The sequence below is a fragment of the Lissotriton vulgaris genome, unplaced genomic scaffold (genome assembly GCF_964263255.1).
Source record: "Lissotriton vulgaris unplaced genomic scaffold, aLisVul1.2 SCAFFOLD_254, whole genome shotgun sequence".
NCBI classification, from domain to species: Eukaryota; Metazoa; Chordata; class Amphibia; order Caudata; family Salamandridae; genus Lissotriton; species Lissotriton vulgaris.
In genome coordinates, this window is record NW_028243099.1 from 1,131,646 (window position 1) to 1,708,361 (window position 576,716).

Consider the following 576,716-nt stretch of genomic DNA (forward strand, 5'->3'; position numbering starts at 1 on the left):
GAGGCAGCTGGGTTCTTGTCAAGGGACAAGAATCTGAATAAGGGAAAATGTTTCTTTTTTGGGACCCCAAAAGATTGGATGTGTGAGGTGTAATGTGGAATAACTTGAGAAATCGACACGCTCAGGGCATGGATAGGTTGAGTACTGCATTTCTTTTAATGCATTTGTCAATTTTTTGCATAAGGAGATGTGGTTTCACGTTACTAGCCACCATCCTCCTTTCAGAAGCCCCCTCTCCTTTTCCTTCTCTTGTCCTTGCCCCCTCTTATAGCCATATCTCCTTCAGGATGCTGTATGTCTTTGAATATATAATAATACATCACCTGCTCTGACCCAGTCCTGTGACAAGGGGTTGGTGACTCTTATTCCTACAATAAACCCGATTGCTTCTGCTTTTTCTGGGCCTTTTTATCTTGTGAAGATAATAAGATAGTTTCAAATGCCAAAGGAATAAAGAACCCGGATTCTGTCACAAATTACAGCATGAGTGATCAGGTTACACCAGAATAACTATGCCAGGGTAAGATGGGGTCCTAATGGCGAGCTAACAAGTGAAATCCCTATTAAGAGGGGAGTACGCCAAGGGTGCGTGCTGGCACCAACACTTTTTTCCCTTTATGTTAACGATATTGCAGCCCATATGGAGAATTGTGACAATGATTCACCTCGCTTGGGGGGGGATCGAGTTTCGGCCCTTCTCTTCGCGGATGACACAATTCTCATTTCACAAACTCCCAGAGGCCTGCAGACTTTACTAGACAGGTTCCAGCAGTATTGTATTACAAAAGGGTTAGAAGTTAATGTGAAAAAGACTAAATATATGGCACTTAATCCTCACAAAGGTTTTAGGAAAAACCTAACACTAAATGGAGAAAAACTTGACTATGAATCAAGTTTTACGTATTTGGGGGTACTATTAGATTCAGCCCTAAGTTGGAAACCCCAACTAGAAAAATCTAAAATTGTCTTCAAGCAAAACTGCCTACCAATACTGAAAAGACACAATAACTGTGTTAATAAAGCAGTTACCCCAGCATTAGAATTGTTTAAGTGCAAGGTTCAGTCGGCGGTTCTTTATGGGGCAGAACTCTGGGGACCCGTGTGCAGAAAGACTTTTGAAATCATGGAAAATAGGTTTCTAAGGGGACTACTAATGGTTCCTAGTAGTACTCCATTATTACCCTTACTCCTTGATATGAACATACGACGCACTGACCTACATGCATTATTAAGACCATTATTGTTATGGGTCAGGCTGTGGATTACCCCAGAGCTGTCTGAATATAAAAAAGGGTTGGTTGAAGTTCAGGAACTGGACACATGTAACAAGATCTTTTGGTTTAAACATGTCAAAATTTGGTTAACAAAAATGGGTTTATCCCACTTTTGGACCCAACCGGAACTATTGACTGTGTCCTCAAAGAAAATAGTAAAACTCTCTTTTTGGGCTTTAGTGAGCCATGATGCTGTATATGTTGGAGCACATGGCCCCCTAACCGAAAGATTTCTATTGGTGAAAAATGTAGCCAAGTTTGAAATGTTTCTTGATGAGATTCAACCACCTTTAGCAAAAACCTTGTATATAAAGTATAGGTACGGTATACTAAGAACTCGGGAAACCGAGTCTAAATGGGGCAAAACCAGTAATGACAAATGCACTTTATGTACAAATGATGCAAGAGAAGACATTTTTCATATCTTGTTTTTCTGTCCAAGTTATGTAGAAACTAGGAAAAAATGGATAGTGCCATTGTGCCGTAATATTGGAACAACTTCATATAAGGAAGCAGGAAGAATTTTACTTACGGACACTAGTCAATTAATAGTGTTTGGTATCAGTAGATTCCTTTTGGCAGTAAAATTCATTAGGCAAAAATCATCACTGGCATTTTAAGTGTCTGGCTGTTATATATCAATTTAATGTTTTTTTAACCTTGTAAATATTTTAACCATCCTTTTAACTATATTTATTGATGATTGTTTTAAAGCTCACTCTCGGGATGTAACTAAGAAGCCCAGGGATAATATTTTGGTCATGCACTAGCACTTTTTGAATTATATATCATGTAAATTTGCTGATGATATTGTGGCCATGTATAACTATGTGTATTATTTTTTTTTTTGTATATCTTTTATGATGCAATTGCAACGAAATAAAGATTATTGAATTGAATAAAGAACCCGGATTCTGTCACAAATTACAGCATGAGTCGGTATCATGTGCTAGTAATATTGCTCAGTGAGCTAAACGCGTGCAAATGTCAGTGCATTGAACACCACACTATGAATGTGCGCCTGTCTCATATCGAAAGCAAAACAACCTTTCTACTGCACTGACGCAGAACCTACCACTATTTGCGCAGGTTTTATTAAATTAACAGGAAATATGCATCTGCTACAATAAGGGCGGTACGTTATATTTAATTACTTCCATTAAAAAAAATTAGAGTTGCCTCCTGTTGGCTGCCTGAGCCACAAGCATATGTCTAATGCCTGCTTCCCTAATAGTAATAATTAGCATTATAATAAGAATAGCTTGCCTTTTTTGTAGTGTTTCAACCCGCCCTACAGCCATTTCTAAGTGCAGTAAATAGATGATGTTAAGATGCACAATTAAAACAAGGTTTGTTTACAAGCCATTTTGGAGTAGCTGAGTTTTTAGCTTAGTCACATTGCATTGTACACTTTAGCATGTATAATACTCTTACCTGCCTTGCATTAAACATGGGAGTGTGAACCTTCTTCTCTCTCAGGCTTTACAGGAGGTGGCACCTATCATGTACTCATGTTCAGTGTATGTTATGTGCTCAATAAATGGCTTTACTACTCTGTTCCTAACACAGCTTCCATTGTAGAACAGTAAATTGATGCATGCGACAGGAACAATTCTCAAAGAGGTTTGTTCATGTATGTTTAACTAACACAGACAATAAGCCTTTTGGTAATAAGTGTAAAGCCACTTCTGCTATTACCAAAATGTGGTTTTATACTAAGAAAGAAATTCCTCACTGGTATATCTTCTGCAAGTGGTGGGGAGTGGGCACCCCAGTGCAAGTATGTCCTGAAAGGGGCAGCCAGAGAGCCCACGGCAAGATCGCCACAATAAAGTGCAGTTCTGCCGGCCGGGTTCTAACATCTGACATTTAACCTGCCATCCACCACCCAACATGCGAGAAACTTGGGGGCATATTATCAAGTAAGGCGATAAAATTATCGCCGCTTTAGTGGCAGGAAACTGCCGCTAAAGCGGCGATAATGGCCTTGATAATATGCCCTTGTGAATTCCCATAGCAGCCCAGGTTAACACCAGAACCTGGGCTGCTATGGGAATTCACAAGGACCTATTATCAAGGCCATTATCTCCGCTTTAGCAGCAGTTTCCTGCCGCCATAGCGGCGATAATTTTATCGCCTTTCTTGATAACATGCCCCTTGATCTCCAAATACTGAGCAGTGGAGAAGACTTATACAACCTCGTATCTTGGCTCCACTGCACTCCCCAACAGAGATAACGGCCCACACTGGCTGACTACGAGAACTGAGCAGAGACTAGCGAGAGGAGCCTGCCCCGCATGGTGAACGAGCAGTATAGTGGTAAGCGGACCCTGGCACCCGGTGACCTTGACGGCACTACAGTCCTGTGAGTACGAGGAGCTCGTTGACTAAAAAGGCTGCAGGGGTGCTAGGGGGGTTGACCTACAACTGACGGGTAGCATAGCAGTGCACCGCAGGGGACTTGGCGTAACGGCCTGCCTGCTATAGAGGGTTTTATTGGCCGGAGCCCTGCTGCGGCTGAACATGGCCCCTCTGGAACATGGAGGAGACAAAAGACTGCTACCGTGTGGGTAGTACATCCAACAGCAGCTAGAAATCACACCGGTAAGAGAACCTGAGGTGAGGCAGCAAGCGGTGCACTGACGCTCAGGGCCTCGGCAACCCAACCCTAACCCGAGCGGTTTTAGTGCCTATATAGGCAACCCTCCTCACCCCTGATAAACCTGGCATGCAATTGGAATAAATATTCACGCAACACAATTTTGTTGGAAAAGTCTGCCGCAGGTTTATTGGAAACAAAAGTAAGCCAACCTGGTGGGTTAACTTACGAGTGATCCAAGGGCAGGCAGCAGTGACTGACCTAAACTGTCCTGCCCGCCTGAAAAGCCAAATTGCACCGTGACCAACCCATTCGGTGCTACAAGTTATGTGGGGATTCCACCCTTAAATACTGTGAACCACCAGTCCACCACTTTACTCGCGCCTTTCTAAGGGTGGAACGTTGCAAGGCAAGCCCCCAGTTCCTCAGGCTTACTGCCTGAAGGACTATCAAGGCGCCAGAAATTTTCATCCAGGGTCCTGCCATAAAGACTCCTGGGGTTTGGCACAGGCACTCCTATTGTGCTTCTGAAAAGGTACCCTTCCGCCTCTGGATCGCCCAGTAACTCAGCTTGCAACACAAATAAAAACATTAACCAGTCCGTACCTAGCTGTGCTCATCAGCCGGCATGCAGGGTATGCTGTAGGGAGGGAAACGGCGTAACCAGAGCCTAAGAGGGCATCAGATGGGCAGGGGCAGGTATAAATCCCTCACCCCTACCATCTGCGTGCCGGACGTTACGCAGCCGGGGCGCAGGCTTGGAGGCTCTCCATTACCACAGGTGATAAAATGGATAAAGCCTCTAGGCAGTTTTCAATGGTTTCTTCTGGCCATGCCAGATATTTCACCATCTTGTCCTCATCCTTCCCACCCATCTTTCTTGAATCCAACCTATCCAACCCGTCCATTAGAAGTGTAAATATATATACAAATTCCCACCACCAGATCCCCTCCTTGGCTGCTAATGGCACATGCCACACCAGGGAGCATCAACCTGATGCCAGGGGGGCAACAGTTAACAGTGGCGGCCTTTCTGCCTCCAGGGGTGTGCTGCCTTTACTGCCTCAATCAATATGGTGTGGGGTCTGGCTTCAGGTACATTGACCGGTGGTCCTGGTTCCACGGACTGTGCGTTGGCCACTCTGTGCCTGCCAGGAGGACAGGGGGAGTCAGTACTAGTGGGGATTGACAGTTCAATGCTGTGTAGCTGCCGCTTGCTGTGGAGTTACTATTGGCCTCAGTTGTCTGAGACTGCTTCTCGGTGTATGCTTAACACTGGCTTGCTTACCCCATACATTCGCAATTGCCTGGGCCCCCTCAGAAGATGGGTACATGTGAGGGGGCTGTGGCCCCCGAAAACAAAACGGGTTTTGAAGTCCACCATTAGGCATCAGCTTACCCATTTTGTCCATAACTCTCTGCTTGCTGGGGTTTTGTCAATGGTGCTTGCTGGCACAGCCACGGTCTCAGCCTCACCCTGCAGCTCCGGGACTCTAACTTTTGGGGCTTGGACCTCTCCAGGGAATTCCTTGTTTGTAGGCCGGCAGGCCCGTTTCGGCCTCGTGGGCCCAGCATCTGCTTGCACCGGCTGGGGCGCGCCGAGTCTTTCCACTTCAAACCGGGGGTCTTCTGGATCTCTCACGAGCAGTATGCCCTTTGCCCACTCCAGTCCTTTCGCCATCTCCATGAAACTTGTCCAGTCTGCATCCTGAGACGTGCTGGGCTGGGACTCCCCAAAAGTGGCCATCTGTGAAACTGGGGGGGGGGGGAGTTGATTATTTGGCTATTGGGAAGGCGGGATTTTTGATCTCGCATTTGATTACTCTAGATCTAAATCCCCACTTAGGTCAAGTGAATCTTTGTTGCCTGTCATAGAGTAAAAAGAAATCCACTACCAGGTCAAGTAAACCAATAATTGGCACGACTCTGAAGAACCACTTACCACGAATCAGTTTTAAAGTTTTATTATAAAGCCAAAGATAATTGAAGATACAAGCATCTCAATATAAGGTTCAAAAGGTACACTGGCACCAACACAAACATGAATTCTCTGAACGATCTTAGTCGACAGAAAAATATCACTAAAGCCAGTTCGAAGATTAACAGGTTAGCAAGAATTGACACAAGATGTAACTTAAGCGTCATTTACAAAAAGAGAAAAGAATCAGGTTAGACTGTCCCTACACTAGACTAAGTGACATCCCTACTTAACAGAATCTTAAGCTAAAAAGGTGTCAGCCGTGGTGACTTCCAAAGAAGTTCACTCACTCTTCTTAGTCTTTGGTGAAAATCTGTGCATTGCAGTCATGCCCTCTCTGCCTACCCATCCGCTCTCTAAGGGTCCTCAGGCCATCTGCTCTAACTCCACCCAGGGGTGCTGTCCCTAATACAAAATCATAATTACAGTTGAAACGCCCCTCAGAGACGCCCCTCACGTACACCTCTCACGTGGTTTCGATTCTGGCTTTTTCCATACTGATACTCCTCTGGGCCTCTTGTTAGCGTTGACCTTGCTTCCCAGGCTTCTTCTCGGCTCGCTGGTACCCCCCAGGAAATTCCTGGATCCTCCTCCAGGCCTGTGCCTGTCTCCCCGGACAGAGCTCTATTCATCACGCTCTTGATTGAAACCCCCCTCGCACCTGCAAACAGACACCCATGGATTGGGCCCCAAATTCCAACCTCCAGCTATCTATTCAAGTCATAAAACTTCGAACACGGTTGACAATTTATACTTAACGAGACTCGATTTTAACTAACACGTGCAGATCAAAGAGGCGGCTCTATCTTTCCAGGCCTACTAAATTACTTGCAAAGGCCTGCACTCTGTGAACCTTTATTTCTTAAACTAAAACAATTTCTAACCTATTACACTCTGATTATATGAAACACTTCTATGAAACATAACTTTAACATATGATCAATTATTCTGAGTAATATCAAATCCATCTTATGCGAGATGTAAAGGCACGTTTTCGTTCTTCATACATTGCCATGAGGCCTGCACATTTCTACGTTTAGCAGCATCACATTTTCTTCTGCAGCAGCTGCATAACATGGAATCTAATAACACTCTAACATTTCTAAACACTACTACATTAGTTTCACACTCTACAATATGCTTTCTATATTGATTAAACATTCATGAGTATATGCATTTCTATATATTTTCAACACTTCTAAATGCTTTAACTAAATACGTGCATCTAACTTGTAAGTTTGGCGCACTTATACATTTTTCTCAGTTTGCGCTCTCTCAGTTCCCCCCTTTGATGACCTCTAGGGGTCATCACCATCACGACACCAACATTGAGTTGAATCAAACAGAACTTGTTGCAAGGCTCCCTCGCTTTATCATTTCTAGAGCCCTCAGACTCCTGTACTGGTTATCTTGCATCGCAGCTGGATGTACCATGTTACAACGCATACCATTACGACTACCTACTGTTACAACGCGACCATTACAACGCATACCATTACAACGCATAGCGCTTTGAGGTGCTGGATAGTGGTAAGTATAATGTACTATTCTAACTCCAGTCCCTGTGGACACTAGGGAAGGTGTTGGATAGTAAATTATACTTATTCCCTATCCTAGAGCGCCCCCCAGCGCAATGCGTTGTAATGGTATGCGTTGTAAAAGTTGCGTTGTAACAGTAGGTAGTCGTAAAAGTTGCGTTGTAACAGGTGTATACCATCGCAGCTAGTCTCTGCTCCTGCTCTCTCATGGATCTTTGCAACCTATTTGACCTATACCATTGGTACAGCCTCACTAGTCCCCACAATATGATCACACAGATCACTATTATGATGATAGGTTTCAGAATGTACCATACAAAGCTTTTCCCTAGGTTGGCGAACCAACCTCCAACTTTACCCATTCCGTGACCCACTTTTTCCCACACATTTACTTTTGACAGATCTTCAATTTCTTGGTGTATCTCAGTTATATTTCGAATGTACTTCTCAAGAGGTTTTGAATTGTCTGGAATGTAAGTGCAACATTCCTGGACCTTCAAAGCCTTACAGACTCTGCCCTCTTTGGCTAACAGAACGTCTAGAGCAAGTCGGTTTTGAAGAACCATTGCCCTTATCGCTTGCATCTCTCCTTCCACCAGCATTAAAGATCTAGCAGTACTGGCAGATAATCTATCTACAACTGTTGCCAATCTCCTGATCTTGACATCATTCAGTATTAATCCTAAAAGAGGGAACATAGCACCAAACACATCTCCAACTACCTCAGCATCTCCTACATCTCGCCTCCCCCTTGCTGAAGTTCTTCCCTCTATGATTTCTAAATCTTTAGCGTGATATATTTTGGGGAAGAAAATTGCCAAATAGCATGAACCGTACCAATTGTCAGGTAGTTTCACGTAGGCATTTCTTCCACATACAAAATATACATTCGGAATCACTTGCATTCCCTTTAAGAAGTCTTTTGAGTAATATTCTAATTGAAAGGCATGTTCACAACTTACTTCTCCCACAAACACGTTTTCATAGTAGGTCTTACCCTTATATATATACATAGTTTCCCTTTTTGTGTTCGATCCAAAGCTATTGGACCGTTACTACCCTTTCTTTTGTGTGACTTTTCCTCCTCGGTCCAATCTGTTTTCCATTGGTCTGAAGCCTTTAGAATTTTCTGTCTTCTGTATCGATCATCTACCTGCCCTATAAACTTTTTCTCAATTTCTGATACCTTGCAAGTCAGATTATTTCTTCGGGCATGTGAAGTATCTAAAGTTTTCCAAGGAATGAAAAATTTCCCTAATCTGTCCTCACTCTTATAATAGTCCCACTTATTTAGGTGCTTATAGTTCGGGACTTCAGGTAGTATTGCATCAAAATTTGAAAAATAGTATTCAAAGCTATCTCGTCCATAAAATATGCTAAGCAACAAACTACATGTAATCCCATAAGTCAATGGAAGATGATGATATCTAATACCTTCGTCTACAGAGGCTGGCAACTGCATACAGACGTAACAGTCCTTCGCCTCCATAACGTCAATGTATTCATACAACAATTTGGCATAAGCGTTTGATTTAAAGTTTCCCTGTGACTCATCTACATGTAACCTACGAGCTTCTGCTGCTAGTAAAGCCTTTTCCTGTATTGCGTTGTCCTCCTTTTTACCAGCAGTAGTAGGTTTCGATGTTACCATAACCTTTGCTTCCATTGCTTTTGTCTCGTTTTCATGTCCCACTATATATGATACTGTAACTACTAAAACTATAAGAAAAATTACTCCTGCTAAAAGTGTACCTATTATACATTTCGTTTTGCGGTTCGAGTTGCCGGCCTCCATGTTCTTCAGACGGTGTAGTTTTTATTCTTCTTTCCAATGCAAAGTCCTTTCTTTTTTTTTTATCTCTTCAACAACCTCTTTTTGTTCATTCAGTCTTTCTTGAATTACACCTCGGGAAGCTGGCAATCTCTTTCGAAATCAGTCTTTTGCATCGCAACAACAGACAACCCTAGCCCTCCTCCGTCAACTAAATGGAAAGGTCCCTAAATTTTTCTTCTTCCACTTGGCGCTAGGTTATCTTCTCAATCTTATTTATTTACAAAAGTCTTTAGGTGTCTACAATTGTGCGTGTTCCAGCGGCTCTAATAGCGTATTCTAATATTTCTAAGCGAAGAATGGTCTCCTCGAGTGCTGATACTGTTGTACCAAAAGTCAGAAATTCTACTCTGTTTAAAACCAGTTCTCGTATTCTGCTCAGGTAGGGAGGATTGGGGATAGTGAGTGTTAGTAACCCTTCAGCTTCAACTCCAGGCACCAACAACGCTACTTCTAGCTTTATGATGGGATCAGTGCTGATCACTGTCACTTCCCTCACCCTCCCGGATCTCTGTGCACACGACATCTGCTGCTAGGTAGGTCCACTCAGGAGTGGCGTATCTTCTGCAGGGTACACGCACCCTCCTTGATCTTCTTGGACCCTCCGCTTCTGAGTTCTGTGCACCTTCGTCCAGGTCTGAGTCTTCGGATATAGGAACAAGGGTTCTCTCTGGAGTTGACTTCAAGCTCGGCCTCTTCCTTCTTTCAGCCCAACTGGTCTCTCCACGCCTTGTTCTCCTGCTCCTTGTCCTCACACCCGACTCTTGATCACTTGCAGCTTGATCAGTGTCTGTTTCGTACTCACAGCTACTTTCTCCTTCTTTGGCAACGTCAGTTTCACTGTCGTCTTGCCCTTCTTCCACTTGGTCTGACACGCTCCCAGCTTCCTCCGACACCCCCACAGCTTGGCTGGTCCCCTCTATCGATTCTTCGTCCACAGCTGGATTTTCATCCGAGAGAGGAGCTGTTTCTTCCAGGGGTGCTGGAACTCTCCGTGTATGGGAGGCGTGAATCCAGTTGGGCAGCCCTCCGACCTTAACAGCAGTATTCGATGTTAAGATGATCTGGTAGGGTCCTCGCCAACGCACGTCTAAGCAATTCTTCCTGACGTGTTTCTTCACCACGACCCAATCATCAGGGCACAGGTCGTGGCACAGGTCTTGGGATGATGGAATTTCAGCAGCCTGCACCTGAAGAGACACAGAATGGATGGCATCAGAAAGTCCCTTGCAATAATCCAGGATTAGATCATCTGTGATATTCAACAATGCTGCAGTAGGAACTGATGGCAGTCTCATTGCCCTCCCCATTAATACTTCATGTGGAGAGAGACCTGTTCTCCTGTCGGGTGTGCTACGTATGCTCATAAGTACTAATGGCAGTGCATCAGGCCAGCTCAGAGATGTTGATGAACACACTTTGGCAATTCGGGACTTTATCATCCCATTGATCTGCTCCACAATTCCTGAAGCTTCTGGTCGATAGCTACAGTGCAGCTTCTGATCAATATTCAATGCTGAGCAGAGCATCTTCACAATTTCGCTGTTGAAATGTGTTCCCCTATCTGATTCCAAAGAGGCCGGCACCCGGAAACGCGGTATTAACTCCCTAAGCAATAACTTTGCTACTGTGAGTGTGTCACACCTGCGTGTAGGGTAAGCTTCGACCCATCTGGAAAATATACAGACAACCACCAGAACGTATCTGAGGCGATTACATTTTGGCATTTCAATGAAGTCTAGTTGCATTCGATTAAACGGGCCCCCAGACCTCCCTATGTGACTCAACGTGACTGGTGTTCTCTTTCCTACGTTCAACTGTTGGCAGGTTACACATCGCTGGCACACTGCTTCTGCGGCTACTCTAAACTTGGGGTTATACCACGTTTGCCTGAATACCCGAAGCATAGCATCTCTGCCTAGATGTACCGGTCCATGAATTTGCCTCGCCATTGGACTCACTAACTCATTCGGCAACACTGCTCTTCCATCTGCTGAAACCCAAAAGTCCATTTAGCTTTTTACACAACCTGCGGTTTCCCATGTCTTTTTCTCAAAGTCTGTTGCATTCTCTTGTATGCCCTTTAAATCATCCCAGGTGTCTACAGTTTCCAACATCATAGTTAACTCTGTCTTTTCCTGTGTCCCTCCTACTTCTACCTCTGTAAAAGAGTATCCCTGCTCTGCACAATAACGTGCGACCTCATCTGCGTATCTGTTTCCCTGGGACACAAAATCAGTACCTTTGGTATGGGCTGCACATTTAACAACGGCAATAGCTGCCGGACCTTGCAATGCTTCTAACAATAGTCGTACAAATTCCCCATTTCGAATAGGTGAACCTGAAGAAGTCATGTAACCTCTTTGAGACCACAATTGCCCATAGTCGTGAACTACCCCGAAACCATATTGGCTGTCGGTGTAAATGGTGACTCAAATTTTGCTGCCTGCTATACAGGCGCGGGTCAATGCAATGATTTCGGCTACCTGAGCCGAGTGTACTCCTTCCAGGCAAGCGGCTTCCACACCTCCAGTAATGGTGCAAACAGCATAAGCTGCTCTCAACTGACCAATATTGTCTCTTACACATGAGCCATCAACAAAGAAAATTTCATCAGGGTCAGTCAACGGCTCATCTACAATATCTGGTCTCTGTTTGGTGCATAGTTCAGTCACATGAAGGCAATCGTGATCTTCACATTCTCCATCTTCTATATCATATGGAAGTGGCATCAAAGTAGCAGGATTCAAGACAGAGCATCTCTTAAGGGTCACGTTCTCCGCGGCAAGAATAACTTGCTCGTAGCGCGTGAGCCTGTTATTTGTCAAATGATGTGTCTTGGTCCTGGTCATTAACAGTTCCACAGAATGAGGTACATACACCACTAACTGGTGTCCCATTACAATACTTTCGCACCTCTCAATGCTGACACCCGTTGCAGCAACGGATTTGAGACATCCGGGCAACGCTGCGGCTACTGGATCTAAAGTAGCCGAGAAGTATGCAACTGGTCTACGGGCATTTCCATGAATTTGGGCCAGAACTGACAAAGCACAACCTTCTCTTTCACAGCAGTAAAGTAAGAATGGTTTTTCGTAATCCGGCATTCCCAGAGCAGGAGCACAACACAAGTCCTCTCTCAGCTGCAAGAATGCCATCAAACAGTCCTTGTCCCATGGTACCGGATCACTCACCTCCTTGTGCGTCAGTTTCTGTAAAGGCTTTGCTTTCAGTGAAAAGTTAGCTATCCACTGTCGGCAATAACCAACCATTCCTAGGAACATCCTAACCTCTCTCTGAGTCATGGGCGAATTCATTTTCATGATTGCCTCTATTCTGTCTGGTGACACCTTCCGCTTCCCTTTTTCAATTCTGTGACCCAAGTACTGTACTTCTGTCAGACAGTACTGCAATTTGCTCGGAGACACCTTGTGTCCGTTCTCAGCTAAATGGTTCAGCAAGGTGATGGTGTCTACCTTACAAACTTCCTCTGTTTCTGACGCGACAAGTAGGTCGTCTATGTACTGGACTAGAACCGAGTTCTGCGGCAGTACTAGACTTTCAAGATTTTTCTTCAGCAGCTGGTTAAAAATCGATGGGCTTTCTGTATACCCCTGTGGGATACGACACTATGTTAATACGCGATTTTCCAGCTTAAAAGCGAAAAGAAATTGGCTCTCTTCATCTAATGGGATAGAAAGGAAGGCCTGGCAAAGGTCTATCACTGTGAACCACTCAGCTTGGAATGGTATCTGAAACAATATCACTGATGAATTCGGTCCCACTGGACAACATGAAACAACTATGTTATTAATCTTCCGGAGATCCTGCACTATTCTGAATTTCCCACTAGGTTTCTGCAAACCCATAATCGGGGAGTTACATGGACTTCCCACGATTTCCTTCAGTATTCCCTGCTTAATCATGGAGTCGATCACGGGTTTTATTCCGGCAATCGTCTCTGGAGTCAATTTGTATTGTGGCGTTCTTGGATATTCGACATTTGGTTTTACCATGATTTTCACTGGCTCCACTCCTTTGATCAGTCCTATCTCTTCCCCAGTGAAATCCCATACTTCAGATGACACCGTATCTCTTAAGTCCCAAGGGAGCTCTTCCACCGTCAAGGTAGGATACAGCTCTACGCATACCTTTGAGTTTGCAACTTTAAAGTCGGCATCGTCGTCGTTAGTCTATACTTCCACTCCCTGAGGTGTGCAGTATATCGTACAATTTAGTTTGCACAATAAATCTCTTCCCAACAGACACACAGGGCTAGAGTCACAGACCACAAACTGATGCTCATCGCAGTATTTCCCTATTTTCACTAATACTGGTTCTGTCAGAGGGTTAGTCATTCTCTTATTTGCGACTCCTACCACTTGTATTGTTTCTCCCGACATTGGCAGACCTGGAATCACTGCTGATCTCAGAGTGGATCGAGTGGCCCCCGTGTCCACCAAGAAGGTCGTAGGACACCCTGCCACTTCGGCCTCCACGTACGGTCCCCTTTGGTCCACCTCTAAAACTGCCCCGAGGGTACAGTCTTCCTCTCTACTCACTCGTTGTCCAGTTAGAGGATCAACATAGTAACACTCTTCTCCTCCTACAAAAAGAGGCATTTGTCTATAAGTCTTTCCTCCTGTCGCAATTCTGGGCGGTTGAGTCAACTGGGCTCGAGGAGCCGGGGTCCCCCCTTTGACCACCTTACCCTTGTGTATCGTTGTCCCCTTTACCGGACTGCTCTGAACTTCCTCTTCCTCAATTTCTAGTTCTCCATTTTCAGGGTTATAGGGACACTCGCGTTTCCAATGTCCCACCTGGTGACACTGGTGACACTTTGTCGTCTTTTTCAAGGTAGCCAGGTCTACTCTAGGTCTCGGATTCTCCTCACTGTCCCTGTTCTGATTATTTTGTCTCCTTCCCATGGTCCCTGTTCCCTGTTGCTGCTGTCCACCCTTTCCAGCCGATTGCATCTGTACCATCATCAACTTCTCCTTAAGTTTCTTTGCTTTGGAATCTATTTCATCACTACAGTATCTCGCATATCTCAAAATCTCATCTAATGGTTTATTTTGCCAACAAATTAAATGTTGTTGAATCATCAAACAAATATCAGGTCTCAAGCCCAAAACGAATTTTGACACAAATTGTCCTATATCTTTAGGATCCATTACATCTAATCCACTGTATTGTTTGAACGCTTTCAGTAGCCTCTCATAATATTCATGGACTGTCTCCTTGGGTTCTTGCCTAGTCCGATCTATTTTGACCCAATCTATATCCTGCAGTGGCACCTTATCTTTCAGCCAAGTCATTACCCTTTCATATTTCTCCATGACTCTTTCTGACGGTCCATTAGTCTGAGCACCCCTCTCCGGTTCAGACGTGGGCCATTCGACACTAACTTTGCATGCCGTCCATAAGTCTCCTGGGACTACAATATCAAACAAGGTGTTCAAGTCAACCCACAGTACTTTAGATATTTTTACAAACCTCTCTACCTGCTTATACCACTCCACGGGATTCTCCCGCAGCTTAGGAAAAGAATTGGTAAATGCCGCTAAGTCCCCCCTACTCCAGGGCACATGCACATAGCTCCCATTCGCAATTTCTCGCAAAGGGTATGCTTCCATCCTCTGTAGCCCTCCCTCCGGGGACATCACGATTGTGCTCCGCCTGACAGTTCCTTTCTTGGACCACCTTTCTTCCCACTTATCCAGATCTCTCCATGTCCTTATTCCTGTGATCAGTTCTCTAATGTGTGTTTTCAATCCAATTGTTCTCCTCTCTTCGAGGTCCTGATCTGAATAATGCAACCTATGGTTACCCTGTAATGCCTTTGTTCTCGACAAGTCTACCATGTACTTGTCTGCTAATTCAGATAATTTCTCCTGTACTGCTCTCGCCTTCCGAGTAATATCCTTTGCTATAAACAGTACCTCATCTTGCTCGTACATGTCAATCCTCTCCAAAGGCAACGTACCATCTATTATTTCATCTAGATCCGATTTTAAACTGGTTACATCAAGCCTTTTTGCCTTTATCTCAGCCTTAGTGTGTCATTCTTAGAGGGTCCATTGACGTCTCTCCCATCCCAGCTCCGGGCCCTACGCCTAGGTTCAGGCGAGTTATGGGGAGTCCTCCCATGTTCCCATCTTTCTAGGTCCCATGCAGTTCCATCTTCCCTTGGCGTGTGGTGAAACAATGCTCTATTTCCCAACGTCTCATTCTGTCTATTCTGCCTGATTTCTCTAGACACCTGATAGGATCCTCCATTGTTCCTCATGCTTTCGCAATTCCCTTGCTGTCTAGTGTCACTCAACACATGATAGGACCCTTCGTAACTCCCCAAGTTCCCGCAATCCCAATGTTGTCTACTATCGCCAGGTGCATGGTGAGTGCACTTGAAGCTGTCCCTGTACTCTTGCGTCCTTCGGTCTCCCTCACTGTGAATGAGACGAGATGCCCTTCCACACTCTGTACTTCTATTCTCTCTATGGAACCGACGCATAGTTCCTCTACTCTCCTGACTTTTGCCTTCGCACTCCTGACCGCTTTCGCTAGCCCCGCAGTGAGATAAGATTCCATCACCTCGACTTCCCCACTCTGCTTCTACTCCTGACCCATTACTCTGGGTTCCCGTGTTAGCATCCCACTCTCTTAAGTCAGCCCTCAATTCCTTAAAGGACTTCGGTCGTGGTCCCCTCAGGTCCATCGGTCCTCTCGGACCCCCTTGATTTATTATGGGATCCCCTGCTTGATTTAATGGGGTGCTCCAATCTCTTGGTCCTGGCAACTGCCTTCGATAATTAATCATATTGTTCCTGTTCTCAATTTCTGCTCTCTCCCTGTGTAGCCGTACCTGTTCCTCCTCTCGTGCTTTCTCTGGGTCGTAAATCGATACTATAGGACCTATAGTAACAGGTACCTGGAGAGCGTCTGGCAATTGATAGGACTTGGCACATTCTGTTTCCGGCACTTTTTGTACCACAAATCTTCCGAACACTCTCTGTACTGGACTGGGTTGAGGTATTTCCTCACCTTTGGTGGGTTCCCTTTCCGTCACAGGAAGTGGTCTATACTCTCCTATGCCAGCCCCATCCCTCATTTGGAGCTCGGCACCTTTCATCCCTCTATTGTACGGAGGCGGTCTGTCTGTCAACAACCTATTTATCAGACTATCCTCTGTCTCGCTCTCATCATCCTCTTCTGGTGGTCTCTTATCTCCGGTAACTTCTATTACTGGGTACAATTTATCTATTTCAATAGTCTGCACCCTCCACTTTTTAGCTTCCTCATCCCATTTGGCATCCTGCACTGCTCTTACCGATCGTCTCACTCTTTCTTGACGCCTGTTCTGGTTCCTGTAGTGCGCCGCCCTAATCCACGCATTAAGGGCTTCGAACTGTGTTGGTCGGGCAGAGGTCTCATTGAGGTCATAACTGCTTTTAACTGGTGCAATACTTCTAATCTAAACGTTCCGTATTTCGGAAAGTCAGTTCCCCGTTCCCCTCTGTAATCTTACTCCAATTAGAAATCCACAGTATAGTATGCAACCCAACATTCGTAGCCATGTAATGAGCCGGTGTACCCTCTGGCGGGGCTTCTTCCCCATAATAAGAGTTCCTTCTGTCTCTCTTAAAGATCGCTCTCAAACATTTAAAACACTTCATGTTCGAAATCTACTTTTCTCAATTCCCTGCGCTTATTTACTTCCTGATGACAATCCACCAATCCTAGCGCGGTTCTTGCTAACTGGCCTATCACAGCGCGGTCTGTGTCAACCGACCTATCCCAGCGCGGCTTCACACCAACCGACCTATCACAGCGCGGCTCTCTCTGACGTCACTCGTCCCCTTTGCAGCAGTTCCCCTCCTTTCTCAGCTCGTGTCCCGGTCATGCATGCGTCCCATTCATACTCTGAAAAATGATTACTTCCGACCAAGCAATCACTTTTCTTGACTGTACGCCCACAGTCTAACTGTAATTGTCACCTCAACTGACGAAATGTCTTTCCGTAGACGTCCAGACAATCGCCTTAACTGATAGGTTACTTACACACAGTAACTTCCGACCAGCGTCCGTTACTCATACACTCACTCTTGCATGCCCCCTATCACGGTCCTGCGGGCGATCAATGGTACCTCATGAACCCCTTCACAACGGTTGACAATTACTCTGGATGTCCGATACACCCGAACCACTTAAGCTCTCCTCTGAACTTAAGATTTTCACCAGGTTGCGCGCGCTCACAACCCTGTCTCAATCACACTACAGGCATTCAACTCCGCATGACATTACAACACAAATACAACACAAAACACCACAATCTGACAACGCATGACCCTTTATACTCACTCTCGACCGACTCTGCTGCTTTTCTCTCCCGCACCGTCAACACCTTCTTCAGCAGGTGATTCTTCCTCTGGTCATATCTCGATCTCTAGGGGCCTCGGGGTAATCTTAACCTAGTCTAGATCACCTTCCTCTAGAAGGCAACCATCCTCTGCTACCAACTGGGAAGGCGGGATTTTTGATCTCGAATTTGATTACTCTAGATCTAAATCCCCACTTAGGTCGACTGAATCTTTGTTGCCTGTCATAGAGTAAAAAGCAATCCACTACCAGGTCAAGTAAACCAATAATTGGCACGACTCTGAAGAACCACTTACCACGAATCAGTTTTAAAGTTTTATTATAAAGCCAAATATAATTGAAGATACAAGCATCTCAATATAAGGTTCAAAAGGTACACTGGCACCAACACAAACATGAATTCTCTGAACGATCTTAGTCGACAGAAAAATATCACTAAAGCCAATTCGAAGATTAACAGGTTAGCAAGAATTGACACAAGATGTAACTTAAGCGTCATTTACAAAAAGAGAAAAGAATCAGGTTAGACTGTCCCTACACTAGACTAAGTGACATCCCTACTTAACAGAATCTTAAGCTAAAAAGGTGTCAGCCGTGGTGACTTCCAAAGAAGTTCACTCACTCTTCTTAGTCTTTGGTGAAAATCTGTGCATTGCAGTCATGCCCTCTCTGCCTACCCATCCGCTCTCTAAGGGTCCTCAGGCCATCTGCTCTAACTCCACCCAGGGGTGCTGTCCCTAATACAAAATCATAATTACAGTTGAAACGCCCCTCAGAGACGCCCCTCACGTACACCTCTCACGTGGTTTCGATTCTGGCTTTTTCCATACTGATACTCCTCTGGGCCTCTTGTTAGCGTTGACCTTGCTTCCCAGGCTTCTTCTCGGCTCGCTGGTACCCCCCAGGAAATTCCTGGATCCTCCTCCAGGCCTGTGCCTGTCTCCCCGGACAGAGCTCTATTCATCACGCTCTTGATTGAAACCCCCCTCGCACCTGCAAACAGACACCCATGGATTGGGCCCCAAATTCCAACCTCCAGCTATCTATTCAAGTCATAAAACTTCGAACACGGTTGACAATTTATACTTAACGAGACTCGATTTTAACTAACACGTGCAGATCAAAGAGGCGGCTCTATCTTTCCAGGCCTACTAAATTACTTGCAAAGGCCTGCACTCTGTGAACCTTTATTTCTTAAACTAAAACAATTTCTAACCTATTACACTCTGATTATATGAAACACTTCTATGAAACATAACTTTAACATATGATCAATTATTCTGAGTAATATCAAATCCATCTTATGCGAGATGTAAAGGCACGTTTTCGTTCTTCATACATTGCCATGAGGCCTGCACATTTCTACGTTTAGCAGCATCACATTTTCTTCTGCAGCAGCTGCATAACATGGAATCTAATAACACTCTAACATTTCTAAACACTACTACATTAGTTTCACACTCTACAATATGCTTTCTATATTGATTAAACATTCATGAGTATATGCATTTCTATATATTTTCAACACTTCTAAATGCTTTAACTAAATACGTGCATCTAACTTGTAAGTTTGGCGCACTTATACATTTTTCTCAGTTTGCGCTCTCTCACTATCCATCCCCTTGCCTTCGAGCACTAGAAACCGAGGGATAGAGAAACGCAGCGGAGTATGAAAGGCAAACAATCACAAACCCTTACAAAAGCCACACGACGGTGGAAACACTGACCAGGAGCCTGAATCCCTCCAGTCATTGATAACTGTACATAGCGAGGGGAGGTGGCCTAACGATCAATACTGAACAGGCTCCTTCCTGTAGGGCAGATATTTTACCTAGAGCGGGCTCCCGCATGGATGCACTTGGTAGACATAAAAACAATTGACTGGTACAGCCTTGAACATGATCAGGGGCTGACCTTGAAGATTCATCCCATTGCATATTGTGTTCACTTATATAGGACCTGAGGAAACTATCTAGTCCTCTCATGCACAATCGTAGTACCCAGGTGTGCTACAGTCCATTGGCCGATTACAGTCCTATTACTAATTCACTTATTACTACGCTTGTGTTTTCCACTGAGCTCAAAACTGCTGTAAAACTTGGAGCCATGTTCGTGCAATATTAAACACTGTATCTGACAAGAAACCTTAGCATGTGACTGTGAATGCACCCCCTGACATGCCACCCTCGCCACTATCAGAGAACACATCAGCACATTTAATCACTTAGCAACACAAGAGCTGTGGTTCCTATCCAAATGACATAGAGCTCGGTCATATGTCGAGGGAGGTAGACCCGGACAGAGTCTGTCTGCAAAACTGCGAGCACCGCAAGGCTGCCAACATATAATGAAGATAGTCACCCAGGAGGCTACAGAGCATTATGACACACCCTCCAATCTCACTGACTTCACATGCTTTTACATCGGCTCGTACAATACCCATGTGGCAGTGGCATGGTTCTCCTCTGGACACAATGAACATCTGGAGCAACCAGTGACGCTAAATGAGGTCAGCTGCCACTTTCAAATGGAAAAGCCCCGGTACTTGATAGGCTACTGGGAAATTTTGCATTGAGTATACAGATCTCCTGGCACCACATCTAGATGCCATGTGCTAGGAGGAATATCAGAGGCAGAAATTGCCTTCCTCCCTGCATGAAGCATTATTGGTGGCTCTACCTAAACCAAAGGGCCAGAATTTTGTGAGCCATACAGACCACTCTAGTTAATTAATATTGATACAAAAATCTTAGCCAAGGCAATGGGGACACGCCTACAATCCTTACTCCCTAACTTGATCTTGCCAAGCCAGTCGGGGTTTATTATGGCTAGATCCACTGCGCATAACTTGTGCACCATCTTTGACTTGTTGCATCGACTAAACCCCTCCATGCAGGAAGTGGTGGTCCTACTAGATGCCTCCAAAGCCTTTGACTTTATGGAATGGCGCTATATGTTCACCGTCATGGCCAGGATGGGGATTCCGGCTGCATATCTGTGCAGGTACGAAAACTACACAGGGCCGGTAGCCAGGTTGTGCATTAATGGTCACACCTCAGAGTAGTCCCCTATATGCAAGGACATGCGAGAGGGGTGCCCCTTGTCGCCATTTTTATTTGCGATAATGCTGGAACCGCTGGCCTGCGTCATTTATACTATCCGTTTGCGCAGGCTCATTTTGCATATTACTGGTACGCGCCACATGAGTATATGCCACACCTTGCATTGGAGCATGATGATGCCTATCCCATACCACTCCAGGTTATTCTGCCACATAAGAGAGAGGGAATAACACACACCGAAATCAGCACAGTACACTCCATCACAAGGGTGTGGCGAGCACTGGTAGGGGTTGTAAGGAAACTTCCCCTTTACACACTGGTGCTACTGCTAAGATACCACCCTGCAGCCTTCATCTCTAGGGAAAGTACTGCGCTGTGAATGCTTTCGCGAGTAGGCCTAAAAACTATGGGAGATACCTATCCTAGCGGTACCTTTGTGACACTAGAGGATATATCCCATACACAAAAGCAAATCCTGTTGCTGACATTTTCCTACCACCATCTTTTAGAGGCACTACAAGAATATAACCCACAGTTCCCACCAGAGCCCCGCACTCAATGCACTGCAGACACTCCTCATTAGAAACACATTGCAACATTTGATCACAAACCATACAATGCAGCACACACAGACCGACCATAGGCACTTGACAAGGATCTAGAGAGTTAAAATGCTGTGCTTGATAGACCACCATAGGTGACAGACTGGAAATTCTGCTGCACACAACTACACATCCTCACCTCTAATTGCAACCTGTGCATTGTACACTTCAAACATTTACATCAAATGTACTATGACCTTCTATATTATGTAAAATTGGTTTGAGAGAAGATGCAAACTATGTACTTTGTAGATCGGCAGATGCTGATTTTCTACATTTGGCCTGGACTCTAACTCAATAAGATGATGCTGGACTGAAGTCACAGAGGCATTATCAGTCATGGTGCTAGAGCCAGTGGACTGTGATTCTAAAGTGTGCCTACTGGGGTGGGTAAAGAAGAGCTTGCAACCGGTAAACCATATATTTGTGGCTCTAGCTTTGCTGTTAGCAAAGAGGAGAGTACCAATGGACTGGGGTAAACGTGCGGTCCCCAACAAGAAGAAATGCCTGTCGGGCTTTGTCTACTGTAGGTCCCATTTGGAACTGTACGTTGAAGAGTTGCCACATGCCTCCAGACCCAAAGACATTTGGGGCCCACTTACATAATACCTGTTGTCTATCCCGGATGAGCCATAAGGGGAAATTGCCCTTGGGTTCTGGGTGCGTCAGTATGTTTTATATTTACGGATGCATTACTTTCCTGGAAGCACACTGTGGATGTATTCATTTTTATGTCTAGAAAGGCTCTGGTGAGTGCTATGTTAATATATTGCCTCTGAAGGTTGTATATCAGTTAAATGAAGAGGAAAAAAAGTATGGCCTGAACTTTTGGGAACCCATATAAACATACTGTTTTCTCAGCCCTTTCAAGTACTCAAAATCGTCTATGGCAGGAGTAAATATATTTTCAAGCTTGAAATGGCCAGTAACCACCACCTAAATTGGTGCGGATGATGATTGAGGAAGAGATCCTTCACTATGGAGCAACATTTCACCAATGGAGCAAAACCTTATGTTGGACATTTTTCTCATGCATAATCACGCACCTTGAAACAAAATGCCAATTTACAAACGTTTTCCAAGATTATTTCGGGACACCATCAACTGTCGCATCTTTTCAGATGTACTCTAGGACACCTTTGTGAATTCCAGACATTCATAAATCCACACCCAGATGTACAGATGTTTTTAAGAATTGTGTTCTTCGAGTGTCCCTCTTCCTGTGCTGCCATCAAATGAGGGCATCTGTCCATGCGCCTGGTTATTACAGCAGCCATCTTGGAATTAGCAGTCTTTAGTTCTATTTCCTGCCACTGCAGCAGGAATCACTAAAAGGAAGCTACAACACAGGTAGGTGGGTATCCCTTTATGCTCCCATATTACATCTGGTACGAATGCTTTGCATTAAATGATGATTTTCGTGCAGATAATAATCTATTCTAATGTGGTTAACTCACCCAAGATGGCGTTGAGACCAACAATGCTAAGCAAAAAGGAATCTACCCAAGGCAGATGGCCAATAATGTTTTGAGAAGGTTGATGATACAGCCACGCAGGCCAAGATGTTGACAAAGGTCATCACTGGTTGTGTTCGACATCAAATCTGTCAACGTTGAATGTTGTTGTCCTGTAGTGGTATACTGCTGCACACTGTACACAGTACATCTAATATGACAGAGTGAAAGACCATTGTCTTTTAACCCCTTTGGTGCTCAGGATGGCCCCCGGCCGTCACGTGTCATGGTGGGCGTGTGCTAACGACGGCCGGGGGTCGTCCATACTCCGCCCACTCTTTATTTTTCCCGCACAGTGCGAAAATTCGGCCAGTACACAAGGGGTTAAAAGCTGTTAATGTTTTTCGCCCCCACAAACGAGGTATGGTGATCCTACAAGGGTTAGATAAATACATTTTCTGAGGCTTAACAGGCTAGAAAACCTCAACAACTTCAAAAGTACATTACAAAAAAATAACACAACATAATTAAGGATGCTATTTTTCTACATTTGCTGAGATTTACATGTAAATAAATTTCTTTGTATTTTAAAAAAAACTGCAAATATCGAATTTAGGACTCTCTTATTGTAAAGCTCAGCGCTGTCAGTTATGACTGTCAGTGCAACAGCTGTACAGACTGACAAGATGAACATGCAGTTAGAAATGTGAACAACATTTTCTGATGAAGCCTAAGTATAGACATATACACCTCCTAAGGGGTTCAATGATACACCTGGTTCTTTTAAACCAACAAAGAAGAGATTGGCAAAGAAGCTGTAATATAAAGAAAACATACTTATTGACCTCAGATGAGAGAGACTAAGTCACACAGTATCCTCAGGTAACTGTAGGAGGCATTCTAAGGAGTACAGAAAACAGGGGCCTGATATATGCTTAGGTTTACATAGTCAGCATAAAACCAAGGGGAGGTCCTGGCATGTACCAGCATGCAAAATTACTAATATGGACATACAAGATTTGCTTGCTCAACAAAGTCGGAGGGGAGACATTTCTCCCTACATCAGCAAAAATAGCCTGACAGTTATAACATAAGAGCAGGTGTATTCTACTAGCTAGGCCTATCTGAGCATGTGCAATCCTCTAGAAGAGGGAGAAAGGACACGGCAAGCACATTGGTAACTAAAATGGCTGCCAAGTACAAAATGGGTTTCAGCTCATGCTAACAGATTCTTGCAATATTAAACATAAGTTGCTGTAAATGTGCACATTTATTGTGTACTACATTGTTAATGTTTAAATGCCTATGTATTGTTATCTACACACGCCTATTTATAGCACTAAAATCTTACAGTCATGCAAGTCTGAGTAAACATTTATTATTTAAATATATGTCGAAATGTTACATATGCGTTTTTCTCCATTCCCAGATTTCATAATTAATAGATGATAAATACAAATAAAATTAGCGAAAATAAATACGGATTAATACAGAAAAAAATGTGACAACAAATACAATTAAACGTACATCTTGTAATTTGTAGGAAACTTTATTATTTAGGGTGGATGAGTACCACTTTGAGAAATAATCACAACTCTTGCATGGGTGAACCCTCAAAGTCAACATAGTTACCTGAATTCAACCTGAAGTGTTTTGCATTTTGACTTTATTACCGTTTGAAGTGATGCATACATACTTTAACCCCTACCCTGCTGATGACGGAACCGCTCCGTCATCACCTGCGGTAGCGCTGTGCTGATGACGGAGCGGTTCCGTCATGGCCCTGCCGCCGCGCCTGCGCGGCGCTGATTTTGTGCCTGCACGGCGCGTTCCATTGAGCGGGCGGGGCCGTGACGGAACCGCTCTGTCATGAGCACAGCGCAACCGACGCTGGTGACGGAGCGGTTCCGTCACCAGCATGCGCCCGCCGCTCCCTTTGCACTGCGGCGGAATAGCCGCCGCAGTGAAGGGGTTAAACATTGCCCTAGTTAAGCTTGACTGCACTGTGGCATAGCTACCCCAGTTGCCCTCTGGTAACTATGGGCAGTGTGAAAAATATGTATGCAGTAACAAAACAGTAATAAAGTCAAAACCCAAACCAATATAAAACCTAAACTGGTTTAGAAAAATAGATTCAACTTAATAAACTACACGAGACACCACAATGACAAGAATGGAATAAGGTGAACCAGAGACATGGATTTCTAAAGATTTAAGGGAAAATACCAACAAAAAGCACCAATGATAATCAATAGACCAGGACCTAGGCACAACTTGAGCCTGACCATGATGAAGCAAGGGGCAGATATACCAACCAGGTCCGTCCTGTTCAAAGATTTCACATTTCTTCTCAATCATTTAAGTACCAACCAACCAACCACAGGAGTATACCCATAAGGCCCACGGAACCTCCGCGGGCACTTAGAGACTCACAGAGTGTCAAGCAGAGGCCAAAGACAAAGTCCAGTCCAGCTCCAGTTGCCACTGGTCAGCTGGGTACTCTCAGGAAAAGGCCTCCTTCAGCTTATTGTGCCCCTGTACCTACACAGGAAGTCAGCATTATAACCGTTGGAGTCCATATCCTTATCCTGGGTACAAGAGGGAGCAGGTCCAGTCCTTCAGGGCCTCTTTCAGGACACTTACTGCAGGCCCAGTCCTATTCTGATTTTCTGCAGTTCCAGAAAGTGTTCTGAAGTTAGTGCCTGCAGGTGTCACATTTATGCTTGTCATTAGCTGATGGGTGGGAATGAATCCTAGGCATGTCCTAACCAATAGGGTAAAAGCTCCCTGCAGCAGTTCCCTTCTTCCCTGACTGAAAAAAGGCCCAAAATGCAACATGTCAGGGTATTTTTGAGATGGCGAACATCTTCACTCGAGAGGAAACACCTCTTGCACATATAGGCACCGTAGCATGTGCTTTACACACAGGGCACTGACAAACTCATACTAACCCCTGTAACACCCTACACATATACGGTCCTGACGAAAGCCAGTAGAAGAAAAGGCCTGGCTGAAACTAGTTGACCGCACAGGACGTTGGAGGCCACAAGTCTACCGTGCACGTCCGATAGCCTTTGTTTTTATTGACTGCCTCGGGCCCACCATTAAAACAGTCTTTGGGACACCCAGAACAGTATTTTAAACCTCACTCAGAGCACACTCACAGCACCCTCAAGAATAAAAAACCCGCTCCGCAGTAATCTGGCGTCGAAGCACACCTCGGGTGGGGCCCAATGATGAAGCATGCCACCAACTAGGTTGGTGGGTGAGGGCCTTCATAAAACCTAATGGTTTTCCTCCACCCGTAGACATACAAACAATTTAAACCAGAGCTAGTTCTCATTGATTACTAACGAACATCTTCAACCCCAATAAACTTGGGCTCAGAGGTCTGGGGTGTGTGTGGAGAGTGCACTATAGTAATCCTAGTGTTCGCTCACATCGAACACTAACACTAATCCGTTTGAGGTAGGCAATGTACCACAGCAAACCCAGAGACAGAAGTCTGGTAGGGCAAAACGAGGGTGCTCCAGCAACTAGACAGTGGATATACAATAAATGTCTCAGCTCCCTGCTCTCTCCCTTTCAAGTGTCCCCCCAAGAATTATATGTGACTCAACAGACCGGTCAAAAGCGGTACAAAAGGGGGTGGTGATGGACGGAGCATCTGAACCAATCAAACATTCACAGCGGCCAAAAGCGGTACAAAAGGGGGTGGTGATGGACGGAGCATCTGAACCAATCAAACACTCACAACAGACCGGTCAAGCAGTATTTGACACTGTAGTGTAAAGAAATATGCCCACAGCCCCTACAGGGTCAGAGCTGAGTTGCATGTAGCCAGTGTCTAACCCAGGGTGGTGTGGAGTGCAAAAGAACGATGGATTTAGGCCTAGATCCTTGTACTGGGGTGAATGTATGACATTGTTCTACATTCTATCCATCAACTGTGTTTTTTGCAATTTTCACCCCGAGTGTGCTGGGTATACTCAGACGTGAGTCCCAGGCTCTCCACACCACTGGAGTCAAGCTATCCAGGCTGATGAAGGCTGATAGCCAGAAACCGGTCCTTGGATGCTTGATTCTGGTCTGGGAAAGACATGGCTTGGTAGTTCGGACTGGACTGTTCCCATGAGGCACAGGGTCAGAGCTGATTTGCATATAGCCAGTGTCTAACCCAGGGTGGTGTGGAGTGCAAAAAAACGATGGATTTAGGCCCAGATCCTTGTACTGAGGTGAATGTATGACATTGTTCTACATTCTATCCATCAACTGTGTTTTTTGCAATTTTCACCCCGAGTGTGCTGGGTATACTCGACGTGAGTCCCAGGCTCTCCACACCACTGGAGTCAAGCTATCCAGGCTGATGAAGGCTGATAGCCAGAAACCGGTCCTTGGATGCTTGATTCCGGTCTGGGAAAGACATGGCTTGGTAGTTCGGACTGGACTGTTCCCATGAGGCACAGGGTCAGAGCTGATTTGCATATAGCCAGTGTCTAACCCAGTGTGGTTTGGAGTGCAAAAAAACGATGGATTTAGGCCCAGATCCTTGTACTGGGGTGAATGTATGACATTGTTCTACATTCTATCCATCAACTGTGTTTTTCACAGCCCCCACCCTGCATATACTGTCTTAAATGATAACTTTCTAAAAGTTACCTTTCCTTAATATTTATTAAAATTCCAACTTCACCATTGAATAGGAATATAATCACTATTAAAAATAGTGGTTTCATTATTTTTATAGCTAGCCCTATTCTCAAGATTCAGTAATAATATTTTAATCTGTAATACTGGGTTCTACATAGGACAGCTATGCCGTCCACTGGGAGAATAGCTTTTAGGGCCTTGTCACTGAAGGGATAGAGTAATTTTCAGTTTTTACATGTGCCACTTTTAAATACCATGCACCTTACCTTGTGGCCTACAAAACTAACATAAAGTGACTTATTCATATTTAAAAGGAAGGTATTACATTTCAAAAGGGTATATGATGACAGTCAGTCAAAATACTCTTTATTCGATTTTTGTTAAAATCATAAAAGGCATAAAGCAATCACAATACAGTATTTAAAAACATCACTTAATCACGTTAAAAAAAGAATGGTTTTCTGCATAGGATTACATTTCATCAAATTGTTGCATGCAATAGTACAAATCTATTTACAAATGTTAAAAAATGTTCCTTTAAAAACAAATTTGAGTTAAAACAGGTCAATCTGGGGTAGTCTTTTTTTCCTAGTTCTAAATGCCGCAGTTAAAAAGCAAGCAACACTAAACATGGTGTAAGTATCTGCTAGCATTTGAAGGAAGATTAAGGCTGGCCTTATTTGAGTAAAGCCCGCTGCCTTCAGAACAGGGAATAGATATTTCTTCCTTTCGCTGCTATAAAAGTCACAAAAAAATATAAAATGAAGGGTGTCTTGAGCTGAGAAGTTATCACAGCCGCATGGCGGGCCATCCTCAGGTTTTGACCAAACCGGGAAATTTCCTAAGGAGTAATGAATTAAGTTATCCTGAATTTGGTCAGTAGGAGTCTATGAAGAGGATTAGTCACGGTTTTTAAATAGGGTTCCATGGTGGGTGAAGTAGTTAAAACAATATGTGCCCTCACCATGGGTTTCCTCAATTCCAAATCTTCTCTATCCATACGGGCCCTCTCCATAAACATCTGCTTAATCCACCTAACATCCCCCCTCCTTATATTGGATGGGTCATTAAAAAGTTCCGGTCTCCCCAGCATTAGAAAGGTAGATTTAATAAATTTTAGCCAGGGGATTCTCATGGCGTTATCCCTTGTAATGACGTCCTTAAGGATGGCATGGTTTAGCGTCAGCTCGGGATTCAACCACGTTTTGACCCAAAAGAGGAGGGGTGCTAGTTTAAGTTTATCAGAGATGTATGGTAAGCCTATTTCCTCATGAATAGAGAAGGTAGGTGTGGAGTCTGGAACAGATAGAATATTCCTGACGATACCGTTTTCTACCCTCTGGATTTTTGCCGTCTCTGCGTAACCCCAAATCGCAGAACCATACATGGCGATTGGAACGCACTTACTATTATATATTTTGATCACGGCCTCCATTGTTTTGCTCCCAAACGTTTTGTAAAGGCCAGCAAAGCTGATGAGGATCGTGCTAGGCTAAGACTTTTAGCTTTGACCTGGGGAACCCAGGACCCTCTTTGATCAAAAAGGACTCCCAGATAAGGAAAGACTGGGACCCTAGAAAGGATCTCCCCTTTACAAATGAAAGTTTTTTTCTGCAGCGTATTTACTTTACGACCAATGATCATGGTGTGGGACTTGGAGACATTAATTTTCAAGTCCAGGTTCTCCATAAAGGAACCAAAACGGTCCAGAAGAATCTGTAAGCTAATCCCTGTTCGTGCTATCAGGACGGCATCGTCCGCGTATAGGAGGGCTGGGATCTGAGCACCTCCTACACGTGGAACATCCGCCGATCCTATTTCTAGGTATTTCCCGAGACCATTTATATAAATAGTAAAAAGAAGGGGGGCCACGATACAACCCTGGCGCACCCCTTTTTCAGAATTAAAACTTTCTGTGCACCTACCGTCCCTGGTGACTCTTATTTTTGCCTTAAGATCTTGATGTAGCCTTGCCATAAATGCCACCAAGGGCTCCTCTATGCCTAACTCTAATAGGGTAGTCCATAGCTTACTTCTGTTCACCAGGTCGAAGGCCGAGGAAAGGTCCATGAAGGCCAGATAAACTGTCCCCTCCCCGGCCACCGTATACCTGGAGACTAGAAGGTGGAGGTTAGAACATTGTTCCAATGTTCCCCTATTCTCACGAAAGCCATATTGGATATTCGAGAGTCCCCCATTCAGTTCTATATTTTCCCTTAGCTGATTCAAAAGGACTCTACCTAAGATTTTAAAAGTAGAGTCGATGAGGGAAATAGGGCGATAACACCCAGGGTCCTCCCGATTTCCCTTCTTAAAAATGGGAACTATTATGGATGTTGCCCAGGTTTGAGGTAGGCATCCTTCGGCTGCTGCTCTGAACACTCTGGTCAAAACTTTACTCCAGAGTACTGGGCAATATTTAAAAAAGTCTGCCGGGACACCATCCGGACCTGGGGCCTTATTTTTTGTGGTATCCGCAATGGCTTTAAGGACCTGCTCTTCCGTGACTACCACTGTGTCTGCACAGAAGGTCACCTCAGTAGTGCTTGGGCAGCCTGATGGTTCACCCCCGTAAATCTTGCTAAAATGCTGTACCCATCTCTCATCGGGAATTACACAATCTGTGTTCAGATTGTTCTCCCCTGAAAAAAAGGGGTGGTTGATAATTTCCCAAAACTGTTTACTGTTTTTTAAAACATCTACATTGAGAAGATCAGTCCAAGCATTATTCTTAATCTCATTTTTCCTTGCCCTCACATTGGTTTTGTAGGCCCGTCTTAAATTTGAGATTAGTTCTTTATCCCTTTTCTTGGCCTTAAGAGCCATTTTTAGTTCTCTGTGTGCCCTTGAACATTTGCTATCAAACCATTTGTGGGGCTTTGTGGGGTACTTAGATTTAGGTTTTGTAAGATCCCTGACGGTTTGTGCACAGATGCATTTAAAAGCTGCAACAACCTGAGGGTTCGAGGCAGTTTGATCCAGACAAGTTTCTATCTGTCCCTCAATTTTGGGAAGTAGGGTTTCCATAAACCGTTCCTCCATGGCCATACCCCATCTAAGTCGTCTACCCTGATCACTGGGCACCGTAAAGGCGCAAACCCGGGGCTGATCCACCTGCCTGCGCCATAAGTCACTCCAGTGTATTGCAGTTGACAGAGGGTTATGGTCACTATGGTGTGAGACAGTAACTTTATAGTCACTTGCCTTTGAATTTAGGCCTACGGACATAAATATGTAATCAATTATCGTCCCTTTAGTTGTACCTTTATACGTGGGGACATTCTCATTAATAGCAGTTTTGAAAGATTCGTATAAATTAAAATTGGCACACAATAAGTCAAGTGACTCCCCCATTTTGGTGTGTTCAAAGTGAGGAATGCAGGCTCCATCAGGAGAATCTACATCTAATGATTGGCAAGGCAAATGACATTTGTGGCTATTAAAATCGCCCATTAAAAGAATTTCGAATGGAGTATGTGAGTTTTGACTGTATTTATTTATCAAGTTCGCCAAACAATGCACATGTTCAAATTCGTTTGGTCCACCCCAGGCATTGTAAAAATTAATTACTAGTATAATACAGCTTGGGGAGACTGTCCATTCTATTGCTAGGATGTTTGGGGAACCTGAATTCAATGAGTTAAAAGATCCTACTAGATCTAAAGAGAAAAGTGTAATAAGCCCCCCTTTTGCTCTCCCCGCAGTACTAGTACTGGCGGGTATTGTGTAACTTAAGAATCCATCTAAGTAAAAGGAAAGTGCGGTGTCCCACGTTTCTTGCAGAGCTATGACCTTATGTTTACAAATGTATTGGGTCCAAGTTGGGTCTGATCTTTTAGCTCTTATTCCTGCCACGTTCCAAGTCATAAATGTACATGGTAGGGAGGTTACCCTCTCAGGCATTGCTGTTGTAGGTGATATTAGGGGTAAAGGTAGTCAATCGTTGGTGTTCAAATCACGTAAAGGATTAAAACGATTGACCAAGTCCATAATAGGGCCTGTGTTATGGGACATTTGTCGGTATCGTCTCACGTTCCTAGTTACAGTTTGCCAGTCATACACTGATGGGGCCGTAGTTGGGGGGGGCATCCTATGTGAATTATAATGGGACTGTGGGGGATAAAAGAAACCTAATGGGACTGCTCTGAGGCTATCACTTTCCTTAATATCTGATCCATCCCAAAACAGAGTGCTTGGGCAATGGTCGTTGTTGAAGTTTATCACCACACAATCACCTTTCACATTTTTAGCCCGTTTTCCCACCCATCCTACCCTTCTAGCGGCTATGATACTAGAGGATGTATTTGAGTCACCGCTACTTAAATCATCACACCATTTTTTTGCTTTTCCAATAAGTGCGGGAGTTGACTCCTCCTCGCCTTCCCTTAGCGGGGTCACCCCTAGGAAAACAGCTACGTAGGGTACTACTGCAGGGGGCAGATTTAGATGAATCTTGCTTTCCAGGAAATTAGTTGCCCCTGATGTTGAGGGGATCTCCTGTGGGGTAATAGGTATGGGTGATTGGGCAACCTGTATACCTGCTATATCTGATTCCATGGGCTCAAAGATGGCCTCAGCTGATGGTAAAGGTAGGTGTTGTGCTCTATGACAATCTACGACCTTTTTATCACCAAGATGCAAGCTGTCAAATTTTTTCGCTATATCATCAATTAGTACACATTTTTTTAATAAGCCTTCAAGACATGTGGTCATAGTATCTACTATGTCCTTTGCAATTCCCACTAAAAGGGGTTCAATCCGTTCCTCAAATAGAGCCTCGATAAGGTCCTTCAGAGACTCCTCCATCCCATGAGTGACTCGGGGGGGGACCTCCCTCTTCTTACGTTTTTTCGGGGGTGATTTTAAAGTTCCCAGAGGGTCCGTATTTGCAGTAGGGAGCAGTGTTTGGGATGCGCAAGCTTGAGGTAAAGTGGAAACAGTAGCAGTTGTGGGTTTTGTTATGATGATATCAGGCTCCAAAGGGATGGCATGTGTCTCAGATGATATAGCTAAAGAGGGGGACTTAGCTATTAAACCCAGTTCTTGCTGTGCTGTGGCAATTTCTTTGGTTAAAGCCCCCACCGCAGAAGTGAGATAGGACAGAATGGAGTCAGATTGTTTTGCCATTTTAGCCTTTTTACCACCATCATCTGCAGTAGCACCGTTCTTACGCTTACCCATATTTGCTGGAGATGTACGATAGGTGGCCCAGCCCTGCCTGGTCTTGCCGTGGACTGCCGTAGACTGTCCCGCCCTTGTCCCGGGCTTCTCCCGGTCGCTCCCGCGCGCGACTCGCGGGGCGAGTGGGGGGTCAGCCTTTTCACTGGCGCCTCCGGGCGCTGAAACCGCGTCACGGGCGCGCCTCCGCCCCAGGGGCTGCTGGGGAGTGTGGTCCTTCTCGACCGTGCTGCCTCCCGGCGTTTTCCTGCTTTCCTGCCGTTCCCCTCACGGCTCTCGCCCGTTGGCGTACTGCGGTAAGCCTTTGGTGTTCCCCCCTGGGCTCCCGGGGGGTCAGCCTTTTCACTGGCGCCTCCGGGCGCTGAAACCGCGTCACGGGCGCGCCTCCGCCCCAGGGGCTGCTGGGGAGTGTGGTCCTACTCGACCGTGCTGCCTCCCGGCGTTTTCCTGCTTTCCTGCCGTTCCCCTCACGGCTCTCGCCCGTTGGCGTACTGCGGTAAGCCTTTGGTGTTCCCCCCTGGGCTCCCGGGGGGTCAGCCTTTTCACTGGCGCCTCCGGGCGCTGAAACCGCGTCACGGGCGCGCCACCGCCCCAGGGGCTGCTGGGGAGTGTGGTCCTACTCGACCGTGCTGCCTCCCGGCGTTTTCCTGCTTTCCTGCCGTTCCCCTCACGGCTCTCGCCCGTTGGCGTACTGCGGTAAGCCTTTGGTGGTATATGATGACAGATCGAAGTGCATGTTTCCCACTGTTACGGTAGGCTGGTAGCTATGTTTGCACTACCAATATAGTGGAGAGCACAAAAAGTGTTGCAGTCCACTAGTGGTATTTAAGTTCCAGGCCCTAGGTATATTTTGTACCTACCATTTGCTAGGTACTCAAACATAAGTTAAAAATACCAATTAGGAGCATGCCAATTCGACCATGTTAAAGGGGGAGAACATGCACCTTCCTACTGGTTAGCAGGAGGTAACATGCACAGAGTTCTAAGGCCAGCAAAGCTATACGGTCCAGCAAGAGGCAAAGCATCTGGGGAGACCATGCAGAAAAAGGAGGATTTCCTACAGAAATATTTTCCTTTTTCAGGCTAATATATCAAAAATGTGTGAAGAGACTATGGGAGCATGCTTTACTGCTAAATCCTCATTTTTAGAAGAAACAGGCATTTTAATGGAATGGCTCGATAATATATCATTGGAAATATATATCACTGGTAATATATTCACAGTGGTGGATCCTCAATAAAGATATTTTATCGCTTGTCTTTCACTGCAGGAATGCTCTTTGTGGAATTTGTTGAAATTGCCGGAGCAATCGGAGGCATTTATCTTGCAGGCACAGGCAGCCAAAGCATTTTCTGATCCGCAGATCAGGATGTAAACATGTCATGGAGATGGAAGGTATGCATTTTCAGGCATGCTTTTTATGCACATTTGTGTATTCTTGCAAGGTTTCTTGATGAAAAAGACCTTTTTCGTTGATGCATACCTTATTTAAAGACTACAGGCAAGGGAGTAGCCAGAAAATTAAAATACCCCCCACTTTGAACCAAACCTCTAATGACACTGAGTAAGCAGAATAAGTATGCCCAACTCCTCCTAGACTATTTTACTTGATCCTTACAACCACCCATCTAGCCATCCACCTTACACTTTCACTTTTTCATCCTTCTATCAGTTGTTTCATCCATCCTTTCATCTCGCCCTCCATTCTTTCACAATTCTATTCATTCAGTGACCATCCATCTCCCTGTTCCTACATTCATCCACCCACCTTTCACCTTTCCATCCTTTCATCTACCCATTTTTCAGTATTCCATCCATCCAGTGACCAATCCATTCATCCACTTATCCATCCTTTCACGCATCCATTCACCCTTTCATCCTTCATCAATCTTTCTATCCATCCTTCCATTCATTCACCCATCCGCCCTTTCTAGCTTTCACCTTAACATCCATCATTCAACTTTGCACCCTTTCTTACTTTATTCTTTTACCCTTCCATTCAACTTTCCTTCCTTCCTTTCGCTGTTTCTTCCTTTCACTGCTGCTTCCTAACTGTTTCCTCCTTTTCCTAGTTCATAGTATTTACCTATCATTCATTCTTTGCTCGCGTTTGTCTTTCTCACACTAGTCGCTCCCACTTGCTTTTTTGAAGCGCTCTCTCATGTTTTCCATCTTTCATCATTTCTTTGTCAATGAGCTTGATTTACTTTGCAGCCCCTGACCTCACCCCCCCCCCCCCCGGCTCTGCCATTGGATTCCCTTTGATCATCCTTATTATTAGCTTTTTGCCTGCAGAAAGAATGGTCTAATATACACATAACAGATGTTCAGTGGGGCCCAGATGAGCACATCGTTTGTTCCAGTGGCAACTTCCACTTTAGCTGTGTTTTTTTTAACGACGAAACTGACCACAGGTCCCTCCCTTACACTTGCTATACTTTTTTTTTGGGGGGGGGGGGGGGGGGGGAGGCATTAATTACCCCAACATGGGGATTCTGAAGAACAAGCCAGGTAGCTGCCCTCAATGGTCTGCCCCGGAACTGGGTTTGCCGATTGCTGATTAGTTCTTGTTTTAACCATAGTTAGTCAAGCAGGTCACTTGGTATCGAATAGATTTCTGAGGAACGTCTTGCCTTTTTAGCATTCTTTTTCTTGCAAAGTACTCAGGCCTTCATTACATTTGGGTTGCATTGGGCAAGTTGGTTTACATTGGCCTCCCTAGCTAGCTCCAGTGGTTAATTTGTTTAAAAAAATATAATAAACAATAAGTGCAGGGGCTCTCGTCAGGAGACGGCTTGAACAACAAAACCAACTACTAACCATGAAAGTGGGGAGATGATGTGGCGTAATGGCCAGAGCTGCTGACTTCGTAGCTGGGGAACCAGGTTTGAGTCTCGGCAATGACGCTCAACATCCTGTGATTCTGGGAAAATAAATGAATGTGTCCTTAACTGGTGCTCATGAAAAGCGCTGGTGCTGGTGCGGAGCACTGGAAACCATCGGCTCAAATTAAGCACTGGCTTCCTCCTTCATTGAATGGAGGTAACTGAGGCTGGCGTATGTCCCATCTACCATTTAACAAGTGGATTATGGTCTATAGCACCTGCAATACGACAGATGGGATTTCCTTCTTGTTTTGATTGAGTATCCCACCCTCCAAACTCTAAATAGGGCCCCAGGAATCCAGAAGCATGTTTAGTTGTTGGTTTTCCTCCTGGGCTTGTATTTCAGAGCAACTTGCTGCTCTCCACTGGCTGCCTGCTGTGCCGGACTGGCTACCAGGCGTTTTTTGATGGGGTGGCAGGGTGGGGTCCAGATTCACTGCTGAGGGGGCTGATTTTGTTGCTGGGGTGCTGCCGGTGCTTTTAAATAATAATAATAATCCACATTTATAAACTGCAAACAATCACCCGTTAGGGTCTCTAGGCGCTGGAGGCCGTCGGGAAGATTAAGCAAGCTACTGTAAGAGTCACATGGTGCTGGACTGACCTGCCGCCAGAGCCGGATCGAACCGTGATCCTCAGATTCCAGCGTCACTCGCCCTGGCCGCGGGCGCCACACCCCTCCCGTTAAATGAACAATACAAAACAAATAACTTTAAAGCGTACTTTTAAAAACATTTGTTTTGCATTGTTTATTATGAAAATCCCGGTAGCCAGCCTGGTCCTGGCTGCCTGTACCTAAATGTGCTTTTTTCAAGACCCAGAAAGTATGAATTTGCTTGGGTCCTACATTTCATTGTCGCTTTGTTCATTGCTCTCCTTCTCGATCCTTATGGTGGAGTTCTGGTGATCCACCATCCGTCCAACGCTAAGGGCACGTAAGGCTGGGTGGTCGCTCCTTCTAATGACCAGCAGCAAAAAGAATTGAACACACTCAAATCCTTCTTCAAATTTGTCCTGGAATATTCTAAATTCTACAACCGGTTGAAGAGCAGGATATAATCTCTGACTAGTTCTTCTTTCTGAGATGAACCGCACAATCACCCAGCGCCAGGGAATCTCACACAGGTTGATGCATGCTCTATACATTTATCTTCATTCATTGATTCATTTATTCATTCTTTTGTTTGTGCTAGGCTGGTACAGACTGACACAAGAATATAAGAGACTGCATTAAAACAAGGTCAACCTTGATGTCCAGCTTCAGCGTAGCGTCACTGTAGGCTTAAATGTAAATGTAAATTGATACTTGTATAGCGCACTACTCACCCGCAAGGGTCTCAAGGCGCTTGTACGAATACCGCTGTGAAACCCATCCTGGCTTTCTCTGTGAGGCGTCCACTCCTGGGCAGCCCCCAGGGTGAAGGCCAGGCATCCTTAGCGTTGTGGGGGCCGTTTTGGAGATTAAGCAAGCTATTGCCCAGAGTTGCACTCCATGGTTGGAATAGGCACCGAGGCAAGAATTATCAGGTCCATGGAATTTTGAGCCCAAGACCCGCCGAGGCGGGGGATTGAACCCTGGTCCCGGGCTAGACCTCTGCATGAGGGTCTGCCGCTCTAATCATTGAGCCACACTTCTCCACTTGGCTTCAGGTGCCATCTGCAGCCCCAAAGTCTATCTTTAGCAAAAATGCACCGCAGTAGTAATGTAATGTAACCAGTTTTATATAGCGCATGGTTACCCGGAGGCATCCCAGCGCTGCACTAGAATCAGACTCGAGAGGGGAAAAAGAAAATAGAGGGTCATTTGGGGAAAAGGAAGGTTTTCAGGAGCTTCCGGAAACGCAATGGCAGGGTTCCGCACGCAGTTTCAAGGGGAGAGAGTTCCATAGCGAGGCCGCGTTCACGGAGAAGCGGCGTCCTCCTGTGCGTGCTTTCTTGAATCTTGACACTCTCGCCAGGCACTCATTATCAGAGCGCAGGGGCCTTTTAGCCTGTAGTGACTATTCAGAGTAGGTGGAGGGCATGGAAGTCATTTAGGGGTCGCAGCTGCAACCCCTGGCTTGCCTCTTGTGACCCCTGGCACTACCTTTGCAACCCCTTGCCTCAGAGGTGGCAAAATCTGTGACAAGAATACAGGGGCAGATCGTCTTATGGACGTCAGTTGGGGCTCCACTTTCGTTAATTTCTGCCATTTTATTACACTAATTAGCTGGAAGATGACTCTCCCTGTCAGGTGAGGTAAGCAAAAACTTATTTTAAATGTATCTTGTGTGCGTGCTTGCAGGTGAGAATGCGTGTGTGTATATATATATATATATATATATATATATATATATATATCTGGAACACTCCAAACTCTTTCATCCAAGTAAGGCACTGACTCCGTGAATTTTTTTTTTTTTTTTTTTTTTGTGTGATATATCGTACATGGTATTTAACATGTTATAAGATGGCGCCTTTGTATCAACGTCTGTGTGAACAATTGTACACTGGGGGTGTGTTTTCAGCATTTTAAAAATGGCTGACAATGTTTGTATGACGAGCGTGATCAAGCCATATCGGCGAAACGCGTCACACTTTTTTCTGCTGCCATTAAACATTTTGCAACGAACTCCGAGCGTCCTGGCTTCCCTCACAACTTTGGAGGGGATTGGTAAATATTATAGGCCTGTCGGTGGCCTAACCAGGACCACGCCGCGACAGCCCTACATGCACATACCGGCACTGGAGGAGATATATATATATATATATATATATATATATATATATATATATATATATATATAACATTTCTATGGCAAAATGAAACCCCTCATTTTGTTCCTTTGCAAATGAAATGTTTTAAGTGTTAACACTTTATTCCAATCAAGATGACTTCAGGTGTGCCATACTTTTGTCATAAGTAAGACAGTTAGCGCTCTAGTTGTTCTTTAGAACACTCTGGGACATTCTGTCACTGGGCTATAGTTGGGCTACATCTGGCTGATATTTGGGCTACATTTGGTTTTGTTTGTCTCTGGTGGCCATCTTTGGGCTACATTGGGCTACATTGGGCTACATTTGGGCTCTAACATATATATAGCCCAATGTAGCCCAATATATATTTTTCAAAGTAAATTTTCGTAAAAACCACTGGAGCATATATCTTGAGACATAGCAAAGGCACATCGGGCTACCAGTCCCTACAATTTTGCCAAGTTTTGTGGAACTCCATTCAGCCGTTCGAGCTAAAAGTGAGTCCAACCGCCCTATGGAAAACTCAATGTTAAAAACACGTTTTGGGACCCCCCTTTTTTCTCGGCCCCCGCTTGACGAAACCCCCCCAAACTTTCAGGGGACGCTCAGAAACAAAATGTGCCATTTTCCTGAAAATGTCAGCCAATTCCGTCCATCAACGCCAAAGTTATTCAACATAGAATTTTCAGAAATCCCTATTCAAAAAAATCCTAACTATATATACCTACTGGCGACCGCCAGTAGGTAATATATGAGACAGTGTGGTATGTGTGAATGTGTGTGTGTGTGTGTAAGCGTGTGTGTGTGTGTGAGTGAAAGTAATCATCCAATGGCATGTGATGTCAATTCCGCTACCCTTGGCATTTTGGTGATTTGACGTCCATGGTGGAGGGTGCAGAGAAGCAGCAAATCTTCAGCCCATGTGCAGGGTTCAGAGAAGTAGATAAACCTCAGTCTAGATGAAGGGTACAGAGCAGAAACAAATCACTGGTCCACGTGAAGGCTGAAGGAAAAATAGCAAATTTTCATTCAGCCTTGAAGCAAGGCACAGATCAGAAACAAAGTTCCGTCCAGATGTAGGGGCTGCACAAAAGCAGATCAAGAGTTCATGTGCAGGCTACATAGAATTAGCAAATCCTCAGCCCATCTGCTGAGCACAGAGAAGTGACAAATCTTTAGTTAGCCCAGGTGCAGGGAAAGAATCAGAAGCAAATCATCAGAGAAATAGCAAATCTTCAGACTAGGTCAGGAAATAGATAAGAAGCAAAACTTTAGCCCATGTGCAGAGAGTGAATGTGAAGCAAATCTTCACCCTAGGTGCAGGGCACGGATCAGAAGCAAAGGGATCAGAAGCAAAGCTTCAGCCTAGGTGCAGGGCACATACCGGAAGCAAAGCTTCAGCCTAGGTACAGGGCACTGACCAGAAGCAAAGCTTCAGCCTAAGTGCAGGACACTTACCGGAGGCAAAGCTTCTGCCTAGGTGCAGGGCACGGATCAGTGGCAAAGCTTCAGCCTAGGTGCAGGGCACTTACCGGAAGCAAAGCTTCAGTCTAGGTGCAGGGCACATACCGGAAGCAAAGCTTCTGCCTAGGTACAGGGCACGGATCAGTGGCAAAGCTTCAGCCTAAGTGCAGGGCACGGATCCGAAGCAAAGCTTCAGCCTAGGTGCAGGGCACTTACCGGAAGCAAAGCTTCTGCCTAGGTGCAGGGTACGGATCAGAAGCAAAGCTTCAGCCTAAGTGCAGGGCACGGATCCGAAGCAAAGCTTCAGCCTACGTGCAGGGCACTTACCGGAAGCAAAGCTTCTGCCTAGGTGCAGGGCACTTACCAGAAGCACAGCTTCATCCTAGGTGCAGGGCACTTACCGGAAGCAAAGCTTCAGCCTAAGTGCAGGGCATGGATCAGAAGCAAAGCTTCAGCCTAAGTGCAGGGCACGGATCAGAAGCAAAGCTTCAGCCTAAGTGCAGGGCACGGATCCGAAGCAAAGCTTCAGCCTACGTGCAGGGCACTTACCGGAAGCAAAGCTTCAGCCTAAGTGCAGGGCACTTACCGGAAGCAAAACTTCTGCCTAGGTGCAGGGTACGGATGAGTGGCAAAGCTTCAGCCTAGGTGCAGGGCACTTACCGGAAGCAAAGCTTCAGTCTAGGTGCAGGGCACGGATCCGAAGCAAAGCTTCAGCCTAGGTGCAGGGCACTTACCGGAAGCAAAGCTTCTGCCTAGGTGCAGGGTACGGATCAGAAGCAAAGCTTCAGCCTAAGTGCAGGGCACGGATCCGAAGCAAAGCTTCAGCCTACGTGCAGGGCACTTACCGGAAGCAAAGCTTCTGCCTAGGTGCAGGGCACTTACCAGAAGCACAGCTTCATCCTAGGTGCAGGGCACTTACCGGAAGCAAAGCTTCAGCCTAAGTGCAGGGCACGGATCAGAAGCAAAGCTTCAGCCTAAGTGCAGGGCACGGATCAGAAGCAAAGCTTCAGCCTAAGTGCAGGGCACGGATCCGAAGCAAAGCTTCAGCCTACGTGCAGGGCACTTACCGGAAGCAAAGCTTCAGCCTAAGTGCAGGGCACTTACCGGAAGCAAAACTTCTGCCTAGGTGCAGGGTACGGATGAGTGGCAAAGCTTCAGCCTAGGTGCAGGGCACTTACCGGAAGCAAAGCTTCAGTCTAGGTGCTGGGCACGTACCGGAAGCAAAGCTTCTGCCTAGGTGCAGGGCACGGATCAGTGGCAAAGCGTCAGCCTAGGTGCAGGGCAGGGATCAGAAGCAAAGCTTCAGCCTACGTGCAGGGCACTTACCGGAAGCAAAGCTTCAGCCTAGGTGCAGGGCACTTACCGGAAGCAAAGCTTCTGCCTAGGTGCAGGGTACGGATCAGAAGCAAAGCTTCTGCCTAGGTGCAGGGCACGGATCAGTGGCAAAGCTTCAGCCTAGGTGCAGGGCACGGATCAGAAGCAAAGCTTCAGCCTAGGTGCAAGGCACTTACCGGAAGCAAAGCTTCTGCCTAGGTGCAGGGTACGGATCGTGGCAACGCTTCACCCTCGGCGCAGGGCACGGATCAGAAGCAAAGCTTCAGCCTAGGTGCAGGGCACGGATCAGAAGCAAAGCTTCAGCCTAAGTGCAGGGCACTTACCGGAAGCAAAGCTTCAGCCTAGGTGCAGGGCACGGATCAGTGGCAAAGCTTCACCCTCGGTGCAGGGCACGGATCAGAAGCAAAGCTTAGGCCTAAGTGCAGGGCACTTACCAGAAGCACAGCTTCAGCCTAGGTGCAGGGCACAGATCAGAAGCAAAGCTTAGGCCTAAGTGCAGGGCACTTACCGGAAGCAAAGCTTCAGCCTAGGTGCAGGGCACAGATCAGAATCAAACGTTCAGCCTAGGTGCAGGGCACTTACCGGAAGCAAAGCTTCAGCCTAGGTGCAGGGCACGGATCAGAAGCAAAGCTTCAGCCTAAGTGCAGGGCACTTACCGGAAGCAAAGCTTCAGCCTAGGTGCAGGGCACTTACCGGAAGCAATGCTTCACCCTCGGTGCAGGGCACGGATCAGAAGCAAAGCTTAGGCCTAAGTGCAGGGCACTTACCGGAAGCAAAGCTTCAGCCTAGGTGCAGGGCACAGATCAGAAGCACAGCTTAGGCCTAAGTGCAGGGCACTTACCGGAAGCAAAGCTTCAGCCTAGGTGCAGGGCACGGATCAGTGGCAAAGCTTCAGCCTAGGTGCAGGGCACGGATCAGAAGCAAAGCTTCAGCCTAGGTGCAAGGCACTTACCGGAAGCAAAGCTTCTGCCTAGGTGCAGGGTACGGATCGTGGCAACGCTTCACCCTCGGCGCAGGGCACGGATCAGAAGCAAAGCTTCAGCCTAGGTGCAGGGCACGGATCAGAAGCAAAGCTTCAGCCTAAGTGCAGGGCACTTACCGGAAGCAAAGCTTCAGCCTAGGTGCAGGGCACGGATCAGTGGCAAAGCTTCACCCTCGGTGCAGGGCACAGATCAGAAGCAAACGTTCAGCCTAGGTGCAGGGCACTTACCGGAAGCAAAGCTTCAGCCTAGGTGCAGGGCACGGATCAGAAGCAAAGCTTCAGCCTAAGTGCAGGGCACTTACCGGAAGCAAAGCTTCAGCCTAGGTGCAGGGCACTTACCGGAAGCAAAGCTTCACCCTCGGTGCAGGGCACGGGTCAGAAGCAAAGCTTAGGCCTAAGTGCAGGGCACTTACCGGAAGCAAAGCTTCAGCCTAGGTGCAGGGCACAGATCAGAAGCAAACGTTCAGCCTAGGTGCAGGGCACTTACCGGAAGCAAAGCTTCAGCCTAGGTGCAGGGCACGGATCAGAAGCAAAGCTTAGGCCTAAGTGCAGGGCACTTACCGGAAGCAAAGCTTCAGCCTAGGTGCAGGGCACTTACCGGAAGCAATGCTTCACCCTCGGTGCAGGGCACGGGTCAGAAGCAAAGCTTAGGCCTAAGTGCAGGGCACTTACCAGAAGCACAGCTTCAGCCTAGGTGCAGGGCACTGACCAGAAGCAAAGCTTCAGCCTAAGTGCAGGGCACTTACCGGAAGCAAAGCTTCAGCCTAGGTGCAGGGCACTTAACGGAAGCAAAGCTTCAGTCTAGGTGCAGGGCACTTACCGGAAGCAAAGCTTCAGTCTAGGTGCAGGGCACTTACCAGAAGCACAGCTTCAGCCTAGGTGCAGGGCACGGATCAGTGGCAAAGCTTCAGCCTAAGTGCAGGGCACGGATCCGAAGCAAAGCTTCAGCCTAGGTGCAGGGCACTTACCAGAAGCAAAGCTTCAGTCTAGGTGCAGGGCACGGATCCGAAGCAAAGCTTCAGCCTACGTGCAGGGCACTTACCGGAAGCAAAGCTTCTGCCTAGGTGCAGGGCACAGATCAGTGGCAAAGCTTCAGCCTAGGTGCAGGGCATGGATCAGAAGCAAAGCTTCAGCCTACGTGCAGGGCACTTACCGGAAGCAAAACTTCTGCCTAGGTGCAGGGTACGGATCAGTGGCAAAGCTTCAGCCTAGGTGCAGGGCACTTACCGGAAGCAAAGCTTCAGTCTAGGTGCTGGGCACGTACCGGAAGCAAAGCTTCTGCCTAGGTGCAGGGCACGGATCAGTGGCAAAGCGTCAGCCTAGGTGCAGGGCACGGATCAGAAGCAAAGCTTCAGCCTACGTGCAGGGCACTTACCGGAAGCAAAGCTTCAGCCTAGGTGCAGGGCACTTACCGGAAGCAAAGCTTCAGCCTAGGTGCAGGGTACGGATCAGTGGCAAAGCTTCAGCCTAGGTGCAGGGCACTTACCGGAAGCAAAGCTTCAGCCTAGGTGCAGGGCACGGATCAGAAGCAAAGCTTCAGCCTAGGTGCAGGGTACGGATCAGAAGCAAAGCTTCTGCCTAGGTGCAGGGCACGGATCAGTGGCAAAGCTTCTGCCTAGGTGCAGGGCACGGATCAGTGGCAAAGCTTCAGCCTAGGTGCAGGGCACTTACCGGAAGCAAAGCTTCAGCCTAGGTGCAGGGCACTTACCGGAAGCAAAGCTTCAGCCTAGGTGCAGGGTACGGATCAGAAGCAAAGCTTCAGCCTAGGTGCAGGGCACGGATCAGTGGCAAAGCTTCAGCCTAGGTGCAGGGCACGGATCAGAAGCAAAGCTTCAGCCTAGGTGCAAGACACTTACCGGAAGCAAAGCTTCTGCCTAGGTGCAGGGTACGGATCGTGGCAACGCTTCACCCTCGGCGCAGGGCACGGATCAGAAGCAAAGCTTCAGCCTAGGTGCAGGGCACGGATCAGAAGCAAACGTTCAGCCTAAGTGCAGGGCACTTACCGGAAGCAAAGCTTCAGCCTAGGTGCAGGGCACGGATCAGAAGCAAAGCTTAGGCCTAAGTGCAGGGCACGGATCCGAAGCAAAGCTTCAGCCTAGGTGCAGGGCACTTACCGGAAGCAAAGCTTCAGCCTAGGTGCAGGGCACTTACCAGAAGCACAGCTTCAGCCTAGGTGCAGGGCACAGATCAGAAGCAAAGCTTAGGCCTAAGTGCAGGGCACTTACCGGAAGCAAAGCTTCAGCCTAGGTGCAGGGTACGGATCAGTGGCAAAGCTTCAGCCTAGGTGCAGGGCACTTACCAGAAGCACAGCTTCAGCCTAGGTGCAGGGCACTGACCAGAAGCAAAGCTTCAGCCTAAGTGCAGGGCACTTACCAGAAGCACAGCTTCAGCCTAGGTGCAGGGCACTTACCGGAAGCAAAGCTTCTGCCTAGGTGCAGGGCACTTACCGGAAGCAAAGCTTCTGCCTAGGTGCAGGGCACTTACCGGAAGCAAAGCTTCTGCCTAGGTGCAGGGCATGGATCAGTGCAAAGCTTCACCCTTGGTGCACTTCACAGATCAGAAGCAAAGCTTCAGCCTACGCGCAGGGCACTTAGCGGAAGCAACACTTCAGCCTACGCGCAGGGCACTTAGCGGAAGCAACACTTCAGCCTAGGTGCAGGGCACGGATCAGAAGTATAGCTTCATCCTAGATGCAGAGCACGGATCAGAAGCAAAGCTTCAGCCTAGGTGCAAGGCACTTACCGGAAGCAAAGCTTCTGCCTAGGTGCAGGGTACCGATCGTGGCAATGCTTCACCCTCGGCGCAGGGCACGGATCAGAAGCACAGCTTCAGCCTAGGTGCAGGCACAGATCAGAAGCAAATCTTCAGCCTAAGTGCAGGGCACTTGCGGGAATCAAAGCTTCTGCCTAGGTGCAGGGCACGGATCAGTGGCAAAGCTTCACCCTCGGTGCAGGGCACGGATCAGAAGCAAAGCTTCAGCCTACGCGCAGGGCACTTACCAGAAGCACAGCTTCATCCTAGGTGCAGGGCACTTACCAGAAGCACAGCTTCAGCCTAGGTGCAGGGCACTTACCAGAAGCACAGCTTCAGCCTAGGTGCAGGGCACTTACCGGAAGCAAAGCTTCTGCCTAGGTGCAGGGCACTTACCAGAAGCACAGCTTCATCCTAGGTGCAGGGCACTTACCAGAAGCACAGCTTCAGCCTAGGTGCAGGGCACTTACCGGAAGCAAAGCTTCTGCCTAGGTGCAGGGCACTTACCAGAAGCACAGCTTCATCCTAGGTGCAGGCACGGATCAGAAGCACAGCTTCATCCTAGGTGCAGGGCACTTACCAGAAGCAAAGCTTCTGCCTAGGTGCAGGGCACTTACCAGAAGCACAGCTTCATCCTAGGTGCAGGGCACTTACCAGAAGCACAGCTTCATCCTAGGTGCAGGGCACTTACCAGAAGCAAAGCTTCAGCCTACGTGCAGGGCACTTACCGGAAGCAAAGCTTCTGCCTAGGTGCAGGGCACTTACCAGAAGCACAGCTTCATCCTAGGTGCAGGGCACTTACCAGAAGCACAGCTTCAGGCTAGGTGCAGGGCACTTACCAGAAGCAAAGCTTCTGCCTAGGTGCAGGGCACTTACCAGAAGCACAGCTTCATCCTAGGTGCAGGGCACTTACCAGAAGCACAGCTTCAGCCTAGGTGCAGGGCACTTACCGGAAGCAAAGCTTCTGCCTAGGTGCAGGGCACTTACCAGAAGCACAGCTTCATCCTAGGTGCAGGGCACTTACCAGAAGCACAGCTTCAGCCTAGGTGCAGGGCACTTACCGGAAGCACAGCTTCAGGCTAGGTGCAGGGCACTTACCGGAAGCAAAGCTTCTGCCTAGGTGCAGGGCACTTACCAGAAGCACAGCTTCATCCTAGGTGCAGGGCACTTACCGGAAGCAAAGCTTCTGCCTAGGTGCAGGGCACTTACCGGAAGCAAAGCTTCTGCCTAGGTGCAGGGCACGGATCAGTGGCAAAGCTTCACCCTCGGTGCAGGGCACGGATCAGAAGCAAAGCTTCAGCCTACGCGCAGGGCACATAGCGGAAGCAACGCTTCACCCTCGGTGCAGGGCACTGATCAGAAGCAAAGCTTCAGCCTAGGTGCAGGGCATGGATGAGTTCCAAAGCTGCAGTGTAGGCACAGGGCGTGGATCAGAAGCAGACTCCAGCCTAGGTGCAGGACACGGATCAGTGGGAAAGCTGCAGTCTAGGTACATTGAGAAACAAAGCTTCGGTCTAGGTGCAGGGCATGGATCAGAAACAAAGCTTCAGCATAGGCGCAGGGCACGGGTCAGAAACAAAGCTTCAGCATAGGCGCAGGGCAGGGGTCAGAAGCAAAGCTTCAGCCTAGGCGCAGGGCGTGGATCAGAAGCAAAGCTTCAGTCTAGGTGCAGGCATGGATCAGAAGCAAACCTTCAGCCTAGGGGCAGGGCAGGGGTCAGAAGCAAACCTAAAACCTAGGTGCAGAGCACTGATCAGAAGCAGAGCTTCAGCCTAGGTGCAGGGCGTGGATCAGAAGCAAAGCTTCAGCCTAGCTGCAGGGTGCAGAGCAGCTTCAAATATTCAGTCAAGATGAAGGCCGCAGAACAGTAGGAATTCCTCTGCCCAGGAATAGAGAACAAAACAGCAGCAAATCTTCTGCCTACGTGCAGGAGTCAGAGCACAAGGTAATTAAAAGCATGTGCCATGCACAAATCAGTAGCATATTTCTGTCTAGATTCATGGTGCAGTACAGCAGTAAATATTGAGTCCAAGCGCAGGACAAAGATAAATAGCAAATCATTAGCTTTAGTGCATGGAGCAGCGGAATAGCAAATCTTCAGTCCATGTGCAGGGCTCAGAGGAGAAGCAAATCTGCTGCCCAGATGAAATGCATGGAGCAGAGCAAGTCTTATCCATCTGCAGGGCACAGAGTGGTGCAAATCCACAGGTGTGGTGCAGAGGAGCAGAACATATCTAAACTACGTGCAGGGCACAGAGCAGCGCAAATCATCAGGTGAGGAACAGAGCATATCTAAACCAGGTGCAGACACCAGAGCAGTGCAAATCCTCAGGTGAGGAGCAGAGCATATCAAAAGCAGGCACAGACACCAGAGCAGTGCAAATCCGAAGCTGAGGAGCAGAGCATATCTAAAGCAGGCACAGACACCAGAGTAGTGCAAATCCGCAGGTGAGGAGCACAGCATATGTAAACCAGGTGCAGACAACAGAGCAGTGCAAATCCTCAGGTGAGAAGCATAGCATATGTAAACCAGGTGCAGACACCAGAGCAGTGCAAATCCTCAGGTGAGGAGCACAGCATATGTAAACCAGGTGCAGACACCAGAGCAGTGCAAATCCTCAGGTGAGGAGCACAGCATATGTAAAACAGTTGCAGACACCAGAGCAGTGCAAATCCTCAGGTGAGGAGCACAGCATATCTAAACCAGGCACAGACACCAGAGTAGTGCAAATCCTCAGGTGAGGAGCACAGCATATGGAAACCAGGTGCAGACACCAGAGCAGTGCAAATCCTCAGGTGAGGAGCACAGCATATGTAAACCAGGTGCAGACACCAGAGCAGTGCAAATCCTCAGGTGAGGAGCACAGCATATGTAAACCAGGTGCAGACACCAGAGCAGTGCAAATCCTCAGGTGAGGAGCACAGCATATGTAAACCAGGTGCAGACACCAGAGCAGTGCAAATCCTTAGGTGAGGAGCACAGCTTATCTAAACAAGTTGCTGATACCATAGCAGTGCAAATCCTCAGGTGAGGAGCAGAGCACATCTAAATCAGGTGAAGACACCAGAGCTGTATAATTCCTCAGGTGAGGAGCACAGCATATGTAAACCAGCTGCAGACACCAGAGCAGTGCAAATCCTCACGTGAGGAGCACAGCATATGTAAACCAGGTGCAGACGCCAGAGCAGTGAAAATCCTCAGGTGAGGAGCACAGCATATGTAAACCAGGTGCAGACACCAGAGCAGTGCAAATCCTCAGGTGAGGAGCACAGCATATGTAAACCAGGTGCAGACACCGGAGCAGTGCAAATCCTCAGGTGAGGAGCACAGCATATGGAAACCAGGTGCAGACACCAGAGCAGTGCAAATCCTCAGGTGAGGAGCACGGCATATGTAAACCAGTTGCAGACACCAGAGCAGTGCAAATTCTCAGGTGAGGAGCACAGCATATGTAAACCAGTTGCAGACACCAGAGCAGTGCAAATCCTCAGGTGAGGAGCACAGCATATGTAAACCAGGTGCAGACACCAGAGCAGTGCAAATCCTCAGGTGAGGAGCACAGCATATGTAAACCAGTTGCAGGCACCAGAGCAGTGCAAATCCTCAGGTGAGGAGCACAGCATATCTAAACCAGGCACAGACACCAGAGTAGTGCAAATCCTCAGGTGAGGAGCACAGCATATGTAAACCAGGTGCAGACACCAGAGCCGTGCAAATCCTCAGGTGAGGAGCACAGCATATGTAAACCAGGTGCAGACACCAGAGCAGTGCAAATCCTCAGGTTAGGAGCACAGCATATGTAAACCAAGTGAAGACACCAGAGCAGTGCAAATCCTCAGGTGAGGAGCACAGCTTATCTAAACAAGTTGCTGATACCATAGCAGTGCAAATCCTCAGGTGAGGAGCAGAGCACATCTAAATCAGGTGAAGACACCAGAGCTGTATAATTCCTCAGGTGAGGAGCACAGCATATGGAAACCAGTTGCAGACACCAGAGCAGTGCAAATCCTCACGTGAGGAGCACAGCATATGTAAACCAGGTGCAGACGCCAGAGCAGTGCAAATCCTCAGGTGAGGAGCACAGCATATGTAAACCAGGTGCAGACACCAGAGCAGTGCAAATCCTCAGGTGAGGAGCACAGCATATGTAAACCAGGTGCAGACACCAGAGCAGTGCAAATCCTCAGGTGAGGAGCACAGCATATGTAAACCAGGTGCAGACACCAGATCAGTGCAAATCCTCAGGTGAGGAGCACAGCATATGTAAACCAGGTGCAGACACCAGAGCAGTGCAAATCCTCAGGTGAGGAGCACAGCATATGTAAACCAGGTGCAGACACCAGAGCAGTGCAAATCCTCAGGTGAGGAGCACAGCATATGTAAACCAGGTGCAGACACCAGAGCAGTGCAAATCCTCAGGTGAGGAGCACAGCATATGTAAACCAGGTGCAGACACCAGAGCAGTGCAAATCCTCAGGTGAGGAGCACAGCTTATCTAAACCAGTTGCTGACACCATAGCAGTGCAAATCCTCAGGTGAGGAGCACAGCATATGTAAACCAGGTGCAGACACCAGAGCAGTGCAAATCCTCAGGTGAGGAGCACAGCATATGTAAACCAGGTGCAGACACCATAGCAGTGCAAATCCTCAGGTGAGGAGCACAGCATATGTAAACCAGGTGCAGACACCAGAGCAGTGCAAATCCTCAGGTGAGGAGCACAGCATATGTAAACCAGGTGCAGACACCAGAGCAGTGCAAATCCTCAGGTGAGGAGCACAGCATATGTAAACCAGGTGCAGACACCAGAGCAGTGCAAATCCTCAGGTGAGGAGCAGAGCATATCTAAACCAGGTGCAGACACCAGAGCAGTGCAAATCCCAAGGTGAGGAGCAGAGCATATCTAAACCAGGCACAGACACCAGAGTAGTGCAAATCCTCAGGTGAGGAGCACAGCATATGTAAACCAGGTGCAGACACCAGAGCAGTGCAAATCCTCAGGTGAGGAGCACAGCTTATCTAAACCAGTTGCTGACACCATAGCAGTGCAAATCCTCAGGTGAGGAGCACAGCATATGTAAACCAGGTGCAGACACCAGAGCAGTGCAAATCCTCATGTGAGGAGCACAGCATATGTAAACCAGGTGCAGACACCAGAGCAGTGCAAATCCTCAGGTGAGGAGCACAGCATATGTAAACCAGGTGCAGACACCAGAGCAGTGCAAATCCTCAGGTGAGGAGCACAGCATATGTAAACCAGGTGCAGACACCAGAGCAGTGCAAATCCTCAGGTGAGGAGCACAGCTTATCTAAACCAGTTGCTGACACCATAGCAGTGCAAATCCTCAGGTGAGGAGCACAGCATATGTAAACCAGGTGCAGACACCAGAGCAGTGCAAATCCTCAGGTGAGGAGCACAGCATATGTAAACCAGGTGCAGACACCAGAGCAGTGCAAATCCTCAGGTGAGGAGCACAGCATATGTAAACCAGGTGCAGACACCAGAGCAGTGCAAATCCTCAGGTGAGGAGCACAGCATATGTAAACCAGGTGCAGACACCAGAGCAGTGCAAATCCTCAGGTGAGGAGCACAGCATATGTAAACCAGGTGCAGACACCAGAGCAGTGCAAATCCTCAGGTGAGGAGCAGAGCATATCTAAACCAGGTGCAGACACCAGAGCAGTGCAAATCCCAAGGTGAGGAGCAGAGCATATCTAAACCAGGCACAGACACCAGAGTAGTGCATATCCTCAGGTGAGGAGCACAGCATATGTAAACCAGGTGCAGACAACAGAGCGGTGCAAATCCTCAGGTGAGGAGCAGAGCATATCTAAACCAGGTGCAGACACCAGAGCAGTGCAAATCCCAAGGTGAGGAGCAGAGCATATCTAAACCAGGCACAGACACCAGAGTAGTGCAAATCCTCAGGTGAGGAGCACAGCATATCTAAACCAGGAGAAGACACCAGAGCTGTGTAATTCCTCAGGTGAGGAGCACAGCATATGTAAACCAGGTGCAGACACCATAGCAGTGCAAATCCTCAGGTGAGGAGCAGAGCACATCTAAATCAGGTGAAGACACCAGAGCTGTATAATTCCTCAGGTGAGGAGCACAGCATATGTAAACCAGTTGCAGACACCCAAGCAGTGCAAATCCTCACGTGAGGAGCATAGCATATGTAAACCAGGTGCAGACACCAGAGCAGTGCAAATCCTCAGGTGAGGAGCACAGCATATGTAAACCAGGTGCAGACACCAGAGCAGTGCAAATCCTCAGGCGAGGAGCAGAGCATATGTAAACCAGGTGCAGACACCAGGGCAGTGCAAATCCTCAGGTGAGGAGCAGAGCATATGTAAACCAGGTGCAGACACCAGAGCAGTGCAAATCCTCAGGTGAGGAGCACAGCATATGTAAACCAGTTGCAGACACCAGAGCAGTGCAAATTCTCAGGGGAGGAGCACAGCATATGTAAACCAGGTGCAGACACCAGAGCAGTGCAAATCCTCAGGTGAGGAGCACAGTATATGTAAACCAGGTGCAGACACCAGAGCAGTGCAAATCCTCAGGTGAGGAGCACAGCATATGTAAACCAGGTGCAGACACCAGAGCAGTGCAAATCCTCAGGTGAGGAGCACAGCATATGTAAACCAGGTGCAGACACCAGATCAGTGCAAATCCTCACGTGAGGAGCACAGCATATGTAAACCAGGTGCAGACACCAGAGCAGTGCAAATCCTCAGGTGAGGAGCACAGCATATGTAAACCAGGTGCAGACACCAGAGCAGTGCAAATCCTCAGGTGAGGAGCACAGCATATGTAAACCAGGTGCAGACACCATAGCAGTGCAAATCCTCAGGTTAGGAGCACAGCATATGTAAACCAAGTGAAGACACCAGAGCAGTGCAAATCCTCAGGTGAGGAGCACAGCTTATCTAAACAAGTTGCTGATACCATAGCAGTGCAAATCCTCAGGTGAGGAGCAGAGCACATCTAAATCAGGTGAAGACACCAGAGCTGTATAATTCCTCAGGTGAGGAGCACAGCATATGGAAACCAGATGCAGACACCAGAGCAGTGCAAATCCTCACATGAGGAGCACAGCATATGTAAACCAGGTGCAGACGCCAGAGCAGTGCAAATCCTCAGGTGAGGAGCACAGCATATGTAAACCAGGTGCAGACACCAGAGCAGTGCAAATCCTCAGGTGAGGAGCACAGCATATGTAAACCAGGTGCAGACACCAGAGCAGTGCAAATCCTCAGGTGAGGAGCACAGCATATGTAAACCAGGTGCAGACACCAGATCAGTGCAAATCCTCAGGTGAGGAGCACAGCATATGTAAACCAGGTGCAGACACCAGAGCAGTGCAAATCCTCAGGTGAGGAGCACAGCATATGTAAACCAGGTGCAGACACCAGAGCAGTGCAAATCCTCAGGTGAGGAGCACAGCATATGTAAACCAGGTGCAGACACCAGAGCAGTGCAAATCCTCAGGTGAGGAGCACAGCATATGTAAACCAGGTGCAGACACCAGAGCAGTGCAAATCCTCAGGTGAGGAGCACAGCTTATCTAAACCAGTTGCTGACACCATAGCAGTGCAAATCCTCAGGTGAGGAGCACAGCATATTTAAACCAGGTACAGACACCAGAGCAGTGCAAATCCTCAGGTGAGGAGCACAGCATATGTAAACCAGGTGCAGACACCAGAGCAGTGCAAATCCTCAGGTGAGGAGCACAGCATATGTAAACCAGGTGCAGACACCAGAGCAGTGCAAATCCTCAGGTGAGGAGCACAGCATATGTAAACCAGGTGCAGACACCAGAGCAGTGCAAATCCTCAGGTGAGGAGCACAGCATATGTAAACCAGGTGCAGACACCAGAGCAGTGCAAATCCTCAGGTGAGGAGCAGAGCATATCTAAACCAGGTGCAGACACCAGAGCAGTGCAAATCCCAAGGTGAGGAGCAGAGCATATCTAAACCAGGCACAGACACCAGAGTAGTGCATATCCTCAGGTGAGGAGCACAGCATATGTAAACCAGGTGCAGACAACAGAGCGGTGCAAATCCTCAGGTGAGGAGCAGAGCATATCTAAACCAGGTGCAGACACCAGAGCAGTGCAAATCCCAAGGTGAGGAGCAGAGCATATCTAAACCAAGCACAGACACCAGAGTAGTGCAAATCCTCAGGTGAGGAGCACAGCATATCTAAACCAGGAGAAGACACCAGAGCTGTGTAATTCCTCAGGTGAGGAGCACAGCATATGTAAACCAGGTGCAGACACCATAGCAGTGCAAATCCCCAGGTGAGGAGCAGAGCACATCTAAATCAGGTGAAGACACCAGAGCTGTATAATTCCTCAGGTGAGGAGCACAGCATATGTAAACCAGTTGCAGACACCCAAGCAGTGCAAATCCTCGCGTGAGGAGCACAGCATATGTAAACCAGGTGCAGACACCAGAGCAGTGCAAATCCTCAGGTGAGGAGCACAGCATATGTAAACCAGGTGCAGACACCAGAGCAGTGCAAATCCTCAGGTGAGGAGCACAGCATATGTTAACCAGGTGCAGACACCAGAGCAGTGCAAATCCTCAGGCGAGGAGCAGAGCATATGTAAACCAGGTGCAGACACCAGAGCAGTGCAAATCCTCAGGTGAGGAGCACAGCATATGTAAACCAGGTGCAGACACCAGAGCAGTGCAAATCCTCAGGTGAGGAGCACAGCATATGTAAACCAGTTGCAGACACCAGAGCAGTGCAAATTCTCAGGGGAGGAGCACAGCATATGTAAACCAGGTGCAGACACCAGAGCAGTGCAAATCCTCAGGTGAGGAGCACAGTATATGTAAACCAGGTGCAGACACCAGAGCAGTGCAAATCCTCAGGTGAGGAGCACAGCATATGTAAACCAGGTGCAGACACCAGAGCAGTGCAAATCCTCAGGTGAGGAGCACAGCATATGTAAACCAGGTGCAGACACCAGAGCAGTGCAAATCCTCACGTGAGGAGCACAGCATATGTAAACCAGGTGCAGGCACCAGAGCAGTGCAAATCCTCAGGTGAGGAGCACAGCATATGTAAACCAGGTGCAGACACCAGAGCAGTGCAAATCCTCAGGTTAGGAGCACAGCATATGTAAACCAGGTGAAGACACCAGAGCAGTGAAAATCCTCAGGTGAGGAGCACAGCTTATCTAAACCAGTTGCTGATACCATAGCAGTGCAAATCCTCAGGTGAGGAGCAGAGCACATCTAAATCAGGTGAAGCCACCAGAGCTGTATAATTCCTCAGGTGAGGAGCACAGCATATGTAAACCAGATGCAGACACCAGAACAGTGCAAATCCTCACGTGAGGAGCACAGCATATGTAAACCAGGTGCAGACACCAGAGCAGTGCAAATCCTCAGGTGATTAGCACAGCATATGTAAACCAGGTGCAGGCACCAGAGCATTGCAAATCCTCAGGTGAGGAGCACAGCATATGTAAACCAGGTGCAGACACCAGAGCAGTGCAAATCCTCAGGTGAGGAGCACAGCATATGGAAACCAGGTGCAGACACCAGAGCAGTGCAAATCCTCAGGTGAGGAGCACAGCATATGGAAACCAGTTGCAGACACCAAAGCAGTGCAAATTCTCAGGTGAGGAGCACAGCATATGTAAATCAGTTGCAGACACCAGAGCAGTGCAAATCCTCAGGTGAGGAGCACAGCATATGTAAACCAGGTGCAGACACCAGAGCAGTGCAAATCCTCAGGTGAGGAGCACAGCATATGTAAACCAGGTGCAGACACCAGAGCAGTGCAAATCCTCAGGTGAGGAGCACAGCATATGTAAACCAGGTGCAGACACCAGAGCAGTGCAAATCCTCAGGTGAGGAGCACAGCATATGTAAACCAGGTGCAGACACCAGAGCAGTGCAAATCCTCAGGTGAGGAGCACAGCTTATCTAAACCAGTTGCTGACACCATAGCAGTGCAAATCCTCAGGTGAGGAGCACAGCATATGTAAACCAGGTGCAGACACCAGAGCAGTGCAAATCCTCAGGTGAGGAGCACAGCATATGTAAACCAGGTGCAGACACCAGAGCAGTGCAAATCCTCAGGTGAGGAGCACAGCATATGTAAACCAGGTGCAGACACCAGAGCAGTGCAAATCCTCAGGTGAGGAGCACAGCATATGTAAACCAGGTGCAGACACCAGAGCAGTGCAAATCCTCAGGTGAGGAGCACAGCATATGTAAACCAGGTGCAGACACCAGAGCAGTGCAAATCCTCAGGTGAGGAGCAGAGCATATCTAAACCAGGTGCAGACACCAGAGCAGTGCAAATCCCAAGGTGAGGAGCAGAGCATATCTAAACCAGGCACAGACACCAGAGTAGTGCATATCCTCAGGTGAGGAGCACAGCATATGTAAACCAGGTGCAGACAACAGAGCGGTGCAAATCCTCAGGTGAGGAGCAGAGCATATCTAAACCAGGTGCAGACACCAGAGCAGTGCAAATCCCAAGGTGAGGAGCAGAGCATATCTAAACCAGGCACAGACACCAGAGTAGTGCAAATCCTCAGGTGAGGAGCACAGCATATCTAAACCAGGAGAAGACACCAGAGCTGTGTAATTCCTCAGGTGAGGAGCACAGCATATGTAAACCAGGTGCAGACACCATAGCAGTGCAAATCCTCAGGTGAGGAGCAGAGCACATCTAAATCAGGTGAAGACACCAGAGCTGTATAATTCCTCAGGTGAGGAGCACAGCATATGTAAACCAGTTGCAGACACCCAAGCAGTGCAAATCCTCACGTGAGGAGCATAGCATATGTAAACCAGGTGCAGACACCAGAGCAGTGCAAATACTCAGGTGAGGAGCACAGCATATGTAAACCAGGTGCAGACACCAGAGCAGTGCAAATCCTCAGGTGAGGAGCACAGCATATGTAAACCAGGTGCAGACACCAGAGCAGTGCAAATCCTCAGGCGAGGAGCAGAGCATATGTAAACCAGGTGCAGACACCAGAGCAGTGCAAATCCTCAGGTGAGGAGCACAGCATATGTAAACCAGGTGCAGACACCAGAGCAGTGCAAATCCTCAGGTGAGGAGCACAGCATATGTAAACCAGTTGCAGACACCAGAGCAGTGCAAATTCTCAGGGGAGGAGCACAGCATATGTAAACCAGGTGCAGACACCAGAGCAGTGCAAATCCTCAGGTGAGGAGCACAGTATATGTAAACCAGGTGCAGACACCAGAGCAGTGCAAATCCTCAGGTGAGGAGCACAGCATATGTAAACCAGGTGCAGACACCAGAGCAGTGCAAATCCTCAGGTGAGGAGCACAGCATATGTAAACCAGGTGCAGACACCAGATCAGTGCAAATCCTCACGTGAGGAGCACAGCATATGTAAACCAGGTGCAGACACCAGAGCAGTGCAAATCCTCAGGTGAGGAGCACAGCATATGTAAACCAGGTGCAGACACCAGAGCAGTGCAAATCCTCAGGTGAGGAGCACAGCATATGTAAACCAGGTGCAGACACCATAGCAGTGCAAATCCTCAGGTTAGGAGCACAGCATATGTAAACCAAGTGAAGACACCAGAGCAGTGCAAATCCTCAGGTGAGGAGCACAGCTTATCTAAACAAGTTGCTGATACCATAGCAGTGCAAATCCTCAGGTGAGGAGCAGAGCACATCTAAATCAGGTGAAGACACCAGAGCTGTATAATTCCTCAGGTGAGGAGCACAGCATATGGAAACCAGACGCAGACACCAGAGCAGTGCAAATCCTCACATGAGGAGCACAGCATATGTAAACCAGGTGCAGACGCCAGAGCAGTGCAAATCCTCAGGTGAGGAGCACAGCATATGTAAACCAGGTGCAGACACCAGAGCAGTGCAAATCCTCAGGTGAGGAGCACAGCATATGTAAACCAGGTGCAGACACCAGAGCAGTGCAAATCCTCAGGTGAGGAGCACAGCATATGTAAACCAGGTGCAGACACCAGATCAGTGCAAATCCTCAGGTGAGGAGCACAGCATATGTAAACCAGGTGCAGACACCAGAGCAGTGCAAATCCTCAGGTGAGGAGCACAGCATATGTAAACCAGGTGCAGACACCAGAGCAGTGCAAATCCTCAGGTGAGGAGCACAGCATATGTAAACCAGGTGCAGACACCAGAGCAGTGCAAATCCTCAGGTGAGGAGCACAGCATATGTAAACCAGGTGCAGACACCAGAGCAGTGCAAATCCTCAGGTGAGGAGCACAGCTTATCTAAACCAGTTGCTGACACCATAGCAGTGCAAATCCTCAGGTGAGGAGCACAGCATATTTAAACCAGGTGCAGACACCAGAGCAGTGCAAATCCTCAGGTGAGGAGCACAGCATATGTAAACCAGGTGCAGACACCATAGCAGTGCAAATCCTCAGGTTAGGAGCACAGCATATGTAAACCAAGTGAAGACACCAGAGCAGTGCAAATCCTCAGGTGAGGAGCACAGCTTATCTAAACAAGTTGCTGATACCATAGCAGTGCAAATCCTCAGGTGAGGAGCAGAGCACATCTAAATCAGGTGAAGACACCAGAGCTGTATAATTCCTCAGGTGAGGAGCACAGCATATGGAAACCAGATGCAGACACCAGAGCAGTGCAAATCCTCACATGAGGAGCACAGCATATGTAAACCAGGTGCAGACGCCAGAGCAGTGCAAATCCTCAGGTGAGGAGCACAGCATATGTAAACCAGGTGCAGACACCAGAGCAGTGCAAATCCTCAGGTGAGGAGCACAGCATATGTAAACCAGGTGCAGACACCAGAGCAGTGCAAATCCTCAGGTGAGGAGCACAGCATATGTAAACCAGGTGCAGACACCAGATCAGTGCAAATCCTCAGGTGAGGAGCACAGCATATGTAAACCAGGTGCAGACACCAGAGCAGTGCAAATCCTCAGGTGAGGAGCACAGCATATGTAAACCAGGTGCAGACACCAGAGCAGTGCAAATCCTCAGGTGAGGAGCACAGCATATGTAAACCAGGTGCAGACACCAGAGCAGTGCAAATCCTCAGGTGAGGAGCACAGCATATGTAAACCAGGTGCAGACACCAGAGCAGTGCAAATCCTCAGGTGAGGAGCACAGCTTATCTAAACCAGTTGCTGACACCATAGCAGTGCAAATCCTCAGGTGAGGAGCACAGCATATTTAAACCAGGTGCAGACACCAGAGCAGTGCAAATCCTCAGGTGAGGAGCACAGCATATGTAAACCAGGTGCAGACACCAGAGCAGTGCAAATCCTCAGGTGAGGAGCACAGCATATGTAAACCAGGTGCAGACACCAGAGCAGTGCAAATCCTCAGGTGAGGAGCACAGCATATGTAAACCAGGTGCAGACACCAGAGCAGTGCAAATCCTCAGGTGAGGAGTAGAGCATATCTAAACCAGGTGCAGACACCAGAGCAGTGCAAATCCCAAGGTGAGGAGCAGAGCATATCTAAACCAGGCACAGACACCAGAGTAGTGCATATCCTCAGGTGAGGAGCACAGCATATGTAAACCAGGTGCAGACAACAGAGCGGTGCAAATCCTCAGGTGAGGAGCAGAGCATATCTAAACCAGGTGCAGACACCAGAGCAGTGCAAATCCCAAGGTGAGGAGCAGAGCATATCTAAACCAAGCACAGACACCAGAGTAGTGCAAATCCTCAGGTGAGGAGCACAGCATATCTAAACCAGGAGAAGACACCAGAGCTGTGTAATTCCTCAGGTGAGGAGCACAGCATATGTAAACCAGGTGCAGACACCATAGCAGTGCAAATCCCCAGGTGAGGAGCAGAGCACATCTAAATCAGGTGAAGACACCAGAGCTGTATAATTCCTCAGGTGAGGAGCACAGCATATGTAAACCAGTTGCAGACACCCAAGCAGTGCAAATCCTCGCGTGAGGAGCACAGTATATGTAAACCAGGTGCAGACACCAGAGCAGTGCAAATCCTCAGGTGAGGAGCACAGCATATGTAAACCAGGTGCAGACACCAGAGCAGTGCAAATCCTCAGGTGAGGAGCACAGCATATGTTAACCAGGTGCAGACACCAGAGCAGTGCAAATCCTCAGGCGAGGAGCAGAGCATATGTAAACCAGGTGCAGACACCAGAGCAGTGCAAATCCTCAGGTGAGGAGCACAGCATATGTAAACCAGGTGCAGACACCAGAGCAGTGCAAATCCTCAGGTGAGGAGCACAGCATATGTAAACCAGTTGCAGACACCAGAGCAGTGCAAATTCTCAGGGGAGGAGCACAGCATATGTAAACCAGGTTCAGACACCAGAGCAGTGCAAATCCTCAGGTGAGGAGCACAGTATATGTAAACCAGGTGCAGACACCAGAGCAGTGCAAATCCTCAGGTGAGGAGCACAGCATATGTAAACCAGGTGCAGACACCAGAGCAGTGCAAATCCTCAGGTGAGGAGCACAGCATATGTAAACCAGGTGCAGACACCAGAGCAGTGCAAATCCTCACGTGAGGAGCACAGCATATGTAAACCAGGTGCAGGCACCAGAGCAGTGCAAATCCTCAGGTGAGGAGCACAGCATATGTAAACCAGGTGCAGACACCAGAGCAGTGCAAATCCTCAGGTTAGGAGCACAGCATATGTAAACCAGGTGAAGACACCAGAGCAGTGAAAATCCTCAGGTGAGGAGCACAGCTTATCTAAACCAGTTGCTGATACCATAGCAGTGCAAATCCTCAGGTGAGGAGCAGAGCACATCTAAATCAGGTGAAGCCACCAGAGCTGTATAATTCCTCAGGTGAGGAGCACAGCATATGTAAACCAGATGCAGACACCAGAACAGTGCAAATCCTCACGTGAGGAGCACAGCATATGTAAACCAGGTGCAAACACCAGAGCAGTGCAAATCCTCAGGTGAGGAGCACAGCATATGTAAACCAGGTGCAGACACCAGAGCAGTGCAAATCCTCAGGTGATTAGCACAGCATATGTAAACCAGGTGCAGACACCAGAGCATTGCAAATCCTCAGGTGAGGAGCACAGCATATGTAAACCAGGTGCAGACACCAGAGCAGTGCAAATCCTCAGGTGAGGAGCACAGCATATGGAAACCAGGTGCAGACACCAGAGCAGTGCAAATCCTCAGGTGAGGAGCACAGCATATGGAAACCAGTTGCAGACACCAGAGCAGTGCAAATTCTCAGGTGAGGAGCACAGCATATGTAAATCAGTTGCAGACACCAGAGCAGTGCAAATCCTCAGGTGAGGAGCACAGCATATGTAAACCAGGTGCAGACACCAGAGCAGTGCAAATCCTCAGGTGAGGAGCACAGCATATGTAAACCAGGTGCAGACACCAGAGCAGTGCAAATCCTCAGGTGAGGAGCACAGCTTATCTAAACCAGTTGCTGATACCATAGCAGTGCAAATCCTCAGGTGAATAGCACAGCATATGTAAACCAGGTGCAGACACCAGAGCAGTGCAAATCCTCAGGTGAGGAGCACAGCATATGTACACCAGGTGCAGACACCAGAGCAGTGCAAATCCTCAGGTGAGGAGCACAGCATATGTAAACCAGGTGCAGACACCAGAGCAGTGCAAATCCTCAGGTGAGGAGCACAGCATATGTAAACCAGGTGCAGACACCAGAGCAGTACAAATCCTCAGGTGAGGAGCACAGCATATGTAAACCAGGTGCAGACACCAGAGCAGTGCAAATCCTCAGGTGAGGAGCACAGCATATGTAAACCAGGTGCAGACACCAGAGCAGTGCAAATCCTCAGGTGAGGAGCACAGCATATGTAAACCAGGTGCAGACACCAGAGCAGTGCAAATCCTCAGGTGAGCAGCACAGCTTATATAAACCAATTGCTGATACCATAGCAGTGCAAATCCTCAGTTGAGGAGCACAGCATATGTAAACCAGGTGCAGACACCAGAGCAGTGTAAATCCTCAGGTGAGGAGCACAGCATATGTAAAGCAGGTGCAGACACCAGAGCAGTGCAAATCCTCAGGTGAGGAGCACAGCATATGTAAACCAGGTGCAGACACCAGAGCAGTGCAAATCCTCAGGTGAGGAGCACAGCATATGTAAACCAGGTGCAGACACCAGAGCAGTGCAAATCCTCAGGTGAGGAGCACAGCATATGTAAACCAGGTGCAGACACCAGAGCAGTGCAAATCCTCAGGCGAGGAGCACAGCATATGTAAACCAGGTGCAGACACCATAGCAGTGCAAATCCTCAGGTGAGGAGCACAGCATATGTAAACCAGTTGCAGACACCAGAGCAGTGCAAATCCTCAGGTGAGGAGCACATCATATGGAAACCAGTTGCAGACACCAGAGCAGTGCAAATCCTCAGGTGAGGAGCACAGCATATGTAAACCAGGTGCAGACACCAGAGCAGTGCAAATCCTCAGGTGAGGAGCACAGCATATGTAAACCAGGTGCAGACACCAGAGCAGTGCAAATCCTCAGGTGCGGAGCACAGCATATGTAAACCAGGTGCAGACACCAGAGCAGTGCAAATCCTCAGGTGAGGAGCACAGCATATGTAAACCAGTTGCTGACACCATAGCAGTGCAAATCCTCAGGTGAGGAGCACAGCATATCTAAACCAGTTGCTGACACCAGAGCAGTGCAAATCCTCAGGTGAGGAGCACAGCATATGTAAACCAGGTGCAGATACCAGAGCAGTGCAAATCCTCAGGTGCGGAGCACAGCATATGTAAACCAGGTGCAGACACCAGAGCAGTGCAAATCCTCAGGTGAGGAGCACAGCATATGTAAACCAGTTGCTGACACCATAGCAGTGCAAATCCTCAGGTGAGGAGCACAGCATATGTAAACCAGGTGCAGACACCAGAGCAGTGCAAATCCTCAGGTGAGGAGCACAGCATATGTAAACCAGGTGCAGACACCAGAGTAGTGCAAATCCTCAGGTGGGGAGCACAGCATATGTAAACCAGGTGCAGACACCAGAGCAGTGCAAATCCTCAGGTGAGGAGCAAAGCATATGTAAACCAGGTGCAGACACCAGAGCAGTGCAAATCCCAAGGTGAGGAGCAGAGCATATCTAAACCAGGCACAGACACCAGAGTAGTGCATATCCTCAGGTGAGGAGCACAGCATATGTAAACTAGGTGCAGACAACAGAGCGGTGCAAATCCTCAGGTGAGGAGCAGAGCATATCTAAACCAGGTGCAGACACCAGAGCAGTGCAAATCCCAAGGTGAGGAGCAGAGCATATCTAAACCAGGCACAGACACCAGAGTAGTGCAAATCCTCAGGTGAGGAGCACAGCATATCTAAACCAGGAGAAGACACCAGAGCTGTGTAATTCCTCAGGTGAGGAGCACAGCATATGTAAACCAGGTGCAGACACCATAGCAGTGCAAATCCTCAGGTGAGGAGCAGAGCACATCTAAATCAGGTGAAGACACCAGAGCTGTATAATTCCTCAGGTGAGGAGCACAGCATATGTAAACCAGTTGCAGACACCCAAGCAGTGCAAATCCTCACGTGAGGAGCACAGCATATGTAAACCAGGTGCAGACACCAGAGCAGTGCAAATCCTCAGGTGAGGAGCACAGCATATGTAAACCAGGTGCAGACACCAGAGCAGTGCAAATCCTCAGGCGAGGAGCACAGCATATGTAAACCAGGTGCAGACACCAGAGCAGTGCAAATCCTCAGGCGAGGAGCAGAGCATATGTAAACCAGGTGCAGACACCAGAGCAGTGCAAATCCTCAGGTGAGGAGCACAGCATATGTAAACCAGGTGCAGACACCAGAGCAGTGCAAATCCTGAGGTGAGGAGCACAGCATATGTAAACCAGTTGCAGACACCAGAGCAGTGCAAATTCTCAAGGGAGGAGCACAGCATATGTAAACCAGGTGCAGACACCAGAGCAGTGCAAATCCTCAGGTGAGGAGCACAGCATATGTAAACCAGGTGCAGACACCAGAGCAGTGCAAATCCTCAGGTGAGGAGCACAGCATATGTAAACCAGGTGCAGACACTAGAGCAGTGCAAATCCTCAGGTGAGGAGCACAGCATATGTAAACCAGGTGCAGACACCAGAGCAGTGCAAATCCTCACGTGAGGAGCACAGCATATGTAAACCAGGTGCAGACACCAGAGCAGTGCAAATCCTCAGGTGAGGAGCACAGCATATGTAAACCAGGTGCAGACACCAGAGCAGTGCAAATCCTCAGGTTAGGAGCACAGCATATGTAAACCAGGTGAAGACACCAGAGCAGTGAAAATCCTCAGGTGAGGAGCACAGCTTATCTAAACCAGTTGCTGATACCATAGCGGTGCAAATCCTCAGGTGAGGAGCAGAGCACATCTAAATCAGGGGAAGACACCAGAGCTGTATAATTCCTCAGGGGAGGAGCACAGCATATGTAAACCAGTTGCAGACACCAGAGCAGTGCAAATCCTCACGTGAGGAGCACAGCATATGTAAACCAGGTGCAAACACCAGAGCAGTGCAAATCCTCAGGTGAGGAGCACAGCATATGTAAACCAGGTGCAGACACCAGAGCAGTGCAAATCCTCAGGTGATTAGCACAGCATATGTAAACCAGGTGCAGACACCAGAGCAGTGCAAATCCTCAGGTGAGGAGCACAGCATATGTAAACCAGGTGCAGACACCAGAGCAGTGCAAATCCTCAGGTGAGAAGCACAGAATATGTAAACCAGGTGCAGACACCAGAGCAGTGCAAATCCTCAGGTGAGGAGCACAGCATATGGAAACCAGTTGCAGACACCAGAGCAGTGCAAATTCTCAGGTGAGGAGCACAGCATATGTGAACCAGTTGCAGACACCAGAGCAGTGCAAATCCTCAGGTGAGGAGCACAGCATATGTAAACCAGGTGCAGACACCAGAGCAGTGCAAATCCTCAGGTGAGGAGCACAGCATATGTAAACCAGGTGCAGACACCAGAGCAGTGCAAATCCTCAGGTGAGGAGCACAGCATATGTAAACCAGGTGCAGACACCAGAGCAGTGCAAATCCTCAGGTGAGGAGCACAGCATATGTAAACCAGGTGCAGACACCAGAGCAGTGCAAATCCTCAGGTGAGGAGCACAGCTTATCTAAACCAGTTGCTGATACCATAGCAGTGCAAATCCTCAGGTGAGGAGCACAGCATATGTAAACCAGGTGCAGACACCAGAGCAGTGCAAATCCTCAGGTGAGAAGCACAGCATATGTAAACCAGGTGCAGACACCAGAGCAGTGCAAATCCTCAGGTGAGGAGCACAGCATATGTAAACCAGGTGCAGACACCAGAGCAGTGCAAATCCTCAGGTGAGGAGCACAGCATATGTAAACCAGGTGCAGACACCAGAGCAGTACAAATCCTCAGGTGAGGAGCACAGCATATGTAAACTAGGTGCAGACACCAGAGCAGTGCAAATCCTCAGGTGAGGAGCACAGCATATGTAAACCAGGTGCAGACACCAGAGCAGTGCAAATCCTCAGGTGAGGAGCACAGCATATGTAAACCAGATGCAGACACCAGAGCAGTGCAAATCCTCAGGTGAGCAGCACAGCTTATATAAACCAATTGCTGATACCATAGCAGTGCAAATCCTCAGGTGAGGAGCACAGCATATGTAAACCAGGTGCAGACACCAGAGCAGTGTAAATCCTCAGGTGAGGAGCACAGCATATGTAAAGCAGGTGCAGACACCAGAGCAGTGCAAATCCTCAGGTGAGGAGCACAGCATATGTAAACCAGGTGCAGACACCAGAGCAGTGCAAATCCTCAGGTGAGGAGCACAGCATATGTAAACCAGGTGCAGACACCAATGCAGTGCAAATCCTCAGGTGAGGAGCACAGCATATGTAAACCAGGTGCAGACACCAGAGCAGTGCAAATCCTCAGGCGAGGAGCACAGCATATGTAAACCAGGTGCAGACACCATAGCAGTGCAAATTCTCAGGTGAGGAGCACAGCATATGTAAACCAGTTGCAGACACCAGATCAGTGCAAATCCTGAGGTGAGGAGCACAGCATATGTAAACCAGTTGCAGACACCAGAGCAGTGCAAATCCTCAGGTGAGGAGCACAGTATATGTAAACCAGGTGCAGACACCAGAGCAGTGCAAATCCTCAGGTGAGGAGCACAGCATATGTAAACCAGGTGCAGACACCAGAGCAGTGCAAATCCTCAGGTGAGGAGCACAGCTTATCTAAACCAGTTGCTGACACCAGAGCAGTGCAAATCCTCAGGTGAGGAGCACAGCATATGTAAACCAGGTGCAGACACCAGAGCAGTGCAAATCCTCAGGTGCGGAGCACAGCATATGTAAACCAGGTGCAGACACCAGAGCAGTGCAAATCCTCAGGTGAGGAGCACAGCATATGTAAACCAGATGCAGACACCAGAGCAGTGCAAATCCTCAGGTGAGGAGCACAGCATATGTAAACCAGGTGCAGACACCAGAGCAGTGCAAATCCTCAGGTGAGGAGCACAGTATATGTAAACCAGGTGCAGACACCAGAGCAGTGCAAATCCTCAGGTGAGGAGCACAGCATATGTAAACCAGGTGCAGACACCAGAGCAGTGCAAATCCTCAGGTGAGGAGCACAGCATATGTAAACTTGGTGAAGACACCAGAGCAGTGCAAATCCTCAGGTGAGGAGCACAGCTTATCTAAACCAGTTGCTGATACCATAGCAGTGCAAATCCTCAGGTGAGGAGCAGAGCACATCTAAATCAGGTGAAGACACCAGAGGTGTATAATTCCTCAGGTGAGGAGCACAGCATATGTAAACCAGGTGCAGACACCAGAGCAGTGCAAATCCTCAGGCGAGGAGCACAGCATATGTAAACCAGGTGCAGACACCATAGCAGTGCAAATCCTCAGGTGTGGAGCACAGCATATGTAAACCAGTTGCAGACACCAGAGCAGTGCAAATCCTCAGGTGAGGAGCACAGCATATATAAACCAGTTGCAGACACCAGAGCAGTGCAAATCCTCAGGTGAGGAGCACAGCATATGTAAACCAGGTGCAGACACCAGAGCAGTGCAAATCCTCAGGTGAGGAGCACAGCTTATCTAAACCAGTTGCTGGAACCAGAGCAGTGCAAATCCTCAGGTGAGTAGCACAGCATATGTAAACCAGGTGCAGACACCAGAGCAGTGCAAATCCTCAGGTGAGGAGCACAGCATATGTAAACCAGGTGCAGACACCAGAGCAGTGCAAATCCTCAGGTGAGGAGCACAGCATATGTAAACCAGGTGCAGACACCAGAGCAGTGCAAATCCTCAGGTGAGGAGCACAGCATATGTAAACCAGGTGCAGACACCAGAGCAGTGCAAATCCTCAGGTGAGGAGCACAGCATATGTAAACCAGGTGCAGACACCAGAGCAGTGCAAATCCTCAGGTGAGGAGCACAGCATATGTAAACCAGGTGCAGACACCAGAGCAGTGCAAATCCTCAGGTGAGGAGCACAGCATATGTAAACCAGGTGCAGACACCAGAGCAGTGCAAATCCTCAGGTGAGGAGCACAGCATATGTAAACCTGGTGAAGACACCAGAGCAGTGCAAATCCTCAGGTGAGGAGCACAGCTTATCTAAACCAGTTGCTGATACCATAGCAGTGCAAATCCTCAGGTGAGGAGCAGAGCACATCTAAATCAGGTGAAGACACCAGAGGTGTATAATTCCTCAGGTGAGGAGCACAGCATATGTAAACCAGGTGCAGACACCATAGCAGTGCAAATCCTCAGGTGTGGAGCACAGCATATGTAAACCAGTTGCAGACACCAGAGCAGTGCAAATCCTCAGGTGAGGAGCACAGCATATATAAACCAGTTGCAGACACCAGAGCAGTGCAAATCCTCAGGTGAGGAGCACAGCATGTGTAAACCAAGTGCAGACACCAGAGCAGTGCAAATCCTCAGGTGAGGAGCACAGCTTATCTAAACCAGTTGCTGGAACCAGAGCAGTGCAAATCCTCAGGTGAGGAGCACAGCATATGTAAACCAGGTGCAGACACCAGAGCAGTGCAAATCCTCAGGTGAGGAGCACAGCATATGTAAACCAGGTGCAGACACCAGAGCAGTGCAAATCCTCAGGTGAGGAGCACAGCATATGTAAACCAGGTGCAGACACCAGAGCAGTGCAAATCCTCAGGTGAGGAGCACAGCATATGTAAACCAGGTGCAGACACCAGAGCAGTGCAAATCCTCAGGTGAGGAGCACAGCATATGTAAACCAGGTGCAGACACCAGAGCAGTGCAAATCCTCAGGTGAGGAGCACAGCATATGTAAACCAGGTGCAGACACCAGAGCAGTGCAAATCCTCAGGTGAGGAGCACAGCATATGTAAACCAGGTGCAGGCACCAGAGCAGTGCAAATCCTCAGGTGAGGAGCACAGCATATGTAAACCAGTTGCAGACACCAGAGCAGTGCAAATCCTCAGGTGAGGAGCACAGCATATGTAAACCAGGTGCAGACAGCAGAGCAGTGCAAATCCTCAGGTGAGGAGCACAGCATATGTAAACCAGGTGCAGACACCAGAGCAGTGCAAATCCTCAGGTGAGGAGCACAGCATATGTAAACCAGGTGCAGACACCAGAGCAGTGCAAATCCTCAGGTGAGGAGCACAGCATATGTAAACCAGGTGCAGACACCAGAGCAGTGCAAATCCTCAGGTGAGGAGCACAGCATATGTAAACCAGGTGCAGACACCAGAGCAGTGCAAATCCTCAGGTGAGGAGCACAGCATATGTAAACCAGGTGCAGACACCAGAGCAGTGCAAATCCTCAGGTGAGGAGCACAGCATATGTAAACCAGGTGCAGGCACCAGAGCAGTGCAAATCCTCAGGTGAGGAGCACAGCATATGTAAACCAGTTGCAGACACCAGAGCAGTGCAAATCCTCAGGTGAGGAGCACAGCATATGTAAACCAGGTGCAGACACCAGAGCAGTGCAAATCCTCAGGTGAGGAGCACAGCATATGTAAACCAGGTGCAGGCACCAGAGCAGTGCAAATCCTCAGGTGAGGAGCACAGCATATGTAAACCAGTTGCAGACACCAGAGCAGTGCAAATCCTCAGGTGAGGAGCACAGCATATGTAAACCAGGTGCAGACAGCAGAGCAGTGCAAATCCTCAGGTGAGGAGCACAGCATATGTAAACCAGGTGCAGACACCAGAGCAGTGCAAATCCTCAGGTGAGGAGCACAGCATATGTAAACCTGGTGAAGACACCAGAGCAGTGCTAATCCTCAGGTGAGGAGCACAGCTTATCTAAACCAGGTGCAGACACCAGAGCAGTGCAAATCCTCAGGTGAGGAGCACAGCATATGTAAACCAGGTGCAGACACCAGAGCAGTGCAAATCCTCAGGTGAGGAGCACAGCATATGTAAACCAGGTGCAGACACCAGAGCAGTGCAAATCCTCAGGTGAGGAGCACAGCATATGTAAACCAGGTGCAGACACCAGAGCAGTGCAAATCCTCAGGTGAGGAGCACAGCATATGTAAACCAGGTGCAGGCACCAGAGCAGTGCAAATCCTCAGGTGAGGAGCACAGCATATGTAAACCAGTTGCAGACACCAGAGCAGTGCAAATCCTCAGGTGAGGAGCACAGCATATGTAAACCAGGTGCAGACAGCAGAGCAGTGCAAATCCTCAGGTGAGGAGCACAGCATATGTAAACCAGGTGCAGACACCAGAGCAGTGCAAATCCTCAGGTGAGGAGCACAGCATATGTAAACCTGGTGAAGACACCAGAGCAGTGCAAATCCTCAGGTGAGGAGCACAGCTTATCTAAACCAGTTGCTGATACCATAGCAGTGCAAATCCTCAGGTGAGGAGCAGAGCACATCTAAATCAGGTGAAGACACCAGAGCTGTATAATTCCTCAGGTGAGGAGCACAGCATATGTAAACCAGGTGCAGACACCAGAGCAGTGCAAATCCTCAGGTTAGGAGCAGAGCATATCTAAACCAGGCACAGACACCTGAGTAGTGCAAATTCTCAGTTGAGGAGCACAGCATATCTAAACCAGGTGCAGACCCCAGATCAGTGTAAATCCCCAGGTGAGGAGCATAGCATGATGTAATGGCTGGATTTTCTGAGTAGGTGGGATCAGCCCCCAGGGGCCCCTCCAACCCAGCCAGAACGTACTCACCTTCCCTCCTCAGGACCACCTATCCAGGCACCTGGTACCTACCTGAGGATGGGGAACTCGCAATATACAAGCTCATATTAGTAAAAACACCACTAAATCTATAGGGATACTAAGAATACTCACTGATTACTAGGGATATCCATACCCTACACCACACTTATTTACATCAGTTGGTCTCGCGGCCACCCTGACCCAGACCGTTCTACCCTAGGGCAGATATGACACACAATCCGGTGCGTCTACACACGGGCCTGCAGAACCCAATGCTCCCTTTTCCAAACTGTTCGCAATCCTGCGAAACTACACACTAGTTCGACTACCTAGTGCTCTCATTTACTCAAGCCACAATCCAGTGGGTATCCACACTGATCTCATACTCAGTGCTCTCACTAACGCCGCATATCAACGACGACCACATTCCTATGAACACCTATACATATATATATATATATTGGGAAGTCTCTTCACTAAGGGTCTGCTACTACAATAATATTATGGGATGGTGTACTAACTTAGTCCCTTGGTTGCAAGTCTCCTCTCTCCCTCACTATTACTTACCTGATCAGGGGTAGCATCTGTTCAAACAGTAATACCTACCAGGAGTGATTACTCTCACTGTATGGGGATAAAGATATACACACTATGTGACTGAGTTATTTCTTGATTTAAGCGCTCCTACCCCCCTTTTTGATCCATCAGTGGCTCAACAGCAACTGGCTTGAAGCCAGGATAACTTTATCATAAAAGAACTCATGCACACTAATTCACTAATTAATGGGGTCATTTATTATTAGTACAATATAAACCTTTACACAGAACTGACAAAGACTATAGGTAGAACACACCGCTGAAAGAGAAAAGATTAAACATAACAGGAACACTCCGCTGAAAGGGAAAAGATTAGACATAAAGTGTAAGTGTAACTAATGTGATGAAAACAATATCACCTGATTAGTGTGAAGTCTTGTTCTAGCTGTCATCTGGGTTCCTCTCTCGTCTGTGCCTTGGCTCATCTCAGACTCTCTCTCTCTCCTGCACTCTTGGGTACACCTCTGCGCTGATCACTCTGTCTCTGGACTCCTCTCCCCCACACGAACTGTCTCCACCTTCCATCTTCAATCTTAATGGTTCCTGCCGCTCTGATCACCGTTCATTCCACTAGCTTATTCACTCTGTCTCTGCGCCAATGTCCAATTAACTCCATCTGCTCCCATAGGTTAGTCCACGATCTCTCCTCTGTCTCTTCTAAAAGGCATTACTTCAGACTCCAGCTATTCACACCTCCTCCTGATAAGCAACTGCTTCTGACTGCTTCCTTCAGTTCCAGCTCACTATTCAACTCAGCTCTTCTCCAGCTTGAACCCTCTCTGCTTGACTCCCTCTGCTCGACTCTCTGGCTGACTGACTCTCTGCTTGACTGGCTGACTCCGCCTCTGCACTTCACTGATATAGAATGCTGTTTCCTCATGGAAAGTTCCAGCCATCAGCCTGCCGCCCACCAGATCTCTGCACCACTTCGCATCAAGGACACACACCCAGCTGGCCAGCCTTTTGTGGTGTCTTCAACACAGAGAATAATACAGCCTACCGATAAGGGCTGGCCCAGACCGGTTCTCTCCAAGTGAAAAACAGCCTTAACTATAAACTTTGCCTTTGCCCTGAAAAGCCTCTCAGCTTCATCAAGATGGAGTCCCTCTAGCTCTAGGCCTGTAGGCCTGAAAGGGGTGAAATGCTCCTTAGCTCTGTCAGAATACCTAAATAAACCATACCAATGTGTCTAATATGTCAAAGCCAATAGGCAATAGACAGGTTAAAGTCAAGAATAAAGGCATATTAAGCAGCTATCCTCTTCTAGATCTGGAAAAAAGGGCTTAAAAGGGCCAACACAGGCTATGAATACCTATACTAGATGCGAGCAAGATTAATGATCTATATCACTGCTAAATAAAGCCAAAAACTCTGCCATTACATTGCACCCCTAGATCCTTATCTTGCGAGCATCAGTAAACAACAACAACCATCTAAACAAACATCAACATAATCTATCCAACATAGGCTAAGAATACCTATCCTAGATATGAGCAAGATTAAGATCTATATCACTGCTAAATATCTCTGCCATCCCCCCTTAGATCCTTATCTTGCGAACATCTTATAAACAATAACATCTAGATAAACAAACATCAACACAATCTATCAACAAATCAAAACCTAAAAAACTCCCTAAAAACAATGACAACTCAAGGAAATTCCACCTGAAACTCAATTGTAGGGAATACAAACCTAAAAACAAATCAAAGCACCCTTGACTTGAATGCTGAAACATATCTGATAACAACAGAAACTAACCAAAGCATCCTCAAACTAAATGTGCCTCAACTTCTAATGATAACTGGTGAAATCTAGTGATGTAGGGACTTATGTATTGAATGAAAACAGCAAGGGGCCTAAATGGGGCCTACTTCGGACAACTTAAGGCTAAATGAGGCCTACCTACTATTGTCAACTTAAGAACTAAAATGTGTTTCAACTTCTAATGAGAAAACAACAAAGGGCCTAAATGAGCCCTACCTACTATAGGCAACTTAAGCTAATGATGACTCATGAAACTATTGGTGTAGGGGCTTGTTTGTGGGATGAAAATAACAATAGGCCTAAATGAGGCCTACCTACTGACATTTGTCAATTTAAAGTAAAATCTGAGAAGTAGACATGGTCAATGTTTGGGCAAACATTAATACATAACCATAACAATCCAAAATTTAAGGTAACCACCCTTTGATCAATCAAGGTAAAAATGTAAGAATAGTAAAAAAAAAAAAAAAAACAACCCCATTTCTACAAGATAGCTGGTGTAACATCAATCTTAGAACAACAAAACAACCATTTTACATCATACTGTGGAACACATGTGTGCACCACCATTCAAAAAAAAAAAAAAGTCCTTCATTGGCAAAAACTGTTTTGAAGAAAACAGAAAAACTATAATAGGTGACATGTTTTTTGCTTTAAAAGTGGGGCCTGCTTGTCCAAGGGATTATTCATCAAATCCTTTTATAATTCTGTCACAAATAAAACATGTTTGTGGGGTTTTTTTTTAAGTGGGGCCTGCTCGTAGTGATGTCAACAAAAAATGCAGGCCAAGGAATTATGTAACTCAGTCCAAATTCTTCAGTGTAGGCCACCACCCTGCATCCTCGGTATTCGGACACTTCCTCCAATGCGGCCATCCATCACCCTTCCGGTCTGGTCTGGTCTGGTCTGGTTCCATCATCCAAAAACAATAAACTAAAATAAAAACATGAAAGTAAAAAGCTAAAACAAGGAAAGAAGTGGAAGGGGGAGGGACCCACACACAACCACAACTCAGCAATCCTAGGAACAAGAGAACAAGTATCATTATTCTTGCAAAATAAAATTTTCCATTTAAAAAGCACCCCGGGTGCCTTTCATTATTGAAAAGAAAATATCCTAATTAATTAAAAACATTCAAAATTCAACTTTTAATAATAATGAGCAGGGCCTAACATACCCTAATCCTCACCAAGCCAGCCCCTCCCTTCGGAGCAGGAGCCATGCTACAGTATGAAGCTACTTAAAACACTGCCATATGATGAGCCTCTCTAAACCAGCCCCTCCCTTAAATAAACAAGCCATCCGCGGAAGAAAATTGGATTGTAGCCAATCATAACGAACAGGGACGTGATCGAAACTTGCAGAATGAAGGAAAAAAAACTCGTCTGCACAAACCAGCTGGTCTGCCAAGGTCGACAAACAAATACCTTTGCCTGTTCTCATGCCTGATTTGTGCTAACCAACAAAAGGTAGCATTTTAAAAAAAAACAATTCTGTTACAGTGTACTGCCAATTAAAAAAGCTCCAGTTTTTAAAAAGACTTTTGTCCAACTAATTCAGCTAAAGGCAAGACATTTAAAATATGGGCACTTATTTAGAAAGGGGCAACTACCTTTTGCACACAAGATTATACATTCTGCATTTGGGAAAAAAAACGAATTAACATGGTCCATTGTCAGCTGCTGAAAAAGAAATAATTTGTAAAACAACATAAAATGTAGATACATTTCAACATTGTATTTAATTTAAGGTTTTGCTGACACATTTATAAAAGCATACATTTTAATTTACATTTGGGAAAATAATAATGTTACATTTTAACATTTTTTTTCTTTCAAAGCCACATGGTTGCCTTCCACTAATTAAAAGCACATGTTACCATGCACTGTCGGGCAAGATTGATTATTCTAAACCTGTGATCATTGCAACCAGCACATTCCTGTCTAGATGGAAACCCTCAAAGAAATAATTAATGAAAACAGCTCCGTAGCGTGCACTCTAACGGGCCATCTTTTTAACATTTCACTCATTAAAAAAAAAACACAGCTCTCTCCGTAATCCGACTGGTTGATTTATAACCACATCAGTTCCAAGGCAAACCCACACAAATTCGTAGACGCATTTCAAAAAGAATGTGAAATGAACAAAACCCTTTGCAAAGCACAAGATGGTACCTTTCCGTCAAGAAACTGACAAAGCACATAGGCAGACCAAGGAATCAAAAAAAGTCAAAATCAAACCATCAAATAATCCACTGACTTTTATAGTCAGGTCAGATAACCATGCATGTTGACAGCATGTAAAAAATAAAGACTGCCATCTCAACTCAAGATATTAACCCTTTGGCAGCTCAAGCACAATCATTCCCCAATGTCCATGGATACATGGGAAAATCATGAGCACATTTCTTCACGTTTACAGATGACACGTACACATATTTTCAAAAACGTTATCCCCAAGCACCCGAGAGAGATCCAGCTCTCTCCTGCCAAACGTAATGATAACATGCCCTGTCCAAGCCATGACCACATGGCGCTATTCACAAGCCATATTTACAAGACAAGCTTTTCACAAACAACATTTCCACGGCGCAATGCACAAGGAACACAGCAGATCAACATGAGAACATGCACCTCACAAGCCACAATAATATGGCGCTATTCACAAGCCATATTTACAAGACAAGCTTTTCACAAACAATGTATCCAAGGCGCAATGCACAAGGAACACAATAGATCAACATGAGAACATGCACCTCACAAGCCACAATAATATGGCGCTATTCACAAGTCATATTTACAAGGAGCTATATTCAAAGAACTCCACAGATCATATTACAATGAACACATTTCACATTGCACAGCATAAGCAGATGCAGCAAGCAATTTAATGGGCAATTTAAAAGCATTTTTACACACATTTATACAATTGGACCATCACATAGATGTAACTGGCTTCCTCATGTAATGCCATCCTTCAACTCTGACACTTTAAACACCAAGATGAAAACCATTCCTTCCACACTGAATAAGCCAAATGCCATGATGTAATGCAATCTCCTCACGCTGCAACTGTTCAAGCCCATAGGTCTAACAGGCTACATAAACTGCAACATTACGCCAGATGGAACCAGCGTTCAGGGCACTCCCTCAGAACACATGGGAAACTCTCTAAGCACATGGCAAGGTCACACAGGTTTCGTAAACTGTTCGTAGACGCCAGATGTAATGGCTGGATTTTCTGAGTAGGTGGGATCAGCCCCCAGGGGCCCCTCCAACCCAGCCAGAACGTACTCACCTTCCCTCCTCAGGACCACCTATCCAGGCACCTGGTACCTACCTGAGGATGGGGAACTCGCAATATACAAGCTCATATTATTAAAAACACCACTAAATCTATAGGGATACTAAGAATACTCACTGATTACTAGGGATATCCATACCCTACAACACACTTATTTACATCAGTTGGTCTCGCGGCCACCCTGACCCAGACCGTTCTACCCTAGGGCAGATATGACACACAATCCGGTGCGTCTACACACGGGCCTGCAGAACCCAATGCTCCCTTTTCCAAACTGTTCGCAATCCTGCGAAACTACACACTAGTTCGACTACCTAGTGCTCTCATTTACTCAAGCCACAATCCAGTGGGTATCCACACTGATCTCATACTCAGTGCTCTCACTAACGCCGCATATCAACGACGACCACATTCCTATGAACACCTATACATATATATATATATATTGGGAAGTCTCTTCACTAAGGGTCTGCTACTACAATAATATTATGGGATGGTGTACTAACTTAGTCCCTTGGTTGCAAGTCTCCTCTCTCCCTCACTATTACTTACCTGATCAGGGGTAGCATCTGTTCAAACAGTAATACCTACCAGGAGTGATTACTCTCACTGTATGGGGATAAAGATATACACACTATGTGACTGAGTTATTTCTTGATTTAAGCGCTCCTACCCCCCTTTTTGATCCATCAGTGGCTCAACAGCAACTGGCTTGAAGCCAGGATAACTTTATCATAAAAGAACTCATGCACACTAATTCACTAATTAATGGGGTCATTTATTATTAGTACAATATAAACCTTTACACAGAACTGACAAAGACTATAGGTAGAACACACCGCTGAAAGAGAAAAGATTAAACATAACAGGAACACTCCGCTGAAAGGGAAAAGATTAGACATAAAGTGTAAGTGTAACTAATGTGATGAAAACAATATCACCTGATTAGTGTGAAGTCTTGTTCTAGCTGTCATCTGGGTTCCTCTCTCGTCTGTGCCTTGGCTCATCTCAGACTCTCTCTCTCTCCTGCACTCTTGGGTACACCTCTGCGCTGATCACTCTGTCTCTGGACTCCTCTCCCCCACACGAACTGTCTCCACCTTCCATCTTCAATCTTAATGGTTCCTGCCGCTCTGATCACCGTTCATTCCACTAGCTTATTCACTCTGTCTCTGCGCCAATGTCCAATTAACTCCATCTGCTCCCATAGGTTAGTCCACGATCTCTCCTCTGTCTCTTCTAAAAGGCATTACTTCAGACTCCAGCTATTCACACCTCCTCCTGATAAGCAACTGCTTCTGACTGCTTCCTTCAGTTCCAGCTCACTATTCAACTCAGCTCTTCTCCAGCTTGAACCCTCTCTGCTTGACTCCCTCTGCTCGACTCTCTGGCTGACTGACTCTCTGCTTGACTGGCTGACTCCGCCTCTGCACTTCACTGATATAGAATGCTGTTTCCTCATGGAAAGTTCCAGCCATCAGCCTGCCGCCCACCAGATCTCTGCACCACTTCGCATCAAGGACACACACCCAGCTGGCCAGCCTTTTGTGGTGTCTTCAACACAGAGAATAATACAGCCTACCGATAAGGGCTGGCCCAGACCGGTTCTCTCCAAGTGAAAAACAGCCTTAACTATAAACTTTGCCTTTGCCCTGAAAAGCCTCTCAGCTTCATCAAGATGGAGTCCCTCTAGCTCTAGGCCTGTAGGCCTGAAAGGGGTGAAATGCTCCTTAGCTCTGTCAGAATACCTAAATAAACCATACCAATGTGTCTAATATGTCAAAGCCAATAGGCAATAGACAGGTTAAAGTCAAGAATAAAGGCATATTAAGCAGCTATCCTCTTCTAGATCTGGAAAAAAGGGCTTAAAAGGGCCAACACAGGCTATGAATACCTATACTAGATGCGAGCAAGATTAATGATCTATATCACTGCTAAATAAAGCCAAAAACTCTGCCATTACATTGCACCCCTAGATCCTTATCTTGCGAGCATCAGTAAACAACAACAACCATCTAAACAAACATCAACATAATCTATCCAACATAGGCTAAGAATACCTATCCTAGATGTGAGCAAGATTAAGATCTATATCACTGCTAAATATCTCTGCCATCCCCCCTTAGATCCTTATCTTGCGAACATCTTATAAACAATAACATCTAGATAAACAAACATCAACACAATCTATCAACAAATCAAAACCTAAAAAACTCCCTAAAAACAATGACAACTCAAGGAAATTCCACCTGAAACTCAATTGTAGGGAATACAAACCTAAAAACAAATCAAAGCACCCTTGACTTGAATGCTGAAACATATCTGATAACAACAGAAACTAACCAAAGCATCCTCAAACTAAATGTGCCTCAACTTCTAATGATAACTGGTGAAATCTAGTGATGTAGGGACTTATGTATTGAATGAAAACAGCAAGGGGCCTAAATGGGGCCTACTTCGGACAACTTAAGGCTAAATGAGGCCTACCTACTATTGTCAACTTAAGAACTAAAATGTGTTTCAACTTCTAATGAGAAAACAACAAAGGGCCTAAATGAGCCCTACCTACTATAGGCAACTTAAGCTAATGATGACTCATGAAACTATTGGTGTAGGGGCTTGTTTGTGGGATGAAAATAACAATAGGCCTAAATGAGGCCTACCTACTGACATTTGTCAATTTAAAGTAAAATCTGAGAAGTAGACATGGTCAATGTTTGGGCAAACATTAATACATAACCATAACAATCCAAAATTTAGGGTAACCACCCTTTGATCAATCAAGGTAAAAATGTAAGAATAGTAAAAAAAAAAAAAAAACAACCCCATTTCTACAAGATAGCTGGTGTAGCATCAATCTTAGAACAACAAAACAACCATTTTACATCATACTGTGGAACACATGTGTGCACCACCATTCAAAAAAAAAAAAAGTCCTTCATTGGCAAAAACTGTTTTGAAGAAAACAGAAAAACTATAATAGGTCACATGTTTTTTGCTTTAAAAGTGGGGCCTGCTTGTCCAAGGGATTATTCATCAAATCCTTTTATAATTCTGTCACAAATAAAACATGTTTGTGGGTTTTTTTTAAGTGGGGCCTGCTCGTAGTGATGTCAACAAAAAATGCAGGCCAAGGAATTATGTAACTCAGTCCAAATTCTTCAGTGTAGGCCACCACCCTGCATCCTCGGTATTCGGACACTTCCTCCAATGCGGCCATCCATCACCCTTCCGGTCTGGTCTGGTCTGGTCTGGTTCCATCATCCAAAAACAATAAACTAAAATAAAAACATGAAAGTAAAAAGCTAAAACAAGAAAAGAAGTGGAAGGGGGAGGGACCCACGCACAACCACAACTCAGCAATCCTAGGAACAAGAGAACAAGTATCATTATTCTTGCAAAATAAAATTTTCCATTTAAAAAGCACCCCGGGTGCCTTTCATTATTGAAAAGAAAATATCCTAATTAATTAAAAACATTCAAAATTCAACTTTTAATAATAATGAGCAGGGCCTAACATACCCTAATCCTCACCAAGCCAGCCCCTCCCTTCGGAGCAGGAGCCATGCTACAGTATGAAGCTACTTAAAACACTGCCATATGATGAGCCTCTCTAAACCAGACCCTCCCTTAAATAAACAAGCCATCCGCGGAAGAAAATTGGATTGTAGCCAATCATAACGAACAGGGACGTGATCGAAACTTGCAGAATGAAGGAAAAAAAACTCGTCTGCACAAACCAGCTGGTCTGCCAAGGTCGACAAACAAATACCTTTGCCTGTTCTCATGCCTGATTTGTGCTAACCAACAAAAGGTAGCATTTAAAAAAAAACAATTCTGTTACAGTGTACTGCCAATTAAAAAAGCTCCAGTTTTTAAAAAGACTTTTGTCCAACTAATTCAGCTAAAGGCAAGACATTTAAAATATGGGCACTTATTTAGAAAGGGGCAACTACCTTTTGCACACAAGATTATACATTCTGCATTTGGGAAAAAAAACGAATTAACATGGTCCATTGTCAGCTGCTGAAAAAGAAATAATTTGTAAAACAACATAAAATGCAGATACATTTCAACATTGTATTTAATTTAAGGTTTTGCTGACACATTTATAAAAGCATACATTTTAATTTACATTTGGGAAAATAATAATGTTACATTTTAACATTTTTTTTCTTTCAAAGCCACATGGTTGCCTTCCACTAATTAAAAGCACATGTTACCATGCACTGTCGGGCAAGATTGATTATTCTAAACCTGTGATCATTGCAACCAGCACATTCCTGTCTAGATGGAAACCCTCAAAGAAATAATTAATGAAAACAGCTCCGTAGCGTGCACTCTAACGGGCCATCTTTTTAACATTTCACTCATTAAAAAAAAAACACAGCTCTCTCCGTAATCCGACTGGTTGATTTATAACCACATCAGTTCCAAGGCAAACCCACACAAATTCGTAGACGCATTTCAAAAAGAATGTGAAATGAACAAAACCCTTTGCAAAGCACAAGATGGTACCTTTCCGTCAAGAAACTGACAAAGCACATAGGCAGACCAAGGAATCAAAAAAAGTCAAAATCAAACCATCAAATAATCCACTGACTTTTATAGTCAGGTCAGATAACCATGCATGTTGACAGCATGTAAAAAATAAAGACTGCCATCTCAACTCAAGATATTAACCCTTTGGCAGCTCAAGCACAATCATTCCCCAATGTCCATGGATACATGGGAAAATCATGAGCACATTTCTTCACGTTTACAGATGACACGTACACATATTTTCAAAAACGTTATCCCCAAGCACCCGAGAGAGATCCAGCTCTCTCCTGCCAAACGTAATGATAACATGCCCTGTCCAAGCCATGACCACATGGCGCTATTCACAAGCCATATTTACAAGACAAGCTTTTCACAAACAACATTTCCACGGCGCAATGCACAAGGAACACAGCAGATCAACATGAGAACATGCACCTCACAAGCCACAATAATATGGCGCTATTCACAAGCCATATTTACAAGACAAGCTTTTCACAAACAATGTATCCAAGGCGCAATGCACAAGGAACACAATAGATCAACATGAGAACATGCACCTCACAAGCCACAATAATATGGCGCTATTCACAAGTCATATTTACAAGGAGCTATATTCAAAGAACTCCACAGATCATATTACAATGAACACATTTCACATTGCACAGCATAAGCAGATGCAGCAAGCAATTTAATGGGCAATTTAAAAGCATTTTTACACACATTTATACAATTGGACCATCACATAGATGTAACTGGCTTCCTCATGTAATGCCATCCTTCAACTCTGACACTTTAAACACCAAGATGAAAACCATTCCTTCCACACTGAATAAGCCAAATGCCATGATGTAATGCAATCTCCTCACGCTGCAACTGTTCAAGCCCATAGGTCTAACAGGCTACATAAACTGCAACATTACGCCAGATGGAACCAGCGTTCAGGGCACTCCCTCAGAACACATGGGAAACTCTCTAAGCACATGGCAAGGTCACACAGGTTTCGTAAACTGTTCGTAGACGCCAGATGTAATGGCTGGATTTTCTGAGTAGGTGGGATCAGCCCCCAGGGGCCCCTCCAACCCAGCCAGAACGTACTCACCTTCCCTCCTCAGGACCACCTATCCAGGCACCTGGTACCTACCTGAGGATGGGGAACTCGCAATATACAAGCTCATATTATTAAAAACACCACTAAATCTATAGGGATACTAAGAATACTCACTGATTACTAGGGATATCCATACCCTACACCACACTTATTTACATCAGTTGGTCTCGCGGCCACCCTGACCCAGACCGTTCTACCCTAGGGCAGATATGACACACAATCCGGTGCGTCTACACACGGGCCTGCAGAACCCAATGCTCCCTTTTCCAAACTGTTCGCAATCCTGCAAAACTACACACTAGTTCGACTACCTAGTGCTCTCATTTACTCAAGCCACAATCCAGTGGGTATCCACACTGATCTCATACTCAGTGCTCTCACTAACGCCGCATATCAACGACGACCACATTCCTATGAACACCTATACATATATATATATATATTGGGAAGTCTCTTCACTAAGGGTCTGCTACTACAATAATATTATGGGATGGTGTACTAACTTAGTCCCTTGGTTGCAAGTCTCCTCTCTCCCTCACTATTACTTACCTGATCAGGGGTAGCATCTGTTCAAACAGTAATACCTACCAGGAGTGATTACTCTCACTGTATGGGGATAAAGATATACACACTATGTGACTGAGTTATTTCTTGATTTAAGCGCTCCTACCCCCCTTTTTGATCCATCAGTGGCTCAACAGCAACTGGCTTGAAGCCAGGATAACTTTATCATAAAAGAACTCATGCACACTAATTCACTAATTAATAGGGTCATTTATTATTAGTACAATATAAACCTTTACACAGAACTGACAAAGACTATAGGTAGAACACACCGCTGAAAGAGAAAAGATTAAACATAACAGGAACACTCCGCTGAAAGGGAAAAGATTAGACATAAAGTGTAAGTGTAACTAATGTGATGAAAACAATATCACCTGATTAGTGTGAAGTCTTGTTCTAGCTGTCATCTGGGTTCCTCTCTCGTCTGTGCCTTGGCTCATCTCAGACTCTCTCTCTCTCCTGCACTCTTGGGTACACCTCTGCGCTGATCACTCTGTCTCTGGACTCCTCTCCCCCACACAAACTGTCTCCACCTTCCATCTTCAATCTTAATGGTTCCTGCCGCTCTGATCACCGTTCATTCCACTAGCTTATTCACTCTGTCTCTGCGCCAATGTCCAATTAACTCCATCTGCTCCCATAGGTTAGTCCACGATCTCTCCTCTGTCTCTTCTAAAAGGCATTACTTCAGACTCCAGCTATTCACACCTCCTCCTGATAAGCAACTGCTTCTGACTGCTTCCTTCAGTTCCAGCTCACTATTCAACTCAGCTCTTCTCCAGCTTGAACCCTCTCTGCTTGACTCCCTCTGCTCGACTCTCTGGCTGACTGACTCTCTGCTTGACTGGCTGACTCCGCCTCTGCACTTCACTGATATAGAATGCTGTTTCCTCATGGAAAGTTCCAGCCATCAGCCTGCCGCCCACCAGATCTCTGCACCACTTCGCATCAAGGACACACACCCAGCTGGCCAGCCTTTTGTGGTGTCTTCAACACAGAGAATAATACAGCCTACCGATAAGGGCTGGCCCAGACCGGTTCTCTCCAAGTGAAAAACAGCCTTAACTATAAACTTTGCCTTTGCCCTGAAAAGCCTCTCAGCTTCATCAAGATGGAGTCACTCTAGCTCTAGGCCTGTAGGCCTGAAAGGGGTGAAATGCTCCTTAGCTCTGTCAGAATACCTACATAAACCATACCAATGTGTCTAATATGTCAAAGCCAATAGGCAATAGACAGGTTAAAGTCAAGAATAAAGGCATATTAAGCAGCTATCCTCTTCTAGATCTGGAAAAAAGGGCTTAAAAGGGCCAACACAGGCTATGAATACCTATACTAGATGCGAGCAAGATTAATGATCTATATCACTGCTAAATAAAGCCAAAAACTCTGCCATTACACATATATAAACCAGGTGCAAACACCAGAGCAGTGCAAATCCTCAGGTGAGGAGCATAGCATATCTAAACCAGATGCAGGCACCAGAGCGGTGCGAATCCTCAAGAATGTTGCAGAAGAGCAGGTCTTGTCTAAACCAGGTGTAGACACCAGAGCAGGGCAAATCCTCAGGTGAGGAGGAGAGCATATCTAAACCAAGTGCAGCCACCAGATCAGTAGAAATCCACAGGGGTGGTGCAGAGGAGTAGAGCATATCCAAACCATGTGCAGGGCACAGAGCAGTGCAGATCTTCAGATGAGGAGCAGAGACCAGAGAAGTGCAAATCCTGAGGTGTGGTCTGTAGAAGAGCATATCTAAACCAGGAGCAGACACCAGAGCAGTACAAATCATCCGGTTCAGTGCAGAGGAGCTGAGCATATCTAAACCAGTCACAGACACCAGAGCAGTGCAAATCGTCAGGTGTGTTGCAGGGCACTACTGGGAAAATCACTGCACAGTAGGGGCTCAGACAAGTTGCAGCGCCAAGTAGGAAAACTGCAGAAGCAACTCCCATAGCTCTAGGGTACACTTGTATCAATACATTTGTGCATCGGCACCTGGGGCCCAGAGGCCTGAGAGGCCCACTGAACCCGGATTATTGCTGTATTTCACACTTCAAACAGCAGGCGAGGGTCCAGTTCCTTCTTGCACTAGGGCACATGACACATTGTCTACGCCACTGTCACTACTGTGCCAGTTAGGACATAGGAGAGTGGCGAGTCGTGTGACTAGGAGACACCTCTTCAGTTATGGTGCATTTAATCTAATTATTTGGATGATGAATGCCACATTTCTACATCCTCTTCCCTCCTGGAAAAAGCTCTTCCTTGAACGCACAGGGTTTAAAGCGTCTGTTATTACTCCATGTAAATAATGCATGCCTGGCATTTCTTAGCATTTTGGACATTGGGGTTTCTGTTGGACATATGCAAAAAGAACAATTAATGGACAGAATGCAGATCAATGTCATAAATTCACCCCAGTGCAGCGATCTGGGCCTAAAACCATCATATTTTTGCTCACCATGCCATTCTAGTTTGGACCCAGCCATATGCAATCATTATTGACCCTGCGCCCAATGGAACAGTCCAGCCCGAACTGCCAGGCCAGGTCCTCCCTGGACTAGAACAAAGCATCCTAGGACCGGTTTCAGACTTTCAGCCCTCATCAGCCAGGATAGCTTGACTCCAGTGACATGAAGAGCATGGGACCCACGTCTGGGCACACCCGTCCCACTCGGGGTGACAAACGCAAAAAGAACAACAGATGGACACATACATGCATCTGCTGTGGCAATGGGTCTGAGTCACAAAGAATATGTTTATAGTCAACATATTTGGATATATGTACCCGTAGCATTTTTCTAACCCCAGCAGTTCCAGATAAATTAAGATTTAAACCCACGGTTAGTATCCGATGGTTTGACTATTATTCAGATTTTTCACTGTAGATTTATTTATCCGGTTTTCACCCGTGAGGGTATCCGGGCGCTGTGCATGGGCACAGGGAGATTATGTGATTTGGCCAGAATCACAGGATGTTGCCCCGAAGCAGAGACTCGAACACATCCTCTCTGCAATGTGTGTCCCATGTCTCATGCTGACATAACATAAGAAGGTAAGACGGGCGGCACGGTAATTTAGTGACAGATAGTAACTCGCGTAAATAGATTTACAGTAGTGAGGGATAGAGTGTATCATAAATTTTCAAATGCCCAGATTTTTTAAAAGCCCAATGAGGAATGCAATATGGTAGCATAAGTAGCGAATATATATATTTGCAGACAAGGGTACTTCTATTTAGACGAAGTTGTGGGAAATACTGGATGCTTAAATATCTTACAGCAGAAATTAAGATCAGGTAGATTTAAATATAGCTGATTGGAGTAAATACATACCAGCAATTGGGATTAGCGGTTTATAGAAGTAAGGGAGTAAGAATGTCTGATAGGGGCGGTACGCGCCGATAGGTAGTGGCGGGCCAACCAACAGTATTAAATTCCCGAATGTAAAATAGCGATAGCGCTTTTTAGAGAGATTTGAAGCACTAAGATGGAAGGGGTAAAACCTTTCTCTTGTAGAGCTCAATAAGCATAAAATCAGGTAAACAAGATAGCTGCTGACAGCACTAAGATTAAAGGAGCAAAACTTTTCTCTTGTAGAGCACGATAAAGCATAAATTCAGCTCGTGAAGAACTTGAAGAGGGTCACGCTAATTAATTAGAGCGGTTGACGAACGGCACAAGTATCAATGCACCCAGTCATGCGCTGTATCTTTTAGCCTGTTTTCCACATTAGTGGGTAAGTGAAGATTTTTATTTTTTGGCTATAATCTCTCATTAAAAAATACATAGGATACTCAATCAGTAAGAGCATCCATTTTTCTTTTGTTATTTCCACCAGGATATTTTTTAATCATTCACACAAAATCGGTGGCTCCCTTGACTCATAAAGAACATTCCGAATTAAGAAGGTAACAAGGTTCTTTTGTTTAGTGGCACAGATTGATGAAGCTAATCTAGAGAATAGCACTATTACTAAAGATTACCTTTATCCCTTTTTTTATTCAGATCGTACACTATTCATGAAATAAATAGTGTCCCAATTTAAAGGAAGATGTTGGGTTTATGACCGACCCATGTGGTGGTGACTTGAAACCATCCACATGATACAGATATTGCAAGGTAATCATAGTCTGTACCTAAGTTGTAAATTGAAGAAATCAGTCTTGAAGACATTCCCCACCAAGACTTAATCTTAATACCTTAATCCATGTAGATTGGTTCACCTATTCCTTTAAAGAAAGTATGAGCATAGAAGAGGGTGCACTATAAGATTCAGTCAGATTGTATTTAATGGACATTACGTTCTGGGCATTACCGGTTCAGCAAAAGGCACACTCAATTTAATAAAGAGGTGGCTTTTATAAGATCCCCTTTCAAGAGGATCTATCCCCAATTAGAGTATTTCACTGCCAATCTCTCTCCAGTACCAGTACCACATGTTTAATGAATTAAAAGAGGATTTTATTGTGCGAAAATCTACTGACCGTTTCAACTGTGTTTTAGTAATGCTATAGATGTATTTTGTGTAAAAAAGATGAAAATAGTGATTGTATCTAATTGTATGTTTCTTTCTGAACCAGAACCTTGTCCTGATGAAGGTCCTATCATAAAACCGAAACGCTGCGTCGACAACTTTGTAACAATTCTTTTTAAACGTTCTTCATGTGGATTGACACATTTTTAACTGTTCTCAAGGGCACTAAAAATTGTTTTAGAAAAATGCTTTTTAAAAAAACTGTTTTATGAATGTATTATTCTTTGAATAAATTGTACAATTTTTCTATACACTATTTGAAATTGTTTTTTGATCTCATTTTATCCATTCCTGTGATTTATTATACATGTGGTTATGGTCTGTACATAAGGGCTGTGAGTACCTTCTCTACTTTTCAGTAGACGCTTTTCTTCCCAGTTCTATGGCAAGTTAGGGACTTCCCTATATTCCTACTTTTCACTACTCCTTGTCCCAGATTGGATCTAAAAGGAGACCTCCCTGTCTTTTGAGAAGTGTCATGTTAGGTGCCACCATACTTCTCGGTGCCTCACTACTGGAATTTCTTGACCACAACTAGTGGGTTCTGGGATAAAGGCATCCAATCTTTTCTGTTATCTAAATTGCATTCAAGATGAACTGGTACTTTTTGTAAGCATTACTTCCTATGACTTGCCCAATGATCTGTGCCCAGTTCACCGTGAACCAGGATTCCTGGAAGAGATTATCTTGGCCTGCAAGGTTTAGGTGGACACTTCATTCTAGAGAGGCAGTGGATCCACAGGTTATCCAATGGATCAGGATAGGTTTCATAGCAGGTGAATAAAAACAATATTACTGTTCCTGAAATTACAAGAGTGAGATAAAGAGAGAAGAAGTGTAGGGGAATAGAAGAAAGAGACATGAGATACAATAAAGCCTAGGGAGATTTGATAACTGGCATCCCCAGCATTTGACAGCACCACTGTTGCCTCCAATGGAATACTTCGTAACCCTGCTGCAACTGTTTTTTCACAAATTTAGTAGCGCCACGAATCAGAGTAGGATATCATTATTCATCAGGGTAATATTCTAGGACAGCACAATCTAATGGGAGAAGCCAATAGTACAAGCAAGAAGAGGTCAAAAGTGTGGAGACTGTGGATGACCATAGAGTGCCAGCGGGGGCTGGGAAACTGAAGCACGTTCTTCCATTTCATGCACAAATTACTGACCAACCATACCACCAGAAGAACTGCATCCAGAACAACTTAAGCAGCCTAGTAGCGGGAGCCAGTTACATTGTAACTGCTTGATTGGATGGTTCTGTTACACTCAGTTTGCTCACCGTGTTGTGTGTTACTTCGGTCTTCATTTTGTTTCCCCTAGGTCTTCCTTTCCCTCTTCGGCTTGTACTCTGTAGAAGGCTCCTCCTGTTAATTTGAACCTTCATCCTGAAACCAACTCGATGAAACTTCCACTCAGCATCTCCTGGTGCTCTTGAAAGGTTTCTGGGTACTTCCTGGGTTCGTTAACCCCCGTCTTCTGCAGAGCATCAGGTGAGGTAACCTGGAAAAGGATGGTGCTATGCTATTGTACACTGGTATCCATTGACCGGTCTAATGATATGCCTTTTTTGTTAAGTCAGACTAGCTGTACCATTGGCAAACCTGACATCTATGAGAAAAAAAAGAGAATGAGAGATACAAAGAGAGTGAGTGAGTGTGAGAGAGAGAGAGAGAGAGAGAGAGAGAGAGAGAGAGAGAGAGAGAGAGAGAGAGAGAGAGTGTGAGAGAGAGAGAGAGAGAGAGAGAAAGAGGTGAACCACTGTGACAGGACCTACGAACCTCCAGTGTGTTTTTGTTCTCTTCCCTATCCCCATTCCCCCCTCAGTTTTCCACAACACAGCTCCCAGCTTTTATTTGGTGGAGAGTGGCGGACTTGCATTGAAGCCCATTACTTTCACATTTTAGGTGACCCTCCTGAATCGCGATGAAAGAAAATGAAGACGTGATTGGGTGGATCACCTGAATGAATTTCAGCCACTGGCAATTAGTCTGGGCTGCAATCCAGTCCTTTGTTTTTTTCCCATGATGGCACCTCAGAGAGGAACCAGTGGACTGGAATGTTCCTTGAGTGACTGTCTGTGGCAGAGAATAATTTAAGTCTTCCATCAATTTGTTACGCTTTCATCAACGTGTTGCTTGTTACTGTACACAGCCATGAAGAAGAGGCATGCATGCCCAACTCTCTGATGATGAAAGGGGTCCTCGCGTATCCTCCAACACGCCAGTAGGCTCGTGGATGGATGTATGATGTTACAACGCATGCTTTTACCACGCATGCCTTTACAACGCAATTTTTACATCGCAAACCTTTACAACGCATAGCGCTTTGAGGTGCTGGATAGTGAAAAGTTTAATTTACTATTCCAACACCAGTCCCCATGGACACCAGGGAAGGTGTTGGATAGTAAATTAAACTTATTCCCTATCCTAGAGCGCCCCCCAGCGCAATGCGTTGTAATGGTTTGCGTTGTAAATACCGCGTTGTAAAGGCACTGCGTGGTAAAAGTTGCGTTGTAAAGGTTGTTCACCCTCGTGGATACCCATTGGTAGCCTGGATATAACACCCATAGGCAGACCAGGAAAAAATGGTCTAAAAGCAAAAAAATACAGGACCTCTCAGTACTTGCTCCAGAATATTCAACAAGAATCGTGGAGAGGTGGGGTCCTGATTTCCATGGATACTCTCTCAGTTAGACCAGTCCCCAATATTCTAAGAGTGGAGCTTAGTGGGAATTCTGGTAGGCTCTGGTTCTCTGCTGGTAAGCGCCTCCTATTAAGGCACTTTCTGTAAAAACAAACCTTCTGGCTGCTGTTTAAGGGAGACTTCTGCTTAGCAGAAGGTTCCACTGTTTTCATTATGAGAGACTAGGGATGCAGGAGAAGACTTATTGGGAGTAGAGGAGGTCTCTATGAGGATAGAAGGAGACTCCAGGGAAGGAGCATGTCACCACCTTTTCACAGCTGGAGATTTTCCCATTCCCAACTACACTCATGTAAGGTGAAAGGTTACTTGTGTATCTTACTAGACTGAGTAGCTTTTGCTCTTTCCATTGTCCATGGTCTTCACTCTTCCTAGTTTCGCCTCATTCTAAGCATGGGCGGAAAATCCGTTTCGCTCGCGGATTTTGCGGATTTTCGGTAAATTCGCAATCCGCGAGATTCGCGAATCTCCCGCAAAATCCGCAAATCCGCGAGCAGCGGATTTTATGGCTTGCTCGCACTGTTCGCGTGAGTTCGCGGCTTCCCAGTACAACTTCGCGCCCCGCGAATAAGCGCAAAATTGCAGAAATACGATCTTAGCAAAACTGAAACTACTTACCAGGTTCAAAAGTTCAGGCTCATCATTAGTAGCCATTTCCTGTAGTGCTTCCTGAGGGGCCCCTCCAGAGTTCAGTTGCCAGTTGCAACTATTATGTGACCCTGCTCTGAACCTCAGAATAGTTACACATATGCCACAAAGGTCCTGAATTACAGCTAAGGGAGACAAGCAGGAGCCAGGCTGGAAGTTCAAATCCATTAATCAGCCCCTAATTCATTATTGTCAGTTGGGGCAGGGCAGGTATTGTAACTAATTTTGCAACAATGAAAGCACTTAGCAAGTGCAAAAGATCACTAATCAGGAAGCACTAAGGAAGCAGGTGCCAGCTAAAAAAATATTCTGTGACACATTAATCAGCCCCAAATTAATTCAGGTCACTTGAGGCAGGGAAGGTGTGCTTGCTTTGCCACAATAATGTACACTGACTGGACAACCAGAGGGTGCTGTGATGAAACAGAGGGTGGCATGGGTGGGCCAGAGGGTGGCATGAGTAGTCAGAGAGTGGCAGTGGTGACAGAGAGTGGCAGTGATGAAGAAGAGTGTCCCAAACAGGCTGGACACGTAGAAACAACAAGTTCGCGAAACTTGCGACCCGACAGGTAAGTTCGCGTTTGCGAAATTGTACAAAACCCTCGCGAACTGGCAGAAACCCGCGCGAACACACAAAAAAAAATCCGCAAATTCACGAGAATTCGTGGATTTTGCGAATTGCGAGTTCGCAAATCCGCAAAATTCGCGAACGCGAGATTCGCAAAATTCGCCCATGCTTACCTCATTCCCTTCCTCAGGCCTGATCTTCTTCCCCTTTCTTCAGTTTTTTGTAGTAGGCTGGCCTTCACTGAAGTCCAGGAATCACGAGTCTCAGGACCAAGATCATTTTAGTCACCCTATCATGCTATTGGCTCTTTATGTGTAAGCTTCCACTTCCCAGAAATGGCTTCCATTAGTATATATGAGAACTATTTTACATCTGAAAATTACATCATTTCACAAATGGCAAACCACAAGACTTTGGGCCATTCTTATATTCTGGCAGACAGAGTATTCACCATTCGCCTGGCGGACGACTTCACGTTCGCCAGGCCATGAATACTCCACCCGGCAGATTTAGAAATGACCACCAATAAGGCGGTCATTTACAAATGCATTGGCAGGAACCACTGTCACGGTGTTTCCTGCCAATGCATTTTACTGTTTGTTACAGGCAGCCATGTAACAAACAGTATTCCTTTTTCATTTCAAAAACAAAATCTGAAACCGGATTTATTTTTTGTAAATACAAAGTAATGGTCCACTCACCATGGAAAACTTCTCCAATGGCGGGGGAGCATTACAATGTTTTTACTGTTCCATACCGCCAGGTTTTACCTGGAGATAAGAAACAGGAAAAATATGTATTTCTCTGATGGCCTTCTCCCCAGGGCTGTCAGGGGGTACTGCCCAAAGAAATCCATGCAAATATATGCATGAGTGTTCCAAATGTGGGGGAAAGCACATATTCCTTCAGTGTTTTGGGAAACAAGCACATTTTAAGGGGCTGCAGGCAAGGCAGGAATTGGAATGGGGTTTTAGAGAAGGTTTTAGACTTGGCTTTCAGGGCCCTAGGTCACAGAGGTTTGCAGAGTATTTAAAGTCAGCAAAAGAACATCGCCAGGTGGTGAGACAAAAGCTGGATAAAGAGGTAGCGGAAGGAAGAATGGCCTTTGCTGGACCTAATGATTTCTCTGCTGAAGGTAGTACCTGAGAAAGTTGCAGGAGTATTTCACATAATTCGCCATCTCTCATGGCCTCAAGGTTTGTCCAGGGAGGACACAACAGTGCAGTTTGCTTCAGTAGATGTAGCCAAAATTTGTATGTTGATAAAGTTTTCCCAATGGGCTATACCATCTCTTGCAGTTTGTTTGAGTCGTTTGGTACCTTTTTGCAGTGGTGCTTCACATTCAGGACAGGTTATGAATTGATTACCCATTATTTGGATGATTTCCTGTCTGTATATTCTGGAAGGCACACAGGACTGTGCTGATGCTTTACAACAGTTTCAGGATATGGCTGATGTACCTCTGGCTACTGAGAAAACAGAGGGTCCTATTACATGTCTAGTTTTTCTTGGTATTGAATGGGACACAGTTATGGAGACGAGGCTCCCTGAGCAGAAAGCAATGGCAGCTTCGAACTGCGACAGACAAATTTACCGTTTGATAAGTCATCTCAATTTTACTTTTGTGAGAGCAGGTAGGATTTGTTGTCATTGGTTTCGCGCTCAATGAAGTAAAAAGATTAGGACGTTGGTTATCTGATTGCGGTCTACGCTATATCAGGAAGAAAGAGGATGCTTAACTTGTATTTTGTTGTTAACACTTCTTTCTCTTTTCAGGTTGTGTGGCAGGACCGGCGATGGCTTTCTTTTATATTTGGATTGTCGGACATTCGTTCATTAAATGGGCTGCGAGCAGGCGGAGTCTCGTCCTTTTGGAAAAAACCTGGGGGCATATTAGCAAGGGCCATATCGCAGCTTAAGCTGCACTTTTTGCCGCTAAAGCGGCAACATTTTTATCGCCCTATTAGCAAGCTGTCGCTAACAGCAGTTAGCGACAGCTTTTTGGCGATAGCGACCGGTTTGGGGCCCACTTTGCATGTCAGCGATATTTATCGTTAATGACATGCAAAGTGGGCGTACCCAAACTGTTAGCGACTGAAAGCAGTCGCTAACACAGCTATCGCCTATTAGCAAGGCAGGCTGTGCGATTAAAAAAGTTGCGCTAAGTTCGATTATCGCCAGAATCTAACGCCTGCTCAGACCATTACTTAACCTGTTTATCCAATTGGAGGTGGATATTCCGGTTAAGTCTCCATTAGCGTTAATGCCTGAATATCCCTGGATTTCCAGCGATATTCCCGCATTGAGCTGCTATCGCAGGATATTTTATCGCATTAGAGATAAACGTTGCTAATAGCATGTTATCTCTACGATAATATCCGGCGATAGGCGGCGATAAAAAAAAAGCGCTAAGCGCGTTTTGCGGTAAATACCGCATGTCCTTGCTTATATGCCCCCTGGATTTTCACAGTGATGAAATTAAGATTGAATGGTGGGGAGGCATGAAATGCGGCCAACTGTTACTGTGCTTGTCCAAACTGGTTTCCGTGAGAGTGTGACCAGACGTTTTACTTTTGCATTTAGGTGAAAACTAGCTTGTGCAGTTGTCAGGTTTGGGTTTAATAAAGGAGATGAAGAAAGATCTGGATATAATAGGGAAATTTTGGTCACGGACAAAGATTTTGTTGACAGCTTTAGTGCCTAGGAAAGTTTGGCGAGGTGCAGTGAAATTTACAGCTGTGGAAAGAGTGAGAAGAAAAGTCAACTGGGAAATATAGCGTTTTTTAAGAATAGGGGAGTAGGTTGGTTGGAGCACCGTGATATCAAAAAAGAGGATTTCCAGTTTTTTAGGCAGGATGGCATTCACCCTTCGTTAGTCGGCCATGAATTGTATTTGTTTGATGATGACCCATTGACATGGTCTTTAGGTGCTTCTGAACCCTGTGGTTCCGTGGTCCCGAATTGGGTTCGATAGCTCTAAATCCGATTTATAAAGATCGTCGGAAATGGACGATTTTGGTCTCAATAGACCGCAAATGGCGAGTGTAACGTGTCTGAGTGTTTTCGTATGAACCGATATAGGAGAACACTCTGTATTCGAGGATTTAGTCTGAACCTTTGGGTTCCATTTTGTATGTGGCAGCCATTTTGTGTGGTTGCCCTAACATAGGCCCGATGACTGCGGCCGAGAAAGTCCTTGAGACACGTACGCCTTAGCTGACTTCTGGTTGACCTGGCCGAACTAACTCCTCGCCTGGGGCGAATCCCGCTGAGCCAGTTCCTTATTCCACAGCTGGTCTGATAAAGATCAAAGGGCAGGACGTGTCCTACTTTATGGTACACCGTTCGCACTTCTCTATCACCTTTCCATCTGTTTCTGCCTTTCCTTTATGACTTGATCATCGATCTGGGTTGAAGGGTTTATGATCGGTTTGTCCGGCCTGATCGAACAGGAAATCAAGCATGTGTGCGATCGCTTTTGGTGGGCTGGACAACGGAAAATGGGATTGTCTTTGACTGCCGTCATTTGCTACTTTTGAAATGCTACGTTGCTATTGGTCAGTTTGTATGCACCAAATGTAAATTGTAATGCTGCCTGAGGCACAATTTTCGGCATAACAGACCAAGTTTCGTTCATCTAAGTGTGCAGTCTCTGACGAACTACCCGTGTGTACTTCGTAGATCTCTGTCCCTGGTTGCAACCAATAAACTTTGGTCTTTGACGTCATCGAGAAGTATCCCGTGTCTCTGTTTGCCAAAACAGGGGAATCCGGGGTCTTTGGGTGTTGCCCTGACACCGCTGGGTTACCGGATTAGTACCGGTTCTGAAAAACCCAGTACCTCAACCCTGCAGCTTTGGTGTGTATTAAAGGGGGTTCTGATGCATCGAAAGATTGCACAAAGAGTGGTTAATAAAGCATCATTGCATTGTCTTCCTAAAGGTTTTCCCCAGTTCTTCTTGCGGTGCAGCTCTGGGGCCGCGAATTGCTCTTCAAGAATCCGGCCTTTGTGATCAATAGCTAAACTGTGGTGAATTTGTGCAGAATAGAATGACAACCAAGAATGAATACATTTTTGCAAAGATGAGGTCTGTAAATTCTGTCAAAATGTTCTTTTAATTGAAGATTCACAGATACACATCTGTAGCTGCCCTTCCTATCGTCCTGCTAGCTCCTCACCTTCTCTCATCCTCCCCCTTCTTCTCTGATGTCACATTCTACATTCCCTCCACCTTCTTCTTATGATATCTCCACACATATCCCCCTTGTATCCTCTTGAACATAAATAATTGGACGTCATTCCATTTGTCCCCTATGGAGTTACTAGACTGAACTTCGTCCAGATGTGATGCGTTATAGAGCCTGGTGACGAGTTTCTGTCTAGTTGAAGTGGTCAGAAGTAACTGGAGTGCTGAAAATGCCGGGGGCTCCTCTGGGAGCTGTGGGTACAGTTCATGCATGGAAGTATGGAGCCATGGAGCCGCAGGTACGTGAAACGTAGTAGTGGGGAGCCATGTCCTCCTTGGGACATGGCTATCCATTCGATAAATGTCCCCTCTGGGAACACGTCACCCATTGTATACAGCTTTACCTTAGCTAGGAAGCTCAGTGCCTTGGGTTCCGCCATGACCGACATTGCTGGGTGGTGAGTTAACGGTAGTGCCTTCGTGTACAGCGGAATTCTGCGAGCTCTGAGTCCCAGCTTCTGCCATACCCCAGTGGTACAGTGAATAGTAAATGTAAATGTAAATATTTTGTACGTGTATAGCGCACATCTACCCGGACCGGGTCTCCCGGCGCTTGTACTCATACCGCTAAGGAACCCTTCCTGGCTTTTCCCTGTGAAATGTCCACTCCTGGGCATCCCCAAGGTGAAGCCAGGCATCACAGCGCTGTTGGGGCTGTTGTGGAGATTAAGCAAGCTGTTGCCCAGAGTTGCACCCATGATTAGAATAGGCACCGAGGCGAAACATTCGGGTCAGAGGAATTTAGAGCTCAAGACCCCGCCAAGACAGGCCGAGGCAGGAATTGAACCCTGGTCCCGGGCCAGACCTCTGCATCAGGGTCCGCCGCTCTAACCATTGAGCCACACTTCTCCATAGTGGAGATTTCTGTGGATCTATCGGTCTCATAACGAATGGGATCAAGGCTCTGAGTGGCACTGGGTGTACAGCAACGCGCTCAATTCCTAGGTGTGATGTAAAGGCTGGGGGAGAGACCCAATAATGTGCTTACTGAGCCTGAGTGCATAAGTAGTATAACCACATATCCGGGGCCTCCTGGTCGAATAGGAGGGTGAGTAACCTCCCTGCAATCCTTGGCTGTTTACCTGCCCAGGTCAAAGATGTTAAAAGGGAGTTGAGCGTTTTGCAGAACCTCTGTGTAAGTGTAATTGAAATCGTATTGAATAAATGGAGAAATGTTGGCAATACTATCACTTTCGTGATGGCAACTAGATCATCAAGGGAGAGTGGCAGCAGCAGCCATCTACGGACCCGTTCCTCCAGTTGGGAGATCGCTCCACCATAGTTATAGCTAACCACCACTTCAGGGCCCCTGTGAATCCAGACCCCCAGATACTTAACTGGATCGCTGTGCCACACCAGAGGGAGCTCCAGCTCGCAAGGTATCGTGCAAGTAGTGAGATGGCACAACAAGGGACTTCAACCAGGTTATTCTAAGGCCTGACATCTGCTCTAAACAAAAGTATTTCCAAATGATCAGGTCCAGATAAATCTTTGGTTCCCAAACATAAATGGACATGTTGTCTGCGTACACCGAAATCGCTAGTGGTAGGAGTCTAAAACGTAATGCAGCCGCTGCATGTTGCTGACCTATAACAAACACCTGAGGTTTTAGTGACAGACTGAAGAGAATCGGCAACAGTGTATTGGCTCAAATGCAACCCCATTCAGCCAGGGACAAGCCACTGGGGTGATATATAGTAAGTGGACCCATATTAGAAAGCATGTGGGCACACCCATCCGGAGTAAGATAGTGAACATGTAAGACCATTCAATTGGATCAAAAGCTTTCGCGGCATCTAGCAACACTGTCACAGCTTTCAAAGAGGGGTCGAGCTGAAGAAATAGTGCAAAGATGGTGCATTGGTTCTGCACTGTTGAGCGGGTAGGGATGAAACCAGACTGGTCCAGTAGAATGATGTTGGTGAGCGGTGGCTGCAGTCTGGTCGCTAATATTATTTTCGTGTCTATGTTAATGAATGACAATAGTCGATATGAGAAGCATTGGTCTGGGGAATTATCGGGCTTCCCTAAGTGAGGGGGGTAGCATTTGCTTATCATATGCTTCTTCAAACATCTTAAGCAAGTTTGTGGCCAGGAGATCCGCGTATTCCTTACAGATTTCACCTGATAGGCCATCCAGGCCTGGGGTCTTGTTGTTAGGCAGCTTATTTGTAATTTCCTCCACTGTAACAGGTTGAGTATTCTCTCTTGCCCCTTGACAACCACACCAGGGCAATATCTTTCAGATATCCTGAGATCTCTGCCTCTAACACTCCCTCGCGGGAACTATATAAGTGGGCATAAAAATTGCAGAAATCCGAATCAATGGACTTGGTGTCGTAGCAGGATTACCTATATGTGACTGTGCCCACAGGGCTCTCAATGAAATGGCCGGGTGGTGTCCTAGTCTGCAAGCTTCCCCGTATGCTGGTGCCACATGCCTTCAGGAGAGATGGCGCAACCCCTGCTCTGCTGCAGTTTCATACTCCGAAATTTAGGGCCAGATATAGGTAGCCTATTACCGGTCGGTAACAGCCGAAATTACCGAATTTCGTCCGTTACCGGACGGTATTAGGTATTTGAGATGTAGGAGGCCAAATTGAAGGATTCAGTAATTTACCAAATCGGTAATTTAAGGAATCGGTAAATTACTGAATCCTTAAAATACCGAATCGGTAAATTACTGAATCCGTAATGTAGGGAGCACTCAAGTGAGTGCATTTCTGAGTTGAGGATTCGGTATTTACCACCAACTAAAAGTTGGTGGTAAATATCGAAAACCTTTGAAAAAGCAAATTTGTGCTTTTCCAAAAGTGCCATGTGGCAGACATACATGCCCTGGCATGTATGTGAGCAACAGGTGCACACATGCATGATTCAGGGGTGCAACAGGGTGTCAACATGACACCCTGCCACCCTTGAATATGCACCCCCTATTACCGATTCGGTAAAATGTACCGAATTTTTATCTACATCCCATTTACAGATTCTGAAATACCGAATCTGTAAAATTCGGTATTTTAGAATCGTATATAGGAATAACCTACACCTGGCCCTTGGTCCCTTATGTGAGCCAGGGTGCTTGCCTTTGGATCGCTCTCATACTCCTGCTTCAACTTCTGCAAGCTGTCCTCCAGTTTCTGTAACTGGGTGCGGATGTCCCTTAATATTCCGGTGCGCATTCCCATACATACCCCCAGAATGGTGGCTTTGAATGCTTCTCAGAGGACCCCAGCGCTATCAACCGAATCTGTATTTATGGCGAAGTATTCCACTATAGCTTTCCTCACTGTGTCCTGGAAAACTAGGTCTAATAGCTCAGTGGGGTGTTGGCGCCACTGCAACTGTTGAGGGACGTGTGCTGGGATAGACAGCGCCAGCCACACCGGTGCGTGATCTGATAGTGTTTTGGGCAAATGTCGTAGACCTTGCACCCAAGTGTTCACCTCCTTTGTTCCTAGCCAGTAATCTAAGCGAGACCAGGAACCAGGAACCAGGAACCAGGAACCAATGAGATATAGGTATTAATGATAGTCTGCATTGTGCCACAGAGTTCACCCTGTACTATCGCATACCTATCATTTTCATTGATCTCTGAGTATGTTGCCTCAAATGGGACCCCCTTCCTGATCAATAATATTACCCCCGTTGCATAGTTAGAGTAAGAAGAGACCACTCGTTAACCCGGCCATCTTCCACCAGCCATTTCCACAGCTCTGCCTCTGCGTGAGCATACATTTGTAGGCATTTAATACGAAACAAACTGAACTCTCACCCTCGCCCACTTCAGCATCCCAACTATGCTAAAGGCAGCATCCCTAGGTAACTGAACTTCCCAAATGCAGTACCTCAAAAATCAAAACCATAATCGAAACATAAGCTATACGTGGAACACAAATTGAGTGGGGAAAACCCAAGTGGGGGACACCCAAGGGGGGCAGCTAGTAACCTGGGTAACCTCCTGGTGGACAGAGGTGACTGGGGAGCTAGCCCACCGCTATAAGTTCATGGGACCAGCAGCAAGGCAGGCTGGACGGAGATCTGCCGGGTGCCCGACAATAGTAACTAAACTCACCTGCCTCAAGACCTCCTCCAGTGTCTCCAGATCCACTGCAGCAATGCCACGAAAGCTAGGATAGTACTTACAAATCTTTTGGTCTCATCTGGTGAGGCACCTATCCCAGCAGGATCTTATGTCAGGTTCAACCATCTATAGTCAAGTCAGCAGGCAGGTAGATTGCCCAGCCAAGGAGCCCAACTGCTGAGGGACTCCGTAGCAGGCTGCTTAGTCATCCTGGTCCTGAGAGGACAGACGGATCGCTGTGATCTTCTTAACATATTCCATCGCCACTTTAGGAGTGGTGCATATCTTTTGGGTATCCTTGTAGTGGATCCTAAGTGTGGCTGGATACAACGTAGCATACTCGATGCCCTCCTTTTGCAGTTTCTTTTTTACTTGGAAGTATTCCCTACGAGCTGCCTCTACTGACGCCATAAATTCCGGAAAGGTGGAGAGAGCATTACCCTGGTAGTGGATCTCCTGCCGGTTTCTGGATTGGCGCAGCCCAGCGTTTCGGTCTCAATAGTTTAGGAGGCATGCAATAATGGGACGTGGAGGGACGTCACGGGGTGGCCTCTCCATCAGCCATCAATGTGCTCTTTCGACCACCAGCACATCTGATAATTGTTTAGCATCAAATATCTCCTTCAACAAGCTCTCCACATAGAGCTCCATATTTCCTGTGTTGATGATTTCGGGAGCCCCCATATCCGCAGGTTGTTCCATCCGGATCTCGCTTCGAGGGCTTCATTCTTGGCTTGGATTACCTCCAAATCCCTCTCCATATTCAGGCATTTCTCTTGAGTGTCATGCAGCGTATCTTCCCCTGTGGATATGCGTTTCTCTGCCTCCGTTATTCTGGACGATTGTTTGTCTAGCTTAACCATGTAGTCAATGCACAGGATGACCATGTCAATTTTGCCATCCAAAGACTGAAAGCTCTTCTGCAAAGTCACCAGCGTAGAAGTCAATGCCGCAGAGCCGTGGGTCTGAACGCCCTGCTTTGAATTCAACAAAGCGATACCAAAGGGGATGATGGGCGGGTCGTTTGAGCAAATCAAACACTCACCCCCAGTCAACTGATCTGGGTTAAATCCATCATCATTCTTTAGCTCACTCCACCACCCCAGTTCAGACATGGCCGTATGCAAATCAGCCTGACCCTGTGCCTCATGGAAACAGTCCAGCCCGAACTGCCAAGCCATGTCTTCCCTGTACCGGTAACAAGCATCCTGGGACCGGTTTCTGGCTAATCAGCCGTCATCAGCCAGGCTAGCTTGAATCCAGTGGCAAAGTGAGCAAGGGACCCACGTCTAAAGGGAATGATGGACGGAGCGTTTGAGCAAATCAAACACTTACCCCCACGCTTCGAGATCTTCATTCTTGGCTTGGATTACCTCCAAAACCCTCTCCATATTCAGGCATTTCTTTTGAGTGCCATGCAGCTATCTTCAGCTGTGGATATGCGTTGCTCTGCCTCCGTTATTCTGGATGATTGTTTGTCTAGCTTAACCATGTGGTCAATGCACAGGATGAGCGTGTCAATGTTGCCCTCTATAGACTGAAAGCTCTGCTGCATCGTCACCAGCCTAGAAGTCATTGCCGCAGAGCCGTGGGTCTGAACGCCCTGCTCTGAATTCAACATCGCCTTCCTGCTTGGTTTGGCCACTTGCTTGGCCCCATAGGTGAGGCAAGACTGTTGTTTGTCTGTTTTGCCCAGGTTTCACAGGAATAGACTAAGGTTTTCAGTGGATGACCTGCATAGCAGTATAGGTGTATCTGTGCCCTTGTCGTAGCGAGAGGGCCCACCCAGGCCGCAAAGCACTCACAGGACCCCCGTGGAGTTTTGATATTGTCAGCAACTGCCAGCACAGATAATGTGCTGTAATAAATTTTACTGAGATGAGCGCAGGTTGGTCTTCGGTATTTTACCACTGAAGTCAACTCACCCTTTGCTGTAACAGTAGTGTAATACACTGAGATGATCAAAAATAATAAAAAATAGAGGGTCCCTGAAAAAACAACTTTATGGAGAAGAATCCAGGGAAGGATACTTAAAAAAAAGTAAAGACGGCAAACTTCTCCAATAGTTTACTAACAAAGCAGTAGGTCTATATTACTGCAGACACCATAAGTCAGATCCGTTCATTAAGTGATTTATTCATCGTCCATAGTAAGTATTTTCTTTAGTACATAAAAGAATCTCATGATCTTAATATGTACATTATATACAGAGATTTTGTGAGCTCCACAGAACAACAAAAAAGAAACAATTGGTTACACACAGGGGCGGTTCCTCTTTGAGGGCGCAGGGGCGTTGCCCCCAAAATAAATTATTTATTTTTTCCCTCAGCTGTGAGGGACCATGGCATCGAGTTTTTGTATTAGCCGGAGCCGGGCAGTTCTGCATGGGGGGCAGGGCTTAAAAGTAACTTTCATGGCACATACCTGGTTGTCAACAATGACTCTCACTCCTAAAGAAGTGCGCATGTCGGTTCAGCTGACTGCCTATAGGGGTCCAACCCAACATCCGCTCTGCAGGCTTCCTAGTCTCACTGACAGTGAAATGGTGAGAAGTGGGGCGGGATCACAGCCGCAGCATTCTGTGCTTAAAATGAGCACTCCAACCACCTGCCCTGTCCAATCATAGCACTGTGCTCAGCAATGGAGCAGCGTCTGGATTGGGCAGCATACACCTCTGGTTGAGTGGCTCTGCACACGAGGCATGCTGGGGTGTGGTGGTTCCCGTCCATGGACATATGGCCAATCACTGCATGACTTTATTGTCAAGCTTGCTGTGATTGGGCATTCTGTCCCTCTGCTCTTTTCCCTCCTCACTTTCACGGCAGCACCACTAAGAGGGAGTGGGGGAGAAGACATGGTGGTGGTGGCTGAACTGGAGTCTTGAGCAGAGGCGGTGCCGGCACTCTCGCTAAGTCACGTAGGTAAAATGTGTAACACATTTTTTTATTGAGTTGGTGTCGAGATTAAACAAACTTTAGGCAAAGCGTATCTGTCGGTTTAAAGATTCCGCTGATACCGTGTTTTGGTCTGCAACTAGTGAAGTGCACCGCAGTCTGTACCAGCAGTATATGTTTCACTCTCAATTTCAATACTGGAGTGAAGCTTTTCTAATGCATGGCCTTAATAGCCTTTGTTTTTTAATGTACACCATCCTCAGCTCTTATTGCACGACACAAGTGAGTGACAAAATGGCGTCATTCAGGACTCAATGTTAAGGTTAATAACTTGGTAGTGCCACAGTAGTGCAGTTTTTGGTGGGTACACAATCCTAACTTGAAAAATTAAATTAAATACCAGTATTGGTAAAGGGCACAGCTACTTCCGAAGGGGTGTCCCGGCGCTGTGGGCCGTCAGGAAGATTAAGCGAGCTATTGTCCAGAGTCACATGGTGCTGGGCTAACTTTCTGCCGTCACAGGGGATCAAACCATGGACCCCATAGTCCGGAATCAGGCACCCTGGCCGCTGCGCCACACCACACCTCTTAACCTCATAAGTGCTGCGCCTAGTCCAACGGCCGACGGCACCACTACCTCGGGAGTGCTGCCGTCGGCCGTTGGACGTTCGAACCTCATCTGCGCAATGGAACGTTCAGCACTGGAGCTGGACGTTCCATAGCTGCTAAGGTGTTAAGAGTGGTTGTGTGTGTGTCTTTTGTGGCATTTTAGAATGAATGGAACTTTTTCTGACCAAGCTCCCTAATGAAAACAAACTGCTCTCTTTTTATCGCGCCGAGCATTTATGACCAGTACACACATAACTTAAACCTCATAAAAAGGCAAATGTGAAAGGAAAGTTCAAACAAATAAATAAGACAGGTTGAATAAGGGGTTTAATCAGCTGAACATATAACACATTTCATCAATGCCCTCTAGCATAGCTCAACCAAATGAGTAGATATCTTTTGGCATGCTGCCTTTCAGCCAATCTTATACTTTGGCAGATTCATCAGTCCATTTGCAAAGCCCAGATTTAAGCCCGGGTGTGTTTCTTTTCCGCACATAGACAGGTGTCTTGGTACTCTCCTTAAAATAAATATGCAATGTCTAAAATGACCAGTGTAGATGACAAGCATCCCCTGAAACCCACAGTAGCATTGTCACAGAGTGTTTCCTTCAGCAAGTTTACAGCCCTGTGTTTATGTCCTGAGAAATGGAATGAGCCAAATGAAACTGCCAATAGCAGACACTTATGCTCCTTCCAAATGCAGGTGAAGCAATAAAAACAAAACATTTGTCAGGACAAGGGGCGGGGGCGTGTAACAGATGACACGACTGGTGTGGCCTCAGGCTGTAGTGTGTGTTGTGGTGTAAACATTGGGAAAGCAAATCCCAGCCTTGCCTTTAATGTTGTGACCAGGATGGTAGTTAGATCTATGTTGTGCAGTGTGTCTACTGATAAAATGATAAAGCTTACAATATGTGGTTGTAAATTTTTTTTTCCGAATTGTTGATTTATTTGGAAACATATGTACAGTTTATTTAAAGGCATTTATTACATTTACTTTGTTACAAATGTGTTTTGATAACACAGCCTTTTCCTCTGTTTCACACTTCCTTAAGCGCACACAGCGATATGGAAAAGTGTGGCTCACTGGTTAGAGGAGGCAGACCTGGAAGCAGAGGTCAGCCTGGGACCAGAGTTCAATTCCCGGCTCGGCGGGGTATTGAGTCCTAATATGTCCATGAACTTGACAATTCTCGCTCCGGTGCCTACTCGATTCACAGGTTGCGACTCTGGGCAATAGCTTGCTTAATCTCCACAACGTCCCCTCGCGGCGGGATGGCTGGCTTTCACCTTGCGGATACCCTGCCGGGGTATCTCACAGGGGAATACCAGGACGGGTTCCCTAAGCAAGTGCCTTGATGCCTTCGGGTGATACGTGCGCTATATAAATTGCAATACATTTACATACATATTGTCACACATTTGTTTCCCATTACAAAATCCTCTCACTTTGCAGTTAGAGCGCCCATCAATGTCAATCAGAGGAGAAAAGCAGCAATTTTTCAGAAGACACTGCCTGACATTTCACATCCGTCTTTCAACCCCCAGCAAATCATGTGCATGTGACAAGATAAAGACAAAATGTAAAGGCCTCCTTACTGCATATTCACCTGAACTCCAGCATGTTAATTTTTGCCTAACATGTATTTGCCAACACTGAAAAACTAAGGAGCCTCTTCAATCATTTTACTCTTACGTGATTTTCCCAGCATGCTATGAATTAACTTCTGTGAAGTACTCAGCATTGTTATCTCAAAGTCTGTTTTGAAGTTCTGTGGTTGTACTGAACAAGCAGCTACTATGTCATTATCATATGAAGTCTCTTTCTTGATTTATTAACCTTTTTGCTTTCTCAAATATGCTTGAAAATGCACTATTTGGCCACTGTTTTTCAAAAATGCTGACTGTCGGGCTCGCTCGCTGCTCTCGCTCGCCACAGGGCACTCATTATGAACGTTTATGCCGCACCACTTTCAACTGTCACCAGCCGCCACTGGTTACATTCATCAAAAAAACACAAAGACCTACAGTGACACGTGAAAAAATAAACACACACAATCATGCTTCACACCAAGTGCAAATCAAAATATAAACATGAACATGACAAATCAAAAAAAATCTCATGTTATTCAATAGTTAATCATAAAAATAAAAAAATTGAAACTGAATTATTCTAACAAGGACAGTGCAATATGGAGACAGAAGTTCTCTCTATATATATATTGTACTGTCCTTGTTAGAATAATTCTGTTTCAAAAATTCTTTTATCAATTCCGGCAAGGCCAGGCCACTAGGCACGTGGCTAAAACCGGCCCGTCTCAGGTCCCGATCACTGTGATCGGGCAGGCAGGCCTCCAGCTCCACCAGCCGGTCTCACCGGGCCTCACCGTCGACGCCCTGCATACTTTTGCAAAATGTCCTCTGCTTCCGCAGTACCTACAAACTGCATTTTTGGCTGCGCACATAGTGCTGGATGCTATGGCCCTTATTTATGAGGCCTTACGTCAGTTTTGCGCCGCCGGTGCGTCACTTTTTGTGACGCACCAGCGGCGTAAAATATGCGCCTTGTTGCGCCATATTTAAAAAGTGACGCAACTAGGTAGATGCGTCACTTTTTAAACCCCTGCGCCACATTATACCTGCGTCAGGTATAATGTATGCAAAGGGGGTGTTCCCCTGCAAAAAGCCTCGTAATAGTGACGCAGTGAAATCTATGAGATTTCACTGCGTCACTTTTAGGATGCTGTTGCGTCAAAATCTTGCGCCTGCCTCACAGCAGGCATAAGACTGACGCAAGCCATTTCACATGGGGCTTTCCCCATGTGAAAGGACGCATTGCTGGAGTTGCGTCACTTTTGTGACACACTCCAGCAATGCGTCACTTTTGCGCTTACAGATACGTCAGAAATACTGACGTATCTGTAAGTCCTTGCGACATGATGCGTCATACATTATATATGACGCATCAGTGGTGTCGCAAGGAGTGCGCAGTGAAAAGTGACGCATCGCTGTTTTCACGCAGCGATGCGCCACTTTTCATAAATGAGGCCCCTATATATCCAGGAGCACCACAGCGAAAACATCTCACCTCCCTAAAATGGGTACCTCTTTGCTTCACCTCTCCGTCGGTTTTCGTTTTGGGCATCTCTATTTTTTTGATATCACTTCTCTTATTGCTTTCTCTATTATCATCATACACATTTATTTTTTTGTTTATTGCATTTTCCCCTTTAGTATTATTTGTTAGATGTTAAAAGGTAGGAAGCAACCAATAAACAAAGATCCTTAAGTGTTGCCCGGCGGTGTCGCCTCTTTAACCCACAAAACATTAATCAATGAAGAGGCAGGCGCTGGAGACTGGAAGACTGGAAACAAGGGTTTATTCACTCCGGAGGAGAACACATCAGTTCAGACAGCAAGTATCGTCTCGAGGTGCTCTAACCGCATCTCTGAGGCCTGGCCTCTTATATATGAGTTTATTGTTTTATTACATTAAACACATGCCTGTCATTACTTTGATGTAAGGAAAGACATCCTCGGAATCCCCGCTTCAGGCCCGTTCCCACACACATTTACAGTTGAAGTCCCCACCCTGGTCACAACAGATGATGATTATTGCGCAGCTGGACATTCCGCCGATTCACGGAATGTGTGAGGTTGATCGGATCTCATGGGGTGGGGGCTTTGATCAGCTCAAGGATCCTTTGATGGGGGGGTTTCCTACTGTACAGGAGGAAGGGGGTAATGACAGTATCCGCAGGGTCAGGTGGCGGCTTGGGAACGAGTGAGACAAACGGGCACAAAGGAAAGAGGGGTGTTATCAAGGGATCCGGGACCATGAAAGGGACGGAGGGAAGTGTCGCGCTGGGAACAGGATGGGGTTCCGAGGCAGAGCTGCGTGGGAGAGGGGTTTATGACCCAAGGCATGTGAGAGCGGGGGCTGTCAGCGAGCGGGGGATGTGCTTGTGAGGGAGAAGAGCCGTGCTAGGGGTCAGTGGCGCGCAGAGCGTGGTTCTGGCCAAGGTACCTAAGATGGCGGGTGTGCATGAAAAAGTGTGGCATCGAGGGAAAAGGCAAGATGGCGCAGATAATGTTTACCAAACCGTATTAATTTTCCACATAGATCCATCTTGGTTAACCACATCGTGATGTGTTCCATACCCATAGCTATTTGAATGTTTTTTTTCTAAATTAGGGTCTTACATCAGAAGTTTTTCTTTTATCTTGTTATTGGTACATATCACAATTTGATTCCTCATTAACAAATCAGATAACTGCTCCAAACGTCAGGACAATTCTAGCCCTTTTAATGCAGCCACATATGACGCGATATCTTCATCTACTCTTTGTACTCTTGAGAACAATGTACAAATCAAGAGCCAAATTTGTTTTTGGGGTAAACTGTAAGTCTAGCAACTGTATAGACCTATCATAAACATTATTGGGCTGACCGTCGTCACACATGCCAAGAGATACCTTTGGCAAGCCTTCATAAATTCTTATTTCCTCAACACCAAGATGATGATCGAGAATAGCTTTTTGTTTAAGAGGTCCATACTTATCACCTCCGCTATCCAACATAAATGTACTAAATATCTTCTTCCATTGCTTTTACGGTATTGGTGGCTCTCCAGGGGTCAGTAAAAATGCTGCAGGTTATGCCATACAGTGATAGCCACATCACCTGCAAGAAATTCAATATATCAAACTAAAATAATAATGTAAAATAAAAATTCAATATAATAAAGTAATACGACAAAGCTATAATAATAATCTAAAATAATAATGTTGCTCACAATCCCTTCTTCCCTTTTTTCCTCTTTTATAATATTCCTATCAGTGCTTTTGTTTCCTTTTCACCTTTCATTTTTAAGTACTTTCCTTTAATGCTTCTCCTTAGTAGTCCTTTCTCTGTTTCCTCATAGTCCTTCAATTAAGCCCAGTGCTTTCCAGTAATAAAGTTTCTTATGCTCAAGGAAGCATTGTTTTTTCCAGGTTGTTGGATATGTCAGCGTCATGAATGCAGGGCTGACTGCTAATGAAGAAAGGAAAACATGCGGCTCCCGCTCCTCGCTCGAAAGGAGGACATTCTGCAGTACAGGTAACACACCAGCTCCCACTTGTTAGGCCCACGTAACTAGCCCTGGCTGGTAAATTCTGTTCCGCTCGTGGAATTTTGGTAATTTTGCGTTCCGCAGAGAACGTGTGTAGCAAGAAAAATTCCCAGGAAATCACAGGTTCATTTTTGAAAGTATATTCTTCTTTATTAATATCACAGATTCTTCAACTTTGCAGCAACGCGCTATGTGAAACGTCACAGTAGCGCAAACACACCAATGTCTCGCACTGCTTGCAACCGTTACCTTCAGCGCGAGCCTCCTGCTCGCGCCGTCAACGGTTGCTGGATCCCGAAAACCAAAGATAAAGGAAAAGTGGATCCTACTGGGCTTTCTTTCTTTCCTGAAAGACCGGATCTTTACCCCTGCGCTCAAAATACTTCCACCGTTGAAAGAACAAGGATGACGAGTGGTCCTTCAAGCGGAGTTCCAGCAAGAGATCTTGCAGGTGGCTGAAGACACTCCCAGCGTCGCCAAATGTAGCAAGAAGAATTCCCAGGAAATCACAGGTTCATTTTTGAAAGTATATTCTTCTTTATTAATATCAAAGATTCTTCAGCCACAGCGCAGAGCAGTGCGTCCCCTCGGATCACGATCACAACTGAGACAGCTGATCGAATCCTCGGTAACGCACACTCTGACCACAATACATAGCCAGCATTCCTAACATGGTTACGTGGTAAGATTACATACTAAACCTTCTAACAAGATCCAATTCAGACCCACTACAACGTGCGAATTGGCAAAAATTCAGTGAACCAAGACTTCGCAGAATTTTTTGCTGTTTTGCGCTTTTAAAATGTGTGAGATATTTCTCCCCGAGCAGGCAAACAGTGTTCGAGAACAGAAAAAAAGCATTGCGAGCGGGCGGAACAAGAAATTCACCCAAAGGAGTTAGGATTGCTCTGCTTGCTCTCAATAAAAACAACCTTTTGCACACATAACATAATAAAGTAGGGAATTGATTGCTTCCCAACGTGGGCCACAGGTGGGGGCATAAAACTTCATCTCTGCCAGGGTATTTGGGATGCAGACCAGAGCAACATAATGACATGGGTGGTAGCGTGACTGTCCATACTTTGGATTATGCTACGACGTGTGGGGAACCTGTTTCCTACCATCACTGCGACATGAGCCCACCCAGGTGCATGGGAGAATTGAGAGTGGCCAGTGTGGGTTAGTTTGGATGGTATTGTCAGCTGTGGCAAGCAGTTTGAGGGTGTAAGCATAGAGATAGTTAAGCAGTACAAAAGGTTGACAGACAAAGTAGGGGAAGAGAGTGGAGGAAAGAGGAAGCAAGCAGGTGGGGCTTGGTCCAAGGGCAGCTAAGCTAACCAAAGGAGGAGAGGGATGGGCAGAAAGGAGAACTCGTGAGATTATTTGGACATAATAATATTGCGGCTCTTATTATTGTTGAGGGGAGCAAGAGGAGGAAATGTCAAAGAGGGAGTGTTAGACCTGTCATCTTTTTGGTGTGGTTTCCCCTGACTTTTTGACCTCTGACCTCTCATTTTTACTGTGTGCTGAATTTGGTTTTAGCTGGCTTTAAGACTCTGTACACGTTTTCACTGCTCACCAGTGCTAAAGTGCATGTGCTCTGTGTCTAAAATGTAATGGCATTTGGTTTCACCATGACAGGCATATTTGATTTACTGATATGCCCCTAGTACAGTGCCCAGTTCCTGCAAATTAAATGCTACTAATGGGCCTGCAGCACTGATTGCACCACCCACATAAGTAGCCCTTTAAAACATGTTTCAGGCTTGCCACTGCAGAGCCTGTGTATGCAGTTCTATACTGTCATTTCGACCTGGAAAATTCACCTACTTTCATTACATAAAAGTCATCCATAAGGTAAACCCTAGGTAGCATCATGGGCAGGGTGTTGTGTATACAAAAGGTGGTACATGTACTTTGGAGTTTTACATGTCCTAGGAGTGAAAAACTGCTAAATTTGGTTTTCACTACTGCAAGACCTATCTCTCCCATAGGTTAGCATAAGAGTTGCCTTGTATCACTTTACAAGAGTAACTTCCAATTGGGAAAAGAATACAAGAATAAGTTTAGTGTCACTGGATTCACAATTTAAAAAAACATAGTTCAGCAAAGTTGGTTTTGAAATTGCAAGTCTGAATATTTCACTTTTAGACAGTTGGCATTTTCTTAGTTTAACCTCTGTCTGCCTCTGGAATGCACGTCTGGGTTGGGTGACATCTGGGTTTTGTGCATTCCCGCTAGACATTCACACCTAAAGGGAGTTAATGTGTGCCTTGCATATCCTGAAGGCCCATCACCAAGCTGATGGGTCTTCCTGAGTTAGAGTGAGAGGGAGGAGCTGATACTTCTACCTGAATAGGGCTGTGCCGGTCCCCACACAAATAGTTGCATACTCTCCTGTAGTGTGTCTGGAGCCAGGGAAAGGAAAGGTAGGGCCTTGTGCACTAAAAAGATCTTTCTTTGAGGTGTACTACTTCAAAGGCTAAAATGGGTATAAGTATTGGACCTCTGACACCATGTACTCAGAACACTTCTGGAACTAAGGACATTCTACCAGGAATAAGAGATGTTGTGCTGCCAGGAGGGACTGACACTTTGCTGGTTGCTTTGCTGTGTTAGCATGCTGTCTGTTGCATCTTGCCTGGGGGTGAGAGGCCTGAACTTGACTCTCTACATCTGGCATCACAAACGGTTCTCCAAAGGCTTGTTGTGCTTGCCTCCAGTTTGTGAAGTATCGGGGACATCAAAGACTTCACCTACATCTTGCTACTAGCACCTGGGCTCCTCTGCTGTGAGTCAACAGCTCTGCCTAGTGCTGTCAAATCTAGTCCCGGGTGTTTGTTGTTGCAACCCAAGACACCAACGTATCAACACTGAAGTATTGTTTGGAACTGGCGTATTCCCTGCAATATCAATGCATTGCCACTGCCTGCACCAACGTCATGGACACTGCTCCCCAACTGCGCAACGCAATGACCACGTCTTACAATGCAGCCCCAACTTTGCCAATGCAGCACCTCCGAATCACTGCTGCTACGTGAGTCTCAGACACCACATTGCTGACGTCTGCGATGTACTGTCCCCAACTCTGATGCATTCCCTGCTCTGCACTTCTTAATGCCAAAGCACCGCCTACAGCCCAGTGGTTCAACATCAACACCTCAGCCCGATGCACGTTGGTCTTGATATCGACACATCAACGACGTTGCCCGACTTCGATACCGACGCATCGCCTTTGAAAGTGACGCATCCCCTCCATTTTTCAAATGCATCATGCCCGAGCTTTGACACATCCAAGGGACTGTCTGCGGGTCTGTGTGACTCCTGTATCCAGCCTACGTTCCATCGCAGTTGGACTGCCCTTTTGGATTTGCCCCGGTCAAGTGCAACTAGATAGCCCCAGTTTGAGTTATTGAGTTCTAAGCACTACAGTTTGATTTAATCTTGCAAAGTTCATAACTGGACTTTTGTATGTTGGAATTCTGTCATTTTGGGCTTCTTTTATTCAGTGTGGAGTGCATTTGTGGTGTTTTCACTGTGTTACTGTGTGTGTGCGGGAAATATCCTTTACAACGGAACCGTTACAACGCGGTACCGTTACAACGCAGGATTTACAACGAAAGTCGTTACAACGACTTTTGCTGGAGGGCGCTCTAGGATAGGGGGTAGTTTAATTTACTGTCCAACACCTTCCCTACTATCCACAGGGACTGGAGTTGGAATAGTAAATGAAACTATTCACTATCCAGCGCCCCCCAACGCAAGTCGTTGAAATGACTTGCATTGTTAAACCTGGTACGCGTTGTACAGTCATACTGTTGCGTGTTTATCTAGGCTCCTGATCGATACTGTGACCTTATGCCCCTATTTGGCTATGAATCCATTTATTCCCTATATTGGCATAACCGTTCAAGTGCGATTTTCTGAAAAGTCATCTCTGGCCTCACACGAACAGAGCCACATTCCAGCATAGCTCTCTGCCACTTCCTTTGCGACCAATTAGTGCAATGACAGAGCAGCAGTCACTATCTGATATTCCTAGATAACACTCCGAGTTCTTCAACAAGATAAAAACTTAGCAAACCTGGAAATCCCCGCTTGCTATGTTTTGATTAGTAATGGAACTCTAATGAGCAACTGATAACTATCACTTCCTAGTGACATCTTTAATTGACGTCTTATGTCCAGCAAACTTGCGTCAAACCCGGCACCTGTCAGGTATAAATATTACCAACGTTGCCTTAAGCAATGCCTGTTGTACGAGCTACTGAAGCCAGCTGCCTGCACGACCCCGTGTTGGTAACTCTAGCACTCTGTCGCTGCAGCCTGCTATCCTGTGGTGGTGAAGCTGCTGATACCATTATCGCCGCCAAAGCGCGAACTATGGTGCAGTACGCTTAAGGAGCTGAACAGCCGTCCTCTGCGAAGACATCCAGCAGATTCCAGCTACCCGCCGACGCTGTCCCCCCTCCTTCCTCGACGCGCTGAAGAGACCCGCTGCCTTTCTGGTGCAGAGAAATCCAGCCACAGCGTTTCCGGTTTACCCTCGCGGGTGACTGGGATATCGAGAGAGACCCCTGAAGGAGATACCAATCCTCCATCATTCTATTCAGAGGTATGGTGTTGACTAAACCCTTAGACGAGAATTCTTGAAACAAACCTTGGCAAAACCAACTTAACTTAAAGCTACTTACTTACTCCCCTTTTCACGTGTTAGGCTTAGGTCAGGCACACTGGGGTAGGCTTAGTTAGAAGCACCAGTTGAGTATGTTAGCCTAATGTATATATGACTGTATATATGTTTTATTACTTTTAAACCATTGTATGGCTAAGAAACCATATCAATGCTTTTACAGTTCTATTTCGCAATACTTATCTTACTGTACGTACTTTTTATAATAACAATTATTGCAATTGTGGCAATACATTTCTCTTGTACGAGAAGAAAGACTGTTCAATAAATGTTAACCCTTTATTGACAAACGCCCGTCTCTCTATTCTCTACATACCGTGAAAGTAAACTGCACTAGACGGACTGAGTGAAATCTATGTCTATTGTTTCACACGACCCTAGAGATTGACTCTTGATCTGAGGAGCAAAGTTGTCATGTTGCACGGTTGTTGGAAAGCTGAATCCCTTTTTGTCTGTGCCAAGGAAGCTGATCACTTCCTATGCAGAGAAGAAAGTTTCCAGTGACCTCTGAGCTAGTTGGTAACACAACCCAATTAAGTTTAGCATAGTCAGTGGAGGCCTGGAATATCCGCAGTTCCACGTCGATACTACTGTTTATGTTATTCCAATGCGCAGGGCCTAGTGGGAAACTAGGAACTACACTACATGGCGCCCAACGTTTGGTAAGGCGATAAACTAACGCAAGACTTTTAGAGTAACTCAGTCGTGCATATTTCACACCCCTTTTCTCCCGTAAATACTCCAATAGACGTCTGGAGTGGGTGAAAGGTTAAAATCCGCCCGACCTTAGTAGGAAGAGATTCCTATGTAAAGCTCTGGTTTATTCAACGTTGAAGGATACAGTGTTCCAAAATATTGTGCACCTAATCTTTGTCTCCTTGGAGACCTACTCTGCAAAACCTGCATTTATACAATGTCAGTAGAAAATAACGGAACCACTGGGGGCGCAGCAGATGCGACTCAGCAGGGTCCCGAATACACAGGCCTGGATGCTATTATCATCCCGGCACACTTAAGAAGATCTATCACTTTAAAACTTATAGAAAACGGACTGACACCTCTAGGTGGTACAGTAATTTTCGTGATAGAGGCTCACGAATATCGGCAGACAGAGGTATTCTATTCATGGATAAACGTTCCAGCGGCAAACGCTACAACAAAAGAGTTTCACTATTACAAAATAGAGGAACCACCGGAAGAGTACGCTCCTTTCGAGGAGATTGAAATTCCACTTAAATTTCAAGAGCACCTGCTCTGGTTTAATGGCGCCCTAAAACACAATGATCACATTACCAGGCTCGGTCCACTAGGTAGACCAGGAGCCACGTGGCCGGTTCTAGCCAGCTACACACCACATCCTGACATTATAAAAATGTCTAGAGAAGAGCTGTTAGTACAGCTAAACACATTAATAAAAATACATAGGCAATTGGTCCAATATGTATGCGGACTGCAACAGTCCAACCAGCTGTTAATGTACCACAGCTGACCCCTCATCAGGGGAACACAAATAAAATTACACCACAGAACATACAGTCATGTCTTGGTAAAACACCCGTAAAACGGGAACAAATTCCTTTCTGGTTAGCACAGAAAATCACTCAAATAGAGGCAGTATTTCCTGATACTACCCCTATTGAGAAACACAGAATCTTGACCATCTGCCTTCCTATGGGAATCGCACCACACGTGGAGGACTGTGACACTTGGGGTACAGTCTTTGCTTCCATTTACACAAAAACACACGGTGTTCCGTCTATGGCGGTAATACCAGAAGTGCTAAAACAGATTCAAAATGAATTCGGTCCAGAGCCCGCTTTAAATCTAGGTATGAAATTACTGAAAGATTTCAAGCAGGTCTCGGCTATATTATTAGCCAATATAAGAGGAGAAGCAGCATCTGTGGCGATCCGCCAGAAGTTGAAGGAAACAGATATAAAAGATCCTGTTGAGCTTGCAAAAATCATAGAAAAATGCTATGAAGAATTAGGTAGAGACAGCTTGGGTGGAAAACCAGTTAAGCCCCAACTGCTCGAAAATCCTGAAAAATTATTTATTAAAAATAATTTAAACACTCCTAAAAAGAGCTGGGATGGAAATAAACAATCCACTCCCAAGGAAAAAGTTTTCCAGTCCAGAGGAAGGTCTCCTCGACGGAGGGAAAGAACTCCGACTCGAGAACGCCAGTCTCCCCAGCGGGAGCCCTCTGAGAAAAGATATAACCTTAGAAATATGGATAATCTGAAAAAACCTGATAGATATCAAAGTATTGATACACGTCCCTCTCGATCTTTTCCACAGAATTCGGAAAGAAGAGGACGGTCAGACCCAGGAGAGCACACCAAGTCCAAAGACAAGGAACCTGCTCAAAATAAGAAATCTCAATTTCAGAAAAAGAAGGTAGCCAGTATTAGAGTAATCAACCATGCCGAGAATACTGAGGACACAGTTGAAAAACGGGGAGTGGGCATTGACAATGTTGGACAGTGCAGCAGAAATCAGTATAGCGCGCAAGATCTTGATGAGTCATCTGGAGACAGTGGACACGAATGAATACATTCAGGTTGAAACTGCCGACGCCAGACTTAGCGAGCCCCATAAAATATACGAAATTACATTGCGTATAGAGGGTGATAAGACTAGGAAAATTAAGGGTCTATTTTGGGATAAGCTCTCAAAAGGCTATGATATTCTGTTAGCTGAAAAAGATTGGCCCCCGGAGTTTGTCAGGGAGTGCCCTCGTGGCGAAGAAGTGATTATGCCTGCCTTCTCGAATCACATTCCGATTCACAAAAAATGTACATATGCAAGGAAATGGGCAGTGGCCCAGGCACCTGCATTGTATAAAAATCATGTAGGATGGGATGAGGATTCAACGCCTCACAAAATCCAACTAAAAAGTGAACCAACTGCCCAACGGCAGTATCCCATAAAGCAAGAAGCTAAAAAACAGGTCAGGGAGATCTTAGATCAACTTGAGTACCAGGGGGTGATTGAAACATGCACCTCTCAAATGAACAATCCTTTGTTTCCTGTCTCCAAGCCAGACAATTCATATCGTCTAGTTTTGGACTACAGACATCTTAATACATGTTGCAAAACCTTTGCAGTACAAAACTCGCATAGTGCAGCCCTAATGAATAACATAGTTAGGAAAAAATATAAAACGACATTAGACATTTCTAATGGTTTCTTTTGTCAAAACATTGCACCAGAAAGCAGATATTTGACCGCTTTCTCCGCATTTGGGTCACAGAAAAAATTCTGTCGACTCCCACAGGGGTTCAAGAACAGCCCAGGACTATTCTCAGCTAGGGTAACAGAGTTACTACAAATCTATGATGATGAAGCATTATCTTACGTAGATGATATTTATCTCACAGACGACGACTTGGATACTCACTTGAAAAGAGTGAACACCATTATACTTGGGTTCGCAGCAGAGGGTTACAAATTCAACTTTAAAAAGTCCCGAATTGCCCATCTGACAGTACTGTTCTTAGGGTACGAATTATCAAGTGAAGGGAAAAGCCTAGCGGATAACTTCTTAGAGCAGTGCGCTGTACTCCAAGCTCCAAAAACGCTGAAGAATTTACAATCCATACTAGGTTTTCTGAATTTCGGAAGAACTTACATTCTAAATTACGCAGAGAGGGTTAAACCTCTCTACGAACTAATTAAACCTGATTTTAAACAAATCAATTGGACTCAAAAACACACCGAAATTTTGAGATCACTGCAAACAGACATGTTACCAAAAACAAAATTAGATACACGTGACAACACGATCGATCTTGTAATCCGAGTCATCCCAGGAAGATGCGGATTCACGTACCTAACCTCTAATGAGGGAGAAAAGGTACCAATTTCAATTAAATCTCACTTGTACACACAAGCAGAAAAAGCATTCAGTCACACAGAAAAAACTGTGAACGCAGTGCAAATCGCATTAGCAAATGAAAGAGAACTAGCACACGGCAAACGGATTAATATCCTTACAGCGGAATCCGCCTTCGAGGCGCTATTCAGCCCAGTAAACCTGCCTACAGTGTCACTGGATCCAAAATGGATACAGTGTATAGATTCTCTAGGAGCGGAAGATGTGAAATACTATTTCGCCCCGCAATACGAAGAACTGAATGATTTAGAATATGAAGAAGAATATCGTCTGCCGATCGAAATTCTGCCTCTCCCACAATACGCCTGTATAATCTATACAGATAGCTTTGTACAGCATTTTAATGTAGAGAGCAAATCCTACAATGCAGCCTGTGCGATCATTAAAGGTCGTCGGCTGTGCGGTAAATTCAGACCGAAAGTAACAAAAACTGAATCTGTAAGAAACTGTTCGGTTCAAAGAACTGAAATCAGATCTTTAAAGATGGAGCTCGAAAATGCAGAACGTGAATTCCCGACACTTATAGTGTGCGATTCTCATTTTTGCGTCAACTCTTACAATAATAAACTGCAGAGTTGGATCGAAAACGACTACAAAGATGACACAGGTGCCACAATAAAGCATAAATTGCTCTGGAACGAGGTAGCTCTTTTAAGTAAAGAACTACAAAAGACTCACGAGATTCACGCACAGAGTCTTCAACGTGATGGCGTTCACGTTGCAGGGAATTCATTGGCTAATACAGCCAAAGCGGAAGCAACTAAACCGGCTTCCGTAGCCACAAAAAAGCGTACAGATAAATACATAGACGGGGAAACCATGCTGGCAGTAAAAACGACCGTAAAAGGCGACTGTGCAGCACTACCCGTAAACTATCCACTCAATTATGCATACATAATCGATGCAAACTCCGTTCCTTTTGCTCGAATCCCTGGAGTGGGGGACAGAGTAATTCCAAACAGGAGCAGGAGGGGCTTCCTCTTACTGGAAGCACACATGGGGTTGGGTCTGAGACACCAAACAATCAAAGCCTCTCTGAAAGAATTACAATCAGAGTACTGGTGGCCAGGAATGAGTATAGATATTCAATGTTTTGCTCAAAATTGTGAAAACTGCAACCGAGATCGCAGAAATGAACAGGCCAGTGTAGTTTCAGGATCCCTTCTAGACAGCGGTCTATCTGCGCAATCAAAGAAGAGAAGCGCGTCCCAGTGTACACCATTAAGACGAAAAGCACTTAAAAAATGAGGCCTCCAGCGCTCGGCTGACGCTAGAACGGTTATAAAAGATTTGCGAGTCTTTATTGGCACATACGCAATTACCACGTTCCATTCTGACCAGGGTCCTGCTTTCAGCTCTCGAGCTTATAAGGAGGCCATGGCCAGCATGGGAATTGGGTTGCGGTATTCTTGTCCGTCATACCCCGGAAGGGAATAGTGTGGTAGAAAGAAAAAACCGGGACATAAAGCAATCTATAACAGCGAAGGTATTAGGTTCAGGCGCTGCTTGGGTCAAACATTTAATAAGTGTCCAGACTAGTCTTAACAACATGCCAAGAAATTCTCTAAAAGGTTTCAGCCCATACGAACTATTGTTCGGAATTAGAATGCGAGTTCAGGACCTCGATAGTCAGATGTCAGTGGTACAAGAAGAAACAACGCACTTTGATGTAAAGGATCGTTTGGCTGTTTTACAGGAACTGAATGAAACAAGAAAATCATTAAGCAACATAAAGTTAAAGCAACAGCCAAGTACCACTGATGAGGCACCACCCGCAACAGCCCCAGCAAGGCCTGTCTGGATTCCAAAGATTGGGGATCTAGTCAGAGAAAAGATCGCGGTTAAGAAGGAATTTGGGCCTTCTTACAGAAAAGCAGTACCTGTCTTGACAGTCACCGGAACAAGATCAGTTGTGCTACCGCCCCTTGCTGGTAAAAAGGAGAACAGAGTTGTGTCTATCGATCTGGTAAAACCACAAGCATGTGGCCTATAATCAACAGTAGGCCCAGTGGACTCCCAAGAAACAACAGAATACCCAAACTTGCAACAATCCAAGAGGTTCAAACTGAAAGACTAATCACATTTGATCAGCCTGCAGTGCACAATGAAGGACTATGCAATAATGCCATGGAACTCGTGCCTCTTGAAACACAGATTGAAACAGTTCGTCAAGAAACAACACCAGTCTACAATGATGTGGCATCAGAAAGTGCTACCGAGAGACAGATTGAAAGAACAATCCCATCAATTGACAGAACTGCCTCTGGTTATTTCATCAACTTCGCAACTTCTCTGAAGACCAAATGACCCCGAAGTGATGCCAGAAACAAAAAAGTATTCTAAAGAAAATACAACAGGACTCCTTCAACAAATCAAAGAACTATATCTGGATTCACCGTTGATTGAGCATTGGATTATCTCAGGGGTATTCATACTCCTACTATGCCTAATTTTAGTTTTAATTTTAGGGAAGTTCATTACAATTGAATGGACACAGCAAGTCAGAACATCAACCTAGTCCTGAAACCACACAGATCATCCCACGTGAAGAAAAGAGAACTGTCAACAGTAAATGTCACAGCAATTCCAATACCTGGTGGGGTAGTATGGGAGAAAACTGACTATGAGATCTATGGTCCGGTCGAAATCCTGAAGTATCCTCATCAACTAAAGGTTTCCTTAAGTGACTTTGTGACACCTAGTACATTCTCTGATGATTGGGACTTTAACAGTATTAATGACATGATGTCTGATTTAGTAATGTCAGCTAGATTCACAGATCATGATTATTTACAAGGTTCATCTAGTTATGAGCAGTTATTCTGTTACACCCACTATGGGGATCATTACTTGCATAAATCTGCACAGCCTAGAAATGTTTTTATGTATAATCAATGGGAACATTGTACTACACCACCTAAAAGCAGTTCTAAAGCATTTTTTGAGAAATTCAAATACTTCTCAGGGTTTAACACCAGTGATGCAGAAACGTTTTATTACAAACTGTTAGATAAAACAGGAATGAAAACAATGCTGACAAATTCTAAATTGATATATTCAGAAGCATTTTATGACAAAATGATGACATTTGGTTTTGATTATTGGAAAAATAATATTGAAACGAAAACAATTTGGGGTACAAAAGATTGGCAGGTGCAAGGCATTGAAGCACTATTTAGAACCTGCATGATACCAGAACAAATGTTGTTTTTAAATGACACAATACACCAAACATCTTGTCTTGGCCTAGCTAAGATCAAAGACCTTAGAACACCGTCTATACCAAAGCCAATACCTGAGAATGCAACCACAGATATTGAGTTAGACGTGTCACAAATTTTACATTTCAACAGAACACATACTGATTGGAAAAAGTGGTTAATCTGGCCTACAGACACAAATAGCTGTCAAGATAGATTCCTGAATAAAACACAGGGGTTAAAAGTGACCAGATTAGACCCGAGATACTCCCAGAGACAACATCCAGGGATTATAACAACATACAGTGTAGGGAAACTCTGCCTTGAATGGCTAACTTCGTCCACACTGGCTGAAATTAAGCAACACTTGTCTTTACTAAAAGATGGTGCTGATTTGCGCGATTTCATTCTGGGACCACGCAAACAGCGTCAAAAACGTTTCATAGCGACCAGTATCTATGCTGCGTACAACGAGGCTTGGAAAGTAAAGCAAATTGAAACTGCTGAAAAAATACGAGAAATTGATCATATTAATTTGGAGAAATCACTTTCTGTGGTAGACAATGGGTTAACGACTCTGTCTTCCAGAATATATTCTTTGGACAATATTGTATCCTCTGCCTTTGATGTGATAGACAGAGATTTGCTAATGTTACAACATGGCCAATCTCAATTACGCTCTATTATAGAATTAGGCTGGACGCTGCAAAATCTTCGTTCAGGCTATGTGCCTTGGCGTTTAATCAACACAACGTCATTATTTTCCAGTTTTAACCTTACTGATAAACAGATCAGTTTGGCACAGAAAGGAGCAGACTATACAATCCTGAGCATCGAAAAACTCGAGAGATTACCATTGACAATGTCAGAGAGTCCTGTCATTGAATGGATAATACACGGAATTATCACAATTCCGATAACAACTTTCCGATTTAAAAAGTGCCTTGAGTACATACCTGCTGGCCAGTATGAACAATTGGGTAAAGGATATGTAAAATCCGAATGGAAATTACCATACACTCATTCTTGCTATAGTGACAGCGACAAAAATGTATTTCTTAGTGGTGAAAATTGTAAACATTCACTAAGCGGTATACTTTTGTGTCAGGGTATTAATTTACACGGAGCATGTGATGGAAATTCAAACAACCTTTCATGCCACCAGCTAGTCACACCTGCAACTCAGATAGAGCCCTTCTTTATGCAACTCGTGAACGGGAGTTACATTCTTAGAACAGATCACAGATGTTGTGGCCTCACGCCAGGGAAAAGTTATCTAATAGAAGTAACGTCCATGGTCAAATGCTGTATGCAAGCATTGTTTCCGAGTGGGCCTCCAGACATAGTGACTCCCATCTGGCCTCGTCTGAATCTCTATTCTATACGAATTGATACATTAAGCAAAATGAAATCTGTACTTTTACAGACAACAGTGCCTATAACGTCATCTAAAGAGACGTATGATCTTCTAGTTGCAAGGACAGCTACTGAGATTCATGACCTTTTATCAACAAATTGCCCCGTGCATTTCGTAGAAATGTTGAGCCAACTCCTTAACATGTCTAGTGCAACAAGCATCCCAGGCATATTTAAGACAGTCTTTACGGGACTGCTAACACCCTTCCAGGCAATTTTGGGAATCTTTCCTAATTTTGTGCACTCCATTTTTGGCGGCATACCATTATTTTTGGGACTCGTTGCAGGGATTCTATTTTTGACCCTCCTGCTATGTTATGGCAAGCCTCGGCTCAGACATAGCTCCCATGGGAATGGAAGAGACAATCCTAGCAATGCGCTACCGGGACAGGATAACTAACGTCCTTGGATTGGCCAGGCTGAGAGATCTAAACATGACCTGGTTCCTTTCATTCAGACCGATATGGCAAAATTGCATTTTACCTGTGCTGCGGTGTATGCTTTGCGGCGATGAATGCGTGTTGGACATCTGTCTTTCACTTCCATCAGCAGTACCAATGGACGTCGATACTTTGCTCAGTCCAATAACGGCTCACGCATTGTGTTGTCCCCAGCGGCTACCAATCCTGATGACGGCATTCGTGGAGACTCCTGTACTACAGCCAAGTGGTAACAGTGGAGCGAGTGACAAAAGCAACATCATCCAGGTACAACGTTCTGTGAGCATTGCTGGTCCTGCCTTCGATGACAGCAATCATTCTCACACCTGTCAAGTTACAGCGCTATCTAATTTGGTTGAACTATCACCTGATTTTGTAGACCAATTCTTTGAGAGCCTGTCTGATACGATGTTCTCACCTGTACAGAAACAATAACTTTTGAGAAGCTTTCCGACACAAAGCGTTCCCATGAACTCTGAATTCGGCCTTCAGTTTTGATCAACAAAAACTGCCAAGAGCTTTGGAAATCTATTTTCTTTGAATTGGACAATTTTTCTAATATTCACCCTTTTTTGGCACGAACAATTCTTTGCTTAACGTAAAAACTATTCTTAGAGAACAGAAGCTTCACACTTCTATTTCTAAACACATCTAGAGACATGACAACATTACACCAGCCTCTAGCGCACATGTTATTACAATGCATTTTTATGTGATGATTTATCTCGCCTTTCTTCTGTCAGAGATACTTCATGTGTAATTCCTTTTGCATAATCGTTCATTGATTTCATATGCAATAATTTTTTGAATGATTACTATGCTTTAAAAAACGTACAGTACCTAAATTCATGTATTACAAGTACGCCTATTTCGAATGTATTTATGTATTTTGGGGTGGGCAATGTTACACATGCATCTAATTGCTTAGTTTTAGTAATTTTGATGGACATTAACCCGTGGAGTGGGTGTTGCGTGTTTATCTAGGCTCCTGATCGATACTGTGACCTTATGCCCCTATTCGGCTATGAATCCATTTATTCCCTATATTGGCATAACCGTTCAAGTGCGATTTTCTGAAAAGTCATCTCTGGCCTCACACGAACAGAGCCACATTCCAGCATAGCTCTCTGCCACTTCCTTTGCGACCAATTAGTGCAATGACAGAGCAGCAGTCACTATCTGATATTCCTAGATAACACTCCGAGTTCTTCAACAAGATAAAAACTTAGCAAACCTGGAAATCCCCGCTTGCTATGTTTTGATTAGTAATGGAACTCTAATGAGCAACTGATAACTATCACTTCCTAGTGACATCTTTAATTGACGTCTTATGTCCAGCAAACTTGCGTCAAACCCGGCACCTGTCAGGTATAAATATTACCAACGTTGCCTTAAGCAATGCCTGTTGTACGAGCTACTGAAGCCAGCTGCCTGCACGACCCCGTGTTGGTAACTCTAGCACTCTGTCGCTGCAGCCTGCTATCCTGTGGTGGTGAAGCTGCTGATACCATTATCGCCGCCAAAGCGCGAACTATGGTGCAGTACGCTTAAGGAGCTGAACAGCCGTCCTCTGCGAAGACATCCAGCAGATTCCAGCTGCCCGCGGACGCTGTCCCCCCTCCTTCCTCGACGCGCTGAAGAGACCCGCTGCCTTTCTCGTGCAGAGAAATCCAGCCACGGCGTTTCCGGTTTACCCTCGCGGGTGACTGGGATATCGAGAGAGACCCCTGAAGGAGATACCAATCCTCCATCATTCTATTCAGAGGTATGGTGTTGACTAAACCCTTAGATGAGAATTCTTGAAACAAACCTTGGCAAAACCAACTTAACTTAAAGCTACTTACTTACTCCCCTTTTCACGTGTTAGGCTTAGGTCAGGCACACTGGGGTAGGCTTAGTTAGAAGCACCAGTTGAGTATGTTAGCCTAATGTATATATGACTGTATATATGTTTTATTACTTTTAAACCATTGTATGGCTAAGAAACCATATCAATGCTTTTACAGTTCTATTTCGCAATACTTATCTTACTGTACGTACTTTTTATAATAACAATTATTGCAATTGTGGCAATACATTTCTCTTGTACGAGAAGAAAGACTGTTCAATAAATGTTAACCCTTTATTGACAAACGCCCGTCTCTCTATTCTCTACATACCGTGAAAGTAAACTGCACTAGACGGACTGAGTGAAATCTATGTCTATTGTTTCACACGACCCTAGAGATTGACTCTTGATCTGAGGAGCAAAGTTGTCATGTTGCACGGTTGTTGGAAAGCTGAATCCCTTTTTGTCTGTGCCAAGGAAGCTGATCACTTCCTATGCAGAGAAGAAAGTTTCCAGTGACCTCTGAGCTAGTTGGTAACACAACCCAATTAAGTTTAGCATAGTCAGTGGAGACCTGGAATATCCGCAGTTCCACATCGATACTACTGTTTATGTTATTCCAATGCGCAGGGCCTAGTGGGAAACTAGGAACTACACTACCTGTGTGCACAAACACTTTATACATTAGTATGGCCTGACTGCTCTGTGCCAAGTTACCAGAGGGTGAGCACAGGTAAACGTTTCGTGTATACAACACTTACCCTGTCTAGGATTATGGTTCCTGCTTGGACAGGGTGCATACCTCTGCCAACCAGCAACCACATTTCTAACAGGGAACTGCTTAGGGGTCGGGTATTTATTAGTGGCACATTGTTAATAATGTTATTTGGGGCATGTTAGTATGTGCATTGCCTCCCAATGAAAGGGTACATGTGTTGTGTATACTTGTGTCTTCTTGCCTGAACCACCCATTCCCCAGCTCAATTGTGCAAAATACTAGTTGACACAAGCAGCGCGTGCTTTAAGATCAGGTTATCGCTGGCGCATACTTACTCTTTTCAGTCTTAAAAATCAAGGGGGCATATTACCAACAACTAGCGATAATTATCGCTATGTTGGTTTAGCGGCGATATTTTTATCGCCGAGCTGCGGTGATTTTTATCGCTTAGGAACCTTGCTATTATCAAGGTTTATCTCCTAAGCGATAAAAATCGGCTGAAATGCATGAATATCGCTGAAACGTCAGCGATATTCATGCATTATCGAGCTAATGCTCTTAGCCTTGTTATCCACCTACCATTGGATAACATGGCTAAGAACTGCTCAGGGGCAGGTGTTAGCTTTTGGAGATATTCGCGCTTAGCGCGAATATCTCCAAAACTTGGTAATAGGAGATAGCGATGTTAGCGACTGTTTCCAGTCGCTCACATCTTGGCACGCCCACTTTGCATGTCATTAGTGAGAAATATCACTGACATGCAAAGCGGGGCCCAAGATGGTCGCTATCTCCTACTAGCTGTCGCTAACTGGTGTTAGCGACAGCTAGGTAATAGGGAGATAATTTTATCTCCGCTTTCTTGGCTTTTAAAGCCAAAAAAGCAGAGATAAACCCCCCCTTGATAATATGCTCCCAAGATTCCTTCCTTTACTGTAAGCAGTAGTTCACTTCTTTCCTAATATGCAATAAAGCTTTATTGTTCCACACTCAGCTCTTCGGTGTCAACTGCTGCTGCTTTCAAGGAACTTCGCACAACATAAAAGAAACAAATGCCATGTTGGAGCAGATAATGCTGTCGTTGATTACAGATATTCTTTTACATGAACTCCAGGCCTCTGATTATTGTTTTTTCCTTATGGGGCCTATAAGAGTAATAGTTTATGGCATTCGCACGTTCCACCGCATTTGTCCTATCGCCTGTGGCCTGTCCCAGCAGGGCTTTAACATTACAAAGAAAGACATATTTCCTCTCTTAAAGCGCCGCTGCAATGGGCCGCTGCAGCTCCCAGAAGCCTCGTTCGGGAGCAGTATAATGTGCAGCTGCGAGCAGAGAAAATGGCGTCTTCCATCAGCACGAACAGTGCAGGGAGTTTCAGTGCCCCGGGCAAAAACACATTTGGAAGACGGAAGGCTGCCCCTGCACTTACCTAGTAATTTACTGTCTGTTTTGCTGTAATTTCAGAACACTGCAAGCGAGTTCGCCAAGTACATTTTCTGATAGAATGCTCCCGCTTGCAGGGCCGGTTCTAAAGCAGGGTGGTTATTAGAGGTGGGAGAGCCAACAATTAACCGGGAGAGCCGAGACAAGGCTCTGGCTCGAATCTTAGAGCCGCGAGCACGAGCCGAGCCCTGAAAATGTTTCCTATGTAAACCTTACAGCAAACATCACATACATCATGATGTCTCATCAAATTTGGGGGTAAAAAGTACCAAATAGTGAAGTCAAGAGTTTTAGTGAAAGAAAATAGTTGCCTAAGATAACACAGTTTAGGTTGGGGAAGCGGCTATTTTTCCAGGTTTTTCTGGTTTCTCTTTCTCAGCCACTAAATGTGCATGTGTTTGTCGTGCCTTTTGTTTTGACCTATTTGTAATTTTTTCTGCAGATGTTGTGTAGTGCAACCTCGACCCGAAGCACCCCTTACATTACAAATGGTCACATTTCATTGTATGTAGGCACGGGGATATGAAGTGATGCCCAGAATTACAGGAGCCGACGCCAAGACTCTCTAGTAGCAAAGTTGAGGCCACATCCAGGGTTCAGGGAGGTAAGCAGGCAGGCAGTAGCCCAATGAAAGCTCGGCATGGCCTCGAGATTCCAACTGGACCTCAAGCTGAGCCACTAGAGCTAGGCTTTAGGCTCGAGCCTGGGTGGAGATTTCAGTGGATTGCCCACCTCTAGGGTTTTTTTTCCCCCAGAGTTTAATATAGCACGAACTTGACCCGGCATCGGGTATCCGAGCGCTTTACATAGCACCAGTTGCATTACATGAGGACACATTCATCATTTTTGTTAGGCACAGGTAGATTTATTGATTTGCCCAGAATCACAGGATGTTCAGCATCATTGCAGAGACTCGAACCTAGGACCCCAGATTCGAGTTTGACCACCCTAGCCGTTAGGCCAACTCCTCTCATGTCAAGGTTGCATCTCAAAGGTTCAAATATAAACAGGGCACAAGTTGGGGGTAAAAGTGGGTGAACAGTCTACCCACTCACTATTTATTTTTTCACGGTGGACGCTGTCCACCTTGTCAAGGAGTTGAACCCCACTGTAAAAGGGTGAACTCTTGGGGGCACCAGGACACCTTCAGCAGCCCCTGCACTTTGTCGGGTTTGGATCCAAGCAATAAGGTGCAAGCGAGGGGGCTCATCAGAATCCAGCTGGGCCCATAACAGCCCCATTTGTTGGAGTATCTTTGGCTGAAAGCCATTCTGGAGACTCACACCTAGATGCAAACACAGTGGAGGGGAAACAAAAACACACTTCCTGTTAGCACTTCTCACATACTTAAGAGAGGCACACTTTTGACTTTGTTCAGTCCCTTTATCCAAGAGATATGCATGTACTGGAAGAATATCAACTGTTTTAATCTGGCCCAGTGTTTACACAAAATAACAAATCCTACTATGTTTCTGGTGTGGTGCTACTCATCAAAATGCATGTTCATTATATCCAAAGTAAATCATACCAGTTTGTACATCAATGTCAGGATATGTTACATAAGACAGTGTAGGTTACTTGGTGTAGGAGTCACATATCGTCCTTGACAGCTCACTGCACTATATTAGAAGGATTACAATTTATGAAATGCAAGTAATAAAAGTATCTCAGTGTTAAAAGCAGTAATCTACTTACCTAGCTACATAAAAATGTAAATCTGTCATGATGTGCTCTGCAGGAGACGCATTAACCTTCTATGTTTCTTTGAGAGCCAAAACCGGCACTAGACAAATCACCGATCTTTCCAGTAAACGAGTTAACCACCAAAGTTATCTTATCATTATTATTATTCCCTCAGATTTATTGGGAACTCATAGACCTTTGCATCAGGTGTCTTAACCCCATAAGATATTTTAAAATTCAGACTTTACAACCAATTAAGAACAGATTTACTGTCATGTTTTTCATTGTTGCCAATTGCTTTGTGGCAGAGTTTATTAAGTTGAGGCCCAGATTTTGTGTTAGGGTTGTGTCACTTTTCTGGCACAGCCCTGATGAAAAATCTATTTTGGGATTTACATTGCCACACAAATTGTGTTGATTTATTTAAAATAAAAAACACGCACACAATACAGCACATTGTCCTGCCATGCTTTACCTTTCCATGGGTGACACTAAGTGATCTGGCACTCTGGACAATGGTTGAGCAACCATACAGGGCGGGAAAGTTAGCCATCCATTTCTGTATGGAGTTTTTGCCTTCACAGGTGAAATCAAAAGACATTCTGTTTTTGTTGGGTTGAGTTTTAAATGTTGGTTAGTCATCTATCTTTAAGAGTGTGATTGAAAGCAGTACAACTTCTTCTGAGGATGAGATTTTCCTGTATATTTGGGTGTCGTTGGCGTAGAGCTGGAAAAGAATCCCAGAGTTTCTGAGAATCATCCATGGTGGTTCTAGGCAGAGGTTAATGAAGGTTGAAGATAGGATCGAGACTTTAGGGACCCCTTAACCCCATGCGCGTTAGCGGGTTTTCCCGCTGCGCGCTGAAATTTAAAAATCGCGGGTTACGTGACAAAGCCAGTTCGTCATGCGGGCAGCGCAGGTAACGCCCATGACGAGCTGGCTTTGTCATCCGCATCGAAGGGGTTAATGGATGCTGACTGGTCGCAGGAACGAGGTACCCTTTTTCACAATGTAGGAATGGCTGGTTATGTATGAAGAGAACCAGTTGAGGACTGTGCCTCCACATCCCTTGCGTTGTTCTAGAGTGCAAAAGAGGTCCAGATGGTTGACAGTTTGGAATGCAACGGGTACATCCAGGAGGACCAGGAGGACCAGGAGGACCAGGAGGCAGGAGTTACCGGAGTCGAGGATTCTAACTGAGTCATTGACTATTTGGAGGGTCACAGTTTCTGTACTGTGCCCTGGCGGAAACCTGATTGGAGAGAGTCAACAAGTTTGTTTGTTTGAATATGTAAAGTGATTTGGGACGCTATGCAACTTTCGATGACTTTGCCTAAAAATGGGAGTGTGGAGACTGGGCAGTATTTGTTCATGTTATCTGGCTCTAGACGTTGTTTTTTCAAGAAAGGAGAGATCCGACCCATTTTTTGTCGTTCTACAACTAGGCTCTGTTTGAGAGAGGAGTTGACCATGTTGGTCCATATCGGAAGTAGTTGTGAGGCAAGAGATTTGCTAATAAAACCTGGAATGGAGTCCTGAAGGTGGTTCGAGGGTATTACTTTGGAGCTTTTTTGCTGTTGGTCTCGTTTGGAAATTGCGGAGAAAGAGGATCATGATGCGCAGCGCCTAGCATGATAGAATCTCAACCGTTTTTAGGGGGTCACAGTTGGGTAGTGAGATATGGATGTTTCTAACTTTTTTACTTCATAAATCCAGGAAGCTGTTGCAAGGGTTTATAGACTGACCAAAAACAGGTGCTCCGGTCTGTTCTTTGCAGGATTCACAATGGCTCTGATATGGGAGGATTTGGTCTTTATATTATTTTTTCGCTTTTGCGAAGCATAATCATACTCCGGTGAGAGGGCGCTAGTTTCCATTCTTTGTAACATTTTCTGATAAGCTTTCTTTCTTCATAAAGTTCTTCAGAGAACCAAGGACTAGGGTGTTTTGGTCTGAATAATTTGCACTTCAAGGCTGTTCTTTTCCCATACCAGTTTACCTTCACTGATATAATCCGATTTATTCCAAATCTATTTTTAATAAAGCCAGTGGGTCTTTATGTATCAATTCATAAATTGATAAACTGAGCCTAAATGCCAATATTTCCATAAGTCACTGTGCTTCCAAATTAATTAATAAGAAAAGGTATGTAACTGTCACAGTCAAAGGCATGTTTACCAGGTTTTGGAATAAAAATTATGTGCAATGTTTTCAGTGAACTTGAAAATATATTGCTGGAGGTGATAAAGATAAAAACTTTGGCAAATGCAGCTGTATTTTCTTCTGCAAACTTCTACTACGAGGGATTAAACAATCTGAAATAGTTAGCGGTACTTCTGTTTAGGAAATCATTTCATTAATCAATTCACAAATGTCTTCTCTCAAGTGAGGGGAAATGATCTATGAATTAACAAATCACTGCTTTAGAATATTTTTTTACAAAAATAGTGCAAATAATATTTTAATAACTTTGCACAAGAGTCCACGGTTCAGAAGTGTACTGAAGAGATAGTGTCTGAGGTCCAGTATTTATATCTGGCCCTCTCTTTGCAATGGGAGAAACTTTCAGAAGTTTCCCTCTGAAGTCCCCAAGAATCCCGTCTACCCAGTCCTGGCTCCAGACAAACTAAAGGGGGTATGCAGCCCTTTGCGTGGAGGCAGGACACAGCCGAATCAAATGTAACTAGGACTGTGCCCATCTCCACCCTCCCAATCTGCCAGTGATGGCCCATTCAGGCACACCTACGCTCTCTATTGTGTGTGGCTGTATAGGAGGAATACACAAAACTCAACTGGCAGCTACATACAGTTATGTGTCCAAGAGACAGGCTGCAGGCACTAAATAGCTTAGGCAGTTAAATGCCAACTTTCTAAAAGTGGCATTTTCAAAATGGCAATTTAAAATCCGACTATACCATGAGAGACAATTTTTCATAAAAAATTTCAAAGACACCAGACATGAGCTGTGTACCTGCCCCCTTTAGGAAATTATCATTAAATGTCATAGTTAACTCTGATGTTATCAATATGGGAGTGGTAGGTCTTGCAGTAAAGACAAGTACATGCACCACTTTTTAACCTGTTGTGTGCGGACGGCCCCCGGCCATCTGGCATCACAGTGGGCGTGTGCGTCGGACGATCTGCGAACGTGTCAAATTTCCCCAGGGGAATTTATGCCGCAGACAAACAGTTAAATGAATTGTACCCTGCCATCTGGGCTGTTCAGGGCCTACCCTACGGGTGACCTATATATAGTAAAAAGGATGGTTATGGCCTGGCAAAAGGTGTATGTTGCCAGTTCAAAACTGCACACACAGGCTGCAGTGGCAAACCTGGGACAAGTGCTCCTTAAGTGGGTGGCACAATCCGTGCTGCAAGCCCACTAGTAGCATTTAATTTACAGGCCCTGGGTACATGCAGTACCACTTTACTATGGAATTACAAGTAAAATTAAAAAATGCTAAGTGGGTATAAGCCAATTATACTATGTTCTAAGGAGAGAGCACAAACACTACAGCACTGGCTATCAGTGGTAAAGTGCACAGATTTCTAAGGCCAGCAAAAACGAAGTCAGCAAAACAGGAGGGTTGAAGGTAAAAAGTTAGGGTGAAATCACCCCAAGGATGCCATGTCTAACAATGGGTCTCTATAGTGATATCAAGGTCATTTTTACGTTCAAGTTAAAGCCAAAAGGCTTGCTTAATTGATTATCAAATGTGGCGACAAATATAGAGGACTCTCATTTTACATTGCGAAAGACTTGACAACGCCTGTAGACTCAACCTTTTTGATTTCTAAATAGTGTCATATGTTTTAATAGACCCATATATGGGCATTGATGTTTTTAGTGTTAGAGTCAGTCGGTGCACAAACTATACCTGATACCACACAGATAACAGGAAAAGACCAGGGGTCTATTTACGAAGATTTAACGCCGTAACTACATCACAAAAGTGACGCAAAACGATGCCAATTTATTTTTACTAACTTACTTCACCAACGCTAAACTTCTTTAGCGCTGGGAAGCACTCAAAAGTAGAGCAACACAGTGCATAGTGCTGCATTGCATTAATTAGCACCAAGGGGGCGTACCATGGGTAGTGCAAGAGTACTCCTTTGCTACCACCCAAGGTTTCTGAAGCTAAATACTATTTACTTAAAAAAGTAGACAGCGTTTAGCGTGAGAAAATAGCACTCATTTCAACCAGGCACTATCAAGGAAGATGCGTTCATTTATCCTTTCTTTTTCGACTTTGTAAGTGTGCTGCACTCTACAGCACACTACAAAGTGGTAAATGGTTTCAAGTTAGTCTAAGCATGGTATTTTGTACTGGAAGGGTTCCTTTGCAGTAGAAAACCTATGCTAGACTCAGAGACACCCTTGCACTATGAAGCAATGGTGTGGCTGTGGCGCACAGCAGCATATTTCTGTGCCAGAGCTAAGGTGAGGGGAGAAGAGGACCATGTTTCTGTACATATGGCACTCTCCTGCTCACTCAGTGCAATGCCCCTAGATGCACTGGATTATTTGGCCCTTGTGAATTTTCTCCGTGGTACATGATTTCCACCCTGAGATTCTTTGAGGCCCCTTTAGGAGAGATTTCCACTTGAACTCTTTAAAATATTTGTAAGTTTGTGCCTATTATTTAGTTCGCTATTCATTACATTTCTTTTGCTTCTTGGTTTATCTTTATTTGTGTGCATTAATGAGTGGTGATTTTCTTGCCCACATCACCTCACTGAGTCAGCCTTGGACTGCTTTGCTTTTCAACCTGTTATTCAAGTGCTAAAAGACATATCTGGCCCCCAGTTTGCAGGCGTAAGGTAGGGAAGTTCAGGGACATCAAAGGAGAAACACCCCATTGACACACTTCCGGTCCAGTAACTACAGGCTGCCCTAATACATCCTGAACTGGATTTCTTAAATAAAATAGCAAGGGGTTTGGTATAGGGAACTCTTTGATACATACAAGTGGAAAGGAGTTACCTTAACACACCCTAGGAAGCAATTTTATAGTGTGCCCTCTGTGACAAATACATTAGGAAGGGCTGATACATGCAATAGGAAGGCTCAACTCTTCTCTGACAAATACAATAACAAGTGAACTTTCTGACAGTTTCAATAGGAAGGGAATTGATATTGTGAACTCTCTCATAAGTAAAACAGGAACAGGTTTTATTTTGTGACCTCTGATAAATGGAACATAAAGTGGTTTTTTATGGTGAAATTTCTGGTAAAATAACACAAACCAGTTTTGCATTGTGAACTCCAAGGCTAACACCACAAGATGATGTTTTTCCATTGGTAAATATCTGACAAATGTAATAGCAAGGGGTTTTCCATTGTGATCGCTCTGTTAAATGCAATAAAAAGATGTTTATGTAATTATTTGTGGCCTGTGCCCAAATGTATGTGCTCCTGTGGTTCCGCAATCAAACTTCAAATCCTTAGTATTGTGGGGCCCTTCAAGCTTCATCCAGTGAAGCCTGCATGGTCCAGTGGTACAACTCCCGCTGATTTACTACAGTACCTCACAGGTGGACCGCACTGGGTCCCGTGTACAGGTTTTTTTTTGGGCCCTAGGGGTTCCACTGGGTTCCCCCCATGAGTGCAAAGGGGGCTGGGTGTCTCTACCTACCTCTTAAATATGTTTCTTTCTTCACAAGTTGAGGACACGGGGACCAAGTTCCTGTTTCTTGTAATGGTGGCTGCAACATTTTTCTTCAAGTTGCAGACAGACATTTATACTTAAAAGGCCAATGGGAGAACTCTTATTTTTTTAATTTACGGAACCAGATGAGTCCAGCTGGACTCCCATGGCTCCAATCTCTCAGATATACCTATTTTTTTATAAGCCTTTCAAGCCCACACTGAGCACCTTTTAAACATGAATTTCTTGAAAATGGTTAATAGGGCGTCCACCAAATTATGAAAAACATGCTTCCTGAGTAAAGTTTTAACATTCTGACAAATTTAGTGTAATTCTGTTGGGCTGTTTATTCTGTATCACTTCCCAAAAATTCATATCAGAATTAACATGGGAAAACAATGTTTTAGGATCCACCTCCAATTTTCGCAGCCCCCGCTTGTCGGATCACCTCAAAACTTTCCAGGAAGAAGCTGAGGTGGACAAACATTTTTGGGTGAAGTTTTGTGAAGATTTGTCAGACAGCGCTAAAGTTATTAGGAAAACTAATACGCTCTTCCTAGTGAATCTCAGCTAATATGACTGCATAGAGGGGTCAAGGCGTGCTTGGTAGAACCCTGTGTGGTATTACAAAGCGTTTTGAAGGTCAATGTGTCAATGCCCACAGCGTAAAGGCATGTGGGTTAAAGGCAAGCAAGGTGACATCTGATATTCAGTCATCCTAGACTACATCTACCATCATCATCATTCATACAATCTCTTATCGGAGGCCGAGGAGACAATCTCTCTCATTTCCAGGAACTGAATTTTCAAAAATGTCTATCTTTATGAATACATAACATTCGCCGTTCAATTGGTATGTATTCTGCCTCCACCTCTCTCCCATCACTCTCCCTCAGTTCCTCGCCTCCATTTTTCTCCCCTTCCTGTCTGTGCAGTTTCATAGCCGCAAAATGTTTTGAGAAGACATTTATGCAATATATATCACAAAACAAAAAAAATCAAAGATAACATGCCATATTTTGCAAGAATGCACTTTACAAAATGTCAGCCCGTTGATAGCCATATCACCATATTGTATGTTTGGTTCACGCTCCCAAATAAACATAGGCATTGTTTTGATTGCATAATTTCTATTAGTTTATTACTTGTCGACAAGATGCAGTTGTTTGGAATGTAGCCAGGTCAAAACTTGCCTATAATCTCTTAAAAAGCTATCAGGAGAAATCAAGGGGTGTTTGGAGTACACATATTTTAATTTTAACACAAATACTAAAAGATGTAGTTAATAATCTAAGGGACCTATGTTTGAAACGATGATGTGGTTCCAAAAGCTAAAATAAGCAAAATCAAAGGTAACGTGACCACAAAATAGAGTGTTGCGCTGCAGATTAGCTACAGTAGCCTGCAGGGTAAAGGTCCGAGCTATTTGCACGACCTACTCACCCCTACAATCCGACACGCCTTCTTAGATCGACCTGGACCTACCTGGTCAAGGTTCCTAAAGTACAAAAGGCTAGAATGGGAGTGCGTTCTTTCAGTTATTTGGCAGCTAAGAACTGGAATGCACTCCCTCTCTCTCCATGCTGAACCATCTGAGTCTCTATTCCGAAAGAAACTAAAAACCTGGCTCTTCCATGTTAAGGTCCCCTTCTATCTCCTTTACTGAAGAGTCTCTGCTCTCAGCGCTGGGACAAACCAGCCGGTGTAACCAGGCGCTCTACAAGGTTGACTATTATTATTATTATTATTAAAGGAGACATTGCAAGTTGAAAAAGTGTTTCCGACTCGCAGTATGCAATTTGTGTGTCATACTGGATCGAATAATAAAGGGAGTGTGAAAGAAGTGATGTGCTACTACTTCGAAATATAAGCCTTGAAAAAGCCCTAGCCTACTCGAGCTATTGGGCGAAACACGTGTCAGCTGTTAGTACTTACCATTACGATGTCAGAATAACAACATACAGAAACAAGGATGTAACTTCTGTGATGGTTCATTCAAAGAATACTTATTAAAAAATAAACAAATCAAACATTTTTTTTAAAAATGACTCAATGGTCTTCTTGATTAAACCTAATCAAATGAGGAGGAGTACCAACTGATAATGTTGTATATGAACTATTTTTTGAGGCCATTGAGGTCCAGTGCCTCGAGTGATCTCCTCCAAAAACTACTCATTCCTTTACAGGGCAATACTATCTGAATTGGGATCCCTGGACCCTGCAAATTTGGCACAGAGTGTGAAAGAAGTGTCCTCTCTTTTGCAGTTCATTATTAAATTCATAACTGGTTTGAGAACGCAAACCATTTATGCCACGAAAACATTTGAAACCAGGTGGTGTCCAAATGTAAAAAGAAAGCTGTCCCCGCAGAGACAGCTGTCCCATTGTGAATGATGGCTGCGGGAATCATCAGAACACACAAGCAAAAAGAGCTGCTTTCAAAAAGGAAATTTCGAAATTGAAGTAATGTGAATGGAGGGACCAATGTAGATTGTCCCTTCAGGCCTACATCTCTGCATACAAGGGCATTCATGGGGGTACTGCGAAATGCCTCCTGCCTCATTGATATTAATGAGGTAAACTTGTGCGAATGTGCATTTTTTGGTGCAACTTATTAGTACATCAATCACATTGCAAAATGAATCTCAGGTTGAAAATTAGGTGATGTGCATAATAAACCGCCTGGTTTGTGACTTAATGTGATACATATGCACATAATCGGATCACTGAAACAATATCGATGTCAAAAATATGGAGATACCAAAATATCTAGTAAAAAATATAGAATGCCAAAATATCGACTTCCTATCTCCAAACAGGTATGTAAAAAAATATCAAATCAAAAATATCGATGTTAAAAATATAGACAGGCAAAATATTGACTTTTTTGAATAGTTAAAAGTATTTTAAAATTAATAAAATAATAAATAGAACTAACTAAATACTTAAAATACCTAAATAACATCAAAACTAATAGATAATTATTATAATAAAAAAGTTTTTTAAAACATATATATATATATATATATATATATATATATATATATATATATATATATATATATATATATACACATAGTATTAATAAAAAAAAATACAATAACTGTACCATAGGATAGCGAGAGGGTAAATTTACTGTTACCACTCCAGTGAGTGCAACAGTAGAAAAACATTGGATAGCATAGCAGTAAACATCACTATTCCCACTCCAGTGAGTGCAACAGTAGGGAAAACGTTGGATAGCGGGAGGGTAAGAATTACTATTCCCACTCCGGTAAGTGCAACAGTAGGGAAAGCGTTGGATAGCGTAGGGGTAAAAATGACTATTCCCACTCCAGAGAGTGTAACAGTAGGGAAAACGTTGGATAGCGTAGGGGTAAAAATTACTATTCCCACTCCAGAGAGTGCAACAGTAGGAAAAGCGTTGGATAGCGGGAGGGTAGAAATTACTATTCCCACTCCAGAGAATGCAACAGTGGGGAAAGTGTTGGATAGCGTAGGGGTAGAAATTACTATTCCCACTCCAGAGAGTGCAACAGTAGGGAAACCTTTGGATAGCGGGAGGGTAGAAATTACCATTTCTACTCCAGAGAGTCCAACAGTAGGGAAAGCGTTGGCTAGCGTAGGGGTAAAAATTACTATTTCCACTCCAGTGAGTGCAACAGTAGGGAAAGCGTTGGATAGCGTAGAGGTTAAAATTACTATTCCCACTCCAGTAAGTGCAACAGTAGGGAAAGCATTGGATCGAGGGAGGGTAAAAATTACTATTCCCACTCCAGTGAGTGCAACAGTAGGGAAACTAAATACTTCATATATAAATAAAAATAACATAAATATTAATACCAATTACACATTAATTTAAATAATTAACCATTTTATATAATATATTAATTAATCAATTAAAAAACAAATACAAATTAATTATTATTAATATTTACCTACAAATACAAATTAATTACCAATTAACAATAAATTAAATAACATTTTAAAAATAATAAAAAATGAGATCAAAAAATAAAAATTTTAAAAATGTAACTACTTACAATTAAATTACTTCCCACCCTATTCCCCTATAAACCCACAACCCACTGCAGAAAATAAATTAATACAAGTAACATAATTATCAATTAATCAATTATTTAAAATTAATTACCAATTATATTTTAATTAATTACCAATGAATAATTAACAATTAATTCAAAATAAATACCAATAAGTAAACTAAAATATTTAACTAATTATAATTAAATTACTTCCCACCCTATTCCCCTCTAAACCCACAACCCGCTACAGAAAATAAATGACTACAATTAACATATTTATCAATTAATCAATTTAAATTAATTACCAATTATATTTTAATTAATTACCAATTAATTAACAATGAATTCAAAATAAATACCAATAAATAAATTAACATATTTAATTAATTATAATTAAATTACTTCCCACCCTATTCCCCTATAAACCCACAACCCGCTACAGAATTATATTACGCAAATATTAAAAATAATATTAACTTACTTACCTCAAAATCGATATTTTGTTTTCTATATTCTGTCCATTCGATATTTTTGTATTCTATATTCTGCCCATTCGATATTTTGTCCATTCTATATTTTTGATTCGATATTAATGCTATTCTATTCGATATTAATACTATTCTATTCGATATTTTAGTAGTCTTTATTCTGTCTATGCGATATTATGTCTATTCTATATTTTTTACTCAATATTATTGCTACTCAATATTAAAAACTCAATATTTTGACTGTACACCCACTTAATCACTGCACGACAAAGAAAGACTATTCAACTGGCGAAGCACAAATTCAGTTTGTATTGTGGCAATCTCAGTCTGATATGGGTTGAGCATTGCAGCAGACTACAAATCTAACAGATGTAGATACATTATTCAACTCTACCATTTTTTTGCCTTGTCGGCTCCAACCTGATCCGAGCACACTATGCTTAAATGGTTCCTCCATGGTCCTCAATGCAGATCCCATTCACTGCTAGCTCTTACAGAGCTGCTGGCTGAACTCCAGCCCTAACACATTGGGCTCTCCGCTCATCTCCAGGTGGGCATTCAAGGATCCCAAAATCACACATTGACCTAATCTGAGGTATGACAGTAGTACCCCCTAGGACTGCCAAATTGTCCAATTGCCCTTTCCATCTTCCTGGTCAATCTTCTTTCTGGGGCTCTGAGGTGGCAAACATGACACATGCAGCACTTTACAGAGAACCCTGTGCTAGGGGTCATCAGTTGTGCAAAAGCGCTAAAACTGCTTAACTGGGTTGGCTGCACAAGGTGCCTCAGAACAAAGCAAGGATCATTTGAAAAGCTCGGTCCACAAGGCGTTCTCCACCGACAGCCATGAGAAAATCAGATTTTGCTGCCTGTCGTCAATAAATGATGAGCTTCGGCGCAGGTGCTCAAGATGCAGAATCCAATATTAGTCAAGGCAGACAGATATTCCACCCCCTTCTGAGCTCCATAAATAATAAAGGACCACTCGAGTGATCTCCACAACTGGATGTCCTGCACTCCGGCGTGACTTACCGCAATCACAAATATCAGACCTCCCCCATCAAAGATGCTCCACAGGTGATCTGTGTGGTTTGAAGATCTTAACTTCTGTTCATTTATTTGAGTGCAGCTTCCAACATCTTGCCAGTACGATATCATTGAAGTGTAAATTGATGGGAATTTAAAAGGATCACGTTGTACTCTTTCTGTTATCAACTCTAACCTTTAATCTTCATCACATACCCTGATAATGAAATAGCCTATTTATGTGTGTGAACAAATGTCTAATTCATAAAACCAGCCTTGAATTTATTATACAATAGAATAACAATAGAACATTACGTTCAATTATATTGAAACATGTGGGGTTAGGGGGCTATCAACTTAGTTACTGCTAACGGAGAAAGGTAGTATGTTATTCAAACAATAAGATCTTGATGGCTTTTCTTGATCTTGATGGTAGAAGGTTCTTGAATCTAAACCGACGGCTAATGGGATGGCATTTCAAGGGCTTTGTGTCACTATCTTGAAGTCGTCAATATCGACCTAGAAAAATTGACATCTGCTTCCCTTGGGATGTTGCGGCTATGTCAATGAGAAGAGGTGATATTTTTGTCATGTGGTATTTTGATTGCACTACAGCGAGGGTGTATCTTCTTCCGACCCTCCAGATGAGTAGGAATGAAGTTGGCAGAGCAGACAGAAGATTGTGGACATTAAAGTACTACTAACCTGTTTATCCCTTAAATAGAATGCGATGAAGTCTGGGTGTTGCATTGTTATTCTGTACTTAGTCAATAGCGGTGAAGCTTCTTTCTCTAGTATCTTATTTGATCAGAGTTATTGGGTCCTAGTGCTACCCAAATATGAGCGCTTGTACAACCTGTAGTATATGAAGTGGTTTAAAACTGTACCCATATTATAATATGTAAGGTTGTCTAGCCTAGTACCGACTACCGCTCCAATCCCAGTGCCTCTCGGAGCAGCATGAATGAGGTGGAATATATATGTTAGTGATGATACAAAGACAAAAAGCTGTTAAGGACTTGCAATGCCTTGCGGGGTACTGAAATGCAACATTGCATTACTATTGTTACCCCAACCAAAAATCACTTATACTGCTATTAGTCTTTGTATAAATATAGCACAGAACAAGTACAACGATCAATCAGCTCTGAATGATGAACGTCTCCTAAACAGACTGCTTCCTAAATCAGATAAAAAAATCATTAGTAATCAAATGTGCCCACCAGAGCTCTACCGTGATTATAAAAAGCTAGAACCTGCCAGGCCAAAACATCCATCCAAGGCTAACTTAACAGGAAATAGAGGGATCTAGGAAATTGGGTTTTGAGGGAAGGGATTGAAGACCCTTCTCAAGCAACAGCCAGAATCCCCGTCAGGCAGAACCACAAAAGTCACTAAATTAACATGTGCTTAACCTTCTCATACCCCTGCACAAGGCAATGTGCATAGTATTTTTGCAGTAGTTCAAACAATAATAAAGTGAAAACACAACAAAAGAAAAATCCCACACCAATTTAGAAAAATAGAAGAAACCTTAATGATTTGAGAACAAAACAATAAAAATCCATTCAGTAGAACCAGAGATGTGCATTTTAAAGATTTAAGGACAAACAGTGCTTAGAAGCACAAAGAACCAGCTGTAATATTCTGTTCGCGCCAGACTGGTACAAAGTCACATGTTCAGGCTGACTGTGATGAAGAGCAGGACACATACAGGGACCAAGTTAGCCCCGCTGAACAAAGTTCCCTAAATCCGAGCTGCAATGTGAGTTCCTGCATCTGAGATGCGCTGCACATCCTGGGTTCTGATAAAGTCAACAGTAGGGCCTCGCACAGAGATGTGGCACGCAGTAGCCATTCTGATGCAAAGCTGCATGGGTTCTGCCCAAGATACCAGAGCTGTGCAGACAGAGCGCCTTCAGGCCCTCTTCCAGTGGTCCAGGACTGGAGTGCCAGCACTTGGGGGGGGGTGGAATACTTACAGCAGAGTCCAGCTGCTTAGTGCATGTAGGTTGGAGCCTTTTCTGTCCCTGAGGCTCTGTTCAGGAGGCCAGCCAGCTAGCCCTTGGAATCACTCTGGTGATCCTGGGTCCACGATGCAGGTCCAGTCCTTTTCACGCAGTAGTGTAGCAGTCCTTCTTGTAGCAGAGTAGCACAGAAGTCCTTCTGAGTCTTCCATAGGTGTACTGAAGAGGTTCCCCAATATTTATATTTGATGCCAGCTTTGAAGTAGGAGGAAGTTCCTAGAGGTTTCCCCCTCAGAGGTGTATAGAATTTCCTTCCTCTCTGGCCTGGCCCCAAGCTTGTCTGGGGTAGCAAAAGACTAGTGTAAAACCCTTTGTGAGTCGGCTGAGGCAGAGACTTTGTGAAGTGCAATTGTAAAAGGTGACAGCTCCGCCCCCTCTATCAAGTCAGAGCTAGCCCATTCTGCCAACACCTATTCCCCCTTTGTCTCACTGTCTGGGAGCAATACATAAAGCCCAACTGCCAGTTATATCTTGTCATGTGATCCAGTATACTGGCTGTAGGCACAAAATTGGACTTTCTAAAAGTGGCATTTTCAGAATTGTGACTTAAAATTTGACTTTTCGGTTAAAGAGGGTTTTAAATTGCAATTCTGTAGACACCAAACGTGACATCTCCATCTGTTCCCAATCTAAAGTTATCTCCTAATAAATGAAATAAGGTTACTCAATATTATCCTAAGGACGACGTAGGCCTGGCAGTAGAGAAAAATAAATGTAAGAGTTCTGCAGTACCAGGACCTGTAAAAGTTAAGAGTACATGTCCAACTTTTTTTAATTCACTGCACCCTGCCGTATGGGCAGTTTGCAACCTACCCTAGGAGTCGCTTGTATGCATTCAAAAGGAAGGTTTAGGCCTTGCAAAAGGTTTATTTTGCCAGGCTGAAATGGAAGTTTAAAACTGCACTAACAGGCCACAGTGGCAGGCCTGGAACATATTTGACCGGCTACTTAAGTGACAGGATACTGAAGCAGGTGGTACAATTAGTGTTGCAGGTTCACAAGTAGCATTCAATTCATAGACACTGGGTACAGGTAGTACCACTTAACTGGTGACTTAAAAAGTAAATTAAATGTGCCAATTAGGTGTAAACTAATGTTACCATGTTTTACGGAGTGAGCACACACTTTAGCATTGGCTAGCAGTTGTAAAGTGCATAGAGTCCTAAGGCCAACAAAAACGAGATCAGCAAAAAAAATGGAGCAGTTAGGTAAAAAAGTTTTGGGGGGGAAGACCACCCTAAGTCTGACCAGGCTAACGGAGAGTATCAAGAAGTTGGGGCGTTGTGCTTACTGGGGATCATAACCAGGATTACAACCCTGTACTTGAATTCCAATAGAACTGTGCAGTATGTAGTTTTGCGGTGTGATTAACATACTTTCATTCATTCATTAAGTCTTTATTGCGATTTTTCCTCATAAACAACAAAAATTGTCAATTAATTACAAATTTCACCCATAAAATACACAACAAAATTACAGAAGTCTAAAACGTACAACTATTACATCAACACAATTGATAAATAAATTCATATATATTTACATTTTAAAACCAATGTTAAAAAGAGATTAAATGTATGACCAGCATAAAGACTTAGAGCAAATATCATAGTTAAAAATCTATTAAAAATTTCCGACTCCAAGCGCTAATTTCAATGGCCCAGCTTAGAACTTTACATGGCTATTTCGCTCCCCCCCCCCCATTTTTCTCACGTAGTACCCATGCCCAGCTCAAAAACGTGGCTACTCCTATTACTGCGAGGTCGGATGAATCAGATTTCAGTATTCTCTTTGCAACCATCGCTGAACTTGTTCCCAGGGTCCGGCATACTGGTTTCAACCAAATGCTCCTTGGTTTGTGGTAAACCGGGCAAACAAAAAGGAGATGATCAATATTTTCTATGCGGTCTTGGCAGAATAGGCACTTATTACTGATAGCGGGGTTCCATTTACTTGTTAACCAACGAAGGGGTAATGTCCCTACCCTAAACTGATGGTAGAGTTTACGATCTTGTTGCTTCATTATAAGATCCCAATAGCTTTCCAAAAGGGGTTCATCCTTTATCTCAAGGTAATCCCTCGACAGGGACGAGCTGATATGGGAGGAGAATCTCCTGACTTTAATCAACTCCCAGTACGCTGCTCTATTGGACCTTTTTGATGGAAATTCCGCTGTCTCTGGGTGATCCCAAAGATTCCTCATACCCCTATCGATCAACAAAGATTTAATACCAATCAACCATAAAATCCTATGTGAGCGGCTTAGTGGAGAAGTGTGGCTCACTGGTAGTGGAGAAGTGTGGCTCACTGGTTAGAAGCGGCAGACCCTGAAGCAAAGGTCAGGCCCGGGACTAGGGTTCAATTCCCGACGCGGCAGGGTCATGGGCTCAATGTCCGCGGACTTGAAAATTCTCGCCTCAATGCCTACTCTAATCATGGGTTTCACTCTGCAACTCTGGGCAATAGCTTGCTTAATCTCCACAACGGGCACAACAGCACTGGGATGCCTGGCTTCACCTTTGGGGTGCCCAGGAGGGGGCATCTCACAGGGAAAGCCAGGAAGGGTTCCACAGCGGTATACAGCGCCAGGATGCCCCGAGATAGGGCGGAAGTGCGCTTTACAAGTATACACACATTTACATTTAACCCCCTTACTTCCAGCAGCGTCCTTGCATAAAGGTGGAGCTCCGGAGTGATCCAGAGGCTCCTCCAGAATGCCAGCGGTCTGTATCGTTCAACATCCTCAAGTGCATGACAACCAAGGTCAAGAAGCAATGGAATACGAGAGGATGATTGGGGCAAGCTCACTATAGATCTCATAAATTTATTCTGAGCTGAGGATAGTGGAGTTATATTACAGAAACCCCAAATTTCAGCACCATATAAAATGGCTTGGCATACTTTCTTTTTACATAAAAGATAAGCACAAGGCTAGACATTGTGTTATCATGCCTGTTTCTTACTGAGTTTTTCTCATCACACTTCCTCCCCGAAGCCTTTTGTAACTGCTCATCCTTGCTAAAGAGCATAGTTTTCAAGACTACTTTCAGAGAAAATGTTTTCCCTTTGGATTGGATTGCCATAGAAACTTCGATAAAATGCTGTGTCCACGTTGATCAGTAATGAATGCTTCCCAAGATCCCATTTGGGAATAAGCACCCTCGTACGTTTTTTAAAGTCAGCTGCCCTATTCATGTTTGGCTTCACCTTGTCCTTGAGACATGCCAGTAATTAGTTCTTCAAAGACTCTTCCAGTTCAAGTTTTCTCACCTTGGGGCAAGTTATAATTAAATTCCCTGTACCCTCCAGAATCTCAGTCATCCTCTTAGTTTTAGTTTTTTGCTTGTCTTACTTTATTCTCCTTATCCTCTCCTGGGTGCTCCAATTGGAATTTGGTTATAACTGTGTAACATTTGTATTCACTGTTTTGGAAATGCCTATGGTCACACATCTACTTTCATGATATTAGGTTCTAAAAACCAGACAGATTTTAAGGGTGTGGGCCTCTTTAAGGTCAGTGTGGGATCTAAGTGTGCCACCATTATACTAGTGGAGGAAATCACTGATGTTGCTTTATGTCCTGTTCCCATTCATTTTCTTTTTGACAAATGATTTGTATGCAGCAGCATTCAAACTGCCATCCCTTCAATGAATGATATTGTGAAGTCATATTCATATATTTTTTAGATATTTAGAGATCTTCTTTGAAACTGTGGCTCTCCTCTTTTAGAGTTTAGTTGCCGCTCCAAGAAAGTGGAATTGAGGAATCGTCCATAACTGGTGTGAGCAGATTACAGATGTAGGTGAGTTACTGATGTAAAATCTGGAGACTATCATTGAAGGTTGTCCCCCTTTTATGGCTGCACAGGGTTAAGGAGGATTATACTATCCCCTTATGCCCTCATTACCTGAGATCTAGTATTCCCAATGGACTCTGTAGTTTTATTACCAGATTATTTTGGACATATGAGGTCTTCAAAGTTACAATACACCAATCATGTTTCCCTTGTGCATTTCGTTTGCGGAAAGCCCATTATTTCGGATTGTAGGATTACTGATGTAGGTGTGTTAGTGATGGACAATCTGGATACTGCGTCATTAAAGATTGCCAAGGCCGTGGGGGTTATAGATGATTCAACTATTTACATGTATGAGGAATGTTATTGAGGACCGGTGTGGGAGCCTCCAATAAACTGTACCCCAATATTTTGAGCACCCCGAATTGTATTCCATTAATTTGGCTTAAGAATCTCCAGTAGATCAAGCAGTTAGAGACTGCACTCCTCATAGAAAATATACATTCAACAAAGTAAAATAGAATAAATTAGGTTAAATAGGTTAAAAACAAGTTTGTTACACAGAATTGTAGAAAATGCGGTACAGAGGGCAATGCTTGAAATACCATGAAGACTCAATCACAGAACTACAGAATCATTAAATGTTGCCCTTACTAAACAAGTTTAGGCAAAGGTCGAACTCATAAAGAGTACTGACAAAACCCCCGTAAAAAAGTCAAATGGACATAAAAAAAAAAAAAAATCTCACAGCAGCTCTAGAGGCAGCTGTTTAATAGTAGGAAGTCTGTGGTTCTAGAGCCCAAGAGTTTTTATATACAAATCACACATTTTAATACAAGATTTTGCAAATTCAGCATAGCATGGTTAGGGTCACATTGGCGAATCAGAAACAGCGACGTATTTTTCAAAATCTTTAACACTAACTCATTTCTGAAGGTAAGAGAAATCATTCTTCTTAAAATGGTCTGAACATGTTTTTTTTTAATTAGGAGTGTGGGCACAAGAAATGAAAAAAGACCATTGCTATGTGCAGCACAGAACTCATTTTTAGTACTTTTTTCTTGTGAGGAAGAATCTCTCGTCCCTTTATGAGGGCCCAGGGAGGTTTCCTTCAGATGTGTGACATGCACAATAGGGTTATATAGATAGCACACAGCATTCTTCTGATCCGGTTTGGGTGTTAGTTCTTATGTATATATAGGACAGTTGCAGATGATGGCGAAGTAAGCAAATTGGTGAGAACCTACCAATAGGCTTGATGGTGGTTTGCTTTCTTGAGGCATTTATAATTTTGTAGGTACATCTTTACACTTACTTATTGTATATATTAACCCTGGGCGAAGAACTACGCTCCGTTCGCGGAGTTTGCGGAGTTTCGGCAACTCCGCGCTCCGCGGAGAACGCGAAGTTGTCGAATACTCCCCAAACTGCTGCGTAGCGTAGTTCTCGCGCGCTCAATAGCATTTTCGCGTCCGCGAGGATGCTTGTCGGTAAGATCGAGTTGCCGAACACGCAGAAACTGCAATCTGGCACAGAATAACTTGCGAACACGTTAGTAGTGACCGGAAATAAGGGGACGCGAGCGGGCTGGACAAACCTCATGGGTAACTTCGCGCGCAACACATCCCGAGCATGCAGGCAATCAATCAATCAATCAATCAGGATATTTGTATAGCGCGCTACTCACCCAGAGGGTCTCAAGGCACTTGGGGGAGGGGGGTCCGCTACTGCTCGAACAGCCATGTCTTGAGTTGCTTCATGAAGCAGAGGTGGTCTTGGGTCAGGCGGAGGTGGATGGAGAGGGAGTTCCAAGTCTTGGCTGCCAGGTAGGAGAAGGATCTTCCTCCCATGGTGGATCTTCGGATGCATGGCACGGCGGCGAGGGCGTGGCTGGTCGATCGTAGCTGGCGGGTGGGAGTGTAGAAGGTCAGGCGGTTGTTGAGGTACCTGTGGCCCAGGTCATGGAGGGCCTTGTGTTCGTGGGTGAGGAGTTGGAACGTGATTCTCTTGCTGACGGGGAGCCAGTGAAGGTCTCTCAGGTGTCCGGAGATGTGGCTGTCTCAGGGGATGTCCAAGATGAGTCGTGCGGAGGCGTTCTGGATGTGTTAGAGTCTTTTCTGGAGTTTGGCTGTGCTTCCGGTATAGAGGGTGCTTCCGTAGTCCAGTCGGCTGGTGACGAGTGGCTCTGTGACCGTCTTCCTGGTTTCGGTGGCGAGCCATGGGAAGATCTTTCGGAGCATGCGTAGGATGTTGAAGCATGATGATGAGACGGCGTTGACTTGTCTGGTCATGGAGAGGGAGGAGTCCAGGATGAAGCCCAGGTTGCGTGCGTGGTCCGTTGGTTTGGGTGCGCTGCCCAGGGCAGGGGGCCACCAGGAGTCGTCCCAGGCGGGGGGTGATGATCCAAGGATGAGGACTTCCGTCTTGTCTGAGTTCAGTTTCAGGCGGCTGTTCCTCATCCACTCGACTACGTCTTTCATCCCTTCGTGTAGGTTGGTTCTGGCGGTTCCTGGGTCGTTGGTGAGGGAGAGGATCAGCTGGGTGTCGTCGGCGTAGGAGATGATGTTGAGGTTGTGTTGGCGTACGATGGCTGCGAGGGGGCTCATGTAGACGTTGAAGAGGGTGGGGCTTAGTGATGATCCTTGTGGTACGCCGCATATGACTTCGGTGGCCTTGGATCTGTACGGGGGGAGGCGGACTCTCTGGGTTCGTCCGGTGAGGAACGAGATGATCCACTCCAGTGCCTTCTCTTGGATTCCGATGTTGCTGAGGCGCTGCACTAGGGTGCGGTGGCAGACCGTATCGAATGCTGCGAAGAGGTCCAGGAGGATGAGGGCCACTGTTTCCCAGTTGTCGAGCAGAGCTCGGATGTCATCAGTGGCTGCGATGAGGGCGGTCTCGGTGCTGTGGTTGACGCGGAAGCCGGACTGCGAGTGGTCGAGGCTGGTTGGGCGAGCGCAATTGGTGATCCACTGTGTGAGGTTGTTGGCTGCTTGGTTGGGGTCCGTTGAGCTGGCGGGCGGGTTCTGGCTCAGTGAAGTGGTGAGCTGGTCGGTGGTGATCTTGTTCCAGTTCCTGCGGGGAACCTGTTGCGGGTGGTGGTGAGTCGTGGTCTTTCTGAAGCTGAAGTGGACGCAGCTGTGGTCTGTCCAGTGGAGTCCGGTGGAGTGGCTGAAGGAGATGTACTTGCTGGAGGAGAAGACTGGGTCAAGCGTGTGTCCGGCGTAGTGGGTGGGGGTGTTCACCAGTTGCATGAGTCCGAGGTTGGCGAGGTTGTCCAGCAGGGTGGTGGTGGTGTTGTTGTTGTTGTTCTCCAGGTGGAAGTTGAGGTCCCCTAGGAGGATGTAGTCAGCGGAGGCGAGGGCGTGCGGGCTGATGAAGTCTGCGATGTCTTCGCTGAATTGTGTGCGAGGTCCTGGGGGTCTGTAGATGAGGGTGCCTCTGAGTGTGGTCTTGGGGTCGGTGTGTATCTGGAAGTGAAGATGTTAAGCGGCTGTGAGGGTGTCGTCTGAGTTGGTCGTGATGCGGATGGTGTTCTTGTGGACGATGGCGATGCCTCCTCCTGTCTCGTTGACGCGGTCTCTCCGGGTGATCTTGTATCCGTCCGGGATGGCGACGGCGATGTCGGGCGCTGAGGAGGCGTTCATCCATGTTTCCGTGAGGAAGGCGACGTCTGGAGATGTGGTGTCGAGCAGGTTCCAGAGTTCCACAGCGCTCCCGAAGACGAAAAATGGCTTGCGAACGGGTCAAGCAAGCTACTACGCATGCTCGCGGAGCTATGCGTAGTTCGCGGAGTGCAAGTGCATCTTCGCGTAGCTCGCGGAGTGCGGCTACGCGAACTACGCCCAGGCTTAGTATATATGGTTCTTCCTTGTCTCAGGACCTGTCTTTTACAATATAGCACATGTACTAGGGATGTTTCTAGATAGTTACTAGAACCGGCTCTCCACCATAATGAGAAATAGGGAGATTCCATGTACTAAAAACTAAGCCATATTTACAACGAAGTAAAGCAGCGCCAGAAACAGCATCCATGTGAAAATAAATAGCATCTCACACACAAATGTGGCATAACTACTTCTCAGTATTAATTACATTTTAAAATGGCCCAGTACTCTCCTTGCAAGTGTAACATCATTAATTCATCAATTACGACGCTATGCATCATTAAAACCATCAACTTTCAAAAATAATTTTCACCTGAGATTTTCACATTCTCACATTTTGAAAAGGCTACTACATATTTCCCCTCCGATTATTATTTAAATAATCACTTCACCCCATTAACACCTTTATTAAGTAGAGAGGTGTGGCTCATAGGTTAGAGGCGGCAGACCCGGAGGCAGAGAACGGCCCGGGACCAGGGTTCAATTCCCGACGCGGCAGGGTCGTGGACCAGGGTCAGCGGACTGATAATTCTCGCCTCGGTGCCTACTCTGGGCAGGGATCACACTCGGTAACTCTGGGCATTAAGCTTGCCTCATCTCTACAACGGCCCCCTACAGACGCCGGGGATGCCTGGTTTCACCTTGGAGATACCCAGCAAGGGACCATCTCACAGGGAAAGCCAGGACGGGTTCCCCAGCGGTCTTCCGCGCCAGGATACTCCGGTAGTAATTGAGCGCGCTACAAAACAGCATATTACATTATTACATTACATTAAATCAGCCATTAGTCTTTTGAAGTCCTCATTTTCTTAGTTAGTCGAACATTCTCCTCCATCTGAATGCTTTTCATGTAAAGGTATTATTTGCTTAGTTTCTTTGGGGGGAGGGGGGGAGTTTTATATAGAGCTAATTAGACCCGAAGGTATCAGAGTGCTTTACATCAGCACCAGTTGCGTTACATATGGACACATCCATTTTTTTTAGGCACCGAGAGATTAAGAGATCAAGGTCCTGATGTAGGTAAATCTAATTTACCACTTCTAAAGTACCGAATCATACCGATTCGGTATTTAAGAAGTGGTAAATTAGAGGGGGGGAAATGTAGGTAATTCTGATTCGGTAAATACCGAATCTGTACTTATGTAGCCCCCTACATAAGAAAACCGTAATACCGGTCGGAAACGTCCGAGTTCGGCCGTTTCCGACCGGTATTAGGGCTCCTACATCGGGCCTCAAGTGATTTGACCAGAATCACAGAATGTTGAGTGTCCCTGCTGAGAACCCGGCTCCGAGGTCGACCGCCCTAGCCGTTAGGCCACATTCTCTCCTCCTTAGCATTAAACCTAATTGAAGTCTTACTAGTTATATGATGTGTAACATTTTCCACAGGAGTCAGTCAGTGTACCAACAGGCCAACTAATAATAATAATAATATCCATGTCACTAGCACCATTCTTTCAATTTTCCAGCATTTGCAGTCCCATCTTCATGTAAGAGACCAAATCCAAAACATTTTGTGCAAAATAAATATCTTCTTTCAATCTAGGATAATAATTAGAATTCACTTCTAGGTACCTGTAAAGGGAAAAAAATGAAATACGAAAAGAAACTGAGAATACTCATGCAACAGAATAAAAAAGAAAACATGGCACAAGACAATGACTGTGTATAATTCTGCCTTCATTGCAATCTGAACTAGTATTACCACTGGATTCAGTATCACTGGACAACAAGGAACCATACTTGTATATATGTTTTGAAGGTCTGTATGACCCTCCATTTGCCATTCAGCTTTTTAATTCCAATGAGAGGAGTACTTTTCTAAGGATTCGCTGCTCAATAATTTTCTCAGTCACTGGCTTCATCCCTTGCTCCGCCTCTTTAGTCTGCATAGTCTAGCTCTGGGAAAAAAATGCATCTGGTCTCACCTTCATCTTCACTGGCTCTGCTGTTTTGATCAACCCAATTTATTTCCCAGTAAAATCACATACTTCTTCTCTGACCAAATGTTTTAAATCTGGTGGTAGGCCTTCTTTTGCCAAACCTCGGTCCATTTCTACTCTGTAGTCCTCTAAACCTAATTTGAAAACGGAATCTTCACCCTGTGTTTCTACTGCGGCAATAGCCGGTGTTCAGTAAATCCTGCAGTTCATCCTTCCAAGCAAGTTCAGTGGGTTTGAATAACACACCTTATTACTGATACCTACAACTTGGATTAATCTGCCCAAGAGGGACAGGTTTGGGACTTCCACAGCACGAACTGTAGAATGAGTAGCCCCGTATCAATCAGGAATAAAACAGGATGGCCACTGACTTCGGGCCATTTTAGTCTATTTCCAGAGCTGCTACAACTGAGCAGTCCCTCTCACCCTCAGGCACAGTCATTGTCCAGTGCTTCCTGCCATCTCATCTGTAAAAATCACAGCATTCTATTATTAGCCTGCATTATATGGCATTTTATTTCTCTAACTTTGATGAATTACTGTGGTCTTTGGCATTTGCATTTGAAATGTTTTCTGACTCTGTGCATGCTGTCCACAATTCTGCATATACAACATATTATTTCTCTGCACTATTTGGCTTTCCCCAAATTGTCCTGAACTCTTTCTGAATTCGGTCTACATTCCTCCTTGCGTGCCCGATCTACCCACAGATATGGCAAGTTGTGATCCATTTACTCTACCTTTTTCATCTGTGGATTTGGCCCATTCTTTCCATTTTGCAAAACATTCATATTTGAATCCACTTCATTCGCTGATCCCCTTTCAAATTGTTTTGTTTAAGCACACATCAGTTTTTCCTTACATTTCTTTTGTTTTTTTCTCAAGATAATCACTACTTTTCTTTGCTGATTTCAAGATCTCATCAATACTCATCATCAGGTATCACTTTATTCGATTTGAGCAATGCAAAGCATAAAAGTACATACAAATCATCATAACATAACAGGAAACAGAGTTAAAACCTCAAACAAAACATTGCATCTCAGAGACCTGAAATTAAAACTCCAGATAAAAAGCATGATCGATAAAAGCATACATTTGGAGTGGATAAGTGTTGCAGAAAAAAGTCAAGCTGGCTGTGCTAGACTAAAATTAATTGACAGCAAAATCAAACTAATAAAACTATGTTGTAGTGTATTATATTTAGGGCTCCCAGTTTTCTGCTATTTATTTGTTGGCCATTTCTGTTGTTTGTATCCGTATTTATTTTATGCCCATTTTATCTGTATTTATCCATATTTATTTTGGATTTTGTGGAAAAAATAACTTGAAATTAGTGTATTTCTACATTTATTTTAACCGATAAATATGCACTCATGCTTGAATGTCTGCCAGGTGTTAGTGCTGTGAGCACCGGCAGAGGATAAATCAGTGCACTTATATGAAAATATGCAAATTTCAGTTTCAACCTTTTGCATATCTACTGCTGTTAAAGCCTCTTTACTAAAATTCCTTTCTTATTTTAACCCCCTTATCTATCAATCCACACATATATTGGCCTGGACAGTCATGGCACACAGTATTTAAAATTACTCAAAAAGCAACCCAATTGCTGTTTTTATCCACATTTAAAAATAAATACAGACAAGAATATAAATGTTTTCTGTCTGGATTTTTCAGTGAAAATCAGTAAAAATGGAAAACAGGGAACCTTAATCATATTGAGGGCAAATGGAAACAATATGCAGAATATCCACAAAAGAAGCCAAATCAGAAGTACATACCAGGAACTCTGGGACCTTGTGCCACCCTAACTTAAGCTGAGTAAACAAATTCAATAGGTCAGCAGTCTTCTGGGATGACAAGGTGTTTCGAAAGTGAAATAAAATTAAACATTACTCATAGATTTGACCATGTAATAATGGGTCACTGAACCCTTGGTCAGTGCAAGGGCTTCTCTTTCGGGGCACACCTTGGCAAAAAAATGCATGTTTTACCCACAGGATATCGGCTTTGATGAGACTGTCGGAATCAGAGAAAACCTCAGGCCTGCCAAGTTCACTCATGGTGCGCATAATATAATGCAACCAGGGTATATAGTACCTGTGTTCCAGGCCCATACAATCCCTTAAGATATGTCGATTAAATGTAAGTTCACCTTTTAACCAAATGGAGAGCCACATAACCAATGGGAATATTCGAATAAAAACGACACTGTATCCAAAACGTCTTGATAAATCGCATATGCTATCCACTACTCTATTAAAGGTTTGTAGATTGATATCAGAGGATGCGAATTAAGTTGAGAGTCCAATAAAATAGCCAGGTTTCGAAAATTATCAACTCTGCTAATGTCTTCACCATTAATTGTGTGTTTTCTGGTTTTAACACTTATGGCCCAATAACCAAAGTATGCGAATTAGTGAAATTAGTTTTAAAATCCATACTATCCATAAAGTTGATCAAATGATCTAACATGTTGTGGACCATTAGTAGTATGCACAAGCTAAACTGTGTCGCCCGCGTGGAGCAGGGCTAGCACAGGTCTGTCCCCGACCGTGGGAACGTCCTGACACTGCTCAGTTAAAAAGGACTCTAGCTGATTAATATAATGGTTAAAAGAAAATGTGCTAAGATATAGCCCTGTCGGATTCCCTTCTTTAGGGTAAAGTGCATCGTGCTCTCCCGGGAAAAGGGACATACCTCACAGAGGCCGTAAGCCACTAGTGCAAGTTACAGAAAAAAAGTGGCAAGTGACATCTCCACCCCAACAGACTCCAACAAGGCCCAGAGCTTAGCTCTGTTAACAATATCGAAAGCCGTGATGAGGTCCATGAAGTCCAAGTCAATGGCTTCCTTATTGGCTTTCGCACATTTGCTAATAAGCAAATATAAGTTCAGGTTCTGCTATACACTGCCCCGCCCTGAATGCATATTGCATGTCTGAAAGGATATTATGCTCGTCTGGATAGGGTCTTAACCGATTCAGCAAAACCCAACTAATGATTTCAACTTCAGCATGCACTAAGGATATAGGCCTTTAACAAGCCGGGTCAGCTCTATTCGCTTTTTTAAAAACCAAGGACAATCACTGATTTATGCCATGACAGGCGCATAGGACCTCGCGCCGCAGCATTTAAATGCAAGGTTACTATTGGGGCCCAAAGATCGATACATGGTTTATATATATGTCCCCAGGGACCTTCTCTGGGCCCGGGGCTTTCCCTGAAGGGAGAGCCAGAATGGCTTCTTTCACCTCCTCCCATTTAAAATGTGGCTCAACCTTCTCGCGGGAGCTTCTGGGAAGAGATGCAAGTCCCTCAAGATTGTAGATGGACTCAAAAGGGGTAGTCCAGGCGTGAGCCAGAACTGTTAGTGCCCGATTGGGAAGATACTCAGAATTAAAGAGGAGCTTGTTTACCATCTTCCAGAAAGGAGTACTATCCTTTAAGGTCAAGCAGCAAGTCAAGTTTCCCAGGCCTTTCTTCTAAGGGCATTTTTCCGCTCCTTACATGCAGAATTATACAGGGCCATAGCCTCTCTCATGTCTACCTTTATTTGTGGCTTGTGGAGCGGTGCAGTTAACAGGACTTCATGGGCCTTTGAATAGCTTTTATTAAACCATTTACGACCAGTGAGAGGTGGGACCGTTCCCACCATAGTAAGAGCTGTTTTCAATGCACTACGGATATTAAGGAAGTAATCCAAAATACCTATGTAAGCAGTATCCTCTAGGCAGGAAAAGAAGTCAGAGTGGCATCCTGCAACCAGACTCTCTAGGAGATCTATGGGAACAACCTTGGCCCAGCTGTTTCTGTGCCCGAGCCGTGGTTACAACTTGCTCCTTGTGTAAAGAAGTTGCGGCACTCCTGGAATCCCCCCAGCTAAAAAAGTGGCTAATAACGGATAATGGTCACTGCAGATATCCCAAACTGTTTTAAATTTAATGTGGGAGGGGAGAAAAGTAGCTGACACCAGTGGTTAATTTGTAAAAAAAAAAAGTTAAAAAAAATGCCGGGGATCTTGTCAGGAAGCAGCTGAGCTAGCACCAGCCCATTTCTCCTGTTAGCGTTGCATAAAACATAGGTTAAATTCAACAGTCATACTGTGACGTAGATACTAAGTCAGTGGGGTTAAACTCCTCCCACGTCAATAAATTGACAACATTAAATTCAGAGAACAGGTAGCTTAACACCTCCCCCTGTCATGCACCTGTTCAAAAATACAAGAAGGGACCAAAACCCTTTATCAACCAACAAAACACACTCTGCTGAATAGGATTTCTTATTTCCGATCTTAGACCATTCACAAAAGCAGACACAAAACCTCCAACAGCATCCTTCTCTGTTATATTCTTTAAATACCTGCAATAATATCTCATAATAGGAACGTACAGACTCTTTAGGCTCCTGTGCCATTCTCATAATTTTTTATTCCAATGTCCCTTTCTGGAATTCGCTTTTTCGAATGATCAATCACTGCATTGAATATCTCTTGTGTAGATGTGCGGGATATCGAGCACTTCCCTACACACATCTCTCTTTCTTTGAATCTTACCCCTACCCCACCTTTTAATTAATTCATTTCTTCTGGGTCAGGAGGTAATTTTTTAATACAGTATCTATGCTACGGATAAAACATGATCTCTGGTGTTTGAGACACCTCCTCCTGGTGGAGGACAGACCCGATGATGATACCAGTGGGGATAACATGCCCCTGGCAGAGCATAGCTGTTTAGGGTCCCATACAAACTTTTAAGAGAGACACGCACCTTAATGTGACTTTGTGTCTCCCACTCCTTTTGATGTCTGTTGATACTATGTTGGGAAGCTGACTGTCATACCTTCTTCTCTTTGCTTCTCTCTCCCTCTTCTGATGGTTTGAGTTATATTTCTTAGCTACATCAACAGATGGGGTTAGACGTACACAGCCTTTTTATTTATTTATTTATTTATTTATTATGCAATTTGTATCGCGCAAACTAAACCCGAAGGTGTCAAGGCGCCTATCAAAAACAGATCAGAAGGTTTGCAGAGCACCACTACAGGTATGCGCGTGTAAAGAAGTTGCAAACGTGCTGCATTTTAAAAAAAACAAGATTTTTTTATTTAAAGCAATTACAGACATGGTCATGTTCCCAACGGATTTCTTTGGTGAGGGATAGTACAGGGGCAATCGAAACAGGTAGGGTGGGACAGGGGAATGTTTTGGGAAATAAAAAATATAAATAATATCACTTACCTCCCACTCGCTCCCGCCCGCTTGTTGTTCTTGCTCCTCTCGTCCCGGAAGTGGTTGGGCCTGAAAGCACAGGCTCCCAACCCAATCCAGACGCTGCTCTTGTGCTATAACTAGCATGAGAGCAGCTCCAGGATTGGTCTGAGCTGCATGGTTTGCCACTCAGGCACTGCTTGAGAGCCTATGGCGTTTCTCCAACCCAGCTGTGGAATACTGCTGGATTAGAGAAACATAAGTGTGCATGACAAACTGACATGCGCACTTATAAGTGCAGTATACTCCTCCCTGCCATGGCCCAGCTTGACACTAATATTGCATGGTGTTAACATGAAGTTAAGTGATCTGGAGGAATGAATAGGGTGCTAAATTCAATACAAGTAAAAAAAACATAGTAATAGATTAAGGACCATTTTAGGAATGAGTAGCTCAGTGTAAGAAACTGGGTTGTTAGTTACCAAGAATGCGAGTCCTTCACGTGAAAGGCCCAAAATTGTCTTTTCTCAATCTCAAATCACTGGCACGCAAACAGAAAACTCAATAAATTATTGTTCAGTCAGTACTTTTTCTTTGAAAAAGCAAATGCCCTTTAATTATACAAAATAAAATTATGAATATATACATTCAAGTAGATGGAAATGGATGAGGGGAGTGGCCGGACGCCGATGGAGACGGGAGCTTGAGCCTGAGCCTGAGCTCCCGTTGGTGATCCCCCCATCGAGAACAATCTGCCCGATATAGAGGGGCCCCAGATCCGGGATCTCTCCCCCTCAGCCCCAGCAGCACTGGGGAGTCAAACGGTGCCAGAAAGAACGTCGCCGGGATCCGACAATACCCAGCAATTACAAACGAGACCGCGAGGCAGAGCAAAATGGCAGTCGCGGTCTGACGGAGGGGTCAGAGTCGTGGCTAAAGCAACAAGGATAGTTCAGCAGGCACTGATTGCGAGCCACTGGAGGACTGGACAGTCCCTGCCCTGGCTGCCTGTGGAATGAAGGACCACGGAGAAGAGTGACGTGAGCGTGGATCGCACGGAGGCGGCCGCGACAGCATTGTGGTGAGACTGCGGCGGCCCGGTATTGTGATATGAAGGGCGCCCTGCGACCGAAGGACCGGACCCCTGGGCATGTGAGATGTGCACAGCGGGATGTTTGGGGCTCGGCTTTGCTCCTGGGTGGCTAGAACGGGGTCGGACCCATGGCACTACGGAGCTAACTGCCAACTGTGAGCACATAGTGGTGGCGTTGAAGAGGCCCTGAGGAGCCCAAAAAAATAAAGGCCTGGAGGGGAGGCTGACGCGGGAAGCTGCAGCGACAGTGGGGACAGTACAGAGCCTCCCTTAGGATGGAGTGGGGGCCCTGCACAGGCGGCGGGATAGCTAGAACAGGGTCGGACCCCTGGCACTATGGAGCTGACTGCCTACTGTGAGCACAAAGTGGTGGGTTGAAGGGGCCCTGAGGAACCCGAAACAATAAAGGCCTGGAGGGGAGGTTGACGCGGGAAGCTGCAGTGACAGTGGGGACAGTACAGAGCCTACCTTAGGACGGAGTGGGGGCCCAGCACAGGCGGCGGGGGAGGAGGCCGTGGGTCGGGCAGGCAGCTGTCAGCTGCATAACTTGGCATGGGCCTAAGGGCTTGGGAAAGCACTGTGGGAAAACCACTGCCTGAGCAGTGGGTGGACCCCCCTGAGATCCAGGCCTTGCTGTAAAGACTAGGGGGGCCTAACCTGGGTGCGGAAGTCTCCGCACCGCAGAGTGAAATCAGGCAAACAAGGACACCCAAACAACATAGCCCCGCTTCGTGAATACCCCTACTGCACTCTCGGGGAGACTTGGGGACCCTGGAGGGTGTTCCCGCCGGCCGGCTGCTGAGAGAGGAGAATGGGGGTCTGACAGACGGAAAAGAAAGCCTGTGGGACACCATCCCGGCCCACGCGCGGCGACACCAACAAGACCGCAACCTGCCCCCGGGTGGGGGCCAACAGCAGACACGCAATCGAAGCAGCATTGTGGACAAGAGCACTACTGTGAGGAGACCCCATTGGAGTTCCTGAGGCAGCACAGCTGTGCGTGCGGGTGGCGGTACACAATGGCCCAGATACAGTGCATAAGATAACTGCGCGAGAGGAAGACCCGCCTGCTCACAGGACCCCCAAGACGCTGCTGCCATAGACAGTAGAAGTGGCAAAACCTAGCTGCCCACGCCCAAAGCTGAGCAGTTCAAAAGCACTGCGCGGACCAGCCTGAGGCGAGCAGTTGACAGAAAGGCCTAAACGGAGGAGGAACGGCATTGAGTTATCTCCGGCACCAGCGGAACCAGCGAAGGCCCAAGTCCCGGAGGCTGACGAGATTAGAGGGGACCTTTTGGGCCGTGAACCATTACAGCCATGGGGGAAGTTTCTAAAAGGAGAGACACAGAGCAACAACAGGAGTCGACAGGAGAGGGCTCGGGGGATGCACACCCGAGGACTGGAGCGCACAAGGATACAAAGGTGACTAAGGAAGACCCTTTCCTTTATGATATCCCCAAAGCAATAGAACAGCAGAGGAAACGAAAATAGATGTGCTACGAGGAGACCTTGGACTGCCCAGGGCGGATCACAGGAAGCCGACGGACTGGGTCACAGCGACTGAGGAAGACCTCCAAGATCTGAAACCTCGGGTGGCTGCGTCAGCCCTGAGATTTGTTGAGATAGAAAAGAGGATCCAAGTATTAGAACTCAGAGAGGAAGACGCTGAACATAGGGCATGGCGCAATAACCTGCGAATAGTAGGCCTGCCAGAGAAAATTGAAGGGACTAACATGGTGGCCTACTTGGAACACTTGCTCCGAACAGAGGTGGCAAAAGAGGGCCTGTCACCGAACTTTGCCCTGGAAAGGACACACAGAGTCCCGGCTAGGGCGCTCCCGCCAGGCTGATCCCCGAGGCCAGTAGTAGCCAGACTACTCTTCTACAAAGACAGGGACCATGTGCTTAGTCAGGCCCCAATAAAAGGTTAACTCCAAATCGGCAACAGTACTGTCCGAATATTCCTGGACTTCTCAAGAGAAGTGCAAAATCAAAGAGCGTCTTACACAGCAGTTAAGTGGAAGTTTGAGACAATTGGGGGTACAGTACTCCATGATGTTCCCTGCCAAGCTCCGGCGGATATCTGCGGGAGAAATAAAATTCTTCAACGATCCACAAGAGGTCTGGGACTGGGTTGATGCATACGTACCACAGAAGAAACCATAAGAGAGGCGGGAGTAACCGAACCGCGATAAGATGAGCGCTGCAGGAGGAGGAGGAAAACCCAAGAACATACCCACGATCAGCGAGACCCGGCGAGACAAAGAGAATGCGGTGGCCTCCATAAGCAGTCACGGAAACAGTGCTTATCTTCCCAGTTGGGGGGAGGGTGGGACCTGAGAGGCTCAGACTCGAACACTAGTACGAGCATAATTGGTGAAAACAGCCAGATTCTCCCTGAAACCACTCCCAGGCTGGCAGATGATATTGCCTGAAGGTTATCAGGACACGGAAGTATGCTAGGGGAAATGATGGAAGGGAGCCAAGAGTGTGCAGGGGGGCACTAGAATGAAGAAGATGGGGCTCTGACATTGGGCATGGATTGTGAAATGTAGTATGTACTGGGTGAGGGGGATCCAGGGGGGGTACGGTTCTCCTCTGGGTGGACACTGGCATAGCCGCTACCCGAACTTTGGAAACAGTTAAAAAACATTTGGATTTGGGGCTAGTTCAAAGGTACCTGTCCAGGAGTTGGGGATTTTAAAATATTCAGTTTCAAGGGTATGTTGGAGCAGGCGTGTCACTTGGGCAGTCGTTTGGGGGTCAATAGCTCTACCACTCCAATGGGAACTTCACCAGACCTGAAATGTGTTTCTTGGAATGTCAGAGGGATGCATACCATGGTGCAAAGACACAAAATTCACACATACTTGATTCGCAGGGGGGGTCCAGATCGCACTACTCGAAGAGACCCACATCGTGGCGCAGGAGGGAATTGCAGTGCAGCGTAGATGGCGAGGGCAGGTATTCTATACCAATTGTTCAGCGTTTGCGCGAGGCGTCCTGATATGGATGAGGGCTGGAGTTCCTTTCCAGTGCAAGCACCAAATCATAGACCCAGAAGGCAGGTATGTAATAGCTGCTGGGAGACGAGAAGGATGGGACAGTCTTGGGCATGATCTATGCTCCCAACACAGAACAGGCCACTTTCTTCTAGCTCCTGTCTAGGAAGCTAGCTTCTGTCCTCACGGGTTGATGCGGGAAGCTGCAGCGACAGTGGGGACAGTACAGAGCCTACCTTAGGACGGAGTGGGGGCCCAGCACAGGCGGTGGGAGAGCAGGCCGTGGGTCGGGCAAGCAGCTGTCCGCTGCATAACTTGGCATGGGCCTAAGGGCTTGGGAGAGCACTGTGGGAGAACCACTGCCTGAGCAGTGGGTGGACCCCCCTGAGATTCCAGGCCTTGCGGTAAAGACTAGGAGGGCCTAACCTGGGCGCGGAAGTCTCCGCACCGCAGAGTGAAATCAGGCAAACAAGGACACCCAAACAACATAGCCCCGCTTCGTGAATACCCCTACTGCACTCTCGGGGAGAATTGGGGACCCTGGAGGGTGTTCCCGCCGGCCCGCTGCTGAGAGAGGAGAATGGGGGTCTGACAGATGGAAAAGAAAGCCTGTGGGACAGCATCCCGGCCCACGCGCGGCCGAAACCAACAAGACCGCAACCTGCCCCCGGGTGGGGGCCAACAGTGGACAAGCAATCGAAGCAGCATTGTGGGCAAGAGCACTACTGTGAGGAGACCCCATTGGAGTTCCTGAGGCAGCACAGCTGTGCGTGCGGGTGGCGGTACACAATGGCCCAGATACAGTGCATAAGATAACTGCGCGAGAGGGAGACCCGCCTGCTCACAGGACCCCCAAGACGCTGCTGCCATAGACAGTAGAAGTGGCCAAACCTAGCTGCCCACGCAGAAAGCTGATCAGTTCAAAAGCACTGCGCGGACCAGCCTGAGGCAAGCAGTTGACAGAAAGGCCTAAACGGAGGAGGAACGGCATTGAGTGTTCTCCGGCACCAGCGGAATCAGCGAAGGCCCACGTCCCGGAGGCTGACGAGATCAGAGGGGACCTTTTGGGCCGTGAACCATTACAGCCATGGGGGGAGTTTCTAAAAGGAGAGACACAGAGCAACAACAGGAGTCGACAGGAGAGGGCTCGGGGGATGCACACCCGAGGACTGGAGCGCACAAGGATACAAAGGTGACTAAGGAAGACCCTTTCCTTTATGATATCCCCAAAGCAATAGAACAGCAGAGGAAACGAAAATAGATGTGCTACGAGGAGACCTTGGACTGCTCAAGGCGGATCACAGGAAGCTGACGGACCGGGTCACAGCAACTGAGGAAGACCTCCAGGATCTGAAACCTCGGGTGGCTTCGTCAGCCCTGAGATTTGTTGAGATAGAAAAGAGGATCAAAGTACTAGAACTCAGAGAGGAAGACGCTGAAAATAGGGCGTGGCGCAATAACCTGCGAATAGTAGGCCTGCCAGAGAAAATTAAAGGGACTAACATGGTGGCCTACTTGTAACACTTGCTCCGAACAGAGGTGGCAAAAGAGGGCCTGTCACCTTACTTTGCCCTGGAAAGGACACACACAGTCCCGGGCGCTCCCGCCAGGCCGATATCTGAGGCCAGTAGTAGCCCGACTACTCTTCTACAAAGACAGGGACCATGTGCTGAGTCAGGCCCTAATAAAAGGTTAACTCCAAATTGGCAACAGTACTGTCTGAATATTCCTGGACTTCTCAAGAGAAGTGCAAAATCAAAGAGCGTCTTACACGGCAGTTTAGTGGAAGTTTGAGACAATTGGGGGTACAATACTCCATGATGTTACCTGCCAAGCTCCGGCGGATATCTGCGAGAGAAATACAATTCTTCAACGCTCCACAAGAGGTCTGGGACTGGGTTGATGCATACGTACCACAGAAGAAACCATAAGAGAGGCAGGAGTAACCGAACCGGGATAAGATGAGCGCTGCAGGAGGAGGAGGAAAACCCAAGAACATACCCACGATCAGCGAGACCCGGCGAGACAAAGAGAATGCGGTGGCCTCCATAAGCAGTCAGGGAAACAGTGCTTATCTTCCCAGTTGGGGGGGGGGGTGAGACCTGAGAGACTCAGACTCGAACACTAGTACGAGCATAATGGGTGAAAACAGCCAGATTCTCCCTGAAATCACTCCCAGGCTGGCAGATGATATTGCCTGAAGGTTATCAGGACACGCAAGTATGCCAGGGGAAATGATGGAAGGGAGACAAGAGTGTGCAGGGGGGCACTAGAATGAAGAAGATGGGGCTCTGACACTGGGCATTGATTGTGAAATGTAGTATGTACTGGGTGAGAGGGATCCAGGGGGGTACGGTTCTCCTCTGGGTGGACACTGGCATAGCCGCTACCCGAACTTTGGAAACAGTTAAAAAACATTTGGATTGGGGCTAGTTCAAAGGTACTGTCCAGGAGTTGGGGATTTTAAAATATTCAGTTTCAAGGGTATGTTGGAGCAGGCGTGTCACTTGGGCAGTCGTTCGGGGGTCAATAGCTCTACCACTCCAATGGGAACCTCACCAGACCAGAAATGTGTTTCTTGGAATGTCAGAGGGATGCATACCATGGTGCAAAGACACAAAATTCACACATACTTGCTTCGCAGGGGGGGTCCAGATCGCACTACTCGAAGAGACCCACATCGTGGCGCAGGAGGGAATTGCAGTGCAGCGTCGATGGCGAGGGCAGGTATTCTATACCAATTATTCAGCGTTTGCACGAGGCGTCCTGATATGGATGAGGGCTGGAGTTCCTTTCGAGTGCAAGCACCAAATCATAGACCCAGAAGGCAGGTATGTAATAGCTGCTGGGAGACGAGAAGGACGAGAAGGACGGGACAGTCTTGGGCATGATCTATGCTCCCAACACAGAACAGGCCACTTTCTTCTCGCTCCTGTCTAGGAAGCTAGCTTCTGTCCTCACGGGGTCAGTCTTACTGGGGGGAGACTTCAATTGCATGCTGGATGTGGCCCTTGACCACTCCCATCCGCCGCTTCCCGATGCGCCCACACACGAGATAGCAGACATACGACGAACTTGGCAGAAGACATGGGGGTTAGTGGATGCTTGGAGAGCTCAGCATCCTGACACTCGAGATTACTCTTTTTTTCGGCAATACACGAATTGCACGTGCGCTTAGACGCCATACTATGCTCCTCAGATGTGCATCGGGGAGTGTGCAATAGCGAATACCTCACTAGGACAATCTCCGACCATAATCCGGTGTTGATAATAAGGGTTCTGTGAATTCTGAACCAGTGTTTTTAAATGTCATGGTTCCGTTACAATTTTGGTAACAGTGAACCGTAACTAATGAGTTCGGCAAGTACAAGTGTTTTCGCCATGTTACACACCTGGATTCACTGTGTATTTGAAGATTCCGTTCCGAACCGCAGTTTTCATTTTGTCTAAGGCAGCCATTCTGTGGTCGCCCTCAAATAGGCCAATGACCGCGGCTGAATCAGTCTTTGAGACCCGTGCCCTTTAGCTCGGGTTGGTGCTGACTTTTACATGACTCGAAGTGAACTGACCCCTTTGCCTGAAGCCGACCTTGCCAAGCCAGTTCTTTCCCGCTAGCTGATCAAGACTAATGATCAGAGCGCAGGACATCATAAAGTTTTTACTGCACACAAATATGCCTTATCCTACTTCTACCTGTTTCTGTTTCTTTCTTTATGGTCTATTTATGATATGGGTTGTGGCCTTTTTATTATGGGTTCGTTCGGCCGGTCTAAAGAAGAATGTTGGGTTTGTCCAATGATTGATCATGGGCCGGACAACTGAAAAGTGGGTTTTACCGTCATGCGATACCTTTGGTGTGGATATATGTGATTGGACAGTTCGTAAATATCAGATGTTTGTCTGGAATGTGATTTTTGGCATAAAAAGGAATGACTTGCTTTGTAAAATTGAGGACTAGGACTTCTGTTACTGGCTGCAGTCAATAAATTCGATCTGTGACGCCACCACGAAGAGTCCTGTGTCTCTGTATTCTAAGACAGGTGAACCCGAAGACTTTGGGCATGCCCCTGGCGCCGCTGGGTTCTAAATAACCCGGTTCTTCAGTTGGCGCCCAACATAGGGCGACATCAAGCGGTACCGGTCCAAGCCTGAAGATCGTGAGGAGCTTCGTGAGGAAATTCCGGAAGAAGGGCCCCCACTCCATCGACCCCGGTATGTCGAACGTGGACTGAAGGTCTTTGCTGCAAGGCTTCCCGCTTTCTAGATGGCTACGAAGGACCGCTGCCCTGACTGTCGCCCTGTCTTGGACCCCCCTTTGTGCAGCTTTGTAAGGCGAGACGATAAACAGGTCTTCTGGTGACGTGACTGATACCTTAGTTAAGTATACGTGGGTCGCTCCCAGTTCTTTGTTTTTTGGTTCTTTGAATACTTAGTTTTTGGGTATTGCAATTTCCAAAGCCGAGGGACTCGTATATTTTTGAGACTATCGTTGTAGATATTCCCTTGAAGTTTGAAGCTAGATTAGTGAGCGAAGATGCCTAGTCTTAGCAAAATTAGGAGGATGTTCTGTTGTGGTTGTAACAGGGATTCCAGATTGGAGGATTCATGTCCGATACCTCCAGTTGGAACCCCGACTTATGAACTCTATTCTAAACACGGCGTGGGCCCCATTACGTTCAATGAAATATGGGTCCGCTATACTAGGAAAGATGGCGTTTTACGATGGCCCCAACATGGTAGTTTTGATACAGAGATTTTAGATAATTTAGAAACAAAATTATTTAGGAAGAAAGCCCGGCCGGCAATGTTTGACTCCTTTCGCCTTTGGCGTAAAGAAGCCAGACAACGAGAAATCAAACAAGCTAAAAGAGATAAGAGAGAAAAGGGGTTATCGATAATGCAAGCTGCTAGGCAGTTTAAAGACGACAAGGAGGATAAAGCAATTGAGGTGTCAGATAGGCAACATTATATGGCTATTGATAAATGTTATCCAGCATTGCCACCTCTTCTTGAGGGGGCGACAAGGGACCCTGAAAAGGACCCTTTAATGTCACATCTATTGAGATTACCACCCCCTTATGCACAGAGTGCTACGGCACCTCCTCAACCTCCAGTCATTCCACCTCCTGGTCCTGCTCAACCATCGGCTCCTCTTCAGCTGGTCCTTCCTCCTACGGCCCGCCTCCTCTGGGGCCGCAAACTTTGCTATCAGTTTTGCCTGACCCTTCTTTGCCTTACTCTCCTTTACCTTTGACTTCTGCTACTTTGCCTCAAAATACTTTGTCTCCTGTTCTTATGACGGCTTCTCCTTCTGTTCGACAACGAATGACCGAAACTGTTACAGGTCTTTTGTCTCCTTTCTTTGGGTCGTCGAGTATGACCCCTGTTTCTGCGCGTAAGCAACTGCGTAGTCACTTACCTAGTCCTGAAGAGCGGACTGTGTTGGATCTCCTGGTTCGCAGATGGATTTCGAATGTTTCGAGGTATAATTTAGAGTCAGTTATGGATGTCTTCCTGCAGTGGGAAGCACCCAAGCAAAGATATGTGTTTGATGTAATGTGTACTTTCCTCGAGAGGAATAGGAGGATAATGATTTGGGTTCAGTCCCAGTGGAGTTGCTAAATGTACAGTCTGAGTTTGCGAAAGGGACGGTAGTGGGTTCCGGAATTGAGAACGCAGTTGCGACGGTACTTACGTTTAGGAGCGATTTCCCTTCTCAGCGACTGTTTGAGCCTGATTCCGCAGTTAGGAGAAAGGTACGATAATATCCAATGAGAGAGGTTCCCCCAGTTTGGAGAGAAGGGGACGCAAACGCTGTTCCACCTGTTCTGCCTCATTTTCAGAGAGTATGGGTACATGATCCATGGAAGAGAGTAGAAGTTTTGGCCCTTAAACAGTCTTTACATGATCCCCGTAAGAATCCAGCTGGCTATTACAAAGAATTGTCCCAGACCGTTGACGCATGCATCATGAATTTAGCCGACATAGACATGCTGTTGGGTAACGTAGTTCCTCAACCTTTATGGGCAAAGATTCGTCATGAGGACCATGCGATAGAATTAGGTGACTCATGGGTCAATATTGCTGCTGCGGATACTAGACAAGTTGGTGGTTCTAAGCCTGAGCCTTTAGTGGCAAATCTACCTGGCAGAATTATAGATCTTATGAAAACGATGATGCCAGCGTTACAAGCAAATTGGGACAAGTTAGCAGCATGTAAGCAGAAGAAGGACGAAAATGCATCTGATTTCTCCACTAGGTTTGAAGAGACATTTATAGATCATAGTGGTCAGGATATGAGTACGGAAGGTGGCCAAAGATTGTTCGTAGATAAGTTTGTCTTTAACCTACTTCCTGAACTGTGTAATAAGTTGAAAGATTCAGAGAGTTCTTGGGCTGTTTCTTCGTCGGCCCAGATATTGGCAACTCCACTAAGCATGGGCGAATTTTGCGAATTCGCGATCCGCGAATTTGCGATCCGCAAAATTCACAAATTTGCGGATTTTTGTTTTTTTGCGTGTTTGCGGGGTTTTTTGCGTGTTCGCGGGGCTTTTTGCGTCTTCGCGAGCCGCTTGCATAGCGAAGTTACCCATGCAGTCGTTTATGGAAGAGGGAGAGAGAGATAGATAGATAGAAAGAGAGAGAAAGAGAGGGAAAGAGAGAGGGAGAGAGAGAACGAGAGAAAGAAAGAGAGGCCGGATCTCTGAAGGGCCAGATTCCTGAGTTGCCCCTACAGAACATACAGCTTTTTATTTTTAGAAAAATGCATATGAAAATTGTGCTGTAAAGGTCTCTTTTAGTTTAACCCCTCCTGACAACTCAAAATGGGTGTATTTGCCATCCTCTCCCTTCTTCCTGTTTTTTATATCTGTAAGTGCTTCCTGATGAGGTTTAATTCCTTGGACAGGTGCCTCGTTGCCTACTTGTAACTATTCTCTGACCCTGCTTTAAGGGTCAGAGCAGGGTCAGAGAATAGTTGCAAGTAGGCAACGAGGCGCCAGGAAGCAATTAGCAGCAGGTGTCCAAGTTAAAGTTAATTTGTTTGTAACCTTTTGTAAAAGGTTGCAAAGAAATTGGGTTCAACTTTTGCACCTGCTGCTGTAACCCTTGCTTGGCTGAAAATTCGTCCCCGCTGATTCGCGGATTTTACCGCGATTTCGCGAGATTCGCGGATCGCGAAATCGCGGAAAATCCGCAAATTCACCCGCGAAACAGATTTTACGCTCACCCTTAAACTCCACAGTACTACAAGAATAGGGATAAGGTTCGAATCAGCAAGAGTCACAGCAACGCCCACAATTTCAGCAACCTCCACCGTTTCAGAGACTGCCACAGAAAACTGGGTATTTTCCTCCAAGACCGCCTTTGGGCTTGAATCAGTGTGCGTATTGTAGGAAGGAAGGTCATTATAAGAATGAGTGCCCTGTTTTACGACAGAGCGCGAGTGGTATGCCGGCCCCAAGAGGTCGTGGTGGTTTCCAGCAAGTGTTTAGGGGTAGAGGACGTGGTGCGTTTCCTCAGAACGAACGTTCTTTTCCCCCACAGAATTCTATCAATTGTTTTGAACAACAGAAAGTTGCGTCTGGTCAGTCGACTCAGTACTATGCTGATGACTATTATGTTGAGAGTGAGAATGCTGACTATAATGATTGTTAGGACAGCCATGGACAAAGAGAGGGAGTAGTGTTGGTTCCAGTAGATCAGAGTAGACCTTATGTTGCAGTAGTTACATCAGGTGTGGTAGCGCCTTTTCTTTTGGATACTGGTGCAGCGAAGAGTTCTATCATGCACTCTAAACTCCCTGGCACAGAATGTTTCGGTAGGATTCTCTAGCGCCCCAGTTCGTAAACCAGTTTCTAGTCCCTTGTCTCTTTCTATAGGGCCTTGTGAATTGGAAGCACCTTTCATTTTAACGACAGGTTGTGGTAAGAATTTGTTGGGTTTGGATTTGTTGAAGTGGTTACATGCATCATTGTATTGTTCTCCTTCGAGAGTACATCTTACATTGGGTAAGAAAGTGATCTCTCCGATGTATTTGTCTAAGGATCGGCTCCCACCGGAATTGCGTTCTCTCCCTGATACTCTTTGGGCTACTGGTCCTAATGATGTGGGTCTTTTGGAGATCCCACCCTATGTTGTGACGCTTAAGGCGAATGTTAAATTGCCACGTATTCCCCAATATCGGATTTCTAGCGATGGTGAATGAGCTTCTTGAGTCACTTACTTTGCCGAAGCAAGTTGCGGTTGTAAAGTGTAGTGCTCATCGGAAGGTTACGGATGATGTTGGTCGCGGTAATGCGTTTGCGGATGAAGTTGCGAAAGAAACAGCGAGAAATGTGATGAGTCGAATGTATGTTGCAGGCCCTGCGAGATGGATTGGTGCAGCTGGAATGTGTGAAGATACGATTGAGAGTGTGAAATCAATCCAGGCTGAAGCCACTGAAAATGAAAAGAGTGTGTGGAGAGAAACTACGGGTAGATTGGATTCGACTGGTTGTTGGGTTGAGTTATCAGAACATCAAAAATGGATGTTGCCGGATGCGTATGTGCTTGCTGTGGTTACGATGGCACATGGATTGTCTCACATTAGTGCGAAAGGGATTTGTGAGTTGTTGGCTCCAGTGTGGGAGAATGGTGGGAATCCCAAATGTGCGGAGAATGTGGTCAAGAATTGTATGGTGTGTTTGATGTATAATCCTGGCAAGGGAACTCCAACTCCAGCTGGTCACTTTGCGCCTCCGACGTATCCGTTCGAGGTTCTGCAATTGGATTTTATCCACATGGAAAGATGCAACAATTTGAAATACGTCCTTGTAGTTGTTTGTGCCTTTTCTAGATGGGTAGAGGCATACCCCCTAAAAGATAACACTGCCTTGTCCACAGCTAAAGTCTTGCTCAAAGAATATTTCCCTAGGTTCGGGTTGCCAAGGATGGTGTGGAGTGATAACGGAAGTGAGTTCGTGGGGAAGATCATGAAGAGAGTGTGTGAGGGTTTGGGCATAAAACAGAAATTCCATGCTGCGAATCATCCCCAATCAGCTGGTTTAGTGGAATGTTATAATGGCACTCTGAAGCTGAAGTTAGCCAAGATTCAGGCGAGTTCTGTCTCCAATGGCCCGATGCTTTGCCGTTGGCGCTTTTGTCAACTAGAACTACAGTGCATTCCCGAATCGGACTTAGTCCGTATGAAATTGTTTTTGGTCGACCGGCAAATGTGTGGGGAGTGTCGAGACCAACAAAATTTTGCGATATTGACTATCCTGTGTTGGTGGACTATTTGTATGACCTAACGGTTAAATTGCGTATCTTGCATCAACAGGTTCACGATAACCTGCCACCAGCCTCTGTGGACCCAGGTCACACCATCAATCCTGGTGACTGGATCCTCGTGAAAAATTTTCAACAAACCAAGAACGACCAGCCCCGCTGGACAGGCCCTCATCAGGTGTTGCTGTCTACAAGAACATCTGTAAAAGTCTTTGGGAAGAAAAATTGGATCTACGGCGTACACTGTAAGAGGGTACCTTTACCTTTGTCGTACGACCAGTGGATCCTCGAAGGTATTGCAGACACCGAGACTGAAAGGTTGCTGAAGTTCACACCGTTTAGCGATGCTGAGTTGGTATGGAGAGGGACTGAGAAAGAAGACGACGATGTCCTGCAAGCAGCTGTGCCTTCACCTTTGAGATTGGACACCACCGAGCCTGAACTGTTATTTCAAAGCCAGACAGAACTTGGTAAAAACCGTTATAATTTAAGACCTAAAGGCAATGGACTATTAAAGAACAAATAATTCCTTTTCGATTTTTTTAGAACTGCACTCTCTCGGCCAAGAAACTGTTTTGATCTATTTTTCTTTTTTCCAACCGCCATCCGGGTTCAGCTGTAGGGTTGCGGTGTAAAGACTTGGGATTGCAGCCGTGTAGACACAAGGTCGACGGTTTTGGTTGGTCTTAGGGCGTTCCCTGGACCGACAGACACACTCCTTAGCAGAAGAAAACCAACCGCCGCGAACAGCCCAGTTAGAGGATGGAGTTTTTTGAGATCGAGAGAGCTGCTGAGAAAATGAACTTTAAGATGAAACTATGTAGAATAATGCATAGCAAATGTTTTCTGATTACATGTATTCTGATGTTTTTTTGCATGACGTTAACTTTGGTGGGTGGGATTGTTTTTTCTACCCAATTGACTTCTGCGCCCATTTCCCAACCTACAACTTTTCCTACTACTACTTCTTTGCATTCTTTTCATATCTTGCCCGAACATGAGCAGATTAGAAGGTCAGAATTTGTAAATAACTCATTCATACAGCTACTGCATCAACATCAGTTGGTAGTGAACATCACCAATTGTTGGGTGTGCGGTCTTATGCCATATACTACAGATAGAGGTGTTCCCTATCTGATCTTACCGTTTACTCAGAATGGGTCTTTATGGGCTTTTCAGACGATGTTCATTTATGCCCTCAAAGTCTATCCCCTGCGTTCCATGAGAGATAACTCGAGTAATCAAGCCTTGGTGAAGGGAGTTATGAATCTGAGCAGAGATATCAATACGTATAGGACTATTCCCAAGGATGAGTTATTGGCTTATGTTGGTTGGAAGGCGACCGGATACAGTGCTAGTCTGAGTGAAAGGCAGAAACGAAAGAGGTCACCTCCTATTTGGATCGTACCCCACCGAGGTCATTTTTGTCTGCAAGGTAATGGCAAAAATCCGAAAGCTCAATGGGGAAAAGTGTTTGTACTCAGACGTATGTTTTTACGTCTCAATCTTCCCCGCAGTTTTTGGCAGCTAAGGGCAGGTATTTTGTTTGTTACAACAGAGCATATACATGGTTGCCCCCTGATTTTTCGGGAACTTGTTATGTTGGATACTTGTTGCCTCCTACGTATACTGCTGCTGCAGATTATCACAAGACGAGAGTTGCTAGAGGTGTCTTCGATCGGGAAGATACCGCTGGACAGAAAGTGGGAGACTTCTTTGAAGGTTTCTTACCGTTTTGGGGACCTATGGCTAACAGTAGAGGCTTGCGGCAATTGACGAGAGTGGTTGAATCCACCATAAACGAAACTGCTGGTGCCCTTAGTAATTTGACAGCTGAGCTTCAAGCGGATCGCCTTATGATGTTACAGAATCGTATAGTTTTAGACATCATACTCGCAGATCGAGGTGGAGTATGTAAAGTGATCCAATCGAGTTGTTGCGTTTTTATCCCAGATAATGCTCCGACGGTATACAATGATTCAGAAAAGGGGGTGGTGATGAACAGAGTGTCTGAATTAAGCAGACCACTCTTACCCAGTCCAAAGATCAGGGCTTGATCCATCACCGTTTTTTAGCTCACTGCACCATCCCAGCTCAGAACTTGGCTATATGCAAATTAGTCTGACCCTGACCCAGTGCATCATGGGAACAGGGCAGACCAAACTACCAAGCCAATTCTTATACTGGGAAGGAAACAAGCTACCGGGGACCGGTTTCTGGCATTTCAGCCGTCTTTGGCCCGGCTTGCTTGAATCCTGATGGTGCAATGAGCTAGGGACTCACATCTGAGTATACCCTTCCACGCTTATGGTGGACAAAAATGATTCAGAAAAGGGGGTGGTGATGAACAGAGTGTCTGAATTAAGCAGACCACTGGTGCAGTGAGATAAATAACGGTGATGGATCAAGCCCTGATCTTTGGACTGGGTAAGAGTGGTCTGCTTAATTCAGACACTCTGTTCCTCACCACCCCCTTTTCTGAATCGTTTTTGGCCACTATAGGTGTGGCAGGGTATACTCAGACATGAGTCCTTTTCTCACTGCACCATCAGGATTCAAGCAAGCCGGGCTGAAGACGGCTGAAATGCCAGAAACCGGTCCCCGGTAGCTTGTCTCCTTTCTGGTGAAGAATTGGCTTGGTAGTTTAGTCTGCCCTGTTCCCATGATGCACTGGGCCAGGGACAGACTGATTTGCATATAGCCAGGTTCTGAGCTGGGATGGTGCAGTGAGATAAATAACGGTGATGGATCGAGCCCTGATCTTTGGACTGGGTAAGAGTGGTCTGCTTAATTCAGACACTCTGTTCATCACCACCCCCTTTTCTGAACCGACGGTATACAAGGCCATTTCCAGGCTACATAAGATCTCCGAGACTATACATGTGGACAAAGGAGATTGGTCGTTAACCGGATGGTTTTGGGGACTGTTATCTGTTTGGGAATGGAAGATTCTGATGATCATTGGTGTGGCTCTAGTTGTTCTTTTCTCATGTTGTCTTTGTGTACATTGTGGTCCTGCCGTATGTGGCCTTTGTGCTACTACGTGTGTCAGGAGACCGCCTGTCTCGAGAGATGCACAGAGAAACAAGATAATGCTTCAACAGCACCTTGATGATCTAATGAGAATTGACATCGACTCAGATATAGACTGAGTAAATTGCCTATGTAAGGTCAAAACGAGGGTCTGAGGTTCCGTGAATTCTGAACCCGTGTTTTTAAATGTCAAGGTTCCGTTACGATTTTGGTAACAGTGAACCGTAACGAATGAGTTCGGCAAGTACGAGTGTTTTCGCCATGTTACACACCTGGATTCACTGCGTATTTGAAGATTCCGTTCCGAACCACAGTTTTCATTTTGTGTAAGGCAGCCATTCTGTGGTTGCCCTCACATAGGCCGATGACCGCGGCTGAATCAGTCTTTGAGACCCGTGCCCTTTAGCTCGGGTTTGTGCTGACTTTTACATGACCCGAAGTGAACTGACCCCGTTGCCTGAAGCCAACCTTGCTAAGCCAGTTCTTGCCCGCTAGCTGATCAAGACTAAGGATCAGAGCGCAGGACATCATAAAGTTTTTACTGCACACAAATATGCCTTATCCTACTTCTACCTGTTTCTGTTTCTTTCTTTATGGTCTATTTATGATATGGGTTGCGGCCTTTTTATTATGGGTTCGTTCGGCCTGTCTAAAGAAGAATGTTGGGTTTGTCCAGTGATTGATCATGGGCCGGACAACTGAAAAGTGGGTTTTACCGTCATGCGATACTTTTGGTGTGGATATATGTGATTGGACAGTTCGTAAATATCAGATGTTTGTCTGGAATGTGAAAAAGGAATGACTTGCTTTGTAAAATTGAGCAGTCTCCTGAGAACTCATACCGTGTTGATTTCTAGGACTTCTGTTACTGGCTGCAGTCAATAAATTTGATCTTTGACGCCACCACGAAGAGTCCCGTGTCTCAGTATTCTAAGACAGGTGAACCCGAAGACTTTGGGCGTGCCCCTGGCGCCGCTGGGTTCTAAATAACCCGGTTCTTCAATATGCTTGACTTGGTCCCAGGCTAAGCCCAGGATACCCACGTGGCAATTGCACCTGGAGGCCCTGGAAGATCAAGCGTTCCACGCCACAAAAGGCACGCCTATAGACCAATACTTCCGCGAAAACGATAACACCACCACAGAACCATTGATAGAGTGGAATGTACTAAAGCAGTCATAGGGGGAGCTGCATATCGAACTGGTGGGGACCCGGAAGGTACTCCTCCAGGATGTACAAAGGGTAGACCACCGCCTTCGGGAGCTGTAACAAGAGAGGCTGGAGAACATAGGTAAACAGGGAGACCTACTGGAGGCTAGGGAGGGGGTGGCAGCGCAGGTGGTACACCTCTGCTGCTTTGACTGTAAGCAATACCTGACGCGTGCCCGCTCCGAAAGGGATAAATCAGGGGATCTCTTAGCTTGGCTGGTCAACCCAGCCAGAAGGGGCACGGTTATCTTGGAAATCAGAGACCAAGCTGGAAAGACAAGGTATGATCAGCAAGGCATAAACGATCTGTTCCTTCAATACTACACCGAGTTATATTGGAACAGAGTCACCCCAGGGGACGAGGACTTAGGCAGGTTCATGGGAGGCCTAGAACTAGCGGCCCTGGACGAGGACTTAGGGGAAGCGCTGGGTCGCAATGTTAACTGGGGGAAGTAAGAGGGGCCATTAAGTCCTTAGCACAAAATAAAACCCCAGGCGCAGTTGGGCTACCAAATTAATTTTACCTCAAATATATCGATCTGTTAGCACCCAAGCTGGTCCAACTATTCAATGAGGCAAAGCAAGTGGGGCATCTTCCCGTTTCAACAAGAGAGGAAATCATTATACCCTTACTCAAACGGGGAAGCAGCCATGGGACAGAACGGCATACTGCCCACTCTCCATGCTCAATATAGACTACAAGGTCCTTAGCTGCATGCTAGCCAATAGGTTGCTACCGCACATGAGAACACTGATCCACAGGGACCAGTCGGGGTTTATCCCCATTAGAAACACAGCTATTAACATCCGTCGTCTATTACGAGTTTTGGGGGCGGACACCTACGAGATGAAGTCGGGTCAATCTTTGCGGTAGACATAGAAAAGGCGTTTGATAGCCTAGAATGGACATACCTGTACCATGTGATGAGAAGATTTGGGCTGGGGGACGGGTTTGTTAGCTGGACTGCACTGCTGTATTTGGGTCCCACTGCTAGGGTCAAGACAGGCGGCCTAATGCCGGATGCCTGCGAGGTGGGGCAGGGAACGAGGCAGGGATGTCCCCTCTCCCTGCTGCTGTTCGCACTAGCAATTGAACCGCTCGCCGGTCGAGCTAGAACGGGACATCACTATCAGGGCCTGGAGGTTCATGGGCAGATACACCATATTGCGCTGTATGCCGATGACCTTCTGATGTTCCTAGCGGACCCAGGAGCGGCACTTCGAGGAGCGAAAGCATTACTCCAGGACCTGGGGGCAGTGGCGGGGTTGAAAGTGAACTTGTCGAAATCCTGCCTGTTCCCGACGAAGGTAGGCAGAGAGGGCCCACTATATACAGAGGACGTTTGATGGGAAGACAGATGCATCACATACCTGGACGCCCAAATATACCACGCTCAGGGTGACCTGCTGGAGGCTAACATAGTCAGGGCCATAAGGGGAACAAAAGGCAACTTTGAGTTCTGGAGTGGACTGCCAATGTCGCTGGCTGGCAGGGTGGCGCAACTCAAGATGGTGACCCTGCTATATTACTTTGGCAATCTACCAATTTGGATATCTCCCCGATATTTTACCCAACTCAGATCCATGATCATTGGGTTTTTATGGGGTGCAGGAAGGAGGAGAGTGGCGCTTAACGTGCTAATGAGGTCACGAGCTGAGGGAGGTTGGGCGGTAGCAGAATTTGAAGCTTATTACCGAGCAGCACATTTCCAATGGCTCATAAAGTGGGTGGCGGGTGCCTATGGGGAGCAGGGTGCCGACAGGATGACCCTGAGGTTATTATCCCAGCTCACTTTGCGGCTCCCGATCTGAAATCAGGTACTTCCTATGGAGTTGCCTACAGTGAGGCAATGCTGGCACAGGTATCTGAGATGGCTCAAAGTCAGGAGTCCTTATGCCCCAGAGATCCTGTTGCTCATGATATGATATAAAGGATTTTATAACGCGCTCTATTACTAAAGTAGTATCCTGGCGCGGGCGATGTGCACGGCCTTGCCACACGGGGAAACTGGCAGAGATTAGTGAGCTGGGCGGACCAAGGGTTAGCCACACTGGGAGACTTATACGAAGAAGGAACCATGATTCCCTTTAACGACATGACCTACCTGGGTAGACTTTTTATTGCATTCTGCCCTCGGTCGGCCATACAAAGGCACTGGGGAGGGGGACTTTCCGTAACCACCAACATCACTGGGATGCCAATATGTGGTGATGGGGACCGGCACCTTTAAAGCAGTCACCAACCACCAAACCAACGCCCCCCACCACCACCCTCTGCACGTGGACCCGGTCAGCACTGAAGACAGCACCCGCTTGAGGAACACCATCCACTCCGGCTCCCCTATCGACCCTTGCCCACACCACATCTTCAACAAAGCCAACTCCATCATCGCACCCCAACTCCGGAACATCATTAACAGCTCCTTCGCATCCGCCACCTTCCCGGAGAGTTGGAAACATGCCGAGCTGAGCGCCCTCCTGAAGAAACCCACCGCCGAACCCACAAACCTCAAGAACTTCCACCCCATCTCGCTCCTCCCCTTCCCAGCCAAAGTCATCGAGAAGACCGTCAACAGACAACTCTCCGCCTTCCTCGAGACCAACGGATCCCTCGACCCCTCACAGTCCGGGTTCCGAGCAAACCACAGCACCGAGACCGCCCTCATCGCAGCCACCGACGACATCAGGTCCCTGCTCGACAACGGAGAAACTGCTGCCCTCATCCTCCTGGACCTCTCAGCAGCCTTCGACACCTTATGCCACCACACCCTGATACAGCACCACAGCAACACCGGAATCCAAGGAGCGGATCATCTTGTTCCTCGACGGAAGAACGCAGAGAGTCCGCCTCCCCCCGTCCGCTCCTCGGCCACTGAAGTCATCTGCGGCGTTCCGCAAGGTTCCTCACTCAGCCCCACCCTCTTCAATGTCTACATGAGCCCTCTCGCAGCCATCACACGCCAAAACAACCTCAACATCATCTCCTATACCGGCGACACCCAGCTGATCCTCCACCTCACCAACGACCCCGCCTCCGCCAAAGCCAACCTCCAGGAAGGAATGAAAGACGTCGTGGAATGGATGAAGATCAGCCGCTAAAACTGAACTCAGACAAGATGGAAGTCCTCATCCTCGGACCATCTCACGCCGCCTGGGACGACTCCTGGTGGCCCCCTGCCCTGGGCACCGCACCCATGCCAACCGACCACGCACGCAACCTAGGCTTCATACTAGAATCCTCCCTCACGATGACCAAGCAAGTCAACGCCGTCTACTCATCCTGCTTCAACACCCTGCGCATGCTCCGAAAGATCTTCCGGTGGATCCCCACCGAAACCAGGAAGACGGTCACCCAGGCCCTCGTCACCAGCCATCTGGACTACGGGAACACCCTCTATGCTGGAACCACAGCCAAACTACAAAAGAGACTCCAGCGCATTCGGAACGCCTCAGCACGACTCATCCTGGATATCCCTCGCCACAGCCACATCTCTGCCCACCTGAAAGACCTGCACTGGCTCCCCGTCAGCAAGAGGATCACATTCAGACTCCTCAGCCACGCACACAAGGCTCTCCACAACACGGGCCCGAAGTACCTCAACAGCCGACTCACATTCTACACACCGACCCGCCAGCTCCGTTCCGCAAGCCTCGCCCTCGCCTCCGTCCCACGAATCCGCAAATCCACCATCGGAGCAAGATCCTTCTCCTACCTGGCAGCCAAGACATGGAACTCCCTCCCCACTCACCTACGGCTGACCCTGGACCGTCTCTCCTTCAGGAAACAACTCAAGACCTGGCTGTTCGAGCAGTAGCGTCCCCCCCACCCCCTCAGCGCCTTGAGACCCTAACGGGTGAGTAGCGTGCTATACAAATTCGGTTGATTGATTGATTGACCTGTTTGTACAGATGCGTAATGAGTGAGACATTACAACCTCTGTCGGAGCTGTGCCTCAAGTGGGAGACGGACCTGGGAGACGACATCCCAGAAAAGTCCTGGGGAGAACTAGTGGAGAGGGCCTGGCAAAGCACCAGCGACGCGAGGTTCCAACTGGTGCATTTTTACATTCTTCATCGGGCTTACCTCACGCCTGGAAGAATTTACAAGTACTTTGTGTCTCCAGCGGCTTGCCCCCGGTGTAATTAAGAGAACGCAAACTTTAAACACATGTTCTGGGACTGCCACCAATTGGCTAGTTTTTGGGAGGAGGTGATGGCGGTGCTAACCAACGCTACTGACAGGGAACTTGGCATTGCCACTGCATTGCAATCTCTGGGAGCTGGATCATATATCAAGTCTATAAAACGTATACGCAACAAACAGTGAGGACGCTCTGATTGCAGGCTGAGACCAGGTGGACAAAAGACATGCCTGGGGGATGTTGGGGGGGGGGGGGGCGATTGTTACAAGTGGGAGGACTTCCTTCAGATTAAGGGCCAGGGCAGGAGAACCAATGGCGCAATTATGATCACTGGACTGGGACTGCCCAGGGAAGGGTGGGGGGAGGAATGACCTCGTTATCAAGAATATGGGAATATAATTATGAAGCTATACTAGGACTATACACTGTATCACTGCCGATTTACAGCGTATCTCAAAATCAATAACGTTTGTTTAAAAATTTTTTTTAGATGGAAATAGACTTTGTGGCAACTTCATATCATTGTACAAACCTAGTGGGACCTGAATTCCATAATCACAATGCCCCCAACACCCACCAATACCAGATAAAATATCACATTATAAGGGGGCGTCATTACATATAAGGAAGCCTACCGGTTTTGTCTGAGAGTCACCACATTAATAAGAGTCACATACTAGTATTCCCCATGATATCACTATTAAAACCAATGGAAAAGTTGAAGATATTTGAATACATTAATTGTGCAATGTTCAGTGCTAATACTATCAGCATATTATTTTAAACAAAGCATTCCTATTCAAAACAACCACAAACAAGTGTGTCAGAGCCTTTATTTCTGCCGCTGCCCGTACAGATAAGAGCGGTGGGGAGGGATTTTTGACGGACGATGATGAGGGGAAATAAAATAAATAATACATTTTCCGTCATTGTCATCTGTCGTAATACCCCTGACCCAGCCCTACTGCTCTACCTGCACATGGCCACGGCTGCTTTCTATACTAGGTACAGATCACATAATGCAGCCATAGGACCAACAACAAGGGGTCCAAACACTCCAGAGACCAAGAACAAAAGCTCCAACCTCGGAAGTGCTTAAACTTAATGAAAAGCTCTCCAGAAGATATGGCCGAAGGCCACAGTAGACTTAGGGGGAACTGCTGTTAAAGAACAAAGGAGGGGTTGCTGCAATCCTTAAAACCTCCTAAATACCTCAAAGTAAATTGGTGATGCCCTAACCCTTCTCAAGCAAAAACCAATATGCAAATTAAGGCCATTGTGGGGTATTAAGGGTGCTCCTTGCCGGTTTCTATGCATAATTAAACAGCGGGCTCACCCTCTCTTTTTGCTTAACGCAGTATCATGCCATGCAACATTTTTAGGTTTCGTAACCTGGCGAGGGGCGAAGCCCCTCCCAGATCGAAATCTGTTGTTATTAATAGTGAGGTTAGGACAGCCTCTGTTTCCAATTGGATAGCTCCATAAATGGAGACTAGCCATTGGGAGACAGAGGCTGTCAATCGCGCTTTCTCTCGAAAACGCGATTCGGGGGCGTTCCTGGTGCTTTTTTTAAGCCCCGCCCCTTTGTCCCGGGCCGCGCTGCGATTGGCTGCCGGCCCGGGACACCCCGTGACGTCATTCCCGGGCCGCGCTGTGATTGGCTGCCGCCCGGGACACCCCCGTGACGTCAGCCAATCACAGCGCGGCCCGGGACCTGACTTGTTCAGTTTTGCGTTGTGTAGAAAATTAAATCATAATAGTTTAGTTGTCTCTTGGATATGCTGCACAAAATAAACGTTAGCGTAATCTCATTTCACAATATTGAGCAGCAGTTATGTCAATGCATTGGCATTAGTACAGCGAGTATTCTGTTAGGTCGAGAGGGGGGTCTAGTCGAGACCAGCGCCCTTGGAAACCCTTTGCCGCCAAATGACCACCGCGGCCCGGGGCCAGGAAACCCCCCCGCAACTTGCTCCGAGGTCCAGGAGCTGCCGCGCCGAAGAACGAAGCCGCCGCGACCCCATTGGCTGAGGGAGCCGAGCCCCCTCACTAACGCCGCGACGGGATTGGCCCGTGCGGCGCAGCGTCATCAGCTGTGGTGTGCCGTGATTGGCTGAGCCTGCGGAGCGTCATCGGCGAGGCCGCGCTGCCATTGGTTGGCGGCCTCGCGCTCAGAGGGGCTCGACTAGAGGGCCGCGACAGGATAGGCTGCCTCCACTGAAGGTGCGGGAGGTGCCGAAGAATTGTCGTAATCACCGCCGGGACCGGGGACGAGATCTGACCCCGCCGAGGGACTTGGAAGCGTCCCGCACCCCCGGCCAGCCGTCCCCCCACCAGGTGAGCCTCACCCCCTCCCCCGCCGCTCGTTGGATTGTCGAGAGCGGGCGGGAGAGGAAAGGGGACCGGCCGGGGCGGGGACGCGTGCAATCTGCACGGCGGGTGTGCTTTGGTGCGCCTGAATCCCAGGAAGACGCGAGGCGGCCCCGGGGACGAGAAAGAGTCCCTGGGCCTCGCGAGGGAGTGGAATCAGCGCTTGAAGCCCATAGCTACAAGTACACGTGGGCCTTGTGTTTACTGCTCGTCTTGGGAGCGGTGGGAATAGAAATCGGGGGCATATTTTTTTTTTTTAGGCCTGATTTAAGAGACTAGAGACTATTTTTGTTTGGAACCTGAGACTATTGTTTTGAATGACCAGAACTGCCTATTTACTATTAGGTTGAGTTTATGCAACCGGCTAATATGTGTTTTTAGTTTGTTTGTTACACCTTTGCTTGAGTGAATGCGGCGCTTGTTCAGGATGCATGTTGGTGGGGGTGCCTCTGAAATAACCCGGACGTGGTTGGAAAAGGTGTGGTTGGTTGATCTTGTATGAGTTTATTTCTGATTCTGGTGCTCTGTGGCGTGACTTGTACAGTCAGTTGATTCGAGAGAGGAAGAACCAGGTCTTTTCTGCCTTCCTAAATGTCAGGTGAGCTTCAACGCACCCTTCATCCACTGGGAGTGAGCACCATCGTTTTGCTGCTTGCACAGAGAAAGATGTGCAACCAATGTTTTTTTTTTGTAAGTCTGAAAAACCAGTTGTGGTGTCATTCTACAGCGAGGTAATCTTTTCAGGTATGTGTGTTGATCTTTTGATGGAAGGTTGGTGCTGTTCTATTCATGGCTTTGTGTGGCATAAACAGGGTTTTGAAGGTGGCTCCCTTTGTAATGGGCAACCAGTGAAAGGCCTTCAAAGCAGCAAGATGTTCTCTTATAGGTTTATGTGCAGGAGCTGTTCTACGGGCTAACTTCTGGATTCTTTGTAAACACCTCAAGACACAGAATCTTTGGTTAGGCTGGTGACATAGTTGTCATGGATGTGCTCTACATTATGAAGTCAGGAGTATTGCTGACATGCCATATATTTTCAAAAGCTAATTTTGCTGGGGCAAAGTCAGACACTTATAGGAGTACTTCTGGGAAAGTTATGTTGGCTCTTAAAGGCCAGGGCTGCAGAGGGGGGGAATTGACCCTCTTGTCAGGCAGCCTGGACAATTCCTTTATAAATGATAATTTGGTCATGATATTTCTGGCAAACAGTATTGTTACTAATGACCACTGTCTATGAGGTCGCCCGAGTGGGCGAAGCAAAGGTATGCAGTCCCAGAGTGCGGCTGGAGAGTCATGGGGCATTGCATCTACTTTGACTCTCATGGCGTCGGCTGACCAAGTTTTCCCCTGTCAGTTAAATACTAAACCCTCTCGCCCACCATAACAATGCAGGATGGGAGAGGAGTGGGGAGTGGCCAGAGCAGGTGGATTAATTTACAAATATATTCGAAATTCTCCCTTCTTTATTGATGTGAGCACAAACACGCATACACTCACCGCAATGCATATTGAAAAAGAAGAACTACTCAACATATGAGCTCTTACACCTGTTTTTTCGATTATCAGCCCTCATGTCTAACAAGTAGCGGGATCTTAGGTGAGAACGATGGCAGCACATTCCTGGGAGAGAATAAAAGTGACACGTGGAAATGCTTGAATTACTCTAAATCACTAGCAGTGCATTCCATGCTATCGTTTTAGCTCATCACTATCATTTCAGAAAGAACCAATCACTTGGGCCTTGGTTTTGCTCCTCGTCCCCCCCCCCCCATTTCTGTGTGTGTGTTTGTGCTCTGTGAATGTGTGCAAATGCAATAGGTCTCGCATTTGTGAGAGATTAAGCTATTGGCATTGTAAATGACAATGCCATTTATTTATCTGTTTTCAAAACCATCACATAAATACAAAATTTGTCATTTACAATGCCAATAGCTCTAACTTTTACAAAAGGCGAAACCGTTGCATTGTAAATGCTTGTTTTAATATCTAGTTGCCCTGGTCCCACCCAGGAAAACCAACTGGCCTCTCACACAGTTTATTTTTAGGTGGAACTTAGAGCCACTGCACATGCCCTGCTGTGCAAGACTTGTTGTAGTGGAGTAGGGAATCAAAGCCCCGCCCAGTCTCCGCCCATATTTGACATTAGCGGGTGTGACATTGTCCGGCTTAAATGCTGGCTTCTGATTCGTACATAGGCTTGTTAGTCCCTCCTTAGTACCACATCCTATTCATTTGTCACCTCCCATGGCAACTAGCCCTTTTACATTGGTTGTTACACAGTACCTGTTATTTAGTCTTTAAGAACTATTTTCTTTATCCAGTTTCTCTTACTGCAGGTACGACGTGCTTTGGTACCTTCTTTACAACCCTGCCCTACCTCCTGTTGTGCGTGCCATCTCCCCCCACTCCCGTTGTCCGTGCCTTCTTTAACCCCTCACCCTCCCGTTGTCGTGCCTTTTTTAACACCCTCGCCCTCCCTCCCGCTATCCAAATATTCTTTATACCCCCACGCCCTCCATCCCTTAGTCAATGCCTTCTGCCGCCCTCCCACGGCCGCCCGCCCTTCTGCCCTCCCACCCTAACGTTGACTGTGATGCCTACCAATTGCAATGCCATAGGTCTTGCATTCACACAAATTTGAGCTATTAGCATTTTAAATGGAAATGTGCTTTATTTCGGTTTTTAAAACATAAATAAAACGCATTGTTATTCACAATGCCAATAGCTTAAACTTGTGTAAATGCGAGACCTATTGCATTGCAATGCTTGAGATTTTTTTGTTTATGGGGTGCAGTGTCACAGGATACTAGGTGAGGTGGCGTAGGGCCCTCCCTGGGTGCAGTGACCATGGGACATGCCCCTTCAGGTGGAGAGAAAGCGGCAGACCCCCGGATGGCACTGTGTAGTCACACTCTGCTGTTGGTGACTATCAGCACCATCGCCTTCCTGTACCTGGGTGTCTCGAGGCGCCATGAGCTAGGTAACAATTCTCCGTGTCCACGGACTGCTTGCTACTAGTCCTCCAGCCTTGCTACAATGCAGGTGGATGCTAGACGGAAGTAGATAGCAGAAGCTGCATTTGACGTGCCATACACCACGGTTCAGCTTTGGAAATCTGCACTTGTTTTTTTTTTATTTAAACGTCCTTACCCCTTTCAATAAACAGGTGTGGTACCTTCCAGCATTAGAACGTTTTTCTAAAGTATCCCTCTAAAATACACGTGTGCAGTTTTCACTTCTTCCCTAAACATCCTGCAGATCCTGCATTGCAGACTACTGTTATAGTTCAAATCAGCACCAAACGAATATTACGGCTCACCATCGAATTATACGAATAGATCTGGACAATTATTTTCCAAAGTTGTAGAGCAAATCCAGATTTTGTTTTTAAATAGGAATTGCTTGTCAAATGGGAGACTCTCCTCAACAACTATTAATGTTGAGGTCACTGCAGCTGCTGTGCAGCATATCAGAATTGAAATAATGAAAATTGCTGGTCAAGCTCTCCATATGGGCGGAGGAGCATCGTTTTTAGAAGGCGCGGACCACAATTGTGGTTTCTGTTCTTCTCCAAAGAAATCGCTTTGCTTGTGCAAATTACAATGTTCCTCAAATTTTGATTGTGTGATGCACATGCAGGAAAAAAAGCATTTGCAATGCAATAGGTCTCACATTTGCAAGAGTTTAAGCTAAGGGCATGAAAATGACAATGCCTTTTGTTTATCTGTTTTAAAGACCAACAAATAAAACGTATTGTTATTTACAATGCCAATAACACAAACTCTCGGAAAAGCGAGACCTTTGCATTGCAAATGCTTGTTTAAAAAAGGCTGCACGAGTAGTCCACTTCTGCACTGCTGAGCCGGTTACTTGATCTAAGTCTACCTGCGATCTTGCTCCAACGGGCGAGGAGAGGACTTTTGCTCTTGCTATCCTTTTGGAGTGCCGCTGCCCAAATGCTGCTGCTGTTGTGGTGCCCTCTGCTTACGCAGAAATGGGCAAGGATGGAGGAGGAAGTGATCTGCATCACTATAGGGCAGGTACATTAAATGCAACTAGTGAGCCTGCAGAACTTATTGTGCCACCCACTTAGGTAGTCCCTTAAAACATGTCCCAAATCTTCCATTGCCACCTGGATGCAGTTTTACACTGCAAATTGATTTGGTAAAATAACCCCTCTGCCATGTCTAAAACTCCCTGTTTAATACATATATGTCACACTGAAAGTATGCTCTAGGCAGATCAAATTGCAGAGTGCATTGTAATTGAAAAGTGGGACATGTTTGTTTAAGTTTTAAATGTCCTGGTAGTAAAAAGCACACAAATTCATGTTTCACCTTTGTGAGGTATACTTCTCCCATAGGATAACATTGGGTTACCTTATTACATTTAATACGTGCTAACGTGTCATAGGGAGCAGGTATAAAAGTCATGATTGCTTTTCGTTGGAATTGTGATTTTAAATTCTCTTACATGGTAAAGTCCCAATTCTGAAAATGCCAATTTTAGAAGGTTGGCTTTTTCTTGTCCCAACTATCTGGTGCCTGCAGCCTGTTCCAGTGTTGCATGACTGGATGTAGTTGGCCTTTGTGTATTCCTCCCAGACAGCCACACACTAGAGAGACTTGGTGTGCCTGGATGACCCATCTCAGTCAGGATGGGGGTGGGGTGGAGTTGTGCACAGCACCACTTGCAATTTAAATGACTGTACCCTGCACCAACACAAACAACTTCACAGTAACCTATTGTGCCGGCAGACAGACTGGGACCAGGACAGGGAGGCAGGAAGTTCCAAACATATTGTAAAGTGAAGCTTGCAGATGTTTACTCCACTTAAAAGGAGGCCCGGCATACAAATGGGACCCTCAGATCCACTCTTACTTTGCTCATGGACCTGCAGAGGGACTCTCAGCACTCCTGCTGTGCACTTCAGAAGGACTGCTTTGCTGTGCTGAGAAGGAATGCTCTACTGCCTGACACCTACTCTGAGCCCCAGAGGTCTGCCCTACTGCCTGAGCACTACTCTTTTACTTGAACCCAGGACTTCCACAGTGACTCCAAAGGCAAGTTGGTTGGCCTCCTGATCAGAGTCTCAGGGAACCATCTTGAACCGGCACTTGGGAACCTGCCTGCATGAGTCATGACCCTCCAAGTGATGCCTCTCTAGTCCTGAACCCTTGCATGTGGTGCTGAAGTTGTCCAGCTAGTCCAAATCCAAAACTTGGGACTTATTTTTGCCCAAAAAGTGTTTTGAGAACTGGGAGGCGACCTGGCCCTACCTGCTCATCAGTCCACCCCAGGTACATCACTGATCAGCGTGATTCACTGAGGCTCTTGCTAAGTTATTCTCTGCAGCAGAAAATCCTATTCAGCGACTCTTAGCAGAAGGGGTGTCTAGCCTTGTGATGCTCTCGTCAGCTACGGCCTGCAGCTTTGTCCTGCTTGAAATTTTCAACTTCCAGAAAAGAATTTGAACGTAGGAATCTTCACAGCAACTTCATTCAGAGGCTCGCCGACGATGCCTCCTTAGATACCACCATCTGCTTTGCCCCACTGAACTTTTCCCTGTCAGATAATATGTTTCCATAATTTCTTCTAAGCTGGAAGCTAGGCAGAGACCGGGTCTAATCCCCTTTGTGAATCTAACCCACACTCCATTGTAGTCGGCCATAACTTTTGACTTTGTCCCAGTCCTCTGAGTTAAGCCTGACTGCTTTTGTGCCAAGTTACCAAAATGTTATGCACAGGTTAATTTAGTGACATTTTGGGATTCTCCCTGACGAGTATTGTGGCTCTTGCTTGAGTAGGATTTTATTCCCCTCCACCAAAAATCTAATTTCACACAAAAAGGCACCCTTGGGTCAGTTTTCTGTCTTGTTATGCTAATGTTGCTACTTGGTGGCCAGGCAACCTACCAGGGGAGGGGAGTTGGCCTAACAGCTAGGGCGCTCGACCTCGGACCTGGGGAACTGGGTTCGAGTCTCGGTAATGACGTCAAACATCCTGTGATTCTGGGAAAATCTCTTAATCTCCCCATGCCTAACAAAAATGAATGTGTGTTCTCATGTAACGTAACTGGTGCTATGTAAAGCGGTCTGATACCTGATTCGGATTAAGTTTGCGCTATATAAAACTCTGCAAAAAAAAAAAAAGAAGTGCATTTTCAAAAGGCCTACTGAATCCTACATGGGGGTGTTCTGCAGAGAGCTGGAGTTGCTGGCTCTCAGAACCAAAATTCCTCTGTCTGGCTCTTGGTGCTTCTATTTTGCTGTTGGAGGCAGCTTGCCCAGACCCTTCACAACCACCAGCAGACCACCCTCCAGCTTGTATTCTCCAGGCCCCAGAGCCTCTTGGCTGTCTTGCAGAGCATCTGTGGGTGGGAAGTTTGCGGGTTGAGTCCCGATATTTTCGCCCAACTGGTCCTCAGGAAGCATTAGGGAGCTAGTGCCACTGGCCCTGCAGACAGACAGCTTAGTTCTGGGGGTCAGCTGATGACAAAGATCTTAACCTAGTCAATTATTAATTTAATAAACACTAGAAAGTACTATTACCTGCCCACAAAGCCATTCTCATAGCTTTAGGGGTCTGGAATAGTCCGAATTGTCACACTTGTAGGGGTGTGATGTTTAGTAGTTTTGCGTTTACTATCATTGACAGCATGACAGGGGCGATGTGTAATGTAAGTTGCAGTGGCCTCCTAACGAGAACCCTAGTATATATTATTTTTTTTACAAATTAAGCACTGTTAATATAGTGAAAACACCACAGATTTTCCAATAAGCCCTACAGATCTACACTGTGAATGCCCACTCATATTATAATGCCCATCACAGGCCAGTACCAATTCCTGCACAGCCCCTTCTGGGCCAGACTATCTGTGAGCAATTAACAGGCAGTAGTTTTAGACGCGAGCCTGTACACACATGCACACGTGTGTTCATGTATAACCACCAGCCTAGGGCCGCTTACCTCCTAACTGCACAGCTTAAAAGGCGGACACTGGCAGTAAACACACTCAGTCCATTTATCATAAATTTTCTGAATATATTCTGAAACGTCTTGCTTTCTACAAACCAACTACATCCCTTAGATCGGAATCTCTTGGTCTTGCCATTGTCCCTGCTGTTAGGAAAGCAAGGGTAGGGGGGCGCTCTTTTAAACCGCTGTACTTCGAACTTGCTGGCCTTCAGAAAGGGTCTGAAGACGTGGCTCTATGGACAGTGATCTGCTTGCTTCTTCTCTATTTTTCTGCCTGCCCTCTGTAGTCTGCTGTGGGTTAGAAAGCGCCGGGACATTCCTTGGAGTAGCGGAGCGCTATATAAGACACCCATAACATTAACATTAACTGTAAGTCAGACTGAGGACTCGAGAATCACCAGAGTAAAGGTCCAAAAACCGGGTAGTCAAAAGTAAAAAAATCCTGGTGAACTAAAGTAGCGGAACCCATATGCTACATTCAGCATCCATAGCGCCTACAGTTAGGCCTCTTGCCAACAAGGAGCTGCAGGAAAAACATATGGCAGCTGCTTTCAAGAGACAGCAATCTGTTCTTCAGCTTCGAGTGTCATTGTGCTAAGCAGAGCCTTTCTCAGAGCTTGTGAGAGAAACATCTGTGAAGTGAAAGTCGAGCACGGGACAGGAAAGCGCGGCCTCCTGACCTTTCCTTAATATTCCCAGGATGATTCAAGCCAGGAGCCTTCTCGCGAGTGTTGGCACCTTCACAGGGCTCGCAGTGTGCAGACCGGACTCCCAACTGCAAGCCGGGCGTGCCCCATACAGTAGTCACACTTCCCGCCACAGTCTGCATTGAGAGACTTTGAAAGTTTACAGGTCTTAAACACCCCTCCTTCCCCCCCACCAGACTGTTCCCCTCTTCCCTCCACGTTGCCACAATTCACATATGCAGATGTTTACCCAGGTCTTAGATCATTTCCATTGTGGAGATTGAAGAAACCATATTTTTGCGTGCCAAGCCCCTGACAGTGGTTGCCGGGAGCCAGAGGGGCTGGCATCCGGTCGGGAGAGTGGACTCCCAGCCTGTCTCGCCCATTCCGAAAGAGGCATTTCCTCCCCAGGTGCCCGGGTCTCTCTGACCCCCCCCCCCCCCCCTTTCATCTGTCACACATTAGCATTCCACAGATGGTAAGTACATCTACTCACACGCAGCACGGCGGCCATAAAGAAGCCATTCAGTCTGGCTGGTGCAGACTCCCAGCCTCGGAGAGAGCCAAGTTCAGTGGCTGCGCGCGCCCCCCCCCCCTGCCTGCGGCCGCGGCAGAGCACGCCCCGGGCCTGCCCCTCGCGCCGGAGAGGCATGCATGCACGGGGCGGCCGGCTGCACGCGCTACCTGTGAGCAGGGACGTCGGATGCGAGGGACCTGCGCCGTCCAGCCCCACCTGACCTCTCGCGCTCTTCCTGGATTGGTGGCCTGGGGGATGAGCGCGACCTCTGACCTTGCCTGACTTTTGGGGGCTGGTGTCCCATTGTTCCGCTTGCCTGCTCTCCTTGTATCTGGTGAGTGTTTTGCACGTACATTGGCGCTTTTGCGGCTCAGTTTAATGCTTGTCTTAAAAATACATTTCTTCTTATATTTAAAACAAATAATTATGGGATGTGAGTGAGGGGGCTCGTAACATGCAGGAATGCGTACAGAATCTCCACCAGTGACAAAACTGGACTATTCTGTTCTGCCTATAAATAATAGTAATTTATTTTTGTAGTGTTTAATGCCATTACTTTCTTTTTTTCCTTGCCTTTATTGCGTCAATGTTTCATTTCACAACACTCTAAATAACAGTCGTTTCTAACACACAATCATATTTAAGATCCAAGTGTGTAGTCTTTTCCTCTGTAATTACTTCAGCATTCAAAAACTGTGAAATGGGGATCCGGAGGGTTGGACATGAATAACACACGCACCGCGAGAGAAGGTGCGGTTTGAAAGCGTAATGGCTTATTCAGGAGTCTAATCCCAGCATCACCATTCGGCTGGAAGAATAGGAGTGTGATATTAGGCAATTCGCCCCCATCTGAAGCAGTCTGGGGTAGCGTTGGGACATCGCTTGAGGTCTCGAAGGAGGTTGAGCATCGTCCCGGGTCCCACGGCACCTCTGAGCAGGTCATGCATGGTCCATGCCTATTTTTTTCTTTGTTTCTTGGTACATACAGTTTTCCTTTAGCTACTTTATAAATGAAAGAAATCAAGGCCCTCAATGCAAAGTAAATACCGAGAAGAGGGATAGTTGCTCACAGCTAATGTGGAACTGTGTTTAGATCCCAAGAAAATACACACAACTGGGGGAAAACATACTCATCTAGCACTTTTTAATATGTTTATTCTATTGTTCTAGATGCTATATTTTTGTCAGCATTCTAGTAATATGTCTTTAATGTTTTCATATAACACAACTAGCACATTAAATAAAAGTGTCATGTCTCCAAATGTTTTTATTAGTTAATAGCTCCTCCTACATTTCAAGGAATATTTTTTCCCAAATTTCAATATATTTCTTTCCCCTAGGGTGTTTCTTTGTATTCCTATGTTATAGATCTTATTCCTAGATTCTCATAAGCATCCGCTGGTTTTTATTCCCCAACATAAGTTCTCTCTTTTGGCTAAATCCCCTCATAGACTTTTATTTGTTTTACTTCAGTATATTGTTTCATTTGAGGGTTATTTCCTAATAGGTCATTGGGCTGTAGACCATCATATGCTTTGTCAAGGTTTATTTCACCATAGAATATCATTGTGTTTTCCCCTGGGGTTGAATTGCTCTTCTTTACTTTCATTCAGTTTCAATCCCCCATAAGCATTCAGTGAGTTATATCAAAGGTTTTGATTGGGATGTATTTCTAGTATATTTGAGCTGTCATATGATTTGATTGAGTAAGGACAGTAGATCTCCGAATAAGTGCAGGTACTAGAACGGGAGCCGGATAAGATGTAGATGTACTGCCCAACTATACGTATAAATACTCTGAGAAGTGCTAATACTGTCCCACAAACATCTCTAAAGAAAAGTGCTGGTACTATCCATTATAGACGTAGTCGCCCTACTCAGAAGTGTTACTATTGTGAATCCTTCGCAAACATAGCAGAACAGCAGAGAAGTGCTGGTGGTGTATTTTTATCCCAAGTACAAAACCCTGCTGAGATGTTCTGCTAGTGTTCAGTACAAGTCTAACAGTCCTACTGAAAGAGTTAGTATTGGTACTATGCATTACAAGCGTAGCAGTTCTGCCGAGAAGAGAAAGTATTGTGTGTCCAATCCTACTGTAGCAAAGAGCTCTGCTGAGAAGTGCTGGTACTATGTATTACAAGTGTAGCAATACTGCCGAGAACAGGAACTTTTGAGTGTTCATTCCTTGCGCAGCAGCTCTGCTGAGAAGTGCTGGTACTATGCACTACAAGAGTAGCAGTCCAGCTGAGAAGTGGCGGTGGTGCTTGTCTATACCTGCACAAAACCCTGCTGAGAAGTTATGGCAGTGTTCATTACAAGTATAGCAGTCCTTTCCGAATGTATGACGTTACAACGAATTCGGTTGTAACGCATGCCTTTACCACGCATGCGTTACAACGGAATTCGTTGTAACGTCATACATTCGGAAAGGACTGCTAGTCATAGTACATTTACACCGTTTTTTGTTGTAAATGTATGCATGGTGAGGGCATACTCTTGATAAAGGTTAAAACTCTCCACTTACATTCCCCCAGCCTCACTCCTTATATTTACCCTTAACCCTTAATATATATATATGTATTTTTCTAAAATACCCCTTACATTTTAACTTGCCTTCCCTCCATCTTCTCTGGTTACGTCGGTCGTACGTCGTTAAGAGGAAGCGGAAGTTACTTTCCGTTTCCTCCCTAACGACGTTGATTGCTTCAGCTTCGGTTTCGGCTTTTTCTTCGGCTCTTCAGGTTAGTTTTGTTTTTGGGGGGGGAGACCCCCCAGCCCCCCTTTTTATCCCAGACCTTTATTTTTTTTTATGGGGGAGACCCCCCTTCGTTTTTCTTTTCATTTACCACACCTGCCTTTACTACGTATTTCGTAGTAAAGGTATGCGTGGTAAACCCTTTCGTTGTAACCACGCATGCGTTGTAGTGCATGCGTGGTAAATGATTTTGTGGAAACGGCTTCGTTGTAGAGGCTGTTTCCCGTCCTTCCCAGAAGAGAAAGCATTATGTGTCCATTCCTCTTGTAGCAGCTCTGCTGAGAAGAGCTAGTACTATGCATTCCAAGAGCAGCAGGCCTGCCAAAAACTGCTGGTGGTGTGTGTCTATCATAAGCACAAAACCCTGCTGGTGAATGATGGTAGTGTTCATTACAAGTGTTGTCTAGTGTCAGTATAGCAGTCCTTCTGAGTCGTGTAGGGCGTGTCTATCAGTAGTGTAACATCCATGCTGAGTAGAGTTGTCAGTGTATGTTTATTTGTAGTGTAACAGCCCTGCTCAGTAGCAATGGCTATGTAGCAGCCCTGCTCAATAATGTTGGCAGTGTGTGTGCTACTAGTTTTGTAGTACTGCTAAGTAGTGTTAGTGGTGTGTACATTACAAGTATAGCAGCCCGCCTGAATAATATTGGTAATATGTATTGTTGTATATTTATCTTTCCTCTATTTCCATGCTCTACCTTAGTTCTTACCTGTGTCACTCATTCCAGAATGTAGATGGCTCTGCCTCCTCCTAGTGTTCTAGGTGGTGACAGTTTGTGCCTGGCCAGCTTGTGTTGAGATTGCTCTACGCTTTTCTTCTGCAATAAACCTCTTGTGGTACTCCTGTGGTCTCCAGCTATTTACTACAATTTTTGGCGACGTTTATTTGCTGGCCAGTACCTTTGAAGACCTCATCTTGATGCCTGATTTCTTCAAGATTCTGTACCAGAAAGTGAGTTGCAGCGGAGCACCCTCGACAAGAAACGAACCTGCGGCATGTTGGCTTCATCAATTTCTCCTTGGTCCGCTTCAAATCCAAAGGAAGACGTCCATCTGGGGAAATTGTGAGTAATTTTTGGGATTGCATCGGGGAGCGGAGCTCGAGCGCAACCAGCGCTGACGTCATTGTTTACTGATCGGCGAGCCAAGCGCGAGCGCAACTGTTGCCTAGGAGACGTCTCTGCCTCGCTCTGACAACGTTGTTGTCTGCCGTTACCCGGGAGACGCTTCCTTGCTGTGTTTCGTCTACGCGCACTCCCTTGTGCGTTCCAAGCCTCGTTTGGGTGAAATCCTAGCCTCGTTTTCACCGGCGGCCATTTCTAACTTCAAGTGTTTGCTTTCCAAGCCTCGACTTCGATCGGCGGCCATCTTAAGCCACTCTAACGCGGAATTAACGCAGATTTTCCTTGTTTCAAAACTAAACTCTTGCCTATTCCTGTCGCAGCGCTCAAACATCGTTTTGGACAATTTTGAATGGAAAGAGGTATGTTACCACTGTAATTTAAAATTTAACCAGTTGTGCGAAATTTTTCTTTTCCCTCACTTTTGACTCTGCCAAATTGGTAAATATGGCACAACAATTTATGGTTACTTTACCTCCTCAGTTCTTACCCGAGCCTGGGGTTCCAGACATACCTTAGGAGGACTGGTATATAATGTTTGACAATTACCTTGAAGCGCTGGATGGACAGGAATTCTCAGCCAGAAGGAAAAAGGCTATCCTTTTGAGTACTCTGGGCAAGGAAGGGCAGAGGGTTTTTAGATTACTACCGATCACACTTGGAGCTAGTGGACAAGACATTGATGAATTTAAAGAAGCGGTTGATCGTTTGGAGATCAGATCCGCAAAGGAGGAGAATCTGAATATGAACCGCTATAAATTCTATACACAACGCCAAAAAGACTCAGAAACAATAGATGACTTCGTGGCTAGACTTAGGGAGCTGTCTATAAAGTGCAAGTTCGGTTCTATGAACGACGAGCTCATAAGAGACCAATTAGTTGTCCAGTGCTCAAGTAAAAAAATCCAAGAGAGGCTATGGGCTGCTAAGAACCCGACCTTGAAAGATGCTATTGATCTGGCCAAAGTCATTGAGGAGTCTAGTAAATGCATGAAGGTCCTAGATTCACACAAACCTTCTCCTCATCAAGAAGTCTCTGTAGTTTCTGACAAAGGTGGTGTTGCGGAGTGTGAACACTGCTCTGGAGACAATGTTGCTGTAGTGAAAAACAGACCCAGACCTTCTGCCAAGAAAACCTCAGTGAGCAAAGTCTGCAACAGGTGTGGCAGTAGTAGTCACGCTTCCGACGCAAGGTTTTGCTTTGCCTCAAACAAAGAGTGTTTGAAGTGCGGGAGAGTTGGACACTTCTCCAAAATGTGCAAGGCCAAAGCCAGACAGAGAGTGAATATTGTTGATGACTACGTTGATGATTCTGGAGTTGAGCCGGATAGACTCCTGGTCATTGATGATGTGGATGTCATCTGTGATGATCCAAGACAAACCAGACCCAAAGCCATTTTCAAGATTGACTCCCACGAGGTGTTGTTGATGGTTGACACTGGTTCTCGTCATACCATTATACCTAAGTCTACCTTTGATGCCTTTTGGGAGGGGGTGAATTTACATCCCAGTGATATTTCCCCTAAGGGTTTCAATGGCCAGAAAATTGAAATCCTTGGTTTCTTTGAATCTGAGATTACCTTTGAGAAGAGGTCTATCTTTGGGAAGGTTTATGTTTCTATTGATGGCCCTCCCATCCTAGGGTGGGTACATCAATATGACCTCTACATTGTTATCAATCCTAGGGCAAAGAATCAAATAATATTGGTAGATGATGACTCTATTGAGTTTATTCTTTCTGAATTTGGGTCTGTCTTCAGGGAGGAGTTGGGTGAGCTTCGGGGGTATGCCCATCTTATAAAACTGAAGAAAGATAGTTTGCCTGTGCAACATCGTGTAAGGAGGATTCCCATTTCTATCCGCAATGAGGTGAAACTCCTAATTGAAGAGATGCTCCAATCCGGGGTGATTGAACCCACAGAAGCATCAGCATGGGTTTCGCCCGTCGTGATTTCTAAAAAATCAGACGGAAAACTGAGATTCTGTGTGGACTTCAGGTCCCTAAACAAGTGTGTCGTTGCTGACACCTTTCCCTTACCCAACATTACGGAGATGGTTTCCACTCTTCAGGGGGCGAGATACTTTTCCAAACTCGACCTGAAGAGTGCCTACCATCAGGTTAAGCTCCATGAATCCTCGAAGCATCTTATGGCCTTTATCACCCCGGAGGGGATCTTCCAATTTACTCGTCTCCCCTTTGGGTTGATTTCGGCAGCGAGTGTCTTCCAAAGGTTGGTCAGCGAAATTTTCAAGGGGCTCAAAAACGTGGTGTTTTTTCAAGATGACATCTTGGTCTTTGGTGACTCCGTGGCAGATCATAACCTCGTTCTTAGGAATGTCTTACACAGAATCTGGGACACTGGCCTTACATTACGCAAGGAGAAGTGTTCTTTTCTTGTGGAGAACATTGAGTACTTGGGACATGAAATCTCAGTCAATGGAGTCAGACCGAAGAAGAATCTTCTTGATGCAATACGCCTAGCACCTTGCCCGTCTGACAAGGACCAGTTACGGTCATTCATGGGCTTAATCGAATACTACTCCAAGTTTGTGGAGAGATTCTCAGAGAAGACCTTGCCTTTGAGGGCTTTGTTGAAGAAGGGTTGCAAATTTTCCTGGGGCCCTGAACTGGAAGCGTGCTTCAAAGGGATCAAGGAAGCCATCTGCAATGCTAAGGTGCTGGCACCCTTTGATACTGCCAAATCCTCCACTCTGTTGGTAGATGCCAGTGCCCATGGTCTTGGTGCAGTTTTGCTTCAGTCTCACAAGGACGGCGACAGGCCGGTTGCTTTTGCCTCACGCACTCTTTCCAAATGTGAACAGAATTATTCTGTTATCGAGAAAGAGGCTTTGGCTGCTGTGTGGGGTGCTCATCACTTTCGACCTTATCTATGGGGCATTCGATTCAATCTTAAGACTGACCACAAACCCCTTATCCGCATTCTTTCTCCCGGGGGTGGGGCATTTGGTTCTCCAAGGTTGGCGAGGTTGGCCTCCAAACTCCAGGAATACCATTTTGACATTTCCCACATTTCTGGGTGGAGAAATTTCCAGGCTGACTGCCTGTCTAGGTTGGCTGTTCCGTCTGGTGCTGATGTTGGAATCAGTCTAGAGGGTCTTGATGAGAATGTTGCCTGGTTTGATGATGTTCTTCTGCTAACTGAGGGCTCCTTTTCTCGGTCTGAGTGGGTCCAAGCTATGTCCAGGGACAACGTCTTACAGGAAGTCATCCAGTTGATAAAGTTGGGGTCCCGCAGGGAGAGTTGTCTCCATGTTTCTGTTCGCCCCTTCCTTAAGGTCATTGGTGATCTGTCTGTTTTCAATGACAACGTTATAATGCGTGGCGATAAATTTGTGCCTCCTGTTGATTTGAGACCCAAACTCATTTCTTTAGCCCATGAGGGTCATCTTGGTCAAACCCTGACGCAACAGCGCCTCAAGTTGAACTTCTGGTGGCCCGGTATGGACTCCATGGTTTCCTCTTGGGTTGAGGACTGTTATACTTGCAAGGTGGGTGAGAAGAGACTTAAGGTTTCTGTGGGATCTGAGATGGGTGTGCTGCAGTTCCCTGAAATTCCGTGGCACACCATCTGTTTAGATTTCATAGGTCCCATGGCTGAGCTACCTCTTTCCCAGAGGTTTGCTGTTGTCATTGTGGATTGCCATTCCAAGTGGTTGTCTGTGGAGTTTCTTAAGGATATCACTACGGTCACTACTATTAAACATCTTAGTTCTGTGTTTTTTAGGGAAGGTTTTCCTAGCGTTCTTATAACTGACAATGGTACACAGTTGGTCTTGCATGAAATGCAAGCCTTTTTGTCTGATTGTGGTATTTCTCACCATAGGACTTCCCTCTACAATCCCCAGGGGAATGGTCTTTGTGAACGCCTTAATAGGTTGGTGAAGGGTACCGTTCAAATGGCCCTCTCCAGTGGTTCGTCTGTCTCTTCCCTTGTTAATGAAATGGTCTATGCGTATTGTACCACCCTTCACGGTTCTCATCTCAAATCCCCTTTTGAGATGATGAGGGGTAGGGTTCCCAGCACCAAACTCATTCCCTCTTGGCTCAAGGACTTGGTCTGTCAGTCTCTCTTGGGTGATGTGTCCAGTGTGGTCCCTAAGTCTCCTGGTAAGAGTCCTGTGGCTTTACCTGCTAAGAGTGCTTCTAGTAAGAGTTCTGTGAGTCTGTCCTCTAAGGGTCTTTCACGCAAACCTGTTGTAGGTGATAAGTCTTCTGCTAAAGTTGTTTCCTGTAAACTCGCAAAAGGTGACCTGGTCAAGGTAAAGTCTGGTCGTGTTTCAGGTGGCTTGTCCAAATTCCGTGGTCCTTTCCTTGTGAAAATGGTCTATCCTCACTACGTTGTCCTCTCAAATGGGGAAAAATGGAATTTAAGGAGGGTTGCCCTCTATCAGAAAGCTGGTGTCTGTCCTTGTCCTGCTTCCTCTCCGTCCGATCCTGCCCAGGATCTCTCCTCTTCAGGGTTCATGTTTATTCCCTCTCAGGATCCGGATCCGGCTCTTGCGGTGCCTGCTTCTGTAAGTGCCTTGGTGAGGGGAGATGGTGGAGGGGATGCTCCTGACCCCGTTGTTGCTGTTTCTAACCCAATTGCTGATTCCAGTTCCTCTTTGCCTGCCTCCAGACCTCAGAGGTGCCATAGACCCCCTTCTTATTTGAATGATTTCTGTTGCGATTAGGTCTTTTAGAGGGGTGACGTGTGTCCCTTTCAATGGCTAATTTTTATTCTTCTCAACTGTTGTTTGCAACTTTTATCATTATCTTCGCTAATCTTCTTTAGTCTTGAGTTAAGTTTTCTTTCCATGACATTTTTGCCTTTTGTGTTAAGTTTTCTTTCACCTTATGTTTTCTTTTTATTCTACGAGAGGAGATGTGTTGTATATTTATCTTTCCTCTATTTCCATGCTCTACCTTAGTTCTTACCTGTGTCACTCATTCCAGAATGTAGATGGCTCTGCCTCCTCCTAGTGTTCTAGGTGGTGACAGTTTGTGCCTGGCCAGCTTGTGTTGAGGTTGCTCTACGCTTTTCTTCTGCAATAAACCTCTTGTGGTACTCCTGTGGTCTCCAGCTATTTACTACATGTATCTATTACTAGTATATCATTCATACAGAGTAGTGTTGGTAATGTAACATTTAAAGAGTGGTAGCCCTGCTGAGAAGTGATGCTAGCGTGTGCCTATTACTAGTACAGCAGCCCTGCTGAGAATCCCCGTTAGTGACTGTACGAATACTAGACAAACACTGAGTAGAGTAGAGCAGTGTAGTGTGTGCTTGTAGAGAACTGGGCTTGTGTTGCAGCCCCCCCACGTTTTGCCCCTTTTTAGCTAGTAGATGCTGGTTTTCGACTCTGACGGTGCACTGAGGTCTTCCAACCAGACCTCAGTGTCAGAACTCCTTCCCTAAAAATAGGTAAAGTCTAATTGTGCTACAATTGGCTAAGAACTTTAGCACCCCTGTAAGTCCCTAGTAAATGGTGCCCCAGGTAGCTAGGGCATGATTGCTAAAGAGGGTCCCTAAGAGATGCAGCATATCTTTTACCACCATAAGGAACCCACATACAAAGTCCACACAGACTGCCATTGCAGACTGCATGACATGGTGCAAACCATGAGTGAAAATACAATATGACACACTTCTGTGTGCCAGACCAAAGTCACTGCATCTAATATATGTACGTACCCCTCCATCAGGCTTGTGAACCCTAAGGTAGGGTGTATTATATTTTATGTGAGGACATGTCTGCATGAGCAGATCTGACCCTGTGATATCTAGTTCTATTGCTAGGTATTTCAAGTGAGCAGGGAAGCCATGTTAACGTAGGTACTGGGCACTGGTCAACATGAGTTCTGTAAAGAAGATATCTTCAATCCAGGTTATATAGTTGAAGTAAGTCTTTATTAGTCAGAAGTGAAGAGACCTCCAGCTTCTTCCACAGCTTCCTCTGTACTGTCTGCTATTCACATCATAACATTCTAACCTCCTAGCAACATCCCCACAATTCTAAGAAGCATAGATCCCAACACATCTCCCCCCATTACAATATCAGAAGAAATGTACAAATGAAATATATAAAGAAAAATAAAGCATACAGGAACAAATAAAAGTCTATGGAGCATTACACTTTGCAACATTGCCACAGCTCCAAGCAGAACCATCATTTAGAATGAGAACATTTTTCTTCACAAACTTTACTTGTTTAGGTTGAGAATATTTGCTTTCACCTTTAGTTACAATACCACATCTCTTTGTCACTACCCAATCACCAACACATATATTCAGATCTTTCACCCTCATTCTGAGATTGTATGAATCTGTAGAATCACGCTGCCTACTGACAACACAATCTTTCACACTAGATCGGTCAACCCACACACATTCTTTGTTCTTCAGCCAACCCGGAACTTCCTTCAAACCAGGCTCACGCCCTTTTAGGGAGACAAAAGGAGAGATACCGGTGACTGAATGTGGAGTTATTCTATAAGACCAGACCATTTTCTTAAGCTCCTCAGCCCACATCAAACCATTCGCTAATGACAACTGAATGTTCTCCATCAATAATCTATTGATCCTTTCCACAAGGCCATTGGCCTGTGGCCTAAACAATGCAACCTTCTCATGAAAAATCCCCATGCCATCCAAAAACTCCTTCATTTGTCTTGATACCAGCTGTACACCATTATCTGATACCAACGTTTTTGGAATACCTTCATTTAAAAATGTTCTTTCCAAAAAGTTTATCACTCTCTTAGTGTCAATACTTTCAGTGGACTCCATTACAAACCACTTAGAATGATAGTCCACAAGAACCATTATGAATCTATTCCGAGTACCTAATTTAGAAATTGGTCCCAAGAAATCAATCGCTAATTTCTCCCAGGGCCTTACCGGAAATTCAACACAGGAGAGAGAAGGCTGCCTAATGACTTTCGCTTTATCGCTAGCAGCACACGCATGACAATTCCTGACTAACTCATCAATCTCACCATCCATCCCTGGCCACCAATAGGATTCGCGAATCCTTCTCTTGGTCATGTTCCTCCCCAAATGACCTTCATGAGCAATATTCATGATCTTTGATCTAAGATTACACAGTGGCACCAAACAGTTTCTCCTCCACAACTTGCCCTCAGATACACTCAATTCAGCTTCCACATTAGAATAACCCTTCAAGCGAGTGTCATTGGAGGATTCCTTAGACCACCCCCCAGAGACAAGTTTCATAACCAAAGGAATTATTTGATCATCAGCCATGGCAGATTCCCAATCACTTTTATCAAAAGCAAGAATCTCATCACAACTAATTGCAGGGTCTTCAACTTCTACCAGATCTACTAAGTCTACAGGCATCCTGGACAAACAATCCGCAATAACATTTTTCTCTCCTCTCACATATTCCATCTGAAAATTATAATCAAGTACTGATAAAATCCATTTCGATATCCTAGGAGTGACATTACCCTCCAAGCCTCTACCTCCTTTAAATAAATGTACAAGAGGCTTATGATCTGTACGCACTTTGAAGGGCAAACCCCAAAGAAAATATCTAAAGTGCTTAATTCGCCATGTGCAAGCAAGATCCTCCCTCTCAATCACCGAGTAAGACACTTCTGCACCCTGTAACCTCCTAGATGCAAAACCTATAATCCTTTCCACACCATCAGATACCTGAGAGAGCACCTTTGTAAACAATTAACAGCACCTTTTTCCCTTCTTTTTTTTTAAATCAAAGAAGATTAATACAGTAAATAAGTAAATACTCAAAATAGAAGTAATTGCAATCCCATCAGGGAAGAAATCGGCAGTTCAGCAGTATTGCAATCCAATCAGGAAAGAAATCGGCAGTTCAGCAGTCTAAATTCAGTTCAACCGGCAAGCGGGAGGATAACGCGCTAAAGGGAAAACAGTCTCAAATACTAGACAGCCCATAAACACATCTGAATGGGCAAACGAAGCTTCCTGGACAACCAAGATGGCCGCCACGCTGAATCACGCAATGACGCTCCCACGTAGACGCTTGCGAAGAATCCCAAAGAAAGATGCGATTTGAGAAAAATGTAGAAATCTTTAAAATCTTCCTTAAACATTCAGCGTTACCAACATAGAGATGAAACAACGCTTCAGCAATGTTCAAAAATAAAGCGCAAAGGTGGCAAGATAATGAAATGAAAATCTTGTCGCACAGCTGCCAGTCAAAGAATTCGAAATTTGAATAAAACTCAATCTATCTATCTACTTCCAGGATTTAGATAGAGAGCAGTATATAGGGTAACATGTACATACCACAAGGTTGCTGCTGCCTTGAGAAGAAAAGTAAGAAACAAAGTTGGAGGAGTAAATTGTATACCAATCCAGTTGCAGTATCATCCAGGGGTGGAGGTCAATTCCAATCTCTGCCCCTGCCAGAGTATAGGGTTCCCTCGTCGCCAATGTAAAGAAGATATCTTCAATCCAGGTTATATAGTTGAAGTAAGTCTTTATTAGTCAGAAGTGAAGAGACCTCCAGCCCCTTCCACAGCTTCCTCTGTACTGTCTGCTATTCACATCATAACATTCTAACCTCCTAGCAACATCCCCACAATTCCAAGAAGCATAGATCCCAACAAGTTCCCCAGCTACATAAAGGCTTCACTGAAAACATATGGTGTTTGGTGTGAAACACCTCGTATTAATAAACCCGCACTGATTCCAGTTATGGATTTATTAATACATGCACCCATACAGTACCTTAGAGGTAACCCTGAAACCTACCAGACATCTAGTGTGCTAGCAGACTGTTTCAGTCCAGCCTGATTCCACAAGTGAGTTTCTGGACCCCAGGGTGAGAGCCTGTTCTCTCAGGAGGTCAGAAATAAACAGCTAGATTCATCAAGCTAAATTGCGCTCGCAAAGGGCCAGATTCTGAGAATCTGGCCCTTTGCGAGTGCAATTTTTGCATTTGAGATTCATCATTCCAAATGCAAAAATCGCTATTTGCAAAATGGCATATTTGGGAGGAATTGGATTTAAGGAATCTCTATTAGAGATTCCTTAAATGCAATTCAATAACCAATGTGAAATTGCAAATTCGCAATATTTGGTCGCTATTTACCACGAAGTCTGACTTCGTGGTAAATAGCGAAAAAATAGAAAAAAGCACTTTAGTGCATTTTTCTCTGTTGCATGTTACACACACACATTTCCTTTGGACATGTGTGTGCGCAACACCTGTGTAAATTTGCATTTCAGGGGTGCTACTGGGTGTCCTTTGGACACCCCTGGCACCCTTGAAATCGCAATCTTATTTGCAATTAGCTAATTGCTAATCGCAAATAAGGAATACTCCCCATTCATTCCTATGGGCCTAAAGGGCCTTTAGGCCCATAGGAATGAATGGGGAGATATTCCTTATTTGCGATTAGCAATTTGCTAATCGCAAATAAGGAAGATGTAGGAATCGCAATATTTTTTGCAATTCCTACATGAATCCCGTTTTGCAAGTCCTTAATAGCGATTCCTTATGAATCGCTATTAAAGACTCGCAAAACGGGTCTTTGATGAATCTAGCTGAAAGCGTGCTCGGGAAATGATGTTTACACCCCCTCCCAAAGGAAGACCTGCTGATTAGCATTCACAGGCAGGCGAGCTTCAAAGAAGCTACCGCCTTTGAAATGCAAATCTGGCTAACCTCACTGGAGACAAAAGCTGGCCTCCTTTCTCCAGAGCCCTTTGGCACCTTGACAGGTGGGAAAGTTAGCTAGTCAGGTAAGCGTGCCCCAGGCTAGTACCTAGTGGCCTAACCTTATGGGGGTATGAGTTTTCAGAAGTGTCCATCTTTGTGTGGACCCACTTAGGAATTCTGGGACAGGAATATGCCCACTTCTCACTGGAAGTAGTCCTATAGGGGGCATAATGACCCCAGGGGTAAGAAGCCCATTGGCTACTACCTCTTACTCTCCTTAATGCCCCTAAATTGAGTATTTAGGGGAACCCCTGATACCAGGTCTTCAGATTTTCCTTAGGCAAACAAGAAGGAGTAGAAGAAGAAGACTGCTGACCTGAGAATCGAGAAGCACAACTGACTTAGTGCCAAACGTGCCGGCCTGACTGCTGCATCCAACCCTCGTGGAGCATCTGACTCGTCCAGCAGCTGTGCAGACCTCAAGAAACCAGCAGGGCTGCCAGTGTTTCTCAAATTGCCAAAGTAACTACCTTGGAGTAGAGGTGCTCCTCCCCTGCAGCCGCAGGCACCAAAGACGCGAAGTGTGCTCGACCGGGATGCCGCACCCCGGCCAGCTGGATGCAGCAGCTCCCCAGGAAGAGCTATGACAAAGGTCTGTCAAATATCACCAGCTATGGTGACCAGATTCTGTGGGCGCTTAAATCTCATACAAACCGGGAAAAGGCACTACACAAATACAGTTACCATAACATAACGTAGCGCAACATAATCAGCTCTTTTATTCGAAAGTACCGACATGCCAGTACATACATTTATTTGCCAATAACTCTCTCCGCAAGTAGCATGACAGTCTCCCTCACGTCATTCCACCACATTTAATTGTCTCTAGGCATCTTTTACTGCTGTGGTTTCTGGGATATTCCGGCTCTGCTCATGCCCTGCGGCACTGTGTGCGTCTGTGCCAAAGTCCCTGCTAGTTTATGTGGAGTCTCCACACCACAGAGGGCTTCGGGATGCAAGCAGCAGCTCTTACACACATGTTTTTCATTTCAAATCTTTTGTATTTTGGGTCCTCCTTAAATACCAGTAAGCCACAATAACCACAGTAATGGCATCAAATCTGCACGTTTGTGCCTTTCACAGGGTTTGAATGTTTACAGATGAATCACTGCAGGGCTGGTGCTGAAATTTCACTTTGAGATTCCAGTAAAAGAGCACTGAGCAGATGTAGGAGTTTAAACATAAAGCATATCCTGTACAATGCAGCTCTGTTCATTCTAGACCACAATAACATCCTGAGTACATACTGTCTGTGGAAGCAGCACCCTTGTCTGCTGCCATGCACAGCATCTGCAAAGGGACTGGTTCTTATACAAACTCAGGTGTAGGGCCTGTTTGTGATATAATTATAGGGCTGCAAACCATAACCCCACTTGTACGTGTGAAGCATACATTGTAGTCTTGTTGCATTGGTGCTTATATGCGCTGTACACTAAATAGTAAAAATAAGTTACATTGAAAATTGTATTTAATATATCCAGTTCCTGTTACTAGAGAGGTTTTGTATCTAATAAGCAGTAGATTTGGATTTTCGCTTGTATTTAACACTTTGAAGGAGTTGAACTTTATAGGCTAAAACAATGTTGAACTTTATGAAAAGTAATCAATATATGTTATTACATAGAAAGCAGCATGAATAATCATAAAACATAAGTGTAAGAAGCTGGCTTAGTAGATGGTGCTCACTTATGTAAGTGTAGCACCGTACACTAATCCAGACAACCCTTAGGGTGATTTTAGTGGTCTTAGACAACCTTAGAAAGTTGTCTAAGTGGTAGCTGTAGAGAGCAGCCTTCAGGCTTAGTCCAGAAGGACTGTAAAGCAGCTTGTTTTACCTGTAGTTAATCTTATGGTATAGGTTAAGTGAAAAAGAACCACACAGTGTAGTTAGAAAAAGATGTATTTATTATTAACACTCACTAACTCTGTATTATCCACTACCCGGAGATACAAATACAATACACACAATACATGGTCAATAGAATACGTATATAGCACAGAACACACAGTGGTCCCCAGGGGGAGACCAAACCATATACTAAAGTAGTGGAATGTGAACTACGACCTAAGTCGAGAATGGACTCAAAAGACCTAGAAGAGCTTGTAGCTGATTGGGTGTGGATGGCGCATAGACCTTCAGTCTGCGGGCCGCACACTCAACCCAAGTATCTTCCACCTCGTTACCAATGTCAATAGCACAGGAGTGGTGAGACTGCGATGGCTGGGTGCCACCCAGCCATCGTTTATAGGCTCTGCCTATGTTGCATCCTGTCTGAAGGAGCAGCACTGTGGAAGCTGAGGAGAAGGGCTCCTAGCTCTGTCTTGTCCTGCTGCAAGTGTTGCTGAATTCCACTTTATTTACAGCTGAGGTACAAACTTTCAAGTTAAAAGAAAATGTATTTTGGAATGTTTCACTACTATTATAAAGAGAGAACACAAACCTTTTGGCAAGGTAAACTCGGGAACCACAGCGTCAATCCACACACCCAATACATTGTTGTAATCCTCAGGGTGTGCAGATGGACATAGGCTAAAGAAAAAAAAAAAACGTAAATTTAAAAAAATAACTTAAAAAAAAAGTAGTGCCCTGAGCGCTGCGGTTGGCCGCGACGTAGCGCTGGCCGCAACGTACGTGATGACGAGATGGAGCGGCGGTGAAGTGAGGAGTGCGGGGAGGAGCGGCAGCTCAGGTGCGTCATGATGAGGAGGAGTGGCGGTGAAGTGAGGAGCGCGGGGAGGGGCGGTGGCTCGGGTAATGCTCTGGAACACGGAAATGTCGGGGCGGGAGGGAACCGGTGCAGGAGGTTGGCCCTGAACAAATGCGGTAAGGTCTGTGTCCCGGACAATGTGGTGGCGGGCGGGGCCGGTGCGGGAATGCACGCAAGCCTGAAATGCTGCCCCCAGCCCCCTTCTGGCCCAGGCAACTCTGGTGCGGGCTGCTAGTTAGACTATATCATTGCACTGACTGGCCTATATCAGAATATGTGAGCCCCTCCCTTGATGTCCTGATGATTTTATTAATGATTTAAGAATAAAGTAATTTGTCTTGTGTCTCCTATATATACCTTATTTGTGACAGATAAAGCAGCATTATGGCCGATTAAACTTTATATAGTGGATATTTTTGTACAGTGTGCACACTGACCTGAATTCTTTCAGGAGGTAAACTGCTTTTACAACGAAACTTTTACAATGCACTACCATTACAACGCAACCATTACAACGCAAACCATTACAACGCATTGCGCTGGGGGGGCTCTAGGATAGGGAATAGTTTTGATTTACTATCCAACACCTTCCCTGCTATCCACGGGGACTAGGGTTGGAATAGTAAATTAAACTATTCACTATCCAGCACCCCAAAGCGCTATGCGTTGTAATGGTATGCGTTGTAAAAACTGCGTTGTAACGGCATGCGTGGTAAAAGCATGCGTTGTAACGTCATACATCCCTTTCAGGATGCTCTCAATTGTGATGATTATAGCAAAGAAGGCACAGTGAAGAATAGTATTTGCCTACGGTCACCCTATTGGGTCAACTTGGGAGGCTCAGATTGAAACATGTTTCCTGAATACACATTGTGCAGTTCAGCCACTGGACGGTTATCTCCTTCTTCTCGCTTCTGCCCTGTGACAATTTTATCAGTGACCCCAGAGGCAAGTAAGCTGTCTTGTGCCTTCTATGCAAGGCCTTTATTGTTGCTACAGATGGAGCAGCATTATGGTCTATTAGACTGTATAAAATAAAGATTTGTGTATAGTGTACATCCTGAACTGAATTATTTCAAGGTCCTTTCAAATGTGATGCTTGTGTAAAGGAAGCACATTGAAAGAAAAGAAGTTGCCTAGGGTCACACAGTTTGGCAAAATGGGGAAACTGAATTTGAGACCAGGTCTTTGGGTCAGGGCTCTGAAACTCATTTTTGCCCAGGGCCTTACAAAAGCTTCTGACTGGCCTGGGAAGGTTCTCAGCTTCCTATCCTTTGGTGCCAGGCCAAGGCATTATCTTAACTTTAGTGACTTTTTCACAAAAGCGTATTTTATTGCAGTTGTCATCCAGTGGCAACTGTACTTGGAAAGCTCACTGTGTGAGCGTGATAGTGAGGGAATTAAAACCAATTATTGACAGAACATTGTGTGCATTGTCCATAATGGTGTGCATTTCGTTTACATACACAAAGAACACCGCTTCCTTTGTATCCGCTTGAGGCACGCAGTTAAGGCCGCTACTCCAGAGTCCCCAGCAGAACCTCCCACACTACTTTCACTACACCACTTGCTCCACGCGGGGGCATCCCATCTGTGTCCTGTATATATAAAACTACAGTTGGGGCGGGGACACCTAACACTCTGAAAGCAAAGCAGGGATGGGAAGCCGAACTGGGTCACCCCCTCACAGATGAAGCCTGGGCCATTAGTTGCCAACAAACTGAGCACATCACTGCTACTAGTAGATTCAGAATTATACACTTCAAATTTCTCTATACAATGTACTACACCCCGGCAAAACTGTTTCAATTATATCTATGAGATAGCTACCGTTGTGATCGCTGCAAGCGGGAAGGGGCGGGGTTCCGACACGTCACATGGGAGTGTGAGTCTGTGGCGCGCTACTGGTCGGAGGCGGGAAATGCACTGGGGGACATGGTGGGAGGCCCCTCGACACTTATACCAGAAATGGGGCTCCTGGGACACCTTCCAGGTTACAAAGGGCGCGTGAGGCGCTTCCTAGCTATGGGTCTCCTGATGGCCAAACAGCAAATATCCTGCAGATGGGGCAGGGGCAAGGCTCCTAAGTTCAAGGACTGGTTAACTGACCTTACGTATTGCCAAGAACAAAATAACATATATGCTGAATTACTTCCCGCCCGTTCGAAACCCTGTGACATCTGGAAACCTCTAACTAGCTACCTCTTGCGGATGGCTGCGGGGGATGTGGAGAGCAACTCTACCCCAACGTGGGCCGACCATCCTGCCGCGACAGACACCTCGCTGGATACAGCGATCTGCCAATGAGGGGGGTACTGTGTAAGCTCACTGTGTACGTGCCTATAGAAATGTTTTGGATATTGCACTGCCTAAATATATCTTTGCATTATATTGATGTAACCACGCAGAATTTTCTGTTATGATCACACTTTTGTACTGCTAGTGCTGAATTGTTGTATGTACAAAAATGCCAATAACCTTTTTGATGCTGATGACGGAACCGCTCCGTCATCAGCCGCGGTGGCGCTGTGCTGATGACGGAACGGTTCCGTCATGGCCCGCCCGACACACCTGCGCGGCGCTGATTTCGTGCCTGCGCGGCGCGCTCCATTGAGCAGGCGGGGCCATGACGGAACCGCTCCGTCATGAGCACAGCTCACCCGAGGCTGGTGATGGAGCGGTTCCGTCACCAGCGTGTGAGCGCCGGGCGACCCCCCCACCCCCTTAGCGCTGCGGTGTAATAGCCGCCGCAGCGAAGGTGTTAAACAAAGTTGGAAAAAAACATACACGAATAACAGTATTTGCGCCAAAAACACCTATATTTGATCCCTATGGTGTTAAAATAACCTACTTACTCCTCCATGTTTTGTGAGTTTCACCTGTGATGCAATATTAAGATTAGGGCTCCCTGTTTTCCATTTTTATGGATTTTTACAGATAAATACAGACAGAACACAATGTGCTTTCTGTCTGCATTTATTTTTAAAAGTGGATAAATACAGAACATTGTGGGTCTTTTAAGTGACTCTCTGTGCTGTCTTTCATGAATTAGAGGCCAGCAGCTGAGCAGATGGACAGCATGGGAACTTTAAAAAAAAAGGATGAAAGTTCTTTAAATAATGGCATATGTCAACATACATTTATGGTATAATGCTAGTATTTACCAGTGGCTGTATTGTTATGTAATATATGACAGCTTAAATAGCTAAAACACGACAGACATCAAAGTATGAGTGCACGTCTATCAGTTAAATAGACATGGAAAGGTACAGTTTTACAACTTCATGTATACACAAAACAAAACACAAAACAAACATGGATAAATACAGATAAAATGGCCAAATAAATATGGCAGTGGATTTAATAGATCTGAAAATATCTTGAATATCATTGGATCCCTAACAAGAGGACAGTTGAGTCTTATATGGGAGAGGAATACCTCACTTAGCTGTTGTTTAGATATTGGCTCTCATTGTTAAGGTTTTGGCTGTCGCATTTGGTTGTGACATGTTCTTTCGCGTTTTTAAATAGTTTATCCTTCTTGTGGATTGAAGAGTCATAAAATGAAATGATCTTACAATGTTTCCTAGATTTATTAAGTGCTGAACGTATTTTCCTCTTCTCAGAAATAGATCTTCTTTGTAGTCTTGTAATTTATAAAGAGATATTCTTTTAGTGTGGGGTTAGAGCCAGGATTTTGTTCTTGCAGTGACATAATGGATTTCCAAAAATATGGCTGGTTGACACACGGCTGAGGACTCATCAAGAGTACAATCTAAATATTCAGGCAAAGGAGCAAGACTTAAATTTAGCATTAATTATCCCCATTTTTATCAGTTTTTGAAGTGGCATCCTTTTTAATCAAAATTTGCAGTTTCTTAAAATACAATATATTTAAGACGTCATTAATTGAACAACTGTCACATGATCATGCCGCAATATCTTACATTTTGAGGCTCGTGCTGTATGGTGCATTCTTCTGTGTTCAAAACAGCAATGTGAATTCTTGTCACTGTTCGAACTTTGTGATTTTTTGTTATAGATCTGACTACGAAATGTCCTGGTGTGGTTCTAGCGGTGTGTTTTGTTGGTGCAGGTCTGTCAGTGTGATTATTTTTATTACAGCTCTAATAACGTGAATTAATGGCGCAGCTCGAATAATGTGATTTGTTAGTGCACCTCCGACAATGGGATTTGGTGGTACAGCCCTGACAATGGGATTTGTTAATTGTTAGTGCAGCTCTGACAATGTGATTTGTTAGTGCAGCTCTGACAATGTGATTTGTTAGTGCAGCTCTGACAATGTGATTTGTTAGTGCAGTTCTGACAATGTGATTTGCTAGTACAGCTCAGACAATGTAATTTGCTAGTGCACTTCTGACAATGGGATTTGATGATACAGGCTGACAATGTGATCTTTTAGTGAAGCTCTGACAATGTGATTTGTTACTACAGCTTTGACGATATGATTTGTTAGTACAGCTCTGACAATGTGATTTGTTAGTGCACCTCCGACAATGGGATTTGGTGGTACAGCGCCGACAATGTTATTTGGTGGTGGACCTCCAATATTGGGATGCAATGGTACAGCACTGACAATGTGATTTGTCAGTGCAGCTCTAACAGTTTGATTTGTTAGTGCAACTCTGACAATGGAATTTCTTAGTGTAGTTATAACAATGCGGTTTGGCGGTACAGCTCTGACAATGTGATTTGTTAGGGCAGCTCTAACAATGTTATTTAGTAGTGCAGCTCTGACAATGTGATTTGTTAGTGCAGCTCTAACAATGTGATTTATTAGTGCAGCTCTGACAATGTGATTTCATGGTACAGCCCTGACAATGTGATGTTTTATTGCAGCTCTGACAATGTGATTTGTCAGTGCAGCTCTAACAATTTGATTTGTTACTGCAACTCTGACAATGGGATTTCCTAATGCAGCTCTAACTATGCGGTTTGGTGGTACAGCTCTGACAATGTGGTTTGTAAGTGCAGCTCTGACAGTGTGATTTGTACGTGCAGCTCTGACAATGTCATTTGCTAGTGCAGCTCTGACAATGTCATTTGCTAGTGCAGCTCTGACAATGTCATTTGGTGATACAGTCCTGACAATGTGGTTTGTTAGTGCAGCTCTGACAATGTGGTTTGTAAGTGCAGCTCTGACAATGAGATTTCCTAATGCAGCTCTAACTATGCGGTTTGGTGGTATAGCCCTGACAATGTGGTTTGTTAGTGCAGCTCTGACAATGTGATTTGTTAGTGCAGGTCTGACAATGTAATTTGTTAGTGCAGCTCTGACAATGTGATTTGGTGGTACAGCCCTGACAATGTGAATTAATGTTTTTGTGCATCGCTGACAATGTGATTTGCCAGTGCAACTCTGACAATGGGATTTCTTAGTGCAGCTCTAACAATGCGGTTTGGTGGTACACAGGCTCTGCCAATGTGATTTGTTATTGCAGCTCTGACAATGGGATTTGGTGGTGTAGCTCTGACAAGTGATTTGTTAGTGCAGCTCTGACAATGTGATTTGGTGGTGTAGCTCTGACAATGTGATTTGATGCCGGTGGTACAGCTCTGACAATGTGATCTCTCAGTGCGGGTCTGGCATTGTGATTTGCTGGCATATAGTCTGATTTGTATGACAATGTGATTGATGGTACAGATGTAATGTTTAGAACTCTAAAAAAACAGTAATTGACCAGCAGTAGTTTTTAGTGGCGTTTAGTGTACAGTCAAAGACTAACAGGATTGGATGCTGTTAGTGGCACAGGTGAACTCAAGATACAGAGCTATCTGACAGTGACCCAATGTGAGCTGATGGCACAGCTCTCACAATCTGACTTTCTAGTGCATCTCTTACAATCTGATTTGTTGGCTCAGCTCTGAAAATGTGTGGCCTAAATTCTTCCAAACTAACTGAAAATAAACCCACACATGCCTTTTGCTAAAAACTTGTAGGGCTTAAATATAGCATGTTTTTCCAGGAGAACGTTTGAAAAGACATTGCTAAAAGTCTGGGCTTTTGTTAAGTATTATTGCTCACACCTACAGGCAATAATGAGGGTTAATTCCCCTCCCCACATTAAGGGACATGTGATGGTGCATAACAAAGGTGGGATAATTAACACCTATTGTTTCCCTGCGGATGTTAGCAGTAATGCTGCAAACCCGGCAAAGACAATAGGTCTGGCTGTTTTTAGGTGCATGTGTTTGATGTTGTGCGATATGTCTGGATGCAACATCAGAAGAGTACCAGAGTCGCATCCAAAGAATGGTTCAGGTCGTGAAGCACAGGATTCCAGATTACATGTATTGAGTAACACCCTTAATTACATAACCCACACCTCTTAAAGCGCCTGCATGCACTTCTTTGTCCACGTGCCTTTTAGAGACCCCCCTCACCGTTTTCACACTGTGGTGGCCATAGTAGACAATGCAGGGTGCTTCCCTCTGGTGAGTAGCACTGCTTGAGGGCCACTTTCTAGATGTGGGGAGCCAGGGTTGAGCTGCTGCTTGTTTTGGCCCCCCTTCCTTCACCCCAGTACACCGTTGCCTTCAACACCTGACGCGCTTTGGGATAGCTCCCCTGGCTTTGAAGGTACACCAAGATTCATTCTCTTCACCCAGCGTGCAATAACAGGCACTCCTTCTGTAGTTCACCTGGCCATCCATTTAGCTAGTCTGCCATTTTTTAGCCCTTCTGCTGCTGGCACACCCAGAATGACGCACTACGCGTGCCGGACGGGGTTCAACCGTGTGAAGCACTGCTGCTTTTGATACTGGGGCCAAATATTGCAGCACAGCTGCAAAACAGGGCCCCCACTGCAAAACCGGCCCGACCCTTCTAGCCTCCAAGGAAAATGCCCAATGCCCACTACGGCCAGTCCGGCCATGATCATTATCATATCACACAGAGGCAATGTTAGGTGCAGCCAATAATAGTGCAGCACGCCTTCTGTTTCAAAGGAAATAAACAACTACACCCAATCAAATGCTGTACTCAGGGTAACCAACATGTGCAGTCCAGCCAAGTATCACGCATCATGTGTGACACTAACACATTTCAGTGTGGTGTTCCGCATCACCGCACTGAAATGCTTTGTCACGCATTAATGCCACTGTAACTGGCTACCGCACTGGTGCTAGCGGGACATCTCTGCTGCTCCAGACATGCGGCCAGCAGCTCTGGCAGGCGGTGTGGCTTATAAACAGTTAAGTTCTTGTACTCTCAGGTCAGGCTGAGTGAGTCACTGAGTGCTGGCGCGGTAGCGCTACAAAGTTACAATTGCGGCCTCAGCCGCCTGCCAGCCTTCTGAGTTAACTAATTAATTCCCGGGCTGCCCTCCGTGGCACCGCGCGCCAGTCTTTCTTACAGTCTTGCCAACCCTCTGCCGATTAAAAACGACTTCCTGGACTGCCGGAAGTGAGGTCACCAGAGGTTGAAGAATCGGCGGGGGACTTGTACTGTGTGCTCGCTGCGCACTCAGTCGGCCGCAGGAATGCGGCCCCAGGGGGAATGCAGGTCGGCAGACCAGTCTTTCCCCGGGGTGTTCGTGCGATGTTACGGCAGGCAGGAAGTTAGGTAGGGGGATAGGTCAGGGGTGGGAGGGGTTAGATAGGAGGCTATTTAGGAACAACTTCCTTTTCCTGTCCCTGGTGCCTCAGGGAAAAGTTAGACTTGCCACCCACCCCCCCCCCCCCCTACATTGTAAAGGGGAAGTTGGGTGTGGTTTGTTGTAGTTGCCATGTTGGGCAACATGCCAGTTTAGGACTTAGGCCAGGATGGCACGGGAGGGGTATGTTTCCGGGAACTGGGAGGGGTGGGGAGTCCATGACGGGCAGAATCACCCTTCCAGGGAGGGGGTTACAGACGCAGGATGGGAGAGAGTGGTAGACGGGAGTGCGATGGATGGAAACGACCGAGGAGTTGGAAAGTGGAAAGGGGAAGTGAATGAGATGCAAAGAGGTTGTGGTGTGATTTGGGAATGGCTGGTGGAGCACGTGAGTGGATGACGGTTGAAAGGCAGGATGTTGGGGGGATTGTTAAGTTAATAATGTTATGTTTATTGTAAGATGTCATGCCTGTCCTAATAAATGGCCTTTTACGCAAACTGATGCGTGGAGTGGTTATTGCGCGACAGCGTTTCGGGCAGCCTGAGGCATTTGACGCACACTACTGTACTACTGTCAGTCAGTGACAGCACGATGGCCACCCGGGCCGCAGCGCTGCATCTGGCATGATCGGCGCAGGGAGTCTGCTAGCAGTGGTGCAGCTCATCATGTGTGCCAGTGGGGCCGTGACCCCGTCACCACGGTGACCCCGTGCGGCTCACCACCGCGGCAGCCGGACGACCGTGTAGTAAGGCTTGAGAGAGAAGACCCGCGTTTTTCCAGTAAGTTTTTCCAGACGGTTTTAAAATTTAATTACTCAAGTTTAATTCCGCCACTGCTGGGCAGGCGCTGCTGAAATTGCCGGGCAGTTGCAACTGCAGTACTTCTTTGCAGCTCCTCTGAAGCAAAGAGGGCATGGTTTTGTTTTCGCTATGGGGGCACCACAGAGAAGTCAGACGAGGGCATATCTTTATCGTGGCTCTCGTGCTCCTGACCTTCCTCCGCCCCCCAGACAACATAATGACTGTGTCTTTGATGTCGATGGTCGCACTTCAATTTCACACCCAAAGAGCCGAGAGAGGCCCCTCGGTCCCACGTCCTTATAAGCAAAACAGAGCCCCACTGCACCTCCGGGAACAGCTGCCATCCTGGGACCGTAATAATTAGGGGGTCATTAAAAAATAATCATGTCCCAAAGAACAGCGCTGCGCATTTGTTAGAGGTATACTTTTTGTTCTTTGACTAAATATTTACCTCTAATGACTTTATTATCCAAATTGAGTTACATTCTAACTTTGTTTTAATGAGTGTCACAGCGTTAAATTGGTGACTACTTCGGCAGCCATCAAGAATGTTAACACATTTTGGGTCTGTAAAGGAGAAGAAATATTGGTAAAAGCTATTGTCAAACGGGTTCTTAATTTGTATTGAAGTCAATAGGTTATAAAAAGGGCTGGTTCCAAGAAGAAGTTATGAAAAAATGAAACTTGCCCAAAAAAAGCTATTGATAGCTGTCTTTAATTCATCACAAAGTGTCACTCATAACCAAGTGAAATATTACTCATAAATACCCTGCAAGCCTATAAATGTCACACATGGGAAAACAGAAAACCTGGCTTCTATGCCCATACAATCCAGACACCAGAGCAGTCACCCTCTAACTAAAACCATTTACTGAAACTACAGAAACTGAGTTAACTGGCTAGTAAGATCCAGTTTCTCTGTGCGGGGAGAGACACAGCAGAGTAATCACAGGGCTCTCTCTGATGCAGTTAAACAACATCCTGTTACTTCCTCCAGCAACAATTGCTCCAACGAACTGCCATCACAAGTCAGCCTTGTGTACTCAATATCAATATTGCATAATCTGCATGGTGCGGCTGAGATTATCTTCTGAGCAGCTACAGTGCCTGCTACCCCCTGTTGCTGAGCACTGCTGTCATGCAGTCTATGTCCCGTTAGTGTCCTTCCATTTCGTGTACTTCTAAGCAATTTTAAGATATAATTAGAGCTTTTTGTTGCTCAGTGGATAGTAATTTCTAATTGTTGAATGTTTCCTTCATCTTCATTGCTTGATTTTGCTTGTGAGAAAATGTCACACATATTCGTTGAAATGTCACTCATAATTACACTAAAATTATGAAAATGTCACACATAGCAGTCTGAAACCTTGGCAGCTATGCATGTAGGAAGGGCCACAATCCCTCTCTCAGTAGTACTCCTGCAATCTCTATTTTCTGTTGATCACATAAGGTCCGGAGGCAGCTTCACTCTCTAGCGTGAACTAAAAATTGGGGCTTAAGAACTGGAGCTATTGTTTGCCCGAATAGATTGGAAGGCAAGCACTCTCTTAACCTCTTCACAACGAGCCAGTTTACACTCTCTGTGCTCCGCCCTTTATGTTTTTCAACATTATTTTCAATATGTTCTTCAAACTTTTATCTCATTCAACCTTAGGAATCTTATTAAACTCTCACCAGTGTCCCCTGATCAGACTCTGTCTGGGCTCCTCCCTTTACCTTTTCAACAATATTTTTAACATGTTCTACAAACTTATTTCTCATTCAACTTTAGGATTCTTATTAAGCTCTTGCAATGCCCTCTGCTCAGACACAAAATGTATCCTTCTCCAGAAACCACGAAGAAGGTAGGCATTCTCATCAGAGGGGCAGAGAAATGCCTTTCCTGTGGGTTGAGCTGCTGCCACACTTCCTGATGTGCATACGAAGTTTGTTCTGCGATGCACTGAATATGACTTCCTTCAAGAGCAGCACAGTGACAACCTAAATTCAAGCATTTATTGTTTGGCAGGAAAAAGATTCAGCTGGTTCTGAAAGTTTGTTTCTGTTGCTCATAGCTAAGGATTCTGGGCTGTCCCCAGTGCGCTCATCATTGTCAGCAAGGCAGCTCGCCTCTCACCGGGGAGCATGTCTGCTGCTCCGTGACCTTGCCTGACCCCTGCCACGATAAGATCTGGCAGCCCCCTTTTGAAGACAGATCCAGCGAGGAGACGCACATTTGCTAACTTATAACAGCTGGCTGGATCGCCAGGGGATGGCCCGGGCTGTGGGAAGGTGCAGACAGACAGAGCAAGTCCCAAGGCAAAGAAAGACTCCTGCTGCAGGCCCTGCGCTCTGAGCTGTCAAAATATGACGCATACTGTACTGGGGACACAGCCTGAAGGATTTACAGGGGCACTGGAATTATGCGATAGCGTGGCCATGTTTGCAAAACTAGATTTGCTGCATTTGCCACTTAATCCATCATCTGCCTCATAATCTGAAGATTTTAACAACAAAAAAATGTGTTTCTAGCTCAAACAGTTCAAAAGTTACTAAAAACGCAGTGACACGTGTTGTCGCGCAGTGGAAGGCCTTTTGCAAAGGTTGACTCGTCATCTTTCTATTGCTTATTGCTATATTTGGGTGTTAACCTGGTACTAACGAGGTGCACCCAATAACCAGACAGTGTTAACAATTGTAAAACGTTTATACTATTAAAAATGTGCCGCATTAGGCCGTATAATTTGCCTTTTCTTGACGCATAATTTACTCAACACTACCGCATAATTTGGCCCTCCCCCGCCGTATAATTCCAGTGGTACTGCATATGACACAGGTGTGTCTTGTGTTTGGTGGAGGGATGAGAGCCAGTAGAGAGCCTTCAGAGCTCCACAGAGACCCGGTCCACCATCCTAGCAGTAACAAAATACTTTAGCCTTATCAATGCCAAGTAACAACAAATGCTTCATTATGAAGACCCTTTTGAAATTGGTACCCCTGCATTGACAAAGCAATAGGCCTGGCTGTTCTATAAGCGTAAATGTTTCTTTGTTGATTGCCTAGTTGTTTTTGTACAATTATGAGACAGTAAGCGGCTGGATCTGAGAATAAGTCAGGGCCAAGACACTACGGGTATTTGTGCGATTTTACAAATTTTATTAACATTAGCAATGGTTGGTTAGATGAATGAGTGAGAATATGGATGGGTAAATCAGTGGCTGAGGACACGCTTTGCATGAATAATTAGTAGGGGAGAATGGTTGAATGAGTGCAATGATGGATGGCTGAATGGAGGAGTGCATGAATGGATGGGTGAGTTGATGGAGCAATCCAGACAGGTTACATCAGCCTTGCAGGGTGAGGTCTCAAACAGCAGAATATGTTATAAAAATAAGCAAAAAAAGATGGCAATGAAGAGGAAAAGGTTATGCATACCTCAGTTAATACACCTGGAATATCATGAGACTTGATAATATTTACAGGGTCCTGCTAGTTGAATGGACATCTATTGCCAATGGGAACCCAAACCGTGCCCAATAGTAAACCAGAATACACATAACAAATTTACTTGCACACCCAACAGCACGCCCATTCTTTTCCGCCCATCGATATTACAGGTACAGCGTATTGAGAAGTAGATGAAACACCTGTTAACTAAATTTGCTTCACACAATTGAAAATCCCTTTATCAACTACATGAAGGGTGGAATCACAACACCATAATATTGATGGACGATAAAACATATAAAAATACCATGAATTTCCAATATTATGTCAGTGTAAACCTTGCAGTATGGGTTGTCACCCGTCCCTAGGTACCTCGTTAGGCAGGGAAACCATCACACCAGGGATGGCCACCATCATGTCAAGTGTGTCTACGATATGTCAATATTTATTTCTATTATGCCAATAGAGGCATTAAGAGCAAATGGGTAACTCTATGCATAGGATGTCCATATTCTGGCTAGAATTACCATCATGATGCATCTTTAGATTTGCCCAATTATTTGATAATCCTTAGTGTATGTCCAGATTAATCCTAAGTGTCTTTTTTTGTCTGGCCATTCACCTATCAGTAATACATAGTGGCAGACCAGAACCAATAGATATTACCCTGCATGTAGCTTTTAGAAGTTGCCCATCATTGTGTGCATCCCCTTTGAGCCAGAACCAGCATTTTTTATTAGCCAAAAGCACAGGGACTTACAGTTTTCCTTGATCCTCTTTAGTGTTTGCCATACATCTCATGAACATGTACAAATGTTCAGAGACTAGTTTAAGGCCAACCACAAGTAATGAAAGAGCCCAATAGGAACCATAGCAGCTGTTGTAGGCCATTCTAAAATGGATCTAATCCAATCCACTGGAAGATAGGCTCCTGACAGAGTACATGACAGAAAAGGCGACCTCCCTAACGTACCGTAAACTAGTCAATAATTTACCGGACCCCACATCCAAGTTGAGACAGACCTGGTCCCGGCCGTTGCGAACACTACCTGGCTAGTGCTGCACACATCTGTTGGCCGGCGTAGCCCCACCCACTCATTAAAACTCCTGCACCGCGGCAGAATTCACGCCGGGGTTAAGGAGTCAACTTTGCAGCTACCCCTGAGGAAGAGCAGGTCTATAGCCTGAAATGCATTGGGTATAATAAGGCTGTCAGGGACAACGTAATCCCACGTGCTACGGAAAAGGCCTGGATAGGCATTTCCAGAGCATTAGAAACATATGGGATGCACGAAGTCTTGAAATGGAAAATGGAAAAAGATGTGATAAAGTCATGGAATAAATTATCGATAAAAAAAAAAGAAATAAATATCACTGAAGAGCATTGGAGTCTTCTAGATTTTTGCTTCCGTGCTACAAGCGTCTGAAACGTAATGTACGCTCCAGCTAAATTGGACTATTTGCAACATGCTATTCGCAACATGCTATTCGCAACATGATATTCGCAACATGATATTCGCAACATTCTGGTGGGCCATAGCAACTTTGCCAAAAGAGCATATTTCAAAATAATCAGGTAAAGAAATGGAGTGCATTCTATCACTATCATGAAGATAGAAATGAAGACACCACACTACTGTTCAGTGATCTGTGCAACCCACAAAAAGAAGGGATTTTTTTTAAACCAAAACAGTTGAAGAAATCAATGGGAGTCTTGCTCTGTCAAGGAATTTGAATGAAGTGCTAAAGGGTGAGCCAAGGTCACCTGGGTTTATTCATCTGATTTAAGACTATTCATTGCAGAGGGCAGAATTACTAAGGCACTTAAAGCCGAGGCACTGAAAGTAAAGGTGCGGGGTGCTGCAGCACCCCCAAAAGTAACCATGCTGGAGTTCAGAAGGTGAATGGGCAATAAAGATGGCTTATCATTTTATTTTTATCTCGTCACGGAGGTCAAATGGCAGGATCTGTCCTCTTACAAAATGCTGCTTATTATTTTAACATGGTGGTTGCTGGATAATTTTCTTTCCCTGACTGCAAAGTGAGAGGGCTTTGTAAAGTGAGCTATGTGACTATCACGTTGGGGTACAGGGAGGGTAAAAGGAAAGGCTATAGGGTATAATTTTTTCTAACACACAACAAAACCTAATTACTTGTAAATAAACTGTACAAACATTTCACAATGTGTCAACAGTTAGGAAATCACAAATGAAGCATCAGTGAGAAACAGTCTTGAAGGTCAAAGAGGCAGAGTGTGGTTAGATGTTTATATTCCATTAGTTCTTGTATAGCACATGGCTACCCGAAGGCCTCCCAGCGCTAGAACATACATCACATGTCACCACACCACCACAGAAGGGGGAGATAATTATTTAACAGCCACATTTTCAAGGCCTCACGGAAAAGGAGTTCATGGTCCAATTGGTGTATTTACAGGGGTAAGGTGTACCCGAGTTTGGGGGGCCATAGAAGCCATTGCGCGGCCTCTCCAATGAGACCTGAGAATCTCGGGAGCGTTCAGCAGGTATGCCGAAGAGGATCTTAGGAGTGTACAGGGAATATATGGGGAGGCTAAAGATCTTAACAATATGGGGCCTTTGCTGTGAAGATGATACATGCCCTGGCTAGGCTCCCATACACCCACATTCAATAGTTGACTCAACATTGTCACCAACCTTTCCAGGCCAATATCTGTGACTTCAAGATTATGTTCCCAGTGCTCATAATTTGGCAACTTTAAATCAACACTAACACAGTGCTTGTGTACAATCAGCATTATGTGCCATAGAAGTTTAATGTTTAATGAACAGCGCAAATTGTTTTTAACAAAACACATTGACAAATAATTGTATAGTGAATTTCCAATATCTATATCACGACTGCCCTACAAATAACCGTGCATGCAGTGGCGGCTCATCCGCTAAGTCGAAGGAGCATCGCCTCACTCCGTTGCAGCAGTGAAAGAAAGGAAAAATGAAATGATACTAACTTGATGTTGTTATCATTTTATTTGTTCCTCCCTGCTGCGGCAGCATGGGGGCCGGGCTGCTCTGCTCACAGAGCAGGGCAGGGGAGGAGTGGTGGCAACACTTAAGTGCGCATGACGCTTTGGTCGGCCGTATTGGGCCAACCAAAAAGTCATGTTCACTTTGCATGTTGTCCACCCAGGCCGCATTACAGCCTGGGTGGAGAACATGCTCAGGCCCCCTGCCCCCATCTGAGTGCCGAATTGTCGCGCTCAGACCTATCACAACACTGCATTGCAGAGTTGTGATTGGCACAGGGGAGCCTGGCTGCTTCCTGGTTGGCCAACTGAGGAGAACGTCGTGGGAGGTGAGTGGTGAAGAGGTATGTCAGTTTTTCTTTTTTTACACCCCTTTACCCCCTCACCCCCGCCCGCCGCCCCTGATCCCTGCTGGCCGCTTCTGCAAGCATGATTGTACATGTGAACAAGTGTAGTAAATACTTTTTCCATGTAGGTAGCAAATATAGACAGATAAAATTAAGTAAACAGAACTCTGGGTAAATACAGACAGAAATGTAAATAAAATAGCATAAAACCGAGAGCCTCAAAATATTTTGAACTGTCCCTGTCCAACTGCCCTCACAGGGAACTGTATGGCTTCAATTTCATATAAAAAATAATAAAAAATCATAGCAGCCGGCGAGGGTCAGAGACCTCCCTGACTATCTCAAGATAAATAAGCAACTGGGGGAAGAATTACAGAGCTGGAATAAATTAAGCTCTCATAGGCCAGGCCCAGGAAGAAGCCGCTGTAGATGGAATAGTTGCCATTACTACGTAATGGTGGTTGGAGGCTGGCTGGGTTTAGTTGTTTATTTTAGTTTTTCTTTCATCAGCGGGGAGACGGAGTGGAATTATCTAGGTCTGCTGAAGATTAGAGCATGCTTCAGGCTGCCTGGACTTTCATCCTGCTTTGGGAGGCTGGACAGCTTAGGTCATCTTTAAGAGGGGGTGCACATGAACATAGAGTGCACATCTCTGGGACGAACCATGGACTGTTTTGGGGTCGAAGCAAGCCTCGGCTCTAGTGTTTGTTTTGTTCCTATCCTTGGATGGCTTTGGCACTCTGGAGCAAAGTGTTGGTGCGAGGTTGCCACAGAGGTTGCCACACACTGCAGTGCTTCATTTGTAAAAAAAAAAATGCCTGGACCCTTGTCAGGAGGCCACTACAGCTTGCATCACCCAATGGCCCCACTAGTGTTGCCAGTGACAGTACCAATACAACTAACCATTTCACTCATACAAGTGTGACAATTCAGACATTAAATATACATTAAAAATGACTAATACATGCTGCCCAAGCAATTCTTATAATTTTGGGTGGCAGGTATTTGTTATGTTAATGTATATTTAAATATTTAATAACTGTTGTGCTTCTCACAAAATTTGACAAACAGCGCCACCATGTGGTAGGCTGTCATAACAGCCTGTGTTGACAATAAATTGCTGGTGTCGAGCACCGAAAATCACCGGCTCAAATTAAGCAACTGGCACACTGCACGTCTTGGGGTATCCCGCATCATCGCACAGTGTATTTGAGCAGGGAGGCTGGTACCCAGGGCAGCAGGCAACAGGCTTGTGGCAAAACCCATCCGCCACCGCTTGCAGAGCTTCTGGCACAACTAGTATTTTATCATAACTAGGAGAGATACACATTTCAACATGTCATCTAGTGGCAGCAACCGATTTCAAACGTATGTCAGTTAATAATGTCGCTCTCAGGCTTCAGGGCTTAAGCCCAGGGTTGAGAGGGGAAAATTGATGACTGATAACCACAGCTATACAACCAATACAATGCTGGTGGCAAGGCTTTATCTGGCATTGATATAAGGTTTACATCCACATATGATGTCCTGTTATTATAATGAATCACATCATTACAATTTAATTAACATTAGATTTGATTGGTTTATATATTATTGGAACACTGGAATGTTGAGTTGAGCGCTCCATTGAAGACAATGGAGTGCTCTGGGCTTCTAATGTCTGAAGCTTCAACATTCCAATGTTTGTTCACAGCTGCTGGAGAGAAGATGCATTAACAGGGACTGCATTGTTTTAAATGACCTTTCACATTCAGACCTGTGCTACCAAGTGAGCATTCATTCCAGGGCCCCTTATAAATGTCATTGGCTAGTTGGATGCTCACTTAGCTCAACCCAGATCTTTGGAATGCAAGCCTTTTGATTAGAAACATCTATTCAGAATACCCAAATAACCAATACCGACATACTGCGCTCACTAAGGCTTAGAGACACTGCCCCACTCCAGGTTTTTAGTGACATATTTCCTCCAATCCTGAAGTTTTAACCTTGGAATCATTACGCTTAGGTGTGTTAGTCAAATTAGTTGAATGGAAGCAAAATAATACAGCAACACAATGCATTAGGGTATCAGACAAAAATGTTAGGACATCTTTAATTATTAATGTCCAGTTAAATCCACCTTGGAGAGACAATGCAGAGAAATAGGTCCTCCTTGTGGCAATAAGGAGAGGGGGGACCTTCTTGCATGGTGGAGGGTCGCTTACACAGAATAAAGGTCCGGCCCGTTGTACCACTTTCTTCGACCCCTGGGGGGGGTAAATCTGGCCAGTGTGAAAGCTCTGCTGATGATAGATTCTGTCTGGGGCGGGGAATGTATTTGCATTGGGTATCCTGATACAGGGAAAGTTCCACCTCTGGTCAACATCAGAAAATCATAGCAAATTAAAAACAATGAAAGGGGGAGGAGCTACGCTAGCAAGCAAGATGGCCGCATAAGCTCCCGGCTCCGCCGACCTCCGCCAGCAGCTCGTATATCGTGCAAGTTATCTTGTTTTCACAATGGACTCCCGTGTACACGAGGCGTGACTGACTCTGAAGGTGCAATCCCGAACTTTTTAACTCATTGGGTGACGAAGATACGCCATGTCTCATTCTCGGCCTAACTCAGCGTGGAAGCCGGGGCCTCGATTTCCAACCCATCCGGGCTGGAGTTGAGCAACATCGGCTGTGGACTTTGGGCTTCATCCGGTCTCCCGAACGGAGACACAATTTACTTGTTTTTAACGGCGATTTGGTATCCTTTCTACACCGCAGACGCTGCAGCGTGGCTCTTCGGTTGCTGCGGCCCTGTATCCGACGCCCGGAGATACCGTAAGCCTCCCGGGGGTGCCGGACGGGAGCCCTGATCAGCGACGATGGTGTAGAAATCGTGAGCTGAGGGCGCCCATTGTTGTTGTCTGCTCCGGTGTGCCTGCTACCCCGGAGTAGTCGACCTCCGGGGTTCATATCCTGCTCTGTCGCTTTGCGAGAGGAGATGGAGGAGACAGAGGGCACACCACTGCTGTATGCCGTAATGGTGGCCATTGGAGCGCTCCACTCACAGATCATCGCCAACTACCAGGCACTGTCGGCAACAGTGGACAATCTCTGCCGGAGACCGAACGGCGACTCTTTGGCATCATCTCAGCCAGCTGTGCTACCCATGGAACATTGTATGCTCAACTTTGAGGACCCTGTGCGGAAGCCGGATTCCGTGTGCGCTGCTGATCCCTACAGGACAGATCGCGCGCCCGTGAACATTGTTAGCTTCCCCTGCTTGAGCCATATCCCGCTAAACATTTCTATGGACAACCTTGAGTGCCTCAACAAGATCACCAGTGACTATCGGAGAGTTCCATTATCCTTCTACGCTTTTCCTCGCTTGTTCTGTGGATATCGTGAACTTTTATCCTTTCTTCGATTCGCTCGTACTGACTTGAACTTTTATGAAAGCTCTGCTTCTCTCACTGTTGTTGTGATCTGGGTTATTAGTGCTCTAGTGAAGAATCGTACCGGCCAGGGTTAACTTGTGTTTTTTTAGGGTTCGGCAAAATAATTTAATTTGCTGCTGGGATTGTGACCTGTAATGTACGGGAGTCGGGTGGTGTGTAGCATACTTCCCCGGATTGATTGTATATTTCCCTGTATTCAATTTGACCGTGTTTCGGGGTGGTCGCATTTGGTGGGGGGTAAGGGAGTCCGGGAGTATGTTTTTATCTCTCCTCCTCCGCTTCTCTTCTCTTTTAGGGATGTTTCTGGGCGACAGGCACGCTGCTAGTGGGTTAGGCGGTAGCCATTGCAGGGGTGCAGGGTGGGGGGGGGGGGTTTGTTATTTTTGCCTTTGTATTGTTCTATGGCCCCCTTTTTCTTTCTTTCTTTCTCTTTTTAGGGTATTCATCTGGGCGATAGGCACGCTGCTAGTGGGGTAGGCCGTAGCCACTGCAGGGGTGCAGGGTGAGGGGTGAGTGGGGGGTTTGTTATTTTGCCTTTGTTTTGTTCTATGGCCCCTTTTTTCTTCTTGTAGTGTCCGGTAGCAGTACTTTCGGTTTTATCCTGAAGTATACGAGCGGGCGGGGTTTGGGGTGGGTGGCTACGATGAGAGATCGGTTGTTTAGTTCTTCACCCTCATTGAGCTTACTAGCGCTTGCGTCTTTACTGTTTTTTTAACTTGGTCCACGACTGCGTTCTTACACCTACCCGCCTTTCTTATACCTTCGAATGTGTGGCTCCGGATATCCTGTATCTTCTTCTTTATCTTGTCTCTGGGGGGGGGGGGGGTTAAATGTAAAATGAAACCTTAGGAATATCCTTCGATCCGTACTATTTTCAATGCACCGTATATCCTTTACCGCTGCCGGACCTCAGGGTTGCCGGCTGAAGAGCTGGGTTATTGGAACTTCTGATACGTATCGCCTACATGTGGTGACCGGCCCCTGTGGTTGTAGGGCTACTTCTGTAATTTTTGCTGAAAGATATAATAAAGGTTTTTAAAAAAAAAAAAAACAATGAAAGGCCATAGAGAGCCCTTGGATTAGTCTAGGCTCTTGCTCCCCTCATCAGGGGTAGTGTATGGTGGGTGCACTGCTCAGTCTTTGGGAGACCCTGCAGGAGGGCATCACAGATGCCCTCTCCCCAACAGCCTTTCTCTGCCTAGGAAGACATCACCACATGGAAGTTCAGTGGATCGCCGGGCAGTAATGGTCTGGTGCGTAACATCTCAGTCCTTTTCCAGCCGACTATTAGTGCAATATTCCATTTTGTGCATCTCTAACATGCTGCTTCCGAAAGATCTGTGAAAAAAGGACATCTTTTTTATCTTATGTTTGCAAATCTAGCATAACACAATCATGGAATGATTCAGAAGATTGATGCAGGGCAATAACGCAGGAGAAGCAGAGGTGTGAACAGCAAGCTTTGCTTTCCTGTACTCATAGCATATTAAAATACCCATGATCTCAGCAATGTGTCAGGGTCACCTTTATAGAGGATTGATGTCCGCCTTGATTGATACAGAGCACGCTCTGTGGTAAATCTACAAAAAAAGCTGCATTGTGAAAACAGGATTTGTAAGATTTGCTGTGCGGTTCTGGAGATTTTTCATTCAAACAAGAACATCTGAGCACGAACTTTATCACCTGGGGTTCCGGAGAACAGTACCCAAGACACTCAAGAAACCTTCATGGGACAGGGCCAAGGCTTGATGGCCATTGTCCCGCCTGAACATGCCCCTCTCCTTTCTCAGCAGAAAGTTTTTTTACAATATAGCAATACAATATAGACAACATAGCAGCCATCTTAGAATGGACAAGGAAGGAGCTGAACCACTTTTCCAGTGGTACAGGCTTGTCTCAACCTATCAGTAGGCCAGCTCAATGGTCTCAACGAACAGTCCTGATTCCCTGTAGCATCCAGCCCTCCACCCATGATCACTGCGATGCCTCTGAAAAGCATGAATGCGTCTTGGCACTCATGTTGTGTACAGATTTGTTTGCTGTACAGCTGTTTTGGTCCATAGATCTGTTTTGTCCTCTACCTCAGAGGCCTTCTTTCCCACCTTGGGCACAGAAAGCCTCATGCTCAGGATAAATGCTCCTTGAAGGCCCGATCTAGATCATCTCCACCCACCATCTTCACCCTTACCAGCAGTTTTCAGTGGTTCCCCTCATATCATGATGACCATCATCAATGTACACAAATGTCAAACTCCTTTTCTATCCCCTCCAATCTCTAACAACAAGTTCTTCAAAGTTTGGTCCTCTCTCCAGCGCTCTTTAATTTATACATGGGATCCTTGGGCTTTCTTCTTGGACACTCAACAACTCCTACCACGTTAGATTATGGCAACCTCTTATTCACAGGAATTCCCTAGAGACACCTTCCCCTCTTAAGGCAGCATTGTGCCAAGCAAATGGCTAGGACCATGGCTCCAGAAAATGCAATCACATTACTCCAATCATTTTTGTTTTCACTAAATTGGTGTTTGATTAAGGGCAGGGCTATATTAATAATATACCAGGCCTCCATTGTGCACAAAGGCCTCCAATGTGGGGTTTCAAACTATACCGCACTTAGACTGGTCATATGAAGCAAAGAACAGCAATCGCAAAGTTTCAATACCCTACATCTAGAACGTTTGACCTGCAGAATGGAAAGAACACCCGAGCAATCCTTCTGTGGGAGTCACGCAAGGTGTGGAACAGCATTCTGCCTTCTATCAGAATGTGCCGGACCTACAAAGTGTTCAAAAGAGAGCTGGGCCAAGTGTTTGTTGTCCCCAAGCCACTCAAAGTTAGGATCTGTTCTATGTTCCTTGAACCCCTTACTAGAGCTAAAATGTCTTCTACCTGTGTATCTCTTCTCCTCATGATGTGCGCACTGAAAATGGGTGTGATGATCGGTCACAAGTAACCTGGTGTTAGGTGTAAACGTATTTGACTGTACATATGGATACAATAAATCTGCTGCCTTTTGGCAAGGTTCACTCTTTAAAAATACTATCTGGAAACATGTTTTTTGAAGGTTCCCCCAACCTTTTGCCCCATTTGGTCAACTAGTTGCTGGTTTTTCATCCTGCTAACCAGACGTCTGTGCCAGTGTCCTAACCCATTACAAAATGTATGTCAGATTGGCTAACCCCCAATTGGTAGAGACTGACTTACTAATAAGTCCCTAGTATATGGTACCCAGGGCATGTAAGGCAAGGTGTCGACCAATGGCTGCAGTACTTATTGGCCTACCCTGGGTGTGACAAGGTATAAAATGGCTCCCAGTCTGCCACTGCAGACTGGAAGGGCAGTGTTAATGCTGCTAGTTCGACTTTGCAATTAAAACCAATGCCAAAACCCCTACTCCTTGGACAATATATTTAAGTCTCCCCTAAGGAAGGCCTTTTGATCTCTAAGACAGGGAGCTGTTTTTGTCCTGACAGCAACGCTTCTAAATTGTCGTTTTGCTAGTTAGTAGCCCATTAGCTAACACAGAGTTACCTGCTGACCGCTCACTCTGGCTAACTTCTGATTGTTACTACTGAGATGGTTACGGTAAGGTATTATATTCATTGTGGCATTAAACTCAACATGATGCCCAAGTCGAATTTAATGTCACTTTAATGGGCATATTTCACACAAGTAAGGGAAGAGGGTCAATAATGAATCTCCCACCCCGGACCCCCTAGACAATCATTGTGCACACATAAAGGGGTGGAGAGAGGTGAACATAAACAACCCCACACACCGAAGTGTGTGACATGCTTCATCATCGGGTCTGCTTACAATGCGTCCAGGTGTAGCCACACTCTGGACGGAGCATAGGGGGGGGGGGATGTTTTAAACAAAACAAGACCACAGAATAACAATACGTGACCAAACAACATACATATAACATAAACACAAAAAACACAATTAGTGATCAGTGAATATCACCAAGTGGCTAAAATAGGTGCGCAACATGTGCAGTTAAGGGTAATAGTGTTTAAAACCGGTTTGGGGATACCAAACAACAACTTTATTTGTAGGTTCCACAACCAGGATTAAAAAGAAAAAAAGATGGGTACTGTTTCCAAGAGACAGATTAAAGTTCTCTAAACAGCCCTCCTAATACCGCCTTTGCCAACATGTTTCGACCTACTTACTGTGCCAAGGAGGTCACCCCGGTCTTCTTCAGGGCATGTGTCGCCATCAGTGCCACTATCGGTCACACCGTAATTCGGTTTGAGATCTGATATGTTAATCACATATGATTCCAGTTGAACCAATATGTGTAGAGGGGCTCCCAACAATCCGGGAAACATATACGAGTTTATTGCATTTGTAAACTCGACATGGCGTCTCGCAGGCCGGTATCCCAAGAACACAACTGTTCCGAGAAACCCTCCTCGTGGGTTAGCCTGCTGATTAGATCGCGGCGCGGGTGGGCATTTTCAGAAAGTTGCCATTCTGTGACCCAGTTTGTCTGGTGGCCTCACACGGTTCCTGGCTTCCTGGGGAGTTGTGTGAATGACTCCCAGGCTTAAGGACAATACAGACTGTTAAATGGCGAGGTGTTACCTCCCCTTTGAAGAATGCCAGTCAGGGTGTTCGCCCAAAAGGCGAGCTTCAAAGATGAAACCGTCTTTAATGGGCAAATGATGATCACACTGCTGAGGGGCAGCCCTTTGTTTAGGTAGACAGACTGGCAGCGGGAATAGAGAGGGGAGAACAGTGCCTAAACCTGTTTCCGTGTTGGCGTGTAGCCCACAGTTATCCATTCCTCTAGGCTGGGCTAGTAAGCTCCTAACATCAGACATCTTGAGAATGGGAAAAATTGTGCACTTTGGGATTGCTAGGTGCCACACATTGCTTTCAAGTTATCACAGAGTGGGAGGGGACCTTGTAGCCTATTGGTTAGTAACTGCATCATCCTCCAGGGCACTTTCTGGGCATAAATAGGGCACCCCTGACACCCTGAACCTCAGATCATGCCAGAACTGGAGAAAGGACTGAAGAAGGACTGCCCTGTTGACACCTGGACTTGGCATAGAGAGGCTGCATCTTCTACTGGACTGCACCTGCCGTACCTTGGACTAGCAAAGAGAGGACTGTGCCTGTGGCACCTGGCTTTGGGAAACATTGCCCCCAAGCCCCAGACAAAACAAGTGCCTCCAAGTGTCAGTGGGCTGACCACCTGGAACCAGCACCAGGGCCATCAAAGCTGATATAACCCAAGTAAGCAAGTCGGTAGCCACTTCAGAGGAATTGCTGCTGACTGCCGTTGGCCACCTCAAAAGACAGATTATCAATGACCAAAGATTGCACCTCAGTTGGCTAGACTGTAGAGTGTTATCTGAGTCCAGATTGGTTGCCCAAGAAGGACATCAGCCTCCACCAAAGGGTATCGCTGGCACCACTGTGGATGGAGACCAGTAGCCAAGCAGCTGCTGGCCTTCTGCTAGTTCAAAGAAGACTTCAAGGGACCCCGACTTCTGTGGCCAAATTCATCCCACCTGATCTGTGGACTGAGGAATGCTCATAAAGGCACCCCTGTCGACTACACAGCACCCATAGCAACCTTGAGCATCTTCCATCTCCGGCATCCGCAGCATCAGGACCAATTCATTAAGGTCTGTGGCGGTCATGCTGTAAAATTTGTATCTGGACTGGAGACCACTTTGGTGGCCAAGTAAATGTCGAAATTTGCGAACCCCCCCAGACCATCTCCCAGTCAGATTTGATCGACCAAGTCAGGCCAGAGTAGTCAAACACAACTCTTACAAGCGTTTCAAAACTCTTTAAACTTTATAGATACCATGCTTGTTTGCGGTTAAACTGAGATTTAAGTTTTCTTTAAAAATCTGTATCTCTGGAACTCTCTGATCTATTTTGCTCATGTTGGATTTTAAAAACGCATACAAATATAATGTATTTATATAAATTGGTGTTGGGAACACCCACGCAACACCCATGAAAACGCCTCCTTGGAGTAGACTTGTGGTACTCAAAGTACAGCCTGCAGGCCACTTGCGATCACAGACCTTTCCAAGTGGCCCTTGTGTGGAAAACAACAGCAGACACAGACCGCAGCCATTATTCTGCCTGTTCCTTCCTTCGGGCCGCATTTACAGTGGAAAAAAGGCATCAGCGGAGCATGCTCAGAAACATAGTGTCTCTCCTGCTTACATGCGGCCACCTTCCACTTCTTGCTCAATGACGTTATTAGCTTGCGGAGCAAAATAGGCTTTTTAAAATGCATGCAAGTTGCTGGTTTTCCCTTTCCAGCCCAGCATAGACATCCCTCAGCCTTTCCTCACTACCCGCGTTTAGCTTCATATCCAGCTGTGCCTCCGGAATCATCCTGAATTCAGGCTGACCTCTCCTCAGGCCGTGGGCTGCACACAAAATTTCCTGACTTCTGATCAGCATCATCTACCCTGAGCTCCTCAGACGCCAAGCTGCCTATAGAAGTGCAACTCCCCCACCCCACTGTGGATCTGCAGCGGGAGTTAGCCAGCATGCAGAAGATGTGAGGTGCCCGGAGTACAGTGAGGCCGGGCAGCGGAGGTTTGGTGAAGCGAGGGTGGAAGCACTGTGGTTGTCTCACATTGCTTAGTATCTGAAACAAACTTTTGTTTCCTATTGTATATTCAATCAATCAATCAATCAAAGCATTTATATAGCGCGCTACTCACCCGGAGGGTCTCAAGGCGCTAGGGGAGGGGGGTCCGCTACTGCTCGAACAGCCAGGTCTTGAGCTGCTTCCTGAAGGCGAGGTGGTCCTGGGTCAGGCGGAGGTGGGTCGGGAGGGAGTTCCAAGTCTTGGCGGCGAGGTAGAAGGACCTTCCCCCTGTGGTGGCTCTTCGGATGCGGGGGACGGCGGCGAGGGCGTGGCCGGTCGATCGAAGCTGGCGTTTGGGAGCGTAGAAGTTGAGGTGGCTGTTGAGGTATCCTGGACCTTGGTTGTGTAGGGCTTTGTGTGCGTGGGTGAGGGGACGGAAGGTGATTCTCTTGTTGACCGGGAGCCAGTGCAGGTCTCTCAGGTGTCCGGAGATGTGGTTGCGGCGGGGGATGTCCAGGATGAGTAGTGCTGAGGCGTTCTGGATCCGCTGGAGTCTCTTCTGGAGTTTGGCGGTGGTTCCGGCGTAGAGGGAGTTGCCGTAGTCCAGACGGCTGATGACGAGGGCCTGGGTGACCGTCTTCCTGGTCTCGGTGGGGATCCACCGGAAGATCTTCCGTAGCATGCGCAGGATGTTGAAGCACGACGAGGAGACGCCGTTGACTTGCCTGGTCATGGAGAGGGAGGAGTCCAGGATGAAGCCCAGGTTGCGTGAGTGGTCTGATGGTTTGGGTGCGCTGCCTAAGGCGGGGGGCCACCAGGAGCCGTCCCAGGCGGAGGGTGAAGATCCCAGGATGAGGACTTCCGTCTTGTCCGAGTTCAGTTTCAGGCGGCTGTTCTTCATCCATTAGGCTACCTCTTTCATCCCTTCGTGTAGGTTGGCTCTGGTGGTGGCGGGGTCGTTGGTGAGGGAGAGGATCAGCTGGGTGTCGTCGGCGTAGGAGATGATGTTGAGGTTGTGCTGGCGTGCGATGGCTGCGAGGGGGCTCATGTAGACGTTGAAGAGGGTAGGGCTGAGCGAGGAGCCTTGTGGAACGCCGCAGATGACTTTGGTGGTTTCTGATCTGAACGGGGGGAGGCGGACTCTCTGTGTCCTTCCGGCGAGGAAGGAGATGATCCACTCCAGTGCCTTCTCCTGGATTCCGACATTGCTGTGGCGCTGCACTAGGGTGCGGTGGCAGACAGTGTCAAAGGCCGCGGAGAGGTCCAGGAGGATGAGGGCCGCTGTTTCTCCGTTGTCGAGCAGGGTTCGGATGTCATCGGTTGCTGCGATCAGGGCGGTCTCGGTGCTGTGGTTGGCCCGGAAGCCAGACTGCGAGAGGTCGAGGGATCCGTTCGTCTCAAGGAAGGCGGCCAGCTGTTTGTTGACGGTCTTCTCGATGACTTTTGCAGGGAACGGGAGCAGCGAGATGGGGCGGTAGTTCTTGAGGTCGGTGGGGTCGGCTACTATTCCTCCATCTCTACGCTGGGTACGATTATGGAAACCTTAAATAACTAGAACCTACCATTCCCTATCTCTTTATAACACTTTGATAAGTTATATCTGTTGGGAGCAGGCCCTTACCCACTTGGGGATGCCAAGGCACACCACAGCTATTTATAATTGAGAAAAAGCAATTTAGTCGAACACCTGAGTCTGCCAGGCGCTTTCTCTCTCTCTTACTTTTCACGCGATCACCATTTGCTGAAAGATTGGGCAGATCAGGGATCATTGATGAACACTGGCCTTAGAGTCTGGGAATCTGGCTTTCATCTGCCTCCTGGTTTCCATGCTATAATAACAGTGAACAGATGTCTCTATTGACTTCACTTTGGAACAAACACCCAGTTTGAGTGCCCATAGCGAAGTATATTATTAGCTGTGAATATAAGACTGGGCTGTTGTGCCAATTGGGAGGGGTAAACAGTATGAGAAAGAGTACGAATAGGAGAGAGAGACACACACACAGACAGCTACAAAGGGATAACGCGCGCAAGAGTGAGCGAAGGGCTGAGAATTTCATACTGGCTGATGGCTTGCTTGATCTGTATTCCATTAGGGTGTCTAGACCCAGGCCAAGGAACACATCATTCATTTATACAAACTGTGCCAACATTTCATGGCGGTATCTGCTGTGGCAGTACTGACACTGAACACACAGCTTCAGGTTTCTAGCAGGAGCAATGTTCTAGCATGGGGGATGCCAAAACTTTGGCCATATCTGGCTAGTACAAATTTTTAGTTGTGCTACATACATCCAAGTGCTTTCCTCTGCATGTTAATAGAACACAGACTGCAATATTTACTATTTCTTTGTACTTAAATACTGTCTGATATTGCCACCCAACATGCATATTATCAACCGTATGAATTTGAAAGCCTCGGTGCGTCTTGTCCATAACTATGATATGTACATGGGGTGCTGAACTCTCAGATTGTTCACACTGCCTTGTGCACTGCCACAAGACTACCTCACAAACACACAAAGCCCCCCTCCCCACAACTCTGTTTGAAAGTAACAAAAGAGATTGCTGTAAATCTGCCATTAAATACAGCATGCCCCCTAAGAACCGTGCCTCTTGGGTTAGCACAGCCCATTTTAGTGCTGGTGTCCACATCCGCGCACTAAAATGCTGTGTCGCACATTATGAAGCAAATAGTGCAGTGCAGCAGCACAAAGTGTGGTTGCAGGTTTTTAGTTGGCAACTTGCTAATCATCCAAGTGTGTGTTACATTTGCATTTCCTGAGTTTGTTTCCCTTCCCCTGCCCCTCTTCCTTCCTGGTCCTGCATCTTTCAAAGTACATTCCAGTTCTTCCATGAACCGTGGTTGGCTGCTAGGCACCCAGCTCAGTTGCATCTGTTCCTGTCTGCTGACCAGTTGTATCCTGTTGCTGTGCTGCGCTTCACTAAATAAACCTGTTTAAAATACTGGCCGACTCCTCTTTCCAACAGTGTGTCAGCTGGGCCCAGGTCTAGATGGGAGTGGTTTGCTATGGTAAACTCAGTTTTAGTCTGGCTAAGCTATTTACTTATTTATTTTCTATTCAGTAATATAAACTGATTCTGGGCCCAGGTCAGTCCTCGTCTCTTCACATGGTTACTTAGAAAATGTTCATAGCATCCTCAGTCCTCCTGTAGCTAGCCCCCTGTGCTGATCGCGCCGTGAAGAAGTACTTTGTGAATGCCATGCAAGGTTTTACTCTACGTGGTAGAATTTGTCCACCAAGCTCCCCATCGTGCCATGTTCCGACTCAGCTAAGCCCCACCGATTCCAAATCACCCTGCCTCCACCACTCCGTGGTCATAGGTGCGGCCCCCGGTGCTACCCCAGGCTGTGCACTTCAGCCCGTGAGGAAATGTTTGTGAGAACCCCTGGCGTAGAGTAATGCATCGCAGCGATTTGCTCTGTGTTACATTACTCGAGCCTCATGAAACCGCGTAGGGCCACGTACGGTGGCCTTGCGTGGCCTCATAAATCTCATTTTCATTTGCATTGCTCTTGCACCATGGTGCGAAGCAAAAGGGCACATAAATATACCTTAAAGTATAATCTAATATAATATCATGTATTTCGGTTATGGGTCTGGTGGCAGCAGGGCTTGCTTTAGCGCTGGTGGCGACAATCGTTTTTGGCGCCCCCTTCATGATCATCTCACTACCACCCTGCAAAAGTACCCCTCATCTCTCCATATCCCCTCTCTTGCATACATCTAATTTGTTTTAAAGCGCTGGTAAAGGCCGGCTTTACTAATCCACTCAGCTATACACATAAAATACAGATCTGTTCTTTGCAGCAGGCATAATAACCCTCTGCGCTACTTTATGGCGAGTCAAAACTGTCACTGGACAAAACTCTGATCTCTCTCTCTCTATAAAGCAGGAACATTATTCACTGAAATATCATGACATTTTTATTGCTGCCTGAAAGCTGGATGCATAAGGAACTCTTCATGATGTCCTTTTAAATTGTAAGTTATTGCTAAACACAGCGCCCCCCTGAGGTCAGTGCCCGCACCCCCTCCAGGTCAGCGCCCAGTGCAGCCGCACAGTTCGCACTGCCCTAAAACCGGCCCTGGGTGGCAGTGGCAGGAAGAGAAATGTAGAGAGAGACAGGGACGAGCTAAAAGAGGCAAGAGGGTGAGCTGTAGAAATAATAAGAGGTCAGGGTAAAGAGATCCCACCTGCAGAGTAAAGAACTGAACTTTCACCCCTGAGGTTTAAAACATGATCTCCTAGGGCACCCTGCTGTCCTTCACGTCCTCGCAGCCACCAGGGGTCACGTGCTGGCATTCCTGGTCAAACAGAGGTCAGGAGGAGCCCAGATTAGCTGGGATGAGTATTGCTTCCTGTCTCTCCTGTCTCTCCAATAGATGCATTGTTGCATATCAGAATTAGCCTGCCCGGGCCTGCTGCTCGGGCACAGCACGTGGCGGGTCTCTCGTTTCACAGTCAGTGCTGTGGACGTGTCTCTCGCACACAGGCCAGGCTCTCCGGTGTGTTTTTCGACACATTTGGTTTTCATTCTTACAAGGAGTGTGTGCTCTCTATTGAGGTTTATATATTTTATAAAACTGTCAAGATTATCAGAACTAATAGATTGTTTCCCACAACGTTCATACTGCTGTTTCTAAACTAGATGCTTCACCTTAACCGAATGCAAAAGTGCTGATTTTATTCATCTCAGAAGGAGGAAAGGCCTTCGACAAGATTTGAATATGTGCCCTTCAGGTCACAACAGATGTCAGTGTCAAGCAGCGAACTCACTGAACCCTCCTCCAGTCATGGATACAAGGTTAGGTGGTATGATGTGTTATGTGGTTTTACATTTGGGAACTCCACCGGTTATTTTTACCCCTATGGTGACATGTGCATCAAGAGCCCAGTGGAGGAAACGGAGAGCTAGAGTTGAACCACCTGACACCGAGCGGGAGTGCTCAGCTGCCCTGGTGAGCGCTCGGCCCTTGAGCATTAATTCTGTCTTCCTCATTTGGCCCTCTCCACTGCTCTAAAACTACCAGTAACTGAGTATTGCATGGGCTGGAAGGATCCTGGCTGGAGGGGATCTCAGCAGAATAGAACTGGAGGGGAGGAACTCAGCAGAAGTGAGCCATCAGGAGAAGCGGATGAAACAGAACCCAACCGTCGGGAAGGGGAACGCTGCAGAATCGAACTGTCGGGAGGAGGAACGCAGCTGAATCAACCGTCAGGAAGTGGAACGCTGCAGGAATTTTACTGTAGGGAGGAGGTACGCAGCTAAATAAACTGTCAGGAGGTGGAACGCTGCAGGAATCGAACTGTAGGGAGGAGGTACGCAGCTGAATCAACCGTCAGGAGGTGGAACGCTGCAGGAATCAAACTGTAGGGAGGAGGTACGCAGCTGAATCAACAGTCAGGAGGTGATACGCTGCAGGAATCGAACTGTAGGGAGGAGGTACGCAGCTAAAGCAACCGTCAGGAGGTGGACGCTGCAAAATCCAACTCTCAGGCGGTGGAACGCAGCTGAATAGAACCGTCAGGAGGAGGAACACAGCTGAATAGAACCATCAGGGGGAGGGAACGCTGCCGAATCAAACTGTCGGGAGGAGGAACGCAGCTGAATCAGTCCATCAGATGGGGAAACAGCTGAATTAACTGTCAGATGGGGGAACACTGCTGATTCAAACTGGCAAAAGGGGAACGTCAGGAGGGGGAATGCAGCAGAATCGAACTGTTGGGAGTGTGAATGCTGCAGAATCCAACCACTAGGAGTGGGAAAGCAGCACCATCGAACTTTCAGGAGGGAAAACACAGAAGATTCAAGCCTTCAGGAGAGGACATGCAGCATAACTTAACTGTCAGAAGGGGAACGCAGCAGTATAGAACCATCTGGACGGGGAGTGCAACTGAATCGCAAAGTCAGAAGTGAGAACACAGCAGAATCTAACTATCAGGAGGAGAAACACATCAGAAGGAAAATCCTTTTGCGAGCCTTGTCCCTCAAAGCAACGGATGTCTTAAAGCAGGTACACACTACAATCGAGACAGAATTGTAATTTCAGGTATATGGTGCTTTTGAATTATTTGGGTAGGTTTGGCAATAGAGGAGACTGAACACCTCTTGTAGCCTATATGATAGTGGGCTGCTTTGGAAATTTGCTGGGCTACAGGGCCAGTACTTGATTGGTAAATAAAATACAATAAGTGTACGGTCCAAACATTTTTTGTATAAAGCTGCTACTGCCGAATGCTGAGGTTGCTGAACACAAGTCGGCCTAGTCTTATTTCTATGTAATGCTTCTTTCTTCAACCACCCTACACTTGCACCCTCTTTCCTTCACTCATGCCATTTCATTTTTACATCTGTGACTTTGGTTTTTGTCACTAATATGCTATCTTTCTCCTTCGTTGTTTGTTTGTTTCTTTCTTTGATTCTTTCTTTCTTTCTTTTTTTCTTTCTTCTCTCTCGCTTGCTGTGGGTCAAAGTCTAATGATGGAAAATTAGGCCTCGCTATAGAGTTTTGCAGGAAGGGTACTCTGTTGAGACCCTACCAGCCAAACCCTCAGTCTGCCCGCCTCATACAGAGATGGGCGGGCCTTAAGTATATTGTCGATGGAGCCCCCATTGGCTCTGCCCCTAATGTTCCTCCTGGAATTAAAGAAGATACTTTCTGTGTGAACAATAGGCAGAAAAATATGGCTGTGCCATGACCAGCCAACAGATTCACGCAACTCTGTAAGCCCAGACATGTAGCTGGGGGAGAGCAGGCTACAAAACTATGGTTGTTTGCTCATAAGAACCCATGCCACTCAGAATTCACATGAACAAATGAGCCTTTGGGGTCAGAAACGCCAGACCCTCTAGGCTACCCAGGTCTATTGTTGATGTCCTGGTGTAGGATGCAGTTCTTTATGTTGGCCCACCAAAGAGTAAACAAAATGATTTACAAGTAGGGTGAATTTAGCCTTGCTTATCTTAGATCAAAGCCACTGAAAATTCTGCCTGGAGACCACAGTTTAGTTCAACTGGGGAGGGAGGGAGATCTTACGCAGAACACAAAAGACATAGAAAACCTCCAGTCCAACCAGCTCCCAAAGAAGAATCTAACATCTGTCTACACCCTGGAGTAAAGGGAAGAGGGTTTTTTTGTGAAGCTGATCTAGAGACATCTCGGAGGTGGTGGAGCCTGTTGCAAGAGATGGGTGATAGATAACTTGTTTTACACTCCTGGAATGTAGGCGCTATGGGAATGCTGCGAGGTGTCCAGCATCCTACCCATCAATGTTTCGTACTCTTGAGGGTCTGAGTTAATTTTACTAGCGAATGGGTTTACCCAGATTTGCCAACCATTCTATGGCAAAAAAAGAAGCACAGCAGTTTGGGATTCCCTTCATGAAAATGTTATTCAGTCTAACAACTTCGGAGTTAGGGTCTATGCCTGCCTAATGGAATAGGGAGGCTGATGAGTGGAAACAGAGACTGTGAACTAGAGCCTTCGAAGTCAGCCATGGGCATCAATGTCGTCTACCCGTAGGCGACACCCGGACTAGAGCCTTCGAAGTCAGCCATGGGCATCAATGTCGTCTACCCGTAGGCGACACACGGACTGGAGCCTTCGAAGTCAGCCATGGGCATCAATGTCGTCTACCCGTAGGCGACACCCAGATTGGAGCCTTCGAAGTCAGCCATGGGGATCAATGTCGTCTACCCGTAGGCGACACCCGGACTAGAGCCTTCAAAGTCAGCCATGGGCATCAATGTCGTCTACCCGTAGACGACACCCGGACTAGAGCCTTCGAAGTCAGCCATGGGCATCAATGTCGTCTACCCGTAGGCGACACCCGGACTGGAGCCTTCGAAGTCAGCCATGGGGATCAATGTCGTCTACCCGTAGGCGACACCCGGACTAGAGCCTTCAAAGTCAGCCATGGGGATCAATGTCGTCTACCCGTAGGCGACACCCGGACTAGAGCCTTCAAAGTTAGCCATGGGCATCAATGTCGTCTATCCGTAGGCGACACCCGGACTTGAGCCTTCGAAGTCAGCCGTGGGCGTTCAGTGTCATCTACCCATAGGTGACACCCGGACTAGAACTTTCAAAGTCAGCCATGGGCATCAATGCCATTAACCCATAGGTGACACCCAGACTGGAGCCTTCGAAGTCAGCCATGGGCATCAACGTCAGATACTCAAAGGTGACACCCGGACTGGAGCCTTCGAAGTCAGCCATGGGCATCAATGTCGTCTACCCATAGGCGACACCCGGATTGGAGCCTTCGAAGTCATCTATATGCATCAACGTCAGATACTCAAAGGTGACACCCGGACTGGAGCGTTTGAAGACAGCCGTGGGCCTTCAGTGTCATCTACCCCTTGGTGATGCCCGGACTGGAGCCTTCAAATAAACCATGGGCACACACGTCAGCTATCCTCAAGTGACACTGAGGTCCAGACAGATATGGCTGGTCAGTAGACAGCATAACTTACTGACCTGGGTGTCAGTAAGTGCAGAGAGTGTGGATAATGATCGCTTACACTAAGAAGAGATGGCTGCTCCAGTTCACCAGTTCTTGTCTCTGCAGTAACAGCCAGAGAGAGGGAGAAGCACCCTCTGCTCCTCTCAAACCCCTGCGACAAGAGTGACAAAAACAAAGAGGGTCCACACTCTCTGCATTGGTCAACTTACTGTCCCATGGCGAGAGTAACAAAAACAAAGAGTAACTAAACCATCTCTCTTCCAGCTGTGCTCACTGAAGAGAGGTGCAGATGAATAGTGAGCAGCTGTCCCTCTTGGTCAGTTTGTGTCTCAAGAAGAAAGAGAAAAGAAAAAAGGATTAGTGGAAGTTGTGTGAGGGGCAGTCCCAGAAAAGCTGGTTACCTTTAGTATATATTGCAGTCATGCTGCCCAGTGCTCACCATGACCCTCAGGCACACTGATATAAGTACAGCACATGAGCTGCTGCATATCATACTGCTTGATACACCTGCAGGGGCGTAGCTTTGGGGGGCAGGTGTTACCCCCCTAATAAACGCATTCCCTAACAGTTTGGTACAGGTGCTCTCAGTCGGGTATGATGAGGTGTATGTCAGAGTTCACCTGGTAGTTTTGTAAATACACACACACAGACAAAAGTGCACACTTGCACACACACTCTCATCACTGTTTTGAAGATCTTGAAACATGTTGATTATTTTACAAAATAATATATTTTAAGTATCCCTAACAATACGCACTGTTCTTGCTTTCCTCTGCCCCTTAAGTACCTCTCATGCCCTGCTTCTCAGCTAATGTATGTTAACGCCCCTGTACACCTGCTTACCACTGGACTGAAATCACATACACATACATGTATTCCCTCCAACCCATACAAAAGCAGTCAGAACTACAAGGCAGCAGCACTAGCTCACCGCCACTAGGCATCGCAAGAAAATGTGCGCAAACCTGCTTTAACCTTAGTGGATAAGGAGCTCTCCAACAGCAAAATGCTATTTTGCTTGGTTTATTAAACGTCCTTGCTCTACTCCTAAGGGCACGCACTAAGACACAGAGCACTGCTGCCCCACATACAGTCTCGCGCATTGGTCTGGAAGACAGCCAAGTTGATGCCCTGAAAAATCCTATGAAATCCACTAATTTCCAGCAAAAGCACGTTGACAGGAGTAAGGTTAGCGCTGGTTTCTGAGCAGCCTTTATCATTAGGATAAAAATGCATTCTAAAAAACAAAACCATGGGGGTGGGTAAGCTCTATGCCTAACTCATATGCACCAGTACATAACAATGACACTGGCTGGCCAAGCAGAGACACCTGGAAACATCCAGCTGCCAAAAAGGGGGAAGTACAGAAATTATTTTTAGGACAATGGGTTTGAAATTTACATCTCTCTGTTACATTTTCGACTGTCCCAATCTGCCTTACAGCAACTGTGATATTAATTTATCTCAGGACTGGTCACTTACAGGTAGGAATTAGATTCTCCTATGCTGTTGTAGATAGCTGATATTTTATGCCTTCAACCAATCACATTTAATGAGCGATAGAATAATATTGATATATAGAATTAAGGATGGGTAACAGTGAATTACGGGGATGTTTTTCACAGAGGGGTTCTGAGTGACAGCAAGAGCGAAGCTCGAGTTGTCTATGATGTCACTCAGAACCCTGAGACGGAAAACATCCCCATAATTCACTTTTAACCCGTCTATAATTTTGTTATTTATGGCTCTCAAAATTGTATGCACTGTATTATATGTGACCACACCACAAGTAAGTTGATGTTCTTAATTGAGGTATGAAACCAACGACATCCATATCCCTGCCAGTCAGGAACAACTGCAGGAGTGCAACTTAGAATGTTGACAGTGAGAAGGGTCAAACCACCAGGAGCAGGGGAGGAGGGGGGGGGAAACAGAAGATACCAACTCAGGTAAATATGTAATTACAACACACTGCTTTTACCTACTACACAGTGACAGAAGAGTAACAGGGAGGCCACATATAAGATAGCCCCTGTTATGTATCTCTGTCCCAAAGGTTACACAAATCTTACCTTGCTATACCCCCACCACCTTTCCTGCCTCCCTTCTCTCTCCTGCAGATGTGCTTTCTGCTTTCAAAAGAAAGCCGCCAAGCACCGCTGATCGAACAGGCTCTCAAGGCGCCCTGTCAGCCTGGCCTGGAAGGCCTTTATGACTAGCAACAGTGGCTAACGAGTTTGGTTATCAACTGTTGCTACATCACAGCAGTTGAGTTATGACACTTAGAAACTGCAATAAATGATAGAGGCTCTCAATGAGAGTCAGACATAACAATAACAATATTTTATTTCTATATAGTACCTGTGACGCTTCTTGGGCAGTTTCTTGGTGCTGTGAAAAATATTGACAATCCTATGTAATTTATTGTCCCTGGAAAGATGGCATGCTGAATCAGTCCTGACAGGGGTGAAACGTGTAAACTGCTGATCACGGAGATATTAACTGTAAATGCTTAAACGGGATGAAGAGCAAAAAGAAACAAGCACTGGTAAAGCCAGTAGCTTTTGTTCTGTTAGGTCTGGAGTGCAAAAAGCTTTGCTCTCTTCCTCCATTGGCCTGTTAAACTGACATTCAAGTTTTGTTTCGGCCCACCATACTGAACAGTTTAGGACAATGGATCAGCCTATTTCAGGTGTTGGCTCTCTTGCATTGTGAGTGATGGCATTTTGCCTGATCACATGTGCACATTGGTCGAAAAAGAAATGCATTTCAGTGCCAAGTCTAGTGTCTAGACATTACTTTGCCAATGCTTTTTCCAACGTATTTTTCATTTTATAATTTTTTTGTAGTCCTCCGTATGTGTTTAGACTATGCTATCAGGTTACAGTAATTGAAGGCCAATCACACCTTTGTGCCAGTAAAAGTCATATTTTCCAGCAATGTGCCTTAAAACTAAAAATAGTTTATATCTATACATGTTAAAGCACACCTATCTCCTAGGAAGAATCCATACTATTCGAATAGAACTATGTGCATATATTTTTAAACTTACATTTTTTTATTTTTAGAAGCCTATGGCCACATGTTTAACCACTTGCAGGTTTTCCTTTTTCTCTTGTTTTATATTTTTATGGTATATACTTGCAATAATATACTGTTTGACAATTAATAGCTTTGTGTATGTTATTCACAGCTGTCTTAGAAATAGAATTCCACAACGAAGCATGCTTTTGGGTTACAAAATTACACAAACTTGGAGTAGGGCCGTCTTGTTAAATAGACTGCATAAGCAGAACAAGCATTGGCAATACCAATAGGTCTAGCTTTAAAGTATTGTTGTGTGGAAGAAAAGACTTGTAGACTAATATTACTGTAGGTTAAAAGGTCAGGTGACAGTTGCACTGGCAAGCCAGAACTCAAAATCCATGTAGGTTAATGGCTGCCGTCCTCCCATCTGTGCTGCTGCCGAAGACAAACACCAGATTTTTCTCAGGGGAAAACCCAATAAACCCTTGTAGGCTTGGGCAGTTTTATGGTTCAGAACATAAGGTGCTACAAGGGACTTATTTAAAAAATATTCTCTTAGTCAATGAGTGGTGCCACAATTTCTCACTCTTAAGTATCCAAAGGATATCAGATTTGCTTTAAACACAGCATAAATGCATGGAAGGTGAAGATAAAACAGAGCAAAAGAAGGGATATTTGTTTTGAATCAAATCTTTACTTTGTAAAAATGACAAGGGATGTGAAAACACAAATTAATTAAAGCAAGAAAAGTCATGAACGAAGAAAGACAATGTTTTTTCTATGGTTCATAACATTGAGTATCAGCTCCAGTTAGTTCAAACAAACAACCCAAATTAAACATTAACAAGTGGTTGTAGGTTGGCGTCAAATGACAGCATTAGAGGAGATGATAGCAGGATGTCGACGTTTCGGTCTTTGTTGTATCAATCAATAAGACCATCATCAGGACGATGTTTGATTTCAATGCTGTAAACAACTCCCTTATGGTGTTTAAAGGGGACCGTGTCAGATGATCGAATGGTCAATGGAGAGGTCTCAAACTGGAAGTATGTGACCCAACGTTAATCGGAGTTCAATCGCGCTGGCTAATTAGTCCAGACGGAGCGATGTTCTTGTTTTGTGTAGATCGCGAGCGGAACGGGAAAATATCTTCACAGACCGAGACGAACCTGTGAAGATATTTTCCCGTTCCGCTCGCGATCTACACAAAACAAGAACATCGCTCCGTCTGGACTAATTAGCCAGCGCGATTGAACTCCGATTAACGTTGGGTCACATACTTCCAGTTTGAGACCTCTCCATTGACCATTCGATCATCTGACACGGTCCCCTTTAAACACCATAAGGGAGTTGTTTACAGCATTGAAATCAAACATCGTCCTGATGATGGTCTTATTGATTGATACATCAAAGACCGAAACGTCGACATCCTGCTATCATCTCCTCTAATGCTGTCATTTGACGCCAACCTACAACCACTTGTTAATGTTTAATTTGGGTTGTTTGTTTGAACTAACTGGAGCTGATACTCAATGTTATGAACCATAGAAAAAACATTGTCTTTCTTCGTTCATGACTTTTCTTGCTTTAATTAATTTGTGTTTTCACATCCCTTGTCATTTTTACAAAGTAAAGATTTGATTCAAAACAAATATCCCTTCTTTTGCTCTGTTTTATCTTCACCTTCCATGCATTTATGCTGTGTTTAAAGCAAATCTGATATCCTTTGGATACTTAAGAGTGAGAAATTGTGGCACCACTCATTGACTAAGAGAAGACAAACACCATCATTATCCCCCAGATGCATCAAGCATCCATTTTGCGATTCCTTATTAGCGAAAAATAAGGAATCGCTAATAAGGAATAGTAAAATGCTATGCAAGAAGAAATCACTTAATAGCGATTTCTTAAAATTCCTTAATTGCGACTCGCAAATTGCGAGTCGCAATTAAGGAATACCTCCCCATTCATTCCTAGGGGCCTAGAGGCCCATAGGAATGAATGGGAAGACATTCTCAATTTGCGAATCGCAATTAGCGAATTGCAAAATGAGAATGAGATTTCAAGGGTGCAGGGGTGTCCAAAGGACACCCTGTTGCACCCCTGAAATTGATCTGTGCACATATGTTGCGCACACACATGCTCTTAGGGCGTGTGTGTGCGCAACATGAAACTTTGAAAAATGCACTTTAGAGCATTTTTCTAAGTTTTTGCAAATTACCATAAAGTTGAACTTCATGGTAATTTGTGAGCCCTATTAGCGAAATCGATATTTTTTAAACTTTCATGCATTGCATTTAAGGAATCTCAATTTGAGATTCCTTAAATGCAAGTAATCGCAATTTAGCGAATTCTTAATTTGCGATTTTTGCATTTGGGATGATGCATCCCAAATGCAAAAATACCGGTCGCAAAGGGGCAGATTCTGAGAATCTACCCGTTTGCGAGCGGTTTTTAGCTTCATGCATCTGGGCCATAGGCCATAACCTATGGCCCAGATGCATGAAGCTAAAAACCGCTGAGATTAAGGAATCTCAAATTGAGATTCCTTAAATGCAATGCATGAAAGTTTAAAAAATAGCGATTTCGCTAATAGGGCTCGCAAATTACCATGAAGTTCAACTTCATGGTAATTTGCAAAAACTTTGAAAAATGCACTAAAGTGCATATTTCAAAGTTTCATGTTGCTCACACACATGCCCTAAGGGCATGTGTGTGTGCAACATATGTGCACAGATCAATTTCAGGGGTGCAACAGGGTGTCCTTTGGACACCCCTGCACCCTTGAAATCACCTTCTCATTTTGCGATTCGCTAATTGCGATTTGCAAATTGAGAATGCCTTCCCAGGAATGAATGGGGAGGTATTCCTTAATTGCGACTCGCAATTTGTGAGTCGCAATTAAGGAATTTTAAGAAATCGCTGTTTTTAAAGTGATTTCTTCTTGCATAGCATTTTGCTATTCCTTATTAGCGATTCCTTATTTTTCGCTAATAAGGAATTCGAAAATGGATGCTTGATGCATCTGGGGGATAGTTAGTTATCCAAGCACTTTTACAGCATTACAATGTCATGCGTGTGCACCTAAAAATTCTATTTTACCCAGCTCGATAAATATACAAAATGATCACGGCTGGTAGAGGGCACGCACTTTTTTGAGGAAGCACACAACTTCTTCCCAATCAAAATACGTAGTCCTGTTTTTTAACAGGTGGGTGGAGCCAAAGTTCATCTCTAGTGATACTCACATAATTGCCTGGCAGCAGGAGTGCTGTCAACACAGACCATAATTAAGCTGTACCTTTTAATAAGAGTGTTATATAAAGGAGTCAGGAGATAAGGTTAGTGGTTTAATTGATGAACTTAAAAGCTAGACATAGCAAAATATTGCATTTCAGATACTTTTGACAATGGGCCAGTATTTTTGGTGAACCTGTAAGAAAGCCTGTGTGCGAATATCTTCACTTTATCAAAATCCAAGAGAATGTTATCAAGACAGCACAGTAACCCAAATTTACAAGCAAGGGTGATTAGTGAATATTCTCAACTTTTCATAAAAAGAATCAGGAGACACTTCCTAAACCAAGAATTAATAAACCAACCATTAAAAATTCATCATATTGGTGAAGTAAAGACATCAATGCACACTCAGTAAATCTGAATTACAAGCTATGGGTCAGGTCGCTGTTGCAGTGCATCAAAAGGACCACTTTATTGCATCATCAAAACCCAATGGGAACAATGTCACCATCCACACAACAGCCTCAATGAACGGGTCATCCAAGCACTGGTGACCATGAAAAGCCCTTAAAGGCAATGCCTGATGCAGGCTGACGCGAAGCCCAGTCTCTTTGTGCTAATTTTTACATGCACTTTTTAAAGTCTTAGTACCATGAGGTCTTCCTTGACAGCTAAAGTTTTCTGTGGTGGACCACAAAAGGCCGTACTATTTAGCCTATTGTGCCGCTTACGCAATAGTAGAAATTCTAGAATGTGCTTTTGTGTGATGGTTTCTGCTTGTGTTGTGAGACAGGTGGTAAGTTCATTCACCAGGGTCTTCTTTAAGTCAGCGAGCTATAAACCACCTTAAAATGCTGCAGTCAGATAGTGCCATTATTTTTATTAAAAGGAAGCACTACGTCCCATCATTGGCTTCAAAGGTCATGCACAGTCACTTGTTGTGATGTTGTGGGGCGTTGACGTTCCTCCAAGCCCCTTGCACTGTATCAGTGTTGATGCAAACTTTCAATCAAGGCACGGTCAGTCGCTTATGCTCCCTCTGCAGAATCCGGCCTCTGCGCCTCTGTTGCTCCTTCCTCAAAGGATGACTGCTTCTAACTGGTGATTGACAGAATTGATTATTGCAGAGGCCTCTGTGGTGCCTCACTTGTCACAAGGGTGATTTTGACACAACCAGTACAAAATATTGAAGCTGGCCTCCCCATTGGACTGTATCTCGTAGACCACATTTCACGCGGAGTGGCGTCAATCCACTCGCTTCCGACCAATCAAATTGTCAAATTCAGGACCTTGTCAGTCATGCCTAGCACCATCCTGCCTCCCCATCAGGATACGCCATGCCATCCCCCAGATGTCTAAGAATGAGTAGCCAATACTGCACATTTCTTCCACCCTCATTTAGGGGAGGGGCCTCTATAGGTACAAGACTTCTCCATATGGAAACCTCTTCCTCTAAACCTAAGTCTGGAGACAGACTTTTGGAGATTTGGAAAGTATTTTATGAGGCTTTTGGGTAACATTGCAGCTCACAGCTGTCTGTACCACCAGACACAGCATACAGTGCAAGGCATATTCTGTAACCCCTCCCCCCACACTAAAACAAGGCGCCCTGAAGCAGCCTTCAGGCAGTTTTAGTGCTATGGGGCAATAAATAAATGCAAATAAAAATCAACATTCATGGTTTGGGGCATGCAGGCTCTAGAGCATGTGTGGAAAAAATGTTATGTCACAGGGAGATACAGCACAAAAGTCTGCAGTCACAGCTTATTTCATAAGAGGAGTCTGCAGTCACACACACTGTTTCATATTAAGAGTCTAAAGTCACACCGTCTCTCTTATTATGAGACTTATCACAGTAAAGCTACTCATACAAACAAAAATATTTCTTTACATGGACAGACATGTATAATGGGAGCGAATCGGCACTCTTTTCCTCGAATGTCAACAAAATAAAGGCTGGAGGTCACGTGGCTCCTTGTAATAGTCTCTGCCGTCTGCCCTCTGGGGCTGGGCATGATTTATGGGCAGGCGGCGGGCAGGGCGGGCGGCGCGGCACATTCTCGCGACCCCACAGCACTGTGACTGGGAAACACACTCTGTCCCAATCCATCATAAGCTTATTACAGTCGCTGACGGGTCGGGGCACGCCCCGCCCACCCGGCTCGGAACTCTGACCGCTCTGCACTTAATTAATACTAATTATTCACCGAGCAGTCACGAAACGTGCTGACGTCTGTTCCGGTGCCTCGCGCCGCACGCTGGTGGGTCCACGCTGCAGTAATGTCTCATTCTTAATGGTTGCCCAGAACGCCGGTCTGATTCTTTTACCTCGAGTGCCTCTTAACTGGGCTAAAATAATGTGCTTACACACTTTAATTAACAATGACCATTTACAGCACTGAGAAAATCAGTTAATGAAAGTAGCCATGTGAATTGTGTTTTTTTGCTAACCTTTATTAAAGATAATAAAAATATGTATGAGATACATACAGGAAAAAACAAATAATAGCGGTGTCATGCTTACTGATAAGCAGTATGTATAAAAGTATACATTTAGATAAAAAACAATCATTCTGTCTCTTGCAAAAAGTATAAAACAATAATCATTGTCACAGGTAACCAGCATCTAGAGGGCTCCTTTGGTACCTTGGAAGTTTGTGTCTCCTTACAAACACCAGAATCATTACTACCTTGTACGAACACAAGTCTGGTGGTGTGGCGCAGAGTCCGCCCTGCCGCCACACCTCCAAACCCCGTGGTCGAGCTGCCCAACAGATTGCGAGTGTTTCTTGTGTCTGGTGGGCTTCTTTTTTATGTTCCCATGGTGGTGGAGGCACAGTGGGGCCCTGTAAGGCCCTCTTTGTTTCCTCTCCGCCATAAAAACCATGGGGGAGGGAAAACTTATAATATGTTTGGCGGGACCAAGGCTTTCCCACCAAGCATATTGTGGCCTCAAGACCACCACAACACCGCCAGGTAACAGCGGTTCCCCGGCGGCTGTGGAGAGGCAATGACGGTTCGGCCGCCCTAATTGTAATAGGACGGTCGGAAGACCACCACTGCCACGCCCCCGTGAGTCTGGTGAGGCGTAAACTGCCAGACTCGTAATCGAACCCATAACTGTTGTTGAGGATTTTCAGTTCCAGATGCCCGATGCAATTGGCACTAAAGCTAACACAGCAAAAAGTTGCTTTCAATCAGATATTATTTCATTAAACAAATTATAATGTCATACGAAAAGAAGAGAGTGATACTTGGAATTTTCAGAACTGCATCCCATTTTTCCAGCATGGTGTGATCAAAAGAACACTCAAGCATCATACCCTTGAGACACTTTTTTTTTTTAATTTCAAAATATTTTTATTGAAATTTTTTTTTTGCATATACAAAAGAAAACAAGCCGTTTGTCAAAATTCTTGGCAGTTCCGACAAATATGTGCTGTTGGCTTAGTGGAGCCCGAGAGAGAAGAAGAGAAGAGAGAAGAAGAGGTGGGGGGGAGGGGAACCACTCACCGATCTGCTACAAAAGTCCAACATGCAATTCCACATGTACGCTGATGATACCCAACTCTACCTCAAGATCAACACTCTTGAAGACATCGACTTGCTTAAAACTACACTTAAGACCACCCAAACATGGTTGGCAGAGATTCACCTCAAATTGAATGCCTCAAAAACAGAATTCCTCCTAATTGCCCCACCTGCCAAAGTCACCATAATGTATGATTGGATCAAACACCTTACTGCATTCAACGTTCAACCAACTATTATGGACTCAGCATAAACACTGGGTATAACATTGGACTGCAACCGCAATATGCAGAAACACATTAGTAACGCAACGAAGGGAGCAAACTTTCAGATTAACACACTGAGGAAACTGAAACCCTTCCTTCCGGCCAATGATTTCAAGATGGCGGTTCAAGCTCTAGTTCTACCTCGGTTGGACTATGGAAGTGTCTCGCTGTGCGGTCTCCCCACAGCTACTACGGCCCCCCTAAGAGCCTCTACTCATGCGGCAGCGAGGCTCATCACTGGCTCAAAAAGAAGGGCCCACATCTCCCCGGACCTTAAATCTCTAAACTGGCTGCCATTTGAAGCCAGAATTCATCTGAAAATAACGTGCATGACGCATAAGGCCATACACCACAATGCACCAAGCTATCTCACTCAGAAACGTACAATATCTGGCGGAATAAGATCCACAAGAAGTGCTGAAAACCTCCTATTGAAGCCACAAAGATTCAACAAGAAAAAAACATACAAACGTTCCTTCTCTGGAATGACGCCCAGGATTTGGAATGCCCTTCCCCCGGAAACAAGACAGAACCCCTCCACTGCAGCTTTCAAACAGGAAGTAAAAGGCATTCTTATGGCAAAATTCTCTTAAACACAGGCCTATGTTTCCACAAGTATATATGTACATGTTTCAATCATGTTATTTTTATTTGACTTACTTACCTTTACTGTATTACCTTCACTCCTCATGTCACTTCCTGTTGACCTGCTCTATGATTGCCCTATGGTTTTGTGTACTCTTCTTGGACTTATCCTGTATTTATGTTATTATTATCCTCATGTACTGTAAAGCGCTCTGATACCCGCAAGGGTCTTGTCCGCGCTCTATGAAACTCTGAAAATAAATACAATTTAGACAATTGCCACTAGCAATAAGCCACGCTTCAAACAACCTCTGAGGCAGACAAGCTGTGTTTCATTTCTCACCATACATATACCTGTCCATTCTTCAGCATGGATGCCCGCCCGTATACGTTATGCTGCATCTGTCATTTTTTATTGATCGTTTCAAGATAGTGAACACCAATCTTATAGAGGCAAATAAAAAAAAATTCAACATCCGTGAAACCTTACTATGAAAAAGGAGTCGCCATGCAGTTAATTGCAGCTCTGGGCACACCACTTTGGTAAATAAAAAGGCCTATAGCCATGTGACAAAGGTTCAAGTGTTGTACTCTGGGGAACTGTTTGAATTTCAAAATTCTACACTCAATCTTTAACCAAGGTGTGGGGAGCAATGCCAAGATAAAGATTACTGTCCCATCCACCCACAGTGATGTCCACCGAATTAAAGGCCTCATAGACTTTTCCTGCGGACTGTTTCAAGTCATGCGTCTTGAGGTCATTTTCCGTAATCTCATGCTCATGCTAAAGGTGATTGGATGTCATTTCGTGTGATGTCATTGTTATGCAAATTAGCATTTTAAAAATCTGAAAATCATTCCTCTTTTGGTGATAAAATGTTGGCAAGTATACCGTGTACTCATCATGGGCTATCCCATGGTCCACTTCTGTGCCGCACTATGTCCTTTAATGTGGATCAAGGCGGTCCAAGGGCACATTGAGAAAAGGAGAGATATTAAAGGATATGGGTGAGTCCATGCATATGTTATGAAATTAATTGCCTAACATTTGTTTTCTTTCTTTTAGAGTTTCTGAAATTTTAACGTATAATTCACAGGCATGATTTAGTAAACAATGGATCATGAATTCAAATTTGATGGGAACATGGGCTTCCCAATCATGTTTGGCCTCAGCTCCCCAAAATCCTTAAGATGGACCTGGCGGCTAGCAGTGCCGCAAGGGAACCATCTTTCTGCGCCGACTAGATGCCCGATTTTAACTGAAAATGCCATGCATGTGAACAGAGCACTACATCTTTGAAATGGATAGCACAGGGAAGAATAAATCTTCTGCGACTTGTTGCAATCGTTGGCAGGAATCCCCTGGAGGCTTCTGTTCTCTGAAGTGGGGAGCTCTGCTCATCTCTTCCAAATCCCCTGCAAGAGAAGGAATGTCAAAGCTCTTTTGCTGAAATGGATTCCCAGGAGGCAGCGGGCTGCTTGCCTATGATGGATTGCCACACGGGAACCCCTGACAGGAGATCTGCTTTCTCAGCTTAACCTGCTCCCGCCATGTTGTAAGCTTGGCAGGTCCATCGTGTCCCTTGTCCGCGATGCTTGATGAGAGGCGCTCCCTGCGAAGGGACGAGAGATGACATGTTCTTGGTTGTGTGTTGTATACTGTGAACCACAGGCCAGGGTACGTGTCTTGCCACGTGGCTCACTAGTAACAAGTAGTTTTCTTTAATGGAAAGACAGGAAAGGACAGCTTTTGTGTGGATGCTATAGAGTAGCTGCGGCTCCTCCACAATGGCGGGGGAGCGTCGCCCCACTGGCTCAGAGCTCATATTTTATTATCGTTTTATTTTTCAGCTGCTGGCTGAGCTAGAGTGTGTGTAGGGTGGGGCAGGGCTGGGGTCACAGGGAGAAGTGGTTGGTGCACTTCTAAGTGCACATGTCTGTTTGGCTCACCGTCTTAGGCCGGCCAAACAGACATGTGCAGTTAACAATCAGGCACAACAACGGCAGACTTTTAAAACCGCACTTCACAGTTCCGTTTCCTTTTATCCAATAGATGTGCACAATTCTTACACCTGCCGTCGTTCGGTGCAACTGCAAATGCAGAACAGAAATTATGGATACTTGGAATGGTGCACCATTGAACTTCTTATCCAGAGTCAATAAGGGAATGAGTATGGAAAGGTATTCCTTTTAAACATCTCTTTTATTAGATCAATTGGAGTTCTTTGCATCAACACGTTTCATTCAGTTTGCACTTGAACTTCGTCAGGGCTCTTCAAATAGTGACTGAAGGAAGTATTCAATTAGATCCCAAGCCTCTTCAAGTGAAGAGTGTAACACGTATATCGTTGCGGTATGTAAATCGTCCTAATCCGAGCTGGCGGGTATTAAAATAGCAAGGCAAGAAAGCCATATCTTGGTGGAGAAAGTAAGCGCAATGTTCCAGATACTTTGCTACAAATGTTGTCTTTCCACTACACAGAAATTGAGTGATAAGATACATCAGGGGGTCATCCTAGGAATTTACGCTACTTTGAGAGGAAATTGCTTCCAATAGCTGATTGAAAATAATCCTTGTTACCCAGCTTGTCAACCCCTAATGGAAATTCTGATTGAAGTGATATGACTAGTTTCTACATGTGTGTTGTCTGAATGTTGGACTTATGTGTCCATGGAAAAATAGCAAGGGCGGCTCTGCTCTTTATATACAAATACAAACTCATCCCCTAGATGCCCATAGCCAATAGCCAGCCCGAAGATCACATGAAATGAACCATCATTTTCTGTTTGGCATATTTCAAGAAACCCAAGCAATATTGTTTACATGCAGTAAAGCATTTATTTGCAGTTTTGTATAGCTTGGTCTAGTCTCAACGGATGACTGCGCTCTTTCCTTAAGAACAGTTTCAATATATGAGCAATTTCATTTCATTACATTATTTTTTTCTGGAGACAAGCTACAATCAAGCAATATCCATTACTTTGAGGAAAGTTATGTACAAGTAAAGAAGTAATTATTTTATTGATTAGTTATTAGAAACGATACAAAAAACTGGCATACTTAACAGAAACTATAATCCTTATTAGTCATGGGGTTGACTCAAACAGCCAAACATGTTTTGCATTTTACTTAAAACAATAATTATATTTCAAGAAGCTTTAAAACAAGGTTAATCACTCAAATAATCCAGTGATGTATACATTTCCATTCGGTTTCTTTTAAATCCCCAATCTCTCAGTAGCAAAGCAGGCCGATGGGCCGGCCCAAAGATGGCCATCCAGATGCTTGCAAGATTTGAAGTTAAATCAGGCCATCTTTTCTATGCACGGTCTAGTTTGCCAGTAAATCTGAATGAGAAAAATGGCCGTCTCCTGTGCGGAAAAATATAATTATTTATGGCTTCAACATGCAGGCCTGCTTTTCACCAGATCCCCACAAAGGAACAGGTGGATAATAATGCCGGCCAAACACTGGAATATGAGGGTGTAAAGATATATAAACTGTCCCTTTACTATACAGGTGGGTCCGTCGCCAAGGAACATTTACCTCTCCTACTTGTCTTCTACAACGAGGAAATATTTCATAATAGCCATTCCATTATTACTCAGAATCAACTGTTCATCTCAAATTTAACTAGAATTCAAAATGTTAAAACTGTTCACCTGGAATTTCCACCACAGTACATGATTGCTGGGGATGTCTGAGTTGGGTAATGGCAATTCAACTCTGTTCTGAGTTAGTCTAAGAGTACAAGGAGTTTACGCAGTCCATAAATTTTGAAAGATAGATATGAAACGTGTTCTTGGTGGGTGCTAATCAATGCCAAATTTGAGATGGTAGCTTCCGGTGCTCGGTGCTGGCACTTAATTGTCAACACTGACGCTTATGATTGTCTGCCACATGGTGGCGACGATTATCTAATTTAGCACAACAACAGTTGTTTGGTAATTCAGTATACCCTAACAATGAATAATACCTGCCTTCCAAGCCATTGTTATATCTTTTAGGGTCTGGAATAGTCTGAATTCTGACGCTTGGAGGAGTGAAATATTAGTTATGTTGGTACTGTCATTGGCAGCGATGGCAGGGACAGGGACAGGGGCTGGAGTGGCCACCTGACAAGGCCCGGCACTTATTTTTTCACAAATTAAACTCTAGTGAAAGATAATACAGGCTACAAGAAAAAATCAGGCAGTGTGCAATGGGACATGACAATACAAATGAATGACGCAGTGCTTATGGAGAGGGGAATACCAGGCCAGCCCTAGGCTGGAAACTTGGTAGCAGTGGAGAGCAAAATTACACGTAGAACACATCTGACATCTAATACCGACCATGTAAGAGGAATGAATGAATTAAATATAAAACTGCACAAAGGTAAGTCAGAGAGTCACAGGCTGTCGTGTCCTAGCGTGATTCAGAAATGGCATGCTAACAGTAGCCAAACCAACAATGATCACTCCAGGTTTTGTACGCTACTGAAACTAAAACTGACCTGTAACCTCCCTGCTGACCTATTGACTGGGACATCATCATCATAGCATAAAGGCACAGCTTTGGTTCTAGGCATGTACTGTGATTCCAACTGTTGGATGTGTGCATGCACAGGAAGCATGACCAGTTTGACATGGGACTGGCAGGTCCTAACTGAGAATCAGTGTTTTTGAGAGATTTCAAGTTGTCACATGTAGGATGTGAATAGCTTCTTCACTCCTGTTTTTACTGTGCACCCTTGCAGGGATTTTATTGCATTCAGCATTATAGATACATGTCCATGGGTACTTGAGTCAGCACGGCTCTGTATCGGTTGTTTCTGACCCTAAAACGCTGAGGCAGGCCGGCAAGTCAATGTAACATTGAGGCCTCTTACTAGAGGCAATAAACAAAGCACATGTTTGAATGGGTAAATACGATGTCAATGAATACTGTGATATGTGCAGGCCCGATAATGGCAATATCAATGTAATGTAATGTAATGTAAAGAACACTTCTATAGCGCTTCTTTCACTCCAAGGAGTATCTTGGCGCTCACCCAACCTAGATGAAGGGGTTGGAGGGAAAAGTGATGACTTGCACACTGCACTACATATTACACCAACGCCCAACAAGCCGCATCGGATAAAGAAAAGACCCAAGTTTTTAGTGCTTTCCTGAAGTGGATTTCTTGGGACAATGATCGAAAAAAGGACGGGAGCTTATTCCAGGCCTGGAACCTAATACAAAAAGTGATTTACCACCCTTTGTTACCAGCTTGAATCGAGGAATTGTGAGTAGATTCTGACTGGCAGACCTCAGACAACGTGTCGGGTGATATCTTTTAAAACCATTGCACAGGTATTTTGGACCTTGCTGATGGAATGTCCTGAAGGTAATTATAAGGATCTTGAACAGGATTCTTTTACCTATTGGTAGCCAGTGGAGTGTTTTAAGTGCTGCTGAGGCTGAAGACCTGCGAGGCCAACATAGTACAAGACGGGCCGCTGCATGTTTAACCATTTGTAATCTGTGTAGAACAGTTTTGTTGGCTCCAGCATATAAGCCGTTACAATAGTCCAACATGGAGTTTATTAAAGCCACTGCAACTGTTTTTCTAGCTGACAACGGGAGAAGATCGAAAAACTTCCTCAAGGCTTTTATAATCTGGAAGCACGTCCCAGCTACTGCCACCGCTTGATGTTTAAAAGACAGTTGGTCATTGAATTTGATGCCCAAATTACGAGCGGATGTGATTGTGTTGGGAGGGGCTTCTGCATCCGCAGGCCAACACATTTTTGGGGAAAACAAGTTATGACTCCCAAACGGTAGGATTTCTGTCTTTCCAGCATTACATTTTAAATGATTGTCAGTCATCCATTTAAATGTTGCTGTTAGACATTCCTTGAGATCTTCCTCGGCACCAGGCCGTTCCCTATCCAACAACAGAATGAGTTGGGTGTCGTCAGCATATGATATTGAACTGATCTGAAATGAAGCGATCAGTTCCACTAGGGGTACCATGTACAGATTAAAAAGTACAGGACTTAGACTCGAGCCCTGGGGGACCCCTGAGCTGATGACCTTTGCTTCCGACTGGTATTGACCCAACACTGTGACTTGGCGTCTGTTGCTAAGGAAATTCCTAAGCCAAGCCAGGACTTTCCCCCCTACACCTGCGGCAGCCCACCGGTCCACTAAGATGTTATGTGAGACGTATCGAAGGCTGCCGACAGGTCAAGTAGGATTAGGACAGCCTTCTTTCCCTGGTCCATGGCCGCTCGTAGGGTCTCTGCTGTAAATAGCAGGGCCGTCTCGGTAGAGTGTTTTGACCGAAACCCTGACTGGTTAGGGTGGAGAATGTTATTCTTCTCCAAAAAGTTTGTCAGTTGACTGTTGACGAACTTTTCCGCCAGTTTGAACAGCACAGGAAGCAGGGAGATGGGACGCAGGTTAGAAAGAGTGGTAGGGTCGGCTAGAGCCTTTTTTTGGAGAAGCTTGACAGCTGCAAGCTTCCACTTGTTCAGGATGTCTGCCATGGCTAGAGATGAGTTTATAATCCTATTAATTATAGGATTAACCATCTCTACTAGGGTCTGTAAAACTAGAGGGGGACAAGGGTCAAAAGGGGATCCAGATTTACTGGCCAGAATAGCCTTGGAGGTCTCCTCAAGAGAGACCGGAGCAAATTCCTCTAGACGAGCTATGGTCCTCCTCTCCTCTATCTGTTCAGAAACTATCGACATGGTTGGTGCTGAAGGGAAAGTTTTCACGATAGTGAGGATCTTATCATCAAAATAATCAGATATCGCAATATCGCAATAAATGCAAAGTCAATGTATGTCATAATCTATGGCTGCACCACAGCGACAATACCGGCAGTAACAATGTCAATGTATGCCATAATCCATGCACTAATGACAGTGTTGTTACCAGTAAAAGCAATGTCGATGTACGCCAGGATCTAGGAATGCATAACTATGCCAATATCAGTAAAGACTATATCAATGTATGCTATGACAACTGTACGCACAATGTTGAGAATGTCAATAAAAAAGATGCCAGTGACTGCCATATTATTTTTAGGAGTTCCTGTGAACTCGTATCATTGCTACCGGATTTACCCAAGATGACCTCCCCATCAACACCGAGTCAGAGATAGGTAGTCAGGCAGATCCTGAGACCCACACTCCCGCCTATCGAATAACAGGTGGAGTTTCTCTTAACCCAAGGACAAGCACATGCCCACACAAAATTCTAATTGATCCCACAGATAGATAATTGCACCACAAACAGGTCTGAGGCAATTGGCCCCAATAAAACATGTTTGGTCAAAGGCTTGCATTTCCCAGAAATACCACAAAAATAGATAAAACATGTAAATAGAAACACTCAATCAGGACACGACATGCACACAACACACATAGTGATCACGCGCTCCTCATGCAGGACATCTGGACAATACACACCGGCCCAAACTAGCTCTCTCTGAGGTCGAGAGCCATCTGTGTCCTTATCAGATTATCAAGCCTCTTAATTTATGACCGAGATGCTTTTTCAGGAATGAAGAAATCTCTTTATTGAACCTCACAGATGTATACAATGTCAGCCAAAACTCTGTACACCAAGAGACTTTCCTCAGACGCAATCGGTCAAGACTCCCCCGGCCACTACGTTTGAGTAAATCAACTTGGTCCTGTGCCAATTGTTTCTCGTCTTTTTATTTCTTTAAGGTAAATTAATATCCAAGCAACACACATGTGTGCAGGCTTGGGGCATCTGGGAGTGAGCTGGGCAAGTACAGTTCATTTTGAGTAGAAGTAAGGTTGATGCTACTAGTGAGGAGAACCAGCAGCAGCAACAACCTGGCACGTATGAGAGTACAGCTTCTAGTTCATAATGGTGAAATCTGACTCTATGGCCTTGTACAGAAAGGACTACTCTTATGTAGTTGAATTCAAAAGGGAAACCCACCGCACTGTACTTCAGTCATTAATGGTGTACAAAAGAAAGATCACCACATGATATAGGGAGAACATGTTCTGGAAGATTTAGTTAAACAAACATAGATAACATTAATTTCCAAGTGAGGTGTATGGGTCGGAAGGATCTTATGAGCAGGTGGTGCTAGTTTGGAGGATGCTGGTGGTTCTTTTTCATGGGTGTTCCTGGCCATGTGGTGAGTTTTGAAAGTGTTCATAAAAAAGAGAGAGAGGGGAGTGCTCTTAAAACTGTGCTGAAGAATAATGGGCAAAATGAGAGGGGGTTCAAATAAGACAATGGGCATTTTTGGTTTAGGGATAGCAGGAGGCGTTGGGAGGAGGAACAGCTGCAAGAGTTTAATTTATTCGGATAAAGTCGATTGATGGGACTCATTGGCATAAGTGAGCACAGGGCTATCCTGTGATGGATGGCTGTGTGTCCTTCATCAGGGAAAGGTAGTTAGAGAAGCTGAATGATGAAAGCATCTCACCAAAAAAGAGTTATAGAGACAGAGGGGGCCTTGGGAGATGCTCAATGGATGTGGAGATGGTGTTGGGTCGTCAAGCACCATGAGACAGGAAAGATGTGAGCTGAGAAATCCGAGAAGGCGCGAATGAGGGTGTTCTTGCAGGACTTCTAGAAAGTGAGATTGTTGACAGTGAAAAATGAGGGTGGGACCATAATATGCGGTGGAGAAAGGAGGGTTTGATGTTTTCAGTATAGCTTCTAGGAGTGAACACATAGGGATGTGGTGCATAGTTGGCAGTAGAGTAGCAGAATATTCTATACAGAAGATTAACCCCTCCCATGCTCGTGATGGAACCGTTCCGTCACGAGCCTCGGGTGACTGTGCTGGTAACGGAACGGTTCCGTCACGGCCCGCTCGCCGCGCCTGCGTGGAGCGAATTCCGCGCCTGCGCTGACGTTCTAAAGAGCGTGCGGGCCGTGATGGAACCGTTCCGTCACAAGCACAGCTCACCCCTGGGCCGCGAGCACGGGAGCGCCGCGCGGCCCCGCCTCCCCCTTAGCGCTGCGGCAGAATATCCGCTTCAGCGAAGGGGTTAAGGGGCTTATTTACAAATCCATTACGCCACTGATGTGTCACTATTTTTGACTCACCGGTGGCACAATGGGCTTGCCCATATTTCCATGGCCACGTTAAGTCACCCTGCAAGACGTTTCATGGCCTTGTAAATATGGGCCCCTTTCGTGCACTTCTCTGTGTGAAATAGGCATTCCATGGTGGTTGCTGTGGGTGTTCCCACGCAATATCCATGGAACCTGATGCATTCCCAGATTTAAAACATTTTATAAAACTGAGAATGCGTCCGAATCCTACGCCGCCCCAGGGGAGGTGTAAGGAGGCGCAAAGAGGAGAAATACTTTTATTTCACAATGTGTTTCCTCTTTCTATGCACGCTGCATTCTGAAACTAATGATTGTTTTTGTGCAGGAAGGTGTCTCCTCCTGCACAGAAACAATCATCCCTGCAACGTAGGCCGCCATGAAAAATGAGGCACAGGTGCCTGAACTGGCGAATGGCAGCCAATTGTGCACCAGCGCATGGGAATGCACATGGATGCGTCATATTGTTGTTGATAGGATGCACCCCTGTGCTTTGAAAGTGACGCAGCACGGCACAGCTGGATGTCTAGTGGCGCTGCTCCATTTTCACGTATATGAGGCCCTTCGTTTTTAGCGGGGGCATCTTGCACAGAAGATGCTGTGTATAGCACACTATGATTTATAAGTGGGTGGCTGTGGCCAGTATAATGCAACCCAAATGTGATTGGGGCATGTACCTGAGGCTGCAACTCACAGATCACATTAAAACCATGACCAGTGACCAGAAGTCTTGATGGTACTTGTTATGAAGTCATTAAGCATTTTTGGAACTGAGAAACAGTGAGCTCGAGTGATTTTTGCCAAATGATAAAATATTCTTTTTACCGGGGATTGGAATTCAGGATGCCTCCTTCTAAGATAAGTAGCTCCTAGACCACATCTAAGGGATGCCCTGCCTGGTGCTTTTTCCATGCCATGTTATAGCAAATTCAAAAATCTAACATGAGGGCTTTCCAGTGCTTCGATTTTAAGACGCTACTCCAAAACGTAGGACAGGATAGTCAAGTACACCAACTGGGGTTATTTTATGGCACAATAAATTGACATAAGTGGCGAGCAGTGGCAGACAGCATGCCAACAGGCGCCTCATCCCGCAGCGCACAGAAATGAAGACCATTTCTGAGCAGGAATAAACAGGGGCGCGTGTATCTGTGTGCGGACGGGTGTCTGGCGCCCGATCCAATATTGACTCGACTAAATTGAATTCGAGTTTGTTCTCTGAACAGGAGCGCACAGGATTTTAAATCAATTTGACGGGGGCAATGAACTTGTGCACAATCAACACAGCACAGTCACAAAACTGTTTATTGTTGTGGTGACCTTTCCTGCATGCTCTGAAAGGGGCTCTGTAATTATACGAATCTGCTGGAAGGTTCCTGTCTGAGGCAAGAGCAAACACAAGCCAGCGTTGACTTTTTAATATGTTTGGGACTAGCAAGGAAACCCTTTCTGGATACTGAATTGAGTGGCATATTACAAATGTCACACCAATCCATCTACATTTGTGTGACAATAACAATACTTGAGCAAAAGGGGAGCTGCAAAAGGAAGAACTGCTGGCCATGTAGCTCAGTGGATCAATGCATTGAATGCAAAGATGGTGGTGAAATGCACAGGTCTCAGGTGGTCACTGGATTGCAAAATTACTGAGACTTTCATTCTTCTAAGGCCAATACAAAAGGGAAAATGCTACAAACGTCATAAAACCTCTAGCTACTTTCAGAAGGGCGGCGTGTCTTATGTCCGCCACGTAATGCAGAACAAGCCGTAAGATGAATGGGATTTTTAAAAATGGTATTTATTCATTTTTGCATGTATGTATATATGTATGTTTATGGTATTTCTAAAGTGCAAACAGAGCCAAAAGGCAATGGAGTGCTGTGCATGGTCAAAGACGAGCCTAGGAAGCAGGATTGTGAGCAGTTAATGCAATCTGATGTGTTCTTTAAAGAGGAGAGTTCTTAACTCTTCCCTGATTGGGAGCAGTGTGGGGCGGTCCTGATGGACTTAGGGGTGTGGTTCCAGATCCTGGACGTATAGATGGATATGACCTACTGTCTTGTTTCTTCCCTTTAACCCCTTAACCGCGGGGGTAATTCCCCTCCTGTGCGGGGACGAGGGGGGCCGTGCAAGGCACCGCGGCGCTCATGACGAGCCCAGCTCGTCATGAGGCACAGTGCAGCTGTGCTCATGCCGAGCTGGGCTCGTCATGACTCCACCCACTCCCATAGAACGTCCGCACAGGTGTGGAATTCACCGCGCCGGGGAGTGGCGTGGCCGTTATGACGAGCCCAGCTCGTTATGAGCACAGCTCCACTGTGCCTCATAACGAGCTGGGCTTGTCATCAGCAGGCAAGGGGTAAAACTTCTGTCTGCAGTGTGATGGTGTCAAGAACCACCAGACATGGTGCGCTTGTCCACAAGTAAGCAGAGCTTCTGGTTGTGATGGCTTCGTAAATGATGCAGCTAGTATTGAAGATGGTGCAGGCCGGCAAGGGGAGCCAATGGAGGTACATCAAGATGTGGGTGATGTAATCATATTTCACCAGGCTCTGGATAACAGATGATGCTGCATGTAGGATACATCTGAGGGGTGCAAGTGTGGAGTTTGGGAGACCATGGAGTAGAGCATAAAAAACGTTCAAATCCAGGAGTATGGGGGCTTGAGCAGAAGTTCTGCAGTCACTTTGTGGAGGTAACTGCTTGACTTTCTCTGAAAGAGAGAGCTGGTACCAGGCTGTCTTTGTTTTTGGCAATGTGTTCCTTGAGGGTGATGTCCAGGGTGAATCCCAGTGACTTGGCATTCACAGAGAGTTGAGGCTCAAAGCTGTCAAGGTTCATGTCATTGTGGCAGGTTTTTACTGTTTCGTATTTGTTGTACTTGGCAACTAGCAGGAATTCTTTCTTGGTTGGGTTGTGCTTCAGGTAGGCGCTGCACATCCTGGTCTGGATGATCTGCAAATGGTGCTTAAGGTGTTGGGTGTTAGAAGCAAGGAAGACTTTCAAGTACAATTGTGCATCATCAGCATATTGGTGAATCTTGATGCTGTGATCTGTAAGCAGTGTAACAAGTGCCTCAATTTAGCGTCTGAACAAGGCAGGAGACAGTATGGTACCCTGGGGTCTCCGCAGGTGATGGGGATCTTTTGTGAACTGGAAATGCCAATGTGAAGAATAATAACCAACTATATGTGAAATATCTTCCATACACAAAAGACTGAACTTACAAAAACATACAGTGCATTAATTTATGCATTAACCTTTTCTGTGGTGTAGCCATTCAGTTATCATTTCGTTTTTCTGTTACAGAGTATTCACTCTAACATTATAGGAATTTATATAGTCTTTCACAGTAGTATTTATTGTAAGGAATAGATGCATATTTTTCCCACACTACCTACCAAATTAGTCTGTAATCTCATGGTTGTTGCTCAAATAATCCCTCTCAGCGGACTTCACAAATCCCTTTTCTCTTCTTGTGGCAAGGTGGCGTTGTATTCTGCATTGGTTTGACAGACAGCAGTGCCCTGCTGCTATGACATGACCATGGTGAAGGTGTTCCTCGTCCACACCACTGCCACTCTGTGGTTAGCGAGCAATAGCAACAGTACAGCAAGTCAATGTGTTGGGCTTGCGGATCCAAAACTGAATGTGGTAAAGTGACCAGAGGAGAGACTGGACAGTTTTGTGCAGTTATGGCTCAGACTATCTCATCCACTCTCACCCAGTCTGAATGTACTGAGGGGCAAGTCCAAGCAAGGTGCAAGAAGTCTGCCATCTCCCCCTGGCTACTTCCAGCCCAACTCTTCTTGATGTTTGCGCCATATTATGCAGCCTCGCTACCCATCCACTTGTGTCTTGTGTTTCTACCAGTCTGGTAAGGGGTTTGAGTTTTGGGGGTTCTGTGTGAAAATTGTTTAAAGTGGGGGTGTATGGTATGTTTCAGGCGAAAGTAAGTAAATATACCTTGGTGATTCTCTGCCCTCCGTCTTTCAATTTATGGAAGTTAATAAATCTGCCCTCCCTATATGGGTGTCCCATTGTTATCATTCCATGCTTTACTATAATCACTAATTTCTGGGCCCTTAGGTATTGCTGGGTTGATTAAAAGTAAAGTTGTTACTGTTCATTCCATGACCAGAAATCTACAGGGTCTATCTGTCTCTTGTTGCATGTGTTAACTTTACTTTGAAGCATGTCGGTAGTGTGCCCTTAAAATGCACACCGTATTCCGCAACAGTATGGAGTAACACCTTTTTAGGATGATATCAATATATTGTGGAGCAAGCTTGGGCAGCTAGAACGCATCCATCCAAATCTGGGTCTGCTAATCTCCCTGCGTTATAGTAGCATGTCCCATCTCAATGTTAGGATTACCTCCCAAAACCAGCATAATTATTTTAGTTCAAACATGGTGAAAAGTCTCTTGTGGGCAGGATACGTATGCTCGCAAATAGGGATAATAATTTGGGCAGTACAACCATCTTTACGGCTATTCTGCTAGCCATAGATAGTGGTAGTTTAATCTATCTGTCTGCCTTGATTGAACTTCTATCTATTACAGGGTCATATTTGTGCGTGAGTACATTCTCTCTAGAGAACAACCTCCCTAGATTGCAAGGTACGTCACAGATTCTTTACTCCCCATTAGTGGCCTAAGATTATCGGCTCTGTGACATCTGTCAGTGATAGGATCTCAGATATGTTCCAATTAATACACACACCTGAATGTTCACCATATTTTAAGATCCCTCATTGCTACATAGGGGTTGGCTTTGGCTTTCCTGATAAAAAGCAGTATATCATCTGCGTACATTGAGATATGTAATTGTCCGGTTGTAAATCTTAATCTGCAATGAGCATGATGTTCCTCGAGTTTACATGCTGAAGTTCGATTACTATTTCAAAAAATGAACGGGAAGAAGAAAATCCTTGTCAAGCTCCCCTCCTTATTTCAATAGGTTGATCTGAGAGTTTGGTTATTCTTATGATGACAGGGGTAGAATAACAAGGTTATTGTTAGAAATGGGGTCTCTAGTTGGCAGTGGTTTGCACCCTGAGCATGTAGGGACCCTCACTCTAGTCAGTGTTTCGAGGTAATATCTCTCATCAGCCAGGCTAGCTTGAATCCAGTGGTACAGCGAGCAAGGGACCCACATTTGGGCATGCCCATCCCACTTAGGGTGAAAAGTGCTGCAGCTACTTTTGCCCTAAGTGAGATGAGTATGCCCAGACATGGGTCCTTTGCTCGCTGTGCCACTGGAATCAAGCTAGCCTGACTGACAGAATGCTTGTTTCCTGTCCAGGGAGGACCCGGCTTGGCAGTTCAGGACGGACTGTTCCCAGGAGGAGCAGGGTCGACTGATTTGCATATGGCTGGGTCCAAACTGGGGTGGCATAGTGAGCAAAAGAACAATGGATATTATGCAGATCTCTTGACTGGGGGTGAATGTTTGATTAATTCAGCATTCCGTCCATCATTTGTTGCAGCAGCACTTTTCACCCTAAGTGGGATGGGTATGTCCAGACATGGGTCGCTGCCTCGCTGAGCCACTGGAATCAAGCTAGCCTGGCTGATGAGGGGTTTTATCCCGAAACCGGTCCCAGGATGTTTGTTTCCTGTCCAGGGATGACCAAGCTTGGCAGTTCGGGCTGGACTGTTCCCTTGAGGAGAAGTGTCAAGACTGATTTGCATATGGCTGGGTCCAAACTGGGGTGGCGTAGTGAGCAAAAGAATGATTGATTTTACCTAGCTCTATTGACCGGGGGTGAATGTTTGATTCATACAACATTCCGTCTGTCATTTGTTGCTGCAGCAACTTTCTAAAAGTGCCATTTTCAGACCTGAAATTTAAAAACCAACTTTACTAAAAGATGTGTTTTAAAATTGGGAGGCCAGGGACGCCAAACTCCAATTTTCTATTAGATTCCAATTGACAGATACATTTGTAACATGTTACAAGGCAGCTCCAATGCTAACCTACGGAGAGATAGGCCTGGCTGTAGTGAACAATGAAATTAGCAGTATTTCAATACCAGGATATGTAAAACACAACAATACATGTCCTACCTTTTAAAAACACTGCACCCTGTCCATGGGGCTACCTTGGGCCTACCTTAGGGGAGCCTTATGTGTAATGAATGGGAAGGTTTTGCCCAGCAAGTGGGTGCACTTGCCAGGTTGAAAGGGCAGTTTAAAACTGCACACACAGTCACTGCAGTGGCAGGTCCGAGACAGATTTGCAAAGCTACACATGTGGGTATCACAATCAGTGCTACAGGCCCACTAGTAGCATTTGATTTACAGGCCCTGGGCACACACAGCGTACTGCACTAAGAACCTACTATTAAGTCAAATATGCCAATCATGGAGACACCAATATCATTACATTTTAGACAAGGTGCACTCACACTTTAGCACCGGTCAGCAGTGGTAAAGTGCCTAGAGTGAGTCCTAAAGCCATAAAAAAACTAGATGCAGTACACAGTCTAAAACAGGAGGTCGAAGGCCAAAAGACAGAGAGACCACACCAAAAGATGCCAGGTAATCGGTAATCGATCGCAGAATATAGGCACGGAGCCCCATTCTCTTTTTAACAGCATTGATGTATGGCCATTGTAACAATCAAATGCTTTCTTACTGTTTAATGATACAATTGCGTCAATAAGCTGTGGATTGATTTGTTGTACTATAACAGACAGGATACATATGTTATAGGACGGCGCTGTGCCTGGAACAAATCTAGTCTGACCCATATTTCTTGCATATTTCTTCGGAAAGGCAACTTCTGTCGTCATCAGTTCCCTAAACTGAAAACAGTTTCTCATTTAGGTCTATCAAGCCTTGGCTCTTCCCCGAGTTGAGAAAGTCTGTCTAAACACAGAGCCTGTAAGAGTGTTTGATGGGACTCTCCTGTTCTTAGCTTGATTCTTTTGGGGGTGAGAATCGCATTTCAAAACCACAGAGAGTGATTGTAGCGTGTTCATGCTAAATAGTCTCTCTCCACTACCTACTGTAATAAAAAATGGTTAATATGCCAATAGTCTAATTGAAAGATGAATGGCCCCCTGCTACAGATAGAGCTTCCTAGGACGGGGAAATATTGACAATGTATGAAAAACCTTGGCTACCTTTTATAATCAATTTGAAATTGATTCTCAATGTTTTGGGCTCCAAGAAACAGACATCACATTACATGCATATTCATTTTATTAACGTTCAATATATGAAAAAATTCTTCACATTTTTATTTACATATATCAGTAACTTTTTGCTTCTGTGTGCCACAAATCAAATGTAAAATACATAAAGGTTAATAACAAACACACTTCCACACCAAACATACCATCTTTCATTGCTATATACTCCTCAGGAAGAAAGCCACTTTTTAGACAATGATTGTATAAATAACCAAGAATACTGGAAATGCTCAAGTGCCCTGAGCTCACAGGAATCTACACAGAATGTGCATCAGAAGGAAGTAGCTGTATCGCCACTGGCAGGTGCCAATTTAACACTAGTCCGTGATTAGATGGTAGGGATTTTTTAAGTCGTTAAATGAAGGGCTCAATAATGTGGAGTAGTTTACAATGGTCTGGGTTATTTTATAATAACGGACAGTGCAGTTAAAAATGAATGTGCACGAGCCAGGTCTAACTCATACGATAGCCGTGGAGTCACAGAGGTCCAAGATCAACCTGCAATGCTGGTCCAGACAGAATTGCAATATAGAGCCCTGATGAAGGCCTGGCCGCTGAAACGAGTGTAGTAGGAAAAATAGTAGTTCTAAGGCCACATCAATGGATCATTTCAAAATTGTAAATGTTTAAATAATCATTTTGATATTTCAGGGACCTAAAGAATAATGGTTCTATGGGCAAAAAGTGTATTCTTATTTCATGTTGTAATTAACTAGTTTTGCCTGCATTGTTTGTTATGCTAAACATTACATGTCCTTTTCTTATATATGTTGCAAGTTGGATCAATCAATTAATCAGCCAATCAGGGGTTTATATAGTGCAGTTACTCACACGTAAGGGTCTCAAGGCGCTGAGGAGGGGGGGTGGTGCTGCTGATCCGTCTGGGCGCAGGGGTTCAGTCGAAGAGCCAGGTCTTGAGATCCTTCCTGAATCGGGTTAGCGACAGGGATTGCGGAGGTGGAGAGGCAGAGTATTCCAGGTCTTGCAGGCGAAGTAGGAGAAGGATCTTCCAATGGCTCTGGTCTTGCGGTTCCGTGGGATGGTGGCCAAGGCCAGATGAGCGGAGCAAAGGTGTCTGGAGGGTACGTGGAATGAGAGACGGTGGTTCAGATATGCTGGTCCTGCATCGTGGAGGGCTTATTAGGCGTGTGTGAGGAGCTTGAAGGTGATTCTTTCGTTGATTGGGAGCCGGTGTAGCTCTCGAAGGGGTTCAGTAATATGGCTGCGGTGGGGAATGTTAAGGGCCAGTCTGGCTGCGGCGTTTTGAACGTTCTGTAGTTTCCTGAGGAGTTTCTGGGTGACGCTGGCATAGTGTGCATTGCCGTAGTCGAGTTTGCTAGTGATAAGTGGGTGGCGGACCGTCTTTCTGGATTCAGTGGTGATCCATGTGAATGTCTTTTGGAGCAGACAGAGTGTGTGGAAGCATAATGAGGATACAGCATTGATCTGGTAGTTCATTGTCAGCAAGGAGTCCTGTATGATGCCGAGGTCATGTGCGTAGTCCTTGGGGGTGGGGAGGTTCCCAATGGGGCATGCCACCAGGAGTCATCCCAAGCTGAGGGGTTGGGTCCCAAGATGAGGACTTCAGTCCTGTCCGAGTTTAGCTCGAGGCAAATATCTTTCATCCAGGTGGCGACAGCCTTCATCCTGCTGTGGATGTTGGTTCTGGCCGCTGTGGATTCATTGGTGAGGGAGAGGATCAGCTTGGTGTCGTTGGCATAGGAGATGATGTTGAGTCCATGGTTCCTGATGATAGCAGCGAGGGGGGCCATGTAGACATTGAAGAGGTCAGGTTCAGCTTCCCTACCACTAGTCTTTCTACTTTGGAGGCAGTTGGTAAAAGCCTCTGCAGCTGTAGAGTGCACAATTTGCCATTAGTAAAGCATTGTTTCTCCAAATAGAGGACACAGGTCAGCAGAGTGCAATGTCGGCACTACTCAGACTCAAGAAAGACATCCTCTGCTTTTGATGGTGGACCACGCAGCACAGTGCTGCAGCCACAAATGCTGCACTGCATGAAAAGGAGAGAACAGGAGAGCGACATAATAAAACAAATATGCCACTCTCCTTCCTTTTCCCTAGCGCTGGCGTTGAAATCAGCAGCTGTGTGCCACGGAACCACCTTTGCGAGATGGTGCAAGGGTGTCTCCGTGAGTCTATCATAGGTTTTGTACTGGAAGGGAATCCTTCCAGTACAAAATACTATGCATAGACTGACTTAAGCCCTTTTCCCTCTTTGTATGTGTGCTGTAAAGTGCAGCACATGTACAAAGTAAGAAAAGGAAGGAGAAATGAAAGCATTTCTCCTTCCCTGTGCCTACTTCAAAAGGGTGCAGTTGTGTGACGCTAAACCCTGTCTACTTTATTTAGTAAATAGGGTTTAGCATCAGAAACCTTGGGTGGTTTCATGGGAACGACCATGCTCCATCCATGGTTCTCCCCCTTGACGCTAAGTGATGCAAAGCAGCGCTTAGCACTGCTTTGTATTACTTTCATGCTATTTTCAGCACTAAAGAAGTTTTGCGCTAGAAAGTAATGTGGAAAAAAAATATTTTGCGCCGATCTGTTTCACTTTTCTGATGCAAACACAGCGTAAAATCTTAGTAAATCTCCCCCTAAAGTGCATTTGTGACATACGCACATTTCATATCTGTAGGCAGTGCACTGATTGTATCACATATGTACACACACTAAACATAGTCAGCAAACAAAGGTTCCGTGTCACAAGTCTAGGGGTGGGCAAAGAATTCCACTCATCCGGTGTAGTTCACGTAGTTTTTGCCACTGTGCATTCCGTACGGAGTGCGAAGTTCTGCGAAATGACGCGGCAAGGGGAGTTTTTTCTCTTGAGCAGATCACCAACGTTAATTTGGCGAGTGCTACAAACACACACATAGGAGCTCATTGGATCATTGAACAAATCTGATCCTTCCCACTTACCCACCCTGTAGTGCCTCGAAAAACCAATAGGAGGTACGGATCTGCCTCCCAAAGGAAGGGGGAGCTGTGCACCGGAATTTATGGTACCTTCCAGCAACTGGATAGTGGTTTAGAAGTTTAATAGTGTGCTAGCGTTTTGCTCATAGCGGAATTAATCAGAGGTAAGACCACTGAGACACAATTCCCTGCAGTTAGGAATTAGCACATTTTTGTTAATTCTTCTGTAGAGAGGAAATTGCAGCCCAGTGCTATTGGCAACTGTTATACCATCTTATGGGGAAACTATTCGTTTATCAAACCAAAGGGCTTTATCAGGGAGGTGCCCAGAATCCACAGCTTGACCCGCCCGCTATGAGTGATTCAGTTTGGGACCAGATCGCTTAGGTACATAATTCACCAATGTCTGCTCACTTACAAGTTCATTACAAACTGGAACCATGGGATCCATACAACATCTGCACTCCACAGACAGCCCTAGAAATATCAGACAGCACCAGGACTGTGCCCCAAAATAACCATGGGGCGAATAATATGAGGGGCTCCACCAATAATAAGAACACACTCCTCCGGCGTCTATGATCAAAACAGACTTTTAAAGCCATTCAGTTTGTTTCTCCCTTAATTTAAGTAATATGAAAAGCACTTTGTCAGGATCAACTATTAGTGAAATTAGGAACCATTACTTAGAATGTGTGATGTGATCAAATTAGGAAAAAATATGAGCAAAGCGAGGACAAGAGAATGGATTAAAAGTAAAAGAAAGTGGGAATAAGGAATAGGCAGAAACTGAGGTAAAGAAGGCTGGTAAAAGTCAAAGTGAAAAGATGTCTGCATTTCTTTATTCCATTAGGCGGATTCTTCGAAATTGCTTTCTGGGAAAAGCACAGCTGTGCCTGACACCTGCAGGGCGGCTGTTAGGTCTCAATTTTTCTAACAGGCCAGATATTGCATTTTGTCTCTTTTCATTTTTCCAGTCTGTCATTTTAACGTGATTTGATTTAAAAAAATAAAGAAATTACTTTATTGTATGAGAAATAAATAAAACCCCTCATAGGTGTGCCTAGCTCAGCCAAGATTGAATTATCTCTCCTCTAATGAGATCTTGTTACTTATGACTTGGGAGACAAGTCTCGTTACGTTTTATTAGATAGAGAAGCAGTATATATACGTCGTGAAATCTGGTGCCTCCGTTTCGTGCTCACTCCAGCCGACTCTTTGCCGGCGTCCTAGATACGATTACCGACTACTGCCTGGACAGCCTGGTAGGACTGCGGAAGCGCGATTCATTAAAGCCTTGTGCTCCAGTTGTTCCTGATCCAGAGGCAGGATCCACCATTGAAGCAATGATCATTGCGTCCATCGCCCTGCCAGAGTGGGCTTCACCTCGTTTGTGCAATCCACTCTCTTACTGCAGCTGGAATTTGCATGAAATGTATTTTAGCAAATCAGCAGAACAAGAGATCTTTCTGCCCTTGTAGAACCACATTAAAGACACCATTAGAGTTTTTGATTCCCATTTGTAGTTCAGTATTTAAGTAGCATGAAATTCATACATGTTGTTCACTTGGCTATGAACAGAGCATGTAAATTAGTTAAGAGGTATCCTTGTAGCAGGCAGCCATGACAGCATTCTGTAGGGAGGCACGCCATAATATAAATAACATAACACAACATAACGTAGCGTAGCAAAGCATCCCATCCCTTGGGGCATCTTGAATCTGAATTAACAGTTGTTTCTTGTTACCCAACTCACTGGTGTTCATTTTATGCACCTTGAAAGTGTGTCTGCTGGGACTCAATCCTCACGCTAGCAGGTAAACACAGGTTAATTTAAATCAGAAGGAGGGTGAGAGCACTCTGTGTCACATCCCAGCACTAAATCTGTCCCAATGCTGCATGGTAAATGCAGTGCATGATAACACTTACTTCAGTAGTAGTCTAATTGTTCACAAGTATTGGTGCAGCCTGTGCTGTGCAACTCTTTCTGGATTCATTCCTTCATCGGCAAGTCGTTTTGGGGGTGCTGGAAATGCTGCCCAAAGTTTTCTCAGATCTCTGTACCACTCACTGGGTGCAGGGGCATCAACCTGAGCTCGCCAGCTCACTAGCTCAAGGGAGCCATTTCAAACACAAGGAGGATCATTTTAAGTCAATGCATTGGTCCAGTGTGCCACAAAACAGAGAGTGTAATGCTTTGGTGGCCCTCTGTAGTCTGGAAATTTGCTTGAACATAAAGTGTAGGAGTAAATGACGAGAAACAATGTTAATCCCTTCTAAGGCCTTGCCAGCTTTACAAACACAAATTCCCTTTCTCTGCGAACAAAATATCCGTTGGCATATTTTTTTTCTACAAGTTCCAAAAGTGGTATTTTTTAAATCCTATTAGGATCTGGTTACGTGAAAGACATGATGAATGCTGAGGCGTCCATTGCAAAGGGGCTTAGAAAACCAAAACTGGACATATCATGTTGAAATTAAATTGTGGAAATTTGTGGTATCGTTTTTTCATTGCTCTCTTAATCCTCCTCCGATCCCCACTGGTGAACAAAAGATGTTCAGTCCAAGTAACTGGAGGAAATGAAGGCGCTATTGTCAGTCTGAGATACCTCCACGGTGACAGACAGGGAGAGCTTATCTTCTCCCAAGCAGCACCAGAGGAAGAACATCTTTTCTTACTATAAGTGCTAAAGCCCATCCCATACGTCTTTGTAATGCTTTGCTCTTTGTGGTTTATATAACCATTGAAGGCTATATGTGTAGCTTACGGCACAAAAAGGAGCGAGGTACAAAAAGACACTTCTTGATTTAAAAAAAGACCATTTTTTGTCATTGTCTGAGGGATTCTGAGCTGCTCACATAACATTCAGACCCCAGTTATCAGATAGTGTCCTTTGAGTAAAGAGGCCTGTCACAGGGATATTTTTACGTTAGCATTTACGATGAACTCAATAACCCCTTTCACTGTGCCCATAGAGCTGTTGTCTTCAAACTTTTTAATGCTGTGTTCTCCCCAATGGAAAAGAAAATCATGGGCCCATCTCAAAATTTTCTAATTTTATTATATTAAATTGTATCTATTAAACATATCCCCAGTGTGTGGCTGGGGGTTTTGAAGACTATTTGGGGTCCCTTCCCTTTTGACACATATTGCCAGCTAGGATATAAATGACAAAATATGTTAGTGATGGCCCATTACAAAGCATAATGCTTCTTTTGGCCATAGCCTGGAGCCCCCCTGGGATCACCTGAAGCCCCCCTCCCCCCAGGTGGCCCACCTCCCAGTTTGAAGACCCCTGCCATAGAGCACGCAATGTCTTAAGGGTTAAGGTCATATGAATTGACAGAGGTCCTGTTGAAAATGGAAAGTTGCATTTTGAGGTGTACTACAGGTCTTCTAACCTGAAATACAAAAGGAAGTCAGGTATGTCCAGATGTGGGTCTCATAGCCGGCTTTGTCATACGAGTTCACCTGGCACCACACTCACAAGACCTTGTGAGGTTGAAGCACACCTGAGATTGCTTGTGTCGCTGTACGGAGAGGATGTGTCTGTGGGGTCCATGTGGACACGTTATTGTACAGCCCCTCCCCTGGATGGATGTCACCCAACCTAACACCTACCCCTACACCCACGTCACCAGGTCAGGTGACCGGACAAACAAAAGATAGTTTGAGTTTTTATGTAGTCATTCCTGTCTCCTGCACCACTTAAGGAAGATATTTCCGTTTCTTTGTTTTTCAGCGCTGAAGCAAGCAGTGGTAGCATTTATTTTTTCCAAGATGGATTATTGTAATGCCCTTTATTTGGATATAAATCTGGCCTCTGTCAACAAGCTGCAACTTGTTCAGAATGTAGATGTTCCGAAATCTCACCCAATTTCGGCTGCAATTCAGAACCTGCATTGGCTTCCAGCGGACAAACAAATCCCTCTTCAAGGCCCTATGTATTGTTCATAAGGCGCTTCATAACTCAGGCCCGGAGGGAATCAGACACCTCTTCCAGCGCTACTTCCCACTAGACAACTGTGTTCCGCCAATAAAAATCGTCTGGTTGTTCCCAGGTACAGGAGGGTAAGATGGGGAGGAAGAACCTTTGCTGTAGCAGCCTCTAAGCTTTGGAACACTCTCCCGCCATCGATTTCTTGTCTTGAGTCACATCTTCCTTTTTTCAAGTCCTTGAAGACCTGGGTTTTTGCCTTGTAACTGTTTATTACTGAGGACTTATTCTCCTGCCATGCGGTAGAACCGCTTCAGCGCCTGGACGCCTTCGGGCAAGTGTTTGCGCTTTATGACTTGGTCATTCATTCATTCAAGTGTCCTTGTTGTTTCTAACCATCCCATGGGCTGCACAATGTAGACACCTCAGTTCAGTTTTGGAGAAGTGGTTGGCCTAAAATGGCAGAGGCAGCACAAACTAATAGAAATGTTCCAAAGTAGTTATAATACATTCAAATATTCCATACATCTCTTTTATTCATTTTTCACAGCCTTACTTAAAACACAAGTTGGAAGCTGCAAAATAAGGTAGGCGGGTCAGCAAGGGGGTGACCTCAAGAAAGGGGCTGAATTTCACACAAGATGGTCCTGGACATCCAATGTGGAAGACAGGAGGGCAGTTTTGAGGAATGATTAAGAACATGTTTAAGAACAACTTAACAACTGCTTTGCTCTCTACTGCATCTTGGGAAATTCAGCAGCAACGTGACACCTCATATATGTTTCCGAACTATATGGAATAACACAAATACTGAGATATACGCTTACTCCGAGACAACCCTAATAGAAAGAAAATCACTGAGTTGCAAAACAAAGCTAGATCTGATTGGAAGCAGTAGGGGCTTGAATGTTAGCTGGGGCTCCTCTCTCAATCAAGTCATACATAGAGTCTGCAGCGAGGTATAGGGAAAAAAGTAGTTGGCATTTTATGAACTTTTCTTACAGATCCATGGTGTGAAACTGATAATTTTTAGGTCTGGCATTAGCCAAGACCTTTTGATTTTACTAAAAGTATGTGCATAACATTGTTTTTACTTAGTTACTGATAGGGGTTTCTTCAGCCAAACCTAATTCATTGGTCTGTGGTTGGTTTTATTCGGGAAACATCCTTTACAACGCAACTTTTACCACGCAGTGCCTTTACAACACAACTTTTACAACGCAAACCATTACAACACATTGCGCTGGGGGGGCGCTATAGGATAGTGAAAAGATTTAATTTACTATCCAACACCTTCCCTAGTGTCCACGGGGACTGGAGTTGGAATAGGAAATTAAACTATTCACTATCCAGCACCCCAAAGCGCTATGCGCTGTAATGGTATGCGATGTAAAAACTGCGTTGTAAAAGCATGCGTGGTAAAAGCATGCGGTGTAACGTCATACATCCGTTTTATTCATATTTTTTTGCACCCACTCCACTATGCCTTAAGGGGCAATGTATCAGCCCACTGCAGCTCTGGGCTGATTTCACTACAAGTTACGGCATGCCGTCCCTTCACAAGGAACCCATCTACACTCAAAGTAGTTTTGTTTAGTGCAAGGGGGTACTAAGGTAATGTGTGGTTTCTTTGAAACAAAAACACTTTTTTGCCTGAAGCAAATGATGTCTTTTAGATTGCTGAGGGCCCGGCACATTCCCAAACAATAAAATATTGCAAGAACCATAAAAAACAAAACAAAAATTGCAGGTAGGCTGAGGGACAATACCATACCTATTGGATTTGCAATGCTTGTTTTAGGTTGAGCTAGGCGTTAAAGCTGGGCTGCTGCTGGTATCCATAGTCTGTAAACCTTAGAGTAACCAGGCTGATCTAGTACCAGGGTGGGATGAGTTTTTGGAAGCAAAGCTCAGCAAATACTTTCAGTTCTCTGTGCTTTTCAGTCCTGCGTAAAAGCAGCAGAGTGCACACTTGAAAATCACAGTCCTTGACAGCTCAAAACAGTAAAATGCACTAAGCATAGAAAGCAGGCGGCTTTAATAATGAACATTTTCATACTCATATCTGTGTTATTTTTGATGATCACATGCATTGCTTGAAGAGCTCCCAAAAACAGTTTCCACTTCAGAGTGAAATACGGTCAGGATTTGTGTACTAACACGAAGAACAGCGAGGGAGTGGCAAGTTGACCGTAAGGACTGGTCTATGGTGGCTGAGATGTCAGAAGCAAGAGCAGAATGTGTAGGGCACAAGCAAGCAGATTCCTAGGAACATCCAATCAGGAGGAGGGTTCAGAATTTTTAGGTGACTTTGAGTAAAAGCAGTGGGAGGAGACAGCTGCCGCTCAACTATGGCGTTCACCGTCTGTCGTCCCTTGCACTTTGTTGTTTCTCCTCAAATCCCCTCTGTGGTTACCATTTTCTTACAGCCTCACAACTTTGGCCGTCTTGGTCTCAAGTCGATTCTTCTTATGGGTGGTGAGACGTATTGTCTCACCACCCATAGACGTATTGTGCTACCTTGATACTTCATAGAATGAGATTCTTGCTACAATTCTAGACTTGTCAACTGCTACAGCTGAGGAGATTACTAGGTTACATAAGCTATCCTTCAGAGATTCTTTACTCCTTTGCACACTCTTTCTCATTTATCGCAGTTTCTTATGTGTATAACAGTACATATCTTGCAAACGTCACCCTGTACCGCTACTGCTCATCCCACCAAGACAGCTTCCTCAAAATCATCAAACCTAAGTTCCTGAAGGTAAATTAACCCCCTTGACCGCGGCACAAATTCCACTGCAGTGCTGGGGAAATAATGAGTGAGCGTGTTTCGGTCGCTTCCGGTCATCCTCTGCTCACGCCCACTGTGTCGTGGGATGGCCGGGGGCCGTCCTCCGCACGCAACAAGTTAACGACGTGTCGTTCTTAAGACCGAAGGCGTTCCTAGGAAGCAGCCATTACCGAAACCATGAGGGCAGAGCCTATTCCAGTGTTTTTCACTCTCACTCTCCCACCTCTTAACACCTGCTGTCTCTTGGGGGTTTTGAACAGTCAAGGGGCAATAATTCTAATATGTTGGGATCCTGAGTTGTGGAGCATTCATGAAGTAGCATCTGGGTTCCTGCTTCAAATCTCACATTTCCTGAGAATCCTGGCAAATGTTAAGTGGGATTTTCCATGATGCAAGGAGTTTTGTCTTCTGGTCAGTCACAGGCATGCCTCCCTCTGTCGGTCATACATCATATGCCTACTTAGCATCAGGCTCGATGTCCAGGAACTAGTTTCTCAGACTCCTTCAGCCTGCATGTTACTTTGCTTTGTATTGTTTATTGTCTATTATTAGCAATTCATAAACAAATGCAAGGGACTCAGCTTCTATGCATAGCATGATTCAGGATATGTATAGATTATATACTTGACAAGACTGAAACAAGAACAGAAGGAAGGGAAACGTAGGATTCTACAAGCAACGAAAAAGCACGACAGCATGATTGAAAGAAAGATTAATAAAGACTGCAACCATTATGTACACGCAGAAACTGGCTTTGAAAGGGACAAGTTCCAGTGGTGACTCGTAGTTGTCCAACTTGAGGTAGAAATAGCTTTATTCATCTTCTGCTCATGCTAATTGTTAGAGATGGGGTCTGTAGTTGGCAGTGATTTGCACCCTGTCCAAGTAGGGATTCCCACTCTAGTCAGGGTGAGGGAGTCACACAGCTAAAATAACCCCTGCTCACCCCCTGGTAGCTTGGCACGCGCAGTCAGGCTTATCTCAGAGGCAATGTGTAAAGTATTTGTGTACACACACATACCACACCACCCAACACCAGTTTAGAAAAATAGCCAATAATTATTTGAATAAAACAAGACCAAAACGTACATAAGTCAAAATATTGTTTTTTAAAGGGTTAAATAAGTTTGGTCCATAGAAATCAATGGATGTGGTTGTTTTAGCACAAAAATGTAAAGACGGTGCAAGGCGCACAGGAGGTTAGGTGCCGGAAAACAAAGCGATGCGTCAGTTCCTTACTGGCAGGAGAGGTGATGCGTTGGTTCATTACTTGCAGGAGATGTGATGCATTAGTTCCTTACTGCCAAGGGAGCTGATGTGTCACTTTTCAGACATGTGGCCTTGGTTCCTTACTGTGGTATGGGGTCGATGAAGAATCGACGACCCAGGACGATGTGTTAAAAATCCAGACGCTCTGCATCTATGCAGTTGTGACAAAGGAGGTGCTGCGTCTATTTCACAGTTGGAAAGCTGGTGCTGTGTAAGTGAAGTAGTGGGTGCTGCGGACGACGGTGACAAGGTGCTTGAAACTCATGCAGTGGGGATCTTTCTAATGCACTGCAATGGCAAGCTGGGGCCTGCAGTGATCGTCGTGATCGATGTGTCGAGAGGGGACCTGGCAATGCATCATCTTTTACAGTGGTGCGCCGTGAAAATAGGTGCTGGGAGTCATTGTATGGATTTTCTCCTTAAGATTACCAAGTTATAGTTCCAAGGGCCCAGGGACTGGATTTGGCACCACTTGGCAAGTCAGGACTCTCAGCAGAAGAGCCCAGGCACTGGCAGGTGAAGTCTTTGATGGCTCGGAGACTTCGTAACAGGAGTCAAGCATACACAAACCCTTGGACAAAAGCAGGATGTAGAAAGCAAGGGCAAGTCCTTTCACTCCCAGGACAAAAGCGTGAAACAGCAGGCCAGCACAACATAAGCAACAGGCAGGGTGGCAGTCCCTACTACAGCATCTAGCTCTTCTTCTGGGCAGAATGTCCTCAGTCCAGAGGTGTTCTGATTTTGGGGTGTCAGAGGTCCAATACTTATACCCCTTTCTGCCTTTGAAGTAGGCAAACTTCAAAGGAAAGTCTTTGTAGTGCACACAACCCTGCTTTTCCCTGACGTGGCTCTGGATACACTACAGGAGGTGAAGACAGCTTTCTGTGAGGACAGGTACAGCACTATTCAGGTGTCAGTATCAACTCCTCCCACCACGTTAGCTCAGGAAGGTCCATCAACCTGGTGAAGGGGTATCAGGATATGCAAGGCACACTCAGATCCCTTTGTGTGACTTTATAGTGTGAATACACAAAGAGATCAACTTTCAGCCAACCCAGAGGTGCATTCTACAGACAGGCAAGGGCAAGAAAATGCCCCCTTTCTAAAAGTGGCACTTTGAAACCTACAATTTGAAAATCAACTTCTCCAAAATATGTATTTTTAAATTCAATTTTAAACTCGGAATCTCTATCTGCTCCCAATGGAAAAATACACTTAAAAGATATTTCAAGGCAATCCCCATACTACCCTATGAGAAAGATAGTCCTTGCAATAGTGAAAATCGAAATTAGCAGCATTTCACTATTAGAACATGCAAAACACATCCGCACATGGCCTACCTTTTAAATACACTACACCCTGCCAATGGGGCTGCATTGGACCTACCTTAGGGGTGACTTACATGCAGTAAAAGGGAAGGTTTGGGCCTGGCAAGTAGGTGCACTTGCCAGATCGAAATGGCAGTTTAAAACTGCACACACATACACTGCAGTCGCAAGTCTGAGACATGTTTGCAGGGCTACTCCTATGGAGTTCTGCAAGCCCACAAGTAGCATTTGATTTACAGGCCATGGGCACACCTGGTAAACTTTACTAGGGACTTGTAAATTAGATATGCTAATGATGGATAATCCAATCACCAATACATTTTAAACAGGGAGCACTTGCACTTTAACACTGGTCAGCAGTGGTAAAGTGCCCAGAGTCCTAAAACCAGCAAAAACAAAATGCAGCACCCAGTCCAAAAACAGGAGGTCAGAAGCAAAAATACAGGGGAAATCATGCCAAAATATGTCATGTCTATCACATGTAGCACAAGCAGATGCTGTTTTAATTTACTATTTCAGCTGGTGGAAACTTTCATCAACTTTCTTTATTTTTTTCAAATAACTATTTTTTTGTCACTACACTTCAGATACTGCATTATACGGCATTAGATTTGCAAGTGTGAAAGAAAAACAAATACAAACAAACAATAACACAATTAAGTGGTAGTCCTTGTGTGGTTTAGTTTAATGTTTCATCTTCCTTGTGGTAAGTGTGAGAAAACTGACTTGTTCCTGGTACTTTACTTACATTTTGGATTATGTGTGTTGTGATAATGTTTGTATCGAATTCATTTAGTGGCAAGGTTCTATCAGTTAGTTCAAACCTGACACTCACGTTCTCATTATAATTAGTTGTATAAAAGTCTAGGGAGTTAATCAGTGTCTGGCTCCATAATGCCTTTTTGTTTTTTATAAGAAACCTCATTTGTATCTGTTGGATTGTGTCCACTGCTGTCAATTTCTCGTACTACTCCCTCCGCTCAAATAGATCTTCTGTCACTTTATCGTCTGTATGTACTTTTTCATTTCAAGCTTTTCTGCTAGTAGCTGATCTGTAAAATCTTTACACCAGTCATCAAATAACAGACCCAGCCAGAGCATAATTCCAGAGAGTGAGGTGTGTGTGTGTATTTTCAGTGTGTGTTTTCTGTGTGTGTGTGTGTGTGTGTGTATATAATTTCACTGAAAAATCAAAGCTTAAAGTAACATTATAGTTAGGTGAAAAGTTCAGTAACAACGTAACGTTTTAAACTACAAAAATCACAGAAATTCACGAGTTAGAGTTATAGTTATCTCAAGTAACTATGACTCGTGCCATAAGGTAACTATAACTTGCACTAGTTTTCTCATGAATAATTTTATTGCAAATGTTGCAATAAAATTATCAATGATGTCATACAAGATCTCATGAGTTTTGTAATATGTGGGGTAATTAGCAGTGCATGTCAGGGCACAAGTTATAATTACATTCGGGAAACCCACACATTGGCAGCCAGCCCCCACCCTCTTGCAGGCTGCCAACCACCTCCTCTCACAGCCTTTGGTATGCGCTGTGTAGTGTTGGCCAGGGAACCCATTCCCTGTAGCCAAATCATATATATTTAGGGGGTGGGACATGCAGTCCCCCTCCCCAAACCTTCAAAAGCCCCGGGGACCCAATCCCCGGGGACGTATCTTATTTAAAACAGGAGTTGTGCCACGCAGCTCCCTACATGAGCCTTCTTGAGCTCCGGTACCCCTTCCTCTGGGGCCGCATTTTATTAAAAAGGGGAGGGGGCTATGCAGCCTCCATCCCTGAGCATTCATAGGCCACAGTGACCCCCATTCCGAGACCCTACTTTATTAAAAAAGGGAGGGGAGCCCCTCCCCGAGCCTTCTCAGGCCCCTGGGGACTCCATCGCCGGTGGGCACCTCGCATGGTGTGGGAGCCGGTATTGCTCCTGCTTGAAGGGAGCAGCTGCTTATTGCATGGTCCCTCAGTCGGGAATAATATGTGTTTTGTTTCCTTACTCGCAGGAGTTCAAGCAGAGAAACAGAACACATGTCTGCTCCCAGCCGGCGGGAGCATTTTTAAGTCTCCCACTGGCTGGGAGTAGACTTCCTTGTTTGCTAATATTTGGCGAGAGTTTTTAAAATGCTCCCTCTAAATGAGAGCAAATATATTGTTTCCTGCCCTTGGTGGTGTGGGCAGGGAAACTACTGTGTCTTGGCGGTGGGCTCCCCGGGACGCATTCACAGAGTCTACCCTGGTGGCCCAGGTACCTGGCCTTTCAAGGCTATGGGAGCGGGGCAGCACAGCTCTTATTATTTTTTACCTCTTTCCCAGGGGATAGGTTCCCAGTGGCATCTCAGGGGCTCAAAAAGTGGGGTCACACAAACATTAAATGCATTGCCATTGGGCCCTGGCCCAACCTATGGTTTTTTAATAAAACATGAACAGTGCTTTTTAAAAAAAATTTAAAATAATAATCTTGCCGCAGATTTACGGTCCTCGGATCCTCTGCGGATCTGCGCCACCGTCGGAGTACCTTTGGGACCCCGCCACCAACAGCCCCTATATCTATTTGTTTGCATTTTATTTAGGGCTCAAGACTGAGCCTCGAGTCTTAAGATGGCTGCCACCACTTCCTGGTTGATGCGGTGGCAGCCAATCAGACATTAGCAGGAAATCTGTTGGGTCTGCAGATCCTACGTGGCACAAAATTTACAACGTTTATTCACTTTAATTTCTCCAAAACTACTGAACAAATTTACACTAAAACACAAAAAGCACCCTTTCTGGAGCAAGATCTAGATTTCTGGCACATTTGTTGTAAATCCGTTCAGCAATTTGGGCAATAGCTGTGTCAAAATGTTTATGGAACAATGAATAGGGGAAACATGTTGAGGTTCCCCTTTTTACTCTGCCCTCGCTTGACACATCATCCCAGAACTTTTCATGAGCACAATGGTCAAAAAGTAGAACTTTTTGGGAAAGTTTCGTGGACATTCGTCAAACGGTGCCAAAGTTATTAGCGACACAAAAAAGGCATTTCCTATGGAAACAAGATCCTACCACTAACTACCCAGTTGCAGGTATAAGTTTATCTGTAAATTAAAGGGAGGTTAATATTTTTCATAGATCTGGAGAACAACATATGTTTTATCGGACATTGATTTCTGCACAGAATTATAAGATTGCTGAACAGATTTTGAACCCTTTTTTGTTCTTTATTATTTATATACAGATTTATTCAACAAAGTTAGGAATAAGGAAGGCACTAAGCAGAGATTGGCAATCAAGGTTTTGCAACACATCACAAATTAAGTTCTAAATGCACAAAACTCTTTATTATACTGCAATTCGCTTTACAGGATGTAAGTGCTATAAACTATGTTGTATACGAAAATGACATTGTGAATTTGTGATATAACAGCACATGCACCAATGAGATAATTATCCCATCAGCAATGAGATGAGATCAAACTGTTGTACAGTGACAAAATGCATATATACATTTGCAGTATCAAGTGTACAACACATTATGTATACTATGAGAAAGGGCATAGGATTAATGGCCCGATAACTGAAGGAATAGTGCCTGTTAGACCTGGGGGTCTCTACTTGGCAGAGGTAGGTACCACTGTCCAAATAGGGACCCTTGCTTCTAGTCAGGGCAAGGAGAAAACCCTCTGAGATAACCCCTGCTCACCCTCTAGGTAGCGTGGCACGAGCAGTCAAGGCTAATCAGAAGGCAATGTGTAAAGTATTTGTACCAACACTCACAGTAACAAAGTGAAAACACCACAAACTGATTCCACAACAGTTTAGAAAAATAAAGGTATTTAATCTAAACTACACAAGACCAAAACGACAAAAATCCAACATACACAGTTCAAGAATATGGTTTCAAAAGAGTTCTCTAGGTTGCGATAAAATAATCCACAGTTGCTTGAAAAGTTTACAGTTGCGTCACGTTTCAGACACAGTACCTTTAGTTGCGACAAAGTTCCAAAAGCAGAAGCTGGTGCGGTGGAAAACAATCGATGTGTTGCTCCTGAGACCCTGGGGAGGCGATGCAACTGCCCCGCTGCAGCAGCGGGCGTGTTGCGACGAATCCGGTCTGTATGGGGAAGAAGGCCACTTGTATGGATTCCGGTGCGCAGGTTCCGTAGGAAGCTTGTTCTAGCAAAGGCACGATGCGACGATCTCGTAGGGGCTGCGATGATCTCTGGTGCGATGATGCGCGATCCAGCGGTGATCCTCTCTCTCACAGCTCGTCGATGCGATGATCTGCGACGATGTTCGCAGCGGCGTGATGCGGTCCGCAAGCAAGCGGTGCGGCGATCTCTCCCAGCGATGACAGGTTCTGCGATGACACTCGCAGCGATGTTAGTCTTCCCGCACCGGTCTGGTGCATCCCGCAAACGAAGGATGCGACGGCTCTGGCAATGGCAACAGGCGCTGCAACGATCTCGGCCTTCGTAGCGGCAGGAATTTCCTCTCACTCTCGGGGATGCGCTCCGCAGCGAGCGATGCAATAACTTTTCTATAGCAAAGTCTTTAAATCTTGGTACAACTTCCAGATGCACCACACATGGGCCACGCACTCTAAGAAGGACAGAACTCTCTCAGTAGAGCTCAGGGGAAGCAGGGGGTGAAGTCCTTTTGTTCCGGGAACTTCAAAACAGGGAGCCAGCTCTTCTCAGGCCCTTGGAGATTCCTTCAAGCAAGGGGACACAGCTCAAAGCAAAGTCCTTCCCCTCTCCTTGGAAGCAAAGCAACAGCAGGGCAATCCAGCAGAGCAACAGCTGGACAATCTTCCTTCTTCAGTTTCAGCTTTCTCCTTGGCAGAGGTTCCTTCTTGATTCCAGGATGATCTAATTTTCTGTTGTCAGGGGTCCTATACCTATACCCCTAAAAGTCTTTGTTCTCTTTGTGCAAGTGAGCCCTGAGCCCGGTCTGAACCAGTTCTGGGTGTTTCTTGAGCACTTTGTTTTCCTGGCTTCTCCTTTCCTTTCAGAGTGAGGGGCAGGGTCATCAGCCGCCCAGCAGGAGTTGGAGCCAGCATTGTGGAAGGCAGGCACAGCCCTATTCAGGCACAGGTGCTATCTCCTCCCACCACTCAAGTTGCAAATGCAGTCATTCAGCCTAGGGCTGACTCAGCCAGCCTCCTGGGGAATCCCCAGCCCCTGTCACTCTCAAACCAGACAGTCAATACACAAACAGGCCAAGGCACACAGAAGGGTCAGACAAGAGAACAGCAACTTTCTAAAAGTGCTGTTCTTAAACACAGGATTTAAAAACAACCTTTCCTAAAAGATGTGTTATTAAATTCTGAGTTCAGGGATACTAGACTCTTATGTCCTATCTTGTTCCTATGGGAAGCTATGCTGGTAGCCACTGTAGCCAGCATCCCCTATGTTAACCTATGGAGCAAGATAGCCTTACAATAGTGAAAAACTAAAATGGCTGTAATTCACTACCAGAGCATGTCACCTGCACCAGTCCATGCTCTACCTTTCACATACACTGCACCCTGCCCAGGGGGGTACCTTGGGCCTTCCATAGGGGTGACCAATGTGCACAAAAAGGGAAGGGTTAGGCCTGGTCAGTGGGGACACTGACCAGGAGGACTTGGCAGTTCACAGACTGCTTACTGGGACTGCGGTGGCAGGCCTGAAACACCGTTTTAGGGCTACTCATGTGGGTGGCGCAATCAGTGCTGCAGGCCGGATGTATGACGTTAAAACGCATACTTTTACATCGCATACCATTACAACGCGATTTTTACAACGCAGGATCCTTTACAACGAATGCCTTTACAACGCATGCCATTACATAGCAGATGCTATTACAACGCATGCCATTACAACGTAAGTATAGGTAAGTATATCTGTTTTTAAAAAACTGCAATTAATAAATATTTAATTAATTTAATTTATTTAAAGTCGTTTTTTTAAAAACCAAACCCTTAAAATACCCCTGTACTCCTGTACCCAAAACCTATCCTTAATCCCTAAAGCTACGCCTATACCCCAAAACCAAAACCTAGCCCTGAACCCTAAAAATACACCTGTACCCCAAAACCCAAACCTAGCCCTGAACCCTAAAAATACCCCTGTACCCCAAAACCCAAACCTAGCCCTGAACCCTAAAAATACCCCTGTACCCCATAACCCAAACCTAGCCGTGAACCCTAAAAATACCCCTGTACCCCAAAACCCAAACCTAGCCCTGAACCCTAAAAATACCCCTGTACCCCAAAACCCAAACCTAGCCCTGAACCCTAAAAATACCCCTATACCCCATAACCCAAACCTAGCCCTAAACCCTAAAAATACCCCTGTACCCCAAAACCCAAACCTAGCCCTGAACCCTAAAAATACCCTTGTACCCCATAACCCAAACCTAGCCCTGAACGCTAAAAATACCCCTGTACCCCATAACACAAACCTAGCCCTGAACCCTAAAAATACCCCTGTACCCCATAACCCAAACCTAGCCCTGAACCCTAAAAATACCCCTGTACCCCAAAACCCAAACCTAGCCCTGTACCCTAAAAATACCCCTGTACCCCATAACCTAAACCTAGCCCTGAACCCTAAAAATACCCCTGTACCCCATAACCCAAACCTAGCCCTAAACCCTAAAAATACCCCTGTGCCCCAAAACCCAAACCTAGCCCTGATCCCTAAAAATACCCCTGTACCCCATAACCCAAACCTAGCCCTGAACCCTAAAAATACCCCTGTACCCCCAAACCCAAACTTAGCCCTGAACCCTAAAAATACCCCTGTACCCCAAAACCCAAACCTAGCCCTGAACCCTAAAAATACCCCTGTACCCCATAACCCAAACCTAGGTTGAACCCTAAAAATACCCCTGTACCCCAAAACCCAAACCTAGCCCTGAACCCTAAAAATACCCCTATACCCCAAAACCCAAATCTAGCCCTGAACCCTAAAAATACCCCTGTACCCGAAAACCCCAAAATAAATAAATGTATTAAAAAAGATAAACTTACCTATGCTTACGTTGTAATGGCATGCGTTGTAATAGCATCTGCTATGTAATATCATGCGTTGTAAAGGCATTCGTTGTAAAGGATCCTGCGTTGTAGTAGTTGCGTTGTAAAAGTAGTCCGTTGTAATAGTTGCGTTGTAACTGTTGTTTCCCCTGCAGGCCCACTAGTAGCATTTGTCATCACCAGCCCTGGCACACCCAGTGCACTTTACTAGGGACTTCATGATGATACAAATATGCCAATCATGTACATCCAATCATAATAACAATTTACACAGGGAGCACTTACACTCTGGCACTGATCAGCAGTGGCAGAGTGTCCAAACCATCTAAACCAGCAAAAACGAAATCCAGCACAGCATCAAAAATACAGGAGGTGGAGGCCAAAAAGACAGGGGAAACCACGCCAAAGATGCCAGGTCTAACAGTGCCAATTAAGTAATGTTGTCATTTATGGGTTGTTGTGGCATAAAGCACCATAATGCCCCAGAAATGAAATATGGGGATGTAGTATAAAATGAGACAGTGAGAAAGGACTCACTAACCATTAAAAAGGCTTGGCAGTTGAAACGTGTCAGTTGGTGTGAGACGCGATTACTTAAAATAATAAAAATGTAATGAAGAGAACCCCAAGCAATGCAGGGTCTTCCTTCCTTGATGATCAGATAGAGACAAAGGTTTGGTTTGGGCTTAGGGGTCAGTAAGGGTATAGAGCAGTCGCGGCCGGCATGACTCGTGGGTGGGGGGTAGGTGGGGTGTGGTCACGCGGGGGCCATGGGGAGAGGTGAGACTTGTTAAATAAAACATTTTTAAACGTTCCTTCCCAGGTCCCGCGCCTCCACAGCTTCTAGCCGGGTCATTTCTTTCAAGCTGCTCTCCTGAACAGGAAGTAGCCACGGGCAGCCTCCTTCCCCTCCCCTAAGCCAATCACAACCCTGCAATGGCAGTGTTGTGATTGGTGAGGACAGCGCCCAGCTGGGCGTCTATGCGGAAGCCATTTTCTCTATGTAGGCTGCATATAGCATACATAGGGAAAAGGGAGAGTGCGCCTGACTGATTTGGTCGGACCCAGAGGGCCAACCAAATAGTTAGGGCCCACAGCATTGGGCAAGCCAGCCCGCCCCCAACCAGGCATACCCTTCTGCTTTCTCGCAGTGCGAGAAGCAGAAACATAAAATGGTAAAACTACCATTTTATGTTTCTGCTTCTCGAACTGCGAAAAAGGCAGTGGGGCAATGCTCCTCTGCTCTAATGGAGGAGCCGCCGCTGGTATGGGGTGGTGAAAGTATTTTTGAGGGCTTAGGGGTTGGTAGGGGTATAAGGTGATAAGGATATTTTTAGGGTTTACGTGTGGGTCATATAGGCATGCGTGGTGAAGGCATAGGCGTGGTACAGGCAAATGTGGTAAAGGCGTTGCATGGTAACTGATGTATGGTAAAGCCATGCATTGTAAATTCATACAACCCTGTTGAGAAACAGCTTTTACAGCGCTGTCTTTACCACGCAATGCCTTTACTACAAATCCTATACCGCGCAATGCCTTTACCACGCATGTCTTTATCATGCTTATGCTTTTACCATGCATGCCTTTACCACGTAAGGTAAGTGTGTGTGTGTGTATATACAATATATGTCTATTCTTATATACCAGTGTGCCCGCCAGGCACCCTTTTCTGGATTTAGGTCCAGATTTAATCCTGCCTAGGTATCGCAGAGTGAGAGCCTGGCATACTTTTCTTCACCTACACAGCAATATGACCGGCTGACAAAATTTGCACCACCTAAAACGGTGCTAGACATAGAAATAATTGATTGTCCTTTTGACAACCTCTGAAATCCTTTTAAGGAGTCGAAACGGCATTGACACATGGGATTAATAAAATGATAGACTGTTCTGGGAAGCCCAAGCTTATGCACTGATATTATTCTGTTCTTTGATTACCTTAGTTTATCTTGTTGTCCCCCTTTCACATAGACATGTTTCTACTTCATGATATTTACCCGTGTGATGTGATTGCCCAGGTACTGGCGACCCTGGTTTAATTTACTTCTTGCCATACTCTACATTAGGAATGTTTCTTTGAGGTATTGTTTGCAGGGATTTTGTTTAATCTTTGATTTGTTCGGTCTGGAGATAAATAGTTTAATTACATAAATCTGGAATTCTATCGTCGGTAATACCACTGCAAGCCACTGTTGTTTGTGACACGCGGAAGTAGATGTTCACAATTTCTTGCATTCGTTCTCTAATCCACACTTCCTTATCTCAGAATAACAATAACATACCCCCCTCCCTTATAGAGGGCAGGTATATAGCTATCCTCATTGCAGTATCTCCAGAAGTGTGAGGTTCCCCCTCCACCCCAATCATGGCTGACACATTCTACCTAACTGGGGATTTGGGGTCATGAAGACCAATTTTGCCTTCTTGCCTCAGGGGCCTTAGCACCCTTGCTCCGACACTGCTATTGGCCAAGTAGATGTCACTCTAGCCTACTTTCCATTTCTCTCTATCATGTTGGTGACATTCATCAGAGCGGCTTCTGCTCTACCAGTTTCTGGCCTGAATAAGACATCTTGCTTCCGACTGAAAATGTCATTCCTTTCCCATGCACCCCCGGTGTGTGCATTCAAGTGCCAGGAATCACTGCTGGATCTGAATAGAGCCGGCGACACTTGACTCCATGTGAAAATGTTCCAAATCAAAATCATCTGGATCCATATCTTTCCAGAGCTTTGATGATAGACCTAACTCAGTCTGTAGTGTCTGTCAACATGTAATGTATTAGAGCTGGGCCCACATCCAGGCAATGATTTCGCTAATATTCTGGCTCTTGAAGTAACCGCAAAGAATGACGCATGTCTTCACTCATCCACTGGAAGAAAAGATCATTAAATCGCTCCAAAACTGCTGAGTTGTATCTAGACAGCCAGGCCTATGGCATATGTCACTTAGTCTAGTTCTGAAAGAAGGGATCTACAATAGATTCCTGACTATGTGTTCACTCTGGCTTGGAATCAATCACTTGATTTGTGTCTAACTTCCTTTCGGCTGTCGCTATCCAATAGTATGCTTCAGATCATGGGCCTCTAAGGAAGATCTCGGTGGGCCGCTCAATGGGAAATTTTAAATATTGAGCACTTTGTAAACTATTTCCGTTTAAATGCACTATATGTAAATTTATCTTATGTGGATATCCCAAATGTATCAGGAATCTACGCTGGTTTAGTCCATTTCTCGTAGGGAAGTATCTAGTTCAATCAACATATCAGCCGATAACAATGCTTAGCATCCTTAATAGAAAAGAAAATGACCCAGGTATATTGTCAGACCGTATTCATGGATGCCTCTGGAGATATCTGGGAAACACTGCCCATGATGCTACACCCTGAACAGCGTATCTGGGGCTAAACATATTACTGGTAGTGGTATTGATGATTGGGGGACATAGCTTGGTCAGTAAGATTGAGGGGGGAGCTTCAGATTTTACAACAATCACACCAGCCTATCCTGTTAAAATACATTTTATGAGAAGCAAGGCATGAGGGGGGTTTAAGTGAAAGGGGAAGGGAGAGCAGTGAGGATTGTTAGGGGTACTTAAAAGATATTATTTTGTAAAATAACCAACGTTTTAAGATCTTCAAAACAGAGGTGAAAGCGTGTGTGGGGGCTTCTGTAAAATTCCAGGGTGAAATCCGACAGACACGTCACCGTACCCGACTGAGAGCTCCTGTACCCAACTATTTATTAGAGAATACGTTCATTTGGGGATTGTAACACCCCAAACACACACCCTGAAGCCACACCCCTTCTTACGTTGCCACTAGTTATCCCCATAGTTAAAATACTTTCCACTAATGGCTATAATTGTCATGAAAAATAAAACGAGGCCTGGGTGATCTTAAAAAGGATTAAATTCATGTCCCTTTGACACCAATTACGGCCTCGGTTATATGGTAATGACAGGGTTATCATATGGCAAAAGGTAATACGCCTATTCCCCTATCATTGGAATAGTTCAAGAGAACTGTATTTTTTTACCAACTTTGACACATTTTCACTCCCAGATGTGTTGTGTTTAGAATATGGAAATTATGTCAGAATTATGATGGAGGTTTTCTTATTTTAACAACAATACATACAAATTGCATGCTCAAAGCCTGCTTCTATAAATGCCATACCACCAGTGACGGCCCCTGCACTAAGGAGTAGGAGCATTACCCCACTGCCTTTCAGTAAGAAAAATAAAGGGAAAATAAAATTATAATCACTTGCATTCTTATAATTTTATTTTGTCCTGCTGCAGCAGCTTTGTGGGGCTGCTCTGCTCACAGAGCAGGGCAAGGGAGGAGTGGTATTACCCTCCTAAGTGCGAAGGGATAGCAGCGTCGCGCTACAGTAGCGCAGATTACTGATGGGAAGGTTTTGGGCAGGGGGTAGAGCCCTGGGCCGTGTCCTGGCGCAGACGGGCTCGCCTTTGGCGCGCCTTCGGCGCGCCTGCTGCGCGGACGGACGGATGTAGTCATTTATATTAGAAGAGGTCAGGAGGAGCCAGGCTGCTAGAGGGCAACCAGCGTCCTACACCCAAGATGGCGGCCACAGAAAAATATCGGCACTAACAGCACATATTCGGCTGTGAGATCTGAAATGCTGGGGTAAGTAAAATTCGAACAGAGTCCCCTCGACAAATAGCGATTCTAAAATTTCCAAATCCAATTCACAATTAACATACAACAATATAAAATATTTCGAGAGCAATATTATTAAAATAGCCTTCATGCTTCCCGGCTTCCGCCTCAGGAAGTTCCAGCAACTATTACAGCAAAAAGCGAGATTAAGAGCGACCTTTTATGCCAGTGAGGTCAGGAGGAGCCAGGCTGCTAGAGCGCAACCGGCGTACTACACCCAAGATGGCGGCCACAGAAAAATATCGGCCCTAACAGCACATATTCGGCTGTGAGACCTGAAATGCTGGGGTAAAAACAAAAGTATTTTTTTGGGGGTGTTGCGTGTGACAAAGAATTCTATGACGTGAAATTAACTACATGTAAGGCTTCCATATTGTGTGGTTTTGATCCTCAACTTACCTGCATTGCCACTACTGATGCTAGTTCTAAGGGGTGAGGTGCGGTTTTGGCATAAATGTTGGAAGATGGCAGAAAATCTATTGTTGCCTATGCGTCCATAGCACTCTCAACGGCAGGGGAAAGGTACTCTACTATCGAAAGAGAGATGTTGGCCTGCATTTGGACCATAGAGCATTTTAGGCCTTTTGTGTGATGAAAGTATGTGAGATTAGAAGTGACCATAAACATTTGATGAGCCTCCTTACCAGGGAAGGGATGATTAAGGGATCTGCAATGAATCACCAGGATGTCTATGAGACTCCAAGATTTTGTGTACAAAATAGTGTATGTTCTGTGTAAAGGCAACATCATGGCGGATTTTTTTAATCAAGAATGCCTTTACTCATCAAAGAGGATGTGCGTGTGGAGTGGGACTCGTTTCAGTTTGCGTCGGTCCATGATGAATGAACCTTGCCCATTGGAAAAAAGTATGGGTAGAAGAATTTTCTAAGGATAAGACTTTGAAGGAGGTTCGGAGGTTCATGGCAAAGGGTTGGCCTAATAAAATTTTGATTAGTCCTGAGTTACAGTGTTTCTGGGAGGTGAGAAATGAGTTATCGGGCGTGAATGACAACATTTGGAGATGACATAGAGCTCTGCCTCCTGTTGGATTGAGACGAGCGATAGTTATGCATGGTCATGAAGGACATGGAGGTGTCATACGAACAAAACAAACTGCAAAAGAAGGATTCTGTTGGCCTGGGTAGGACATTTTCATTGAGCGGTTAGTTAGAAATTGTGTAAGTGCTAATGGGGACAAATCCTTAAAGACATCAAGGCCCAACATGAGTGAACATTTTGTATCTAAAACTCATGAGAGAACATTGCTGTGGACATTATGGGCCTTAGTGGCTCTAAGTCGAAGTACATCATGGCAGCCATTGATGTATTTTCACGATGGTGTTGTCATGAAAGTTGTGGGGAAAGTGGACACGGACATTGTGTTATCTTTTCTTGATCGTATTTTCACGGAAGAGGGGCTCCCTGTACAGATCATCACTGACAACTGACAATTTCTTTCTAACAAAGCTAAGGGTTATTTTCAGAGAGTGGGCATTACACTTCACACCACGTCTTTCTATAATCCTACCGGTAATGGAATGATAGAAAGCTTTAGCAGAGTACTTAAAAGCGCCATACAGATTGCTGGGGCAAACAATGGTAAGTGGGAAATGCAAGTGTACAAAATGGTGTTGATGAATAGGACTACCACCATTGATATGACTGGGAGCTCCCCTTCTGGAATTATGAGGAGCAGGTTACCTAGAACTAAGGGCAACCCGTAGTGGCTGGTAGAGTATACCTCCAACAGTGTGAATATCGTTGTGGTGAGACAGACAATATAGGAAACGCATGGAACCAAGAAATCGAAGTATGATTAAAAAAGATAATCTAAAAAGAGTCCTGTTTTCTGAGTTGGAATGGTGGTGAAGGTTAAGTAAACTTGGGAAGTGAAAAAAAGGGGAGAGTCAATTCATGGGCCCGTTTGAAATAAAGGAAGTGTTAAAGAATGCAGTGAAACTCAATGATGGAAGAGTATGGAACCTAAGTAGAATTGCCATTTTCAAAGGGGAGAAAGATGTTTACAACAGAGAGCATTCCAGGCCTTTTGAGGATTTTGGATTTGAAGAAGATGCACAAAACGGGAGCAAGAAAGAGATGTTTTAACATAAGGAGAGAAGGCTCAGGTGAATGGTAATGTCCTGGAAGAAATGGCGAACACTCATTCGGAAAACAGAGGAGTTCGCAAGAATCCTGTGTGGATGTCTGATTTTGTTTGCACATATCAGGAATAAATGTGCAATAAAAAAAATTCTGATGCGTCATAGTATGTTGTAGTATTTTAATTTTTCCTTTTGTTATTAAAGGAGGAAGATGTGTAGTGTGGTTACTTGTACATGCGGCTCACACTCACGTCATTAGCTTGGTGTTCCAGGTTGGAACTGCCAGCCCAGTGACAGGAGTCTTACAGTTGATGCCAAGCAGGCGGTGTAAGAGGACGCGCTGACTGGTGGTGCCTACACTCACGTCATTAGCTTGGTGCTCCAGGTTGGAACTGCCAGATCAGCCCAGTGACAGCAGTCTTACAGTTGATGCCAAGCAGGCGGTGTAAGAGGACGTGCTGACCGGCGGTGCCTTTATTTGGAATAAATTCCCTTGTTAAGTATTGCTTTGTACGTGTCATACTGGTCCTGTATCAAGGAAGCCACGGAGGAAGACGTGGAAACGGATTTTGGGCAATGACCTGCTAACTGCGTCAGCACATTTTGTGCTCTGACTGTATAAAGGGAATAACAACTTGGCAAGAAAAAGACTTTTGAGAATCAGTAACAGCCAAGAATGTTCCTAACCTATTGTGTGGGGAAATGAGGGACCTGGAATCATGTTTGCATGCAGGGGAACTGACTACACACTGACCCTCAGGAACTCTGAAGGGAAGTCTAGCTACTTTAGTGCATAAAAGAGCACTCAATTGGAACATTCAGATGCCTGGTTTGCGTCTGGCTAGATTTCAGGTTGAGCTGGCGTCAGCTGCAACCGGCTGTAAATAGCCTGGAGGCAAGGAGAGATGTTCAGAATCAAACCATCAGGAAAAGCATTCTACTCTATTGCAGTCACACTGGATCCAGCAAAGTGGTGGCCTTGAGGGTTAACTCAATCAGTGATCTTATGATATGCTTTTCTAAGTCGTTGGACCCTCTAACCAAGGACTATGAAATCACAAACTCTGTTAGGAAGCTGGGTTTCTCAATGAATAGTTAAGGGGCATACATACTCTTACCTAAGTACCGTGTTAAGATCTCAAACACTGACACGCAGAGCGCTGAAAGGAGAGTCCCTTTTTTAGATTTAAATGCCCTACTCTTTTTTACTCCCCACTGCACTCACATGCAGTCTAGATTCTCTTCTCAGCTCGATCAGGGAGGCATAATGTTGAAATCTGTGCCTCAGATCTCCTTCCCGCTAAAACTATTTACAAAGTCTCTCGTTTCAGTGTTCCACACAACCTACCCTATGTTCTAGGTAATATCACTGTCTTCTACTCTCTGAAAATGCTCACCCTTCCTGCCTTTCTAAGGTGCCACACACGCCTTTGATCCTGGTCCTACAACGGCTGCATGGAAACACTTAAGCACACCCTCTTTTGCCTCCTTCACTTGCAGACTCATCTTGTCCCCCCGCAGCCACATCCTTTTGATGTGTATCTCCCATGGGCAGAGTGACTGTTTTCAACAACACTAGTGGGCTTATTGGAAAGTTGTGGAATGTTCCGGCAGTGTACGCTCTGTGTGGACCTGGTGCTATTCCTGGTCATCATGGAAAACAATTCCTACGTTGTTAGGGAGTGATGGAGCCGAGTTCCTCCCTACAAATTTACTTTGGAACTCTGGGTCAATGGACCTTTTGTTACCTGCTGAGAAGTGTAGAGGGAAGAAATAACTCATCAAAACAACCCCAATTTAAAAGGATGTGACTCTGGAGAATCACAGACTCCGAATTCCAAGTTAGTGGGTTTATTACAAAGCCAAAAACAACTGTACATACAAGCACCTCATGACAAGGTTGTGAAAGTAACTGGGTACTAATACAAATCCAAACCTACGAGCTAATCTTATGCTAATCTTATGCGATGGATCACAAACAGAATGACGATTTCCAGAAGCAGATTAGAATGATTGCCCCCACGTCATGATTCTTCTTCATATGGCGAAGAATAAAAAACATTAGTCTGTCCCTAAACTAACACAATCGTGACATCTCTACTTAACATTTCCCGGGCAAGATCAGAAAAAGGTGTCACCGTGTGAAGACTTCCTAAGAAGTGCACTCACGTTGTATGGGTCAGGTAGCCAAAGCTACGGAGCTCATTCTTAGATGCTCATTCTCTTTTCTTCGATCTCCTCACCTCTTCTCCAGAGCACTGTCCATAATACAAAAACACTAAATGTAAAACAGGCCCACAGATCACCTCAACCTGCTGGACACTTCTCATAGGTGATTTTCCATGTGGTGTCAGTGCTCCCAGTTCCTGGCTCGATGACCTTGATTCTCAGGCCTCCTTTCATAAAGAAAGAACACCGACTCCCAATTATAAGCTTTCCTCGCTCATTTATATCACATCCTCCCGAGCCTAACTCTCCTAAACAAAATATGTTATTCTAACTAACTAAGAAGACTTTCTCCACCTGCAATAGAAAAGTGAGAACAGAACAAATTTAACACGTTCATGAATTTCACTAGCAACCTACTCCTGAGCCCCGAGGGAGAATACATTTCAGGCCTACAGAAATCGTCCACCATAAGAATGAAATACGTAGGCCTTTCAAATATGTACAAGTGAATATTTAATTTAGGCCTTTCTACATCATTACATTACAAAGCACATCAAATTCATTTTAACCACAAGCAAATTATGGAATCCTACACTTTAAGCATAATTGATAACATCTACGTGCAACTTTGTATGGTGCACCTTTAAATCAAAATGCGTTACATCTCATATGGACAATTTTGTTAAATAGACAACATCAAATGCTATAGATTACAGTATTCTAACATGAATGCTGCGTTGTCTCTTTACATGGCACAACGCCTTTCGTGCCATTTACACTCTCACGTGTTATTACTGAACATCTCTAATGGTCAAAAGTTAAATAACAAAGGAATATATGCTGGTGCGGACTATCCGTGATTATGATGCACCCCTACAAGTAACAGAGCAGCATCGCGCTCCATCAGGAGCAATGCTTGAGGTTCTCAAAGAGGCGGCTCGCTCAGCGAGACCAGGGTGGAGCTATCTGGAACATCTGCTCTGGGGGGTATCCTGTTGTTTCTTTACTGTTGATTGCTCTAATACTGGTTTATGGCAAGCAGTAGAATTAGGCTATTACTGAAGTATGCAGCATCATGATGATTGGTGGGTGGCCTCAGTACTTCCTCCTATACTGTTGTGCGCATAGATGTGATGGATGTAATATATCTATGGAATGAGGACATTGAATATGTGAATGGGAGAGGACAAAAACACGCCTCCTTTGATGAGCATGCCATCTAGGCTGTGAGAGGTGCTGGATGCTGGACTGTGGAGTGAGTGTCAATCAGCTTGAGTTGCAGATTGTGTGTTTGCTTTGTGATATGAGGAGTACAATGTGCTAGGGATGTTTGGGTTGCATACATTTTGGGCAGTTTGGGTGATTGGTGTGTTTCTAATTGCGTGTGGCAGTGGGTATGGCTCATGGGGATGTTAGCTGCTGCGCCCGTTGATTTGCTGGATGTATTTAAATGTACAAACTTATAAATGTACAAAGAGACAGATGGAAGGATGCATTGATGGAGAAATGTATAAATGGAGGGATGGACTAATGGATAAAGAGTTTATGTTCAGTTAGGGCCTCATTTAAAGACCGGTGGATGGCTGAATAGACCATCAGATCAGCAGAGCCCCTTACCTCCAACCCCTGATCTGCAATATTTAGGGCCCCGGTCTGCCTGGAGGGGAACTCTGTGCTGTGCGTGCATCTATCAGTGTGGCAGGAGCACTTTCGACACAGATGAATGCGGAGTGGTCCATGTCGTTGAGGATGTGGCTCGCGGAGTTATGGGCTCCTGTAACTCCTTTGATGAAGGAAGGCTTTAGGTCTTTAAATGGGGCTATATTCAAGACGAGGCTTGTTCTAAGTCCTGTGAGGCATCGGCCGACATACAATTTTAGAAGGCCAAAACTTAATTTTATAGGGGGTTCCATGATTTTACCACTCCATCATATTGAACTGAAATGGCGATTTATAGAGCACGAAACAATCACCCGAGGGTGTCAAGGCGCTTACTCATTGAGACCAAATTTTGACTGAAGAATTCGCAGAAGCTTTAATGAATAAACAACCAGGTATTTAACGCTTTTCTGAAGGCTAACAGATGTGTCTCCTGTTTCAGTTTTATAGGTAGATATTTCCACAATTTAGTCGGGCCCAACACAAAGCTTCTACTTCCCCCAGGAGCACTTTTTCACCCTGGGAACAATAAGATTGTTGCATTACATCATTACAAAGTGGAGGGGGATAAAGGACATATTCCCTGACTTCTTTTTGTGAGTTGAAGCTGACATATGCATAAAATAGAGTCAATCATGATGAAATTTCATAGGGATGCAAACATATTTAAAAGGTAAATAACCCACCCAATTTGCAGCACGAGTCCACACATACTCTTTCTCTTGCATCCCAGCTGTTTCCCACCTAGTGGAAGCACAAGAAAATGATTGAAAAGCTGTCCAATTAGAAAGTTGTGTGCATGTACCATGTTTATATGTGTGTATCTTTGCATGTGTGTATGGCCTCAACAATGCCAGCTGATTACACGGCAAGCAAGAAAAATTGGAGAATACGAGACTCCGACGTTCACCCTGTCACATCCCCTGACCTTCCATCCTGGAGCACAGGAAAAAGTATAAATCTGATATCTCATGAATGAGTCTCTTCTGCATCCTCCCAGGGAGGCCCCATCCCTGCATCACCTTCACTTAACAACTTTTCACCAGACACAGCGCAAGCACCCACCTATCAGCACTGCTTTTTCTTTAGCTTTAGCTTTGTCAATATTTTGACAACTTTTCTACCGCCTTGGCACACTCTTGAATAAAATCAAAATTACAACTGGCACACCTGACTATTACTCTGTGGTGTGTTCTGCAGAGAGGTCAAGGACTGAATGAGCATGTATTCTCAACACCTTTATGACGCCCTGGTAGGCACTCTGAGAAACTTGCACTGCCAATGGTCTATAATGCAGAGCTCGCCTTCATGGCCCCTTATAGACACCCACCCACAATCTGAAGTCACACAGGTACAAAGAGGAGACTCTCTTGACAGTACTCACTATCCATGCCTCATATGCTGCATGGAAAAACTGCAGAAACACAGCATATCACTAGTCACATAGGGTGTTTCTCAAGTGCAATACTAGTGGATGTGAAGTTCCAGGATGGAGGAGTGAGAGGAGAGAATAGAGGAAGACAGAAGCAGCAATTTAAGCCTCTTGACCAAATTGCAGTGGTTTCAATACATCAGGTGTATGTATGTATTGTTGAACCACGTGACGAGTTTTGGGGAGTAGGAATGTTCGCATCACCTGCACTATATATGGATGTTATGAGATTGATTGCAACCACATAAGATATGCATCTTTGATTGAGGGTGTATGATTTTATATTGCCTTACAGTGAAGGGCCATGTAGAGTTAACAGGCGCACTTTTGAAGTGACTTCATTTAGATCTGCTTGACCTTGGACGCATGCACCTCTGATGAGTGCGTGTAAAGTGAGGGGCAGATTTACTGAGATTTTGTGTCAAGATTGGGTCATTTTTGTGGCTCAGCCCTGATGCAAAATTATTTATATTGTTTACTAAGCCTTGTAAAGCCACTATATTTGGCAGGCGTTATTTAGTATATACAAAGTAACAAAGGCAGTGCATAGTACTGCCTTCAATTACTTCGCGTTGGGAAGGCGTTCCATGGGTGGAGCATGGATGTTCTTATGGATATACCCAAGGAGTTTGGTGCATTCACAGACTTAGAAAGACTTGTAAACCTAGAAATGAGTCAAAATGCTGCGCCATCCTCAGTGAGGCGTAACAAGCAAAAATATCTTTATTTCTCCTCATTATTTCCTCAATTTTCCGCATTTTGCAGCAAACATAGAAAGAGGAAAACACTGTTAAGGATTCTTTTTGTGAAGAAAGGCGTCCCTTCCTGTACAAAAACAATCCTGCCTGTAATGTAGGCACCCTTACACCATGGTGCAAAGGTGCCTGTGTTGGCGCTTGCAGCACAAAGTATGCTAGCACTAGGAGGCAGCAGAAATATGCAGTATCTTAGCTTATATGGCATATTTCTGCTATCTCCCTCCCATGCAACCCAGCACAGCAACTTTGCTTGCTACCCTGAGCATTTCATTGGATGGTGAGATTATGTACGTGAATGATGTAAAGCTAGCCTTGTTGCGATTGGGTAGAATATATAGGGGAGATAATTGACAAGTGAGGGGACATGAATTCTTGGGCTAGTGTTTGAAACCAGGTTGCCGCTTTGCGAATGGAGAGTTTATCACAAGACAGGAAGACTTCCTTCATCAAATTTTGGTCAGTGGAAGAGGGACCCCTGACCCTCCAATCCCTTTCCATAAGGTCCTATGATTAGCATAAAGGCTGATGGCTTATGCTTAGTTATTTGGCGAGAACCTGTTTTTATTCGGATAAACACTGGGTGACAGGCTTCCAGAATATATATTTTCAAAGCACTTGTTTTTTTTCTTAACCACATAGGAGTAGATTTGCTAACAATTTGCACCAGTTTGTATCAGAAAAGTGACTGAAACCGGGGCAAAAACTTAATTTGGGATTTGCGTTCAAGTATAAAAAACATAATTTGCGCTGGAAAGTAGCCCTACAGCAATACAATTTAACACTATCGCTGTTTTGCGTCAATGGGTCGTACATGGATGTTCCTGTGCAACCACCTATGGTTTTTTGACACAACTAACATTTGTAGTTTGGGCTTTGAGCAAAAAATTATCTTGAGGCTGCTTTATCTTGGAGAGTTGTTTTTATTTATCCTTATTCTTCCCACCTTTCATGTTTACTGCACTGTACAACACTCACACAAAGTGGGAAGAGTGTTAAACTTTAATTAAGAATACTATTTTGTACTGGAACGGTGCTCTTTCTGTACATCTGTGCTTGTCAGAACACACACACTGCATAATTTACTCAACCCTGCCGCATCATTTGGCCCTCTCCTGCCACATAATGTCCAGTGGTCCTGCGCATTACTGATGAGGGGGAAGGCCATAGATGTGCTCCAAATGTGGAGCCGCAAGAAGCCCGCACAGCCCAGTGGGGGAAACTGGTCAGCTTTATACAACAGTGTGGGGGCTGGTTCCATGTGCTGCACTGTAGAGGAGGAGCTTTGTCTAGGGGTGTGAGAGATTTTGTAATTTGTGAAGTTTTATAGAATTCAATCAATTTCATAAAAATTATGCTTTCAGAGCAAATTGTAATTTGCCATTGTTGCATATTAAAACATTTTTTATGCAAGCACACACTGCTCATTAAATAGTGTTGCGAGATACTGGCAAGTGTCTGGTTTGAGCAAAGAAACTCTCACTGAGAAAGTTCTACTCAAAAAAGCTCCCTGCATGCACAAAAATGCAGAAAAATTGCATAAAGTGGAATTTTGAGAAATTTTAAGAATTTCACATAATACGAAATTCTGAAATTACCTCAATTTTACCAGCTCATAAATTGTTTGTCTAGGCCTAGCGATCTGTAGGTTCTGGGCAAGAGATGTTCTCCTTTCATGGTGTACTGAGTGCAGTGACTAGGAGGGAGAGACTTATCTGTGAACTTATAGTTTGTATTCTGGTGTGGAGTACATGGCATTGGAGCCCAAAAGAGCTTGTCACTGTGGGTGTTTCACGTCTTTGGGAACAGGCGCGTTTTCAGATAAAGTCTCAGTGGTTTGCAGCAATCTCGTGTTAGGGTCAGCGGGAGAGGCAGGACTTTAAGTGGGCCGGGTCTCACCGGTGATGAGTACCAGCAGTTTTTTAAAGGGAGCCTCGAAACGGGTCTCTATCGGACTCTGTTTTGTGCCCTGGCATAGGCGGTCCGTTTTTTTCCTCACCACAGGGACAGCAGGCACATCATTGTGCGTGTGCTCACACTGCTCACTTCTCACTAGTGGAGAAGTTACGTCATGACAGGTGAGCGTTGTAGGGGAAGGGAAATCCTTTAAAGATAGTCATTTTCTCTCTAGATTTCCCTTACATTTTTGAAACTCAGGAGCAGAAACGTCGTTGTGGTGTCATCAGGGATTTAAGTGGAGGCTTTCTCAATATTATATACAAGCCATAGTGGCTGCTTATTTATGTAATGCAACTAACAACCATTGACAAAGCCAATAGTCCTGACTTGTTGTAAATGTGATACTTGTTGTATCATATATCTCGATGCAATGACAGAAACAGCAAAATACAAGTTGGGCGGCACACTCGCTATGCACAGATTTTTAGCTTCTGTGTTTTAAGCCACGCCCTTTATTAAATTGGCCACGCCCCTTTGACAGACTCCTCAGTTTTTTCCTCCCACTTAAAGCCCTGGGTAGAGGGAAATGGGCCAGGAAGTGGATAGTGGAACCAAGAGCGTGAAGGAGGTGGCAAGATCTGTGAGATATGGGAGACTCAGTTGTCCCTCTTCACATTCGGCATCCTCAAGTTGCGTTGAGCAACTGTTTTGATACCTAATGTAAGGAAAGTGATAGGTTACAAAACTGAACAGGTGCGCAATCGGTTGGTTCAGCACTGTCCAATGAAAGTCAGAGACAGACAAGTCATGTTGTTCTTCATTGGATACTCGGGTCAAGGGGCCAGTCGGGATCGATTACCAAGGATGATTAGAATGGAGGCAGGACGACCAGGGGTCACGGCCTTAGATTCGCACGTCACAAACAGGGAAGTCACCAAATGAACTCGCCATTGGTTCAAAAAAGACCCATCTCCGAATATACTATAGGTCTTCTGATTTTAGAGACATCTTGTAGGAATAGTCAGGTGGTGAGGCAGTGATGCCCAAGGCTACAAGAAATTCAGGTGTGGACTGGTATATAGTCCTAAGAGAAGGGCCAGCGGAACTATGCGATTCTGCAGCTGTGGCGTTTTCTGCATAATTAAAGATTTGACACATGCCACATAATTCTTCATCTTCTGCATCATTTACACATCTTAAAAGATAAAATTATTTTTAGGTCAAACGGATCAAAAGTTACAAAAATGAATACCACATAGTTGTCACGCTGTGGCAGGCCTTCTGTCGCTCAAAGGTAAGTCATCTTTTAGTTGCTGATTACTGTATGTAGGCGTTAAACTTATATTACCCAGACTTACTCAACTTTTAATCCTCAGAAAGATGAACGGCGGAGTCGTCCTTTTTGTGATCTGTTCATTGTAAACGCCAGTTACAGCGAAGTCTCGGCAGCATGTACTTAATCCACTAAACTTTAAGAACTCGTGTACAAGCACCAAAGCCTGTTCTAGGTTTTTCGTTGTCCTTGTATGTCACAGCTCTGGTTATATTACACCAGATCCATGTTCACGGTTAACGCCACTCCCTGTCACTCATTCCATCATTTTCATTCATTTTTCATTCATTTTCAATCTTTATTTCGACCATTTGGTCATAAAAGATACACATAAATTAAAAATCACATGATTGTATCAGATATAATAAAACATCAGTGCATGATTTAAGATCCACATGTTAAAAGTAAAACAGTTCATCAATCTACCCAGCATTTTTTAAAAGACGATTACGTGTATACCACACATTTGTAAAAAATTTAGCAAGGGCAAAGACAATTGGGCCGGAAACATCACTTTTTAAAATCCTGTACATAGGCATATATTCCCATTCCATCATTTAACACCTTGGCTGCTAGAGATATTTTCCTCCTGTGCTGATAAGTCATGAATCCCATTGTTCATGACGAGCTGAGCTCGTCATAAGCATCGAAGGGGTTGTCGGCTTAAATGTGCTTTAAAATCTTAAGGCAAAAATGATCGTAATCTATTCTGCCTCATACATATTGTCTACCTGCCCGGAATTTAATTGCAATTAGATGTAACTTAAAATGAGTCTGGCTTCTTCTGCGACAAAGTTGACACAAGAACTTTAACTACTTTTTCAGTATAAAAGACAGACCGCAGCTATAAAAGTGATTCATTTGATTTGGTTTTATTGGATTTTGTGTAAAGTTAGACAGCCAATAAAAACTAACATAATGAATGGTCTCGGGTTTATGCTGTCTGTGCTGGGCCCTGAAATATCCATCTGCTTGTGACTGATTCACTAATGAGGCCCTGGAATGCAGCCTCAGCGCCTACTGGGTCATGTCAGGGCGCTGAGCTCCCATGCCAAAGACAACTGTCAGGAAACAGACAGGCAGGGTTGGTCTGGCCATGAGAGCATTCGGGTGTCTCCCAATGGGATGCAGGCTAAGGGGGGGCTACTACAGAGAGGAATGGCTCTGGCCCTAAAAACACCCCTGGCCAGCCTCATCAGGGTTAGTGGGCGCCATATACGTCTACAGGGAAATAAAATACAATAGTGCAGCCACAATCCCCTGCCATTGTAGCAACAAACCAGATGGACCGCCTGCTCCTCTGACTCAAAGTAGCATTCATTACATATGCCTGTTATTCCAGCCCCTAGCAACTCAGCACAACAGTGATGCACACACATGTGCGTAGAAAGTATCATGCATGCGGGATCCAAGCAGGAGCTTGGACCTGGGGGCCTACGCTTTCTCTGTGCAGGAGTAACAGAGTCCGAGGTAGGGCGCTTGGCCGAACACACTCCAGTTGGCTGTGGGGGGGTTGAAATATTTGTAGGTGTCCCTGTCGGACGTGCCGGCCGTCTCCTGGGAGCGGAATATGACACCAGTGTGGGAGAGAGTACGTGCGGACCTTAAGACCTGGATACGTATGCCATTGATGCTATACGGCAGGTCGGCGATCTTTAAGTTGGTGCGCTTCCTCTGCTGTTGTACCAGCTGCAGAATCACCCGAACCCGATCCAGCGCAGATGGTTCCGGCTGGTGAATTCTGTGCTGGGGCAGTTTCTGTTTGAGGGGGTAAGGTGCGCGTGGTCCTGAGAACAGGCTTCCTATCCCCTTACTGTGGGGGGCTCGCGTCCTCGGACATCCTCTCATACTATCAGGCCTCGAATCTGCTAGTCCTCAATGAGTGGTGGTACAGTGCCAGGAGGCGTACGCACTGGAACGACTGCTCATGGGGTCGCACACGCTGCATACTATCTTGTATTCGGCACCAATATGCAGCAAATTGCCGTCGGCTACACGGGTGGTCTTCCTGATCTGGAGGCAGGCGCTGCGCCGCATGGGTTGGTGGAATACCTTGACCGGGGAGACCCCCTTGTGGAATAATGTACGCCTGCCAGAGCTGGCAGCTTTACAGGGCTTCCGGGGATGGGACGATATTGGTATTTCGAATCTGGGGGATGTTATGAGAGGCACGACACTCAAGTCTTTTCAGGACCTACAGAGGAATTTCTCTATGCTCAGGGCACAATTCTATAAATATCTTCAGTTTCGCCATGACGTGTCCCCTTCCCTAGAGGGGCTGGAATCCCTTCCTGAGTACAGTCCACTGGAGGCAAAAGTTTTTATCGGTGATTTGGAGACAAAAAAGATTTCTCGGATATATCAATCCCTAGTCATACAGTGCTCCACCTCCCTTCAGAAGCTGCGAGGGAACTGGGAGGCAGATGTGGGTGCATTGGAGGAGGAGGACTGGAGCGAGGCATTGGCGGCACCCAAGGGAGCGGCTATAGCAATGTGCCTTCGCCTCATCCAGTTTAAATTTCTTCACAGGGTCTACTTTACCCAAACCCGACTATACCGTGCGGGATTGATTGCCTCCCCAGAGTGCCTCAGATGTGGTCGGGAGGAGGGTACATTTATACATACTATTTGGCACTGTCTTTCTCTGGAGCGGTTTTGGCGAGGGGTGTTTTCATGCCTATCAGAGGTTCTGGGGTGGGGGCTGACGCGGACGCCACAACAAGCTCTGCTTCACGTCATGGAGGGAATAGGGGGTAACATCTATAAAAGACTCCTCATGCAGCTTGGCTTTACACTGGCAAATCGGGATATCGCTAGGGCATGGAAGACGCAGCAGGCCCCATCATTGACAGCATCGAAGAACGGCTTAGATTTTTGTATGGGACTGGAACAGCCTATTTTTGTGGCCAGGGGCTGCCCAAGCAAGCACTTCAAGATATGGAAGAGATGGGCGGATTACCAGGGGGTGTGGTTGGAGCCGCCAGTGGCTGTGGAGGCTTGTCCACTAGGATGACCTTGAATGCACGAGGGAATGCAGGGTAGGCCGGGGTAGGGGAGGTGTGGGTTATTGTGCTATAGATTTGTTGCTGTACATCGGGGCTGAGGCAAAGACTGTGCGGACATTGTGCGACTTAGAGGGGCCGGGAGAGGGTGGAGGGAGTTGGCGGGGGTTGGTTGTCTTGAGTTATGCATTCTTATTACTTTACGGCCTGAAATTTACAACAGTTAGTTGCTTTTGTGATAATGTATGGTCTGATCCAGCAGAGAATTCTGGTGTGCAGAGCTCTGAGCCGTGTTTGCAATTGACATATAAAAATATGTACTACAGTGGATGAAGGAAGCGAAGCGCAGGCTGTTTCTGCAATAGCGCCTGGACAGCTGGCACGCTGTACCACCATCGAAGGACACTGGGGGCAGTCCCTGAAGATCCTCGCGCCTACAGCCCTAGCCTCTTGTACCCAGACTAGCCCTGAAGGTCGGATCAGTCCCTCTGAACGCTGACGTCGGTTTCTGCAATAGCACCCGACCGGCTGGCACGCTGTACCGCCATTGAAAGACATTGTTGGGCAGGCCCTGAAGATTCTCGCGCAGGCACCACAGCCCCTTGCACCCAGACTAGACCTGAAGGTCTCATCTGTGGAGATAAGTCCCTCTGAACGCAGGAGTATCAAACAAATTTACTGCAGGACTGTTTATACTGGCGCTGTTTGTCCAGAACTGTGGATTTGAGCTGGTCAATACTTTTGTCCTTTCCAGCCCAAATAAGGGCAGCTGTGAGTTCATGTCCTTTGCAGCCATAAATGATGTGGTGGGTTCTACCATTCCTTCCTCTTAGCCAGGTCTATACAACTCTCCAGGCTGCATCACTGTGGTGACCTTTACCTGGGATTACCTACAGTCAACCTTCAGGAGCTCCAATGGGGGCGGAACGCAGCAGCCAGCGGGATTACAAAATGTCAGTGGTGTGACCACATGTGCCCAGTGCTTGTTCACCCCATCGGTTACCCGTGGAGTATCGTATTAAAACCAAGGCATCGGCACAGTGCATAAGGTATGGAAGGCCTAAAGCCAGACTTCGTGATCGATGATGCCCATTTCAGGACCTCAGCTTCTGGGTCTTCGTAAAACTTATCTTTCCCAGAGAATGTGCACAGGAGATTGGGGGGGGGGCGTTCAGTGCTGGACTCAGAAACCCCCATCTTGTTTCTCTCTGCCTGAGATGGACCATCTTCACTTTTGGAAGCAATGAAAACATGGCTGTCCTTGGCCTCATGAGGCATGTGTCTTGCTTGGTTGGGATAGGTTTCTATGGGTTCATTCTGGAATCTGTTTCTAAGGCGTCTTGAAGAATTCATGTATGTGAGTACACTATAAATAAAAACTAAAACAAATACATAAATATAAAATGTAATTCCGGGCAACGGAGAGGGGTGGACATTAAAGTTTACTGCAGGCTACGTCGTCAGTGGGACTTCATGGGTACCTGCAGTCACCTACACATGAGAAGGGGCATACTTTAGATCAAATCTTTTCAACCGTTCCGGTGGCCCTTTCCTCCCTTGCCCCAGTACTCTGGTCTGACCATTTCCTAGCGGACTTCACGTTAGTACATCAGCCAGGGGCCGCTCGCATTTCGCAGCGGCTAGCTGCGCGCAGCTCTAGAGCTTTCCACAAAGTCACCCCGGCCATGCTCACCCAGGCTTTAGAAACCCATCCTTGTGCTTTCACGGGTAGTTTGGAGGACGATGTGGTATGTTTTCAGAACTGGCTCACTGCACGTCTGGAAGCCTGGGCACCACCACGCCAGGTTAGATCTGAACTGGCAAGAGCATCAGCCCCGTGGTTCTCTGCTGCCTTGGCGGCTAAGAGAAGGCATTGCAAGAGGCTGGAGAGAATTTGGAGGAGGCACTATGATACATCTGCTAAGCAGTCCTACAGACTAGCAGTGAAAGAATATCACAGGGAGATCGTTTCAGAGAAAAAATCCTTTTTAGCTAAAAGGATCGATGAAGCAGATAGCTCCTGTAAAGAGATCTTTAAGATTGTTAAAGAATTCACATCTCCCTCCTGCTGTACTCCTGCGTCTGCTTTCTCGGAACCTTGGATCATGGAGCTTGCAGCATTTTTTACTAATAAAATCCGCACTATTCAGTCAGCTTTGCAAGGAACTCAAAACATCTCGAGTATGGGCTCAGCGATTGACGGCCCCTCCTACCCTTGGTTATGCCCGACGGCAACGCATAGGGGCCCCACCCTGCACTGTTTTCCCCCTTTAGAGCTTCAGGCTTCGCTTGACCTTCTGTCTAGCCTGAAATCTGGATCTCCACTGGACCCTTGTCCCGCCAAGTGTCTTGCGACCCTGGCGCCTGCCCTTAACCCGATCATCAATCCTCTCATTAATGCTTCTCTGAATTCGGGCAAAGTCCCCTCCTCCTGGAAACAGGCCCTGGTTCTTCCCCTCATTAAAAAAACGAATGCAGATGCCAAACTGCATTCGAACTACAGGCCAATCTCGCTGCTTCCTGCCCTGGCCAAGGTTACTGAAAAATATGTGCACACCACCCTTACCAACTTTTTAGAGGGTAACTCCCTATTACATCAGTCACAGTCTGGTTTTAGGTCCAACCTGAGCACCGAAACCGCTCTTCTTGAGGTTACCAAGGCTGTGAAGGAAACCCTCGACAGGGGTGGAAAGGCCCTGCTTATCATGCTCGATTTGTCGGCGGCCTTCGACACCGTTCCCCACGACCTCCTCCTAACTAGACTCTGGGAGATTGGGATGCGGGGAACGGTGTTCGCATGGTTTCAGTCTTTCTTGGCCGACCGGAGACAAACGATCTGGGCTCCCCCTTTCTCCGCCCTGATGCCGCAGCTTGAAGTTGGGGTCCCGCAGGGCTCCATACTTAGTCCCTCCCTCTTTAATGTCTTCCTTACGTCTCTGGCGGCACGGGTGGAGGAGCTAGGGGCCCAGATCATATCCTATGCGGATGATACACAACTCCTGTTCACTTGTGACAGGGGATGTGACTTCGATGGAGCAGCTATTCGGAAGTGTTTGGAGTTTGTGTTTGAATGGTTCGGGAAAAATGGCCTCAAATGCAACTCCGACAAATCCGAAATACTGTTCTTTGGCTGTTCTGCAGACCCAAGATGGAAGCAATGGTGGCCTTCGGCCATGTTTCCCCCTGCCAGCGATTCGGCCACAGCTAAGAATTTGGGTATGATGGTTGATAACACCCTTTCCTTCAAGGCCCAGGTTGTTGGCTTGACTGGGAAGTGCTTTGCCATCTTAAGGATGTTGCGTACGTTTTTGCCCTATCTATCGTTTGAGCATAAGAAGATCACGGTGCAAGCACTAATAGGCTCGCGACTAGACTACGCCAACATCCTTTACTTAGGTCTGCCTGAATATCTGCTGACTCGTCTGCAGATAGTTCAAAATTCTGCAGCCAGAGCAATCTTTGGTCTAACTAGAAGAGCCAGGGCCAGCAATCTCCTTGTCTCTCTGCATTGGCTGCCGATTCGTAAGCGCATCTTTTTTAAGACCTTAATTACAGCTTTTAGGGCGCTTCACAATTTCGGCGCGGAATATCTGCAAAGAAGGGTCCATTTCTATCTCCCATCTAGACCTCTGAGATCTGCGGCCCAGGCCAAGGCTATCGTCCCAACAGTGAAGCGTGCTCGCTGTGGAGGCCGTTCCTTTAGTTACCTTGCACCCCGTCTCTGGAACACACTGCCTCTGAGTCTGAGGATGTGCACCGATCTCTCTGTTTTTAGGAAGGGACTTAAAACTTATCTTTTTGCCCTGTAATTGCTGTTCTGGTTGATCATGGTGCCGCTATGACGTTATGTTGGTTGCTGGTATTTTGGTGTGATGATCTTTAGCGCCGGGACGCTCTTTGGAGCAGCTGAGCGCTCTACAAAACAAATAGTAACATAACATAACATAACAATGACGCTTACACTGACAATGGGTTTTGTACATTTGGGCAATGTGATCTGGCATGACAGTGGTGATATACATTACATGGCAAACTGGATGCTGACATGGCCGTGATGCTTTAAGTATATGGGCAATAGAGATCTTGTCATTGAAGTAACCCTTTCCATAGGGGGTAATCCAGATTCTGACATGGCTCCATGGTGTGCTTTCTGGCTTTGTACGGTGGATTTACCAACACAAGTAATGTAGAAACTGTCACGGAAATGTTTGTTTTTCATTCTGTGGCAATGGGGAGACATTTAGCATCACAGAAGTGACTGTGGACGAGAGAATATTACCAATGTCTGAGGCCTAAACCTGCACAACAAGTAATCCACTTCAGTCTTAGCCCCCTCCATGGCAGCCTTAGCATCCTCAGCAGTCACTGGCACCTGGAGCTGGCATTTAGATAATCGATTATCACAGCTTACAGGCTCGCGCCCTGAGCAGTACACTTTGATGTGCGAGCAGCACCAGTACTAGGTTGGCCTATTTAGCATCATCTTAGTAGCGGATTAAAGTGTGATGGACTATTCATTTTGACAAAAACCGTGAAGAGTTGTTTGAGCTACTGGGCCTTTTATTCGTCCATGTTATGTTATGTTATGTTAAAAGAATTTGTTACCGCGCACGGACACCAATTGGTTTCATGGCGCTCAGAGACAAGTGGAAAAGAAAGAGCAGGTGTGAGTGAGGAGATTAGTCATAAGCTAGCTGGAACAGATAGGTTTTAAGATTTTTGCGGAAAGTGATGTAGTCAGGGGTAAGCCGGATTGAGAGAGGGAGAGAGTTCCAGGTAGAAGGAGCAAGGAAGGAGAAGCAGGCGCCGCCATGCTTCTTGCGTTTGTACCTGGGGGTAATTAAGAGGTTGTGGGCAGAGGACCTAAGATGCCTAGGGGGAATGTGGTGATTGAGGCTGAGAGAGATAAAGGCAGGGGCAAGTGCAGAAAGAGATTTGAAGACAATACAACCCATTTTAAAAGTGCAGCGGAACGCGACCAGGAGCCAATGCAATCTTTTCAACAGGGGCATGACGTGTTGGTGCTTTGGCTGTTGGAAAACCAGTCTAGCCGCCTGGTTTTGTACCAACTGAAGCCGATGGAGGTGATATGCAGGGATCCCCACATACAAGCAGTTCGCATAGTCGATGCGTGAAGTGACAAGGGCCATAATAACAAGTATGAGAGCCTCTGAGGATAAGAACCTTCGGATTTTACCAATTCTGCATAGATGATAAAAGCAGGCCGAGGTGACAGAGTTGATTTGAGGCCTCATCGACAAGTCGCTTGAAATAATGACACCGAGGCTCTTCACTGACTTGACTGGACAGGGAGGGGGGCCAAGGGCTTGGAGCCAAAAACTGGGCTCCAAGGATTTAAGGGCCCTCCTGTCAGGACCAGCTCAGTCTTGCTAGGGGTTAAGCTTCAGTTGGCTGAAGTTCATCCACTCCGAGATGGTAAGCATGATCGATTGAAAATTAAAGCAAGAGAGAGGAGAGGAATCAATAGGAAAGATTAGCTGTAGGTCGTCCGCGTAATTGAAAATGGTAACCGGAGTGTGGCGGAGGGAGGCGAGGAGGGGTTGCATGTAAAGATTAAATAAAAGGGGCGATAGAGCAGAACCCTGGGGGACACCACAGGAAAGTGAGGATTGGGGAGCAGAGAAGGTAGAAAGTTGAACCGATTGAGAGCGTTGTTGGAGGAAGGACCCAATCCAGGTTAAAGCCAGGCCCTGAATACCCGCATTTCCGACACGGTCGATCAAGATGGCATGATCGACCGTGTCAAAAGCGGCCGACAGGTCTAATCGCACCAAGGCCTGGGCCAGGTTCTTGTCAGCCCCCTGTCTCAGCGCATCCATCACGACCACAACGACCGCTTCCGTAGAGTGGGCCGGTCTGAAACCGGCCTGCTGGTCATCTAGGAAGTGAGATTTTTCTATGAAGGCGCTCAGGCAGCGGGTGACATAGGTCTCCAACACCTTCCCCAGATAGGGGAGGAGGGAGATAGGTCGATAATTGCCTAAAACAGTAGGATCAGAACCGGGTTTTTTAAGGATGGGTACTACAATGGCTTTTTTGAAAGCATCGGGGACAGAGCCTGTAGCTAGAGAATGGTTAAGCAGGTCAAGTGGGGGACCTGGACAGGCCAGGAAAGCATCTTTCAAAATTTGGGGGGGGGCAACAGTCATTGTGGGAGCCAGAGCTGACTACATGTAGTAGAAAGATAAATTCAGACAAGGAGATAGGAGGAAATTCATACAGACAAAGAGGATTCGAGGGGGGGGAGGACACAGACATTGAGCAAAGAAGGGGGGGGAATATTATTTTTAATAGTTGTAATTTTATCAATAAAAAATAAATTGAGGGAGTCACAAAGAGCCTCTGAGGGTTGGGGCTGGGCAGTGACGCGATCTGGGAGAGAAAGTTCAGCTACAATAGAAAAGATATCCTTGGTTTTTGAGGCTGAACATATGATTTTCTGGTAATAGTAAGAGGATTTAGCCGATATAATGGATTGTTTGTACAATTTTAATAGATCAGTATAAGTGGTCCTTAATGAAGGGTCATAATTTCGCCTCCACCGATGCTCAGCTTGTCTAAGGATTAATTTGTCCAATTTTAGTTGTTCAGTGAACCATTGCTGTGCGTCATGTGTACGTTTGGTTCTGATAATTTTCCTGGGAGCAACCACATCACTAGCTTGGGTCAGCCATTGATCCAAAATAGCAGTTTGTGTGTTAATGTCAATGGTGTCACTGGGGAGTGAGGTTGACAAAATATAATGAAAATGGGAGGTATCGGCCTGCTTCCAGTTTCGTGCCGTGAAATTGGACACCGGTGGAGGACGAGAAGGCAGGGAAAGTTTTAGTAAAAAAGAAATAAAGAAATGGTCAGATCAGGTGCAAGGGTAAACTGAGGAAGGGGAAATATCCAGGTTTGCCGTCCATACCTGATCGAGAATATGGCCTTTATTGTGGGTCGCTGCGGAGATGTGCTGTTGACAATTGAGGCCACATAATAATTCTGTGAATTCAACCGACAGGCCACTTTCCTGAGAGTCTGATGGCCAGTAGTTGAAGTCGTCTATAATCAAAATTCTAGCGGAATTGATAACTAACTAAGAAATAAGATCACAAAAATGGGAAGGAAAAAGGGGCATATTAACAGGAGGGCGATATACTAAGACACAGGTGAAAGAAAATTTGGGGGACATAAATTTCAAGGTGAGAATGTCAGAGTTTAGAATAGGAGTAGTTGTCAGAGTTGTGAATTGGAATTTGGAACGAATAATAGCAGCTACTCCACCACCCGGTCTACCCGTTAACCTGTTGGACTGGAGGATGTAAAATCCTGTGGGAATGGCAGTGAGGATTTCAGGGGAAGAGTCCTCATGTAGCCAGGTTTCAGAGAGGAGCAAAATATCGATGTTGCCATTGTCCAACAGTTGAAACACTTCCAGTTGGTGTTTAGGAAGCGAACGAGTATTGAGGTATACAATGGAGATAGAATGGTAATCATGAGAACTAATCGTAATGGGTGTAGGGACTGCGTTACTAAAAGGAGTAGGGGTAGGAGTCCTAAAAGAAGTATCGTGGGGACAATGGGAAGTCCAAATGCCGCAAGATTGAGCAATATCAGCAACATGGGGAGCGAGAGGGGCGGAGCAGTGAAGGGAATGTAAGTCCTGAGAAGAATAAGTAATACGGCAAGCAGTATGCGTGGCCCCAGGCCCCGGTCGGCCGCGGACGGGCGCAGACGGGCTTGACTTGTGCGCGACTTCGGCGCGAAGTGGGCGCTCCCGCTGCGCTCGTCCGCTGCGCTTCCTCCAAGTCGCCATATATACTGGGTGACGTGAACCATTAGACCGCAGAGTTTAAATCTAGTGGTATACCATGTGGGGATCTCTATGAGTATTTACTAAGTGGTGCCTCTCTAGGAGATAGACATTGCATCTTCTAAGTATACATCCGTTTTGTATCTGGCACACACATCCACATGGATTTATTCTGCATTGGAGAAACATTGCTTCAGTATATAATTTGCTCTTTTTCTTTGGAATCAATTGTTGAGACCATTTTTTCAAATATTTTCTTTTTAGGAGAAATACCTACTCCCCAACTGAGTGCTCAGTATGATCTCTTGCAAAGTGAAGTGTACAACTCAGTCTGGCCTTTGTAGGGACGGGTAGCCTAATACAGGTACAGGCAGATGGGCATCATGATTTAAAGTTATACTTTGAAGCGCAGAGGTACTGCATTTCACTACAGTTGTCTTTTTATGTATAGCTTGCCAGATTTAGCTGTTTGATTGGTGTCTTGAAAGTGGGCTTTCAGTCATCACCCTCCGTGCATTGGCTTGCTTGGAGTGTCCTGCTTCATCCAGTGTCAATGGCATCTTCAATAGTGACCGGCATGGTTCGCGGGCGAGGGTGGGGTCAGGCTGGTCGGGTGCGGGGAGGTCGTGCGGGTGGGGGTATACAATATAAGAAAAAAAAATTAAATAAACTTACCTTGATCCTGGGTGCTGTGTTTCTGCTCCTGCTCTCCTCGTCGAACTTGAGGAACAGGAAGCACAGCCAGGCCCCACTGACCAATCACAACTCTGCAACGCAGCGTTTTGATTGATGTGCACCCAGGCTCCCGACACATCAAAATGCAGCAATGCAGTGTTGTGATTGTTCTGAGCGTCCTGGTTCGACGCTTAGCCAGAAAATGGGGGCCTGGGTATATTCTCCACGTAGGCTGTAATGCAGCCTGCATGTAGAACAGGGAAAGTGCTCATTACCGTTTTGGGTGGGCCAAACAGTCATGTACACCTCCCCTGCCCTGCTCCGAGGCCAGAGCAGCCCCGCCCCCCCACCCACCCACAAAGCTGCACAGACATAAAATGATAATAACTCAAAGTTCATGTTATGTTTCTACTTCACACTGCTTGAAAGCAGTGGGGCGACGCTCCTCGGCCATAGCAGAGGAGCCGACACTGGACATCTTGGATCAGCCCAGAAGCAGATTCCGGTTTCACAGCCACGTTGTCGGCCACTGGATTATTATTCTGCATCCTAGGGTTTTCTTCTATTATCGTCCATGGGGTCCTGCAGCTGGCAGGTACAATTTCTGACCCCAGATGCCATCTTGAAAAGAAGTCTAAAAAACAACACTTTCAGCATAATATAGAAATGCTTACCTAAAGTAGCATGTCGTTTTGAGAGCCCCTTTCCTCTACAGCTCAGTTAATTCAGCTCTGTTTGTGAGGAGCTCTTGTGGGCTTTTGTTCCATTCTATGAATGGAATCTCCTGTGATGCATGTTGCATTCTGGATGCTGCGGTCTGGGGAACTCCAGATATTGAAGGAAAGAAGAACTAGGTATTGTGTACATGTGAGTTTTAACGCACAACAATTTAGCGATCAGGATTAATCTGGAATGGAACCCACGCTTCGATTGGTTGATCATTGCTAGAGATCCTGGAAACCTTACTTCAGTGTGATATCTATGGCTGCAACATTACTGCGACAAAATTGGATGTGAAACAGCTTATTCATTCTTTACTGACGGTATGCACTATCCAACAGTTCATCTTGCAAGCGGTCTGTGGAAGCGGTTACAATGCATCTTTTAAAGTGACAGGACGCGGACGAGCATTTTTTGCTTTCTGCTTCCAACGTATGGATGCACACTGGCATCTTTAGCTTTCCACCTCAAATGTAAGTTCTTGACATCTGTAGCCTACATGACTACGTACACGGCTCAGCACATTATTCTGCACGTGCTCTAGAGCTTTCTGATGTTGCTCAGGGTCATGCAAATGAGCCCTTATGTGGCTACCGTATTTGAAGGTGGGTTACAACACAATTGTTATTATAAGGAAGTTTCAGCATGTTCACTTATCGTTTGGCGATGTTCCTCATACGTTTTTTGTGACTGCAGCGGTAAATATGGTGAGAGCCATTCAGGGGCCGATTCTGATCTCGGAAGGAAGGGCACCGAATCGGGTTCGGCATTGGTGGATCCGATTCAGAGGCTGAATTTTCGTCTGAGTCGTACATGGGCCCGGACGTGTGAACAAGCGCAAAATCTCCGTCCGAATCGTTTCCGGGTCCGAACCCCTCCCTACGACTGGGTCACAAGCAGACCGTGGCGCGCAATGGAGACGTTTCACGACTGAGCTAGTACGATGCTCGATTCGGACAGCCGATCGAGTTGGAGCGTCCGGCTTGCAATAGCTCCCGGAGTTGGTCTTCGGGGGGGCCGCGTCGGACCCCCTGTTACCCGCAACCTTATGACTCGGACACAGGGGGAGACCCATGGGTCTCCCCAACACAGGCATGTACGGTGCGGATGGCACCGACGCATACCTACTGTAGGGGGCGCGCTTGTCCGCGACGTACCCATTCAGTCAATGGGAGCCTATGTACGCGTCGTACGGCCGGCTCCCATTGACTTCTATGGGAGTCCGACTGAACTGAGTCCGACAGCATACGGCCGCATCGTACTTACTCGGTCGGACTGCAGGAGTCCGGATCGGTCGGAAAACACTCCGGAATCGACCCCTCAGTGTTACATTAATACTGGATTATTTTATTTTATTCCTTTCAAATGGATATACATCATTATATATCATTGTATATGGTCCATGATGAAGAGTGAAAACTGGCTACTATTTTATAGTGAAGTGTGTATACTGAACAATTCTATGACCATGTCTGCACAAAGTTTTAGCATTAGTCCACCTAAAGCCTTCTGGTCCTCGGAACCTTCCTTATGATGAGTGTAGTGCAAGGAGTATTTCCTTAATTACATCACTACTATTGATGACTTAGTAAAAATGTCTGCAGAGGAAAAGAAAGGATTTATTTAGCATTCCTTGGGTCCACAGAGCCTAAGGTTATATACTCGTAATATATATGTATGTTGTAATATAATATAGTAAAGGCAGCTGTCATAGGGGATGTGAATGTCTTTGGTGCTGGATTACTGTACCTGGGCTTTATTTTGCACCCAAATTATGCATTGGTACTGCTCTGTATAAATTCTTCCTACGTAAACAGGGCAAGGGTTAGAGTGTTGATAATTATATGGTAGAGTTTAAAAAAGTAGCCTTAGATTGTGATTTCGGTGAACCTCATGATAGTTTAATTGGGGTGAACTTGTACGTGCGAGTAATGCTTCCATTTCGGAAATGTTATGGTTTCATGGAGACTCAGGTCTAATGAAGCTTTAGTTAATATACGCAAGGCTGGAATTTCTGGGAGTTGTGCGGTGGCGTTGAAGCAGGGTGAAAAGGAAGTTGAATCCACATATAAACTAACTAATAATAAAGATTTACAGATTGCAGGAATACCCCAATCGGTCTAAGGATAGATAAGAGGTTAAGGAAAAGAATAGATGTTACCAATGCTATAGATGGGGATGCTTGAGCACTGCTCCTCTTACGTCCCAGTTGGTGTCAACCATCTCTGAGACCACCGCTACAAGAAAAATATTATGAAGCAAATAAAAAAATCATACTTCCTATTCACATGCCCTTTGATTTCTCCACTCAGCCTACCAAATAGGTACAAATGAAAGGAAAAAGGGGCAGAGGCACTGATCATAAATATGTTTTTGAAAACCAACCTGTGGTATCTGCTATGCTCTGGGGCTCATGTGTTAGGTCATTGTGTTCTGCATTCTGTATTCCATGTTGGAATATGCTATGATTAAAAGACAGATTCTTGGAGAGAAAAAAGAGTTGGATTCTGTTTTGAGTCGCATCTCTAAGTGGATTGCATGTTTACAGGCATTTCAGTTTGATGTTAAATACATCCCTGGTGCCATGAACAAGGCTGCAGACTGTCTCTCAAGATTAGTGAAGGAGGATTTTTTGCAAATGTTGCTGAAGATCACTGGGTCACAAAGGGTTGTATAGTGGAACCTGAGTAGCTGGAAGAATTGGTAAAGGATGATGTTCTCATCAGTGTTCGTGACAAACTTCTCAGAGGTGGAGTTTGTAGTTCTTCTAATGCGCAGGGAAGTAATTTAGTAAAGTGTACAATGGACTGAAAGTGAATAATAGTTTGGTTATGAGAGGTTCGTGATTTGTAACTCCAGTGTCACTGAGAGAAAGATTGATAAAACTGGCTCATGTTGGGCATCTTGGCATGAGTAAGACTAAAGAGAGATTGAGATGTCAGTATTGGTGGCCAGGAATGGACATTTGAGTGGACTGGATTGTCAGAGAATGTCTGGATTGTTGTCAGGGTGACAAGATATGAAAGGCAAGCACTCCTCCTATGAAGTGTAGAGAATCTTCCCAGGGGCCCCTTGGAAGCAGTGGCATTGGACAATACGGGGCCAGTAACAATGGGTTCTGCTCCTTCCTATCTACTTGTGCCTAGGGATATGTTCTCCAGGTTGCAGGAAGAAGCTGTGGACACTGAAGTTACCACACGGTCTGCAATAAGGTTCTTAAAAATAATTTTTAGGAAAGAAAGTAATCCTTGTGCCATTCTCACCAATAATGGGATACAGTTCATGTCTCAAATGTTCTTTATATCATCCCCAAACTAATGGCATGGTGGAAAAAATCAATAAGATGTTAAAATAAGGTTAAAAACGTTCTAAGGTCTGTGGCCGAAGTTGGATGGTGGAGCTGTGGGAGAAAATTGAAGCTTATAGATTTGCCCCATATGCCACCACTGGGCAAACACCATTTGAGTTATTTTGTAGAAGACAACCCGATACTAACGTTTGCCCTCCTTGGATAGAGAGGAATGTAAAGAGTGAAATTACTTGGAGTAAGCGTAATCAAAGGATTACCGATAGCAGTTGAGAGAGAAAGACAAACAGCTACAGGGGAAAGTTTGTTATGATACACGTAAAGGTGTGAAGGATGTTAAAGTGGCTGTTGGTGACATGGTTGTTGTGAAGTCACTTGAACGTTGTTGCAACTACTCTAAGTTCAGCAAACCCCTCAAAGTGGTGACATTGCTTCAGGGTGCTGTAAAGTTGCAGGATGGACGCATTTGGAATTTAAAATGCTTAGCTGTAATTAGGAAATATTATGTTCAATGTTTCTTAGTTGTAGGATGAACGTATTTGGAATGTAAACATATTGATGTGATTAGGAAATAATTTATGTAACTATTTATGCTTTTTTTAGTTTTGTGTGTTCTCTTCCTTCTCCTGTGCCTGTATGTTAGGCTTCCCTGCAAATATGTGTTGTGTCTGTTTGTTTGTTTTATGTTTTAGGGGAATGATGTGTTATAGCTGCTCTGCTCGTCTCTGCGGCTCATGTGTTAGGTCATTGTGTTCTGCATTTTATTTCATTTTGGCATCTGTTATGATCAAATGAGAGGCAGTTGGGACTGGAAGTTGTGGAATGGGGATTGAGTCCTTACTGATGGAATAAACTTCACTTTAGTTTACATACTTGCTGCAGTCTTGGATTACTGTCTTCTTGGATTGCACTACACAGCACTTAACATTTGGGTATTGATGCGAAATGTGGTGTGCGTCCAAAAAAATGTAATTTTTAAATTGCTAACGGCTACACAACTCACTAATTATTTTACAGCATCTCTGGCTCCCAAGACGTCATACCAAGGCACCTCCATGTCTCTGTACATCTTCCCTGTCTCAGAGCACCCGCTGCGTTCCTTTTTAGGTCTCGGCCTGTGTAGGCTGCGCTTGCGCAGTCTCGTCAGCGAGATCTTATGTCTCTTAGTGTGGGGCTTGAACCCGCCCCTCTTCTCCATTCCCTGGCTTCCTAAACGGAGGCCAGCCATTGGAGAAGAGTGGCGTCTGTCAGTTTAAGCCCCGTCATTTTGGAATTCGGGGGCGTGTTTTTTCATGTTCTTTCTCTCCTCTTCCCATTGGCTGGAATTTTACATTCCAGCCAATGGGAAGAGGAGAGAAAAAAAAACACGCCCCCTAATCCGAAAATCACGGGTCGTTTCTCCGAGGCATTTCTGCTTCACCTCGGAGAAACATGGTGGTGTTCGACTGCCCTCCTGACGGCTTGTTGTTTAAAGAAGTCAGGAGTCTCCTGAATCGGGTCTGTTGGCATGCATGCAAATGCATAATGGCTGGGTAATGTAGTTCGTATTATTATTAACAGCAGTGAGATTGAAGTAAAGAAAGCATATTATTATTTTCGCCTCCGTGCCCTTAATAGAATGAAACATTTCCTTCACAATAGTTTTTCGTTTAATATATATCCTTTGTCTATCTTTGAAAAAAAAAGTCCTCCTTCCCATTGAGTGTACTCCTATGTAGTCCTTCTTTCACTTCTACGCACTGGAGTGCGGGAACGATCGTAGCGCGACTACGTCACGGAACGCAGGACATCCATTCGCCCTCTAGCACTACGTGCTGCCCTTTCTGTGTCTCTGTCATTGCAGCCGGCGTGAACGTCTGTACTTCCGGTTAGCGTGTGGTGCAACCACTGAGCAGGAATGTGCATGGGTCATCTTTGAGGTGCATTCCTGTGTAACGTGAAGTCGAATGTTTGTTGGTAACAAGGACCCCCTGATACGGATCAATATCCTGGGACAGGGTAAACAATGTATGAAAAATAACACTCCCAGGCATACACTACAGAAATTACACAATAGATTAAACAAACAAACTAGTTCAGTTTAGAAAAAATACATGACCGGATGCCATCTAACCTCTTTTTAATCTTCTTTGTGAATACATATGTATCATTATATTGTTATTTTATCAATTTTGACCAATGCACTGAATTTTAATATTTCCTTTTAATCAAATTAAAAAATGTATTTTTTCTAAACTGAACTAGTTTGTTTGTTTAATCTATTGTGTAATTTCTGTAGTGTATGCCTGGGAGTGTTATTTTTCATACATAACGTGAAGTCGAAGCCAGACACGATTTGCCTTCCGTCCGTACGCAGCCATGCTCGCAGCCTCGCTGGTCCGTCGCTGCACTTTAAGCAGGGCAGTAGGTGGCCTGCTCCGGGGTTGCCAGCTGGCTCAGCCTAGTCTAACCCCAGTTGAGAGCCGGTGCTTCATATGTCCTTGAAAGAAGTGGCATTCGAGGGCAACCTGCGGCCTATCCCATGGAAGCGTGAATACCCACTAAGTATGATACGAGGACATGGGAAAGAATTGATGTCTAGTTGAATCTTTGGATTCTGGGAAGTAGATCAGTGGGTGTTAGTAGCCTGCTGAGGGATTGCAAGGTGCTCTAATTAAGTGTGGGATAATTGGTGTTTCCTTTCAGGCATTAATGTTAACCTTTTTGGGATTGGTGTTGGGGTGTTCCTCGTCACTGGGAAGCGGGGTAGGTTTTGCGAGGCGGGTTTGAAGGAGTCGCTGCACGTGATGGGTTAGCCACTGCTCTTAATTTGGGAAGGGTGCATGAGAGGCCTTTGTCTCAGGTGCATCACCAAACGTGCATGGTAGTCAGAGAGGTGGTGGTGGTGGTAATTGTAGAAGGATTGGCGGAGTTTGGTCTTTGCAGGGGTCTACTCTTTATGGTGGGAGAAGAGGGCAGTGGGTGTTCTCAGCTCAATGGGTCAGCGAAGAAGGAGCAACTGTCTGGGTGCTTGTCACTGAGCAGTTTTACTGGGTTTCTAGTATAGACTCGCTGCCCAAGTGTGGATCAGCCGGAACTTGCTATAAAGTAGACGTACATGTCTTGGGTGTAGGTCACGAGATCACATAGCACCGGGTATGGTGTTATTGGGCTTCACTAGTGTGGATCGTAGGGGGTAGATATCACGGGCGGTTTTTGTGAGGGCGGAAGATGGATGAGAGGTTTTCATTGCTCACTACAAGCCTAAACGAATCATCTGCTAATAGAATGTGCTCACTGAGAGGAGTGTGCACTGTACTGGACTAGACGTGTTGAGTAGGTTGAAGGCACCGTGAGAGTTTTGAAATGTGCCGTGTTTGCTCAGGACGCATGGATGCCATAACTTTAGGTTCACTGGAGTTTTCTGGCAGTGCACTCTGACACGTTGGTGTGTAGTTGAGGTCATAGGTGTCTAGGATCAAAGAAAGGGCCTGTGTGTTATGAAGGCGTCTAGCGTTGTTATGGGCTCTAGCAGGATGTCATATGGTTCCTAGTGTTGGGAGACGTGGTTAGAAAATTCCAAAAATGTTTTAAAATTGTGCTCAGGAATACTCTTTTGGGTTACAATGTTATAAGTACAGAGGGCCGTATTTTAAACGCCCACAGTTTGATGCAGCCAGGTACATTCATGAGTAGAATGCGGTGCCGATTGCAGAATGTATCAGCATACTTAATTCATGTGTTAATAAATCATATACAGTTGTGGTGTTTTTTTGTTTTTTTTATATGTAACCTAGGAATGGTTTAGATAACTCAAGGGGAAACCTGTGGATGTGCCTAGCTTGGTTTTTGCACTCTAACATTTGTTGTGGTAGTAAGACTAGATGGGATTAGTAAACGGCCAAATCCATTGGTAACTATATTACTTGATCTAATCACGTTGCCAAGTATGTTAGGTTATCATGCGTGCAGTAACCTCTGTCCGTGGTACTCTTTCTCCATGGTGTCCCACAGTTCTGGCGCTCTCAGTTGCGTAGCCGAGTGACTCACCTTTAGCATTTCATTTACTCATGCGTTCAGAGCAGTAGTAAGAGTGTCATTTATTAGTACTATTAGGCAGGCTCTGTCTGTGTGTGTGTGTGGCTCTGTGTGTGTGTGGTTCTGTCTGTGTGTGTGTGGTTCTGTCTGTGTGTGTGTTTGGTTCTGTCTGTGTGTGTGTGGTTCTGTCTGTGTGTGTGGCTCTGTCTGTCTGTGTGTGGCTCTGTCTGTGTGTTTGTGTGTCTCTGTGTTTGTGTGTGGCTCTGTCTGTGTGTGTGTGGCTCTGTCTGTGTGTGTGTGTGTGTGGCTCTGTCTGTGTGTGTGTGGCTCTGTCTGTGTGTGTGTCGCTCTGTCTGTGTGTGTGTGTGGCTCTGTCTGTGTGTGTGCGTGTCTTTGTCTGTGTGCGTGTAGCTATGTGTGTGTGGGTGCGTGTGGCTCTGTGTGTGGCTCTGTGTGTGTGTGTGGGTGCAAATGCAGTAGGTCTCGCATTTGTGAGAGATTAAGCTATTGGCATTGTAAATGACAATGCAATTTATTTATATATTTTAAAAACAAAAATAATGTCATGAGCAATACCAATAGCTCTAATTTTAACAGAGACGAGACCATTGCATTGTTAAATGCTTGTTGTATCGCCTGGCTGTTTTCATTTAACTCCTTAATGTCTCCCTGCAAATACGGCCTGTCTCCTTGCACTACTGGTATATATCATTGCACCTATGCATATCTCTCTTTTACTTTTGTTGCTTCCATGAACGCCATGCCGAGAGTGCTGAAACAGCCTTCCTCCCTGAACTCCTGGCCAGTCAACTGGCACTGCCTACATATCCCTGCTCAACATGCCTGCCTGTCTCATTGCAACTCCACCGTCTCAATGCCCCTTCTCTGTCTCTGTACGCCAATTGCCATTGTCTTGCATCTCCTGCATGTCCCCTACCTGACAGTACCTTCTGCATGTCTCCCTCGACCACCTGTGTAAATACTTATCATTATCTCGCCACATCCACTCGTACCTAGCACCCTCACCTACAGTTTGTCCTCTTTTTACATACCCTGAATGCACTCATTTTTTCATGTACACTATGTATATCTATTTGGATGTCACATGTGCCAAGAGCATCTTTCATTTCCTTGCACCTACCTAATATCTCACCTTGAGGTCTGTTATTTAAGACATGGTAGCACATAATGCTGGAGTCAGAAGAATTTCATGGTACCCAAAGAAATATATAAAAAACTCGTTCAGATTGATTGTACTTTTAGACAGTCTAGAAACCTGCTTCTGTAGCTGTGCTCCCGACCAAAGTGTTTAATTAAACCAACTATTCCTGTTTTGCCAAGCGCCTCTTGTCTTTTGTTTTTTTTAAGGTAAATTCATATTTGAGCAACAGGTCAATAGTAGGGACATTGAGTGCAACAAGGACACAGAGAGTCTGAATTACAGCAGCAGAACATATTAATTGACGGCAAACAAGAATGAGGGTCTGAGGAAAACATGAGATGCCCTAATCATTCCCAGCAGTTGAAGTGGAGCAAAACAAAAAAGGTGCGGGGAACATAAATAAATGTGAACCTATAGATTGGATTAGAGAACCCGATAAATGCTATTGCCATGAAAAAGGTAATTCTGTGATTGATGTTTAAATCTTCTCAAGGGTTACCTACCCAGATATGCAGTGTGTATTGGCTCTTCCTACTTTGCGGTGGAAGCAATATTTTGTTTTTGTGCTACCCTAGTATTCCACCCTCCTTTACCGTACCAGCTGCCAGTGGACCATCTGCTGTGGTTTCCAAGGCTGATCCATAGCAAGCGTGTATCAGGAGTCTGACAAATGTGGTTGTGTCCTCTTGATACTGTTTGTTACCCTCAGAGATAACAAATTCTAGAATTCTTGACAGATACTGGGTCACCAGGACAATGTACCCCGACTCTGACATATTTCACGAGAAGACCATTTAGTGGTACTCACTGGTTAACAAGTCTCTAGTTCTAGTAGTAGGTCTATTGGGACTGGTATGGGTCTAGCACTCACCAGAAATTATGATCCCTCTCGAACCATAAGGGTTATAAATAATTTTTAATGATTCAGAATCTGGGTAACCATCCAAAGTCAATAGAACACTGCACCAAGAAAGTAGATGAAAGGAAGATAAGTTGTGTCTCTTTGGAGGCTAAAACTGGGAAGATATGGACTCTCCAATAGGAAGGAATGGCATCTGGAAAGTTGGGGCAATGCAAGGTTGCCAATCTTAGATAGATTCCAGGAATGCTTCACTGCAGATCTCAACTTCTAGGGACACAGACTCTATCACTCCCTCTCAATTATTTTGTTAATTTGCCCGTTAAGTGCTGCACAGCTGTTTGCCAATCTCTATGTGTTTGTACACTTTTATTTCTATATATATTTTTATTTTCTCAGCTCGGCTCAGTTTTTCATGCTCTCTGACACCCCCCACGTCCCCTTCTCCCCATATTCCTTTCTTTATTTGGCATAAACAAGGCCATAAAATGCCTTTAAAATGTCGGTGTCCCAAAGCATTACCGCACATTGCTTCGGGTAAGTGTCCTCTTCAATTACAGCCCATAATTGTACTTCTACAAAAAAATGGATGTCTCCCCACAAACCACCCTAATTAAACTTCGAAGAGGAGCCTGATGAAAAGTCCATCTGTAGGGTGGGTTCAAAGAGACAAAGAAAGGCCTTCATTTACAGCTCTCTGTGTGTGTGTTCCTGACTTGGGGCAGCCTTTATAAAATATTATAATCGACTTTATATATGTTTACATTCATGAATGCATGCTTTCCAGTTATGTTAGGACAGAGGACAGATTAAAGGTTTGCCTACAATGGTAGACTCCCTGCAAATATTTTGTGGTAACTCCAACACAGCAATTACTTTCTGGGCCTGAAAATATTTGTGGATAAGTAAGTATTTGGAGGCTGGAATGCAGAAAAAAATACTGAAGGAGAGGAGTTGTGCCTGCTGGGTGCAAGGCACTGAGACAAAGCGCTGCCTGCGTTGTACTGAACAATACTAGGAGCATGAAAGGTAAGATGAGGCCAAGGAGTCTTTTTTCTGTGTTTCGTACCCCTCATTATTTATTTGTCACATTCTTTTTCACCTTCTTTTCTTTGCTCGTCTTTCTGTCTTTTCTTCTTGTGTCTGTTGCTGGGTGGCTTGGTGGTGGTGGTGCATAATTGGAGGCATTGTATGTCTGATTGGTGGCCACTTACAATGCATAGATCTGTCACCAGGGAGCTGTGAGGTACTTAATATTATTATTAATATTATTATTATTATTATTATTATTATTATTATTATACCACATTAGGAAGGAAGTTAATCATCTTGAAGGCTAATGGATAAGGTCTCATTACAGTGCCAATGCTTGTTTGTATAGACTTCATCACTACTAATAAGTTCGATTTCAAGTGTTTTTCGAAGGTAACTTATTAGCAGTGAGAAACTCTATGTAAACAAGCGCTGGCAAAGCAAGCTGGTCTGCCCCTGACAAGCTGGTGAAATAATTGTTTTAAAACAACTTACTGCAAGCATAAGTCACAAAAAAGAAAACATGCCGTCATCCACGTAAGCATTGTGCCCATATGCTTGACACAGAAAAATAGATGAAAAAGTAACTCTTGCAGATAATTTTAACAGAACTGTATGGGTTGTTCCTGGCACTCTGGTGTAACAGGAAAAGAAATCCCTTTCTGTTGTAATGCACATCACTGGAAAATATTATTTCTTGGCTTTGAAATACTGTAACCTCAAGACATAGTTTAAACCATAATGAGTTCTAAAAACAACTACAAAAAGGATAAAGTATGGAAAAAAAATTGCATTGCCCTTATTTCCAGGCGGATGTGCACACGTGATAAGGTGATAAGGAAAAACATGCCATCACTCACTGGACAAGAGAGACAATAGCTGAAGTATATAGACCAATGCACTATGCTGTATGCTGTTGTGGCTGGAAGAAAATGGGAAAGGCAGCTGAAGAGACTAATAGATAAAGAGGGATGGCCAATTTTAGTTAAGGTTTTTGTTCTTTATATGTGGTGGAGACACAGCTAAAGCTGTACCCAGATCAAACCTAATAAAAATGGAGATATAAATCAACCAACCTTAAACGGAATATATTTCTGATACTGATTTAAAGTGAATAAGAACACTTTGAAATCTCTGCGTTTTAGGTTAATGTAGAAGGTGTCTTCTTTCATAAAAGGTAGACTTGGCAAATATGGCCAGAGATAACGGGTGGTTGTGACCTCTGCCCATTATTATTACACTTGTAAGCCCTCCACCAACAGGGCTTTTTTGCGCCATCTCTCTCTCTCTCTCTCTCTCTCTCTCTCTCTCTCTCTCTCTCTCTCTCTCTCTCTCTCTGTCCTGCTCTGTCTCTCTCTCTCTCTCGTTTTCCCATCACTCTCTCCCTCTCTGGCCTTTATCTCTCTCTTTCTCTTTCTCTTTCTCTCTCTCTATCTCTCACTCGCTCTGTCTCTCTATGCCCCACCACTCTATCTTTCTCACTCTTCCACACTCTTACTCACACTCCCTAATTTCGCCAGGGGGTCAACTATCATGGAGTTGTAGTAGTAACCTTTGCACCTTGAGTGAAGGATTTGTGGGCCTCTTGACCTTCAGGGGTTTGAGGGAAACTGCCTCCCCAGACTCTGAAGTCATATTCCAGCTTACTTCTTTGCTAGAACTGCTTGATGGGGCTTCCAGTGGTCTCTGCTCTTCCCCACTTCACCCAACTTCTGTGCCGTGTTGGTCCCTCATGCCCGAGATCTGGCAGACCTTGATCTAGATAGGGAAAACTTTAGTACAAATTATGTGGAAAGTGTAAGAAAAGTACAATCCACCTTCCTTCCAAAGTGCCCAGGTCTGCCAAAAGCAGCCAGCCTGAAAGTTAACCTCTTCTCTGGGTTCAAAGTTAGATACGTGCACACCATTCTATCTTTCACAAATTTAGAAGAAACTTTGCCATACAGTACAGACTCCAGTATAGAATCAAGTGAAAGTGAGGGCACCTTGATTCACTCTAACAATTTAGCTATGTGCTAAACTCTTGTGTCCAATGATTAAATCCGCTCTTCTGCTACTCCGAGCCTGTCATTTGTCATTACAGCGATTCACTCGTGCCTTGGTTACACCCCCACCTTTCTGGACGAACTCCTGTCATTACTGTCTCACTGGCAGACGTTATCCCACGTGATACTACTGTTCAGTGATTTCATGACCTTATTATAAATAGCAGACAACAAAACAGAGAGAAAGCAGCCCAAAGAGGTGCTTAAAAGCATGGAGATAAGTTTCTTCATCTGAATTACAACACTGGCCACACCCAAAGCCTGGTGTTTACCAACAAGACAGATGAAGGTGAGCCTTCTGGCTGAGTCTTGCCGTTGAAAGAGATTTGGTCTACAGGCGAAGATGCCAACTTTGGAACCTGGAGACACGGATCCTAGTCCCTATGCTGGAAATTGATAAAAACATCTTATGGGTCACCAAAGTTGCATCCTCTCCATGTGCTTGCCATGGTAAATATAGTTTTGGGAATGTAATGCAAATGTAGATATGAGAAATGAAATCATGCAATTCAAATGCACTAAATCCCCAATTCATGTAGACAACCTTGTATCGTCTCCCACTGTTGATGTACAGCTGTGTCTTCCCAAATAGTTTGTACCGTATGAATACCAACACATGCATACACTTATGGGACACTTTACAATGTATCAACACAAAATTACCAATCAGACCGAAAACTCATCCAGGCACTATTAACTACAAGACTGTGAAAACCATCTCTCATGCCATGTTCCAAAGTACTCGTAACTGAACCAGCGCAGTGGAAATGGGTCCATTGTAGTTCACTTACTCATGACCCGCAAAGCCAACTTTATGTGAACACTCGTAATAGCGCCACTTCTCATACTAAAAATATCATCATGATGTATCCTAAGAAGTTCAACAGTGAATATAACTGTATTAAAATAAAAGGGTCACTGAAACAAATTTCACTTCACGTGGGTTAAAACATTAAAGTTTTACTGAAGGAGAATGAAACATTGAAACTCCACAAGCATCTACAAGACATTTAAACAGATTCGCAAAGATCCTAATAGAAACTCTGAGACAACCAGCTTAGGGCCCACGACTATGATGCATGATTCATGCCGAACATCTTTATGGAGACATTTTCAACGTCTTTAAAACCATAATAATCCACACTACCATCACCAACAATAAACAGCATCACATATCCACCAATCATTAAACCTCACCTATAGACTAATCTTTCCTCCTTCTTAATTCCAAATGACAAGAAGTCACTAGGGCCTAGATGTATCAAGATTCCATTTTGCGAATCTTAAATAGCGATTTTTTGCGAATCGCTATTTAGAATTCGCAAAATGGAATGTATGTAAAAAATTGATTTTTTTTGCGATTCCTTATTTTTCTTTATTTGCGAATTCGCATTTTGCGAATTCGCAAATAAGGAATAATTCCCCATGCATTCCTATGGGCCAGGAGGCCTATAGGAATGATTGTGCAGTAATTCTCAAATTGCGAATTCGCAATTTGCTAATCGCAATTTGGGAATTATTTCAAGGGTGCAGGGGTGTCTCATGGACACCCTGCTGCACCCCTGAAACTTACATGTGTGTGCATATGGCACACATACATGCCCTATGGGCATGTATGTGTGTCACATGCCACCTTCAAAATAGTCATATTTTGTTTTTTAAAAGGATTTCGCAAATTAACACGAACTTCAAATTGGTGTTAATTTGCGATTCCTTAACCCGAATTCGCAATTTTAAAAAGTTCCATACATGCCATTTAAGGAATCGCAAAAGTGCGATTCCTTAAATGCATATGCAAAATAAGGAATCGCAATTTTTTGCGATTCCTTATTTTGCTAATTTCTGATACATCCCAAAAGATGCTAAATGTCCGTTTGCGATTCCTTAAGGGCGAAATTCTGCGAATTTCGGCCTTAACGAATCGCAAAAGGCTTGATACATCTAGGCCTAAGGGTCTTGGTTAGAAAGATCAAGGATTGACCCTTCAAGCAGGATGATGTGCAGTGACATGGCAAGGATGAATTACCACAGCATTATTACCAGGCTGAACAGTGTTTGGAATGCTTGTTCCCTACTGCCATACCAAGGAGTTGATCAATTACAAGTCAATATTTGTCTATCTTTCTCAACTTGAATCCAAGAGGCGGATTTTTGAAGCAGCTCCAATGTCAAACGGGTTTACAAATCCTATTCCATAACTTCCAGTCAGGATGTATCCTTTAATGGAGGGCAGTGCAGGTGAGCAATAGAGAACACTTGATGATTGTTGACGTATGCTCACCAGCACATTGTTGGAGCTAACTTTGGCTCACTTTGAGCTCTCTCTGTACTCGGACAAGGCCTGGGTAGCTTGACTTCAGCCCAGGGGCTGAAATTGGATACCGCTCGCTCACTATTTGTACTAAAGTCAGACAGTGACGGACTGGACGTCAATAAAGGTTACCTAATATATCTCGAAAGCATATAATAGTGAGGTTCCCTTCTAGACGACGGCATTGTGGAAAAAGAGACCACCCCCAGTCCTCATCTGAAGACATTTATCATTAACCCCTCTCTTGCCATTACCCCTTGGGGGCTACAGTTGTACATTAGCTAATGCTTCGATTACAAATGAGCTTCTTGGTATTTGTCAAAAACCTGGAGTACTCCTGCTCACCCAATCAAAACCTAGATCACTCATAGAGAAATCAACATCCAAATTAGTCAAATCCTTATCACCTTTGACACCAATATAAAATCTCAGGGTTATTAAAAACAAGGGTCCTGCGAAGACCCTCTGTTAATGCGCTGAGAACCATGATGCTTCTTAAGATGGTGACGCAGCTCATAGGCCAGTAGGCGCTATCAAGTGAAATCCCTCCATCTCAAATCTGGTGCAAAGAACACAGGATTGCAGTCAGGAGAAATACACTATTTCGAGATGGGGTATGGGTGAAGAGGCAAGACCAGTGTTCTTATAATAGAAAATAAAGAAAGTGTATGAACAAAAATTTGCAATACATGACCAGAGGTGCTAGAGTGTGGGTTCCTTCACACAGGCTAAGTAGGCCGTCTATGCCCAGATGTAATTGTTTGTAGAAACTGACGTTATATAAGTAACAGTAGGTTCCTATTGTTTATTATCAATCTGGATGGAAGACTAAAAGCTGCCTAGCCCATCTGAAGGTTCCCTTTGCAGGCAATGGCTACCACACGCCCATGGAGAGGGCATTCTGTGCTAACAGCTCCCAACATACATTCAACGTGCTGTAGGTTCGGAGAGCGCTGCTGGTGTCGCGCAGTCCCTCGCCCCCTTCTGAAGCAGGTAGATAAAGAGCAAATACACATGAGTTACCCCCAGGGGCGGTGGGTGACATTTAAAAGTGGTGGGGCGCAAAGTGATTAGCATACAGCACCGTAGCGAGCGAGCGCAGCGAGCGAGCCCGAACCCCAAAAGGGGGGTTTGGGGAGATAACCCCCCCCTAGAAAATTTTGAAAAAAAAGAAGAATAATCGCGCATTTTCAAGCAAATTTGAGAAAGCAGGATCGTTAATAAAGCAATTGTGAAAGTGCAGTTATTACATTAATAGATGGCATAACATAGGTAGCTGCTTATTCAGTATAACCACAGAGCTTCATACATTCCGTCCTATTATGCTCAGACTGAATCCTGTCACCAGGCCAACTGGCTCACTTTCAAGAACAGGATCGTATTGAAACCACTTACATGGACATACAAATCAGCAAATGACATGGCATTCAACCTACTCTCTGACACCCTACCATGCTACACACCAACTCAGAACTTTAGATTCACCAATCACAACTTTCAAATCAGCAAATGACACGGCTCCCAACACCCTCTCTGACACTCTACCATACTACACACCAGATCAGAACCTTAGATCCACCAATCACAACCTTCAAACAACACCAAAGCCACCATGTTTGCCTCCTAGTTCTGGGACTTTTACATCTCTGTCCTTCTACACTGAAACTCCACATCACCCAATATGTGGCCCATCCAATCTCTGCAGGAATTTCAGATGGCATTGAAAAGACATGTGCTTCATGGAAAAAGCACAGCGGCATGGCGGATGTCGACAATGGCATTTAAAGAACGTGCAATACAAAATAACGGGCAAACATTTTTGTTGTTTTCCCCAAACATTTTTTTTTAAGTAAATAGAACACTATGAGCGATCCGTACAGGAGAGCTGCATAATTGTGACCAATTGACTACAATCAACAATCAAGGGGAGAGGATGTAGCCTTACGGCTAGAGCGGTCGGCTTCGAAGCTGGGTAACCTGGTTAGAGTCTCAGCAACAACACTCTACATCCTGTGATTCAGGGGAAATCACGTAATCTCCCCGTGCCTACCAATAAAAAAATGAAGGTGTTCATCTATAACGAAACTGGTGCTCATGTAAAGTGCTCTGATACCCGATGTCTCAGGTCTAGTTTGTGCTATATAAAACTCAAAAAAGAAAAAATCTGAACTTCAAGGTCTGCTTAGCCATACAATATGACTATTCAATGATCAAATTATACATGTCCTACACACGGTCACTGCGAGGAACCTATGAAGCAATGACTGATGACTCATATGCCTTCCCCATAGGCCTATACACCCAGGAAGCAGCACGTGACTCTTGCTGTAGCTACTCTGCGAGTCACTCTTGTGGAATGCTCAAGAGGAACTGACCCTTTTCTAAGCGGAACAGCTTTGAAAAACCGGAAAGAGAATGAGCTTTACTCTGTAATGCTAGGAGTGTTGTCTTTATATCTTTGGCACCTCACCTGTTCTAGGGCCCTCCGGTACGCATGCTTGAGCCTGGAACTTCCCATTATCAGAATAAGTGAGTGGATGTGGTTGTCTGCTTGTTGGTCTCTAGTGTTTGTGGCTGTGTGCATGTGTGAGTATGGTTGAGTTTACATGTGCTGGTGTTTGTGGCGGTTTGCATGTGTGAGCAGGTTTGCGTTTACATGTGCTGGTGTTTTTGGCTGTTTGCATGTGTGAGTATGTTTGAGTTTACATGTGTTTGGGAAAAGAATTACAATCAATGCAATGAACTCCCCACTGTATTTATGTCCCGAGTAATTTGCCACAGCCTCCTGTGCACTGAGATATCTATACAACAATATTAACCTCCTCCCTGCAGCTAGGCAACATGCAGAAATGTAATTTCATAAAAACTCATACTTACAGGCCTTGGGGATAGCATTTATACCAGATAAAAGCCAGCCACTCTGTTTCTAATAATGTCAGATTTCTGCATCCGTTATCTCTCTAGAGGAACCATGACCAAGGCTGAGAGGTAAAGTGGGCGTAAACTTAGACTTTAAATTTGCTTTTGAAGTGAGATGAAATCCAAACATTGGCAAAGCGAATGTGTTTGACTTTTATAGTAAATACAGATACACACCATCCAAGCACATGTTGACTCGACATAGATGATACATGCATGTAAACATCCATGCACTCTCAGACTAACACAACTACAGTACTACATGCATACATACCATTGGGCAGTCCCCCATGCCGACAGAACAACAGACCCCAGGCAAACAGAACAAGAGACCCCCACACACACAGAACAACAGACCCCCATGCACACAGAACAACAGACCCCCCGCCCCAGGCACACAGGACAACAGACCCCCAGGCACACAAAACAATAGACCGCCCCAGGCACACAGAACAACAGACCCCCAGGCACACAGAACAACAGACCCCCAGGCAAACAGAACAATAGATCGCCCCAGGCACACAGAACAACAGACCCCCAGGCACACAGAACAACAGACCCCCAGGCACACAGGACAACAGACCCCCAGGCACACAGGACAACAGACCCCCAGGCACACAGGACAACAGACCCCCAGGCACACAGGACAACAGACCCCCATGCACACAGGTTAACAGACCCCCATGCACACAGAACAACAGACCACCCCAGTGACACAGAACAACCGGCCCCCTGGCACACAGAACAACAGACCGCCCCAGGCACACAGAACAAGAGACCCCCAGGAACACAGAACAGACCCCCCACACACAGAACAACAGACCCCCCCACACACACAGAACAACACACCCCCATACACACAGAACAGCAGACCCCCAGGCCGACAGAACAACAGACCCCCATGCACACAGAACAACAGACCCCCATGCACACAGAAAAACAGACCCCCCCCCAGGCACACAGACCAACAGAACAGACCCCCAGGCACCAAGTTCCCCATTCCTATTGAGCAGCAGTTCATGTTAGTAAACGGAACGCGTGTCACGTCGAATCGGACAGCTGGAGAAAAACAGATCGGGTGTGCCCTCAGTCCTGGTGACAAGGCCACACATTAGTGTGTCTGTGTTATTCATCAGGACAGCGACATGTGGCACACATGACATATCACACCCAGTCTCTACATACTGCTAGCACTGGGACGTGTCTATAGAATAAGGTTGTACAATAAAGCTTTTGTTCTAAAAAAAAAAACAAAGAACGGACAAGACAGATTACTTTTGCAGTTTTGTACAAAGCGAACTCTTCCCGAAGGTATTACAAGGTAAGGTACTATTGTGAGTTTTACATTACAGACTAACAAATTCATTTTTGATAGGCGCGGAGAGATTTATGAAGTGGTGGTGCCCAAAAACAACTGCTGGTGGGACCCACCTGCAGCCACCGGTTCAAATTAAGCACTGCACATAACCCTAGAAAAGTAAGTAGACCACTCCTTGTGGGATGCGAGGTCTCAGGATCCGTACCCAGAGTAAACACTTTGTATTTTTTATTTGTAGGGAACAAACAATGGCAGACAGTGCAGGTGTAAAAGCATATAAACTACCAATGTGCAAAAATTTCACACATAATAACTCAGATCAACCGGCTAAAGAAATTAGCAAAACATGCAAGTGGAGTACAAGTTACACATAATAGTACAGTTTATGGTTAGTTAATCAAAGTAGTCATAAATTTACATAAAATAAAATGTATAAACTCTCTGGAATTAAAGTTCAAATGTGCTGGATTAAAATCTACACCCCACAGATTGCAGACCTTATCCAAATCCAAAAATAAAATTAACAATTGGTATAACTTAAAAAAGGTAACTGCAGTACACCCCGATGAACCACGATATACTGATGAGGATGATTAGAACAGAATTGAAACATTGAATTCAATTAAAAGGAAGACAATTTGTGAAATCGTTTTAGAACAACCTCTTAACTTAAAATTCCACCTGGCCATAGTCATTTCTGAATCAGTCCAAAACCACACAGATCTGTTGTACTTGTTACAATGAGCCAGGTTCATCAGGTATGAGGATGACAGATGATAAATGAAGTTTCACAAAAGGCACAACATCCGCATGCCAACATCTATGGTTAGTACACAACCTATGTCACTGCCCAACCCTTGCACAGGATCATCCCTCATTAGACTACAAATGACACGAATCACAGCAGTTTGCAATATCTCAAGCCTTGGCAGCAGCACACTGATGACAGTGCTAACATCTAGCAGTAAACACTGCTTGTACTAGCACTGTTTGTCACCCTGGGACGACGACTATCCAGTTAGCGGCATCAGATGTAGATGAAATGTGCAGCTTTAAACCCTACTTGAATCTGTGTTTCAAAGGGTGAGTGATCATCAAACTGAGAGCATGTATCTTGGAGAACAGTAATGATAGGAGTGAGAGAGCGGCCCTGGAAGGCGGGTGAAATAAAAGGAAGATATTCCTGCTACACTCCAACACCAGAATCCCAAAGTCATCACACTTTAGATATAACCTCTGATCTTCCACCCAAGCATTGGTTGCTGTTTGCCAGTCTAATACCTGAGCGTCATCTTGAGATTGTGCATGAAATACCACTAAGCATGCCCGTGAGCAGTCAAGACTAATTAAACCTGAAGAAGAAATGGGAAAGTTTAGAACCTTTACGGACTCAACAACTGAGCGCGACCACTGGAGCTGTAAATTGCCCACATGCACCTTAGCCTAGTAAGAAAGACAAAATCTTGTGCATACTGACTACTAATTCCGAAACCCCAGTTGGGTCTGATGACTTGGTAGAACTACAGCGACATGTGCTTGATCTCAAAGTCACTGGTTCAAATTCTTGCAATCCCACTCTGCCTTTTATCCTTGCGAGGTCAAGAAAATGAATACCATCGAATTTGGTGACAATAAACATCTGCTATGCAGCAACAAGATTCTTTTCTGGGTGAACATGCACTACAAATATTCATCTGTGTAAGGCTGTTGATATCACTGTGTAATATTCTCTTCCATTGCTTCGGTCTCCAGTAGCAGTATTAACATTGGCCTGATGTTTGCTGGGTTCGAATGGTCTTTTTTTAGTAAAATGAGAGTGTAACACCTTGTTCTATCTCCCTTGGATGAGTGCATCTCTTTACAGAGGCATTAATCATATAAAATAAAACCTCAACAAAAAGACCTTTTTTTTTTTAATCAATGTATGTGGTTAGATAGATGTTCTTGAGCCCGAGAAATGTATGGAAAGCTGCAACAATTCATTACAGCCCAAGCGTGGCACAGAAGAGAAGGGTTCAGGATGTGCATAATTATCTGTGGCTATATTTCAACAGTTGTAAATAATGTGGCCCGACTTAGAGCACTACAGGCCAAGTCCTCTCCAGAATAAGTGCTGGGGCTCTAGTTCGGAGGCTGTTTACATCAGCACATTTCTCCTGTTAGCGCTGCCTCCTGAGGAGAGCCCTGGCACTTTTTATCTTACAAATTAACCACTGCACATGGGGTTTCAAATATGAGTGCACCTGCAGACAGATGTTCCTGCAGTTAACATCCAAAGTTAGTGACAACTGCCACAACGTCACAGAAGTCAGCAAGAGTTGTCAGAAAAGTCTGTTTTGCACAAAGTCTTCCTAAAGGAGCTTTACACTGCGTATAGAGTTCCAAATGGGTAACAGTGAATACTAGAAACCTTGTTAAGCATGGGGTTCTGAGCGACATCAATTAAACAGAGAACAAAACTCGAGTTGACTATTATGTCACTCAGAAGAACCACAAAGTGAAGAGCATCCCTGTTGTACTCTGTAAGCTGTTTATAATAAGGCAATATGTATGGACAACCCAAATCATCTACCCCTACATTCAGCAGCTATAGAGGGTTAGAGGCCTCATTGAGGAGCTATACACACAATGGCTTCCCCATGCGTCAGCTCCTTGTCCCATGGTAAACCTGGTGTCTAGTCACCCAACCCACTTCCTTCTGGTCGTCACTCTCCCCACCCTCTAAACAAAAAAATTCCTGGTATCCTCCACCCCATACCACCCTCAGTTTTGGCCTAGCCCCCAATGACTAAAAAAAGTCCAGTGTGTTTTGCTACTCTCCCACACCACCCTTTCCATTTACCATCCCACCCCACCCAAATTAAAAAATATGATTTCCTGTCAACCAATCCACGTTTTTAATAATCTGCACTTTCCACCCAAATATATCAATATAATTTCTAGTTTCCTGTTATTCGACACTCTCTCTGCCATCTTTCTTCTTCCCCACCTAAATCTGTGCTCTCTGCTCTCCAATCTCTGATTTTATTTCTTCTTGCTTTTCGTATTTTATTTATTTTTGTAATGAGTCATTTTGTTATTTTTTTCATCATAAGTATACAAGTGAAGTGGTTATTACTTTTATATTTTTTAATTCGTATGTGTGCAAAAAAAAAATTGCAGGTTCGATAAGGCCAGGCACATTGGCTTTTCCGGTGCTTGTTTACATAAAGCGAGGATAAATGCAGTTTTGCAATAATCACTTTTTTATTGTTTAGCGTAGATCTCGGTGAGGTAGAACTCACTGAATAAAAATAAGTCTGCTGTCCTTACTCCAGCAGAAATGATCAAGCTCGAAATAAGTGATTATTTAAATTTGGAAGACATGAACGCGAGGAAGCATGTATCCACACTTAATATTAAAACAAATTAGAGGAAATACAAAACAGACTTCATCATGTAGTCGACATCCAAGCGCTCTGCGTAAAGTAGTTGAGGCAAAAACAAGCGAGAGGAGCTTTATGTTAATGAAAGTGGGGCAGTAACACAACCTCGAAAGTCGAGTGATTTAAAAAAAAAAAATACTTTTGCAGTTTTATGTGGTGGCGTGAACTCGACCCAAAGGGTATTGGGGCGCTTTTCATTAGCACCAGCTACATTACACAAGGACGCATTCCTTTTTTGGTAGGCACGGGGAGATTAAGTGATTTGCCCAGAATCACACATGAGCCGACGCCGAGGCTGGAACTTGAATCTCAATCCAAAGTCGGCGGCTCTGGTCGTTACGCCACATCCTCCTTCATTTTTAACTCTGTATGACTTTCCATGTTACCAGTGAATACCGGAGCAGGGTGCAAAGGGCTCTGGGGATTTCAGGTACTTGCCGAGTAGTTAATCTAGGCAGTGTTTTCCTGGTATTCGAAAACGGGCCGTCCTAAATTTGTAATAGGAGATGTAGTTCCGCATGTTCCCAAATGCCAAGAAAAATATTAAACACAATCCGGTGAGTAACTTAAACATGAATGTGGGAAACTTGAACACTTCAAATGCCATCGAGATACAAAAACGTGTTGTATGCGATATTATTCATAAACTTAGTTACTAAGTCCACGTGGAGTGTGTAGCTGATGCAGTCAAGTATATTTTCCTTCGCTTTTTAGATTTTGTAGCTCTCTCTTATCTCGAGATAAAACCAGGACATCGAATCCATGAATGTGAAGAACAGGCTTGGAGTGGGTGGCGTACTCCTGCATGAAGGAGAGGAGATTTGGCGTTTCCAGAGCTGCCGACTGTGGGACAGGGAACCGGTTTCAAGTCTCGGTCCAACAAAAAACCTGTGATTCTGGGCTAATGACTTGATTTCCCCAGGTTTAACAAAACACACATAATGCGACCTTGCCTAATGTAACTGCTGCTCGGTTAAAGCTTTCTGAAATAGATACTAGTTTGTATTATATAAAACTGCAAAAAAAATACGGCGTAATTATAGAGCTCTATAAGTGAGCCTGATCAAACCCTGCTGGGGGTCACAACGCCAGTAACGCTTCATAAAACGGAATACTGGGATACTCTGATAAAAGAAAAACACGAGGGTGTGTGTGTGTGCACGGCACACACCGATGATGGGTTTGTTGTGCTTGCTAATAGAGCACGTTACAGGGGGGGGGGCACTACTATTTACTATTATACTTCTTCGACCTGTCATAAATACTGCACTGCAGTGGTCTCTCTGCGGAGCGGTGAGGCCTTTACTTCGTGCCCGCAGAACGCCTCACTGCCTGGCTGCCCTAGGAAGCAGCGTTTCCCACATGACTGCGCGGTGCTGTATAATCAGCATGTTGTTTAATTTATTTATACTCTCACTAGTAGTCACTCACTCACCACACGCTGACAGACAGTACTGTCTCCACTGACTCCACACGAGCAGCACCAGCACATGAGTCGAATTGAGTCCACAGTCCACACAGTCACAACCACGAGGCGAGTCGGACTAGTAGACAGCAGGTAGACAGTGAGAAGTAGTGATTGAAGAACCGTTACCAGCGCCGCGCGCCAATGGCCAATCACTGCATGACTACAAGAAGTCAGATACAGTGATTGGCCATTGTGCACTGCGGCTGAGCCACCCACGCGCGGCATCCAATATGGATTGCCCCTGCTCTGCGGAACGGTGACCACCCAATCCTGGCGCAGCTGCAGCGCCATGATTGGCTTGGATGGCACACGAAATGCTCGCCCTGTCGCCCTTTTAACGGCAGGGCTGCGCCGCATGCGAATAAATATGCACCCCCCCCATGTCACTATGTGGGGCACCTTAATATGCGCATGCTCGGGCAAGTTTCTGCCCCAAGCTGTGATGCGCGTTCTTCTTCTGACTCGTCGTGACGTCTCGACGGCGACGCCTGTCAATCACTGACACTGCAGCCCCGCAGCCCGCCCCCCTGCGCACTCCCGTTTCAGTCGGGTACTGCCCGGCGGCGCATGAGAAGTCAGGAAGTAACTGCAAGTTGTTGTTGGGACATTTATTTTAATTATTTACTGGCAGCCGCGGGTCCATGGGCTGGTGGGGCTACGCCCCTACGCCCCAATGGACGCACCGCTGCTGGTTACCCCACGGTTTTATGCAATTCGGCTGCTTCGGGAGAAGGTTGAAGTTTATTGTACAACTTTTCAAGTTTCTCGACCAAACCTTGCTGAAGGAGAGTGCGCAGTGAGAGACCCCAATCCTTGCACAAAAAGAGATTTTTATTCTCCATTGGTGTGGGACTACAAATTCCAGTAGGAAAATCTTGGCACTCTGGTAATTTCCAGCCCTTCCAGGACACTGGAATTATGTTGCAGTCGAGGACCAAATTATGCAGCAGGGTTGACTAAATTATGCAGCAAGAAAAGACCAATTATGCAGCAGAATGCAGCACATTTTGACATAATATTACCTTGTTATTTTGTTTGTTTTGCATGTTAACACTGTCTGGGCACAGATTTCAAATCATTAGTACCAGTTTGGCACCCACATACAGCAATAAGCAACAGAAAGGTGATCAGTCAACCTTTGAGAAAGGTATTTTACTGTACAGCAACCTGTTCCCACATTTTTAGTAACTTTTGATCCGTTTAATCTAGAACACTATCTTTTTGGTTAAAATCTGCAGATTATGCAGATGACAGATTACGTGGCAAATATGTCAAATCCACATTTATGCAGAAAACACTCCAGTCTCACATTCACATAATTCCGGTGGCCTTTACAAATTTGCAGATATAGGGGTCGATTAGGATCGCGGGCGGACTTGCGTCCGTCCGCGACCCCAGAGCAGGAGGGAACCTCCGCATGGCATGCGGAGTTCCCTCCTGTGCAATTAGGATGTGACCGCAAGGGTTGCGGTCACATCCTCTATTTTTAACATTGCCGCGGGTGCAGCTTCAAGCTGCACCCGCGGCAATGTTAAAAATGCACGCATTGCATTTGCATGCAGAAAGAGGCAGGCACCGCGCGGTGCCTGCCGCTTTCTGCATGCAACTGCAGGGGGGTACCATAGGTACCCCCCATGTGCACCCCCCACCCCCCCTTCACCTAGGGGGCCCGCAACGGGCCCCCGCAGTGAAGTTCCGTATGCTTTTCCGCGGCGGAAAACCCGCCGCGGAAAAGCATACTTTACTGGCCATCCTAATATGGTGGACGGTGTCTTCCAGACACCGTCACCATATTTATTTATTTATTTCTATATTTCTATAGCGCAAGAATCGAGCCCGAAGGGTTATCTCCGCGCTTTGACTGCAGCAAGTGGCAAAGATACTGTACAGATAGCCAGAGAATGCAAGAGGGGACAGCCTTTAATTATGTCTCCATAAACAGATTTGTTTTTAACATTTTCCTAAAAGTAAGGTGATTGGAGATCTGTCTTAAGCTAAGCGGCAAGTTATTCCACAAGGCCGCCCCACTGAAGAGAGGGCTCGGCCGCCTTGTCTGGTTTTTTTAATGAAAGGTGGTTTGAGCAGGAGTTGGTTACTTGACCGTAGATCTCGTTCCGGTTTGTAGGGCTGTAGTAGTTTAGCTAGATAGTTGGGGCCGTTTCCAAATAGGCATTTATGTACAGTGCAGCAGATTTTAAATCTAACCCGTTGGCGTATTGGGAGCCAGTGTAGTTCTCTCAACAGGGGTCCAGAAGATGTTCTTGGCAGGGCATTCAGAATCAGTCTTGCCGCCGTGTTCTGGACCACCTGCAGTCGATTGATGGCATCCTCATTGGCTTGTATCAGAAGCCCATTGCAATAGTCGAGACGACTTATTACAAGGGCTTGTACCAGGGTCTTTCTGTAAGTGTCCGGTAACAGAGGAAAGACTCGCCTGAGTAGTCCAATGGTGTGAAAGCAAGCACCTGCAATTACATTTGCATGTTCTTTTAAGGTTAAGTTTTGGTCCAGTTTCACACCCAGATTTTTGATGGTGGGTTTTGGGGAGGGTACAGGCCCCAAATCTTGGGGCCACCAATCAGGAGACCAGAGCATGCTAGCTTTCCCAAAGAGCATCACTTCTGTCTTCCCGACATTACACTGGAGGTAGTTGGAGGCCATCCAGTTAGAGATGGCCCTCATGCCTTCCGCAAAGTTTTCCCTAACATTAGAGTCAGGGGCATGGAAAGGGTAGAGGAGTTGAGTGTCGTCGGCGTACGACACTGGTGTGAATCCGTACTTCCTCACAATCTCAGCAAGGGGGGCTACATACACATTAAATAATGTGGGGCTTAGACATGAGCCCTGTGGCACCCCCTTAGTGAGCGCCCTAGAGATGGAATGGTAGGGGCCCAAGCTGACAGATTGTGAGCGGCCAGAGAGGAAGCTTTCCAACCATGCAAGCGCCTGACCTCTAATGCCCACTCCTTGTAGCCGGTTCAACAGGATCTTATGTGATACAGTATCGAAAGCAGCTGACAGGTCTAACAGCACCAGAATCATCGAGCCTCCTCTATCCTGTGACATCCTGATGTTATCGGTCACGGAGAGGAGTGCAGATTCGGTGCTGTAGTTGGGCCTGAACCCAGATTGGGATTGGTCCAGGCCCCCTGTTGCTTCGATAAAACTGGAGATCTGGGTGTTGACAAATTTCTCAGCCAGTTTGGTCAGGAGGGGCAAAAGAGAGATAGGGCGAAGGTTGGAGAGTTCAGTCCAGGGAGAGGTGGTATTTTTACGTATCGGATTCACAATTGCCTCTTTCCACTGTTGCGGGAGTTTACCTTCTTTGAAAGAAAGGTTGAGGATTTTTGTAATAATAGGGCATAATGATCTGCTCAGGCTGTTGGTTAGCCTAGCCGGGAGAAGATCATGAGGAGAGCCAGATTTCATATTTTTCAGAAGCATATGTACTTCATTCTCTGTAACTTCTGCAATGACTTTAAAGATCTCTATGGGAGTTACTTTACATAAGGTAATAGGGTCTTCCGAGTTATTAGGGTGTTTGGCCAGGATTTTATTGTAAATGGTGTCAATTTTGTCCTCAAAGAATTGGGAAATATTATTGCATAGCTCTTGAGAGAAAGTGTCGGGACTTTCACAAGCCAAAGGGTTAGTAAAAGTCCTGAGAATTTTATATAATTCTCTAGTAGAGTTGGCAGCTTCATCAAGCTGGGACAGCAGGCAAGTTTTTCTAGCCTTTTTAATGTTATTGTAGTAGGTGGATATGGCCTGCTGGTAAAGTTCCTTGCTGGCGAGAGAGTGATTCTTTCTCCATTGTTTTTCCAGCTTCCTACATTTTTGTTTCTCTGTTTTTAATGAATCGGAATACCATATTTCTTTTTTGGTGGTCGGGGGTTTTTTAACAGTCTTTTGCGGGGCTAGAGAATTTATGGTCTCTAGAAGGGAGTTATTTAGTTTGGATAGAGCCGATTCGATGTTATCAGAATCGGAAATAGTTGGCTCATTCCAGGTTTGTTCAAAAGAATTTGGTGTAATTTTATGCCATGCTCTTTTGGTGATGCTCAGAGTGGTATTAGAGCTTTTCCGCCGCGGTTGTAATCCGACCGTGGCGGAAAAGCTGCGGACGGAAACCAGGACCCACCAGCCATCCTAATCTGGCGGTGGGTCTTTGGTCAGTCCGCTGCGGATTTTCCGCATCCTCGGGGCCGGCGGTGGCTTCTGCCGGCCCCGAGGATGCGGAAAATCAGCAATCATAATGACCCCCTAAGTTTGTGTATTTTATAGACTACTCTGGTGCCTATTTCAGACTGTTTCTGACTTTCGCATATTCAGCCCAGACCGGTTCGGCTTCAGTCTTTATCTTAATGTGTAATCAGGACAATGGGTGGAGGTGGGCATCTGCCATTACGAAGGAATACAAAAAAAGCCCCAAAAAAAGGGAGCGGCTTCCTGACTCCATTGCTACTCAACTTGGGAGTAACCTTTGTAGGGGACAGCTGGAAAGAGCATAGGAATTTCGCTACAGATCAAAAGGACCCTTTGTGTCTTACCTTTCACACTGTAGAGCAGGGGTTCTTAACCTGTTATCTGTAGACAGCTGAGGGTCATCAATGCCTGTTTTTAAACGATATTATCAGATTAATAAAATACATAAACATAAAAAGCAAAATTGAAAACTTAAACGGTTTAAAAAGTTTTGTAAATGTGAAGACATTTTAAATTGGAGGCTAAAAATTAGGATAGTATCTACCTTAATTCGTCTCTTAATTGAAGCTACACGTGTTTGCACTGACAAAAAGAGAGACTACATTAGGAAACAAGCACTGGCGTTGCCAATAGGTCTCGCAGTAGGAAAGTTGGAGCTATAGGTTTTGTAAATGACATTTTATATTTGTTTTGTGATTTACAATGCCAATACTTTTAACTTTAGCATGTGACACTTTTAGTATTTGTAATGTCACATGTTTTGTATTGACGTGACTTCGATGTATTGATATTACAATTAACAATGGCTTTTAATTTTTTTTAAATAATTACTACTTAAATAAAAGTGATTGTAATTTTTAATGGCAATAGCTTAAACTTTTGTAATTAACTTTTGTGAAGATTATGTTCAGTGACGAAAATCCAAGAACAGAAGTGAAATATTAACATTTTTTTGTGACATTTGTAATAAAGCTTGAAACATTGAGAGAACATATTTGAACCAGTGATGCTGTGGTGGTGCTGAGTGATGCTGTGTTTGCGCTCAGTGATGAGGGCTGTGTGCACTGAGTGAGGTCTGTGTGCAATGTGAGTGAGGCCTGGGTGCAGTGTGAGTGAGGCCTGGGTGCAGTGTGAGTGAGTCCTGTGTGCAGGGTGAGTGAGAGCTGTGTGCACTGAGTGAGAGCTGTGTGCACTGAGTGAGAGCTGTGTGCACTGAGTGAGAGCTGTGTGCACTGAGTGAGAGCTGTGTGCACTGAGTGAGTGCTGTGTGCACTGAGTGAGTGCTGTGTGCACTGAGCGAGAGCTGTGTGCACTGAGTGAGTGCTGTGTGCACTGAGTGAGTGCTGTGTGCACTGTGAGTTACGGCAGTGTGCACTGAGTGTGTGCAGTATGCACTGAGTGCGGACTGTATGCAGTGTGATTGAAGGCTGTGTGCACTGAGTGAGGCCTGTGTGCAGTGTGAGTGAGGCCTGTGTGCAGTGTAAGTGATCCCTGTGTGCAGTGCGAGTGAGAGCTGGCACCTGTTACCACCATAGGTTTCCGAGGGGCTCGGTTTGAAATGGTGTCACTTAACCGAGCAACAATACCTTCTGCCATTTACAGCGCCTAGACACTGTAAAAGTGCAGTATGAAGCACTAGATACAATTTGCATGAAAGGCTCTATATAAAAGAGCGCGTCTTCCGCAGAGTTGGCACTATCTTGCCCCGCTCCGTTTTAGCGCTCGATAGTGACACGGGCTTTGCTCACAGCCCCCTTGGCAGACCCTGCACATGAAAAGAAGACCTCTGCCTGTGCTGGTGCGCATCCAAAACTGTAACACAGGAGAGCTGAGCTGGAGATGTGGTCGAAGACGCCTGTGGGTAGCCACGGTGCTCTGTAGTGAACATGCCTCGGGACAGATCTGGTGCTGAGAAGCTGGAATCGCTAGCAGCCAGCAGGACTGTAGTGGGCCAGAGTAGCGCGTTAGCTAATCTGCTGCCGGGAAGCAGGCATGTGTGAAGCAAGTCCGGGGCTGTGCAAGCAAGGATCAACGTGTGCCGCTCTGGTGCTGTGAAGCAGGCATGTGTGAAGCAAGTACGGGGCTGCTGTGCAAGCAAAGATCAACGTGTGCCGCTCTGGTGCTGTGAAGCAGGCATGTGTGAAGTAAGTCCGGGGCTTGTCTGTGCAGGTTGGGGTGGGGGAGGGGCTGGTACGATGTCTACTCAGTTCCGCAATCACACACGTGTCTCCCCAGGATCAATCAGCAGAGTGAACCCTCGTCAACGTCTGACAATAAGTGTACCATACAACGGATGGACAGACGAGTGGGCGAATTTCGGAAGAATCGAAGTGGATGGGATGAATTTTGAAGAGACCGAGATAGATGAGGGAGAGGCTGGATGGTGAATAGATGGGTGAGTTTGGTGGGGGTAGAGAAAATTGGTGGTTGTGCAATGGTGGTGTGCGACATGGCTGGAAGCAATTAGGGGGGAGAAGTGAGGCCAGCGCTGGGTGCAGCAGGGGGTGGAGCGGATCGCTTTGAAGCAGCTTACGGCCTGGCGACCGTGAAAAAAAAAGCAATTAGGGGGGAGGAGAAGGGAGCTGGGGGAAGCTGTGGTGCGCTGGTGTGGGAGGAGTGCTGCTAGGGGATGAGAAGCCTGATGCCGGATGGGGGCGGGAGAGCCTGGGAATGCGAGAGGCTGGGCTTGCATGCGATGCGCGTGCATGTACACGTGAACTGCAAGAAAACCGCGGGGCTGAAAGCCCTTAGTTTGACTTGTGTTTTGCCGACATGAATTCTCGCTCCGCTCGATGCGCTTGCGCGCATCGATAGGTCGCGAGACCTAAAAAAAACAAAGCTATATGATAGTCAAGCATGTTGCTTTGTCGAAATAAAACTACATTTTGAAATAACTCCACCATTCACATTAAAATACAAATTTCGATTTCTGTATATTTTTTGTCTGTGATGTAAATGAAATATTTCGTTATTTGTTTGATGCTTGTTTTTGTATTGTTTTGAGGTTTAAATCATACAAATTACTTAGGCGAGGATTCCTGGTTCCCAATAGTGATTCTATTGAGGTCTAAAAAAGTCTAAAGATTAAGAACTGCTGCTCTAGAATCTGGTCTACTAGAAAGGACTAAAAAAAACCTTTGGAGGAAACCTGTAATTGTCATTGCTGCCTGGGGCTCTCTCCAGCTTCAATGTTTTATACTTCTTTAGTACATAGAATCAAAATGGATTTTTGGGTTTCCACAGCCATGCACAGCACAATTACTCTGTTAGGCCTGTCAGTCTTAGGGTGATCTTCACCCAATCCTTTTGTCTTACTCTTCCTGTTTCTGCTGAATTCGGTTTTGTTGGCCATAGTACTCCGCACACTATACCACTGCTAACCAGTGCTAAACTGCTTGTGCTCTCTCCTTTAAACATGGTGAAATTGACTTGCAATCAACTGACACAATTAGTTTACTTGTTAGTCCCAAGTGAAGTGGTACTATACGTACCCAGGGTCTGTAAATTAAATGCTATCTGTAGCCTCATTGTGCCACCCACCTAAGTAGTCCTTTCGATATATCCCTGGCCTGCCATTTGCAACCTGTGTGTGCAGTTTTAAACTGCCATTTTGACCTGACCAAATAAACCATTTGTCATGTCTTAACCTTCCTTTTTAATACATATAGGTCACCCCTAGGATTGGCCCAAAACAGCCTTCGGGCACAGTGCAGTGTGTTTAAAAAGCTGGACATGTACTTTTCACTTTTACATGTCCTGGTAGTGAAAACTCTTAAATTAATGTTTCACTACTGCAAGGCCTACCTCTCTCATAGGATAACATTGGGTTACATTGTTTCATTTAATAAGTGATAACGTTCAATTGGGAGCAGGTAGAAATGTTGAGTTTGGGCTCTAAAGAATTGTAATTTAAAATCCTCTTTAATAGTAAAGTTGGATTTTAAGTCTCAATTCTATAAATGCCACTTTTAGAAAGTGCCTACAGTCTGTATCCTGGGTTACATGACTAGGTGAAGCTGGCAGTTGGTCTTTGTGTAATATTCCCAGATGATGAGACAATGGGGCAATAGTTGTTTCAGGATGAGCCGTCTCTGACTTGATAGGGGGACAGAGCAGTCACTTACCACACTTGCCTATCACAAACACTCTGCCTTAACACACTCACACAGGGTTTTACACTAGTACTCTGTGCCCGCAGACAAGCTGGGGCCAGGGTAGGGAGGCCGGAAATTCCAGACACTTCGAAGTGAGTGCCAGGTATAAACAGTGGACCCTCAGACTCAACTCTTCATTACACTTCTGGACCTGTGGAAGGCTCAGAAAAAGGACTGCTGTGCTGTTCTGGACCCTTGGAAACAGGGCTAAAGGTGTTCTGCCAGCCCAGCTGTGGTCTCATCTGAACCGATGCATTGTGACAGAAATACAGTGTAACTCTTTGCAGCACCTCATTTGAACCAATGCAGCGTGAAGCAGCCTCGATGCAAGTCTGCATCGCAGCCTTCACAGCTATCGGACCTGTCACTGCGCAACACATCCTTGACCTGAGCTTGCAGCCTCTCATCGGAACCGACGCAGCACGATAGAACATAGACGCAAGTGCATATCAGAGCACCTGCAACTCATAAGAACCACTGCTGTGCAACGCATCCTTGACACATGCCCTTCATTGCAGCCCTCGCAGCTCATCGGAACTGTGCGATGCGTCGTCAACTGGACCTCATAGTGCTTCTTGGGACCCGCCATTGCCCAGTGCAGTTCAACTGGGATGTAAGGTATGTATCTCAGTGATTGTAACTTGGTCCATCATGATTGGCCTGAATTTTTTTTCCTGGTCCGGCTCGACCAGATAACAACCGCACTTTGTGCTTCTAAGCACTATGTCTACCTAAATCTTTAAAATTGGATATCTCCAGTTCTACTGATTGGATCTTTGTTGTTTTGTTGTCAAATAATTTATTAAATTTGACTATAGGTTTCAAAATTGGTGTGGAATTTTTCTTGTGTTGTGGTTTTACTTTTTTACTGTTTGTGTGCTGCATAAATACTGTACACACCACCTCTAAGTTGAGCCTGACTGCTTTTGTTAGTTAGGGTTAAGCACAGGTTAATATGGGGTTTGCATGGATTGCACCCTGAAAAGAATTGTGGTTGCTGTTTGATTTGGAGTTCACCCCACGCAACCAGTAACCCAATTTCTCCCATCATACATGCACACTTATACTGTACATGTACACTACACACCATGTGTCATCTATGTCTACCTGGATTGAATGAACCATCTGATTGCATTGGCCGATCAATTCAAAACACAGATGAGACCAATAGCCAACTCCTCCTGGTAGGACACGGGTCAAAAGGCCTGTCCTGACGCTAAAATGTATTGATGTCACCACTGTAGGTCAGAGAGCTGACAGTAATCAGACTAAAAACAAGCATTTGCAATGCAATAGGTCTCTCATTTGCTGGCGTTGGAGTAATTGGCATTCTAATTGGCAATGTTTTTTATTTATGTTTTTTTCGTTTTCAGTGGAGTGATTATTTAAACAAAAAAAGTGAATGTTATACCAAAATATAACGTGTATAGCAACTGTACAGAAAAGGTATGGCAATGTTAACATAAAGTAGCTGGGAAAGTACATACAGCCATGGTAAATGCTACTTTGAGCTCACTTTTGAACCGCAAGCAAGCACTGGATGCAGGCAGTCATTGCGCATGATGTGTATAGTTCACGCACCTGCAATGGAGGAGCACAAAACAAGTATGCTCTGTTTATTAACAGCTAGGACTCAAATGACGCTGGCTAGAAAAGTTATGTAAAGAGTTTGGCGAGCCACCGTGCCAAATGAATGGACATTTTACCGCTGTTTGTGCTCAAGGTGAACACCTAGACATTTTTTCAAATATGACATTGTTTACATTAAATAGAATTTCAGACTCAAAATACGCAGTTGTGCTTTTTGTTTTCTGATGGATGGGTAAGTGAAAGGATGGATGCATGCATAGGTAATGAATGCTTGAATAGGTGGATGGATGAAATGGTGAAAGATTGAATGATGAACGAAAGATTGAATGGATGACCGAATAATAACGTGCCTGTGGATGAAAACGCTATATATTGTACTATACTGCATGTTTTCTTGGTACATTCCCAAAAGCTGGCGTCTTTTACAGCCAAGCACAACCACGACTGCAAAAATAGAAAAAGATGGCACCATTTCCCTTGAAAAGTGCGGAGTTGTGCTCTCACACTTGCACAGACAAGTATTCCCCCAGAACACTCCCTCAACTGCGAAATGCCTGAGAGCGGCGCTTAACTTGTGAAAAAATGAGTCCTTGTGCCAAAAGCTCTTCCCAGAAGCCTGCGACCAGTGCAATTAAGCACTGATGCAGTGAATATCAAGGCTGCGTGCTCGAGTCTCAGTGTGAGCTTAACATCCTGTGATTCTAGGCAAATCACTTTATCTCCCCGTGCCTACTAAAAAAATTTGAATGTATACTAACGTAGATGGTGCTCATATAAAGCGCTCCAATACCTTCGGGTCCAGTTCGCGCTATATACAATCGCAAAAAAAAAGCATTTGTGAGCCCTCCAAAGCAGTAAGTGCACGAGTTTCAAGCTGGCTAGGGCAGCACCTCCTTTCACCCGTAAGTGGTTGATAGAATGCGTGCCACTAAGCGCGGTGTGTAAGCGCTGATCAGGTACCATGTAGGCACTTTCCTCGTCCGTGGGAGTCTCTGCTTATTACTTCGGCACGGGCTTCAAGAATGTCAATACATTAAGTGCTGATGGCAGCGTTTGGAACTTTACTTTGGAATTCAAATTCGACCTTTGAAAGTGGGAGTGCAAGGTCGCAAAACCAGACCGGCTTCTGGTTCATCGACATTCTCCAATATTGAAGCGAGGGAGGGTGTGCAGTAGCAGCATCACACACACAACACGCTGGTTAGAATTAACATAAAATAATCAACGCATGTCTGAAGTGGTATAATCTGGGTATAGTGCATTGAAGTGGCTTTACCCAAGAACTCGCTGTGAAGACAGCGGTGGTAGAGGATCAGGCGGATGGCGCTATATCGAATCACACAGCGTTTATTCTCATTGATCATACATTTACTCACATTTTGCATTAATTTCTCACACGTGTAGGCACCGCTTAGCATTGCAAGTCCTCTGCTGAATTAAATACGTGGCTTCATTACCACACTCTTTTTTGTTCTCTAATAATACAAGGTTTAAAGACACCAAAAGAAGGATGAAGTTGCACGTAATCCCGTGGCTGACACAGGGCTCAGCTCGAAGCTCCCTCTTTTCTAAGCGCCTCACAGATCCAAGCGCTGCACCTGGTCCTCCACACCCACCTCATGTAGAACAAGACTCACTGATGTTCTCAGACACTCCTATCATGAAAGGCCCTGCACATTCAGCGAGCATATGGGACACATTGGAGACGCTGTGTGTTGGCACATAAGATGTCTGATGGTTGCAGAAAGAACAGCCCATCCTGACCTTCATTTGCAATTGAGATGCTGTGTCACAAATCACCTATGCGCAGAGCCACTGGAATTGTGCCATTGTGCGTCCGCGGGTTTTTTCGCATAATTATAGCTTTGCCACATTTGCCTCATAATTCACCATCTGCTGCATAATTTACCGATGTTAACACAACAAAAATTAGTTTGTAGCTCAAACGGTTCAAAAGTTACAATGAGTGACACTTGTTGCTGTGCAGTGGAAGGCCCTTTCTTTCCAGAGCTTGACTGGTTACATTTCTGGTTGCTTATTGTTATATTTGAGTGTTAAACTGGAACAAATGTACAGGAATTTATATATAGCGCAAAGCACCAACCGCTTGCTTAGGGAACCCTTCCTGGTATTCCCCTGTGAGATAACCCCAACAGAGTATCCACAAGGTGAAAGCCAGGCATCCCGCCGCAAGGGGCCGTTGTGGAGATTAAGCAAGCTATTGCCCAGAGTCGCAGAGTGTGAACCCGTGAATCGAGTAGGCACCGGAGCGAGAATTGTCGAGTCCATGGACATTTTAGGACTCAAGACGCTGCCGAGGCGGGGAATTGAACCCTGGTCCCGGGCTGACCTCTGCTTCCAGGTCTGCCTCCTCTAACCAGTGAGCCACACTTCTCCACAAATGAGGTGTAACCAATGCCCAGGTAGTGTTAACAACTGCAAAAATATCAAAATAATGATGTAATACTATCATAAAATGTGCTGCACTAAGTCACATAATTTGCCTTTTCTGACCGCATAATGTATTCAGTGCTGTCGCATAATTTGGCCCTCCCCTGCCGCATAATTCCAGAGGCACTGCCTATGAGTAAAGAATCTCTTCTGGGACATTATGCACAGAGAGAATACTTAAGGTCCTAAATGCAACCTCTCTCTACCAGACAATGTTTTGTGGCATAAGTAGATGTTTTGCTAACATATGCGGCAAGCTTGCTCTGAGTTCGCTCAGCGTCCCTCGATGCCTGATTTCTATATCCACTCTCATTTAATTTGACCTGCCTCCTTACTATAACATCTTATCTATCTATGGTGGAGGAACAGAAGAGGCCTTGTTACCATTGAAAAGACGTGTCTTGCAGATTAAGAATTAATGGCTTGCCCAAGATCACACAGTGTGATTCCGTGAACGAGCCAGATCGTGTATTTGCACAGTTGACAGCAAATCTTCTTCCTAATCGTGACACGTGTATGATGGTCTCTGCAGATCCTTGTCAGTCGCTGTTATCGCTGGATTGACGTGCGTGTTTCCGTGTAATTGTTTATCCTTCAGCGGCTGCCGGCCATCTTCATAGCACTGCAGGATTCTGGAATCGCTTACTATGAGTTTAGCACTTTTTGTTGGAATTATGTCCGATTTGAATTGCAAATTCGTGGGGAAACGAACATGTGTAATTCATGTAAAATTGAATTGGTTACAATTGGATGGAGTTTGTAATTCAGCTGTAGATTGCTGCAGCTGAATTACAAACTGTACAATTCAAACTATACAATGTGCTTTGTTTTTGCCATTGCACATTTTATAGAGCGCTGCGTGTCTCGTTTCAGTTACTTCAGAGGACTGCGTCCAACTAGTTTATATAGCGCGAAGGTGACCCGGGGGTATCGTTACTTCGAACAACCGCCTTACTTCGCCCTCCTGTTATGTTTATTACTGTCAATACACCTTCGTCAATAAAATGATAATGTAGAAACAACGTTCAGCGTTAAGCTATGGATATAGTCTTGTAGATGTACCAAAAATATGAACGAAAAGAAGAACAAGCATTACCCCTTCCTCCAGCGCTTCCGCCTTTTTCTCAATAACCAGCGATGAGGGGCGCTCAGCCAATGGCGCGTTAGCAGGGCAGAGTCCCGGAGGCGGCCAAAGGGCAGGGGCTACGAATCCTGCGCAGCCGCCGTCTTGACCAGCTCGTGCACCGCAGGTCCCGCCGGAGCAGCAGAAAGTTAGCAGGCTGGAAGTTGTCAGCCTGTCTCTGCTCTGGAGCCCCTAGCCGCGTCGCACCCGTCCGCCCATCCATCGGGAGCCGAGCAGAAGGAGCCCACAAGAAAACAGGGATTCCAGCAAGAAAAGAGCCCGGTGAGGTAAGGGGGGGAGTGGTGTGTGCCTGTGTGTGTGTGCCTGCTGCGTGTGTGTGCATGCGCACGTGTGTGTGTGTATGCACGTGTGTGTGTGTGTGTGTGTGCCTGCGTGCGTGTGTGTGTGTTTGCGCACTTCAGGGAAACTGAGGCAGGGGATGTGCACGGCGCCGGCCTGGACGTGCGCGTCCACAGATACCAATCTCAGTGCGTGCCCAACCCCTGTCTCAGATTCCCAGGAGACGGGCAACTATAGTTGTCGAGCTGGACAATGCTTCGCATTGTTCTCCAGCTCGACCTAAAAAGGGCACTCTGGGAATGTCCCTCTCAACCACTGAGCCTCACTATGACTTGATGTCATAAGGAACCCTTGGCGCACACGCATGATTGTCATGTATGCTTGGTGAAAATCAAAAAACAGTAGAAACTCACTATGGGAAATTCGAGCCATAGGCACACGGTCTCCACTGACAGGCAGATGTTCTTTTACATCCCAACCTCTCTTTTATTGATCCCAGTTTTGATTTCAGCCCCCAGTGTGATCATTTTTTGGAAGGCTGCCTAGATGTTTGTGGGCAGTGTCTGTGTCGATGAAAGCACGTTGAAGTTCAATGCACAGTGAAACAACTTGTCAAGCCTGGATGGCTGTTAAATCAAATAGACTGCATCTTGATTAAAGCTGAGTGAAACACTCCACAGTGTTAATTACAGGTCTTGAAACCTGATGATTACATGTCCCTGGGGTAATGAGGGCAAAAGTACACAGGTTATTCAAAATCCATGGAACACAGGGCCATCTTGACAGACCTCCAGAGAAGCACTGGGGTGGGAAAAATGATGGGGATGTCTTTTTTCATTATGTGCTGCCTTTAATCCGTTGGCATTTCCGTTTTGATTTCACGTCCACGTGAATGTTTATGTGTAATACAAAATATGAGACTTTTGCATAAAGAGTTGAAAGGAAGAGGGAGAGGTAAGGAAGGAAGAAAGAAAGATATGAAGAAGGATGGGAGGAAAGAAATAAGCAATGACAAAGTATAGACAGGAAGGGTTTATGAAAGGAATAAAGGGTGCCAGGAAGGAAGAGGGAAGGGAATAAACAGGGAAGGCAGGACAAGGGGTAAAAGCAAGGAGAGAAGAAGGAAGGAACATTGGCCGAAAGGAAGGAAAGGGGAGGACGGAAACATAAAAATGTGGAAAGAAAGAAAGAATTAAGATTTGAAGGTGCAATATGGCGCCTCACTTGCAACACTTAGGGATAGTAAACTCAAATTATAGTTCTGTAGCAGTCTAAACCACCATATACTCACAAATATAAAGAAGATCTAAAATTCCGATTTTCTATTTCACTGTCCGATCAATCAATCCGTCAATAAATCATTAGATTTGTAGAGCGCTTCCAAACAATCAGTTGATTTGTAGAGTGCTTTCCTGTCAACTATGAAGGTGTTCAGGCACTGGCAAGGTCCAGCTGTTTGATCGACAGCTAGGTCTTCAGGGACTTCCATAACTCTGGAAGAGATTAGTATGTCCATAGATGAAAGGGTAGCTTGTTCCATGTCTTCCCTGCTAGGTAAGACGAGGAGCGACCTCCGCATCTGCTAGGTTGGATGTGGGGGTGAGGGTTAGAGAAAGAGACGTGGACCAGGGATGTCTGGTGGGCTGATGGAAGTTCAAGTGGTGGTTCAAGTGGGCGGGTCTGCAGTTGTGTAGGGCCTTGCATGCATGGGTCGGGAGCTTGAACTGGCATATTTTCTGTTCAGGGAACCAGTGGAGTTCCCTGAGGTAGGGAGTGTCTTGGGTTCGTCTAGGGCTGCAGCGTTTTGTATGATCTGAAGTCATTGTAGGAGGCGAGCTGTGGTCCTTGCGTAGAGAGCTTTGCCATAGTCCAGTTCACTGGAGATGAGGGCCTGGTAATGGTGTGTCCTGAGCTTTGGGAAAGCCATTTGAATATCTTACGAAGCATATGGAGGATGAAGAAGTAGGAGGAGGAGATGGTTAGCTTGTGGTCCAGAATAAATCCTTAAATTCCTCACATCTTCTTGTTGTTCTGCCTAAGGAAGATCCACCTGGACAAACAATCTCCAATGGTCATCAAAAGCCTCAGGAAACCAGGAAATATCTTTTACAGGGACACCGGAATGGTGGAAAAAGAGAAGATGAGCAGTGAGTGCTCCCTATCCCCAGAGGTGGAAGTGGACAGGGCCTACTGGGACAGGGCCTCCTAGTAAAGATGTTCCCAAGTTTTTTATTTTGCAGAAACAGTTTTTTTTATTCACAAAATAAAAAAGAACTGTTTGTGAATAGTAATGTTGACCTTGAGTTGACTGAGGCTGAAGTGGAAGGAGCGGTGAGTCTCCTGTAATGTGAAGCTGAGAGCAGGGACAGACAGCTAAAAAATAAAAAATACCTACAGCAGAATACCTATTTTCTGAAAAAAATATAAATGGTTGGTTAGTAAACATAAAGGCTTCTTGGGAGCCAGCCTAGAGCATTAACAAATGAAGTCATTTGTAGATTCATGGGGACAACAAAGAAATTGCATGACCGATAAAGAATTGAATTCAGGATTGCAGTTCGTATACATTTTATGCACTTTGATCAATGACCAGACCCCCATCCTCTGAATGTCCCCAGGGGATTTGGATACATGTGTGCAGTGATATGCGTCTGCTTGGAGACACCATTTGAAATCTTTGAAATCTTTTTGTTGTGTGAATGAAGGGTGCGGCGCGTGGTGAGAGGGCCCTGTTCCTCCAACCTATTACTGGATACCCAGTTGTGGAGGAGCCTTTGAGGAGGCGGGCCATGCTTTGTGCAGAGCAATGTTAAATAGTCACTTCTAATACCCAAATCGACCTAAAAGAAAAAACAAAAAGCTCAACTTCTGAAGCCTGCTCAAATGTCCACCGGGGGTTGCTAAATCATCAAAGGTAATCAGCTGTGCTGGGGCTCTTTTCAGGAGCTGGAAAGTCACTATCTCAGTGCTTAATTTGCAAATGAATGAGTGCTGGTGCCCAAAGCTCTGCTTCAGAGCTTGTAGCTGGCACTATAAAATGTTGGCGTGCAGAAAACTAATGCTTTGTAATCTTGATTCCAACAAATGCCTCTTAAATCGACTACCAGACACTCCCTGTGACTGTCCCATTATCTCACTCTTGCAGGTTCCTTCTTTCTCCCTTTAAGACAGTTTTTCTGACTTTCTCTTCCATCTTCTTTCCGCATTGTGCTTTTCACTCTCGTGCTCTCAGTAGATATTTGAGGAGCACTAGAAATTAAGATCACCAAATCCACACAATTTTGGGAAAACCATGGTCTCTAATTCATTTGAGAGTACATTTTTGATTTGTTTTGTAATTCTGAACTAGCTCCAAGCGCATGCAAGTTGATCAGCCAGTCAGTCAAAAATTCAGTTTATTGAAACCATATTACATTAAACTATAGCAAAAATGTGCAAAAACGAGAACGTAACATACGCAAAAATCAATATAATAAACACTTATCCTTTTGAAAGTTCATCCAAAGCCCGATTTTCAAATAAAATTCTAAAAACCTACAACTATACAATTCAACATATCCACTCATTATTCTATCCTTAAAATGCTTAAATTCTAGTTCTAAAGGAAGCAAAATTCCATGTTCCTAACTGTAGTAATTTTCCAACAGCACTTATTACGTCAAAGGAATATATAGAAAATAGGAAGCTCAGTGCTTTCAGGCAATACCTTACGCCAACCTAATCAAATACAGTTTTAAAATTCTACGTCTTTCTACTATATCAAATTGACAATCCAATAAAATATGTACTATTAAACATTTCATGTTTAAGGCACAATCACAGTATCTCTCCACTTTCTATTTCTCGTTAAGTAACTCAGTACAAGCATACACAGGATTGACCCCAATAATAAATTTTTTAGTTCTCTATCACACAGCTTGATGTAGTAACATTGAAATGTACGGAAATGTCATATCGTAGAGTTTATTTAGTAGGAAACTGAGTTATTTTCCTGTGGATATTGTAAATCATGATCCTGTGACATCATTTCTATTTTTATATTTAAAGCACATCGAGAGATTATCACAGGAGCATCCATTGTGAGAGTGTACAATGAGAGGGAATCAACTATAATTTTCATCTTCCCTCTTAAACTCACAGCCCGTCTCTGTGTTCACTATATAAAAGTCAATTTTTACAATAAAAAGCTATTTTATCCTCACCAGATGTTAATAGTCTGTTCCAAAAACCCAGCATCAACTTCATCAGTGTAAAGTACTAGGAGACTAATCTTCTTTCCATTCACATGCATCAAAGGAAAAACAGAATCTGCCCCTTTGCGACCGGTATTTTTGCATTTGGGATGCATCAACCCAAATGCAAAAATCGCAATTTAAGGAATCTCTAATTTGCGATTCCTTAAATTGCGATTGCATTCAAGTAATCCCAAATTGAGATTCCTTAAATGCAATGCATGAAAATTAAAAAATTAGCGATTTTGCGAATAGGAGTAGCAAATTACAATGAAGTTGAACTTCATGGTAATTTTCAAAAACTTTAAAAAATGCACTTTTGTGCATTTTTCAAAGTTAATGTTACGCACACACATGCCCTTAGGGCATGTGTGTGTGCAACACATGTGGACAGATCAGTTTCAGGGGGTGAAACAGGGTGTCATTTTGACACCCTTGTACCCTTGAAATTGCATGGGCAATTTGCGAGTACCTACTGATACTCGCAAATTGCTCATACAATCTCCAATTCATTCCTATGGGCCTGGAAGCCCATAGGAAGGAATGGGACAGCATTCCTTAATTGGGACTAGCAATTTGCAAGTAGCAATTAAGGAATGTGTAGGAATCGCTATTTTTATAGCGATTCCTACCTGCATAGGCTTTTGCGATTTCTAAATAGCGATTCCTTAAAAATCGCTACTTAGGAATCGCAATTTCTTCTGTTGATGCATGTGGCAGTTAGTGACATTAAAGAGAAGTTTTTGACACATCCCTCTAATTTGTTCCAGTTTTGGAACCTTCCCATATATAATATTTCCATACCATGTCAAACGTATGCTTGCACAATTGCCTTAAATGCATCTAATACTGGTACTAGTGTGGGTCCTCCATTGTCCCTACTTAACTTACGTAACCCTGCTATGCTTCACAGAGCCCAGGATTTTACTGTTTCTGAGTGCATCTTCCAATCCAAACTGGAGGGAAAGAGCATTCCAAGCTATTTATAGGACACCACTTCCACTATTCATGTTTTATGTAAGAAGCATTGATCCTTTTGCTTTCTATGACCAAATACCATCATTTTGGTAGTTTCCATATTTATAGTTAATTTATTTTCTCACAATATTTACCAGAAACATCCACAATTCTTTGTACACATATCTGGGTCACGTTCATAATTTCTTAGTCAATAGCCTATAAAAGGCAGAATAATTAACGACATACCCATTTTGGGTTAAAATTCACGGGTACTTAATAATACGGAGGGTAAGTCATTCAAATAAAAGGCAAATAGAGTTGGGTGAGTACACATTCCTGGATTGAGCCATTTTAAAGGGAATTTTTCTTGGCAACTGGCTTTCTTGTGTTCATTCTACACTGGCCCAGTGTTCCTATGCATTTCTAAAGGATAGTCAATATTCCCAGTGGTATTTTTACTTCCTTTAATGTCTCTCAGACTTTTTCCCAGTTTACTTAGTTGAATGACGCCCTGAAGTTGACAAAACAGAAAGATAAATTACTTGTGCTTTTCATAGACTTCTGGGCTATTAACCATAAGCTAAAGCAGTGGTTTATTATTTTTTTTAATCCTCCTTGTTCTACTGGAATCAAGACCTTGGTATCTATCCACTTCAGCCTCTTGGTAAGGAGGAGCTTTGAGAACATGCCAGTCAGGGGTAAATATAAGTATTTCTGTGGAATTGCAAAAAGTGTTTCAAAAGTTCACTTATAATTAAAAATGTTTTTCTTCCCCAATTGAAAAATATTTGTCCCAGGCTGTGAAAAAACCTTTTCCCCTATACCATGGACAATATTTCCATCCATGCAGTTAGATTAGAAAGCACAAAAAGTCTACCATACGGCAGTGAACCTCATTCAGAAGTGTACAATTAAACCTTTTGTGACTCTTTGTTGCTCACTCAAGTGTAGCTCAATTGTGGAAACATATTCAAGAATATGTGACCGACGAGCAGATCCGATTGCATTGGTTTGAATCTAAAAGAAAATGTTCCTTGAGGTTGTATTCCATTCAATTGTAGATGAATAAATATTTCAAAGTACTAAGGTAGTGCGCAAAATTCACCTTCAACACATTTTAATAACGTCTCAGTTCTTGAGTTCATCTTTTATCACACCATCTTAGATAATGACGTATGCATTAGGCTCTGATCGGGAAACAGCCATTACAACGCAACTAAAACAATGCACTACCATTTCAACTAAACTTTTACAACGCAGGATCCATTACAACGCATGCCATTACAACGCAGCTGCTATTACAACGCATGCCATTACAACATAAGTATGGGTAAGTATTTAATTAAATTTTAACCCCTACACCATCCAACACTTACCCTACTATTACGGCCCCCTGGAGTTAGAATAGTAATTTTAACCCCTACACTATTCAACACTTACCCTACTATTACACCCCCCTGGAGTTAGAATAGTAATGTTAATCCCTACACTATCCAACACTTACACTACTATTACATTAACAGTAATAAAAAAATAAAAAAATACTTACCCATACTTACGTTGTAATGGCATGCGTTGTAATGGCAGCTGCGTTGTAATGGCATGCGTTGTAATGGATCCTGCATTGTAAAAGTTTCGTTGTAATGGTATGCGTTGTGAATGTATGCGTTGTAACGTCATACATCCCTCAGATCAGCTGACTAAACTGCATAATATTTTAGACATGAAGGCAGGCCCAGGAGCTGTATAGGATGATCAAAGTATGTCACAAATGTAAGGGGCCGAGGATGCCTTGGCACTTGGTATTCCCTGACTTGGGTGTACTAATGAGGATCAATAAAAGCTGTAAAAGCATATCTATTAGCACACCAGCACTCATTCCTCACTAGACACATCTCTGAGCCACCCCAGACATTCTGTCTAAACAGTTCTTTTGAAAAAAACACATTTCAAAGCTGGTTTGAAATGGATCTCTGAGCCAAACAGTCATTCTGCAATCATTCATTTAAAGTACATATTTGCAATATGAACAGTGCTCAGAAATTCCCAAAATAAAAATACTATCGTTATGTGGTCCAGAGAAATAATGATCTAGAACTGTAGGAACATTGCCCCTGGGGAAACACAAGGAGTACATGCAAGTCCTGAATAGAGGGGGTGAAAGAACTCATCCGAAAATGCTTTCTTATCAATGGAAATTCCTTCCATTGGGTGAGAGTCATGAGATGGATCTGAACAGAAGTACCAAGAGCTTGAGATAAAAGCCTTTTTGTGGTCTGCAAATCCCACAAATCATCAGGGGTCGCAAGATAAATGTGGGTCAACAACGCATGGAATCCCCCCGTAAAAGGGGAAGTGAGTTGATGATGGACTCTGCTGTGGTTTTGTATGGCAGTCACACGTGTTTTCACTATCTGTCACCCTTCACATGCAGTACTTTTTCTGGAGTTGTGCTTTAACTTTTTAAGATGTAGAGAAAATCGCCCAGGTCAGCTGTTTTCTCAGGAGATCCAGATGTTCTTGATGAAGATTTTTCCTTATCAAAAGCGGAATATTTACCAGGAAACTAGGGCATTGCCTTGGATCATCAAAGTAACACCATTATACAACAAGGTTGCTTCAAAGGCAGCCTACATGTAGAAACAGACAGCATTAACTACGGGGTGACGATTTGGCTACTTCTGCTCCTTTGTGGATGTTATTAGGCAGAAGGTTTTTCCATTGTGTCTCGACAGGCTTACCTTGCTAGTCTAGGCCCTTTGTACAGTCTATGGAGTACTTTGAAAGGAAAGTTTTAATTCTGGGGGCAGTCTTGAGAGTGGCTCCCTGTGAGAGCAGAATGCTTAAGCATAATCTAGAGTTTTGTCTAACAGTGTTGGTCCTTTTGGGGCTGCTTTACGTTTTCCACCTGGATTAGGCACTAGTGGGTTAGCCCAGGTTCTAAGAGTCGTGCCCCCGATATAGAATGCTATTACGCTCATAATTGGTTCTGCTTTAATCCTAGCCTAAGTGCTTGAGAAGCAGGGTTCTTCTGCAGTTCTGAAAAGCTGATTTAATTTTTTCAGATAAATCTTTAACTTGCTGCTTCTTGTTTCCCATTAGTTATCCATCTCATAGTGATGGTCCAATGTTGATAGGATTCAGCACTCTGTTCCTTCTGCAGTTGTGAGTGCTCATTGATGATTAGTACCTCCACACGCATTTGTTGGTGAGTGGGCAGAGCAGACTGTCAGTCGTCTAATTTAAAGATGGTAAAACCTCAGGGATCTCTCTACAACACAGTAGCGATCCACTGGGAAAATCAGTGTTTTTCTTGCATATTGTATATAGTGACCCTTGTGCTTCTGGTGAGCCATTCAAAAGCTTGGTTTGTGCTGAATTGTATTGAGTGGAGGCTCTTTTCAGTTGAGCAGGTGGAATATTTTGATCGTCTGAGGAGGGACAATTTCAGAGTGGACGTCTAACCGTGATATTTCTATCTTGTCTTGATTTATTTCTGTCTCCGAACAGCATTTACACAGCTGTGCCATGTTAGGGGTTGCTCAGGTGAACCTGTCGGCAAGGGGGTAGTACCCTCCTCCCTTGCTGTGGGCCTCTCATTTGCCACAGGATGGGGTATTAAATGTGGATTTTTCTCCTCAAGGATTCCTCTTCTGCTGTATGCTGACTCACCTTTCCCATGATATGAAGAATTTAATGCAGCTCCCTTGGGTTAGAGGACATTATCTTGGTAGTTGCTTTCCAGCCTTGCTTCAGATGGTTTTTCATGTAGCATTTTCTGGCAACAGCCCCAGTCTTGCTCCTGACACTCACTAAACCCCAGTCCACCAAGGAGCTATCTTCTCTCATTGCTCTCTTACTAGAATTCGCCCTTCTGCGGGGACTTGATAGAAGGAAACTCCAGAGGTTAGATCTCTGTTCTACATTGGCAGCTTCCATCCAGGTGTCTCACCAGATTCCACTAGGAAGTCCTGCGAGTACCAGTGGGCTTCCTTTGCTTCTAAGTGACAGAGAGGTGTTTGGTTCCCTGTAGTTCTGAACACAGATTGGTTTGATTATTTGGATATAGCACTGTCTACTCTCCGGATAGGGCTTGTTAGAAATGAGGGACTCTAGTTGGCAGAAGTAGGAACCTTTGTCCAAATAGGGACCATTGCTTCTAGTTAGGGAAAGGGGGATACACTTCTAAAATAACCCATGCTCACCCCATTGGTAGCTTGGCACGAGCAGACAGACTTATCTCAGAGGCAGTGTAAAGCATTTTTGAAAACATACAGTAATACAGTGAAAACACTACAAATGGACACCACACCAGTTTAGAAAAATAAGTAATCTTTATCTGGAGTGGAGTGGTGTGGCTCACTGGTTAGAGGCAGCAGACCCGGAAGCAGAAGTCGGCCCGGGACCAGGTTCAATTCCCGACGCGGCAGGGTCGTGGACCAAGGTCAGCGGACTCGATAATTGTCGCCCCGGTGCCTACTCTAACCAGGGGTCCCACTCGGCAAATCTGGGCATTAGCTTACCTAATCTCCACAACGGCCCCATCAACGCTGGGGATGCCTGGCTCCACCTTGGGGACTCCCAGTGGGGACCATCCCACAGGGAAAGCCAGGACGGGTTTCCCCAGCGGTATACAGCGCCAGGACGCCGGCTGGCAACAGTGCGCTTTACAAGTAATACATTACATTTTTACATTACATCTAAACCAAAACAAGACCAAACGACGAAAATCCACAATACGGTAATAAAAATATGACTTTTAGCTGGTAGAAATTGCTCCGTTCAAAGCAAATTGCAGATGCAAAACTTTTTTCACAAAGTACCTTGGATACTTAGAACAAACAAAATGGGTCGCAGGGAAGGTGATGCGTCGGTTCCTTACACTCAGGGAAGAAGATGCGTTGGTTCCTTTTCCGGGGGAGGTGATGCAGCAGTTCCTTACTGCTGCGCAGGGTAGATGATGCATCCGTTCCTTACCGAAGAGGAGATAATGCGTTGGTTTCTTACTGCGTGGGGAGGTGATGTGTCAGTTTCTTACTGTGTCCCCCAATGATGAGACAAACTTGGCACCTCAATGTGATGCAACGATCCAGAACAATGTGTGAAATCTTGCAGTCGCATAGCAGGCCTTACGTCAAAATAGGTGCGGTGATCTCAGACTTTGGAGATCGGTGCAATCGATGCGGCATGCAGCGATTTCTCGAGCCGCGGGCAGACGCTGCAACGATTTCTTCAGTGATGCGTCGGAAACAGGTGCGGATGTATCCCGCTTCTCGAAGATGCGTTACTTTTCCAGCTCCCAGCAGAAAATAGTCTCTAGATGTCCAAAACAACAGCAGGCACCTCTTTGCAGGTCAGAACTCCCAGCAAGGAAGTTCAGGGGAGCTGGTGGGGAAGTCTTTGTGTCCCTGACACTTCAGAACAGGAGGCAAGCTCAACTCAAGCCCTTGGAGACCTTCCTGAAGCAGGGGACACAGCAAACAGCAAAGTCCTTTCTCCTTTTCTTGGCAGCAAGTAGCCACTGCAGGCCAACCCCAGACAGCAAGCAGCACAGGGGCAGTATTCCTCCTCAGCTTCTCTGGCTCTTCTCCTTGGCAAAGTTCCTCTTAATTCCCAGAACTTATCCAAGGTTCTGGGGTCTGGGCCCCAATATATATTTCACAAAATCCTTTGTTTTCTGGTGGAAGAGAAGCCCTGTGCTCATTCAAAACCAGTTCTGCCTCTCTGGTGCAGCTTCCTGGCAGGAGGTAGAGACAGCATTGTCCTTGGCTACCAGGCCCATTCCATTCAGGTGAAAGGAAATCTCCTCCCCCTACTCTAAATGCAGCCCATGTCTATTCAGCCCAGCCCTGACTCATCAGGCTCTCTGGGGCCACTGCTCCTCCCCAGCCCCTGTCATCCAAAGCCAGACATGCAATACACAAACCTAGCAGAGGCACACTGAATGGCTAAGCATGAAAATACCTACTTTCTAAAAGTGGTATTTTCAAACACAGAACGTAAAAATCATCATCACTAAAAGATGCATTTTAACATTCTGAGTTCAGGCATTCTAAACTTTATTTTCCTATCTTGTTCCCAGGGGTAGTTATGTTTATAAGATGGTATAAGCAAACTCACCCTTCTGTCCTATGGGAACAGGTAGTCTTGCAATAGTGAAAAATGAAATCGGCAGTAATTCACTATCAGGACATGCCACACACATCAGGGCATGTCCTACCTCTCACATACACTGCACCCTGCCCACAGGGAAACCTTGGGCCTACCAGAGGGGTGACTGACATGTAAGAAAAGGGAAGATAAGGGCCTGACAAGTGGGTGTACTTGCCAGGTCTACATGGCAATACTAGACTGCACACAAGCTCTGCAATGGCAGGCCAGAGTTACATTTACAGGCTGCTTATGTGCAGGCGCGCAACACCCATTGGGCTCACAGGGCTTCAGGCCCCTCCCCCCCCGTCGTGTCTGTCAGCCCGGGCTGACACTGCTTTGCGGGCTGGCGAGCATCTAATTGCAGCCGCACCCGAGTACTTAACAGGTCTTTAAAAGACCATTTACTCGTAAATTAGGCTTTTGTTGTGTTTTCATCCCTTCTTACAGTCACTCTGTCTATTGATGGAAGAATTAGCCCCCCCCCCCCCTGAAATATTTTTCAGCCCCCGCAATTTGTCTCTAGTTGCCCGCCTGCTTATGTGGGTGGCACAATCAGTGCTGCAGCCCACCAGCAGCATTTGATTTACAGGCCCCAGGCACACACAGTGCACTGTACTAGGGACTGGCTGGTAAATTAAATAGCCAATTATAGGAACACCAATCCATAACAACAATTTACAAAGGGAGCACTTGCACTTTTTCACTGAACTGCAGTGGCAAAGTGCCCAAAGCATCTAGACCAGCAAAATGGAGTCCTACACACAGCAAAAACACAGGAGGCAAAGCCAAAAAATGCAGGGGAGACCCACGCCAATGGTGCCAGGTCTAATAGGGTTAATAAACATGCCAGGTTCCCTAGGGTTATCTTTTCAGAGATGAAGGCCCTTGGCGGAGATCCCTCTTTGCTGGTCTGGTTTTATTTGTCTTACTCTTCATTGAGACTTACCACTGGGTCTTCCCAAGTTCTAGGCTTCTCCTTTTCAGCCCTTAGCCGATATAGGCTGGATTATAACAGTATAACAGGCTTTCTTTTTGATATCTTCTTCTGAGAAGAGAATAATTAAATTGGGCATTTAGTTGGTTATGCCCTGCTACCTCCAAATTTTGTCAGACAGGTTGGTTTTATAACCGAGTCCTGAGTTTTGACTTCAAATTCACCTGGAATAAAAGAACTTTGCCTTCAATTTCCTTGACGACAGATAAGTGGAGCTGATTTTTGTAACACCCCTCAGATGTGACCAGATCAGTGAAACCCTCGTTCCAGGTCCTTCGACTTAAGAAACTGAAGTTGTATCCCTGACAATTTAGTTTTTTTGCGTCACAGACAGAAAGCATCGGTTGCATTCCTTTGCTGCTGGGTGTAAACCAAGATTTTGTTTGTGCACGAGGTCAGGCTGCAGGCTCTACTTGTCCGGACTCAGTTCACGATGGATGATCTCAATAGATATTGACCTCTGGGGCAGAAGCAGGCGATAGGGATTGAGTTAACAGGATACTGCTAGATTATATCTTCGTATTGAGATAGAAGTTGAGAAGATAATGCGTCAATCACTGACCACTAATGTCCCTTGTGCGCTATCAATGTAGTTTCAGAGCGTTCCAGGCTAGGGTGGGGGTGAGTTACTACAGCAGACTGAAAACAGCAAGTACGCACGTGGGCATCACACACACTAGTGGTCCAAAGAGAATATTAAGATAATTTGAAATACAAACTTAATACAAATTTAATTTTGGCTACTTTTCACACCTGCCCGTGTCATTTTCCTAACATTTTAATCAGAGATGGAAGGGCTATTTTTCCTGTAATTGCAGGACGCCAGCGGCGGGGATTCTTGTTGCGCTTCAGCCCAGTGGCGTCGAAATGAAATCTCCCCGGACCGCAGGAGGCCGGCGGCCGTGTCACGCCGACATTTTAACGTAGTAATTACCGCGCCAGTGCCTGGAAAGGACTCGTCCGCCGAGGCCTAACGAGTGTTGGCGCGCTCCTCTGTGGCGCGCTGGAGTGTCGCTTTCGTGTGCAAATATGTGCATTTTTGAATATAAAAAAATACGCTGCCCTTTTTTTCCCATTAAAAATGGCGCTCCTGCCGCGATCCGTGCCGCCCCGTGCTCGTAGCGGTTGGGGGCTTGAATCCCAATGACGGTGACATCTAACAGGATCAATTAATTAACTTGCCGCCTCATTTGTTGCAAATGAAGCTTTGAGTGATAGCCTGGAGCCCTGGAAGGGAAAAGACGAATGAACTATTTAGCATTTCCACAGTCAATTCCCTTCACGCACCCACTCCCTGGCTTGGGACAGCTTGATTTCTGTTATTTACTGGATGCTGTGGCGAATCCGCGCAGCCGGGTCGTACCACTTCATTAGGCGTTAAGGGGAGGGAGGGATGAACAGTAACAGCTTTCTTGGCATGGATGATTCTGAACCGCTGCAAATATTGTGTAAATGTAACTTTGTATAAACCTTATGCAGCATTTATTTTCTGGAAAAGAGTATGCCTAGCTGGTTCGAAAAGCTAATATAATTGTATACTTTTGGGCCGGTCTTCCCCTGAAGGTTTCATATTAAACTTTCTTAGGTGAAGTAGTGCTTAAATGCTTCAATCTCATATTGACCCACACAGCGCGTTAAAGTGGAATTAAAAGGTAGTGAGTCCCTTGAACAGTTGTGACTTAATTTAGGAAGCCTTTAAGTGAAAAAGCATCCTGTGTGTGATAAATTCGTAAAATGGGGTCTCAGTGGCAAAACATAATCAAAGTAAGAAGGGTGCTTCATTTAACAGTTTTATTTAGCTTATTTATCCATGGTCAATAGGATTTAAAAAAACAAAAACCTTGAAAAGGTAAGTTTCAAGGTAAGTGACAATACATCAGTCGTTCAGGGGAATGAACTAATGCTTTAGGCACTGGAACACCAATGGAAGTCAGCAGTAGTCACCAGTCACTCAGTCCCTGTGTCACAAAAGGGGCTTCTGGTGACATTGCGTTGAAGTGATAGCATGTAAAAGGCGCTTTGTTTTTCTTCAGCCGGTGAGTGACCGAAATAGAGGGCCCAATTCAACCCTGGTTCAATGTCCATATTTGTGCTTTGTCAGGGCCCAGCCCTGGCAGAACCTGGCCTTCTTAGAAGTGTTAGATTGGGATTAGAAATCGGCCCAGGCACGCTAAAAAAAGTGGCGCTTTGTTTTTCTTCAGCCGGTGAGTGACCGAAATAGAGGGCCCAGTTCAACCCTGGTTCAATGTCCATATTTGTGCTTTGTCAGGGCCCAGCCCTGGCAGAACCTAGCCTTCTTAGAAGTGTTAGATTGGGATTAGAAATCGGCCCAGGCACGCTAAAAAAAGTGGCGCTTTGTTTTTCTTCAGCCGGTGAGTGACCGAAATAGAGGGCCCAATTCAACCCTGGTTCAATGTCCATATTTGTGCTTTGTCAGGGCCCAGCCCTGGCAGAACCTAGCCTTCTTAGAAGTGTTAGAGTGGGATTAGAAATCGGCCCAGGCACGCTAAAAAAAGTGGCCCACATTTGCATATTGCCTTTCCGCAAAACACTGCTTCGGTGAAGTTTTATAAAAAGAAGGGGGGTGAGGCATGTTTTCTTAACTGTACTAGGAAAAACAAAATGCATGGATTAGGTCACACTGGTGAAACACACCTGAAAACAAATGAGGCCACTTCTGCTCAGGCCCCCTGCTCCCGCTCAGTATGCATACATTAATGGCCGGCCCAGTGAGAGAAATGGAGTAACACCTCTGCCTGTTAATAAAAGAGAGGTGATGGACGCCCATCTACCTCCAGAAAGGCCACTCAGGCACGCACTAGTCCACTGGCGACATCAGAACAACACAGACACTGCCCAAATCGGCCCAAAAGGCTGCACAAAAAAGCAGTCCACAGCTGGAATTCGCGCACCGGCCCCTCAGGCATTACCGAGTGCCCGCCTGACCAATCCAACCCTGCTTCTTAGTGCTCTGGGCACACAACACGTCCTCATTACAAAGCAAAGTATGTGGTAAAACTTAGACTGTCTTACTGTTTTTTACTCAAAGGTTTCTTCTGCGGTGCATCTCAGGGCTTGGCGTTTGAGAAGCTAAGAAGGCTGAGTGAAAAGCAGCACTAGCTTGTGTATTTTTCCCACAACACTATGCTACAAGGCTCTTGAATGGAATATATATATTTAGTTTCTTCAGCAATCACAGTTTACCCATTTTGCTATCACAGTGTGAGCATTATAAAGTAGCAGGTGCATTAGAAATAATATGCTGTAAATATTTTTACATTACAATGTTTTACTCACTGTCTTCATATAAATTGATGTTACAGTTCAAAATTATTATTTATTTAGTTATGTCTTTTGTCATTTATTGCGCATTGAAGCTAGCTCAATTAGGCATTTGTGCTTTATAAATGAAATAAAACACAATGGTCGCTGGCAGGGAACGGGGGAGGGGGGCAGAGGGTGAAAAAAAATCCACAAAAAAACACTTACCTCTTCACCCGGTCTCGTCTCTCTTCTGTTCCCCTATCAACGTCGCAGAACGGAAGCAGGAACTGGAAGCACACACAGGCTCCCTCCTCTAAGCCAATCACAATACTGCAATGTAGCGATGGGATTGGTCTGAGCTCTGTGGTCCGCCTCTCAGACGGGGAATGGGGGCCTGGGCATGTTCCTCACCAGCCTGTGCAATGCAGTCTGGTGGGCAACATGCAAAGTGCGCATGACTTTGGCTGGCCCAAAGATGGCCGTCCAAACAGTCATGCACACTTAAAGTGTGCCCACCACTCCTCCCCCTTGTGTCTCAGCCCCACCGCACCCTAACTGAGCCCGGAGCTACCAAAAAGAAAATGATAATAACAAAGTTATTATCATTTTATTTAAAAAAATTTCACTGCTTTCAAAGCATTGTGTAGACACTCATCTGCCTTTGCGAAGGAGCCGCCCCTGATAAAACATACAAATAGCCTAGCGATTTGCTTCTCGTCCAATGGAAAAGGCAGAGGCCTTTGTGATGTCACGGTTGCTACTCCCACTTGCAGCTCAGACTGACAAAGGCACTGGCGTTTGCTCCCAGAAGCGTGGGTTAAATTTGAGCTGACTGTGAATTAGTGTCAGATGTCACTCTGTGGACAGCTTTAAGTGTAAGGTGATGTCATCAAGTGTAAAATGTCATCTTCACAGGACAGCACTAGGTTTTGTAGAACAATAAAGGTTTAGGAAAAAGATGGGCCATTAGTTGCAAACAGGTATTCTTCCTGAAGCCTGAAATCGCTCTACAGAAGTGAGCCTCTAATGCGTACCAGCTACAATGCCATGTTTCAGTCTATGGTTTAGGTTGAGGAGGTCTGTGTCAGGTATCACACCCAGAGAGCTGATGTTTATTATCACATCCAGAGAGCTGATGTTTAGGGTCATGACTTTTTCGGTATGCCTTTAGCAGTTCATCCTAGGCTGACCTCACTGGTCAAAGGAAACACCCAATCACATTTAAGAAATCATTGTTATTTTCAGAGAATACACTTGTCCAATAGGGACAGATTGTGTTCTGTGAAAGGAAGGAAGCGTAATATAAGAAGGATGGGTTTTAAATACAAGTTGACAAATGTAAAATATGTTGAAAGAAAATGAGGATTTCTTATAAGAAGGTCTGTTGGAATCAATGGTGTCCCTGGCACTGATCATATTCCTGGCTTTGCGCCGAAGACTGTTCTGTTCAGGCTTTCTCCAAGGTATTCTCTATGGTGTTTGTAGCCTTTCGATTTTCCACCACTCTGTGCAAGCGGAATGAGGTGTGTTACTGTGTTTCTGTCATGGTATCTTAGGGCGGATTGTCAGTTCCAGCCTTGTTGTGAGATCTCACACAGCTTCTTTACAGAGATCCCTGGTACCCTAGTATTCTCGCTGATACCGTGGGATGTTGCAGTGCATTTTGTGTTCTATATATTGTTTCTGTCTCTGTTCCTGTATCCCTTCCCCTGGTTTTCAGCTGTGTTAGAGGCTTTAGGTTAGATATAGAATATTTAATCTTTGTTGGTGTTTCTGTGATTTTATTCCCACCATCTTAATTTCTTGAATCATTCCACCAACCTTTGCAATTGGGATGAGTGAACCCCCACAATGTCTATGCGGTAGCATGTTTGTCCCAGTGTATTCCCATGCAATGGTGTCAGTCTGGTTACCGTGCGCAAGTGATGGAAATGCCAGTGTCTAAGATCTCAATTGTGGTTGGCTCAATTCATTGATAAATGAATAATAACCCATGTTACCGCACACATTGCAATTGCAAGCCTCACACCACGCATACATTTCAGCAGTAAAACCTCTCGAAGTTTACTGGGGCAAAAAATGTCTGATAAGAAATGAGACATGGATTTTGATGCAGTACGCACTAAACCCTGCATGTTAAGCCCCATTTCAAGGGCAGTAAACGTAACTGGGTGTCATTTAACGCCCCTAATATATTCCGGCCTCCATGGTGTCATCATATATTGGGTATGATAAATACCGCTTCCTTTTTCCGCAGCGGCCGTATTGGGGGCCTAGGTCGGGTTTGCAGCATTGCCCTGGTTGACACGCCAGTAGGCTGGATAGGGTTGAGCCTTTTATCTGCCAGGCTCTGTCAGTGTCCTTAAAACTGTATTTCTGAGGTGAACATTAGGATACTAGACAGGCAGGTGAAGCAGGAACGTCAACCTCACAGCTTTGAGGGTAAGTGTTGTACGTATTGTTGTAGATCCTTGGAGCCCTCTTTGTAAACACCTTAATGCCAGAGCTTTGGGACCCTGTTGATGTGCTAGAGCTGGTAAATTAGAAGTATTTAGCCATCAGCCTCTTCAAGGTGTTGCAACCTTCCTTCATGGACTCCAGGGCCACTGCCACCACCACCACACAGGCTAATGCCATGTATTGTTGATTCACGAGTGGTGTAAGGTGAATTTCTGGGTAATACCCAGCTTCCGGGCTCATGGGGTAAGAACGACTAGATAGTATCATTGTAATATATAAGAAATAACACAGAGTCACTGTACAAAGGGAATCTCTTGTCATCTACATCAATTTTTCAAAATGAACTATCCTAAAGCCATGTCGCTGGTGTCTAACATTGAGATCCTTTTTGTAGGTCCTCTCTGTGCATTACCACTATATTGAAGTTTTTATGCCTTCACTTACATTATGCAGGCCTTCCAGTGTGATCTTCAGGGACCCTGGGATATGAGACACACCCACAAGGCTTCAACTACTTGTTAGTCAACACTATTTGGTCTCATTGTGGTTCTTTACCTTAAGAGTGTTTTTTATAAGGGTGTTATGAGTGGAATACATATTTAATGTACTACATATGTAATCGAAGTAAGCAGATCGGCCAGGTCGCATCTCACTCGCGTCTCTGGAGCTGGGTCACGTCTTGCATCGCCCTTCCAGCTGCACTGGTGCTCTTCAAACACTCCCTTCTGCAGTCCTCCTCACTATGGCTTTGGTCATTCTCTGAATGTACTTGTGTATTTGTATATATAATGATACAGAGTGTTTCAGAGGCTTGGATGAAAAGTCTCTGTGTGCAAGAAGTCATTGAAAACAGTGAAAATCTATTGAATTCAGCATTAATTGCTCAGTGGTTCTTGCGCTTGCCACACGCAGGATACCAGAAAGTCTTGGGCGTCTTGTGTACCTAGGATCAACCCTAGAAACTGATTTAGAACTTCTGTCACCAAAATACAAAAAACTGTGTGCAATTCATGCTAGAGAATGCTTTAGTGGAATGGTTCACTGTGCTCTTTTTGAGCTGTAGGTAATTGATTTTATCTGCAGTAGATTGTTTTGGAATTATGGTACACTAACATAGCCTTCTGTTCACTTTAATGCTCAGCTCTGGATCAGTGGATGGTGTTTCCTTGGTCCATTCCTCTACAGGCCCCGATTTCCTTCAGAAAATGACCTCAGATTATTCAGATGAAAGATAATTTTAAAATACTTCTGATAAGGTCAATCATGCTACACCACAACCTATTTTATTTAAAACATTTTATATAGTGCCAGCTAGCCCCATGGGGCAGAAGCACTAGAATAGACAACAAGCATTAGCAATGCCATTTGGTCTTGCTTACGATTACATAAAAGCTTGACCGATTGACATTGACATTGCTTGTTTATTGTAGAATTCAAAGTCTGTGAAGATTAATGTTGTATCTTTACATTTCTGTTTTCATTTTTCAAGTGACCACTACATGGTAATGAAATGCAGCAAACTGGTGCTGTCTAAACGTGGCTGCTTTCTTAGAGGCAATGCTTTGTTCTGAGCAGGAACAATAACGAATCTACCGACAGCGAAACCAAAAAGCTCCTATGGGCGGGTCAAACACAGAAAGGAAGGAAATCAACAAATAAGAGCAAGGCAACTTAGATTGACAAGAAAGATATCCAATCTTGAGCCAGAGTTGGGTCTGTGATTATTGTATACAGTGCTGTCTGAAACAAACAGCTGAAGATGTCTAAAATGAGACTGCAAGAAATGAATAACGACATGTAAACATAACCATAGGATCACAACAGACCTGCAGAAATGCATGCACTGAGATATTGGACCTAGGAAATATGCCGTAGGCAGAGGACCAAGGTAAGTCTGGTCCTCTGCTTCCAGGGATCCACAGCGTCTCAGACAAGTACGCAGCCAGCCCATGGACATTCACTGCGTAGACTAGGCAACGAATCACAGAGAGAATAGGATAGCTAATATACAACCAATGAAGATGGAACAGCACAGGAAAGACATGATCAAAGCTTCAGATCCCTGGAATGAGCTTTGCTTTAGAGTGGAGGTCACATTTCAGGAAGCTAGCGATTAAGCTGACCCAACTTTACAGGGAGCACCGGCTCGTGAATCATATGCACTTCAAGTTTGAGTTAGAGAGTGGAAACCAAAAACAGCCCTGGCAAAATGTTTACATATACCCCCCTCTGTAGGAGGCCGAGAATGAAATTGGGTCACACGGGCATGGCTGAGCACGGCCGCCAGTTCGGCTTTCCGAGCAGCCCCCTAGCCAGCAGTCTGTTGAGGAAATGCCATGGTTGCCCAATGGCTAGACTGGCCTTGGCTTCTGTACCTATTTCTCTGATGCTCCCCCAGCCTTCCCCGTTCACAAGTCGCAGTTGGCGAAAAAGGCGAGCACCTGTAAGGAGGGGAGTTTTTCAAAGGTATACAAAGAGCATGTAAGGGGGCATCATGGCAGAAGCCAGCAAGACTCATAGAGGGTGAAGGGCTTGAAGGAGGGTGGAGGGCTTGAAGGAGGGTGGAGGGCTTGAAGGAGGGTGGAGGGCTTGAAGGAGGGTGGAGGGCTTGAAGGAGGGTGGAGGGCTTGAAGGAGGGGGAGGGCTTGAAGGAGGGTGGAGGGCTTGAAGGAGGGGGAGGGCTTGAAGTTAAATACTTCATATATTTCTCTTTCAAGGCTCCTGTGCGTGTGGTCAATTGTGACTGGATCCTGAGGTGAAAAGGTACAAGAAGGAATGAAGTGATTTAGGTGGGGGCTTCAAAACTTGTTCTTCTTGCCCAGTCTCACAATAGGCATAAAAAAGATAGGAGCAAGCAAATAATAATAACAATAATCCACATTTGTAAAGCGCACAATCACCCGTAAGGGTCTCTAGGCGCTGGGGGCCGTCGGGAAGATTAAGCAAGCTATTGCCCAGAGTCACATTGTGCTGGGCTAATCTGCCGCCGGTGCCGGGGATCGAACCGTGATCCCCAGATTCCGGAGTCAGTCGCCCTAGCCGCGGCACCACTTTTAGAGCGTCCAATATTGATCAATAGTCCTAATACGTAAGAACTGCTTTCCCTAATATGAAATAAGAAGGGTCCATCAACAGAGCTAAAATATTACAAATCATTATATTTGTTGTAACTTAATCGAGTAATACGTCGGATTCTATCGCTCAATTGGCCTTTGTTAAATGTTCTATTGAACTTACCCTAATATTGAGATAACCAAAGTCAAGCCGTCTCATTGCTGAGCATGATAATGATTAATGATTGTGATGATACATTTCTATGGGATATGACAACTTACCAAACCCCATTGAAATAGACTGGAAGCAGCAGAGTAGCCTCATGTAAAGAAGCACGGTGATGGGGGGCATTGGACTGCGCACACCTCAAGCAATAAAGGGAAGCTGTGAGTGCTTAACAGTCATGAGGGTAGTCCTGTGCCATCCTCAAAAAGAAATGTTATTGCTACCCAGTTTTGGTCACTTGAGAGTGGATTCCCATTGACTGCATACTTAGGAGAGACACTTATGAAGTTGAGGAGCTTGTACCCCATAATGTCATGATGAACCAGACTGATTGAGTGCTTCGTGGTGTCCTGAGGCGGAAAGCCGGGACTCTGAGAATTTGTGTGTACTTGTGGAATTGTTGCTTGTACATTTACCCATTTTGCATCTTTTTTTAAATTGTCATTGCGCCGGATTTGAAAATATTTCACTGGTGGTGTAATTGGGAGCATATGGTTCCTGGCAGCTAAGGGATCCCCTTTACCCTCTACCAGCCTCCCGATCAAACGCAGACCTTTGTAGCCGATTTGCTTGCTACCTGGGGACCGCGTTTTAGGCTCCGCCATCTTGGGTGAGGGAAGGAGTAGGCGAGCGGACTAGTGCTCGGACCCTCCCGCCCTCGCAGCTACAAAAGCCAATTAGAGATACACGAGCCCAGACTGATTGAGTGCTTCGTGGTGTCCTGAGGCGGAAAGCCGGGACTCTGAGAATTTGTGTGTACTTGTGGAATTGTTGCTTGTACATTTACCCATTTTGCATCTTTTTTAAAATTGTCATTGCGCCGTATTTTAAAATATTTCACTAGTGGTGTAATTGGGAGCATATGGTTCCTGGCAGCTAAGGGATCCCCTTTACCCTCTACCAGCCTCCCGATCAAACGCCGACCTTTGTAGCCGATTTGCTTGCTACCTGGGGACCGCGTTTTAGGCTCCGCCATCTTGGGTGAGGGAAGGAGTAGGCGAGCGGAATAGTGCTCGGACCCTCCCGCCCTCGCAGCTACAAAATGGAACCCCCCTCCAAGGAGAGCAGCGGACGGGCGCAGCGGGCGCACCTAAGGCGCGCCGAAGGTAAGCCAAAGGTACGCCCGTCTGTGCCCGTCCGTGCACGGACCGGGCATAGGGCAGGAAACGCTGCCAATACCATGCCTCTTACTACCTATAGCAGCCAGGAGCTACTGGCTATTGGTACCTCTGCTACTACCTGCAGCTGCAAACTAGATATAGCAACACTAAAAGGCCCGATAAGTTGCTGTAAATGTCATAGAGTCTTTCCCCTGAAGCAGATTGCTGCATATACTAATAACAATGCAGAGTTAAAAGGGGCACTGATCAACGCCAGATCCTTATCGAAACACGCACTTGATATATACGATGTCATTCTAGAAAAAAATCTTGATTGCCTGTTCGTCACAGAAACGTGGCTTATATCATGGTCTACACCAGATATAGTACACACACTCCCCCTGGGATATCAGATCCTAAGAACAGACAGGGAGGAGACTCGGGGGGGGGGGTGGAATAGCAATTATATACAGAGACTCTTTTAACTGCACCACAATGAAACTCCAAGAGCTTAAGGATCCGGAAGGGATGGGCTTCTTACTTAAACTCACCGACTCCTTTACCTTTGCAGGTGCCTTAATTTATCGCCCCCCAGGCCCATGCAAAAGCTTTCTGGAAAGCATTGGAGAGGCACTGAGCCCCCTGGCCATGCGTTTTTCTAACTTCACACTACTAGGAGATATCAATATTCATCTTGAATCCCACACCGATGCCTCAGCAATTGCCTTCAGGGACACAATGGATGTACTAGGCCTCAATATATGCATCACTCAGCCCACGCATGAGGCGGGTCACACGATGGATTGCATATCAACTAATCTGCAAGAAATACAAATCAAATGCCCCAAAGTCCAAACCTGGACAGATCACACCTTAATACCGTTTGTATTACCATTCAAAATGTCTAGAAATAATAAACTGGCAGGGAAAACAACACACGGCAGTCAAATAGAATGGAAAAACGCCATGAAACACCCAGAATTGATTAATTTAGCGAAAGAACATGAACCTTCATGGTCAGGACAACCAGAAGTTGATAATGACAACTTCAGAAAATGGATGTCAGAGCTGAAAGAGATAGCAGCCCCGGCAAACCGTAAACCTAAGCTAGCCGCTAAGAAACAATCAGCACCATGGTTCAACCCCATGTTAAAAATAAAACAAGGAGAGGTACGAAGAGCTGAACGCAGATGGAGAACAAACTACTGCAATGAAGACCGTAATAAATACAAATCAACTAGAAGCGCATATCATGCACTGATTAAACAAGCCAAAACTAATTTTTACACCTCGGAAGTAGAAAATGCCAGAAATAAACAAAAAACTATCTTCAAAATTGTCCATAGCTTCAACAAACCCAAAATACTAGAACAAGAAATCCCGCCCTCGGAGTGTCTGTATAACACCATCGCAGACTACTTTGAAGACAAGGTACTAGCACTTACTAAGGATTTCATCACTCCCGAAGTTAGGGTAGATGATTAAAACAAGGGAAGGAACATGTTGGAGACCTTCCATCCAATCAGCCTGGACGAGACCTATAAGGCTATTTTAGCTGCTACGTCCGGCTCTCCCTTCGACCCATGTCCCCCAGCACTGCTACACATGATGGTCGAGGTAGCCAACCCCGTGATTAACAGTATTGTTAACTCCTCTTTGACTACAGCAACAGTCCCAGCTGAATGGAAGCTAGCGGCAGTCAAACCACTACAAAAAAAACCTCTTCCTGATCCCACCACTTTATCCAACCTAAGACCAATATCTCTACTTCCAGTGCTATGTAAAATCACAGAGGCCTGTGTAAACAAACAGATCACCAAGTTCCTGGAAGAAAATGAAGCCTGGCATCCCAATCAATCTGGCTTCAGGGCACAACACTCCACGGAAACTGCCCTCTCTGCTCACCTCTGATACCATCCGTATGGCACTGGACCAGGGAAAGAAGGCCGTCCTGATTTTATTAGACCTGTCGGCGGCCTTCGACACGGTGTCGCATGCCATCCTGATTAATAGGCTTGAAACATCTGGCATCTCTGGTACAGTGTTGGAATGGATAAAAAACTTCCTGAGTGACAGGAGACGAGTAGTCACCCTTGGCGAATTTCGATCTAAGGAAAAACAAATAAAGATGGGCGTTCCACAGGGTTCGAGCCTCAGCCCAACACTGTTTAATGTTTACACTGCCCCTTTAATTAAGCTAATATCGTCATTTGGATTGATGTTGTGGCCTATGCCGATGACACTCAATTGATATTGGTCCTGGACAAAGACACACAGGAATGGGAAGAAAAACTCAAAGGTTGCCTCACGGCTACATTCAACTGGATGAAATCTAATCATCTAAAATGCAACACAGGCAAGACAGAAATCGTGCCTATGGGCTTAAATAACAACTTCACTCCCAAAACCTGGTGGCCGGAAAAGGCAGAAATCCCACCCAATACAACTCAATCGGCACGAAACTTAGGGATCACATTTGATAGCAACCTATCTTTTAAGCAGCAAGCCCTGAAGGTCGCAGGGAACTGCTTTGCCATCATTAAAGGACTCAGGAAGTTTTTCGACCTTCTCCCACTAGAGGCTAGGAAGACGGTAACAGTTGCCTTAGTGACGTCGAGGATAGACTATTGTAATAGTCTATATGCAGGTACTACCAAAACCACCACCCATAAACTTCAAATGGTACAAAATGCTGCAGCTAGGTTAGTTCTCAAATGGCCGAAGAAATCTTCTGCAACATCGGCACTAAATACACTGCATTGGCTACCAATAAATAAGAGAGTCCTTTTTAAAATATTGATTATTACCTTCAGAGCTACCCATGCCCTAGGACCAAAATACCTAGAGCAGAGATTTGCCAGATACCACCCTTCACGCAATCTCCGATCATCTAGCTCGAATTTTCTGTCGGTCCCGAGGTTCAGGCTTAGCACGAGAGGTGGCAAATCCCTCCCAGTACTTGGAGCAAAAGCCTGGAATACTCTTCCACCCTCCTTACGTGCTCTAGACAATGAAAAAGACTTCAGAAAGGGACTGAAAACCTGGGTCTTCAAGCTACAGGACACTTGTGTTAGAGCCCTAGTGTAACAGTTGGGTGAGCTTCCATCTACTCCCAACCTGTTTCCTACATCTCTGGATAAGTATCTGGCGCCTTGATGCTCCTTGGAGCGGTTGCTGCGCGGTACAAATGCTCTATTACATTACATTACATTACATTACAAGTCGGACTGGCCCTGGCTCTATAGTGCAGTTAACAGGATAGGAATTGGTAGATACCACACTATGCCCTCCCTGTCGACACACTGGAGGATGGCTGAGTGTTTCATGTCTCCTGGATCACAGCTGGGTTGGAGCAAGTCCTACATATTCCTTAATTGCGAATTGCAAATTGTGGTTTGCAATTAAGGAATAGCTTCGCATTCATTCCTATGTGCCCATAGGAATGAATGGGAATTGCATGCGCAATTTGCGAGTACCAAATAGGTACTTGCAAATTGCACATGCAATTTCAAGGGTGCAAGGGGGCCAAAAGGCCACCCTGAGGCACCCCTGAAATTGGCATGTGATCACATGTTGCGCACACACATGCCCCAAGAACATGTGTGTGTACAACATGGCACTTTGAAAAATGCACATTTTTCAAAGTTTTTGCAAATTACCATCAAATTGAAATTGATGGTAATTTTCAATTCCAAATTGCGAAATTACATTTGGGCTGATGCATCCCAAATGCAAAAATACGGCTCGCAAAGGGGCAGATCCGGTATTTTTCCGACTAGTATTTTCAGTGATGCACGTGCCCCTATATGTTTTAGAGTTGCTCACTATTAGCTGTTTATGGGATGCTCTATTTCTTGATGACCTCAAGAAGGAATAATCGAGCACAAGGCCTTGTGCTGAATTAGGTTCCTTTCAGAAGGGGTTGTAAGATGGACCATGCTGCACCATTGTGATACTACATGCATGTTGGACTTGGCCTTTTTCCCCCAAAATTTTTCGCTTTTGACCCCCCTTATCTGGATTGTCTCCCCCATGGGATTAAACCTGTATAGGCCATGAGTGGTGTGAGACACCTTGTGAAAATGTAAATACCTGACACTTTGTGAAGATGTAAAATTACATGTTGTAAATGGTACACTTGTAAATATCCCCCATTTTGAAAACGCACCTGACTAAAATGTATTGTTTTTAAAATGGATGCCATGGCCATGGGTTTTGCCACTGGACTGACATAGGTCAGCGGTCTAGATAATATTACCCAGCTACCCCTAGTTTTGGAGGGAAAGCCTGGCACCCAGGGTGCTCACCCCCTCCCCTAGAACCAGTTTAGGCTAGATGTGCCAACATTCTAGAAGGTCCTAGCACTGCCTGGGAGGAGGGTATAAATAGGGGAAAGTGTCACCAGAGGTTTAGTCAGCGCTGGGACAAGGAAGGGAGGGGGACCTGCTGTGAGGTGCGACCGCCACATGGGCCTGTGAGCTGGGCCCTGCACCCCTATAAACCCCCCCGCTGCTGTCCCCTGGGCCCCTGACAAAGGAGGGCCCCTACCCAGGTCACTGACGCCGTTTTGGACCAGGTACCACGCCAGCGCTGCATGAGAGAAGCGCCCAGGAGGTGAGGAGTGGGACTGTCTACCCCCTCTTGTACAGCTGTGGCCCTGTGGAAGTGCTGGGTCGTGAGGAGCAACCCGGGGAGGATTGTGCCCCCTACGCACTGTGAGTCTAAAGACTGTTGCCGCCTGTGGAGCTGCCTGAGGAGTGCTGTTTGCCCAGGGGGGTGAACAATGGCCGCCTAAGACTGTCACTGCCTGTCCAGCACCTTGTGGTGAGGCGCTCAATTCCTGCCCCCTCAGCCTGACAAGGAAGATGCTGAGGTTGTGGCCAGAGGAGGTGCCGTGCGTTATGAATAGCGCTAAGGGAGCTTACCCCTCATTGTGGAGCGCTCTGCGTGAGGAGACGGTGGAATCCTGTGAATAGCGCCGGTTGAGGAGGCGCGCTCTCGCCGCTACATAGCGCTAAGGGAGCCTACCCCTTTATTGCCGCCAAAAGTCACTGCCGTGGCCTGGCGCTGTGAGGAGAAATAGCGTTGGAGGAGCCAACCCTCGTTTTGGCGCTTTCCGCCATATAATTAATTAATCAAGAAGGGAGCCTACCCCTTACTGGTGCCGTCGTCACCGCCGCAGCCCGGTGTCGCCAGAGGGACCCCCACCGTTGTGGATGCCGTTGCGGCGACCCCCGGTGTGAGGAGAGGGCCGCCGGAGTAGAGAAAGGGCCGCGCTGGGCCCGAGAAGCCAGCCTCGACCTGCCCATGTGACGGGGGCGTCCGGCCGCGTCATTGGCCCGCCCCCGCCAACGCCGCGCAGGGATTGGTCGCCTGCCGGGCGGCCGGGAAGACAGGAAGAAGCGGAGTCGAAGCCCCGGGTCCCCGTGAGGTAGGAGGGGGACCCGGGTGAAGCTTCGTTGCGGGGCCCCCATGCCAAGGAGGGGGCCCCGAGAGGAGCAACCGGAGCGGGAGGCCACCCCGCCGGTCTGTGTCCCCACGCGAGGGACCGGTGAGGCAGGCGGAGCCGGAGCACACTGACGGTGCCAGCCCCGCCTCTCGACCTGAGGCGCCCGGTCTAGGGCAGCTGCGAGGCTCCCGTGCAGTCGAGGGAGCCCCGATTGAGCCGCCCCGACCACCCAGGGAAGAGAAGGAGCCGGGTGACTCCCCCAGAGGGGAGTAGAGTTCCCCTCTGCGTGGGCTACGCCAGGGGGCCTCGAGGCACATTGCCGGTGCCTGCCCCTACGCCTTGCAGTCCAGGTCCCCACAGGATAAGAGGGGCCTGGGAGAATCGGAAGTCGCAGGAAGGTGCTGCAGGACCCGCAGGGCTCCCAGTTGGTCAGGGAAGCCCTGCAATTGAGAGAACGTTGCAGCAGGGGCATCGAGGCACATTGCCGGTGCCTGCCCCCACCGCAAAGGAGGCCCTGGACAGCCCGGTGAGTGTGGGCAATAATGTACAGTGTGGGGGGTAGAGAGGGCAACGGGACACAGGGTCGGTGTCCGCCTCCCCCCCCCTGCCTCTATTGACTAAGTGGGGCCCAAGTGCCTAGAAACCAACTAAAGGCTGTTGGTGACTGCTGCCTCAGAGCCCCAGGATTCCAGGGAGGCGTACTGAACTGCTTTTAAAAGCCCTTGCTCACCCTAAGGATCCCAGGAGGGAGGTAGAAGGTTGTAGTGGTCCCCAGGGAAAGGGTTGTCATATACAGCCAAGTGAGAGGCCCATTGGAATGCATCTTCTTGTTTGCTGCCTAATTTTCCCTGGAGTGTTGTAGACCTGACATCCCACCTCTATATGTATGCCCCGAGGAGGGTTGCCCTAGGTTAAGGGTAGAGGGAGCCTACCCGGTTCTGTATAGGTGTTCCTTATCTATGAGGGGGGCCCTACCTGATGTTAATGCTAGGCGAGGTATGTTCCGCCTGACGTTTGATACACCTAGCCAGATGATAGGCCTAATGAAATGCCATTGTTACCTGTAGCCAGATGGTCCCTGAGGTTAGGCCTGGCTCTTAGGCTACTGTTTATACGTTTATGGTAAGGCCACCTTCCTATCTAATGATTTATTGCCGGTGTTCCTGTATGTTGGGATTTACTGTGATGCCCTGAAGTTTCCTTTACAGGGGTTGGGTTGGCGTTGTCACGCATGAGGTGTAATTATGCTAATATGCAATTTACAATTTCAGCCAACCTCCCAAGGATGAAGGCCTGAGTAGGCCCTGCCTGATGCGTATTTCCCTAGAGGGAGGGGGGAAGAAACCTGATGTTTTATTACAGGTACTCCTGTCTAATATTAAAGGTTCTGTGATGTTCTGTTTTCCCTTACAGAGGTGGGGTTTGGCGTAATAACGCATAAAGTGTATTAATGCATAATATTAGAGTTTGCAATTACAGCCTACCCCTAAGGATGAGACCCTGAGTTGGCCCCGCCAGATTGGCCCCAGGTCTAATGTTCATTTAACCAACCATTTTTATCACAGCATGGACTTTGGACTCAACCCTTTTTGTCCCATGTAAATAATTCCCCATGATGTACTTGGCTCTGGCGCCAGTTGGCGCCTTGTTGTGACTACCACTAGTCTATTTCTTTTTACCTTGCAGGTTGGAGACATAACTAAACTTAATCTTTTTCCAACCAAAGGTGGTGTCTTGACTCTTTTGTAGTGTGATTGGTGGGTCGGCTGTGTGTACTGCGTGAATGCTTCACATGTCCTCCAAGTTTGGCCTGCCCGCTGGATGCCATGCTACCCCTTTGAGACTTGGGCAACCCCCATTTCCAACATTTGGTGGCAGCGGTGGGATAGGACTTGTGTTTGCGCAGTACCACAGCGGCCACGGGTTACACTGCAAATAGAGCTTTGGATGTAATCCGAGCCTTGTTGTGGGGATTATTGTTTTTTGATTGCTTCCTCCAGAAGAGTGTTTTGAATTGTCCCCTTGTTCCACTGGGAGGGTGTGTCCCGGGTGTACCTCGCCACGATGGGGTTGATCTACCAGGAAGTGGAACTGATGGAGTACACCGAACAGGAGGTGATAGACTTCCTCCTGGAGAGAGGGATACCCCCAGTAGGGAACATTAGGAGGAACCTGTTTCTCTATGAGGCCCTCAAGAGGGGAGAGCCCTTAGAGATTGATGGGGACTTGTCTGACTACCCCCCCGAGGTGTTGAAGGGTCAGTGGGTTAGAGACCGGAGAGAGGGCTCCCCATCCAGAACCCTGGGAGGTAGTTACTCCGATGAGGAGGAGGAGGAAGAATTGGAGAGGGCGGAGATGCCAGTAGCTGTGGAGGACACCGAAGATAGGGAGTCTCGCACTGGGTCCAGTCCCGGGGGCACTGCCCCATCCCTTTCCCTGTCCCCAGAAGAGTGGGTAGATAGGCGAGAAGAGAGGGAGTATCAGCTGGCGCTGGCAAAGCTCAGGCATGCCGAGGGCTTAGCGCAGCTGAGGGTAGAAGAGCAGCGACTAGAGACTGAAAAAGTCCTAGCGCTGGAGAGGATGGCGGAGGCGGAGAGGGCCTTCGCCAGAGAGAGATCAGCTCAGGTGGGTAGTTTGTCCCCTGAGAGTGGTTTCAGGAGTCTGGATTCACCGAGGTGGGTGGGATCCAGTGGTGGCAGCGAGTGTAGGTCCAGTGCAAGGAGTCCCACTCCCGCAGCCCAGGAGACTGTGCCTGATTCCCCGGAAGAGGAGGACGGGTTAGTGTTCAGGGGCAAGGTAAAGCTGTCCCCTCAGTCCTGGGGAGAGTTTGAGGAGGAGTGTTGGACTGCACTGGAGGATTGGGTGGTGAGGAGAGCAGTGGAGGATTGGGAAGGGCTGTGCCATGCCGTTATCCGGGAGCACATGCTGAGGAGTTGTTTCCCAAGACTGCGTCACCATCTGTTGCAGTGCGGGTTCTCAGACCCCAGGGAACTTGCACGGGAGGCAGACCTCTGGGTAAGTGCCAGAGCGTCTGGGAAGGCAGAGGGGAGTGATCCTGAAGGGAGTGAGACGGGGAGGTGTCCCAAGGTGCCCCAGCTGCGGCCACCAGGCCTGGAGTGTTCTTTAAGAGAACCCCAACTTGGGAGGCTAGGCTGCCCCGATGTGTCATCCAGAGGGAGGGATCCCCTTATGTCAGGAGAACCCGGAGCATCATTAATCAGAGCTTCGGTGGTTCGGGGGACTGACCAGTCACAGGGTCTAGATCCTGGACTGGGGTTCCGGGTTCAGGAGTTGCCTGGCCTGGAGGGTGGGGTTCCTGTAAAGCAGGTCCCTACCAAATTCACTCCCAGGGGTACTACTCCAGTTAGGAGGGTGCGGAACTCTGGGAGGGGGTGCAGAGGGAGGAAGGTCTCTTCTCTGTCACCAGCTCAGCCACAGGGCGCAGATCCCGGGTTGGGTGGCCAGGGACAGGAGTTGCCTGCCCTGGTGGGAGGGACATCTGTAATCAGAGTCCCCCCGGAAGTGACTCCCAGGGGTACTTCTCCGGGTAGGAGGGTGCAGAATTCTGGGAGGGGGTGCAGGGAGAGGGAGGACTCGCCCCTGTCACCGGTTCAGCCTGTGAGTTTCGACTCCAGGTTGGGGAGAGAGTTGTGTGAGGGTGTCCCCAGGCGTAGGAGATGGAGGAACCCAAGGAGGAGAAGTAGGGGGAGGGGAGCCTCGGCCCTAAGGGCTGGTCATTCTGAGGGTGTAGACCCCAGGTGGGTGGACCAGTGGAAATTCGGAGAGAAGAGAGTGGTTCCAGAGTATCACAAGCCTGAGGCTAGAGCCTCCCACTCTAGGAAAGAGAGACATCCCACTAGGGAACACCAGTGGGGTGGTTCTGTTGGTGAAGGGAGGGTTGCGAAAGAGAACCATTGGGTTCCAGAGTGGAGGAGAGACTGCAGGTGCTCCTGTAGTTGCAGGCCTGCGTCCACCTTTTTCCGCCCCAAGCAGGGAAGCCCATCAAGGCATTGATATGTCTACCCTGGCTTTTGGCTGGGGGGGAGTCGTGTTGGACTTGGCCTTTTTCCCCCAAAATTTTTCGCTTTTGACCCCCCTTATCTGGATTGTCTCCCCCATGGGATTAAACCTGTATAGGCCATGAGTGGTGTGAGACACCTTGTGAAAATGTAAATACCTGACACTTTGTGAAGATGTAAAATTACATGTTGTAAATGGTACACTTGTAAATATCCCCCATTTTGAAAACGCACCTGACTAAAATGTATTGTTTTTAAAATGGATGCCATGGCCATGGGTTTTGCCACTGGACTGACATAGGTCAGCGGTCTAGATAATATTACCCAGCTACCCCTAGTTTTGGAGGGAAAGCCTGGCACCCAGGGTGCTCACCCCCTCCCCTAGAACCAGTTTAGGCTAGATGTGCCAACATTCTAGAAGGTCCTAGCACTGCCTGGGAGGAGGGTATAAATAGGGGAAAGTGTCACCAGAGGTTTAGTCAGCGCTGGGACAAGGAAGGGAGGGGGACCTGCTGTGAGGTGCGACCGCCACATGGGCCTGTGAGCTGGGCCCTGCACCCCTATAAACCCCCCCGCTGCTGTCCCCTGGGCCCCTGACAAAGGAGGGCCCCTACCCAGGTCACTGACGCCGTTTTGGACCAGGTACCACGCCAGCGCTGCATGAGAGAAGCGCCCAGGAGGTGAGGAGTGGGACTGTCTACCCCCTCTTGTACAGCTGTGGCCCTGTGGAAGTGCTGGGTCGTGAGGAGCAACCCGGGGAGGATTGTGCCCCCTACGCACTGTGAGTCTAAAGACTGTTGCCGCCTGTGGAGCTGCCTGAGGAGTGCTGTTTGCCCAGGGGGGTGAACAATGGCCGCCTAAGACTGTCACTGCCTGTCCAGCACCTTGTGGTGAGGCGCTCAATTCCTGCCCCCTCAGCCTGACAAGGAAGATGCTGAGGTTGTGGCCAGAGGAGGTGCCGTGCGTTATGAATAGCGCTAAGGGAGCTTACCCCTCATTGTGGAGCGCTCTGCGTGAGGAGACGGTGGAATCCTGTGAATAGCGCCGGTTGAGGAGGCGCGCTCTCGCCGCTACATAGCGCTAAGGGAGCCTACCCCTTTATTGCCGCCAAAAGTCACTGCCGTGGCCTGGCGCTGTGAGGAGAAATAGCGTTGGAGGAGCCAACCCTCGTTTTGGCGCTTTCCGCCATATAATTAATTAATCAAGAAGGGAGCCTACCCCTTACTGGTGCCGTCGTCACCGCCGCAGCCCGGTGTCGCCAGAGGGACCCCCACCGTTGTGGATGCCGTTGCGGCGACCCCCGGTGTGAGGAGAGGGCCGCCGGAGTAGAGAAAGGGCCGCGCTGGGCCCGAGAAGCCAGCCTCGACCTGCCCATGTGACGGGGGCGTCCGGCCGCGTCATTGGCCCGCCCCCGCCAACGCCGCGCAGGGATTGGTCGCCTGCCGGGCGGCCGGGAAGACAGGAAGAAGCGGAGTCGAAGCCCCGGGTCCCCGTGAGGTAGGAGGGGGACCCGGGTGAAGCTTCGTTGCGGGGCCCCCATGCCAAGGAGGGGGCCCCGAGAGGAGCAACCGGAGCGGGAGGCCACCCCGCCGGTCTGTGTCCCCACGCGAGGGACCGGTGAGGCAGGCGGAGCCGGAGCACACTGACGGTGCCAGCCCCGCCTCTCGACCTGAGGCGCCCGGTCTAGGGCAGCTGCGAGGCTCCCGTGCAGTCGAGGGAGCCCCGATTGAGCCGCCCCGACCACCCAGGGAAGAGAAGGAGCCGGGTGACTCCCCCAGAGGGGAGTAGAGTTCCCCTCTGCGTGGGCTACGCCAGGGGGCCTCGAGGCACATTGCCGGTGCCTGCCCCTACGCCTTGCAGTCCAGGTCCCCACAGGATAAGAGGGGCCTGGGAGAATCGGAAGTCGCAGGAAGGTGCTGCAGGACCCGCAGGGCTCCCAGTTGGTCAGGGAAGCCCTGCAATTGAGAGCACGTTGCAGCAGGGGCATCGAGGCACATTGCCGGTGCCTGCCCCCACCGCAAAGGAGGCCCTGGACAGCCCGGTGAGTGTGGGCAATAATGTACAGTGTGGGGGGTAGAGAGGGCAACGGGACACAGGGTCGGTGTCCGCCTCCCCCCCCCTGCCTCTATTGACTAAGTGGGGCCCAAGTGCCTAGAAACCAACTAAAGGCTGTTGGTGACTGCTGCCTCAGAGCCCCAGGATTCCAGGGAGGCGTACTGAACTGCTTTTAAAAGCCCTTGCTCACCCTAAGGATCCCAGGAGGGAGGTAGAAGGTTGTAGTGGTCCCCAGGGAAAGGGTTGTCATATACAGCCAAGTGAGAGGCCCATTGGAATGCATCTTCTTGTTTGCTGCCTAATTTTCCCTGGAGTGTTGTAGACCTGACATCCCACCTCTATATGTATGCCCCGAGGAGGGTTGCCCTAGGTTAAGGGTAGAGGGAGCCTACCCGGTTCTGTATAGGTGTTCCTTATCTATGAGGGGGGCCCTACCTGATGTTAATGCTAGGCGAGGTATGTTCCGCCTGACGTTTGATACACCTAGCCAGATGATAGGCCTAATGAAATGCCATTGTTACCTGTAGCCAGATGGTCCCTGAGGTTAGGCCTGGCTCTTAGGCTACTGTTTATACGTTTATGGTAAGGCCACCTTCCTATCTAATGATTTATTGCCGGTGTTCCTGTATGTTGGGATTTACTGTGATGCCCTGAAGTTTCCTTTACAGGGGTTGGGTTGGCGTTGTCACGCATGAGGTGTAATTATGCTAATATGCAATTTACAATTTCAGCCAACCTCCCAAGGATGAAGGCCTGAGTAGGCCCTGCCTGATGCGTATTTCCCTAGAGGGAGGGGGGAAGAAACCTGATGTTTTATTACAGGTACTCCTGTCTAATATTAAAGGTTCTGTGATGTTCTGTTTTCCCTTACAGAGGTGGGGTTTGGCGTAATAACGCATAAAGTGTATTAATGCATAATATTAGAGTTTGCAATTACAGCCTACCCCTAAGGATGAGACCCTGAGTTGGCCCCGCCAGATTGGCCCCAGGTCTAATGTTCATTTAACCAACCATTTTTATCACAGCATGGACTTTGGACTCAACCCTTTTTGTCCCATGTAAATAATTCCCCATGATGTACTTGGCTCTGGCGCCAGTTGGCGCCTTGTTGTGACTACCACTAGTCTATTTCTTTTTACCTTGCAGGTTGGAGACATAACTAAACTTAATCTTTTTCCAACCAAAGGTGGTGTCTTGACTCTTTTGTAGTGTGATTGGTGGGTCGTCTGTGTGTACTGCGTGAATGCTTCACATGTCCTCCAAGTTTGGCCTGCCCGCTGGATGCCATGCTACCCCTTTGAGACTTGGGCAACCCCCATTTCCAACAATGCAGAACACTACCCGCATGAAGGAAAAGAGCCTAGAGACAAGGGCGGCCCGCACTGGTAGTTTTAAGGGACCAACTACTTTTCTCAGATAGCACAACCGCTATAATGACCCAGAATTTGAATGATCTTAGGAAGAAGAGTAGTGAGCTGACCTGCAGAAGAAGGCACAACGGAGAGTCCCTCAGGCATAAACACAATCCTTCCTGGTTTAGTAGTGAAATGAAGAGGTCACTCGGGGTGTGCCAACGAGGAATAGCTGCACCTATAATTTCTTCCAAAGAACTTGTGAGAGATGCTGAGGGTCATCAAGAAAAGAAGTGTAAAGCAGTTTCAAGAGGCTTTGATCCTGTCAGAGCCAACTACCCAGACAAGGCCGAATCACATGAGACACAGGAGAAGCACTTTAAACATATCGCTCAAGTGCAGCAGGCTAACCACCAAAGAGGTGGCATCTAACCCTACTCCTTTTAGCATTGACTGTGTAGAAATTAGGAAGACAATTGACGAATTAAAGTCTTCCAATGAAGAGATGGACTTCAGATCATCTCAAAAGCCTGAGTTGAATAGTGATTTCCCTTTGCACAACTTTGTGCATTTCTGGATAGTGGAAAGTCCCTGTAATGTGGCAGGGTACAGTACCGATACGTGTGCCTAAAGTGGAGGAGGTGAACAGATGCTGTATGTGCTCTGTCCCCCAACCAAAGTTTTTGCCAAGGTGCTAGTTGGATATGCATTATATAGGCGAAAGGCAGTCCTGTTGTCCTCAAAGTTCAGAATGGGTTCCTTCCAGGCTGGGTAGTCCACCATGCTCAATGCAGGGCCTCTGGCAGTGATGGACGGCCCGCCACTCATGGGGCGAATGGCTGCTGTATTGGTCATCTTCAACACCATGGCTGGCTGGGGTGCACCCAGGTGTTGGTCACTGTTATGAGTGACTTTATTATGGATTCTGCAACAAACTAAAGTGTGGAACACTTAATAATCAAATGGATAACCTTGCTTCGATATCCTAACTCCATCTCTTCTCATGCTACTCGGAAGTCAGTGCTCAATTTGAGCCGGTGGGGAGGCACAGCACTCATTTTTGGAGATTGGCACTTACGTTTCCTCATCAGACATTTCCCAAGAGCAAGAGAGGTAAACACACAAAACAGGAGAAAGGAGTAATACTGAAAAACCGACAAAAAGCGAAAAACCCGTAACTTTCAGGCATGAGATACGGAGGGGGTGGGGGGTGAATGGCAGTGGATTAAAGAGGCCCGGTGGGTTCAAGACTATGCAGCCTGGCTATTCAGCGCACAGCATTTTAATAGCACCAGCTGCAGCTAGTGAGGAGAGGTTTTGTAACCTGCCTCCTTCTTTTACAAATTAAGCACTGCCTAAAGTCCAACCCTGTGATCCAGACACAGACTTGTCTCGCTAGAGAATCTTTTTTGCCAATCCCTGTACATCTGGTTCCCCGACCACCAGGTGAGCCTGGCGATTTCCTGACTTAAAGTCACATGAAGAGTAAGGCTTCACTGTGAACCCTGAAAGGGATGTCCCAGTTGGGAAACAACACTTACAACGCAACTTTTACAACGCACTACCTTTACAACAAAAGTTTTACAACGCCACATCCATTACAACGCATACCATTACAACGCAACCATTACAACGCATGTCACTACAACGCATACCACTACAACGCATGTCATTACAACGCAGTCATTTCAACGCATACCATTACAACGCATACCTACACTATCCAACACTTATCCTACTGTTGCAACCCCTGGAGTTAGAATAGTAACTTTTACCCCTACACTATCCAATACTTACCATACATGCAATGTAATGGTATGCGTTGTAATGGTACGCGTTGTAGTGGAATGGGTTGTAAAGGTAGTTTCAAAGAATTCGTTGTAATGGCATGCGTTGTAATGGAATGCGTTGTAATGGATGTTGCGGTGTAAAAAATGTGTTGGTGAAGGTATGCATTGTAAAATTATGCGTTATAACGACATACATCCGTCCCAGTTACCACTAGACAACAATTGCAGTTTCTAAATTGCAAATCATGCCAGGAATTCCAGAAGCAAATCCAAAAAGGACAATTTAAAATATTCTTACAATAACATCTCCATATATTACAGAAACTTTAAAAAACATGAACACTAGAGGGGGGGCATGTAAAGAAGGCAAACCATAAGTAGGATAGCGCGGTTCTTGAGTAGAACATGTTGTAGTGCACCCTGGCTCGGTAACTATCATCACTGGTGAAGTGAAACATTGTCCCTCCTTACTGCCAGATGTACCGATATTCTTTTATTGTTATAAAACAACTATCTAACTTCCAAATATTGTGTGAAGTTTTCAACAATCAAGACACACTCGGTGTTCGTCTCAGACGCCAAATCTGTAAAACAAAGCAAATTGTGAATGGTGGTCTCCTGTGCAAACGCGGGTGGGAAGAGTGTATTGAAAACCTGGAGCCTAGTGCATTGTGGCACCCCCTGTGAATTACAGTTCCTGTGTGATGACTAGCTGGCTCTTACTGGCATGCAGATCTATTTGATCTTTTTTCCTTTCCAAGCAGGATTTGGGGGATTATTTACGGCCTGTATTTTTATTTTTCAATAAAGTTTGTCAGAAAGGATTTATCTGTATCTTTCTGTGGTGCGTTCACATTATTACAAACTGGCTTAAACTCCTGGGCCACCCACAAGGTTGTGTCTCTGTCTTTTTCTTGGAACAATAATTCATTTGTTATCTGGTTTATGTACTAGCTGCATTCTTTTTTTTTACTTTCATTTTTTTATTCAGATTTCTCCACAATTTCTTTATCTATGCCACTTTGATGAAGTTGGGTCATTTATTGGATGATTTGTTTTTGATAACTGGTCGTTTCTTTCGACCTGCCATTGACTCGTCCAATGTTTTAAATAGTGTCTGGCTACGTGCCCTGGCACTCACCGAAGTGAAGTGTGTTCACTGCACTCCTACAATGCTTTTTACTTCCATTGTTCAAGTCAGAACATGTTTTTCAAGTATTATTATATTATCTTATTATATATTATGATAATATCTGCTTTCATTTTCTGGGATACCGATGGTTTACTGAGTCATTATCTGTTTTCTTTGGGGTTTTTTAAAGGCCCAGAAAAGGTGCCTACTGACACATAACAAGCGCTGGCCATGATAATCCTGATATTGTTCCATAGTGCACCAATACATTACAGGTTTTTTTTTTAATTTAGAGCGTTGGATTTCTCTTCTAAGCACCGCTGACCGTCACCTGCTTCTGATAGGTCGATTCGTCCTTCTAGTTACTAGCGATTCTATAATTGGCTGGCGTGAATGCAAATGACCGTGAATGTTTCTCTCATTCCATTTGCTTTTCTTCGGGTGCAGAGTTGAGTAGAGGCTTCCGATTTCAACTGGCCCAAACATATACCACAGCTGCTTTAAGAACCATCAGCCACGGTGGTCCCTGAGGCTCAAAAGGCGCTTCACTGGATGCAAAACACATTTTCTCCCGGCTCGGAAGGAACTGAGCTGCTGGCGTTAAGTATTGTTGTACCATATAAGGAGAATGAATGTTCACAAATGGAACACTGACGCGTCATACATCCTATAGCGAAGACATCTGCTGTGATTAAAAATGCACGCTGTACATCTAAGATTTTATACATTGAAACCAGAGATGTGAAAAACAAGGCAGAGCTGAGAAGGAGTGAAGCGGCTCAATGCCATACGTCATTAACATTCTATTATCTTGAAAAGAGAGAGACACGTGACCCAGGTTGGTCGCAGTATCACGCTGCCCGCCCAGTCACTAAAGTATTGACAATTGACCACCATTTCCCACTGCCAGACTGGCCTTGCAAATAGCAAAGAGCACAGACCTGCAGCCAATGTCTGAGCGCCAGTCTTGCTTCCTACCTTACAGAGGATTTAAAAGAACCAATCAGCCAGGCTCCTGAACATTCCATACTGGTCACGTGACTTGCCAGCGGGCTGGACTTGCCGCCACCACCCAAGGGTGTAGCTTGAGGGGAAGGGGGAGAGGGGGGTTTGGGGTATGACACCCCTCAGATAAATGCATTCTTTGGTAGGTAGTTGGGCCTAGGGTCCCTGAGTTGGGTCTGCTAGCTCTGTGACGGGTTTTCTCTTTGTGATCCAAAAATGAAAGACAAAAGAATGACCCTTAATGTAAAGAGGAGATAGAAAAAGAGAGAGACCCATCTGGTGGCTGAATTTCAAAATGTGAAACCAGATAACCTGGAATCAAAACTGGCTTTCCTGCTTGTGCAAATTGTGTGATCCTAGCCCAATGTTTTATTTCAGAGCCTCGCTTTTTCTTATCACGCATAAGCGCACTTTTAAATACAGAGTCCAGGATGTGTGCTGTTCAAGCACTTCTAATATTTAACATAGTAGGCTGTAGAGTTGCTACATCATAATAAGAATCCGAACCATAATTAGGGCTTACATGACTATTGACTTGCTACTAATTCACTACTGGCATTGTTGGGGACGAGCCATAAATGTTTATAAAAACTAAAACTCATATTTAATAAATGTCTGTCTATGTAGTGATGTAATCTGATGTACTAAGCTGAAATGCTTCTGCATGTTAAAAAAATACTTTTGTGAATTTTTAAGAGATTACACTTTTTTGAATTTTGAAGAGATTGCATACAATTTTTATATTATGTTTGTTGCACGATGCCAAACGTTTTCAGGGCTCGGCTCGTGCATGGGCTCTTAGAGCAAAGTCAAACCCATCTATCGATTCCGGCTCGGCTCACCATAATAATTTGCCTGCACACTCTGTTCTATCTCCGACTCAGGCCTAGTCAGCGAGTGTTGAACTGAACATCCTTGGAATTATTTTTCACCAAGTTTTTGACTTCCAGCCTTCTGTTTTTGCTGACTTCGTTTTTGCTAGCTTTAGGACTCTGGCACTTTACCACTGATAACTAGTGCTAAAGTGCTTGTGCTCTCTCCTTTAAAAAGAATACAATTGGGTTAACATATTACATTTAATGAGTGATAACTTTCAATTGGCAACAGGTAGAAAAGCTGAGTTTTGAGTCTAAAGAATTTGACTTTTCTTGTCCTAACCATTTTGTGCATGCAGCCTATTTCCTGGGTCACATGACCAGCCGCGTCCCGTGGGGGGAGTACCGTGGGGCAGGAAGGCGGGGAGCGGCAGGGTGGGAGGTGATCAACACCGGAATATGGATAATTGGAGGTAAGTAAACAATTTAATGAATAAAACGAATTTCCTAGCGTGGCCTGCATCGCAAAAATGCGATGCAGGGCACGCTACGAAATTTGTTTTAGTTATTACATTGTTTACTTACCTCCAATTACCCATATTCCGGTGTTTAGCACCCCCCACCCTGTCCCTCCCCCGCCCCGCCTTCCTGCCCCACGGAACTCCCTCCACGGGCCGCGGCTGCACATGACTACATGTAGCGAGCAGTTGTTCTTTGTATATTTCTCCCAAACAGTGAGAGAAAGGAACATAGGAGTTTGCAGGATGGGCCATTTCTGACTTGATGAGGGGTTGGAGCTCTCACCTACCACACATGCACATCCCAATTACTGTGCCTGAGCAAACTCACAAAGGGTTTGACCAGCCGCGGTGTTCTACTAAGAGCGGTAGGGATGATTTCGACAGATGAGGGAAAATTAATTATTTGTTCGTCTGTCGAAATCCCCCCCACCCTGTCCTACTGCCCCACCTCTCTAACGTACACAGACCGCGCCTGGGTTTGACACCAGTCTCTTGTGATGCCCGTCATTCTGTGGCCAGGGCAGGAAGGCAGGAAATTCCAAGCACCTTTTGGGGTGGAAACGTCCAGAACCCTCTCCTACTTCAGTGTGGGTACCAGGTATAAATATTGGACTCTCGGACGCAACTGTTCAGTACATCTCTGGACCTGTGAAAGGACTGATGTGCTGCTCTGCAAGAAGGGCTGCAGCGTGGTTGCCCCGCTGCTTGAGTGAAGGATGGACCTACATCTTGAGCCCAGGATCAACAGAGTGACTCCAAGGGCTAGTTAGGTAGCCTTCTATTCAGAGCCTCATGGACTGAAAAGGATCCAACCACCTTGAAGCAAACACCTGGACGCAGTCCCAGCCTCAAAACGCTGCTGTCCCTGTTCCTGATCTTGAAAGTGAGTCTGAAGGTGTTCTGCTAGTCCAGCGGTGGTCCTGTGAGCAGAACAGATGCAGCGCAACGCATCTCTTCACAGCCACAACAGAACCTTCACAGCAAGAAGCATCCCTGACAGTGAACCTCGCATCGCAGCCCGCAGTCTCCTTGAAACCACTGCCCCATGACATACCCTTGACACAGGCCTTTGCATGCCATCAGAAGCCCCTCGTTGACGCCATCGTAGACAACCACACAGGACTCCGCATCATCCCCACAGATTCTTCGGAACAACCTTCGAAGCAGGAATTCGCATCATAAGCCCATCATTGATGGCATCCTTAACGGTGACAGAGGGCTCCGCATCGCAGCTCCTTGGAACCGGCACTGCACGGCACACCACAAACCAGGATTTAAGGTACTTTGTTAAGCGGGTCTAACTGGCCAGGATTTAGGGTACTTTGTTAAGCGGGTCTAACTGGCGCCCTGTATCCGACTCTTGCTCCATAATGGCCAGCCAGAACTTGTAACTTTTTCCCGGTCCGGTGTGACCAGTTAACCACAGTTGGAACATATTTTTACTTAACACTTTGACATTACATATCTCCAATTCTCCTTATTGGATTTTTGTCGTTTTGGTCTCAATTCATTTAATACATTTTACTCTAATATTCTAAATTAGTGTGGGATTTTCATGTGATCGTGTTTTCTCTTTATTGCTGTTTGAAATGCTGCACAAATACTTTACATATTACCTCTAAGCTAAGCCTGACTGCTTTGTGGCAAGCTATAAGAGGGTTAAACACAGGTTAATGTGGGGTTTGCTTGTGCTACACCCTGACAGAAATTGTGGTTGCTGTTTGAGTAGGGGTTCACTCCCTCAACCAGTAACCCAATTTCCAACAGTGGGGCTGTCAGTCACTTGATAAAATAATTTGTAAAAGGCAAAGAATAGAAACATGAGTCCTGACCACATGCACCAGTTTGACAACTCTACCATCAAGGCTTCTTGTAGCAGAGATGAAGAAAGAGTGTTGTGAAAATACATTTAAATGCATGATCCCGGGGCAGGGAGTCCAGGTTGTTGTGTTGTACTTAACCATAGTCGTGAGTTCCCGGAGAGAACTACCAGGCCCATGTGGGACAGACAGGGCTTAACTTCATTGAGGATGTTTGAGGTGTGGCAGTCCTCAGATACGTTCTTGGTTTGGTAGTTGTGTCTGGGTTTTTTTTTTTTTTTTTTACCTAAACAGAGGGTTGCAGGTATCTTCGCCACTTACTTTCGTAGCGTCTATCTCCCCTCCCACTATTTTAACCAAGGGAGTCAGCCACGCTATTAAAAATCTTTGTGAACTAACTTACCTTTTTTAAACACCACCACTTTTTCACGGCTACACATTTTTTCTGCCCTCTCACACGCATGCACCATATGGCTGGAACAAAAGATCTCCGCTAAAGAGCCCCTTCGCAGGTGCCCGTCAGACATTGCAGCGCCAGTCTGACGAGGAGCAGGACCCATATGATGAAGCATGACACCTAGCTTGCTGGGTGTGTGAGGGTTCTAGTTCCCAAGAGGAAAATTTCCCTTTCTTCTTTCCCTCTTGATTTTCTCTATATACACACACACTCTTTCTTTCTAGTCCTACTGGGGAACTTTGTGCTATATTTTGCTACTAGTTGTGTCTGGGGGCCCTGATGCAGGTCTGCTATGTCTATGTCGGGTTTTCTAATTCTCATTTCACTAAGAAGTTTTAACTTGTTCATTTTTTGAATCGGGATCTTAAACACTTTTGGTGTATCTTTACTATGCTTTTGCTATTCAAAATATACGAGTCTAGTTTTACGTTCTACATCCTTACGACTGTAGAGAACTCCGCACATTAAAAGATAGGACATTCTCTGCAGTCATAACTTACTACATGTAAAAGTACACTAGTGAATAGCAAAAGTGTAAGTTTACTTTGGTGAAAAAGGCCTTTAAATGTTTCTCCAAAGGTGTGGGGGATCATTTTGTTTTTTTCTCAGCCCCTCACCTCCAGATTTTACCTGGCAATGATGGACAGAAGAAAAATACACTATCCCACCTACACTAAATAGGGTTGTCTCCTCCTCCATCGGGCTTCTAGAGGAAGTATGCTCTGTCAACAGAACACTTAAGGTCGCCAAGTCGCTAAGCGATTTAGATTGGCTGAGGGTTTGGTGGGCCCGTCACGTTTGCAACAGACTTCCCTGTGCACCAAACTCTAAATCGGGCTCTAAATTCTCACAGTCCAGCGCGTTACAAGTTCACGTGGCCAACGTGGTATTTTTGATGAACAGCTGCACGATTTAACATTCCAAAGCAAAGGGCACTAGATTATTCCCCCTTCTCTGCCTTCAGTGACCATTTTGCATGCAGGCTTTGAATGTGCCCTTCTGGCCAGTTTGGAAGTATTCACAGGCCTCTTACTGGGTTTGAAAGGTTTCATAGAAGGTGCATCAAAACATCACAAAACTCTTTCATACTTTGAACAATAGCACCAATTCCAGCATAGCAAACAATGTGATGCATTTTCTTTTTAAATCTGACTGGTGGCTTACATTATGCATTATGCTTTTTACTGCCAGTGTTGTGCTAATGAGCACATTGTCTGATCTGGCCTCATTGAAGTAGATCTTCAATGGGCTGTGATCCTGAGTTCCATGTTGACTAAGTCAGTCATATTTCATGTCTGTGAAATCAGGATGTGATGATTAACACCTACATAGAATTAGACCTCAGTATTAAAGAAAACTTAGGGACTGATGTAGAAAGCCATCTTGCGGTCACAAAGCCCGGGATTTGCAAGTCACAGCATTTACAACAGCAAAATTGCTTTTTATTATGTACTAAACCCATTTTGCGATTCGGTAACTGGCAGTTTGGTAACTGCAGCTCCAACGTTGCCTGCTTTGCACTGACTCCCAATACAAAAGAGAATCCAGTTCAAGGTCCTATGTATGGCTCATCGTGCAATGCAAAGAAAAGACCCCCTTTTGATTAGAAGATTACTTTGTCCTTACATGCCTAAGAGAGCTTTGCGTTCTGAGAACTCCTCTGTGTTGACCATTTCTTAGGTCAATAAGGCCAGATGTGGTGGCTACTTTTTTGCTTTTTTGACTGTTAGACTGTGGAATGCCCTCCCTGCCAATCTAAGGCGGGTCCAGCAAGAAATCTCTTTCAGGGAAATCCTAAAGACTCCTCTATTCTGATCTTTTCATGGTTTCCCAATGCCTTGCCGGTGTGTCTGTCTCAGTGCTGAGAGGCCTTTTGGTGTAGGTGTGCACTATACAAGACATATAGAATAGAACAGAATAGAATAGAACAGAATAGAACAGAAAATTGTGACCCACAATGATTCAGATTTTTTTTAATCAACCTATTAGTATGTATGTCAGTTCACAAAATTCCTTTCCACTCGTAAAAAGTCAATGCAGAATTTGCAACTACAGGTCCTATATCTCTTATCCTTTTAACAAAATTCTATTTAACACAAATCTTGGGCACCTTGCTAAACTCAAGAACCTTCTAACCAACATACGTACTTATATAGGAAAATATCACAAACAAAAAGAGAATTCCTTTCTGTGTATTGCAATTTAGAGTCTCTATACTCACTACAACTCCTGAATCAATTCTGGTACCGCAAAATAAAATTGCCTTAAATGTAAGATACTGTTAAGTCTTTTTCTCCGACAGCTCAAAAGTTAAAACTTCCCCATACATTGTAAACTAACAAATGTTATGTATCTACTTTTAGAAAGAAGATGTTTTAAAATAGTCCTGAGGAAGGTGTTCCAAACAACGAAGCGCCGAAACGCGTCGACAAACTTTTTTAATTGTATCATTTGATTGTTTTAATTATGTATTGTATTGAGTTATGATATATGTAAAATGTTGTTTTGAAAAAAATCTATATGATTTTGTTTTTAATAAATTGTCTATACTGAGTATATGAAAAACCCTTTTTTTTTAAATAATAAAAAACATTTAGATACATCAAATGTTATGTTTTGACTCAAATGCAATGTATGGTGGGCTGTGGATATAATTGACCAAAGCAAATGTCATTGTTTACTTAAAATTGCAATACACAGAAAGGAATTCTCTTTTTGGTTGTGATATTTCCTGGTCCTTTCTGGGTTAAGTAGGGAAAACTCTCTCTTTTTACAGTCTTATATAGGAAAAGACATGAATATAGACCAATGTCCTCAACAAACTCATTCACGTCAAAGCTCTCTGATCTGTATTCAATGTCCTCATCACCTCTACCAAAGTTAGTTTTTACAGAGCTACTATTAACTAATTGACCAGAAAAAACGAATTACTCTTCAGGTCTGTCAAGCCCTGGATCAACCCACTTCCCGACTCTCCGACTCATTAAACAATTAACAAGTGCTATGCTATATATTTTTTTACCAGCATGATGATCTGATCCCAGAACAACAACATAAAAACAAGATCTACACTACTCCCCAAACCTCAATGTTCACCTCCAAGAACAGAGCCTTCAACCTCCTCTTGCACACTGCACTCACTGGTGTCCTCAACTCACTCAAGGCCAATGTGTTAAAATGGAAACACCTTACCATCGTCCATCATAAAATCTCTCCAAAGGCATCATCAACATTGTCAAATCTTCTCTATACCTAAGACACTGATGCCTTCAAGAAGGGACAGAAACTGAATGTGACTCAGGTGATATCACACATATCGGTCCCTTCACCCATTATCCTGCATAGGAAAAATAATTTAAAAAACTGACTGTCCCCAATTACAGGAGCAGATGAACCAACACAATGTTCTTCAGTACAACCACTCTGGCTTAGACCATGCTGTGGCATGGAGAGAGCATCTCATCAAGCGGTCCATGACGGCCTCCTCACCCCCTCCTTATCTTTCTCAGCTCTCTGTAGCCTTCGACACATTTGAGCATCACACAATCATTCACACCTTGGAAACATCAATCTTTGACACAGTCCTACAATGATTTGTCGTCTACCTCATTACCCGCAAACATTTTATATTGATAGGAACCAGAAGATGCCAGAAATGTCCCTTTGCCTTTGGTGCCTCTGGTGCACAGCTAGGTGAACGCACATTACATTACATAAAGTGAACACGTGAACACTTCAGTGATAAGGGAGTGAGATCCACCGGGTAGGTTAGATACCACACATATTAACATCAGTTAACTCTAATCATAAGAAATAGCAGATTCTAAAAAACAAGCGTCATAATTTCTCAATAAGAACTATCAGAAAGAATAACAAATAACTCCCTGAGGATAGGTACTGATTGAACTTCTTACGATCACTGAATGAAGAAGCCAAAGGAAGACAAAGGTAGGACGGTAGCAGCAAGCTAATAACAACCCTTTTGAGGAGCAAACCGTATGTGAATTAATGCATTTATCTTTATTTTGAATGTAGGGAGGGGATATTCCTTACACTATGTAAGTGATGCAAACAAAAATACCCTTCATATTAGGTTATCCGGTCACGTTCTTGTTTAGTTCTAACTGGTTGAAGGCCTTGCCAGTACGACATACCTGGCCCTATGCCTTCTTTTGCTACCATATTGTGGATACATTGGGGACGGATCTACGTATTACAGCCCTAAACCTTATTTATTTGTTAACATTTAAATAATGAAGTGTATATAAAGCCAGAGGCGGCAATAGGCTCATGGCGGCCGTGGGCAGGGAGCGTAGTTAGGGGGCCCCGGAAGAGGGGGTCTGGGTGGGACGGAGCGCGGAGGCCAGTGAAGGAGGTGGGTCAGGGTGTTTGGAAGTGGAACAGAGCTGGAGGCCACCAAATCCCTGCCAGGGGCCGCCACGCAAATATGTATCCATCCTCAGAGGATTATTATATTAGGGATATATATTGGCGTGGTGGCCCCTGGGGTTTGGTGGCTCTGTGCAGATGCACAGCTTGCACATGCCTAAGGCCGGCCCTGATAAAGCGAGTGGATAAACAGATATCCAAATATGTTGGTCGTAGACCTGCATTGCATGGTAACATGTTAAGTTGTATCTGGGATAGAGTCTGTGGGGAGAGGCACGTCTCTCTCTACCTTATTGTTATTCTGGACAATATTGCTGGTAACTCACTTTATTAATTCTTTTAAAACTTTATCTGACCCAGCCGGGTGATACATAGTGCAGGAAAGTGCACCAAAGGTACAAAGTACTGTTTGAATAACACTAATGTATTTATTTTTCTTCTAGAACACAATGCTGCCACACTGGGTGCTGCGAACAATGCTTGGCATTGGTTTGATGCTATCCTTCTGCTCAGGTCAAAGTGGAGAAGAGTTGTTGGAAGTTGGCTCGGGTTCCAACATCGATGAAATGAAGGACAGCGCCCAGCAGTTCAAGAACGAGGCGCATGATCCGGACCACTGTGAACTGACATTTTACACCAGTGCTCATCGTGAACCCTGCAGAGGTACTGAGGAGCCATCCGCATCGAAGCAAGAACTGGAGTACCTCAAGGACCTACTGCAGGACTCAACCAGGGTCCTGCAGAACCTGCAGTACATAGCGCGGGTAGAAACAGGAGACCTCAGCTACCAGCAGGAGATATTGGAGAACATCAAAGGCACCAAGGAGGACAATCGGGAGTTCCAAGTGACCTTCAATAAGGTGGTCAGCGAGTTTCAATCTCAGATGGAAGACGAGTCGGCAGAGAACGGAGAGGATAAAAAGAAGTAGGTGCATTCCAAAATATTACAGCTTTTCGCAACATCAATTGTAAGCAGCAGTGCGGTCACCAGGTCATCATTGATGGCCTGTTGTGTTCTGAGCCCCTGTTTTTCTCTTTCTATTACTAAACCAAATTTCCCTTATCTTATCTTTTTGCACTCTTTAGGGCAGATTTACAAGAAACTGTTGCATCTCTGCATTAGAGCAGAGATGCGCCAGTTTCCCTGCGCCTGCGGGCTAAACCCTTGCGTCACCATGGATGAGTCTTATTTACAATAAGGCCCACCATGGCACAATAATTGACAGATGCGTCTGAAATTCTGACGCATGTGTTGGCGCAAAAGTCACGCATTGATGGAGTTGTGTCCCAAGCATGCCGCATCTCCAGCAATGCACGGGGAGGCCTATTCACAAAACACTGTGTCACTCCTTACGCCTGCTCCAAGCAGGTCTAGGGTTTTGACGCAGTGGCGTCCTAGAAGTGGCGCAGTGAAATCTCATAGATTTCACTGCATCACTTCGACAAGGCTTTCCTGCGTGGGAACGCCCACCCTGCTTACATTATACCTGATGCAGGTATAATGTGACGCAGGGATTTACAAGGTGATGCATCTCCCTAGATGCGTCATGTTGTAAATGGGCCGCAACGTGGTGCATTGTTTAAGCCACGGCTGCATCACAAAAAGTGATGCAATGGCAGCGCAAAAGTGACGCAAGGGACTTGTAAAACTGCCCCTTTGTATTTCTACCCTCTTGGATTCGCCACCCATATAGGGCAGGAGCCATGTCACATGTGAGTTAGAGTAAGAGACACAGGACGAGTCAGCTGGTGGAGTTTGCAGTGAATGAGTAGACAGATGAGAGCGGCAGAGATATATGAAAACACATTCTCCCTTTGGTAGAGAGTTGTCATTATTAGTTGTAATCTCAACAATGTGTTATTTTATTTGTTGCACCAGCCAATAGCAAGATAGCACATGAGCCAGAAGAGGGACCTACCACTGATGATCAAATGCTGTCACTGCATTTTTGGCAGGTGGCCACATGCCTTCTGCTGATGTTCCACCACACCCTGCAGAAGTCACCTTCCATTCCCATGATAACATAAAAACATCAATGTGACTGACTCATTCTTTCCATGATTTTCGAATGCTAAGAGTTTACTTTATTATGCCTAACACACATGAAGTTTGCTCCTCTTCAAAGGGATATAGACTATTTCTGGCCCTTACATTGATTTGACCACTACTACGTATACCTTGTCCGTTACTCTATCTAGCTCATTGTGAACATTTTCCATCAATCTGTCCACTTTTTCATTACCAAAAATACATTCAAACGCCATAGGACTAATTCACATGCTTTGGGCACCCTATGCACTTCATTTTATACCACTTATTTGATTCGTTTTGTTTTAGCCAGCTGCAGCTTATTTACTGGAGAAATAATGGGGCATATTACCAAGCAATAGCGATAATTATCGCTATTGCTTGGTTAGCGTGACATTTTTTTTATCGCAGATAAACCTTGATATTACCAAGGTTTATCGCAAATGCGATAAAAATCGGCCACAATGCATGAATATCGCTGAAAAGTCAGCGATATTCATGCATTACCGAGCTAATGCTCTTAGCCATGTTATCCACCTCCCATTGGATAACATGGCTAAGAACTACTCAGGGCAGGTGTTAGCTTTTGGAGATATCGCGCTTAGCGCAAATATCTCCAAAAGTTGGTAATAGGAGATAGCGATGCTAGCGACTGTTTCCAGTCGCTAACATCTTGGCACGCCCACTTTGCATGTCATTAGTGATACATTTCACTGACATGAAAGGGGCCCAAGATGGTCGCTATCTCCTACTAGCTGTCACTAACTGGTGTTAGCGACAGCTAGGTAATAGGGAGATAATTTTATCTCCGCTTTCTTGGCTTTTAAAGCCAAAAAAGCAGAGATAAACCCCCTTGATAATATGCCCCTCAGTTCTCCTCGTTTGTCATAATTTTTGGACATTAAAGGACAATATTAAAATTCTTTCTTACTTTTCTCCATGCACATTATTTCAAGGAGTGGTGTTCCCTTTAGATTACACTAGAGCTGGTGTTGCCTCTAAACGAGTGTGTTTTTGATTGTTCTGCATCTGTTTAACGAGCTAATTCTACTGACTGTATATTGGTTGAGATAAAACCTAAAATTGAGTAAGTATCCTCATTCTTTCAGCAAATCTTTAATCAGTGGTGTGGACATGTTTCTGTGGTCCAAATAGTTTATGGACATTATTCAAAATAACTCTGTAATCTGCTGAGAATCGAACTCAGATTCCTCCTTTCATTATTATACAGATCTTTATTTCATCTCACAGTCGACGTCCCCTGCAGATTGTATTAACGACCAGTGTTGTGATTAGCACCTGTTAGGATGGTGATTTATTTCTACTTCTGTGCATTCCCTTCCGTTTTTTCCATTCAGTAAACATTTTTTTCCACATTTTCCTGACATTTTAGGCCTGCTTGCCTTAGTCTTTCACACTCAAAACTCCCAATTCCTTTATTTGATTATAGACGAATGATCGGAGTACCTCTCAATCTTTGCTTTTCCTAAGAGTAGCATTTCAAAGCTTTAAGGTATAGTTAGTATTACTCCTTTATTAGTTCTTTAATTAATTATTTACCTCTGTGCATTTAGATAGACATATGTTTGTTACTCATTCCAGGCTTAAATATGCATTGACTTTTCATGTGTTTATAGTTTGCCTGAGTTCCTCCTCTTGTGTGCCTGGGAGCATGTCTTCATAGTTCTGTCAGTAATATCCACCTTTGGTATCTGTTTGCCTGGTTTTCTATCCTGCTTTTGCTTTGAGTTTCATAAGTATATGTAGATTACATTGACATCATTCTATCAGACAATGCCCCATGTTATAAGACTATACCTGGCCAATGGGAGCTTACCTCTTCATGTGTCACATGGTGGGCCTAGATAAAGAACCCAGTTCATGCACAATCCACTTTTAAAGGTCTTCCCTCCTAAGGGTGATGAGTTCCAACCTTTACTGATATGCAGAGTTCTGCTTTAATCACTGGACCACCTTTTGTTTACTATTTATTGTGTGTTACTGTGGTCTGTGTTTTTATTGAACACATTTTGAACGACTCTGGTAGTTAGAGTCCCAAGCTACAGTGTACTTTTCTTGTCATGATTTTTTACCTTGCTCATGGACACATATTTCAGTATGCGTAAATGTAAACCACATTGGCTGAATTACAATGTATAAGTGACTGTTGACTCTATGATATTTTTAAACCCAGGTTGATCAGTTTCCTCTTTTGGTTTTCTTACATGATTCACAGTGATCACTAGGATAATGTCCACTTACATGTGGTAAATCCCAGAGTTTACCTTCACTGTCATTATTCTATGTAAGTGGCATATAAACATTGAACAATTTGTACCTGATGCTAAGGACTCATTTAACAGAAAAATAGGAGGTGTTCTAGTAATTCTCTCTACATTTGATCACTTTTGTAATCACTTCTGTCCATGCTTTGTCTAGAGATCACTATGATGTGATGTTCACAACTATCTCTGGTGCACCATTGTTGTGCAGTGGAGCCTCTGTAGCATCCAAACCTTTGCAGAGGTAAGTGTGCTCATCCCTCCCTTTTCTCCGTGTTACACCACTCTAACCTTACAGTGAAGGGCTGGTGTTGGCAAGCACCCAGGTGTACGTGGACCTTCAATCACAATCCAGCATTGTTGTTGCAGACTCGCCTTCACCAGTAATACAGCAGTTCAACCCACAGCCCAGAGATGCGGTGCAGTCCTGCGCACCATAGAGGAAGCCACGAGCCATTAGACATGTTAGAGAGAAAAGACCCATAGGGTTCTCTGGCTCTAAATCCATTCCCTTCAGTATGTTCTGCTGAAGAGCAGATTTCTGCAGCTTTCAGAACACAGGGAGAATATGCTTCTGTGTTCTCTTTGTTAAGGAGTCTGTGTGTAGTTATCTTTGACATGCCATGGGATATTGACCGATCATGCTCAAGCCAGAGGTCTTTGCCTGAAAATGTCCTCATAGCAACCAGTTTTGGGAAAAATTAATCATTTTGTTTGCCCACCTGCACCAATAAAGGTTATGGTGTAGAAGGATAAAGCAAACCCCCCATAGATGATTTTATATGGTTCTATGGTACGCTGCTCTTATGTGATTATGTATTTCTGCTTTTATTGTATATACTATTTTCAAAGTAATAGTTTTGTAATTTTAACGCACAGTTGTATGTAAGAATGGATTGGTGTTTTTTTTATACTGTAAAGGATGTGTATACTTTTATGATCAAATTTTATCGAATAAAGTTCATACAACCCTTATGGTGTAGATGGCCTACTTTTCCTTGGCATTAAGGTCCTGACATCATTAGCCCATACCAGCTATGTTGTACAGCCAGTCCAGTCGTTGGTTTGCAAAACCAAATTATCCACTGTGTCAGAAGAGCTGACCTTGTAAAGAGTCAGATACAAAGATGAACACCCATATTTGTTTTCAGACACCTAATTGCAAGAGCATAAACAGACAAACGTATGCTCTGGTATGTTAGTGATTTGGTAACATATACCCCAAAAGGTGTCCTGGTGCGAAATCAGAAGATTCCCAACAAAGATATGGCTATGGGCAGAGCCTGGAGTGACTAAAAAGTGTTCTCATAATCAAGATACTTCTCAAAAAAGGCATATTGAAATCAAATCAATGCCAAAGAGCCAAGTTGTTAGAGCTTTCCTGAACTGAAGTGAAGAGGGGGGTTTCTGTAGATGAACAGGAAGCTCTTTCCAAAGTTTTTCTGCACAGCTGGAGAAAGCCTTGACCTCCTGTACAGCATCGAGTGACCCGCAGTAGAACCAGCAGACATACGTCAGAAGAGTGCAGCAGATGAGAGGGAGTGTATCTCTGATTTATTTACAAGTAAAACTGTGTCTATTCCATAAACTACTCAGTACATGAAGCAAAGTGATTTAAACTTCACTCCATTTTCAGCTGAAAGCCAGTGCAGCTGATTTAGGGCCTCTTTTTTGCGGAGTTCTATATAGTGCGAACTTGACCCGAAGGTATCAGAGGGATTTACATGAGCACTAGTTGCGTTACAGACGGACACATCTATTTTTTTGCTGGACACTGGGAGATAAGCGATGTTGAGCGTCCCTGCCGAGACTCGAATCCGGTTCCCCAGCTTCGAGCTCGACCGCTCTAGCCGTAAGGCCACATCCTCTCCCTTCTGAAGAGGATGACCAACGAGGAAGTTCGAATATCATCTTGGCCCCAACATTCTGAATGCCTTGCAATTTCCTTAGCAGTCCTATGTCTTCCACCAAGTAGAGGGAATTTAAGCAATCCATGGGGCTGGGAATAGGCGCCTCGATCACCACCTGATGGACTTGCTTGAGAAGGAAGAGAAGAATCTTCTTCAAGACCTTAAGTAAAAAATAACAAGTTGAAACAACATGATTGTTCTGCGCCTTCAATGTGAGGATGGGTTCAAGGAAGATGCCTACAGTTTTTAAAGCCTTTACAGGAGTAGGGTGTACCACACAAGATGGAGGGCAGAAATCTAGAGGTAACATATCCGGGGTCTGCCGATGTTGTTGCCAGGAAACCTGTTTACTTGCTGAGTTATATTTTAAGGTATTCTGCTGCAACCAACTGGAGACCACTGTTATACATCTGTGAAAAGAACCAAAAAGATCATTGCCAGCCCTCTCTGCAGTGATAATGACATGACTGTCACTGGTGTAATTCATGCACTGTACTCCAAATGTTTTTATAAGTTTAGGAGAGGGCAGATATCTCATATCTTAGTGTTTGTACAGCAGGGTTAGCCGTTATATCTCCCGCTTTAACATTTCTCCTGCAATTAACAGTCTCAACAGAGTTTTTAAAGATTACAGATGGAAAATTTATACTCATAAAAATAGAATTTGAAAATCTGGCACTCAGGGCTTGATGGTCACTGTCTGAACTTGGGATTACAGTCAGATCCACCAGAAAAGGCCAAAGTGTGCGATCCAGCAGTATGTAATCGATATTACTAATAATAGGGCTTCTTTTAAAAGTTGGACAAGGGGGGGGAGTCCGATAAAGTATTGCCATTAACTATCCTTAGGCCATGTTCTGCAATTAAATCTACCAGCTGCGCTGCCACCGCAGTCAGTTTCATTGCAGCTTGCTCAGGGGCCCACGATCTAGTTGTTAAATATACAATTTGCAACGATTGGTTTAAATTTATTTGATTAATAGTAAGACTCATGTTATAATCTCCTGCAATGAGTTTTAAGGCATTTCGATGTAAATGTTTCAACATGTCTGATTGATGGTCCACTATAAGAGGAAGTGGATATTCGGAGGTATTGATCTGATGTAAATATTGATAAAAGCGGTAAATAGCAACAAAACAGAGGTTCTGATGTTCAGTAATCAATAGACCCACTCATGGTGGCCATAAACCTTGGTGTCATAGTTGACACCAGTCTATCTAGTCATAGTTGACACCAGTCTATCTTTCAACCACCAGGTTAATAGGACGGTAGGACCCTTAGAAAGATATTTCCATTTCTTTCCCTTGGTGCCCGAAAAAAGCTTCTGTATCACTAATTCTATCTAAGTTGGATTATTGTAATGCCCTCCTTTTGGAATACCACATGTCTTTCATCAATAAACTTCAGGTGGTACAGAATGCTACAGCTAGACTAGTACTGGACATTCCTAAGTACTGCTCAATCTTGGCTGCCATCAAGAATCTGCATTGGCTTTTAGCACGAAAAATATATATTTTTAAAACCTTGTGCATTGTGCATTAGGCTCTACACAATATAGGACCAGGGAGAATCAGGAACATCTTCCACCGGTAGGTCCCTATCAGACAATTGCGATCTACCAATAAAAATCTGCTGGTTGTTCCGAGATACAGAAGAGCACGATGGGGAGGAAGAGCTTTCTCGGTAGTAGCAGCCAAGCTCTGGAATACACTTCGTTTATCCATATCCTAGAGTTACACCTTCCTTTTCGTAAGGCTTTGAAGACCTGGCTTTTTGCCTTGGAAATGTTATCTTCCATAGTCTGCTCCTCCGGTTAGCTCCTATTGCATTAGCGCCTAGATGCCTTAGGCTACTTGTACACGCTATATAAATAGTTAATTCATTCATGTATTCATTCATCTCATCCCGTGTGGGATATTTATTTTAATTTCTAGCCCCAATAAATCACTACTATGTGATGGAGCTACTTTCGCGGTTGGAAAAAGATCCAACCATAGCCAGATCAGTAATCCTCCTGAGGCTCTTCCTGACCTAGATGGTAATATGTATGCACAAAATGTAATAAACCTGCTTCAAAATACTGGAGCCACATCCCAAGTCTCCTGTAGGAGAATAATATGATATTGGTCAATAAACTCCCCCACTCAGGGTCTGAGAGCTTTGCTCCAACTCCCGCCAGATTCCAAGACATTAATCTTACCAAATGTTCTCCAGTCTCCCCCCTTTCTACACTATATGAACTTGGGCTTCAAATACATTGACATCTTTCTCAATTGACATATAGTTACCCTGTGTTTCCCCTCTGACTTTTCTGATGGCTACTTCCGATGGGATTATTAACCCCTTGAACGCACATCACGAGCTCAGCTCGTCATGAGCCACGGTTCTCATGTGCTCATGACGAGCTGAGCTCGTCATGACAGTTAGAACGCTCGCACGCTGGGCAAATTCCCCTGCTGTGCGAGCGTTCTAATGAAACGGGTGTGGTCATTACGAGCTCACCTAGTCATGAGCACACGACCACCGTGGTTCATGATGAGCTGAGCTGGTCATGAGCACCGGGGCGCTGTGCGCGACCCCCGTCCCAGCAGCACGGCAGGGGAATGACCCCAGCAGCCAAGGGGTTAAACTATCAAAATCTCTCTGTATCAAAGTAGTAGTAATTGTTGTACCCCACGAGTTTCCATGTAGTCAGTCAATGTCTGACAGATTAGAGTGCACGACTGAGTTAAGAGAACATTGATGGGCTGTACTGTTACATTAGCATGGAAGTTTGAGGTTATTATTTAGGTAAGAGGGCCCTCTAAACTTCCAGATTTCTCTAGTTGTCTACACACCTCTTTCCCTCCATACCTACATTACCTCCATCGAAGTAATATTCTATTAGAGTTCTTACCAAATATATAGACTTGGTTACTACATCTCCATCTTGTCTGTTGTTCTCTTGTGTCGTGGATTGAGCGTCTTGCCAGGTCTTGACCAGTCATCATTGATTCTCTATAGTTACGGAGACTAAAGTGCTGCTTCATATACTGAAGTTATCAAGTTTAGTGGGCTTTCCACTGTATCTACTGCCGGTAGTTTTCCTTGCACAGCCTCAGACATTGTTGCAAATGTTCATGCCCAAATAACTACGGAATCACTTGTATTTCACTTGGTCAGCAGTGCCTGTAATTGTAGGCAGCCGTGATCCTGACACTTCTGCTGAGCCGGCTGAGATACTGTTGTTGCCAACGAGTACTTCAGTAAACATGGTTTTTGGCAATGTTGTTAGCGCTAAGGATGATTTGGAGTGAAAGAACACTATCTCATTCTGAGAGTTTTGATCAGTCCAATGTCCTTTTCCTTGCTTGGTTATCAGTTCCTCTCCAGAAGTTCTTTGCTTGCAGGGGGTTGGTGACATTTTGGGAGTCTGATGAGGAGCTTTCTGTGGTATAAAGCAGGTTGGCATAGTATGTTGAATGTTTTGCAGGTTTGCTGTCAAAGATACAGATATCATTTTATATGGGCTTGCCTCTCTGACCTCCACATACCTTACTATGAAAAAGGAAAGGTCTGATAGTTATCATGCCAGGGCACGCGATACCAGACTTTTCAGACCCGTTGTTGTAAATCATATTTGAAGCATGGTGCCTCCCAGTTCCATGATCCCTCCAAATGCTCCGGACCTCTCAGGCCCCTCCAACCACCACCACCTTCCTCTGTCCCTGATCTATTCAATTGCTGTTGGTTTAATATCATGAGTTCATACCCTCACGGTTTGAGCCGTTGTATAAGAGACCAGAGTTCAGAACGTCAGCATGCATTCTCCCCAACCTTTTGGACTGGCCTTACTCCTGAGCTCCTCCTCCGACACCCAGCTACCAGCTCAGGCTCTCTACATACAGCACACCTCAATGCAGATCATCCACTTGTAGGTGGTTGCCTGCAATCCAGGTGGTTGTCGGCTTCTGGTGTCTTGAGCATTTCCTCATCAGATCCTACCGCAAGTTATTAAAAATGAGCCCTTAAAATGCAAAGCACTTCAGGGTGGTCTCTAATTAGGTTGCTTTTAAATGGACCTATGATGCAGTCCTTGAAGAGGGTAAACACTCCACTGCCATAATAGCTCCTCAAACAATGGACCACGTTCAATGGAAATTAGGAAACTGGAGAACCCCATACTTTGTTTGCAGGACTTCAATTGTTTATTAGATACAGTTTGGGATACAATGAACCATGTTTCAACCGGGAGGAGAAAAAAGGCCAGGGAGAGTTTTAAAATAAACAATGGGCAATCTCGGATTAACAGACCCAAGAGAATCAACCAACCTGTAGAGAGGATGTGTACCTTATTTCCTATTCACCCATAAGCTTCATTAATGGATAGACTTGGTCTTCATATTGACATTTTATGTGTCGGGCAATCAGATTAAAATAATAATAGCCATTTAATGGGTCATTTGATCATGCTGTACGCCTGTTAGAGGACTGTTGGACCGACAGACGATATCGATTTTCGAGGTGAACCTTTCCCATATATTTCCAATTGATGGAGTATTTTACATTTCATTTAGATATTTTAGGGAGGGAAGCTATACTCAATGATGAGGGATGTGCTTATAGTGTTATTATTTTAAATTCCTTGAAAGTGTGCATTAAGGCCTTGCAAGAGGGATTTCAATTAGACTGAATAAGATGTACAGGGACGAGGACAATAATCTATGATGCACGTTGATCTCCTAACATAAGAACACTCAAAATCTATAATTACCAACAAACAAAATATTAAGTATATGTTTTAGCAACAATGTAAAGTTAAGGATGAAATTAAATCATTCTTGCTAGAACAACACAACAGGCAAATGAGAAAGCGGGGGTTGATGTTATTCTTTACACTTAAGGAACAAGAAGCCCAATATGGGATCTTAGACATCTGTGATGATCTAGGATAACTTAAATTGGCTGTAAAATATATATTCATGTCCAACTGCTAGAATCCTGAGCAACGGGAAACTAACTCCATCTATTAAGGTTCCTTCATGTACAAAATAAGGATGCCTGTGATCACCAATCATATATGTACTGTACTTAAAACCTTTTTAAAGAAAATCAGTTGATTCAATCGCTTCCGTTATTTTAGACAGGATCTCAGGTTATTATTCCAGATTGTGTAGACGATGTTGCAATATATATATACCTCTAAATTGGAAATACCAATTTTAAAATAAGGAGCCTACACCTTCTGAATTTGGGACAGTATTTGGTTGCAAATAAATTAGGAGCAATCCCGTATTTTGCTTATAAGCGTTATTCAATTGACAGATCCATGAATTGTTTTGAATGCTATCTATTTGGGAGTTACACTAACAAATAAGTATGAATTAACATTCATGGATAATTATGAACAGATGCAGGCAAAGTATGTGGCCTTTAAAAGGCAACTGAACTGCTTACCCATTGATAATAGTGAGGATAAATGCTGTGAAAATGGCAGTCTTCCCTAACCTTTTATATTTGTTTCATTCCCTACCCTTGTATATTCTTAAGGCTGATTTTCAGAAATGGGATACCCTGAGTTCAGGCTTTATACATAGCAGAAGACCAAGAAGATCGAGTAAGCTCCTCCAAATGGAAATAGGGGGGCGGGACTTTTCAGGATTGGCACTTGTATTATTTGGCAACAACAGAAAAAGGCCTTGATTTGCTTTCACAAAATATGTCATATACATTCTTTGATATTTTCCATTTCCCAGATTAACGCTATACCATGTTGAGATCTTGGAGCCCACACTTCTTCATATCAGTCACTCGCGGTGTGCTTTGCTGTTCATGTGTGTATTCAGTTCCTTCAACGACCCCATCTCCCTGCCGGTAGCATAGTCTGCTGAAGGCATTCAGTGAAGAAGGGACAGGGGGCTTGTCAAACTGGACAGCAACCTTGATAGGGCTTCTAATGATCCAACTTATCTAAAACAAGCTCTAAAGGAAGATAAGAGAAACAAACCTTACACCAGTCTGTTTAATGGCTTTGCAATGTAGTACGATTTATTATTTTTATATTACTTCTGTCTATATTGCAATATGTCAGAATGGGTCTCAGGGTTGTTGCTTAGTTGGCTGACAGGGTTCCCATGTTTGACCTGAATTATATATACATTGGAAGAATGCAATGTGGATACTAATATCCATGAAAGGAAACAACTAGCTGTTGCTACCCTTTAAAAAAAAATGGGAATCCTATGCTATTGTAGTATTACCCTATGCTTCCTATGCTAATATTCTTTCATCACAGGTGGTGACCACCGGCAGGAACTTCATTGCCCACTCAAGTTCAAATAAAGAGCCACCCCTCTTTCGGGACGAGTGGAAGGGTATTGACGAGCCTTGTGCATTTAAAAAACAATTAGCACAGGCTAAAGATAGCCTCGGGAGGCATAAAATGAAGTGTGGAGGATTTATACAAATCAATATTTTGATTAAATGATATTGTAAATAAAAATAATAATAATAAACAAATATATATATACACACACACACACACACATACATACACACACACATATAGAGAGAAAGAGAACTTTAAAGCTATTGTGTATTACATTTGAATGGCTCAATATAAAAATTAAACAAAATAATTGATAAAAACAAGGGAAGTGAAAGGAAATTGCCAGAAATGTTTGTAAATATACACATAGGGCTAGATGTACAAAGCATTTTGGTATTGCAAACAGCTCGATTAGCAGAATCTGAACATTTGCAAATGCAAAAAGCCATAATTATGACTTGGTAACCTCTTACTGAATCACAATTTTGATTTGCAAATTGGTATTGCCAAATACCGATTCACATTGGTATGTTTAGCGACTGAAATGTGGTCGCAAACATTTGCACTTTACCTCCAACTCAAAGTTGGTGGTAACTCATTTGCAAATGGGAAGGGGTCCCTAGGAGACCACTTCCTCTTTGAGAATGGATGAAAAATATTTTTTAAGAGTAGGTGGTCCAAGGGGCCAACTGCTCACACTTACAAACGACATTTAAATGTTTCATTTTTTTACTTTTTAAACGCATCAAGGTTTCCTTTAAGTAAAATAGGCTCAGTTAAAAAAATAATATTTTTTTTATTTAAAAGCCATTACAGACATGGTGGCCTACTGACCACAACAGGCGACCATCCCTGTGATGGCAGCTGATCGTAATGGGTCATAAACTGCGACATACCTCATTAATATTCATGAGGTAAGTCTCTTTGCAGCCTACTCCAAATCACTTTTTAAGGAATCGGGGCTAATTGACCCCTTTGTTCATTGACAAAAAACGGCTATTTGGTAATAGCTATTAGTAATATTCCTCCATCTAGCACATAGTTCTTGTTGGTATGCATCAATGTAAAGAAGGTAAATATGAACCAACAGAGTAACAGGTAAACGGGAACTGGCAGCCTGCAGCCACCTCGGCTCTGAAAGGGTTAAATACCAAAAGAAGGTGCAATAAAGTGGAAGAGGAGATATATTTATCATTTGCTAACCTGTCCCAATTTACAACTATGTGGTGCAAAGAAAATTATGTCAAATCAGTGTACGTTTCTCGATATTTGTTAGAGAGAAAATCCCAGGTGTCATGTTGCTTTAAGCATGCTGAACACAAAGGATTGTGGGAAGTATCAGGAAGTCTGCAGTGAAGAAGGTTATGAATCTGTTTTCTCATTAATATTTAGCACAGGCGTGCTGGCTTGATTCTGATTACAGTTTCATAAAGCACCCCAGGGCCAGGGGAAATGATATTGGAAAGTGTAATTTAATGCATGTGCGACCAGGTGTGCCCTCCAAGTGACCTCAGCTGACAGCATTCAGAAACTATGCCCCCCCAGGTGGCAATGCATGACTGGAAGAGATTCCCAGGTCATCATAGCACCCCTTTGACCTTCCATCTTCTTGAGTGACATTGCCAATGAGTCAGTTGTGATGGAATTCTTGCAGGAAGACATACTTTATGCGAAATGCTCCATGTAGCTTCACATTATTTTTATTTGTAACTTCCAGTAGCGCAATCCCTGCTGCTTGAGAGCGCGTGGGGATAGGGCGTCAGAGCGGACGCGGTTCTGAAGAAGCTCTTCTCCAAATTAGCCATTGGGCAAATGCCTGTCGAAAATGTGAGTTTAATTCCATTCTTGGCGGTGACATGTGCTTCAAGAGTAAATGCATGATCAGGAACATAGCCAGGAGCAGATTCATAAACACACAGAAACAGCAAGCGCAGCGCCATGCTAGAAATGGCTTTTCAAAAATAGATTACCAGTGATAGCCCTGTGACGCGGTGGAGCACATTTATATGGAAATTGTTGCAGCCGCGTATTGGTTGAAGGATTCAGGCTCACGCAACAAACATCGGTCATGTGTGTCAGGGACGCAAGGGGTCTCTGATGCTCCAGCAGCAGCTGCCATGGATGAGACCTCAGTTGGAGTCCTTACTTGGTCCCACATAGAGGCTGCTTCCAATTAGTTGTAACCCACATGTAATTATTGAAAGTCATTTTGAATTTGGCAGACACTTACTGGGGGATTTTGCAGAACAACAAAGGAGAGTATGGTCTACAAGATAAATGGAAGTGGCCTTCGGTCTTTTGCCCAGTGGGCCAAGGGAGGTGGACGGCATCTGAGCCAATGACTCGCGGTACAAAAGGTTGACCTTGTTTATTATTTAACTCATTCAAAAGCTTCAACTGAGATCGGTTCCTGGATTTTATATGTGCAAGTAATGTGAGCAAAGAATATGATTTTATAAAAACAAGTTTCATTTCAACCAATGGTTGAGTATCCAAATTGGAGATCTGAGAGTTTTTTTGACGCCCAGTTGATGTAATGAAGCAGGAGATGGGATGCTGATGTGGTGAAGCAGCCACGTGGACATGCACACGTCCCATTCTCTGTTTGCACGCTCCGCGCCAGCATCATGTGGCTTGTTGCCAGTCTCTTCAATGAATGCTGGCCACTGCCTTCTCCCAGCGGCAACATTCTAGAAACCTGTGGCGTTTCCAAGAAGTATATCTTTTGACACTGAAGGAAACACAATGCTGGTTAAGAATCTACAAAACTATGCAGGTGTCCTTACCACACCTGTTCCCTCGGGTAGGCCGTTCGTCTGCCGAACGCTAGACCCTGATATCTGAGGACCATCAATCCCCATGCTCATTTACAGCAGTTACTGCCAGCATGTCACAGGGACAGAATGCAGAGAAACCTGTGCATGTAGAGTAATAAACAGCAGTGCAGAATTGCTTCATTATTCCCTTATGCAGATTTTGTGCCATTCTGCTTGCCCCATGTTTTGCCATATACCCTGAGAGGTTCCTTGTCTATTGAGGCTCCAGGAAGAGTCCATCTTGCATGAATAGCTGCTGTACAGAGTGTTATACTAGGAGATAATAAGATGTATTCTAAAAACTACTGGGGCAGCTTGGTAGTTGCGAAACTCTCCCGACAGTCCCTAGCAATCCCAGGCCCTAATGGTCCCTGAGAAATTTCCGATTTAATAAATAATTGAAGGGAGCAAGCAGGCGCAATAAGAAGGTTTTCGAAAGTCCTCCTTCTAATCAACCTGTAACACTTAATTCAATCTAACAACCAAGCTAATACCCACGACTAAGAAGGCTGCTCCCCTAAACCAATGTCAAAGAATGAGTCCAGAAATGTTAGCTGGCAAGTTGGGCGTATTATTGTCGGATGCTGAAAGTCCTGTTGAAGATGAAACTGAAAAACAGAAATAGCTCATAGAGGTGTGAGACAGTGGCAGAAAACATGGCCTCCAAAGGCTCAAACACAAAGGGGATGATGAAAGGGAAAGGTCCACAATCCTTTACAAATGTGAGGCAGAAAAAGAGGAAACCAAGGGAGGCAGGACCCCCTGCAAGGTCTGGGATACTGCACAGACATTGGAAAGTGAACTGTGAATCCTCACCTTACTTGCCCAGAGTCAAGGGGATCTGAGAATGCAGAGATCGACACCAGTCGCATAGTCAGCTAGTCTTGTATTTTTGCCGCCTCCCAGCTCACAATCACACAGCAGCCCTCACGCGAAGCTCTGCTCCCTAAGGGTGCACGCCCTCCAGATTGAGGAGGATTGAGTATTTCTTCTATTTTCTGCAACCAGGTGAGAGGATTTAAAAATTGACCGGAGGTATTCCATCTCTTAGCCCAAGAGACTGGTATCATGCTTAAAGCAGTGCCTGTTGCTAAACATTGTAGACTAACAAAGGTAGGAGATAATTAGATTCCAAGGAGAGAAGCGGAAAGGGTCTACGAGGAGACAGCGCATCTCAATGATGCGACACGCTGAAAAACAGTGAATAACATCATGGCACTCTGACCATGCTCAATGTGCAAACAAATTCCAGATACCAGATGAAGATACAAGATCTTATACTGTATGATCAAAAATTAAGATGATCGCGTGCAACCAAAACTCAACCAAATGCAAGACCACACCGTATAACCCGCGCACAAAGAAGAGCCACAGCAAATGGCAGCGGTCCGAATGCAGCCGTCCTGACCATTGATCCAGGTGCAAACGCTAACCTCAATATCGGCGAAACATTGAGAAGCAAAAGGGAAATGGCAGCAGTGTTGGACAAAAAATTCCAACTCTGTGAAATAATAGACATATTGTCCTCGACAAAGTCCGGGTATATGCACAAAAGTACATGCCACAGCACCTAGGACAGGTCATGTATCATGGGATAATATTGTAATGCAAACATATAAATGATCAGAACACGTGACCTGAGCATGATTTCTGTAGATGAAAATTATTGGTTGTGACAAGAACAACCTGCCAAGTGCTTTAAGGCGCATTGATGCACTGGAAAAGACATCCTGAAGCATCCAAATATTTATTTTACTTCCCAACACCTGTATTTTAAATTGCAAATGAACATGTGATCAGAAATCCATCCCTGAGCCTCTCCCTTCAATTGTCAAAGTCACCTCCATATAAATGTTGTATCAAAGACAATCATTTTGCTTCTAGGTTCTCATTCCTTAGGTCCACAATGTCTCATTTATGACTTTTCCCATCACACCTCACCTCTTCGTCCACTTCCACATCAATCCATCAGGATTTGTAGAGCACGCTAGTCACCCGCGAGGGTGTCCAAGCGCTGAGTTGCAGGCTTCTCGGGGGACTTCAGTCAAAAAGCCAGGTCTTGATCCCTTTCTGAACTCCTGGAGGGAGGCTGGGGTCCTGAAGGGTAGGGGCAGGTTTTGGTGGCGAGGAAGAAGAAGAAGCGTCTTCCACTGTCGCTACGGCAGATGCACGGTGTGCGCGAGGGCGAGCGAGGCAGAGTGCTGGTCGAAGCTCAGGGATATCCTTCACTATATAAGTGAAGGTTTCGCTTCATACTCAATAACGAAACGCGGAAATCTGGACGATGAATAATGGGATTACCAGTAAGTAATAAAACAATTACTACAGTTGTCACCCCCCGTCGCCTTTTCATTTTCCTTTATTTTAGACTTTACTCACTGTATGGCCTCTGTTGGGGGTACCAATGTTCTTGAATCATGGTGCATTGCTGCTCAGAAAGACTCTGCAACAACTTTGACTGTGAATAGCTCTTGGCACATGTGCTCCTGAGAGACTCTGGGGCATATATTACAGCCCCTTGCGCCACTTTTGCGTCTCTTTCCCCATGTTAAAAGTGATGCAAAAGTGGTGCAAGGGGCTTGTAAATCTGCCCCTCTGTGCTCTTCAAAAAGGAAACGGATGCAGGAGCACCAGTAGAAGACATGCAGACTTTCTTAGCAAGCACATCTGCTTTCATATTGTTCACTGAATAATCCACCGGCAAAGCGAAAAGACTCAATAAACTTCATTTCCCAAGAGATAGGTTTCACTTACTTGTAATTATAAAAGCACATTTTGAAGGTGTATGCCTTTACTGGGGCATGAAATCTAATGTAATGAGATAATTTTGTGTAACAAAGCTAAGATAATTAATATTTCGCTTTTTGTTAGATCAAGTGCTTGCTGCCTTATCTTCGACTGCTCCAAGTACCCCGGTGAAGGTGTACTATGTAAAACATAAATACCAAAGCAACACTCAAAAGCAAGAATTGTAAATGTATTGTTGAACCACAACTGACACATGTTTCGAATTTATTAATTTCTTATCAACTCTGAAACAATAACATTCATATCTTAATTAAAATCCAAACTCTGACACTTTCATCTGCCAATGCTAGATTGTTCCATATGCAAATGAGGAAAGAAAAATGTTCCTCTGTAAACCAAGACCGCCGTCTCCGAACCCTACAGGGACCTCCATCTCTGGAGCTTATCCTCTGGCAAAAGCCATCATGCCTTGTGCAGAACATCATGTGATTCTTTGTCCAGTGAGTTCCCCCCCCAATGAGCCTCAAATTTCAACTCACTGTTATTCACTTAAATATTCTATTTTGCTGGTGTCACTTGCCGTTATACCTCACAGCGGTTGTATGACGTTACAACGCATACTTTTACAACACATACCTTTACAACGCATTTTTTACAATGCAACATCCATTACAACGCACTCCATTACAATGCATGCCATTACAACGAATTTTTAAAAACTGCCTTTACAACGCATTCCATTACAACACATACTACCTTTACAACCCATACCATTACAACGCATATCATTACATTGCATGTATGGTAAGTATTGGATAGTGTAGGGGTAAAATTTACTATTCTAACTCCAGTGGAGTGCAGCAGTAGGGTTAAGTGTTGGATAGTGTAGGGGTATAAATTACTATTCTAACTCCAGGGGGTGCAACAGTAGGGTAAGTGTTGGATAGTGTAGGGGTAAAAATTACTATTCTAACTCCAGGGGCTGCAACAGTAGGGTAAGTGTTGGATAGTGTAAGGGTACTATGCATTGTGATGGTATGCGTTGTAATGGGATGTGTTGTAATGACTGCGTTGTAATGACATGCGTTGTAGTAGTATGCGTTGTAGTGTCATGCGTTGTAATGGTTGCGTTGTAATGGCATGCGATGTAATGGATCTTGCGTTGTAAAAGGTTTGTTGTAATGGTAGTGCGTTGTAAAAGTTGCGTTGTAAAGGTTGTTTCCCCTCACAACGGGTCACCCAAACAGTGTTTTATATTACTGCGTAATGGGAAAATCACAATTAAAGACACAGCCCACGTGTGAACATACATTAACACCAAAGAAGTAAAGTAAGGCCATTCAAAAGAAAGACTCCATGTTTTGCCCCATTATTGCAATGAGTCTTGTAGCAGTGATGTCACCGGTATCTTTTACATTTAGTGGTGTGCATGAGGGCCACAAAGAACCTCAGAAGCACTTACATCTTGAAATAAAGGTACAACACCTACAGCCTTTTCTTTCACACTCCCTGTACATCAGCTAAATTGTCACATCACTTTACTTTGCTTTTTTCTGACTGCAAAGTGAGAGGAGTTTGTAAACACCAATCCCATGTTAAAAAACATTAGCGGCAATTTGTCAGAAGACGTAGCCTGACATTTGACCTCTGTGTTTGAAGTGCAGCAAATATGATAAGATAAACACAGAAATGAAAGGCATCTTTATGTATTGCTTGGACTTTCACAACCCACCAAAAATGAGCTTGCGACCAACCAGACGGTTGCAACCTACAGTTTGGGAAACACTGGTCAAGATTTATGTAGAGTTTGGCAGGACAAGAGTGCTGCAGTAAAAGGGCGGGACTTCCTCCTGCCTTATTGGTAGTACCTCCAACCCATTATGAGGTGGAGGAACCACAAAGATTGCCCTTGAATAGCCTCAGGTTGCTCTGTCCATGACAGTGTAAAAGTAACTCATGTCTTTGCAACCTGTCCCCCACTGGGCCGCCAGATCTCAGTGACAGTAGTCCTGCCCTGTTTAGGGGTTGCTACTCTCGCTAATTTCTGGGACGATTTTCTGACATGGGAAAGAAAATGTCTCTGATGCGCGTGGAAAAAGCCTCCTGGGTGTCGGAGGCATTAGCTTTTGTTATTCTACAACAAACTCCAATACTAAGGGGTTCAAAATGACCTCCTTAATACTCAGTCACAAGGAAGCTGTGACTACAAGTGGCACACCAATACAAGAACTATAAACTACCCGGGCCTGTGGTGTCATGTGTGCTCCCCCTAGACAGTGGAGAAAAGGGCCTTGGGTGTGGGGAAGATTGTTCTTCTGCTGAGCAGTAGGGCCTACGGGTTCTACCTAGTCCCTTCCTGAGCCTCAAAGGGTAGGCTGAGGGCTGTACACTGCCCCTTCCTGACTTTACATGAAGCCTACCCTCTCACTGGCAGATGCAGCTCAAACTTGGCCTGCCTGCCCTTTGTTTTACTAGCCAGACTGGAACCAAACCCAGGGTAAAGTGAAGAACGAACCAGAGCAAGTTTAGGGATAGACGTCTGTTCTTATTTCATGTAGGCCTCTCTCTCCACAATGGCTCACACATTTAGATGAGCAGTCCAGGTTTGAAGCCAACGAGTCTCAATGAGAGCCAATGTATGGCTAGACGTCTTTTCGCTAGAAGCAATCCCAATACCGCACATCTATTCCTCAATTTCTAACTTTTCTTAGTCCTGGGTAACCCCACTAGACAGTGTTTTATTATGATGCACAGTTTAAGGGCTATCCCTCTGCATAGTTCTATCATTAGCATATGTAAATAATCCATCAACCCAGCTGAAAGCCCAGGTCATATGTTTGACTGTTGCCACACCCTCATCACATCTCACAAGGTATGTGCAGTACAGATAATAAAAGTGTGATAGCTTAAATCAGGCATTACTGACCACATTTTGTACCAGGGCACAGGCCCTGCTCCACTTGTCTGTCAGGGGTTCCTGTAAGTCAATCTCTCACAGATTTATCACCTTCGGTGGTACCTTCTTTTAGTCTTTCTTCAGTGCTACATAGAGCCTCCAGATCATGCCCGACCCAACCCTGCATCTAACAATAATCTTAATGTATGGGACACTGCTGGCATAGCAGTGAAATCTCTCCAGATTTCCGCTGCAGTCCTCAAGTTTTTGGCAAACTGTAGGAATTGTCCAGGGTGCAGCTGGGATGACTCCTGTGCTTACTCAAAAGTGAGAAATGTATCATGGTGCAGTAGCTTGCCGACTTCTCTGCCACTTTTTCATATCCATATCTTGTTGTATCTGTCAAAATTGCTGTAGCCACCAGATATCCAATTGCCTCGTGAGGGTGATAGCTTAAGGACCTGTCTAACAGTAATGTCCCAAGTTGCGGAGAACGGTCGCACCACCAAAGTGCAGTCGTCTGGCACCCGCGATCCACTCATAAGGAGCATTGATAGCTGTCCATCCTGGACAATGTCCACCAGTAGAATTGTCTCTCAGGATTGAGCATCTGCTCACCAAAACGCTGCATAGCGCAGCAGTCCTGCGATGCGGTTGTGGAGGTTGATCATTGGTTGGTGTTCATCTATTCTGTACGTTACTGTCCATCCTCGTGTGACAGTATCACGGATGTCTTGAAAATGATCTATTATTGATATGCCTGTGGTCATTGAGATTTTCATGCTGCTGGGGGTCAGACACTAGTAAATTGCACTAATGGAATGTCTCTAGGCTAGCTTTGCTGTGGTGTGGGTGAAGGTTCAGTAGAGATTCCTTTGTGGTCCATGACTAGGCATAGCTGCAGTTTTTAATTTCTGTGGAGATATCCCTAATGTTTGTTGGTGGTCTTCTTCCAATCTTTTGAACATTCATTTCTGTACTCTTGCCAATTTAAATTTGATGTACACTGTCAATAAATATTGCCTCTGTTCCAAAAGGTTTACCAGTGGGTTTATTTAGTGTTTGTCTTTTGAGACGTTAAAATAATGGCATTACTGAACGTGCATGTTATATTTGTCACTTATGTCTAAATAATCAGCATATGTGGCTCAAAAGTGGGGTATCTAGAAGGGAAAGAACAGGATAATTCTCCCACCTTTCCATATTCCACGTTCTCATTCGTCCCCTCTATTTCTTGCTCTCGTTAGCGTTCTTCACCGCCCTTCTGTACATTGTTCTCTTGAATAATCTCATTCAATTTGTCTCCTCTCCTTTTTGAGTCCACTCTCTAATTCGTTACTAAACTCCTTTGACGTAGTTCTTCATTCTCCCAGGCTTGACCTGCAAGCCAGTTTTTCTACCTAATATCCTTGCATTTTTCTACTTGTGGTATTGGATGCAGCTCTTACCTGAGATCACTATGGTGGTATTTTCTCCTATGGCTATGGCCCTTTGCTTCTTCTGCCTCACAAATAAAATTATTATTTATGTGTTATTTTTGAAAGAGTTTTAGAAGGCGCTAATTGTAGCCTTTCGATTATTGCTTACTACTCAACTCACTACCTTACGACCAATCCTATTCACCGTGGCCAAAAATATACAAATCTTAAAAATCTGTTTGTTTTTGATTAACTGCACTGAGTGCAGTACCAAAGCTTAACTTTGACATTGTTGCACACCATGCATGCCTAATTTCTGATTATTTTTTTCTCCCCGACTACCCTAGGTTGAAAAAGGATTTTGTGATGATGGACCACATGCTGCGGATGAACCGACGCCTCGCGGAGCAGCTGGACACCACCTCGCATGACCTGGATGTGCTTCTGACCCAGCATTTCCGGAAGTCCATGTCTTTGCTCCACAGGAGCCCAGTGAAATCTTGAGCTCAGGGGCCCTTCTGGGCTGTCCTTCAACAATATGATAGACAGTTGCATCTGTGTCGACATAAACATTGTTCATCCCTCAGGATGCCACAGCAGTGCTGATGATGTATCCCCTCCTATTGCATGGAACATTTGCACACTGACGTCCAAGTCCACTACATGTACCGCCTGTGTTGTGCGCCGCATGGAGGTTTCTCAGCAGAGCTGATGTTTCTTCTACTGCGTAGGTTGAGATGATCCAGCCAGGCCTCCAGCATCCACACAGACCCTTAGGATGACACATCCCTGACTTGAAAACCGTAGTTTTGTAGGTGTGGTAATAAACCTATGTGTGGCGTAACCATCAGTGGCGTAAGAAAATGTGAGGGCCCCTCCCCTTGCACTGCGGGGCCTGTGGTGGCCTTTACTGCGCCCGATAACCGTCCCTGCTAAAAATCTACAACACCTGAATATCTAAAAAAGAAAATACATACACACACACATATGTGCGAGCGGACACGCACTTACACTACCACATAGAGGCATACACAAACACACATACATGAGGAAGAGAAAGCAGCTATTGCTTCATTATGAGCTTTTCCTTGGTAAAAGTCAGATATTACCAATGAATGAATTTTTGTTACTTGGCTAGGAACTTAGCTATAATAATTGCAGATGTATATTTTGTATCTATAAACTGCTTTTTGCTTCTATGCACTTATATTCCGCATTGACTCCCTTGTCATGATCATACTGGCTCTCGCAGTTCTTCCTTCACAGTCCCACGGTAGAGTATCAGAGTTCTCTTCCTTCATAGAATAAAATACCTTTGTGAATCAGACCCAAAGTGTGCAAAAATCAACATACCAGCAACTAGATCCAGAAAAAAAGACATTTGTAACTGACCAGCAGCAATTCCCACTTAGGTTGGGCCACGTGGCTTCAGCTGAGAAGTAGATACAGAAAACACGTCAAAGGCAAGTTAGATGTCTTTGAGCAGAATTACTGGATTAAGAAGACTTTGTTATTGTGGAGTCCATCTCTGATAGCCTTGGTACAACAGTTCAAAACAGTAAATAGGGATATGCAGACTGTTCCTTATGTTCCTTGAGGGGGGCTGGACCTCTCTTCATCAAGTGATTTATCCCTCCCCAGAATTACAGAGGGATTCCCAGACTCACTCTCGAGTGTTCAGCAAATTTCACACAGTTATTGGGGCATCCTTTCCGAATAACAGACTGGAACTATGAAGCCATGTTATCTCTTTGAATGTATTTGTTCTCTCCGATACCAGTTTCCTCTAGGGTGATTTCTACTCAGTCATTGTGCAGGAGTGGTGTGTTCCTCAGGGATCCTCCTTTCCTGAGATGGGAATGTGTCATGGCTTGTGGTACTTTTAATGCAATAGGAAACATTCTAACTCAGAAGTCTTTGGAAGCTGGATATGAGGGAATATATGTTTTTTTTTTCCACAGCGATATTATTACGGTAGACGATGATATATCCACACAGGCACAAAAAATGTACATGCATACAGCCAGGCCATCATCTCACTAGCCTAACTACAGCTGTCGGCTGGGTGCTTGATCTGCCAGAGTGTTCCCTTATTTGTGATTCCACAGAACTGAAAAGCTCTAAAGGTAACATGACAAACTCACGTGGCTGTATCACATAAAGTGAGGATTCAGTTCTGCACAGATTTGGCCAGACTGAGGTGTTAGGTACTCAAAGACCAGGAGCGGGGCTATTTTACCTCCTTAAACAGTGGTAAATGGTTGCTTGTTATGGGAGCAAACAAGGCATGTGTTGCTTTTGGGTGGAAATATAGCAGCATTAGTTGACATATGTAAAGTACACAACAGAATATAACACAAAAACTTACACAAAGGAACAAACCACAACTAAAATGTAACAGAGCACATCACAACAAAACAGTTAAATACATTGAAATAGAGTTTCACAAAAAAGAGCAGCATATGGTACAACAGAACACATCACCAGCACAACAAAACACGACACCACAAATAAGCACAAACATTCTCATCACAGATTACCACCTTCTGCAACCAGTTTTTATAATACGTGATGAAAGGTGTTTGAAACAAGCGCTACCTTGACTTACCACCAAGGATATGAAATAGCACCAGCCAAAAATATTTTGTGGACTGACCAAATGTCCCTGCCACAGTTTTGGGCTGATTGGCATTTTAGTAGTTGAAGAGCTGGAGCAGTGCTATTTTACTACCTTAAACATTGGTAAATATTTGTCACAGTAGATTTGAAGGCATTCGCTGCTTTTGGCTGAAATTTAGTAACATTTATTGACATATATAAATGAAACAGCACAACAGAACAGAATAACATGCACAAGTTAACATTGCACCACAATGAAACTATAGCCGGGCACATCACAACAAAGCAGTCAAAACAGAACACAACAACCGCAGTACAACACACCAAATTCACATTGCATTCATGTTGCACTAAAGGCACAGCACAATAAAAAAGAACAGAACACATCACCACCACAAAAAAATGCCACACAAATGTGCATAAATGTTCTTGTAATACATTACTACCGCCATAGGCATTTGAAGCAAGCACTGCCTTTATTTCCCGCCAATTACATGATGAGCCGGCCCAATTTGTTGAGTCTCTGTGAGCACAATCACCTCAGCCCTTCTGTACAGAACAGTAGTCTCCTCGATTTCCTCAGAGGCAGTCATGGAGGGAGCATGGATATAAAACCATGTGATTACATCTAATGTATACCTCATGTCTTACCACCCCGAGTCCACATATAACTGCTTGAAATAAAGATTGATGTGAGCAAAGCTCTACCTCACATAAGAAGGTGGGAAAATAGGCACCCCACTTGAAGACATCATGGTAACCTATTGGAAAAAAGGACATTACTGTACGACATTGCATTCCGCTTTTGTGCAAAAAATGCGATAGCATATGTGTGCATGCTTATTTCTTGTCTTTGGCTATTATAACCAATCCTATGACATTATTCTCTTAAGATATATTGGACCCTCGCTTTGGGGACACCATACTATGCAATCATTTGTATACATTGTGCAGTGCTTCTATGTGTGCCCTTCAGCACAACGGCGGATAATTCTACAGCTATTTTGGAAACACTGAAAAGGGCAAGAGCGGCATCTGCAGAGTGACCTAAAAAACAACAACGTTGGCCCACCATGGAGAGATTCAAACCAGAATGTCATGTTATCCACTAGAATGGAAGTGCAAACAATGAATCTAAATGGAAATGGTTTACATAGTCTGTGGTTATCCTGAAAATCTGGCATGGATCTGGACCTCGTGAATCAGTGTTTGTGAAAATCTCTGCAGCATCTTGGTTTACAGTGTCCCTGGAAGAACAGAAAGGGAATCTGTATGGTCCCCCTCGCACCAATTTACTGCCGAATGATTATGGACTACTATTAACATAACATAACAGGGAGTGAAGATTAAACAGGCAGAGAGATTTCAGCTCTGCTTGGTGACTTGTGACAACATACAACCATGAGAGGATATGGGGGCAAATGAGCAAGAACCTCGTTAAAATTATCGCTGTTTTAGCGCCAGGAAACTGCTGCTAAAACGGCGATAATGGGCTTGCTAATATGCGTTATAGAATTCCAATAGAAGCCCAGGTTAGATGTGCAGGTTCTTGCTAATATGCCCCATAGTTTCAGCAGTGAAGTGGGACACAACCCCAGGAAGCAAAAAATGCAATGATACCAAGATGCGGCAGTCTCATAACTGCAGGGAATGTACCTCGCTTTAGAATTCAAAGCCCATAGTATTACATTGTGGACTAGCCCTACTTGGGGTGTGATACAGTGCAATATTTACATAGCTAGATATATATATATATAATCTCTGTGTCAAAATAAACAAGCACGTGTTTCGAATGATGTGTTACCATATAGGGTAGTTGTTTTTCATTAGCTCGCTTTGCTTTCATGTTTGTTTTAGAGACATATCACATTTGTATACCAAATAACATTGCTGGCAGGTCAAACGTTAAATTACCATTGCTTTGTGAATATTTAGTGAAGGCCATCTTAAATTATGTTTGTCAGATATGAGGTTATTAATTTAGGAGGTGAGGTGCCACTGCTGCTTCAATCAACCCATGCTGGTTATCTCAAAACACAGTACTGAGAGAATCTCTACTCAACCTCTTGTCGCTGTGTCAGAAGCAGCAGGGAATCTCCAGAGGAGTGTGTGCTAAGATCAGGCAGTATGTGTAAGTAAAGAACACAACATAATACATTCTCCCAATTAATTTAGAAAATAGATAAAAATATAATGAACATAAACACACCAAGATAATCAGAATAGATTAGTGAAGCCAAATATATGATATTTTAAAGATAATGGGTAAAAAGCTATACAAAACATTAAGCCTTCATCAAAAGTCACTGTTTGGGGTTGACTGGCACCTACGCATAACTTCAGGACTAAGCAAAGAAGTGGAGGCCAGATACAATAAAGTCATCCCGGTCAAAGGTTTTACCTCTGGTCTTAGCTTTTTTTTAATGGAAGTCAAATCTTTCCATGGGGCAAGATCCAAGCATATGGCTGGTGAGGGTCCCTTGAAGACCACTACATTGTCACCAATATCCAACTGAAGTCATTGGCTTTAGCACCAAAAGCAGAGAGTGCGACAAATCTGGATTTCGTAGTTGGTGAGGTCATTTCACGGGTAAGATACATTTGCAGCCTATCCCCTGTCAAAAGTTTTATCTTTGGACTTAGTCACGTGTTTGGAAGCCAATATCCTCCAGCAGGCTAAGGCTGGAAGCAGGAGCCGGTCAGGGCTCTACAATGCCACAGGTACTTTCATAACTAGGTATAGCTGAATCAGTTTTCAGTGAGAAAAACCTCTGAAAAGGAAACGCCTGATTTATTTCCTACCTTTGGTGTGACCTCACTGTATACTTCAGCACCTCACCCTAGCCCTCGGAGGTCGGAAAAATGGTATGTTTCAAATTTTGCAAAGTTCTACGAAAGTTCCCCTGGTCAGTACTGCAGCCACCAGCTCAGGTTTCTAGGCACCATGTCTCTTTCCAGCCATGTCTCCTGCAGGGCCCAGTCCTCACAGGATCAGGAGTCCTTCTGATTTTTGTGTCCCTGAAGCAGGGAAACCTGAGACCAACACTTTGATGCTTGAAGACCAATTCCAGTCCCTGGGTGTCAGCAGGAGTTCGGAGTCCTTAAGTCCTTGTGCAAGTCCTCTTTTTCTAGCAGGAGTTACAAGTCTTCTTTAATACAGGCTTTCTTTTTCAGGTGGTGTCTATCCATGTCCAGGAATGTACTGAGGAGGTGGTAGTAGAGGTGCCATATTTATCCACTGCACTAGCCAGTGATTGAAGAGTTCTACTACTGAATCCTATTTTCTCACAGTCTTCTCCTTTCCTTTTGCAGCACTTCTTTTTTGCCTTACTGTAAAATTACCCAGGAGCCCCTGCTTCAAGTTTGCAACATCCAGCTGCTTTCAGGCAGGTCTATCTTCACCTCCTAAGTGACTTGCAAATTTAGATGAGCTCTCATCCCACCTGACCGGAGCAAAACAGTTTTTCCTTCCTCTTGGACCTGGATCCTGGGAATTAATCGGAGAAGACCTCCTTGGCTCTCCTTGTCCAAAGAAGTAGTGCTCAAGCTGGCTTTGTTTTCTGCCAACTGTTTCTGTCCACTCCCAGATGGATAATCCCTGATAAGTGGTCAACAGTTAACACCCACCGACCCTTCGAGGGCTCAGAGCATGTCATTATTGTTTGAGCCAAAGTTGATAACTTTCCCAGCTAAGGATGTATGTCCTAACTCTGGTGGTGTGATGAGTGTCACAGCTGGTTTTTAAACCAGTTCTGGCTCAGGCATCCTAGTGACGTTTTTGCCCTAAGCTATCAAAAATCTGTTTTCACCATTAAATTACACTTTAAAAAGCAGGAAATAACTTTGAAGCATTTTAATTTGGACTGGGCAAAATTTTAATTATGCCTAGGTAATCGCAAAATGTCAGTAATTATAATTTCATTACAATGCACTCTTTTTATATAAAAAATGCCAAAATTATGCGATTATGTCAACTTCTAATTAAGAGGTAATTTGGGACAAACATTCTACAGCACAGGAACAGCGAACAAAGAGAGAGAGAGCGGCTGCTGGCGACTGTTGTTTGTGTCCTGTAGCATTTAGTGCTGTTTTTGTAGTGCAAAATAAATCCTCGTGCCCATTTTGGATGCAGGGGTGTATTGTGCACCAAGAAAATAGCGCTAAATGCGGAAATAAACCTACTAATGTAATGACACATAATTGCGAGTAAAATTGCGTCAATTACTAGTAATTACGCTAGGGAGAATTGCGCCAGCTATGCCCATCCCTGATTTTCGTACCCTTTTCCTAAGTGGAGATATGAAATTAAGATTTTTATCCTCATTAAATTTGCTCAGGAAAAAGGTTACAAAGGCCTAGATAATGAAACAGCTTTTGAGTTGTATTTTACTGTGAAGGCATACTACCGCCAATATGCAGTGTTCCATTTGTTTATATTCTAGCTTCCTGCCTTGTGGTATCATAAAGGGTAACTCGTGAATATAATAAAATAGACTTTTCCTACATGGCAAAGGCATTTTACCTTCCATGTGTCACAGCAGTGCATTAAAACTGCAGCCCGGCCAAATCACCGTGTTGTATCTGGCAGACATATATTAGTGTCAAAAATGAGAGTGATATATATATATATATATATATATATATATATATATATATATATATATATATATATATATATATATATATATATATATATATATATATATATATATATATATATATATATATATATATATATATATATATATATATATATATATATATATATATATATATATATATATATATATATATATATATATATATATATATTGCAGCCCACAGATTGCATTTATCTTCCCATAACATTGGTGCGCTTTATTTACAATTTACAACTTATAGGGAAGTTAAATATGTCGATTCAATGTACAGCACTTGTTTAAAGCACAAGGCCTTTTCTACTCTTTAAAATGCACAAAGTCCTAAAGCCAGCATTATTAGGCTCCAGAAAAATGTGACCATGAGGAAAGTCAGAATTTATTACACAGTTGTTTTATTGTGGTAGCGTCAATTCATCCAATGTACGACTGTAGCCCATTGAAAATATATCTATTGAATCTATTAGCGTAAGCTTCAAATGAGGCACACTCCAATGTAAAAAGCTATTACAGCACCACCAGCTCTACTCTGCAATTACTCTGTAATGCTGAAAGTAAAACACAATAGGGCCTGCCGTCCATCGAAAATCTGATATTACAAATGCTCTGTGTATGTAAATGCGTGCATATCTGGTGCAAATTTTATTTTTTAAATATGTATAAAACCACATATATATAATTTGCACAATATGTAAAATATGTATTGAAATGTAATATTTTCACAGCTGATACGTAGTAATTTTCTCTTGTTAGAGGTATTTTCCTTTAGAGTGTGCTGCTGACAGATGAGTTCTCATCAGGTCATTGCAACAGGAGGTGTTTACAGGTCCTCCAGACTGAAGTAGAGATGTTAGTTATGCTGGGGTTGTGCTCTTACCATGCACTGGACTTCTGAAACTTCTACAACCTGATGATGCTCTCAACATGGAAGAGGGGGAGGATGCTTTTGAATGAAGACCTGACAAGATGGGTGGGCAAAGTTTTTATGGCTTTTCCGTAGTTGGGTCAAGATCTCTGATGTTCCTCCGACTTTGCCTGCGGCCACCGTAGTCTTTCGTCGGCCACCCATGACCTATTTCCCATAGCCATATGTCCTTCCCAACATGTCATTTCCCCACTGGCATCACATTCAGTCTTCTTCCCCCCAAACACATCAGTGAAGGAAGGACTGGAGGCAGAGTACAGCTTGACATTGATGGCAAAAAGCTAAGTGATAACTGTGCATGTTCCAAGTATTTCTTAGAAATGTGCTAGCTTCTCCATTCACCAAGCTGGAGTTGTTTAAAAAGAAATGTGTGAAGCTTGAGGTCTGTGACTGTGCAAAGATGTCCACCCCTACATGACACACACTGAGTAATAAGTTCAGCACATTGCGGGGTGGCTCAGTGAGTGGGACCTTGCTGCTGAAATGAGTGGCTGGCTGAAGGTTGCGCTTTTGAATACCCCCCAATGTAGTCTCATCCATTTGAGCTTTGTAAATTGAATACAAATAAAGTGTGCAAAGGTAAAATCTGTGTAGAAAGGAGCCACCCAGGATTATAAAAGCAGAATTCTTCTTTATTCCGTTCAAAGGAGCCCCACCCTAATGAATTGACAAAAAACAACCTAGGCAACCTATAGAATATAATCACAGACAAATGGCTACAAGAGGTTAAGAAATTGTATATTGCTTTATTCTCAGATTATATATTAAAAAAATGCATAACATATAGTACAATCGACAATGGACATGAATTAAAATTTACTCTCACATAAGTAAAGGTTGAACAAATTTATACATTAGTGGCAAAAAAATATATACACGAATTCTTGGATTAAAAGGGAAAACATCCTATCGGCCACTTTTCTATGTTTTCCCTTTTAATCCAAGAATTCGTGTATATATTTTTTTGCCACTAATGTATAAATTTGTTCAACCTTTACTTATGTGAGAGTAAATTTTAATTCATGTCCATTGTCGATTGTACTATATGTTATGCATTTTTTTAATATATAATCTGAGAATAAAGCAATATACAATTTCTTAACCTCTTGTAGCCATTTGTCTGTGATTATATTCTATAGGTTGCCTAGGTTGTTTTTTGTCAATTGGTTCTTTTTCCCTGGCCTAGGAACTTTGCTGTATCCGAATCCTCAGGGGGTCCTTGTTAAATATTCAAGATTGCCCCACCCTAATGAAGCATACACGGTGGAGTGGTTCCAGGTAAGATTTATTCTTCAGGTAGTAACGTCACATCAGGTGCGAGGCGGACAACGCAGTGTCGTAACGAAACTTGAGGGGGCCCCCATGCATGGTACGTGGAGGAGCCCCCTCCGACCGTAATCTGGAGCTCTCCAGCCAAAGTGCTGTGCTGAGGGGCCACCCTGGAGGTTGGGGCCCCCCCGCACCGCGGGCTATGCGGGGGCCTGTATTATGCCCCAGGGACAACGTAGTAACCACAGCATGTTGACGCCCACTCAATTCTCAACTGACAGGCTTTCAGCTGGCGTTCTAGAATGCAGCTGATACGTCATAGCATTCCTGGCACACGCGGGGGTACGGGTGCCCAGGCGGTGGGAGAGGGGAGGGGAAGGAAAGGGGGAAAAGGAGGAATATATTACAACACCCACACCCTACATCTCTCTCTCCAGCGCTTCACAGCTCCACCTGCAGAGAGTGAAGTTTGCAACCATGGGGAAGCAACGCAGAACCCTGAGGCCATAACAAATGTAATCATAACATGTTGTTTTTCAAAGTAACTGAGGATAACCAAGGAACCTTGGGTAGAGATGGCGGAAGGACTATTGTTCCAACTCTACAATCTATTACATGTAGTGCTTGGATAATTCAAGAGTGTTCCATAAACAGGATATGATCAATATCCACTACCTTACTCCCACACCTATAGTAATGGAATTGGAACTTTGAAAGCAGAACACCTTTGAGAACCAGCACCAAGCGAAAAATATATTTTGTAACCACTGTTTATAAGGAAAACATTTTTTTTTAAAACATAAGAACATATAATGAGAACTGACTCACAACGTAGCTGACATATAGTACCTCATTTATGAGGGCGTACCGGCACTATTGCGCCCCCGGAACGTCACTTTTTTGACGTTCTGGTAGTACTTTGTGCTGCTGGCATGTTTATAAGGCCACTTAAAGCCACGTTACGGCACAACCAGGAGAAATATCTTTATTTCTCCCCGTTTTTCCTCTTTCTATGTGCGCTGCATTCTGAGGAACACATAGAAAGAGGAAAAAGCCTCTTGTTTTTGTGCAGGTTGCTTTCGACTTCCTGCATAAAAAAATTAATTCCTGCAACAAAGGCATCCTTGCAACAAGGTACAAGGGTGCCTGTGTTGGCGTACGACAGCCCATGTCGCGCCAGTGCAGGGAAAAATGGCAGGAATCGCTGTCTCTAATACGTACGGCGCATTCCTGCCCTTTTCTAACAAAAGTAAAACAGCCAGAGTCTGCCAGCCTAGTGTCTAAGGAACAACTCGATCTGATCCGGTTGGTAAATTTCCTTAAAAAAATCTAAGTTGAATCCTGTAGTTAGTTACCTGGAAAATGGGGGGGACGAAGGTCTTAAATTCCTAATTTGCAAATGTGCAGTGTCATAAAGGGTCAACTGGAGTCCTTGCAGTCTTACAAAACAGACATCTAGTATTTGTTAGTCTTCTCATATACCTGCCTGTAATTTTCTATAATCCTGGAATAGGCATGGCCCCAGAATATTGTAACCAAAATATGGTCTGCTGTATATTGTATACTATAAATAAATTACAAAAATAGGGCTCTATTAGTGTTACTAATTTTAAAAAATCCTCACCCAACGGGTGTGGAATTTTAGGACACAATAGATACGAATTGCACAATTAGATATACAGGACACAATATTTCTTTCCATCAGGCAATAACACCTATATTCTGACATATAACCATCGACTTTATAAATGTATCTTTTTTCCTTGGGCGAGTTCACCTTGCTGCAGCTTGTGATTGCAGCTCGAATAGACATGGGTGGATATTGCAAATGTGTCGTTCAGTTTAGATACCGATTTTTCCACTTAATATTTGTCACAGGTGGTTGCAATTGTTTGCCAGCGAATGTCTTGTTACTTACCAGTAAAGTTCATATTACTCCGAGTCTACGACCTCCCCGTCGCAGTCCTTGCATACATGGGCGTTGTTTTTTCTGCGGGGGGGGGGGTCTGGCGCTCATTTATGTAAGGACTGTGACGGGGAGGTCCGACGCTGAGGTAATAACGGGAGTACTTGCCCAAGTAAATCGCACGACTGCAATAGTTTTTTTTCTCCAAAGTTTTACATAGCGCGAAATTTACCCGAAATCAGGTATCAGAGAGCTTTACATGAGCACTAGTGGCATTACATGAGGACACATTCATTTTTGTTAGGCACGGGGAGATTAAGTGATTTGCCCAGAATCACAGGATGTTAAGCGTTGCTGCCTAGACTCGAACCCGGTTCCCCAGATTTGAAGTTGAGCGCCCTAACCGTTAGGCTACATCCTCTCCCCTATAATAATAATTATTGTTATAATTATATATAATAATAGTTCAGCATTTCTCTCACTAAGGGCCATATGTATCATCAACCTGATTTGCGATTCCCAAATAGCGATTTTTAAGAAATCGCTATATGAGAATTGCAAATAGGTATGTATGTACAAAATCACATTTTTTTTTAGATTTCTTAAAATTCAATAATTGCGATTCGCAAATTGCGAATCGCAATTAAGGAATACTTTCCTATTCATTTCTATGTGCCAGGAGGCCCATAGGAATGAATGGGAAGTTATTCTCAATTTGCGATGGCACTTTGAAAAATGCAAAAATGTGTATTTTTCAAGGAATTCTCAACTTACCATCAACTAGAAGTTGGTGGTAATTTGCGATTCCTTAAGGACATTTTGCAATTTTTTTTTGCTTCATACATTGCATTTAAGGAATCGCAAAATTTGCGATTCCTTAAATGCAATTGCAAAATAAGGAATCACAAATCTTGCGATTCCTAGTTTTGCACCACATTTTGCTTAATACTTACCATTTAGCAAATTTCGGACTTTGCGAATGCGAATTTGCTTGATACAAATGGCCCTAAAACAAGTAACAGTGATGGAGTCAGGTCTGTGTGTGAAAGGAGACTGTGGATAAGAGATGATCCCGGTCTTCACAGCCCTTCTCAATCCGGATCGATCATCTCTGGTGTGAATGACCTTTGGGATAGCAGCCAAACCTTTGCTGTGGCAAAAGGCATGATGGCTGGCACATGCTTTAGGGTGGTAGAACCAGGAATATAGAAAACAAAGGTTTTTTAGTAGTAGTCTTGAGAAGAAACCATTAAGATTTAGGAATTTATTTTATTTTAGGAGTTTTATATAGCTCTGACAAGACCCGAGGGATATTGGAGCGCTTCACAGGCAATTTCGAGAGTCTAGACAAATTTTCAGTCAATCTCAGAGCGATAAAATGATATCAAATCTCAAACTAGATCTGACCAGCTACTGGTAGCCAGTGTCAAGATCCCCATCTTGTTATAAAATCCTCTGGGTTTAGTTACTTTTGAGATTGTAGATGGATGAACTCTGAATGTGCTGTAGAAATGACTCGCTCTTGATGGCAGACCCATCTGCAGGCCATTGCTGTAGAACAAATGGGAGTACATCAAAGCTTTATAAGCAAAGGTACACCTGTTGTAGAAAGAAGATGAAAGAAAGAAGCTTTGGTTTGGTCACTAGTGCGAGCAATGTGGACTAGCACAATTGAAAATTAAGAGTAAAACTGAACTAGGACTTTCTCATTGGAAGAACCCATGTATTATGAGACGAGACAATAGAGTTTGTACTGAAAACTAAGACATATGTTTGTTTTGGAGTGAGATTTCCCACATCCAAAGATCAGTTCTCTAGATACATATTGATGGCATTGGATGTGTTTCGGCACTTCTGTACTGCTTGAGCACAATCTCCATAAACGTAGAAAGCAAAACTAAAGAAGATGAAAATAAAACAGGACAGATAAACATTTGAAACAATGGTGACACACGCTGTGAGAGACTTGACAGTCAAACATTTAAAGTTCAAATAGTGCAAGAGCATGCTTTAATGGTTTTAATAACTCGTCAATTTCAAAGAAATTGAAGGTGAGCAATGATAGGCTTTCTATATTTCACATAGTTAGTTGAATCCCAAAAGAACATTTCTTTCATCAATGAAATATCAGATGTATGCCAGCCGACATGTACTTTGCTTGGGAAGATTCACTTTAGAGATTTTTCATGGCATTATCACGGGTAGAATGAATTTGTCAAAGCGGTGTAGTGCATAGTGAAAAAAATAAACTCATCTGGAAATGGGTTCCTTAGATTACCACAAGCACAGGTGAACACCTAAAGGAGACTACAGAAGCATGCTGCATTTTGGGTGGTGAACCAGTCTCCAAATGCTTTCATTTTTTACTGTGCACATCTCAAATCCAACAATTATTTGTGGCAAAGGTATGGCCCTGTTTATTGTAACAGATGGTGTAGCCTTATCACAGTAATAAACCTACCTGACCTCTTGGTTATTAGGCTAGACTGATGACCCATAAGGAGGAGTTATTTGGAAGAACTTGATTACTCCCAACACCCAAAGCTATTAATGAGCTTTTGACAAACCTTACATTGATACAGTTAGCGCTAAATGCTGTAAGGTTCTGCAATGATGTTAGATAACGCGGCAAGTACTATGAATATTTCTAGACAACTGTATTAATGCAATAACTAACAAACAAGCATTGGCCAAGAGCTATTGGCTTTGTCAATGTGTTTTAGCCATGTTGTACACTAGCGTGACTGCTGTTCTGCTTGGCTAAACATTAGTGGCATGGTTGAGGTAGATTGGACTAGCGTGGAGTGGGGTAGACTGGGGTAGTGTGGAGTGGGGTAGGCTGGTCTTAGAGGCGGGCAGATTGTAGTAGGATATATTGGGGTTGAGTGAGGTAGACTGGAGTTGGGTAGATTAGGATAGATTGTACTGTAGAGGAGGGTAGATTGAGTGGAAAAGAGGGGTAGATGGGAATGAAGTGGGGTAGATTGGAGTAGGATGGCGTAGATTGCGTGGAGTGGGGTAGATTAGAGTAAAGAGGGGTATATTGGAGTGGAATAGGATGGGGTAGATTGGAGGGGAGTGGAGTAGATGTGGGTGGATCGGAGTAGATACGAATATATTTGGGTGGATTGTGGTAGATATGAAGGCAGTAGATTGGGGTAGAGTAAAGTGAAGTATGTTGGTTAGTCAGGAAACATTCCTTGGTCAGCAAGCAGGTCAGCAGGGCAGACTGCACAGTTGGGCAGTTCTTCTTCTTGGCAGTCCAAGTAGTGATCTGAAGAGTTATGTTATGTTGTTATGTTATGTTATGAGTATTTGTATTTGTAAAGCACACTAGCACCCTCCATGGTATCCTGGTGCTCAGTTGGTGTGTGTGCGTAGCCCTGCCTATGGTAGGTTGTTAATTGAAAAGCCAGGTCTTCAGCTTCTTGCAGAATTCAAGAAGGGAGGAGGACGCTGATGTGAAGATGGAGGTCATTCCACCCTTTAAGATTGTTGTAAGAGAACACTCATCCTCCTGATCTGATTCTGTTGTCTTGGTGACTGGAGGAAGGAGATGGGGCTGTTCAGGTTGGGTCTGAGGGTCCAATATTTATACTTGGTGCCAGCTTTGAACAGTGCCGGCTCCTCTTCTAAGGCAGAGAAGCATCGCTCCACTACTTCAGCTGCAAGCTGAATACAAAAAATAAAATGATAATAACGTCTGTTGTTATCATTTTGTTTTTTGTAGTCAGCTTGAAACTGAAGCCCGGCGGGTGGGCCTGGGCTCCCCGTGTCAAAGGGGGAGGAGTGGTGGCAGCATCTTAAATGCATATGACGCTTTGCCCGGCCATCTCGGGCAGGCCAAAGCGTTATGTGCACTGTGCATGTTCTCCACCCAGGTTGAATTACAGCCTGCATGGAGAACATGCACAAGCTGCCAGCCCCTGTCTGAGCGTCGCACCACAGCACTCAGACCAATCAAAACGCTTGTAAAGCGGCGTTGTGATTGGTCAGGGCATTCTGGGAGGCTGTGTGCTACCTGCCAAATGCAGACAGGAGGACTGAGGAAGAAGAGGCGTAGGCTGGCAGTCGGTGGTAAAAAGGTAAGTTCTATTTTTTTATTTTATTATTTCCCACCCCCTCACTCCTTCTTCAACTTCCTTCTGCCCCACCACCCCTGTTCGGTAGCAGCTGCTACTGGCTTTCAGTGTAGAAGAAGTTCGTAGAGGTTTCCACCCCAAGAGGCATTTGGAATTTCCTGCTTCCCTGTCCTGGCCCCAGCTTGTCTGGGGACATAAAAGACTGGTGTGAAATGCTTTGTGAGTGTGGTTAGGCAGAGGCTTTGTGATGTGCAAGTGTGGTAGGTGACAGCTCTGACCCCTATCTAGTCAGAAATGGCACATCATATGCCCACAACTATTCCCTCTTTGCCTCATTGTCTGGGTGAAATACACAAAGACCAACTGCCATTTACAGCTAGTCATGTGACCCAGGCACTAAATGGCTGGGACAAGGCACCAAATGGCTGGGACAAGAAAATGCCAACTTCCATAAAGGGCCATTTTCAGAATGCCAACTTTCTTAAAGGGCCATTCTTATAAAGAGGGTTCAAAATTCATATTCTTTAGACACCAAATTCGAGATTCTTACCTTCTCTTCATCGAAAGCTATCACTTATTAAATGTAAGAAGGGAATCTTATGTTATCTTACGAGAGAGGTAGGCTTTGCAGTAGTGAAAAGCAAATGTAAGAGATTTTCACTATTAGGACATGTAATCAAATACTTGTCTGACTTTTTAAATACACTGCACCATGTCCAATCTGCTGTTTAGGGCCTACCTTAGGGGTGACTGAAATGATGTACATTGAGCCGGTAGTGCCGGTAGTGCTGAATCCAACTTGCTTTATGTACGTTTTTTTGGGTAACCACAGGAAAAGGGCGCTCAGCAAGTTCAGGGTCTGTAGAGTTATAAATACAGTGGTGCTCTGGGAAGAGGAAGTGGTTACCTACATCCACAAACAGTTCTACAAAAGTAAAACCTCAAACAAGAGAATACCCTCCCGAGCACTCAAAATTGTTCAACAAAATATTATTAGAAAGTCACAAAAAGTTCCAAGTCTTGAATAGCGCACACTCCAAGTTCAAGTCCAAAATCAAATCCAGGATTATCTTCCAAATATTTATTTCTTTGTCGTACAAATCAATCCAATCATCAGCACGATTCAAGGTCATGTGCCTGGCCCACAAATCCCTCTATGGGCAGACCTCTAAACAGCTTTCCAATCTTCTCTCCCCGTACGTACCTGAGCGCTCACTCAGATCCAGTTCCCAAAATCTACTGTACATCCCTAGGACTAAGAGAGTCCGCTGGGGCGGCAGATCCTTCTCCCATTAAATTCCAAAGCTCTGGATCAGTTATGTAAGTTACAGTGAAACATCTCAGCCACCTTGCTTGCTTCTGCTCTGCTCCAACCCTCTCCTCTTATTTGAAACTGCATTACCTGCAATTCAATGATGACCTAAAACCCTATTGATACAATTTTGCACATAGGTATCATGAAGCATCATAATGACTACATTCTATTATCAGAACACCGATATATTAAGCAATAGCAAGGTAGATACCACACATCTCCCTCCTGCTAACATACTCAGAAAGAGTATGAGACTAATAACAATACCACAAAAGAGTAAAGTAAGTTTTCCTAACTACTTACACACTAAGCATTTAACTGAAACACTAAAGGGCATATTTACAAGCCCCTATCGCCTCCACAATGTCACTTTTAGTGACATGGTAGTGGTGATAGGTGCTTCTCCTTAATAACAAGGCAGCGTTAAGCTACTTAACGTGGCTTAATGCTGCATGGTAAATAAGGCACTATTTCATGCTGTACTTACCGTGAAAGGGGGGGAGGCAATGGATGTTTCGGTGAGCGTTCCGCTGCAACACCCATTGATTTTTTTAGACGCTGCTCCCTATTTACAAGGGTGGCGTAAATAGGAGGCAGTGCCAAAATTGAGACAAGGGAAAACCTGGTCTCAAACAGGCAAAATGAGGAGAAATGCTTTATTTCTCCTCGTCTGTACTGTTTCCATGTGTGCTGTGATTTATTGTTTATGTATGGGTGAATCTTCCTGCACATAAACAATTAAAAAAAGAAAATGACATTCCATTAAGAAGCACACAAAAGTTACAAAACACCAATGCAGACATCCTTGCACTATGGTGCAAGGGTGCCTGTGTTGGTGCTAGGCTGCTAAGTTTAGCCCCAGTGCAGGGGGAAACGCAGGGCTGCACCATATTGTTGTTAATATTTTGCAGCCCTGCGTGTCTGAAGTGGCGGAGCTCGGCTTTAAGCCAAGGAGGCTAATGCCGCGCTCTGACACTTCATTGTAAATATGCCCCAAAGTATCTTATTACACAATACATGACGTGGCATTCTCTATTCAACACACAAATAAAAAATGCGTTATTTTATAAATAATCCTTCAGATATTTTGGTCTCCATCAAGAGCTTACACTTTTCCTCAAACAGAGTTTACAGCCTTCTTTCTCATCTTCCACAGTCATGTTTGAATGACCAGCTGACTTTGCAATTCTATTAAAGTTCCAAATTGTATGATCTTCAGTCCTTATGGCATTTTTAAAAACCTTAATTACCTTCAAAGGAGGAGAACTTTTGATAGAGATTTAGAAAGCCCTACATGGGGATTTCTGATCCTTACTGTGTCAGCAGCTTGCACCAACGTTTTCTTCAGAGCCTTTTGATTGTCAAAGCTGCCCTCCCATTCTAACATTTTCTATAAATTCTTTTGCCCTTTATTTTCTTCCACTCCCATTCCATCTCCTGACTATATATCCATGATAGGCAAATCAAAGTGTTTGCTTTTCTTTTGTGAATAACTGAAAAGGTGTGATCTCTGTTGTCGTGTGTGGTGTCATTCTATACTTTTTTATTTTACCCTGTAATTTCTTCTTCCAACACAACTTGTTTGCTAGAGCTCTTTGCATAGTTTCCTTCAACACTTTGTTGAGCCTCTCCAACATACCATTCATTTCAGAATGATAATGCGATGATTTACTATGTTTGATACCTCTCCAAAAAATTTCTCCAATTCTGGGGACACAAATTGTACCCCATTGTCCATTAAAATGGTGGAAGAAAATGGTCCCCTTTCAAAAATGTGTTCAAGAAACTTAATTATATCATCAGTTTGTACCGAGTTGTTTATCCCCACCTCTGCCAAACTTGAGTACGTGTTTATTAGACCAATTACATACTTATCAACACATGAGTATCAAATGGGTCAACATCCTCCCCTGGCCCTTTTGGCATTCTCTCATTCCCATTGGCCGCAACCTGCATTTGAGTGTTTTATAAGCACTAATACATTACGTGAACTCTCTTACAGATATATTTCCTTGAATATCCATCCCTGGCCACCAGTATATTTGTCCAATCCGTTCCTTTGTTTTGGAAATCCCAGATTGACTATCATGTGCTAAAGAGAACAGCTCCTCTCCGAGAGATATTGGCAGAATTAGTCTGGTTCCTCTCAGCACCAGTTCACCTTATACAGATAGTTCATCCTTGAAAAGTCCACGTAACTGGTTATGGTCTTGTATTTGGCCACTCCAAACATTTTTGATTCTTTCTACCATTTGTTGCATTACTTCATCCTTTTTATTTCAACAATTCATTCTTTTTCTTTTACAATCCCTCCCTTGATCAGGCAAACTTCCTGATCATCATCTTCACTAATCAAGTCTTCCACTTCCACACTGCCATTCATATCTACTAAGCGTGAACAGCAATCAGTCAAAGTTCGTTATACCTAGAACATACATGAGATCAAATTGATACTCACTCCTGCAAGTCTACTACCCAATGCCTTTTTCATCCTGATATGGCATCTAACCTTTTTTTCCAAAGATTTATTTTACAGGTTTATGATCCATTTTTATTTGAAAACGAGCACGCCAAACAAACTTTCTTAACTTCCATTCCACCCAAAACATATTCAGGGCCTCCTTTTCTATAAGAGAATAATTTAATATGCTCTTTTCAACCCTCTTGAAATTAATAGAATTGTCCTTTCTACTCCATTGTGTTTTTGCAACAAGACAGCACCCAGACCTTTTGCACTTGTGTCAAACATGATGATGGATTCATGTCACGCTCCAAAACTCTGTAAACAGGAAGCTTTCCTAAGACATTGTTTCATTGCTTTGAATTCTGACTCACAAACCACATTCCGTTGGAAAATAGCACCCTTTTTTAGTAACAGCCTCATGTTTTTCATTTTGTCAGCAAAATTCACAACAAATTTACTGTAATAACCCATCATGCCAAAGAATTTGACCACCTCTTCTTTTGAAACTGGACTAGCTAAATTGTCAATCATGTCTACCAATTCATTCTTATATTCTAGATCCTCAGATGTTATTTTTGTTCTAAGTAGTTGATTCCATCCAGGGTAAATTCACAATTCTTAGCTTTCAGAGTTACCCCTTATTCTCTCAAACTCTGAAGTATCTCACACATATATTTGTTATGTTAATCTGCATTTGTTCGATAAGCCAATACATTGTCTTAGTATATTTTAATTCCTTGCACACCTTTTAAGCACGCTCTGAATTACTCATTGGAATACTGATGCAGCTGATATGAGACCAAATGGCATTCTTATAAATTTAATTATCCCAAATGGCATGACAAAGGCCATCAGATCCTGGGAGTCTTGATGTAACCTCACTTGGTGATATGCTGAGGTTAGATCTGTGGACGAAAAACATTTTGCCCCTTTCAACATGGACAGCATCTCATTAATGTTGGGTAAAGGATAGTGATCTGCTACAACACATTTGTTCAATCCATGCAAGTCCACACAGAGTCTGACAAAACCATTTTCCTTTTTAATCACATCCCCGGGGGCCAACCATTCAGTTACTTCTACTTCTTTAATTATACCATTTTCTTTTAGTTATGCCAATTGTATCCTCATGTTGTAATTGACCTTTAGAAGTACACCCCTTACTTTGCTCTCCACTGGTGTTGCAGCTCTTTTTACTCTGATCTTATGTACATAGTTTTTTTTAACATCCTGGTTTCTCTTGAAACACTTCAGGGAATTCCTGCTCATAACTTGGTCTTCCCGCAGTAATCTCATTCCGGTCAAGATAAACCATTAAATATTTCTGGGGAAACCAGCTAATGAAAGACACTTCTCATGGAGATATATATATTTCCTACTGTTAACCTCTCTTTAAACTGAATGGACTCGTTGAAATGACCCAGCAACTTGATGGGTTATCCCCTGTAACCTTTTGGACATATATCTAGTTTGAATATATACCATTACATTGCATGCGATTACAACGCATTTGTTACAACAACTGCGTTGTTACATTGCAGTACCTTTACAATGCAAGCCGTTACGACGACTTGCTGATAGGGGCTGTGGGTGTTGGAATAGTATAATTTACTATTCCAACTCCAGTGTGTGCAACAGTAGGGAAGGTGTTGGAATAATAAACTATAAATTATTCCTTAGCTTAGAGCGCCTCCTACAGCACGTCTTTGTAACGACTTGTGTGGTAAAGGTACTGCGATGTAACAATGCTGTTGTTGTAATGACTGAGTTGTAATCACATTCGTTATTATGCACGCAATGTAATGGCTGTTTCCCAACTGGTTTGTGTAGTTTCAACTTACCCACCAAAGTCTTCTCAAACCATTCCCTGGGGATTAAAGTTTTTTTGCCCCTAAATCAAATAACATCGAAACTGACTCTCTTTCCATTTGTACTACCTCCATGGGGACACTAACCCCCTCCTTTACTTGAAGAATAATCTGATCACCATCATCGCACCAAATATCTTCCTCCTCATCTCATGTCACTTCCTGAATTGTTTTTTTTAGACATATAAGTGCTTCTGCAGAACTTGGTAACATGTCCTTTTCTCCCACAACTTTTGTATGTGGCCTTCCATGCAACACAGTCCTTGTAATTTGCAAAGTGACCAAGTTTGCGACATCTAAATCACTGCCCTTTACTTTTCTTTTCATCTTTTTCAGGTTCTTTCCTGAACTTCTGATCAACTTCTTTCTGGAATTTCTGATTTCCCACCTGATCTTTATTATTCCTGTGTGAGTTTACTTAATGCACATCAATTTATTTTCCATTGTTCTCCCATCCCTTTTTAATCTCTTCAACACATGCATGACTGTGCTCAAATGATTTTGCAGCGGTCACCACTTCAGGGAGAGAAGGATTATCTTTTTGCCAAAAAGATTATTTTGCTTTCTCTAAACTACAACCTAGCATGAATTGATCTGTTAATTTGTTCTTCATTGCTCCCACCAAAATTACATGTTGATGGTAGTTTGTGCAATACAGTCATGTACTCTTCTACCAACTCACCCGACCTCAGTAACCGTTTACCAAAATGATATCTCTCTAGTACTGTAGAAAGTAGTGCAAGTCTAATTTTTTTTAACAGATTTCATACTCATTTAAATGTTGCCTTTTGTCAGCTGTTAAATCAGGTAAGTGCTTGAAACCTTTTTGGCCCTCTGCAACAAACAATGTAGTAATAAAAATGTTTTGCATTCAGAACTCAAGGACATACAAAATACTTCAAAATGGGCAATTTTTTTTCACTTGCTCCATTTTATGGGAGGTTCACCAGATTCATTAAAAAATGGAGGAAGTGGTACATTCTACATAATGATCCAATAAGCTCACTTACACACCCTCTATTAATAATAGACCTGTATGGAGGGAAAAAAGTGAAAACTCAGTCTGGAAATTCAAAATCTACCTGTGAAGGATGAAATGGTTAATGAAAAAAACGTTCAATCCCAGTCTTCTCTTAATAAACAATAAAACATGAATAGTAATTTATTTGATTGCCAAGACTACTTGTTTCGCGCTGAGACAAGTCTCAAGAAGCTGGAATGGGTAGGTAAGGAAAATGAACATACTGGTATTACTTGCGAACCAATCAGTAACAAAGGGAGTGGTGTCCCTGCTGGAAATAAGAAATGCCACCAGAATCTAGAGTTTCCCATCCTGGAGTTCCTCGCCTGAACAAATAGCTGCTATCTGGCTGCCACTGGAACAACCTACTGGATTCCTTCTGTATTCGTATTCTGGAGCTCGCTGATTCTCCAGTGCGTTGTGATACTTATTGGGTAAGCGCATCTGCCAATTTGCTTCCAATGCAACTGCATGGCAGCTTGCAGTACCTTACTAATATCTTATCCTCATTTATCTCACCCTGTAGTTACTATCCTGTGAGTATAACCTTTTCTTGTTACACACTTTCTAGTTGGTAACTCTGTAATGACTTCCCCGGCTCCTATTCTGCAGCTTGCTGATTCTCTAGTGCGCTCTAATACTTACCAGGTAAGTGCATCTACCTAATTGCTTCCTAAACATCTGCTTGGAAATTTTCGTGCCTTAGTATTTTATTCGTCCCACTCTGTAGACAATGTCCCCTGATTATACCATTATCTTTTTGCGCACTTTCTGGTGGCATTTCCCATTCCCAGACAGGGAGAAATCTCTCTCCCTTAGTCACAGATTGCTTTGCACGTAACACCAATATGTACATTTTCTTTACCTACCCATTCCAGCTTCTTGAGACTATTAGTTCACCTGGTCAGCCCCAGTCCCGAAGAGGCCCTTTTATGCTTCAGCAAGGTCGAAACGCGTCCACACTTCCACAGATAGACCATTTGTTTGCCAAAACACTATTTGGACCTTCCTTAGCGTTCTTCAGAAAATACTATTGTACATGCCTGTCTGACATTACAAATATAACTACACGCACTCTTTTCACAACTTTTTATTGGTTATGGTATACCATTTGAGGTAATGCAAATTCTTACATTTTGTTTATTTAACTGCATTCTTAGGCACAATGAATTCAACTCAATTTTTTTAAGTAATTCTAACATGCTGGTCTTCTTTTGATTTAATGACAGTAATACCTGTCTTACTGTATACAGCATTTATGAGTTCCATGTGAACGGATTTGGGTTGCTCTTGTCTTGAAAATATATTTTTGAAGAACAAATGGAGGCAGCCTGCCATGGAGAACATCAAAGGAACATCAGAAAAAGGATGTAACGAGTGGAGACATCACAGAAACAAAGCCGTGGGCAGGTAGAGGCCTGCAGGGGAGACAGTAAAGGTGAATAAGGTTCTCAGGGAGGGCAAACGCCATCTTGATCAAACCCCGTGTGCGTGAAGATGATTTGTTTCAGGACTCTGTCTAATACTCAGGGGTTTGTGTGCTTCAAAGGCACAGCCATCCAGTAAAAGGTGCTTTATCAGTGCTGCATCTTCTGATCTGTCAGCCCTGATCCTTCAAATAACAGTTATTTTCCATTAAATCTTGTTCTGAAATCATTTCCAGGCCTTTTTATTTAGAGTTGTTTTTATTTGATGTTGAAAAGGATATATCTAACATAAAAGGTACAGGAGCAGGAAATACCTTGTTATGGGCCCTTGAGAGGCATAAACGCTCACATACTTACAACTTTCAAGGGCGGATTATTAGAGCCCAAATATTGTCAATTTGGGGATTTAGCGGCCAAATCAGAGTTACAAAAACTCCTTGGGTCTGTGGGGTTTGGCGTTCCACCTTAAGGCTCCACCTCCTAAGCCAGTGTCTTCCTGAGGGTTTATGGGGTCCTGGGCAAGACATATTTTGGATCTCTCTGGAACAACTTTATTGCCAGTTGTTTGCTAAGTCAAGTCCTCACAACATTGAGTTATATATTATGGGGCAGATCGACAAGGAAGAGCCGCAGCGTGGCACCGTAAGCCCTCTGGCTGCGCCACGCTGCGGCCCTTCCGAAGCACAGGGATGCAAAATATTTACAAGAATATGTTGCATCTCTGTGCTTCGCCCTGCGCTGGTGCACAAACTGCAGCATTGCGCTGGTGCAGGCACCCTTGCAGGCGGGTGCAAGGATGCCTGCGTCATGGAGAGATTGTTTTTTTGCAGGAAGGGGCACCTTCCTGCACAAAAACAATCACTACAGGCATTTTACTCTTTCAATGCGTGCTGTAGAATGCAGCACGCATCGAAAGAGGAAACATTTCTCCTCTTTGCGCCTCGCTACGCCACCTCTAGGGTGGTGTAGCATTCAGACGCATCTCCAGATTTACGATTTCTCGTAAATCTGGAGATGTGTCTTGTTCCATGGGTGTTGCGTGGGGACACTCACAGCAACACCCACGGAATGCCCCTTCAACGCAAAGTGCTGCGTGTGAAGGGGCCGTATTTACAAGGAGAGGAAAAGTCACGCAGGGTGGCTTTTCCTGTCCTTGTAAATATGGAGGAGCCCCCTGCGCCACCAGTACATCAAGAAAAGTGATGTACTGGTGGCTCAGGGGGCTTGTAAATCTGCACCTGAGTTTTCTGACATGGAGTCTCACTAAAAGAGCCAAAATATGTCTTGCCCGGGGCACCAACATTTCTTATGATAATAATGGGTACAGAGAGAGAGAGAGAGAGAGAGAGAGAGAGAGTTAGAGGTGGGAAAAGAGAGGGAAAGAGATTGAGATCGGGTAATAGAAAGTGGTGAGCTAGAGAAACAAAAGATCACTGCCCAAGGGGTCCCTTGGAGAGGAGGAGCCCTGGGTAATTGCCCATTTTGCCTATGCCTTAAAACATTGATGAGTGGAGCCACCCAAAGAAAGCAGGAGGAACTCAGATGAACAGAAGAGTCATCAAAGAAGTGAACCTCGGTCATCACAGCTACATTAAAACACCTTGGGGGAAACAAGCACTGGCAATGCAAATAGGTATTGCCATGGGACGAACTATTGGCTTTGGTGGCAATGGCTAATGGTTGAGAAGAAAGAGAGACAAGGCGGGTGGGAGGGGGGAAGAAACAGGGACACCAGGAAAGATGGGCATGTTGAAGAAACAGGGAGGGGGTCTGTAAAGCCTGTACTCGACAACGGTGTATGTGCGGGTCTCATTTGTGGTATGCTGCAGACACTACACAACAAATTCAGGGTAAGGGAGAAAGTGGTCAAGATGACACAGAGACTACTGATTCTCAAGTGCACTGTACTGAACCCGGCCCATTATGCTTGCTAGCTTAATCGTGGTCCTTCAGAGGGTAGATGCAGGCTGGTTAAAACCAGGGAAGTCACAAGCCACACAGACATTTATTCTAGGCAAACCTGAAATAACACACTTACACACTGCTGAAGCTCTCAGAACAAATATTTGCAGTGTCAATGACACTGAGTTCAACCTGGAGCTGAAGGGTTAAAGCAGGAGATGCTGGCGAAGGGTTCATGCTCCGACCAGGCTCAGTACTGAGTAGCGCTCTGCTCTTTGTATGTGCATCAGGAGTGAAATGATAGGTTCATTTTGAAGCATCACCAGGGTAGCACTGAGGAGGTTCTGTCTCTCACCTGTTCCGTTGAGTGAGCTAGGTGGGTAGAACACCACTGTCGGTGTGAGGACATTTCTGGCAATGAGAACCATCAACAGCAAGCCGCTTCCGGTGCCCCTCTCCAGTGGTTGAACATTTGAAATGGTGGAAGGTGGGGAAAAACGGGGATGGCAGGTAGGTGGGACGGGAAAAGAAACAAGAAGGGTGTGGGGATAAGTTTTAAAAAAAGAGCTATGACGCGATCAGTGTTGATTGCATCATAAAGCAAATAGTACCTGAATCGTAGTGCGAGCATCAGATGGCCTGTGGAGGAGCACACATCAAGCTTAATTAATCTGTACTTGGTCAGTGCACCACAAAACAAAAACTTGATGCATGTGAAGGCAGCAAAGAAGAACAACCATTATGACAACGGATGGTAACCTATCGGCGGGTCCCAAGCCCATTATTGAACAAGAGTCTCGCAATTGAGTTTGTATGTGAGCGCACAGGCTCGACCTAAAAAAATAGGGCGAGGGAAAGGAGCATGTGCCAGAGGGCTTTTAGGGATCCCCTCGTATATTCAACAAGCATTAGAAATGCAATCGGGCTCGGATTTATTTGAGTTTGTGCTAATGGCATTGTAAATGCCAATGAATTGTTGCTATGTGTTATGGAGACTCTACTCACTACTCTACTCACTACTCACTACTCACTTCTCTACTCACTACTCTGCACTCACTACTTTACTCACTACTCTACTCTACTCACCTTACTACTCTACTCACTACTCTACTCACTACTCACTACTCTACTCACTACGCTGCATTCACTACTCACTACTCTACTCACTACTCTACTCACTACTCACTACTCTGCACTCACTACTCACTACTCTGCACTCACTACTCTACTCACTACTCTACTCACTACTCACTACTCTACTCACTACTCACTACTCTACTCACTACTCACTACTCTACTCACTACTCACTACTCACTACTCACTACTCTACTCACTACTCTACTCAGTACTCACTAAGCTGCGCTCACTACTCACTACTCTACTCACTACTCTACTCACTACTCTGCACTCACTACTCACTACTCTGCACTCACTACTCTACTCACTACTCTACTCACTACTCACTACTCTACTCACTACTCACTACGCTACTCACTGCTCTACTCACTACTCACTACTCACTACTCTACTCACTACTCTACTCACTACTCTGCACTCACTACTCACCTCACTACTCTACTCACTACTCACTAATCTACTCACTACTCTGCACTCACTACTCTACTCACTACTCTACTCACTACTCTACTCACTACTCTACTCACTACTCTGCACTCACTACTCACTACTCTGCACTCACTACTCTACTCACTACTCTACTCACTACTCTGCACTCACTACTCACTACTTTGCACTCACTACTCTACTCACTACTCTACTCACTACTCACTACTCTACTCACTACTCACTACTCTACTCACTACTCTACTCACTGCTCTACTCACTACTCACTACTCTACTCACTACTCTACTCACTACTCTGCATTCACTACTCACTACTTTGCACTCACTACTCTACTCACTACTCTACTCACTACTCACTACTCTACTCACTACTCACTACTCTACTCACTACTCTACTCACTGCTCTACTCACTGCTCTACTCACTACTCACTACTCTACTCACTACTCTACTCACTACTCTACTCACTACTCACTACTCACTACTCTACTCACTACTCTACTCACTACTCTACTCACTACTCTGCACTCACTACTCAACTCACTACTCACTAATCTACTCACTACTCTGCACTCACTACTCTACTCACTACTCTACTCACTACTCTACTCACTACTCTACTCACTACTCACTACTCTGCACTCACTACTCACTACTCTGCACTCACTACTCTACTCACTACTCTACTCACTACTCACTACTCTACTCACTACTCACTACTCTACTCACTACTCACTACTCTACTCACTACTCACTACTCACTACTCTACTCACTACTCTACTCACTACTCACTACTCACTACTCTACTCACTACTCTACTCTCTACTCACTACTCTGCACTCAGTTCTCACTACTCTACTCACTACTCTACTCACTACTCTGCACTCACTACTCACTACTCTGCACTCACTACTCTACTCACTACTCTACTCACTACTCTACTCACTACTCTACTCACTGCTCTACTCACTACTCACTACTCACTACTCTACTCACTACTCTACTCACTACTCACTACTCACTACTCACTACTCTACTCACTACTCTACTCACTACTCTGCACTCACTACTCACTACTCACCTCACTACTCTACTCACTACTCACTACTCTACTCACTACTCTGCACTCACTACTCTACTCACTACTCACTACTCTACTCACTACTCTGCACTCACTACTTTACTCTCTACTCTACTCACTACTCACTACTCTGCACTCACTACTCTACTCACCTCACTACTCTACTCACTACTCTACTCTACTCACTACTCTACTCACTACTCTACTCACTACTCACTACTCTACTCACTACTCTACTCACTACTCACTACTCACTACTCACTACTCTACTCACTACTCACTACTCTACTCACTACTCTACTCACTACTCTACTCACTACTCACTACTCTGCACTCACTACTCTACTCACCTCACTACTTTCTACTCACTACTCTACTCACTACTCACTACTCACCTCATTACTCTACTCTACTCACTACTCTACTCACTACTCTACTCACTACTCACTACTCGACTCACTACTCTGCACTCACTACTCTACTCACTACTCACTACTCTACTCACTACTCACTACTCGACTCACTACTCTGCACTCACTACTCTACTCACTACTCACTACTCTACTCACTACTCTGCACTCACTACTCAACTCACTACTCACTAATCTACTCACTACTCTGCACTCACTACTCTACTCACTACTCTACTCACTACTCTACTCACTACTCTACTCACTACTCACTACTCTGCACTCACTACTCACTACTCTGCACTCACTACTCTACTCACTACTCTACTCACTACTCACTACTCTACTCACTACTCACTACTCTACTCACTACTCACTACTCTACTCACTACTCTACTCACTACTCACTACTCACTACTCTACTCACTACTCTACTCTCTACTCACTACTCTGCACTCAGTTCTCACTACTCTACTCACTACTCTACTCACTACTCTGCACTCACTACTCACTACTCTGCACTCACTACTCTACTCACTACTCTACTCACTACTCACTACTCTACTCACTACTCTACTCACTGCTCTACTCACTACTCACTACTCACTACTCTACTCACTACTCTACTCACTACTCACTACTCACTACTCACTACTCTACTTACTACTCTACTCACTACTCTGCACTCACTACTCACTACTCACCTCACTACTCTACTCACTACTCACTAATCTACTCACTACTCTGCACTCACTACTCTACTCACTACTCTACTCACTACTCACTACTCTACTCACTACTCTGCACTCACTACTCTACTCACTACTCACTACTCTACTCACTACTCTGCACTCACTACTTTACTCTCTCCTCTACTCACCTCACTACTCTACTCACTACTCTACTCTACTCACTACTCTACTCACTACTCTACTCACTACTCACTACTCTACTCACTACTCTACTCACTACTCACTACTCACTACTCTACTCACTACTCACTACTCTACTCACTACTCTACTCACTACTCTACTCACTACTCACTACTCTGCACTCACTACTCTACTCACCTCACTACTTTCTACTCACTACTCTACTCACTACTCACTACTCACCTCATTACTCTACTCTACTCACTACTCTACTCACTACTCTACTCACTACTCACTACTCGACTCACTACTCTGCACTCACTACTCTACTCACTACTCACTACTCTACTCACTACTCTGCACTCACTACTTTACTCTCTACTCTACTCACCTCACCTCACTACTCTACTCACTACTCTACTCACTACTCTACTCACTACTCACTACTCACTACTCACTACTCTACTCTACTCACTACTCACTACTCACTACTCTACTCACTACTCACTACTCTACTCACTACTCTACTCACTACTCACTACTCACTACTTACTACTCACTACTCACTACTCTACTCACTACTCACTACTCTACTCACTACTCACTACTCTACTCACTGCTCTACTCACTACTCACTACTCACTACTCTACTCACTACTCTACTCACTACTCTACTCACTACTCACTACTCACTACTCTACTCACTACTCTACTCACTACTCTGCACTCACTACTCACTACTCACCTCACTACTCTACTCACTACTCACTGATCTACTCACTACTCTGCACTCACTACTCTACTCACTACTCTACACACTACTCTACTCACTACTCTACTCACTACTCTACTCACTACTCTGCACTCACTACTCACTACTCTGCACTCACTACTCTACTCACTACTCTACTCACTACTCTGCACTCACTACTCACTACTCTGCACTCACTACTCTACTCACTACTCTACTCACTACTCACTACTCTACTCACTACTCACTACTCTACTCACTACTCTACTCACTGCTCTACTCACTACTCACTACTCACTACTCTACTCACTACTCTACTCACTACTCTACTCACTACTCACTACTCTACTCACTACTCTACTCACTACTCTACACTCACTAATCAACTCACTACTCACTAATCTACTCACTACTCTGCACTCACTACTCTACTCACTACTCTACTCACTACTCTACTCACTACTCTACTCACTACTCTGCACTCACTACTCACTACTCTGCACTCACTACTCTACTCACTACTCACTACTCTACACACTACTCACTACTCTACTCACTACTCACTACTCTACTCACTACTCACTACTCACTACTCTACTCACTACTCTACTCACTACTCACTACTCACTACTCTACTCACTACTCTACTCACTACTCACTACTCTGCACTCACTACTCACTACTCTACTCACTACTCTACTCACTACTCTACTCACTACTCTGCACTCACTACTCACTACTCTGCACTCACTACTCTACTCACTACTCTACTCACTACTCACTACTCTACTCACTACTCACTACTCTACTCACTACTCTACTCACTGCTCTACTCACTACTCACTACTCACTACTCTACTCACTACTCTACTCACTACTCACTACTCACTACTCACTACTCTACTCACTACTCTAGTCACTACTCTGCACTCACTACTCACTACTCACCTCACTACTCTACTCACTGCTCACTAATCTACTCACTACTCTGCACTCACTACTCTACTCACTACTCTACTCACTACTCTACTCACTACTCACTACTCTACTCACTACTCTGCACTCACTACTCTACTCACTACTCACTACTCTACTCACTACTCTGCACTCACTACTTTACTCTCTACTCTACTCACCTCACTACTCTACTCATTACTCTACTCTACTCACTACTCTACTCACTACTCTACTCACTACTCACTACTCTACTCACTACTCTACTCACTACTCACTACTCACTACTCACTACTCTACTCACTACTCACTACTCTACTCACTACTCTACTCACTACTCTACTTACTACTCACTACTCTGCACTCACTACTCTACTCACCTCACTACTTTCTACTCACTACTCTACTCACTACTCACTACTCACCTCATTACTCTACTCACTACTCTACTCACTACTCTACTCACTACTCACTACTCACTACTCTGCCCTCACTACTCTGCCCTCACTACTCTGCCCTCACTACTCTGCCCTCACTACTCTGCACTCACTACTCTGCCCTCACTACTCTGCCCTCACTACTCTGCCCTCACTACTCTGCACTCTGCCCTCACTACTCTGCACTCTGCCCTCACTACTCTGCCCTCACTACTCTGCCCTCTCTACTCTGCACTCTGCCCTCACTACTCTGCACTCTGCCCTCACTACTCTGGCCTCACTACTCTGCACTCTGCCCTCACTACTCTGCCCTCTCTACTCTGCCCTCACTACTCTGCCCTCACTACTCTGCCCTCACTACTCTGCACTCACTACTCTGCACTCACTACTCTGCCCTCACTACTCTGCCCTCACTACTCTGCCCTCACTACTCTGCCCTCACTACTCTGCACTCTGCCCTCACTACTCTGCACTCTGCCCTCACTACTCTGCACTCTGCCCTCACTACTCTGCCCTCACTACTCTGCCCTCACTACTCTGCACTCTGCCCTCACTACTCTGCACTCTGCCCTCACTACTCTGCACTCTGCCCTCACTACTCTGCCCTCACTACTCTGCCCTCACTACTCTGCACTCTGCCCTCACTACTCTGGCCTCACTACTCTGCACTCTGCCCTCACTACTCTGCCCTCACTACTCTGCCCTCACTACTCTGCCCTCACTACTCTGCACTCACTACTCTGCCCTCACTACTCTGCACTCTGCCCTCACTACTCTGCACTCTGCCCTCACTACTCTGCCCTCACTACTCTGCCCTCACTACTCTGCCCTCACTACTCTGCCCTCTGCCCTCACTACTGTGCACTCTGCCCTCACCACTCTGCCCTCACTACTCTGCCCTCACTACTCTGCCCTCACTACTCTGCCCTCACTACTCTGCTCTCACTACTCTGCACTCTGCCCTCACTACTCTGCCCTCACTACTCTGCCCTCACTACTCTGCCCTCACTACTCTGCCCTCACTACTCTGCCCTCAAGCACTGCTTACACTGTGGCATGGAGTCATCCTGCTCAGCTCTCGGCCTCGCCCGCGCGCCACTCCGACAAACTGTATTAGTAAGCGTCTTCCTCCTCCTCTTTCCTGCCATTATAATCCCTTTGTATAATTCCAGCCAGTTACATCGGCATCGTGTTAACAGTTTTCTCTGAAAACTGTGTATTGTACTGTGCTCCTGTTTGTAGTTAGTAAATTAAGGACAAAATTAGGGACAATATTAAGGACAAAAGTTAGTAAATTAAGGACAAATCCTTTACTTTGATTTGCCTTCAATCGCCACAATGGCGGTGCATATGCCTGGGCCGTTTGTCTGTACCCGTGCTCGATTTGCTCTTGCAGAAACCTGCCATTTGCTTGTTTGTGAATACTGTGCATTTTGCGACAGCACAAATTGGGCATTTTTGACTGCCTCAAGTTGCTCGGAAACAGTTTTTGCATAAAAGTAAGCAAAATCAGCCCCACTTTGTCATCCTAGGAAAGGTAATTAATATGCTAGAATCTGAACTGCCCAAGTGCCCATCAGGTCATCGAAGGGTGTGGCTTAAAGGCTAAAGCGGCCGACTTAGAAGTTAGGGAAGCAGGTTCGAGTCTGGCGGGAGGCTTAAACATCCTGCGATATCGGGCAAAGCACTTATTCTCTCACTGCTTACTAAAGAAGACTTTTGCATACGAAAAATGCTCGGTTTGTAATTTGAATCCGGCCGCATTCCACGCTCAGAGACGAAAAAAAAAAAGCACTACAGTTTGGACGAGCATGTATGAGTCATCTTCTGTGAGCCTCGCCTGCTGCCTCTCGTCATTTTACATTGAACGCGCTCACCACTGTGAACGCGCTCGCATCATCTGGATTGCATTACACGGGCACTCTGACAACTCCTAATTAAGATTAATCACTCTCCCGTGCTCGTTCGCGCACAGAAAATGCCAACTCGGGCACGCGTACATTGCATACAGCCTATCACGTCAACGCTACTGAATACACAGCACAGCGAAGACGAATCACTAGGCAGATGCCATAAAAATCGAAGGAATGTCCCAGCCGGAGTCCTTTCTGAAACTTTTTTCTAAATACTAAAGAGCTCGCAAGCTCCTCCTACACTACGTGTAGGGGAGGCCCGAGCCCTAAAAAGAAGGGCTGTGTGGCAGGCTAAAATACCACGGTAAAGGCTCAGTGCTGAATTTACCTGCCTCTATAATTCACAATGGCCAAATTAGGTTTAGCAAAAAGGGTCTTGGTGCTAAAAGAACTAAAGGCATCCATTATTCCTTGTTCCCTCTTTCTTCCCACCTCCAACCCTTCTCTTCATCACACAAGCATACCTTAATTTATTGTATTGCTCAGCCCCTCCATTCCTCACTCTCCTCATCTCTCACTCCTGTCATCACTTCATTGTTGTCCTAAATCTTTGTCTGTTTTTAAACTCTGTTTTTTTCAATTTAACAGTGTATTTTCTCCTTATAAATCAATGAGCTATGCATTCATTTATTTCCTTGTGGGTATATATGGATGTTGACTCAGAACTCCTGAGAGGGGAACCAGACTTCTGCCATTTAGAATTTAGAAAATGAGAATAAATTGAAAGAGAAAGTGTTGAAAAAGAGGGTTGAGTTCTGGTGTTAATTGTGCTAGGATCGAGTTTATACAATGTCCAATTATTGGATAATGCACAGAATCAGAAAAGGATCTCACTACCGACCCCTGTGAACATCCCTGGACCTGGAAGAAACACATGAAGGAAAACAATATCCTGACTGCCTGGCTGGAGATGGAAGCCTGGAGACCTCTTGCTCTCCGCTTACACTTAGGGATTTGGATCAAAGGTCAGTTAATAGCCATCTGTCCACTGCTTCAAGGGACACGAAAAGATGTAGAAGGGCTCTGTCCTGTTTGCAAAAAATATCTGCAATTTGGAAGTGAAAATGCTCTGGACCCTATGAGAGTCCTGGCTGGAGAGTGACCGGGACTCTAGAAGCCTGCCTGAGGTCAGGGGAACTGTAGGAGAGACAGGCAGTATAGTCCTGCACATACACAATCTTTAAATGCCGTTTTGTAACTTCTGTGTGTGCTGCTTAATGCAGCTTTCCTTATTCGATGCTGCACAGACCTAGAACTCCTTTCCTTCCCACCTTCAAGGGGAGGTTACATTTTTGAGAATTTAAGGAACTTCTGGAGATATTCCTATTTTAGGCTTCATGCAGTCCCTCTGGACTGTCACTATCCCATCAGGACTGTCAAGGGGGAGTCAGCCTGCTTGAGGGGGCCCGTGGAAAGGTCTGTGGTTAATTACGATTACAATTACCTACCGGTGTGGCAGCTAGTGAGGCTGCCACAAGTAAGATCAATACCTTTGCTATCCCACCATGTCAATATGAAAGTTAATGGCAACCTACAACCACGCTACATGTAGCCTCTACATATATGCAATAAGGTATCTTGCCAAGTATACCCAAAGTGTCGGAGAAGCCAGGATATAAATCATTTTAGGGATTTTTGCACAAAGCACTTTACTAAATAATGCATTACGTCAGAAGTCTTTAAGTGCAAAGACAGGATAAATGTTACTTTACGAATATTTGCAGAAAGCACCTTATATGACACATTGTACTGCTCTCACTTTTAAATTAGGAACCTGTCTGCACAAATCGTTGGGAATGCTCTCTGACACCCTTAGGGGTGAGTGTCTTGTGGAGGGCACGAAGAGTAGGGACTATTGTATTAACACAAGGAACCTAGGGGCATATTACCAACAACTAGCGATATTTATCGCTTAATAAGCTTAGCGTCATTTTTTTTATCGACGCGCATCACCGGATTTTATCGCAGAGATAACGTGCTATTAGCAACATTTATCTCTAAAGCGATAAAATTTTCGGCAATAGCGACGAAATGCGCGAATATCGCTGGAAATCCAGCGATATTGAGGCATTATCGCTAATAGGGACTTAGCCTGAATATCCACTCCCCATTGGATATACAGGCTAAGAACTGGTCTGAGCAGGCGTTAGGTTTTGGAGATATTCCCACTTAGCACAAATATTTCCATCGGTACGCCTGCGTTGATAATAGGTGATGGTGATGTTAGCGACTGCTTTCAGTCGCTAAAAAATTGGGTACGCCCACTTTGCATGTCATTAGCGATAAATATAGCTGACATTCAAAGCGGGCCCCAAACCGCTCGCTATCACCTAAAACCTGTCGCTAACTGCTGGTAGCGACAGCTTGCTAATAGGTCGATAAAATTATCGCCGCTTAGCGGGCGAAAAACGGTCGCTAAAGCGGAGATAAACTCATATCGCCCGCCTTGGTAATATGCCCCCTAATTATATAGAAAACTAGGAGCAGTAGTCACTAGATGATTACAATGTATATGAGAGCATATGAAATAATTCTGCCTAACTAATGAATTCCTTTAAGTGATATATTTTTATTTCATAGCTTGTATGCTATTATGTTCTATTTTGTATTTAATTGTATGTATATTTTTATATTGTTATGGCTTTTTTGGACTAAAATAATAAACAAACAAACAAGTCCCTCAAACACAGTAGCGGTTATGTCTGTCTAGTGCCGTGATGCTTCTGTGACTGAGCATTTTATACATTTTGGGCCTCATTTACAAATCAGTTCACCGCCGTTCCTTCACTTTTTATGATGCACCAGCAGCGCAATGGGGTTGCCCATATTTGCAAGGCCATGTAAAGTCACCCTGCGTGACTTTTCATGCCCTTGTGAATATGGGTCCCTTTCACGCATTACTCTGTGTGGAAGGGGCGTTCCATGGGTGTTGCTGAGGGTGTTCTCAAGCAACATCCATGGAACCTGACACATTCCCCTATTTACAACGTTTTGAGAAGCTGGGAATGTGTCCGAAATCTAAGCTTCAATTTGCACAACAAGGTGAAAAACTTTTACTTCTCCTCACTTTTTCCTCTCTCTGCGTATGCTACCTTCTGCAGCTCACATAGAAAGAGGAAAATTACATACATTATTGTTTTTGTGCAGGAAGGTGTCCCTTTATACACAAAAACAGTCATCCCTGAAACACAGGCACCCTTGCAAAATGACACAAGGGTGTCTGCATTGGTGCACTGCTGCTCCTCATGCGGTGGAGCCGGGGAAACGGACAGGAATGCATAGTATCATGTAGATACGGCGCATTCCTGACGCATGGCATTGCAGCAGGAAGGCTTGTCGCGCTGTCATGTGTCAAAATGTAGTAAATGAGGCACTTAATTCCACATGTAATTGGCTCAGGTGGGCGAATGCTGACTCACATGACATGTGCAGCAACATGTTGAAAAGAAGCACTTGATCAAAGCAGCAGAGAAAGTAAAAATCATTAACCCCTTCGGTGCTGATGACGGCTTCCAGTCGTCATGAGTCACGGTGGGCGTGTGCTGATGACGGCTGGGAGCCGTCATGACCACACCCATTTCTATTGGCCTTGAGCACAGCAGGGGAATATCTAGCAGCCAAGGTGTTAAAGACAGGCTTTAGAAGGGGAAAGGACATATCAACACCAGGTGAAGGATGAAAACCCACCGTTGGTGGAGCAGATGAATGGACTCTGTAGGATTGTATGTTAACGTCTCACTTGAAGAACATCATTCAGGGTGTGTGGCCTTGGCTCTTGGAACTTCTTCATCTTAAGGATTTTTGGGGGTCCTCAGAAAGACATATTTAAACTATTTTAGTGTCAACCCTATTTTTGAAAGTTTGCTTGCCATCATGCAGCCTACAAGTAGCAGAAAAGTGGGTCATACAATTCAAATTTGTTTCTTCGAACAGGGGGGCCCCAAATATGTATTTTCCGGGGTCCAAAACTCCCTAAGACCACACTGGGGGTAAGCAGCACCATCTACATCTAAACTCCATTGATGACCTTTCACACAGGCAGCCAGTCCCTACTGCACCGGTAGGGTAATTCATAAGACCAGGGGCAGCATCTTGCTGACCTCACAATCCATCTTAGGTTCTATCCGCATGCAGCCTTGGAGGGCGGCTGTGAGTAGGCTGTGAGTACTGGGCGAGTTGCTACTTTATCAATCTGCGCTGAGATGGCAAGAATGCCACAAGATTTTTTCATCATTATAATTTATTTTTTAATGTTTACTTGTTTGAAGCAGTGGTTTTCAGTTCAATACCCTATTGGATAGTTTATTGAAATGCTTGGAACCTGGCCCTCTACGCCTCCAGCTTTTCAATTTGTTTCATTTACATGGAATTGGTCCAGTCTTACTCATGCCTTTTTTATTAATGTTGTTCATCATATTAATAATGATGCTAAATGACATATGCAATGTAATCTTGAAGTTGCTCATAGAGACAAATTACTCTCATTAGAATTTCTGGCAACGTTGAACGAAAATAAAATTGGAAAACGCGGTTAGTTCCTTTTCGCCCAGTAAAAGTTACAGATTAATGAGAAGAGGATTTCAAAATCATAAAAAAGCTCAGATAAAGAAAGAGACTTTTGAATCAAATTCAAAATCTCAAAGGAGAACAAGGATGAGAGTGAATATTTTTATTTTACTTTTTTTTTTATTCAACAATCTCACAATGTACATTGTGACAGGACATCATATATGTATTTTGCACAACATCACATCAGTAGACTCCAATATAGCCAGTCATGAACTGGGAGAATACGTTTTATCAATCCAACAGTCCTGTTACAACTGGTGGCCCCGAGGTATCCTCAACCATATAGGGGTCCACATGCATGGTGGGGTGTGAGAGTAGGATGCAGTCACCTTGAATTGAACAAGAAAAGAGAAAAAAGAAATCTCCAATAATTTTCAATAACTTGCAATAGAGGCAGCAGCTAACCAGCGCCATGCCATCTCCACCCTCGACAGCCATCTTTGGGAGAGATTGGTGGTGGAACGGGGAACCCTAGCTTCCCAGTCAGCGCCTCACAAAAAGGGGGTGAAGGCGGGCCAGTCTCGGAACAGTAGGCAGACGGTCATGAACATGTTGAGCCCCGCCCCACGACAGCCGTCATGTCCCACCTCGGTCACAGGTGGTGGCAGCCGACACCACTGCATGCACACCGTCATCCATTCCCTGCTCATGGGCATATGCATACCCACACTTGCACACGTCGATTCTCTTGCATTGGGCATTAGCACACACAGCTACATGTTATCCGCTCTGATCATGTCCTCACTCATCCCCAGCATTCATGAACCTGTAAAACTGGCCTGCCGACCACCGAGAAATCTCAGAATCCGTGACCGGCGAGTGCCCAGAGGGCATGGTCTCTTGCGGTCCCTCAGCCAACAGACGCTCGAGCATATCTTCGCAGAATTCCAAATCCCTCTTAGCATTTTTGTCAGTGTGGACCAGTTTTTAAATATTTTTATTGAATTGAACAATAACAAATCACGTATATGATCAAGAGATATTTGGCATATTTCATCATACATAACAGTCATCCATTTAATACAGTCATTGCAATCAGAGTGCATTGTGACGTCTCCGTTCCATACGTTGCAATTCAAGTTCTGTTGTTGGGGGCACACATAGAACTCCTTGATGAGCATTTCACTTGCCCCACTTTTAACCCACTTTTTCGGGCACCCTCTTACTTTGAACACCTCTTTTTCCGCATTCATGCATTTGTCATAATCCCTAACCCACATACCACCACCTTTCCCCTGCTTTTAATATTGCCGGCCACACTTACCTGCACGCTGTCATCTTTACTTGCACGGTAAATTGGTACAAACACCGCATTTCGCGGGTCCCTTGCCACTGTCTCGTTGGCGGCCATATTGGGTGAGGGGTGAGCCATATCGCAGTCTAGTCCTCATTTAGGAGGCTCGACCGGCATAAATTGCAGGCAAATCTTAGGCGAGCTCCCATTCAGCCTCGGCGCATTTCTTTGCAGCGCTCTGCTATTGTGTAGCTGGTTGCTCATTTTTAATCTCCCGTTTTGTCTTCTAGGTTAATTTAGGTTACCACCACCTTTCCCCTGCTTTTAATATTGCCGGCCACACTTACCTGCACGCTGTCATTTTTACTTGCACGGTAAATTGGTACAAATACCGCATTTCGCGGGTCCCTCGCTACTGTCTCGTTGGCGGCCATATTGGGTGAGGGGTGAGCCACATCGCGGTCTAGTCCTCATTTAGGAGGCTCGACCGGCATAAATTGCAGGCAAATCTTAGGCGAGCTCCCATTCAGCCTCGGCGCATTTCTTTGCAGCGCTCTGCTATTGTGTAGCTGGTTGCTCATTTTTAATCTCCCGTTTTGTCTTCTAGGTTAATTTTGGTTACCACCACCTTTCCCCTGCTTTTAATATTGCCGGCCACGCTTACCTGCACGCTGTCATCTTTACTTGCACGGTAAATTGGTACAAACACCGCATTTCGCGGGTCCCTCGCCACTGTCTCGTTGGCGGCCATATTGGGTGAGGGGTGAGCCACATCGCGGTCTAGTCCTCATTTAGGAGGCTCGACCGGCATAAATTGCAGGCAAATCTTAGGCGAGCTCCCATTCAGCCTCGGCGCATTTCTTTGCAGAGCTCTGCTATTGTGTAGCTGGTTGCTCATTTTTAATCTCCCATTTTGTCTTCTAGGTTAATTTTGGTTACCACCACCTTTCCCCTGCTTTTAATATTGCCGGCCACACTTACCTGCACGCTGTCATCTTTACTTGCACGGTAAATTGGTACAAACACCACATTTCGCGGGTCCCTCGCCACTGTCTCGTTGGCGGCCATATTGGGTGAGGGGTGAGCCACATCGCGGTCTAGTCCTCATTTAGGAGGCTCGACCGGCTTAAATTGCAGCCATGCCTACGCGCAGCGTCATCGCGCTGCGGGATCGCGCAGCGGGATCGCCGGACTTCCGCCGGAGTTACGCCTGAGTTCAGCCCGTCAGCGCCCATCCGCACTGAGGACGTGCTGAAGGGTGGGCTGGACACGGCTGGCACCCTCCCTCCACTCTATGAGGCACCTAGCCTATACTCTATGTCGGAACTCAGGGCTCTTAGACCATCAGAGCAGCGATGCTCTCACCGCTTCTCACCTGAAGGAATCTTGCATTCTCATCGATGCATGACATGTAAGGTTTCCTTTCGCTGCCCCGCTCCCAGTCCTATTAGACCCCATTCGCGCTCAGGATGCCTTTCTGTCTTGCAGCCTAAAACTGGTTTCCTAATCAATGCGCGATCATTGATAAAGCATAATGTTGCTTTCCACGAATTTGTTGAAGAAAGACAGCCGGATTGGGTTTTTATCACGGAGACCTGGGCCTCGGATTCCTCCGGTCATGATTTACTCTTGGCCATCCCTGATGGCTATTCTCTCCATAGGCAGGATAGACCATTGCGTAGAGGTGGAGGAATCGCCGTTCTTTTTAAATCTTCTATTCCTTGCACTGTCAAATCTTTATCAATGTAAACAATAAACTTAGGGGTCTAAAGCTGAATCCGATATTGATTCGCCAAAGTTGTTCCTATGCCATCAAGTGTGCTTAGGAATCAAAAGTTGAGTGACAGACCAAATCGTCCTTTATCATATCCTTTACTGTTATATTTCACTTGTGTGTTTTTTTGTATAGTTTTTCACACACGTTATTCAACACTTATAGGCAGTAGCTTTATCAAAGAACAGAGACCCTGACGAAAGCCTGAGGAATCCCCCTCCACGGCTGAAACATGTTGGTCTCTCCGCAGCTATTTGTTTGTACTGCGACGATTTTACCAAACTGTTCTTGTTTTTAACCAGGAAGGGGCCAACGCCCATTAAAAGTGATTTTTGTTAGTTCCCTATCCTTTTTTAATCACCACTCTTATTATTTTTTGCACTGCACTTTCCCATCAAGTCAACATCATGTGGCATATCTGAGTGATTGTGGTCGCTACCCCGAACTATCCATTAGGGTATGTATATGGTCTCAATGATCAAGAGACACAATACCCGATAAGGATTACCAGATGATAATATTGATCCATACAAGACTTTGATGGGAATCCTTCAACAGGGGTGACTCACGGTTACAGGTGTTTCACATTTTGGCAATTTGGTCTGTCACTCAACTTTTGATTCCTAAGCACACTTGATGGCATAGGAACAACTTTGGCGAATCAATATCGGATTCAGCTTTAGACCCCTAAGTTTATTGTTTATAGTCTAGTCCTATCGGGGGACATTACTTAGGCCCTGGTCTTTAAACGTCCCCCCAGACCTACGACAACGTTTGGTTTTTCAAATCTTTATCAATGCCTGGAGATCGCTTCGAGGCACTTTATTTTTGTATTATGTGTGCGCCATCTATCTCTTTCACTGGGATACTCATATACAAGCCACCTGGCTCTAGGGCTAGTTTTTCTTCAGATCTACTCAGAATCCTAGAACCCTATTTCGTAAAATCCAATCTTTCCGTCTTGGGTGATTTCAATTTCCATCTTGATGAAATCAACTCAAAGGATACCCTGACATTAATAGAGTCACTTCGAGCTTGTGACCTTGTTCAGTTGGTTAGCAGCCCAACACACAAGGCTGGCCATATTCTTGATGGGGTATTCTCTAGTGATTCTAGGCTATCTACTGGCCCGCCTTTGCCGTTGGTCTGGACAGATCATTTTGCAGTACCGCTGGAATTTGCTCTTCCTGCCCTGCCCTTAGCTAATCATGTCGCTACTTCATTTACCCTCAGGAGAAACCTTAGAAATATTACCGATGACGCTATCGCTTCTCATATCCGGATCCCGGAGTCTCTCTCCCTAAAGGATGCGGATGAGGCAGCTCGAGAACTTATGGACTCTATTACTAGTACCGTGGAAAAGCTTGCCCCTGCCTCCCTTCGATATGTAGCCCGGCAGAAACCCACTGCACCCTGGTTCTCTGAACATCTGAGGCTTTTAAGACAAGGGTGTAGGAGCAGTGAGAGAAGATGGAGGAAATCCTGGGATCCGAAAGATCGAGAGGCTCATAAGTCCACCTTACGGGACTATAAACAGAGAGTTATAGTGGAAAAGCAAGAGTATTTTTCCAATCTTACTGGTTCCCTAACTTCATCTAGGGAACTCTTTAAAATTGCTGAATCACTATGCTCTCTCCAACTCCCTGATCCTGTAGTCAGTTCTCAGGATCTATGCAATAACATCTCCGACTTCTTTCACAGCAAAATCTCGGACATTCACATTGCTTTAGAAGCCCAATGCCACTCCTTGGATAAGGATATTCCTGCTGCGATAGCCAGTTTGGACACTCTAGGTGAAGGCCCTTCCAAACTACTCATGCAATTTCCCTTACTGTCTTTGGAAGGACTGAACCTCCTACTTGATAGGACTAAATATTCCTCCCCTATGGATCCCTTACCGTTAATAGTACTTAAGGAGTGTAGAAACAGCATTCTTCCGCCCATGTTGGAAGTTATGAATAGGGCTATTGTCCAGGGCTCCTTTCCACCAGTGTGGAAGAAGGCTATTGTGAAGCCTCTCCTCAAGAAACCGTCCTTGGATCCTGGCCTTCTTAAAAACTTTAGGCCAATCTCTCTGCTCCCGGCTCCTGCAAAAATATTGGAGGCACACCTCAATTCCCACCTCTCCACTTTTCTTGAGACCAGTGAGTATCTTGATAACACACAGCACGGATTCAGAAAGCACCACAGTACTGAATCCGCACTCACTGTTGTAGTAGACAACATCCGACGCAAAGTGGATAGTGGCCAAACTACAGTACTGGTCCTACTAGATCTCACAGCCGCGTTTGATACCCTGTCTCCCGCCATTTTAACATCTCGGCTCAGGGAGGCAGGGGTCACTGGGACGGCTTTGGATCTCCTTAACTCCTTTCTCCTTGGGAGAGAACAGAGAGTAAAGCTTGGAAATTTCCTCTCCCCTGCTAAGTCATTGCAATGTGAGGTGCCACAGGGGTCGGCCCTTAGTCCGACCCTGTTCAACATCTATGTGGCCCCCCTTGCTAGACTAGTAAGATCGCAGGGGATGGAGGTGGTATCCTACGCCGACGACACCCAGATCATGGTGTCACTGGCTCACTCCTCTGTCCATACATCCGCCATAAGCTTTAGGTCATGCATGCAGCATGTGGCAGACTGGATGATCATCAATTCCCTGAAGCTAAATGGCGACAAGACAGAGGTCTTGGTCTTTGGGAGAATCCAAGATGTTTGGTCGAGCGAGTGGTGGCCTTCGTCTCTTGGCACCTGCCCCACTCCCTCCAAATCAGCCAGAAATCTCGGCGTGGTTTTTGACACCTCACTGTCTATGACGCTCCAAGTAAATAGGACCGTGGCCACATGCTGGGGTGTTATCAGGATTCTAAATAGGATCCGTAACTATCTCTCTCTCCAGGCTTGGAAGAAGATTGCAGTCGCTCTTGTTGGCTCCAGGCTTGATTATTGCAACTCGCTTTATGTGGAGTCCAACAAGGGCCTTATCCATCGACTTCAAATCGTGCAGAATGCTGCAGCACGTTTTGTTCTGGCCCTTCCTTTGGCATCTTCAGCCACGACTGCCAGGAGAGATCTACATTGGCTCCCTGTTCAGCATAGAGTCTTTTTTAAGATTCTATGCCTTACATACAGAGCTCTTGCGGCCGGCACGGACGATGCACTTGGGTCCCTGCTTTCCCGTTATATCCCAACCAGATCTCTTCGATCTGCTGGGTTATTTCAACTGGTAGTGCCCCGCACAAGGCTAGCCAGATGGGGAGCGAGAGCTTTTTCTGTCGCCGCTCCTAAGCTCTGGAACTCTCTCCCAATTGAGGTTAAAACCTTACCCTCAATTGATTTGTTTAAAAAGGCCCTTAAGACGTGGTGCTTTACCAAAGCCTACCAATAAGAGAATGCTGGTCTGATCTGCGAGCTGTATTATTTGAATTAGGCGCCTTGACGCCCATTGGGCAAAGTATGCGCATGATAAAACTCATTTCATTCATTCATTCATTCACATACGGAGTGAAGGTCTGTCTGCCACTCTACGCTTCCTCGCTATATCCCTCTTGACCAATGTGTAGCCTAGTGTCATAAATTGTTGTTCAATTTCCATCAGGTCAGTTGGCTCCCATATATTTAAGAGACCCAGCCGGGGTGTAAGGGTGTGTTCGTTCCCCAAGGCCTCTAGGATGTGCTCTGTGGCACCCTCCCATAGAGGTCTCACCTGGTGTGGACCAGTTTTAGCTGCCACTCCTCTGCTACACCCCATTTGTGCAAGTCTGCCCTCCATTTCTCTAATGTTGGGGATGGGGTCAGGGTGACTACAGTAGATTTAGACACAGCGTTTGGCTGGTACCAGTCCTAGCAGGACAAACTGAAGGTTCATATGCATCCCCTTTTTTGGGAGCTTGATTGATGTCTCAACTGAACTTGAGTGACTTCCTGTAGTTTATGCACTAACTTATCCCAATAGGCCCGTAGTCTTGAGCAGTCCCATGTCATATGGAGGAACATCGTGTGCTCTGCTCTAAAGCGGGAGCTGCTGAGGTGTCAGAAATGTAGGGTGCAGGTAGTGGAACTGTGTAGGCTTAAAGCAGGCATTGATGGCAACCTGGCGGACCTGGGTGAAATGCTCTCTGCCACTCCCCATCCATGATGACCTCTGGTAGGTCAGTAACCTCCGATCCCGGATCCTCATTGTGTCAACTCTGCGGACGCCCTTAAGGGCCCTACAGATACGAGGAAGTAACCCTCTAGCGGAGCCTAGGTCGAACAACAGCCCCAACATCTGCAACTTCTCTGGCTCTGTTGGAGAATCCACCCAGAACTCACGGGCCGTGCGCCATATCTTGGAATATTGTAGGAATTGGCCCAGCTGCATCTGGAAGCATTCCCGTGTATCCTCCATATGAGGAACTCGACATTGAGATACGGTTCTCCAGCCATGGAGCAACCCGCCCATTTGTACCACTGCATTAGGTCCATCACTGATTGTATCTGCTGGAAACATGGCAGCCATTGCCGGGGCAGCAGTCTAGTGTATGGGGCTATACGAATTACCCTGGTGACTGACTGTTCCTCTATCTCAGCAAACTGATGGACTATCAATGGGCAGTTGCTATGCACCCTCAATCTTTATGTTAGACACCCAGGGAAGTCTACCCCCTCGCCCTACATGGTCAACAGGATTTTCTTGCTATTAAGACCATCAAAGCACCACTGCACCACATATTGAAATATTCAGGCCAAGTAGAATTATCTCAGGTTCGTTAATCCCAAGCCCCCGAGTTCCATTCCATTAACACTGCCAGCTTTACCCTACTTCACCTGCCTGCTCATACTAGGCAGACCAGTGAGCTGTTCAATTTAACAAATGTGGTTCTCTTTATACGGCATTGGGAGTTCTACAACATGCAAAGACAGCGTGGGAGCAGGACCATCCTACTCAACGGGCCCAAATCCACCCCCAGCAACACTTCCAAGAGGTAACTCCAGCCAAGAGTGTCAAAGGCCTTTTCAATATCAAGTGCCACCACCTGCAGGTCGGTGCCTGCTACAGAGTGGAGCACGTGGGAAAGTTCCTGCAGATTCATTTGTGTTCCCCTACCCGGCATGAAGCTGCATTGATCCTTGAGGACTAGGTGGGTCACCACACATCCCAGGTGCATCACCAGGGTCTTGGTCAGGATTTTAGTATCAACTCTTGACATGGACAAGAAACAATAGGAACAAGGATCCATTGGATCATTGCCAGGCTTAGGAGGCAAAACTATATGGGCAACCAGCATGGATCGCGGCTATGAACCATCATGTCTGAGCTCCTGGAGGGTCTCGAGGAAGCAGGGCAGCAATAGGCCAGCAAATGTCTGATAGTACTCCAGGTGGATCCCATTGGGGCCCGGTGCCCTACAGTGGCCGATCTCCCCAATAGCCTGCTGTAGATCCTCCAACTGGAGATCATGCTTGAGGTCCCGTCCCTGTTCCTCCATAAGATGTGGGAGCTCCAGATCATCCAGGAACCCCACAGTCACGGCCGGGGAAGTTTGCGGGCATTCTTCATAAACAGATGCAAAGTGATCCTGTAGCAGCAGATTAACGCTGGACTGTGTGTTAGCCACCGTACCATCTGAGTGTCTCAGACATAACCTGAGGGGTTAATGTTCCCTCTTCAATAACCATGCTAGCAGTCACCCCGACCTGTCGGCCATCTTGTGCAGGAGTTTCTGATACTCGCATCTGGTTAGGTAGTCTAGTCGGTCCCAGATCTTTGCAACTCATCGCTATGGACACTACAGAAATCATGTTTCTATGCATTCCTCACACTAGTAAGAACCTCATATTCTGCAGGGGTAATTCATGGTATAGAGAAGAGGAGCATAGGAGTAAATTTAGCAAGTGCACAGTTTTTACACAAGCATATTCTAAAAGCAAAAAAACCTGGCAAACATATCAAACAATATAAAAACAAAGGAGTGGCCCTGTAGCCCATGCATACCAATCCTGGCACTGAAGTCCACTCCTTTTAAGGAAGCGTTGTACATGTGATCAGATAAATGCTGTCACTCACATGCAACAGAGCCAATAGATGAAGTGGGCTCACCTCACCCAATTCCCAAAGCTATATCCTGTGGGGACCCCTCTTGCACCCTCCACCTCACAGGACCACAACTCCCAGCAGCCTCCGCTACTGGGTGTAGGATTGCTGACATTTTCCTGCGATTGTCCCACCACCTGCCCTTATCACAGTATGCCTCCTCCCACATTTCAGGACTCCTGTTGAACCCTTTACCTCCCAGGACCACAACTCCCAGCAGCCTTAGCTCCTGGTAGTAGGATTGTTGACCTTTTCCTGCCATTCTCCCGCCTCCAGCCCTTATTACAGGGCACCTCCTCCCGTATCACAAGACTCATGCGGGTGGAGCCCGGGCAAAGCTTGGGCCAAAGGCATGCCCGTCCATGCTTGTCTAACCCGGAGGAGGCTGGGCTGGGCCCCCCTCTTTCACCTTACCCCCATCTTCACTTACTGAGCCTGCCGCCTATCCCTATCTCTGTGCTACCTGCTGTCCCTGCTCTGTCTGCTTTCCCTGTCCCTGTGCTGCCTGCAGTCCCGCTCACTGCGCTGCTTGCTGTCCCAGCGCTGCCTGCTGTCCCTATGCTGCCTGCTGGCACTGCCTTGCCCTACCCCTGCACTACCTGCTGTCCTGGTCCCTGCACTACCCGCTCCAGATCCTTGCCCAGCACCCTGGTCCAGTCGGACCATCTACCAGGACCACAAATGGAGGCCGCCATACAGACACGCTGTGGATGCGTGCAGCAGGCATGCCTCCAACGCACCACTAGTTGGACAACGCCCAGTGCCAGGACCCTCGCCCTTCCAAGACCAAAAACACCTCACAACTGCTCCAGTGTATCCTGCTCAATGCTTGCTCACTCTGCAAACAAGCAATGTAAATGTGCGACACCATCATAATCCTCTCCACGGACGTTGCCTTCATCAATGAAACATGGTTAAACCCCTCCTTGAACCCTGACATCACCAACACCACTCCAAAAGTCTACAATATGATACACAGAGACTGCACCAACAAGGCAGAGGAATCGCCATAATTTTCAAGAAAACTATCAGATGCACCATCACCAACGACGACTCCACTCCACTCATGGAACACCTCAACTTTCTACTACAAACTGACGTGAAGGTCACGATAATAGGCACACTCGCCTATAGACCCCAAGTACTCTGAGCAACATTCTAAATGCCATTCCCAACCTCAAAGCCACTCTAGCAATGAACTCTCACCACTACGTCCTACTCGGCCACCTCCACTTTCACATCAACAACCCCAATATCTCCAACTCCATTGCTCTGCTGGAGAACCTGAACAAAATCAGCCTCACCCAATTGGCCTATGAACCCACGCACAAAGCCAAACACTCATTTGACCCCATTTCCACCTCCATCGACAGAATCAAATTCAGCCAAACTACAGAACTCACCTGGACTGACCACACCATTGTACACTTCACCATCACCAACGCCCAGCACACCATCACCAGACATTAGATCTCCACCCACTGCAGCTGGAGCAAGCTCACCAAAACTCAGTGATCACAGGCCCTCACAACCTTCCAACCTGAAGCCTCAACAGACCTCGACCAGGCTGTCCAGAACTTCGCCGCCTCGGTCATTGACAGCATGGACAGAATCGTCCCACTGAAAACTACAAACTCCAACAAGACCTCCAAACATGATAGCTGGTACCCACCAGAACCCAGGACCACCAAGCGCAACTGCCACCAACTCGAGAAATTGTGGCACGCCAGCAATAAGCCTGCCGACAGAGCAGCTCACAAAACAGCCCTAAGCAACTATCACCGGAACATCAAAGAAGCCAAGAAAGTAGCCATCACCCCCGTATTGACTCCACGGCCAACTACACAAAGGGACTCTTCAAAATAGTAAAGTAATTCTCCACCCGACAGTCATAGAGAACACCACACACCCCTCCCGAAAACTCTGTGACACCCTCTTAGAATAATTCCACAGCAAGATTACCTACATCACCAACATGTACTACAATTTCAACCTCCACCCTGCCACCCTCAACCCCAATGACCTCTACCAACCAAGCGAACCTAGCCAAGCCATTACCACCTGGTCACCACTCACTGCCATCATGTCTTCCATCTACTCTGGGGCGTCCACAGACTACTGCCCCGTCACCTCTACAACTCACAACAAAACCCAATCAGCACGCAGCTCACCACCATCCTGAACACCTCCATCTCCACAGCAACCTTCACGGAGAGATAGAAACACGCAGGCATCAGACCCTTCTAAAGCCTCCACTGACTACAGCGATCTCAAACATTATCAACATTTATCCCTGCTCGCCTACCCTAACCAGTGAAAGTACTTGAGAAAGCCATCAACCAGCAGCTCATCAAATTCCTGGAACAAAACCACCTACTGGACGCCTCACAATCAGGATTACGAGCCAACCACAGCACTGAAACCACACTGATTGCCGCCAAAGATGACATCTGAAAACTTCTCAACCATGGAAATATGGTGACCCTAATGCTCCCTGACCCCTCCATGGCATTTGACACCGTATCCCTCAATACCCTCTTCAACAGACTCTACAATACATACATACAGCAAGATGCCTTCAAACTGATCCCCTCCTTCCTTACAGGACACACACTGAGCATCCAACTGCCGCCCTTCACCTCTGCACCCAAAGACATCATATGCGGCGCACCACAAGGATCATCCATCAGCCCCACCCTGTTCAACATCCACATGACCCCCTCACAGATGATGTCAGATCACACATACTCAACATAATTTCCTATGCAGATGGCACTCAATTGATCCTCTTGCACACCAAGGGCCCCTCCATTACCAAAACCAACTTCCGTGATGTCATGTCCAACATAGACGAAACTGAAGTACTGATCTTTGGGAAGAACAAATATGCATGGGACCACAGCTGGTGGCCTGCAGAACTCAGACCTACACCCACACTGACCAACCATTCATGCAACCTTGGCATTATCCTCGGTAGCCAAATGACCATGAAACATCAAGTAAACGAGGTTGCCTTCTCCTGCTTCCACATGCTCCGTGGAATTTTCAGATGAATACTAACCAACACCAGAAAGACCGTCATTCGGGTCCTCATCACCAGCTGCCTCAGCTACGCAACGCCCTTCACACCGGCATCTCCACGCTACTCCTCAGAAGACTCCAGACCATACTGAACGCTGCAGCCAGACTTATCCTGGACTTCACCAAACAAACCCACATTGCCCCTGAGAGACCTCCATTGGCTCCCCAACCAGAAGAGATGCCAGTTCAAGATCTTCACACACGCTTACAAAGCCCTCCGTGAACTATGACCTGCCTACATCAACCATCGACTGAACTTCCACCAACCCTCTAGACACCTGCGCTCCTTTTCACTGGCCCTTGCACACACCCTCCACATTCGTCGCAGCTGCAGTGGTGACCGCTCCTTCTCTTACATTGCTGCCAAAACCTGAAACGACCTTCCCTTCCATCTCCATATAGCCCCATTGCTGGGAGACTTCAGAAAGAGACTCAAGACCTGGTTCTTCGACAGAGACACAGTGCCCAGATACCCCTAGGGGGGACAGTGTTGAACTTTACAAGTGCTGTTTGATTGATTGTTGGAAGCTGAAAGAAGGAGTGACCCTTGAACACAGCAATTGATGAAATGGGCTGACTTGAAGCCCCTGTATTTGTGTATATATGTAAATATTTTATTGTAACTTCTTTGAGAGAAGATGAGACTGACACGAAATTTAAAGCTGTCTCTAGACCTGAGTTAAAAATTGGGACTTTGTAAGACAGTTTGAAACCTGAGGAATGTATAGGGTTACAACTTGCATGCAGCTGTTGGATCTATGTGGACCTGTTTTGAACCATTCATTGACATCCATCACTGTTTTCCTACAGTGCCCTGCTTGCAGTGTATTAAAAGAATATGGCAGGCCCATCTTGCCGTAAAGCCCCTAAGAACTGGCTCCATGTTGACTAATGGAGGTTGCCATCTTCCTACTCTCAAACAATTTACCATCTTTCCTGATTTCTACAGAAGCATTGTCATGTCTGCCATCAGACGCAGATGTTGCCTGAACATATCTTTCCAAGAACTGTGAAAGCGTCAACCTGTTCGATTGATGAAATAAATGAAGGAATTGATGCAACATTTGTCTGGGTCAAATGTCTACTTTTCACCATGTCAAGATGAAATAAGAACACATAGGGACATTTAAGTGAAATAGCGTAGTCTGAATTGACATCCTTTTACCCTATATGTTAATGAGGAAATGGCTGGAAAACACAGCTTAATGTACATAATCTATGTCAGAAAATCTTTAAATTGATGTCAGAAATTCCAGACTCTGTTAAGATTTTTATATAAAGGTTACCACTTGGCCACTTGTCAGGAGGGTTCCTTCACCCAGATTATCCCCCGAAATTCTGCCAAAGATTGTCTCACCTAGTGTCAGCAAACTCTGCAGATGCTACATCTAGTCTGAAGCATGAAGCTGATAAAAACAAGTTTAGTAGGAAGACCACAAGACTGCTACCACAGTGTGTGTTTGCCCTTTGCGGGGAAACACTGTCTTCATACCTCCCTGATAAAGACATCCTCTGCAACAAGGGCTGCAGTGTGTCTCTTCTCCCTAAAAAACTCTAGATTGCAAGTTTCTCTGCCTTCTATAATCTCTAAGTATAGCACATAAAAGTAGATGTTAGGGTGTTAAGTTTTACATTAAAACATTTAAATGCTAGAAATATTCATTTTATTCTCGTTATTCATAAAATGCCATCTTGCTGTTTTTATGATGTTATGTGTAGTTGTTTTAGACATAATGAGAAACTGATTAATCCTGTAGTAGTAATAACGACTTTTTACTTAAAAGTGTTTATTCTTCTTGGTACAGTGTGTGTGATACCTTGAATAACGAAAGAAGGTTTGTTACTGTGACAACGTGCAACTGATCCCTTTATAGGATTGTTAGTAACCCAAAAGCAATACTTTTATGTCAACTACACATTGAGTAGTGTCTTGGGAGCTACAATAACTTGTCTTTCACATTCATCGCTGGTGCATTGAACCAAGTTCAGCTGTGTCACCCGTGGGTGGAAAAGCAGTCCTTGCAGAGTTACGCCAAAATTGTAACTTACACAACTGTCTAGAACTGAATAATATTATCATATCTAATATTATTAATATAATTATTATCTCTCTACATATACATGTCCAACTACAACCTATTATTCTTCTGTCATTCATGAGAAAGGGTCATAGTCCTAGAAGCTGTGAAACATAGTGTGAGAGGTATTCAGTTAGTGTGTTCAATCGTAGACATACTCGTTTGCATTTAATTGGCTTAAGTCTAGCTTTAATAATTTCTTGTATTTTAAATTAATTGTAATGAAAATGGTAAAGCTTGATGATGTATTTACCTTACAAGTACAGCGCTAGGTGTAATTATTTAGTTTAATGTAATGATTGTAATTACTTTTAAGTTATTTAAGGTTTAGGTTGAGTTAGATTTAGGTCAAGGTTAAAAATCTAATTTAATCACATTGAGTTAAATTGATGGTTTCATATATGGTTAGGATTCCATTAATTACATATTATATTAAATATATGTTTATTAAATTAACTTTACTTTAATTAAAAAAAGGTTAATGAACAAGTAGGGAAAGGGCAGTGCTTGAAGAATACATTTAAATCTCTTTTAATAAAATTGTTGAAATTGAGGTAGTTGCATTGTTATTGTGGCACACAAGCATTGCGGAAAGCGAATCCGGATTGCAGGTTCTCTCCCATTGAGAACACTGGTTGACCTTGGACCACCATCTGAAACAACCTTTCTCACAGCATTACTGAACCTCTTGATATTCAAATGGTCCAAGTCTATTGAAATATTCAGATTGAAGGTGGTCCTGGATGAACAGGCATTGACTGAATGCCAATCCGGGAGTGAGCTAGTAACCATGGAGGCTTTTTTCTCAGCCAACCTGGCACTTACTATATGAATCAAATGCACCCAGACAAAGGCGCCTGCATCAAGTGCAGCGCCTGTGTAGATAAAAAGAGGTGGGAAACATTTTCCAGTATTCAAACATATCAATAGCATGACTAATATAAGATTGTACACTGAAATCGACATTCAGTATTTAGCTTGCCCTGTATCCAACAATTTAATGGAAATTTGTGACCCACAAATATGGGATTTGTTCATGTCTCAGGTGGAATGCGATAAACTTTTACTCTTTGCACCTAGTCAATGTTGATCCTGAGACATCTTGAAATATCAAAATTGTGTCACCCAGGAGAGTTAATGCCTCCCAGCCTGATATTATTCCTTCGAGAATGATTTTCAATGTCTTCGGTCTTCTTGAATATTTCTCTTTGCTTTAATTCAAGGGAGTCCAGTCTTCCTGCCTGCTTATCCCATTCATGTGGATGTTTCACCAGATTATTTACGTTTGTGTCTAGTCTCGTCTCCTTCATTTTCAAATTGGAAATTGCTTTGTTCAATCCTGGAGCCACCATCCAATGTCCTGTATGAATTCAGTGAACAGCACTTGAATGTCTCCGTTGGTGTCCGGGGCTTGGTGGTTGGCACCAGTAAAAGCCGCATTCTTGTTGGTTTGAGAAGCTCAGCACCATCGTGGTTTTGGGCTTTGTCGGGATTTTAGGGATTAATAATTTCTTTTATGGACACCATTTTGGATGCTTTCACTTTGCCAGATGCCATTATCGGGGTCGAGTGGGGATATTGATGTGTGTGAATTCTCTTCACTTATTTTCCTGCAGGTTTCTCAGCTTTTTTGTTTGGCATTTTATGTTGGACTGTCATGAGATTCTGTAAATATTTGTGGGTCCTTTCAAGACTCCTATTGCATGGCTCCCTCAGCAGGTGCACCACTACATTGTGAGGAAACTTTCTGGCACCTGTGACTGTTCCTGTAATTGCTGACTTTTTTAGTACTCCGTGGAGCTCCCCGCCCTGTCTTCTGCTCACTTTTCAACGACCACTGAGCGTCCTGCATCAAGACTCTGCGTCACTTTCATGCTGTCTGCTGGCCACAACTTTTGTAGTCGCTCTGCCTGCGTCCACTTGCCCCTCTGAGTGTTATTTGTTTTGTGGTCCCCTGTTATTTCAGTCACTGAACTTCTTTCTCCATGAGCATGAGCTCTGTCCGCTTATTTATTTTCTTGTGACATTCATCTTGGGCCTGGCCATCTGCATCGCAGTTGCTCCTTTGCCCTGTCCCTAGTTCCTTAATTTTTACCTCCTCTAACCAACGTCGCTAGTGATCCTGCTGGATAGATGTTTCTGTAAGCAGGACGTTTCAACGAGAGTCCAGTCCAGGGAGCTCAATCCAGACAGGTCTTTGTAGGTCCCTTCACTGTCCATGCCTCAGGTTGGTGTTAGTTGCAGCTCAAAACCCTCCATTTCAAGAATTCTATAAACCTGACCCACTGTACTGAAACTCAGGAACAGAGCCCAACACTATCTTTTTGGGGAAGCAAATTGCAAGAATTCCACCCAAGGGGTCCCCTGATTTCACTATCAGGGGGAGCTTTCAAGAGCCTCTTTTCCTCAGGTGCTGCAATGCACCTATGCCCCTGAAAGATATGTCTCACCATACATTGTCTCTAAGCAAGTTAATTCTCCCCTGTCTTGCCTGCGGAGGTGGGGCAATACCGTTAGTTTGCCCTAATTGCAGAGCACCTTATTAAAACTCTGTAGATCTTTTTTATTTATTTATAGCTCATTTGTAAAGCGCATGAATCGCCCCACATGGGGTATCTCTGTGCTGAAGATCACCCCAAAGAGACCCAAAGTGATTCTCTGACATGTTACTTCATTTTGGGCATTCAATGTTTTTATGGGCATCCATGGTCCCTTGAGATAACCTTTCTGTGGCCAGGGCATGCCTTTCAGAGTGCTTCTTCTTTGCACATTGCTGCAGAATTACATTGTCATTTTTGGGTTGACTAACACCTACACCCCAGACATGGGTACCTATAAGATAACCTTGTGTCCATGGATCCCTCCCCTGATCTGGTTCATCAGCACAGATTCTTGGAATCTCAGATCTTGATTCCCGCTCACCTTTAAATAGCTGGTGCTCTAAGGATGCACAGGCTCATTGGTCTAGCCTCTGATCTTAAGTTATGGCTCCACAGTACGCCTGGGCGAAATATTGATTAACCCGCATTCATTTCAGTTATTACAAATTTCTCTTGTGATGCAAAATGACATGATTACACCATCTTGAGTAATTAAGAGTAAGTTGGGGCAAAACTCCTACCGCAGGAGCCCATGAACAATGATCTGAAAGAGAGCGAGTGGCTGCTGGCGACTGCTGTTCATGTCCTGTACCATTTTGTGCCATTTTCTTTGTGTAATATGCATCCTCAGGCCTATTTTGGATGCAAGGGTGTATTTTGCACTAAGAAAATAGTGATAAATGCTTGATTACGCCTCCCACATGACTACGCATATTTATGAGTAATTTTGCTGTAATTACGCAAAAGAGAATTATGCCAGTTATGCCCACACCTACTCCACAGGACGCTTCAAACAACAGAGCAGTGCCTGTTCTTCCAGGCAAAGAGTGCTCCTTTTTCGATAGTATTGATCTTGCATCATTTCTTGTCCTATTTAGGAACATTATTAATTCCTTCACTGCATACTATGGTCCAGAGTTATCACCCAGCTGTGCTGCCCGTGCATCAAGCAAGCTGACGCACGGCAGCACAATTCCTTAATTCATTTACAAATCCACTCAAGGGGCTGTTTGCACCGCCTTGCATGGCTTCTAAAGATATGTAATGCGACTCAGTGTCTTGTGTTGCATTGCATTTCACGCTGGTAGGCGCTCCACGGGTGGAGCAGGGGTGTTCATGGGCATCCATCCATGGGTTTGATGCAATTCCAGTTTTACAAAGGTTTGTAAAACTGGGATTGTGTCAAATTGTGCTCCTCACAGAGGAGGGCGAAACACATTCTGCATCGCACAGAAAGAGGAGAATAACTCTCTTTGGATTGTTTTTGTGCAGGAAGGTGTACCTTCCTGCACAGGCACCCTTGCAGGACTGACTGACTGACTGAAATATTTATTAAGCGCACTTATGCCGAGGCGTCTTGGCACTGCAAGGAGGGTTTGGCTGCTACAGGGTGACTAGGCCGTGGTGAAAAGCCAGGATGGCACAAGGGTGCCTATAATGGCGCTAGGCAGCTCGCAGTACGCCAGCGCTAGGAGGGAGAAGAAGCATGCCATATCTGAGTTTTTATGGCACATTTCTGCTATCTTCATTTCACACAACACAGAGCAGCAATTTTTCTTCAATCCTCGGATATTAGAACATTTTTGTAAAATACACCCTATTGTACTTAGAGCCAGTACTCAGCCCCTGTCAGCCGGATTTGGTTTGGCATGGGAACTCAGAAGGGAGCAGCTGCTATCCTTATAACATAACATAACATTACATGTGCATTTGTAAAGCTCACGTTCACCCAGAGGTATCTTGGCGCTGAATTACAGATGTTTATTGTTACCTAATGGTACTCATTTTATCGACCTCAGATGGATGAAAGGCTGAGTGGACCAGCTGGAATTTACACTTGTGACCATGAGGTTGAACACAGGCCCCTGCAACTGATGCACTAGTCCACTGAGCCACCAGACCCGGCTCACATTACGAAGCTTTCAGCATAGTGCTTCGGTTTACTTAACACCTTGAAGAAGAGCCTATGGACTCTCCCTCCTTCCACCCAGAAAACAGTAGTTCAGGCGATGATCATTTCCTGCCTGCACCACGAGGCAGCCCTTGCTAAAAGGACCACAGATTATGCAAAGTACAGCTGCTCATTTAGGACTCCTTGTTCCCAAACTGCAGTCTTTGTCAACCCACTTGGCTGATCTTCACTTTAGTGGTTAATTTGTAAAAAAAAAAAATTAAGTGCCAGGGCTCCCATCATGAGGCAGCTGGCACAAGCCCATTTCTCCTGTTAGTGCCGCCTAAAACAGAACTAACTACTAACCATTAAAGTGAGATGAGAATATGGCGTAATGGCCAGAGCTGCCAACTTCTGAGCTGGGGAACCAAGTTTGAGTCTCGCCGTAGGCTCAGCATTCTGTGATTCTGGGCAAATTGCATAATCTCCCCAAACTGGCCTCAATACCTAGATTTCCAAATCCAGACCAGGAGGACGCTCTTTTTATTATTTGGCTTCCAAGCTGTGGAATTCTCTTCAATTCAGTCTACGACTTTCCCCCACAACAAATATTTTAGAAAACAATTGAAGGCTTGGTTGTTTTCATATGCCAGATTAATCTGACTCAGTTTTGCCTAGAGCACTGGGAAACCGTGATGGGGAGCCATGCTCTTTATAAATTAAATTAAATTAAATTAAAAAAATCTTCAACACAGCCCAGCTGTGCTCTATGAGTCACTGCTCGAAAAGCTTATGATCTCCCTTGAATGCCATCAGTTCACAGCTGCTCTGTTTCTGCATTAAGAATCAACCTCAAACCCAGGTGGTTGCAGACAAATAGGAGTCAAGTGTTGTCTCCAAGCAAATCAAATAGCAGGGAATAGACTGCATAGACTGAGGCTCCTCTGAGGTCCCATCAAATCTCCATGGTGCTTCCCCTATATGAAGGGGTAGGGCACCCACACGCTGTTCCAAGTCCTGGAGCACCTGAAGGACTACCTAATGGGGCATCGAGTAGGCATCGCCGTGTTCATTATGCCACCTTACTGGGTTGCTAGGTACCTACATAAAAATAAACCTTATTAAAACAAAGTGCTATTCCCACTTGTGTTCCTTTCAAAATATCTCTATGGACAGCCACTTTGACTGCAACTTTTATAAAAGAGTCCTAACAGCACATCTCCATTAACTATAAGACAATGAATAGTCCTAAACAACTGTTAATTAAGAAATTACACTAATCACACTCCACCTGCTCTTCCAAAGATGACAGATAATTAAAGAAGAGCCTTTATAAAAACTGTATCTGAAGATTACCTCTCAATGAGAACTAATTTGGACAAATGATGCAATTAAACACTCATTCCAATACTTGTAAAGACATATGACGTATCATCAATGATTAGAGTCTGCCGGTGACTCCTCAATCAATGTTTGCAGCCAGCCTACACCTTTATGTCTTTCAAATTCATTTACGCATGCTGATGAGAATCCATCAATTACAACATTTACATTTAGAGCACAACAAAATGCATGTGCTTTGAAATACATAATTTATTCATGTCCTTAATGTATAAATATAGTGTTGTATTCAGTGTTGTATTCAATGTAGGAAGTGCAGAGAGACCTGGATGTCTCCTGTTTTAAGCACTGCGGGCATTCATACAAGATTTCCGCAATATTTTATCATGTTTCAAAGAGGCATGGGCACACGTAGTGCATTAAAATTGACCAATATATATTCAGACACCATTTGTGTTGATATTTGAGACTTCTAGGCAAGCAGGACATGGAGCTCTGTGTTATCTCAGTATACAACACTTTCCAGTGGACTCCCAAACCTTTGTCCATATTTCATCCATATTTTCTCCATACGATTATCCTTAAATAGTTATTTGTTGTATTACGTTGCCATCCTAAAGACACATCCATTTAAAGAAAGATTTAGCATTGAGCGGCAAAATGAATTCCCCCATTTTCGCCCGGCAGATATTCTATTGGTGAATAACACTCTTGCATTATTTCTTAAACAATAGAAATATGAGATTGTACAACTAAATATTGAGACCAAGAATATTGACATACAAGAATATCATAGACAGAACATCGAGGTACCATATATTGAAATGTATAAAGTGCACATAAGTAAAATATATATGTACAATTCCTAACTCCACATCTGCGTAACTTGAAGATGGTACATGTATGTGGAGTTACGTATACAACCTCTATACTTACCTACCTTTTGATATTTTGGATGGAATATATAGTTCTCAATTTTTGGATGCCTCAGTACTCTGGATTTGAAATTCAGGGTACCCACCGAATATTAGGGCGAAGGAAATGTTTTTGCCACTGCGATAGCGAAGTGGAGAAACTTCTCCCTGAGCACCCTGCACTGGCAGAGATCTTCAAATGGAGAATTTAACACCTCATCCACAAATGTTACCGCCACTAATCTGAAAATAAAACCCACGATCTTATTGATTATGCACTTAAATGTTTTTTTCTATTTTCCATATGTTATTTGTAGGTTTTGCACCCTGCGCCAGCTGCAAGTTCACTGCACGTGGCACCGCAGACTTGCATGCTTTAATGCAACCTCCCGTTTGGTGTGATTTTAAGATCCACGTTTTAGAAACAGAGAATTTTTTTGCCTCTAACATTTATTAAATGTCCCTATTTAAATCCATAAACGGCTATTAGTGATTAAGCTAAGCCCATCCACTCTGCCCATGCCAAATGTTAAACTGTGCTCTCCAGCACTTTTAGACTGCCATTATTTCTCAAAGGTTTTTTAATTACTTTCAAACATTTCATCTCTCCCTCTGCCACAATGGGTGAAGTTGGATCAATCCATTTATCCCTATTTCTCTGATGATGAACGACCTATACATCAGTGGCGGATTGGCCCTGTGGGTACTCGGGCATGGGCCGAAGGGCCGGTGTCTCAGTGCACTCTGTGGGCCGTTTTTTCCCCCTTTACCAGTCCACAGAGAGCACTGACAGGGAGAGGAAAGCAGCTTCGCTGCGGCCGGCCATTCAGCGGTGTTCAGCTGTGGCCTCTCCTTGACCCCCTGCCCTGCCAAGCAATCATGCTGATGGTGGCCTGGGGAGGGGTGATTGTGTGCCAGAATCGGGCTCCCAGGGGGCCAGGTGTTGCTCAGGCCTAAGACCCATTTTCACCTCACCCCCTCCCCCCCCCCGGGTCCCACACAGCCCAGAAACAGTGCTTGCATTGGTCCTCGCCCACAGCCCTTCTCATTCAGGGCATAGTGGGCAAGGAAGAATAGGTCTCACTGTGGGGGCCAGGTGATGTGGGGAACTCACACCATCTTCACCTCAGCCTCCCCCCTGCCCCCATGGATGTCCCAGAAGCTGTGTTTTTGCTTTAGCCCCTGTCCTGCCACGCCATTGCCCCGAGGCAGGGGAGGGCTGAGTAATTTACAAATAGTCAGGCCCGGACTAGCCGTTGCGGGTACCGGGCAATTTCCCGGTGCGCCGCAAGGGTGGGGGCCGGTTTTGGGCCCCTTGGGGATGTTTTTGTTACAGGGTCGTTTTTGCAGCATAACTGCGAAATCGGCCCTGTAACAAAATCGGCCGAAAACCGGCCCCGGCAAAGTGCTCGGCCGGCCCCCCCTCCGAGTGGAGAGGGGGGGCCGGCCGAGCACTTTGCCAAGGCCGGTTTTGGTTCACAGTCCGGCCCTGCAAATAGTTGGGGCCTCACTGTTTTTCAGGTGCTCCTGCGCTGGAGGGTTGGAGAATATTTTTTTTATTATACAAAGGGGCATCGCTGTTTTTCAGGTGCTCCTGCGCTGGAGGGCTGGGGAATCATTTTTTAATAGAAAAGGGCCTGGCTGCTTTTCAGGTGCTCAGCTAGTAGGACATTGTCACATTGGCCCTGTGTCCTTCCCAAGAGCAATATCCTCCCACTTACATTCCTTGTGTGTTTCATGAAAGGGCCCACCCGCAAATGTGGGCCACGCCCTGCAAATGGGGGCCATGCCCCCCAAATTGTGATCCCAATCCGACTCTGCCTATACTTACTGCATAGGTAGGTCTCCATAAAGAATCAACCACAGGGGGGTTTAAATGTCTCAAGCATATCTAGCACCGCTCAATCTCTTCTAATGTAAACTGATCATCGGCGGCTACCTAACTAGAGTGCCAGGAGCATTGCACCCTTACGTTTGGCCCCCACAGCGCCAGAATTTTATGTCAATAAACTTACAGTTTAAATATATATTTTCCGGCGTGGTGTACTGTACATTTTTTTTTAATTGGCAATGAGCAGGGTTGCTTAGTGATTAGTGGGTGGGGCTTAACAAATGACACATTCCTGGCTAGGCTGTCAACACACACTCGCACTTTAAAGTGGGCATGTCAGGTTGGCCGACTGCCTTTCAGCGACCAGCCCGACATGCGCACTAGAGACTGTTTGCCATCAGTGCAAAGTGACAGGGGTGGGGCGGGCAGCCACCAGCATCAGAATGAGCGCTGGGTCCACCTGCCCGATCCAATGCTGGCGCTGCTCTCAGCAAAGGAGCAGTGTCTGGATTGGTAAGCACTTGTGGCACTAACTGAAATTGCCCGAGTCCGAGCAGCAGCTTCTCGCTCGCCATGAGACAGTGAACATAGGCGGCGCTTGGAGGCAGCTGAGCAGTGCTAGAATCAGCACCGGAGCCAGCGGAAGCCACAGGGACGTGGCTGTAAAGGTAAGCACGGGCCACGGCCCTTCCTTTTGTTTGGGGTCATCAACCCATCCCCCCACACTGCTCTTTGCACAACTGCTTGGCATTCACATCTACCCGCCCACCCACTAGGGTGACCAACTGGCATTGGTGCAAATTCAGGACGGTGAGTGTAAAAATTCAGGACAAAGGGTCAAAATTCAGGACACAAATTCAGGACAGGAGGTCAAAATTCAGGACAAAAATTCAGGACAATAGGTACGTTTTACAGACACATCAGAGGTCGCTCAATAGTATATAAGTAAGCCCAGCCATTTCCAAACATATTCAAACGTTTGCAAACCTATCCATCATGTATCCTTCCATCTATCATTTCACTCATCCATCCCTTCATCCATCCCCTCATCCATCCTTTCACTCATCTCCATTATCCATCCATCCATCCATCCACCATTTCACCCTATCCATCTGTACACTTATCCATCCACTCTTTATCCCATCCATCCATTCACTCATCCATTCAGCCATTTACTCTTTCACCAATCCAGCCATCCTTTCACTTACTAATCCTTCCACCCATCCACTATTTTAGTCATCCATCCATCCTCCCTTTCTCTCTCCATTGACCCTTTCACTTAGCCATCCTTCCTTCCATCCATCCATCCACCCATCCATCCATCCATCCATCCATCTACTCATCCACTCATGAATCCATCCATTGATCCTATCACTCATCCATCTATAATTTCACTCCTTCATACATCTATTCATCTTTTTGTCCATCTACCCTCCCTTTCACTCACTCATCCATCCTTACATCCACCCTTTCACTCATACGTCCATTCATTCACCCTTGCACTTATCAATCCATCAATCCATCCATCATTTCACTCATCCACCTACCCACCCATCATCCACCCAACCATCCACCCACCCACCATCCACCCACCCACTCATCCATCCTTTCACCCACCCACCATCCAATCCACTGATCCATCCTTTCACCCACCCACTATCTACCCACCCACTCATCCATCCATCCACCCACCCACTCATCCATCCATCCATCCTTTCACCCACCCACTCATCATCCATCCATCCTTTCACCCACCCACTCATCATCCATCCATCCTTTCACCCGACTCTCCATCCATCCATCCTTTCACCCACCCATCATCCATCCATCCATCCATCCATCCGTCCTTCCCCTCATCCATCCATCCTTTTCCCTCATCATCCATCCATCCATCCATCCATCCATCCATCCATCCATCCATCCATCCATCCATCCATCCATCCTTCTACCCACCCACTCATCATCCATCCATCATTCCCCTCATCATCATCCATCCTTCCCCTCATCATCCATCCATCCTTTTACCCACCCCCTCATCATCCATGCATTCCCTAATCATCCATCCATCCATCCATCCTTTCACGCACCCCCTCATCATCCATCCATCCACCCTTCCCCTCATCATCCATCCTTTCACCCACCCCCTCATCATCCATCCATCCATCCCCTCACCATCCATCCATCCATCCTTCCCCTCATCATCCATCCTTCCCCTCATCATCCATCCATCCTTTCACCCACCCATCCATCCATCCTTCCCCTCTATCCATCCCCTCATCCATTAATCCATCCCCTCATCCATCCATCCATCTCCTCATCCATCCATCCATCCCCTCACCCATCCCCTCACCCATCCCCTCATCCATTCATCCATCCATCCATCCATCCATCCATGTATCCATCCCCTCACCCATCCATCCTTCCCCTCATCCATCCATCCCCTCATCCATCCATCCTTCCCCTCATCCATCCATCCTTTCATCCATAATCCATCCTTCCCCTCACCCATCCATCCATCCCATCCATTATCCTTCCCCTCATCCATCCATCCATCCATCCATCCATCCATCCATCCATCCATCCATCCATCCATCCATCCATCCATCCATCTCCTGATCCATCCATCCATCCTTCCCCTCCATCCATCCACTCCATCCATCCTTCCCCTCATCCATCTTTCCCCTCATCCATCATCCAGCTACCCTTCCACCCATACATCCAGCTATTTACCTTTTCTCCCTTCCATCCTTCCACCACTCACTCATCAATCCATCCATCCTCTCTCATTATCCATCTATTCAATCTTTCATTCATCCATTAACCCTTTCACTAATTCATCCATCCCTTCACTTACTCACTCGCCGACCTTTCCATATTAACTTTGAGCTGAGCCCTTTTGAGAAGAGGCCCATCAAGAACTTCACCCTCGCTGCAGGGGCCGTTCCAGGACTGGGACAGAAGCCATCACAGGGGGGGACAGGAGCCATCACAGGGGGGGACAGGAGCCATTACAGGAGAGGGAACAGGATCCACCAGGGTGGGCACAGGGGTGGGCATGCAGTATTCTAGTATCATCTTGGGCTCCTCTCCTGCACAAGACAACGAGAAGACAGGCTCTCTGTCCAAAATGCCACCCCTCACTGTGATGTACAGTACTTACAGGAGATACTCTAAGAGAATTGATTGAACTGATTGTCCTCCATACTTTGTTAATCAGTGTGGGTGCGATTGTGCCATTTCTTTATTTTCTTACATTATAGACTGCATGTTTGAAGAACCCAGGTTTGCTTACAGTTTAGTGACAGTAATTACGCTCTGTGAAGAGAACCACGTGCTGCCTCGGTGTAATCAGGGGTGTAATCTGGCCGAGTCTCGGATGTTTGTGGCCCTGGGCAGAAATGGAACGTGTGAGCCCCCCTCTAAATAGCAGAGACATGACACATTCAGGGCTGTTTGCATCTGAATAGATGTCGCTGCTCCTGAAGCTGCAGCCCCTCCCTCTCAGTCACCTTTGAAGCACCTTTTAACAGGTCATCAAGGGCTGGAGGTGTGAGGGTTTCCATCCCGCTGTGCCTCTCCAATGCTGTGGGGCATCTGAGCGTTGGAACAGCCTCGGAGTCAAGAAGGAGGGTGGGTGCAAGCTGTGCCGGCTTTAGGTTGGAGCAACCGGTGCCCGGTTAAAATGACGGACAAAATCGTCCGTTAAAGATTCCTTCACGGACAACGGAGAGACGGCCGAAATTACGGACTGTCCGTGAAATTTACGGACGGTTGGTCACCCTACCACCCACTTATCCATCCCAGCTCACCCAGCAGCGTCATTCTTTGCCTCGCGGAAAATACTGAAAATGTAAATGCAAGATTTAATGTAGCGGAAACCCAAGGAAAAATTCCCCAAACTTAATGGGCCCTCACCTGTGTCTAGCAGTTGGCCTTGTGTAATCACCCATGAAACTCCGGTTTCGTGTAAGGGCAACGGGAGCTTTGAAAAGGAAAGTAATTTGGGGCAGGTTTAGTGTAGAGACAAAAATACAACAGAGTATTGGGGGGTCCTAAAGGAGTTAGTTTATAGACTGAGAAAGTACCTTGTCCCCCAACTACTGCTACAAAAAACAAGAGAGGTACTCAAAGTCTGTGAAGTGAAAAACTGATAGGACCAGATTGTGTCCAATGTGGGTGTTCAGATCAGACCGTTGATCTTGAGCACATGACACTATTATGTCACAGAGGTGAGGAGAAGAAGATACAGGGACTAGAAAGTTAGAACAAAGTACCCATCCGCCCACTCATCAGTGGAATTTCGTCATCTGGGTTGGTGAAAAGAAAGGTGTCCTCTAGGCTCCTCCTCAGGGAGAGTCTGAGGTAGCCTAATATTGGACCCTCGGGAGAAACATCCAACCGACAGAAGATGGTGTGTGAGTGGAAGGGGCAAAAAAGTTTGCAGTGCTCAGGAAAGAAAAAGAAAAGGAAACTAATCCTGGTGATTAAAAATATCTACTTTGATGACATAAGAAAACTTTATTCGGTGTGACCATCAAAGTGGTATCGTTAAAAACAGTATGCTGATAGCATGCAAGGAATTGCTATCTATCAAGTGTGTTAATTGGTCGACATGTTTCAGCCTATACCGGCTTTCTTCAGGACCTATGATATGCTACTGCAACACATACTTATCGTGAGTAGGAACTTGATTATGACCAATCTCCAACAAATGAAGGTGTATCTTCTCCTGTACAAAGAAAATGTGGGAAACAAAAACACAGTGTTAAATACATATAAACTATGTAGTGTGAACCTCACCCTCTTAGAATACAAAGAATACATAATCTTCACTCACCCTAATTGTAGGGAGAAAAAACCTCACCTCGCCTGGCAACAGCTCAGGTTGGAAGGAGGCCACGCACTAAAAGTTAAGTGCAAAAATTGGGATTAATAGCGCAGTGACTGTTTGAGTCCTGCATTTTGTTCTAGACTTTACAAGCAGTGACACCAAAAGGCAAAAGGGAGCGGCTGGATTAAGAGGCTGATGAAAACTTTTATCTAGGTAATTTGCATCAAACCCACTAGTATGTCCAGGTTGTGCTTCCAAAAGAATAATATGAATAATATGAGTCAGGGCCAAAAAACCGCCGCGCTTAATTGTTTAGCGTCAAGGTAGATAAGTTGGAATCCTCCTGTCTAGAACCCTCCCAAGGAAAGCTCAAAGAGGAGCGCTGAAGAACTCACCTCTCCGTCGTTACCTCGGGAAGAATACTGAGCCGAGGGGGAGGTGACTAGCTTAATGACAATAGCTGTTTATAACAACCGGTGGCGGACCTGAGAGAAAACTCTTTGTGTGCGCGCTGCTATAGGTTAGAATACGTCAGCCAATGATGGCGGTGCAAGCTAAGCCTGCAGACTTCCTGGCGCATTCTCATTGGTTGGATATTTTAAACCAATGTCTGCGGCGAAGGCTTTCGTGCGGGACTGTGCAAAGTATGTACCGCGAAACCTTTACAAGTCATTCGTTGCAATTAAAAGTATGTTCGGGAGGCGAACCTCATTAGAGGACTACAGGCGGAGTATTCGCATTGAGAACGTGTGCCGCCCAATGACTGTAGGTGTGTCAGAAAGTTGCCTAAATGGGCTATAACACAGGGTGCGTGGTTGGTCAGCTTGCAGCCAATCACGCAATAGTTGATAGAAAAAACAGTTTGTTTTGTTTACTCTTAGGTGTGCAAGTGTAGCATGATACAGATCAGGTCCGCGGTCAAATATTCCTCCGCGGTTGCACAAAAATAATCAAAAAATCAATAAACAGATCAACACAGCGTGCTTACACCGAGTCGTCTATAACAAAAGGAAAGGCAGTATGTTGCAGGTTGTATCTGAGTATAGATAAATAAACAGATCGACACCGCGTGTTTCCACCGAGTCGTGTGTAACAAAGGGAGTCTGTTGCAGGTTGTCCAGTTATGGGCGCGACCCCCAAACTACGGCTGCGTGTAACAGTAATGTTATCAGGTTTTTCAAAGGGCCGGCGAGGTAGTGTTTTTTTCTGGTGCCTATTCTAATCAGAAGCCGTGGGAGTCGGTGTCAACTCTGCGGGCCAAAGAGAACAGACCTAAATACAGGCAACCTCCCGGACGGGCTGTCTTCCCCAGCTAAATGGGGCCAATCAGATGGTGAAGGTGTGGACACATGTCTGAAATGTTAACCCAAAGTGACCAAATATTGAAAACCAAGGTGATCTATAGACATGGTGGTGTATAGCTGGATGCTCACAGTTGCATCCAGGGTATGTCATCGTTTATCCCTTGTGTGTCGCTTCGCAGTTTGTAGACCCACCTCTGCTCTTTCCTCAGAAGAAACAATGAAATGTCTGTGATGTGACTGGGTATGTGTGGTTGTTCCAAGATTAACCACTTCAGTTCATCAGGATGGTGTTTTTTCTCTAGGAAATGTGAGGTAAGGCGGGTAGCCTGTTTGGTGCGTCTGATAGTACTTTTGTGCTCTTGGATGCGCAATTTGATTTTTCTTGCTGTCATCCCTATGTACCTTAAGCCACAAGGACAGGTGATTTGGTAGATGACTCTATCACTGTTACAGTTTGTATGACGTTTGAGTTTCCAGGGTCTAGTGGTGCCAATATCAACTTCCAGGGTTTTACTGGTTTGGGCACACACTGAGCAGTTGCCACAAGGATCTTCCAACCTGTGGAATCTTCCTCCAGTGCAGGGCCATTATCCTTGTGGCAACTGCTCAGTGTGGGCCCAAACCAGTAAAACCCTGGAAGTTGATATTGGCACCACTAGACCCTGGAAACTCAAACGTCATACAAACTGTAACAGTGATAGAGTCATCTACCAAATCACCTGTCCTTGTGGCTTAAGGTACATAGGGATGACAGCAAGAAAAATCAAATTGCGCATCCAAGAGCACAAAAGTACTATCAGACGCACCAAACAGGCTACCCGCCTTACCTCACATTTCCTAGAGAAAAAACACCATCCTGATGAACTGAAGTGGTTAATCTTGGAACAACCACACATACCCAGTCACATCACAGACATTTCATTGTTTCTTCTGAGGAAAGAGCAGAGGTGGGTCTACAAACTGCGAAGCGACACACAAGGGCTAAACAATGACATACCCTGGATGCAACTGTGAGCATCCAGCTATACACCACCATGTCTATAGATCACCTTGGTTTTCAATATTTGGTCACTTTGAGTTAACATTTCAGACATGTGTCCACACCTTCACCATCTGATTGGCGCCATTTAGCTGGGGAAGACAGCCCGTCCGGGAGGTTGCCTGTATTTAGGTCCGTTCTCTTTGGCCCGCAGAGTTGACACCGACTCCCACGGCTTCTGATTAGAATAGGCACCAGAAAAAAACACTACCTCGCCGGCCCTTTGAAAAACCTGATAACATTACTGTTACACGCAGCCGTAGTTTGGGGGTCGCGCCCATAACTGGACAACCTGCAACAGACTCCCTTTGTTACACACGACTCGGTGGAAACACGCGGTGTCGATCTGTTTATTTATCTATACTCAGATACAACCTGCAACATACTGCCTTTCCTTTTGTTATAGACGACTCGGTGTAAGCACGCTGTGTTGATCTGTTTATTGATTTTTTGATTATTTTTGTGCAACCGCGGAGGAATATTTGACCGCGGACCTGATCTGTATCATGCTACACTTGCACACCTAAGAGTAAACAAAACAAACTGTTTTTTCTATCAACTATTGCGTGATTGGCTGCAAGCTGACCAACCACGCACCCTGTGTTATAGCCCATTTAGGCAACTTTCTGACACACCTACAGTCATTGGGTGGTACACGTTCTCAATGCGAATACTCCGCCTGTAGTCCTCTAATGAGGTTCGCCTCCCGAACATACTTTTAATTGCAACAAATGACTTGTAAATGTTTCGCGGTACATACTTTGCACAGTCCCGCACGAAAGCCTTCGCCGCAGACATTGGTTTAAAATATCCAACCAATGAGAATGCGCCAGGAAGTCTGCAGGCTTAGCTTGCACCGCCATCATTGGCTGACGTATTCTAACCTATAGCAGCGCGCACACTAAGAGTTTTCTCTCAGGTCCGCCACCGGTTGTTATAAACAGCTATTGTCATTAAGCGAGTCACCTCCCCCTCGGCTCAGTATTCTTCCCGAGGTAACGACGGAGAGGTGAGTTCTTCAGCGCTCCTCTTTGCGCTTTCCTTGGGAGGGCTCTAGACAGGAGGATTCCAACTTATCTACCTTGACGCTAAACAATTAAGCGTGGCGGTTTTTTGGCCCTGACTCATATTATTCATATTATTCTTTTGGAAGCACAACCTGGACATACTAGTGGGTTTGATGCAAATTACCTAGATAAAAGTTTTCATCAGCCTCCTAATCCAGCCGCTCCCTTTTGCCTTTTGGTGTCACTGCTTGTAAAGTCTAGAACAAAATGCAGGACTCAAACAGTCACTGCGCTATTAATCCCAATTTTTGCACTTATCTTTTAGTGCGTGGCCTCCTTCCAACCTGAGCTGTTGCCAGGCGAGGTGAGGTTTTTTCTCCCTACAATTAGGGTGAGTGAAGATTATGTATTCTTTGTATTCTAAGAGGGTGAGGTTCAGAAGTTTATATGTATTTAACACTGTGTTTTTGTTTCCCACATTTTCTTTGTACAGGAGAAGATACACCTTCATTTGTTGGAGATTGGTCATAATCAAGTTCCAACTCACGATAAGTATGTGTTGCAGTAGCATATCATAGGTCCTGAAGAAAGCCGGTATAGGCTGAAACATGTCGCCCAATTAACACACTTGATAGATAGCAATTCCTTGCATGCTATCAGCATACTGTTTTTAACGATACCACTTTGATGGTCACACCGAATAAAGTTTTCTTATGTCATCAAAGTAGATATTTTTAATCACCAGGATTAGTTTCCTTTTCTTTTTCTTTTCTGAGCACTGCAAACTTTTTTGCCCCTTCCACTCACACACCATCTTCTGTCGGTTGGGTGTTTCTCCTGAGGGTCCAATATTAGGCTACCTCAGACTCTCCCTGAGGAGGAGCCTAGAGGACACCTTTCTTTTCACCAACCCAGATGACGAAATTCCACTGATGAGTGGGCGGATGGGTACTTTGTTCTAACTTTCTAGTCCCTGTATCTTCTTCTCCTCACCTCTGTGACATAATAGTGTCATGTGCTCAAGATCAACGGTCTGATCTGAACACCCACATTGGACACAATCTGGTCCTATCAGTTTTTCACTTCACAGACTTTGAGTACCTCTCTTGTTTTTTGTATTAGTGTAGAGACAGACAAACTAGTACCATAACTATGGGGCATATTAGCAAGAACCTCGTTAAAATTATCACTGTTTTAGGGGGAGGAAACTGCCGCTAAAAGGGCGATAATGGGTTGCTAATATGCGTTATAGAATTCCAATAGAAGCCCAGGTTAGATGTGCAGGACATCTAACTTGGGCTTCTAATGGAATTCTATAACGCATATTAGCAAGACCATTATTGCAGTTTTAGCGTCAGTTTCCTGCCGCTAAAACAGTGATCATTTTAACGAGGTTCTTGCTAATATGCCCCAATGTCTTATGCAATACAGGCATATCCGGTGCTGCCCCACCCCTAATGACCTTTCAGAAGGAGTGTCCTACCTACCCGTTTTTTATCAGGGTGTTCTTCAAAGCAGACTTAGCCCCTCGCCTCCCTCAGCCCCAATACGAATAGGACATTTTTGCTCATATTGGACAGGATATTTTAGGATGTGTGTGGGCCAACTGAACCGATGTCCATCTAAGCAATGGGAGTGCCCAAAGGCAGCATGAGCTTTCTCTTTTTTAATGGCTCTTAAAAAACCCGTGTAATTCCTTGCTTTAATCCATGCTGCCGCACCTGTTCCCTAGGGTGACCAACCGTCATGGGTGCAAATTCCGGATGGTGAGTGTAAAAATTCAGGACAAAGGGTCAAAATTCAGGACAAAGGGTCAAGATTCAGGACAAAGGGTCAAAATTCAGGACAAAGGGTCAATATTAGGCATAAAGGGTCCAAATATTCAGGACAGAAGGCCAAAATTCAGCCCAGGAATTCCAGAAAATGTACGTTTTCCAGACGGAGGTTACGCAATAGCATATAAGGGAGTAAATAGATAACCAACATAAACTGCTCATCATTGTTGTATTAAAAATAAAATCAAACAGCCCTGAGCACACGGACGGCCTGAGAAACCTGAAGAAAAAATATCTTGACCACAAATTACACCACAGGCCTCATCAGAACCAGTCGGACAGGTATGAACGGGCCACAGTAAATCACTGGGTGCGATCACCCTCAGAGCCAGGTACCAGCCCGCTGGACATCTGATGTGTGTGGTGATGGGAGGGTCAATGCTGCCAGGTTAATGCCACTTCCAATGCCTCTCTGGGCCACCCTGCCGGCCCCCACCCTACATCGAGGACCCTGGCGGATGTACATAGCCTGACAAGGCAACTGGTCAGCCCAGCGCTCCCCATGTCATGCCCACCAGGCTTAGCCACCCTCGAGGGCCCCAGAGGATGTACAGTGCCCGACAGAACAAATTGGTAACTCATCTGTCTCCTCTTTTCCCCTCAACTCCCTCTGCAGCCCTGAGGATACACTGTTCCTGACAGGGTATATCATAGGCAATCTAATCAGTAAAAATTGGTTGTCTGCCTTCACGCTCCACCACTTTCAAATGTCACTAGTCGCCACTGAAATTGATGTTAGTCTTTCTATTAGTAGTTTTATCTAGTTAATAAAAATACTATTGTAAGAGTCATGCCACCTTGGCAGGGTGTGCAGACAAAATATCAGAGAAAAAATACTGTGTGGACAAAATATTGTGTCAAGAATATTGAGGACAAACATTTTGTGAAGGCAAGTTTTTATACTCAAGCAAAGTTTTACTATGCATAATTCCACATATATGTACCTTGACAATATATATCTGCAAGGTACGTAGATGTGGAGTTAAGAATAGTAAATCTATACTTACCGTTTTTGGACTTACCTTCTCAATATTCTTGTCCTCGATAATTTTGACAGGATACTCTGTCCACATGATATTTGTGTTTACATATTCTGTCAGTGATCCCTCGGCAGGTCACATCTGACCTATGTCTGAACAATCTCCACTCTTTCCCAATGGGGCCCACAAAACAGGACTGTATATGCTTGGTGAGGCCTCACGAGAGACTTACTGCAATGTTCTGCTTGTTGTACTGCTCCCTTTTTCCTTGCATCACCACATGCCAGTCTCTTAGCCTTCCAGGCCTTGCTGCTCCAGGGACAGACATCAAAAGACACTTTTCTTAGTCAGTTACAGATATCTCCCCAAAAGGGTTTACTCGTTCATTCTCATGTGATGGATGTTGTTCTTCATGAATGGAAAGTCCTGGACAGAATTAATCTACCCTGCTTAATGTCCTGCCTGTATCTGTTAGTCTATATGGAGTATAGCTGCCAGACTCTTTGGTAGAGAGTCTGACTACATTGTCAAGGACTCTATTGTGAATGTTGGAGCATTTTCAAAAATATTAAGGGGCCCATTATGATAACAGGCGGATTGCCACTGCCCGTATGGCGGTGGCGATCCGCCCGCCAAAAACCACCGCCCGCCTCTAATTTCCCCCCGCCACATTACCATGGCGGGGGGACCCCGGCGGATGGGAAGACCGTCCGCCAGTTTTCTGCCGGTAGGCAATCCACCCGATTGCCTAACGGGCGGAAAATCAGTTTATATGGTGGCGGTGTCTGGTAGACACTGCCATCCAAATTTGTATGCAGGCGGGGATGAGCCGTTGCCCCCACGGAAAGGCATGCGTTTTTTTTTACATTGGGGGCCCTTAGCGGGCCTCCAGGGATTCTGGGGGGTGCACATGGGGTGTACCTATGGTACCCCCCAGCAGTTCTATGCACAACATGGCAGGCACCGCGCGGTGCCTGCCATGTTGTGCATGGAAGTGCACAACATGCCTTCCCGGCATTGTGGCGGGCGGTGCTTACTGCTCCGGCCGCCACAATGCCAGGAATGCTGGATGCGCCCGCCACTGTGGCGGGCGCATTCTAATGCCCCCCACGGGACCCCCGCCCTTATGGCGGGTGGTCCTTTTTTGCATCAGGATGGCGGGCAGACAAAGTCCGCCCGCCATCCTAATGTGCCCCTAAATGTGTAAATTTCATGTGAAAATTATTTTTCATAATTAGTGTTTTTAATGAAGCATAGAGTCAAAACTGATAAACTAATGATGTTGTACTTTAAACCAGTTACCTAGGTCACTTACAAGAGTAGATGATGAGCTAAAATGTTATGCCACATTTTCACGCAAGCCGCCATTATTTCTAATAGGGATGTCGTTTCTGGTGTTTTGTTCAACCTGCTCCTGCTCATTCCCCTCCCGATCAGTGCTGCTGCAAGACTTCTCTCTCCTTGTTTCAGCGGAGCATCACACGAATTACATCAATGTAATACCAATGTACACATTTGTTAGTAAACATGTTTTGTGACTGAAGCTTCCATCACTTACCCAAAGTATCATTTTCAAGGACATCCACTGGGAGTGTTAGAGCGAATGTGCAAATTCTATGAGCCATTGTTAGAGGGAGTTTTGTTTTGTGTTGATCCTCTCCAGGGGCAGTTGCTGAGAGGGAAGATTTCTCTTTCCTTACGAAATGGATTAGTGTTAGAACTTAAGAAGATGACTTGGTTGCTTCTGATTTGCCAATGCGACGCTAACCGCGATCATACTATGCTGAGTGTGCAGCTGTCATTAGGAGTGCTGTAGCTGGAGAATTTATTTTCTATGTCCATTTGACTAAGATTCTTATAGAGATGTATCAATTCAATATAAATTTGAGACAAAAATTCTTCCTAACTACGGATCAATGAGTTTTATGATTTTGTATTATTGGTAATTCTGTATTTGAGACTTTATGGCATTTCATGCATTTTTGTCTTTACCACATTTTGACTCTTCTGTTTAAAAACATCAGATTTTTGTCCTAGAATTTAGTCTTTTATACTTCCAATGTTTTATTCTGTTTAACTCTGCTAAATTGTGCTATTCTGATGAGGAGTTTATTCTATAACCACTAGATCAACTGGAGACACTGGAGTCGAATTACTTTGGTACATTTTGGGATGTTCTAATATTGGAGTTCAGATTATTATTGGGGTTCGGCTACCATATGAGTGACCCCAAAAACAAGAAGGTGTCCTCAATGGGATCAATGAGAGCTATGTGTCTCAGTCCTTGCTTTCAGACTTTTTTGAATCACCGGAGGAAGGAAATGAATTCTCGGCTCTCTTAAAGGTATGAAACATCAAAATTAATTTTTAAAATAAATTTCCGTAAATGTAGTCTGTGCTTCAGCATTCGCTGGACGAGCATCAGTGACAGCTTGTCATAATATTTTCCTAAAGGATTGGCATATAAATATCTCAGAAATGTATGGCCCCTATAAGCCTTTTTAGATTTTTTTTTTCCTTGGAGCAGATCTTGAAGATTGGCTTTTCAATGGAAACAAGTATTAATTTTATGGCTCGACACGGAGGCCATATTATAATAATAATAATAGGGGCATTTGTAAAGCACTGAGTTACGCACACCGGCCGATCCACGCGATTATGCAAATATTTCAACAACCTTCCAGAAAGCAACAGCAGCCTTACCAATACAGATGACCAAATTGAACAGGATTGTCTGGGCATCCTCCTCATGGGCATAAATCAAAATTCGTTGTTAACAGCCACACTCCGGACTATGCTCAGTCGTGCATCGAATGTCCTGTAGGAGGGAGCATTCAGCATTTTCAGAGGGAACGGGAGACATCTAGTTCAGATGCTTGCTTTCTCCCAGTACTCCAAAGATGCTACAGCATCGAATTCTCCTTTTCCCCGCCAGATCCAGGTGATCTTTAGACTGATTCTACTACTGAATATCAACACTGACAATATTGTGGTACAAGAATATCAAGGATGTTAAGATTTACTATTACTAACACCACATCTACGTACCATGAAGATGTGTACCATAAAAGTACCTAGATGTGGCGCTAGGGATAGCAAATATGGTCTTACTTATCTGTCATTATTTTATTTTCGATATTCTGTCCTCAATATTGTGTCCTTTCGATACTGTGATTTTGATATCCAGTCGCCACTGTATCCCACTCTTTGGCCAAAATGTCCTGCAAAGAGATCAGCACCCTCTCATACTTCAATCAGCGCTGGCAAAACAGTGTGATTCCAGTTCGTTCACTGGTGATGGGAACATGAATATATACCATATATTCTGGTTCCTACGCCATCGGGAACTATAGAATTTTGATAGCCTTGAAGACAGTAAAACAATTGAGTGAAACACATCCCTTGAAGACTGAGCCTCTGCATAGAATCTTTCTTCTTATATCAGCAGACTTTATGATAACAATCATCATCTGCCCTAGGTTTTGCATTCAGGGGCAGCACTTCCAGTTCTGTGTTGTGTCATTGGGCCTGAAATCAGCTCCTTGGGTCTTCACCAAAACAGTGGCACTGACTGAGGAACTTCTCAATTTCCAGGGGTGGTCTGTTTTCTATACCTTCTTGAATAGTTGCAGAATGCTTCTTCAGTAGTAAAGGCTTTGGAGGGTGTGGAGGTGATCAGCTACTGTCTGTCTTTCCATGGCTTCCTCCCCAGCCTGCCAAGTACTAATTGATTCCATCTCAGGACCTGACCTTCATATCTCCCCGCTTCATATTCAGCCTTCATGCTGATTGAAGTCCAGCATCTGAAGCATTGGATTCCTTGGTGGGGCTGTGTGAAGGTGCATAGTTTTATTTACACAGACTGCACATCTTAACACAAGAACTAAAAGTATTCAGAGTATTTTGCATAAATCTTGCACATGTACAAAAATCTGTGGTTCACAACTTTTTGGGTTGTACGGTTTGGGTTTTGCCCATCTGCTCGAGATGAAAAAGGATGCACTTGACTATCAAAATTCAAAGCTTGTCTGAAATTGTTTTTGCAACATAACACAAGTTTTGCATCACTACTCTTTGACAAGTACATATGACACAAGAGGCCAGAAAAACAATAGTAGCACAAACAAAATCATGAGACTACGTAAGCAAGTGTTAAGAAAATAACTCTGCGAACTACTGGTAAACCAATCAAGGAATTCTAGGTAATAAAACTACATACAGCCCTAATGCTTGGTGCCAATAACCCTGGAATGTGCCAGTCTCTCCAGGGGTAGATGAATGCAGCTTCATTGGCCAGGAGTCTACTGATGTATCCAGTCATTTCAGTATAGTAACAACTGACAATAGCTCATTGGTATGGTCTACCATCTTGTGTGGTCTTTCAGATCAGGTCGGGTGGACCCTGGTAGACAATCACCACTGCTCAAACCGGAGTGTGATGATGACCATATTCCATTCTCTTCAACACTTCTAGCCTCATTTGTAAAGTCACCAGTCTGGTCATATCAGATAATATGTGAACAGTGGCTTACATCACTGTCATGGGGCCTCATTCCAGGTGTCTGGGATTTGTGCCTCTTGACCCCACCTGGTAGGTCGCTCCCCCTCCGCACAGCACAACCTGTGTCTCCCTGCCCCAGCTGCCGCTGCTGAGGAAGTTCGAGACCCTCCACCACCCAAAGGCTACCTCCTGCGCCTCATCCCTGGTGGCCAGTGGTAGACCGTAGGTAGGTTTGTTCACCCTCGCTTTATTGCTTTTATTGTATTGCCTGTATTTTCATTGTTGTGTCTGTGACTGATGTTGTCTGTCTTCCCCGCTGCCTGTATGTGGTCTGTGCCCCTTTTTCTTCCCTCTGTTCCCCTCGCTGTCCCCGTGCTCTCTCTGCCCGGTCTTTCCTTCTGTACCCCTCGCTGCCCCGTTTCTCTGCCCAGTTTTCCCTTTTGTTCCCCTCGCTGCCCCCGTGCCTCTCTGCCCGTTCTGCCCTCTGTGCCACTCGTTTTTCCCTCGTTTTTTATGCCTTTCTGCCATCTGTTCCACTCATTTTTCCCTTGTTTTTTGTGCCTTTCTGCCCTCTGTTCCACTCGTTTTTTTGTGCCTTTCTGCCCTTTGTGCCACTCGTTTTTCCCTCGTTTATTGTGCCTTTCTGCCCTCTGTTAGACTCGCTTTTCCCTCGTTTTTTGTGCCTTTCTGCCCTCTGTTCCACCCATTTTTCCTTGTTTTTTTTGGTGCCCTTCTGCCCTCTGTTCCACTCGTTTTTTTGTGCCCTTCTGCCCTCTGTGCCACTCGTATTTCCCTCTTTTTTTGTGCCTTTCTGCCCTCTGTTCCACTCGTTTTTTTTGTGCCTTTCTGCTCTCTGTGCCACTCGTTTTTCCCTCGTTTATTGTGCCTTTCTGCCCTCTGTTCCACTCGTTTTTCTCTCGTATTTTGTGCCTTTCTGCCCTATGTTCCACTCGCTTTTCCCTCATTTTTTGTGCCTTTCTGCCCTCTGTTCTACTCGTTTTTCCCTTTTTTTGTGCCTTTCTGCCCTCTGCTCCATTCGTTTTGCCCTCGTTTTTTGTGCCTTTCTGCCCTTTGTTCCACTCGTTTTTCCCTCTTTTTTTGTGCCTTTCTGCCCTCTGTTCCACTCGTTTTTTTTGTGCCTTTCTGCTCTCTGTGCCACTCGTTTTTCCCTCGTTTATTGTGCCTTTCTGCCCTCTGTTCCACTAGTATTTTTCCTCGTTTTTTGTGCCTTTCTGCCCTCTGTTCCACTCGCTTTTCCCTCGTTTTGTTTGCCTTTCTGCCCTCTATTCCACTTGGTTTTCCCTCGTTTTTTATGACTTTCTGCCCTCTGTTCCACTTGTTTTTTTGTGCCCTTCTGCCGTCTGTGCCACTCGTTTTTCCCTTGTTTTTGTGCCCCTTTTGCCTTCTGTTCCACTTGTTTCCCCAGCTGCTGTGCCCCCTGCGGCCCGCCCTACTGACTGCCCACTGCCCATTCGCTGCCCCTATCTCCCGCCTCCCAGCTGCTCCTCCCTCCCACCTCCCCATATATGCCAGCCGCTGCGCGGCCGCGCCGAATGCACGCCTAAGGCAAGCCTGTCTGTGCCCATCCGTGCCTGGATCACGCCCAGCGCCAGAACCCCTGGCCCCCACACCCACCACGACGACTGCCGCCACTACGATACCAGCACTCTGCATGCTCTCAACTCTGGACGGAGCCACACCTGCTTCAAGGTCGCCCCGAAACGCACACACGGCGCTTCACCTGCCGGAACTGCAGCTACACCAGCCTCAGAGCCGATGAACCACCCGCCAAGAAAGACCCCAACCACCTCCGATGCATACTACTGAACTCCCGCTCTGCACGCAAGCATGCCGTCGAGCTCTGGGACCTGCTCAACGCAACATCCCCGGACGTCGCCTTCCTGACAGAGACCTGGTTTAACGACTCCTCCGCACCCGACATCGCCATAGCCATCCCAGACGACTACAAGATCACCCGCAGAGACCGCACCAACGGAGTCGGAGGAGGAATCGCCATCGTCCACAAGAACAGCATCAGGGTTTCGACTAGCACCGACGACGGGCTCAGCACCGCCGAACACATGCATTTCCAGATCCACACAGACCCTAATTCCACCCTCAGAGGCACCCTCGTCTACCGACCCCCCGGACCCTGCCCCCAGTTCAGCGGCTCCATCGCCAACTTGATAAGCACTACGCCCTGACCTCCACCGACTACATCCTCCTCGGAGACCTGAACTTTCACCTTGAGAACAACGACAACAACTCCACAGCCCTGGTCGATAACCTCGCCAACCTTGGACTGAAGCAACTCGTCACAATGCCGACCCACTCCGCCGGCCACACGCTCGACCACGTCTTCTCCTCAAGCTCGTACGTCTCCATCAGCCTCACCGCCAAACTCCTCTGGATCGACCACCGCTGCATCCACTTCGCCTTCTAGAAGCCCACCACACACCACAGCACCCAACAGATCCCCGGCCGCTGCTGGAGCAAAATCGCCAAGACCAACTACATGCAAACCTCGTTCTCAGTCCACCCACTGAACCCTCCAACACCGACGAAGCTGCCCACAGCCTCAGACGCTGGATCGAGGACTGTGCCAACACCCTCGCCCCGCTGAAGAAACCCCCCCACAGAGACACCAGCAAGAGGGCCAGCTGGTTCACCCCAGAACTCCTAGCCTCCAAACAAGCCTGCCGGAAACTAGAGAAGAAATGACACAGTGAACAAACTCTGGACAGCCACGCAGCACACAAGGACGCCATCTTGAACCACCACCACCTCATCAGGGCGGCCAAGAGGACCTCCTTCAAACACCACCTCGACAACAATGCACACAATAGCAAGGGGCTCTTCAACATCATGAAGGAACTCTCCAACCCCAGCTCCAAAACCAATGACATCCCGTCGTCGCAAGCCCTGTGCGACTCCCTCGCCACCTTCTTCCACCATGAGATAGCAGACATTCACGACAGCTTCAACACCCAGACAGCCCCAACAGACAGCAACACAACAGACCCTCCATACACCATCGACCACGACCCCCTGCTAGCCTGGGCCAGCGTGAGCATCGATAACACCATCAAGACCATGCGCTCAATCCACTCCGGCTCTCCGTCAGACCCATTCCCGCACCACGTCTTCAACGGAGCAAGCAGCTCCATCGCACACCACCTGCGCAACGTCATCAATCTCTCCCTCGAGACAGCGACCTTCCCAGAGATCTGGAAACACGCCGAGATCAACGCCCTACTCAAAAAACCTAAGGCAGACCCAATAGACCTCAAGAACCTCCGGCCCATCTCTCTGCTACCCTTCCTGGCCAAGGTCATTGAGAAAACTGTCAACAGACAGCTAACCCGATACCTCGAAGAAAACAGAATCCTGGACCCTTCCCAGTCAGGGTTGCGCAGCAACCACAGCACGGAGACTGCCCTCATCGCCGCCACTGATGACATCAGGACCCTCCTGGACAACGGCGAGACCGCAGCACTCATCCTCCTAGACCTCTCTGCCGCCTTCGACACTGTCTGCCACTGAACACTATGCGCATGCCTCCACGCAGCAGGGATCCCAGACAAGGCTATGGATTGGACCACCTCCTTCCTCTCCGGCAGAACCCAGAGCTTCCGCCTCCCCCCATTCCATTCCAAAGCCTCCGAGATCATCTGTGGCGTACCGCAGGGATCCTCCCTCAGCCCGATGCTGTTCAACATTTACATGGCCCCGCTCGCACACGTAGTCCGACAGCACGGCCTCAACATAATCTCTTACGCCGATGACACTCAGCTGATCCTCTCCCTCACCAAGGACCCCATCACCGCCAAAGCCAACCTCCACGAAGGAATGAAGGCTGCCGCAGACTGGATGAAGACCAGCGGTCTGAAGCTGAACTCGGACAAGAGGGAGGCCCTCATCCTCAGCTCCAACCCTTCAGCCTGGGACGACTCCTGGTGGCAGTCGGCACTGGGGGCAGCCCCGACACCCACCGACCACGCACGCAACCTGGGAATCATCCTCGACTCAACGCTCTCAATGACCAAGTAGGTCAACGCCGTCTCCTCCTCCTGCTTCAACACCCTCCGCATGCTCCGCAAGATCTACAGATGGATCCCGACAGGTACAAGAAAGACGGTCACCCAGCCCCTCATCAGCAGCAGACTCGACTATTGAAATTCACTCTATGCGGGAGCCCCGACCAAGCTCATCAAATGACTACAACGCATCCAAAATGCCTCGGCATGACTGATCATCGACGTACCACGCCACAGCCACATCACCCCCCACCTGAGAAACCTGCACTGGCTCCCTGTCGACAAGAGGATATCCTTCAATCTCCTCACCCACACACACAAGGCACTCCACAAGACTGCCCCAGCCTACCTCAACAGACGGCTTTCCTTCTACATCCCCAACCGCCAGCTACGTTCCGCCGACCTCTCACTCGCCACCCTCCTGCGCATCCGAAGAACAACCACCGGTGGGAGATCCTTCTCCCACCTCGCTGCCAAGACATGGAACACCCTCCCACTGAGCCTACGACAGACCCAAGACCTGCTGACCTTCAGGAGGATACTCAAGACCTGGCTGTTCGATCAGTAGCGGACCCCCCAGCGCCTTGAGACCCTCGCGGGTATGTAGTGCGCTTTACAAATGACTGATTGTTTGATTGATTGATTTACCTAGAACTTCTTCTCTCCTTGTCCTGTATATCACAGCTCTGAACAATGTTCTCGCTTTACTCGAACGGAAGCTCTGATTGATGCTTTGTCCCCAGTGAAGTATTTCAAACACTGTCCGGAGGCTTCAAGCCAGTGCCCTTTAATTTTGCAGCTTTCTGTTCCTTTCAAGCGCTTATTAACGAAGGTGCTTCGCTCACTTTCTCGCCACAGGAGCCCACACGCCCAACCATGCCCCTAGCCATCATGCAGAGGCTCTTTGATCGCGCCCTTCCTCACCCCTGCACCCTGTCCTGATGAAGACCCTGATGTAAGGGATTAAACTGCCTACAGTTTCTTAGGGGTCGAAACATCGACACTTTACCGCATAGCCAGCACAGACAACAGATATTTCATGTTGTGTTACTGTTGTAACCATGGCTGTATACTTTTTCTGTTAAATTGAGATTTATAGGCTTGATGAACAAGCCACATGTGTTCGAATTAATATATTGATTTTGATTGACACTGCAACTTCCAAACACTTCTCTAGCCTCACGGAACACCAATACCCGCCTTCCCCTCCTCCCCTTCACCATGTTCCTTTCTAAGGACATTGTTATTTGTAATATGAAAATTTGCATTAAGAGAGTGTTGCCCAGTGTGAATTAAAACACTGAGTTTAACCAATTACTTGCGTTTTATGTTTTGTTGTGAATATTTGCTTTGATTTCCCAAATTGTATTGTTACTTTCTGGGACCACTGTCCTTACGTACTGAACAATGTTCAGGCAGACCAACTGAGAAAGATATGCCAATCCTGGCAGAATCTCTCCCTGTCCATGGAGTTCATCAAGGAAATATGTAGGAGGTTCAGGTTTCCAATTCTGGGCCTTTTCGTCTCTAACCAATCCTCAATTGACCCACTTTTGTATTCACTGTCCAGAAGTGGGAGCATGGTGGTAGATGTCCTGACAGTGTTATGGTCCAGGAAGCTGCTGTCCGCCTTTACATCCTATCCCTTTCCCCTTGATCCTCAGATTATTGACTCAGATCGAGGAGGAGAAGCAGGAGGTGATAGCAGTGTCCCCACTTGGCCCAAGAGTGCTTGTGTCCCTTTCTTAGGTGGCCTGCAGTTTGTCTCTCATTGTTATTACCCTTGGTTTCTTCCACTCTTCGTCCCATGGGTTGTCTACTACTGAAGAGGCTGTTCCTTTCAGTTTGGAATTTGAGAGGAGGGGGTTGCAGAAAAAAGGGACTTCAATGCCACCTAGCAGAAACCTTTCAGATATCTTACAGACACACCTCCTTCAATCCCTATGCTCTTCATTCCATGAACTTCCAGAAACAGAGTTCGGCATAGTCTATCTCCCCTGTGAACTGTGGTTTCCCATCAGTTTGTAATATCCGTGGGATGGACTTGGCTCTGCAGTCCCAGTGGGCTACTTTTAAGGCGTTTCCAGACCCCAGGTTAGTTTAGGGAATGGTGAGGCTTAGCATCTCACTGCTTAAAGTGTTGTTTCTTTCTAGACATGTACTCTGCCTCTTGTTTATTTAGGATTTGCCATTATTTTTGTGAGCTCTTCAACATTACTCTTTTGAACCTTTATAAACATTAGATCTAAGGGGCCTCATTTATGAGGCCGAGCGTCACTTTTAAGCCGACGCATCACTTTTTGTGACGCACCAGCAGCGTAAAAATTGTGCCTTGTTGCAACATACTTACAAAGTGACGCATCTAGGTAGATGCGTCACTTTGTAAACCCCTGCGCTACATTATACCTATGCCAGGTATAATGTATGCAGGGGGGGTGTATTGACGCAAGAAAGGGTCATAGAAGTGACGCAGTGAAGCCTATAAGATTTCACTGCGCCACTTCCAGGACACAAATGCTTCAATTTCTTACGCCTGCCTCACAGCAGGCGTAAGACTGACGCAGGCCCTTTCACATGGGCTTGCCCCATGTGAAAGGACACATTGTTGGAGTTGTGTCACTTTTGTGACACACTCCAACAATGCATCACTTTTGCGCTTACAGATACGTCAGAAATACTGACGTATCTGTAACTCCTTTTGCCATGATGCGTCATACTGTACATATGACGCATCATTGGTGTCGCAAGGATGGCGCAGTGAAAAGTGACGCATTGCTGTTTTCACGCAGCGATGCGTCACTTTTCATAAATGAGGCCCAAGGTTTCTAACTATGAAGGAAGCCTTTGTGCTAGCCACCACATAGGCTCGCATTGTAGGGGAGCTCTATTTTCTCTTTTGTTTGCTCTGTTCTAGACAAGCAAAGTGATTTATCTTTAACATAAATGTAGCATCTTCTTTACCTAAGGCCGATGAGATTGTTTTAGCTTTGTTCTTCTTTCTCTTCTGCAGAAGGAGAGTAATCACGTTTCTTTAATGTCAGGGGAACTCTGTTGTTTTACCTAAACATGCCCAGTTCATTTCAACAGTCAGACCAGTTGTTTATTGCCTTTGGGGCAGCAGGCCCTGGCTGGAAATCTTCTTTCATGACCATCAGCAGGTGGGTTAGATCTCCAATTGTTGTAGCCCACTCCCTGGTGGAAGTTCCCCTTCCAGAAGGAAATAGATGGAAATCTCTGAGGAGGCTTGCAGCCTCCGGGGCTATGGTTCATGGGATCCCATTAGCCGAATTCTGCGTGGCAGCAACGTGGGCTTCATCTAACACTTCCATTCACCAATGTAGGCTGCAAGTTCTGGAAAGGGACAGCGAGGATTTAAGTGTGGACATTTTAAGTTCTCTTCTTATTTAAAATTGTCAATATTATACATTCAAATTATTACTTTGATTATAGTGTACAGTATTTATTGTGGTAGACTGGGCCAGAAGACCACATTAGCTTTGGCATTCCTCATAAGTAACAACTGGGAGGAGGACAAGTGAGAAAGAGGTAAAGGCCTAATCTGGTTACTCACTGGTAATCTCTATTAATCCTATCCTACTCATCCTCATCATAGTCACAAAGACCCATCAGCCTTTCCTAGACTTCATCCTGGCGTGGCATGATAAGGAGGATGCTGGGAATGTAGTCTCTCGATGGCACCTAGTTAAGGGTGGGCGGAGCTTGGTTTGGCATCATTTTCTTGGAGTTTTCTGTCTTGAGGTAGGATTCACCTCCTCAGCAAGGAGTGGGACAAGTAGGACTAGGGCCAAAGAAGATTACCGGTAAGTAATCAGAACATTATTGAACATTCATCGAACTGCCTCAAGTCCTACCTTACCTGTCCCACCGCCTCAGTGGTTTAATCTTTGCGGATCCCGGTGTTGCCTGCAAAGAGGAATGTTTTGTCCGGTAGTTCTGCAATATCTTTAGAAAGATGTAACTAAATCATGGCTATATTTTCCAGTTGCTTCACCCTGGGTTATATGGATTGCTGCTTTTTCAGGTCACCACTGTGCCAATGTGAATGATACTGCTTTATTGAACGATAACAAAGACCTGGCTGCAACTGAAGGAGAAGGCTTCCAGTGCTCTTCACTGACCCATTGTGGTAATATAAATATGTCCATTGAAGCCGAGTTGTAGATGAAGAAGATGGTATTTATTGAAGATGGTAGATATAGTCCTTACATCATAATGTGAAGCCCCCACCAGGAACAGCTCCCTTGCTGCTTAGCCCAAACTCTCAACTGACACTACCCAGGCATCCTAACATAAATGTTGCATAAAATATTTACACATTGCCTCTAAATTAATCCTCATTCAGTGCTTATTTTGATCTGGTGGTTTCTGGTGCTCACTTAATAGTCAGCACCAGCTCTAGTGACAATCTACCACATGGTGGCACTGTCTTTCTAATTTTGAAATGCACACAACAGTGTTAGTTAAGTCAATATACATTAAAAAAGGAACAATAGCGGCACTCACTATTCTAATAGCTTTGGATGGCCTGCAGTAGTCTGACTGAGACCTCACCACTCATACCAACATTCTACAACATCCACACTGAGCAGCAAAGGCCATGAACCAGGAAAGATGCATTGCACTGAATATAAGAAACAACACATATGTTTAGTCATATATAAAGGGACTCACTCAAAGTCTGTGTCTATTTGGCCTCACTTGTCCCTTATTAAACCACACTACCGTGGATGCTGTAATTCTACGTCTTCAAGGCCTCTGTGGCAACATTTAGAGGTCATGAGGAGGCATTTAAGAAATTATAGTTGCTGTGCATTTCTGTGTGTGTGTGTGCTGTGTGTGGGGAGAGAGAAAGAGAGAGAGAATCAACCTTTTAAAATCTTCATATAATTTCAAGTGGTGATCTGGAAATGCAAGCAAATCGGCTAAGTTATCCATGGTAATTACCTGAAAGTCAAAAGCTACCCAAAAACAAACACCAACTCTTCCATTGCAATCAACAACAGCGAAATTTCATTTTCAGAAAGCAGCTGACTTAGCATCCATTTCAACAATTGTAGAGAATGCAATTTACTAAAGAGCGACTGCAACCTTTTTAAATTATTGCTGTAAGCCAGAATGAGCCATGCGCTACAATTACCCCCAGGGGTAGGTTCGCCACAAGAAGCACCCGTCAAGCAGGATGAGCGACCAATCTCCGACTCTGGTACATTTCACTGAGACAGCAGCTGTGGTCACATCGTTTCACTGCACTCAGCCAGGCAATCCAATCAACTAAGCACATTATTTCGCCTCGCAGCATCCCTGGTACCCATTCGACACTTGAAGCATTCCCGGTAGCCAGTCGACTAATTACGCTTGTAGCCTAATTGACAGTCTCAGTATCATTGATGGTCTTGTGCAGGAACTGCAGTCATACATTTACATCAAACAAACTCCTTTAGTTGGGTTTAATGTTAGAATAGTTGTAATCGATACCTGTACAATAGCGGTAATCTGGGCCCACCTCATGAAGGTGTGCCAGCCGGTCCTACTTTTTCAGCTAACATCACTAAAGCAGGAGGCGTGTAGGCTCACTTTCGTTATTGCAGGTATTGACACACAGTATCTGCATCCTTAGTACTATTGGCTGAAAAAACAGGACTGGATGAAAGTCAGCGGCCTGAGCCAGATAACAACTAGCTTAGAAGCTGTCCTGGGGCTTTCTTAGGAAATGCGCGAAGCTGAAAGTACTACCAGTAAGTCGAAATCCACAATATTGTGCTTCAATAAAGTTCTTTAAATTGTTCTACTCTAAAATCTCATCTATTCTCCCAGCCTTCCAGAGCTGCCCACATGGTCTACTCTTGCGTTGCAGTACTTTACTTCACGCTCTGTGCAATAATAATCCTAAAAGTAGCATAAAACCACTATCTCAGTGCATGAATTGACTCTTAAACAACCTTCCGTCAACAAGCCCCGTATTCAATTCAGCTTGCCCCGTCAGCGACTCGTCGACGATCACTTTTTCTCCCAAAAAGTTTTTAAGTCCAAAGGTAAGATTTCCCACGGTCCCTGTATCCGACCAGCAATCCATTCTGATTGGCCTTTACTTTTGACTTTAACATGGTGTAGCGCGGCCAGATAAGTGTGTATGGCACTGCATGCTGATTGGCGCTATTTTTAATCCGAACTTTTAAAAATTCATATCCCTTGTTCAAATTATTAGATTTTTGTTGTTTTGGGGTCATTTAATTTATCCCAATTTACCCTATTTTCCTAAATTAGTGCGAGATTTTTTTCTTGCGTTGTGTTATCACTTTATTACTGTTTAAGTGTGCATAAAATATTTACACATTGCCTCCAAGTTAAGCTTCATTCAGTGCTTATTTTGATCTGGTGGTTTCTGGTGCTCAGCACCGGCACTTAATAGTCAGCACCAGCTCTAGTGACAGTCTACCACATGGTGGTGCTGTCTTTCTAATTTTGAAATGCACACAACATTGTTAGTTAAGTCAATATACATTAAAAAAGGAACAATAGTGGCACTCACACTTTTCTAATAGCTTTGGGTGGCCTGCAATAGTCTGAATTGTCCCCCTTGTAGGATTGTGATGGTTATCAGTTGTGCTGATACCGTCATTGGCAGTGCTAAAAGGGTCAATGAGTGCTGCCGGCTGCAGTAGCCTCCTCAAAAGGGCCCTGGGAGTTATTTTTTAACCAATTAAGCACTGGCCAGGCTTCTTTTGTACCAAGCTACCAGAGGGTTGAGCGCAGGTTAATTTAGTGACTTTTGTGGTTCACCCTGACAAGGATTGTGATTATTGTTTAAGGGTTGGTTATCATCTCCCTCAACTAATATTCCAATTTCTTACACTTGATATTTCACAATTTGACTTGATGTGCAACTCTTAAAGCTAATATGGTTGCCTTTATCTGAACAACATTATGGGCGTGACATACCATAAAGTCACCACAAAAAGATGATGGACGGAATGTCGAAGGTTCAGCCCCGTCACAGATCTGGGTTTAATCCATCATTATTTTGCTCAGAACACCATTCCAGTTTGGACCTAGCCATATGCAAATCAGTCTTGACCCTGTTCCCCCATTGGAACAGTACAGCCCGAACTGCCAGGCGAGGCCTTATTTGGACCGGAAAACAATCATCTTGGGACCAGTTTTGGGGCATCACCCCTCATCAGCCAGGCTAGCTTGAAACCGGTGGCGTTTCCAGACACAGGACCCATGTCTGGACATACCCTTCCCACATAGGGTGAAAATACAACACATAAAGATGATGGACGGAATGTTGAACATTGTCTAACATTCACTCCAGTCACAGGTCTGGGTTTAATCCATAATTATTTTGCGCACCACCATAAAGTCAAGCAACTACCACAGTGAAAATTAACTGTTTGAATGACAGGGTATCACAGCATTGAAAATTGCTCAGAATTTTAAGGTCAAATCAAATTAAAATTCAACCTAAAATCAAAGATGCAAGGACTGCGTCCACCATAATGCTGCGGGGCCTTGCTGAAGGGAAGCATGTGTGAAAAAAAGTTCTGTGCTGCTTTGAGTTCTGTCACAATCTTCGATAGCAATATAGAAATAAATGCTAAGTTCAATGCCGCAGTGGCCGGTGAACTGTAGCTTAACCCTTTCGATGCTGATGACGAGCTGAGCTCGTCATGGTGCCAGCAAAAGTGCAAAATCCAGCACAGAAGGGGGAAAACACCTAGCAGCCAAGGTGTTAAAGCCTTAAACTTTAATACGTTGTAAATTGCCTTTTTGCAGTCACACAGCCCAACGTTTTGTGAACTGCTGACCGTGCGACCACAAAAGGTTTTGCACGTCTCCCTCTTAAGCGAGCTAAAGTTATGAACACAAAAATGTGCGCTTTAAGTGCATCCACCGCAAAAGTGCGGTTTCTTTTATTTACTGCAGCAAAACTGCACTATATAAAAGCTGCAAAAATAAACAAATAACTAAATAAATAAGCTGCAGGACAGTGACTATTGTGTTTCACCACTGTCACTCAGGGTGAAAGACAGAATTGCGTGACGGGGTGGGGAGGGGGGAGGGGGTGGAGGAGAGCGAACATACAGCCTGATTCATCAAAGTACCGTTTTGCGAGTCTCTAATAGCGATTCATAAGGAATCACTATTTGAGACTCGCAAAACGGTATTCATGTAGGAATCGCAAAATTAAATGCGATTCCTACACATTCCTTATTTGCGATTAGCAAATTGCCAATCGCAAATAAGGAAAAACTTCCCATTCATTCCTATGGGCCAAAAGGCCCATAGGAATGAATGGGGAGTATTCCTTATTTGCGATTAGCAATTTGCTAATCGCAAATAAGATAGCGATTTAAAGGTTGCCAGGGGTGTCCAGAGGACACTCTGTAGCACCCCTTAAAAGCAAATTTCAACAGGGGTTGCGCACACACATGTCCAAAGGACATATGTGTGTGCAACATGCAACTCAGAAAAATTCATTTAAAAGCATTTTTCTAAGTTTTCGCTATTTACCGCGAGGTTTGACCTCGCGGTAAATAGCGGGGCGAAATTGCGAATTCGCTATTTTAAAATGGATGATGAATTGCATTTAAGGAATCTCAAATAGAGATTCCTTAAATGTAATTCCTCGCTAAATTGCGAATTCGCAATTACCGATTTTTGCATTTGGGATGATGAATCCCAAATGCAAAAATCGCACTCGCAAAGGGCCAGATTCTCAGAATCTGGCCCTTTGCGAGCGCAAAAAAGCTTGATGAATCAGGTTGACAGTTCCCAGCAACCATAGCTCATGTCTTTCAAAATCAGGAACAAGGGTTGGATGAAGCTAAACTTTCAAATGTGTCAACTTTCCTGACTTCGCCTGCAGAGTTCTAATTCTACCCAACCCACTAAATTCTGTATTCATAAGCTATGGTGTCTTTTATTATTAGACTTCATGACTGTTGCAGGCTATTTATTTATTATTATTATTCAGTGTAATGTTTTCTGAATGCCAGCAAAAGGCCCTAAAGCTTGTTTTCTGCTGTATACAAATTACTTTTAAAAGCTGAGAAAAGCTTTAGAATATGATTAAAACAGAGCAATAGAAACCATGAGTCAACATTGTCGAGAGTGGCCTCGCCTGCTCCAGAGGTGTCCGTAAAATGGCAGTACAAAATGCCTAGCAAAATATAAAGAAATAGGAGCCTTATTCGGTTTCACTGACTAAAGCAGTATGCAGACATGATTGAGTTTTAACACACATTGCTCTAAAATCAAAGTTTTAGGTGGCTCTTGGTATTTCACTAGATCTATTTTTTTTTCAGTGTGAACCCTTTTCCGGTGTGGACACACAGGCGCCCATTAGGAGTCGGCCGTAGGTGATACAAGGTATGTTAAGAGTGCAGTATGCAGATTTAAATGCATCCAACACAATTTAGCTATTTAAAATAAAGGGGTATTAACTGTACAAATAGGGTAATATCACTTTAATGCCTGGAATCACCATGCCATTTAACACCTGTAAAAAGCTGGTACGAATAACAGAGCTTTAACTGTAAAAAACCTACCGAAAACCTATTTCCACACACTATTCATCCTTTAAAGCTACATTTGATTTATATATTTATCATCTAACGGGGTAACACAATTACCAATGTGTGGCGTTACCGTGAAGATTCCAAGCAACGCTAAATAAGTCCTAAAGAGGTTCTGAAGTCTTAGCAGTTCATAGGACTCTTTCATTCAGTAACTTACCCCTGCATCACCCGCTTCTTCCAGAGGGGATCTATCCCATTAAAATGCCCGCCTTTTTTAATTTCAGAAATATTTGTTGATTTTAAGTATATTACACATTCAACACAATACAAAAGATATTACCATAATTGTAAGAAACAAAATGTGAAAGCCATTATATGAGAAACAAGTAAACATCAACTTACATTAATATAATGAACTGTATAAATCATTAAAAAGAAAAAAAAGAAACATAGAAACAAAGAAATAAACAACAAAAGGAGCTAGATTGAAAAGTGTAGAATAACACAAGACAGTACACCTTTGAAGAAGGCAGGCACTACAGCAACATTCTGTTATCTAGGGGTTAATAAGGATGTGATACGTAAATTGCAGGTGGTGAAGAATGCAGCCACTTCACTGCTTTGCCAGGTTCCCAGAATGGCCTCTATCTCTGGTTCTCTTCGTGATCTCCATTGGCTCAGGGCAGAGAATCATATTAAATTCAAAGCCCTGAGCTATATGTTTAAGATCAAATCTGGCATGGCACCTCAGTACCTGCATGCTTTAGTCCACCCTTACTTACCTTAGCACCTCCTTCGTTCCTCTACTCAGGCTACATTTTTGGTCCCGAGGACCAGATTGTCGCGAATGGGTGGTCGATCTTATGCTTGTCTAGGTCCCTCCCTGTGGAATTCTCTCCGCATGTCGCTTCGGCATGAAACTCTCTATGGGAATTTTTGCAAATGTTTGAAAACTTGGCTGTTCAATCAATAATTTTTATTTTTATTTTCTTTTGTTCCTCTCAGGCTGGCGCCGGGAAACCCTTGGGTAGCTGTGCGCCTTATAAAATTAATTAACATAACATGTCTGTCAATGAGGAGCACCGCTTAGGTTCGCGGCTCCAACCGTGGCAGCAGCAAGACCCTCAATGATGCTGGAATTAATTTCAACAGCACACTAACATAACAGCACAATAACAACACATAAAAACAGTTGCAACAGATTGTCACATTACACCCATAGTACGGCACAACACTAAGACAATGCAACAATGCAGTACAAAACCACAACAGCATAAAAAGCCTAACATATCCCCACCACCACAAAAGGGAACACAACACTCATGCACAAATATTTTTGTCACACTTTACCACCTCTAGAAATCAGTTTCTACAATATGGTGATAAAAAGTGTTTGCACTGCAACATTACTGTATCTGATGTCGAATTACTTTGGGCGGCTAAATAGACACTACCTTTCTGGTGGGAAAAACGGACCCACCATAGATTTTTCATTGGTGCAGCAGATGGCGACACGTGGTCGCTAAAGAGCGATTGGTGAGTAATGTAAACGGGGCACATGTGCACTTTGAAGGGAGATGGAAGCCTTTGATGGAGTTTCTCTCAAGAGCCAACCAAATACGCTATGTCCTCCAAGACTAACTGCTCTATAGCTATTCATTTAGAATAGGAGATTTAGCAAATAGCACATACATTTGCCAGTTTTTATGTACTTTCGCGAATTACAGTTATTAGCCAGACAGGTTGGGGAGGTATTCGAGGGGGTACACTAGGGGGAAGATTTACTATTTTTCCACATGGCGCACTGCAGCATCCACAAATTCTGTGTCGCGCTGCGCGAAAAGGAGGAAAGAGGAGAGCGCCCTATTTACTAAAATAAGGCACTCTACTCCCCTCTCACAAGCACCGGCTCTGAAATCAGCTGCCGTGCGCCACGGAGATACCTTTGCGCCATAGTGCAAGGGTGTCTCTTTGAGCCTAGCATAGATTTTGTACTGAAAGGAACCCTTCCAGTACATAATACTGAGCACAAACTCACTTTACCCATTTTGCCACTTTGGATGTGTGCTGTACAGTGCAGCACACATGCAAAGTCAGAAAAGAAGGAGAAATTAAATCATTTCTCTGTCCTTGCGCCTACTTGAAAAGGACATTGTTTTCTCTTGCTAAATTCAATCTACTTTATTTAGCAATTGGGTTTAGCGTGAGAAACCTTAGGTGGTTGCATTGGAACGCCCATGCACCAACCTTGGTACACCTCCATGAAGCAAAGTAAGCTGCTTCGCATGACTTTTCCATTATTTCCGGCGCTAAACAAATTGAACGCTGGAAAGTGAATTGGGAAGAAAAGACTTTGTGTCGATTTGTGTCACTTTAATGATGCAAACACGGTGCAAAATCTAAGTAAATCTACCCCTAAGGGTATAATTAGGGGAATTGGCAGTGGTCACCTCAGAGAATGAGGAAGAGGGGTGGTTGGAGAGTGAGGAGAGGCAGAAGAAGTAGGCTTATACCAGGTGGAGCCTCCGTAACAATACAAAAATACAATCTAATTTAAACCGTCAAAGCACTCAGAACAATCACATGTAATCAGAAGAATGCAGAGTGCTTCATACAATGTTCAATTCGAAGGAATCCTACCATATCAAGTCATTAATCAACAACAAACACCCACATCTGCAGAACAAGAACAAGGGTGAGTTAAAGGTGTCAATGGAGCTAGGCTGGGCTGTTTTATGCCAGCAAACCACCTGGCAATGGATGTTTGGGTACAGAATGGGAAAAGAGTTACCACACTTGTCAATACTTATAGTCCTTTGGAAATATGGACAACCCACATTTTTATAAGAGTGGGATGAACCATTTCTTTATTTGTGCCACATGCAGGCGGAAGAAGAATAAAAAGTGAATTTCAGTTTCACTATGAACGTCACGTAAAAGGTCTGCAATGGCCGGTTTGTGTGTGAAGCCGGCTAATAGCAGCGGTGAGGCCCATCTAAATGTAATCTGCAGTTCTATAGCAAATTATGGAGAAAACCAATCCAGGTAAGTTTCATGTGAAATTGAACATCAGATATTCAAATACCAGTCTGCCAGCTTGCCATTGTTGGAAATATTAAGCCTGTTCTGGGCTACATCTCTTCAATAAGTGGCTTTAATGTCATCCTCTGAGCTTCTTCTTATAGCAGATTGACAGAAGTTTCTCAAACCGAGAAATGGAAATGACAAGCGAATATGATTAAACCAAAATTAATTGGATGTCTTTGTGCTGCCAAGCAGCTCCCACATAGCTCGGTAATAAGGCACAGATGTCTGTTTCTTCACAACCTTGCCAGTGGACCAGTGGTCTAGGCTATATCAAATGTTGCAGATCCCTAAGCCCTGTCATATTTTAGGAATGGATACATGGGCGCTAAGAGTCAATTTTAGAAGGTATTTCTGAAAATGAAGCCACTGATCTGATAGCACAAGTGTGCCTCGAGATGTCTGCATCACAAATAGCTGCTTCCTGAAAAAAGTCCTCTCCAGCTCATACATAGGTAGTGAATATGTAAAAGAGAACTAGTGGTTGAGTCAGCAAGACTCCAAGGGCCAGATGTATCAACATTAGAAATAGCGATTAACTAATTGCGTTTCTCTGCGAAGTGCAATTAGTAATTCACTATTCTTAATGTATGAAACTCCTAGAGTTTCATTTATTGATTCCTACAGGGTCACAAATCGACCTACCTCATGAATATTAATGAGGTAGATCGCAAATTGCGACCCATTAGGAATCGCTGCCATCACAGAGGTGGTGGCCTGCTGAGGGTCAACAGCACCATGTCTGTGAGTTCTTTCAAATAAAGAATTTCTTTTAAATGCAGCCTGTTTTCCTTAAAGGAAAACTGGATGAATTTTAAAAGAAAAATGTAAAAGTTTCATTTTTATTTTTTATCAGTAGGCAGTGGTCCTCTTAAAAAAATAGTTTTGGCAAACATTCTCAAAGGGGAAGTGTCTATAAGGGACCCCTTCCCATTTGCAAATGAGTTACCACCCTCTTGAAGTAGCTGGTAAAATGCAAATGTTTTTCAACTGCATTTCAGTCACAAAACATTCTTACATACGTCTGTGATTCAGTATGAGGACGGGACGCACAAACAATACCGAATCGGAATATATTCGCAATTCCAAACTGCGACGGTAATTTGTTACCGAATCGCAATTTGGGATTGATGCATACTAAAAAGCTGCTTTCTGGTCACAAACATCCCGATTGTGCAAATAGGGCCGTTTGTGAGTGGAAAAAAATGCTTGATACATCTAGCTCCAAGCCTTCTCTTCCATTCTCCTCTCTTGTCTTTCGCACTTCCTCTTCTGCCCCGTATATCTTTAGTTACCCACACTTCTTCATTCTGCTCATGTTTATGTCCTTCGTTGTGCATCTTCACACTCCCATCCTCTTGCTTCCTCTCTCTCTCTGGCGCTTCCTTCCAGCTCTCACTTTCCTTAAACTCAATCCTGTGCCTCCACTGATATTCAAATTATAAACTGTATTTAACCCTCATCTTTTTTTCTCTCCGACATCACGCAAGTTATTTTTCCCCCTTTTTCTCCCCTTCTCTTCCCTCTCACCAGATTTTCTTCATTCTTTTCAAGTTACTGCCCTCATTTCCCTCTCCTCCTAAATCTGTAAACTCTTGTTTTTCTCTTATCAATCTTCCTACATCTATACACCCTCGCTTATATAATTCCAGGCTCCTTTCTTCTGGTTTCTTCTGAATATCACTACTTTCCACCGTTCACCCTCTCTCCACTCTCCTCCTTCCTTCCCTCTTACCGTTATCTCTGCTATCTTTCTATTATATTGTGTCTCTCCATTCAGTAATCAACTAATCCGGATTTATAAAGTGCAGCTAATCACCCGTTAGGTTATCCAGACGCTCCCACTCTAAAGTTCTCTACAAAGGAGTAGCCAGAAAATTCAAGTGACCACCACTTTGAAATAAAATCTATGATGGCAAAAAGCAAATGAAGCAAATGAGCCGACCCCTCCCCGTCTCGTCCATCCAAGCATCTATCCATTCAATCTTTCACCCTTCCATCCACAAGCTGATATCAACTATTCACCTTTACAGTCTTAGATCCATTCATTTTTCATCCATCATTCAATCTTTCTACATTTCATCAATCCATCTACTCTGTGATCCATCCATCTACTCTACCATCCATCCACCCAAACCATGCATTCATCCATCCATCATCCATCATCCATCCATCATTCCTTTGCTCTGCCATCCTTTTACCTGTCCATTCACATATCCATTCATCCCTTTACTCCGCCGACCACTAACCTGTCCATCTACCTATTCATCCATTTGTTTACTCTACCATCCTTTCATCTGTCCATCCACCTATCCATCCCTTTATTCTGCCATACTTTTACCTGTCCATCCACCTATCCATTTGCCCATCAATCCATCCATCTATCCATCCATCCAATTAACCAACCAATCCTTTACTCTGCCATCCTTTCAGCAATCTTTACACCTATCGATTTACTCATTCTTTCACACACTGATTCATCCACCTACTCATCACTCCATCCTTCCTTTCTTCCTTTCATCCTCCATTCTATTCAATATTCCTTCCTTCTTTCCCTTTTATGTTTGCCAATCTTTCGTTTTTCCTTGCCCCCGTTTTCCCTTCTATTGACGCTGTATTCTTTCATTGTGCCAATTATGAGATTGTGTCTGCCAGGCTACAGACAGAGGAGGCCCCATAAAGAGCCCCACCCTGCAGCAGCTGCCAAAGCGGGGGTTCGCGACGCCCTGCTTCTCTACTCCACCCCTGCTTTCTCTCCCATTCCTGTCTTTCCCTTACTTTCCCATTCTCCCTTGTATCTCCACACCTTATCTTTTCCTTATTCTCTAAACGTCTCCATCCTTTCATTTGGTTTCCCCTGCACCTCTTTATTCTGTTCTTTCTCTATCTTTTCTCTAATATATCACTTTCTCCCATGTATCACTCCACCCCTTTGATTCTCTTACCACTCTCCAAAGTATCTTTGCATTCTGCTCTGTAATCCTCTCTTCTAGTCCATTTCTCTATATTTTCTTGATCCTCCATTGTATCTCTCTGCTTTCTTCTTTTTCTTATCCCCTGCTTCTTGCTCCCCCTTCATTATATGTTCGCTGCCCAGATCTCTCCATTATCTCAAGAACGGAAGAGGGCAGAGAGAGTGGTGGGCACAGAGAGATGAACAGTAGTACCAAGTTTCTACAGAGAGGCGAGGAAAGAGAAAAGGGGAAGAACAGAGACAGAAAGAGGGACAGACATACAGAGAGAGAGGACAATAGGTAGGGGAGATAGATAGTAGATAGATAGATAGATAGATAGATAGATAGATAGATAGATAGATAGATAGATAGATAGATAGATATTTAGATAGATAGATAGATAGATAGATAGACAGACAGACAGACGGATAGATAGATAGATAGATAGATAGATAGATAGATAGATAGATAGATAGATAGATAGATAGATAGATAGATAGATAGATAGATAGATAGATAGATAGATAGATAGATAGATAGATAGATAGATAGATAGACAGACAGACAGGCCGATAGATAGATAGATAGATAGATAGATAGATAGATAGATAGATAGATAGATAGATAGATAGATAGATAGATAGATAGATAGATAGATAGATAGATAGATAGATAGATAGATAGATAGATAGATAGATAGATAGATAGATAGATAGATAGATAGACTGACTGACTTATGTATAGGTAGATATAGAGATTGATATTATTAAAGGTGTAGGCAGATAGGTTTAGTCTCGATAGAGGGAGAGGTGCAGAGAGATGGAGATAGATTGAAAAGTGGAAAGTTGACATGAACTGAAAAGCTTCACTGTGTCCCTTGCTTCTGTGCCTGCCTGAGACCTGCCTTGCTCTCTGTGACTGTGCCTCCAGCCCTCTACCTCCCATGCTTCCCTCTACCCTGCCAAGAATAAACACTGAGGACCAGATTCACTAACCTTTCGCGCAACGCAGGGCAGCAAGGCAACCCTTCCTGCACAAAAACAATCCCCTGGGGCATTTTCCTCTTTCTAATTGTGATCTACAATGCTTCATACGTAGAAACAGGAAATAACAAGGAGAAACACTAGATTTCACTACTTGTTACACCATCCTCTGGGTGGCGTGGCGACTTCATGCAATCCCAGGCCTACAAAATGTATAAATAAAGTTTGGGTGAAATCCTTGAATGAATGCTCGGGAACGGCCATGTTTCACCCATGGAACACCTCTCAGAACAAAATGTAATGCAATGCAGTGCAAGACGCTACATTGTATTACATTTCTTTACACAGCCATGCAAGGCGGCACAAAATAGCCCTTATGTGGCTTGTAAATATCTACGACCATTTTTGCGTCATGGCTGCCACAATAAAAATGTATAGTAAATCTGGCCCTGAGCTTCCAGGACCCAGGCAACCAGTTCCAAAACAAATCAGGGCTGATTGCATGATAATTAGAATGCAGCCGGTGTGGGCAGGCTGAGCCCCCTACCTCTCTGGGCTCTGGTGCCACTGCACCAGCTGCACCACTGATAGATACACCCATGGTCTTATTATTGAAATAGATTCCCTATTTCTGGGTTGCATCGTTTACAATCTCCAAGTCTTCTCCCCTTGCTCATACTATTTCCTCTTCAGCCGCTGCAACGCAAACTCTCTTTTCTTAGTGAAGAGGGTCTTAAGCCAGAATTTAACCCTAGTCAGGTTGTGCTGAAGCAACAGGCTCAGCGCAGCATTATAACACTCCGCAAAGTCCCTAAAAGATGCCTTCAGCACCCTTTGGTATTCTTTCACTTTCTTCTTCTGCAAAGCAGAACCTTTCATCATCAGCCCCCTGATGTGTGCCTTGCTCGCTGCCCACAGAGACAGGTCAGAAAAGACAGAGCCCTCATTATCCGCACAAAGATCCCCTGTAGGCGATTGTAGCAATTTCTTTGCCTCCTGCTGCCTATATCTACAATCATTAATGCACCAGCAACCCGGTAGTGGCATCATTAATCCGAGATCCACCTGCGGTGTCCCTGGCATGATCAGATATCTGATCACCAGAATGGAACAGAGCCCCTCACTGGGCAAAACAAAGGCTGATGTCAGGGGAAAAGTCAATGCGCGTGCAGGTGCCATGTTCACAGGACGAAAAACCTTGCCTCGCGGGTGTGTGAGTCACCACACTTAAAAAAGTACATGGCCATTCATAAGTTCAGTTACGAGCACGCAATTTCCATTGTTGTTCATGTCAGGCCTACCAGGGATTTCCAAGACGGGGGTGAGCTGTGAGGTTCCAACTGCTCTGTATTATTTATCTACACCTGCCCAACTCCAGTGGTACCCTGGTCAACCTTGAAAAGAAGAGATGCCTGCTTCCATTTGGGACTCAAAGTCACCATAAGACCATGATCAACCCCTCTCTAATCAACTTCATGATTACATAATGGTCTTTGTCACCCACCCATGTCTTCAGGGTGGAGGTGGGTAGCAACTTCCAGAGTTGGATGGCTGCCACATCCCATTTAAAGTTAGCTAGTCCTTATCTTGCGGGGCTCTGTTTGGCATGCTGTGGGCATGGAAACCCCTGCACACCCAATCCCTCTTCAGCTTCCGACCCGTGAGTGACCAAACTTACATCTCTTGGAGGACAGCAATATCTGGGGACTTGATGGCCGGGTAGGGTAGAGTTTTCTTTCTCTTGATGTAGTATGTAAGTCCATTGGCATTTAACGATAATTGCATCAGTGGCCTATGGTTGGGTTGGAGCTGCGTTAGAAGGGGATTTCCCCACACCTCCTATTGAATGTGGGTAGTGAGAGCTGTCACCAAGAGGTGCCAGGAGAGCGAAATGCAGGACACACTCAGAGAGGGTTGGTTGTCAAGGGAATCCCAGAGCAAGATGCAGCCAATGATGGGGAGAGATGTAAGATGGTTGGACTGCATGGGTATCAGAAGAGGTCTAAGGTCAAGTGACAGTCACCTAACTGGAGAGAAAGGACCTCTGATCTACGGGTGAGTGTGTGGAGAAGGGGGCGAAGAGGATGTGTGAGTTTGACACAGAGGGTGCAAGGAAGAGCCAAGAGAGAGGGAATAGACACAGAGTCCAGACACCCTTAAGGAGCGGAGAGGACATATAGACTAAGCAGAAACCTTAGGCAGGCATGAACACAGCAATCATCAACAACACTCTCTCACATAGGTAAAGGGAACAGGACAGTGGACAGTGACCTTTAGAAACCCTGCAAATGATTTAGCTGTTCTACAATTATCTCATCTTACTTGACCCAGATAAAAGCATAGTGAAAAAGATACATAGACCCTAAAACCTTGTTGTTCCATGGAGACACAGCACATGAGTTACAAAGACCTCTGGAAAAAAAACACATCCAGCAGCAGAGCAGTCAAAAATAAAATAAGGCCACAGTGATACAGCTGATGCAAGTTTCAGTAACTGGACAAGTAACAAGGGTATCTCTAGTTTTTCAGAATTTGCTAGTGGACCTGGATTTGTCTTTGTCCTTGAATATCAAGTTTTCCGACGAGTGCTTCTTGATGGCTCATCACCTTGTAACAGGTTTGAGTATTTCCTGTTCCTTATTTTGCACCCACTAAGATCTGCTGTCAAGATGCAGGCCTGAGAGTGCACAAGCTGATGCTCCACTATTATCTACAATCTGCAATGTGCCCATTGCCCTGACATCCAAATCCCCCAATTCACTTTCCAGGTCCCCTGGTCTAGAATCCTCTGTTCTGTCCATCTACTGTGATGAGCATGGTGTCCATACCTGATGTCCCTCTGAACTAGGACAATCACCCACACTGGCAGACCATGCTCAAACCCTCAGCTTTATCCTGGACAGCAGACTAACCACAAAAAGCCAGATCAGTGCAGTCTCATCCTCCTGCTTCCTCACTCATCGCATGCTCCGGAAAATCTTCAAATGGCTTCCGGTCAAACACAGACAACCCGTCATGCAAGCCCTAATCAATAACTGCCTGGACTAAGGAAATGCAGACTACGCAACAATCATCACCCACCTCCTGAAGAGACTTCAAGCCATACAGAACTCAGCAGCCAGACTCATCCTCGACCTCCCCAGATAACTACACATAGAGATGAGCCATGGAGCAACCAAAGTCCACAACAAGTAGGGCAGGCGATGAGCCACATAACCCAACAGGTGAGTACTGAGGTCTGCACGCAGACCCGGTCATCATGAAGCTGCCGTTTCAGGAACAGCAGGCCATTTCATGCTTCCTCTCACTTTCTTGTACAACTGATGGACCAGGGGGTGTTCATGTCTTACCAGATTTCGCTGGACCTGTTATGATGTAGAGCACTCCAAATGACAATTTCAATATAGACATGTAGAACACATTTGGTCCCACAAGAATGACAGACAGGAAAAGTTTAAGCCTTATAGTTTTATTTTCAGGTTGTGCATCACACAGAAATTAAGTAATATCGCCAAAATCCATTAATCAATATATTAGACTGCAAAGTTCAGTTAGGGTACAGAATCAGTTGAAGAACTCAGGTTGGCAAAATACAGAATGTAATGGGACAGCAATCAGGCATGGATTCGCCTCCTAAGGGCAGTAAGAAAGGGGCTCTGCAACATATCCAAAAGGAGCATACGTTTATTAGGGTTCTGAGCAAAGGATTTCATACATTCAATACTGTTGTACACGATGCCCATAGGATAAAGCAATCAGAATTAAATAGAGTGAAACAGCTGCAAGAAAATACATTTCAAAAGTCTCTCTTAACTCTACAATATGGAGCTTCTCTTGGAACAACCGGTACTAACAGAGATGTCACTACATTTTGGGTCTGATTCCGATTCGGTAAAATCCCTTACAAATAGCCGTACGGAGCATATTTCCCGTACGAATCGTACCCTTAAACGTCCCCGTACGTACGATGAAGTACGATTCGGACCCAAAGCAGATCTCCGTACGAATCGTACGAAAGACCATACGACTTAAAATCCGTACAAATCGCATTCGAAACACGCTGTACGCGAGGTCCATACGGATCGAAGCAGCATTTTCCGACCCAGCAAGTACGATTTGTCTCGTCAACACTCCGTACGACTCTTTTTCTACGGGAGCTAAAAACATCCGCAAAAACAGATTTCGACTTGAACTGCGTACAAAATGGACCCCCCCCTGGGTACGATGCGTACACCCCATGATTGCAGGGGTACGGTGCGTAGGGGTACCGTGCATACACCCCATGATTGCAGGGGTACGGTGTGTACACCTCATGATTGCAGGGGTACGGTGCATAGGGGTATGGTGCATACACCCCATGATTGCAGGGGTACGGTGCGTATGTGATTGTGTGGCTCTTCGTATGAATCACTCATACGCAATGTTTTCCGTGCGAATCGCGTTCTTATTCCCCGGTCCAGATCGTACTTGTCGTGTCGTACAGCATGTTTACGGTTTGTACAGTTCACTGTGAGGGTCTGTGTCGTACGGATTTTCACTTGCTTTTCGTACGGTTCGCAACGATTCGGTCGTATTTTTTTCAAACAAATCATACTACGTGATTCGGACGGAATTGTACGAGTCGTACGGAAAGGGCTACGGATTCGATTTGGTCGTACGATTGGTTTACCGAATCGGAATCGGACCCTTTGTGTCATTCTGCTTGGACATCTATGTGAAACCTTGAACATGTACAATTCTGCTGAAACATTTTAATATTCTTGGGAAGGTTGTTGTCTTGCTTATTAAAGTACATAAAAACATTATTTTACTGAGACATGAAATTAGGAGTTTGCCTACATGATACAAAATGGGGTATGAGACCTGCATTTATTTTCGAAAAAAACAACATTTACACATGTTGCATAGCAGCCTTTTATTTATTTATTTTATGGAGTTTGTAGAGCGCGCAGCTACCCCCGAGGGGGTGTCCCGGCGCTAAAATCCAGGGGTACCCAAGTGAAAGGGGAGGTGAAAAAGAGGGAGATGAAGGGGAGACTAGAGTCCGGAGAAAAGCCAGGTTTTGAGTTTGGCTCGGAAGATGGTTTCAGAGGGACAGAACCTCAGCTCAAGCGGAAGGGAGTTCCAAAGTCTGGCAGCAATGACACCGAAACCTCTGCCACCGGTTCTGGACAGTCTGAAACGGGGCGAGATCAGGAAGCGGAGGTCATTGGATCTCAAGGATCTGGTGGAGCGGGATATCGAGACCCGATTTTGCAGGTAAGTAGGACCGAAGTTGTTGACGGCTCGATAGGTAAGAGTGAGGACCTTAAACTGGATGCGGCTAGCCACAGGGAGCCAGTGGAGTTTCCTCCGGAATGCAGAGACAGATTGACGATACGGGATATTACCGATCAGTCTGGCTGCAGCATTCTGGACAATCTGCAGCCGACCAATCAGGTACTGGGGAGCCCCTGCATAGAGGCTATTGGCATAGTCCAAGTGGGACGTGATAAGGGCCTGGGTGACTGTGCGGCGGGAATCCATGGGGAGGTAAGGAAGGATCTTTCTTATCATGCGTAGTTTCATGAAGCAGGCGGAAGTAACTTTATTGATCTGAGTTTTACATGACAGGGAGTCATCAAATTGGAAACCAAGGTTCCGTGCCGAGTGAACCGGGGATGGGGCAGGATCAAGAGCCGTAGGCCACCACCAAGAAGAGGGGATAGAGGTTTTCTGATTAAAAAACAGAACCTCTGTTTTATCTGCGTTCAATCTAAGGTGGTTCGTAGTCATCCAGCCACTGATGTTATGGAGGCATTGGCGAAAGTTGAGAAATGCGGAGTCCGAGTGGTCCCGAAAGGAAAACACCAGCTGTGTGTCGTCAGCGTAAGAGACCACCCTGACTCCGTAAGATTCCACCACGTCCGCCAAGGGGGCCAGATAGACGTTGAAGAACAGGGGGCTTAGGGCGGAGCCCTGCGGCACCCCACAAGATAGAGGTTTTTTCTCTGACTTAAAAGGGCGTAGCAGTACCCTTTGACTTCTGGATGAGAGGAAGGACTCGATCCAGCCGAGGGCAGTGCCACCGATGCCTATCTGCTTAAGACGATCCAGGAGGATGGAGTGAGAGACCGTGTCGAATGCCGCGGACAGGTCGAGGAGAACCAACATGGCCTCCTCGCCCCTGTCCACGCACTCTCGGATGGTCTCAGACACCTCCAGCAGGGCCGTCTCGGTACTGAATCCTGCTCTGAAACCGGATTGGGATCCATGAAGCAGAGAGTGGTCTTCTAAATAGTCCGTAAGTTGGAGCTGTACGGCTTTCTCCAGGACCTTGGCGGGTTTAGGAAGAAGGGAAATGGGACGATAGTTGGAAAAGACAGCGGGGTCTGCGTCTGCCTTTTTCAGAATGGGGATCACCAATGCCTCCTTCCAGGTGGTTGGGAAGAAGCTATGGTGAAGGGAGGCATTCCAGACGGAGAGGAAAGGGCAAGCCAGTGAAGGCGCCAGTTCTCCCATGATTTTAGCGGGGATCGGGTCGGATGGGGCACCAGATTTACAGCCGATGAGTAGTCTGATAGCCTCGTCCTGGTTGAGTTTATTGAATGCAAGGAAGGATGGAGACTCAGGGGGACTAATAGGGGAAGATGGAATGACAGACTCTGTGGGGAAGGAGACACAGAGTTTGTTAATTTTTTCCAGAAAGAAATCTGAGAGTCCCTCACAAAGAACCTGACAGGCGGTGTTCTGGGGGGCCCTAGCCGGAGGGTTAATAAAGTCTTTAACGATGTTAAAGAGCGTTTTAGATGAATTTTTGGCTTTATTGATTTGAGCGGCAAAGTGGTCTTTCATTGCGCATTTTTTAAGTTTAAGGAATTGTTTTAGGGCCGTTCTGTAGAGATGTTTGGCTTCAGGGTCGTAGTTAAGTCTCCACTTGCGTTCTAGAGCCTTACATCTGCTTTTCTCCTCCCGAAGGGGGGTGGAGAACCAGGGAGCCGAGGGTCGCGACCTGGTGGAGGAAATGGTTATCTGGGGGGCAATAGAATCAATTGCTTTGAGGAGAGTAGAGTTCAACCTAGAGACATTTTCATCAATGTCCGGGGAGAGGTGCTCCGACTGATAGTGGAATAGTGGATCCAGGGTAGCGCAAGTGACCTTATGCCACTTTCTTCCCAGTTCCTTCCTAGGGGCCATTGGGGCAGATTTGCGTCCCAGAGTGAAAGAAAATGGGACGAAGTAGTGATCGGTCCAGGTCAGAGGGAGAGGTTGAAGGACAGTGATGAGCGGGAAGTTGGCGAATATAAGGTCCAGGGTGTGGCCTGCCACATGGGTGGGACCTACGACCAGTTGTTTAAGATTGAGGCTATCCATGGTGTCCACCAGGTTGGTAGCCTTAGCGCAAAGCGGGTTGTCGATGTGGAGGTTAAAATCGCCCAGGACAATGAAATTTTGATGTTTAATAGATAGATCAGCCAATAAGTGGACAAGGGCAGTGAGGGAGGGGGCAGTGACGGGAGGGGGACAGTAAACTAGTGTGCCAGCTAAGATTGCTGACGCGGAGTCAGAGATTGAGAAGTACATAGCTTCGATTGTACCTATTTCAGCAAGTTTAGTGAAAGTCAGCTGGAAAGAGGATTTGAATATGACGGCTAGACCGCCACCGGACTTACCTCCGGCCCGATTCAGGCATTTGATGTCATAACCTGGGGGGGTAGCCAGATAAATATCCGGCGAGGAAGAGTCTGTGATCCAGGACTCAGTTAAGAGAATATCCCATTCATCAGACGAGATAGACATCCAGATGTCATTGGCGTGACGGGGAAGGGATCGGCAATTGATCAGACCTGCTCGCAAGGTATACTGATTAGAGGAGGATGGCTGTGGTGGCGGGCAAGGGGAGAGACGAGGTTGGCAGGGCGGGAGTGTAAAGTTGCATTGTGGGCAGAGGTAATGAGCGGTTTCCAGGTGATTGGGGATGCAGCGAGGACAGGTCGGGCATGAGCGCGTATTAAGTAGGTGAAGTTGGGCAGTAGTCCAGCAGATGCGGGTGGGGCTAGAGAAAGAGGCAGGGGGACTGGCCCTGGGCACGGTCCAGGCCCGGACGGGCCCAGACGGGCTTGCCTTTGGCGCGCCTTCGGCGCGCTGACGGCGCGCCCGCTGCGCCCGTCCGCTGCGCTTCCTGGCAAGGCACATCTTTTATGTCCGTGTGAGAGGGAACATGGGGGTGTGGCCAGCTGAGGTGGGCGTGTCCACCGTGGCGCCTCGCCCTCAGTGATGGCGACAGGTAGCGTTCGTTGCAGCGCTAGGAGCGCTGTTTAGGTGCACAGGTAAGTGAGGTTTAAAAGCAAAGTATCACACAGAAAAGTTTTTAAAAGAACATAATTCACTCCCGGCTTCCGCCTCAGGAGACTCCCAAATTAAAGTGACGCGCTTTCCAGCCGCGCGCACTTTATAGTGTGAGGGGAGGGGCGTGGCCAGCTGAGGTGGGCGTGTCCGCCGTGGCGCCTCGCCCTCAGTGATGGCGACAGGTAGCGTTCGTTGCAGCGCTAGGAGCGCTGTTTAGGTGCACAGGTAAGTGAGGTTTAAAAGCAAAGTATCACACAGAAAAGTTTTTAAAAGAACATAATTCACTCCCGGCTTCCGCCTCAGGAGACTCCCAAATTAAAGTGGTACAGTGCTCCAAAGCGCCAGTGCATGAAGGGGAACTCGGCTGCTAACTAACGTCCCAGTGTGTAGACCAGCGGCTTATCTGCAGAGTTGGTCGGCCACAGATGCTGCATGGTGTAACGTGGGTGGGAGTGGAAGACGGGTTAGCGGGACCCCTTGCAGACTGGTCTGGAGCGCATCAATAGACATGGAGGGGGAGTTCCACTCGGATTCCGCTCTACAAAGCCCCTGATGCCCCCTGTCAATGAAGATAGTAGCAGGGGTTCAGTGGACCCGCTCTACAAAGCCCCTGATGCCCCCTGTCAATGAAGATAGTAGCGGGGGTTCAGTGGACCCGCTCTACAAAGCCCCTGATGCCCCCTGTCAATGAAGATAGTAGCGGGGGTTCAGTGGACCCGCTCTACATAGCCCCTGATGCCCCCATCAACGAAGATAGCAGCAGGTTTTCAGTGGGTGTGGGAGGAGCTCTACTTGGCGGCGGCCATCTTATGCATATTGCATGTTATTAACAAAGGTTCCATAGCAGCAGCGTCTTAGGTCTCCGTCCCACCCCTCACAATTTCCAAACAACTAAGGGACCTATTATCAAGCAGGGCGTTAAAAATGATCGCCGTTTTAGCGGCAGAAAACTACTGCCCATCTTTCAACTGCTCTTCTGTGGCTTCGAAGCACTACATTCTGCTTTGCCAATAATCTTCCATTCAAATCCTTTTTGCTAATAATCTGGAGCCAAGGTATCAAAGCCTATATAATGTATAAAATCTTTGTGTATCTATGTCAGGAAAATAACCTGTAAACACACAAGGACATGTCAAAATTGTAATTAAAGTTCAGGTATCACGTGAACAAAACTCCATTTGTGTTGCTTTGTTATAGTAGAGTCCACAGCGTCGAGCATCCTTACCAGACGTTTTGTTGAATAAATGTGATAGTCCTTTGCAGGCTCCACGAGGAAATGTGTGCCCCTCGTGAAGCAAGTTGTCTTGGAGACCGGAGCGTCGTTAGATGCCCAGAAACGCTGCTTAGCTGGGTGGGAGGGAGGGGGAGGGGTGCTTCCTTTGCCCACTACATCTTGACTTTCTGTTTTCCGCGAGTATCTTTCTTTCATTTTTCAAGCTCTCTTTACTAATCGCTCTTTTTCTCCTTTTTTGCTCCTATCTTTCTCTTTTTTCGCTCTCTACTTCTCCCCTTTCTTTTACTTTTTCATCCATATAATCTTTCTCTGTCTCTACCTCTTGTCCTTCACTTTTCTCTCTGTCTCTCTTGCTATATTCTTTATCATTCCCTCTTGAATTCTGTTCCCCTTTCTCTCTCGTTCTCTTTTTCTATCTCTCATTCGGCTCATTTACTTCGTCTTCCTCTTTTAATCACTTCCTCTCTTCGTATTTCTTTCTAACTCTTTTTTCTCTCCAATTCTCTCCAATTCTGTTTCCGTCTGCTTCCCCTGCCTTTCTCTATCACACGTTCTCCTCTCTCGCTGAATTTGTTACATTCTCATTCTCTTTCTCTCCCACCTCTCTTAACTGACTCTGTTTCATAATCTCTGTCATTCTTTCTGTGTCTGTCTCTAACCTTCATTTTTTATTTAACTCTCCATTCTCAAAGCTCTCTCGTCTTTCCTTTTCTTGCTCTTTTCTTTCTTTCTCTCTTCTTTCTCTCACTTTTTTGTTGTAGGACTTTCTTTTCACTATGTGTTCCTCTCTGTCACTCATTCTCTCACTCTTTCATCCCTCTCTCTCCTCACTCTCTCTCTCTTCCTTACTTTCTCTCACTCTCCCTGTTTGTTTCTCTTTTCTACTATCTACTCTCTCCATCCGCCCCAACCTTTCCATATCTGTTTCTCTCTCTCGCACTGTCTCCGGCAGTCTGCGTCTCTTTCTCTCCGTGTCTCCCTCTGGGGTTGTGAGCGTGTGTTCCTTCTGTTTGCCACACTGCTATATTTAGTACCATGGAACAAATGGCTGCAGTTTTGCCTCTGTTTGCACCACTGACCGAGGTTTACAGCTTTCATCGCGATTAGCTGATTGGCCCCTTTTACAGGCTGTTACCCTATAGAGGCCCCTGTGGGCTCGTTCAAGAGACAGCTCGAAATGACTTGCAAAAGCAAACTGCAGCTTCGGCGCTCTGCTTGACTGTACTGGGGAGTCGCAGCGGGCGTCTGGAAAAGTGAGCACAAACTACAGCATTTCCAAAGCAGAGAAGTTCGTGCAGCCCAGGTCCTGATGGAAACAGACCACAAGTGGGGGTGAGGAGTGGGAGGGGCATCCCCTCGAGGTGAACTCACCTGACAGAAAGACAACCGAACTCCACTCACTATACCTTCCACCAGGGGGCAACCAACTCTTCAGCGAGCACATCATGTAACCAATCACACACACCATTCACTCCTCCCCTAAAACGACACCTTCCGAGGGGATTTCAACCTGCACTGGAATGACCACACCAGATCCCAATCCACCCCGCTGAAAGACTGCTGAAAAGCAAGGATTGACCCAGATATGCACCGGTCCACCCACAGCAGAGGCAGTGACAAGGAAGAACTAACGCCTGTGAGCACCATACCTCATCGAATGGTCCGAACACCACATAATCCTGTTCCACATGACATCAGAAACACTTGCAATCACAGGCCACAGATACAACCATAAAAACAAGCACTGGCGTTGCCAATAGGTCTCGCAGTAGGAGAGTTGGAGCTATTGGTTTTGTAGATGACATTTTATATTTATATATTGTTATTGGCATTGTCAATAACAATATATAAATATACAATGTCATTTACAAAACCAATAGCTCCAACTTTCCTACTGCGAGAACTATTGGCAACGCCAGTGCTTGTTTAAGGGGCAGGGTTTTTAGTTTAGGAATATATAGGTGGCATTTAGGGGAGGTCCTGCCTTATTGAGGACTCCATTTTGGGAGCAGAGCAGAGATTGCAGTTAGCCCCACCCATCCAACCTATAAAAATGTACCTTTTATTATGGTTATAGATATGGCTTACTTCGTATGAGTTGATATAGTTACTATAGGATAGGTTGTAGTTTTAAAGGGGCGCTTTTTTGTTGGTAATGGAGTCACCCCTCAGGAGGAGGGGGTCCTCTGAGGGGACAAGAGGAGTGTTTGGAAAAAGGGAGTTCGTATTAGAGATAATTGGTCGGATGTGTGAGAGAGAGATCGGGTAATGCAAGGTAAGGATTGTGATTGGAAGATGAAAGATGAGGTTACAGTGGAAAGGGAGTTGATTTGTTCTGGGGAATTGTTGCAAAGTCTGGGGTTGTTAAGGGACGGGGTGTCAGGAAACATTGTGTATTCGTGAGGATATCTCCGTTTCATGTATTGGACTTGAATTCATGAAGGTTGATGCCTGCAAGCCTGTTCTAATAAGGTGGGCATTTATGCTGTATAGGCTTGTGTCAGGGATATTATTGCACATTTTTTTATATGTCATTTTTAGTCGCAAGTGCTGAAGAAAAGTGAACAAAAGGCATGCGATTAACAAGCAGCATGTACTTGTCCAAATGTTGCCTCTTCTTAAACTTCAAACTTTAACATGCCGCCTGGAAGTGAGTGGGGGTTGTGGACGTAAGCGTACGTGACGTCTGTAACGTGGTTACGATAGGGCGCCATTTTGAACGGAAAGCCCTGCGGTGGCGGGAAAATTGGCGAAGTCCCGGGTCCGAGGAGGGGGCCCCGGTGAAGAGTAGAGGCGGCAGAGGGGGAATATGTTGGAGCGGGGTTTTCATGAGTGTAGGGAAACCCTGTGAGAAGTGCTGGTGTCGTGGAGAGGATTTACGGAAAGGAAGAGCAGGTGAGTAAAGCTTTTTTGGGGGGAGTAAAGTGGAGGTATTACGACGTTGCCTATTGTTAGTGTTGCCTTGTTTGTTAGAGTAGTTGTGTAAAGTGTAGGTAGCTTTTTAAGATTTGGATGAGGCAATGTGTGTGGTTGTTTATGATTTGTGTGTACATTTTTTGTGCGCTGACTGCGATACAGTTTGTGAGAACATGCTTTGTGAGTGTGTCTGCGAGTGTGTCTGCGAGTGTGTGAGATAGTGTGTGTGAGAGTGTTTTTAGTTTTGTTATGAATCTCCAGTATTAATTGGCGCACTGTGATAAGTAGTTTTGCTACTTACAGTTTGTGATGCTGTCTGTGTGGCAGGAGTGTTACCACCAGCTGGAGATGTTGTGGCTATGTTTTTCTTTGGCTTGTACACTGAAATTGAGTTTACATAAAAAATAGAGCGCCGTATTGGGCTAGACGGATAGATTATGTAGTGATTTTTAACAAACAAATAATCTAGCCTTCCCGGAGATTACATTGAAATACATGTTTATTTTTACTGCTATTGCACCATGTTGTTGGATATAGTTGTGAACGGTACAGAACATTATGCGGCTGTGCTATAAAGTGTTTTTTTAAAAAATATGTCTGAGCGAGATGCTGTTACAGTGCTACCGGCGCAAGTACGTGTTTTGTGAGTAAGTTAAAACAAGAACAAGTCGGGTTGAGGCGGGAGAGTGAGAGAGTGGGAGGGAAGAGCTGGAAAAGGCCAGGCTCGGCAGTGCGGCATGGCTGTGATTGCGTGGAGAGAGAGGGGAGGTGCTAGTGTGGGAGGGGGAGGCTGTGATTGCGTGGAGAGAGGGGGAGGTGCTGGTGTGGGAGGGGGGAGGTGCTGGTGTGGGAGGGGGAGGCTGTGATTGCGTGGAAAGAGAGGGGAGGTGATTGAGTTTACATAAAAAATAGAGCGCCGTATTGGGCTAGACGGATAGATTATGTAGTGATTTTTAACAAACAAATAATCTAGCCTTCCCGGAGATTACATTGAAATACATGTTTATTTTTACTGCTATTGCACCATGTTGTTGGATATAGTTGTGAACGGTACAAAACATTATGCGGCTGTGCTATAAAGTGTTTTTTTTAAAAATATGTCTGAGCGAGATGCTGTTACAGTGCTACCGGCGCAAGTACGTGTTTTGTGAGTAAGTTAAAACAAGAACAAGTCGGGTTGAGGCGGGAGAGTGAGAGAGTGAGAGGGAAGAGCTGGAAAAGGCCAGGCTCGGCAGTGCGGCATGGCTGTGATTGCGTGGAGAGAGAGGGGAGGTGCTGGTGTGGGAGGGGGAGGCTGTGATTGCATGGAGAGAGGGGGAGGGGCTGGTGTGGGAGGGGGGAGGTGCTGGTGTGGGAGGGGGAGGCTGTGATTGCGTGGAAAGAGAGGGGAGGTGCTGGTGTGGGAGGGGGGAGGTGCTGGTTTGGGAGGGGGAGGCGGTGATTGCGTGGAGAGAGAGGGGAGATGCTGGTGTGGGAGGGGGGAGTTGCTGGTGTGGGAGGAGTGCTGCTAGGGGAGGAGAAGCCTGATGCCGGATGGGGGCGGGAGAGGCTGGGCTTGCATGCGATGAGCGTGCATGTTCACGTGAACTTCATGAAAACCGCGGGGCTGAAAGCCCTTTGGTTTGAAGATGTTTTCGCCACATGAATTCTCGCTCCGCTCGATGCGCTTGTGCACATCGATAGGTCGCGAGACCTAATAACCATTCTACATTTGCTCCTTCCCAAGGTTTAGGACTCCGGGGATGAGCATGAAAATGCTCATATCTGCTCTTCGATAAAATTGAGAAAACTCTGCTGATCAAGATGTACCGAAGACTGATGATACTGGACATATCAAGACATTGACTATGGTCTTCCATAGATATCTGGCAGTGGCTCGCAGAGATGGACTGATGCTACTGCATATTGTATCGATGCTGCGGTAACTTGTTTGGTAACTTGTTGGTGTGAAGTTTTAACTCTCCAGCCCCATACTACCCTTTCAAGAACTTCTATTCTGTGCATGTTTTTACCCTGCACGGTGCTCTGATACCCTCAGGTCATGATTGCGCTATGAAAAACATTCAATAAATAAATAAGTAATTTCATTAATAAATAAAGCTTTGGTGATCAAACCATAAGGTCCAAGATGATGTTACATCACATGTTAGCAGGGATACAAACGCTGCTAGAGGAATGAAAAAGATACAAGCCTTTGTATTGGTAGTGTCCACCTCACTTTTGGACACCTCTATGAAATAAGGTCAAAATACTTTTCACGCTCCTGTCCCTCAGGCTGAGTGGCCGCTCCCCAGTGTCCCCTCGTGACACTCGGTATCGTTGTGCTGCTTTTGCTCATTAGAACTGCCTAATTTCAATTGCCTGCTGTGTGCCTGCTTGCCGAGTTGATCTATTTGCACTTTAATTAATTCTATCAGCCGCTTTCACTGTTTGTGCGCGTTTTCACTAGCGCGGCGCTGTGCTCCCCCCTCCGCCTCCATTTTGTTGTTATTGTGATCCCTGGAGCCCGCCCCGCCTCCCAGCTGAGCCGCCCTCCCACTGACCAGATCAGCGCTCCAGTACCTAAGAGCGCCGTGACTCGCTCCTGTCCCTCAGGCTGAGTGGTCGCTCCCCAGTGTCCCCTCGTGACACTCGGTATCGTTGTGCTGCTTTTGCTCATTAGAACTGCCTAATTTCAATTGCCTGTTGTGTGCCTGCTTGCCGAGTTGATCTATTTGCACTTTCATTAATTCTATCAGCCGCTTTCACTGTTTGTGCGCGTTTTCACTAGCGCGACGCTGTGCTCCCCCCTCCGCCTCCATTTTGTTGTTATTGTGATCCCTGGAGCCCGCCCCGCCTCCCAGCTGAGCCGCCCTCGCCCCTCCCCCTCCACTATCCATATATGACAGGAGTTCCCGCGCGCAGCGTTTACGCGCAGCATTCGCGCCCCAGTCGCGCCGAAGGTGCGCCAAAGGTAAGCCCGTCCACGCCTGGACCGTGCCCAGCGCCCGACCCCCTGCCCCTCGCGCTGCCCAGCCCTCCCGCATTACCTACGATGCCGCCACCCTCCTAGCCCTTAACCCCGGTCGCTCCCCCAACTGCGTCCAAGCCGCTCCTGGACACACCCATGGACCCTCTCACCAGATTTTCTTCATTCTTTTCAAGTTACTGCCCTCATTTCCCTCTCCTCCTAAATCTGTAAACTCTTGTTTTTCTCTTATCAATCTTCCTACATCTATACACCCTCGCTTATATAATTCCAGGCTCCTTTCTTCTGGTTTCTTCTGAATATCACTACTTTCCACCGTTCACCCTCTCTCCACTCTCCTCCTTCCTTCCCTCTTACCGTTATCTCTGCTATCTTTCTATTATATTGTGTCTCTCCATTCAGTAATCAACTAATCCGGATTTATAAAGTGCAGCTAATCACCCGTTAGGTTATCCAGACGCTCCCACTCTAAAGTTCTCTACAAAGGAGTAGCCAGAAAATTCAAGTGACCACCACTTTGAAATAAAATCTATGATGGCAAAAAGCAAATGAAGCAAATGAGCCGACCCCTCCCCGTCTCGTCCATCCAAGCATCTATCCATTCAATCTTTCACCCTTCCATCCACAAGCTGATATCAACTATTCACCTTTACAGTCTTAGATCCATTCATTTTTCATCCATCATTCAATCTTTCTACATTTCATCAATCCATCTACTCTGTGATCCATCCATCTACTCTACCATCCATCCACCCAAACCATGCATTCATCCATCCATCATCCATCATCCATCCATCATTCCTTTGCTCTGCCATCCTTTTACCTGTCCATTCACATATCCATTCATCCCTTTACTCCGCCGACCACTAACCTGTCCATCTACCTATTCATCCATTTGTTTACTCTACCATCCTTTCATCTGTCCATCCACCTATCCATCCCTTTATTCTGCCATACTTTTACCTGTCCATCCACCTATCCATTTGCCCATCAATCCATCCATCTATCCATCCATCCAATTAACCAACCAATCCTTTACTCTGCCATCCTTTCAGCAATCTTTACACCTATCGATTTACTCATTCTTTCACACACTGATTCATCCACCTACTCATCACTCCATCCTTCCTTTCTTCCTTTCATCCTCCATTCTATTCAATATTCCTTCCTTCTTTCCCTTTTATGTTTGCCAATCTTTCGTTTTTCCTTGCCCCCGTTTTCCCTTCTATTGACGCTGTATTCTTTCATTGTGCCAATTATGAGATTGTGTCTGCCAGGCTACAGACAGAGGAGGCCCCATAAAGAGCCCCACCCTGCAGCAGCTGCCAAAGCGGGGGTTCGCGACGCCCTGCTTCTCTACTCCACCCCTGCTTTCTCTCCCATTCCTGTCTTTCCCTTACTTTCCCATTCTCCCTTGTATCTCCACACCTTATCTTTTCCTTATTCTCTAAACGTCTCCATCCTTTCATTTGGTTTCCCCTGCACCTTTATTCTGTTCTTTCTCTATCTTTTCTCTAATATATCACTTTCTCCCATGTATCACTCCACCCCTTTGATTCTCTTACCACTCTCCAAAGTATCTTTGCATTCTGCTCTGTAATCCTCTCTTCTAGTCCATTTCTCTATATTTTCTTGATCCTCCATTGTATCTCTCTGCTTTCTTCTTTTTCTTATCCCCTGCTTCTTGCTCCCCCTTCATTATATGTTCGCTGCCCAGATCTCTCCATTATCTCAAGAACGGAAGAGGGCAGAGAGAGTGGTGGGCACAGAGAGATGAACAGTAGTACCAAGTTTCTACAGAGAGGCGAGGAAAGAGAAAAGGGGAAGAACAGAGACAGAAAGAGGGACAGACATACAGAGAGAGAGGACAATAGGTAGGGGAGATAGATAGTAGATAGATAGATAGATAGATAGATAGATAGATAGATAGATAGATAGATAGATAGATAGATAGATATTTAGATAGATAGATAGATAGATAGATAGACAGACAGACAGACAGACGGATAGATAGATAGATAGATAGATAGATAGATAGATAGATAGATAGATAGATAGATAGATAGATAGATAGATAGATAGATAGATAGATAGATAGATAGATAGATAGATAGATAGATAGATAGATAGATAGATAGATAGATAGATAGATAGATAGATAGATAGATAGATAGATAGATAGATAGACAGACAGACAGGCCGATAGATAGATAGATAGATAGATAGATAGATAGATAGATAGATAGATAGATAGATAGATAGATAGATAGATAGATAGATAGATAGATAGATAGATAGATAGATAGATAGATAGATAGATAGATAGATAGACTGACTGACTTATGTATAGGTAGATATAGAGATTGATATTATTAAAGGTGTAGGCAGATAGGTTTAGTCTCGATAGAGGGAGAGGTGCAGAGAGATGGAGATAGATTGAAAAGTGGAAAGTTGACATGAACTGAAAAGCTTCACTGTGTCCCTTGCTTCTGTGCCTGCCTGAGACCTGCCTTGCTCTCTGTGACTGTGCCTCCAGCCCTCTACCTCCCATGCTTCCCTCTACCCTGCCAAGAATAAACACTGAGGACCAGATTCACTAACCTTTCGCGCAACGCAGGGCAGCAAGGCAACCCTTCCTGCACAAAAACAATCCCCTGGGGCATTTTCCTCTTTCTAATTGTGATCTACAATGCTTCATACGTAGAAACAGGAAATAACAAGGAGAAACACTAGATTTCACTACTTGTTACACCATCCTCTGGGTGGCGTGGCGACTTCATGCAATCCCAGGCCTACAAAATGTATAAATAAAGTTTGGGTGAAATCCTTGAATGAATGCTCGGGAACGGCCATGTTTCACCCATGGAACACCTCTCAGAACAAAATGTAATGCAATGCAGTGCAAGACGCTACATTGTATTACATTTCTTTACACAGCCATGCAAGGCGGCACAAAATAGCCCTTATGTGGCTTGTAAATATCTACGACCATTTTTGCGTCATGGCTGCCACAATAAAAATGTATAGTAAATCTGGCCCTGAGCTTCCAGGACCCAGGCAACCAGTTCCAAAACAAATCAGGGCTGATTGCATGATAATTAGAATGCAGCCGGTGTGGGCAGGCTGAGCCCCCTACCTCTCTGGGCTCTGGTGCCACTGCACCAGCTGCACCACTGATAGATACACCCATGGTCTTATTATTGAAATAGATTCCCTATTTCTGGGTTGCATCGTTTACAATCTCCAAGTCTTCTCCCCTTGCTCATACTATTTCCTCTTCAGCCGCTGCAACGCAAACTCTCTTTTCTTAGTGAAGAGGGTCTTAAGCCAGAATTTAACCCTAGTCAGGTTGTGCTGAAGCAACAGGCTCAGCGCAGCATTATAACACTCCGCAAAGTCCCTAAAAGATGCCTTCAGCACCCTTTGGTATTCTTTCACTTTCTTCTTCTGCAAAGCAGAACCTTTCATCATCAGCCCCCTGATGTGTGCCTTGCTCGCTGCCCACAGAGACAGGTCAGAAAAGACAGAGCCCTCATTATCCGCACAAAGATCCCCTGTAGGCGATTGTAGCAATTTCTTTGCCTCCTGCTGCCTATATCTACAATCATTAATGCACCAGCAACCCGGTAGTGGCATCATTAATCCGAGATCCACCTGCGGTGTCCCTGGCATGATCAGATATCTGATCACCAGAATGGAACAGAGCCCCTCACTGGGCAAAACAAAGGCTGATGTCAGGGGAAAAGTCAATGCGCGTGCAGGTGCCATGTTCACAGGACGAAAAACCTTGCCTCGCGGGTGTGTGAGTCACCACACTTAAAAAAGTACATGGCCATTCATAAGTTCAGTTACGAGCACGCAATTTCCATTGTTGTTCATGTCAGGCCTACCAGGGATTTCCAAGACGGGGGTGAGCTGTGAGGTTCCAACTGCTCTGTATTATTTATCTACACCTGCCCAACTCCAGTGGTACCCTGGTCAACCTTGAAAAGAAGAGATGCCTGCTTCCATTTGGGACTCAAAGTCACCATAAGACCATGATCAACCCCTCTCTAATCAACTTCATGATTACATAATGGTCTTTGTCACCCACCCATGTCTTCAGGGTGGAGGTGGGTAGCAACTTCCAGAGTTGGATGGCTGCCACATCCCATTTAAAGTTAGCTAGTCCTTATCTTGCGGGGCTCTGTTTGGCATGCTGTGGGCATGGAAACCCCTGCACACCCAATCCCTCTTCAGCTTCCGACCCGTGAGTGACCAAACTTACATCTCTTGGAGGACAGCAATATCTGGGGACTTGATGGCCGGGTAGGGTAGAGTTTTCTTTCTCTTGATGTAGTATGTAAGTCCATTGGCATTTAACGATAATTGCATCAGTGGCCTATGGTTGGGTTGGAGCTGCGTTAGAAGGGGATTTCCCCACACCTCCTATTGAATGTGGGTAGTGAGAGCTGTCACCAAGAGGTGCCAGGAGAGCGAAATGCAGGACACACTCAGAGAGGGTTGGTTGTCAAGGGAATCCCAGAGCAAGATGCAGCCAATGATGGGGAGAGATGTAAGATGGTTGGACTGCATGGGTATCAGAAGAGGTCTAAGGTCAAGTGACAGTCACCTAACTGGAGAGAAAGGACCTCTGATCTACGGGTGAGTGTGTGGAGAAGGGGGCGAAGAGGATGTGTGAGTTTGACACAGAGGGTGCAAGGAAGAGCCAAGAGAGAGGGAATAGACACAGAGTCCAGACACCCTTAAGGAGCGGAGAGGACATATAGACTAAGCAGAAACCTTAGGCAGGCATGAACACAGCAATCATCAACAACACTCTCTCACATAGGTAAAGGGAACAGGACAGTGGACAGTGACCTTTAGAAACCCTGCAAATGATTTAGCTGTTCTACAATTATCTCATCTTACTTGACCCAGATAAAAGCATAGTGAAAAAGATACATAGACCCTAAAACCTTGTTGTTCCATGGAGACACAGCACATGAGTTACAAAGACCTCTGGAAAAAAAACACATCCAGCAGCAGAGCAGTCAAAAATAAAATAAGGCCACAGTGATACAGCTGATGCAAGTTTCAGTAACTGGACAAGTAACAAGGGTATCTCTAGTTTTTCAGAATTTGCTAGTGGACCTGGATTTGTCTTTGTCCTTGAATATCAAGTTTTCCGACGAGTGCTTCTTGATGGCTCATCACCTTGTAACAGGTTTGAGTATTTCCTGTTCCTTATTTTGCACCCACTAAGATCTGCTGTCAAGATGCAGGCCTGAGAGTGCACAAGCTGATGCTCCACTATTATCTACAATCTGCAATGTGCCCATTGCCCTGACATCCAAATCCCCCAATTCACTTTCCAGGTCCCCTGGTCTAGAATCCTCTGTTCTGTCCATCTACTGTGATGAGCATGGTGTCCATACCTGATGTCCCTCTGAACTAGGACAATCACCCACACTGGCAGACCATGCTCAAACCCTCAGCTTTATCCTGGACAGCAGACTAACCACAAAAAGCCAGATCAGTGCAGTCTCATCCTCCTGCTTCCTCACTCATCGCATGCTCCGGAAAATCTTCAAATGGCTTCCGGTCAAACACAGACAACCCGTCATGCAAGCCCTAATCAATAACTGCCTGGACTAAGGAAATGCAGACTACGCAACAATCATCACCCACCTCCTGAAGAGACTTCAAGCCATACAGAACTCAGCAGCCAGACTCATCCTCGACCTCCCCAGATAACTACACATAGAGATGAGCCATGGAGCAACCAAAGTCCACAACAAGTAGGGCAGGCGATGAGCCACATAACCCAACAGGTGAGTACTGAGGTCTGCACGCAGACCCGGTCATCATGAAGCTGCCGTTTCAGGAACAGCAGGCCATTTCATGCTTCCTCTCACTTTCTTGTACAACTGATGGACCAGGGGGTGTTCATGTCTTACCAGATTTCGCTGGACCTGTTATGATGTAGAGCACTCCAAATGACAATTTCAATATAGACATGTAGAACACATTTGGTCCCACAAGAATGACAGACAGGAAAAGTTTAAGCCTTATAGTTTTATTTTCAGGTTGTGCATCACACAGAAATTAAGTAATATCGCCAAAATCCATTAATCAATATATTAGACTGCAAAGTTCAGTTAGGGTACAGAATCAGTTGAAGAACTCAGGTTGGCAAAATACAGAATGTAATGGGACAGCAATCAGGCATGGATTCGCCTCCTAAGGGCAGTAAGAAAGGGGCTCTGCAACATATCCAAAAGGAGCATACGTTTATTAGGGTTCTGAGCAAAGGATTTCATACATTCAATACTGTTGTACACGATGCCCATAGGATAAAGCAATCAGAATTAAATAGAGTGAAACAGCTGCAAGAAAATACATTTCAAAAGTCTCTCTTAACTCTACAATATGGAGCTTCTCTTGGAACAACCGGTACTAACAGAGATGTCACTACATTTTGGGTCTGATTCCGATTCGGTAAAATCCCTTACAAATAGCCGTACGGAGCATATTTCCCGTACGAATCGTACCCTTAAACGTCCCCGTACGTACGATGAAGTACGATTCGGACCCAAAGCAGATCTCCGTACGAATCGTACGAAAGACCATACGACTTAAAATCCGTACAAATCGCATTCGAAACACGCTGTACGCGAGGTCCATACGGATCGAAGCAGCATTTTCCGACCCAGCAAGTACGATTTGTCTCGTCAACACTCCGTACGACTCTTTTTCTACGGGAGCTAAAAACATCCGCAAAAACAGATTTCGACTTGAACTGCGTACAAAATGGACCCCCCCCTGGGTACGATGCGTACACCCCATGATTGCAGGGGTACGGTGCGTAGGGGTACCGTGCATACACCCCATGATTGCAGGGGTACGGTGTGTACACCTCATGATTGCAGGGGTACGGTGCATAGGGGTATGGTGCATACACCCCATGATTGCAGGGGTACGGTGCGTATGTGATTGTGTGGCTCTTCGTATGAATCACTCATACGCAATGTTTTCCGTGCGAATCGCGTTCTTATTCCCCGGTCCAGATCGTACTTGTCGTGTCGTACAGCATGTTTACGGTTTGTACAGTTCACTGTGAGGGTCTGTGTCGTACGGATTTTCACTTGCTTTTCGTACGGTTCGCAACGATTCGGTCGTATTTTTTTCAAACAAATCATACTACGTGATTCGGACGGAATTGTACGAGTCGTACGGAAAGGGCTACGGATTCGATTTGGTCGTACGATTGGTTTACCGAATCGGAATCGGACCCTTTGTGTCATTCTGCTTGGACATCTATGTGAAACCTTGAACATGTACAATTCTGCTGAAACATTTTAATATTCTTGGGAAGGTTGTTGTCTTGCTTATTAAAGTACATAAAAACATTATTTTACTGAGACATGAAATTAGGAGTTTGCCTACATGATACAAAATGGGGTATGAGACCTGCATTTATTTTCGAAAAAAACAACATTTACACATGTTGCATAGCAGCCTTTTATTTATTTATTTTATGGAGTTTGTAGAGCGCGCAGCTACCCCCGAGGGGGTGTCCCGGCGCTAAAATCCAGGGGTACCCAAGTGAAAGGGGAGGTGAAAAAGAGGGAGATGAAGGGGAGACTAGAGTCCGGAGAAAAGCCAGGTTTTGAGTTTGGCTCGGAAGATGGTTTCAGAGGGACAGAACCTCAGCTCAAGCGGAAGGGAGTTCCAAAGTCTGGCAGCAATGACACCGAAACCTCTGCCACCGGTTCTGGACAGTCTGAAACGGGGCGAGATCAGGAAGCGGAGGTCATTGGATCTCAAGGATCTGGTGGAGCGGGATATCGAGACCCGATTTTGCAGGTAAGTAGGACCGAAGTTGTTGACGGCTCGATAGGTAAGAGTGAGGACCTTAAACTGGATGCGGCTAGCCACAGGGAGCCAGTGGAGTTTCCTCCGGAATGCAGAGACAGATTGACGATACGGGATATTACCGATCAGTCTGGCTGCAGCATTCTGGACAATCTGCAGCCGACCAATCAGGTACTGGGGAGCCCCTGCATAGAGGCTATTGGCATAGTCCAAGTGGGACGTGATAAGGGCCTGGGTGACTGTGCGGCGGGAATCCATGGGGAGGTAAGGAAGGATCTTTCTTATCATGCGTAGTTTCATGAAGCAGGCGGAAGTAACTTTATTGATCTGAGTTTTACATGACAGGGAGTCATCAAATTGGAAACCAAGGTTCCGTGCCGAGTGAACCGGGGATGGGGCAGGATCAAGAGCCGTAGGCCACCACCAAGAAGAGGGGATAGAGGTTTTCTGATTAAAAAACAGAACCTCTGTTTTATCTGCGTTCAATCTAAGGTGGTTCGTAGTCATCCAGCCACTGATGTTATGGAGGCATTGGCGAAAGTTGAGAAATGCGGAGTCCGAGTGGTCCCGAAAGGAAAACACCAGCTGTGTGTCGTCAGCGTAAGAGACCACCCTGACTCCGTAAGATTCCACCACGTCCGCCAAGGGGGCCAGATAGACGTTGAAGAACAGGGGGCTTAGGGCGGAGCCCTGCGGCACCCCACAAGATAGAGGTTTTTTCTCTGACTTAAAAGGGCGTAGCAGTACCCTTTGACTTCTGGATGAGAGGAAGGACTCGATCCAGCCGAGGGCAGTGCCACCGATGCCTATCTGCTTAAGACGATCCAGGAGGATGGAGTGAGAGACCGTGTCGAATGCCGCGGACAGGTCGAGGAGAACCAACATGGCCTCCTCGCCCCTGTCCACGCACTCTCGGATGGTCTCAGACACCTCCAGCAGGGCCGTCTCGGTACTGAATCCTGCTCTGAAACCGGATTGGGATCCATGAAGCAGAGAGTGGTCTTCTAAATAGTCCGTAAGTTGGAGCTGTACGGCTTTCTCCAGGACCTTGGCGGGTTTAGGAAGAAGGGAAATGGGACGATAGTTGGAAAAGACAGCGGGGTCTGCGTCTGCCTTTTTCAGAATGGGGATCACCAATGCCTCCTTCCAGGTGGTTGGGAAGAAGCTATGGTGAAGGGAGGCATTCCAGACGGAGAGGAAAGGGCAAGCCAGTGAAGGCGCCAGTTCTCCCATGATTTTAGCGGGGATCGGGTCGGATGGGGCACCAGATTTACAGCCGATGAGTAGTCTGATAGCCTCGTCCTGGTTGAGTTTATTGAATGCAAGGAAGGATGGAGACTCAGGGGGACTAATAGGGGAAGATGGAATGACAGACTCTGTGGGGAAGGAGACACAGAGTTTGTTAATTTTTTCCAGAAAGAAATCTGAGAGTCCCTCACAAAGAACCTGACAGGCGGTGTTCTGGGGGGCCCTAGCCGGAGGGTTAATAAAGTCTTTAACGATGTTAAAGAGCGTTTTAGATGAATTTTTGGCTTTATTGATTTGAGCGGCAAAGTGGTCTTTCATTGCGCATTTTTTAAGTTTAAGGAATTGTTTTAGGGCCGTTCTGTAGAGATGTTTGGCTTCAGGGTCGTAGTTAAGTCTCCACTTGCGTTCTAGAGCCTTACATCTGCTTTTCTCCTCCCGAAGGGGGGTGGAGAACCAGGGAGCCGAGGGTCGCGACCTGGTGGAGGAAATGGTTATCTGGGGGGCAATAGAATCAATTGCTTTGAGGAGAGTAGAGTTCAACCTAGAGACATTTTCATCAATGTCCGGGGAGAGGTGCTCCGACTGATAGTGGAATAGTGGATCCAGGGTAGCGCAAGTGACCTTATGCCACTTTCTTCCCAGTTCCTTCCTAGGGGCCATTGGGGCAGATTTGCGTCCCAGAGTGAAAGAAAATGGGACGAAGTAGTGATCGGTCCAGGTCAGAGGGAGAGGTTGAAGGACAGTGATGAGCGGGAAGTTGGCGAATATAAGGTCCAGGGTGTGGCCTGCCACATGGGTGGGACCTACGACCAGTTGTTTAAGATTGAGGCTATCCATGGTGTCCACCAGGTTGGTAGCCTTAGCGCAAAGCGGGTTGTCGATGTGGAGGTTAAAATCGCCCAGGACAATGAAATTTTGATGTTTAATAGATAGATCAGCCAATAAGTGGACAAGGGCAGTGAGGGAGGGGGCAGTGACGGGAGGGGGACAGTAAACTAGTGTGCCAGCTAAGATTGCTGACGCGGAGTCAGAGATTGAGAAGTACATAGCTTCGATTGTACCTATTTCAGCAAGTTTAGTGAAAGTCAGCTGGAAAGAGGATTTGAATATGACGGCTAGACCGCCACCGGACTTACCTCCGGCCCGATTCAGGCATTTGATGTCATAACCTGGGGGGGTAGCCAGATAAATATCCGGCGAGGAAGAGTCTGTGATCCAGGACTCAGTTAAGAGAATATCCCATTCATCAGACGAGATAGACATCCAGATGTCATTGGCGTGACGGGGAAGGGATCGGCAATTGATCAGACCTGCTCGCAAGGTATACTGATTAGAGGAGGATGGCTGTGGTGGCGGGCAAGGGGAGAGACGAGGTTGGCAGGGCGGGAGTGTAAAGTTGCATTGTGGGCAGAGGTAATGAGCGGTTTCCAGGTGATTGGGGATGCAGCGAGGACAGGTCGGGCATGAGCGCGTATTAAGTAGGTGAAGTTGGGCAGTAGTCCAGCAGATGCGGGTGGGGCTAGAGAAAGAGGCAGGGGGACTGGCCCTGGGCACGGTCCAGGCCCGGACGGGCCCAGACGGGCTTGCCTTTGGCGCGCCTTCGGCGCGCTGACGGCGCGCCCGCTGCGCCCGTCCGCTGCGCTTCCTGGCAAGGCACATCTTTTATGTCCGTGTGAGAGGGAACATGGGGGTGTGGCCAGCTGAGGTGGGCGTGTCCACCGTGGCGCCTCGCCCTCAGTGATGGCGACAGGTAGCGTTCGTTGCAGCGCTAGGAGCGCTGTTTAGGTGCACAGGTAAGTGAGGTTTAAAAGCAAAGTATCACACAGAAAAGTTTTTAAAAGAACATAATTCACTCCCGGCTTCCGCCTCAGGAGACTCCCAAATTAAAGTGACGCGCTTTCCAGCCGCGCGCACTTTATAGTGTGAGGGGAGGGGCGTGGCCAGCTGAGGTGGGCGTGTCCGCCGTGGCGCCTCGCCCTCAGTGATGGCGACAGGTAGCGTTCGTTGCAGCGCTAGGAGCGCTGTTTAGGTGCACAGGTAAGTGAGGTTTAAAAGCAAAGTATCACACAGAAAAGTTTTTAAAAGAACATAATTCACTCCCGGCTTCCGCCTCAGGAGACTCCCAAATTAAAGTGGTACAGTGCTCCAAAGCGCCAGTGCATGAAGGGGAACTCGGCTGCTAACTAACGTCCCAGTGTGTAGACCAGCGGCTTATCTGCAGAGTTGGTCGGCCACAGATGCTGCATGGTGTAACGTGGGTGGGAGTGGAAGACGGGTTAGCGGGACCCCTTGCAGACTGGTCTGGAGCGCATCAATAGACATGGAGGGGGAGTTCCACTCGGATTCCGCTCTACAAAGCCCCTGATGCCCCCTGTCAATGAAGATAGTAGCAGGGGTTCAGTGGACCCGCTCTACAAAGCCCCTGATGCCCCCTGTCAATGAAGATAGTAGCGGGGGTTCAGTGGACCCGCTCTACAAAGCCCCTGATGCCCCCTGTCAATGAAGATAGTAGCGGGGGTTCAGTGGACCCGCTCTACATAGCCCCTGATGCCCCCATCAACGAAGATAGCAGCAGGTTTTCAGTGGGTGTGGGAGGAGCTCTACTTGGCGGCGGCCATCTTATGCATATTGCATGTTATTAACAAAGGTTCCATAGCAGCAGCGTCTTAGGTCTCCGTCCCACCCCTCACAATTTCCAAACAACTAAGGGACCTATTATCAAGCAGGGCGTTAAAAATGATCGCCGTTTTAGCGGCAGAAAACTACTGCCCATCTTTCAACTGCTCTTCTGTGGCTTCGAAGCACTACATTCTGCTTTGCCAATAATCTTCCATTCAAATCCTTTTTGCTAATAATCTGGAGCCAAGGTATCAAAGCCTATATAATGTATAAAATCTTTGTGTATCTATGTCAGGAAAATAACCTGTAAACACACAAGGACATGTCAAAATTGTAATTAAAGTTCAGGTATCACGTGAACAAAACTCCATTTGTGTTGCTTTGTTATAGTAGAGTCCACAGCGTCGAGCATCCTTACCAGACGTTTTGTTGAATAAATGTGATAGTCCTTTGCAGGCTCCACGAGGAAATGTGTGCCCCTCGTGAAGCAAGTTGTCTTGGAGACCGGAGCGTCGTTAGATGCCCAGAAACGCTGCTTAGCTGGGTGGGAGGGAGGGGGAGGGGTGCTTCCTTTGCCCACTACATCTTGACTTTCTGTTTTCCGCGAGTATCTTTCTTTCATTTTTCAAGCTCTCTTTACTAATCGCTCTTTTTCTCCTTTTTTGCTCCTATCTTTCTCTTTTTTCGCTCTCTACTTCTCCCCTTTCTTTTACTTTTTCATCCATATAATCTTTCTCTGTCTCTACCTCTTGTCCTTCACTTTTCTCTCTGTCTCTCTTGCTATATTCTTTATCATTCCCTCTTGAATTCTGTTCCCCTTTCTCTCTCGTTCTCTTTTTCTATCTCTCATTCGGCTCATTTACTTCGTCTTCCTCTTTTAATCACTTCCTCTCTTCGTATTTCTTTCTAACTCTTTTTTCTCTCCAATTCTCTCCAATTCTGTTTCCGTCTGCTTCCCCTGCCTTTCTCTATCACACGTTCTCCTCTCTCGCTGAATTTGTTACATTCTCATTCTCTTTCTCTCCCACCTCTCTTAACTGACTCTGTTTCATAATCTCTGTCATTCTTTCTGTGTCTGTCTCTAACCTTCATTTTTTATTTAACTCTCCATTCTCAAAGCTCTCTCGTCTTTCCTTTTCTTGCTCTTTTCTTTCTTTCTCTCTTCTTTCTCTCACTTTTTTGTTGTAGGACTTTCTTTTCACTATGTGTTCCTCTCTGTCACTCATTCTCTCACTCTTTCATCCCTCTCTCTCCTCACTCTCTCTCTCTTCCTTACTTTCTCTCACTCTCCCTGTTTGTTTCTCTTTTCTACTATCTACTCTCTCCATCCGCCCCAACCTTTCCATATCTGTTTCTCTCTCTCGCACTGTCTCCGGCAGTCTGCGTCTCTTTCTCTCCGTGTCTCCCTCTGGGGTTGTGAGCGTGTGTTCCTTCTGTTTGCCACACTGCTATATTTAGTACCATGGAACAAATGGCTGCAGTTTTGCCTCTGTTTGCACCACTGACCGAGGTTTACAGCTTTCATCGCGATTAGCTGATTGGCCCCTTTTACAGGCTGTTACCCTATAGAGGCCCCTGTGGGCTCGTTCAAGAGACAGCTCGAAATGACTTGCAAAAGCAAACTGCAGCTTCGGCGCTCTGCTTGACTGTACTGGGGAGTCGCAGCGGGCGTCTGGAAAAGTGAGCACAAACTACAGCATTTCCAAAGCAGAGAAGTTCGTGCAGCCCAGGTCCTGATGGAAACAGACCACAAGTGGGGGTGAGGAGTGGGAGGGGCATCCCCTCGAGGTGAACTCACCTGACAGAAAGACAACCGAACTCCACTCACTATACCTTCCACCAGGGGGCAACCAACTCTTCAGCGAGCACATCATGTAACCAATCACACACACCATTCACTCCTCCCCTAAAACGACACCTTCCGAGGGGATTTCAACCTGCACTGGAATGACCACACCAGATCCCAATCCACCCCGCTGAAAGACTGCTGAAAAGCAAGGATTGACCCAGATATGCACCGGTCCACCCACAGCAGAGGCAGTGACAAGGAAGAACTAACGCCTGTGAGCACCATACCTCATCGAATGGTCCGAACACCACATAATCCTGTTCCACATGACATCAGAAACACTTGCAATCACAGGCCACAGATACAACCATAAAAACAAGCACTGGCGTTGCCAATAGGTCTCGCAGTAGGAGAGTTGGAGCTATTGGTTTTGTAGATGACATTTTATATTTATATATTGTTATTGGCATTGTCAATAACAATATATAAATATACAATGTCATTTACAAAACCAATAGCTCCAACTTTCCTACTGCGAGAACTATTGGCAACGCCAGTGCTTGTTTAAGGGGCAGGGTTTTTAGTTTAGGAATATATAGGTGGCATTTAGGGGAGGTCCTGCCTTATTGAGGACTCCATTTTGGGAGCAGAGCAGAGATTGCAGTTAGCCCCACCCATCCAACCTATAAAAATGTACCTTTTATTATGGTTATAGATATGGCTTACTTCGTATGAGTTGATATAGTTACTATAGGATAGGTTGTAGTTTTAAAGGGGCGCTTTTTTGTTGGTAATGGAGTCACCCCTCAGGAGGAGGGGGTCCTCTGAGGGGACAAGAGGAGTGTTTGGAAAAAGGGAGTTCGTATTAGAGATAATTGGTCGGATGTGTGAGAGAGAGATCGGGTAATGCAAGGTAAGGATTGTGATTGGAAGATGAAAGATGAGGTTACAGTGGAAAGGGAGTTGATTTGTTCTGGGGAATTGTTGCAAAGTCTGGGGTTGTTAAGGGACGGGGTGTCAGGAAACATTGTGTATTCGTGAGGATATCTCCGTTTCATGTATTGGACTTGAATTCATGAAGGTTGATGCCTGCAAGCCTGTTCTAATAAGGTGGGCATTTATGCTGTATAGGCTTGTGTCAGGGATATTATTGCACATTTTTTTATATGTCATTTTTAGTCGCAAGTGCTGAAGAAAAGTGAACAAAAGGCATGCGATTAACAAGCAGCATGTACTTGTCCAAATGTTGCCTCTTCTTAAACTTCAAACTTTAACATGCCGCCTGGAAGTGAGTGGGGGTTGTGGACGTAAGCGTACGTGACGTCTGTAACGTGGTTACGATAGGGCGCCATTTTGAACGGAAAGCCCTGCGGTGGCGGGAAAATTGGCGAAGTCCCGGGTCCGAGGAGGGGGCCCCGGTGAAGAGTAGAGGCGGCAGAGGGGGAATATGTTGGAGCGGGGTTTTCATGAGTGTAGGGAAACCCTGTGAGAAGTGCTGGTGTCGTGGAGAGGATTTACGGAAAGGAAGAGCAGGTGAGTAAAGCTTTTTTGGGGGGAGTAAAGTGGAGGTATTACGACGTTGCCTATTGTTAGTGTTGCCTTGTTTGTTAGAGTAGTTGTGTAAAGTGTAGGTAGCTTTTTAAGATTTGGATGAGGCAATGTGTGTGGTTGTTTATGATTTGTGTGTACATTTTTTGTGCGCTGACTGCGATACAGTTTGTGAGAACATGCTTTGTGAGTGTGTCTGCGAGTGTGTCTGCGAGTGTGTGAGATAGTGTGTGTGAGAGTGTTTTTAGTTTTGTTATGAATCTCCAGTATTAATTGGCGCACTGTGATAAGTAGTTTTGCTACTTACAGTTTGTGATGCTGTCTGTGTGGCAGGAGTGTTACCACCAGCTGGAGATGTTGTGGCTATGTTTTTCTTTGGCTTGTACACTGAAATTGAGTTTACATAAAAAATAGAGCGCCGTATTGGGCTAGACGGATAGATTATGTAGTGATTTTTAACAAACAAATAATCTAGCCTTCCCGGAGATTACATTGAAATACATGTTTATTTTTACTGCTATTGCACCATGTTGTTGGATATAGTTGTGAACGGTACAGAACATTATGCGGCTGTGCTATAAAGTGTTTTTTTAAAAAATATGTCTGAGCGAGATGCTGTTACAGTGCTACCGGCGCAAGTACGTGTTTTGTGAGTAAGTTAAAACAAGAACAAGTCGGGTTGAGGCGGGAGAGTGAGAGAGTGGGAGGGAAGAGCTGGAAAAGGCCAGGCTCGGCAGTGCGGCATGGCTGTGATTGCGTGGAGAGAGAGGGGAGGTGCTAGTGTGGGAGGGGGAGGCTGTGATTGCGTGGAGAGAGGGGGAGGTGCTGGTGTGGGAGGGGGGAGGTGCTGGTGTGGGAGGGGGAGGCTGTGATTGCGTGGAAAGAGAGGGGAGGTGATTGAGTTTACATAAAAAATAGAGCGCCGTATTGGGCTAGACGGATAGATTATGTAGTGATTTTTAACAAACAAATAATCTAGCCTTCCCGGAGATTACATTGAAATACATGTTTATTTTTACTGCTATTGCACCATGTTGTTGGATATAGTTGTGAACGGTACAAAACATTATGCGGCTGTGCTATAAAGTGTTTTTTTTAAAAATATGTCTGAGCGAGATGCTGTTACAGTGCTACCGGCGCAAGTACGTGTTTTGTGAGTAAGTTAAAACAAGAACAAGTCGGGTTGAGGCGGGAGAGTGAGAGAGTGAGAGGGAAGAGCTGGAAAAGGCCAGGCTCGGCAGTGCGGCATGGCTGTGATTGCGTGGAGAGAGAGGGGAGGTGCTGGTGTGGGAGGGGGAGGCTGTGATTGCATGGAGAGAGGGGGAGGGGCTGGTGTGGGAGGGGGGAGGTGCTGGTGTGGGAGGGGGAGGCTGTGATTGCGTGGAAAGAGAGGGGAGGTGCTGGTGTGGGAGGGGGGAGGTGCTGGTTTGGGAGGGGGAGGCGGTGATTGCGTGGAGAGAGAGGGGAGATGCTGGTGTGGGAGGGGGGAGTTGCTGGTGTGGGAGGAGTGCTGCTAGGGGAGGAGAAGCCTGATGCCGGATGGGGGCGGGAGAGGCTGGGCTTGCATGCGATGAGCGTGCATGTTCACGTGAACTTCATGAAAACCGCGGGGCTGAAAGCCCTTTGGTTTGAAGATGTTTTCGCCACATGAATTCTCGCTCCGCTCGATGCGCTTGTGCACATCGATAGGTCGCGAGACCTAATAACCATTCTACATTTGCTCCTTCCCAAGGTTTAGGACTCCGGGGATGAGCATGAAAATGCTCATATCTGCTCTTCGATAAAATTGAGAAAACTCTGCTGATCAAGATGTACCGAAGACTGATGATACTGGACATATCAAGACATTGACTATGGTCTTCCATAGATATCTGGCAGTGGCTCGCAGAGATGGACTGATGCTACTGCATATTGTATCGATGCTGCGGTAACTTGTTTGGTAACTTGTTGGTGTGAAGTTTTAACTCTCCAGCCCCATACTACCCTTTCAAGAACTTCTATTCTGTGCATGTTTTTACCCTGCACGGTGCTCTGATACCCTCAGGTCATGATTGCGCTATGAAAAACATTCAATAAATAAATAAGTAATTTCATTAATAAATAAAGCTTTGGTGATCAAACCATAAGGTCCAAGATGATGTTACATCACATGTTAGCAGGGATACAAACGCTGCTAGAGGAATGAAAAAGATACAAGCCTTTGTATTGGTAGTGTCCACCTCACTTTTGGACACCTCTATGAAATAAGGTCAAAATACTTTTCACGCTCCTGTCCCTCAGGCTGAGTGGCCGCTCCCCAGTGTCCCCTCGTGACACTCGGTATCGTTGTGCTGCTTTTGCTCATTAGAACTGCCTAATTTCAATTGCCTGCTGTGTGCCTGCTTGCCGAGTTGATCTATTTGCACTTTAATTAATTCTATCAGCCGCTTTCACTGTTTGTGCGCGTTTTCACTAGCGCGGCGCTGTGCTCCCCCCTCCGCCTCCATTTTGTTGTTATTGTGATCCCTGGAGCCCGCCCCGCCTCCCAGCTGAGCCGCCCTCCCACTGACCAGATCAGCGCTCCAGTACCTAAGAGCGCCGTGACTCGCTCCTGTCCCTCAGGCTGAGTGGTCGCTCCCCAGTGTCCCCTCGTGACACTCGGTATCGTTGTGCTGCTTTTGCTCATTAGAACTGCCTAATTTCAATTGCCTGTTGTGTGCCTGCTTGCCGAGTTGATCTATTTGCACTTTCATTAATTCTATCAGCCGCTTTCACTGTTTGTGCGCGTTTTCACTAGCGCGACGCTGTGCTCCCCCCTCCGCCTCCATTTTGTTGTTATTGTGATCCCTGGAGCCCGCCCCGCCTCCCAGCTGAGCCGCCCTCGCCCCTCCCCCTCCACTATCCATATATGACAGGAGTTCCCGCGCGCAGCGTTTACGCGCAGCATTCGCGCCCCAGTCGCGCCGAAGGTGCGCCAAAGGTAAGCCCGTCCACGCCTGGACCGTGCCCAGCGCCCGACCCCCTGCCCCTCGCGCTGCCCAGCCCTCCCGCATTACCTACGATGCCGCCACCCTCCTAGCCCTTAACCCCGGTCGCTCCCCCAACTGCGTCCAAGCCGCTCCTGGACACACCCATGGACCTTTCTCCTGCTACTCCTGCAAATTCATCGGCACCGACAACATCTCCGCTACAACCACACCACAGATCCCCGACCCCAACCACCTACAATGCATCCTTCTCAATACCCGCTCGGTCCACAGACACGCCATTGACCTATGGAATCTACTAGACACCATCTCTCCGGACGTCGCCTTCCTAACAGAAACATGGATGAACGCTTCCTCCACCCCAGACATCACCATTGCCATCCCTGAAGACTATAAGATCACACGCAAGGACCGTACCGGCCACACAGGAGGAGGAATCGCTATCGTCCATAAGAAATCAATCCGCATCTCAACCAGCTCTGACACCAACCTCGCCAACTCCGAACACCTTCACTTCCAGATCCACATCGACCCCAAGACCACACTCAGAGGCACCCTCCTCTACAGACCACCAGGACCCCGCGCAAAATTTAGTGAAGACATCACGGACTTCATCACTCCTCACGCGCTCCCCTCCAAAGACTACATCCTTCTGGGAGACCTCAACTTTCACCTTGAAAAGAACAACGACCGCAACACCACCACCCTCTTGGACAACCTCGCCAACCTCGGACTTAAACAACTGGTCACTTCCCCCACCCACATCGCAGGTCACACACTCGACCCCATCTTCACCTCCAGCAATCATGTCTCCTTCAGCCACACTACGGATCTCCTCTGGACTGACCACAGCTGCGTTCACTTCACCTACAACAAGCCAAAACCCATCAACCACCTCCAACCAACTCTGCAAAGAAACTGGAACAAAATCACCACCGACCAGATCTCCTCATCGCTCCTTCTAAACACCCCAGCCCACTCTTCTAACCCAGACCAAGCCGCCGCCAACTTCACCCTATGGTTATCCAACACCGCCGACACCTTAGCACCACTGGAAAAACGTCAAAGCAAACCTGGCAACAAGAAGGCCTCATGGTTCAACGATGATCTTAAGAAGTCCAAGAAACTCTGCCGCTCCCTTGAAAAGGCCTGGAAAAAAGACCCAACCACTAGCACCAAGGACGCCTTCAAAAACGCCACCCGCACTCACCACCAACTTATCCGAAAGGCCAAGAAAACAGCATTCAAGGATCGACTTGACAACAACGCCCACAACAGCAAGGAACTTTTCAACATCGTCAAGGAATTTTCCAATCCCTCAGCCAACTCCAACGACATCACCCCCTCTCAAGCCCTCTGCGACTCCCTAGCCTCATTCTTCCACAACAAGATTGCAGACATCCACAACAGCTTCGACAACCAACCCGGAGACCAACCCACCCAACCATTTGCTGAACACTCTCCCCCCGTGAACACCCTTAATGACTGGAACCCAATCTCCACTGAGGACACCATCCGCCTGATGAACTCCATCCACTCAGGATCCCCCACAGACCCATGTCCTCACCACATCTTCAACAAAGCAGACTCCGTCATAGCACCGCACCTCGGAGACGTCATCAACTGCTCCTTCAACTCCGCCACCTTCCCGGAAAACTGGAAACACGCTGAACTCACCGCCCTTCTGAAAAAACCCACAGCGGACCCCACCGAACTCAAAAATTACCGCCCCATTTCGCACCTTCCATTCCCGGCCAAAGTAATCGAGAAAGCTGTCAACAACCAACTCGCCGCTTTCCTCGAAGCCAACAAATCCCTCGACTCCTCACAATCTGGCTTCCGAGCAAAACACAGCACTGAGACCGCCCTCATCGCAGCAACAGACGACATTCGAACTCTACTGGACAATGGAGACACAGTCGCCCTCATCCTCCTCGACCTCTCTGCAGCATTCGACACAGTCTGCCACAGCACCCTTTTACAACGCCTCAGTAACATCGGAATACAAGGAAAAGCACTTGCATGGATCACCTCGTTCCTCACCGGAAGAACCCAGAGAGTCCGCCTTCCACCATTCAAATCCGAGGCCACTGAAGTCTTCTGTTGCGTACCCCAAGGGTCCTCACTCAGCCCCACCCTCTTCAATGTATACATGAGCCCCCTCGCGGCCATCACCCGCCAACACAACCTCAACATCGTCTCTTACGCGGATGACACTCAACTAATCCTTTCTCTCACCAATGACCCCAGCACCGCCAAAACTAACCTACACGAAGGAATGAAAGAAGTTGCCGAATGGATGAAACACAGCCGTCTGAAACTGAACTCAGATAAAACAGAAGTCCTCATCTTAGGTACATCCCCCTCTGCATGGGATGACTCTTGGTGGCTGGAAGCCCTTGGAAAAGCACCCATCCCGACAGACCACGCACGGAACCTAGGCGTCATCCTGGATTCTTCACTCTCAATGAACAGACAAGTCAGCGCCGTATCCTCATCCTGCTTCAACATTCTTCGCATGCTCAAAAAAACATTTCGCTGGATCCCCACCGAAACCAGGAAAACTGTCACCCATGCTCTGGTCACGAGCCGACTTGACTACGGAAACACCCTCTACGCAGGTACCACCGCTAAACTCCAGAAGAAACTCCAACGAATCCAAAACGCCTCAGCCAGGATCATATTAGACATCCCACGCAACGAACACATTTCTGGTCACCTGAAAGACCTCCACTGGCAACCCGTCAATAAGAGAATCACTTTCCGACTGCTAACCCACGCACACAAATCACTCTACGACATCGGACCAGAATGCCTCAACTCACGACTGTCCTTCTACACCACCTCCCGCCAACTACGTTCTTCCAGCCAAGCCCTCGCCACTGTACCTCGCATTAACAAGACCACCATGGGAGGCAGATCCTTCTCATACCTGGCTGCTAGAACATGGAACTCACTCCCAACTTACCTTCGCCTTACCCAGAACCACCTAGCATTCAGAAAGCAACTTAAAACATGGATATTTGACAAGTAATCCTCCTCCCCTTCCTAAGCGCCTTGAGACCCTCTGGGTATGTAGTGCGCTATATAAATTCTTTGACTTGACTTGACTTGACTTGACGCTCACCGTCAAAAGTGGGAGGACATTTGCAGCAGAAACTGGCTTTGAATGCACTAACATTTGTTTGACATTTTTTCCATCAAAGTCTCGTAGTCAACTTCATTTTCAAGGCAGACTCAGGTAGAACTTCCCATTGCAAATGGCTTCTTCTAGATTCATTTGTAGTGATTGTAGCTTAGGAAAGTTCTACTTAGTAGAAGGCAAAGCAAATGAACCAAAGAGACATTGGACAACAAAAACAAGTACCCAGAGCAAACAGAAATCACCTGAAATGCCCTTCTGAACAGTTTATTATATGCGTAAAATCGTATGCCCAACAAGTCCAACTGGGTCCATTTGCAGCTATTTGTAACAGGCAACTGCAACTTCTACCAGAGGATGGGCCCAGAAAGTGCTTTCACATTTGTCCTCTTAGTGAGTCTGCCCTCCCCGCGATGAAACTGAATTCTCTGTCACTGCTACGGGGTTAATCCTGCGATCCATTGAGACAGAAATAGTGCTGTTAGCCTCATGCTTACTGGCCCTTACTGGAGTTTTTGATACATACCTCAGGTAGATCCCCTACATCACTGGATCCTTTGTCCACCCCCCCTATTACTAAGTGGATGATCACAGGTATTGCTTATCATGTGATGGCCGCCTGACCTTAGTCCATTGGCAATCCCCTCCACCTCACTAAATTTACTGATGTTAGCTTATCCTTGGTACGTCGGTTCACCAAATATTCAATTAATCAATTAGAGGATTTATAGAGTGCGCTACTCACCCGTGAGGGTCTCAAGGCACTGGGGGGGAGGGTTAGTGGGGTTGGGCAGCTCCTTGAAAATATTCAAGTTCTCCTTCTGTTTTTTAAGTCTCCTCTGGTGTACTTTGATGTTTCTTGGATTTCCTCACTCTTTCTGGCCAGCATTTCTATAATGTTCTCCCATCTGGAATCTGCTGCAGATGAACTTAATTTTAATGGTCCAGAATACCTCTAAAGTGTCTAGATCCCAGAGGCAAGACTATGATCAGAATTGTGCCCCTGGCATGCCATCGTTCAAGGCCTGCATGATCTCCCTTGTCTGCCTGTAGCCAGATTTCCTATACTTCCCTTTGCATCATCCACCAGACCCTACCGAGCACCGAACCTGTATTCCTCCAAAGCAGTCTTTGGGCCAACCAGTAAAGACAGGCTTTCCCTTGGTTCCTACACACTTGATTAGAGGCAGAAATCAACTTACGTCTCACCACTCAAAAACAAACTAGAGTAGAAATGATTACAAAAAGCCCACAGAGTGAACAATGAAATAAAAACAAAGATAATTACAAGATTATTACAAAAGATTTTATTAAAAGTTTCAGTTTCGGAGACGTACGTTGCTTTCAGTTTCTAATCAAGTGTGTAGAAACCAAGGGAAAACTTGTCTTTACTTGTTGTTAGTACCCTATTCCCTTGGTGTGGTAAAAGGGGTCCCACTCACTTACTATTATTTGGGCCAACCAGCCCAAACAAAATCATGACTGTAAGAGCAAGCTTGGGATACAATCCTATCGTTCTGTAAATCTTGTGAGGGAAGCCCAACGTTAATGGCCAAACTCTTAAAGTTCCTTCCGTCTCGATGAGGAATATTCATGACCAGCATGTTTTTCTCCGGCCCATAAGCACCTGGCAGTAGGTGTGCCGATCCCAGTCCCCAATCTTTTGACTCCTTTGATTGTAGAGACCCAGACACAGCAAAGTTTAAAGATTCTGCAGCTATTTGATAGTGGATCAGTGCCTGATGCCCACTAAACATTGGAGCATACCTCCATGCAAACCATGGCACCCAAAAGGAATCTATTTCTGAGATCCTTCAAAAAATTGGTTCCACAAGATACAACAAACCTTGGCCATGAGGCCCGACATTGTTTATCCAACACTCAAAACCTGGAACCAGGGGGATTTACAAATGTATTCTGTCTCCAAGTGCCTCATGCCTGGAAATACTCAAACCCCACACTGACCCTGGTCCTTATCATGAGATCACCCATCCCTCGTCTCATCCTAATTGCACATCTTGTTTGCTGCACCTCAAACTGGACCAACACCACCTTGGAACTGGACATCGCCATTGCCATTCCCAAGCATACAAGATCTCCAGGAAGGACCGCCCCACCCGCCCGGGAGGGGGAAACACCATTATCCACAAATCCATCCTCCACCTGAGCACGCTCCCAGATGAGCCCACAGACCTGATGGAACACCTTCACTTCAAAATACTGGCCAGCCCTACCACCACCCTCCGGGGAACCCTCATCTACTGACCCCCTGAGCCCAGCGGTCCATTTGCCAACTCAATTACGGACATCATCTCCCCGCATGCCATCGCATCCACCAACTACACCCTGCTGGGAGACCTCAACTTCCACATCGACAACCAACTGGACCCCAACACCACATCCCTCCTGGACAACCTCCACAACATTGGACTACGCCAGATCGTGATCGACCCCACACACTCAGCAGGACACACCCTCGACCCCCTCTTCACAACAGGAAACTCCATCATTTTCAGCCACACCACCGAACTCCCCTGTACAGACCACCGATGCGTACACTTCACCTTCAGAACACCCACCATCCACAGGCACCAGCACATGCTCCCACAAAGAAACTGGACCAAAATCACTGACGACCAGCTCATCTCCTCACTCAGCTGCTCCACCCCAACCATCGCGGAAGACGACGACCCAACACCGCAGCCCGAACCCTGCACAGATGGATCTCCGACAGCGCCAACACCATAGCCCCCCTCAAGAAAAACAACAACACTCACGCCAAGAAAGCCAGATGGTTTACTACCAAACTTCGAGAGTCCAGACGCATGTGCCGCCATCTCGAAAGGGCCTGAAGGAACTCCAAATCCACAGAGGCCCACAACGACTTCAGAGCCGCTATCAACCCTCACCACCAACTTATCAGAAAAACAGCGATTGAAGACAGAATCTCCACACACGCGCACAACAGCAAAGAACTCTTCAGCATCATCAAGGAGTTCACCCAACCCACCAGCGAGTCTACTGACATCCCTCCCTCACAAGACCTCTGCAACAAACTCAGCACCTTCTTCCACCACAAAATCAAGAACATCTACGACAACTTCGATGAAGACAACCAACACACTGAACCCTCACCAACGACCCCCGACACCCTAAAACCAACGATTGACAACTGGACAGCCCTCACCACCAAAGACACACTGAAGACAATGAAGTCAATCCATTCTGGGGTCCCCCGCGACCCCTGCCCTCACCACATCTTCAACAGAGCCACCGACACTATCGCACCCATACTCCGCCACACCATCAACCACTCCCTGATGAACGCCTCATTACCCGATGACTGGAAACACGCAAAGATCAACCCCCTCTTGGAGAAGCCCTCGGCGGACCCCACTGACCTCAAGAACTACAGACCCATCTCCCTGCTCCTGTTCCCAGCGAAAGTCATTGAGAAAGCTATCAACAGCCAACTCGCCACCTTCATCGAAGAGCACAACATCCTCGACTCCCCCCAATCCGGCTTCAGAAAAAACCACAGCACAGAAACCGCCATCCTCACCGCAACAGATGACATCCGCTCCCTACTGGACAGAGGAGAAACAGTAGCCCTGATCCTCCTTGACCTCTCAGCGGAGTTTGACACAGTCTCTCACCGCACCCTAATACGCAGACTCCACAACGCAGGAATCTGGGACAAGGCCCTCGACTGGATCCACCCCTTCCTCTGCGGCAGAACGCAGCGGGTCAAACTCCCTCCTTTCCTCTCGGACCTTACACCAACCACCAGCGGAGTCCCCCAGGGGTCCTGCCTCAACCCCACGCTCTGCAACGCCTACATGGCTCCGCTCGCCCTCATCGTCAGAAACTATGGACTCAGCATTGTGTCATACACAGACGACACCCAACTCATCCTCTCCTTATCGAGCGAATCCAACACCGCCAGACACAACTTTCAAGAAGGCATGGAAGCTGTCACCAAATGGATGAAAAGCAGCTGCCTACAACTCAACACCAACAAAACAGTACTCATCATGGGCCCAAACCCCGATGCCTGGAACAACACCTAGTGGCCCCCTGACCTCAGAAGCCCACCCACCCCCACAGACCACGTACACAACTTTGGAATCATCCTGGACTCCGAGCTCAAAATGGACCACCAGATCTACTCCGTCACAGCATCCTGCTTCTCCACCTTCCGCCCTCCTACGTAAGACCTTCAAATGGATCCCCCTCGAGCACATAAAGACTGGCACTCACGCCCTCCTCACCAGAAGACTGGACTACTGCAACAGACTCTACGCCAGAATAAACAAAAACCTCACCCGCAAGCTACAAAAATCCAGAACGCTGCTGCAAGACTGGTCCTCAACCTGCCAAGACACTGCCACATCTCCCAGCACCTGCGCACACTCCACTGGCTCCCCATTGGGGCTAGAATCATCTTCAAGATTCTCACCCACGCACACAAGGCCCTCCATGACACAGGACCAGCATACCTGAACAGCAGACTCAAATTCCATGCATCCCAAAGGACCCTACGATCAGCCCAGCTCTCCTACTCAGTGGTCCCCCGCACCAGAAAGACCAGATCGGAAGGCTGCTCCTTCTCCTTCCTCGCGGCCAGAGCCGGGAACACCCTTCCGCTCCACCTCAGACATGCAACATCGCTCCCCATCTTTGCGAGAAACCTCAAAACCTGGCTCTTCGACAGACCCCCTCCTTGATGGAATGGAACCTGCACCGTCCACTTCCCCCCCCCCCCACCGAGCTCCTCGAGCCCCTTACGGGTGAGTAGTCGCGCTTAGCAAACACTGATTGATTGATTGATTGATTGAATGTCCAAATTACTGAATTCTGGAGGTCACCTTGGTTTGCTTTCGCTTTTGCTCCATCATGATGCATCAACAAGGTCTTCCAGCTGGAGGTTCTCCAATCACAACTGAACTCTGGTCCACATCAAGGCAACTCACATCCCAACGCTCCGACTTGCTGCAATGCCATGATTGGAGGTGTCTCTAGACTTCACATGCTGGGCCTAGACGAGCACTATTTGCCTGTCTCCGCTCTCTTGTTCTAATGTGCTTCTAACTCCCCACATGGACCTCGTTGCTCTGCTTGCCAACCTGCTTCATCACTCATCAACCCTCCCTTCTGGCGATTTTTCTAAGGATGTGTGGCATGAAAGTTGTTGTGACCAGCTGTGGCCCATCTTATTGGGCTGAGGGGCCACAACCCTGTACCTTCTGGTCACTAAAAAGCAAGTTTGTAAGGCTGATCAAAGGTCAGCCTGACAAACACTCTTTATTTTCAGGTCAGGCAGGGATCGAGTTGGGGTACCACGTGGGTGGATGGCGTCCCCCCACTTATTTTACCCGGGGGACACCGTCTCCCCTGCCAAACAGCTGGACTTCCCTCTTTGGCCTCTCTGGGACGAGGAGCTCGGCACCTTTTGTGACGTCACTTCCTGTCGTGACGTCACTTCCGGTAACAGCTTCCCCCCACTTCTTTTTTTAGGGCTTGTGCCCTGAGGTCAGGCATCCAGGAGCTAGACATGTGCTATATGCGCAGGCTCCTGGCTCCACGAGCTGAACTGTGCCGGGCTAAAGAAGTCACAGCTCCTGTGGGTGGGACCTCTTCAGCTTGGCAAAGCACCTATAGGCCCTCCCCCTCGCAAGGAGAAGCGTCACTGATTGCTTCGTTCCTTAGCTTTTCAGTTCCAAGCCCTGAAGTGCCCAGGGACGAGTGCCAATCACTGGCACCTCATCACAAAGTGGGGTTAGTTCAGCTGTCTCACTGATCCTACACCACTCCTTGATGAGTAAGGGATGGCTGCCTTCCCTTATTGGCTGATCTAAGATCGGGCAATGAGGAAAGGTGGCAGTCCCAACCCTCATGGGATCTCCGAGGCAGAGCTGCGCAGGTTAGCATGATTTTATTTTTTAAGTTTGGTGCGTGCGTGAGTGAAAGCATGTATATATGGGGGTGAGTGTAAATGTGGTGTGAGGTGTGTGGTGTGTGGCGTGTGATGTGTGGCGTGTGTCGTGTGTGTGACCCGATCATCCCTTCTCCCTGCTAATAGTACAGGCTGCCAGTGGTTCTGACCGGACTGAAGCATTTCTCTGGGCCTCACACCTATCACCCATCTCTCCACAACTGTGACAGTGACACAAACTTGAAATGAATAAAAAAATCAGTTGGTGCACTCTATTATTTTCCAATATTCGTTTTATCTGTGTAGTTTCCGTGCTACTTCATCCCAGTGCTTTTTCTGGAAGCACTCTGATTTAACTATTACTGGGCGGGACGGGAGATTCCGCCCTAATGGGTGCGTGCACAATTACATGACTATTAAGTCTTTTCAATTTGTTCTCTTTAATAATGCTTTCATTTCACACTTTTTCCTTGATCCAAGAATAATATTTAATTTCATATATCCTTGTGTTTCTGATTTCATCATTCTTTAAATTAACATATCATTATTTCTTCATATTTTCACTTTTACCCAATGCATTTCGGGTCTCGAATGTGACCCTTCTTCAGGGGTCTGAAAATTGGAAAGAAACAGAAACTTTATGATCTAACCTCATTAGTAAAACGTACTTGACAATCGTTACATTTCATAATCATGATTACATCAAACACAGTCTTCCAAAAAGTACATATTATAATGTTTGAGCCAAGCAAGTTCCTCTTGTGAAATATATGGTCGAGCGTTTTTTTAGTGCCAAAAGTAAATATTGAGGTGATTGACTAATCGTGAAAATTAGGGGCAGTCAAAATACTCATCGTATATCAGTTAAGAAGAGATTGTTGGCGTGGTATGGCGTGCTCAAATTTAAAAACCAATCATTAATTAGATGAACGATGATAATCGTTATACATCCGAAATACAAGTTCATTGGATCAATCAATCAATCAATCAATGACACTTATAGAGCGCGCTACATACCCGTAGGGTCTCAAGGCGCTGGGGGGGGGGGGGGGGGGCGCTACTGCTCGAACAGCCAGGTCTTCAGCTTCTTCCTGAAGGAGAGGTGGTCTTGGGTCAGGCGCAGGTCGGGAGGGAGGGAGTTCCAGGTCTTGGCGGCCAGGTAGGAGAAGGACCTTCCTCCTGTAGTCGCTCTTCGGATGCGGGGGACGGCGGCGAGGACGTGGTTGGCTGATCGGAGGTGGCGTTTGGGAGCGTAGAAGTTGATCCGGTTGTTGAGGTAGCTCGGGCCTTGGTCGTGTAGGGCTTTGTGTGCGTGGGTGAGGAGGCGGAAGGTGATTCTTTTGTTGACGGGGAGCCAGTGAAGGTCTCTCAGGTGTCCGGTGATGTGGCTGGTTCGTGGGATGTCGAGGATGAGTCTGGCTGAGGCGTTCTGGATCCGCTGGAGTCTCTTCTGGATCTTGGCGGTGGTACCGGCGTAGAGGGCGTTGCCGTAGTCCAGTCGGCTGGTGACGAGGGCCTGGGTGACGGTCTTCCTGGTCTCGGTGGGGATCCACCAGAAGATCTTCCGTAGCATGCGTAGAATGTTGAAGCACGCCGAGGAGACGTTGTTGACTTGCCTGGTCATGGAGAGGGAGGAGTCCAGGATGAAGCCCAGGTTGCGTGCATGGTCTGTCGGTTTGGGTGCGGTGCCCAGGGCGGGAGGCCACCAGGAGTCGTCCCAGGCGGAGGGTGAAGAGCCCAGGATGAGGACCTCCGTCTTGTCCGAGTTCAGTTTCAGGCGGCTGGTCGTCATCCACTCGGCTACCTCTTTCATCCCTTCGTGCAGGTTGGCTCTGGCGGAGGCGGGGTCGTTGGTCAGGGAGAGGATCAGCTGGGTGTCGTCGGCGTAGGAGATTATGCTGAGGTTGTGTTTGCGTACGATGGCCGCGAGGGGGCTCATGTAGACGTTGAAGAGGGTGGGGCTCAGAGATGATCCTTGAGGGACGCCGCAGATGACTTCGGAGGCCTCTGACTTGTACGGTGGTAGGCGGACTCTCTGTGTTCTTCCGTCGAGGAAGGAGATGATCCATTCCAGCGCCTTGTCCTGGATTCCGGTGTTGCTGAGGCGCTGTACTAGGGTGCGGTGGCAGACCGTGTCGAATGCCGCGGAGAGGTCTAGGAAGATGAGGGCCGCTGTTTCTCCATTGTCCATCAGGGCTCGGATGTCATCGGTGGCGGCGATGAGGGCAGTCTCGGTGCTGTGATTGGCTCGGAAGCCGGACTGTGAGGGGTCGAGGGATCCGTTCGTCTCGAGGAAGGCGGCCATCTGCTTGTTGACGGTCTTCTCGATGACTTTCGCAGGAAACGGGAGGAGCGAGATGGGGCGGTAGTTCTTGAGTTCGGTGGGGTCCGCTGTTGGTTTCTTGAGTAGAGCGCTGAGTTCGGCGTGTTTCCAGCTCTCAGGGAAGGTGGCGGTGTCGAAGGATGTGTTGATGATGTCTCGCAGGTGGGGTGCGATGACAGCGTCGGCCTTGTTGAAGACGTGGTGAGGGCAGGGGTCGGTCGGTGATCCGGAGTGGATGGAGTTCATCGTGCGGATGGTGTCTTCGGTGCTGATCGGGGTCCAGGCGTGGAGGGTGGTGGTGGGGGGTGGTTGTTCGGTCATGGTGTGCGTTGGTTGGTTGTTGAAGCTGTTGTGTATGTCCGCGATCTTGTTGTGGAAGTATGAAGCGAGGGAGTTGCAGAGGTCTTGCGATGGGGTGATGTCGTTGTTTCCTGCGCTGGGGTTGGAAAGCTCTTTCACGATGTTGAAGAGTTCCGACTTCGATGGGAACTTCATGCAATTGAATGTGAATATTGAGGTGACTAAAAATTAGGTGCAATCTAAGTACAATGACGTGGTATGAAACTATTGCGTGCTCAAAATGACGCGCCGATCGTTAGTTAAATGGGGGAAGGTGATCACTATATAATCAAAATATTGGTACATTAAATGTCCGACTTCAGTGGAAAGTTTGTATGGTTAAACATGAATCATTTCAGGTTACAAAGATTCACTTACATTAATGGGAAACTATGTTGCATTCAGCGTTCTCTCGTCGTGCGTCGTTTCCAGGTTCAGGTAACCAATGAGATTCAGGATAAATTTCATTCACGCAGTTGGATTTATAACGGTGTACTCTATAGGCCATGAAGGTGTCATATGATCGCGATGCGATCGAGGAAATTAAAATTATGAACTAGTATCAGGCACGAAAATGTGAAGTACGATGCGGTGAATTAGACAAAAAATAGTAGACATTGATGTTAACTATTTCACAAAAATGTGAGGGGCTGCTCCATCAAGATAAATTTCATTCACGCTATTGGGTTTATAACAATGTATTCTATTGACCATGAAGGTGTCATGTGATCGCGGTGCGATCGGGGAATTAATAACTAGTATCTGGCACAAAACCATAAAATACGATGCAGCAATTTAAACGAAAAAATTATTGTTAACTATTTAATAAAAGTATGGGGGGCTGCTCCATTTGGTGTAAACCGCAAGTATTCACAAAGAGCAATACTAGTGGCAAACGTGTCGGCCATCTTGAGTGAGGAGAGGTTCAGATATTGTACAATATATACAAGTTATGCAGATTAACATATACATTCATTTAAAGTAATTTAAAGAAAACATGATAATTCTAATCTATCATTTAGTCCTTGTGGGCAAAGACTTCCTATCTTCCGTATCCAGAAATATTCTGCTTGTAGTCTTTGTTTATGAGGGTCTATGTCTCTCTGTCCTTTTATAACTTCCAAAATAGTGAATCTGAGTTGCGCTATGTTATGACCCATTTCTTGCCAGTGTGTGGCCACAGTAGATTCCAAGTTTTTCAGACGTATGTTGCTTTTGAGCTCTGTTATTCTTATTTTTATTTTCCTTTCTGTCTGTCCGACATATAATATTCCACAAGGACACTTTATCCCATAAATAACGTTCTTGGTGTCGCATGTGCTGGAATGTTGCAAAATAATTTTTTGTCCCGTCATTGTGTGAGTTAATGTTTGACCTTGTATTACATTATTGCAGTAAATGTAATTTTCGCATCTTTGCATTCCCTTGTATACTTCCTTCACATTTTTCTGTTTTTGATTGGTTAATAACTCTTTTATATTCCTTGATCACGTTCTTGAGTGATCAGTGACCCGTGTTTCTTCATTATTCTGAAAATTTGTTTAGCTTGTGTTGAATATTTCAATACACATACTGTAAGTTTGGAGTCAGATTTTATTTTGCTTTTAAGTAAGGATTCTCTGTTCATATCCATTACTTTCTTTTTGGATTCCTCTAATATTTCTCTGGGATATCCTCGTTTTAAATATTTTTGGATTTGGTTGTCGATGGTGGTTAAAACATCTCCAGGTTCCGAATAATCCTTTTTTGCCGAATAAGTTGCGATAAAGGTAAATGTTGCTGAAGAAGTTTTTTAGGTGTAGGTTTCTTAGAAACTTAAAGATTGCTATTTCTGTTTCTTGTGGATTTGACTTATAGGTTGGAATGAATGTTAAACCTTTGTTCAATAAGGTTATCTGAGCTTTGGTTAGTTGGGCATCAGATATATTCATTACAAGTTTGTCTTCTTCTTTGTCTTTGATCTCATGGCTCTTTCCTCCTCCGTCTCTTTTGTTTTTTCTTTGTCCCCTCCGGGTTTTGATGTTTCCCCTCCTGGTTTTTCTATTGGAGCATTTTTGGCTGCCGGGCTTGTTGATAAAAAATAAGTTTTTTTTGTTTGATCAGTCTGTCCTTCTTTGGAACTGATATTAAGAGGTCTTCTGTTTTGTGCCATATCAGAATCAGATACTATACTTTCTTGTGATGAATTTGTAGTGTTGCTTGGTTGTTGCCATTTTTTCTGATGATAGACGTCTGCCCAGCTATATACTTCTTCTGGCTTGTAATCTATCGTGTCACGTCGATATTTCTTAACTTTCCTTTTGTGAATTTCTTTAGCATATTTTTCAAGTTTTTGATTGATGTCTTCTATAATTGTTGTTAAGTCTTCATGTTTGTTAAGTTCTTTCTTTATTCCATCTAATTCTTCTTCCATTGCTTTTAATTCCTTTTATAATTCTTCCACTATCAGCAAGATCAAATCCAAACTGCATTTATTTAAAATCTGATACCATTTCTCTAAGAATGCTTTGTTATTTCTGCATAACATTGATTTTAGTGCTATACGTAGTCCTCTCAGGATGCGTTTATTCCTGTGGAAATGTGGCACATAGGCTAGTGTTTCTGCCTTGTTCGTAGTTATTTGCGCTATTTCCTCTAAGTTCATCTTGAAAGTGGTGCTACGGAGGAGGAGTAGACTTACTAGAAATGAATTAAAAAATCAGTTGGTGCACTATCTTATTTTCCAATATTCGTTTTATCTGTGTAGTTTCCGTGCTACTTCATCCCAGTGCTTTGTCTGAAGCACTCTGATTTAACTATTACTGGGTGATGGGTCATAACATAGCGCAACTCAGATTCACTATTTTGGAAGTTATAAAAGTACAGAGAGACATAGACCCTCATAAGCAAAGACTGAGCAGAATATTTCTGGATACGGAAGATGGGAAGTCTTTGCCCACAAGGACTAAATGATAGATTAGAATGATCATGTTTTCTTTAAATTACTTTAAATGAATGTATATGTTAATCTGCATAACGTGTATATATTGTACAATATCTGAACCTCTCCTCACTCAAGATGGCCGACACGTTTGCCACTAGTATTGCTCTTTGTGAATACTTGCGGTTTGCACCAAATGGAGCTGCCCCCCATACTTTTGTTAAATAGTTAACAATAATGTTTTTGTTTAAATTGCTGCATCGTATTTTATGGTTTTGTGCCCGATACTAGTTATTAATTCCCCTGATCGCACCGAGATCACATGACACTTTCATGGCCAATAGAATACATCGTTTCAAACCCAACAGCGTGAATGAAATGTATCTTGATGGAGCAGCCCCTCACATTTTTGTGAAATAGTTTACATCAATGTCTACTATTTTTTGTCTAATTCACTTCATCGTACTTCACGTTTTCGTGCCTGATACTAGTTCATAATTTTAATTTCCTCGATCGCATCGCGATCACATGACACCTTCATCGCCTATAGAGTACGCCGTCATAAATCCAACTGCGTGAATGAAATTTATCCTGAATCTCATTGGTTACCTGAACCTGGAAACCACACACGACGAGAAAACGCTGAATGCAACATAGTTTCCCATTAATGTAAGTGAATCTTTGTAATCTGAAATGATTCATGTTTAACCATACGAACTTTCCACTGAAGTCGGACATTTAATGTACCAATATTTTGATTATATAGTGATCACCTCACCTTCCCCCCTTTAACTAACGATCGGAGTGTCATTTTGAGGACGCTATAGTTTCATACCACATCATTGTACTTAGATTGCACCTAATTTTTAGTCACCTCAATAGTCACATTCAATTGCATGAAGTTCCCATCGAAGCCGGATATCCAATGAACTTGTATTTCGGATTCATAGTGATTATCATCGTTCATCTAATTAATGATTGGTTTGTTAATTTGAGCACGCCATACCACGCCAACAATCTCTTCTTAACTGATATATGATGAGTATTTTGACTGCCTCTAATTTTCACGATTAGTCAATCACCTCAATATTTACTTTTGGCACTAAAAAAACGCTCGACCATATATTTCACGAGAGGAGACTGCTTAACCTTGGCTCAAACATTATAATATGTACTTTTTGGAAGACTGTGCTTGATGTAATCATGATTATGAAATGTAAAGATTGTCGAGTACGTATTACTCATGAGGTTAGGTCATAAAGTTTCTGTTTCTTTCCAATTTTCAGACCCCTGAAGAAGGGTCACATTCGAGACCCGAAATGCATTGGGTAAAAGTGAAAATATGAAGAAATAATGATATGTTAATTTAAAGAATGATTAAATCAGAAACACAAGGATATATGAAATAAAATATTTTTGGATCAAGGAAAAAGTGTGAAATTAAAGCATTATTAAACAGAACAAATTGAAAAGACTTAACAGTCATGTAATTGTGCACACACCCATTAGGGCGGAATCACCGTCCAACCCAGTAATAGTAACACAAACTTCACATGCATTCAACTTCAAGCATGCCCATGCATGTCTTGTGCATTAATAGCAGGGGTGCCATCGGACCACACAAGTAGCAGCAAGGCGCTATGTAGAGCAATGAAGAATAAACAGACTTCTGAACCAGATCAAGGCCTTGTTTTTGGTTCAATCAGTAAAGTAGTTCTGCCAGTTAACCGCTTACTGATTACATCTGTTGTGTTCTGTAGGTCACAAGTCTGAAACCCGGCAGGGTCCTTTCAGTCATTCATTGGTCTATAAACTGAGTCCCATTAACTTGGTAAAAATTACCCCGTTGCATTGAACTTGCGACGCATTTTTAGTTATATTGTGATCTTGTCAGCAGCGGTGCGTCCATTGGGGCGTAGGGGCGTAACCCCACCAGCCCACATGGAAGCATCACGGCAGCCGAGCAATCCTACTAGTATAAATAACAAATCAGCCGCCGGTTGCGCAGGGGGGGTGGGCGTGGCCTGCTTCAGCTTGAGTGACAGTCCACACACTCAGGCTGCAGCAGACCGTAGTGGGGAACTTACAGTGCGCATGCTTGGGAAAGTTGGAAATTTTCTCAAGCATGCGCACTGTAAGTTCCCCAGCGGGACTCAGGGGTACTTGTTTGCTGCCACAGCCCGGGTTTAGAAAGGCCGACAGGGCGAGCAGCAATTATGCCTCCGTAGCCAATCCTGGCGCTGCATGCAGTGCCAGGATTGGCTGGTCCACCGGCGCAGCATCCCATTGGATGCCGCGCTTGGGGGTGAGGTCTGTCGCTGGCTCCCGTACAGTGTTTGTCTAGCTTTCGCCCTGATTGGGACCCATCGAAATCTTCTGGGGCGCGGGGGAGCACTTAATGGATTATAGCGACTTTCATGAGACCGAAAAAAGGAACCCGGAGTATTGTCATATGGCTCAGAATTCAGAAGGTGAATTCAAACATTCACCAAAGCAACACATCTCTGTCATGCCAACTCCGGTGAGGTGAGGGAAATTGTGGCTGCAGAGAAGGTACGGGTTACCCTACTACCAGCAAACAAGAGTGGCAAGCTTGATTTTTTTTTCAGGACTCTTTTCGCTAAATACAAATATCGATTGCAGGGCCGAGAGACACAGAACGGGTACGTTTCTGTGGCTCTCTGAATCAGTGTTAGGTTCCAGAAAGTAAAAGTGAGCACAGTGTGTAGTGGGGATGCTCAGTGATACGTTACATCGCCTGCACTGACAACCATTGTGCATACTCGGGTCCCAGTGCTGCAGTTTGGGAACCACATGGGGAGGGACGCTATAACACAGACCAAGCTGCCTGTCTTTATTTTATTTGTGTTCGTTTTATTTGAAATGTGTGAAATAAAAAACGCGCCCAGAGCCCCATTAATCAACGTTCCTTTTCCATAAACATGAAAGGGAGAGGAGACCGTCGCCAGGCAACAACCCTCAAACCATCAGTTGTAGGAGAGACATGCGAGGGTCCCCTGTTCTATCACCACTAGGACCCCCAGCAGCAATTCCCTCATGTGGACTGCACTGATGATGTCAACGGCTGTCGCCGTGGCAACAGGCGCTGTGATGTCATTGCTACATGGGGAGGACGGAGGCCTTTCCAGGAAGGGTGCATTCCAGAGCACTGGATGAGGGGCACAGGAGTTTAGCGACGCTGGTTTAGATGGGACAGCCACAAAGTCACGGTGACACTTTTGACGCACCGCCCAGACCGCACCAACATTATTCACAATCATGCCACGTTAAAAACCATGCTTTACAAACTACGCACCACAGACATGGCAGCCTCTTACTCGAGCACCTGGGTGCACTTCGGCGCCTTGTCTGGTGCATGAGGCGCTAGAGACATACTACACTAATTAGTACTACCTGCCCATGTTCCAGTGCCGTGTCCAGCAGTGAGGATGGGTGGTGGAGGAAAAGAGGATTGACAGTCGCCTGACTCCTGACAAGTAGGCACTAGCTAGGGGCGCAGTGAGTCATTTTTTAGCAGCTAACTATGAGTATCAGAAAGGGAACAAAGGGAGAACAAGACAGAAAGGTACAGCGAGAAAGTGGAAGCGAAAAAGCAAGAAAACAAGCAGAGGCGCTTTGAACGAAGAAATGAGAGTAAGGTAAGGTAATGGAGGAAGTGTGAAAGGAAAGTACGGTGAAAGGATGAATGGAAAGATGGAAAATTAAGTGGGAAGGAATAGAGTGCTGAATGGATGAGAGGATAAAAAGATCGAAGGGAGAAAGAAGAGTTAAATTCAAAGGCACAGCGTGAGCGAGAATGCCGTTGCGAACCCTAGAACTCTCTTTCACTATCACTCCTTTTATCACTCACTGGGTTGTTTCTGAACTTTTCTTTTAATACATCTCAACCTTATTTCAACTTCTGTCATTCTTTTTTCATGTGTGCACCCTAACTCCCTTTTTTTTCTCGCTTTCTTTCATTACCATATATCCTTCTTCCTTTGTCTCCCTTCTGCATCTTTCCTTTTTTATTTGTTTTCTTTCGTAGTTCGTACTTCTCATCTTCTGATGTTATTTCTCTTTCTGTTACTCCCGCGTTGCTACATCTCCTCATCTTCACTCCGTGCTTTCCCCTTTTCAGTCCTCGCTCTCAAGGTTCCTTCTTTGTTATTCAGCCCTTAGCGCTGTCCCTGCACGTGGTACTGAGCACAAGTCTGAGCAAAGGGACAGGGACGTAGCTGCAGGGTGTGTTTGGGGTGGTTACACTCCCCCATATAAATGTATTCTGTATTGAATAGATTGGTACAAGTGCTTTAAGTTCGGTATGGTGAAGTGTTTGTTGGATTTCACTTCACATGCAGACAAGAACACACACACACACTCTTGCCTAAAGGTCTTAAAAACAGTGATTTTACAAAATGAGGGTGATAAGTAGTCCTCACAATCCGCACTCCTCTCCCTTCCTACTGATCCTTAAGGCCCCCTCCTGCATTGCTGCTCGTATAATCAGCACGATAGTTGGGAAATCTGAAGCTGACCCACCCTCCCCATACATAATGACCAAGCTAGGCCCCTGCAAAGGGACACTAAGATGATACATGCAATATGAGTGCAACACCATCAGACCTACCAACTCACCTGGTGCCACCATGTGTCACGTGATTTCGGTTTGTACTTCCCATTTTCCAGGATTGGCTGGTCCACTGGCGCAGCATCCCATTGGATACCGCGCGTGGGGGTGGCCCGGCATTCATCTCGCAAGCCAAGGAGGACTGGTCGTTGGCGCCGGCGGTGCCCGATTCTGGTTCCATGTTTCCACAGTGAGTGACTGTTTCAATTCATTTTAGCTGTGGAGTGTTGCTAAGTAGCAGCCATCCCATGCGAGCAGGCATGCTAAGGAGTGAGGTGTCCACCATTTACTTTACTAATTTACATCGCAAAGTCCTTCTCATCGTCACCTTTCACATCGAATAGAGTGGGGCTCAAGAGAGAGAGAGCGAGAGGCGGGAGCGAAGTGGAGGGGGCCGAGGGAGGAAAACGAGATAAGAGCGTGGACGGAGAGAACGAGACGCAGAAAGGGAGATGGGGGCGACGTGCAGAGAAGGGGACGAGAGGAGAGAAGATAAGAGAATGTAGGAGAGAGGGAGAGAGAGAGAGAGAGAGAGGCAGTGAGGAGAGAAGCTAGGTCACTGCTGAGAGGGGAGGGCAGGCACGAAGGAAGAGGAAGAGCATGTAAAACATGGGGGGGGTTGAGGGAAAGAGTGACCCAAGCAAGGGAGAAGAGATAGCTTGGTGGAAGAGAAACGTGTGAGGTGAAGGACAGTAGGAGGAAGTGAGGGAAGAGGGGACAGAATGTGGGAGGGACTGACACAGAGGGAGGGGGTGACACAGAAGGAGTGAGTGACACAGAAGGAGGGGGTGGCACAGAGGGAGGGGTGACACAGAGGGAGGGGTGACACAGAGGGAGGGAGTGACACAGTGGGAGGGAGTGACACAGAAGGAGGGGGTGACACAGAGAAGTAGGGGGTGACACAGAAGGAGGGGGTGACACCGATGGAGGGGATGACACAGAGGGAGGGGGTGACACAGAGGGAGGGAGTGACACAGAAGGAGGGGGTGACACAGAGAAGGAGGGGGTGACACAGAAGGAGGGGGTGACACCGAGGGAGGGGGTGACACAGAGGGAGGGAGTGACACAGAAGGAGGGGGTGACACAGAGAAGGAGGCGGTGACACAGAAGGAAGGGGTGACACCGAGGGAGGGGGTGACACAGAGGGAGGGAGTGACACAGAAGGAGGGGGTGACACAGAGAAGGAGGGGGTGACACAGAGAAGGAGGGGGTGACACCGAGGGAGGGGGTGACACAGAGGGAGGGAGTGACACAGAAGGAGGGGGTGACACAGAGGGAGGGGGTGACAGAGAAGGAGGGGGTGACACAGAGGGAGGGGGTGACACAGAGGGAGGAGTGACACAGAGGGAGGGAGTGACCCAACGGGAGGGACTGACACAGAAGGAGGGGGTGACACCGAGGGAGGGGGTGACACAGAAGGAGGGGGTGACACAGAGGGAGGGGGTGACACACAGGGATGGAGTGACACAGAGGGAGGGAGTGAGGGATGGAGTGACACAGAGGGAGGGAGAGGCAGTTGTTGCAACGCCAATACGTTGATTGCTATTGGGCAGTACTTAACTTCGCAGACCACGAAATCGCACGCCCCGACAACGCGTTTTGTTTTTTGTTTCCCTTTGTTTCATGTGTGAACTGCTCTTTTATCCTACTGAAATGAAATTGTTGTAAAAAAGACAAGAATACATATCCCATATCCGTCCATATTTAGCCAGCCACGCATTTCCCAGAGTGTGCTTGCTGCCCGTCCTATAAGGCACCTGGATGCCACCCAAAGCGTTATGAAGCGCTATGTAAATATCATTACTGTTGGGAATAGTCTGTTCCACTGTGCATGAATTGTGATTGGCTTTAAAATCTGTTCCCTAAAGTGCGATTTATATCTGTGCATATTTCGTCAGCCACGCATTTAGCAGATTGCGCTTGCTACCCGTTCCATAAGGCACCTGTAAGCCACCGAAAGCGGTACGAAGCGCTATGTAAATACCATTAGTGTTCGAGATAGTCTGGTTCGCTGTGCATAAAATGTGATCAGCTTTATAATCTGATTTCTAACGTGCATTTTTCTTTTCTGCTGTGTGCCTGCAATTCCATCCATCCACCCTGTACAGACTTACATCAAGCAATTATTAAGTATTTGTTTGCAAACTATCCACCCACTCATCCATCCACCCACCCTTTGATCCATCCACATACCCATCCAGCCATCCTTCACCCATCCACCCTTTGAAACATCCATTCATCCATGCACCATTTCATCTAGCCATCCACCAATCCTTCACACACCCACCCTTTCATCCGTCCATGCATCCAGCCACCCTTTCATTCAGCCAGCAAGCCATCTGTCATCCACCCACCCTTTCATCCATCCAGCCAGCCTTTCACCAGTCCTACCATACACCCTTCATCCATCCACCCACCCTCTCCTCATCAATCCACCCATCGCATTAACAAAGGAATGATCTTGACATTGCGCACGATTTACGTTATTTGTAGCTTTGTTGAGCGTTTGCAGTATTAATGAATGCATTATAAACAATTCAATCAACTGGCATTAAGTATATGAGCGTTATTAAGTATATGAGCGTTATTAATTCGCGCGTCAATAAGCTAAGGTGACATAGCCGCTGTTTAAAATAACCATGTCTTCAGCTTCCTGGACTGCCTCTGACTTCGTTCTGTTTCTTTACTTTTTGTGACTGTTGGTCCTGCTGGGAAACATTTTCAATTTATGTTGTCTTGTTTACTGGGAGCATTGCTTTTATTTTCCTTTAGTGTAATAGGCTGGCTGGTGAAGTGCACTTCCCATAGTGTGCAGTCACTTCAATTTGCCTTTAGGTGACTACCTGGCTTGATGGTGGTTTTCTATTTGATTTAATGTAACTCCTTGTCTTGATGAGTGCATTGGTTTTAGTTTGTTTGAGGTAACTGCTTCACATGCTGGTTTCATCACACAGCTGACACCCACCCTGAGAAAGCCAGAGCTGCCCTGTTATTGGTATCAACACCAGTGCACTTAGGTTCCTTACAGCTCCTTCACGTGAAGTGGGTTACCACCTACTCGTTTACTTTTTATATCCTGCTCGTACCAAGTCATATCCAGACCCAGACCAGTCATTTTTCTTTCATTAAACTGTTTTACTTGCTTGGTGCTTTTATGTTGGTGCCTGCATGCTGAGGTGTACTCTTCTTCAGTTTAAATGTATGTGACTGGCCTGTTGACTAGCACCCTGCTTTCAAAGTGAAGGTTCACAAGTTCACACTTGCTTTAGTTTACTTTTGTATGGTTGACTGCATGCACTGTTTTGCTGGATGCATTGCTTTAAGTTACTACTTGATGCATTGCTTTCAGTTTGCTTTCAAGTAATTGCCTCTCATTTTCCTAATGCTTTGTGAAGGCTGTTTCCCAACTTCTGTGCAATTTCTTCTACTCTTAGAGCTGAGATTTTCATGAAAGTCTTATAGTCTGAATTCAGCACCTGAGCGTAATAGGACGGAATGTATGAAGCTCTGTGGTTATACTGAATAAGCAGCTACCTATGTTATGCCATCTATTAATGTAATAACTGCACTTTCACAATTGCTTTATTAACCTTCCTGCTTTCTCAAATTTGCTTGAAAATGCAAGATTTTTATTCTTTTTTTTCAAAATTTTCTTGGGGGGGGTTATCCACCCCAACCCCCCTTTTGGGGATCGGGCTCGCTCGCTGCGCTCGCTCGCTATGGTGCTGTATGCAAATCACTTCTCGCCCCACCACTTTCAAATGTCACCCACCGCCCCTGGATCTTGTGTTTGTGTATAGCAGAAATTATCCCTTGGCTAGCGTACCGGTTATTACATACTCATGCACACGCGTTTTTATATAAACACTGAACCATATGGGTTCCAAGACTATCCACACTTCTATTGAAGGATTATAAAAAGAGTTTTTTTATTTTATTTTTTGGATATGAAAGAGTGAACAAATATTTTTACACAAATACACATTAAGTTAAAACATATGCAACTAATAAATCATGGTCCTAAAACACATTCACATACTTTACATGATTGCAATGCCATTTAAAAACAATTCATTAACTCAATGTTATACAATAAAAAAGGTATTAAAAACAATTATAACTTTTTGCACAAAATACATTCAATTGTAAACAGAGTGAGGAAAAGAAAGCATATTAAGGGAGAGACGAACAGGAGACATCAATTTTTAGTCATCAGAGTGACACATCTGAGAACCTGCTTATTTGAAATCTAAACCTAGGCCCAATATCTTATAGACTTCCAGGTCAGATAGGTTCTCTCGATTGTGTATTTATCTGCGTCGACGCGTTTCGATGGCTAATTAATGATATGCTGCCATCTTTTTCAAGACTTCGTGATTAGTCTCTCCTATAATCAGGGCACTGGGTGGTTGCCACTGTCAGTTAGGTACCTTTTCACATGTCAATTAACATTCTAGAAAGATGTTTCCTCGATACTCCATACATTCGGTTCCTCAAAAGAGGCGGCAATCTTGTGTTTGTGTACCCGCTTTAATGCAAGCGAATTTGTCTCATTTCTTGTGCTCATAACAACTTAAAAAGGAATAAAACACGAATAGTGTTTAATATCTAAGTGGCTGACCTGCTTCTGCGGTCTTCCTAAGTTTTCCCAGATGGTGAATTGTGATACATTGATTCATGAGCTCGCGCCTTATTGATCCAATCACTGGGATATGTTAGAGATGTGTTCATCTCACACACTCCACGAAACAAGCAAGTTCGCTCTTAAAGGCGCCGTTTTAGGGTGTGTGGTTGTGAATTCTGAAATATAGACATTGACTCCATGATCCGTCTTAGTTACTTTCATTTGCGCATGCGCACACAGAGTTCTGTTTGTAATTCATCCTGTCTCCTTCAGCAGTTCATAGGAGCTTCTTGCAAAACAGTCTTCACCCTGATCCGATGTGAAATTGCTCACCCTGAACACGTCATTAACTTCAACTGAAACAAATTAACACCTAAAACCAAGAACCAACCTTTGTCATTTATGGAAGCTACAAAAATAAAATAAGGGCATGTTTATTTAAAGTTTACGCATTACATATTTAAAATTCCATGTGCCACATGTATCAACTATTTTTGCGCTCACAAACGGGCCGATTCGCAGAATCGGGATGGTTGCGAACACAAAAAAGGACTTTCATATGTATCAAACCCAAATTGCTATTCGGTAACGTGTTACTGAATCACAATATGGGTTTGCGATTCGGTTTTATGAAGGGGCGTGTATAGGGCGTTCCTTCCTAATACTGAATTGCAGCGGTATCCAAGAATGGTTTGCTAAGCAAAACATTCACATTTCACCACCTATTTCAATAGGTTACCATGGACCCCTGCCTGCTCTTCAAAAATGAAAGCAAAACTTTTCTTTTTTTTTTTTGTAAAGCATCCTGTTGTCCTTTAAGGAAAGGGGGTTGCTTTACAAAAAAAAATAGATTGCTTTATTTAAAAGCAATCACGGACATGGTGGTCTGCTGACCTCAGCAGGCCACCATCCATGAGATTTTTTAGATCTCTAGGGGGTCGTAAATTGAGTCCTACCTAATTAATATTCATGACATAGGTCATTTGCGATCCCCTTGGAATCGCAGAAAGTGTTCAGAACACTTTCTTGCATGCTGTTTTGCGATTTTCTAATTTCGAATCGCAAGGATTCGCAATTAGGAAATAGCAAAACGGGGCCTTCATACAGCTGGCCCCATCTCCTTTGGTTTAACAAATTTACATATTTTACGGTCTATGCTCTCATTCCAAGATTACGGAATAGGGTTGGACAGTTACCACAGAAGGTAAATAAAATGACCCAGGGATGAAGTATTTACGAGGTGCGGTAAATACCTCTTCTTTTGAGCGGACAATGTGTTGTGTGTTGGGGGTTTGCATGTGAAACTCGGAACCAACCACCTTACAGCAGTGGCGCACACGTTGATTCTTCTACAGTATGCATATTTACAGTAGCAACATTTCACTATGCGTGGGCGGAAGCTGTGGAATTTCACCCCCGCAGAATTCTGGCGGAGTTACAAAAAACTCCACCCGATTCTGCCTTGTTCCACCAACTGGTGGAAAATATTTAGCACTGATAGCGTGAGCAAAGCTGAAAAATCAGCGCAAATGGCTCCATGCCTTAGCAAGAGCGCACGACCATTCGAGTTGATTTTGCTGCCCCTCCAGTCAAAAATCTACTAGAGCTGCAGGAAATCTCCTGGAGAGGTAGCTCTCTGATTGCGACGGCTCTTAACCGCCTAAGACTGCTCGCGCTAGAAAATCACGCAAGGGGGCACAAAATCTCTCTTGTCAGCTCGACTGGTGGAATTTGGCCGGAAGCCCACGTTAAAGAGTAATGCGGAGTGATCAAAATTCTGCCAATTTTGCGGATGGAGCTAAATAATCCGACCACCCCTGCGTTACACATTTTTTATTTTACTCTTGCAGGATCTGCGCTTGTCCTCTACCCAACTCAATAGAAGTGAACGTATCCTTGAGCAGACACCAGGGGGCAGATTTACGAGCCCCTTGCGCCACGTTTACGCCGCTGTTGCGTCACGCAAGGCGGCGTAAACGTGGCGCATTCCTACGAGGCATTTACAACGTGACGCATCTATGGAGATGCGTCACGGTGTAAGGCCCTGCGCCACATGAAACCTGCGTCAGGTTTCATGTAGGCGTTCCGGTGCAGAGGGGGGGGGGTTCTGTCGCAGGAACGCCCCTAGAAAGTGACTCAGTGAAAACTACAAGATTTCACTGAGTCACTTTCCCAAAGCTGCTACGTCAATTCCTTACGCCTGCTTGAAACAGGCGTAAGGAGTCAGGCACCATGTAATGTATGGGCGGCCCCTGTGCATTGCAGGAGTTGCGTTGCGCTTGCGACGCGACTCCAGCAATGCTCCGCCCGTAAGCCAAAAGATGCGTCACGCATCTGCCCTTCCTTGCACCATGGTGCGCCGCATTGTAAATGCGGCGCACCATGGGTGGCGGAGCTGTGGCGCACAATAACTGGCGCATCCTTGGGAATGCCCCAGTTATTGTAAATCTGCCTCCAAGCACCTAGTAAAGAAGTGCTTGCATGACATACATATTTCCTGTTTGTTGTGTCCATGCCGAAGTAAGAAACACACAGAGCCAGGTAGGTCGGTTAGGAGCCTTTATTCTTAAATTCGTATTTAGAAACTAGGGGGTAGATTTACAAGCCTGTTGCGCCAGCCGTACGTCACTTTTCTCACGTTAAAAATGACGCAAGGGGCTTGTATATAGACCTCTAGGACTTCCAATAAATGTCAGTCTACTGAAATGAGGTGCGCCCCTGCCACACAGAAACGCAGCTTATTTACCATTGAAGTCTTGGTGATACGTCACTATGACGTTTCTTGCACGATTTACATGCCAGATATTTTTGAGCGGCTCGGCTCGTGCTCTCAGAGCCAAGGCAGACTCTTGGCTCGACTCTACCTCTTAAATTGCCCTCTCACTCAACTCTAGTTTGACCGGAGGAATTTTACTTCGAGGAATGGAGAGGGTTGTGGGTATCAGCAAAACTCCAAATTGCAGTAATAATAATCCACATTTGTAAAGCGCACAATCACCCGTAAGGGTCTCTAGGCGCTGGGGGCCGTCGGGAAGATTAAGCAAGCTGTTGCCCAGAGTCGCATGGTGCTGGGTTATCTGCCGCCGGTGCCGGGGATCGAACCGTGATCCCCAGATTCCGGAGTCAGTCGCCCAAGCAGCGAACGTTAGAGCCGAGCCAGAGCCGAGCCAGAAAGTGTACGCCTTGGTTCTAAAGCCTGAGCACGAACCTAGCAAAATATTTGGTATGAATCGTGCAAGAAACGTCATGTTACCGCTCAACACGAATTTAAAGAGCCCGCTGGTAAAAGGGCCATTAGAGGGAACGTTTCCTCATTGCAAGTATCTTTGTCACATCTACGAGAGGCGTGAGTGCCTTTCATTTGCTGTTTCTGACACGGTCGTATTGTGTTGAAACGCCTCGGCGTTCATATCTGATTAAAAATACAACAATTACGTCCAAACGCAGTCCCGCAAAATACACCAAAACATGCTTTCAGGTTCCTAAAATGCACCCCGTTTCAATCCAGGCGCTTTTGCACAAGACTTTGAAAAAACCTTTATTTCGGTAAAAAATTTACCATAAAAGACAGTCATGTAAAACAATACATTTAAATGATTTGTACAATGAAATGTAAAACGCATAAAAACATTACTGGAAAGAAACCTGCATGTGATAAAAACACAAGACTCACACGTGGTCTCGCCAGGAGCGGTGCGCGTGTCCGATAGCCCTCGCTCGTGAGGACTGCAGGTGCCTGGGACCTGTTTATGCCCCCCAGGGTCACGATCTCTGGAGAGCTGTCACTGTCGTCCTGCACACGGCAATTAATTAACTCTAATTACGGTCCCACCAGCTAAGCTGCCACTAAGGCGCCCACCAACGAGGTTCTTGTGTTACCGTGTGCCTGTTTGCACCGTGCAGCGCATGCATAGGAGGAGACACCACCAACGAGGTTCTTGTGTTACCGTGTGGCTGTTAGCACTGTGCAGCGCATGCATAGGTGGAGACACCACCAACGAGGTTCTTGTGTTACCGTGTGCCTGTTTGCACCGTGCAGCGCATGCATAGGAGGAGACACCACCAACGAGGTTCTTGTGTTACCGTGTGCCTGTTTCCACCGTGCAGCGCATGCAAAGGAGGAGACACCACCAACGAGGTTCTTGTGTTACCGTGTGCCTGTTAGCACCGTGCAGCGCATGCATAGGTGGAGACACCACCAACGAGGATCTTGTGTTACCGTGTGCCTGTTTGCACCGTGCAGCGCCTGCATAGGAGGAGACACCACCAACGAGGTTCTTGTGTTACCGTGTGCCTGTTAGCACCGTGCAGCGCATGCATAGGTGGAGACACCACCAACGAGGATCTTGTGTTACCGTGTGCCTGTTTGCACCGTGCAGCGCCTGCATAGGAGGAGACACCACCAACGAGATTATTGCGTTACCGTGTGCCCGTTTGCACCGTGCAGCGCCTGCATAGGAGGAGACACCACCAACGAGGTTCTTGCGTTACCGTGTGCCCGTTTGCACCGTGCAGCGCCTGCATAGGAGGAGACACCACCAACGAGGTTCTTGCGTTACCGTGTGCCCGTTTGCACCGTGCAGCGCCTGCATAGGAGGAGACACCACCAACGAGGTTCTTGCGTTACCGTGTGCCCGTTTGCACCGTGCAGCGCATGCATAGGAGGAGACACCACCAACGAGGTTCTTGCGTTACCGTGTGCCCGTTTGCACCGTGCAGCGCCTGCATAGGAGGAGACACCACCAACGAGGTTCTCTTGTTTCCTC

The 576,716-nt window shown here is 45.4% G+C and overlaps 1 protein-coding gene across 1 annotated transcript; it reads left to right on the top strand.

Moving 5' to 3' along the window:
- Positions 1–185,957: 185,957 nt before the first annotated feature.
- Positions 185,958–418,615, top strand: LOC147668700 (uncharacterized). Its single transcript, XM_086948496.1, has 3 exons — positions 185,958–186,171; positions 395,682–396,163; positions 417,993–418,615. The coding sequence occupies exons 2-3, from the start codon at positions 395,688–395,690 to the stop codon at positions 418,147–418,149; spliced, it is 633 nt and encodes a 210-aa protein (XP_086804622.1). The 5' UTR covers positions 185,958–186,171; positions 395,682–395,687; the 3' UTR covers positions 418,150–418,615.
- Positions 418,616–576,716: the final 158,101 nt, after the last annotated feature.

Bases quoted from the DNA above. Each gene is read 5' to 3' on its own strand.
- LOC147668700 (XM_086948496.1), top strand. From the start codon at position 395,688: ATGCTGCCACACTGGGTGCTGCGAACAATGCTTGGCATTGGTTTGATG. The intron at 396,164-417,992 runs GTAGGTGCATTC...CGACTACCCTAG, and splicing joins AACGGAGAGGATAAAAAGAA to GTTGAAAAAGGATTTTGTGA.